At 38.1% G+C, this 576,716-nt stretch overlaps 4 protein-coding genes across 25 annotated transcripts; 1 reads left to right on the top strand and 3 right to left on the bottom strand.

Moving 5' to 3' along the window:
- Positions 1–182,201: 182,201 nt before the first annotated feature.
- Positions 182,202–286,028, top strand: CEP162 (centrosomal protein 162). Of its 8 annotated transcripts, XM_003311371.6 has the most exons (27): positions 182,425–182,748; positions 183,876–183,991; positions 189,129–189,243; positions 194,377–194,523; positions 194,838–195,021; positions 197,273–197,340; positions 206,173–206,288; positions 208,498–208,528; positions 209,350–209,466; positions 215,168–215,359; positions 216,553–216,634; positions 223,614–223,896; positions 224,776–225,037; positions 234,885–235,018; positions 235,283–235,510; positions 236,047–236,187; positions 238,518–238,630; positions 240,794–240,899; positions 246,964–247,090; positions 248,323–248,486; positions 249,306–249,410; positions 254,670–254,882; positions 257,012–257,646; positions 260,490–260,631; positions 263,404–263,502; positions 283,746–283,880; positions 285,004–286,028. In XM_003311371.6, exons 2-27 carry the CDS (start codon positions 183,935–183,937, stop codon positions 285,208–285,210), a joined length of 4,203 nt encoding a protein of 1,400 aa, XP_003311419.3. In that variant the 5' UTR covers positions 182,425–182,748; positions 183,876–183,934; the 3' UTR covers positions 285,211–286,028. The 8 variants fall into 8 exon arrangements, 7 of the variants coding, with proteins under 7 accessions (XP_063669316.1, XP_003311419.3, XP_016811432.2 ...); XM_063813246.1 differs by lacking the exon at positions 206,173–206,288 and having other exon boundaries at positions 182,202–182,748; positions 285,004–285,377; XR_010158092.1 differs by lacking the exon at positions 260,490–260,631 and having other exon boundaries at positions 285,004–285,377.
- MRAP2 (melanocortin 2 receptor accessory protein 2) lies at positions 263,904–425,408 on the bottom strand. Of its 7 annotated transcripts, XM_063813249.1 has the most exons (12): positions 425,323–425,408; positions 425,048–425,116; positions 423,150–423,351; positions 420,604–420,708; positions 415,549–415,714; positions 394,880–394,952; positions 389,297–389,408; positions 387,797–387,906; positions 385,069–385,208; positions 355,382–355,515; positions 347,850–347,949; positions 319,412–321,206 (listed from the first exon to the last, which is right to left on the bottom strand). In XM_063813249.1, exons 10-12 carry the CDS (start codon positions 355,506–355,508, stop codon positions 320,816–320,818), a joined length of 618 nt encoding a protein of 205 aa, XP_063669319.1. In that variant the 5' UTR covers positions 355,509–355,515; positions 385,069–385,208; positions 387,797–387,906; positions 389,297–389,408; positions 394,880–394,952; positions 415,549–415,714; positions 420,604–420,708; positions 423,150–423,351; positions 425,048–425,116; positions 425,323–425,408; the 3' UTR covers positions 319,412–320,815. The 7 variants fall into 7 exon arrangements, with proteins under 7 accessions (XP_016811436.1, XP_063669319.1, XP_063669320.1 ...); XM_063813250.1 differs by lacking the exons at positions 425,048–425,116; positions 425,323–425,408 and adding an exon at positions 421,748–421,905 and having other exon boundaries at positions 420,610–420,708; positions 423,150–423,321; XM_063813251.1 differs by lacking the exons at positions 415,549–415,714; positions 420,604–420,708; positions 423,150–423,351; positions 425,048–425,116; positions 425,323–425,408 and adding an exon at positions 377,456–377,631 and having other exon boundaries at positions 394,880–394,953.
- On the bottom strand, positions 425,158–551,109 carry CYB5R4 (cytochrome b5 reductase 4). Of its 9 annotated transcripts, none has more exons than XR_008548351.2 (19): positions 545,300–545,799; positions 540,829–540,982; positions 511,529–511,629; positions 496,051–496,132; positions 490,691–490,723; positions 487,081–487,141; positions 485,693–485,750; positions 483,981–484,074; positions 482,701–482,733; positions 480,591–480,713; positions 470,430–470,570; positions 468,789–468,941; positions 464,961–465,111; positions 464,564–464,650; positions 449,703–449,867; positions 445,140–445,345; positions 443,895–444,042; positions 426,175–426,275; positions 425,158–425,537 (listed from the first exon to the last, which is right to left on the bottom strand). XR_008548351.2 is itself a non-coding variant. In XM_016954678.3 (16 exons), the coding sequence occupies exons 2-16, from the start codon at positions 540,953–540,955 to the stop codon at positions 445,291–445,293; spliced, it is 1,464 nt and encodes a 487-aa protein (XP_016810167.1). In that variant the 5' UTR covers positions 540,956–540,982; positions 551,087–551,109; the 3' UTR covers positions 444,742–445,290.
- Positions 547,642–551,913, bottom strand: RIPPLY2 (ripply transcriptional repressor 2). Its single transcript, XM_003311367.7, has 4 exons — positions 551,631–551,913; positions 551,369–551,447; positions 550,985–551,049; positions 547,642–547,915 (listed from the first exon to the last, which is right to left on the bottom strand). The coding sequence occupies exons 1-4, from the start codon at positions 551,723–551,725 to the stop codon at positions 547,768–547,770; spliced, it is 387 nt and encodes a 128-aa protein (XP_003311415.1). The 5' UTR covers positions 551,726–551,913; the 3' UTR covers positions 547,642–547,767.
- Between the last annotated feature and the right edge of the window lie 24,803 nt (positions 551,914–576,716).

The raw sequence follows: 576,716 nt of genomic DNA, 5'->3' as shown, positions 1-576,716 counted from the left end.
AGGGTAATACCTTGGAGCTCTCCCCTGGTCTATTGTGTGGGCTAATGAGGGGTTGTAAAGCATGATATATGAGTAATGTGTGGTGTAAAATATTTAACACCTCTCTTGAGAAAGAAAATCCTAATTGTTCACCTGAAACTGTCTCCCTCACCAATTAATTCCAGTTTAGGAGATTGACACAAGGGGTTCCCCCAAATCAAGTCCATGCCTATGAAGGGTTTAGACAGGTGATAGAGTGAAATTCCACCCCTACCCCCACACACAAAACCACAAGGCTCTTTGGAGGAATTACTGCCTCCAACAGACCAGCCAACCTGCCCCTGTGCTTTGCAGGTAATATTTTCATAAAAGGGGTTTCTTTTTGCTCAGTTTGCCTGGTAAGAACATTTAGAAAGTAACGAGTAGCTACTGAAGCTAACCAGGGACATTTTTCTATCCAGGGATTTTTCATTATGTTCAACATTTGGAAATTTCAACTAAAGATAATTGCAGGTAAGCGTCCACCAACCGATGTATTGATTTTCCACTGTAGTTTTTAAAATGGGTACTTGTACACAAAAGACCTCCTTCCTGTATATTTCAGCTCTCCAGGGTACAATTACATGAAATTATTCAGCAGCCAAGTTTGCTTTGTATCACTTCACTGGGTAAGGACACAGAGAAAGCTGCTCCCTGTGGCACTGAAAGCTGCAAATCTTTTTTGCCTAAATGTTTAACAGCCACATTCATCATGGTCTCATAACAAGGCCGCCCACAGACAACATAGTTCACTTGTTTTCGCCCTATTGTTAAGAGTTTACCAGAAAGACCAACTCAGGTCATAGCATTCATTTTATATTCCAACTAATTGTACATTGGGTTATAATGGTCTTGAAGGTTCAACATTGGACTGGTGTCATAAAAATTGATTTTCCATACCATTTGCAAACCTTCCAGTACTATCTATAGTTTAGAAGTTCTTGCATAATATTTACATTTTTTGAGTAGCAAAATCTGAAACAAGCTATAGCTAATTTGATAACCATAATATACTTGAAAAAACACTTTTCAATATATAGTGCATTATTTCATTTATTCCTTAGAGTAATTCATTAGAGTAGGTTTAATGGTAATATAACGGATTAGCAGAAAATGTCTTATTTGCTTCTGTTCTGTTTGATAATGTTTAACAGAGCTGGGCAAAGAATTTATCCCTTTAACCTTTGAACCCCTGCTTCAACATAAAATTAAATAGGCTTATTTGTATTTTGCTTTTGTTTTCTTTTTCCATCTAACATTTATTAAACTCAGTGTGCCAGGCTTGAAGCAAAGCCCTTTACATACATTGTCACATTTAAGCAGGAGACAGCTAAAGAATTTGACTGGGGTTCATAGAAGTCCTTCAATTATTTTCCTCCTGAAAAGAGCAAATATAAACTTCTGTATAGATGATACATGAGGGTAACAATAAAGCCCCTCTCCCACAAAGATTTTGGCTATAAAGAAGGGTAGGGGAGCTGCCTTCTGAAAGTTAAACTGTAAAACCAAAAATTAATGGAAGAGCTTAGAGATTTTTTTCAAAGACTTTAAGCAACATAGATTGTCTCCAAGACCAGAGCAAGAATGAGACTTCAGTATGGGGATTTATATGCACTAAGGAAAAAAAACGAAGATCCACAAAGAGATGGGACAGCCATGGACGCCTCAGAAGGGATGACTTAGGTGCATGTCCGGGCGGGAGGGGCTGCTTCTGGCTCTAGAATGTGACTTAGTCAACCTCAAAACTAAGTTTACCTTTTAGGGGTAACCAGGGTCCCTTGGTACTAACCTCTGAGTTACAAAATAAACTCTATGTTATCTGATTCCACAGACCCCAAGACCTCTTCTAATGATGATATGACTTCCCTGCCAGATGCTACCAGGAGATAATTCATTAACAAAGCTGCTGTCAGTGCTGACAGATCGGTGGTAAAATAATAAGTTAGTTACTTATACATCTAGCTCTATAAGTTTTGTGAATTTGAGTATGCTCCTGAAAAATAGGCCACTAGCAACATCCGAGGGCTGCAAACTTCAGGACTACAGTCTGGACTGTGATAAAGTCACCAGGGGAAATACCAAAACCGTGCTCTTCCAAGGTGCCTTTTAAAAATTATTTAACACTATAAAAAGTTTTTAACCATGAGAACATTACTTGCTTCCATATGAGACTAAAGATCATACTAAACCATGACAAAATACTTAAGATGCTTTCAGTATCTTTTTTAAATAAACCTTATATAAATAAGAATAAAATCTTATTTACAGATGAGGAAAAGAGATCCAAAGAGATGAAATGGCTTAGTTAATGCCATTCAGCTAATTAGTTATAAGAGTCAAAGAAAACTTCAAATATTTTTCCTGTGCAAGGCTTTCATATTTTATAAGGAACTACTAATTTGCTTTAAGTATTTGAGAACACAGGTGGATTTCTTATGACTTTGCATTTCCCTTGTGTTTGCTAAACATTTCAAACACAACCATCATCTATTCACTCTTCCATATCCCTTCCCACTTCTACATCTTTTAATCACTTTAAACTTTTCCTGAAGTCCCAACTTCAGGTGAAACACATCACATAAAAGGAGACCGATGTTACAGGAATACTCAGTGCCTTTAATTTGGTAATGTTAGTTAGGAATCTCCAAGGAGGATATAAGATGCATTATCTCCAAGTTTGCTTGACAAATCTTTGCACAGAGCATCTCATTACACTGTGAATATACACGTCAGAAATGCTACATCTGAAATGTCATATTGCCTGTGCTTTTTCCTCTCAACATTAAATACTCTAGCCTCAGGAAGCACATGAGGTAGGGGCGATGGAGAGAGTTGAAAGATAACAAGGGTGGTGAGTGGAGAAAGTTAGCAGAGTCATTTAACACGCCTGCCTGTAAAACCAACCAACTGAAGTGCTATAGTATTTCTTCACACAGGTCCAGAGAGGATTCATTAATTAGTGTTTGAAAACAGATCATTGGGAAATGTACCATGTGAATGTGGTAATCATCAGCACCATTTACAATCACGTCAATAACATGTGGTGATGGCATGTTGACTCTGATTGTGAACAGTTGTTGCTGTTGATAAAGCTGTGAACTTTGAATCATTAAATGTGCTTGCTTTGTGGTTTTGAAACCCCTTAGCAGATGTTATGTAGTAGAGTTAAGTTCCATCTTGAATATGTTCCTGGAGCCCAAAGCTAAGAAAGAAAGTCATCAAAGAACGCAGAACAATGACAAACAGGTTTTGACAAAGCCTCTCCCATGAGAGCTGCCATTGAGAAGTGATATGATAGGTTAGCTCCATTGTCCCATTTCTCTTTCCTGTTAAAGAGAATTTTGCAGCTTGGCTTGCAGCACACTGAATTTCATAGTGGACTGTCAGCCTTAATAAATTTTCCATTAACTTTTATGTATTCTTAACACAAAGCACCAGAATTTTTTTTTGATGATCAAATACATTCCCAAGTGACTCTTCACTCCTTAAAATGAATAGAGCAATTTGAGAATAATTTATGAAAATGGATAATCTTCTGAAAAGTTCCCATGGGATGTCTGCCCACTCCCACTTGCCAACTACATTGTCTCATAGAAGACTTATTTTTCACACCAAAAAAGGGGGAGCAAATTGGGGATAGAAGCAAAGTACAGAAATGTATCTGTCAGCCATTGAAATGAGATATTTGGCTGGTCGAAAGAGAAAGACTTGCTGTATTGCTTTGACCTCTAACTTCTGTTTGTACTTTGGCTATTATCTAATTTTGATTCACTTCTTGACTTTTCCATCTAGTGCTTGAATTGCCCTTACATTAGGCTCCTCTTCTGTCTCCAAACACCAAAGACCTGCATGTTCAATTTCTGGACCATTTGCCTACCTTCTGATACTGGATTTCACTGTAACTACCTGTTGCTGGCTACTTACATAGAATGGGCATATTCTAGCAAATCATGCCTCAATGTAGCATACTCAGTTCTGCTTTGGCCTTGGTTCTGGCTGTCTGCTGTATTTTAGTGACCACAGTCCAGACTTATAAAAACTAAATTCTGAGCTTTCTTCCATGCATTTTGGAACACAGTGACTAGACATGAGGATAAGGATATAGGAGGTAGTGGTCTTAATATATTTGTGAGAGAGTTGTAATAACATCGCAATAGTAAAAGTTCATCAAAATGAACATGTTGAAGATTCCTATGAATTCTCAAATTTTTTGGACTCTCTCATGATCATAAAAGGTATATTTGAGTTGTAAGGAGATGAGTGCCTATATTTTCAGCAATTTTTTCAAAATTGATTACTTTTGGTGTCTCAGGAGGAAGGACACTTTGCAAATAGTGATGCCTGTAAATTATGGGGCTAATCATTTAGTGGATAATGGTAACAAATCCCTGGTGACAGGATGGCTATTTCTGGTTGCTACGCTCCTGTTTTAGCCTCCACTCCCTTCTTCCACCTTCTAAAACTGATTTAATAAGAATTGCAACATCTGAGCAGCCCCTGCAAGCCTTTAAGATGGCAAGTCAGTTACATACAACAGTATGGTCTGACGGAAATCAGGGTAGGTGGGGTTAAACTAGAAGATGGGGTATGAAGTGGGGATATTGATAATTGTCTTTGGTCATTTCCAAACCAAAGAAGCCACCCTATATTTCCCACAATATGCAAAATGTCCTCAACAAATTTTATTGAGGGTGTTATGAAGGATCTCTGTACTATTTCCCATGTTTTATTATTGGTAGGTATAATTTGGCACATGCATAATAATCCAAGCAAATTATAGAAGGTGTTTCCAATGTGGTTTTTTTATATTTACATAAAAGCCTTACATGCTCAGAACTTATGTGGCATGATTTGTGTCTAGAAAGAAGAGTTTGTCCCCTTAACTGCTTATTCATTTACCTCCCTGTTTAAGCAAAAAAAAATTGTGACCACGTTCAACCTGTTTGTTAGAAATTAAAATTAGCATTTGAATATCAGTTCACACACCATCAAATAAGAGAGTGTTATATTTAAGGGATATGGAAGTGTTTGCACCTGCACAGTAATGCTTACTATGTATAGAAGCTCTTCGTATATATTTACACACTTAATTCTCACAACAGCTTGCTCTGAGTAGGAACTTTTATTTATCCTCAGTTTATAGATGAAGAAAATGAGGCACAAAGAGGTTAGGAATACTGCCCAAAGTCACATAGCTCTTAAGTGGCAGAGGCAAGAACCGAACATGGATAATCTGGCTTCGGCGTCCTTGTCCTTAATTGCTAGACAACATGCCTAAAAGTTCATGCTGGACTGCATAATTATTCATTATATATTGTCTTTAACTGAGCCAATTTCTTATGTTTCTGATTATCTCTCTTATTTTGGTGCGCCTATTAGAATTATCACTACTCAGTGTGAACATTTGTAACAGAGGTAAGAGTTTTGCCAATTAATCTCAATATTTATAATTTATTGAACAATGGAAGCAAATAATTTCCTGTTTGAGTTTCCTGATCAAAGTAATGAAGCCAATTGAGAAAAATGTGACTTTATAATCTTAGAAACATGTTTCTAAATAAATTAGTGTCACATCTTTATTTTTGTATGCTGGGTATATTCTACCAATACTGAACAAAACTCTACCATTTGTGAGCAAATTCTAGGAAGGACCCAGCAGTAAGTATATACATAACCATATACATATGTATGTAGAAATTTACAAGCTGCAATATCCAGACATCATGGGGCTCGGCTCATAATTTTCTCAACCTTGCCAGACTGTAGCAACATTTATGATCTGAAGATTTATTGATTTTAGTTTTTATCCCTCTCATAATAGGAAACCACCCTTTAGACCATTGACCTCCTCTTGTTATAATGAGAGTAGAATAAAGAAACATATTTATAATGCCATTCTTGGAAACAGGCAAGTTTTTTAAGGTGTTATAAAGAAGTGCTGGTGATATAATGGCAGTGATTGTAACAAAGGTTATATGAAATAGCCATTTAACACTTGAAGCTTATATTGATTGGATTTTTCCCCTGTCTTACTACCTGGGTAACTTGACCATGTTTCATATTTGTAACTAATTATTTAAATAATTAAGTGTATACATTTCAGAACATCGTACTCTAGAAAGCAAATGCTCTCCAAACAAAATCAGATGTCAAACAGGTCACTGTTTTGAATATGAATTATTCTAGAAGGAATTTTTTAAAGAAAGAAACAGAGAAAGAGAAAAATGTTTTTCTCTAGATAATGAAGATTTAGAAACAATACACTTTTAAACTTTTATAATGACGTTGGGAAGAAGGTATTAAAAATAAATATGCAGCCAGGCATGGTAGCTCACGCCTGTAATCCCAATATTTTGGGAAGCCGAGGTGGGCAGGTCACTTGAAGTCAGGAGTTCAAGACCAGCCTAGCCAACATGGCGAAACCCCATCGCTACTAAAAATACAAAAATTAGCCAGGTGTGGTGGTTTGCACCTGTAATTCCAGCTATCTGGGAGGCTGAGACATGAGAATCGCTTGAACCTGGGAGGCAGAGGTTGCAGTGAGCCAAGATTGCGCCACTGCACTCCAGCCTGGTAACAGAGGGAGACCCTGTTTCTAAATAAATAAATAAATAAATAAATAAAATAAACATGCAATGTTTGAGTTATCTTGAATTTAATGTTACAGTTTATAGCTCAGGGATCCAGGCATGTATAAGGCATTGTACTTCCCTATGGCTAAACTCCTCTTTCTAAAACAACGTCGTTAGGCCTATCCACTATTCCACTATGTCACAGATTTTTTTTTTTTTTTGAGGATTGAGGGGAGGGGAAAAAAGTCTCTTTCTGTCACCCAGGCTGGAGTGCAGTGCCGCAATGTTGTCTCACTGCAATCTCTGCCTCCCAAGTTCAAGTGATTCTTTTGCCTCAGCCTCCAGAGTAACTGGAATTACAGGCACAGGCCACCACACCTAGCTAATTTTTGTATTTTTAGTAGAGATGGAGTTTTACCACGTTGGCCAGGCTAGTCTCGAACTCCTGACCTCAGGTGATCCGCCCACCTCGGCCTCCCAAAATGCTGGGATTACAGGTATTACCCACCGCTCCTGGCCACAGAAATGTTTTGATTAAAAATAAATATTATAAATATAAGCGGCTATCAATGATAAGAAAACTTAAAAGATATTAAATAGCATCTAAAAAATTAAGATTCTGTGTATCTACCCTTGGGCCCAAAAACAAATTCAAGTACACCATGTTTTAATCAAATCTATATGTGTATATTAAGGGGTGTGCTGCTTTTGTTTTTTTTTTTTTTTTTTTACTAAAGGAGCTGTGAGGTAGGTCTGACACAGGATAGAAACCTTCATATTCACAAGAGGGCAGGGTTGCTGAGTCTCTGAGTTCCCCTCAGCCAATCCTCCTAACCCATACACTCATTCCAAACTCAGAATTGGGAGCATCTCCCTATCCTGTATGAGAGACCAGCACCAGACCTGAGCCCTGAGTCAGAAACACACTGGTTCTGCACAGCCCCCACTTCAGCCTGCACCTGGTGGAGCCAGCTGGGGCTTCAACCCCAGCTCCAGGACTGCAGGTAAATAGTCATCAATCTATTTTCAAGTTATGAAACCCTCTCCAAGCTTCAGTTCCCCCATGTATGAAATTGAAATAGTGACAGTATATCCCCATAGGTTGGCTGTGAAGATTAAATGAGATTATCTACATACTCAGCACTACTGAGTATGTGCATAATGCACAGTAGATACCAAGTGCTTATATAAACTTCACTGCTTTATTATTATTGTTAATGCAATTATTATCCCCTAGTGATAGACTCTTGTCCCATATCCCAGATTCATAGTTACGAGTTTCATGTCCAGTTCCTTCTTTTTTGGTAGCTCAGTTTCCACTATGTCCAGCAGTCCTTCCGGCCCCATGAGACCTCAGTCCCCTGACTGATTTTCTGTCCTTAAGCCTCATGCCTGGATCCAAGTTTCTTCTGGACCTCCAATGATTGCTTGCTGTTTGAACCACAATCATGAACCCACATGCCCAGTTATTGCCACCCCAATATGGAAGGACAACTCAAAGCCTGATTTGTTTGAAGTTTAATTATGCTCAGACCAAATCAGTTTTTCTCACTATAGCTGATGTTGGAATTGTAACCAACTCTCAAATTCAAATTCACTTTTCCAAGTGCCTTTTTAACAACATCATTCTCTCATTTGTGCTGCCCAGCTGGTAACTGGTATCTGGCCTTGATTGTCTTCAATATAATTGACTCTTCTGCTGCTTCTTTTTTTTTTTTTTTTTTTTTTTTTTTTTTTTTTTTTGAGACAGAGTCTCACTCTGTCACCCAGGCTGGAGTGCAGTGGTAGGATCTCAGCTCACTGCAACCTCCGTCTCCTGGGTTCAAGTGATTCTCCTGCCTCAGCCTCCCTAGTAGCTGGGATTACAGGCACGCACTACCACGCCCAGCTAATTTTTGTATTCTAGTAGAGACGGGGTTTTGCCATGTTGGCCAGGCTGGTCTTAAACTCCTGACCTCAAGCAATCCACCCGACTCAGCCTCCCAAAGTGTTGGGATTACAGGCGTGAGCCACCACACCCAGCCTGCTTCTTAAATCCAGGGTCAGAGTGGGACACATTAATATCGTAACACAACTGCTCTGTTACTTTATGAATTCCAGTGGTTTTCTTTCTAGCCTTGCAACTAACTTGAAACTTTAATGACAAGCTTTTTCAGATCTTGTTCCACCAATATGTTTTTTGACAAGGCACAGGAACTTTTTCAAATCCTCTCCGAAAGACCACTGCCAATAATTGGGTCATACTTAAGTTACCAGGACTAGTATAGCCACATTGGTGTGAAAGTTGATAAATGTTCTCCTCAAAAATTATATACAGTTGTGTAATATGTACTGCACATTTGATTGTATATACCATAATTTATATCTTGTCACCAAGGAAGAGATAATCTAAAAAGTCAAGTTGAGTAGCAAAGTTCTTCAGTAGCAAAATATGCCTGAATTTATACAGATTGCATAAGCAGCCATGAACGTGGTATTTAAGAAAAGCTGATCTGGAGTTAGCCTTATGTTTATTGGTACCCTGTCTCTGCCACTTACTAGCTATATGACCTTGGAAAAATTGTTTTATCTTTCTAAAACTCAGTTTTCTCACATGCAAAATGGGTATACATTTGTATGATTAAATGATAGCAGTAGTTATTATTATCTAAATCAAGTGTTCGTAAAATATTTGTAATGGGGCCCAGGAGAGATCACCTTCTCAGTAAAAGAGATGATAAACCTAAAGATTTTAATGGGGTTATCTAACCTCTCCTCATTTTCTGACATGTGGAGTACATTTTACTGAGAAATAAAAATGACGTGTTTAATCAGTGGCAAAACAGGAGAGGAATCTGGGTCTTTATATTGCAAAATTACAGTTAGGTTGTCTCGTGATTTTTGGAAACTCCTTAGTTCCATAAGAGACCTCTTTAGATGCAACAGCAGAGTTCAGATTCAAGGGCCTAAGAAACTTGCAGTTTTCTACCAGCCCTGAATGGTGAAGAATATGCATTTTAAGTCTGTAAAATAAGCAGATTTTGCAGAGTATTGCTCCAATGTTGTGAACATTTCATCAAATAATTGAGCCAAGTGTCAGAAAACCTTCGGCATGTCAATGATTGCTTCACTGTATGAAAAAGGGTGAAAACCAACTAGGGCAACCATATAAGTGTTCCACTCTCTGAGACTGCTACCCAGAACTCTCTCAGGTCAGGGTGGTCCATACACAGACTTGATCCAAATATACTCAGAACAGGTAGCATTGAGTTGAAGCATTGTAGACACCAGGAAAAATACTCCGAGATTTTAAGTGGCTTTGTGCTAACTTATAGTTCAATAGGACCATGTGACCAAGCTCTCAGATTCATTCATTTTGGCAAATCCAGGTAGTTTGCCAGGATTACATCATGATAGCTCAGTGAATGGTGCAAATAGGCAGGCATAGTGAAAGAGAACTCCCATTTTATATCTTTTGTAAATCAGATCAAAAAGAAATATTTGAACATGATGCATCCTCTTAGAAGTTTAAAACTACGGCCACTCCCCAAACCCTAAAATAATTCAAGACTCCCTAGAATAACTCTAATCTATTGAAGATTCACTCTGTTTCAAGGACTGGGCTAGGTGTTTTAAACGTATCATTTTATTTTATCCCTACAACCACCTAATGAGTTAGGTATTAATTTGATCCCCATTTATAAAATTGGAAACACCTTAGTGCCAAGACAGTTAGTAAATGGTAGAGTTGGAACTCAAACTAAGGTTGTTAGACTACAGGGCCAGCGCAAATAGCTACCACTCTCTCCAACAGTAACACTCATGTAAGGAATATATGCAGATCATGTGTCATGCTGTGAGCTAATGATTAACATATTTGAGAGATTTGGATTTCTAATATTATCCAATAACACCACCAGGAATGTCACATCTGGGATTTGCAAACTCAGATGCTTGTGGGGGACCAACATTTAAAACAAGGAGGAAGCAGCATTTAAGCCCAAATATGAAAGACAAGTGAAATCTGGTGAGGATAAGGGGAAGGAAAAGAGATTGCAGAAGAGGAAAAATGATACTCCAGGCAGAAGGCATGCCATGCAGAAGTGCAAAATAGTTAATAATACGGATTACAACATAGCTAATAATTGGACGGAATTTTACACAGTAGTCCGCAACTTATCTGATCTCTGTGCCTGTGGTTACATATCCTTTATATTTCCCGATGTAACACATTTCTTGTCTCCTTTTCTTTATTAGTCAAGCTCTCTGTTTAAAAGTATTTTCATTAATTCCTTTAACTATGTTTTTCTGTTTCCAGTTACTAATATCTTTTTGAAACCTTACTCTGTGATCCTTTTATACCTTTTACTTTTCACTAGTTTCAGATTTTTATCTTAACCTTCCATTTATTTTATTTTTATGCATTTTTTTAAAAATTAAGTTTATGTTAGTGGTTTTGATCTTTTCATCTTTTATTCCAAATATGTGTTTATGTCAGTATTATTGTTAAATTTTTAGTTTCTATTAGGATTTTTATTAGGATATTTAAAAAATTCAACTGTATCCTTATTTCTTAGTTTTATCTTATCTTACTTCCATTTTCATTCATTCTAACAATCTGCCCTAATTTTAACATATATTCTCCTTCAATCATTCTTATTTACTATATTGCACCTTATTTTCAGTTATTTTTTATAATGGTTGCCAAGTATGTGGCCACAAAGAAAGCAGCAGAAGAGTCCAGACCTTTGACAGAAGTAGTTAAAGCCTGTCTCCAACCATTCTCACTCTCTGCCCCACCTCCAACTCCCCCTAAAGCCTCCCTTCTCTCAAATCCTTACCAATCCCTCAGCCCACTGAATGTTGGCTCTCAAACCCTTACACACAGGAGTCCCAGAAAGCCCAGGGCTGGCTCTCTCAAAGGCTGTAACTCTTCCTGTAAGTGTATCACATTTATTTTACTAAATGGAAATTGCTTCCTAACATCTCACTTAAGGATCTGCCTGGTTTTCAAGTCTATGATCAGTTGAAATTTGGGCAAACAGACCTATCACTGTGCCATAAACCAAGAGGAAATGTGAATCAAATCTTGGAAAAGAACCAGACAGATACTCAGGGTGAAGTGATGGAGGTGGAGGGAGATTCATTAGAGGTTGAAGTTAAATAGCTATTCCTAAAAACCAACCTACTTTATTTTATTTCTGGGTTGGTGCACACTTTCAATTAGTAGGATTCTACTTCAAATAATATACTACTTCATATGTAGTATAAGGACCTTACGTGTATTTCTTCCTCCCTTTTTTGTGAACATTTGTTCATACGTTTTACTACTACATATAAGCTACTATTGTTTGCTTCTACGGTTATCTTCTAGAACAAGTAAAAGAAAAAAGAAATTTATTTTACTTGTATTTATTACAATTTCTCCACTTTTTGTTTCTTTATTTGAGCTACTGCCTGACATCATAGTCCTTCTGCCTAATTAATTTCTTTAACTTTTCTTTTTTCTTGTAGGCAAATCTGCTGGCAGTGAATTTTCTCAGTTTTTGTGTGAGAAAGTCTTTTTGTTTCTCCTTTCACTTCTTGAAAGATATTTTTGCTGAGTGTAGATTTCTGTGCTGACAACACTTTTTCTTTCAGCACTTTAAAGATGACACTCCTTTGTTTCCTGGCTTGCACAGTTTTTAACAAGCAGTCTGCTTAAATTCTCATGTGATCCTCTATGTGGAATGTGTCATTTCCCACCACCCTCTGTCCCCAGTCACTTCTAAGACCTTTTTTTAATTGCCTTTGGGTTTCAGCTGCTTCTATGATATGAACCTAAGTTTTTTGTTTTGTTGTTTTGATCCCCCTTGATATTCTCTGAGCTTCTTGCACCTATCCTTTGATCCTTTGGTGTGTGTTGCAGGATGAATGACGGCCCCCAAAAATACGTCCAGAACTGTAAGATAATAAATTTGTGTTGTTTTAAGTAATGAGATTTCTGGTAATATGTTTCAGCAGAAATAAGAAATAAATATAGCATGTGTCATTAATTTTGCAAAATACTTGGCCATTATTTCTTCAAGTATATTCCTTCAAATATTTTTTCTGCTCTGTTTCTCACTCTCTGTTTTTCCTTCTTCTTCTTCTTCTTCCTTCCTCTTCCTCTTCTCCTCCTCCTCCTCCTCCTCTTCTTCTTGGATTCTACTGACACATATATTAGATTACTTGATATTGTCCCGCAGGTCTTGAATGCTCTGTTCTGTTTTACTTTATTTTCTTCACTCTTTCTTCTCTGTGTTTGAATTTGAGAAATTTCAATTGACTTATGTTCAAGTTTGCAGAGTCCTTCAACTGTATTGAGTCTGCCAATGGGCCTATCAAAGACATTCTTCATCTCGGATCCTTTTTTATTTTTTTCTTTTTAACGTCTAGTATTTCTATTTGATTCTTTCTTGCAGTTTCCATTTCTTTGCTGAAACTCCCCACCAGGTCTTGCATGTTTCCCACCTTTAACAGTAAAGACTTTAAATTCAGTGATTTTAAAGTTATTTTAAATTAACTGATAGTTTCAACATCGGTGTCATATTTGTTATGGTTTTATCAAGTGCTTTGTCAGTGTGTTTTTTTTTCTTGCTTTTTCATATGTCTTGTAAGTTTTGGTTTAAAACCAGACATTCTGTGCAGGTTAGTAGAAACTGAAGTAAATACTTTTTATGTCTAAAAAGAAGCCCTCTTTTCTTGTGCTAGGTCTTTAATTTGGGGGATTTGTGACAATCTGTTCAGAAATTAGGTAGGTTTAAAGTTTGCTGTTGCTATTGTTTCCCTGTCAGAGGCTTCAAATTCTTTAAATGATACCTCATCTTTTGGTGAAGGCTGGTTTACCGGGGTTTCGGTCTGCTTTTGTGTTTGCTTTTATTTTTTTCAACTTGCTTAACCCTCAGATTTAAGTCATTCCTTTGCATAGCATTTTAGTGAGGGTCTGTCTATGCTTTTGTAACTCTCCAATGGTATGCCACTGTTACTTTTTTTTTTAATTTTTATTTGTATTTTAAGTCCCAGGGTACTTGTGCAAGATGTGCAGGTTTGTTACATAGGTAAATGTGTGCCATCGTGGTTTGCTGCCCCTATCAACCCATCGCCTAGGTATTAAGCCCAGCATGCATTAGCTATTTTTCCTAATGCTCTCCCTCCCCCAACCCCATTCCCCAACAGGCCCCAATGTGTGTTGTTCCCTTCCCTGTGTCCCTTGTGTCCATGTGTTCTCAGTGTTTAGCTCCCACTTGGAAGTGAGAACATGCAGTATTTGGTTTTCCGCATTAGTTTGCTGAGGATAATGGCTTCCAGCTCCATTCATGTCTCTGCAAAGGACACGATCTTGCTTTCTATGACTGCGTAGTATTCTATGGTGTATGTGTACCACATAAAGTCAAGAAAAAAGTCAAGAAAAAAGCTGGCAAGTTTGCAGAAAAATAAGAATGCTTTTACACTGTTCGTGGGAATATAAATTAGTTCAACCATGTGGAAGACGGTGTGGTGATTCCTCAAATATCAAGAATCAGAAATACCATTTGACCCAGTAATCCCATTACTGGATATATACCCAAGGAATATAAATCATTCTATTACAAAGATACGTCCACGCATATGTTCATTGCAGCACTATTCACAATACCAAAGACATGGAATCAACCCAAATGCTACTGTTACTTTTTTTTTAATACTTTAAGTTCTGGGATACATGTGCAGAATGTGCAGGTTTGTTACATAGGTATACATGTGCCATGTTTGTTTGCTGCACCCATCAACCCGTCATCTATATTAGGTATTTCTCCTAATGCTACCCCTCCCCTAGCCCCACACCACCCCCAGCAGGCCCCGGTGTGTGATGTTCTCCTCCCTGTCTCCAGGTGTTCTCATTGTTCAACTCCCACTTATGAGATTTTTTACTCAACATTTATTAATCTAGTGGTAGGAAGCCTTCACTCTTGATTTGATTAAGCCTCAGTCTTAGGCTGTATTCATGAGTCTTGAAAGTATGGCCTTCTCCACACTCCTGTCCCTCTTCTATCTGTAGTTCTAGGCCCAGAACTTTATTCTCACTCCTCCCTTATGGGAGGAAGTTTTATTTTTTGCTGTTGTTTTGTTTTGTTTTATGTTCACATGTCTCTTAACTGCAATGGATTCTATTTCCTTAAGCATGTCAGTAGTTGCTATACTTCCTCCCACACACACATAATATGTAAGGCTTTCTTTTTCCAGTGAGAAGAAAAGATTTGGATGAGATTTTGTGTCTTTTCTGCAGAGATTGCTGTTTTCTGCCCCAGGCCTGTGCCATGAGGGACACTTTCTCAGGACTCTTGCCAATCTTTTCTGAGAGTACCTGGTGAGCTCTGTTGTGAATTGCCTGTAAGTAGATAAAAATTCCCTTTATATTATCCTCCCAAAAGGTTTGTATAATCTAGCCCACATTTTGCCATACTAATTTAGTAACTTTAGCTAGGTTCTTCTTACTAGTGATCAGCTGTGTCTGCCCCAAATCCCCAAATAAACAAGGGCTCATGTCTCATTTCTCCTTGAAGTCTCTGTGTGCTCAGTTCTCTGATGGATTAAGAAAAATTGTGAATTTGCAATTTGTCTAGTTTATTTGTTGTTTTTTGGTTGTATGAGTGCAGGACCTATGCTTTTTCCAGTTTTCTACATCCCAAGTACAAATGTAGGAAGTCCTCAGCATATTTTTTATTATAAAAACAATAGTATTTTATTACAGAAACCTGGGAAAATTTACAATAATATAAAGAGAAAATAAAAATCACTCAAAACCTCACTATGCAGACAGGAATACCTTGGCATAGTTCTCATATATAATATGTGTTTTATAAAGGACATTTCAGTCAGACTGTGCACACTACTTTAAAATCTACTTTTTTCCTACTTTTTATAAGTCCTTGACTCTATAGACAGCTGTTCACATGAGCTCAGTATAAATCCCAAGTATATTGATGCTTTCATAGAGTATTAACCTTAATGCCACTATCAAGGTTGAAACTCTGGATTGCCAGAATTCAGCACAAACCCTTAGGATAAGAGCTGGTGTTGAGGTTTTCTTTCTTTCTCTTTCTTTCTTTCTTTCTTTCCTTCCTTCTTTCTTTCTTTCTCTTTCTTTTTTCTTTCTTTCTTTCTTTCTTTTTCTTTTCCTTCCTTCCTTCCTTCCTTTCTTTCCTTTTTTTAATTTGACACCCAGGGTTTCTGCTTTCTCTTAATTTTAAGGCTCTGACCATTCCTCTTTTTTGTACCAACTCAATAATATATTTTAAAAGATGATTTTTGATACTTTCATCAGAATTTTTTTGTTTATTTGAGTAGGATCTTTTGGATTATCTCTTCTGCCATGTTGTTGGGAATAGAAGTGAAAAGTCAGTCTTACTGTTCTTCAATTCATACCATTTGGTTTTGCTACATAAAAATACCTGATTATATTGTTAGCGTTTAGATATGGATGTATTTTTCTGCAACTATATTTATAAATTCTTTGAAAGAAGGGGTAGCTCATGTTTTAGATTATTTAGTTTCTGAAGAATTTAGCACAAATTATTGCTTGTAAAAGGTACTTAATAAATAGGTTTTTAAAATGCATCATTGATGCAGGTATTATATTCTCTCTAGGCTAGAATGTGGGCCAATCAATATGAACAATCATACATGGCAGCCACACTCATGACAATGAACTTGTTATTTAAGCTGAGTAAAAAGGTATGTTACTGTCTCTTTTTTTTTTAACTTTTATTTTAGGTTCCAGGGTACATGTGCAGGTTTGTTACACAGGTAAATTGCATGTCCTGAGGATTTGCTATAGAGATTATTTTGTCACTCAGGTAATAAATGTAGTATCTGATTATTGTCTTATTGAATATAAAATTAATTTCCTACTTTGAAACATAAGCCCTAAAAATTTATCATAAGGTTGTCAGACAATATAATTTAATAAAAAGTTTATGATGTTGAAGTTGAACAGACTTGGATTTTGAATCCCAGCACTATAGGGAACTAGTTAAATGACCTCAGATAAAGTTATTCATTATTCAATCATTCATTCAACAATGTTTGAGGTTCTACCACATGCCAGACATTTGTGCTAGGCACTACACCATGGCAACCATGGTGTAATCATTTTCCTTCAATCTAAACAACTGGATTATAATTTCTTCTTAAGTAAAAGAAAGAAGGAAGAAGGAGGAGGAGGAATGTTCCCCTGTTACAAGGAGGGTATTGAAAACTCTCCTCACCCTAAGAGGACTGTGAAAAAATATTATCAAAAAGTGATTACTTCATAGTTATCACTGATAAGAAAAGAAAACTGGGGTAAAAAAAAACTCAAAATAATTGCAAATGATTTGCATTGCAAATCAAAATCAATAGCACAAATCCAGTTTCTGCTCAGTTTCTCTCCCTCTAGGACAAATTTGTTCTATAACCTGAACAAGTTATTTAACTTTTGGGCTCTAGAATCTCATTTTTGAAATTAAGAAATTGTATAAACTAATATTTAAGTTCCAAGAATCTACAATTTTCCAACTATTACCAAAATGATAGAATGACAATCTATGAAATAGAGACCCAGAAGTAATAAAATAAGTACACGAACCTAGTGCCTCTTTTTAGGAAGTTTTTATTGGATCCCAGCTATGAAGAATGGAAGCAATCTTCCAAGATGTACAAACATACAAAAGTGACATAACTAAATGAAAGTAGAGAAAATCCCAAAGACATCACTGTTCTCCACGTTAAAAACTAACTGGGCAGCTATCAAGCATATTGTTATTCTCTATTGCCAGAGGAATCCTATGCAGAAGCTTTTGGATCCAAATTAAATACATTCTCTAATCCCTGGGGATAGCTCAAGATTCTCCTTCCCACCAGCTCTATTGTCAAGAAGAAGAAGCTCTGATACATGTCAAGAACATTCCATTGTAAAGAGTAGAGCTTTGGGTAAAAGAAGTGAATAAATTATTTCCCCCTTGCATTATAATAACTTTGGCATGACTTATTTCTCTCTCTTCCCACCCATAGTGGGTTCTTTTGGTGCCCCGCAAGATCACCTTGCCTAGGTTAGTGTGTCCATGCCCTGGCTGCTGTGGGTTTTGGCTGCAAAAGGTACACAGTTGCCCTTTTCTCCAGGTAATTGCCCTTGACCAAACAGGACTAGGAGATTACCCTATTCCTTCTTAGGGGCAGCCCGTGGCCAAAGACTGACTTGATCTGAGGGTACAAAAGACCAGATCAGCCCTCTTGCCTCAAGTCAAGAACATCTCTGTGGTGTACGTTGTGCCCCAAGGCTTCCTCATGCAGCCAGACTGAAACTAGTTTCCAGGACAGACAACTTCCTTGGTTAGCATTCTTTACTGCCCTACCCTGCTTCTCTCACTTCTCTTCTTTGGAGAGTACTCCATCAATCAATTGCTTGACAATAATCCCTATCATAGGTTCTGTATGTAGGACCTAAGACATGCCTACGAGACTGGTGATGGGAGAAAGAATTGAACCATCTCCTAGTTGGAAGTAGAGGCCTCCTTTCCTCAAAAATGTGCTGAACCTGTGACTTTCAAGGAAGGGATGGCGAGGCTCATCCCTCTGAGGAAGATATCTGTTTCTGTTCACTTCTCATACCTCTTCTCATAATCAGAGTAAAAAGATCCAGAAGGCTGAGATCATGATAATGGACTCAAAGAAATGGGGCCAAGAAGTCCACTTTATCTTTAGATCTTATGTAGAAAAAGTTATTATGTTCAGCATAAAAGAAGACCACATACATATTCAAGGTTCAAATTATGGCTAATAGGAAGCAATGTTAATTTACCCAGAGGGTCTTTGAGTACTAACTTTCCCTATAATTATTGAACAGCAGGAGTGGCTGGTCAAAGAGTGTTTTATTCAGGCTAAATCTCCCTCTTTGCATCTAGAGATCAACTGATACAAAATACTGCCCAACACCAGGCAGTATATAATGTAACATGAATTTACACACAGGGTGCTTGAACCAGTACTCAGTGTTTTCCTCTGATTCATTGCCAAGCTTGTGATTGCCCTTATGAGATGAAACTGGTAGAAAAAAAAATCCCATGACTAGAATCCAGAGAGAAGCCTAGACCAGGAACAGATAGGGTTAATCTGTGTCCATCTGTTTTTTATTTTCTCCAACCCACTCTGTCAGCCACTACAAAATATTCCCATGTGTTCCTGGGTACTGTCAAATGAGACATCTGGAAACAAGCATTCTTGTTTTTAAACCATGATAACAATAGAGGAATTAGAAAAACTATGTTAAATGCTTCATTATTCTGATGGGAAAAATCTCTAGCAAGGAAAAGTATATTCAGGTCCATATTGGAAAGTGTTGCTCTCCAACATGGCTTGTCCCAGTATATGGGCCGGATTCTCGAGCTTTTGAAGGAGGTGGGGGGTGTGGTGCAAACAGGCAGGACTGATCAGGTGGCTGCTGGAATCAAAAAAGTCAAATCTAAAGCCAAGCAGTGTTTTGAGTTAAAAAAAAAAAAAAAGAATCAAGTCAGGGGTTAAGGACCCCCAGGCTGTCTCCAATAAATAGACAACACCAGTGGAATTTTTTTTAAGTATCAAAAACAGAACATTTGAACAAATAAGAGTCTATCAGAGTACACATGCATGTACTTAATTCTCTTAGTTTTAAGATATAATCATTCCCTAATCTCGGTTTAAACATAGTCATGAAGTCATAGAATTTAAACATGGGTAGGAATTTTGTGCTTATCGAGAATAACTGTCATTTTACACTGACACTCAGAATGGCTAAGGAATAGGAACACAGCTTCTGCTACCCAAGTTAATATACTTTGCACTATAGCATGTAATATGGCAACTCTAAACAAAATATGACAACCCCCAGAATTAGCTGTGGTCACCAATACTACCTATAAAATCTTAATTAAGCTACAATAACATAAATAAAGGTATTAACAATATTTCTTCTTAATAAAAATTAATGTATTAGGCACAGAGATGTTAGCTCTGCCTGTAACTATCATCTCTTCCTTACAAACCAAAAGGAACTATCATCTTTATCCATTGCATTTTTTGTAACAAAAACTCGTAACAAAAAAATGCAATGAAATTTAACAAAAATTAATTTTTATTGAATTAAAACAGTATCACGGTATTGTTAATACCTTAGTATAAATTATCTTCAGGTTGAAGTCAAGATACCATGAGACTATCACAGCCTGTGTAGACAGGGCACAATTAAAGGGAGCCATAAACAAACTGACCAGTCTGACAATTCTGCCTTTATTCTGGCCAACACCAGAAGAGTAACTTAATACTGAACTCCTTGATCTTCACAGGCTTCAAACTGAGAAACAGAACTTGACTGGTGTGCCTCACCAACATTTTATAAGGATTCATGAGTTAGAATAACTGCTCCAAATAAAGGCCTATAGTGGAGTCAACCCATTTCAAATTTGTGCCAGCAGGATAAGTACCAAGCATAGAGATGAGGGTGAAATTAAAATTAAGCAAAATCCCAAAACTCCACTAGAGCATCATCAGCTTTCATTCTGACCCAACAAAGTGGAAGCCTTGGACTGCCCTCCTGACAGCAAATAAAAATGGATTAATTTGCACTTACTCAGGGTTGCCAGGTAACCATCCCTATTTCCTCATTCATTAAAAGCTCTCCAGATGTGTAAATTCCACCTTACATCTCTATTATTTCTGCGGCACGTTACAAGTCCCCTTGGTGGATTTTAATGGGGATAAAAAAACCAGGCTGCACCTGGGCAGAGCTAATCCTCAAAGTCAAGGCTTTGAGATTTTTCTAGACAGCCAGACACTCACAAGAAGAAAAACAGCAGATTCCATTTTCTTCTGCTTTGGAGTCTTGTTTCTGACAACTCTCACTGAAAAGGGTAATTTTCCCACAAGCTTGAATCAGCACGCCATCCTATGTAAGCATTATTCCTGGGGTCAAATAAAGGCTGGAATAGCCTTTGGGAAACTATGGGTGACATTCCCTCCCTCTGCACCTTCACTCTGCATGCCTTACCAAGCCACCTTAAGAAGGTGTTACATTTAAAGCCTAGCTGGGACTGTTCCTTACCCACTCAAGGCAGGCGGTATGTGCACATTAAGGAACTCCCACCCTGCTGGCACTGGAATGTGTCTTCCATTCATTCAATAAACACTGACAGTGTGCTTATGGTATGCCACACTGTGCTAGGTGCCAGGGATTAAGAGAAGAATCATAAAAACCATGCCTACCCAGAGTTCTTCCTGCTTCAAGAATAACAGAGTCCAGTTGTCCTTCCCTAACTTTTATTTGTTCGTTTATTTCAGGTTGGGGCCTTGGAATAAGAACTATTCCACCTTTTTTCCAGCATATGCCTATATTTAGAAATTCCTGTCCCTTTTAGGGGCTTTATTATACCTGAATATTTCTGTGGTCATGACTAAAAATCTTCTTGATGCTGAACATCATCTGACTTGTCAGGAAAAGCAGGAGTTTGTTCCCTAAAAATCCTGTGAGGCCTATGGCTCTGATGGACAGTGGTGAGGGGGGAGGCAGCTGTGCTCCATGCAGTGCTCCAGGCAATGCTCCATGCACTAGAGCTTTCCTTCAGAAATCTCCTTGGATATCTGAAGTCACTTCACTAGATTAATACATGGTAAGATACTAATAAAATACAATCCTAAAAAGTTTGCATTTAAAAGTACCGTAGACTTCATCTATCACAGCATAGAGACACAGGGAGTTTTACAAGGCCACACTGACTGCAGAAAACCTTGGGATATTGGGGAGTGCTTGTGTCTAATAACATGCTCAGGCACTAACCCAAAGGAGGGCTGACTGGAGGACTCCAGAGGCCACACAGCCTGGCAAGCTGAACAAGAGAAACCTAGGAGAGAAGTATATTTTGGTGCTTCTAAGATTACACCAAACAAATGTTGCTCATTCTAGAAGCCCTGTCCCAGCAGGTGCTCTTGCTGGAATAACTTCTGTGGCATAATTCACACCTTCACCTGCCACAGAGAAAATGAAACAAGTGAATAATGGTCTGTGCTCTACTTCTGATGTGGTAGTCTCTTTAGGGTTTTCTAGAATTCCTTAAAAAGAAGGCATTTTTTATGCACAGAGAGTTTCAATAAATATATTTTTACAACATACAGAAGGAGAGACTAACAAAAATTTATTAATATCTTTATCTGCTACCATGTTTAACTTGATTTCGCTTCAAAATCATATTTTTAAGTGCTGCCAGGATAAGGAAGTACAAGCAAGGATGCGGATGGGGCCACGAGAAAGTGAAGACTATAGGATCCTAAAAGAAATCAAGCTTAGGTTTAAAAGAAGCCAGGCGGTGGTAGTAACAGAAATATAAAGTCTGCTCCTCTATTACATTTTTAAATCAACTCACCAGTCTTCATATGGTGTCCACTCTGTTCAAGTCACCATGAGAAATAAAAGGTATAGTCCCTATCTTCAGGAAGGAGAGGTAGAAGTGAGGAAAAGACACATAATTTTTTAAATTTCAGAGCAATATGCCGTAAGTGCCAAATGAATGATACAGATAATCAGTTACATCTCAAATATGTTCACGTCTTTATCTCCATTACTACCTCGCTAGTACCAGCCACCATCATCTCTTACCTTTAATAGGTGCAGAAACTTCCTAACTGGCTTTCTTTCATCTTCCCTTGCCTCCTGCAGTCTATCCTTCTAACAAGAGTCAAAGAGGTCTTTCATAAAATCCAAATATACTCTGTCACAGCCCTGCTTGATGTTAAAGGCCTCCCATTGATGTCAAGAAAAGTTCACCATTTTAAATACATTCTATTTAGCCCTGCATAATCCATCCCCACTCTTCCCCTCAACCTCATCTCTCTATGCTCTCTCCCTCACTTGCCTAACTCCAAATACATTGGGCTTTTCTCTGTTCCTGAAATGCTTTAAATTCTTACAAGTTTCAGGACACTAGGAGCCACACTGTTCCCTATAACTAGAACCTACTGCCTTCTTCCCCTCCTAATTCATCCTCTCCAACAATCAGGACATGAACTAAAAATCACTGTCTCAAGGAGACCTTCCACGGATCCCCCCTCTAGAATGGTCCCCCATTATCCTTTCCCACAGTATCTTCTACTTTTTCCTCATGTAACTTAACTCGGTTTACTATATGCTTAAAGAACTGTTGGTTTGTTTTTTCACTGCTTTATAACAAATACAACTTTCAATAAATATGTGATCAATAACTATTTTTCAAAGAATAATTAAACTAGAAGATCAGAGGAGGTACCAGAGCACTCGCAGTTGAGGTAGTGAGGGAAGACTTTACAAAGGAATTAGGGTTAGAGTTGAGTCTTCGATATTAAGTAAGAGGCTAATGGATGGAGAAAGATGGAAAGAAATGATAAGGCAAGCATTTACAGGGTGGCTTTGGTCATAGTTATAAGGCTGAACAAAATCCTGTGCCATTTTTCAGGTTGGTTCCATTTTTATCTGACTTTTTATACAGAAACACTTGATGAATAGCAAGTCAAGTTTTGAAAAATCAATCCAATTACTTTCTTAATAGTAATCCAAATCAATTTCATGACATTGCTGTCGTCACTTCATATGTTTAAGTTAATATTTAAACAGAAAACTAATGTAGATTTAAAGTGATTTCACCATGGACTCCTAAAGAGTTGATATGATAATGTTATCCACACATTAGCTGTTAAAAGTGGGAGGGAGAAAACAGATGAAATGGAGGTGAAAAACAACATTAACATTGGCATATGTGAGCAAAGCCTATACAGTTGGTGTAGGCCAGAGTTGATGGAAAAACTTAAACATAATTTGAAATTGTCTGCCATGCAGTTTTAAAATAAAATTAATTTTAAATAATATTTAACTGATTGAAGTGAGTTGTAAAAAGATTTTATATAAGAGACCACACTCTTAAGAAATTGGAGGAAAATGTATTGATCACAGAGGGAGTCTTCTCAAAGCTGAGTCTTCTCGAAAGATAATTGTAATATCAAAACTTATGGAATGCAGCAAAAGCAGTTCTAAAGGAAAATTCATAGTAATAAATGTGTACATTAAGAAAACAGAAAGACCTCAAACAATCGAATGCTACACTTCAAGGAACTAGCAAAAGAAGAAAAAACTAAGCCCAAGATTAGTAGAAGGAAGAAAATAATAAAGATCACAGCAAATATAAATAATATAGAGACTAGAAAAAAATAGAAAAGATCAACAAAACGAAGAGTTGGCTTTTTGAAAAGATAAAATTTGACAAACCTGGCCTGGCACAGTGGCTCACACCTGTAATCCCAGCACTTTGGGAAGCTGAGGCAGGTGGATCACTTGAGATCAGGAGTTCAAGACCAGCCTGGTCAACATGGTGAATCTCCATCTCTACTAAAAGTACAAAAATTAGCCAGACTTGGTAGCAGGTGCCTGTAATCCCAGATACTCAGGAGGCTGAGGCTAGAGAATTGCTTGAACCCAGGAGGCAGAATTTGCCATGAGCTGAGGTGGCACCACTGCACTCCAGCCTGGGCAACAGAGTGAGGATCTGTCTTAAAAAAAATCGACAAACCTTTAGCTCAATTAACCAACAGAAAAAGAGTTCAAATAAATAAAATTATAAATGAAGGAGGATACCTTACAATTAATGCCACAGAAATACCAAGCATCGTAAGAGACTACCATGAATAATTATAGACCAGCACATTGGATAACCTAGAAGAAATGGATACATTTCTAGAAATACACAACCTACCAAGACTGAATCATGAATAAACAGAAAATCTAAACAAAACAATAATGAGTAAGGAGATTGAAGCAGTAATCAAAACCTCCCAACAAAGAAAAGCCCAAGGCAAGGTAGCTTCATGGATGAATTCTTCTGAACATGTTGAGAAGAATGAATGCTTATCCTTCTCAAGCTCTCAAAAAATTGAAGAGGAGGGAACACTTTTTTCTTTTTTAAAATTTTTATTTCCGTAGGTTTTTGGGGAACAGTTGTTGTTTGATTACATGAGTAAGTTCTTTAGCAGTGATTTGTGAGGTTTTGGTGCACCCATCACCCAAAGAGTATACACTGCACCCAATTTGTAGTCTTTCATCCCTAACCCACCTCCCATTCTTTCTCCCCAAGTCCCCAAAGTTCATTGTATTATCCTTATGCCTTTGCATCCTCGTAGCTTAGCTCCCAATTAAGAGTAAGAACATACGATGTTTGGTTTTCCATTCCTGAGTTACTTCACTTAGAATAACAGTCTCCAGTTCCACCCAAGTTGCTGTAAATGCCATTATTTTATTCCTTTTTGTGGCTGAATAGTATTCCATGGTATATATATATGCCACAATTACTTTATCCACTCAATGATTGATGGGCATTTTCACTGGTTCCATATTTTTGCAATTATGAATTGTGCAGCTATAAACATGTGCGTGCAATTATCTTTTTTGTATAATGACTTATTTTCCTCTGGGTAGATACCCAGTAGTGGGACTGCTGAATAAAATGGTAGTTCTATTTTTAGTTATTTAAGGAATCTCTACACTGTTTTCTATAGTGGCTGTACTAGTTTACATTCCCACCAGCAGTGTAAAGGTGTTCCCTTTTCACAATATCCACATCAACATCTATTTTTTTTATTTTTTGATTATGGCCATTCTTGCAGAAGATGGTATCGCATTGTAGTTTGATTTGCATTTCCCTGATCATTAGCAATGTTGAGCATTTTTTCATATGCCTGTTGGCCATTTGTATATCTTCTTTTGTAAACTGTCTATTCATGTCCTTAGACCACTTTCTGATGGGTTTGTTTGTTTTATTCTTGCTGGTTTGTTTAAGTTCCTTGTAGATTCTGGATATTAGTCCTTTGGCAGATGTATAGATTGTGAAGATTTTCTCTCACTCTGTGGGTGGTCTGTTTACTCTACTGATGATTTTTTTTTTTTTTTTTTTTTTTTTTGCTGTGCAGAAACTTTTTAGTTTAATTAAGTCCCATCTATTTATTTTTGTTTTTGCTGCATTTGCTTTTGGGTTCTTGGACATGAAGTCTTTGCCTAAGCCAGTGTCTAGAAGGGTTTTTCTGATGTTATCTTCTAGAAATTGTATGGTTTCAGGTCTTATATTTAAGTCATTAATCCATACTCAGTTGATTTTTGTATGAGGTGAGAGATGAGGATTCAGTTTCATTCTTCTACTGGATCCTGGCTTTCCAATTATCCCAGCACCATTTGTTGAATAGGGCATTCTTTCCCTACTTTATGTTTTGATTTGCTTTGTCAAACATCAGTTGGCTGTATGTATTTGGCTTTATATCTGGGTTCTCTATTGTTTCATTTTGGTCTATTTGCATATTTTTATACCACTACAATGCTGTTTTGGTGACAATGGCCCTATAGTATAGTTTGATGTCAGGTAATGTGATGCCTCCAGATTTCTTCTCTTTGCTTAGTCTTGAGGAGGGAGTGCTTCTAAACTCATTTTATGAGGCCAGCATTACCCTCATACCAAAGTTAGACAAGAACATGAAATCAGGCCAATATCTCTGATGTGTATGGATGCAAAAAACCTCAACCAAATCCTAGCAAACCCAATTCAACAGCACAATAAAGAACCATTCAACGTGATTAAGTGGGACTTATCCTTGAGATGAAAAAGTGGTTCAACATATACAAATCAATAAACATGATACATCACATTAATATAATGAAAGATTAAAATCACATTATTATCTCAATAGATGCAGAGAAAGCATTTGACAAAATACAATATCTTTTTATAATTAAAAAAAGACACTTGTCAACCACTTAAGCACAAAAGAAAAGTACCTCAACATAATAAAGGCAATATAGGACAAACCCACAATGAACATCATACTTGCTAGTGAAAAGCTGAAAGCATTTCTCTAAGATCAGGAAAGAGACAAGAATGTCCATCCTTGCCACTTCTATTAACTGCAATATTCAAGTCATAGCCAGAACAATTAGAGTAGCTAAAGGAATAAAAGGATCCAAATTGGAATGAAAGAAGTCAAATTATCTCTGTTTTCAGATGACATGATCTCATATGTAAAAATCCTAAAGATTCTATCAAAATTGTTAGAATTAATAAACTAATTTAGTAAAGTTGTAGGATACTAAACAAATACATAAAATTGGTTGTGTTTCTGTACACTAACAACAAACTACCTGAAAAAGAGACATTAAGAAAAAAATCTCATTTATCATCAAAAAGAATAAAATACTTAGGAATAAATTTAACCAAGGAGGTGAAAGATATGTATACTAAACAATGAGACATTGATAAAAGAAATTGAAGAAGATAGAAATAAATGAAAAGACATCCCATGTTCATGGATTGAAAAAGTTAATATTGTTAAAATGTTCATACTATCCAAAGTTATCTACAGGTTTCAATGCAATTCTTATCAAAATTCCAATGTCACTCCTCACAGAATAGAAAAAAGCCACTACAATTTGTATGGGACCACAAAAGACCCCAAATGGCCAAAGCAATCTTAAATTAAAAAAAAAAAAAACAAAGCTGGAGGCATCACACTACCTGGTTTCAAAGTTCACTACAAAGCTATAGTAATCAAAACAGTATGGTACTGGCATAAAAACATTCACATAGGCCAATGGAACAGAAGAGATAGCCCAAAAATAAACTCACACATATGTGGTTGATAATCTTTGAAACAGAAACCAAGAATACACAACAGGGAAATGATAGGGTCTTCAATAAATGGTGCTAGGAAAATTGGATATCTTCAGGCAAATAAATGAATTTGGATCCTTATCTTACACTATACACAAAAATTACCTCAAAATGAATTGAAAATTTGAATAAATGTAAGACCTGAAACTGTAAAACTTCTAGAAGGAAACATAGAGAAAAAGTTCCTTGACATTACTCTTGGCAATAATTTTTTTGGATATGATCCCCAAAGCACAGACAATGAAAACAGACACCAACAAGGGGACTATATCAACTAAAAATCTTCCACATAACAAAGAAAACAACCAATAAAATGAAAATACAACTTAGAGAATGGGAGGAAACATTCACAAACAATACATCTGACAAGGGGTTAATATCCAAAATACGTAAAGAACATATACAACTCAATAGCAAAAAAAAACGTATAACCCAATTTAAATGTAAGCAATATACCTGAATAGAAATTTCTCAAAAGAGCACATATAAATGCCCAATAGGTATATGAAAAGGTGCTCAACACCACTAATCATCACAAAAATGCAAATCAAAACCACAATGAGATATCACCTCACACTTGTTAGGATGGTTATTATTTAAAAACACGAGATAGCAAGTGTTGGAAAAGATGTAGAATAATGTGAACCGTTGTACACTGTTGGTAGAAATATAAATTGGTACCATTTTCTATTATGGAAAACGGTAGGGAGGTTCCTTAAAAATTAAAAACAGAACTACCAAAAGGGTAAGTGAGAGCCCCTCAACAGTCCACATTTCTACTGTGGACTTCCACAATCCTAGCTATGAGAGAGCCCCTCAACCATCTTTAAGCCCTGAAATTAACATATGGAGCTGCCAGGATATTGTGTGATGGCACAGTTAGAGGGAGGGAGCCCATGCTAGGTCCCACACATTCCCTGAAACCTAAGCAGCTACAGCAAGAAGCCATTTTAGAGGCCTACCCATAACAGACTGCACACTGTCCTGGAGTCCAGCAGCACAAAGGCTGAGGAAAAAAAGAAGAACAACTAAGAACCCAAAAGCAAATGCAACAAAAGCAAAATAGATAAATGGGATGTAATTAAACTAAAAGGCTTCTGTGCAGCAGAAAAGATAATTAGCCAAGTAACAGACAAACCATAGAGTGGGAGAAAATATTTGCAAACTATGCATCTAACAAAGAAATAATATCCAGAATCTACAAGGAACTCAACCAGATCAGCAAGAAAAAAAAAAAAACAATCCCATCAAAAACTGGGCAAAGGACATGAATAGATAATCCACAAAAAAAGATATACAAACAACCAACAAACATATGAAAAAATGCTCACCGTCACTAATTATCAGAGAAATGCAAATTAAAATCACAATGAGATACCACCTTACTCTTGCAAGAATGGCCATAGTTAAAAATAAAAAAATAATAGATGTTGGCATGGATATGTTGAAAAGGGAACACTTTTACACTACTAGTGGGAATGTAAACTAGTAAAACCACTATAGAAAACAGTACGGAGATTCCTTAAAGAATTAAAAGTAGAACTATCATCTGATCCAGCAATTCCACTACTGGGTATCTGCCCAAAGGAAAAGAAGTCATTATGTAAAAAAGACACATGCACATACATGTTTATAGGAGCACAATTTGTAATTGCAAATATATGGAACCAACCTAAATGCCCATCAACCGAGTGGATAAAGAAAATTCCATATACACCATGGAATACTACTCAGACATAAAATGGAAGAAAACAATGGCCTTTGCAGCAACTTGGATGGAGTTGGAGGCCATTCTTCTAGGTGAAGTAACTCAGGAATGGAAAACCAAATATCATATATTAGTGGAGGCCGTGGTGAAGTTTTGCTGGGGACTGGAATGCCATGCAGGCCAGTCTTTTGGTCCCACTGGTGTCAATGGCAGGCTGAGCATCTCTGTCTTGGGGCCCTAGAGTGGTGTACACTGGTACTGGTATTAGCAGGTCCAGGCAGAAAATATCATAAATGGGAGCTAAACTATAAGGACGCAAAGGCGTAAGAATGATATAATCGACTTTGGGGATTCAGGGGGAAGAACAGTGAGGGGGATAAGGGATAAAAGACTATATATTGGGTACAGTGTACATGGCTCAGGTGACAGATGCACTAAAATCTCAGAAATCATGACTAAAGAACTTATCCATGTAACCAAAAACCACCTGTTCCCCCAAAACTGTTGAATTAAAAAAAAACATACAAACAAGGCCAGCTTCACAGACATGCAACCTATGCACATGGCTTCGCGCTCAGAACTTAGTCTCTGCTGTTGCCATTTTGAAATTCTAAATAATTTTTGAACACGGAGACTTGTACTTTCATTTTGCACTGGGCCCTGCAAATTATATTGCTGATCCCACACATGTGTATGCATGCACACACGTGCACACACACACACGCGTTTACAACTGTGAAATATTAAACCATATTCTTAAGCCTTACAATATTCCTAACATCCAACAATTCAGTGTTTCCAGGAATTAAAAGAAATCAAGGAGAAAAAAAAAGAGAAAAGCACAGACTGATGCCTCCAGGGTTCCATGAGCGACCACAGGCCACTGCAGCTGCGGCTAAGGCATGACTGAGGCAGGGTTACTAAAGCAGGGACTGAAGCATGAACACTACCAGAGCTGAGTCACAAGTGGTGTGTATGTTCCCCACCCATCAGCCTGCCCTCCCTAATAAGAGGGCAGGATTGCAGCCACTGCCACCCTCGAGTTGAGCATTATTCAGATGGGCTGGGGATTACCCCACTTTTCCCTATTATGGCTGGCACCCACACACTTCATCAGAAGGCCTGAAGATAAGACCACCTGGCCTAGCTGTGCAAGTCCCCAACCCTCCACTGCCACCCCAAGCCAAAGCACACAGTTTGGATGCCAGGGATTTTCCCAACCTAGTCCACCATTATTGGTACCTTAACACTCCCCCACAGGGCCCTGAAGTTAGGACTATCCACTGGGTCACCACATCCTCAGCTGGCACCTACTTGCATGTGCCACCTGCTGGCTTGGAGACTGAACCATCTAGCCCACTGTAGCCACTGCCTACACAAGCACACACAACTTTCAGGACATAGAGGGTCATCTTGCCCCTGCCAGTGCCCATGTCACACCAGCTGCCCAGGGACCTGAGAACCCACCCACCTGCCCAGTCCACTGCCGCCACTGCTGGCATCTGAGTATGCCACCTGAAGGCCCAAGAATTAGCCTGCCTGGACCTGCTAATACCAGTACCAGTGTACACCACCCTAGGGCCCCAAAACAGGCATGCTCATCCTGCCACTACCACCACTGGAACCAAAAGACTGGCCTACATGGCATTCCAGTCCCCAGCAAAACTTCACCACAGCCTCCACTAATAACTGCACCCTGAGACACTGAAAAAAATCAGATACCACTGGTGCTGTTTACAGCCGAAGAAATGATGCAGAGATTACACTACTGCACACAGCAAGAATTACAGCCAAAGTGCCCTACCCCACCAGCACTATAGATGAATCATCTTCAGGAAAACATCTTCCCATATATAAACAAATTCACAAAGTAGAAAAGTAGAAGAAATGACTATTACACTAGATGCACAAATATCAATATAAGGACACAGGAAACATGAAAAAGCAAGGAAATATGATGCCTCCAAAGGAACACAATAATTCTCCAGCAACAGATCACAGTAAAAAAGAAAGTCATAAGATCCTGAAAAAAGAATTCAGATTATTGATTCAAAAGAAGCTCAGTGAGATACAGGAAAATTCTGAAAAAGAAATTAAAAAAAACAATTCAGAATATGAATGAGAAATTTACCAAAGAGACAGATATCATTAAAAAGACCCCAGAAATCCTGGAACTGAATAATTTATTGAATGAAATACAAGCTTCAACAATAGACTAAATCAAGAAGAAGAAAGAATCTGAGAACTTGAATCACATCATTTTAAATAACCCAGTAAGAAAAAAAGGAAAAAAAAATTAAAAGAATGAGTGAAGCCTTCCTGACATACAGAACACCATAAAGTGACCAAATATTCAAATTATCAGGGTACTAGAGGGTGAAGAGAGAATAAATGGTTTAGAAAACTTATTTGACAAAATAGTACATGAAAGCTTCCAAGTCCAGCAAGAGATTAGGACAGCCATATACAAGGAGCCTAGCAATCCCCAAATAGATACAATAAAAAAGCTCTTCTTCACAGCACATTTTAGTCAAGATATCTAAAGTCAATGGCAAAGAAAGAATTCTAAAAACAGCAAGAGAAAAGTGTGTAGTCACCTATAAAGGAATCTTCATTAAATGAACAACAGATTTCTCAGCAGAAACCTTACAGGCTAGGAGAGAATGGGATGATACATTTAAAGTGATGAAAGAAGAAAACTGCCAGTCAAAGATACTATATCCAGCATCATTATCCTTCATAAATGAAGGAGAAATAAAGTATTTCCCATACAAACAGAAGCTGAGAAAATTTATTACCACTGAACCAGCCCTACAAGAAATTCTCAAAGGAGTACTAAACCAGGAAGCAAAAGGATGATATTTACCATCATGAAAACACACAAAATTACAAAATACGCTAGTAAGGCAAGTACACAAATGAGGAAGAGAAAGGATTCAAATCATCACTACAGAAAACCACCAAACCATGATGACAAATGTAAGAGAAAAAGAAAGGATCAAAGAAGATAGGAAACAATCAGAAAATAATTAACAATTTGACGACAGGAACAAAACCTCACATATCAATAATAACTTTGAATGCAAATGAATTAAATTCTCCACTCAAAATATACAGACTGGCCGAATAGAGTTTTTTTAAAAAATGGCTGGTTGCAGTGGCTCATGCCTGTAGTCTCAACGTTTTGCGAGGCCAAGGTGAGAGGATTTCTTGAGCCCAGGAGTTTAAGACCAACATGGGCAACACAGTGAGTCCCTATCTCTACAAAAAAATTGAATATTAAATATTAGCCAGGCATGGTGGCATGTGCCTGTAGTCCCAACTGCTTGGGAGGCTGAGGTGGGAGGATTGTTTGAGCATAGAAAGTCAAGGCTGCAGTGAGCCATAATTTTGCCACGGCACTCCAGCCTGAGTGACAAAGTGAGGCCCTGTCAAAAATAAAAAATAAGAAAGATCCAACTGTATGTGACCTATAAGAAACACATTTTACCTATAGAAACACATATAGACTGAAACTGAAGAGATGGAAACAGATATTTCATGCAAATTAAAACCAAAAGCAAGCAGGAATAGCTATGCTGATATCATATAAAAGAGATTTTAAGTCAAAAACAGTTTTTAAAAAAGACAAAGAAGTTCATTACATAACAATAAAGGGATTGATCCAGGGAGAAGGATATACCAATTCTAAATATATATGCATCCAACATAGAGCAACCAGATTCATAAGGCAAATATTACTAGATATAAACAGAGAGATAGACTTTAATACAATAATAGCAGGGGATTTTTAACACCCACTGGACTTTAGACAAAATGGACCTAACACACATTTACAGAATATTTTATGCAACAACTGCAGAATACACATTCTTCTTATCAGCACATGAAACACTCTCCAGAAAAAAACATATGTTAGACAACAAAAAAACTCAACAAATTTTTAAAAATCAAAATCATATCAAGTATCTTCTCAGACCACAATGGAATAAAACTTGAAATAAATATGAAAGGAACTTTGGAAAGCATACAAATACCTAAAAATTAAATGACATGCTCCAGAACAACCATTAAGTCAATAAAGAAATCAAGATATAAATCAAACAATATCTTGAAACACATGAAAATGGATACACAACATACCAAAACCTGTGGGATACAGCAAAAGCAGTATTAAGAGGGAAGTTTATAGCAATAAACACCTAGATCAAAAAATAGGAAAGTCTCAAATAAGCAATCTAACAATGTGCCTCAAAGAACTAGAAAAGCAAGAAGAAATCAAACCCAAAAGTAGCAGAAGAGAAATAATAAAGATTAAGGCAGAAGAAAATGAAATAGAGCTTAAAAATGAAAAGAATCAACAAAACAAAAAGTTGGTTCTTCAAAAATATAAACAAAATCAATAAACCACCAGCTAGACTAACCATGAAAAGAAGGAAACCCAAATAAACAAAATCAGAAATGAAGAAGGAGACATTACAACTGATACCACAGAAATACAAAAGATTATCAGAGACTATTATGAACAACTATATGATAACAAACTGGAAAACCTAGAGGAAATGAATAAATTCCAGAAAACATAAAACCTACCAACACTGAATCAGGAAGAAATTAAAAACTTGAATAGACTAATAATGAGTAGCAATATTAAATCAATAATAAAAAGTCTCCCAAAAAGGAAAAGCCCAAGACTGAATAGATTCACTGCCAAATTTTACCAAACATAAAAAGAACTAATATCTATGCTCCTCTATCTATTCCAAACAATTGAAGGGAGAGAATTCTCCCTAACTCATTGTATGGCACCAGCATTAATCTGATACCAAAACCAGACAAGAACACACACACACACACACACACACACACACACACAAACTACAGGCCAATATCCCTGCTGAACATAAACACAAGAATCCTCAGCAAAATACTAGCAAACCGAGTTCAACGGCACATCAAAAAGATAATACACCATGATCAAGTGGAATTTATATCAGGGATGCAAGAATGTTTTAACATACAGAAATCAGTAAACATTATATATCACATCAACAGGATGAAGGACAAAAACCATATAATCATCTCAATAGATACAGAAAAAATATTTGATATAATTGGACATCCTTTCATGAGAAAAACTCTCAACAAACTAGGTATAGAGGGATTACATCTCAAAATAATAAAGGACATATATGACAAATTCACAGCTAAGATTATACTGAATGGGTTAAAATTGAGAGCCTTTCCTCTAAGAATTGAGACAAGACAAGGATACCCACTTTCACTACTCCTATTCAACATAGTACTGCATATTATTGCCAATGCAATCAAGCAAGAGAAAAAAATAAAAGGGATCCAAATTGGAAAAGAGGAATTCAAATTGTCCCTCTTTGTAGATGACATAATTTCTTTTTTCCAACTTTTATTTTAAGTTCTGGGGTACACATGCAGGATGTGCAAGTTTGTTACATTGGTAAATGTGTGCCATGGTGGTTTGGTCAACAGATCATCCCATCACCCAGGTATTAAACCCAGCATTTATTAGCTATGATGCTTTTTCTCCTCCCACCCCCAGCCCTCCGACAGGCCCTGGTGTGTGTTGTTTCCCATCGCCCATGTGTCCATGTGTTCTCATTATTCAGCTCCCACTTATGAGTGAGAACATGTGGTATTTGCTTTTCTGTTCCTGCGTTAGTTTACTAAGGATAATGGACTCCAGCTCAAACTATGTCCCTGCAAAGGACATGATCTTGTTCATTTAATGGCTGCATAGTATTCTGTGGTGTTTATGTAGCATGTTTTCTTTATCTAGTCTATCATTGATGTATTTGGAAAAACCAAAAGACTCCCTCCACCAAAAATCTCTTAGATCTGATAAGCAAATTCAGTAAAGTTGGAAGATGCAAAATCAATATACAAAAATCAGTAGTGTTTTGATATACCAATAATCAAATAGCCAGAAGAAATCAAGAAGGCAATCCATTTACAGCAGCTACAAAAAAAAAAACAACCTAGGAATAAATTTAAGGAGGTGAAATATCTCTACAAGGAAGACTACAAAACACTGATGAAAGAAGTTAAAGAGGACAAAAACAAACGGAAAGTCATCCCATACTCCTGGATCAAAAGAATTAATATCATTTAAATGGCCATATAACCCAAAGCAATATATAGACTCAATGTGCTCACTATCAAACACCACTGCCATTTTTCACAGAAATAGAAAAAAAAATCCTAAAATTCATATGGAAACAAACAAACAAAAAAGCCAGAATAGCCAAAGCAATCCTGAGCAGAAAAAACAAAGCTGGAGGCTTCACACTTCCTAACTTCAAAATATATTATAAGAGTAAAGTAACCAAACCAGCATGCTATTGGTATAAAAGTAGACACATAGACCAATGGAACAGAATAGAGAATCCAGAAATGAATCTACATATTTACAGCCAACTAATTTTTGACAAGATGGCAAGAACATACACTGGGGAAAGGACACCATCTTCAATAAATGGTGCTGGGAAAACTGGGTATCCATAGGCAGAAGAATGAAACTGGACCTCTACCTCTCACTGTATACAAAAATCAACTCAAGATGGACTAAAGACTTACATGTAAGACCTGAAACTATAAAATTATTAGTAGAAAACATAGTGAAAACATTTCCAGACATTGGTTTAAACAAATATTTTATGGCTAAGACCTCAAAAGCACAGACAACTAAAACAAAAATAGATAAATTGAACTATATGCAACTAAGAGCCTTCTGAACATCAAACGAAACAGTTGACAGAGTGAAGAGACAACATGTTAAATGGGAGAAAATATCTGCAAACTATTCATCTGAGAAGGGACTAACATCTAGAATATACAATAATATACAAACAACTCAATAATAACAAGGCAAAACAAATATTTCATTAAAATGTGGAAAAATGACATGAATAGACAATTCTCAAAAGAAGACCTAAAAATGAACAGCAGATATATGAAAAAATGCTCACTATCACTAATCATCAGGGAAATGCAAATCAAAACCACGATAAGGTATCATTTTACCCCAATTAGAATGTCTATTATTAAAAAGACAAAAAATAAAACAGCTTTCTCTGCCATGCCTGCACCTCTCTCAACCATGCTGCTCCTCTTCCTCCTTCTCCATACTCAAGCCCCACTCATGGAAGTGCTCAAAAGTTATCTGGAGTTGCCTCAGGCACATCTCCCTGCAGATAACCTCATGCAGCCTTTTCTCTCCTCTTTGTCTGGCCAGGCTGGGCTACAAGTTGAGTGGAGGGTAATCCTACATGCACACAGCTGGGCCTGGCTGGGAGCTGAGAATGGTCGCATAGCCATGGGAATGTCTTAACATATTCTTACAGGACAGGAAAGACATTTCAAAAATATGTCATTGTGAGAAAGTTCTGAGGTTGATATGAGATAACCCAATATAAAGGATACTGAACAAAGTAAGGGATTAAGGTGAAACTTTGAAGAAGCTGAAGGAGATGGGCTCAGCCAAAGGATTTACACAGAAGAGCTAATGTTCTTGACCATGACATCTAATGAAAGATGCTGCCAGGAGGTCTTATTTAGAGTGGAGGAAACATGGTATATGCGACTATTTCCAGAAATGTTGAAACATAAGTAGACTTAAATGTTATCAGATCACCTACTGGTCTCAACAGCAGAAAGTGTCCTAGAATCCCAGATGTTTGGCTCATTTGCTATACATAATATAGAATTCTCATCTGCTCCTTGGTTTAGAGGTGTGACACCATTTTACCTGCCCAGTTTTTAGGTCTGAGTTTAGATAAGTGTTTTAGAATAATAGAAGGCAAACACCATGTATTAGTCCATTCTCACACTACCATGAAGAAATACCCAAGACTGGGTAAGTTATAAAGAAATGAGATTTAATTGACTCACATTCCTGCAGGGATGGGGAGGCCTCAGGAATCTTACAACCATTGCAGAAAGAGAAGCAAACGTCCTTCTTCACATGGTGGCAGCAAAGAGAATGAGAACCAAGCAAAGGGGGAAGCCCCTTATAAAAACATCAAATCTTGTGAGAACTTACTATCATGAGAATAGCATGGGGGAACCACCCCCATGATTCAATTACTTCCCACTGGATCTTTTCCATGACACATGGAGATTATGGGAACTACAATTCAAGATGAGATTTGGACGGGGACACAGCCAAACCATATCACACCACTTCTTAAGTGATATGTTTTTGCCCATTTTCTAAAATAATTTTTCTGGCTCTAAAAGTAAATACTTTCATTGTAGAATATTTGAAGAATATACAAAACTCATAAAGAATAAAATGAACTCACCAATAATTCCATCAATCAGAGATAAGCATAATTAACATTTTGATTCTGTAGTTGCAGTCCTTTTCTCTACACAAACATGTAAATTTCTTATTACAAAAGTGTGGTGATACCTCACATACTATTTTCTAACACAGTCTTCCACCTCAATTTATTGTGAACATTTTCCAAAGTGTTAACAACTCCTCTAAAATAATCCTTAGTGGTTACTTCAGATTCAATTATGTTTATACACCATAATCCATTAATCCAGTTCCCTATGGTCTAACATTTAAGTTGTTTTCTATTTTTCGCTATTACCAAAAGCACAACTTTCTTTAAAAATAGTAAGGAATAAATTGCTATTGCCATTACCACTGAATTTTTTTTAGAACACTACACAAATACATTTAAGGGAGCGAAAAAGCCAGAAAGAAAAGATCACTTTGGTAGCAGTGTTGAGAATTTTTAGAGGCTGGTTTAAATAAAGGTTAAGATGACTTCAAGAAATAAGTTCTAATCACGAATGGGAGAGATAACTAGCATTTGAGCAAAGAGTATAAGAGAAAGCAGAACTACATACAGAAATGTTGAAAAGGAAGGTGAGGAAAATTCAAAGAACAAGGCAATGTAGAGTGCAAAGCTGAGATCTTAAAATTATTGTTTAAGAAGCAATTTTGTTGACTTTAATGGCAAACCAGTCAGGTGCTAAAAGTGTCGAAGGTTCATAAAACAGTCTGATGCAGAAAGCTTGTAGACAAGGACTATGTGGCCTCCTTGCTCACAGCTGTGTGCTGGGTTTTAGCATCAAGCCAGTCCAGTTAACATACTGACTGGTGGTAGTTACAGACATGAAATTGTACCTGCATATATAAAGACACGAAATTATACCTGCATATAATCTAAGTAAGATAAAAACAGTGCAAGTCTGCAAAATTCTATCCACATCCAAAGTGTCTCTGAGAAGTTGAGGCCCTGGTGATTTATTTGTCCTACACCACAAGTAACATCATTTTGAAATGATTTTTAAACCAAATTATTTTCTTCAACTTGAAATAGAAACATGTGAGGACATAAAGTAGAAAAAAAATTGAGTCAGAAAGTGTTTTTCTCCATATTCCCCAACATTCAGAATTACTTAGAGAGACCATGGATACTTTCAAAGAAAAAGTATGGTTATGAATCCCCAAGACTCTTCCCTTGTTCTAAGTACAACCCAAGCAATAGCCCATTAGGGAAAGCTCTGACTCTAACCTTCAATTTGTGTCATGAAAGATGGTGCCAAAATTTTTTCACCCTTTAGATCTTCTCAGAGAGGTATTCACAGTTGGGCAAATGAAAGGGTTTGTGACATTAAAAGGCAGCAGTGTGTCCTGGCCTACAGTTTGTATCACAAGTGACAGGTCTGAATTGCCTTCTACTCAGGCAAGCAAAAGAGAAAGTTAAAAAAGAAGTTCAAGGAGTAAGTTTCCATGTGTGTCTCCATTCCCAACAGATGGCCTCCACACGGACAAGCTTTACGCATTTGGTGATCTCCAGATGGGCAAATAAAATGCCATTTTGATCTTATTGTAAATATGGGAGGGAGGTTGTTACCATCTTTCAATCAAACAGAAAGGAAAATGAATTTTCTCCAGGCAGGGACCTTAAGATAAAAGAATAAACATTAAGGCAGTATAAGGATTCTACATGTAAATATATTAGTCTTTGCTGAAGCTTAAAGTTTAGTTTGTTGCAAGTTCAATTTGTTGTTTAATTTGTTGCAAGACTTAGAGAAACTGTTGAACCATTTTGATAGGTTATACATATGATAAATTCAAGAAAAAACTTGTATTCAATTTTTGGTAAGTCCTATGAAATTCAACAGGCATTGGGAAAAAAACCCTATTGTAATAGTTTCATTGAATACTTAATTTTATAATTATCTTCCTATTTAAAGCACACATCCTTAAAATTATGTTTTTTTAAATCTCTACTAAGCAGTCAATTTTCTTCTAAATATATCCTTTCTTTTTCATTTTCACAACTGAAACCACATCCATATCATCTGGCACCCCTTTGATTTATGCAACACTGCACACAGTTGATGTCTTGCCTTTGATTTGGTGTTTCATTCTACTTCTCCATCTGAGCCAGTCTATTCAATATTCTCAATTACGTTACACCCCCTCCATCATATGTGCGTGCACACACACACACACATGCCCACACACGCACAAACACACATCTAAAAATATATAATTTCAGTAGCTACCCCATGACTGAAGTTAGGACCCTGACTACAGCAAGGACATTTAATTATCAATTTGGAAAAATCCTTGTCTGTGTAAAATTAATTCTGAAAAGCAATTGCTCTGCTTTGAAAATAGGACAATGATAATACACACATGGGTACAATGTAGTTACTCTAGTGATGGATACACTAAAAGCCCTGACTTCACCACTATAGACATCAATGTAACAAAATTACACTTGTATCCAATGTATTAATACCAATGGAAAAATTTCATCTGAATACGCACAATTTTGATTCTGTAATTATGTTTAAATATCACAGACTTTGCATTTCACACTAGAATACCAAACTTAGCCAACACACTCATATGGAAATGTTTGATTAATGCCTGCATCTTTAATTAAAGCAAACAACCTACCCCAGTACTAAGCATATGGTCAACTCTTAGTTAATAATGATGGAAAGATTTTTTTAAATCTATGAATGTCTGAATTTTTAAAAAATCCAATAGCCTTTGATAGCTACAGTTTAGCGTATAGAAGTGAGGCACAGATACAATACTCACAGAATAGTGTAGTGAGGAGCAGCACTGCCTATTGGTCATCACCATAGGCCCTGAAGTCCAAAAGACCTGGGCCCTAATTCTGGGTTAGCTTTTACCCTGGGAAGTTACCTGCCCTTTCCAAGCTTTAGTTTCCACATAAATCAAGTAGGGAAAATAATAGTAGATACAACACAACAGGTTGTATGGGGATTAAATCTGATGGTACATGTAAAGCTCTCTGTGCATTTTAGCTATGTCTCCTCCACACAGCTATGACTATGTTCTGTATCAGTACACATTTTCTTGATAGACTCCTAGAAGAGAGGGCTCTGGCTGTGCCATTTTGGACAATTTTGAGCAAAACATCTCTTAGGTACTTTATTATGCCTTTGGTTTATTGTGATGACAAAAATTCTGTTGCCACATTCCCCCCACCACCTTAATCCTCTATTTCAACTGCATTGAAAATCTTATCCTTCCAATAAATCCTGTTATTTTACACCTCCCTGATTTCACCCCATTCTCTCACCTATAACACCATTCTCTTTCCCAGAAGTTCGAGGAACTAGCAAGTCACCAAATGGTTTTCTAGTTAGCCGTGATGTATGTAAAGGTCAGCTGGCTTTGACACGTGTTCCCTTGCCCATCACCAGACTGATGTGGCTGCTTTTGATTGTCTGCATCTTTGTCTTCTTACTTTATCACCTGGCAGTACTCCTTTCCAGTAATCACACCTTCATCCAAAAAGGCCAACTGTTCCTGGAAGACAAGAATGACCCTTCACTTAAGAGTGTAGAAGAGACTATGGCCATAAGACCCTTGAATACAACTAAGAAAATAGCCTGGGATTTCACCCAGATGGGTGCCTACCACCTCAGCCATATTGTGATCCATGTCCTTGACACATGATTGGATCTGTAAACCCTGAAAAACTTCTAATGATTGGAATTTCTGCTCCAACCCACTGAGAATCCACTGTTCTAACTGCACGTGAGATTTATATTACTCCCTGCCTTACTTCCCCCACAGGCCTTTGCTTATCTGAATCTTTTCCTTTGATCCTGCTTTATGATACACTGGCAGCTCCTTGTGTAGTATTTCAATAGAAGAGGTGTCTGCCTGATCACCTGCTAGAAAAGGAGCTTTTTATTTTTTACTTTTAAAATCCCTAGGCCAGTCATGGTGGCTCATACCTGTAATCCCAGCATTTTGGGAGGCCAAGGCAGGAAGATCACTTGAGCCTGGAAGTTGAAGACCAGCCTGGGCAAAATAGTGAGAACTTGTCTCTACAAAAAGGAAACAAAAATTAGCCAGGCATGGTGGTGCATGCCTGTAGTCCCAGCTATTTGGGAGGTTAAGGTGGGAGGATCGCTTCAGCCTGGGAGGTTGAGGCTGCAGCAAGCTGAGATTGAGTCTTTGCACTCCAGCCTGGGTGACAGAACAAGACCTTGTCTCAAATAAAATAAAATAAAATAAGGGGGAGGAGCCAAGATGGCCGAATAGGAACAGCTCCGGTCTACAGCTCCCAGCGTGAGCGACGCAGAAGACGGGTGATTTCTGCATTTCCATCTGAGGATCGCAGTTCCTCACCAGCAATGGAACAAAGCTGGACGGATAATGACTGACGAGTTGAGAGAAGAAGGCTTCAGAAGATCAAACTATGAGCTACAGGAAGAAATTCAAACCAAAGGCAAAGAAGTTAAAAACTTTGAAAAAAATTTAGATGAATGTATAACTAGAATAACCAATACAGAGAAGCGCTTAAAGGAGCTGATGGAGCTGAAAGCCAAAGCTCGAGAACTACGTGAAGAATGCAGAAGCCTCAGGAGCCGATGCAATCAACTGGAAGAAAGGGTATCAGCGATGGAAGATGAAATGAATGAAATAAAGTGAGAAGGGAAGTTTAGAGAAAAAAGAATAAAAAGAAATGAACAAAGCCCCCAAGAAATATGGGACTATGTGAAAAGTCCAACATTATGTCTGACTGGGGTACCTGAAAGTGATGGGGAGAATGGAACCAAGTTGGAAAACACTCTGCAGGATATTATCCAGGAGAACTTCCCCAATCTAGAGAGGCAGGCCAACATTCAGATTCAGGAAACACAGAGAATGCCACAAAGATACTTCTCGAGAAGAGCAACTCCAAGACACATAATTGTCAGATTCACCAAAGTTGAAATGAAGGAAAAAATGTTAAGGGCAGCCAGAGAGAAAGGTCGGGTTACCCTCAAAGAGAAGCCCATCAGACTAACAGCGGATCTCTCGGCAGAAACCCTACAAGCCAGAAGAGAGTGTGGACCAATATTCAACATTCTTAAAGAAAAGAATTTTCAACCCAGAATTTCATATCCAGCCAAACTAAGCTTCATAAGTGAAGAAGAAATAAAATACTTTACAGACAAGCAAATGCTGAGAGATTTTGTCACCACCAGGCCTGCCCTAAAAGAGCTCCTGAAGGAAGCACTAAACATGGAAAGGAACAACCGGTACCAGCCGCAGCAAAATCATGCCAAAATGTAAAGACCATCGAGACTAGGAAGAAACTGCATCAACTAACGAGCAAAATAACCGGCTAACATCATAATGACAGGTTCAAATTCACACATTACAATATTAACTTTAAATGTAAATGGACTAAATGCTCCAATTAAAAGACACAGACTGGCAAATTGGATAAAGAGTCAAGACCCATCAGTGTGTTGTATTCAGGAAACCCATCTCACATGCAGAGACACACATAGGCTCAAAATAAAAGGAGGGAGGAAGATCTACCAAGCAAATGGAAACAAAAAAAGGCAGGGGTTGCAATCCTAGTCTCTGATAAAACAGACTTTAAACCAACAAAGATCAAAAGAGACAAAGAAGGCCATTACATAATGGTAAAGGGATCAATTCAACAAGAAGAGCTAACTATCCTAAATATATATGCACCCAATACAGGAGCACCCAGATTCATAAAACAAGTCCTGAGTGACCTATAAAGAGACTTAGACTCCCACACATTAATAATGGGAGACTTTAACACCCCACTGTCAACATTAGACAGGTCAACAAGACAGAAAGTCAACAAGGATACCCAGGAATTGAGCTCAGCTCTGCACCAAGTGGACCTAATAGACATCTACAGAACTCTCCACCCCAAATCAACAGAATATACATTTTTTTCAGCACCACACCACACCTATTCCAAAATTGACCACATACTTGGAAGTAAAGCACTCCTCAGCAAATGTACAAGAACAGAAATTATAACAAACTATCTCTCAGACCACAGTGCAATCAAACTAGAACTCAGGATTAAGAAACTCACTCAAAACCACTCAACTACGTGGAAACTGAACAGCCTGCTCTTGAATGACTACTGGGTACGTAACGAAATGAAGGCAGAAATAAAGATATTCTTTGAAATCAACGAGAACAAAGACACAACATACCAGAATCTCTGGGACACATTCAAAGCAGTGTGTAGAGGGAAATTTATAGCACTAAATGCCCACAAGAGAAAGCAGGAAAGATCCAAAATTGACACCCTAACATCACAAATAAAAGAACTAGAAAAGCAAGAGCAAACACATTCAAAAGCTAGCAGAAGGCAAGAAATAACTAAAATCAGAGCAGAACTGAAGGAAATAGAGACACAAAAAACCCTTCAAAAAATTAATGAATCCAGGAGCTGGTTTTTTGAAAGGATCAACAAAATTGATAGACCGCTAGCAAGACTAATAAAGAAAAAAAGAGAGAAGAATCAAATAGACGCAATAAAAAATGATAAAGGAGATATCACCACCGATCCCACAGAAATACAAACTACCATCAGAGAATACTACAAACACCTCTATGCAAATAAACTAGAAAATCTAGAAGAAATGGATAAATTCCTCGACACATACACCCTCCCAAGACTAAACCAGGAAGAAGTTGAATCTCTGAATAGACCAATAACAGGAGCTGAAATTGTGGCAACAATCAATAGCTTACCAACCAAAAAGAGTCCAGGACCAGATGGATTCACAGCCGAATTCCACCAGAGGTACAAGGAGGAACTGGTACCATTCCTTCTGAAACTATTCCAATCAATAGAAAAAGAGGGAATCCTCCCTAACTCATTTTATGAGGCCAGCATCATCCTGACACCAAAGCCGGGCAGAGACACAATCAAAAAAGAGAATTTTAGACCAATATCCTTGATGAGCATTGATGCAAAAATCCTCAATAAAATACTGGCAAATCGAATCCAGCAGCACATCAAAAAGCTTATCCACCATGATCAAGTGGGCTTCATCCCTGGGATGCAAGGCTGGTTCAATATACACAAATCAATAAACGTAATCCAGCATATAAACAGAACCAAAGACAAAAACCACATGATTATCTCAATAGATGCAGAAAAGGCCTTTGACAGAATTCAACAACACTTCATGCTAAAAACTCTCAATAAATTAGGTATTGATGGGACATATCTCAAAATAATAAGAGCTATCTATGACAGACCTACAGCCAATATCATACTGAATGGTCAAAAACTGGAAGCATTCCCTTTGAAAACTGGCACAAGACAGGGATGCCCTCTCTCACCACTCCTATTCAACGTAGTGTTGGAAGTTCTGGCCAGGGCAATTAGGCAGGAGAAGGAAATAAAGGGTATTCAATTAGGAAAAGAGGAAGTCAAATTGTCCCTGTTTGCAGACGACATGATTGTATATCTAGAAAACCCCATCATCTCAGCCCAAAATCTCCTTAAGCTGATAAGCAACTTCAGCAAAGTCTCAGGATACAAAACCAATGTGCAAAAATCACAAGCATTCTTATACACCAATAACAGACAAACAGAGAGCCAAATCATGAGTGAACTCCCATTCACAATTGCTTCAAAGAGAATAAAATACCTAGGAATCCACCTTACAAGGGATTTGAAGGACCTCTTCAAGGAGAACTACAAACCACTGCTCAGTGAAATAAAAGAGGATACAAACAAATGGAAGAACATTTCATGCTCATGGGTAGGAAAAATCAATATCGTGAAAATGGCCATACTGCCCAAGGTAATTTATAGATTCAATGCTATCCCCATCAAGCTACCAATGACTTTCTTCACAGAATTGGAAAGAACTACTTTAAAGTTCATATGGAACCAAAAAAGAGCCCGCATCACCAAGTCAATCCTAAGCCAAAAGAACAAAGCTGGAGACATCACGCTACCTGACTTCAAACTATACTACAGGGCTACAGTAACCAAAACAGAGATATAGATCAATGGAACAGAACAGAGCCCTCAGAAATAACGCTGCGTATCTACAACTATCTGATATTTGACAAACCTGAGAAAAACAAGCAATGGGGAAAGGATTCCCTATTTAATAAATGGTGCTGGGAAAACTGGCTAGCCATATGTAGAAAGCTGAAACTGGATCCCTTCCTTACACCTTATACGAAAATCAATTCAAGATGGATTAAAGACTTTAACGTTAGACCTAAAGCCATAAAAAACCCTAGAAGAAAAGCTAGGCAGTACCATTCAGGACATAGGCACGGGCAAGGACTTCATGTCTAAAACACCAAAAGCAATGGCAACAAAAGCCAAAATTGACAAATGGGATCTAATTAAACTAAAGAGCTTCTGCACAGCAAAAGAAACTACCATCAGAGTGAACAGGCAACCCACAAAATGGGAGAAAATTTTCACAACCTACTCATCTGACAAAGGGCTAATATCCAGAATCTACAATGAACTCAAACAAATTTACAAGAAAAAAACAACCCCATCAAAGTGGATGAAGGACATGAACAGTCACTTCTCAGAAGAAGACATTTATGCAGCCAAAAAACACATGAAAAAATGCTCACCATCACTGGCCATCAGAGAAATGCAAATCAAAACCACAATGAGATACCATCTCACACCAGTTAGAATGGCAATCATTAAAAAGTCAGGAAACAACAGGTGCTGGAGAGGATGTGGAGAAATAGGAACACTTTTACACTGTTGGTGGGACTGTAAACTAGTTCAACCATTGTGGAAGTCAGTGTGGCAATCCCTCAGGGATCTAGAACTAGAAATACCATTTGACCCAGCCATCCCATTACTGGGTATATACCCAAAGGACTATAAATCATGCTGCTATAAAGACACATTCACACATATGTTTATTGCGGCATTATTCACAATAGCAAAGACTTGGAACCAACCCAAATGTCCAACAATGATAGACTGGATAAAGAAAATGTGGCACATATACACCATGGAATACTATGCAGCCATAAAAAATGATGAGTTCATGTCCTTTGTAGGGACATGGATGAAATTGGAAATCATCATTCTCAGTAAACTATCGCAAGAACAAAAAACCAAACACCGCATATTCTCACTCATAGGTGGGAATTGAACAATGAGAACACATGGACACAGGAAGGGGAACATCACACTCTGGGGACTGTTGTGGGGTGGAGGGAGGGGGGAGGGATAGCATTAGGAGATATACCTAATGCTAGATGACGAGTTAGTGGGTGCAGTGCACCAGCATGTCACATGTATACATATGTAACTAACCTGCACATTGTGCACATGTACCCTAAAACTTAAAGTATAATTAAAAAAAATAAGATAAAATAAAATAAAATAAAATAAGTCTACTTGGGCATAAAAAATTAAAATTCACAAAACACTTAAAAACATACCTTCATTCATTGTCCATTCAGCATTTCAAAGACAATGTCTTTAAAATATTTGAAAAGAAATATAGTAAAGGAGTTTATGGCAGAAAGTAGTGAAAGAAGCACAAACTTGGAGTCAAACTGAGCTCTTATAAGCTATGTGAGCTCTTCAATCTGTTTCTTTGTCTGTTAAAAAAAGGTAAGCATATCTGCCTACCTACAGTGTAGAATTGTGATGTGGATGGAGTGAGATAATTCAAGAATGTAATACCTGTTGCAATATGTGAGTCATTAGTAAGGACCCAATTCTTTATCCATACCCTCCTTTCTGCCTGCTCTACCTCTCTTCTCTGAGGTAGAGGATAGCAGGTGAGAAGGCAGTTATGTATGCCTAGCATCTCCCTGGAATAGGCATTCTTGACTCACAGTTCAAATTTACTTGCAGAATGCAGAGATGATGACATTGTCAGCACTCAGAGGAAGCGTAATAATGGGTTCATTCTAGCAAATTCTAGCTAAGCCAAAACAATATGCCATGACTGTCTGATAGAGAAAGTTGCGTTTTTCTCCTTTGCGGGTCCGACCAATGAAAAAAAATTGAGAATTTTTTAAAGGTGAATTGAAAAAGACCTGTGAGGAATTGCAAGGAATTTCAAGCAGAGCATTGCAGTGTCAGAAGACAGAATAACTAAAGAACACTGCATGCCAAGAATGGTAGATGCAGCTGCTTCCAGAAGGGTCTAGGCTTCTTTCTTCTTTTCTCTTTGTGTTTTATTCTTCTCCCTCCAAGTTGCCTCCACATGGCCCTCACTTACTGAAAGCGTATGACAGGTTTGAGTTCTAATTTTATGCACAGAGCCTGCCCCACACCTCGCTGGGTTTTTTTTTCTCCAGTCATCACCTAAAATGGTTTCTTCTTCTTCTTATTATTATTACTGTTCTTATACCCCTCAAATCAGTTGATTATCTTACAGTGAGCACTTTTTCCACAAAAGCTGAAGTCTCTAAATGCTGGATCTTAACAGTGTCAAAGCATCTTTCAACTCTGTACATGGTTTAGTTTAGTGGTCAGAAGAGGTGAGTTTATGAAAGGCAAAGAGGCTTTTTGTATGAAAACTTGCAATGTGTTTCTCTCTGTTGTTGTCTCATTTTTCCCCAGTTATAGGTGCCCGCGATGGCTGACAATGATGCAAAATAGTACTTTGAGCAAAATTTGCTCCTGATTCTGTAGAAATCTCAGATGGACAAATAATCAACTTCTCATATATTTATCTGAACATTTTACCCTGTCACCTAGAATTTCTGTGAATTCTAGAATATTTAAATAAAAGTGGTTTCTTGTCAATGAAAGAAGTTTGCATTTAAAGCTCAAAATATTGCTGTCTAGATGTGTCCTCTACTTCTCCCTGATAATAACAGGTAAGACTCAAATGAATTTCCCTGTAAGTTTACTTTATTATGTTTAATATACTAAAATTTATAATGCAGATGTTTAGTTTTTGGAAGGAGAAAAATGACGATTCTTGGCAATTGTTATTTGTCTTTTTCTACAAATACAAATGACTGTGGAATCTTCTCTGGGTTCTCTGGTCTTAAAGACATAACATGTTAAGTTTATAATTTCATGATTTCTCCATAGAATGTATGCACTATTCTAGAACCTAGATCTGAATGGATGCCTCTGTGAATTAAAATGCCAAACTCTTCATCAGTTTTCACAATCAAGAGAAAACAAATCAATTATTTTGACATTTTAGCAATATATTAAAAGTGAAAGATTGATCTCATAAACTCTGTGGCCTGGTCCTGGCTGATGCAATTATGCCAGGAGTCCCCTGTAAAAGTAATTAGGGAAGCTGAAAAAGTGAGCACTCCCCAGATGTGATCTTACCAGTGGCCTTAATATATGACATCAATGAGTTAAATGAGGAAACTACCAGAGGCCAAACATCTAGGTTTTAAGTTTCAGACAAGGTTTTTGCTTGTGTTCACCTCAGGAAATGAATATTGCATTCATAAATTGTTGTTCTTATCCAGGAGATGAACCATAGCAGTTTCATTTAGCCCTAGAGTATTAAATTTCTTTAACACTTTGCCACATTAGAATATGTTTTCCATCTGAATCTGATGATGCAATATTTGAAGGGAAAAATAGTTAGCCAAGTGACATTCCATAACAAGCCATAAAAGTTTATGATGCACATAGTAGGATAATTGGCACAACAGGAACTGAATACTTCCTTATGGATAATATTTGATAAGATATGGCATGTATAACAATCATAACATTTCAATCAACCAATGATGGCTACTTTAGAATGCATTTATTTTATTGTTTCCATAATGAATTTTACAGTGCCAATTGGTTCTACTCTACTAGAAAGATGAAAAAAAGAACTATATTCTTTTTCCTCCTACATGTATTTTCCATTGGAATATTTTGCTTGTGCATTTTATTCTTCCTCCCACCCCCTACTAGATTGTTTCACCACAAACTGTTGACAAATGATTTGCTGAAACCCAAAGCTAGTGGACAGAAATGTATTTTTCTGGTTGAGTCAGCATTCTTTTGGTAAAGTCCTTTTACAATATTAATTAAATCATTCATAGACAGTGTCCTTTCTCCCAGTTTCCAGATTTTCTAAACCTTACACCTGTTTTTCTTTGGGTTTTGTGCTATATCAGCTTATAAATCATCCTATATTTCCCAGTATAGTTTCTTATGAAATAACACTTTTTCCCCCCAACCAAACTTTCACCCAACTGTTTTCAATAGTGGCAGTCAGGCCTGAAGTTGTCAATCAAAGAACAGCTTATCAGTCTGAGCTTTTTCTTTTTAAGCTTTTACTCAGTGACTTTTGAGACCTGTCAACACCCAGTTGATTTTAACCCTAACAATAAAGTCACACTCTATCTCCCACATAGAAGCTTTAAGATTAAATTCTGATGTCATATACGTCATATTTACATAGTTAAAACTCATAACAAGCAACCCACAGGCAATAGGATGTAATAACCATGCAACAGAGCCATTTCCTGTCCCCCGTTTTCTCTCACACTATGTTTGGTGCAGCTTATTGGATGTGAATGTTATGAAAATGAAAATCGTCTGGGAGAAACCTGCTGGCCAGGTCTGAGGTTTAGAAGAATTCGACTGGAGGAGTATATAGAGTTGTAAATGCTTGGCCACCTCCTACATTATAAAACAGGAACACTTTCAGCATTCCTTCCATTTCCAGAAAAAGGAAAAATGAGAGGCCACAATTATATGCACTAACAGCTGATTTTTAATATCTTTAATTCTTCCAGTATTAAAGGAAAATGACTAACTTGGAGTCAGAAAACTTGAAACCCCAAAAGTTTTACAGGTTTTGTTTTTCAACACAAAGCACCTATTTCAAATGCATTGCAAGGTGAACTTTAACCACGGATGCGATTTGAGAGTCAAATCTACTGTGGCGCTTTAAACAGCCAATTTAGGGAGTTAAGTATTTTCTTTGCAATCACTTTAGAGCTGGAAATAATGTCATGTTAAAGGAAGAAAATGAAAACCACTGTCTGTGATTTAATCTGAAGTCTCCATCACATCAAAAGATTAGGCTTGAAGTAAAAATATTGACAAGAAAATAAGGCTCTAATGGAAGGATATTATACACCATGATGTGGACACTATTTTGTAGTTCCATTATTTAAAGGGAAGCAGAATGGAATCATTCTCTTCCATTTTTGGAAAACCTTCTGTATACTTAAAGGCTAAAATACCACTGCAAAATAAGTTTTTATTTCTTCTGGAACTGATCTTTCTTACTATTCAGGCTAAAAGATGTACACTTTATTTAACAACCAGATTTTATCCCAGTGTTAGAAAACATTTGCATTGCCTTTCTACAATATCTGAAAGGTACAGTCATATTCCTCATGTAAAATGACATTAAGAAAAAATCTATAGAATTAATATTTTTCATAGTTTTAGTTGTCTGAAAACAAAATAAAACAAATAGAAAGCCTATACTAGTTCTCTTCATGGAGTCTCAAATTCTGTAGCTTCCACACAAAAATAATGTTATTTCAATATTTTTTTATTATCCAAACTACGTAGGAAGCCAATTTTTGGACTCACTGATTTGTTCGAGCAAACAAAATCTGGCTCTCAGAAGTACATAAGCTTTCTTAAAATCCAAGCAATGAAAATCATTTTATTTGTTAGCAAAGGATGCGATTATACATCCTCTTTCTCTCTCTCTCTCTCGCTCTCACTCTGTCTCTCTCTCTCCGTGTGTGTGTGCATGTGTGTGTGTGCATGTGTGTGTTTGTGTGTGTGTTTGTGTGTGTGTGTGTTTGTGTGTGTGTGTGTGTGTTACATCACATACTTATGGAATTCAGAAAAGGACTTCTCCATCTGGACCTCCATGGTTTCTCCTCACTAGTCCACCACTAGGTCTTAGGGTCTACTAACAGAATTCATTCCTCCTTATTAGATATTTTATCTCTAATAGTTCACAGTTCAAAAGAAAACAATCCTAACAACAGTTTGTGAACTATCCCCACTTTCCCACTATCATCCTTACAAGCTAATGCCCTTAACTTATATTGGCTATGAACAATATATTGAGAAATAATTTAAGAAATAATTATTTGCACATCCATGAGTTTTGGGGGTCACTGTTTTAGGTGCTGGGGGGAACATCAGGAGCACTAAATCTCCTACCTACTAGGAAATGAAAGAGACCAGTAGATCTCATTAAAGACAAGAAGAGAGAGAAAGGAGGGTTATAATAAAAGGAACTAAAGAGGAGTTGCCAAGATATACAGAAGGGAATCAAAACAGAAAACCAGAAGATGGCAAAAGCAAAGTTCTTTGCAGTTTTTAGTAGTATAACCAATGACCCAAAACTTAGCAGCAATTTGTCATATCAACATTTCTGTAGCTTTCCTTTTTCAGAGGAAAGAGCTTTGTGGAATAAGCAAAATCAGTCATGCCAGTGAATAACTTTTAACTGCAAAAATATCTGGCATTATAACCCAACCATTTGTCTATATGAGGAAAGAACTATTATTAAATATTCTATAGAGTTGCAAACTTTTCCATAACATTTTATGAAACTTTAGTTATTAATAAAATTGCTATGAAAACATAAAACTGAGACATACCTCCATATTAAAAAAAAGTTACCATCTTGTCTCTGCCTAATTATTTTACTTCTTTGCTAAAGTAAACTAAGGTTGAAGAAAGTTAAAATAGTTTCTCAGAACTTTAAATCCTGTTGAGTCTAAGCCACTTAGAAAAGGGTAATTGGTCAAAAATTATTGATCTCCGCCAGCTGGTATCAAGTGTAAGACTAGATTCAACTCCTTGATTCTTTGATAGCAATTACAGATGAGATGCTTTGGAGTTTGTGTTTAATTCGAGCACTGTACGGTATATTAGACAGATCTCAATATGTTCATGAAATCACAAATGGAGTTGGAAATCTTAGGAAATAAGCCAAAGAGATCATCCTCTATGAGGTATAACTATAAAGTAATAGAATTAATTTTTAATCAACATTGAAGAATTTATACATGCAAATTGAATGTTGTCCCTTTAAAAACAATGATGTTGAAGACACTACACTCATCTAATTGTTGCTGTCAGAAACTGAAGCAAGGTCTTTCTTTGGAGATGGAAACACCTTTTCTTGGCCGGATGCAATGACTCACAGCTAGCTACTTGGGAGGTTGAGTTGGGAGGATCCCTTGAGACCTGGAATTCAGGCAGTGAGCTATCATTATGCCACTGCATTCCAGCCTGGGTGACAGAACTGTCTTTATAAGTGGGAGCCAAACATTGGGCACACATGGACATAAACGTAGGAACAATAGACACTGCAGACTAGTCAAACGGGGAAGGAGGGAGGGGAGCATGGTTTGAAAAACTACCTATTGGGTACTATGTTCACTACATAGGTGATGGGATCCATACCCCAAACCATGGTATTGTACAATATTCCCATGTTAACAAACCTGCACATGTACCCCTTATATCTAAAATAAAAGTTGAAATTTTTAAGTAAATAAATGTAAAAGAAAACCTCTTCTTTTGAGGATAAATCTGAAATTTTTAAATGAATGAAGTTGTACAGCCCCAATTCTGGTGACCAGAGTAAGTTAATTGAAGGGTAGAATGTTGGGCAAAATTCAATGGAACCATAAACAAATGAACTTTGTTAATAAAATTTGCATTGTTATACATAATAAAAATAGCTAACACAAAATCCTACTAAGTGCCACTGTTCTGAGCATTTGACAACCACAATTTCATGCAATACTAATACAACACGATGATGCAGGTTGCATCATCACTATTTTGAAGTTAAAAAAACTGAGGCAAAGAGGAGGGAAAATACAGCTAGTAAGTGGCAAAACCAAGGATTTAAGTCTGGGAAGTCAGTCTCCAAAGTCCTTGCTTTTAACCGTAATCCTATATTAACTGTAAGACTGATTTTAAAGAAAAGTCCTAGTCAAGTTTTGATGTAGTGCCATAGACTGTTAGATTTAACATTTTATTCACTATCAACTCTCAATCTTCACAATGTAATAATTTGCAATTATTCTAAGGCTTGGATTTTAATCTTTTTGGCTAGCTTGCAGAAGCCTATCACATAACCAGTGACTGAGCCTTACTCACCACCTAGCCAGCCCATTGCAGTACAGCTTTGAGGCAATTGTGGAGAAGTTTATACCACAATGCCCTCTGAATTTGAGGATTCGAACATTCTCAACATACAGTGTCTGCAAATGTCAGAGTCTCTTGCAGGTACACAAAATTCCATCATGGCAACTTTCCATGGCAGCATTTGTTGAGATATTACAAATTTAGGGTGTTTTGAAATACTCAAAAGAATGGGGGATCAGGGCAAGGGCAAGAGTACCTGTTATGTCCCTCAGGATTTGTGCCAGGCAAGTGCAGAACAGCACGATATGCCAGCAAAAGTACAGACTTCCTAATCAATCCAACCTAAAATCTTCCACTTATTAGACATGTGACTTTGGGTAACTTAGTTGATTTATCTGAGCCTTAGTTTCTTCATCTGTAAGACAAGGGTATCATCGTCACAGTGTGTATGAGAATTCAGTAAAATATAATCTAATTTTGCGTGGCAAAATCTGTAGCAATACACCTTTCATTAATATGAGTTCTTTTCCTTTTTCAGCAATATCCTTGTATTCCCCAACTGAAAAATTATCCTCCAAATCATTGACTCAGCTTTCTAAGAGCAGTCAGGAGTGTAATTTTAATAGTGTAATTTAGAGGCACAGAGGAAGGTTATTTTTACTGGTCTTGTTCATGATTCACCCCTGCTATTTTATTTGCCTGAAGTTTAGTGCCTGCAGCGGGCACCAATTCGGCTCCAACTGATAGAGACAGCACGTGGGAGGAGGTGTGGGGTCCGACAAAGGGCTTGCAGCTGTTGAGAGAGCAACTGGATGAGGCAGCCAAGACCAGAAGCATCTGGTAAAACCGACATTTTTTCAACAAACTGACATTTCTGTCATAAATGATAATTTCCAGGTTTCTTTTAACTACATTTTGGGGGAAAAACTATTTTTAGTGGGAAAATGAGAAGATAGGGGTAGCTCCCAATCTGATTATCCCTTTCCATAGAGGAAGGGAGGGAGACCCTTTCTCTGGACACAATAAAGGCTAAGGAAGCTGAGCCTTTTTCAGCAGCACAGAGAAGGCATGAGAGGAGACATGAGAATTTTTTCTCTTCACGGGTCCAAGGAAGCTTGAAAAGTTCACCAGGGTGAATCTCAGGAAAAACAACAGAAATTTTATTGGTGAGAAGTGTGAATCAAGATTATTAATCAAATATCATTCATTGATCATCAGGTGTCATCAAACAGATGTCCTAAGATATCTCTGAGCTGGCAGTTTCAAACTTTGCCCAGTTGTCCTTTCCCTAAATGCAGACCAAGTATCATCTTGGCCTTGAGAGGTGATTCCAAATGGAGAGACATGGAAGGAAGTGGGATCTAGAACAACTCGGAGTCATTACCCTTCTAAATATATTTTAGGTGGCTGAGATGTTCACAGGAACAATGTGATTTTGTTCACCCCAAATAATACTAAGATTTGACATCCAGGACAATCTGAAACCAAAACTTCCTGGCCCAGAATTTCTCTGACCTAATGATGATGCTCCCCTATCCAGACTGACCTACCACCACTCACAATCATTCTTTTAGTAAACATTTACTAAACAAACAGCTACTGTCTGCCAGGCATTGTTATTGCTGTTAGAAAGTTAAGAAGTAATTACAAAAACAAACAAATAACTCCGCCCAGCTGGAGCTTATATTCTGGTGATAGAATAAACAAGGTAAATTAATAAAATATATAGTATAGTATATGGTAATAAGTGCAGGAAAGGGGAATAGAGAGTGAAAGCAGAAGCTTCAACTTAAACCAGGAAGGTGAGAGAGAGAGCCTCACTGAGAAGAGTGGATTTGTTTCAGGCCAGGAAGGGAGTGAGGAAACCTGCAGGTAGCTGAGAGAAGCATATTCCAGGTAGAAGCATGTGCAGGTGCAGGGGCTGGGCCAAGGTGTCCAGGGAGGTTTCAGGAACAGAAGTGAGGCCAAGGTGAAGCAAGCAACAGGGAAACTAATAGAAGAGGTCAGGGGTAATGAAAGTGGGGACACAGGTTATGAGGGCCTTTTGACTTTTACTCTGAGTGAGATGGAAACAGAACATCTACCATATTCCAGACATCAAATGAAGTGCTTTTTTACAAATATTCTAATGCTACCAAACAGATAAAATTAGCTCCTTTATTAGACAAGGCAACTGCAACCAGAGCTCAGAATTAAAAACTTGCCAAAGACCATAGAGCTATGAAATGAAACATCCAAGGATGCACACTAGTCCATGCTGGCCAGAGCTTTAACCCAAACATCCTGTGAGGCAGGTGAGAATCAGAAGCACTAGATAAAGTGTAACCTGCCCAGTTGTAGGTCTATTAGGCTGTTTTTGCACTGCTACAAAGAAATACCTGAGACTGGGTAATTTACAAAGAAAAGAGGTCTAATTGGCTCATGGCTCTGTAGGCTTTACAGGAAGCATGGTGTTGGCATTTGCTTGGCTTCTAGGGAGACCTCAGGAAGCTTACAATCATAACAGAAGGTGAAGGGGGAGCAGGCACGTCCAATGGAGAAAGCAGGAGCAAGCAAGAAAGAGGGGGGCGGTGGTAAGGGAAGGTGTCACACACTTTTAGATGACTAGATCTTGTGTAAACTCAGATGGAGAGCTCAATTATCGCCAAGGTGATGACCCAAGCCATTCATGAGGGATCACTCCAATAATGTAAACACTTCCCACCAGGCCCCACTTTCAACACTGGGAATTATAATTCAACATGAGATTTGGGCAGAGACAAATAGTCAAACTATATCAGTGGGGCTGCTTAAAAGTAGTCTTTGTGTAAAACAGTTGCCATAAAGTGTTGCCAGAATTATGTCTCTCTTGGATCCCAAATCCCACCACTGTGGAGCACTCTAAATTCAAGTTTTGGAAACAGGTACGTATGTGAATCACTTGAAGAACTTTTTAAAATATAAATTTCAGAGCCCTACCCCAAGCAACTGAATCAGGAAATTATGGCTCCCAAATTTTGTGATGATAAAACTGTTTTTTTACTGGACCCTCTCACAGAGATAAGTGTTAGGAAGAAGGCATTTTGGCAATGAAACCACCGCAGGTGTAAATCTCCAAAGAGTGGCCAGACTTTGATGCCAACGAAGGAAAGAACAAGATAAAAGCTTCCAGTGTGGTTTGCTTGGTTCAGTTAATTGATTTGTTTTATTATGTTTATTTACTTTTACATTTTTGGATCATAGCTATTGAGTGCTCAATAAATGTGCTTGGCTGACAGTTTTTGAAATAACCTTTTTTTGTGGTCCACTTTACTGCTTTTAATAAATGCAACACTTTACCTGTTAAAAATAAAAATTCAAAGCCAAGGAAAACAATTGATTTAAGCCACTAGAAAGTTTCTCCTACCCTCTACCGTCCCTGTATTTTCACCATGTTCATAAACAAGAAGTAAATTCTGCTTTCTCAAGAAGTAACGGAATAATCTCCGAAGGAACACCATGGATAGCAATTATTTTAAAAATCCTCACCAATGTGCATCTATATTTTTATCTTTTCTCATGATCATGAGATGGTTTTGCTTTCTGAATTACTGAAATGCTGTTTACTTTGGCTGGAATTATTTGCTTATGCTACCACATAAGCCACAGGTAAATTGTCATTATTGTTCAAATAGGGGAAAGGTAGAAACCAGAGCTTTGACCACTTGCTCTTTCCAGTCTCACTATGGAAGAACCCTCAGAACATGCATGCCCTGAAGCTATCATAACCCTCACCCTGCCTCACCACTCATTCTGCTGCTCAATGGCCTAAGAATAAATGAACAGTCTCTAATATAAACCAAGTCCCACCACAAACTATGGCAGAATGAAAGAGCAGTTCTTTTGTTTTTGTTGTTGTTTTTTTCTTTGTTATACAGATTTGTAACTGTAAGATCACATTCTACCGCTTGAAACAGGGCAGAGCAAACATTACATAATCCCCGCTGATTGAAGAGCAATGACTATTTAGTTTTCAAAATCACTTCCAGATAACAACTCCCACTTAAATCATCTTAAGTATTTTAATATGTCTTAATCAGAAATGGCTGAGATAAAAGTGACACTTTTCTATTAGGGGGGAGTTTTAGTTTGTAGAAATTATCTCAGTTAAATAGTCATAAAAGCTACAGTCTGAAAATAAACAGCCTACCAACAGTCTTAAGTATACATGGTGCAGATTTGTGACACAATACACAGTCCTCTTCCCCTTGCAGTTAGGCAGAGTATGTACTTAGGTCTGGTTGATGGGTTAGGAGTAAAAAAATTTACTTTTCCAGGAAAGTTCTTTAGCATTCTCTCCCCCTATGGCAGCAATCATAGCGCAGATTTCATGTTGAAGCCATAGAGCCCTGAGATGGAAATAGCTAGATTCCTGGGTGACCTCATGGAGGTCAGTTGTCCTGGAAGGCAATCAGACTTACAGTAGACTTTGCACAGATGAAAAATAAAATCTTGCTGTATCAAGCCACTGAAGTTTAGGCACTGTTTGTTATTGCACCACACCATAACCTAGCCTGACAAATACAGTATGTACTAGAGAAAAATGCTTAATAATGCCAACATGCCAACATCACAATAACCTCCTTATACAGGATTCACCAACAGACATTCTGTCCATTTGGGTCCTATCCGCTCTGTTTTTTGCATGACTTTTTCTGTTTTGTATCCATGTATTATGGCCAAGCATTTAAAATATGGTTTTTTATTCTCATTGTCATATCTAAACAAAGTTCAAGTTCATTTTACAGATATTAGAGTTACAAAAATGTTCAATCCTTTTGGTCTCTTACTCCTTGATCCCTATATCACTACTAATCTTTTTTTTTCTCTGTGCTCATATGACCATCTCTTTCCACAGCATATTCAACAGTTAAGGATACAGGTTTTAGAATCAAGCAGACCCAGGTTTAAGGCACTCACTATTAGCTGTTTCTATGCTTCAGTTTCCTCAGTGCAGAACAACAATGACTGGAGAACCAACCTCATGACTTGTTGTTTTGTTTTGAAGATTAACCAGACTATTACACGTAAGGCATTTAGCCTAACACAGCGTCTGAATAAATGTTTCTTCAAGTGAACTAAAGAGGAAGGGAACTAATATTTGCTGAGCAGAGCTTGACCCACTTAAAACTCACAGCAATCCTGCAAGGTAGGTTTCATCCCCATTTTATGAAATAACTCAGAGGGGTTAACAAATTTACTCAAGCTCACAAAAGCAGTTGGATGTAGAGCTGTGGGTGGAGCCATATCTGTTTGTTGCCAAGTCCACTGCTCCTTTCTCTACACCAGGCTGTCTTCTCAGTGGCACATCAATTAAAAGGGAAATTTTCTGGGCACATGTGTTTAAAAAGTGCTAAAAAGCAAAAACTAAAAATTGTTATATCACTGACAGTGACTACACAGTAGTTTAAAACATGTATTTTGTATTAATATTTAAAATATATTTTTTAATTATATTCAAAAATAAGTCAAGTTTACATAATCAAGTTGGGTTTATTGACATTTTTTTCTTTCTTTAATTTCTTAGCTCCCCAATCAAGTCTCCAATGACTTTTTGTTCATAAAAGTGGTTGGTTAGGTTAAAGTTGTGCAGAGAAATTTATTAAGTCAGTGGAACTGATATTTTTCTCTTTATGAATATCATTTTTAATACAATTAAATACAATTTAAAATTTTTCCAATGTCTTTTGCTGAAAACATGAAGAGAAATAAATATCTACATATCTATTAGTATTCTTTCTTTATTTCTCTCTCCCTCCCTCCCTCCCTCCCTCTCTCCCTTGCTCCCTCTCTCCCTTCCTCCCTTCCTTTCCACAGGTGTTATATTTTGCTTTTATAGATTTCTTTCGAGACCCTTCCCATCACCTAAAGAATTTCTTTAATAATGAATTATAAACTTCAAAGTCCTCACTCAGAAGATCACCAGAAACCAAAGTATGAGAAAAATTAGCCATGTATGGCAAGTACACTATTTATCTTCAAATTTTGAATGTGTTTGATTTTAAATGACCTCAACCTCTACTTGTGCACTTATTTTTCAGTGTAGTTGGTCATAGTGAATTATTTCTGAAATGGCAACACAAACAGCACCTCCATGTATGTATGAAAACTGCAAATAAAGAGCTGCTAATTGTGATTTGAGGTAATTTTTTTAAATGGCCAGTCCTGGTGATTTTTTATGACTCCCAAATGGATTTCAGTCTGACAGGGCTTGGAAATCAAGGTGATAAACAATACATCTAATTGCTGTGTTAATATTTTACACACTCTTAAATTTGGGGTTTCATATAATTAAAATTATATCTTTAAATAAATAAATACTTGACCCCAAGGCAACTGCCAATGCAATGCCATCCCCTATGGGAAGAAAGGCATGGTACCCAGGCAGCTAGAGGAGCACCTTTCTCCACTTCCTCCAGCAGCCTGCTCCATTCCTTGAACCAGAGAAATAAAGAATGTACCTTTTGCAACAAAGATTTACTTTGTTTCTTTCCATAAGTGGTACATATATTTTAGCTTTCAAAATAATCTCTCTTCTGGAACAAAAACAATCTTCCTTTTAAATTTATGACCTCTTTTAAAGGGCTTGATTGTCAAACTAAAAGTTAGTTAATGTCTTGGCTTCAGTAGAACTTGATTAAAGGTGAAAGATATAAGAGTTACAAAATCAGAAGAAATACAAAAATGATATTGGATTTTTAACCTAAATCGCAGCAAGTATCTGGAAAGTAGGGTTTTCCAGAAAGAATCAAATGGCAGTTATTCTTTATGCAATATATTTAAAGTGTTTTATAATCACCGTGCACCAGCAGAAAAATTATTTTGAAGTTAAAAAAGGGCAAGAGGATATAGTATATGTACATTGTTGGTAAAAAACCTCATGGGATCATGTTTTGTAAAAAATATTCATTAAATGGACCACTTTAAACTGACCCTTAAAAACATTATAAATGTCTATACTTTACAAGTAAATACCATATTATCTTAAAAGGTAAAAGCTAAAATTTAATTGAGAACTAATTGAAGAGCTGAGACATTTGGGATGGGAGGAGATTTAATGAAGCTCTTTAAAGTTTAGAAAAATGCATCAAATTAAAAACAACCCTCAATTTAGACTGCAACACAAAACACCCACAGACCTCAGGAAATCACCAGGCTCATTCACCTTGACCTTTGGCCTCTCACACATTCTAACATTCAGCTTTCTTCCTTCTGTCCATCTGCTTGAACCATTAGTAAAGTTCTTTTGCAACAGCTCACACAAGTAAGCCAGCTGTCATCAGAGCATATTTAAACTCTGCCTCTTAGTTTCCACTGAATCATGTGTTTGCCCATAGGTCTCATTAAATACAGGGAAGGGCAGCAGTGCAGTTTCAAAATGCTCTGGGGGAACAATCCATCTATATAAAAGGGTGGTCCAAAGGCCTTGGACTAATTTGTTTACTTACTTTTTTTATTTTCAATCTACAGAGGAGTTTTCTATAGAGAAACAAGACAAATGGAAAATGTATGCAAGCTAAATCTATACCAAAAAAGATAATAGGTACCTTAACAAAAGAAGAAAGGAAATATTTTCTTTAACAATCAGTTCCTTTAAAAATTAGTTTAAAGACAAAAACAAACACTTTTGTTCATGCTGTCATTGCTTGATTTGATTTAGGAAACAAATAAATTGTTCATGATAATTTCCTGATCTTACCACCAAGAGCCCAGTAGAAGCAGAAATTCAAGAAAATGTTAGATGCAAAGTCAGAATTGTCAAACCTACTGTTTAGAGGTTAATTGAACTGTCTTTAGTGAAGCCAAAAAAAGAAAATGAAAATGCATCCACTTCCATACTGTGGAAAGAATTAAAACAATAGACTTCTAAGTGAACAGGATATGAAATGTAAAGGTCCATTCTGAGAAGTAAGGCCAGGAAGCAATTAACACCAGGTAAACCAGGCAAATTAGAGTGGATATCAGGGCATTTAGGGTTCCATTTTTCATAGCCTCAATGTAGATATTTTGGCTGGTCTCCTAAATACCTTTCATTTTCACTGCCATGTGTCTGCTGAGACCAAGGTCAGACTGTAAAATCAATCACGATAAATATCAACCAGGGCACACTCTGCTAAAGCCAGCCCATCAACAGAATGATCAGAAACACAAATCAACTAGCAAGGCTAAGGAGTTTCACTTCTGTATCACTGGAACAGCCCTTATATTTGCATCTCAACCAAAGTAGTCTATTTCAAAGGCAAAATTAACAGGAGCACTTCCCAAATCTTTCTGAAGCATGCACAGCTCTGATGGAGCAAGTCAGATCTCTCAGGCTCTCTCTGGATTTTGGTCTCTCCTTCCCACTCTTTGTCAAGCACACCTGTGTACGTACTGCACCTTCCATCCAATCACCAGGTTGATACATGGGGATACAGGTTGATACATGGTGATACTGATTGATACAAAATAACATGTCATTAGTATGTTTATAGGGAAAGTTATTTTGCATAGAAATCTCTGTGCTATGGGCACACTTTAATTTGAATTCAGTTTATGGTTCTTCATTTTTGTATGCTATTTTTCGTGATTACTTAGGGGACAAGTCCTCAATGAGAATTTTTAATAATTTTCAAGTGATGGGCAAAGGAGGGCTACCTACGACCGTTTCCTGACATTTATGCTTCTGCCTTTAAAACCTGCACCTTCTCTGGGAGTATGAGATAGCAGTAGAGTAAGGGCATTTACCCCCTTCTTCCTGGCCTTCCCCTACTTCTGGGAGTCTGAATATACAAACCAGCAATGCCCAGTCTATATGTAAAAATAGAACTCTGATTCACAACTTGCAGCAACCTGTCCAGGAAACCAACCCCTTTCTCTATAATGACAAACCAAGAAACCAGTCAGACTTGAAGGAGTCAGACTGCTATCTCTAGGAACACTTCAGGAAGCCAAATAATAACCTCTGTAATAATTGGCCCAAAATGGCCATGATTTGATTAATAATTGACATATTCCCTCATTTTGTGCCTGATTCCAATTTTAAAACTTTAATGAAAGCTAAATATGCACCCCCACCCATCACAGAGGATGCCTTATTTCTAGCTGTCCATGCCTACAGCTTCCCCATACCAACAGCCTCCAAACAAGGCATACCTAAATATTCCCCTTTTCCCACTATAAGGCTTTCCCAGTCCTCTGCATGCCTTTGAATCTCTGCAAAAGTTGAAGTGGTGGTGGCTGACTCCCTTGCAATGGCAAACTCTTCTTATTTGGTTGGTGTTTGTTTATTTCCTCACTTCCAAGGAGAAGGGGCAGCTAATGTGAGTATCTAATTGATGTCTTGGCTAAAACAGTTTTCTAGTCTTTTTGGTAGTAACTGGAGTCACACAAAAACTGATAAGATCTGCACTCATTTCCTTTTTTCCTGTAATTTCTGTGTATATCCTCCATCTGTCAAAATCCTAGAAAGGATGAGAAGGTTAGTTGCACCTTCTATCTCAACCCATTGACTTGCCAGGGAGTTCGTTGGGTATAGGTGCAGGCACTAGCATTTTGGGGCCAGAATATCCAATAGAGAGATCAAAGCTCTTTCATTTAATATAAACACCTGTAGCACCACAGACAGTACCAAGCTTTATATAGTGGCTTCAACTGCTGGCTTTGACTCCTGTAGGCTGAAGGGGTTCGTATTGTCATCACAACTGATATTACAAGCTGCCACTAGATTAGGAAAATTTGAATGCTTGAAGGGGCTAGGGGATGCTTAATTCCACAAGAAGTTCAGGCCACCCATGTTTGAGATTTGGGAACTTTGAGTGGTCACTATCAAGTGTTTCATATAAAGGTGGAATTTGGTGACTCTTATCCCACAGCCTGTTATCCACAGGCTCCTGGGGTACTGAATGCCCCACTCCATTGTGTATTCTCGAACTGGGGTAAGGTTATTCATGACATAAAGACTAGTTTATATTTTAAAAGAAGCATTTGAGACAACCTTTTTAACTTCCTATTGCTCACCACAGATCTCATCAGAGCAAAGCTGGAGAAGCATATGAGAAAACCAGTGGCTGGAACCTAAAGAAAAGGAAGGTATCCTGATTCATAAACACCTTTTGCACTATATGTGGTAGTGAAGAAACAGAACTGTCTTAAGAAATGGTTTAAATTTTTTAAGCCTCTGCAGGGCCCACCTGAATGGAGGGAAATAGAACCCTGCAAAGCAAAGAAAGCAAGATGTTTCTGCTGACAATGAAAGAGAACAAGTTTCCCAACAACTTAAAAGAGGATGAAAAGCAAAATTTTGGAAAAAAACAACATGGCAAAGGGCATATTACCCCGCAATGGATACCTAAGGACACAGTGTTCAGAATTACTAATAGTGCTATCTCTAGGAACAATTCAGGAAGCCAAATTCAGGAAGTAAGAGAATCTGATAGGCAAAAATTGTGAGAAGCCAATTCAGGAAGTGTGAGAATCTGATGTGCAAAAACTGAGGCACCCTATGGAACATTTCTTAGAGACTAGGATTCTTAAGGCAAAGGTATTCCAGAGCATAAGGCTGTGGAAGCAGCCAACTAAAGCACAGAGAAAAGAAGCGTAAGACCCTGCAGAGGATGAAGAACACAGCGGAAATATCAGTGTATGTGGAGAAGCCAGACCTTTCTTTGACAATGCCCAGAGACCTGGTACCTGGTATGCCATGGTCACAGGAATTGGTACTTGTGGTCACTAAACAGAAACTCTACTTGAGTCAACATTGATTTTTTTGGAACACTAAAGGAAAATAAAAATTGAGCGGCTTTAAATATGTAAATTAGTACTCAGAGGAAATAGAGTGCCTTGGGACTTGAATGTGGAGGATATCACCATTTTGTAGGAAGAGAGGTTGTCTCAAAGTCCTCTTTTTGATCAAAGATGCCAAAAGCACAAGGAAGCTTGTCTTCATGCATATGAAATGAATAGGGTCACACTTAACTTATTGGCGGGCACTTCTCCCAAATGAAGTTGAATTTTCAGGTCATCAACTCCCAGAAGACTAAAACCAACTGACTTATTGATCCCAATACGGCTGAAAGATTTTTTTTCTATTACTTTTTTCTTTTTGCTCTTGATTTTGTTTGGAAAATGCTCTTGCTGCAAGAATCACATTGGCTTTAAATTGTGTAGCTATGGATTTGCTGCTATATGTGTTCCATTACTACTTTGGAACTGTGAAAAATCAAAAGTGGACAATGACAGAGTAGAATTAGTTCACCTCTAGAGATGCTGAAGGAGTGGCATCTATTATTCTACTGCCACCTATCTAATACATACTGTAAATGCCAGAGGAACCAGGCATCTAAATGGGACTCCTCTTCATTCATTCACACATTCAGCAAGCATTTATTGAACACATTCAAGGTGCCAGGAATTGTTCTAAATTCTGGAGCATAATGATGAGCAGAAACACAGTGCTTGGGGAGACTGACAATAGCTGAATAATCACCCAATGAATGTATGCTTTTCAATAGAAACAGGAGTTCTAAAGGGAAGAAACATTTGTAATGTGAGAGCTTTTACCAAAAGAACCTGCATCGGGGAAGGCTCTCCTGTGAAAATGCTATGAACTGCAATCTACAGGAAGAGTAGAATTTTAGTAGGGTTAAAGAGAGGAAGAACTTTTGAGACAAAAACTGCCACAGAAAGGGCCTGATATGCTAAGAATATGAATTAAACCAGTGCAGGTGGAATGCAAAACGTAAGGTCGAGATGGTAAGAGATGAAGCTGGAGAGAGAGGCATGGATAAAGTCATGTAGGACCTCAGGGGCCATGTTATAGACTTTAGTTTTTATCTTAAGAGCATTATAAAGCCACTGGAAAATTTTAAGCAATGAGGTGATGGGAACAGATTTGCTTCTGAAAAGTTTGCTCCAAAAACACAACAGGCTGAAGGTGCAAGAAGTTAAGAAGCTGAAGCATAAATTTAAAGTAACTATTGGAATAGTACAGATGAGAGATGAAAGAATCTTGAATTAGGGCATTAAATGAAGATAAATCGATGAATTTTAGACATTTTATTATAAAGAAGTAATAGTGGACAGGACTTGATTATACACTAGATATTAGACTATGGAAAGTGTCCAAGATTGCTACTTGGTTTCTGACTTAAGTAATTAAATGGATGAGCGCCGGTGTAATTCACTGAGACAGGGAACACTGTAGGAAGCTTGGAGGGAGGATCATAAATTCAACCTGAGTTTGAGGAACTTTTGAGATGTCTAAGTAGATATGCCAAGCAATCACAATATATGAGCCAGCAGCTCAGATGAGAGGTTTCTGCTTGAGAAATAAATTTGCAACATTTGGTTGTATTATTCATAAGTCAGAAATCAAGCCATGGCTATGAATGATACTGAATAAGGAAAAATTATATAGTGAAAGAAGGGAGCATAGAACAGAGGCTCATGGAACTTGAACATTTAATGTCTAGATGGGTAAGGATGAATGTTCTTTCAAGGTGGCTGAGAAGGAGAAGCCAGAGAGGGAAGAGAAAAACCAAAGGAATATGGGCCCCAAACCTCTTAATGCTTGGTTTTGATGGTATGAGAGTGTTTCAAGTAAAGAGGATGTTTCTGATAAAAAGTTGACTCCAATTTCAAATGTTTCTGATGGATTGTGTGAGATGAGGATTGAAAACTGCCCTTTGGATTTAGTGATATGGAAGTCGATGGTGATTAGATAGAGAGGTTTTAATTTTAGAAGCCAGAAAGGAGTCAGTTGAGAGGTGAGAGGTGACATAATTAGACAATGACTTTAGACTACTTTTTCAAGAAATTTTAATACCAAGGGAAAGGGACAGATAATTTGGGAGCTGGAGAGGGTTTTGTGTGTGTATGCATGCATGTGTGCTAGTAGGAAGCTTCTCATAATTTCACCTGTCCCCATGAAAAGAAACTGTTGACTATACATAAGAGAGATAGGGTAATTAGCAGTTCAAGGCAAAAAGTGATTAACTCTAAGGCATGATCGGGGGAATAAAATGAATGGGTGAATGGATTAAGAGATGATAGATAGATAGATAGATAGATAGATAGATAGATAGATAGATGATAGATAGATAATACAAGAAATAAGAAAATGCTACAGATGTAGCCAAAGGTTTGGTATGTAAAGTTGGGAGAATCTCCCCACATGATGGCTTCCATTTTTCTGTAGATAAGGTAAACTTATCTGCAGAGAGGGAAGCATGGTCTGCTACTGGGCAAAATATAAAATTTTATATAAAATATACAATCAAAATATAAAATACAAAACTGAGAAGATGGGAATTTTTTTGGATGATGACTTACAGAAAAAGTGATTTCATTTTAAAAGATTTTGTTATTTGAGCTCATTGTGGGTATCTGAAGAGCTTTGATGGGTACCGTGACAGAACATAATTAGAAAGGGAGGTGCCACAGAGGATGAATTTGGGGCCCTGAGTACAGGAGGTTAACTAAGAATTCTTTCTCTGATCCATTTCAGAGGCTTTGAGACAACAGCTGAATTGCCCATCTCATTGTCTTAGAACATAGAAAGAGCAGAGCTTGTAGAAGTGAACAGTCTCATGTATATGGGCCAGGAGTTACCTCATAAACTGCTAAACTTCTTTTTAACAGGACATAGTTTATTTTGAGCTTGACTAGGGGAAAAAGGGATTTAGGCAGTGTATCAAACTGTTCTTGCATTGCTATAAAGAAATACCTGAAAGTGGGCAATTTATAAAAAGAGAGGTTTAGTTGGCTTACAGTACTGAAGGCTGTACAAGAAGCATAGCAGCATCTGCTTCTGGGGAGGCCTTAGGGGGCTTTTACTCACGGCAGAAGGCAAAGCAGGAGCAGACATTTCACATGGCAAAAGCAGGGGCAAGAAAAAGAGAGACAGTTGTGGGGAGGGGAGGTGCCACACACTTTTAAAAGACCAGATCTCACAAGAACTCACTATGGCAAAAAAGCAAAAATGGGATGGTGCTAAACCATTTGATATGGTTTGGTTCTGTGTCCCCACCCAAATCTTGGGTCAAATTTTAATTCCTAATGCTGGGGGAGGGACCGAGTAGGAGGCGACTGGATCATGGGGGCAGATTTTCCACTTGCTGTTCTCATGATAGTGAGTGAGTTCTCATGATATCTGGCTGTTTAAAAGTGTGTAGCACTTCCCCTTTCACTCTCTCTCTCCTGCCACCATGAGAAAATGAGCTTGCTTCCCTTTTGCCTTCCCCCATGATTGTAACTTTCCTGAGACATCCCAGCCATGCTTCCTATACAGCCTGTGGAGTCAATTAAACCTCTTTTTTTTCATAAATCACCCAGTCTCAGGGAGTTCATTATAGCAGTGTGGGAACAGACTAATACACCATCATTCATGAGAGATCCACCCCCATGATCCAATCACCTTCCACCAGGCCCTATCTCTAATATTGGAAATTACAATTCAACGTGAGATTTGGGCAAGAACAAATATCCAAACTATATTAGGCAGAGTCAACAAACTGGGAAAATATTTATGATCGCCTTGTATTTCTGCCTCTGCTGATAGAGGAGAGGATTTCTATCTTCTCTTTCAAGGCAGGGAAGAGTTTGGGATGGGTTCTTTTTATTCTCTGCACACTCACCTATACTCACTGCTGCCCAGGAAGAATGCCTTATCTTAGAGCTCCATGTCCACTGGGCCCCCTTTCAGTAGGCAGACTCCCTGCATATAACAGAAAAATGCACATTGTTCTCTCTGTTTCTCTTTATCAGCTTCCCTACCTACAGCTGGGGAGTAAGTCAGGAGGAGCTTGAACCAAAGATTCTTTAGTTTTTGGTCCAGCAGCAAGGTTATAGAATCCTCATTAGGCTTCCTGGGGTCTATCATAATTTTGTGTTGGAGTATTAAGCAATTGCTCATATTTATATAATTAATCATTTTCTCCCCCATTTGATTAATTATCTTAGTGAGTTCCACTAGTCAGTGCTCCAAAGTGGTGAACCTTTACAGTCTATACTAAGAAATTCAATGTTAATTTCTCAGAATAAAGATAAAAATACTGGAACTGGAAGGGATATTAGAAATCATCTAGTCCAAATTCCTCATTTCATGAGGAAATTGAGCCCGGGGAGATTACATGCTTTCCCAAGGCACAAAGTTAGTAAATGGCAAATATGAAATTAGTAGTGATTATATGAGGGATTTTACTTTTGGACATATCTGAGTTTGGAACATGTCTTCATGCCTTAGTAGCTGCAGAATCTTGGCAAGTTGCTTAGCCTCTCTGACACTACTTTTCCTTTTTCTATAAAACAGGAATAAAAAACTTACCTGCTATGGTCTGCATGTTTGTGTCCCCCAGAATTTCACATGTTGAAATCCCAACCCTCAAGGTGGTGGTATTAGGAGGTGGGGCCTTTGAGAGGTGATTAGATCATAAGCATGAAACCTGCATGAGTGGGATTAGTGCCCTTATAAAAGAAACCAGATAGAGCTTCTTCACCCCTTCTGTCATGTGACCACACAGTGAGAAGGCATCCTCTGTGAACTTGAAAGTAGGCCCTCATCCCACAGTGAATCTGTTGGCATCTTGATCTTGAACTTTCCAGCTTTTAGGACAATGAAAAATTCCTGTTGTTTATAAGCTATCCAGTTTATGGTATTCTTTTATAGAACCCAAACAGACTAAAATACTACCTCACAATGTCACCACCATCTCCCAATTCTTACTGCTAATCCCATTCTACTGTACCATGTTGATTCACATGAGATTCACATGTCACTATAGTTTCAGAGGAAGGGGTCAGATGACACTGTCACCAAAGAGGGCAAAATTATTTTCTTTTCAAATTAATTTCTTTGAATTTTGACTTTTTGTTCCCACCTCTAAGAAATAAAAGGGAACTTAGATATAATATTGCACTATTTTTCTTTGGAATAGATAAGGAGAATTAATTTGAGTGACTTGTTCAAAGCCATTAAGGATGATTAACTACAAAGCCAAAACTAAACTTCAAGTTCCCAAGCTAATACTTTTGCATTTTTTAACAATACATATTTTGTTTTAGAATAGTTTTAAATGTATAAAAATATTGTAATGACTGTGCAGAGAATTTCCATGTGTCACTTTCCCAGTTTCTCCTATTATTTCCATCTTACACTAGCATAGTACATTTGTCATAATTAATGAGCCAATATTACTACATTATTATTAATTAAAGTGCATACTTTATTCATATTTCCTTACTCTTTATCTAATATCTTTTTTCTGTCCCAGGATCCCATCTAAGATACCATGTTACATAGTCATCGTGTCTCCTTAGGCTCCTTTTCGCTGTGACAGTTTCTTAGACTTTCCTTGTTTTTGATAACCTTGATGGTTTTCAGGAGTCTGGTCAGGCATTTTGAGAAAATTCCTCAACTTAGATTTATTTGATATTTTTCTTACAATTTGACTAGGACTAGGTGTTTGAGAGAAAGGCCACAGCATTATTTTCATCACCGCATATCCAGGACACATACACACACACATACACTATTGATATTAGCATTGATCATTTGGCTGGGGTGGTGTTTATTTTGTTTTCCACTGACAAGTTACTCTTCCCCCTCACCTTTAATATTGTACTCTTTAGCAAGAAGTCACTGTGTGATTTAGAGGAAAATGACAGATTTTCCTGTAAAAGGAGCCAGGACTAACCTGCAGCTCCCACTCAGATGGACAGAGCAGTATATGGAGATTCACATCATGGACTTTTGTTCCAAGAACTGCCACAGGAACATACCAGGAAAGCAGAGAGAATCCATAGACCCTTTGAAGGAAGCAGATTGCTGCTCCAGTTTCCTGGAGACAGCCGAAAAACTGTGAGTGTCCAAAGTGTGAAAAGACGATCGTTAGCCCCTGAACACACATCCTCCCTGGGGAATCTGAGGGTCCAGATCAAGGGAAAAGGATTTGACCTTACCTGGAGCTGAGACTAACATAGTGAGCCAAGCAAAATACAGGAGTAGAGGAAGCAGCAGGAAGAACCCTGTGGGCTCTCTCCGTCCCTGGGGAGGCCATTTCTGACTTTGTCTCACAGGGGTCCTTGGGGAGGGCTGCCAGTGGAATTAGGGAAAGACTACAAGGAAAAGGAAACTTCCAGCTGAACTTTGTAACAATTTCGACAAAACGTGGTTTCTTGGACAGAGCCCAAGGAAGGAGGCAAACCTGGAGTAAAGACACGGTACAGAAGCTGTGGCAGGCAAGGAGGTGAGAAACCTGAAAGCCCTGCTTGCTTTCTCAGCAGGGAGGCTTGTATTGTAGCTTGGGGCAAGTTCTCAGCCCTGCCCATCGCTGCCTGGAAATAAACTTGGTACTGCTGGGTGTGCACAGTGGGAGTGAGACTGGCCTTTTGGGGTGCATGGGAGTTGGGTGAGGCCTGTAACTGCCGGCTCTCCCCAACTTCCCTGGTGACCTGCATGATGAAGCAGAGGCAGCCATAATTCCCTTGGGAACCTAAGTCCATTGGCCTGAGAATCCCACCCCCATCATCCACAGCAGCCACAGCAAGCCCTACCCAAAGACAGTGTCAGATCAGACACACCTAACCCCACCCGATGGGTTTTCTTTACCTACCCTCGTAGCTGAAGACAAAGGACAAAGTCTCTTGGGAGCGCTATGGCCCTGCCCACTGTCTGAGAAACTTATCCAGGCAAATCTACGGCAAGCTTGTATCCTCCCTACACTACCGCAGTTTATGCTCTCTTGAAAGCGCCACCTCCTGACTGGAGGCCAACCAACACAAAATTGGTGTAATAAAAATACAACCAAAGGCCCTCATGTCACTCCCCTGGTATCTCCATTGCAGCAGGTACTGATATCCACGGCTGGGAAACCTTAAGATGGATCACATCACAGGACTCTTTGACACTCTCCAATACCAGCATGGAGCCCAGTAGCTCTGCTGGGCAGCAAGATCCAACAGAGAAATAACAATCACTGCAGTTTGGCTCTCAGGAAGCCACATCCTTGAGCACCCACATCCAGGGAGCACCCCGTGGGGCAGAAAACTCTGAACAGCAATCCTTGAGCCCCAGATCTTCCCTCTGACATAGTCTATCCAAATGAGAAGGAACTAGAAAAACAATTCTGGTAATATGACAAAACAAGGATCTTTAACACCCCCCAAAATCACACTAGCTCACCAGCAAGAGATACAAACCAAGAAGAAATCTCTGAATTTCCAGAAAAAGAATTCAGAAGGTTAATTATTAGGCTACTCAAGGAGGTACCAGAGAAAGGTGAATATCAACTTAAACGAATCAAATAAGTGTTACAAGATATTGATGGAAAAATCTCCTGAGAAATAGATACCATAAATAAAAAACAATCACAATTTCTGGAAATGAAGGACACACTTAGAGAAATGCACAATGCACTGGAAAGTCTCAGCAATAGAAATGAATAAGCAGAAAATAGGACTTCAGAATGTGAAGACAAGGCTTTTGCATTAACCCAATCCAAAAAAGACAAAAAGAAAAGAATTTTTAAAAATGAACAAAGCTGCCAAGAAGTTTGGGATTATGTTAAATGACCAAACCTAAGAATAATTGATATCCCAAGGAAGAATAAAAATCTAAAAGTTTGGAAAGAATATTTGAGGGAAAAATCAAGGAAAACTTCCTCAACCTTGTTAGAGATCTAGATATCCAAATACAAGGAGCTCAAAGAACACCTGGGAAATTCACCACAAAAGGATCATCAGGTAGGCATATAGTCATCAGATCATCTAAAGTAAAGACTAAGGAAAGAATCTTAAGAGCTGTGAGGCAAAAGCATCAGGTAACCTATAAAGGAAAGCTTATCAAATTAACCGCAGATTTCTCAACAGAAACCCTACAAGCTAGAAGGTATTGGGGTCCTATCTTTAGCCTCCTTAAACAAAATGATTATCAGCCAAGAATTTTGTATCCAGAAAAACTAAGCATCATAAATGAAGAAAAGATACAGTCTTTTTCAGATGAACAGATGCTAAGAGAATTTGCCACTACTAAACAAGCACCACAAGAACTAGAGCTCTAAATCTTGAAATAAATCCTCAAAATACACCAAAACAGAACCTCCTTAAGGCATAAATCTCACAGGACTGATAAAATAATAACACAATGAAAAAAAAGCACAAGGTATTCAGGCAACAAACAGTATGATGAATAGAACAGTACCTCACATCTCAGTACTAACCTTGAATGTAAATGGCCAAAATGCTCCACTTAAAAGATACAGAATGGTAGAATGGGTAAGAATTCACCAACCAAGTATCTCTTCTTCAAGAGACTCGCCTAATACATAACGACTCACATAAACTTAAGGTAAAGATGTAGAAAAAGAAACTTCATACAAACAGACACCAAACACAAGCAGGAGTAGCTGTTCTTACATCAGACAAAACAAAGTTAAAAGCAAGAGCAGTTAAAAAAGATAAGGAGGAACATTCCATAATAATAGAAGACCTTGTCCAACAGGAAAATATCACAATTCTAAATATAGATGCACCTAACACCAATGCTCTCAAATGTATAAAACAGTTACTACTAGACCTAAGAGATGAGATAGACAGCAACACAATAATAGTGGGGGACTTCAATATTCCACTGAAAACACTAGACAGGCCATCAAGATAGAAAGTTTACAAAGAAACAATGGACTTAAACTTTCCCCTAGAAGAAATAGATGTAACAAATAATTACAGAACATTCTACCTAACAACTGCAGAATATACATTCTACTTAGCACATGGAACATTCTCCAAGATAGACCATATCATAGGCTACAAAACAAGTCTGAATAAATTTAAGAAAATTGAAATTATATCAAGTACTCTCTCAGGCCACAGTGGAATAAAATTGGAAATCAACTCCAAAAGGAACCCTCAAAACCATACAAATACATGGAAATTCAATAACCTGCTTCTGAATGATCACTGGGTTAACAATGAAATCAAAGGGGAAATTTAAAAATTCTTTGAACTGAACAATAATAATGACATAACATATCAAAACCTCTGGGACACAGCAAAAGTGGTGTAAGAGGGAAGTTTGTAGCATTAAATGCCTACATCAAAAAGTCTAAAAGAGCACAAACAGACAATCTAAGGTCACACCTCAAGGGACTAGACAGACAAGAACAAAGCAAACCCAAACCCAAGGGAAGAAAAGAAACAACCAAGATCACAGCAGCACTAAATTAAATTGAAACAAACAAAAACAATACAAAAGATAAATGAAACAAAAGGCTGGTTCTTTGAAAAGATAAATAAAATAGATAGACCATTAGTGAGATTAACCAAAAAAAGAAGAGATAAGATCAATAAGCTCAATTAGAAACGAAACAGAAGATATTACAAATGATACCACAGAAACACAAAAGATCATTCAAGGCTACTATGAAAACCTTTACACACATAAAGTAGAAAACCTAAAGGAGATGGATAAATTCCTGAAAATATACAACCCTCCTAGATTAGACCAGGAATAAATAGAAACTCTGAACAGACCAATAACAAGCAGCAAGACTGAAACTGTAATTTAAAAATTGCCAACCAATAAAAAAAATCCAGGACCAGAAGGATTTACAGCTGAATTCTGTCAAACATTCCAAGAATTGGTACCAATCCTTCTGACAAATATTCCAGAAGATACAGAAAGAAGGAATCCCCACTAAATCATTCTATGAAGCTAGTATCACCCTACTACCAAAAACAGGAAAGGACATAACAAAAAAAGAAAACTACAGACCAATATCCCTGATGAACATAGATGCCAAAATCCTCAACAAAATACTAGCTAACCAAATCCAACAGCATATGAAAAAGGTAAACCACCATGATCAAGTGGGTTTCATATCAGGGATGCAGGACTGGTTTAATATACACAAGTCAATAAATGTGATACACCACATAACTAGAATTAAAAACAAAAACCATACAATAATCTTTAAAAACATGGAGAAAACATCTGACAAAATTCAGCATCCCTTAACGATTAAAACCCTCAGCAAAATTGGCATAGAAGGGAAATACCTTAATGTAATAAAAGTCATCTATGACAAACCAACAACCAACATTATACTGAACGGGGAAAAGTTGAAAGCATTCCCCCTGAGAATTGGAATAAGACAAGGATGCCTACTTCTATTCAACCACTTCTATTTCTATTCACCACTTCTATTCCACATAGTACTAGAAGTCCTAGCCAGAGCAATCAGACAAGAGAAAGAAATCAAGGGCATCTAAATCAGTAAAGAGGAAGTCAAACTGTCACTGTTTGCTGATGATATGATCATATACCTAGAAAACTCTTAAGACTTATCCAAAAAGCTCCTAGAACTGATCAATGAATTCAGAAAAGTTTCAGAAAACAAAATTAATGTACACAAATAAGTAGTACTGCTATACACCAACAATGATCAAGCTGAGAATCAAATAAAGAACTCAACCCCATTTACAATAACTGCAAAAAAAAATAAAAAAATTAAAAAATCAAAATAATTAGGAATATTCCTAACCAAGGAGGTGAAAGACCTCTACAAGGAAAACTACAAAACACTGCTAAAAGAAATCATATACCAACAAACTAATGGAAATACATCCCATGCTCATGGAGGAGTAGAATCAATGTAGTGAAAATGACCATACTTCCAAAAGTGATCTACAAATTTAATGCAATTCCCATCAAAATAGCACTATCATTCTCCACAGAACTAGAAAAAAAATCCTAAAATTCATATTGAACCAAAAAAAGCCCACAGAGCCAAAGGAATACTAAGCAAAAAGAACAAATCTGGAGGCATCACATTACCCAACTTCAAACTATACTATAAAGCTATAGTCACCAAAACAGCATGGTACTCATATAAAAATAGGCACATCGACCAATGGAACAGAATAGAGAACCCCAAAATAAAGCCAAATACTTACAGCCAACTTATCTTTGACAAAGCAAACAAAAACATAAAGTGGGGAAAGGACACCCTTTTTAACAAACGGTGCTGGGATAATTGGCAAGCCACAAGTAGAATTAGAAACTGGATCCTCATCTCTCACCTTAAACAAAAATCAACTAACTATGGATCAAAGACTTAAATCTAAGACCTGAAAAACATAAAAATTCTAGAAGATAACATAGGAAAACCCCGCCTAGACATTGTCTTAGACAAAGATTTTATGACCAAGAACCCAAAAGCAAATGCAAGAAAAACAAAGATAAATAGATGGTACTTAATTAAACTAAAAGCTTCTGCACAGCAAGAGAAACAATCAGCAGAGTAAACAGACCACCTACAGAGTGGGAAAAAATCTTCACAATCTGTACATCTGACAAAGAACTAATATCCAGAATTTACAAGGAGCTCAAACAAATCAGCAAGAAAAAAAACAATCCCATCAAAAAGTGGGCTAAGGACATTAATAGGCAATTCTCAAAAGAAGATACACAAATGGCCAACAAACGTGAAAAAAAATGTTCAACATCACTAATGATCACTGAAATGCAAATCAAAACCATGATGCAATACCACCTTACACCTGCAAGAGTGGCCATAATCAAAAAATAATAGATGTCGGTGTGGATATGGTGAAAAGGGAATACTTTTACACTACTGGTGGGAATGTAAACTAGTACAACCACTATGGAAAACAGTGTGGAGATTCCTTAAAGAACTAAAAGTAGATCTACCATTTGATCCAGCAACCCCACTGATGGCTATCTACCCAGAGGAATAGAATTCATTATACAAAAAACGTACTTGCACATGCATGTTTACAGCAGCACAATTCGCAATTGCAAAAATATGGAACCAGCCCAAATGCCCATCAATCAGTGAGTGGATAAAGAAAATGTTATATATATATAACATTTTATATATGTATATATACATATACACACACATATATATACACACGCACGTGTATATGTATATGTGTGTGTGTATATGTATATACACACACACATACATACATACACACACACCATGGAATACTACTCAGCCATAAGAAGGAATGAAATAATGGCCTGCGCAGCAACCAGGATGGAATTGGAGACCATTATTTTAAGTGTATTAACTCAGGAATGGAAAACCAAACATCATATGTTCTCACTCATAAGTAGGAATGAAAATATGGAGATGCAAATGCATAAGAATGATACAATGAACTTTGGGGACTCAGGGAAAGGGTGCTAGGGGGATGAGGAATAAAAGACTATTATATATTGGGTACAGTGTACACTGCTTGGGTGATGGGTGAACCAAAGTCTCAGAAATCACCACTAAAGAACTTATTTATGTAACCAAACACCACCTGTTCCCCAAAAACCTATTGAAATAAAAAATTTTAAAAAAGAAAAAAGTCACTGTGTATAGGCCACACGTCAAGATTGGGGAGTTATGTTTTATTTCCTTGAGAGAGGAATAGCTACATAAATTATTTAGAATTGTTTATTCTCCCCTATTTATTTACTTATTCAATCATTTCTGTATATCAGTATGGATGCATAGATATTTATTTTATACTTTGGGTATGATACTACTTTGTTTACTCTATTGCTCAAATTGCTTCAGCTTTAACCATTGGGAACTTTTTCAGTTGGTTCTTGTGTCCCTTTGACATAGCCCCATCGTTGCAGATTTTTTTTTTAACACATCCTTACTTTCTGGCATTACAAGATGCTCAAGTTCATCTTGTATATTCCCATGCTAATTTTTTTCTCACGTTTCCACAACACTAACACTGTATTTTGATATAATGCTATATCCCAGCAGACTTCAAACAAGTTACCAAAATAATGCATTTGATCAAATTCCCAAGAACCGTTTAAGTTCACATCTGGTAACTAATAGAATAAATCAGAAACAACAAAATAACAGCAACAACAAAAACCATGATCATAGTCCAAAGACATGCCAAGAATTGCACAAATATCCAAAAAATATAAGACACTAGGGAGCATTCTTTCTGAAAAACAGATCTCGGAACTTCTGTTTCCAAATAGTCGATTAAAGATCCTGACAGACTTTTCTGCTAACAGTCATTTCTGCTAAAATGGAGGGTAATATTTAGAGTATCATTTTAAACATATCTATAACCTGTCAAAGAAGTAAGAAATTTTAAGATTCTAGTAACTAAGGGAAAGAGGGAATACAGAGCAATTAGCCAAACTAAGAGCAACTTACATTCTGAAGGCTGATTCTAGGTTAACTGGAACTTCAGTTTTCAAGGCCTAACAAGCTATAGAAGACAGGAGACAAAGACCAGGGCCCACCCACCATGTATATAGCTGGTGCCCTAAAGAGCTATATCATCTGTGTTATGGTGAGCTACAAATAAACACATCCTTCTCCTGTTCCCAAAGGGACAGCAAGGGAAATTATCTTCAATGTTGGTGCTGGGAAAAGGAGAAAAAAAAATCTTCCTTGAAAACTGGTAACAACAAGTTGGTCCTGCATAGGTTATAGTCCAAATTCACTCTACTTTGTAGATATAAAGAACCACAAATTCAAAATTTTCTTTAAAGTGATCCCAAGTTGGTAATGTCTCCAGTTGATCAACAGAAAAAATGTAAATCATCTCTGGAGAAATACACCTTTAAACCAATCCTCAAAAACTTTACTCAGATAAAATTCTAAGGAATTGGAAATCATGATTTAATAAAATTCCCAACAGAAACAAGGAAATAAGGCAACATGAACAACCGCCCCTGCTCCCAAAAAACCATCAGCTATTGGTATTATGAGAAAAATTATAAATCAATGTATGTTTTACATGTTTAACAAAATAAAGTGGGCAATTTTAAACATATGATTGAAAAAAAGAGACGTTTTAAATGACCAGATATTTATAAAACAGTAGAACTTCAAGAAAATAAAAATATAATTATTAGAATTTAAAACTCAATAGAAGAGTTTAATAGAACTTAAGTGGAGATGAAGAATATTAATGAACAAAGAAATCTAAAGAAATGTCTATAACACAGCAAAGAATGACAGAGTCAAAACTATAAGAGAGAAGTGAAAGCCATGAAAGACAGTATGAGAAGCTCAAAGTTCTAAAATGGAAAATGAGTCAGAAGTACCTTTGAAGAGAATGGCTGAGAATTTTCCATAAATGAATTTATTCAACCTTCTTATCCAGGAGGCCTAACAGTACAAAACAGAATGAATATAAATAATTCCACACCTAGACACATTATGATGAAAGTACACAACATCAGAGGCAAAAACAAGTAGCCAAATAGAAAAGACAGCCACCTAAAATGAAATAACAATTAGACTATGAGATGACTTCCTCAAAGCAACAAGGCAAAAGACTGCGAAATTTTATGTTCAATGTGCAAAAAATTAAAAAAAAACATTCGCAGCTAGAGTTGTACACTCAGCAAAATACATATCAGGAGCAATATCTAAAGATCTTTGCAAACAAATATAAATTGAGACTTTGCTTCCAACTGACACTTAACAGGAAATTTCTGAGTGTTGTACCTCAGGTAGAAGGAAAGCAATCACAAATGGAAGATCTGAGATGCAAGGAAAAGGAGTAATGGGCAAAGAAAATGATAATGAGATGAGTAAATCATTGATTGTGTAATCATAGCTCTTGCAGAGACAGGGTGAAAAATAGACCTAAAAGACTAACCACTGACTGCTAATAGTCAGCAGGCAGGTGATTGGTGTTAGAGTGATTTAAGAACCTGATATTGTTTACAATGTTGATAAAGATATTAATTAAATGTAAACTTTGATAAGTTAGGTATACATGCTAAAATGATTAAGGTAACCAATCAGAATACCAATATAACAGACAACCTTCCAACAAGTAGAAAATATGGAATAAGAAAAATATTTCACCTATCTAAAGAAAGAAAGAAAAAATTACAAAAGAAACATAGAAAAGGTGGGAGAAAAGAAAGGACAAAATCAGGTGATAGTAATAATCCAGATTTATCAGTAATAACAAGTGCAAAAAGGCTAAAAGAATGCAAAAATAATGTCTCTACTATTTCAGCTACATTTTTTAAAAAGATAATGCATAATATCATCAAAATATGTTACCTAGTAATAAATCTAGCAAAATTTAGGTAAGAGCTTTACAAAGATATTTATAAATTTATCAAAATACATAAAGACTGTAAATGAAGATATACGCCTTGTCATGGAAATTAATTGAGTGTATGTATATATGTATACAGACTCATATGTAATATATATACACACACTCAGTATAGCTGTTGTTGCTTTAAACTGCTATATAATGTTCCATGCTTATTTTTCCCTATATAATTTTTTCTTGCTATTTAGAATGTCATATTTTAATATTTTATAGTGGGTTGTTTTTACAATATAATAAATATTATTCATTTGTATTTATTTTATGTCTGATCATTTTACTTAATATCCTTAATATTTCTAAGAGTTTTTCATTCATTTTTTGTTATTACAAAGCATATAATCTTATGGTCTGAAATAATCACCTTTCTGGTTATCACATCTCATTTTATTTTTTATATCTTATTTTATTGTGATGTTATGATATATGTATACAATGTGGAATGACAAGCTAATCTCATATCCATCACCTCAAATACTTATGATTTTTTGTGGGGAGAACATTTGAAATTTGCTCTAAGCAACTTAGAAATATACAACACATTATTACTAATTATAGTCACCTGATTGTGACTCAAAAGATAATAGATCTCAAAAACTGTATTCCTGTGTTTAGCTGAAACTGTATCATTTGATCATCATCTCTCCATTTCCACTACTCTCAGCCTCTGGTAACCATCATTCTACTCTTTGCTTCTATGAGTATGACTATTTTATTTACACATGTAAGTGAGATCAATCATACAGTATTTGTCTTTCTATGTCTGGCTTATTAATACTTAACATAATGTCCTCCAGGTCCATCATCCATGTTATCAAGAATGACAGATGCCCTCCTCTTTAAGGCTATATAGCCTCAAAATTCTAATGTGTGTGTATATATAGTGGCAAATCAGTTCCCCTAAATTTCCCTACCCTAAATATTTTTAGTGTCTGAATATTTAACAGCTCAGAGTGGTAAATTTATTGCTAAACTTTTATAACTTGTTGTTAACCTAAGTTTACAAACAGGTATTAGTAAACCAATCTGAACTAGCCTATGGTCTCTCAGACAATTAATAGTGCTGTTTACACACGACATTCATTAACTTTATACAACCTAGAGATCAACCAAACCATCAGATCTCATAAATCAACATTTTGGATTGTTGAAAACCAATAACTAGAAATGTTGATAGTGAAACATGGAGAGGGAATTTAGGTATAATTTTTAAAATAGTCAAAATTCTTCACCAAGTAAGCCAAGTATATAATGTATCATACTTGAAATTATCGTCCTGTCACAAATTTCTCTGCCAGAAGCCACAGGTGGGCCAGAGCTAACAACCACAAACAGCTAACATTTAATAACTCCTTGCTGGGTGCCAGGCATCTCACTAAGCTCTATTTAACTGCAACACAATCTCTATGAGTAAGGTACTATTATTATAGGTGACGAGATTAAGGCTTAAGTTAATTAACTTATCTAAGGTCAGAAATGTTCTAAGTGATAGAATTCAGATTTGAGCCCAAATTTATTTTTCGATAATAATCATTGAGACCTACTATATGCCAAGCCTTGTACTAGATATGGGGGATCCAGAGGTGACTAAGACAAAGAAGGCTATTTTCATGTGGTTTTTGTTATAACACAGGGAAATTGATATTAAGCAAGTAACAGATAACTGTTTATACGTATATATGCAAACACACATATATAAGTATTTCATAAGATGAGAAAGCTATTAATATTATCTTATTTCAGGATACTGAAATAGAACCAGACATACTCATCTAAAACACAGGGAATGAACAGGGATATATATCCTCAATTAAAATTAATTGATTTAAAAGAGTTCAAAGGAAAAGAGCCACTGAGAACAGAGATTTCATTGTTCAAAAAGAGAGATAACTTAATTAGAAATTCTTTAAAGTAGCTATATTGGTTTAAATCATCTCCTAGAAACTGTTAACACAGCTATTAAAGAAAACAAGAATAGTCTGTAGTCTGTTCTGCTCATCTGGGGCTACTTCCCCCTCCCCATCCCTGCTCCCTGTCTCTACACCCAATTCATCACTTCACAGTAGTCCATCCAAGAGACGATGAACACAAAGATGGTTCTGGCAGCCTTTCCTGGCAAGGTGAAGGTGGAAAAATAATTTAGCCATTGATGTCAAAGGAATACAGGAGTTCAGAATGATTCTGGTAAGAAGTAAAGGAACTTAAAATTTCCATCTCAGCCTCATAATTTGGAAGTAAACTTCCTCACTCCACGGTGCAGTCCTATTTCTTTCCAGTTATTATTAAAGTTCTTTCCTCTGTCAATCAACCTCACTTCAGTTGAATGTAAGCCATGTGGATTTCATCAGGACCTCTATTATAAACAGAATATCAAGGAAACTATTCTGTTAGGTTTTAAAATATAAACATTGTATGCTCTGGGGAAGAGTGACCCTGCTATAGTGTGTAAGAAGGGAAATTTGTTTTATGCTCTCTAGCGCCTTTGTTGTTAAAAGCGAAATGGTACAATGGCAGTAATAAACATTAGACTTGATGGTGAGATGATTCTGATGCGCCGTTTACATCACAATGCCAGAGGCCACTGTTGCCACTTCCCAGCAGGAAGAAGAGTGTGTTTGGTTTCCCTCCAGGTAGCTTAGTTTCTAGTAAGAAGTTACTGAGTTTTACCACATTTGGTTTTGAGATTCTGTTCTTGATGTATGGAATGCCAAAATGCCTTCAGTCATTTTTTTCAGCAGCACAAAATCCCACTGAATATCTCCTAACAGAGAGCACCAGTTAGGCCTTCTATGATTCTTTGCATAACCCTAAGGAGACTCCCCATTCCTAATTTAAAGGAATTAGTGTTCACCCTAGATAAATCAATACTGATCAACAAATGTTAGCATAAACATACACTTATTTATTTATCTGCCCCCTATTTTCAAAAGTAATTTAAGGCAGCTTAAAATAAAAAGAACATAAAACATTGGTATCCTTTCAGTGCACTTTTATTCAATCCTCAATAATAAATTTCACAGTATAAACAGTTATTATTGTTGTTGGTTTTTCTGGGTGATGTCTTTTTTTTCTTCTTAAAATCAATTTACTTACCTAATTTATTAAATGTGTATTACCTTAGCATCTTTCAAAAATAAATTAAACAATAAGAGGTCATACAACTAAAAGTCTCTCTCCTGCTCCTGTTTCATATTCACCTAGTTTCCTCTCCTATTCTCAATTCATCCTAACAGGAAATTTCTTATTTATCCTCTGTGAGTTTCCTTATGCATAATAAATATATATGTAAACTAAATACATGTATGAGTATATATGTGTGTACATATACACATGCATACATATACACACATTAATATATAAAAACATTTTTACACCATGCACTTCATTTGACACATGCTTTTTTTCACATATGTATTTTGGAGGTTTTCCTTCCAGATAAGGGAGTGACATTATTCCATTTTACAATTGAATAGTATTACATTACATAGATGTACCTTAATTTATTTAACTAGTCCCTTTTAAAGAGACATTAGGTCACCAAGCAAATGTCCATAACTTTATATTTTCATGTATTTTATATAATTTATGCATGTAATTTTGGTAACTATTGCTGAATTACTTTCCATAAATGTTTGCCAATTAACACACCAACAGGAGTAAACACACCTGTCTCCCCACATCCTCTCCCATAATGTAATATCAACCTTCTATTGGATTGTTGGTCTTTTTTTTTATTATTTCTAGGAACTCTTGATATATTAGGGACATTGGCTTTTTTTTTCAGTGATAGGAATTGTGAGTGCTTTTTTTTTCCTATTGTGTTGTTCATCTTTTTACTTTACCTAAAGAATTTTATTTTGTTTTCACTATGCAGAATATCTTTTTTCTCTTGTATATAATCTAATTAATTTATCAATCTTTGTTTATGGCTTCTAGATCTTAAGTCACACAAAGGTCTTCCCTACTCTAACATTAAAAATGAATTCTGCTACATTTTCTTTTATTACACTTATGGTTTCAGTTTCACATTTAAATTGCTGATCCATTTTGAAGTTTATATGGTGTATGGCATGAAGTATGAATTCAATTTTACTTTTTTCTAGATGGTTACACAGATGCTCCAACAATGTTTAATGAAAAATTATTTTTGTCATTAATTTGAGATGTAACTTAGATTTTTTCATCTATTTTATTGATCCACCTACGTCTTCTTATGCCCTAATCACAGTTTAATTATTGAAGTTCTATTAATATACTATATTAGCTGGGATGTATAATCTACCCTTATTGTGTTGTTCTTTTAAAATTTTCCTAGCTCTTTTGTGTGTTTGTTTTGTTTTCATTTGAACATTAGAATTACTTTTAAAGTTTAAAAATTTGTGGGCTGGGTGCAGTGGCTCCCGCCTGTAGTCCAGCACTTTGGGAGGCTGAGGCGGGTGGATCACCTGAGGTCAGAAGTTCAAGACCAGCCTGGCCAACATGGTGAAACCCCATCTCTACTAAAAATACAAAATTAGCCAGGCATATGGTGGGTGCCTGTAATCCTAGCTACACGAGAGGCTGAGGCAGGAGAATCGCATGAACCCGGGAGGCAGAGGTTGCAGTGAGCCAAGATCACGCCATTGCACTCCAGCCTGGGCAAAAAGGACAAAACTCTGTCTCAAAAAAAAAAAATTGTTGCTATAATTTCAAGAACATGTTAAATCTATACACTAATTCAGTGTGCATTGACATCTTGGTAACTATCAAGACTTCCTATCTAAAAACATAGTATACTTTTGTATACTATTTTTGTATTCATGTCTCTTTTGTGCCCTTCAGAAGTATGTTTAGGTTTTATTTATAAGCTGGGCTTGGTGGCTCACAACTGTAATCCCAGCACTTTGGGAGGCCAAGACAGGCTGACAGCTTGACCTCAGGAATTCAAGACCAACCTGGGCAACATGGAGAAACCACGCTACTACAGAAAAATTTTAAAAAACTAACCAGGTGTGGTGACATGCACCTGTAGTCCCAGCAACTCTGGAGGCTGAGGTGGGAGGATTACTTGAGCCCATGAGGTGGAGGTTGCAGTGAGCTGAAATTGCACCACTGCACTCCAGCCTGAATGACAGAGTGAAACTGTGTCTTGAAAAAAAAAAGTGTTATTTATATATGTTTCCCATACTTGTTGGCATATTCACTCCCAGTTTTTTTTTCTGTTTGTTACTATAGAAAATGGAATCTTCTATTGTAGTGTCTGAATTTATTAATCACCTATTATATGTCAGGTACACTGGTGAACATTGAGTACATCACAGAACAAAATGGGAAAGATCTCTGCCCTCATGAAGCCTATAGTAGTGGTAGAACCATACAGTAAATAAATAATTATTTGATTATTGGATCAAATAATTACCAATAATCAAATAATTACAATTATTTAATTATTGGATCAAATAATTACCAATAATCAAATAATTACAAATAAAGCTTGTGAGAAGAAGTAGTGTGACTGCTATAAATGAAAACATAATCTAGACTGAAAGGTCAGATAAAATCTCTCTGAGGACATTATCCTTTAAAGTCAAAAGACATGGTCCAACCTGTATAATTAGGAAAGCTGAATAACTTATTGGGATCCATTTGTGCTCAGCATGACACAATTTACTATGTGCCTTTATATATTTGAACATAAGTTCTTGAAATATCAACATGTTCAGAGAAGAAAAATCCTGGTTGCATTGTCAGTACTCTTCAATATGCCTAGTTCCAGAAATGATAGTCTTAAAGTGAAGTACCTCAATCCTTATTAGGGTTGCTAGATAAAGTACATACTTACACAAATAATTATATTTCATTTATATGAAATTCAAATTTAACTAGGTATCCTGTATTTTTTATTTCCTAAATCTGAGACTCTTAAGCCTTATCAATAAGACAGTAAAAATAAGCAAAAGCATATTTTGTATAAAATAAAACTAAATATATGTCATGCAAAACAGTGAAAATGCATGAATTTTAAGATAAAAATAGGAAAACTTAAGTACGGAGTTGTGACTTTTTGCAAAATATCTCCTGACCCCTGAGTAGTAGTACCTGTTAATTGTTCTCTTAGGTTGCTAGAGATATTTATGAAGAAAATTTCAAGAATAGCTAACAACTTTGAAAAGGCATCCTTATGGTTTTATATTGTTGTGTGTGTGTGTGTGTGTGTGTGTGTGTGTTTAAGCAACAAGATTGGGGAGAAATATACCATAAGAAAAGTGAAGAGAAATTTTAAAATAAATAAATATAGGCCAAATTTATAAATTTGCTTAAAACCGGTTATTCTGCATAGACACCTCAGTAATTGTATCCAGGCATCCAGGCTCATTAACAAGACTGGGACACACCTGTTTGAGATCAACATTCAGGGAAAGGCATGAGGGTGAGATGTTTTAAACTATTTCTATTAAGGGTATGGTTACTCCTTGATGCATACAGGGAAGCACTGAGATAGGTGTTCTGGAAAATAGAGCCGAGGGTTCAGAGCTTAAAGGAAGATAATGTTGCATTTGTAAGGGAGGCCCATATAGAAGAGGTGAGACAGATAAACTGATCACAGTAGAGAATGAAGAGGTCAACAGAAGGGAACTAGATGCCAGCTGGTTGAGAAAGGAGGTCAGAAATCACGCCAGTCAACACAGAGATCCTGTGGGGTAGAGGATACTACACAAGTCTGCAGTATTTTCTACTGAGCTTTGAGTGGGTCCTTAGGGGAAGGGCTAGGAAAGACAAATTCAGACAACCTGGGCTAAACCGACCTCAACTGAACTAGGTAACATTTTAACTGAAATGCAATGTTTATGGTCTCAAGTACAATCAATAACATGAATTTCTCTAAATGCATAAAATAATCTGCTCTCTTACACAGCATAATCTTGTTTATATGACAAATTTACTTAAATTCTTCAAAAACTAGGCAGAAATTCACCACATTCCAGCCTTGTCTAAATGATTATAGTTTGTGAGTGTAATGCAGTTAACACTTTTTTTTACTCCACTATCTGGCTCTCTTGCTCTCCCCCTTTCATTCTAAGAGGCAGCAATAGTCTATTTTGCTACTTCTAAGTCTACCATCCTCTTTTATAAATTCAAGTAGTTGTGTTTGGGCTGCCCCAGGATACAGTTATACTGTATCATTTTCATTTTCATACTGTTTCATTTTCACAAATGAAGGAAAGTGATGTTTTATTGAACAAGAAGCCATGTCAGTCTGTGATGGTCAGGATTTATTAGACTCTCATGCTGGTTATCTCTTCCTACATACTTGGGATTGAACTTGCATTTGGTTGTAAATGACTTCCCTTGATGTTATTCCTGCAGAATCCCTAAAGCCAGGTGCTCCTTTGATTCAGAAAGTTCAAGAAGTCAGTATTCTTGAACCACCTTTCAGGAGGGGTAATCCTTGTTTGCCTCCTTCCATCCAGAATATGTGAAGCCAGGCAATGCTACTCAGGCAGATTAGAGACATGGGAGCCAAGGGCTAGCAAGTAAGAGGACTTTGGTATCCAGTCTCTGATAGGTAGTAGCTGTCTGAAGCATGCCACTGAGAAAGATTCCAAAGCACACCCAAATTGCATGGGAAGGTGCACCACAATGGATAAATTATGTCTGCCATGGACACTAAGGGGAGGTGGCAGGATGTGGGTCATTATGCATATTACAGGCCACAATTGCCCCACAAATTACCTTCTGGAAAATTCTTAATGAGCACCCCAGACTCTGTTGGCTGGAAAAAAATATTGGGACTCCTGCATTCACACAGAAACAGAAAATAGTAAGGCGCTACATCCTATTGAGAGGCTATCCGCCCACCTTGGAAGAGGGCCCTGACTTTGAGGGGAGAAACATACGCCTTGGCACATATCTAGAAAGGAATGTTTAATTAAAGCAGAAAATTATTTGTGTATAGATTCCTGGTAAGCCGGGGAATAAAACTAAGAGAAGGAGGATATTTTTATTGCTAAAATTACGGAAGCTTGCAACAAGCCAAACCTTTTAAATCCTGTGGCAGTTTATGATAATTATGTGGAAAACTCCACAAGGAAGAAATAAAAGAATTCCCTAGTGTCATGTGGCACCTCCTTCTCTCCCTTGCCATCATTTGAAGAACATACATATGTTTGCTTATTGGATTTTCACCTTTGTGGTGTTTCAATTCCCTTTTAGTGCTGTTGTGTTTTAATGGAACTTATATTATTTAATTAAATAATGAATTAAAATATTGGGATTTTTAGAAACTGGCAAATTTTAACAAAGAATGGTACTTATCCATGAGGCACCAGGCTTTTAATTTACTAATTGGGCCTCTACTTCTGAATGATTCTATTTATGTACTGCACCATTACCTCAACACAAAGTTGATGTATGGGTCCAGTTGGTACGGATTGAACTCCAACAACAACACCAAAGTCCCAGACACTTGGCCCAATGTTCCTACCATGTGGCATCAGTGGCAACAGGCAGTTCTCTTGGCCAATCAGGGTGACTAACACATCACCAAATCTTTCCATACATTTTGCCAAACAGCGCACTCAGAAATTGCATCCACTTCAACATACCGTGTTGCAAAAGGAACAAAAAAGTATATAGAGTGTATTTTTTCATTTTGAGTTCTCATTTGTTATTTTGCATTCTTTTAGAATTTCAACATATTTTGGAGTGTGCAGCAGGAGAGGGAAGGGAGAAAAAGACGCAGATACTTCCCGTAGATACTGGAGTCCATTATTCCTGAGTCAGCTGAATGATGCTGGAAGTCAGTCAAACTCATCCCCTTATGGTATGATCGAGCCAGGACTGAGTTTGAAGAACCTAGAAAGTGGTAACAGAAGACCCACTGCAGACCAGAAGGGCTTTTCTGAGATCCACAGAGTAGGCTTAAGAGAGAAAGATGGGAAACATTACAAGGTAAAAGAAAGGATAAACGCAAGATTGCGCACCAAATCCTGAAACACGTGCTTGTTTTACAGGAATGCTTCAAGTGTGTTGAGAGATTCCAGGAATTTAGGTTTGCTAATTATTTCTGAGGTTTTGCCTTTATCTTGCAATTTGAAAGCACAATAGAAAAAACCCGGGGTAAAATTTTTTAATATTTTTCTGAACCCTAGTGTCTTTAAGCTTCTAAATTAAATGTGGGCCCTGGAGTCTAATAGTATCAAATGCTGCTTCAAACCAAAAAAGTTGCAGGAGCTCTCCTAACATCTATCACACTTTCCGCAACCAAACCTCCCTGACATGTGTTTGAGTCACCAACCACACCCCAGATCTACATGCCTAACCCCAAACCAGGTATATAATCCTGAGCTTGACCTCACAAAACATAAAACATTTTGGCAGCTTTGAAGATTTACCAGGGATCTTATTCAGCCACTACTTTCAGGTTTCGCTTGCAAATTTAGAGAGTGCAAGGCATAACTCCCTTCCAAATCAAACCAAGTAGCGTAAGATGCCTATCATAGCGTCTGGCCCATAAAGAGATGCTAAATATGCTGGTTAAGTAGTAATTACCACAATGCTGACTATTTTATGAAAATGCCCATGTAGCTTGGTAAGTTACCAGTACATTCAGCTTTTTAATTTTAGACTGGAGGGGTTTTTTGCTGATTTGTTTTGTTTTGTTTTGTTTTGTTTCTTAGCAGTCTGTCTTCTCATAGACATGACTAAACAATGAATATCAGCCTGCATGGTAGGCTGACCAATCCATTGCTATTCAAATTCAGCAATCTAAATTCATGCCAGGTTATATGTGATTGCCTGATTCTAGTGAACCAGAGTCAGGATTTGAAAGTGACCATAGATAATATCAGAGATAAGTGACCATATCCACTCCACCTACTGTGCCTCCCTTTTCTAACTAATTGTAAACTCAGGAAGACCAAATGAGAGCGAATAGCAATGGCGGGGGTGAAGGGGTCAGTGTATCTGAGGATAGTCCCCTTACAGGGAAGGAAACTTCCACATGAGCTGCCCTACAGTGAAGCCAAAAGGAAAAGGACAGAGGTGTCCTGGGTGAACAGCCTGGATTAGGCTTTCTGAAGATGGGTGAATGTGTCCACTAAAAGAGTCGTTTCCATTCTAACTTAGTAACAACTTGTGGCTCAAGGAGACTTGCTTTGGAACTTCCAAATAAACACATAGACAGGAGCCTCTCCTATCTTAACATTCAGCAACCTTACAGAGGAGTAAGCAGGGTTTCTCACCCTGCAGTGGGGGATCCATTCAGCAAGGCCAAAGGCACCTCTGCCGGTAGATTTCAGGCTTAGCTCACATTGAGAGCAGCAGAGCCTCCTCTGGGCCATGGTCAATAATGTGGCAACAGACAGGGACAACCCAGACCAATTCTGGAGGCATTTAAGATACCTCTTGGGACTCTAGAAATGGTGTGGGGAAAGTTTGGAGAAGGCAAGTGTTCTCATTTAACAGGATCTTTTGGGTTGCAAGCAATAGAAACCCAAAAGGTTTAGGCAAAACAAATGTATCAGCCCATGAGAAATCAAATGGGATGGTGCTGGTGCTGACATGGAACATGGCTGGAGGCAGGGTTTCAATCAATATTATTGGGCTTGCTCTCTCTCTCTCTCTCTCTCTTTTTCCTCTCTGCTCTGCTGTTTATCAAGAAGTCTTTCTATGTCAGCAAAATATCCACAGGGCTCTCATATCATCTTTGTATCCAGTATTCCCAAGGAAAAGAGTGCAACCTCCTACTGTCCACATCAATTTTTAGACAGACTCAGATATGACTGGACTCTGCAATTTGCCCATCCCCAAATTGACCAATTTTTGTGGCCAAGAATTTGAATTACTCTGATTTTCCAGCCTAATTCTTGGTGCCTACCCCATGGTTAGAGTAGGTTATGCCTATAGGTCGAGAGCGTCCAGGATGGGAAGGGCCATTTCCCAAAAGGAAGGAAAGTAAAAAAGAAAACCAAAAAGTTACAAATGGTCTCTACACCATATGGGTAGATCGGGGCTTGGGGCTAAACAATTCCAAGATTAATTACTAAAATAACATCAACAACAAATCTGAGTACAAATGAGATATATTGTACTGCTATTTTTGAGCCGTTTTTACTATTTCATTGCTGATTGTCATCCTAGATCAGTCTCCCAAGCAGTATCTGCTTGTGTTTCTTGCTGTTATCTCTAGATCCAAATATGTTTTTTTCTAAAATTTATGGTTTTATCCAAGCACTCCTGGATTGAATATACACATCTACTTTCTTTTCCTTATTAGGAGTAGTAAGACATTAATCTGGTCTCCTTGCTGGTTCTTATCATGAAAAGCAGCTTCTGCCTGAGGGCCTTTGCACGGGCTGCTCCCTAAGCTGGAACTGCTCTTCCCCCTGCTATCCTTGTTGCTAACTCCCACATCTTCTTTAAGTCTTTGCTCATCTTGACCAACCAATTTAAAAGTCTAACTTGCCTCCTTCACCCTAGCCTAACCCTACACTTCTGCTCTACTTCCCCTATTTTTCTAAGGTATGAATCACTTTCTAAAACATTATGAAATGTACCTATTAATTATTTTTCTTGTGCATTGTTGATCCCTATTCAAATGCAAGCTCTAAAGGAGAGGGATCTCTGTTCGTTGTATCCCAGGTACCCAGAATGGTGCCTGGTACCCAGTAGATATCCAGTAAATACCTGGTAAATTAATTCTTCCAAAGCACAAAAAGCACTAGCAGATGATATTTAATGTTTTTGAGATTTTAGCACAGTACAAATAACAATTTAAATTTAATATTAGATGTATGTTCTTACAAGTAATTGAGGAAAGAATGACTAAGCAATTCCTGGCCACAGGGAATTTCTCTTCTTAGACTCCCGTTTACTGATCTCTCTCTCTATATATATATATACTTATAGTTCTGGGGTACATGGCAGAAAGTGCAGGTTTGTTACATAGGTATACACGTGCCATGGTGGTTTGCCGCACCCATCAACCCATCATCTACATTAGGTATTTCTCCTAATGCTATCCCTCCCCCAGCTTCCCACCCCATGACAGGCCCCAGTGTGTAAGGACCCTGCCCCTGTGTCCATGTGTTCTCATTGTTCAACTCCCACTGACTTCTTAATCGGCTTCTTTTCACAAGTCTTCTCTTCTATCTGTCCCTTCTCTTTACCATTTCAAGTTAAGTTCTGGAAAACCATAGATTCTTCTCCTTATTAGGAAGAACAATTAAGTCATCTCTTTTCTCACGTACCTGACTATCATACACCCAGGAAACCTCATCTTTATCAGCCAAAATGTCCATCAAGTATATCGCAGTGTTTCCCAATAAAAGAATCCCCTAGCTGTGAGATGACACCAAAATAGTAACTGCAATGTAGTAGACTTAATGGTGACTTGTGTTTTCTTCTTTTTGCTTATCTTATTTTCTATTTTTTTCTAAAATAAACATGTAGTACTTGTGAAATAAAGGGAAAATGTTTAAATTATTCTATTCTGTAATTGAGTTTTTATATCTAGCAGGTAAGCAACTAGACCTTGAAACATGTGAGTCATACTTAAAGTAAAGCACAAGTGTGCTAAACATAGATAGGAAATAATGGAAGGAGCAAATGAGGCAACTGCCACTCCTAGTCAAGACAAGGTAACATGAAGTAACATGGATCTCCCTCTTTAAAAAAACCAGACATAATTATGAATTAATTGTTTTTAGGTAGGCAGCACAGGACAGTTATCCTTTGGAATAGGAAAGCAAATGTGAAAATAGCAAAAGACTTGAAAATAGCTTATGAAAAGAGTTGCTAAGTCACACAGCAGAGAGGGAGTCTCAGACAGAGACCATAGGTTTCCCTGAGTTGAAGATATAGATTTGAAAATTCAGATACCAAAGCAGCTAGAATTCAGTGGGTAGAGTACTAGAAAGGAGATCATTTCATAAAGGAGAGAACTTCATGGAGAGGAGAGGGCTTCATGGAAAGGTGAGAACTACAAAGAGAAAGAGCTAGAGATCTGCACAGAGTTCCCCTGAGTTTTTAGCTGAATAGTGGTCAGTGCATATATGAGGAAACTGCCTGTTGCTGGGAAAAGGACCACAGGAAAGAAACAGGCAGAACAATACTCAGAGTTCACACAAAGCTTGGCAGAGCTTGTGTTCCCACCAGTCACAGAAAAAAGATTCATAACACACAAAGAATGAGGTAAAGTACTCAGAAAGGGGTTGCCTCAGTAGTAGGTAAAAATTAGCCCTAGACTAAAAAATACACTAAATACTATTCTTTTCCCACCTAGCAAAGCTTAAAAGCATGCCTTGAGAGAATCAAACTATTTCAAAGTAATGTAACTGCATCCTAGACCAAAGCTGAAGAATATTTTTTAAAATAGAAAAACATCCAGCACCCAACAAGGTAACATTCACGATATCTGGTATTCAATAAGGAATTGCCAGGCAGGCGATGAAGTAAAAAGAATGTAATTCATAACACCCCCCACCCCAAAAGTCAATCAATAGAAATAGATTCAGAAATTACATAGATGACAAAACCAGTAGGCAAGGACATTAAAATAATTAATATAAATATATTCCATATGTCAAAGAAGATAAAGGAAAATATAAGCATAATAAAAAGAGACATGGAATATTTAAAAAGTTTTAAAGACCAAAATTGAACTTCCAGAGTTGAAAACAATGATGACTAGATAAAATTAACAGTAGATTAGACACAGTAGAAGAAAAACTGTTAAACTTGAAGATAGAGAAATAAAAGTTATCCAAAACAAAACACACAGAGAAGAGAGACCTAAAAAAAGATGAATAGCACATCAGTGAACTGTGGGACAGTGACTTTGATTAGCCAAACATACATGTAATTGGAGTTCTTAAAGAAGAGGAGAGATAGGAAGAAACTGAAACATTTGCAAAAATAATTACTAAATATTTTCAAATTTTGTGAAATCTATAACTACACAGATCAAAAAAGTACAGTGAACCCGAAGTATAAGAACAGAGAAGAAAACTATACAAAGGCAAATAATCTAATTGCTTAACAAGTAATAAAAAAACAACGTAAAAGCATCCAGAGAAAAAGACATGTTATATACAGAAGAACAAGAATAACAGACAACTTATCAGAATCAATGCAAGCCAGAAGACAGTGGAGCAACATAAGAAAAAGTTGTCAACATAGAATTCTATATACAGCAAATATGTCTTTCAGAAATCAAGGTAAAACATAGACTTTTTCAGATATACAAAAGCTGATAGAATTCACCAGCAGACCTTAAACACTCTCCCCCTGCTCCACCCACACACACACATATTAAAGGAAGTCCTTTATACACCAGGAAATTGACAACAAATGGAAATATGAGTCCACACAAAGAAATGAAGAACATTGGCAGTGGTAAGCACTGGGGTGCTTTTCTTTTCCAATTTTTCTTAAAAGATAACTGACTCATGAAAAAAAAATAATGACAATGGATTGTGAGGCTTACAACATGTAGAAGTAAAATATATGATAATAGCACAAAAGCTGGTGGGGAAAATAAAAGTAAGTTGTTACAAGGTTTTCTTACTGTATATGAATGATGTAGCTTTATTTGAAGATAAGACACTGTTAACAAAAATAAAAATTCAAGTTGCACACTAGAAGAAAAATAACTGACAAAGGACTTATATTGAGAGTATTAAGAACTCTTATCACATAACATTAAGACAAGCAACTTTGTAAAAATGGGCTAAATATTTAAATGCACATTTCATCAAAGAAGAAACACCAAAAACAAAAAAGCATATGACTAGATGCTCAGCAGAGATTAGGGAAATGAAAATTAAAACCACATTGAGATATCACACACACACACGAAACATACAATTAAGAAAACTGGTTATAACAAGTGTTAGCAAGATATTTAGTAATGGTATTCTAACATGTGGCTGCTGGAGTACAGAATGGTACAGCACTTGAGAAAACATTTACCAGTTTCTTAAAACATTAAAATTGCCTACGATATGATCTGACCATTTCATTTCTAAATATTTTCCCAAAAGAAATAAAGGACTTGTTCTAAAAAGGCAGGAAGAAGTCATATACAAATGTTCATAGCAGCTTTATTTGTAAAAGCCAAAAACTAGAAATGACCCAAATGTCCATTAACAAGTGAACTAATAAGCAAATTTTGGTACATCAATACGGTGGAATACTACTTCGCAATAAACAGGAGTGACCAATTAACACTCACAACAACAAGGATGAATCTTAAAACAATTATTTTTATTTTCAGAGACAGGGTCTCACTATGCCACCCAGACAAGTCTCAAAGATCGGCCTCAGGAAATCCTCCTGCCTTGGCTTCCTAAAGTGATGGGATTACTGGTATTAGTCACCATGCCAGGCCAAAATAATTATGTTGATTTAAATAAGCCAGGCAAAAGAAGGAGTACTTTCTGTATATTTCCTTTTTTAACATTTATTTTAAGTTCAGGGGTACATGCGCAGGATGTACAGGTTTGTTCCATGGGTAAATTTGTGTCATAAGGATTTGTGGTACAGGTTATTTCATCACCCAGTATTAAGCCTAGTACCCATTAGTTATTTTTCCTGATCTTCTCCCTCCTCCCACCCTCCCTCCTTTGACAGGCCCCAGTGTCTATTGTTCTCCTCTGTGTATCATGTGTTCTTGTCTTTAGTTCCCACTTACAAGTGAGAACATGCAATATTTGGTTTTTTGTTTCTACGTTAGTTTCCTAAGGATAATGGCCTGCAGCTCCATCCATGTCCCTGCAAAGAACATAATCTCATTCTTCTTTATGGCTGCATAGTATTTTGTGGTATATATGTATCATTTATTTAAAAATTATGTAAAATACAAACTAGTCTGTAATTAGAGAAAGCAGATTCCTGGCTGTCTGAGAATAGTGGTTGGGGAGGAGAGAAAGATAGATTACAAAAGGATACAAGAATACTTTGGGGGATAATGGATATGTTCATTATCTTGACTGGGATTATGGTTACATATTTATATCCAAACTAATTAAATTGTACATGTTAAATATGTGCAGTTTGTGTCAATTATATCTCAATAAAATTGTTTTTAAAAACAAATTTTTAAGAATAAAAACACTTATGAGATATCAAATATTTTTGGCAGTTTAGCATTCTTCAGTCAGCCATTATTGACCTCATTCTGCCGGAAACAAGGAGATTAAAGCTTTAGCTACTCAGCATCACTTTCTGGCCTGTGTACTGTTTCTTGCATCTTTCCAACGGAGCAAGTGTATGTTGACCGCAGGCACCTTCTGTGTACTGAGCCCCTTGCACACCTGCAATTCTGGTCCTCATAACCACACAGTCAGCAGGGAAGGCTGATGCCTTCCAGTAGGAAGACAAGATGTATGAACATTGAAGACTCCAGCATTCAGGCAACAAACTCCTTCCACCCAACTGGATGTTATTCTAGGTGTGTCAAGTCCCACCCACCCCCACCCCCCCCACCACCACCCATCCCTTCCTCCTTGTTTCTCAATATGTTTTAAACTGATTCAATATATATTGTGCCATTTATGCATCTTAATTTGATTGTGAGTCATTCTGTGTCTGTTCTGTGAAGCTACTGTTAACATCAAGGAATTTCCCACTGCAACATGCTCAAAGGTTCATTTAGGGGGTGAGCATCATTGAAAGAGTAGGAGGTTTTCCCCTGTATCAATTCATTTTGCCCTCTGACCCACTGAGTATTAAAATCTAGCCAGGGTAGTCAACTTCTTTCCAAAGATAGTCTATCTCTTTTGTCAAATAAACTCCTCAATGGGAAGAATTTTTCTGTGCTTTACTGTTTCTTCATGACTATACCTGAATCATTGGCTTTGAAAACAGAGAATGCTAGGTTCAAATACTATCTATTCTCTTGCTCTGATTACTAAAGTTTTCTGAAACTCATTAGGAATCTATTAGAAATCTAGATTTCTCAGATGTAGCAATCTATGGAATGGAAATTAAAAACCCTCCTCTGTGGAGCTGTAATGATCAAATGCCTTAGCATTTTTTTTGTTACCTGGTATGGAGCATTACACATGGTAAGGAACCAACAAATGTTCACTCTATCTGTCTTTTTTCTTTTCCCCTTACCTTTGCAGCATTTTTGCTGAGTAGCTATTTCCTCCCTTTAATTTCAACTCCAGAAGTAGGCACAGCATCTCGGGCCTGCACACCATCTGCATCATCTTGTGTCCAGTTAGCTCATTCCTTCTCTCTGGGGCTCCGCCCTCCCACAGCCTCTGCCCAGGCAGGAAGCTGTCTTCACAGCCCACACACTTGTTCACTAAGAGCACTGAGAAAACACCAAGGCCCATGCTCTCTGCTTTTCCAGGCTTCATTCTCATCCTCTTCTCCCTCTTCTCCTGAAAAAAGTTACATTTACATTTTGCCTAAGACAGGAATCAAAAGTCAGCATCACTTTCTGGCCAAACCAAAGGAACAACTGTATGATAAAAAGTGAAAGTTGAGGACTCTACAGTCAGTTATTTCAACATCACTGTGAGATGATTTTCTTATAGACTTTCTAAATTTCAGTGCTTTAGCCACTGCCATCCAACTTCTATGCAAAGAAATGTCTTGGCTGGCTTCTACTTAAGTGAAAGACTTATAGGATCTACTATAATCCTATCCAGAGAGGAGATGGCTTACAGGAGGTAAGAGCCACCTGGTGATTCAGTGAACTCAAATTCAAGAAGGTTTTCGCCATTTCCCTAATTGGGCTTCTTGCTTCTAGGATCTCTTTTGTCTTCTCTGTGTAACTAGCCCCATTCTTGCTCCCCCAGATAACTGCCTCCCATTTTTTAATTTTTTCTCCTACTTAGATGAGGGGAAAAGCTCATTTAAAACAATTTATTTTGGATCCTTTCATTTCTGTCATTGTATATACACACTTGCTATTTGTGTTTCATCTTTTCTAGGCAACTAGATTCATGATGTGTGACTGTCAAAAGTGGGAGATAAATTGAAGAAGGAGAAGGAAGAGGAGGAGAAGGGGATGGGGGATAAGAAGGAAGAGGAAGAAAGAGGAAGAGAAGGAGGGAAGGAGGAGAAGAGGAAGGAACAGCAGCAGCAACAAAACAGGAAGTATATATGAGGTAAACAACTTCCTTTGGAATAAGAAATGTATACTGTTAATTTTTTGCCTAAATTAAAAAAAATTCCCCAGCTTTCTTTGGAATACTTATACCCTAAGGCACTACTTGCCATTTCTTTATTGTTTATTTTCACCCTTTGGCCCCGACCAGTCATCCGAGCTTCTGGAGTCAAAGCAAAAGGTACCAGATATCCCAAATTTTACCAATCCAGTTCAGATTGTATATTAGAATATCTCTCGAACACACACACACACACACACACACACACACACGTACACTTTTCTAAATGGGAAATAACAGCTTAGGTTTCCTCAAACTGTCCAGTTTAGGATTAAAATCTTGAGTAAAATTTGAAGTATAAAAATTGATATAACCTCACCTATCTAAATGCCTCCCTGCTTAATATTAATTTAAATAAAAGCCAGAAAATAAAACAAAAATTATAAAGGAAGTCTAGAAAACCTGAGCTTGATATTTTAACTTGTAGGGAGTAAAGTGGTCTTGTTTAACTCACCTCTCCTTCCAAATTAACTATGCAATATATTTGGCAATCAGTTCTCAGATTAGGAAACTTGTAAGCTGAATTTTTTACCTTTTTCTTCCTTCTTTCTTTTCAAATAAAACTGCATTCATGAGTCACACTTCAGGATGAACTAAGTTGCCTTTAAAGTGGGAGTTAGATGAGCTAGGAAACTCTTTAGACCTCATGAGATCTGCAGTAGATCTTCAATTTAGTATATTAATGAATACTCAGGTAAACAATGATCCTGGGCCCACTTAGAAAAAAAGTCACAGAGATTTTGCCCTTCTCTGTAATTCTTATATATCTATCCGTCTCTCTCCTTCCATCTTTTCAGGAACAGAGAAGAGGTAGGATTAAAGTATGAAAACAAAAAGGGGACAATGTGGGAGACTTCCCCCAATTGTCTTCACCCACACTAACAAAGACCCCAGAGTTTGAAAGCAAGACTACATATATTAGCTATAGAATGAATTGTTGTTTTGGCAAACTAAATGGTTTGAACTCCCACCACTGATTTCAGAGAGCCAAAGAATTCCAGGCCATTATGGTAATGATGACATTGTTATTAGTTTTGGCTTATTAGAACTGGTAGCTATATGTATTTTTTCAATAGGCAGAACCTGAAATTTTGCAAATTATTAACAATTAGTACTCATGACTTTTTTAAGTGAGGATACAGCATAATGAAAAGGTTAGGATATGAATGACAAATTAGTTTTGTGAGTGAATCCTTTGTTTGATAGTCATGCTAGAAGTCAATTGCTTTTCATTGTTTTTGATTTCTTTTTCCAAGGGAAAGTTTAGAGAAAGAACTGATTCATAAAGGTATTCTTGAGAATCACAAGAATTTTTGCTTTTGTCTGTGTCATTAAAAGGAAAAAAAATTCCAGATTGAGAGAATAATAATTGTAACACAAAAACAAGATAGAGATTCTGTGTTACTTTCTACGTGGACTACATTTTCCCATTTTATATACTCAGAGCAGCTTTCTCTCAGCTTCCAACAATCAGAGGACAAATTGAGGGAGACAAGAATAGGTCTGGCAAATATGACAAAGGACATGGAAGTACTTAAAGGGAAAATTGTGAAATGACAAAAAACTATAACAAGCCTGCAAAAAAAAAAAGGTAATCCTTCAAATAAGATAATTCAAAGATTGAAACTTGCATGGCTCAGAGATCTCATTTTTTTCTTTTAAAGGACCTTTATTTTTCTTCATTCCCTTGATATTTGAATAAAATTTTCAAAGCTAAGAAAGACTTATTGGCCGAACCAGGAAAACCACTTGAAGCAAAAGCATTTTGGTTACTCAGAGGTATTTAACGGAAAGATTAAAAACATAAGTCTTTTTTCAACCCATTGATTTTTTTTATTTAGTATGTTTTTACATTACTTCTCAGCACAAATAAAAGTACTATTCTTCTTTTTCTTTTATTTGAGAAAATTTACAGTGTTTAATACTTTAGGCTTGTATTTCAATGTATTTTAGAGTTTTAGAGGTTTTTACATTTTAAACCTTTTAAAGGTGTTCTTACAAACAATCTTTATGAGAAGAGTAATTTTCACAAAATGTAGTTAATTTCAGCCTTTCTTTCAGGCCTTGGAAGAAAAGCATATATTTGTCATAGGCCTGACAAAGTTTCACTATTTCCAGCCACTTTAGGGTTTTATATGGCTGGGAGGACTGGTAGCATCCATTCTTTCTAAATTATTCCATTTCATACTAAATGAATTTTGATTTGGAATCCAAGACACATTTCCTAAGTAAAGGTATAGTTTTGGCTGACTTTTCCTCACCACACTACAACTCTCATCCCATAGCTTTCATCTCGCACTTTCCTGAATGAATTTTTTTGTATTGGAAGCCATGTCATCAAAGTTCTGATTAGCCTAAGGATGTCTTAAATCTCCTTCTTTTAAAGAAAACCTAAGCTTCCTCAAATGTAAAGCAAAGCCAAATTCAAGGGTCCAAATTCTACTGTATTATTTCATTTTAAGAGATAAAACATGGTCTTCCTTTTCTTTTAATAAGTTATTGAAAAAGTAAGCATGTAAGTGAAATGCAAGACAATTATTGATATTTTTTAAAACTACACAATTATACTCACCAGAAATGTCAGCTAAACTTATGTTTGTGGGTAGAACTTCATTTTTTAACTTTGTTTTCCAAATTGTTTTTAATATGTTTGTATTGCTTTTATAAGAAAAACACCCATAAACTATTCAAATAAATGTTGACATACTAACTGTTAAACTTCCTCCCGTTTTTACTGTAATCTCTTGTTCATAATTGAGATGCAGTAAAACATACCAATGTGTAGTAAGGAGAGTAAAATTCCCTGAAGACCTTTAAGGTGTTTTATTATCTAACTTTATTAATACTTTTTTTTTTTTTTTTTGAGATGGAGTCTCGCTCTGTCGCCCAGGCTGGAGTGCAGTGGCGCGATCTCGGCTCACTGCAAGCTCCGCCTCCCGGGTTCACCCCATTCTCCTGCCTCAGTCTCCCGAGTAACTGGCACTACAGGCGCCTACCACCACCCCCAGCTAATTAGTTTTTTGTATTTTTTAGTAGAGACGGGGTTTCACCGTGTTAGCCATGATGGTCTCTATCTCCTGACCTCGTGATCCCCGCCTCGGCCTCCCAAAACGTCGTGAAGACTTTTAAGGATTAAAAGCTTATTTTCCATAAACAGGAATACTAGCTTCTTGAAGTCCTTGAGGAAAGGAATAACTTTGCTAGGAAGAAAATATTCACCGGCATCTGGAGAGCGAGACTGGATGCCCCAAACACCCACAGCTTCTGCAGGACACACGTTCTCCCAAGAGCATAGGCTGGATGGGGGTTGCTACAGGTCATCCCAGCTGCCTCTCGACCTGCCTATCATTGCTGGAAACATCTGAAGCCATCTAGGCATTTTTCCAAGTTCCAAGTCTGCTCTTAGAGGAGGAACACAGTATCCATCAAGATACCAGCTCCATGACCTCAGTATCCTCAATGACCAGAACACAGCCTGCCATTAGTAGATATTCTATACGTATGTGTTAGATGAATGATATCGAAAAAATGTGCAGGATTTCATTCAGGGTTGTTTGTTTCTTATTTTGTTTTGTTTTCCTTTAGTCCATGTGTGCCCATTACAAAGTAAACTCTCTTAGGGGTAAAAATACAATCTTCTCAGTATCTAGTACTCTACTGGTTCATAAGTAATTTTAAGTAATATCCAAAATTCTTAAATTTCAGGACAGTACTATAGAAATAGGTAATATGTTTAATTGCTGAAAGTTGGGACATAAACTGCCTAGTTTCCAATCCCAGCTCCACCTCATAAGTTGTATGACCTTTGGACAGGTAACTTAACTTAAAACAGGGGTAGTAACTGTACTTCCCTCACATGATAGTTGCAAGAATTAAATAACTTAAAACATGAAAAATGCTTAGAGCAAACCAAGGAAATAGTGTTTGCTTTATTATTATTATTATTAATTTATCCTAGGTTTGAAGTCTTCTAAGAAACTAGCTTCTAAGTTTTTTGTTTGTTTACTCTCAGAAAAGCACAACTTCCTGTTTCTAAGGGGGGGAAGCTTTTTTAAAGTTATAAAAAGACTCAAAGCCTTCTTGGACATCAAATAGCTCTTACAAAACAACATTTTGATGAGTTAAGTGTAAAAGAATCAAAAACATACGGATTAAATTTCCTTTATAATACACATGGGTTTAAAGTGAAGAGAAAACTGCTTAGCAAAACATATTTTGGGTTTGCCAAACCCAAAACATTGAAAAACGGTTCAAGACATTCTGCAGACCCAGAAGAGAACCAGGTTCCCCCACATAGTTATGTAAAATCTCCACTTATCTAGACCTCTGAACTCCAAACTGCTTCACAGCTGGTCATCTTTTGATCAATATTCTCAAAGGATCAGCTTCCTTCAATTTATGAGGAAGTATGCTGTACCTCAGAAGTAGTATATAAGCAGTTTATAATTTAAAAGACAAAGAGGTTATCATCTGCCTATGATTTTTATTTTAATATTTTATTGAAGATCTGTACCTATGCATTTGAATGCAATAATAAATGTTGCAATTAAGATGTAGGCAAATATCTTATAATAAGTTGATATTATATTTTTCTGTTTGCAACACAACTGTGAGTAAGCAGCAACTTATACATTTAAAAGTATGATTCAGGGTAAAATTAATATTGTAAAAGTTGTTTTCTACATAAAAGTATTTTTCTAGTATAATTTTCTTTATGAGGGTATTGATACAGCTCTGTCTGCACATGTTATCAGGATTGGAAAATATTTAATTGCCTCATCCAGATTCTCTTCACTCATGTATTAAGTCAGTGAAATGTTCTGTAGCTCTATTTTAAGAAAACAAAAAAATTTCAAATTTTATATTTCTTCTGAAACAAAAGATTTCCTAAAATGAACACCTTTACAGGCGTTTACAGAGGAGCAGGGGGAAAAGCAGCCAGCAATACTAACTGATAGTCCAGAAAAACAGGCAGAAATCAAAAGTTCATGTTAGTGTTGATGACATGATCACATCGAGATAAGCAGTTTTTTTAATGACAGAGGCAGATATATGGATGGCATGACCTACTTTTTTTCCTGCTAAGCCCTGCTTGAGTATTTCCTATAGCAACCTAGATCCAATATCATGAAACTTACCGTATTGGTTAATAAGTCTGTCTGTAAATAAAATATTAGGATAAAATAGAAAGAATTTAATGTTTTGGAGTATATTTTAAATTGAAATTGGAGGGTGGCAAAACTAGCTCAGAACACATTTCTCTATCTTGAAATGCATTACTTTTGAAAAATTTTTTCTTAGCCACCTAACTAAAAAGATACTAACTTTAAAGATATTGTTCCCTTTGTAACAGCAGCCTAAGGAATGTGGGTGGTCCCTTTCTTCAAAAACTGTCAGATTCTCTTTGAGTAGAAAGTTTACTGCTAAAAGAACCCTTTTAAGAATGAAGTGTTGATTGTCTCATTTTTATGACTACTTAAAAAATTTGAGGCCAGAGTGACAAATTGAAAAAATGGGAGCTAATTAAACTGAAGAGCTTCTGCACAGCAAAAGAAACTGTCAACAGAGTAAACAGATACCTACAGAATGGTAGAAAATTTTTTCAAATTATGCATCTGACAAAGGTCTAATATCCAGCATCTATAAGGAACTTAAATACATTTACAAGAAAAAAACAACCCCATTAAAAAGTGGGCAAAAGACATGAACAGACAATTTTCTAAAGAAGACATACATGCAGCCAACAAGCAAATGAAAAAAGCTCAACATCACTGATGACTAGAGAAATGCAAATCAAAATCACAGTGAGACACCATCTCACACAGGTCAGAATGGCTACTATTAAAAAGTCAAAAAATAACAGATGCTGGCAAGGTTGTGGAGAAAAAGGAACACTTATACACCATTGATGGGAGTGTATAAATTAGTTCAACCATTGTGGAAAGCAGTGTGGCAATTCCTCAAAGAACTAAAAGCAGAACTACCATTTGACCCAGCAATCCCATTGCTGGGTATATATCCAAAAGAATGTAAATTGTCCTTTTATAAGGACACATGCACGTGTTTGTTCGTTGCAGCACTATTCACAATAGCAAAGACATGAAATCAACCTAAATGCCCATCAGTGGAAGACTGGGTAAAGAGAATGTAGTGCCTATAGACCATGGAATACTACGCAGTCATAAAAAAAACAGGATCATATCCTTTGCAGGGATGTAGATGGAGCTGGAGGCTCCTTAGCAAACTAATGCAGTAACAGAAAACCAAATACTGCATGTTTTCACTTATAAGTGGAAGCTAACTGATGAAAACACATGGACAAATAGAGGGGAACAACAGACACTTGGGCCCATTGGAGGGTGGAGGGTGGGAGGAGGGAGAAGATCAAGAAAAATAACTAATAGATACTAGGCTTAATACTTGGGTGATGAAATAATCTGTACAACAAGCCCCTGAGACATGAGTTTACCTATATAACAAATCTGCACGTGTACCCCTGAACTTAAAATAAAAGTTAAAAAGTAAAATAAAATAATTGATGAATATAGACACTGGTTTGCATTTTACTAGTTTTGTAGAAATGTCAATGAAGAACACAGTACAGAATCTATAATCTCCAGCAATCTCCATGGTAACCACTGTTCCTGTTTGCTCAAGAATTTTCTTTCTGATGATTTCAGGATCAGATCTTCTGCAGATATGTTATTTTGGCTCACAAGAGACTGGAGCCCCTTGATTAGTCCTGGAAAGTGTTTCGGTTATAAAAGAAAAATAACTATACTGAAAGTCAAAGTTTATGATGACCCATTCCACTTTATAGAAATTTTGATTTTTTTATGACAAAAAAGATAACCTACCCTTGATGCAACTTTTTTTGTTTTTCTAGTATAAGGGAGCTTATTTTTGGTTTTCGTTTGTTTGTTTAACTTTTATTTTAAGTTCAGTAATACAAGTGCAGGTTTGTTACATAGGTAAACTTGTGTCATGGGGGTTTGTTGTGAAGATTATTTTATCACCCAGGTATTAAACCTAGTACCCATTAGTCATTTTTCCTGATCCTCTCCCTTCTCCCATCCTCTACCCTCTGAAAGTCTCCAGTGTATTTTGTTCTCCTCTAGTAAAATATGATAACATTTTCAAAACTTTCAGTTCATAAACAGAAGGACCAGTTGAAATTAGAGAAAAGACTACATGATAGATTATTTTCACGGAAACACATTTGAATTAATTTAAATTGTCTAAAGTGACTCAAACTAATCTAGTAAAGCAGCAGATATCTTTTGGGGACGATACATCGGTGACTGGCTTGTCTGTATCAGTATTCACATATAAGTGAGAATTTCTGGAATAATTATCAAGTTTGCAAAATGTTTTGTAATACTATAAATATTTCCCAGAAATCTTAATTATGACATTAATCACTTAATAAAGAGTTGTTTAGCAAGGCAAAAACTCAATCCAGCCACTGTCTAAACCATCAGAAGTATCAAATAAATGAAAATCAGATTAATGAAGTTTTATCACAATTAACATTCTTTTGTACATTATTCAAAGGAAATGGCCCCTAGTGCTCACTACTTGACCTATTTCATATCTCATGAATTAGACTGACTTTTAAAATCAATATCTATTAGAACATCTGTGGTCTCTGACTATTCATTGTCACTCAGATATGCAAGCTTCATAGCTGTTTGATCTCATAGAGATATTTAAAGCATAAGATCCAAATTAACCTCCTTTCCCTAATAAGCTGATAAGAAGGACTCCAGGTTTACTCGTTTATCAGAGATGTACTGAAGATCCAGTAGGAGCTAGCCACTAAAGAATCAGAGAACATATCATAGTTTAGCCAAAGGCTAATAAAAAAATAACTAATGGGTACTAGGCTTAATACCTGGGTGATGAAATGATCTGTACAACAAACCCCCATGACACAAGTTTACCTATGTAACAAACCTGCACTTGTACTCCTAAACTTAAAATAAAAGTAAAACAAACAAACAAACAAAAAACAAAAATAAACCCCCTTATACAACAACTCTTTATTAAGTGATTTAAAATTAAGACTCAAAAACCTGAAAAATTACACAGTGAAAGGAGACCTCAGAGAACATCTAATGCAACTCTCGTTTTATAGGAGAAAAATCTAAGCCAAGAACCGTCAAAAAGATTTGTTAAATTAAGTTTAAGTGTCATTTGGTGTGTATACAAGTTAGAAATGAGTGATGCATGATCTATGCTCTTTTGACATATATGAAGAATCTGTTGCATCGTTAGTGTAGCTACCACCTATACTTTTATTGCTGCATAATTGTCTATGTAGTGCTTTGGCTCAAAATATGTGTGTGTGTCGTTTCCTTTAAGCAAACCTCAGTCTGAACATTCAGTTTGGAATTGTGTTAATTAAATCAAGGGCCTGTGCTGTTTCTTGTTTGGATCACTTAATCTGGTTTTGTGCCATGGTCTTCAATTTGGCAAGGCATCTCACAAATACATTTGAGGTGAACTAGGTAAGAGACCACAGCTAAATAGAAGATAATTATTAAATATAAATTATTCCCTTTGCTAGAAAAACTACTCAGCCTAAATATCCTATGGAAAAATGAAGCTGCAGGCAGAACATGGGCCTTGTTGACAGCTAGGCTAAATTACTCAATGACCATTCAAGGATAATTCAGTTTTATTTTGTCTCCAGCCATCTCCACATCAGCTTGCCTTGCAGTAGCAGCTAAGGTGACATCCATTCTCTGCTCATGTTCAGATGAGTGTAACCATTTTGAAAAAGAGATAAGTCATAGTAGTGACTAGAGGGCACTATTAGTAGGCCTTTACTTTTTTCCATAGAACCCCAATTTTATTCAGACATTTATCACTCAGAGAGGATGACCCTATAAACCGCTAAAAGATAAATATGCATTGGTTTAAACCAATCATGGTTTTCCCATTCTCTGGCCAATAATTAACTCGACCACAGCTGTGTCAGAGGAAGTCCATAGGCATCTATCTGGGAAAGGTTTCTGTAGCTGAAATGGTCAGCTAACCCCCAAAGCTTAATTTTTCCCTTCCATAGTCTATCGTAGCTTCTGGAAAGCAGCTGTCCAGACAGGTACTGTATTTCCCAATCCCCTTTTTCACACATAGGAACAATGAGTTCTGGCCAATGGAATGTGAGCAGAAAGCCACATATGCAGCATGCCTTCTCCATGCTGCTGCAGCCTTGGATATCATGAAGACACCCTCATCAAGAAATTATCCAGTTTGAGGGAAGTTGTCCAGAAATATCTGTATTAGACTTTACACAAGTGATAAATTTTACTGTGTGAAGCTACTTCTCTAAATCCTACTTTTTTTTTCTTTTTTTGTTTTAATTGACAACAATTTTACTGTATATATGGGGTACAATGTGATATTTCAGTGCATGTATACCTTGTGGAATGATCAAATCAGGATAATTAGCATATCCATCACCTCAAATGTTTATCATTTCTTTGTGGTTAGAACATTTAAAATTCATCCTTTTTAGCTATTTTGAAATATACAAGATATTATTATTAACTATAGTCACGTTACACCTTACTGTGCAAAAGAACATCAGAACACATTCCTCCTAGCAGACACTTTGTACCCCTGTACCAATGTCCCCCTTTTCCCTGACCACCCCTCCTCCCTCCAACTTCCCACCCTAGCCTCTGGTAGCCACCATTCTACTCTCTACTTGAACGACTTTGATTTTTTTAGATTTCACATATAAGTGAAATCATATTGTAAGTCTCTCTGTGCCTGGCTTATCTCACTTAATATAATGTCTCCTGGGTTCACCTATGTTGCCATAAAGACAGAATTTCCTGTGTTTTCTTAAGGTTGAATGGTATTCCATTGTATGTACATACCACATTTTTAAAATCCACTCATCTGTTGAGGGACAATAGTATATAGGTGTTTCCTCTCCTTCACATTCTTGCCAACACTTGCTTTCTTTCATCTTTTTGGTAATAGCCAATCTAACAGGAGTGAGATGATATCTCATCCTAGTTTTAATCTGCTTTTCTTTATGATTATACATGTTAAACTTTTTTTATATATCCTTTGGCCATTTGTATGTCTTCTTTTGAGAAATGTCTATTCAAGTCCTTTGCCCACTTTTTAATAAGATTATTTGTTTTCTTGTTACTGAGTAGTTTGAGTGCCTTGTATATTTTGATTAGCCCCTTATCCTATACATTATTTGCAAATATTTTCTCCCAATCCACGCATTATCTCTTCATTCTATTTACCTTTCTCATGCAGAAGTTTCTTAATTTGATGCAATTCCATTTGTCTATTTGTGCTTTCATTGCCTGTGCTTTTAAGGTCATGTCCAAGAAATCTCTGCCCACACCAATGTCATGGAGATTTTCCTCTATGTTTTCTTCTAGTAGTTTTATAGTTTCAAGTTTTACATTTATATTTTTAATTGATTTTTAGCTGATTCTTATATAAAGGATAAGGGTCCATTTTCATTGTTTTGTATATGTATATTCAGTTTTCCCAATACCATTTATTGCAGCGACTTAAATAAATGGTGTTGGGAATGCTGAATATTTCCACATAGTGTCTTGTTGACACTTACATTGAAAACCAATTGACAATACATGTGTGGGTTTATTTCTGTCCTGTCTATCCTATTCCATTGGTCAATGTGTCTGTTTTTATGCCAGTATCATGCTCTTTTATTACTATAGTTTATTTATTACTATAGCTTTATTTATTACTATAGCTCTTTAATATATTTGAAATCTGGTAGTGTGATGCCTCTAGCTTGGTTCTTTTTGGTCAAATTGTTTTGGCCATTCAGGACTTTTTGTGGTTCCACAGAAATTTTATGATTGTTTTTTCTATTTCTGTTGAAAAAATGGCTTTGGAATATTGATAGTAATTGCACTGAATCTTTAGATCACTTGGGCACTATAGATATTTTAATAATATTAATTATTGCAATTCATGAATACAGGATATCTTCAACTTCTTTCATCAATGTTTCATAGTTTTTAGTATACAGTTCTTTCACTTCTTTGGTTAAATTTACTCCTAAGTATTTATTATGCTACTTTAAGTGAGATTGTGTTCTTAATTTCCTTTTTGAGTAATTCGTTGTGAGTGGATAGAAACACACCTATTTTTAAATTTGATTTTGTATTCTGCAACTTTACTGAATTTGTTTATCAGATGGAGTCTTTGGGATTTTCTATGCAAAAGATTGGGTCATTCGCAGAGACAATTTTGTTTCTTGCTTTCCAACTTGGATGTCTTTTATTTCTTTCTCTTGTCTAATTGCCCTGGCTAGGACTTTCAGTACTATATTGAAAACAAGTGGGGAGAGTAGGCATCATTTTCCTGTTCTTGATCTTAGAGGAGAAGCTGTTTTCAACCTTTCATGGTCAAATATGATGTTTACTGTGGGTTTGTCAAATATGGCCTTTCTTATGTTGAAGTATATTTCTTCTATACTTAATTAGTTGAGAGTCTTTATCATGAAAGATTGTTGTGTTTTGTCAGATGCTTTTTCTACATCTATTGAGATGATCACATGACTCTTATCCTTCATTCTGTCAATGTAGTATATCTGTTTACTTACTTTTGTGATCCTTCTGGTTTAGTCCTCATTTCTAAAATAATTTTTTCTTTTATTGTCAACATTTTCATCAATTCTATCAAGTCATTCCTTAACTTTTCTACTTCTGATTTATGTTCTCTAGTAAACACTTCAATTTCTGGTGAGTTTTTTTTATTGTTGTTGTTGAGACAGGGTCTCACTCTGTCAACTCAGGACAGAGTACAATGGTGCAATCACAGCTCATTGCAACCTAGAACTCCTGGGCTCCAGCAATCCTCCCACCTCAAACTCATGAGTAGCTAGGACTGTAGACACACACCATCGTGCCCAGCTAATTATTATTATTATTTTTTTAGGGATTGGGTCTCACTATGTTGCCCAGGCTGGTCTCAAACTCCTAGCCTCAAATGATCCTCCTGCCTCAACCTCCCAAAGTGCTGGGATTACAGGCATGAACCACCATGCCCTAACACACACTTCTTACACCATCATTATCTTAATGTTTCTTAGCTAATTTTGAAATACTACAATTTCAACCTGTTTTTCAGCACGTTTCTGGAATGCTGTAATTATTTATAGAACTGTGATTCTACATCTTATTCTCTTTTTTCATACAATAACTTTGTATGGAATTTGATCTTAATAGTTTTCTGTTGTTTATTTTTAGGTGAATGTAGTTTTCCATAAATTTAGAAGGAGTCTTGGTCCAAATGTATTTTCTAACATTACAGAGCACACTATTCTGTTGTTTTCATGTGGTATTTTAAGATATGGTAATTACTTTGTGTGATTTTCTGGCACTTTTCCCCTCCTGCACTTTAATTGAATCTTTCCTCTCCTTTTTCTTAGTTGTGCCTATCCTGCTCAATTTTTATGCCACTACCAGCAGTTTCTGCTCATTGTGAAGCCCTGCCCTAAAAAGAATCTAGGGATAGGTTGCACTCAACACTAATGGAGTGGGCAAAGTCCTGCCCAATTTCAGCTTCTCTTCTCAACTTGGCCTGAGAATGCCTTTTCCCCCTTTCTCAGTATATTTATATTAGCCCATTCTCACACTGCTAGAAAGCACTACCTGAGACTGGGTAATTTATGAAGAAAAGAGGTTTAATTGACTCACAGTTCCATAGGCTGTACAGGAGGCATGGCCGGGGAAGCCTCGGGAAATTGACCATCATGGCAGAAGGCAAAGAGGAAGCCAGCACGTCTTACATGGCAGGAGCAGGAGGGAGAGAGCGTGAAGGGGAAAGTGCTACACACTTTCAAGCAACCAGCTCTCGTGAGAACCCACTATCACGAGAACAGCAATGGAGAAATACATCCCCATGATCCAATCACCTCCCACTAGGTCCCTCCCACAACATGAGGGATTACAATTCAACGTGAGATTTGGATGGGTACACAGAGACACACCATATCACTTGGGTTTGTTGGATGCCTTGTTGCATCTCTCTGGTTTCTCCCACGAAGATACTGATAAGACTCATATTTTGTGAGTGCTGGTGGTTTGTCTCCAGCTGCACAGTTTGGTGTTTGCTAATATACCTTGCCTAGTGTGATGGTTAATACTGAGTATCAACTTGATTGGACTGAAGGATGTAACATATTGATCCTGGATGTGTGTGTGAGGATGTTGCCAAAGGAGATTAACATTTGAGTCAGTGGGCTGGGGAAGGCAGACCCACCCTTAATCTGGGTGGGTACCATCTAATCAGCTTCCAGCGAATATAAAGCAGGCAGAAAAATGTGAAAGGTGAGGCTGGCCTAGACTCCCAGCCTGCATCTTTCTCCCATGCTGGATGCTTCCTGCCCTCAAGCATCAGACTCCAGTTCTTCAGTTTTGAAACTCAGACTGGCTCTCCTTGCTCCTCACTTGCAGGCAGCCTATTGTGGGACCTTGTGATCGTCTAAGTTAATACTTAATAAACTCCCCTTTAATATATATCTATCCTATTAGTTCTGTCCCTCTAGGGAACCCTGACTAATACACCAATTTTTTTTGAAATGTTGTTTATGAGTTTTCTGCTTTTGCTATCTGATCTCTCTCTGGTTTTATCTGGGGGTTTTGGAAGACCCAAAATGATGACTGGAATCAATTTTTCAGCATACTCATATATTTATTTAATTAGTACTAAATTTTCAACTAAAATTAAATTTAAACTAATTTTTTTAATTTAACAGAATTTAATTTGAGAAAGAATGATTCATGAATTGGGCAGTCTCCCGAGCCAGAGTAGGCTCAGAGCCACATGGTGGAAGAAGATTTATGGATAGAAACAAGGAAAGGAAAGGAAAGAAAATGGAAGTGAGGTACAGAAACAAGTGACCAAAACTTAGGGCCTTAGTGCCACTCTCAGTTAATATCATTTGGGGTTTCCGGTCACAGCACATCATTTATAAATTATGGTGTCCTAATGGCCACACGTTTCTTCGAGTTTTTATCATTCCAGCTGGAGACCATAGAACAATCTAGAAATGGTTGCATGCAAACGCTTAAAACTTTTGAGATAATACAGCACAACAGGGAGACTACTATTATGACTATCAGGAGGATAATACCAAGAGTTTAGAATATGCTCCTTAGCCAGGGTCCCCATAAACCAAAGCAATTAAAATCAAATAGATGAAAGAATGAGCTTGATAAAGAGTCTCCTTGCTTTAACCAAGCAGTCCCTTTGCTAATCCTCTACAACTGAGCCTCTATAATATCCAGTGTATTCCTCCATGAACAGTTAGAAGTATGAGCAACTGCACAGACACTTCTCCATTTAGCCAGTTAGTAATCTAGAGCAATTCCTTCATTTAGCACAATTTTAGGAAGAATGTAACTGTAGCTTTTGCAGTAGAATCTGCTATACAGCCTAGTATGAGTAAACTTCCAATCACTGCCTCATTTACTCCAATCCATGGATAAAGAGACCTAACAAATAGTGCCCATTCAGAAGAGTGAAGGCCTACTGGCAATGTTCTCTTTAACCTATGACATAAGCTAAGAGAGTGGGCCGGGCGCAGTGGCTCACGCCTGTAATCCCAGCACTTTGGGAGGCCAAGGCGGGCAGATCACGAGGTCAGGAGATCGAGACCATCATGCCTAACAAGGTGAAACCCTGTCTCTACTAAAAATACAAAAAAATTTAGCCGGGCGTGGTGGCGGGCACCTGTAGGCCCAGCTACTCGGGAGGCTGAGGCAGGAGAATGGCGTGAACCCGGGAGGCGGAGCTTGCAGTGATCCAAGATAGCGCCACTGCAGTCCCGCCTGGGCAAAAGAGCGAGACTCCGTCTCAAAAAAAAAAAAAAGAAAAAAGTTAAGAGGAGTGAACCAATATTTTGTTTCTGACTGCTTATGAAGCAACAAAGGTACCAGCAAAATTTCTTGCCCAGTTTGGCCCTTCGTCTGAAAAGAATGGAAATATATTCCAGTTAATAAGAATGGAGTTTGAAGGATAGAACATTAGACAGTGTCTTGCCCTGCAAGTAGTTGAACTGAAAGTGATTTCAGGAAGCAGGGAGCACAGGAACAGGGATCGTAAAATGAAAAGAAGAAAAACCAATACAAGAATGTGTTATGGAGATGGCTAGATTACAGGCAACTACCTGAGGCTGTGACTTTTCACAGAGCTTTATGAAAAGTCTCCCAGAACTGTCCACCTGAATTATGTAAGAACAACAAAGTATTTCTATAACTATTCCATCCCCCATTGACCAAGGCGACCCCATAATGTAAGTCTCCCACACTTCTGGGCTGTGCGTATGTAAATGCACAGTGGATTCCCCTGGGCATTACAAGCCAGGCATCAGATAAACCTCAAGACAGAAAGAAAGATACCCTCTTGCCAATGCTAGACACTGTTGATTACCCATGAAAAGCTGGACAAAATCTGTGTAGAACCAATTCGTACAGCACTGAATGACGTAAAATAAAATCATGAGGATTTTGATAGTGTCTCAAGGAGTGTTTATGAAGGTTGGGTAACAGTTTAGTAAAATATCTAAAAACAAACTCTTCTGGATTAATAAATAAAATAAGGAAATTTCAGAGGAAATATTTAAAGTACTTAGGAGTAGAATTCAGGTAATGAGACTTACGTAATATTTTATGTAATCAATCCTGCTAATCTAATCATATTTTGAAGTATTAATTGCAAATTATTCCCATATGAACATTAGCTTAAATTCCTAGAGGCTGTTTATGGAGTAATCTCATAGAAATTTAGGTTCAGATACTATCTCTTATGGTGAGCTACCATAGAATATATAGCTATGTATAATCATATGAGATGCATATCATTGACCATTTCTATTATCTGGATAATGTCTGAACAAAATTATATATATAAATAGATATTATATAAGATATATAATAGATATAACAGATATCTATTAGATATAATAGATATTTTACTCTATATACATATCACTAACCAAGTCATTTTATAAAAATGATTTTAAATGATTTAAAAATCAGGCATTTTTGTATTTGACTTCCTGTTCTAGGAAAAAAAAAGTCCAGTATTATAAGTTTCTTGAATAATCATAATGACATACTTGGCATGTTCTACCTCATTAGCTTGTCTTATAAAATAAGATCACATTTATTTTTAGTTTCAATTATAATGACTTTTAAGCACCCATCTACCCAGACTACTTCAGCTTCTCCAGCAAACATAGGTCCTAGTACCCCATGATTATTTGCACAGGTCAATAAGAGACCCTTTGTCCCCACTGGCTTCATACAGGGAAAGTGAGCATAGCCTTCAAGGCCAGTACCACAACCTCCTACCTGAAGGAAGCCCTGCAATGAACCTACTTTGTCTTTAGTACTCCTTTTGAGTTTTCTTTAGTTATCCTTTTGAGTTTTGGATGACTGGTGTGGATGGTAAAATCAATATACTAAAAAGCCATTTCTAAGGCCATGTTTGGAGCTGTTCATCCTTCAATAGTTCCTCAGGGTTCATGCAAGAAGAGTGCTCTTTCTGACAGCATAATCTTAGGCATAGGTGTTACAATCCAAAGAGGGTTCAGGCTCCCAGTGTCATGGCTTCCAGTTAATAACATGTAGCCTTTTCTGCAAAACACATATCATCATTGTACCTAGAAGCAATCCTCCCCACAACTCTTAGTTTATGTGTAGATATCAGTTCTGGCTCCTCTTGCCAATATTGCAGCAAAGATAGCTGATATACTGATGTCCTAGCTAACACACTATGATGCCTGTAGAAATTTAGAAATAATTGGTCCTATCCCTGTCATTTTACTGATGAAGAAGTCAAAGCCTGGAGTTTAAAAAGCCAGAGTAAAACATCTAAGTATTTGGGTATCGATTTAAGAGTAGATACCTTTACTCTTCTTTTTGTGCTACATATTACTTCTGGCCCCTGAATAAAAGGAAGGATTTAGAATCAATAACAGGAGGAATCATTAAAAATTATCAAATATATGGAAATTAATAATATGTTCCTGAACAACTATTGGGTCAAAGAAGAAATTAAAGGAGAATTTTTAAAATATGTTGAGACAAGTGAAAAAGGAAACATAGCATACTACAACTTATGGGATGCAGCAAAAGTGGTTCTAAGAGGGAAGTTTATAGCAGTAAATGCCTAAATCAAAAAATAAGATCTCAAATAAACAACCTAATGTTATACCTCAAGTAATTTTTTTAAAAAAGAAGAACAAACTAAACTTAAAGTTAACTGAAAGAATAAAATAACAAAGATCAGGGCAGAAATAAATGAAATAAAGTCTAGAAAAACAATTTAAAAAATCAACAAAACTGAGTTGGTTTTCTGAAAAGATAAACAAAATTGACAAATCATTAGCTAGACCAATTTAGAATAAAAATAAGAAAATAATCAAATAAAATTTAAAAATGACACAGAAATACAAAGGATATTGAGACTATTATAAACAATCATATGCCAAAAAATCGGACAATTTAGAAGAATGAGATCTTAAGAGACTGGTATAAATAATCATGTCCAAAAAAACTGGACAACTTAGAAGAATGAGATAAATTTCTAGAAACATATAACTTAGTGAGACTGAACCAAAAATAAACTGGAAATCTAAACAGACCAATAAGGAACAAAGAGATTAAATTCATAATTAAAAGAAAATCCCATCAAAGAATAGCACAGAATCAGACGGATTTATAATTGCATTCTACCCAACATTTAAATAAGAACTAATACCAAGCCTTCTTAAACTCCTAAACTCTCCTGAAAAAATTAAAAGGAGCAAATACTTCCAAATTTATTTTCCAAGTCCAGATACCAGAGCCAGACAAAGACACTCCAAGAAAATAAAACTGCAGGTCAATATCACTGCTGAACATAAATGTAAAAGTCCTCAAAAAATACTAGCAAACCATATTCAACAATACATTAAAAGGATCATTTATTATAATCAAGTGGGATTTATCACTGAGATGCAAAGTTGGCTCAACATATGCAAACCAATAAATGTGATTCACCATATTAATAGACTGAAGTGCAAAAACCATATGATCATCTCATTAGATGCAGAAAAATCATTGGACAAAATTCAACATCCATTGATGATAAAAACGCTCAACAAATTAGGTATAGAAGGATGTTCCTCAACAGAATAAAAGCCATATATGACAAGTTCACAGCTAACATCACACTCAACAGTAAAGAGGTGAGTTGAATCAATGGTGCAAATTTTAACCAAGGAAGTAAAAGATTTGTATACTGAGAACTCTATAATATTGATGAAAGAGATGAAGAAAAAGAAAATAAATGGGAAAATATGCTATGTTCACAGATTGGAAGAATTAATATTGGTAAATTGTTCATACTATGAAAAGCAATCTACAGATTCAATGCAATGCCTATCAAAATTCCAATGACATTTTGCATGGAAATAGAAAACGAATTTTAAATTAATATGGAGCCTCAAAGACTTCAAATAGCCAAAACAATCTTGAGCAAGCAGAACAAAGCTGGAGTCATTTCACTGACTCATTTCAAATATATGTTACAAAGCTGTAGTAATTCAAGCAGTATGGTACTGGCATAAAAATAGACATATAGACAAATGGAACAAAATAGTCCAGAAATAAATCTACACATTTATGGCCAACTGATCTTTGACAAAGGTACCAAGAACAGACAATGGGGAAAGAATAGTTAGTTCAATAAATAATGTAAGGAAAACTGGCTATTCACATGCAGAAGAATGATATTGAACAGTTATCTCATATCATATGCAAAAATCAACTCAAAATGGACTGAAGACTTAGTCATAAGACCTAAAACTGTAAATTTATTGGAAGAAAACATAGAGGAAAAACTTCTTGACATTGGTCTGTGCAATAATTATTTTGGATATGACCTCAAAAACACAGGCAACAAAAGCAAAAATAGAAAAACTGGATTAAATCAAATCCAAAAGCTTCTGCACAGAGAAAGAAACAATCAACAGAGTAAGAGATGACCTATGGAAAGAGAGAAAATATTTGCAAACTATATATCTGATAAGGCATTAATATGCAAAATGTATAAGGAACTCAACTCAGTAGCAAGAAAACAAATAACCTGATTTCAAAAATGAGCGATGGACTTGAATAGACATTTCTCGAAGAAAGACATAAAAATGTACAACAGGTATATGAAAGAATGCTCAATGTTACCAATCATCAGGAAAATGCAAATCAAAACCACAATGGGATATGACCTTATACCTGTTAGGATGGCTATTATCAAAAAGATAAAAGTTTTGGTGAGGGTATGGAGAAAAAGGAACTGTTATTTATACACTGTTGGTGGGAATGTAAATTCATACAGCAATTATGAAAAGCAGTATGTAAGTTCCTTAAAAATTAAAAATAGAAATACCGTATGATCCAAAAATCCCACTTCTAGGTATATACCCAAAGGAAATGATATCAGTATCTCAAAGAGATATCTGCATTCCCATTTCATTGCAGCATTATTAACAATAGCCAAGACATGAAAACAACCTAGGCATCCATTGATGGATGCATGGATAAAGAAATATGTGGATGTGTGACAATGGAATATTATTCTTGCAACAACAAGGTCAAGCATGGAGAACATTATGCTAAGAGAAATAAGCCAGTCACAGAATGACAAATACTGTATGATCACACTTCTGTGGAATCTAAAAAAGTCAAATTCATAGAAGGAGAGAAGAGAATCATGGTTCTCAGGGGCTTGGGTGTAGGAAATGGGGAGATGTTGGTCAAAGGGTACACAGTTTCAGTTATGTAAGAAGTAAGTTCTGAAGATCAGCAAGTATAGCAAGGTGACTATAGTTAACAATAATGTATTGTATACCTGACATTTGCTAAAAGAGAGTAAGTCTTAAGTATTCTCACCACAAATAAATCACCATCATTAAGTGAGATGATGAATTTTGTTAATTTCATTGATTGTGGTAATCATTTTACAGTGTATATGGATATCAAAACATTACATTGTACACCTTAAATATATATCATTTTTATTTGTCATTTATACATCAATAAATCTGGGAGTGGGAAGCAAATAAACACAACAAAAAATGCCTTAAGAAAAGTAAGCAGAAAACTTTCTAAAATTGAGAGTAAATGAAGGGCGTGAGGATTAAAGAGCTATTGTTTAATAGGTACAGAGTTTCAGTTTGGGATGATGAAAAGGTTCTGGAAAATGATAGTGTTCACAGTTGCACACACGAAATGTATTTAATGTAAATGTACTTAATGTCAATGAGTTGTTCAATTAAAAATGGTTACATGATATGCTATATGATATGTATATCTTACCTCAATAAAAAGTAAATAAAGAGATTAAAAGTGAAAAGGAAAAAAGAAAGTAACAAATGAAAATTTCTGAAAGAAAAAAGCAAAACAAGAAAATGAACAAATACAAACACTATAATTTAAGAAAACTTTCCTAAAATTAAAACAACATCTTAGAAGAACATATGTACCTGACACTGTTTACCCAGACAACTAATAACTACACATAATTTATTAAAGCTAATGAACTTTCTGTAAACAGTAAAAAATCCTTTTTTTAATCTATGCAAAAATAGCACATGATTTGTATGTAAACAAAGAGGCTATTATCAGGTGTTTAAATTTTTTAATTTTTTAATTGACAAAAATGTATATATTATGATTATGACATAATATTTTGATTTATGTATATATTGTCAAATGACTAAATCAAATTAATTAACATGTCCATTACCTGTTATCAGCATACTTTTTTGTGATGTGAACATTTAAAATTTATGTTTTAACAATTTTCAAATATATAATACATTGTTACATTGTTACACTAGGATCATCATGTTGTACAATAGGTCTACTGAACTTACTTTTCCTATCTAACTAAAATCTGGTGTCCATTAACCAACATCTTCTCAATCTCTCCTCTAACTCCCACCCCCACCAGTCCCTGGAAACCACCATCCTATCCTCTGCTTCTGTGAATTTTGTTTCTTTAGACTCCACATATAAGTCAGATCATGCAGTATTTGCCTTTCTGTGCCTTACTTATTCCACTTAGCATAATGTCCTCCAGGTTCATTCATGCTGTTGCAAATGGCAGGATATCCTTCTTTTTTGATAGCTGCACATTATGCCAGAAAAAAACATGATTTAACATATTTAAGACACTGAAGCAAAGAAAATAAAAACTGTATAAAAGCCATAGATAAACTGTTATCAACATGCAGGAACTGAGGCAGTATCATTCCCATTGAATCTTCCTTTGGAATTTACTAGAGAAGGAGCTTCAGACAGCTAAAAGACTTGAGAGACATTGATACGGCAACTGGGGTCAACACTGTTATTCACAGAACTAAGATTTAAGGAGAAAAGCATCACAGATTATAATGACTTTATAATATGACGATATATATATTGTTCTTTTTTTAAGGATAAGGGAAGAATAAAGAGAACATATAAAAACAAATTTAATTGCTTTCAGTAACCATAATTGTGATCTTAGTTTTGTTATTCAGAGGCTGTCATATTGGTAACATAGAATAAAGAAAGTCAGACTGGGCATGATGGCTCATGCCTGTAATCCCAGCACTTTGGGAGGCCAAGGTGGGAGGATCACGAGATCAAGAGATTGAGCCCATCCTGGCCAAGATGGTGAAACCCCGTCTCTACTAAAAATACAAAAATTAGCCGGGCATGGTGGTGTGTGCCTGTAGTCCCAGCTACTCGGGAGGCTGAGGCAGGAGAATCACTTGAACCCAGGAGGTGGAGGTTGCAGTAAGCTGAGATTGTGCCACTGCACTCCAGCCTGGCAAGAGAGTGAGACTCCAAAAATACAATACAATACAATACAATACAATACAATAAAAAAGTATTCTGGAACATTTTCATTCTATCGTTCCCTAAATTCTTGAGAAGGAAGAAGACTGATGGTTTGGCTATGTGTGCCCACCCAAATCTCATCTTGTAACTCCCATAATTCCCATGTGTTATGGGAGGGACCTGGTGGGAGATGATTGAATCATGTGAATGGGTCTTTCCCGTGCTGTTCTTATCATAGTAAATGGGTCTCACGAGATCTGATGGTTTTAAAAATAGGAATTTTCCTGCACAAGCTCTCTCTTTGTCTGCCACCATCCATGTAAGATGTGACTTGCTCCTCCTTGCCTTCTGCCATGATAGTGAGGCCTCCCCAGCCATGTGTAACTGTAAGTCTCATAAACTTCCTTTTTTTGTAAATTGCCCAGTCTTGGGTACATCTTTATCAGCAGTGTGAAAATGAACTAACACAGTAAATTGGTACCAGGAGTGGGGTGCTGCAGGAAAGATACCCAAAAATGTGGAAGCAACTTTGGAACTGGGTAACAGGCAGAGGTTAGAACAGTTTGGAAGGTTCAGAAAAAAGCAGTAAAATGTGGGAAAATTTGGAACTCCCTAAAGATGTGTTGAATGGCTTTGACCAAAATGCTGATAATGATATGGACAATGAAATCCAGGCTGAGGTGGTCTCAGATGCAGATGAGGAACTTATTGGGAAATGGAGTGAAGGTGACTCTTGTTATGTTTTAGCAAAGAGACTGGCGGCATTTTGCCCCTGCCCTAGACATTTCTGGAACTTTGAACTAGAGAGAGATGATTTTGGGTGTCTGGTGGAAGAAATTTCTAAGCAGCAAAGCATTCAAGAGGTGACTTGCTATTAAAGGCATTCAGTTTTGAAAGGAAAACAGAAAATAAAAACTTGGAAAATTTGCAGCCTGACAATGCAATAGAAAAGAAAATCTTGGCCAGGCGTGGTGGCTCATGCCTGTAATCCCAGCACTTTGGGAGACCGAGGTGGGCAGATCATGAGGTCAGGATATCGAGACCATCCTGGCTAACACAGTGAAACCCTGTCTCTACTAAAAATACAAAAAAATTAGCCAGGCGCGGTGGCAGGTGCCTGTAGTCCCAGCTATTCAGGAGGCTGAAGCAGGAAAATGGCGTGGACCCAGGAGGCGGAGCTTGCAGTGAGCAGACATTGCGCCACTGCATTCCAGCCTGGGCGACAGAGCCAGACTCCGTCTCAAAAAAAAAAAAAAAAGAAAAGAAAAGAAAAAGAAAATCCCATTTTCTGAGGAGAAATTCAAGCCAGCTGCATAAATTTGCAAAAGAAATGAGCAGCCAAATGCTAATCACCAAGACAATGGGGAAAATGTCTCCAGGGCATGTCAGAGACTTTTGCAGCGGCCCCTCCCATCACAGGCATGGAGGCCTAGGAAGAAAAAGTTGTTTTGTGGGCCAGGTCCAGGGTCTCTGTGATGTGCACAGCCTAAAGACTTGGTGCCTTGCATCTCAGCTGCTTCAGCCATGGTGAAAGGAGCCAATGTAGAGCTCAGGCCATGGTTTCAGAGGGTGCAAGCCTCAAGCCTTGGCAGCTTCCACGTGGTGTTGAGCCTGTGAGTGCATAGAAGTCATGAATTGAGGTTTGGGAACTTCTGCCTAGATTTCAGAAGATGTACGGAAACTCCTGGATGCCCAGGCAGAAGTTTGCTGTAGGGGCAGGGTCCTCATGGAGAACCTCTGCTAGAGCACTGTAGAAAGGAAATATGGGGAGGGAGCCCCCACACAGAGTCCCTACTGGAGCATCACCTAGTGGAGCTGGGAGAAGTGGGCCACCATCCTCCAGACCACTGAATGGTAGATAAACTGACAGCTTGCACCATGCACCTGGAAAAGCTGCAGACACTCAATGCCAGCCCATGAAAGGAACCAAGAGGACAGCTGTACCCTGAAAAGCCGCAGGGGCAGAGCTGCCCAAGACTATGGGAATGTACCTTTTGTATCAGTGTGACTTAAATGTGAGACATGGAGTCAAAGGAGCTCATTTTGGAGCTTTAAGATTTGACTGCCCTGCTGGATTTTGGACTTACCTGGGGCCTGTACCCCTTTTGTTTTGGCCAATTTCTCCCATTTAGAATGGCTGTATTTACCCAATGCCTGTACTGCCATTGGTATCTAGGAAGTAACTAACTTGCTTTTGATTTTACAGGCTCATAGGCGGAAGGGACTTGCCTTGTCTCAGATGAGACTTTGGTCTGTGGGGTTTTGAGTTAATGCTGAAATGAATTGAGACTTTGCGGGAACTGTTTGTTGCGAAGGCATGATTGGTTTTGAAATGTGAAGATATGAGATTTGGGAGGGGCCAGGGGCAGAATAATATGGTTTGGCTGTGTGTCCCCACCCAAATCTCATCTTGTAGCTCCCATAATTCTCATGTGTTGTGAGAGGGACCTGGTGGGAGATGATCAAATCATGGGGGTGGGTCTTTCCTGTGTTGTTCTCATGATAGTTAATGGATCTCATGAGATCTGATGGTTTCAAAAATGGGAGTTTTTCTGCACAAGCTCTCTCTGTGCCTGCTGCCATCCATGTAAGATGTGACTTGCTTCTCCTTGCCTTCCACCATGATTGTGAGGCCTCCCCAGCCATGTGGAAGTGTAAGTCCAATAAACCTCTTTCTTTCGTAAGTTGCCCAGTCTCAGGTATGTCTTTATCAACAGCTTGAAAATGGACTAATACAAAGATGTAATATAGAAAGGTAAAGTCAAAGTCCCGTAGTCATACATTTGAATTAAGAAAGTTGGAATAAATTTGCTGATAAAAACCTAGAAACAATGACAAACCCTAGTCCACTGAGTAATCCTGGAGCTAGATTATGTCTTCACATACCATTTGTATTAGAAGATGCAGGCTTCTTCAAGAAATGGCTGATTCCAGGTCTGGTGCAAGAAATGTACAAGATGATCTAAAATATCTTGCAATACCACAAAAGAAGGAAAGATCATTTTATAATGTCAAAAGAATTTACAGTCAAACTGAAAGAAGCTCTGATTGGCCAAAGATAACACAATGAAAGTATCAGGAAGGACAGATTTAACAATCAATTGAAACCTGAATATATTTAAAATTTTGTAATGATATTTAAAATAAAGTGAACTGGTCATCTTTTGAGGATGACAGAGAAGCACTTTATTATCTTTAAAACTGAATTTAGAAAAATAATTGAGCATTTACACTGCCTCTCCTTTAGGAACTGTGCTACTGGATAATAATAGATGACAGGAAACATCACCTTATAAAGTTATACCAGCTAACAAATGAAAAATAAGCAACACAATTGTGTTACCTTGTTGGAAGCCCCAGTAAATTACGTATCTAAGTTTAGCTTTGAACATCAACTACTTTAAATAAGTTACTGTATCTAAGTTTAGCTTTGAACATGAACTGCTCTAAACATTAACAAAGAATGAAAATCAGACATTGTGTGCCTTCTAATGAAAACTTATCATTTTGCCAAAGGGACTGAACTTGAATCCTAAGTACGGATTCAGCTACCAATCTGCAGGAAATACAGAGGACAGTGGAACATGTCAAACTGCACCATGAGTATACAGTCAACAAAATGCAAATTGTTGACTCTGGCAGGTCAAATGTTCTAGGTTCTTCATAGACATATTGTAAGAAAAAGAAACCAATGGTTGAGAAAACTGTAGATTATAAGAGGCACAAATATATAGCAAGTTTCTTTAAATGGACAAGACTGAACTATATCATATCTAGGGATGCTCATTTGGGTAGTAAAATCACAAGGAAATGTAAGGAAGCATTTCCTATACATGTCCAGATTGTGCTTCAGGAAGTGGAGGGGAAGTGCTGTGATGGAGATGGGTCTATGGGGGTATTTCTGGAGAGGCTGCCAACATTCTACTTCTTAAAATGAATGGTGGTTACAAAGCTGTTCACCTTATAATAATTTGCTAAGCTATACATTTACTTTGTGTGGTTTTCTGGAGTTGCATTTTATTTTAAAATAAAAGGTAATAAAATAAGCAAAATATAAGCATATATCAAATATAATGTATATGTCTACATGAAAGATATATTTTGTAGGTAGAAATATTTTTTAAATGAATCAACCTGCTGCACAGAGTCCAAGGGTCTTAGTACAACAGATAAAATATTATTAATATTGAAAAACATAGTATATTAACATTTTTCATTATCCCATTTGCCTAACATAATGGTAAGAATATAATAATTACCATTTATCGAAAGTTCATCATATGGTGAACACTGTGCCAATTGCTTTACATGAATTATCTGATTTAATCCTCCCAACAATGTTCCAAATAGTGACTGTAATTATCTTAACGGAATATTTGACATAAGGAGACTGAAGCTTAGAAAGAGTAAGTCTCATGCCTGACGTCCCCCAACTCCAAGGGACACAGCTGGAATTTGAATCCTGGCAGTCTAACTCCAGAGAAAGTTCTACCTCCAAAGCAGATGTTCAACAATTGCTATCTAATAGAGATTTTAAAAGAGGAATACAGGCCAGGCACGAAGGCTCACACCTGTAATCCCAGCACTTTGGGAGGCTGAGGTGGGCAGATCACTCAAGGTCAGGAGTTTGAGACCAGCCTGTCCGGCATGGTGAAACCTCGTCTCTACTAAAAATACAACCATCAGTTGGGCATGGTGGCACGTGCCTGTATTCCCAGCTACTCGAGAGGCTGAGACAGGAGAATCACTTGAACCCAGGAAACAGAGGTTGCAGTGAGCCAAGATCATGCCACTGCACTGTAGCCTGGATGACAGAGCAAGACTCTGTCTCAAAACAATAAAAAATAAATAAATAAATAATACATTTTGCCTTCCTATTTTCTGTTCATTGCGTTATTCTAGGCATACAATGTCAAACAATTATATTTGTGTTTGAGTTGAATACATTATATCAAAATAATATAAATAATACATATCACATTAGTCAAACACAATATATCGAACCAATATTTGGTAATTTTTTTTTCTTTTGAGATGGAATTTTGCTCTTCTTGCCCAGGCTGGAGTGCAATGGAGCAATCTTGGCTCACTGCAACCTCTGCCTCCTAGGTTCAAGTGATTTTCTTGCCTCAGCCTCCCGAGTAGCTGGGATTACAGGTACCCTCCACCACACCCAGCTAAGTTTTTGCATTTTTAGTAGAGATGGGGTTTCACTATGTTGGCCAGGCTGGTCTCAAACTCCTGACCTCAGGCGATCCACCCGCCTCAGCCTCCCAAAGTGCTGGGATTACAGGCATAAGCCATCACTCCCGGCCTTGGTAATTTTTAAGAGTCATCATAATCCCATGTTCAGTGAGTGTTTAAGAGAAAAGGAGAAAGAAAGAGGGAGAGAGAGAAAAAGGAAGGAAGGAAAGAAGGAAGGAAGAAAGGAGGGAGGGAGGGAGGGAGAGGAGGGGAAGGGAGGGAAGGAGAGGGGAGGGGAGGAAAGATAAGCCCATCCCCAGATTTACAAATCTTAGGGAAGTCACTTACTCTCCCAAAGCCTGTTTCCTCTTCAGCTTCCTTCAATTGCCCAGTGATTCTTTTATAAATCAACAAAATGAAATGAACTCAAAGGGCACATGGAAGAATCAATGGTCACGCTGATTATTTTTAAATTTTCTAAACTGCTTAAAACATTAAAAATAAAATATTGTTCTCTTTTGGCCATATTGTATACACTGTTTTAATGTCAATATGAATCTTCAACAGGCAATTTTCATAGTTTTAACTGATTATTGAGGTATATACAGAAAGTCAATATTACAAAGAAAAAATAATGTAACTATTTTTATCCAATTAATAAACATGAAACTTTTGAATGGGAGCATCTTAAAAAGTTGTTCTATTCAAATAGCATTTATTTTATCCAATTTAACCTTAGGTGTTAGGTTTACATTGGAATTATGAGTTCACCTTACAATATCTGAATTTCAGTACAATATATGATTTTAATAAAATTGTGCATGGAACACTATATTCCAAAACCTCAATACTTTTAAGGACACAGTTGCATTATGCAATTAAACTTTAGAATTCACATAAATATCAAATAGTCTTTACTTCACAATGAAGTGGTTATGGTTACATTATATATTTGCTATTACAATTACTACTAACCTCATTAGAAACAAATCGGTTTTTGTCGTTATTTTTTGTACTGGGTTATGCCCAGTAATATTCTGTGTGAATTATGCTACAGACATTTCCAGAATTCTGGATAAGTTTAAAAATTAAGTTGCCCAGTTATATCAATGTACCACTCTGTGACACCTTCTTCTTTGTTCCTCCTTTCTTTTTTCCTCCCTTGGTTTTCCTTCTTTCATCCACTGAACAAATAATTATCGGCTGCCAACAACATACCAAAGCCTATGTTAAACAAACACAACACAATCCTGTTCTCATGTTGCTTAACCTAGAGGCATATATAAACAGATACACAGGAGAATATTATAAAATGTAATCTTTGCAAAATAGAAATAAGCCCTGTATGGTTTGGGATCATAAGGAAGAAGCCCTGAGCTCAGACTGGTAGGAGAGGTGCAGAATGACACTTTTTTGAACATCAGCACCATCAACAATAAGGGAAATTGTTCCAAAGCTAGTAGATAGAACAAAATCCTTTCCCATAGGATTGTCTGCAACCAGACCCCTCTCCTTCCACAGTCTCTCCTATTTAAAGCACCACTTTTAAAATGTTGCCCTTAAAAGACAAAGATCAGGAAACTGACAGCTTGCAAAGCAGTCTGCTGGCACCAGCGCTCAAAGGAACAGGCCCTAAAATGCAGAGGCTCTACTCGTTAGCCCAAACACAACTTGTTATAATCCCTTCTGCCTTCTGTGCTTATATAATACAGACCTTCTTCGATTACAAGACACTTTGAAGATCTCACCTTCTCCCATTACTTGTCTTCTACATAAAATGACCACAGATGTGAGACTGTTAGAATGTGGGAGAACTGCACTTGATAATTTATAAACCAATACTTCCTATGGTTTGAAATTTGTTAGGATTCAGTGGAGTTGAAAGAGGGCATGTCGCTCCAGGAGCACCCCCTACTGACCACAAGGAGAGGTGTTGTAACACTAGGGGTGAAGCTGACAGGCCTGGAAATAATGATCAACACTTACTATTAAATACCAGTATATATTGAGTGATATTCTGTGGTACAAGAGGACTAACATTATACGTTCAAGTGGCCAAAGCAATTATCTTATATTTTAAAATTTTTAAAACCAATATATTTAATAATTTGACGCCTTCTAGAATAACATCACAAAAGGAACTTGTGGTTTGGCTTCATTTGAGCATCTTGGAGATGTTTTGATTTTGCTTCTGTTTGTTGTTGTTGTTGTTTCTCCCTAAATTGTATTCAAATCCTATTATGTACCAACTGAGCAAGAAGGGAATGATGCAAAGGAAGACCTAAAGATACCATGCTCTTGCATGGAGGGATTCAATTGATGAAATTTCCAGTTGTCCTAGATACCTCCTAAATTTGGTATAATCTTAATCAGAACATAAATGGGATGCCTTAATAAATGTAACATATTGATTCTAAAGCTCATCTCTAAAAGAATAGGCAAAATATTTTTGATTTGCTTTTCCAAATATCAGAACACAATACAAAACTGCAGTAATGAAAACATTGTGGTACTGGCAAAGTCAATGCACCAGAAACAGATTCAGGTGTTTATGGTAATCTCAAACTTGATAAAGGTACCTACTAAATTAATTAGAAGAGGATTACATGTAAAATATTGAGATGGTTAAACATAATGCCTATTTTAAGACATATACAAAAATAAATTATAGCTGATCAACAATCTAAACAAAAGAAATCATAAAAGCAATAGAAGAATAAGTAGGATGACATTTTTATCATACTAGAAGGTAGGTTTTCCCAAAACAGACGTAAAGTGAATGATAGTTTCAAGCTCCATAAAATATATATTATCTTACAATTTTATTTAACATATGCATAGTTTACATTTCTTCCTATCCAGTTCTGATCTCTTTATACTTACTCTTTTTGCTTAATTTTATTTATTTTAGGGAAAGAGTCTCACTATGTTGACCAGCCTGGCCTTGAACTCCTGGGCTCAAACGACCCTTCTGCCTTGGCCTCCCAAGTAGCTGGAACTACATAAGCATGCCACCACAACTTGCTTCTAAACTTACTCTTCACACATGTTTTGCTATTGTTATTTATTTAACACCTTTTTCTCTGTCTTTCTTCCTTCCTTCCTTTCTTTCTTTCCTTCTTTCTTTCTCTTTTTCTATTTCTTTCTTTCAGAGAGAAATGAGCCATAAGGAAATGAAGTTGCTTGGCTAACAAGTTTGGAACCATGAACATTATTTCAGGAGTTCAGAGTCGTTAACTCCTTTCAAATAATTAGACTTCCTCAAACTAATTCAAAACTCACAGATACTAGCTGGAGCATCTAGGTGTCTGGGGCTTGGTTTAAATACTCCTATTTTTCCCCCAAAATGAATGCCCCAGTACAGAAAACTAACAAAGACAACAAAAAATTACGAGAAGGAATGGGGACTAAATCCTTTTCAATTCTAGAGAGAGAACAGGTGAGAGGTAAAGAGCTTCAGCTGCAAGAAAGCTCACTTTAAAGCTAATGTGAATAGGCACATTAATGACCATACTAATCTGTGGAAGAAGACCACTTAAAACACCCCTGTCGGAACCGGGTAAGAAATCTGTTGAAGAAGCCACTACTCGCAATTTAATGTTCCAGTAATCGCTCCATAAATGGACCCTTGAGCCGCTGTGTGAAGGAAATGGTCTAGACAGCCACGCTCCAAGAATGTGCCATTGTGTGTGTGTAGCAGATTGAGTTTACCCTCTGCTCCTGATTCACAAAGAGGAGCGAGTGTGCCAGTGGGCCACCAGCCAGGATGTGGGTGGTTAAATAAGTGCTCTTGGAGGGAGTGGTGTTCTTCTGGCAACTGCATCAGCACGCCAGCTGATCAACAAATGCAGAAGTTTTGAATGAAGTTAGACAGAAGATAAATTGGACATGCGTTTTCCACTATGTGAAGGTTGGGCATCCACCAAATTTCAAACTATTCCCGGACTGTCAAATTTCCAGGCAATTCTAAGTAACTATCAATGTTTTTCTGCAAGATTCATATGAGGAAGACTTGTCTATACCAATTATATATAGGAATTTTGTGACTACACACACACTACTATATTTTCATAACTACCTACCTGATTTGATTGCCCTTGCATAACTGTCACTGCATTCCACTTAGACAGAAGAAGGGAAGAAAATGAGGAACAGAAAAAAGAATCTAGATTTTTCTAGTAGATTTGCAATGCATTAGAGAAAAAGAGGCTCTTGCCAAAACATTTCTTTCTTAATTCATTACAAAAGTACCTTAAATCCCACCTCTTTCATGAGGAATTTTATTGCTTCATGAAAGAACTGGTAATTTCTCTCACACCCCAAGTTGTTCAGATTTATTTCCCATGATTATCTGTTGACTTAAAGGAATGTATTATTTGCCTTGAGTAATATAAATGCTTTCTGTTTAAAGTGTTTAATCTCATAATATCCCTGATATTTTTCATATTGCAACCATATTGCAATTTCATATTGTATATCTAAATTGCATATTTATATTCTTTAAAGAAGAAAATGGTTAAAATGTTTATATGAAAATTTCCCTACAACTGACCTTTTTCCGCCTTCGACAGCAATAATTCTGCCATCACAGGCTTTACTAATGCAAAGTTATTTTCCCCATCAGGACAAACAAAGGATTAAATGAAAGATGGTGACTTTGCAGCTTGCCTGTTGCTGGGACTAAAAGAGGAGAGAACAAAGCAGAGCTCATCTTTTTTGACTATCCTTTTGTCTTCTAGCCATTGCCCCTCATTTTCTTCTTTTTTACATATTTCTCTCTTACCTTTCTTGTGGTAGACATTACTACAATTCATCACTATCAGATGCTCCTTTATATCCACCAACACAAAGGATAATACTTCTCACACTTCCTGCTTTCTCAAAATTAGGCACAACCATGGACTAGTTTCAGCCGATGCTATAAGAACCGAAGTAACAAGAGAGGAAAAGGGAGAGATAGTCACTACAGCTAAAATGATTCCAAACACAGAACTTGTACGATGCTAGCTCTAACCCCATGATGACATTGGTGTATTTTCCTTACACCTACAGCTACCTAAGGTTGAATTGTATACTGTATAAGTCAGGGTTCAACCAGAAAGGTAAAACATCTAGGGATCGATAGGTAGATTATAGATAGATAGATAGATAGATAGATAGATAGATAGATAGTGACAGATAGATGCATAGGTAGATGGACATAGAGAGGGAATCAGACTTAAGCAACTCTGGGAGCCAACTAAGCAGTCTTTGAAAAGCTGTTGTCTCTGCATCTGATGCTGGATCTTGAGGTCCACAGGATAGGTAGTCAGGAAGGGGAGATGGATAAAAAGTGAAAAAGAACGGGAACAAACTGGAGCCCACAAACACTAGCTAGAACTCCACAAAGATGACTGAAATCCATGTCAGTTCTTGTTGCCTCTGACCTTGATAATAAGGATATTGTGGTAGGCAGAATAAGGGCCCCCTAAAGGTATTCACATCCTAATCCCTAGAACCAGTGAATATATTCTTTATGTAGCAGAGGGGAGTTAGGCTTTCAGATGAAATTGAGGTTGCTCATCAGCTGACTTAAGATAAGGAGCTTATCCTGGGTTATCTGGGTAGCCCCAATGTAATGACAAGGCTCCTTAAAAGAGGAAGAGGGAGGAAAAAAAAGAGTCAGTGTCAGAGCAATGAAATGCGAGAAAGACTTGACCAGCTGTTGCAGGTTTTGAAGATAGAGGAAGAGAACAATGAGCCAAAGAATGTGGGCAGCTTCTACAAGGTGGAAAAGGCAAAGAAATGGATTCATTTCTAGAAAGCCTCTAAAACTGAATGTAGTCCTGCAGACATCTTGATTTTGTCCCAGTGAGGTGTCCGTCAAACATCTAACCTGCAGGACTGTGAGATAATAAGTAGTTTTAAGCCACCATGTTTGTGGTAATTTGTTACAGCAGCAATAGAAAACTAATACAAGTTTCCTACAGAAACCAGAGCCCTTCATCACAAAGCTAAACATACACATCAGACCAATGAGTTGGAGAAGGATGGCTCACTCCTGAAATCCCAGCACTTTGGGAGGCCAAGACAGGAAGATTCCTTGAGACAGAGTTTGAGACTGCAGTGATCTATGATTGCACCACTGCACTCCAAACTGGGTGACAGAGCAAGACACTGACTCACAAAAAAAGAGAGACAGAGAAAAAGGAGTCTGAAAGGCCAAAGGAGGATCAAGGAGAAGACAAAGTCCTTGCAGGCCCAACTGCTGCTTCATGCCAAGAAGATGGGACGGCAGATGAGCAATCCTACATGTGAGTCGCTAAGCAGCTGCTGCTTCCATTCCACCTTCCACAACTCCCAAGAATCTGCCCTATGGCCCACACCATAGAAGAAAGGGGATTCTGGGAAATTTAGCTCAGCCTAGCCAAACTGATATATTACAAAGCCATTATATAGGTTTCCATGCCATCAACTTCACCTTTGATTGATTTTCTTCCCTTTCTTCTTGAGGAAATTAATATCAAATTGATTGACTTTGAAATTTAATTTAATATTAAAATGTTCACATATATTCAGGGTATTGTCTTTAGAACATATGTACAAAGTAAGCAAAAAATGTTTCTCATGACTCTAAAGCACCATGCATAAGTATTAATATATGTTAATATTTATGCATAGTACTTTGCAAATTTACTTGTTCAATTACTTAGAAAGGTAAGCTATGCCTAAACAAACAACAGGTTCCTAATTGGGATTCACGCAGTTTCATAATGAACATTTTATGAAAATACACGGTTTTCTACAAATTATCACTATCATTAAACAAAACTTACCCAAAGGTGCAATACACCTGTATTATAACATGGAAAAATGAATAAAGTTCTAACAGGCAGAAAGTACATTTAGATTCTAGCATCCTCTCCACTCTGTCTGACCTAGGTGGGATCGAAAAAAAAAATCACCTTATTTCTCTGAAATGTTATTGCCTCATCTATAAAACGAGAATGAGCTTTTCAGCTACTTTCAATTTCACGAGCTTATAACTGAATTACCTATGAATTTCAGAAGTCAAAAGGAATATAATAGAACAATTAGTATGAGGTGGTTGTTCTGAACAGGTTTCTTAACTGCTTGAGATAATCAACCTCTATCTATGAATAAAACAGCCACAAGAGTGACTGGACAGATAGTAGCCATTGAGACCTATTTTCTAAGAACTTAACTGAGAAGAAAGTAAAATTCCTGAACATGCTAAGGTCATAGAGCCTCTATTTGAGGCAACTATTAACCTTCGAAATACATGGAAAGGAAACTGACCTTACCTTACCCTGAAGAATGCCTCATACTAAAAATAACATAGTAATATTAAAAGAACCACCGGTATTTAGTACATCAAGAGAATAAATCCTTTGAATCTTCATTGTTTTTACAATAAGCTGTAGTGACCTCAATCAGGTATGTGTTTTGCTGGTCCATGCTCTGAAAAAGCAAATTTTGACTGTAAACTGTATTAAGAATGTAATGTATTTTCCATATGTGTTATCTGAACGAAAGAAAAAAACCTGCTGTGGAAACATTTTTCTAAAAAAGTTTAACCACATTAAAAGAGTAAGGCACAAAAGGACAAAAGGATAATGATTTTTTTTCTCTCTAAACTCCTGGCCTGAACATAAGTACTCCAAAAGTCCCCCTTCCCAGATGGCTAACCCAGCCGAGGGAAAACAGCCAACTTGATTTCAAATGTGAGAATGATTTTTTATTTAAATGAAAGATAGAAACTGTCTCAACTTCATTATATCTAAGAGGGGAGCTCAAGTGTTCAGCACGTGGGTCTGGTTTGAGTAAAAGTTTGTCTTTTTTGAATGGAAATCATATGTAATCCCAGGCAGTGGCCTGAACCATTTGCTAATACTAATTGTTGTCGGTTGAAAGTGGAGTAGGAGATTGTTAAAGTCTTCCCTGGCAGAAACCTGATCTGTGGAAATGTACTTCACAGGGACTGTGATGAGGTTTGCAGCTGGCAGGAGAGTATGAAAATGTGGCTGCATACATCTCCACCTTCCCTTTGGCAAGGAGATGGAGACTCACATGAAACTACTCTGGAAGTGAGTTGAAGGACTGAAATGCAGATTTGGCATTCTTTTCCTCCCCACCCCCATCGTGTCCATGATTTGACAACAAAAACTGAAGCGGGTGTATGTACCATTTCTAAGAATGTATATTTTTCAAAAATGATTATTTAATGATGTGGCTATTTTGAACTATGATTAATATAAGTACATTTAAGTTGTAACATTGGCAAGTTAGAAAACCACCAAGTAAGGCCAGATGTATAAACGGACTTGATGTTTTTTTTTTTTTTTTCATGAGCAGTAATAAATGTTTATTGTTTTAAGACACTGGGTTTTAGGATCTTTTTTTTTTTTTTTTTTTTAATTTTTAATTTTTTATTTTTATTTTTATTTATTTTTCTTTCTTTTTTTTTTTAATTATACTTGAAGTTTTAGGGTACATGTGCACATTGTGCAGGTTAGTTACATATGTATACATGTGCCATGCTGGTGCGCTGCACCCACTAACTCGTCATCTAGCATTAGGTATATCTCCCAATGCTATCCCTCCCCCCTCCCCCCTCCCCCCTCCCCACCACAGTCCACAGACACTTCTCAAAAGAAGACATTTATGCAGCCAAAAAACACATGAAAAAATGCTCATCATCACTGGCCATCAGAGAAATGCAAATCAAAACCACTATGAGATATCATCTCACACCAGTTAGAATGGCAATCATTCAAAAGTCAGGAAACAACAGGTGCTGGAGAGGATGTGGAGAAATAGGAACACTTTTACACTGTTGGTGGGACTGTAAACTAGTTCAACCATTGTGGAAGTCAGTGTGGCGATTCCTCAGGGATCTAGAACTAGAAATACCATTTGACCCAGCCATCCCATTACTGGGTATATACCCAAATGACTATAAATCATGCTGCTATAAAGACATATGCACACGTATGTTTATTGCGGCATTATTCACAATAGCAAAGACTTGGAACCAACCCAAATGTCCAACAATGATAGACTGGATTAAGAAAATGTGGCACATATACACCATGGAATACTATGCAGCCATAAAAAATGATGAGTTCATATCCTTTGTAGGGACATGGATGAAATTGGAAACCATCATTCTCAGTAAACTATCGCAAGAACAAAAAACCAAACACCGCATATTCTCACTCATAGGTGGGAATTGAACAATGAGATCACATGGACACAGGAAGGGGAATATCATACTCTGGGGACTTGATGTTTTAATTTAAAACACCAGCATCACATTGAGAAGTGTGTTATAGTATGAACAAAATCACAGAGAATTTACACACAAATTAAGTTTACCTGGAATCCCCAGTACCTAGAAATATTTGCCTTTTTCAATTATTATGAACTAATCTATGCATGATCAAGATAAGTGGATTTTGTTGGTTAAAACATTAAATTATAAAAGTGAACTCTGGATCTTATGTTAGTCATGACAATATTTGAGAATCCTGTTATGTTCTACAAGTTTTAATATAAATTATTTTGTTTTAGTTGTTGTGGGACATATAAAATTGTTGTGAAATTCTTTTCTAATTTAGCTTTTGTTCACTTATACAAAGAAACCACTCCCAAGCCCCCATCAACACTGTAGAAACTATGTATGAATCTGTCATTTCCATTTTATTGGGCATTACCATGGCTTCTTCCAGATCATGGGAAAAGTACGTGAGAAAAGTTCATTTAGGAGAATCAGCACAAAACATTAAGTAGATAATCTATAGGTATTTTAGAGAATAAAGAATGACACATGTCCTCACTACTTGTACACTTATTAAGCATTTATTTAATAAGTATAAAAGCCCACATATGGTTCTTTCTCATTTGTTAGAAGTAACCCTCCCAGTACCCTAGCCTTTCAATCAAATATTTACTATCACCATTTCACAGACAAGGAAACTCATGCCAAGATACTGAGCAAAGCTGGGATTCAGCACTCATGCTCTTCTCAAGACATTTAACCATCAGATAAAGAGACAACATGGTCGGGCGCGGTGGCTCACACCTGTAATCCCAGGACTCTGGGAAGCTAAGACGGGCAGATCGCCTGAGGTCAGGAGTTCGAGACCAGCCTGTCCAACATGGTGAAACCCTGTCTCTACTAAAAATACCAAAAAAATTAGCTGGGCATGGTGGCACACGCCTGTGAACTACTTAGGAGGCTGAGGCAGGAGAACTGCTTGAACCTGGGAGGCAGAGATTGCAGTGAACTGAGATCATGCCACTCCACTCCAGCCTGGGCAACAGAGCAAGACTGTCTCAACAACAACAACAAAAAAAAGAAATGAGAGACGTCACAATTACAGATCCTCATCTGGGAAAGGTCTAGAGTAGTCCAGTCCATGAAAGAAATGTAAAATAAAGAAATAATCAGTAATGGTTCATTAGGCATTTATCAGATATCAGTGAAAATATCTTAATATCTTTGTAATATTACAGATTATAACACCATGGAAATGTCACCACTGGCTTATAAAATAAAACTTTGTCCTACTGCCTGGCTAGAGCTCTTTAGCTCTAAACATTTCAAACTAAAGTATTCTGTTTTTCCAAGTTGGTATTCTTTTTTGTAACCACATAAACAAAATATATCATATAAGTTTTATCTAGAAGTATATATTGTTTTTAAGAAATTTTATGAAAAAGGCCCCTTGGTTTGCCTTGAAAAAAAAAAAAAAAAGTCCTTGGTAGAGGCTGGAGTTGACAGACAAAAGTAATGGTCTACTATACATAAGCATGGAAACCAGTTCTCCTGGCTTCTAATCCCGCCAAACATCAGTGAGTCCTTCTAGATTTATGGCTCAATTTCACTAACTACAGAACATGACTTTTACCAAATATTTACCATGTTGTCCCTCCTCCTCCTTTAATTGACATACATTTGAACCAAGTTCCACACTCAGTCTACACGTCTTGTTGCAGGAAACTCGCCCAAACCATTGTTGCCCTCACCATCTCTCCCTTCTCAAACCCCACTAGGCTCACCCCTCTTTTAGAGTGATATACTTGAAGGCAGGACCTGTGTCTTAGCCCCCAGGACCAAGCACAGTGTCTGGCACGTGATTTAAATGAATTTAGCTGATTAATCAGAACTTGCTGTTTCCATGCACCAGGTAATCCTACCTAATAGACTAGTACTTCTCAAACTGGGTTTTGAATTCGAATCACTTGGGAAGCTTTAAAAAATGTTTATGCCTGGGTCCCATCTGTGGAGATTTCTGATTTAATTGGTCTGGCATATGGCCTGGGCATCCGAACACTTTAAAGTTTTCCAGGCAATTCTAATGAGCAGCCATGGTTGAAAACCACTCTAATGGCCAGAGCTTCACAAATTGAGAAATGTTCCAAATAATCCCACATTTAAAGAGTAACTGCAATGTCTTGGGTTATATGGTACAGATAGTTACTTACCCTTCCTCTATAGTCCCATTCCCTGCTTTCTTGGAATAAGTAAAGTGACTGATTTTTAAATGTTGTTCACTAAAAAAAAATATTTAAATCACTACAACATGGAATACCCCCAAACTTTCAATGATGCATTTAGATTTTACTTTAAGTTGATTTTGAGCAACTTTTTATCTAGGAAAATAAATAAATAATTTTACAAGCCTAAAGGACACAGAAAACATAATTTGCAACTCTCTTTTATTGCCTCTGATATATAGAGGACTTCCATGACACTAATCTGAAAAATGTTTGTACTCCCTAGAAAATATCACACATGCACATATGGGAATTCTAAATAAATTGTGCTAATATAATTCAATAGAGTAAGACCACACAGAGATGTTTTGGAAAGCCATTTATACAAATAAATTAGCATGATTCTTGAGTCAGTAGGTAATATCTCTCTGAGCTTCCTGGGCTTGTGCACCAGAATGAAATTAGCTCCTGTAGAAGTCATCTATATGATAACAGCCAAGCCCCTTAACATGGTTTAGAAGATCCTTTGTGTTGTGGCTCCTGCCTACCCCTGGTTCCTAACCAGCCTCCTCACTTGCCCCATCTACTCTCACCCTCCACTCTCAGTTCTCCCTAATCCAAGACACCAATGTGGCCAATGCTGCCCTCATCCCAACGTGCCATTACTTATTTATATTCCTGTCTCCATCACTAGACCTTAAGCTTCTTGGGGGATGATCCCATGTCATATATTTTCTTATCTCTATCGTCTGGAATATAGTAGAGCCTTAGAAGACCTTTGATCTGTTGAAGTGATTAGACTCCAAAATCCAGGCTCTTTCTATAAAATAGGACCTTTTCTGAGGTCAGTCAGGGAAGGTTGGAATGATGATAACTGTCTTAATCATCCTCTGCTAAGGGTGTGACTCAAATATCCAGACCCTGAGTAAATTTGTTAAATAAAGCAAAGAAAGAAAGGAACATCATAAAAAGTGACCAGTTATGTCTTCAGACAGCACTGGTATGTTAAAGTAGCTGAAGTTAATTTATATCATTAAATTTGGCATTTTTAAAACATTTTCTTGGTGGAGGAAATTTAAAGAATCATTATGCTTTAATCTACTTTGAAAACTGTTTAGTATTAGTCCGTTTCATCTCTTTCATTTCTTCCAGAGAAGAAGAACTAGGGTACATGTATAGGTTTACCCCAAAACACTCAGGCCCTATCTTATTTTGAATATTCTAGTATTCATTTAGCTTGATTTGTTTATCTTAAATCGTAGTCAGGATGGTTTTTTAACTTATAATTACTCACTTGCAAACAGCTTGTAACAACAAGCACCTACGTAGCACCTCTACTCCCATCCATGGCAAAGACTGCTAGCTGACCACCAAAACTATTTCTTCTTCCTCCTAGGAAAGCAACAAGACTATACTTTCTAATCCTTTGCAGTTTGATGCGCTCACATGACACTAGCCAATAATCTATGAGTAGAAGTGATATGAGCCCCTTCTAGGTTTGACCCATGAAAATCTCCCACACACAATCCTACAATGGTACTTTTTCTTTTCTCTCCCACCAGCTTGATGCCAAGCAGTGAAGCCAGCCAGAGCCACATGATGAAAAAAGTCTCCATCACCCAAACACCTTTAAAAGAAAACAAGAAAGCTCCTTTCTTCACATGAGTGTGAGCAAGCACTAAACCTCTACAGTGCCAAGCAACTGAGATTTAGGTACAATGCCAGTACCCAATCCCATTCTCGTTCTCTTTCTGATCGAGCTTCCCACAATGTTGATGCAGAAATGGATGGTGAAGTTGCCACTGTTATCCAGGAGAATCAGCACTACTGAGCCCTCACTACTCCGACTCCGGGAACTGGTTGCTCACCACGGAAGCATCCTCCACCTAGGCTCTCCCTGATTCCTGAACCCTTGCCCTGCCCATCAGCAAAGTGATCACCGCAGGAACTCTGTCTACGCACTCCTCATTAGGGTTTGGTGGTGGGCAAGTGCAGAAGAGGATAAAGAGAACATTTTTGAGCATCCATTATGTGTGTAGTATGCCATATGCTCCTTATACATCCTCTCATCTTGAACATCACCAAACCCCATCAGGAAAATATCAGTATCCTCACTCTGCGTAAGTGGAAACTTAACACTCACATAGTTTACCAGCTGGTAAGTGGCAGAATCTAGATTCAAACTCACTCTACTGACTATAAACCCAGTGATGGTTCAACTCACCGCAAAGTCCTCCTGCACTGACACACACCCATCCTACCTCCCTGCTGTCATCTTAGGATCTCCCTTGGAGTGAGGCTTCTGGAGAGGACAGTGTGGGAGCCTCTCTTTGGAAGCCAAGTCTTTTCACTGAGACCAGAGTGGGTGGAGGATGTGTAACTGGCCTCCACATTTAAAATTTGGAACACATTTTTTCCATGGGAAAAATATGCAAAGATGTTCCATTTTTCAAAGTGTATGCAAAACCACTTTGTAAACCATCAAGAGGTACATAATATGCCTATAAGGAATTACTATTCTGCGGTACATTAGCACTATAATTCCAACACGTTGTGGATTAAATAACCTTTTGTGAAGTAGTTGGAGAATTTAACCACTGAGTGTTACATTGTCTCAAAGGAAAAATACATTCCAATAGCTAAACAACTGACTTACAACAGATTTTTGGAACCCAATCCGTTCATAAACTGGGAACTGCCTGGATTAGCATGAAGAGGACACATCATCACCATCTTCATCAAGTATTATTTATTAAGGGCAGAGCATGGGGTGAGGGCTTCAGGGTAAAAGAAAAAAAGAAGGGAAGTGTTAATCTAATTTTTTAAATGGCTACAATTCCACATCCCTGGTTGTGAATGAACTCAAGCTGTTCCAAAACAACCCTCTCATCTTTCTCCTTACTTCCTTCCCCATTTCACTTATCTTTTGCTCTCTTTTCTATTTCCCTCTTACCATTGTATATGTTTTTGTCCATATTCCACATTTATTCTCGTGTTAAATAAACTCATTTCACCACATCCTTGCCAGCATTTGTTTTTGCCTGTTTAATCAGTAATAACCGTACATTTTAAAATAACTTGAAGAGTATAATTGGATCGTTTGCAACTCAATGGATAAATGATTGAGGGGATGGATACCCCCATTCTTCTTGATGTGTTTATTTCACATTGCATGCCTGTACATAACATCTCATGTACCTACAAAAATTAAAAATTTAAAAAATTTAAAAATAAAATAAATTTAAAAATAAAAAACAAACTCTTTTCAAGGACTATGTTCTCAGGCTCTGCAATAGAGTCTAGAAATACCAAGATGAACAAAATATAGTCCTCAGTGAACTCTTAGACCAGTAGAAGAGGTGAGCCCGAAAACAAACAAAATTTCCTCAAGTGTGATAAGAACAAGCATCTATGTAGGGAGTTAAGAGAGTGTAGTATGGGCAGATACCAAAGGAGAAATTCCAGTTTCCTTTTTGCTCATCTCACACTTTCATGTCCTCTTCCTCCCTTTCCTCCTGCCACACCAGTTTAAATCTTCATTACTTCTCAACCACCCTAAAATCATTCCCTAGCTTTTGTCACTCCCTACTGTAATCCAGTGAATATACTGTCACCAGATCAATGTTTCTTTGGGACAATGTATCGTGCCCACTACATATCCCACTGACACTTTTTGGTCACAGAATTTTATAATTCCTCACATTGCATTTGGAGGCCCTACAAGGCCTCTATAGCCCATCCCTACACAAAACTCTCTTGCTTGTATCCTGTTAGTTAGTCAAATTGAACTGCATGTTATTCCCCCAAACAAGCTTCTTTCCTTAAGCCTTTGCTGTTCTGTCTTTCTCTACAGTGTCCTTCAAATGATTAGTGTGAAATTCTGTGCATCCTTCAATACTCCACTCAAAGGCCACTTATTTGCAAACATTCCCTTATACCCTCAGCTATGGGTCCTTTATTGCCTTTCTGGGGGAAGGAACCAATGTTTACTGAACACCTTTTATACATTAGTCACAGTGCTGGGCATTTTCTATGTGGTATCCTATTTAGTGTTCAAAACACCCCTGTGAAATGACTGCAAATTTTCCCACTTCTCAGATAATGAAATAAAAAGGTAAAGAATGTGTCTAAGTGAGGAAGTAGCAGAGTCAGAATTTGAGCCCATGTCTACCTGGACTGCAGAGCCCGTGTTTGTTTCTGTCCACCGAGCCCATTTATTATCTCCCTCACTTTTCCCTCAGAGCATCAAATTTGAAATGTGGTATATGTATTCATCAGTATCTCTATAATGTTATGGATACTTTCAGGTCAGAAACTTGGTCTCAAATATCTTTGCATCCCAGAGTACCTGCTGCCATATCTTGAATAGTAGAAACTTACATAATGTGATATTAATATGAAAGTGCTCCATCAGGCACGACTCACAAACTTCTATCTTGTTTCCAGATGCAACTTAACTCATCAGTAAACAGCCATGGAATCATGTATCCACACACACATTAATGTAAAGAACCAGATATAAAATTCTCACCAGTGTAATTCTCTGAAGAAATTCTGAGCAGAGCAGAAACTAAAGAAATTGGCCTTTGGTGTTTGCATCTGGCAACATTTGAGAAGGATAGGATACTGAGTGTCAGCAAATTCTGAAAATGCTTTGTTTATTTGTTTAGATATTCAAAGTGAGCCATTTGCCAAGTTTGCAGACCCAAGTACAAGACTAAGACAAAAACAAGTGTTTCTTCTCAGCCAATAACAGCATCTAATACCATCTGGAAACCTACACCAGTTAAGAAAGAAACAAATATGCCTTTTTTCTTTCCTTCTAAGCCCTCAAAGCTTGTAAATCTGGGATCTGTTGGGTAGAGAAAAGAGAGTTCCAAAAATGGGGACCCTCCATAAAACTCAAGCCCCCTGGCAAACAAGATTTCAGATCATGGAGACAAACAGAGATTGTGTTTATTCTCATCTCAGTGGCTCAGGAATAAAATAAAGGTTGCTTCTATCTCTGTCCACATTGAAAGAACTCCATTGTGAGCCAATTTAGTGTCCAGTTCAACCCTGTAAATTACTGTGATATTTTTATTGATACCATGAAAAAATACCCTTGCTTCTCTATTGTCACAAAAGCATGTTGTTAAAACACTTAAAATGCCTTGGCACACTTTAAAAGTGCTTTATACAAAAGAGACATGAAATTAATGGCCCATTTCAGTCAACACGTCCCTCACAATGCTTTCTTTCCCCTTCCTCAAAGCCATGGAATAAACCAAAGTGGGTCCAAATAAGACCTCTGAACATTTCTCTGATGGTAATAACATCTGGGTAGTAAGGAATGGGAATCAGTGTTACAATCTGCCTTCATACTCTAATGTACACATGAACAGCATTAAGCTAGGTTTATCATGAGATTTCACTTTTCACTGAAGTTTTAATTGCCAACCCTTCCTATGTCATTTCTGTGAGGGAGTTTGGTAGTTTACTCCACATTTTCTTGCTTCCCAAATCTTTCTCTTGGTGTGCTCCTACCTACTTCTTTCCCTGCCTCCTCTTTTCATGCCTCCATTCAGAAAGCTTCAGATCCAGGGTAACTGCTCACCATTCCATCAGCATCATTTTTTTAACCTATATTATCCTAACCACACAGCAGTTTCCAGCCATCAAGCATATAATCTTAGTTGCACATTAGCCTGGAAATGGACTTTCCCCCACTCTGGTTATCTTATCCACAACATGTGCAAATATTACCTCATTCATCCTTATGCTGGTTCCAGAGATTAGCCCCAAAACTGTCATGATAAATGTACAATTTTAAAAATAGTCAGTTTCCTCAAACTTCGTCAGTCATTTTAAATTTTATTCCCTATGATGACGTGGCCACTAGAGCTTGTCATTTTTCTACCGTTTCATTTCCAAACATCGAAGCCAAATATGATGTCATATGTTCTAGTAGCATAGCACTTATCTAAAGGAAAAAGCTTACCCAGGGCTTTTAAGAATGTTTTTATTTGTTATAATAACACACAGACTGCAAGTTGAAAAACATATTTTTAAGGAAACCAATGAGACAGGCTTTAACCTTTAACCATGAAAAAGACTCCTTAAATATTTCAAAAGAAAGATAAATTCTATTCATCAGACAGATTAAGCATTGATTGGCAGAGGTTTTTTTCATCAGTATTCAATACTGACAAAATCATTTCATCTATTAGTCAAGCAGCAATTTTGTCACTTTGTTAGAAGCATCATGCTGGTATTATGAAAAGTGTTAAAAAGTAAAAAATTTTGTTCCTATCCAAATAAATTTAACATTTGTTCTTTTTTTAAAAAAGAATATAAATAACATTAAGTGTCTCCTATTTTCTAACACCAGTGATGTCATATTTAAATAGCATAAATGGAAGATGATATAATGGATTTGAAAATAGAAGACCAGAGCATGGACTTAGTGAAGTGACACAGGGCAAATCTCTAATTTTTCCTAATTTGTTAGAAGTAATCTGCTCTCCCTCAAAGTGCCTGGGGACCATCAAACAAAAAATTCATCTGAAAATGCATTGAAACCATAAAGTACTATACAAATGTATGTTATCATCTCTGCCAGTTTTTAGTCCCCACTCTTAATTTTCAAAATCATCAGGGTTAATGCTCTGTACTCCATTTGCACACATTACATCCTTGTTTTCCAGCATTGACCACATTGCATTATAATTATATCTATATGACTATTCCTTCTATAATATACTTTGGATGTGTGTCCCCACCCAAAACTCATGTTGAAATGTAATCCCCATTGTTGGAAGTGGGGCTTGGTGGGAGCTAATTGGATCATGGGGGCAGAGTTCTCATGAATAATTTAGCACAATCCACAAGTTATTGTTCTCACCATAGTGAGTTCTTCCGAGATCTGGTTGTTTTAAAGTGTGTGGTGTCTTCCCCTTGGCTCTCTTGCTCCCGCTCTGACTATGTGATGTGCCTGTTGCCACTTCACCCTCCACCATGATTGTAAGTTTCCTGAGGCCTCCCCAGAAGCTGAGCAGATGCCAACATCATGCTTTCTGTACAGCCTGCAGAACTGTGAGCCAACTAAACCTATTTTCTTTATAAATTACCCAGTCTCAGGTATTTCTTTATAGTAATGTAAAAATGGCCTAATACATATTACTACCCTGCAAGCTTCTGCAATTCAATTGATCTGTATATCACCAGAGCCTAAGATGTCCTGGTATGCATGTCTCTTGAGTGATTTACTTGCTAAGTGAATATTGATATAAGGTCCCTATTTTTCATTAAATGATTTTCCATTTTCATTTCTGCCATTAAATACGAAAGTTTGTCTTTGTTTCATGACTATACTGTCTACAATGAATGATGTTAATTTTAGTACTGCTTCCCAAAACTTCCACTACTGTTACTTTACTGTGGAATTTCCAAAGAGAGACTAAGTTGGTCAGTAAAAAAGCCAACACAAGCAAGAAATTTCTTTGAAGTCTTAGGAATTAATCTTTAAAATTTATGTAAATTTTGAGTGAAAAATCTATAACATACCTGAATTTGTCTTAATAAAAGCAATATTTTCTTCTACATATTTGAATAGAATTCATGCCCCAGGAAAATGGACCACATTTGTCCATACAAAGACCCAATAGTTCTCAATATTGGTTGCACAAAAGTCACATTTAAAAATCTATATTAAGAGTTTTAGTTCAAGACTAGCCTAGGCAACATAGTGAGACCCCGTTGTCTACCAAAAAAAGAGAAAAATTAGCCAGACATGGTGGCGCTTGCCGGTAGTTACTAGTTACTCAGAAGGCTGAGGCAAGAGGATTGGATTGCATGAGCCCAGGAGTTCAAGGTAGTAGTGAGCTATGATTGTGCCACTGCATTCCATCCTGGGTGACAGAGCAATACCCCATCTCTAAAAATAATAATAATAAACAGTTTCATTAAAATTAAGGAGGAAATTTAACTTCACAAGTAAAGGTAACTTAACTGTATATTGTCAGCACACCATTACCACCAACTAAATTAATTAAAAAGTTTAGAGAATGTCCTAATTATGTATAGATATTAAGGGGCATAATATGTAGTAGAGTAAGCTTGTTCTTATTTTTAAATCACCTAAGGAGATTTTTTTTTTTTAGTATAGAGTCCATTCCCACTCTTGCATTCTCACTTAATTGGTCTATTGTTAGGCCTCATAACAATATTTTTTAACCTCCCAAGATGCTTCTACTGTGCAGCCAGGGTTGAGAATTTCTGAAGTACATTCACAATTGAGCAGCACAGCAGGTAGTGTAACTGAAGAACTTGAGAATGAGGAACAAATATTATGTTCTAGAAATTAAACTACAAAGGAGGAATTCAAAGATGGACCTAAGTTTGGTATCAGAATTCAGATACCTGACTTAGAGAGATAGAATTGCTTTCAGACGTTGCTGTAACCCAATTATGGATATTTGATATTGTCAAATACAGGGCATTTCTGTCAGAAGGAGAGTGCACATCACCAGTGGAAGTATGGGAAAGAGAATAAGACAGAAAGATCAATATTGACAGGATGATTATATCACTGTTCAAGAAAGAGGTACTCTGTCCTCCAAATACACCCTCTAGAGGAGGAGGCATCACCCTTGGGTAATAGAGTGTGAAGCACGTGAGTCTTAGATTCAAAATGACCTCTGGCTAAATCCTGGCTCTATCACCTATCAGCTGTGTGATTATACAGTCACTTAAACTCCTCAATCTTTATATCATCATCTGCAAATAGTTTTATCATATATAAATGTAAATCATATAATTTGCAAAATGGCTGGCATGTAGTAAGAGCTCAATACTATTGGCTATTATTATTATTAACTACTATAGGTTTATGACACAGTTATTGAAATCATTTAGCCCTCCTTCCTTTGTTTTCATGCTTACCAAGCAACTTTCTACTTATAATTTTGCTTCTATAAAGTCTTGTCTGTAGGGAAAGAATATAATGATCAGTGACCGGAAGTAGCTGGTCTACTAAATAGCAGTTTCTCATCACAAATTAATTCATTGGAATTATTGTTCTTATACATCAGACTTTTATGAATCTGATTATTTATTTCCTTGGAATAACAATACCTATACTTATTTTAACATAAAATGTTTGGTTCTAATGTTGAAAATCAATCCCTGGGATATAGAAACACTACCAAGGTCAATACCACTTGGCCTGTCCCAGGCAGTGACCCTTCTCCTTCTATTGCCTAAATCTCCAAATAGCAACACAAGGGCTTGAAGAAAAAGAAATGCGATTGTTCTTTCCTTTGTTTAAAGAAAAAAAAAAAAAGAACCTTGGGTTTCTCATTGAGAAGATGAGAATAACAAATAAATGTTTGGCAGAAAGTGAAATATCTCATGTCCTCACTTACAAGTGGGAGCTAAATAATGTGTACAAATGGACACAGATAGTGGAATAATAACACCAAAGACTTGTAAGGGTAAGAGGTTGGGAGCAGGGTGATGAATGAGAAATTACCTAATGGGCACAATGTACACTATTCCAGTGATGGTTACACTAAAAGTACAGATTTCACCACTACGCAGTATATCCATACAACAAAAATGCACTCGTACCCCCTAAATTCCTTTTCAAAAATTTAAAATAAATTTTTAAAAAAATAAGGATTTGGGATGGATTAATTAAAGCAGCAAATATGAAAATACTTTATAAACTACAAAGCATTGTTATGTGTTGTTTATTTATTCAATATATTTAGTAAATATTTTAGGTGCCTACTACATGCTCTGCATTGAGCAGTAAAGAAAAACAGAGTCCTTGCTCTCATTCTGATAGGAAGAGACAAATAATAAACAAATACATAGATTATTGTAATGTGATGATAAAAGTACTGTGAATAAATAGGAAGCAAGTTAAGGGAGATATAGAGTGATGATGTGGGAAGGCCAACTGATGAGATAATTTTATCAGAGGCCTGAAAAAGTGAGGCAGCCAAGCAGATAAACATAGAGGCTAAGAAAACAACACAAGCCATGTCACTGGGAGGGAGGGTTCAGCATGCTTGTTAACTAAGGGTCTTTTGTACACATGTACCCTAGAACTTAAAGTATAATAAATAATAATAATAATAATAAATAAATATTAACAAAAGAAAAGATTGAAGCAAGATTTGCCTATATTCAAGAGAAAAACCATCTCATGTTGAGCATGTTATGACAGTGGGGCCCTTAAGAGAAAAGCAAGTAAAAGACTGAGATGGTAACAGGGGACTCAGAAGCTGGAATGTAACTGATGATACTTGGGAAGCAGCCACGGTTGGAGAAGCAATGGCACACATGGCAAGGCAACAAGGTTGTACTTACATCTTTTTCTCCCCTTCCTCATGTCAATGCCACCTCTGTCCCAGGGAACCACAGGACACTCATCCTGGGGGGGCAAAAAACGTGAAATGTCAAGAGAGTGGTGGTGCAAATGGTGCCAAGCAGCAGGGAAGGAAGACAGGAAGGGCACAAGAGGAAGGAAATGCCAACAGTCACAAGGAGAAAAGAGAATTCTTGGCTCATGGCTGCAGCAAACGCCTCCTGAAAGGATGCTCATTTAAAAAACTTTGCATAGAAGTTGCAGCCTGTCTGAATTATTATTTTTGAGAGTTTTTCTGAAGATTTTGGTAGGGGAATGGTTCTTACAAATTAATCTTTAATTCTAATTTGTATTTTTATATCCATCCTAAAGAGCACAAACAGTATTTATTCTTCCAATGTGAAGAACCACTTAGAATGTGATTTAATTTTGCAAACTGCAGTAGCTATTTATGAATGATATGTGAGTCATTTGAATTTTTTCTAGAAATGTTACTGAATATGTCTCATTTCCAGTTAAGAAACAGCTGGAGAATTCTATCCATCCTACACACTTATTTTGTGTATTATTCTCAGAATTTTATTCTCAGAATTTGTGTATTATTCTCAGAATTTAACCTTTGCACAATAAAAGGAAGTGGACATCTCCATTTTAATACACAACACCGTTTGCATGCAAAAAGAATAACATACTCTATGAGGAAAATATTCTTTTTAAAAAGGGAGCTTTCCTTTTTTTTAATTGTTGTGTTTCTGTTTGCATCATCTTTAATTCTGTCTGAGAGAAAGAAGGTAACGCTAAAAGAACTATGCATCTCTCAGTCATCTTTTCTTGGGGAGTCATAGGTCCTTCGCAGACTCTGATGAATGCTGTGGTCTCTGCTACAGTTAACAGACATAAAATTTTGCATTCACTTTCAAGGGTTTATGGATCCAACAAATTCTATCTTTTTGCTGCAGACTTAAAGTTAAAAACTTCTGCTCCAAAAGACTTCAGAATTTGGCCATGGTGGGCTGATGACCCTCTATCACAATGGAGCCAGATTCACATGACTTATTTGTGTTTGCTGGATTCAATTTGTAAATGAAGTTACATTAATCTCTACTTTGTAAATCAAAGAAGGTTAGTCACTCAATAAATGAGATGATTTCTTCTAAGAAGGACAGCAGGGGCAAAAATCTTATAGTGCCCATAAACTTGGAAAACAATGCAAACTAGAAGGGGCCATATTGGTAATGTGTACATTTGTATTCACAAATCAATAAGACTAGTGGCTCTAAATGTGTATTTTATTATGTTTGCTTATTATAAACCCCCCAAAGTGGTAGGAAGCCCCACAATACAAAAATATTATGGTTACATAAGTGATTGGTGAAATTTTATTTCTGTAAGACTAGAGCACTGAGAGGTTGGAATATGTTGCCTTTTCTCTTTAACCTACTGCTGTAGAAACAGTGGGATGTTTTCTGCACTGGTCTCTACTTGTTGCCTCTTACAAGTAGTTAGGTCCAAAGAGATATAGTTAGAACTAAAGAGAAGAATATTTCTGGGAGTATGGATTTTTACTTCCTGCCAAAAATTCTATTCTCATACACTCTTGTGACCTTATGGAAATGGGAATCATGAAAATATTTTCTGGGTTGGGGGTCAATCTGTAGTTCACTTTCTCCAATGTGCTCCACCAAAGACCAGATGGGATTCTAAAATGAACTAGGTTCTAACTACAAAGCACCCTTGTAGCCTGAGGCAGGAGAAGGCATTACAAATATGTGTGCTATGTGGAAATCCCAGCGGGATTTCCATAAAGAGCCTGTCTAAAGGCGCATGTCCACTCTGGGAAGCAAGCCGCTCTGAAATTCTCAATCCTCTCTAGGCATTGACCTTGCAGCATGGGTAAGACGGCCAATTTGAACCATGTGTACAGGCTACAGTTCAGGGCAGACTGCACCGCCCTTGCCACACTGCCTTATGCTTCTTGTCCCAGAGCCTTCCCAGCACCATGCTTATAGGACATGTTCTCTAAAGTCATTGACTTGGCCTTCTAGCAAAAGTAGACCTATTGTGATAGGGAAAACATGAGCTTCAGCATCACTCAGTCCTGGATTAAATTCTGGCTCTACCTAGCTGTATGACTTTGGGGAAGTTACTGAATTTCTGAGCTTCCAGTATTCTCATATATAAAAGGGAATAATTATGCTTATCTTGCAGGGTATTACAGATATTCAGTAAGATAATAGAATAGTATAGAGAAGCAATCTAGTCCAATGGTTAGGAGTTCTACATCCTGTCAGCTCCAGTTTCTTCATCTATAAAATGAAAATAACAAAATACCTAATAGGGTCCTGTGAGAATTCAGTGAGGTAATACGTGTGAAGGGCTTCAGCCAGCGTTTGACACATAGCAAATGTTAATAAATGTTCATATTATCGGATAGTGCATATAAATTATTTAGCAGAATGCTATGATAATGTAGGACTTCCAAATAGCAATATTATCCTTTTATTTTCTCCCTAAACATAGTATGAACAGAAAATTGTAATGTTTATTTCTATTGTCCTATGGACAAATTAAGAACATGGAGTGCCCTCAAAACCATCTCTTCTTAAATGCCTTAAAACTTCTTACACCATGTCCGGATTATCTCTACCAAACTCAGTCTGTGTCAATTCTCCAAATTTTCTACGAATATGAAACATGGGCTAAGTTAAATTGATTCAGTGAAAGCTAAAGAAAACACGCAAGGAGAGAATTTCAGTCTGGGATCAAAGATTTGCAGAAGAAAAATTTGGCAGTCTCTGGCAAAAATATCCTGGTACTTCTTGAAAATCTCAACAAGAAAAAGAAATGTTTTTCTAGTCACCACACCAAATGAAAGATTTGCATAGTATTTTACTCAAAAATAGCAATTTTCATCCTGCAGCCAGGATACTTTAAAAAGGAGAAAGCCCAATTGTACATACTACCAGGAAAATGATTCCAGGTGCAAGGAGCCCTCAAGATTTATATAAATCAGCTTTTAATTTATTTCCTTTAATCCATACGACTTTTCCTACCTTCTCAGTTGCCAGCCACATGTTTCTCGATAAAGATTGTGGTGGCACCAAACTTCCAAATTAGAGGCTGTGAGTGTGTTTCCTGAGTACCCAACATAAAAAGTAGTTGATGTTTCTAATAATCATTTTTCTGATGATATTTCTGTAGAGAAAAAAGTAAGTGTTTGACGCCAAACTTTGGAGTTCTGCATGAAAACTGCTCAATGTGCGCAGAGTTATTAGAAAGCTGGATTTTCAAACTCTGTTGTTAATTTTCCTTAACAGTGTTTCAGACCACAGCAAGGAGCAGACCTGGATTGATAGGCAGCTATCTCATAATTGTAATGCATGGAGCACAGTGAGAAGGCAGCTGATTAAAATAAAAGTCTAGTGCAATCTCAACATAAAAGCATTATTTGAAAAAAAATTATAAGCATATTACCCAATGAGCAATATGCTTTTATTATCTGTGTAATGAAGGAAAACAATATGGGTCTGTATAGATAACCACACGAAAAAGGTCTATAATTTAACAAGTTTTAGTGAGCAAAACCCAAACTCAGTTGTTAACAATCAATCTTTTGATAGATAGAAATAAGTTTTTTATCTATCAGAGTTCTATTTTTACACCTGCCTGCTTGTACTTCTTTACATGCAAAAATGATTTTGTGCAATCAATGAAGCAAAAAAGATGGCTATACAAACACATAGAAAAATCTCTATTACAATTGTTTTAACTGATACCTACAAAAAAATTAAGTATGTAAAAGTTCAACCAAACGAACACTATTAGCCTTCCCTCCAGGAGGTATGAGTAAGAATTCATTAGATTGGAAAGGTAATATGTGAGGTGTTTTTTTTTTGTAAAAAACAATGACATAAATTTTCCCTTTTAATATTAAGCACTAATTTAAAACATCCCCCCTTAAAATAGCAAATATATTATACACCATCAGTTCCCACTGAAAATTCCAGAAAAAAAAAGCCACTTTTTGCCTTTTTCTTGATGTTTTAGAGCCTTTGGAAAATAAGCAGCAGTCATTTCTCATTGTGCAATCTGTGATGATAATTTATTTTTGGGGATAGAACATCCATCTGAGCAACGTTTCACATACAATGTATGTGGTGTTCATGTCAACATCACATGGAACAAACATGGCTCATGGGCGGAGGTTAAATGATAGATAAATCATTTCATGAGCAACACATGTAAAACGCTCTATTCTTCATGTGTATTAGTGCCTTAGTATTATCTTTATCTTTGCTACAGCTTAGAGGAGTTTTTTTCTTTCTTTTTAATATGATTCCCAGAATTTTCATGTCATATGTTTTGCCTTATTCAGCCATTTGGAGTACAGGTGTGCTATTGTGTTTTTGATGGAGTGTTGCTATTCCAGAAAGCTCCATTCAAAAACACAATGCCACACATGTAACCCAAACTCAAAGATGAGTCAACCATTGCATCTTTGCTCTGGTACTTAAGAGTACTGCTTACGTAACTCTACAGAATATAGAATTAGTAATCCACACAATAGTTAAAGAATAGTCTTGAACTTTAAAAGACTTCAAGCTTACCCTAGGAATATTCAAGGAAGAATTTTTTTAATTCTGTGTGCATCCTACTAGAGCTACAATTAATGTTGTCATATTGCAAAAGTCTTTCCTTGTAAATAAACCATCTTACTTGTGCCTTAGTTTATATCACCTCTAAAGTGGGACCATTTCATAATACTGATTAAATAATTTTTTAGGTCAGAACAAGAAGCTTGAGAGAATTTCTTGCAATGGAAGTATTTCCTAAGTACTGGTCAAGATTCTATTGATCCTGACAAACATGATGAAATTCTTATTTCTTTGAACATGTTTCAGGTTTTTATCACATGAGGGAAATGACTGCTTTCAAAAAGCCTGCAACTACAAAGGGAATAGCCTGGTTTGTAATCTTAATCTGGGTATTATTTTCAAGACACATTTTAGAGAGTCTTTGAGGGCTCAGTCAGAGACGTGTTTATTTCTTAAATTGACAGAGTTAAGAAGTGATTAGCAAAAACGATGCTGAAAGAAAGGGAATAAATGGAATGACAGGTGTCATATCCTTTGTGCTCTCATTTAGAGCTTGCACAGCCAATTCCATGGTGGCAAATTTGGCACCATGTGGGTGGCTGCCTGACTTCAAATGCTCAGCTGCTCTGGCTCCCAGGGCACTGACAGACTGTCTCCTCCACTTCGGAATCCTCAGATGATGAGTCTCTGACCCTTTAAACAAAAAGCCTGAGCACCAGATGGCAATTTAAAAAGTGCTATCTAAAGGCTATGAAGACTTTATGAAGAGCATTTGTACTTCTCTCTATTGCATGGGGTCAGTTTCTTTTATTGTTCTTGATGTTAGAAACCACCTTCCAGTCTGTATTCTTTAATAGAAGAATAGCCACAGAGTAATCAAAGTTTAAAGCTAGGAGGAGCTTATAAACCATCCAGCCCAAACTCTTCAGAGGATCAAAATGATAACATGTGTGAATATCCTTTGTAAACTCAAAATCTCCCTAAAAGTAGTGTGTTTTATTTTGAAGATGGGGAAACCAACGATTAGAAAGTTATCATTTTTCTTTTTTTTTCTTTTCCTTGAAAGTTATTATTTTTCTAATGTGCTTTGGGTTCATAGATAACTGCATAATCAATTTTAACACTTTCATGCAGTTTTATCTACAACGTTCATGTAATGTTTAGAGTTAGCTCATGCCCTCCATGATTTCTACTTTGAGTGTATATTTTGAATTAGGCACTCAAGACTTCTCAGTGAAAATAGTCTACTTTACAAGTAATACATGATACTTTAGACAGAGTTGCCAGCCACAGCCAGAACACTTCTGTGTAGAAGATCACAGAATCTGGCCTGATAGAAGTGGAAGTTAGCAGTGAATATTATATATTTCACAAGACAGACACATTTTGTCAATGTATTTTCTTTGGGTAACAGTGAGAGCATGATATAAAACATCATGTAATATTTTAATACTAGAACTTTCCCAATGCCTTTGTCTAAGAGTATCTGTGATCCAAAATTCAGAAAGGTATAGATGCCTAAAGAGGAGCTATCGGATTTCTGTGTCTGACTCCAGGAATCTCTAAACTGACAGAACCACAGTGGCACTGAGAAGCAAATACCGGGTCCCCTTCTCATATGCACCACACAGGGAGGCACAGGAAAGAGACAAAATCACCAAACCCAGTTGGTTTAGACTAGTTGCTCAATGCCATCATGTCAGGGACGCCAGGAAGTGTCTCTACCTCTACACTTTGGGCCCATCATTGGCTCTCTTTTGGGTTTGAAGGAGTGCACATGAAACAATTGTTCATTTACTGCTGGATGTCTCACAGCATTCACAACTGTCACAGAACTTGGAACTGCACATAAAAAACCCACTTACGCCACAGAGAACAGCTGAAAGAGGGCTGGCTGACAAGAGGGATCTGGGAGAGTCACGGGACCTGCTGGGGTGTTGGGTGAGCCCACCACACTGTCTCACTCCTCCTCTTCTTTGCCTGGAATGACTCCTAGCCCTCTGAACAATCTGTAGGATTCCCTGGCCCAAGCCCATTCCAGTTCCTACACTAAAACTCTCTCCAGCATCTGATACAGCACCTCTCAGCTGTTCGTGACATGTTAAAGAAGAATCATGGTGTTTGTAAGTGAAAAGAGAAGGTGAGAAACAGAAAAAAGAGGAAATTTAGCAGGGCTGACTTTACTTGTATCTAAAAAATAAATTAAATGCCTTATCGTAATTTGACTCTTTGTAGCTTTTCTGCAGTTTTAACCATGGACATTGGCACTATTAGGAGGAAATGGATAAGAGTTTGGAGTGATTTTTCAAGTTACCAAATGAATGTGAGATGTAAGGCAATTATCCCATTTTAAAAAGTGAAACTAAACTGCAGGGTATATCAGTGACTTCTAATGCACAGGAGATGCCAGATGTCCACTATCTTGTATTTCAGTGCCCAGCCCCCTGTTATTTGTTTTCTTTTGCAGTGTGGTGATGCTGGGGATGCATAACGTCACTTATTCAAGCTCTGTGGAAAGCTATTGATGACAACTGTCAGCACATCAGCCACCGCCACTTTTCTGGTCAGACTCTGCCTGGCATTCACCAAGCTAAAATCTGGCAAACTGATTCCAGGAAACCAAGTGGCAGAAGTGGAACAGACTTTATTTCTTAACTCTACTTGGAGGCAGGACTTCTACCCACCCTCTTACTCCCATGATGCACTTCCATTTTAATAACTGAAGAAAAAGGCTGCATTAAATTATAACTTTGGTATCATATTTTGAAGTTTAAAACAAATATCCATTTTTATAACTTAAATGTTGTTCTCATTTACCTTCAAAGTTCATAAGAGGGATGAGAACTGGTTAATATTGAGCATAAACGTTACTAGAGAGTGACTATCTCTCTCAGTGTGGTGCTTAGGATAAACATACATTCACATACTGTTTATTATACTTCAAAAATTTTTTAAAAAGTTTAGCGTGGGGAAAATTTTTCTAGCTGTATTTAGAGAGTGACCTGAGATGTGGGAAAGTTGTCTATTGCTTATGTTATTTTTTTCACCCACTTTTGAATTCTTTGAGGCTCCATTTCCCCTGAGTTAAGCAGAGATTGCCACCCACCTTGGCTCTTCCTGCCTCTGCTCCAACAGAACCTCTTTGTTGTTTTATCTAATCAGATTCAGAGGCCCTGCTATGGTTGGCCCACTTGGATTTTTCAAGGAGGTTATATTTCTTATTTCCCAGGCTTCAGAGAACTAAAAATAACTGGGTGAAAATCTGAAAGGCAAAACTGCTCTATCTGCCAGCATTATAAGGAGATAGGATCAGGTTTAACCAAAAGACAGTCTATTTCTGTTCTTCCGTGACAATTAAAGCAAATCATAATGACACCAGTTCAGTAGCTAGAGCCTCTGGTTGGTTTCATGTCCACATTTAACACATTTATTTTTTTCTTATTTTTTCATTAAAAATATCCATATTAACACCTACGCTTCCATGACTATCCTAAAAATAAAACTGCTCTTGAGCCATGGTGGCTTTCACCTTTGTGTGTCTAATAATTTTTTAATAGTAAATGTTTAAATGGCACCGATAGAACATGGTCTATCTGAATGTCCAATATCACCATTTGTCTACTTATAGCCACTTTCTATATTTTAGTCCTATGCTAATTCTTTTACCACTCAATGTAGAATCTCATCCAGAAACTTGAATAATATGTGACCCTAAAACTCATTATGAAGGATTTGCTAATCAAGACAAACAGCCTTCTTTTCATGAAGCTTTGCTGGCAGAAACATCCACCTCCATGTTTCCTAAAGACAGATTATGCCCATGAAACATGGGTGAGGGAACATCTGTCAGACATGAAAGATAAAATATATCTGGCTTTGCTTTTTCACGTTTTATTTTTTAGAGCCATAAAAAATTAAGAGACTGAGTCAAGGGAAAAAGTTCAAAAAAGGAGTTTGTACATTAACTCTGCTGCTAGAGCATCAGAGGAGATATAGGATTTCAGCTCTGGACTTACAAATATGTGAAACTAGAGATTATGAAAATAAATATTTAGCCATATTCTTTAGTTGTCTTTTTGTAAAGGTTAACAGTTTCATACTGAATTAAAAGCAAACAAACAGTGGTGAATTAAGAACTTTGTTCAAACTGCTTTCTTTGTCGTGTTCACAGTGATAATCCCATTTTACAAAACTAAGCAATTGAAAAACAGGCAACTCTCCAGGATAATACTAAAAACACCACTGTTATTGGAAAGCATTTGCATGCAACACGGAAATTGTAATGATAAGTAAGTCAATTTAAGTATAAAATACAAATATAGATCGCTGAATTCAGTCATCAGGTTCACTAGACAAACTGCTTCATACACAATATCTAAGCTAAGTTGCAATCAATAAATCAGAATAATAAAATTGACTTCTTATGCGGAAGGTGGGAGAGCAATGAGTAACACTGTCAGCACACAGGAACAGGAAGAGTATTGTTTCCACTGTATTTCGAGCTTCCCACACTGGACCACAAACTCACTGGAATAGATTTTGTGTTCTCTATGAGGAAAAATTTGTCCAATTCTGACCATTTTTAACCTCCACCAGAGGAAGGACCATCTCTATCCATAGTTCTCCTCCAGGACCTGTCAGTTGCTGGCACATAATAGGTGCTCACGAAATATTTACTGAATAAATGAATGAAAGAATGAATGTATAAACAGCCTGAGTAGAGATGATCTCATTTCCAGTGATATTTTAAGTGAGAAATATCAGAAAAATGCAAAAAGTTTGTAAGCATTGATAACATTTTACTTTCCCTCTCACTCTGAAATACTTTTCCAATCTAAAACTTTGCAAACAATGAAATAGAAATTTTAAGCCGTTATGTGCAAAACTGAAACCGTCTGTTACTAAATAGTTATTCCAGGCAAAGCTTTGTTTAAGAGAAAGAAAGGATGAATGGATCAGCAAGGAGGAGGAAATCTCTTTGAGGAACATTCTGTGTCTGATATAAAGTGGGATAAAGAGAAGAGCATATGGTACAAATAGGCCACAAGCAACTGACAACATTTTTAAAAATGAAAATGATCAACATCTCCATTATTTTTGCCTTATTCAATAGCTCTAGTGCTTATTTTCATTCCAATAGCTTGTTTTGCTGAAAAATGCTTATAAAGCATAAAAGTTGGTTGCAGCCATGCTAGGTGTTTGGGAACAAAAGGCACAAATGCTTTTGCAAATATTCCCCTAGGTCTGCTCTTGCTGACAGATTGATAGTTGGGAATATTTTGAAAATATTTTATTCAGTTTAAGTCATTTTTAAGTGGGATCTTGCACACACAAAAAAGTTGTTAATGTTTTATCTCCATAATAAACAGAAGAGTTACTCAAACATATTAAATGATTTCACATATTCAAAATCTTTCTCTTCTGTGTATCTACACATACTCGTATTTCTGCTGAAATGCACATGTACACATTTACAGAAGGAGTAGATTTTGAATGTAAAAGACAAAGTCACTTCAGAAAGCATATGCTGAGTAGACCCATTTCAAATATTTAGGAAAATGATCAGATCCATTTTCTTAATTATTTGCCAAGAATACTTAGCAACAATTACTAGTGCCAAGTACATTAGGGACACCATCTTATATCTTATCAATCCTGATAGATAAGTATTATTGTTATTCCCATATTACTGATAAAGAAATTGATGCTTCAAGAGGTGAAGTAACTTAAAATCCAAGCCACTCCACTATAAATAACGTAAGATTTTGACCTTGTTCTGGTTACAAGACGTTGTTCTTTCCGCTACGGCCAGTGGTCTTTAAGCTGTATTCCATGTGTATCAGGGCACTTTTGGCTGGATACTGATAGTTTGGATATCCCCTGCATCCACTCCCTCCCTATATACACATAGACTCATGCATACACATACCCACATAGCACACTTTTACAAACATGTAGGTTTGACTCCACTTATTTGCTTTTGTTTTATATCAGTGTGAGGGCCAGTAAAATAAAGTATAGAGGGAAGGGGTAGTATGATATCCTTTCCCATGTGGATCTGTAGACTGGATTTATTTAAAGGGCAATGACCATAGGCAGATGGAAATGTTCAAATGTATTTTGGGCTGTACAGAAAAGTATGTAAGAGCATGGGAGAGAAAGCCCTAATGCCCATCTGTGTTGGGCACTCAGATGTTCTGGTATCCCTTATTAGGGAACTTTTAAAGTACCCTGAGATAGCACCTTTGCTGTGGACAGTGGAGTTTTCATTTTGGACATTGACAGCTGTGTACCTCCTTCATATGGCTTTGCAGTCAGCTACCAGAGATAAACCAAAGCCAGGGCAGGGCAGCAGATGAGGAACAAGGCAGTCCCATTTGTGAGCACAGGTAAGGAACTGGGGGACACTTTGGAGGGAGGCTGTGTATATTCACTAGATAGATAGATAGATAGATAGATAGATAGATAGATAGATAGACATGTATATTACACCTGGACACTTAGGATTCTCAGGAGGGTATTTTGATAACTGAGTGGGAGGCTTAGCAGTTATTCTCTGAACCTTCATGCCTGTTTCACTCAGATCCCCTCTAAATTCAAATGTTTTATAATTTGGGGATCCGTGCAACATGTCATTTGAAGAAAATATTCTGTGGCCTGAAAAGTGAAACTTGGAAAACTAAACAATAGTACCTCTTTTTCCCCAATTCAAATTGAGTTTGAATACCCTTTAACAAGTTATACAAAAAAAAAAACAAAAAACAAAAAACTAGTAATGGATGAAAGAAGTTTTAGAGTAGCTTTAAGAGTGGTTGCTGTTGATAAATCTGGAGGATTTTTTTTTTAGGAAGCCATTTATCTATCTACAATTCTCAAAGGTATCTCATCCACTCAGACCGCCTAAGAGGCACTCCATACCATTTCATCCCTCACTTCTCTGCTCAAATTCAGCTGTGTGTATGTACCTGCCTAGTGGACATATTCAACAGCACCTTAAATTCAGTAACTCAATGTATCCAAAACCTCTTTAGCTTACTTGGTCAACAGCTCCAACACCCATCCGTTTATTCATCCAAGCTAGAAACTTCAAAGCTATCATCAATTTCTCCCTCTACCCCAGCTCCTAGGTTACCCAGATCAATTCATTTTGCTTCTGGACAATCTCTCAAATCTTTTTCTCTCTCTCTTCCTCGTGGCCCGTTTCTTTTAAAGCCCTTGTTTTCTTTTGCCTGACCACCACAATAGTCTCCTACCTGAACTCCTTGTCATCTTTCTCTCCTCCTTACCAATCTCTACATAGATAACAGAATTTTTAATGCAATATGATTATATCATCTCTCTCTTTGGAATCCTTCAGTCAAAAAAATATTAGGCATGGCATATACAACTTTTCACATTCTACCTTAACCTTTCCAACTCAAACATGAACATTGACCTAGATATGACTGTCAGTAGCAAGAAGTGTGGCTGAAAAGGCAGAAATAATTTATGATAGGGTATACTGAGTAGTTCACAGAAATCTTTCAAAGGTTGGAAAACTGAACTCAGAAAAGGCAGAAAGAAAGAAAAGCAGCCGGGTGCAGTGACTCACGCCTCTAATCCCAGCACTTTGGGAGGCCAAGGTGGGTGGATCACAAGGTCAGGAGTTCAAGACTTGCCTGGCCAAAATGGTGAAACCCTGTCTCCTCCAAAAATACAAAAATTAGCTGGGTGCGGTGCCAGGTGCCTATAATCCCAGCTACTTGGGAAGCTGAGGCAGAGAATTGCTTGAACCCGGGAGGTGGAGGTTGTGGTGAGCCGAGATCACACCACTGCACTCCAGCTTGGGCGACAGAGCAAGACTTCATCTCAAGAAAAAAAAAAAAAAAGAAAGAAAGAAAGAAAGAAAAAAAGAAAAGCTAGGCAGAAGAACCACAGCCAATAGCCGACTACAGAACCAAGCTAGTTAAATCTACCATCACTGTCACTGTACAATAATGGTCCTATGCTTTAATACCACCACTGTTCTGTCTTGACACTGTCTCTGGATGCTAGAGATGACAGTGGTCCTACAGCTGTTACTCTCCCTGGAAATTGCAATCTCAGTGATGCAGTGAACACCGGAAGAATTCGCCACTCAATATTTTTTCTACTTCCCTTTCCCCATCAAACTGACCCAGCTGAAGTTAGAGGTCCACTCCCAGCCCAGAAATGGGGAGGTGATAGGGGTTGAAAAAACAAAAGGTGGACCTTTTAGCTTCATAAAGAGAGGCCGTAATAAAAAGTGAAAGTAGATGCTGGACACCATAAAGCAATAGGAGTGTGGTCTATGCTTCAGCTATTCAGGCTATGCAAGATGCTCCAAAGAGGAGCGTGCTGTGTTTGCCTCTTCAAGCACATTGTTTTCTACATTTGAAAAGATCTTCATTATTTTCTAATAAGGGGGCATCTATCTTTCCCTGGTCTAATGCCACCTGGCTGGCACCTCTAGGCAGAACTGGTGGCTCTTTGGTTTGTTTGTTTGTTTTGTGTAGTCATAACAGTTTATTGTAGCATTTCTCACAGTGTGTTGCAGTTATTATTGTGTCATTTCACAATTCTGTTTCCCATCTCAACAGTAAGTTTCTCTTGGCAGGGACTATGTCTTTTATCTCTGTGCCTTCAGAGTCAAGCATTGTGCCAGGGACAAAATGTGTCTCCAATAAAGTTTGTTGAATAATTTTTGTGGCTCCCCTTGGAAGAATGTGTTAAAGTCTATGGGAGACTCCTAGAAGACACTGGCCTCAACTGTCATTAGCAGAAGCACCTTCCTTCTCTTGCCCAGTGACAGGAACAGATACTCCCAGAACTTCACAAGACAATTGCAAACTGGAAGACATTCCTGGCGTGAACATTGGCCATCAGGCTTATAGTCAGCACCTCCCAACTCCATTCTCAGTTCTAACCTGCATTATGATGCGACCTTTAGCATTCTGCTAAGGTTACGTCTATAACAAGGCTTATGTGCAGTTGTTTTACTGCCTGAACTAGTTATGAACTGGGTACTGTAGCAATCTTGTGAAAAGTTTTCCATTATTTCACAGGTGACGGTTAAAGCAATTTCAAGAGTATTTAAATTCTATAGAATAGTACTCATACACACAAAATCAACATTGTCCTCTTTGTGCTATGAAGACAGTAAAGAGCCCATTGTCTCTACATAGCTTTCACAGATTGCAAATGAGACAAAATTCTTGAAACTCTTTAAAATAATGTTGGACAATATGTCAGTATAACAATATAAAGATAGGATTATCTTCAGCATGTATTATAGATATTACAATCTAAAGATAATAAATTACATGTCAAGATTGAATTTTTTATCAATAATAGAAGATAACATACAATATACACTACTAACATTAACTAGAAGTCACAGCATTTGTGAATAATGTTCATTGGTTTTAGAGATTTTTAAAGCAATATGATTCTTCAACAAACACGATTATCATTGTCATCTAGATGCCCTTGGAGACACGTAGAGCTATTATTCCTTAGACATGAGAGATAGTGGGCACGGCAATTATTCTGCCAACATGAGCCAAACTTGCTAAAAGGAAATTAAACTGAAATAGGTAACTTTGGAAAGGTAAATGACACAATAGTTGAAACGGTAAAATTGTGTGAGGAATAATTATACATAAATTCAAGGGAAAATGTCATTGTTCTATTCATGTAAGAGTTGGTGATATATTGTTTTTACACACACTTAAACTCACTGTTTCATTCTCCAAGTTACAGTTGTCATCAGTGTTCCTGGGACTCTTTGGAACTCCAGGAGTTCTCAGAAATTTATTGTGATAAAATTTTTTAATTTGGACTTTTGAAAAACTTTAAATTCCATCTAGTCTTGTTTGGGTTCTGTCATAACATGTTCTGCTAGTTCATATGTGAACAGTATTTTTATGAAACTATTAAAATGTATTATTGGCTTGAGTACATTGATGATTAACTCCTTTCCCCACTTCTTTCTTTAAATTGCATTCTCATTCTCACTGTGGGTCCTTGCATTTGGTTCAGTACACCCAAAAATCTAATAATATATGTTTCCAGCTTTAGGAACAAGATTTGGATTCAGTAAATAAATAACAAAGAAAGGAAGAAATATGTTACAAGTCTCAATCTGCATCTCTGACATTCCTATTTTGATATTTATTTTATTGTTAGAGCATTATTATTTTAGACCTTTTTCACAACATAAAATCTTTATTACAAACATAAAATAACTTCCTTTGTTTTCATTTAAACTATAAATATTCTTGTCAGTTTACTTATTATTCCATATTCTGAATTTTGTAAATAGAAAACTCTCAAATAAGAACTATTCTTAGGGTAGACATAAACATGTAAAATGCAATTATGTTGACAATAACTTCTCAGAAAATTAAAGATTTTATTGCTTTTTTCTGATTATAAATGAATTTTAAAACAGAAATAGAATATAAAACTTTTATCTTGAATAATTTATTTCTTCAAAAGTAAATCTCCAGAAAAAATAACAAATTGCAAGCAAGGATGGTGCAGACTTTGGTGTTTCATATATTAGTCTTTTTACTTTTTTTTTGAAACTTCAGAAAAGACTACATGTTCAATAGAAATAACTAGAAAATATAATAAAGTGTAATATAAAGAAAAGAAAATAAATCAAATTTGGTCCCCCCCAATCCATCTTTGATGTATATCCTATGCATTTTTCTATGTGCTTATATATAAATATTTTATAAAATTTGAATTACAATTTTAAATCTGATCTTTGAAATTCTATCATATCCAAAGATTTCATCTGAAAAGACCAGAGAACTTTTCAAAAAAAGAAAAGAAAATAGCCTTTTGTTCTTGAAAAGTTGCCAGAACTAAAAACGTAAAACAAACTCGAATTAGCAGTATATTCTGGTTGTGTTATCCAGACCTTAAAAGGCTGTTGATCTGACCCAAGAGTATACAGTTCTCTTCCAATGTTCAGATGCTACTGTTCTCAGTTGCCTGTTCCTAAATGGTTTCATTTCCTGTTAGCCCCTGCCAACACTGCCTCCCCACCCATGTGATTCGCCAGGCTGTGGCTGCACTGCAGGGAGGCCTGGGAGTTCTCAGACCTTCCAACTTAATACTCCATGATGGTAGACATCTCTGGTTGCCGGTCTACCACATTCCCAGCATCAGAACAAATCCACTAGATGTTTCGGTTCAAACAAGTTATATTCATGATAGTGACATTTCCAAGCTCTATAAAATAAGATTCACCTCCACAGTTAAACCGCAGCTGAGACTACCTCATGAGAGCCCTTCATCTTAAATCAGCCTATGACCTCTTCTTAGATTTACACAAAAAACATGTTTTTAAAACCCCAAGTTAAAGTTAGTAATGTTAATACATGACTTTATTTCTTCTTTATTGCTTGCAGTATCCCTATTATATATTTTTAAACAAAAGATGCAATTTCAACTAAAATTAGGTGAAATTTATCTCCTTTAGAAGAGTATTAAGATTCAGAAACAACCTTAGGATATGGAGGTCAGATTCTCATGGGTTTTATTCTCCTTTTTAAAAAAAATAATATGTACAGACACAAAGATAGAACAATAGACACCAGGTCCTACTTGAGGGTAAGAGAGTGGAGGGTGGGAGGAAGGTAAGGGTCAAAAAACTACTTATTGAGTACCATGCTTATTACCTGGGTAACAAAATAGTCTGTACACCAAGCACCCACAATATGTGATTTACCTATACAACAAACCTGCACATGTACCCCCAAAACTAAAAGTGTTTAAAAACAAAAGAAAGAAAGAAGGAAAGAAAGAAAGAAAGAAAGAAAGAAAGAAAGAAAGAAAGAAAGAAAGAAAGAAAGAAAGAAATATCATCAACATCTCTCTTCCTTGGAGGAAGAAGGAGAGAGGAGCATAAACCTACATCTTTACCTATATATTGCAAATAGCTTTCAGAGTAGGCAAAAAGTCTAAATGTGTTTTTTGCATAAGAGGAAGGAAATGAAACTGCTAAAGAAAGTCATTTTCAAGGTTATATTAACTTATGAGAAAAATGTGGTAAAAATAGCAAGGCTTCCTCCAGCTTCCCAAAGACAGAAGGACAGGTCCCTAACCCAAAGGTCATCACCAATGCTCATTCTCTCTCTGAGGAACCCTATTCTGCAGCAGTAGGCAATTAGTCAAGATGTTTTATTCATTCCAAGCCCTTCAGAATGGAGAGCCAAAATGAAAGAATGTTCCCATTAAGGCAATATTTATCCAAATTAAAAGAATTAACTTATTCATCAATTTACTAGACCCTGGGAGGCAAGAAAACATGCAGGTGAACTCTGAGTAACTGTTGAGCTGGTGGAGGAGATGCCACAGCTTCCCACATCTCTCACTGTACTACCTTAGACATTTGTCATCATTGCTATTATTGAAATTAGATAGAGCAATAGAAGATCACCTTATATCTATTGGAATTGGACTCCTGCCTGGAAATAATGTGCTTGCTCCTGCTCGGACCAAAGAACAATTTCTCTAACCTAATACATTCAGGTAGGTTAGAAGGTGGCAGTGGGGATTGAGAGGGAGAGAAGCATCACCCCATACACATGACATTCATTCAAGATGTGTTAAACATTCAAGATGTCTTAAGTTTTGACTTAAATCATTAGATAATAAATTGGACCAATAGGCAATAGAGCCAATAGTTTTGACAACCACACATTGGTATAATACAAAAATTAATAACACTACACCCAACCTCAAAGACTTTATGATTGGGTAAGAAAAAGAGAAAGAGCATACATTAGATAAATAAATCAATCAAATTTTAAAAGTAAATAAGATAACATTTTTTACTAGATATATAAACTAAGAAAAACTGTTTTTTCCAACCTAAAATATTAGAAGGTCACTGAAGACTTGGGTGTGAGCATAAAATAAACCTGAATTGGATGGTTCTTTTGCTCCTTCTGAAGTTTTTGTAAAGTTGAATAGGTTTCTTTAATAAGGCAGTAGTGTTACAGAACTAATGCTACTCTCAATATTCGTATTATTACATGTGGAATAATGCAGGTGGTGGATTATTCTGGATTGTCTTTCCTTTGGCTTTCACCCTTAGAAGCAGTCCCTTGCTCATTAAAACCTCCTGCAGAGGGCAAACAAGGGAGGGGATGGGGCTGAAATTCATTTTGGAACTTGTTGGAAGCATTGGTGAAAGGTTTGGTAGAATTGTAGAAACAGTCTCTTTATATTTTCTTTTTCTTTCAAAGAAACTTTGTTTTTCATCAATGAGATTTATATGGTGACTAGAAAATGTATGTGTGTTTTGACTTTCTGGATAAAGGAGTTCTTCAAAGAAAGACTTTATGAAAAAATTAAAATTTTCTCCCATTTCATATCAAATATTAATTTATATTTTTCCTGTTAAGATTGATACATAACTAAAAACAAAAAATTGAGTGAAATCATTTTCAACACACAGAACACATTTTTTTTTTTGCACAAGTAGCAAGTTTTGCATAGGTAGTGAATCTATTTTCATGTCTAAATGCTATGTTTTATGTTAAAATTGATGAACCCCAAATACACTAATGAATCAAGCAAGACTGAACAACAAAAGTCCAAAACTATTTTTAATACCTAAACAATTAATTTAGAATAGTTACTAGAATCCATAAAGGAGCATTAATTAAAATAACAAAGTCTCTGGTGAAAATTTATCAAACTCCAGATCCTGATAGGTGCTCATCCAACTTCTTGCCAACCCCGCCTCTCTACCATGGTCCCTGCAGGTAAAGAGAATGCTATCAGATAGCAGCAGGCTGCACCTAGTAGCCTCATGGAGGCTTCTTAAACGTGAGAGCCACAGGAAGATTAGAGAGTAAACCAAGAAAGATAGAACTGATTCAAAAAAGAAGACAGAACTGAGGGGAGGGACAATTGCATGGACTTTTGTGAAGACTAAGGTTTGGCTGTTTAAACAAATAGTCCATAAAAATAGATTCCTCTACTTAGTCACGGAGTTATGTTTTTATTATTTTTAAGACTTTTTGATAGTTTTGATAACCCTTTCCTGGGGCACTACGAGACAAATGAAAAACATCTTTCTATACTTTATGCTGAAAGAAAAGTACACATAATAATGGCCATAATAATAATAGGTATCAAATCATTGTTTGCTACGTATGCCATAGGATGTGCTTCACAAAGAACAATATAAGAACAGCTAATGTGTATTAAGCATTATTATGTACAAGGCACCATTCAATATTTAGCTCTCACAACGCTATGGTATAATGTAAAAGCTATTGTTGTACCTATTGAATGAATGAGGAATTTGGGATGGATGGTGCCACATTTCAGTATAAACTCATTGTATAAATCAAATACAATTTCTCTAAACCAGGCCTCAGCACTGCAGGGGTTCTTTTTGCCCACTGGTGGCTCCTTTGGCTGGCCAGACCCAGTGTTGTCAAGAGGCAGCAGAGGCAGACCACAAATGCTGGTAACGTTGCACTCCAACTTTAGTGGAGAGGATTTTGATTGTTTAATGTCAACTCATGGGTCACAGTATTTTTTTATCCCTGTTTCTTTTAATTATGGCAAAATACATATAGAATAACATAAAATTTACCATCTTAATCATTTAAGTATACAGTTACTAATGTTAAGTACATTCACATTGCTGTGCAACAAATCTCCAGAAATGTTGCAAAACTGAAACTCTACACTCATTAAATAATAACTCCCCATTCTCTCCTATCCCCAGCCCCTGGCAAACACTATTTTACTTTCTGTCTCTATAAATTTGACTACTCTTGGTACCTCATATAAGTGCAATCAGATAATATTAGTCTTTTTCTGACTCACTTATTTCATGTGCTACAGTATTTTTCAAAACATAGACTATGTTAACACAAAACATTAACTTTTGCTAATGCAAAACATCATTTTATAAGGAGGTTTTAAATATATACAGAAAGGAGCAATGGCAACTGATGACTTTGTGTTTCTAAAACCCAAATGTAAATTATTTTAACTTACTGGTTTTTTGCATGTCTAATAATTTATCTAGAGCAAAAGAAGTTTTAAATCAATACATGCTACCTATGACTTAGCCAAAATACATATTAATAGTAGATATTTTAAATGTAGTCTATTATTATTGATAAGATAACAGATACATTTTGCATCATCAGGCTCTCAGATGTAAATTTATGAAGTCCACGCTATGTCACTAACAAATATATTGCAAGGCACTTCTACATTTTCATTTAACTTAGTTTCTTTCCTTTTTTAAAAAATAGAATACTTTTATCAATTATAGACCCCACAAACCCAACTGAAATTAAATGTTATATTTATATTTGAAAGACAAGTAGTCAACAATACTTTGCACTTAAAAATTGCTCTTAAAATATAAATTGAGAGCACTAAAGTCAATAATTAGCCGGATGTCCTTGGAATCCACCAGATAATTTTATTCTTAAAAATTATTTTTCTTCATTTATAAATGGCATTAAGTAGATTGTGACTTCTTTTTTAAAAAGGCCTTGTAAGAATAAGTTTCAGTTTAAATTTCAAACTTAAATTTATTTTCAACAAAGCTCACATTTTCTGCTCTAAACTGTCCTTTCATGACCTCTGATGGTGAAAGTGTAAACTGACATTACAAATACTATCAGAAATAATGCCACAAATTCCATTTATCTTATTATTGAAGAACTTTCTCCTTTTCATATTTATTTACCTTGAGAGCATAATAGCATCAATTATTCAACAACATGGAAGTAATGTTGGACAATTTCATACTACTCCAAAGTGTTTTTTTAAAAGCCCTCTTATTCACAGCTTGTAAGTCTCTGATAATGTGTGCAATTTACATAGCAGAATGAACATTTTAGTGATACAGCAGCTTACTATGACTACCTGCTCTCAAATGTAAATTGAATACATAATAGAGTTTAGATAAGTTGAAACAAATATTTTAATTTACAAAATCATTACTCTTCCTAAGTCTCGGTAGTTATGAGTAAGAAAGCAGACTTGCATATTAAAACCTCAATTCTTTATATTATTTTATTGTTTCAACTTAGTTAATAAGATTGTTCTCTAGGCCTGAGTTTCTTCCAAAAAGGCTTGCTCACAAGGAATTTATCTGGGAACATGGACCCGGAGAGCAGCTCTATGATTGGGGGAATAAAAACAGGGAAAATGAGAAAGCTGAAACAAGAATTCATTGTCAAATGACTGCAGCTATGGCTAACCTGTGCTGGATTCAAAGATATTTGAGAAGCCCTAATTAAATGCATGAAGAAAAGAGTATCATTTCTCCATGGGCTTCCACTCTCCATGAGTGAAAGTGGCTCCTGGGACTTTGACTACCACATAACCACTTGCAACTTGTGTATGTGTGGCATTTCAATGAACATTTCACACTTCAATGTCAGAAAAGTTCCAAGGAAGGAAGTGAGAAGCTCACACCTTGGCTAAAAGTGAGGCAGTCTTCAGCTGCACCTGCAGGAAGCTGGTCAAAGTCTACAAGAATTGGTTGTTGAAACAAGGACTGCAGTAAGATATGGCACCAAGAAGATTTGAAGTGATGCTCACAGTGTTACCTGATGCAGTAGATCCTTTGCACTACTCAAATCTATCTTTTCACTTCCTTAAGTTCAATCTGTCTCAGAGTCCCCTTTAAGGAGCTGGCCAGCCACAATCTCTGCAGGAGGGTTTCTGGAACTAGTTACAACCCCTGCTACAGCTGGTCCCCAGACTTTATTGAAAGGCATCATCTCTGTCTTCCATTACCAATGCTAGATTTCTCTTGCCCTTGGCCATCATCTCATCTGATTTAAGGTTTCTTGCCTGGTAGAGTAACCCGGACCTTTTTCTCAAGGCTTGCTTTTCCTTTATCACATCATAGCTGCCATAACCACCCACTCACCATTATCACCTGGCATGAAAACACCAGGAGATGCATCAGTCAAGTCACTGGATAGTCCTCTCTGCCTCCAGTTACAATGGCTCTTTACATATGTAAGGATAGACTAGACTTTCAACTATATTAACTTTCTTTCGCCTGCTGATCCAGGAATGAGGAGTCCAATCACTGGAATGAAGAGCCCAAAGAGATAGTCAGCAAGAGATAGTCCATTTCTGTGGCACTCTTACCTGGCAGAAGTGCTCTGCCTCCTGGGAACCAGGACCTCTAATCCAGCAAAGCCTAAGATTTCAAACCTTACAAATAAGTCACCTGGGAGTAATGGTGAAAGAGACAAATTGTACTTCCAACCCTTGGTTCTTGAATCCATGTATTCTAGCTTAAAGGACACAGCACCATATATCAGCCACTGATATAATACATACATGTATCTCATCCTATCCCAACCTGGAACTTCAGCTGAGTCTTCCACAGGCTATTTTACCATAGATCATCAGCTTCCAGGTGATGAGGTATTTAGTAATCCCAGTGGATTCTATCATCATGCACCCATTGCTGAACCACCTTTGCCATAAAATGAGCTACTTGGGCAGAAACAATGTTGTGAGACATGCCATGTCAATAGGTAACACTTTCTGCAAGCCCTTAGTTGGTGGTGATGGTGGAGGCTTTACTGGCAGGGAATGCAAATCCATTACTATAGTAGGTTTTAATTCCAGCAAGGATGAATTGTTGCCATCTCCATGGTGGAAAGGATCTAATAAAATTAATCTGATATGAAATGACTGGCTTTGACTCTGACAATTTCATATTGAGGTTTCACCACCAGCCTCTACTACTGACAAGTTGGGCATTCAGCAGGGGGCAGTAGTTAGATCATCATTAGGGAGCTGTGCCCATTAATAGCCTCTTTTCCAGCTGTGGTGGCAAATTTGTTCACAAACCAAGTATCCAAGCAGTGAGATATGTAAAAGCGAAACGGAGTACAGCTCACACCCACAGAGAAACCTAACCTGTGTTATTTGTTGTCAAGTACCTCTTATTTAGAGTGCTCATTAGTGAGCATTAACATGAGGCACAGCAATGCTGTACTAGTCCATTTTCACGCTGCTGATAAAGACATACCCAAGACTGGGCAATTTTCAAAAGAAAAAGGTTTAATGGACTTACAGTTCCATGTGGCTGGGGAGGCCTCACAATCATGATGGAAAGTGAAAGGCGCATCTCACATGGTGGCAGGCAAGAGAAGAGAGCTTGTGTAAGGAAACTCCTCTTTTTATAACCATCGGATCTCATAAAACTCATCCACCATCACGAAACTAGCACGGGAAAGACCTGCCCCATGATTCAACACCTCCTACCAGGTGCCCCCCACAACATGGCAGTTCAAAATGAGATTTGGGTGGGGACACAGCCAAACTATATCAAATGTGCATGCTATGTACCTACTTCCATAAATCCATCCATATGCCTCTTTCCCCAGATATACTTGTCTTTGATCTTTTGATCTTGTTTTTATCAAGGCCCCTGAGCAAGAAGCAAAGCCATTTGTCACTACCCAGTAGTCTATGTATATGCTATAGATAATACCTCAGGCCATGTCTATCTCCATGTAAGTAACTGAAAATGTGCTCTGCTTAGAGCTCTTTGCACTGGTAGAATTTCTCTGTACTACATTTCTTTAGGGATACCTGTGAGTGTAGCAGTAGACTGACAACAGTCTATTTGTGGTTGGCATCAATAAATCACCCTTATTCATGTATGAACCAGGCCAGGGTATTTTCTCCTTCATTCGTTGGTCATAGGATATACCCATGAGGTAACAGGAAGAGGAATTCCTGTGTGAAACAGGAAGCAGTATAGTGTGAAAGGGGTAGTTATGGGAGTCTTGTTCATCCATTCAGGTAAAGTACATTACTTCTATGTTCTGTACCTGCTCAGGCCTTGTACCATTTCCACAACAGAGTGGATTTCTGCTGTGCCTATTTGATGTTAGACTTGATAAAGTTGATAATTCTCAGTTCGATATAGCTCTAGTCACATAATCACTTTGCCATTTGATTTTTTCTTTTTTTTTTTTTTTGGCTTTATATTTCTTTATTTCAGGAAAGTTTTCTTCTATTATACCCTTAAATGCTTTAAATATATATTTCTAAATTGTGATAAAAATACATAAAATTGCCATCTTATCCAGTTTTAAGTGTACAGTTTAGTGCCACTAAGTACTTTTCATATTACATCTTTTACCACCATCCATTTCCAGAACCTTTTCATCTTCCCAAACTGAAACTTCATACCCATTTACCAATAATTCTGCATTCCTCCCTCCCCCAAGTCCCTGGCCACCACCATTCTACTTTTTGTCTCTATTAATCTGATGACTCTATGTACCCTATATAAGTGGAATCATATAATATTTATCTTTTTATGACTGATTTATTTAATGTAGCATAATATTTTCAAGGTTCTTTCATGTTGTATGAATTTCCTTCCTTTTTTCCCACGTCTTTAAAATTATACTGTCAGTTCTGGGATACATGTGCAGAATGTGCACATTTGTTACATAGGTATACACGTGCCATGGTGGTTTGCTGCACCCATGAACCTGTCATCTACATTAGGTATTTCTCCTAATGCTATCCCTCCCCTAGCACCTAACCCCCAAAAGGAGCCAGTGTGGGATGTTCCCTTCCCTGTGTCCATGTGTTCTCATTATTCAACTCCCACTTATGAGTGAGAACATGTGGTGTTTGGTTTTCTGTTCCTGTGCTAGTTTGCTGAGAATGATGGTTTCCAGCTTCATCCATGTCCCTGCAAAGGACATGAACTCTTCCTTTTTTATGGCTGCCTAGTATTCCATGGTGTATATGTGCCACATTTTCTTTATCCAGTCTATCATTGATGGGCATTTGGGTTGGTTCCAAGTCTTTGCTATTGTGAATAGTGCCTCAATAAACATATGTGTGCATGTGTCTTTATAGTAGAATGATTTATAATCCTTCGGGTATATACCCAGTAATGGGAATGCCAGGTCAATGATATTTCTGGTTCTAGATCCTTTAGGAATCACCACACTGTCTTCCACAGTGGTTGAACTAATTTACACTCCCACCAACAGTGTAAAAGCATTCCTATTTCTGAACATCCTCTCCAGCATCTGTTATTTCCTGACTTTTTACTGATCACCATTCTAACTGTTGTGAGATGGTATCTCATTGTGGTTTTGATTTATATTTCTCTAATGACCAGTGATGATGAGCTTTTTTCATATATTTGTTGGCCGCATAAATGTTTTCTTTTGAGAAGTGTCTGTTCATATCTTTTGTCCGCTTTTTGATGGGGTTGTTTTTTCTTGTAAATTTAAGTTCTTTGTAGATTCTGGATATTAGCCCTTTGTCAGATAGATAGATTGCAAAAATTTTCTCCCATTCTGTAGGTTGCCTGTTCACTCTGATGATAGTTTCTTTTGCTGTGCAGAAGTTCTTTAATTAGATCCCATTTGTCAATTTTGGCTTTTGTTGCCATTGTTTTTGGTGTTTTAGTCATGAAGTCTTTGCCCATGCCTATGTCCTAAATGGTATTGCCTAGGTTTTCTTCTAGGGTTTTCATGGTTTTAGGTGTTACCTTTGAGTCTTTAAGCCATCTTGAGTTAATTTTTGTATAAGGTGTAAGGAAGGATCCAGTTTCAGTTTTCTGCATATGGCTAGGCAGTTTTCCCAGCACCATTTATTAAATAAGGAATCCTTTCCCCATCGCTTGATTTTGTCAGGTTTGTCAAAGATCAGATGGTTGTAGATGTGTAGCATTATTTCTGAGGCCTCTGTTCTGTTCCATTGGTCTATATATCTGTTTTGCTACCAGTACCGTGCTGTTTTGGTTACTGTAGCCTTGTAGTATAGTTTGAAGTCAGGTAGCGTGATGCCTCCAGCTTTGTTCTTTTTGCTTAGGATTGTCTTGGCTATACGGGCTCTTTTTTGGTTTCATATGGAATTTAAAGTAGTTTTTTTCTGGTTCTGTGAAGAAAGTCAATGGTAGTTTGATGGAGATAGCATTGAATCTATAAGTTACTTTGGGCAGTATGGCCATTTTCATGATATTGATTCTTCCTATCCATGAGCATGGAATGTTTTTCCATTTGTTTGTGTCCTCTCTTATTTCCTTGAGCAGTGGTTTGTAGTTCTCCTTGAAGAGGTCCTTCACATCCCTTGTAAATTGGATTCCTAGGTATTTTATTCTCTTTGTAGCAATTGTAAATGGGAGTTCACTCATGATTTGGCTCTCTCTTTGTCTGTTATTGGTGTGTAGGAATGCTTGTGATTTTTGTATATTGATTTTGTATCCTGAGGCTTTGCTGAAGTTGCTTATCAGCTTAAGGAGTTTTGGGGCTGAGATGATGGAGTTTTCTAAATATACAATCATGTCATCTGCAAACAAGACAATTTGACTTCCTCTCTTCCTATTTGAATACCCTTTATTTCTTTCTCTTGCCTGGCAGAACTTCCAATACTATGTTGAATAGGACTGGTGAGAGAGGGCATCCTTGTCTTTTGCTGGTTTTCAAAGGGAATTCTTCCAGCTTTTGCCCATTCAGTATGATATTGGCTGTGGGTTTGTCATAAATAGTTTGTATTATTTTGAGATATATTCCATCAATACCTAGTTTATTGAGAGTTTTTAGCATGAAGTGGTGTTGAATTTTGTTGAAGGCCTTTTCTGCATCTATTGAGATAATCATGCGATTTTTGTCATCAGTTCTGTTTATGTGATGGATTACATTTATTGTTTTGCATATGTTGAACCAGCCTTGCATCCCAGGGATGACGCCAACTTGATCATGGTGGATAAGCTTTTTGATGTGCTGCTGGATTCGGTTTGCCAGTATTTTATTGAGGATTTTTGCACTGATGTTCATCAGGGATATTTGCCTGAAATTTTCTTTTTTTGTTGTGTCTCTGCCAGGTTTTCGTATCAGGGTGATGCTGGCCTCACAAAATGAGTTAGGGAGGATTCCCTCTTTTTCTATTGTTTGGAATAGTCTCAGAAGGAATGGTACCAGCTCCTCTTTGTACCTTTGGTTGATTTTGGCTGTGAATCCGTCTGGTCCTGGACTTTTTTTGGTTGGTAGGCTATTAATTACTGCCTCAATTTCAGAACTTGTTATTTGTCTATTCAGGGATTTGACTTCTTCCTGGTTTAGTCTTGGGAGGGTGTAAGGGTCCAGGAGTTATCCATTTCTTCTAGATTTTCTAGTTTATTTGTGTAGGGGTGTTTATAGTATTCTCTGATGGTGGTTTGTATTTCTGTGGGATCAGTGGTGATATCCCCTTTATTATTTTTTATTGTGTCTATTTGATTCTTCCCTCTTTTCTTCTTTATTAGTCTGGCTAGTGGTCTATTTTGTAAATCTTTTCAAAAAACCACGTCCTGGTTTCATTGATTTTTTGAAGGGATTTTTGTGTCTCTATCTCCTTCAGTTCTGCTCTGATCTTAGTTATTTCTTGTCTTCTGCTAGCTTTTGAAATTGTTTGCTCTTGCTTCACTAGTTCTTATAAATTTCCCTCTAAACACTGCTTTAGCTGTGTCCCAGAGATTCTGGTACATTGTGTCTTTGTTCTCATGGGTTTCAAAGAACTTCTTTATTTCTGCCTTCATTTCATTATTTACCCAGTAGTCATCTAGGAGCAGGTTGTTCAGTTTCCATGAAGTTGTGAGGTTTTGAGTGAATTTCTTAATACCGAGTTCTAATTTTATTGCACTGTGGTTTTAAAACACTAATGGTCAAGCACTCAGCCTCTACCAGGACCATGTAACACACTAAAAACTTTTCAAATTGGAAAGTAGCTTTCAAGAGCAGAAAACATGATCTTCTTCACTATCTACTGATCTGTCTTCTGACTATGCAATTGAGGCTTAGGGAATGTTTAACACACCCCTATTTACCATGGATATTGCTAGCCACCATCAGATTTTCTGGGTCATGTGGACCAAGCTTCCAGCATGCTTACACTACTACCTGGACCTGTTACAGACCGTTCTATTGCTCTGGGTAACACTAAAGTCCAATAAATGGGTTAGTACAATACTCGCAAATGCAGTACATACTGCTTTTAAAATCTACAAGGGCCCATGAAGCACTATGTCTTTTTCTGGGTGGGAGGTTCCAATGTGTAACAATTTGTTTTTTATCTTTATCTTTTATAATCATCTAAAATTTCAAAAATATGGCAGTAGTCTAAAATTTTGTAGGGTTCATATCCCACCCTCTGGTGTTCATGTGCCTAATTAGGGCATCTAGAATAATTGCCACTTCTTCCTTATCTAGTGCAATTAACATGATGCCATTAATACAGTAGACTATCATGATGTTGTGAAATGACAAGCCAATTAAGTTTCCTACAGGCTACATTGTGATACAGAACAGCAGAGTTAATACAGCTATGGGGGGAAATAGTGAATGTAAACTATTATCCTAGCCAAGTGCATACCAACTGCTTTTGATGTTTTTTCCAAAGGTGATTTAAAAGACAATATTTTCCAGGTACATAGAGGTGCTAGTCTCTGCCATCCCTCCCATGAAGAGTTCTTGATTCTGATTTACTCACTTGGATGTTGGTGGCATGTTTTCAGAGACTTCCACTTAGTACTTCCTACCATAACGGCTCCACAGATCCTGGAATCAACATAAGGCTCCTTTCAGTTACATACTTGGAAATTTTATAAATTATTTATTTATGGACTGGGGAAAGAATCAAAGAGTGAGCCACAGACCCATTGTAACCTCTGTGAGACATACTTGGGCTAGGACTCTTTTACCTTTCCTCATATGCCCTCATGCTAACTGGAAGGGCATGATAGCATTTCAGGTTCCCTGGCATCAGTATTAGCTCATACCTTTTATCCAACAATCCTTGAAAAGTCTAACTATTCTTATTTCCAGTTTTCATCTAGCCTCCAAACACTCCCACTCTAACTAGAGACCCATGGAAGCTTTTCTGGCTCTCTAAAGCAGTTAGCATTAGGGTCAGCTCATACTCCCTATTCAACAGTCTTCAAAAAGCTAACTATAATTATTTCCTCAGTGCAGTGTTACCCTAGTAAATGGTCATAGGTCCCTTTGTGGAAAGATAGGGAGAATGTTTATAATTATTCATGTGACAATGCAGGGTCTTTCCTTAAGGGCACTCGCCCTGCCTTTTAACCAATGAGATCTAGGTCTACAAAATTACATAAATCTAGAAGCTGGATGAAGGACCTAGATTTTCCATTGTGATAGCTGATGCTCATATTCTTCTTATATTCTGATGGAGCAGATCACATGAAGATATTTTGGTTCTTGTTGTTGCATACACACACACACACACACACACACACACACACACACACAAATTGCCCAGTCAGCTATCCATGTACCTCATCCCTCAAACTGCAATTTATTAGCCATTGCCACAGATTCCTGCAGGTCAAGACAGCCAGACTGCTACTATAGACTTCTGTCAATTTCAGTAATTGCAACCATCTTGCCTCTGACAGTTTAGTATCACCACATATACTTTTCACTGAGAAATCCCATACCTTCACTGATACTAGGGAGACTAGTTTCAAGCAGCATCTCCTGTTACTAACCCTGACATGGGGAGGATAGACATCACCAGGTTTTTCAGATTCTGATGTTCCCCTCACCAGCCAATTGTTTTCTGCCTTATTGAAGGGTATGTCCTCTGGATCCTCTCAGGGAACAAAGTCAGGTGATAGATGCTAGAGATCATATAAAGAATCCACATTAACATTCCTATCTTCATGAGCCTTCTCAAATCTTCCTTAATACCAGCCAAAGCAATTTCAGCATTTCTGTCTCATTTTCCTATTTGCCATCATCACATGCAGACTTCAAGGAAACTTCCCAGAAGAATATTAAGACCAGCTCCAGATGTCCTTACTAGGAAATTGAGCCCCAATTCAGGAGTGAGTGCTCTCATGTCAATAAAATCTTCCCTGTTCAGCCTTATTTTATTTCCCCCACCAGTCAACACTCTCAAAATTCACCCCTACATGTATTTCCCTGGTTTCTTTTAGTACATATAATCTAGGACCTGCAATTCCTATAAACCATTTCTTCCTGGAGAAAGAACTATATTTCCCAGCTCAGGTGTTTTGAGACCTGACACAAGCTACTAGCAGGGGGACAATGAATGGTGACCAGACAGATCTTGAGGAGGACAAGCATCATCTTGTGAGTTTCCTCCCTCATATAAGGGTCTTTAGGTCTTTTCAAGGTCTCTAGGCAGGAAGAGGATGTTCTGCTCTAGTAAGGAGAATGGGAGTGCTTCTGCCATTATTGAGGGTTCAGGGAAATCTGAGAGTTCAAGACTCCCAGACTTATCCACCCAAATGTCCATATTCCAAGTTCAGTGTTCCACTATTTGCTACCAGAACCCTGACTCAGAAGACCCAGAAAGGTTGTGGCTTCAATTCCCTTTGCAACTGTGCCACTCTTACAATTTGATCTTGGGCATGACTTTCACCACATACTCTACTGCAGCTGCAGGAAATGATGATTTCCTCAAATGCTGATATAAGCCCTTGACTTTTATAATGCACATTGATTGTGGCTGACCTGAGCCATTAATTGTCTTTATTTCAAGGCATCCAAAGCAATTAGTAAAATCCAGTCATTCTACAATATTAATAATTACCTTTGCCATCATACTATATGAATAACCCCTCACATTCCACCTGTACCTCTGCCTAACCAATCTCATGTGAGAATCTTAGCAATTGCATTCCACTGGTTATCACCACTCCATCTCTTTCAGCAATGGGGTCTTCATTGCCATCTTACTGATGAGTTCTTCAGTTCCCAAATCCTATCCTAATGGTCTGCTTTCTAGGGATAACTCTAATACTATGTGTCTTTCCGAGGGTTCCCCTGAAAGGATAACAGTAAACAAACTTGAATGAAAGTAATGTATTTGGAAATGAGTTGTCAAGTAGTAGAAGTGATGAATAAGGACAGTGACGGGGGGAGGGGAGAGAGAGAGAGAGAGAGAGAGAGAGAGAGAGAGAGAGAGAGCCAATACAAGAATGTATCATCAAACCATTGCTGTGAACAACCGGTTCCAAATCACAGCAGACATTCTGAAAAGTCTTATGAAATGTGTATCAATACTGTCTACCCTAGGGTGAAAAGCAGAAGGCATTTATTCATCAGTTCCTCCCCACACTGGTCAAGGGTTAGCCCACAGAAGTTAAGTCCCTTACACTTCGATGTGCAAGCTTTGAGTGCTGAATGGGTTCCCTCAAGTATCAGAGAAACCCCAGGGAGTGGAAAGCAAGAGGTTCACATGCAGGCTTAAGGCAGGCACACTTTTGACTTAATCTGTGAAGCCAGTCAAGCCTGAGTGAAACTGGTCCCAGCAGCAGTGACAAGAGTAAAAGATGAGGCCGTGAACATGTGAATGTGACATATAAGACAGTCCAATGGAGCACACAGAAAAATAGAGTATCAACCATCAAAATTGGAACTAATAAAGGACCATCGGTTAGAAAATGACTCTATATGGCCTATTTATGCTTAAGACTACAGATTGTGACTGGAAAAATACTTGTTTCTGGCTAAAAGATATTATAATCATTTTTCTTCATTAGGTTTCTTAATACAACAAAATAGTGATATTTGTAATCCAAAACATTTAGCTTAAGAAATAATAAGCACAACTTCAAATTTCTACCTTATCGACTTATTTTAATAAAGTAATTCTGTGTTCTAAGAGTTCCATTCAATAAATCAGTAATGTTCCATATAGCCCTGTCAGTAAAACTATTTGGAGGCAAACACACTCACTTTATGAATATTTATTTATAAATTAATATATTTATAGCAATTAGTCCGCAATATTAGTCAAACTTTAATTTATTAAGTTTGAGATAAAAATAAATTGAAAATAAATTCTAATATTTTCTTCTTATATCCAATCACCTCCCCATCATCTAAGGTATGTGAATACAAAAAAACTTAATTTTAGACTAACATTATCACATAGACCCAGCCTAATAATTTGTTAATAATCAGATGAGCTTAATCCATATTTTAGATGTGCTAAAAATCACAATTTTGTATATATACGAAAAACACATATTTATACTTATTTCTCTAACTTGCTGGTGAATTCATGTATTATTACATTGATTATATATTAATAGACATGTAGAAATTATGTGATTATCTGGGTTACGGAATTATAATCTAAAATATCAGTTTTAGACAGCACTCTGGAGCTCAAGGGAGGTCCCTTCAAGACCAATAAAAAAGCATAGAAAGAGAGCTCAAAACCATCCTTCACCTGCCTGCCAACCATTGCAACTCTGCTTTATTTGTTTTATACATTGTGCTTCTCACAAGATTTTCCTAGAAGAAAGGATTCTGAAACATATATATATAACCTATGATCTTATTCTATCTAGTAACGGATTGACAGAAAGTTGGGGAAAATGGGACAGGGGTCATTTAGATTTCACCAATTTTATATGCACTCACTTGTATATGTGTGGTGTGTGTGTGCATTTGTATGCAATCTTATCAACATGTAGCTTGTTATAACTGCTACTGTATCAGGATACAGAACAATTCCATCACTACAAAGATTTCCTATGCTACCTCTTCATATCTACACTCACCCAGTTGATAGTTCATTGTGGTTCTAATTTGCATTTCCCTAATGATGTGGAATATCTTTGTGATGCTGAGCATCTTTTCATGTGCTTATTCACCATTTTCATATACCTTTCTCATGTCCCCTTTGGTGAAATGTCCACTCGTGTCTTTTGTCCATTTTCTAATTGTGTATTTTGCTTTTGCTATTTTGCTAGTGTTCTTTATATGTTCTAGATAGCAGCCCTTTGTCAGATATGTGGTTTGCAAATATTTCATCCTAGTCTTTAGTTTGTCTTTTCCTCCTCTTACAGGGTCTTCATAGGTCGAGTTTTTCCTTGATTCGTCAATTTTTGTGTTTTTACATTTCGATAATAATTATAAAACCATGTTGTTAACTGTATTATTTAGAAGCATAGCCAAATTACTGACATCCTCAGTGGCCATTTACTGGATTATTAAAGAATTATTTTAAAAACAATTTCATGACCTAAATCACCATCCATGAGTTCATGATATAATTGTAAATGGGCAGCTCTGCATACCCTAGGGAAAGAGCATCTGCCTGTATTTTAGAAACATTTAAATACTTGTAAATATGACTGTACAATTTCTCAATATTCTACTATGAATTATTATTCTTTTTCTTGGGAACAACTTATAACAATAGCTTAAACTTTGACTACTACATTTCATATACAAAACAATTAAGAAAAATTTTAAGTAGTCAAAAGCAGTCAGATGTGGACAAATGAGCAGAAGTCAACAATGACTTTGACAAACAAAATAACGATGGCAATAACAAAAAAACCATTAATTTTCTTATGACTAGAATGATACGATTCCTTCAGTGTCTTCCTCATTATCCACATAAGTGAAGAGAATACCCACTTCTGAAAATTAGAGGTAAAGAAGCAAGCAACTGGAACTATTATGTAACTGTATCTGATTCAGTTCTTCTCCTTAATCCACTCCCACAATGTGCTAAGTTTACACCCCATTACCGTTGCAGGTCTTGGCTACAACTATACTGTCAATGTTGACTGAGTTCTCACACTGTACTGTTTGCTACGAGAAAAGGCAATATAAGGCTTGAGGTACAGTCTCCCCCTCTAGAACCTCACTAGAGAGCTGGATAAACACCAAATATAAATCAAATTTCATATCATTCTAGGAAACACAAAAAGAAACACATAATGATTGAGAAACCTGTAACAATTATGGAGAATCTAAAAGTAGGAAACTTTGATGCTACCCAGAGTGATTTAACTACTAAAGTAGCCATTTCATTGACATTTTAGATACATATTTATGATGAGAGCTAGTATTAAATGGTGTTTTAAATTATGGGTCATGAGGTCAATTCATTTTATAAAAATGAATACAATAGTATACAGCACAGTGTAAACTCTCAAAAATTATTAATCATTCTTTTAATGACTATTATTTTGAAAAATGTATAACAATTCAATTCAGTACCAAAAATTTAGTGACATCCCTTCCACAATTCAGCATAACAAACTCTTGGATCCTATAAGCATAAGTTTTGTAGGTTTATGCATAGAGACAAAATGATTATTCACTCTTTAGACACAGTAACATTCATCTTCCACTCCTTATACCAAAGCTCCAATTCTAACCTCAATAGGACTGAACTCTGTACCAGAGCTGCAAATAATTCTGCATGCCTTGGTGAGTGGGGGTGAGAGGAGGCTGTAGAAGAGAGTAGTGCCGACCATACCATGCAAGTCCTTGTAGATATTTGGATTTTAGTACAAATACAGAGAGAAATCATTGTAGGATTTTCAGCAATGGAGTAACCTGATTTACATTTTCAAATTATCACATTTTCTATTGTGTAGACAATGGGTTAGACGAGGATAGGAGTAGAAATAGAGAAACTTGTTAGAAGGCTAATGAAGCAGTTCAGACAAGAGGAAAAGATGCCTCTGTCATTAGTAATTAGGATGTAAAATGAACAGAATAGAGACACATTTTGGAGGTAGCACCAACAAGTCTTGACGAATAGAATATGGGAGAGAGGGAACTCCCAGATTTCTGTCTTGAATGAGTAGGTGTATGGAAGTACCATGAAGTGTGACAGAATAAGAGTCCAGAAATAAGCCCTAAGAAATTCTAACATTGGCCAGGCGCGGTGGCTCACACCTGTAATCCCAACACTTTGGGAGGCCAAGGTGGGCAGATCAGGAGTTCAAGACTAGCCTGACTAACATGGTGAAACTCCGTCTCTACTAAAAACACAAAATTAGCCAGGTGTGGTGGTGGGCACCTGTAATCCCAGTTACTCGGGAGGCTGAGGCAGGAGAATCAGTTGAACCCCGGAGGTGGAGGTTGCAGTGAGCCGAGATCGCACCATTGTACTCCAGCCTGGGTGACAGAGCAAGACTCCGTCTCAAAAAAATAGAAATAAAAAAAAAAGAAAGAAAGAAAAGAAAAAAAGAAAAAGAAGAAAAGAAAAGAAATTCTAACATTTAGAGGTCAGCTAGGATAGACAGAGACAGTGAAAACCCTTGAGGGGAGGCTATAAATGTGAAAGAAAAACCAAGAAAGAGAGAAGAGACAAGTGTATCAAATAGTATTGGGAGATCAAATAAAGTGCTGTCATATATGTACACTTACACACACAGAGACAGGATTAAAAGGTCTGACAAAAGGGAGGTAAAGTGGAAATAATTCCTCAGAAAAGATTGGCAAGTAAGGTGAGGAGAGAGATCATTTCAACCACTGGGAAATAATAGAATGAAGAGAATGTGTCAGAAGTGATGTTTTAGGTGGGGATCTCAAGGCATGTTCAAATGCTGTTGGGAAAAATCCCACAGCCAGCCAGAAGTCGAAGATACAGGATTAAGGGGAAATGACCAGTGGAACAAGATCAGTGAGAAGAAGAATGGGTAAAGGCTCTAGATCATATGTGGGAAGGTAAGTCTTTGATAGAAGGTGGCAGGAAGTCAACTTCTCAATAAATGGTGGCTTAAGATATTTCTTTTATTATTCATATTTGCATCATAGTCCACAGCTCCTGGTTTGTACATATTTGTATTGCAAAAAAAGACTTGATGAATAAACAGTTCTAGCTAAAGATGAGGTCCTGAACTAAGTCTACCATCAGCAAAACCTGCAGCTGTTGTAGATTTTACTTACACTATGCTAAATGTTGTCCTCTGAAACTCCAGCTAATGTTGCATGCTTTGAAAAAAGAAAAGAAATAGAAAACAAAATCCAAGTCAGTAATTGTGAAATGCCAGTAAAGAATGCAGTTTTGAAAAGTAGGGGTAGCGGGAGGAGCAATAACTTAGTAAGAATCTTGCTGTTTGCGTATTTTCGATTTCTTGCCCACTAGGTGGTGGAACAGAGTCCCCATCTAAACGACAGTTTTTTTCCTCACAGGTTTGTGTTTCTCTCACAACGCCTACACAGGTCTTTGCAGGCCAAAGAAATCCAAGAAATTCAATCTTTTCAAAATTGCCCCTTGGAAAAACAGAGCGCTCGAATGACAAGTGTGGGGAAGGCGGGAGGCGAAGATGCAGAGTGCGGAAACACAAGGACCAGGGGAGCTAAACTACATTTCCCAGAAAGCCACGGGCTGGGCTACAACCACCGCGCCCTCCAAGCCCGCTGGAAGCCTCCGTCTCGCTTCTCCAGTAACCGGTTTGCCGCTGTCCCCTTTTCTAAGGAACGTAGGGAAAGCCAGGGAAGGAAAGGCATTTCACTGCAGCAGCGAAGGTTTAGCCACTAGAGTGTCTTTCTCAGCCGTGGTTATTCCGACCTTCGCTTGTAAAGGCATTGGGAAACCCACGGCCCACGTGACCAGCCCGGGTCATGTGACTCCAGAACCCGGCAGCTGAAGTCTGTTACCCTGACTACTGGTAGACCCGCAAAGACCTTCCGGGAAAGCGCGGAATTCAGAGGCAGAGGTAGGTGGTAAGGTGTGAACGCTGGTTTCCCACCCAAATCGCCCTGGTCGAGGTCGTGCTTCATACTCGAGCGAAGGGCTTTAGTTTTCCGGGTCATTCCCCTTCTCCGCCCGGAGCCCACGGCAAATGCGTCTTTGTCTTCCCTCCAATTCCCGAACCCGCGCTTCTGGGGACGGGGTCGCAGCCAGGCTTGAGAAGCTTTTAGTGGAGCTCACCCCTGACCAAGCTATTCAGGCCAAGACCTTAACCGCACTTACCCTGAACTGATCGAAAGTGCTAATGAGGGGAAGAGGTGTTATGCTGCACGATGGGGAGGGTATTGTCTGGTTCTGCAAGCCCTCTTCCCCTCCCCCATCTCTACAGAAGAAAGCTGGGATTTGAGCTGCTCTAGGGAGTTCAGGAGCTGGGGGTCGACCCAAGGTTGGGTTCATTAGGTGTCGAGGGGAACGCTTTCCGTTGCAAATCACTGGATTCTGCTTGTGTTCAGCGCATAATTTTTGTCGGTCTTCCCTCGCTTCAAAAGAAACATAGTACTGATTTGTGTACTCCATTAACTTAAGTATTCTTTAAGTATTTTGACTAAATTACTAATTCTTACTAAATTCTATTTGTGTATATTTTGAAACATCCCCGTATCTGGATACAGTCTGCTTTACGAAACTGCAGTCTGCTTTACGAAACTATTACTATGGATTGGTAAAATAACGAGCCGAGTGATAAGGCAGCACAAACTCTGTCGTGTGCTTTGCAAGAAAGAAACAGTCCTTTGGATTTGCTAACTTATAGTTTTTAAGATTCCCTGTGAGGACCTGGTTTGTGTTTGAGAGGTACTAATTAACACATACACACAAACATAGGTTTGGGAAATATTGTAGAGACCACTCTTTAACAATTGGATGTTAACAGATGAAAACATAATTCTGAACGTTGAGTACAAGACATCCTGTCAAAGCTGCTTTTCCAAATCAGTTTGCTTAATGAATTAGGAATCTCTTGACCAGCTCTTACTGGTTAAAAAAAAATTGTGCATATATACTGAATCATAAAAAATGTCCGAAGTTTAAGTCTGGTCGTGTTCATGATCTGGTGGATTTCCTCAAAAGATGTTTATGTCTCTTGTCATTTAGTGTTTCCAATGTTTGAGGTACTTTAGAATGTCTACTTTGGGAGGTCAAAATTGTTGACTATGGCTAACTGTTCCCAAGAAGAGCTAGATGAAGAGTTTGAACAGTTTATGAAAGAGGTAAGTTTATATTTTTAAAAGCTATATTGTCAAATTTGTCTCAAAAGACTCATCCTTCAATTCTGTCATTTCGAAGATACAGTTAGTCCATCACCAAACTCTGAATTCCCATCATCCCTCTAGCTCTGTCCGTTTTCTGCCACTGCTAGTTCAGTGCCATCATCTCAACTGGGCTATTGCAGCAGTTCCCAACTCAGAGTCCAGCATTCCTTTCACCACACTGCAGTCAGACTCTGTTCCTCCCCAGTAAAAGACTCTATTGGTCTCCCATCACATGTAGAAAAAAAAAAAACAAAAAACAAAAAACTGCTTACCGTGGTTTTAAAGCCTTTCATGATTTCACTCTTACATATCTCACTACCTTCATATCCCTCTTTCATCCACTTTATTTATTCCACAGTGGCCTTTTTTCTTTCCCAGACATTGCAAGCTCATTTCACCTTAGGAGCTTTGCACTCACTGTTCCCTCTGCCAATAATGCTCCTCCCTTACTCTTTACCTGGCTGGTGAAAATCTTAACTTAAATATCACCACTTCAGAGAGGCTTCTTCTGTTTATCCAGTAAAAGGTAAACACAAAGTCACTTCTTAATCTAGTATGTATTTAATTCTTTTTATAGCACTTAGCACATTAATTATTTTTCTCGTATGGGTCTGTTTTCTGCTTCCCATTATAAGAATGTATGGTCTGTAATGTGATGACTCTATGTTCATTGCTATTATATATCAACATGTTCACTACTATATCTACAGTACCTAATAAATACTTAATAAATATTTGAATGAGCATATTAAATGGTTATACCACGTTCTGTGTACAGTCATGCACCTCATAAAGATGTTTTGGTCTGCAACAGACCACATATACAACAATGGTTCTGTAAGATTATAATGGGGCTGCCCTATAAAGGTGTATCTTTTTAATCTTTTGTACCATATGTTTACTTTTCTATGTTTAGATACACAAATGCTTGCCATTGTGTTACAGTTGCCTGCAGGATTCAGTACAGTACATGCTGAACAGCTTTGTAACCCAGGAGCAATAAGCTATACCATATAGCCTAGGTGTGGAGTAGGCTATACCATGGAGCCATCTAGGTTTGTGTAAATATACTCTATGATGCTCCTATGATGAAATCCCATTTCTCAGAACATATCCCCATAATTAAGCGATGCATAAAACTCTATTTATATAAATGGAGGGGACTTGTAGAGCATTCAAGAGAGTCACATTTTAAGCTATTATACGTTATACATTCTTGTTAAAAAAGGGAGTTTAATGTAGTACAAAAAAACTTCACTTTCATTATCCGTCTCATGGAAAAATAATGCCTTCTTTGTAGAATTGTTTTAAGGATTAAAAAAAGCATCTACCAATTGTCAAGATGTAATAGGCACTTGGAATAAGTTTCATTTATCATTTGAAAAGTTGATTTTTTAAAATTTCAAATACAGACACATTTTGAAAATTAAATTTATAGGAATGATTTTTATTGTAAAAGATAGCAGAACAGGCCTTCTAGAAGATGTTTTTATTCTTCCCTCATTTACCATCCTTCCAGCACACACATTCTCCAACACTCTCCTTCCCCCACCCTTCTGTCTCTGCCTCTCTTCCTCTTATATCCATCCTCAGTTGCAATGTGTCATTTTTTTTTTACTGTGAAAGTCATGATTTTAGAGTCATGCTAACTTTTCTCACTTTGATAAATTATTGTTCAAACAATTTATTCAAAGACATAGTTTATATATCTTTATTTTTTAGGAATTCACATAACCATTTAATTCACCCATTTTAAATGTGCAGTTCTGTGGTTTCAGAGTTATGTAACCATCACCACAATCAATTATAGGAATTTTTATCACCCCAGAAAGAAATCCCATATCTGTTAGCAGTTACTCCATCTCCTTGTTCCCCCTTCCCTAGCCTTAGGCAACTACTGAGCTGATTTCTGTCTCTAAATGTTTGCCTGTTACAGACATTTCATAGAAATTGTATTATATATTATGGGGCCCTTTGGGTCTGGTTTCTTGTACTTAGCATGATGTTTTCAAGGTTCATCCATGTCGTAGTATGTATTAACACTTCATTTCTTTTTATGGCTAAGTAATATTTCATTGTGTAGATGTACCACATTTTGTTTTTCCACCTGTCAGTTGACGGACATCTGGGTTCTTTCCACTTTTTGGCAGTTACAAACAATGCTGCCATGAACAATCATGTACAAGTTTTTGTGTGGATGTGTTTTTGTTCCTCTTGTGTATATGCCAAAGAGTGAAATTGCTGTATCATATGGTAGCTGTGTGTTTGCCTATTTTCTAAAATGACTGTGTTATTTTACATTTCCACTAGTAGTGTATTAGTTTATCAGAGTTCCAATTTCTTTTTTTTTTTTTTTCTTGAGACTGAGTCTTGCTCTGTTGCCCAGGCTGGAGTGCTGTGATGCAATCTTGGCTGACTGCAACTTCTGCCTTCTGGGCTTAAGCAATTCCTATGCCTCAGCCTCCTAAATTGCTGAGATTACAGGCGCCTGCCACCACGCCCAGATAATTTTTATGCTTTTAGTAGAAATGGGGTTTCACCATGTTGGCCAGTCTGGTCCGAAACACATGACCTCAAGTGATCCGCCCGCCTCGGCCTCTCAAAGTGCTGGGATTACAGGTGTGAGCCACCACACCCAGCCTAGAGTTCCAGTTTCTCCATATCCTTGCCAACAACTGTTGTATCTGAGAATCAGCTTTTTTGTTGTTTTATTTCTATTTATTTTATTTTTATTTTTATTTATTTATTTATTTATTTATTTATTTTTGAGATAGAGCCTTGCTCTGTCACCCAGGCTGGAGTGCAGTGGCGCAATCTTGGCTCACTGCAACCTCTGCCTCCCGGGTTCAAGTGATTCTCCTGCGTCAGCCTCCTGAGTAGCTGGGATTACAGGCACGTGCCACCACGCCCAGCTAATTTTTGTATTTTTAGTAGAGACGTGGTTTCACCATGTTGGTCAGGCTGGTCTCAAACTCCTGACCTCGTGATCCGCCCACCTCGGCCTCCCAAAGTGCTGGGATTACAGGTGTGAGCCACCACGCCCAGCCTGTTTTGTTTATTTTTAATGAATCATATTCATTAAAAATAATTAATGAAAGTGCTGGGAAGCACTGTGGAAGGTTGTTTAAAGTAAGAACACTTATCATGTATTAGAAGTCTTCATTTCTTTTTTTCTTCTTTGTCATGGCCCTACAAGGTCAGTAGTACCATGCCTATGTTACAGATAAATTGAAAAAATGGGAGGAAACAGAAATGGAACACCTCAAGGTGATACTGAAGTTTAGAGAGTAAGTAAAAAGTGATGCAGCTAACTAATTTCACAAATTCAGATGGGATAAGGAATATTTTTTTCTTCCCTCCTCCTGTCTTCCTACCTGTTTGTTAGTGAAGACAGTTAAGTTCTTCTTGAACATTTTTAAATTGACATTCTTCAAGTCACTGAGGTAGAGTTTTTTGTTTGGCAAGTGGAAGAGTGTGTGTGTGTGTGTGTGTGCGCGCCCGCGCACGCTCTGTCATTTTAGAAGTTTAAAGGGTCACTCAGATAACAATATTCTAGTTGGGGAACTACATAGTATAGTGGAAAGTGGACAGGAGTTAGTCAGACATGGGTTTAAATGTCACTTTGTAACACTTACTAACAGTAGCAACTTAAGCAAGTTGCTTAGCCTCTTAGAGCTTCAGTTTCACCATGAGTAAATTTCTGCAGGGTTGTTTAAAGATTAAGTGAGTTAACCTGAGTGTAGATTCTGACATAGAGCAGGCATGTAGTAAATGTTGGTTTCTTTTCCAGAAAAAGTAATGTAGAATGAGATTGAAAAAGGATCAAGAGCAGAGTCCTGGAAAAGTCTGCTAAATAAATGGGCAAAAAGCCAAAGCTATTAAAATAGATGGAGGGGAGTAGCCACAGATCTGAAGAATAACCCAGAGGAAGTGATGCTACTAAAGTCAAGGTAGAGAGTTTCAAGAAGTAAGAGTTTAAGAGTTGATCACCAGTAGCAAATTCCATGATGTGATCAGGGAGGATAACTGACAGTGGTACTTTATTTGTGGCATTTCGGAGGCCTTTGGTGCCTGGAGGAGAGCTGTTTTGGTTGGGAACCAGATTATAAGGGGTTAAGTGAACTCAAGGAGTTGGTATATCAAGGAAATGTGATAGAGTAAAAGGGACGTAGGGATAAGGAATTTTTTTGTTTTGTTCTATTTTTTTTTTTTCAGAGTTGAGTAGAATGCTCATTTTTTCATTCTGCAATTGTGCCCGGTACTATGCTAGGCACTGGAGATGCAGTGCTGAGCAGGTGTATAATCAGAGGGAAGGGCGGGGAGTAGAGAGAGAAGGGAGTGAAGATACAGATATCAAATGGGATAACCAAGGAAGGAAGAACCTAGAGAAGTTCTGCTTGGAGTGGAGGAAAGAATTGTGTTGTCTGAGAGACGAAAGAAGTGCCTTCACAAGTAAGTTTAGTAGTGGAGTGAGGTGGGTGGTGTTTGAAGGTTTTTATTTCTCAGAGAAAAGGGTGACCAAGTTATTGGCTAAGGTGGTGGGGGGTGATAGTGAGGTTAGAGCATGGGATTTAGGATTGTAGTAAAAATTGGATTGGAAGAGTAGAAAAAAGCAAATAAGTGTTTATCAATCACTGAAAAAAAATGCTGATTTTTTCTTGGTCAATTTCATCCTCCTCTTTACACCCTGAAACTCAGTTCTTCCTTATATTGAAATTCTGTTTCTAGAGTGGTGCAATGCAATTTTGTTCAGCCATTATTTATTCTTAAACCCTAGAGAATGTCTAGAAGACAGGACTGTATCCTCCTGTTTTTTCTTTGCTGAAAAAAATTCTTGATCAAGTTTTACGTCTTTGTTGTTATTCTCCTGGTTTACTTAATTATGAAATTGATGCTCAGAGATGTATGTCTGATTTTTAAGTTATTTTGGCCAAATATGTTTGTAGCTGTGAAATTATACGTTATTGATGAGAATGTTATTTATCTATGTGATAGCTGAACTGTGAGCGAACTAATAGAAACATGCTTAATGATGAATCTGAGATTCTTGAATTTACACTGTATTTTCAAATTGAATGTCTTATATCTAATTCAGCTTTCAGATGATTCTTTTGAAAATTCAGACAAAACAGCTAGACAATCTAAAAAAGAGATGAAGAAGAAAGATACAGTGCCTTGGTGGATAACTGAAGATGATTTTAAAGATGATGGTAAATGTTGCTGATTTTTAGTTTCAAATTATTTGACCACAAGGGGTCAGTCAAGACTTCTGGATTTTGTTACTTCACTCTAAATATATACAGAAAATACTAATAGTGTGGATTTTTGAAGTTTGAATTGATTTTCATATAACCAGTACTTTATTATGTATTTATTATGTAATTGAGAATCTGCGTTATTAACATTATCAGCTTATTTTACATGGAGATAATTTATATTTACTCAAATTAAGGTGACAATTCAGGTATATTTATTATCATGTTTAATAATAAATTGATTTAAGGTGATTTAATAAGATATTCTGGCAGTATATTAATGTCATTGCATTGGGAAGAGTTTAACAAACCTATAGACCTTGGTATCACAGTTTGTTAATGACAGTAGTAAAAAAAAATTTACTGCCATATGTATATATGTCTCTCATATATATGTATATGATATGCCCAGGCTGAAGGGCAGTAACACAATCATAGCTCATTGTAACTTCAAACTCCTGGACTCAAGCAATCTTCCCACCTCGGCTTCCTGAGTAGCTGGGACTACAGGTACATGCCAACATGCCTGGCTAATTTTTTTTATTTCCTGTAGAGATAGGGTCTCTCATTGTGTTGCCAGGCTGATCTCGAACTTGCCTCAAGCAGTCCTCCCACCTTGGCCTCCCAAAACGCAGAGATTACAAGCCTAAGCCACCACTCCTGGCCTGATAGGTTTACTATACATGATACTGCCACATCTGTAAACAACCCCGACTCCTTCTATTTCAGTACCTACATTCACACCATTTGTGGATCAGTGTTAAGCACAATTTTGTAAAATGATAGAATTTCTGTATCTCTAGGGAAAAAATATACATATGGGCTTTTGGTTTCCCCCCCTCCCCATGAAAATTGAGCCTGAATTCATGTCATAATTAAGACTCTGCATGATCTGACTGGAACCCTGCCTTCTCGTGTACTCTAGCCATAGGTAATCATTCCTCATCTCCTGGAAACACCATAGGCCTCCCTGCCTCTGTGCATTATCTCATGCTTCCTTGCCATTAGAATGCCTTTCCTCTCATCCTTCTTGCCCAATAAAGCCTAGCATCACCACTTTTTGCAGTCCTTCACTCTATCTTCTAGCTCTCTTGTCACAATTAGTTTCTCCTTCATTTTGATGTCAGAACACCATAGTAACACTTACACATTGTGTTGATAGTTGTAACCTATAGGACAACTCCTGCGGTTGGGAGCTTTGCGAGGGTAGGAAACACTTCTTTGTCCTTGTATCCCCTGACCCTCAACATTAAATGATAAATTTGATTAATAAATGCATGTTAAAGTAGATTTGACAGTTACTTCTCTGTTCTTTTTAATACTGTAGTTTAAAGAAATTCCTTATTGAAAAATTCAGTGCATTTTTTATAAATTCTTATGCAACATGCTGAACTTTGTAGTGAAGAATTATGTTTTAGACTCTCTCCCTGCTTTTAATGCTTGAAAAGGATATTATAAGATGAAGTACTGTTGGAATTGTTGACAAAGATTTGGGACACAAAGCCTTTTGTCTAGAAGATAATGAATCAGAGCAGATATATACAACCTAATCCTACAGGAAAAGAATAGCTCCTAGACCAAAAATACTCACATGTAACCTGATTGATGGTATTAATAATTTTTTTAAATGTATCAGAAATAGATTTGATTAGTAAAAGAAGTAAAGAAGGATAGTCAAGAAGCAAACTTTGACAATGTCAGCTTAAACAGCAGGAGGTTTCCCTGCCCACGGGAATAACCTGGTCCCTGATTCAAGCAAACGGTTACTGAGTTTGTATTATGTTCTAAATACTAGGCATTAGTATAAAAAGGCAAGACGTGATTCCTGTATCAAGAGTGTAGAACCTTCTGAGGGAGAATTCAACACTCCTCTTGAGAAGAGGAATGCATTATTAATCTTAAGACAGGTACCATTAAACATTAACAGTGAGCAGCTTTTACATTATAATTTTGCTTGTTTCCCAGTTGCCATAGGAATAAAATGTTCGGCTTAGAAGGTGAAACTATCTCATCCTCTTGCTGATTGTATTCTTTATTGTAAATAACTAAACTGGATCTTCGTTTCTGTTATATTAATCTCTTGTGAACTTGGTTAGTGTGAGCTACAACCTCAAGTTGTGCTTTAGAGCCAGGGTGAGACCCTGGACATGTTGCCACCACAGCACACCAACCTTGGCATATACTTTTTCATTTGAAGCATCTATGAATCTCTCTCTTGATTTTTTACAACTTATGGAGGTTATTATTTGATCCAGTAAAACCATTATTCACAGAAAGGCATAAAATAAATTGATTCTTAGCCTTTTCCAAGAGGACACTAATTAGGAAATTGAAGTAAAAATTCGTGACTTCTTAATAAGGCTTCCTTCTACCAAAAGTGATATTTTTTCTAATCTTCATATTTATAGCACACATTTTCAGTCTTCTGGTTTTTGAAGAAAACAAAGAACAAAAGAATATTAAAAAGCAAAAAACAAAAATAAAACAATACTCATAATTATTTACCTTTTCCATATATCAGTTTTTTACAACAGACATATACTATTAAAATAAGGAAATTTTGATACTGTATAGCTTTACCAGTTTTTTCTAGTGCTCTTGGAATACAGAGCAAGACCCTGTGCTGGCCTATGAGGACGAGCACGGTCCAACCATTGACTTCCTGCTCTGGGCTTATTTCCTCTTAGGCTTACGCTCACCATCTGGGTCCAGCCTCACTGGCCTTTTTGCATCTGCAAATGTGGCCTGCCCCTCCCATTGTCACGCTTCTGTACCTACTGTGTCCCCTGCCTGTTCTGGTCTCCCTGGCCTAGTTCACCTAATTATTTCCTGGTCTTTCTTCACATCTTAGCAGAAATGTTACTTCCTCATGGAAATATTCTTGGATTTTCCTGTCTCGGTATACCCCCCCCAGTTAATCTTATATAATTCCTTCAAAGCAGAGTTGTAATTCACATTTAACTTTGCTCTGTGAATACTGCTGCTTCTCTAGTAACCTCCAATGGTTACTGTTTTCTTTGCCACGTCTCTTGTTCCATTAGACTTGGAAAAGGAGTAGGTCATTGTTCATTGCTGTTTCTAGACCGTTCTTCCAATCTCCTTATGAACCTTGCTATCAGACCACCTATCTACTATGTCTCTTTGTTGGAGTTATCTACTGAACTCCGGGTTATTCCTCCTCATTCCTCAAAGATTTTAGCTGTTGTTTCACTGTGAGTCTCCGATTCTCTTGTCTAATTATTGGTGACTACATTAACTACATAGCTAATGCCTCTAATAACCTGACTTCCGAGTTCCTTAAACTTCTTTACACCCAAAAATCTTGCCTGCCACTTCATAGCCACCTCTTCCCTCTAATAGCTTCTCATTTCACTTGTTATAAAAGCTAATGACCTTTAAGCTACCACCCATGCCAGTTCTGCACCCTGACGTTTTTGGCCTCCCAACTTAGACTGCCTTTCTCTTGCTTATGCCCGTATCACTACACTGGCCTCCTTTCTCTTCACACATGCCTGGGCATTTTCCTGGCTTAGAGGCTGTACACTGCTTTCCTCCTCCTTAAACACTCTTCCCCCGTGTATTCATGTGGATTGGTCCCTCACCCCCACCAAGCCATAGCTCACGTGTTAACTTCTCAGCGAAAGCCTTCCTGACCATCCTATTTAAAGTTGTAGTACCCTCCATTCCTGCATTCTCTGTTCCTCTTTCTTGTTTTATTTTTCTTCTTGGCACTTAACTGTTTTCTAATGTACTATTTAATTGCAATGTGCTTATTTATTTTACTTATTGCCTGCCTCAAATCACATGAATAAGCAGGGATTTTTGTTTTTTTTTATTCACTGATAAAGCCCCAGCATTTAGAACAATGCCTGGTGTGCAGTAGGCACCCATAAATATTTGCTGTTGATTGTCTCCTCCTGTTAGATTTTAACCTTCGTGATGGTAAAGGACTTCATTGTATAGCTGGCACTAACAATGTTCTAGGTACATAGTTTGTCAAAAAATTTGAATAAAATAAGTAATACTCAGAACCTTTGCTACATAAACATAAGTTATACTTTTTTACCCAGGATTCATAGAACATTTTTGAAACTTTTTATTATAAAAAAATTTCAAACATATACATAAGTACCACATACTCTCATGTACCCATTGCCTAGCTGCAACAGTTGTTATTAACTCATGGTCAATCATTTTTCATCAATATTCTCTCTTGTTCTCCACCTTCTGACACTCAGGATTATACTGAAACAAATCTCCAACAGCATATCAGTTCTCTCCACATATATTTCAAAGTATCTCTTAAAATAAGTACTCTCTTTTTAAAATATAACCATAATAATGTCTAAGAAATATCTATAATAATTTCTTAGTATCATCAAATATATAATCAGTCATAAAAAACTTTTAATATGCTTAATATATATTAGCCTTAGAGAAAATTTCAAATTCCTGAATGCTGTGAGAGACTATAATACCCTCCCGTCCCCAACAGTATGCACATAACCTGGCATGAGAACCTCTCCTGCAGTGAGCCACTGATTCCATTGTTTTAGAAATAATGACTTTGAAAGAGCTTTCACTATTTCCATCTATTTTTTGAAATGATATTTACACTAACGAAGGCTTCTGTCTAACCTAGTAGGTTTTTAATTGTACCTACTTTGCCCCCTTGTATTTTGTTATAGTAATTCATGCCACCCACAGTCTATTTCCAATAGTGTTAAGAGTTCAGCACCAAAAACTCTCTGAGAAATGTAAAGAACAGAGGGAATAAGGCAGAAGATACTCTTTAAAGTGTCATGGTATACTGTATTAAGTACTTGTAATTACTTCAAAGTAATTTAAAAAAATTTTGTCTCATGGTGCAACTCTTTGAAGTATTCTATTTAATATGATACAGTGCCACCAAATAGAATTATAATCTTTCTTTTGTGAGTGTTAGGTCTGATGGATTTTTATTTAATAGAGCAGATTATTTTGTAGCTACTGTGCACAAAATTAGCATAACATTATTATTGTGTTGTCATAGTGGCCAAAACAGTTCTTTGAACATAAATCTTCATCTGTATTAAATTGTGTACCTAGGACTGCTTGGAACAAATGTGAGCTATTTGAAAACAAAGAAGACTTCTCAGCCTGTTATGGAAATAGAAGAGGAGTCTGCTGAAAAGATTCAATTTCTTAAGAGCAGTGGAACCTCTCTCTTAAGTACTGATAGCTTAGAAACAAATGGTAAGAAATGCAAGGGATATGAGTTGGTAAATTATTAATTGTTATGCTTATATTCAGAATTACAAAAATTAACTATCTTGAAGCCTCCTTTACTGAAGCATGTAGACAGATTTAATATCTTCCTAGAGGTTTAGAATTATTCTAGAGAAGCTTTAAACCTTACGTATTATTAATATGAATTCATATTTGGTGAGTGAGAGTAAATGTTTGTAAAATTTTTAAAATTTACTACATAATGTCAATAAATGCATCATTCAAATCAATGTTTTCAAAATTCTGTATATTACTAAAATATATTTGTGCTTTCCATTTAGAACTAGTAGTTTCTGAGCTCAACCATAGTAGTCTCGGAGTGGGATTGGACACATTAGAAGAACAAGAGGAGAAAGAACAATTTTTTGCCAGGCTTGAGAAAGGCTTGACATCTTCCATTGATTATTCGAGATTAAATAAGGAATTGGATTCTAATGACTCTACACATTTTAAAGCTTTACATAGGTAAAGTACAGTGTAAACTATTAATGATTTTTATGATTTCTGTGTTTTTGGAAGGCTGATATATGTGTGATTTTAAATAGGTAAACATTATAACAGGCAAAATTAAATCTTATTTTTTAAATCTATTATCTGTTCATTTTATAGTTAGGGTTTTTCTTATGTGTGAATAGAATATGTGTCTTTGTATTTGAGAGCCCATGCTGCCTCCAAAATCTGAAATTTCATGCTATTGAGACTAATAGTACATTGCCAAGATGTCCTTACTAGGAAAGTCATTTATTAAGTCATTTTCCACAGACAAATAGAGTCCAGGTTACCATTATAAACTCAGGAAAAAATAACAGAAAGGGAAGTGGGAACCAAGGAGCAAAGACAAGTTTGATCTGTGTCTTAACCTCTATATGGTTGGCCCTGATGGTTATCGGGAAACCTCATTTATTCTAGAAATCCCACTAGTTCACTGAACTGGTCCTCTCTTTATTACACTAGACCATTGCCAGTCTCAAGACCTTTGAAACCTGAAGTCTTTAATGCCGTTATTTAGTTATCCATGTAATTCTTAAAATTATGAATGGAAAGCAGATCATAATTTTATTTAGGATTTTGAGATCACAAAGGTATAATTAAGGGTCAGGAGAATCATAATCTCTGATTATTAGAGTGCCTAGGCTCTGCAGGATGGTTAGTTTTTTATAGACAGTGGATAAAGAAATGCATTTACCTTCATGAACTTTGCGGGGTCTGAGATTTTTACCCTACTTGGCAAGCTAACAAGCTAGCCTTCTGGTTTTATGATGTTGACAATAGACAGAAGATTCCTGGATCAGAATTAAAGAACAAAGGCAGTACCTGAGTGTCGCATTTGTTCGCATTGGTTCCCCATGCCCTATGATTATGCTGAGGGCAAGGCAAAGGATCCATAATGGATGTATTCACACACAATGGGCTGTGTTACAGAAGAGGAACACTGAGCTTGGAAAATGTATTACTTTTTTTTGAGACGGAGTCTCGCTCTGTCGCCCAGGCTGGAGTGCAGTGGCACGATCTTGGCTCACTGCAAGCTCCACCTCCCGGGATCACACCATTCTCCTGCCTCAGCCTCCCGAGTAGCTGGGACTACAGGCGCCTGCCACCATGCCTGGCTAATTTTTTGTGTTTTTTAGTAGAGAAGGGGTTTCACTGTGTTAGCCAGGATGGTCTTGATCTCCTGACCTTGTGATCCACCTGTCTCAGCCTCCCAAAGTGCTGGGATTACAGGCATGAGCCACCGCGCCCAGCGAAAATGTATTACTTTTATAGTAAGTGGAAACAAGCCTGCTCTTTGTTTGGTCGGAAATGTTACCCAAATGGCATGGTGAAAAATGATCAGCATCTTGTACTCTTGGCATATTCAGCAAGAATGTGCAGGGACACTCAGGGCCTATGGTCATTGCCTCTCCCAACGTTGTCAATACAGATTAAGCATGCGCGGGTTTGTGGGCCACAACTTTTTGCCACTTTGCTACATTTTTTAACTTTTTTCTTATTTCTTAACAGTATTCTTATCTATTGATATTTCTGCTGTAGAACAGGCTGGTCAAAGTACAGAATAGCATTGAACATGCAATATTAGGTGTTTGTAGCTCTCATCATTATTATATAGTCTTATAGTTTCTCTAACGATCTCACTAAATAGGGTTGATAGACTGAAAAGGTAGAACTGATTCTTGGTTTGAGAGAAAGCAGTATATGAACTAATACATCCAATATAATTAAATCATACTCAAGCTCCTTTGTCCCCTTGCTTAGGTTTTGTTTTAAGGCTCCTATTCAGCTTCTGTTTCAGGATTAAATTGCTTATTAGCATGTAAGTGCTGACCTTAGCATTTTTTTTCTGGCTTTCATATGGACTTCACTGGTTCTCATAGCTTGTGGTCAGTTTCTAATCTTTAGTGTAGAAGGGATATCTAGGGTTGTAAGATAATATTTGTACATGTAAATGCACATAGTAATAAAATTGTGTATATTTAAGAAATAGGGCATCTTTTTCCTTTGTATTACTTTTAAACTGCAATTAATCAAATGCTTCGAAGATGCTTTATTTTCAAAACGTTTTCCTTAAAGTTCCCAAATTTTTAGCTTTTGATAGAACAAAAGGACTTGAGAGAGGACATGTATAATTTTAGGGATTTTTAAAAACGGTATACAGAAAGAGTTGCATGAGAATATGTTTTTAACATGTAATGCTAAATTAAATAAATATTTTTTCCAGTAATCAAGCCAACGCAGAACTAACTGATGACGAACATGAGAATGAATCGAAACATGAAGAACTGGCAGGTAATTTCATTGGTTCTTAAATTTATAATATTTGAAAAGATAATATAGCTTTTAATAAAGACATTAATAAGAAAAATAATTAAAAGGAAAATCATATTGTCTCAGAGCTTTGAATAGAGTGGGTTTGCCTGTGTTATAAACTGAGCTGCTAAGAAATTGTTAAAAGTGAACTGCCTTAAAAAGGTTTTTTTCATAGACTGCATATAGCTGGTTTTAGCATTTTTGTTCAATCTGACAGTCTCTGCCTTTTAATTGATGTGTTTTTACCCTTTACAGCAGTGTATTTATTGATATAGTTGTTTACGGTTTTGCCATTTGTTTTCTTTTCATCTTCTTGTTTTTGTTGCTTTTGTCCTTCCTTCTATTGTATTATAGCATTCCATTTTATTCTTATTTTGGCTTTTTAGCTATTCTTCTTTGTTGTGTTTTTTTCTTAGTTGCCCTATGAGTCACAATATATGTCTACCTTATCACAATCTACTTTCAAATAATGTTATATCACTGTATTTATATGAACTCTAACAACAATAAACTCACCTCAACCATTTTGCTATTTTTGTCAACGTTTTTCTTCTACATGTCTTAAAAACACCACAGTGCATTATTATTATTGTTGTTAAAGCAATCAATTATCATTTAAAAGTACTTTTAAGGAATATAATAGATATTTATGTAAAAATGTGTATTTATCCATATATTTACCATTCCCAGTGCTTTGTATTCCATTATGTAGATTTGAATTTATCTCAAATTATTTTTCTTCACCGTAAAGAGCCTCCTTTCACATTTCTTGTAGTGCAGGTTACTGCTAGGAACAAGTTCTCTCAGCTTTTGTTTGTCTGAAAATATACTCTGCCTTTGTTTTTGAGGAATACTTTTACTTGATACAGAATTTTATGTAGTGTTTTTTTTTCCTTCGGGCAGTTTAATGATTTTATTCTATTGTCTTTTGACCTTATTTCTCATGAGAAGTTTCCGGTAATTCCTATTATTGTGATTTTGTATATATCATGTATTTTTTTCCTCTATTTTCAAGGTTTTATCCTTTTTTTTTTGGCAATTTGACTATGGTGTATCATGGTATGCTTTTCTTATATTTATTCTGTTCAGAGTTGGTTAAGCATCATTGATCTATGGATTTATAGTTTCCATCAAAATAAAAAATATTTTGGCCATAAATTCTTAAAATATTAATAATAATGCTGCTTTCCGCTTCCTGCCCTCTGACCCTAATTATGTTAGAATGCTAAGCTTTGTTTTATGGGTCACTAAGACTATTCCATTTTTTAAAAACTTTTTTTCTTTCTGTGCTTCACTGTTCACAATAGAACAGTTCCTATCACTGTTCTTTTGCTTCAAGTTACTGGTTTTTTTCCTTTCTTTAATCTGCTATTAATCTCTTTTTTTTTTTTTTTGAGACAGAATCTTGCTCTGTCAGCCAGGCTGGAGTGCAATGATACATCTCGGCTAACTGCAAGCTCCGCCTCCCGGGCTCATGCCATTCTCCTGCCTCAGCCTCCTGAGTAGCTGGGATACAGGCACCCGCCACCACACCTGGCTAATCTTTTGTATTTTTAGTAGAGACGGGGTTTCACTGTGTTAACCAGGATGGTCTCGATCTCCTGACCTCATGATCTGCCTGCCTTGACCTCCCAAAGTGCTGGGATTACAGGCATGAGCCACCATGCCTGGCCCAATCCCATCCTTTTTTTTTTTTTTCTTTCACTCTAACAGTTCATTTTGGATCTTTGTTTTAAAATTCTTTAGCATTTTTCTTCATTATGTTCATTTTTTTCAAGTCCTTAATATTAAACATATTTTACAGATCTCAGTATTTGTTCATTTCTGTGTCTCTTTTCTGTTGGCTATTTAGTTTCGTGACACTTTTTCCTGCCTCTTAGAAGTCTAGTAATTTTTTATTGGATATTGGGTATTGTGAATTTTATGTTATTCAGTGTCTGGATTTTATTTTCTTCTTTTAAAGAGTATTATTGAGCCTTGTCTGGTAAGTAGTTGATCCTACCACTTGATTTTTTTCAAGGCTTTTCTTATGCTTTGTTAGCAGAAGTCTAGAGTAGCTCTAGTAACCTCTAACCCTACTGCTAAGGCACATCCCAATGCCCCTAGTGATCAATGAGGTCTCTCCACTTAAGCAGATTAGAGTTCAAATGTCTCCCTGTCTTGTATGAACTGTGAGAATTGTCTAACTTACAGCATCCCACTTGTTCTTGGCTCATTTTATGCATTAACAGCTTAGTATTCAGCAAAGACTCAAGGGCACCCTATGCAGATTTCTGGGGCTTTGTTTTCACTTAGGCACCTCCTCTCTTGATTACTGTCTTATATTTTATAAATTGCCTCAGCCTTTCTGAACTTATCTCGCTCTCCTCTACTCAGTGATACTGTCCCAATCTCCCCACCCCTGCTCACTACTTCAGAACATATGTGCCTTCAGGTAATTGTAGGCTAGCTCACTTGTTTTCTTAGGAATCACATTTTTTTGCTGCCAGTTGTCTAATATCTGAAAATAGTTGTTTTATATATTGTGTTGTTTACAAAGAAAGTACAATCCCTTTAACTCCAACATGGCAGAGGAGAAAGTCCTCTAGATTGGCAAAAAATTAAAAATTTGCAGCTAAGTTTGCCAACAAAAGATGAAAAATGTCTTCCAAAAGGTTTACATTGCATATGGTTTATCTGAGCTTTAAGAACATTTTTATTTCTGAAAATAACATTTTTGAAGTTACAAGGATAGAGAATCATAGAAACCCAGTAACTTGAATATGTAACATCTACCTGCGAAAAAGGTCAGAGTGGTACAAGTAAATATTCTGATTGTTTTCCGAACAATGTGGAAGAGTCTAGATATTATCTCTGATGTTTCTCATATAAGAATCACCCTCTCAAATTTGTTTTACTCTTTCATTTTTATATAAACTTAATTTGCCTTGATGTTTGTTCCTGAAATCTCTGACATGTGCTGTTTTCCTTTTCTTTGTTTCTCGTCTCTCATTTGTCTCTGTGTCTACTAATGACACTTCCTTCTTACTTCAGACGTGCTTTATTCATGACAGGTTTCTGGGGAGGAAGTCAGTCATTCATGTGTTGGATGCTAGTATTTGCCTGTAGGCTGTTTAGTTACTAAATGAAAATAATAAAATGTAGTTTTGATGAATGCTTATTAGATTGGCACTTTTCCCAATCAGAAATAATACTTGGCTGTATTAACTTTTGATTTAGATTAAGTACAGCAGTAGCTATAATAGGCCGGGTGGCTTACACCTGTGATCCCAGCACTTTGTGAGGCCAAGGCGAGTGGATCACCTGACATCAGGAGTTTGAGATCAGCCTGGCCAACATGGTGAAATCTGTCTCTACTAAAAATACAAAAAATTAGCCGGGCGTGGTGGTGGGCACCTCTAATCCCAGCTACTCAGGAGGCTGAGGCAGGAGAATTGCTTGGACCCAGGAGGCAGAGGTTGCAGTGAGCCGAGATCGTGCCATGGCACTCCAGCCTGGGCAACAAGAGCAAAACTCCGTCTCAAGAAAAAAAAAAAAAAAAAGTAGCTATAATAATATTAACAGCAATAATTACTATAAACATTATAGCTAACACTTATATACAGTGCATATTACATATCAACCACCGTTCTGAACACTTTAACTCTTAATCATCTCAGCAATCTTTTGAGAAAAGTACTATTATCCCCAATTTACAGATGGAAAAAGTGAAGCAAAGGGAGTTTGTGGCCTGCCAGTGGTTCTACAGCTGAAAGTAGTGGAACCAGGAATTGAATTTAGGCCTTCTGGCTCCAGGTCATGCTCTTAAGCACTATGCCATACTGCCTGAACTGTTTCTAACACTTTCTTTATGCAGTCACACACACACCACAGCGCCTCCTATTAGTTCCCAAATCCTAAGTAGTTGTCCAAGTTCAGTGTCATATTCTCCCATATCTCCTCTTTCCTTGTTCATCATCTTTTCTTAAGCAAGTCTAATCTCGAGGGTCACTTAAAATTCGGTGGTTCCCACCTAGACTACTAAAGTCTTAATCAACTTGTATTGTTCACAGCACTTAGAAGTGTGCCTAATACAAAGTAATTACTTATAACTATCTTGTGATTTTAACTATATGTCTACTGATATTAGAAAATCCCAAGCAGTGTTCTTTCTCATGTGGAAGAGAAACAAAAGTGAACTTCTCAGCCTCAGAATACAAATATTGACATAGTTAACCAACTAACCTAGTTTATCTACCTAAGTTACAATACACATGCTGTTCCAAGCTCATATTTCTTATGAACTAAAATGTAGATGTTTCTGTAGCCAGATCTCACTGGAAGCATCCCTGTTTCACTCCCAAACCCTCTCAAATTCATTTCTTCACTTCCAGTATTAATTACACACAAGTTGTCGTCTTCGTCTTCATTCTAACAAAAGAGTAAAAAACAGCCATTCCAGAAGTAGACTCTAGTACCTTATGTAGTCTTTTTCCCATCAAGCCATCCTGTTTCTCAGTGCGATGCAGTTTTTTGAAATACAAATTTGATCATGTTTGTTTCCAAAATGATCAGTTCCACTCTGAAAAGGTGTTCCCCTTTTATAGCTACAGATCTAAATTAATACTGTGAGCAAGTTAAAAATTGAAGAAGAGATCCTGGCCAAATAATTCCTGTCCAACCTTTCCCATAAGTAGACTGAATGCCTCAGTTAACATGGAGACACTTTTTCCTTCTGCACAAAGTCATTGAGATATAATTTGGAGGCTTCAGATAAGAAGCACTCAGGATTGGGAAAACAGCAAAGGTTGTATAAGGCCAGTATTTACCTAAGGGAAGGGTCAGAGATCTTTCATAAGTACTAGTTAAGACTTACAGTAGAGATACCTGTAGAGACAAAAAAAAAAAATCAACCTAAAAAACAAAATCCAACCTTTTTAAAAGTGGCAAGATTTCACAAAGGTCCTTCCTTTTATAAGTAAGCAATTGGTCATGTTTGTCTTTTAAAAATAAATATTAAAGTCTTATTTTAAAGGTAATTCAAGATCCTTTGGGCAGCTCTAGAAATTTTTATTTGGTTAATAATATAAAAGACTAAAAATATAAAACTCAGAGAACTATTTGAAAGTACCGTAATGACAGAAACCAAAGATAGTCTTATAAATTGAACTCTCATTAAATGTTTGCAAAAGAAAAAGTTCTTTTTTTTTTTTTATACTTTAAGTTCTAGGGTACATGTGCACAACGTGCAGGTTTGTTACATATGTATACATGTGCCATGTTGGTGTGCTGCACCCGTTAACTCGTCATTTACATTAGGTATATCTCCGAATACTATCCTTCCCCCCTCCCCCCGCCCCATGGCAGTCCTCAGTGTGTGATGTTCCCCACCCTGTGTCCAAGTGTTCTCATTGTTCAATTCCCACCTATAAGTGAGAACATGCGGTGTTTCGTTTTCTGTCCTTGCGACAGTTTGCTCAGAATGATGGTTTCTAGCTTCATCCATGTCCCTACAAAGGACATGAACTCATCCTTTTTTATGGCTGCATAGTATTCCATGGTGTATATTTGCCACATTTTCTTAATCCAGTCTATCATTGATGGACATTTGGGTTGACTCCAAGTCTTTGCTATTGTGAACAGTGCCACAATAAACATACATGTGCATATGTCTTTATAGTAGCATAATTTATAATCCTTTGGGTATATACCCAGTAATGGGATCGCTGGGTCAAATGGTATTTCTAGTTCTAGATCCTTGAGGAATTGCCACACTGTCTTCCACAATTGAACTAGTTTACACTTCTCCCAACAGTGTAAAAGCGTTCCTGTTTCTCCACATCCTCTCCAGCACCTGTTGTTTCCTGACTTTTGAATGATCGCCATTCTAACTGTTGTGAGATGGTATCTCATTGTGGTTTTGATTTGCATTTCTCTGATGACCAGTGATGATGAGCATTTTTTCACATGTCTGTTGTCTGCATAAATGTCTTCTTTTGAGAAGTATCTATTCATATCCTTTGCCCACTTTTTGGTGGGGTTGTTTGATTTTTTCTTATAAATTTGTTTGAGTTCTTTGTAGATTCTGGATATTAGCCCTTTGTCAGATGAGTAGGTTGTGAAAATTTTCTCCCATTCTGTAGGTGGCCTGTTCACTCTGATGGTAGTTTCTTTTGCTGTGCAGAAGCTCTTTGGTTTAATTAGATCTCATTTGTCAATTTTGGCTTTTGTTGCCATTGCTTTTGGTGTTTTAGACATGAAGTCCTTGCCCATGCCTATGTCCTGAATGGTATTGCCTAGGTTTTCTTTTAGGGTTTTTATGGTTTTAGGTTTAACATTTAAGTCTTTAATCCATCTTGAATTAATTTTTGTGTAAGGTGTAAGGAAAGGATCCAGTTTCAGCTTTCTACATATCGCTAGGCAGTTTTCCCAGCACCATTTATTAAATAGGGAATCCTTTCCTCATTTCTTATTTTTGTCAGGTTTGTCAAAGATCAGATAGTTGTAGATGTGTGGTATTATTTCTGAGGGTTCTGTTCTGTTCCATTGGTCTATATCTCTGTTTTGGTACCAGTACCATGCTCTTCTGGTTACTGTAGCCTTGTAGTATAGTTTGAAGTCAGGTAGCATGATGCCTCCAGCTTTGTTCTTTTGGCTTAGGATTGTCTTGGCAATGCAGGCTCTTTTTTGGTTCCATATGAACTTTAAAGTAGTTTTTTCCAATTCTGTGAAGAAAGTCATTGGTAGCTTGATGGGGATGGCACTGAATCTATAAATTACCTTGGGCAGTATGGCCATTTTCACGATATTGATTCTTCCTATCCATGAGCATGGAATGTTCTTCCATTTGTTTGTGTCCTCTTTTATTTCGTTGAGCAGGGGTTTGTAGTTCTCCTTGAAGAGGTCCTTCACATCCCTTGTAAGTTGGATTCCTAGATATTTTATTCTCTTTGAAGCAATTGTGAATGGGAGTTCACTCATGTTTGGCTCTCTGTTTGTCTGTTATTGGTGTATAAGAATGTTTGTGATTTTTGCACATTGATTTTGTATCCTGAGAGTTTGCTGAAGTTGCTTATCAGCTTCAGGAGATTTTGGGCTGAGACAATGGGGTATTCTAAATATACAATCATGTCATCTGCAAACAGGGACAATTTGACTTCCTCTTTTCCTAATTGAATACCCTTTATTTCCTTCTCCTGCCTAATTGCCCTGGCCAGAACTTCCAACACTATATTAAATAGGAGTGGTGAGAGAGGACATCCCTGTCTTGTGCCAGTTTTCAAAGGGAATGCTTCCAGCTTTTGCCCATTCAGTATGATATTGGCTGTGGGTTTGTCATAAATAGCTCTTGTTATTTTGAGATACTTCCCATCAATACCTAGTTTATTAAGAGTTTTTAGCATGAAGGGCTGTTGAATTTTGTCAAAAGCCTTTTCTGAATCTATTGAGATAATCATGTGGTTTTTGTCTTTGGTTCTGTTTATATGCTGGATTATGTTTATTAATTTGCATATGTTGAACCATCCTTGCATCCCAGGGATGAAGCCAACTTGATCGTGGTGGATAAGCTTTTTGATGTGCTGCTAGATTCGGTTTGCCAGTATTTTATTTTGCATCCATGTTCATCAGGGATATTGGTCTAAAATTCTCTTTTTTTGTTGTTGTGTCTCTGCCAGTCTTTGGTATCAGGATGATGCTGGCCTCATAAAATGAGTTAGGGAGGATGCCCTCTTTTTCTGTTGATTGGAATAGTTTCAGTAGAAATGGTACTAGCTCCTCTTTGTACCTCTGGTAGAATTTGGCTGTGAATCCGTCTGGTCCTGGACTTTTTTTGGTTGGTAGGCTATTAATTATTGCCTCAATTTCAGATCCTGTTATTGGTCTATTCAGGGATTCAGCTTCTTCCTGGTTTAGTCTTGGGAGGGTGTATGTGTTCAGGAATTTATCCGTTTCTTCTAGATTTTCTAGTTTATTTGCTTAGGGGTGTTTATAGTGTTCTCCGATGGTGGTTTGTATTTCTGTGGGATCGGTGGTGATATCCCCTTTACCATTTTTTATTGCATCTATTTGATTCTTCTCTCTTCTTTATTAGTCTTGCTAGCAGTCTATCAATTTTGTTGATCTTTTCAAAAAACCAGCTCCTGGATTCATTGATTTTTTGAAGCGTTTTTTGTGTTTGTATCTCCTTCAATTCTGCTCTGATCTTAGTTATTTCTTGCCTTCTGCTAGCTTTTGAATGTGTTTGTTCATGCTTCTCTAGTTCTTTTAATTGTGATGTTAGGGTGTCGATTTTAGATCTTTCCTGCTTTTTCTTGTGGGCATTTAGTGCTATAAATTTCCCTCTGCACACTGCTTTAAATGTGTCCCAGAGATTCTGGTATGTTGTGTCTTTGTTCTCATTGGTTTCAAAGAACATCTTTATTTCTGCCTTCATTTCATTATTTACCCAGTAGTCATTCAGGAGCAGGTTGTTCAGTTTCCATGTAGTTGTGCGGTTTTGAGTGAGTTTCTCAATCCTGAGTTCTAATTTGATTGCACTGTGGTCTGAGAGACAGTTTGTTATAATTTATATTCTTTTACATTTGCCGAGGAGTGCTTTACTTGCAACTATTTGGTCAATTTTGGAATAAGTGTGATGTGATGCTGAGAAGAATGTATATCCTGTTGATTTGGGCTGGAGAGTTCTGTAGATTCTCTAAAGACATCTTTATGTTACTATTTCAATAAACTATTCTTATACAGACTTCTTCCTTTCGAAATCAACAGCCTTTTCCTGGAATTTGACTTTTTTAACAATGTGGTCTTTGTACTTTTAAAAATTACTTTCTTCAGAAAATTACAGTGATGATTTTGAAGATGAGTATGTTGGTGCGCCGTTGACTACTAAAGATGAAGAGATGCCTTCCAAAGAGAATTCCAAATCAGAAAAAATAAGTGTGCCCAAACAGGTATATATCAATTATATATTTGACAGTTTTGCAACTTTTTTCATCAACCTGGCTGCCTATTGCTATATGAAGAGCTCAAAAAATGGAGTTCTTCATAATCTTGCTTATTGTTGTAAACTTACAGGTCTCCTAATACTCAGTTAAACATTTTCTTAACTCAAGATATTAAATTAATGTAAATCTTAATGAAAAAAATTACGACAATTAATGATTTTATGAGAGATTTTTGGCCAGGCACAGTGGTTCATGCCTGTAATTTCAGCACTTTGGGAGGCTGAGGCAGGAGGACTGTTTGAGCCCACGAGCTCAAGGACAACCTGGACAACATAGTGGGATCTCATCTCTCCAAAAATTAAATTTTTAAAAAATTAGCAAAGTATAGTGGCACATGCCCGTAGTCCCAGCTACTTAGGAGACTGAGGTGGGAGGATCACTTGAGCCAGGGAGGTCAAGGCTGCGGTGAGCTGTGATCATGTCACTGCACTCCAGCCTGGTTGATGAGTGAGACCCTGTCTCAAACAAACAAAAAAAGATTTATTTTGGCAAATAAGTTAAGCTTAAGTTAAGCTTTAGAAATTGAAAGCTTAATTAAAATTTCAAAACTAATTTTTAAACAAGTATGTTAACTTATACTTTTTCTTTGGTATGACTTGCCTTTATGAAGTATAGTAAATGTCCTTGCCTAATAATTATGCTAGTCACAACATTAACGTCTGAAACTTACTTGGCTAAGATAAGGAACTACATGATTCCATTCACATTCAGTGGTGCTTCGTATTCTAATTCTCTCATTTCCCAGTTCTTACCAAGAATTGTTCAGGGCTACTACTTCATATTGCCTACCTTACAGAACTTATCTTTGAAGCTATCTAATAGTAGCTAGTAGAACAATTAATATTGTTGTTTTGTTATGTGTTATTACTATTTATTATTTTGGTCTCTATCTGGGCACAGTCTCTTTGGTACTGTGTGTTAGGACTAGATGTTTTAACATGAATGAAAACGTGGACTCAAAATAAAAGAAACACTTTTCAGGTGTCTATAAATCTTCTTATTTTCGAGTTTACTTAGTATTTGGTCCTGGGGTGTCTACATGTCACTCAGTTTTGAGGAAAAAATGAGATGACCTTAGAAATAACATAGAAATTAATGTGATTGATGAATATCCTTAGAAATTTAATGAGATTTATACTTGGAATATGGCAATTACAATATTTTATTGAAAAATGAATAGGTCACCAGCCTGGCCAACATGATGAAACCCCTTCTCTACTAAAAATACAAAAAATTAGCCGGGCATGGTTGGCACATGCCTGTAGTCCCAGCTGCTCGGGAGGCTGAGGCAGGAGAATTGCTCGAACCCCAGGGGCAGAGGTTGCAGTGAGCCAAGATTGAGCCACTGCACTCCAGCCTGGGCAACAGAGCGCAACCCTGTCTCAAAAAAAAAAAAAGAAAGAAAGAAAGAAAGAAAAGAAAAGAAAAATGAATAGGTCAGTACAAGGCATAATAGTGTGGTATATTTAGAAAGTGTACCATATGCATAAAAAGTATCAGCCTAACTGTGGAAGCTTCAGAGCACTGTCTGGGTAAGAATCAAAATAGGAAGGGATTAAAGCTCTGTTATTGGAAGATCCCACAAACTGCCTACCCAAGTAGGAGGTATAGGTGATATTAATAGGAAAAGTTATTCTAAGGGAACCTCTAATATTGAAGAACTTCAGCTGTCTAGCTGTTTGGTGGCCTGTCTTTCTGAAAGTTGTATCTTTTGAAACATAGATGAAATAATGAGTACAAGATTTAGTCATTAATTTTGAACAGTAGGGGAAAATAGACTGGTAATGCTATAATTGCAGAACTCTTGTGTGAAATAGCTCTGTTATCTTGACATTCAAAAAAACCAGAGAATTCTTGAGCAAGGTAGATGAGCAAATGGAACTTAAATACTTTAAGCAAGAATTTTTAAGGTCTAAATTAATTTTGGTAATTGCCAAGTTTTAGAAGAGAATTTTAGACATTCTGTCAGAGCTAGTCTTGAAGAATTATTGATAAATGAGAGTCGTTGGTGAAAGAAGCCTAGAAAACACAGTTCCTGATCATTTCAATGTGGAATAAAAAGCCCTGGATTTCAGATTTTGCTATTATTTGCATTGTGGTAATTTTACATAATTTTGGTTTCAAAACATATCATCATTTTCCTTTTTTAATTTAGGAAGAAGAAAAAACTGGCATGCTTGCTAATGGTAAATATTATTTATATTCATGTTTTAGTTGGCAAAAAATTAGTCTGTTCAGAATTTCATCTCAGTAATTCTGAATGAGTCACTATCTGTGTTTGTTTTTAAATATTTCTAAGGCATTAAAGTTCCTAGCTTTTCTCAATAATGTGTTTCTATCTTGAATCCATTCTGTTATATTTAAGATTTTTTTTGTTATTTTTCTTATGCCCTTTGCCTTCCATGTGTACATGTATACTAGGCTGTTCATAAGCATAGATATGTATGTTGATGTTAGCCTACTGTCTTCTACATCGGAAGAAGATCATATTTATTATATACATACACACACACACATAGATAAAACATGCTTGTAACATATATACATATATAAGTTTATAGATTATTTGTATATAAGCATTTATCTTTGTTTTAATATGCATTGCATTTTGTTTGTTTGTTTGTTTGGTTTTTGTGAGACAGAGTCTCGCTCTGTTGCCCAGGCTGGAGTGCAATGGTGTAATCTTGGCTCACTGCAAGCTCCACCTCCCAGGTTCTCGCTATTCTCCTGCCTCAGCTTCCTGAGTAGCTGGAACTACAGGCGCCTGCCACCACGCCTGGCTAATTTTTTGTATTTTTAATAGAGACGGGGTTTCACCGTGTTAGCCAGGATGGTCTCGATCTCCTGACCTCGTGATCCGCCCGCCTTGGCCTCCCAAAGTGCTGGGATTACAGGCGTGAGCCACCGCGCCCGGCCTGCATTGCATATGTTTAAAATAATTTTATTAGATCAACAGAACCACTGAGTTTATCTACATTCCTTATATTTTTCTTTTATATTCTTCCAGTTGTGCTGCTTGATTCATTAGACTCTGTTGCAGAGGTCAATCTTGATGAACAAGATAAAATAACACCTAAGCCAAGGTGCCTACCAGAAATGACTGAGAATGAAATGACAGGAACAGGTAAAAATGTTTAGAAACCTGACTGTTCTCTAAATATGGAATGCTTTATGACTAATATGACTACATTTCTAAGGAAATATATATATAATAACTATATTGATAATGAAAACTGTAAATCTGACATTTTTCTACCATAATAATAATTTAAATAATTGGAACTTGCTAATGGTGACACAATGCTAGTAGGCCAAGTAAAGTGAGGTTTTAAATAAATATTTGTTAATAAATGAATAAATGCTGTTGATAATAGTGTAGCACTGTAGGTGAACGTTAACTAATTTTCTATGCCTCTCCAGAGTATTCAGTTAAATCTGCCATGTGTAGGAGAAATGGGACTTTGGTCTTATTGTGCTTTTCCATAGTTCTTTCTCTAGGAAAAAGCTACACCCCGTCCCCAACTTCTGAAATACCTGAGACCAACTAGACTTTCCTAAAGCTTATAAAGGTCTTTGAGATAATGCCTTTTCAAAATTTTTTAAAGCAGTGGAATGCACATCTTCAGTTGAAATCTATTTTTTTGTTTTGTTTTGTTTTGAGATGGAGTCTTGCTCTGTCACCCTGGCTGGAGTGCAGTGGCGCTATCTTGGCTCACTGCCAGCTCCATCTCCCAGGTTCATGCCATTCTGCCTCAGCCTCCCGAGTAGCTGGGACTACAGGCGCTTGCCACCGCACCAGGCTAATTTTTTTGTATTTTTTTAGTAGAGACAAGGTTTCACCGTGTTAGCCAGGATGATCTCGATCTCCTGATCTTGTGATCCGCCCACCTCAGCCTCCCAAAGTGCTGGGATTGCAGGCGTGAGCCACCACACCTGGCCCAGTTGAAATCTTATGTAGAACTCTCTCATAGGTAAAAATGATACTTTATCAGGATAAATATTTAAACTTATGTTTGTTACATTTGTTCATAAAATAGATGAGGACAGTAATGGTCTTTTGGAATTTTTGAAATTAGAAACTATTGAGATTTGTTATGGTCTCATATCACCATCAGCCGTCCAATGTGTTTGTGTTTTTTGTTTTTGTTGAATAGTATAAAAATATTCTTATTTTATCACATAAATAGCTGCAAATTGGAACTTTTTAATCAGCTTGCTTTGCAATCTATGGATACTGGTTAACTAAACCAATTCAGACACTTGATAAAAAAGAGTAATAGAAATCGCTAACCAACTCAGAAATCACTAACCATCAGCAGCTTGCATTTCATTCTTTTTTTTTTTTTGCTTTTTACTTTTTAATTGATATATAGTATACCTATAGAAAAGTTTGTGGTATCACAATAGTGCAACTCAATGAATTTTGAAATACTGAGCACACCCATGTAATCAGCAACCAGATAAAAAACAAGAGGACCTAAACCACAATGTCCATCACATCTCTTATTTCTAGTCACTGTCTTTCCAAGAGTCACCACTATTTTGACTTGTTACATCCACTTTCATTTTAAAATATAAAGGTAAAAAAATTACAACTATAAGACATAATTTTCCCATCGAGACACATTACTCACTTGTTGCCCAACTGAGTATTCCACCATGATGTAAGCATGTGCTGAGTGCATGTCCCTCAGTTTTACTGCTGTTGATTTAAGGAACCATGTCACATACGTGCTTTGATAGTCTATCCCCTTGCACAGTTTTCAGTAGGCAGACATGAATTTTTTTAAAAGGCCATTGTACAGCTACAACTTTTCTGATTAACAGTATTTTATAGGAAGTTCATGTGTTCAGGATGACCAGAGAAACTTTATTCTGAGATGAGCATTAAAACCAGTAAAAAAGAGAGCAAAAATTATTTAAAATATTATAATTACATAATGTCTTCAGATTATTACAGTTACATAAATGATACATTTGTGTATTATGCAGATTAGGTTCTATTATAATGTTAAGTTTTTAAAACTTAAAGCTTGCCACTTAACCAGCTTTGTGACATTGGATAATGAGTACCTCTAAGCATGTTTTCTCTTCTTTAAAATGAACCCTTTTGATGGTCAACTGAGATAATATATAGTACATAGCACATTTTTAAGATTCACTAAACAGTTACAACTTTGTTGTTGTTATTATCATCATTATTTATGTCAACCCTCTGTTAATAATACATGCTATAGTAGAGAACCTAGAGTTATACGGTATAAACACTTGTTGGCTTTGAGGTATTGAATTTCTGATATTTAAAATATATACTTTAAAGTCTTCAGCTAGGTGCAATGGCTCCCATCTGTAATCCCAGCACTTTAGGAGGCCGGAGCGGGCAGATCACCTGAGGTCAGGAGTTCGAGACCAGCCTGACCAACATGGTGAAACCTAGTCTCTACTAAAAAATACAGAAAATTAGCCAGGTGTGGTGGCACATGCCTGTAATTGTAGCTACGCAGAAGGCTGAGGCAGGAGAATCGCTTGAACCTGGGAGGCGGAGGTTGCAGTGAGCCAAGTTCATGCGACTGCACTCCAGCCTGGGTGACGGAGTAAGACTCCATCTCAAAAAATAAATAAATAAATAAAATAAAATAAAATATATACTTGAAAGTCTTCAAATGAGTATGTGAACTAGGTTTAAGAACTGAAAAGTTCAGTGGGGTTTTTGTTTTGTTTTACCATGCCGCTTCATGTATTAAGCAGTTAACTTAAACATTGGTTAATTTTCAAACATTGGCTAACTTTAAACATTGTCAAAGATTCTCTTTTGTTAAAAATATTATTTATGAAATTCTTTGTGCCTTGCTGTATCAAAGAGGCTAGTAAATATAAAACTTAAGGTTTCCTAACACCAAGCTAAATCTAACCTTTCACTTATTTTCATTTGTCTCACAGGCAAGTACCATTTTGTGCTATGTCTGCATTACTGGAGTGGTCACAGGATGACAGTGTTGCTCCATGAAACTAGACCCCTTTCCTCTGCAAAACAGTATTTAGCACTTCTCAACTTTCTCTTTTTTTTTTTTTTTTTTTTTGTTTGTTTGAGGCAGAATCTTGCTCTGTCACCCAGGCTGGAATGCAGTGGCATGATCTCCGCTCACTGCAGTCTCCACCTCCTGGGTTCAAGTGATTCTCCTGTCTCAGCCTCCTGAGTAGCTGGGATTACAGGTGCACCCCACCACGCCTGGCTAATTTTTGTATTTTTTTTTAGTGGAGACGAGGTTTCACCATGTTGGCCAGGCTGGTCTTGAACTTTTGACCTCAGGTGATCCACCTGCTTCAGCCTCCCAAAGTGCTGGGATTACAGGCGTGAGCCACTGTGCCCAGCCTCAATTTTCTAAAGTTGAAAAATATGGGAGCTTTTGACTTGTAATAATAATACATAAAATAACTACAGAGTCTTCTGTTTTCAATGTAAAAGGCAGATAAGGAACCCCTTTTCATGATATGCATGGAAAAAAGTTACAACCCCTTTTCATGATATGCATGGAAAAAAGTTACATAACCATTAAATTAATTTTAATATGGCTTAGGTTAATAACTCAAGTTAGAAAAGTACCATTTTCCTGCCATTTTTGAGCAGCCTCTCCTACCTCTTTTTTTTTTTCCATTTCTCATTTCTAACTTTTAGGTCATTTGTTTTTCTGCACGTTTGCTCTGTTATTGCTTAAAAGCCTAGAATCTATTCTTTCTGACACCTCATACCTACTAAATTAGGTATGAGCATTTGATACTACTATGGTCTTTACCATTGAAGTCATTTCTTTTATATATGCTCAGCAGATACTTGCTCAACCTGATATTTCTATAGAGGAAAAAAAGACACCGTGTGCTTTTCCTTTTTTCTTGAAAATTAATGACCTCTTTCATTCATGCTGCAAGCAAGACCTTTTTCCTCATGTCCTCTTGAAAATCTCTGCCCTTCAACTGTTGACAGTTCTTCCTTAGCAGTATCCTCTTCTGTTTTTAGTTTATTTAAGCAAACTTGTTATTTGGATATACTTCATGTAGCCATGGGGACCTGAAGCACTAGCTAGAAAGACATGTCATTGTAAGGCATTCTTATACAATCTTATATGTAGCACTTGGCTATCTCTTCTGTTTAGAAGTTGTGTATATACACAACTTACATTGTATATACAGGAAGATGAGACTATATATACTATTTTATTTTTAATAACTGGTTAATTAACCATGGGTATGAAGAGAAGAGATTAGTCACCTGTTTTTCTTCTTTTTTTCCCTCTCTTCCATGATTCATTATTTTCCTCTAATTTTGAAAATTCCACTTGTTAGTAATGAAAATTACAAAATAAGCAAGAAAGTACTCAAAAATGTGCAATCATTATTTTCATTAAATTATTTGAATTCTTTTTTCTAGAATTTGTCAGTTGGTGGAAAGAGAAGGTATATTAGTCCATTTTCATGCTGTTGATAAAGACATACCCAAGACTAAGTAATTTATACAGGAAAAAGGGTTTATTGTATTTACAGTTCCACATGGCTGGGGAATCCTCACAATCATGGCAGAAGGCAAGGAGGAGCAAGCCACATTTACATGGATAGCGGCAGGCAAAGAGAGCTTGTGCAGGGAAACTCCTGTTTTTAAAACCATCAGATCTCATGAGACTCGTTCACTATCATGAGAACAACACAGAAAAGACCCACCCCCATAATTCTATCACCTCCCACCAGGTCCCTCCCATGACACATGGGAATTGTGGGAGTTACAATTTAAGATGAGATTTGGGTGGGGACACAGCCAAACCATATCAGAAGGCTAATAGGGAAGGAAGAGTGAATGATGACATCAAGGTTTCTATTTTGACTGAGTAGTGATGTGATTAGGAAATACTGGTAGTAGAACAAGTTTTAGTAGGGAATATAATGAATTAAGTTGGGGAATATGTAGATGTGATATAGAGCAATCTAGATGTCTGTTAAGTTGATATTCAGAAAAGAGTTATAAGGACACAAGACATAGATTTGGGAGTCATAAGCATATGGGTAATAGTTGAAGCTAAAAGTCTTCATGAAGTTAGCCAGGCCAAAAAACTAGTAAGTGAGAGGCATTCAAAAGAAGAGGGCTGAAGATGGAGCCCTGAAATGAACTATAGACCGCAAGAGTTGGAAAATTGCCATCAAAATTATGGTAATAACAAAAAGAAGGCATGCAGAAGAAACAGTTACAGGAAAAAAAACAATGTTTGACTTCTCTGCCTTTTGGCTAAGATAAAGTGAAAAAGATAATGTCAGATGTCTCACATGGTTGAAGAGAACTAAATACAAATGGAGTTGGTCATTAGGAAATTGCTTTTGATCATAGCAGCTTTAGCAGGATGTTGGAATACATTGGATTGCAAAGTTGGAGGAGTGAATTCATTGTGGTTGAAAAAGTGCAAATGACAGGATGCTTGGTGGTACAGAGAAGCAGAGAGAATGGTAATGGTAAAGGAGAGGCAGAATCCTTCAAAGGAATTTTTTAGTTTGGGAAACTTAAGAATAGTTATGCAGAGGGGGTCGATTAAGAATAGTAGGAGAAAGAACAATGACGAGTGAAAGCAGATTTTATGCTTACCACATCAGGACACGCCTCAGTTTGCTAAAAGAGTTGTTGAGCCTGCTATGAATCCATGCTGGTAGGCCATAGCTGCAAATTACCTAGTTAGTACTTAACTCTACTTTTATATTCCTAACAGGTTAAGGAATGATATTAGTGTTTTATCGTTCTCATGTATTTGTGATGTAATTATTTCTGGTGATTACGTTTATTTCAACAGGTGTTTCTTATGGACAAAGCAGTAGTGACGTTGACGCCCTACATCAAGCTTATTGTCATATAGCCCATTCATTGGGAGATGAAGACAAACAAAAAATTGAGAGTAACACAGTGGAAGATATCAAGAGCTCAGTGAAAGGTCATCCTCAAGAAAATGAAGAGAATTCAAAAAACATCTCTACTATGGAATCTGGTAAAAACTTACAGATGAATTTTTCAATTATTTGATATCCTTTCTAAAGAGTTTTTAGTGTAATATAATTAAAATACAATTTGCTGTAGTGATTGTTTCTCAGTCTCTGAGCTTAATTAAAGAAATTTTTTCAGCCAGGCGAGGTGGCTGATGCCTGTAATCCCAGCACTTTGGGAGGCCGAGGTGGGTGGATCACGAGGTCAAGAGATTGAGACCATCCTGGGCAACATGGTGAAACCCCATCTCTACTAAAAATACAAAAATTAGCTGGGCATGGTGGCACACGCCTATAGTCCCAGCTACTCGGGAGCCTGAGGCAGGAGAATCACTTGAACACGGGAGGCGAAGGTTGCAGTGAGCCAATATTGCGCCACTGCTCCTCCAGCCTGGCAACAGAGTGAGACTCTGCCTTAAAAAAAAAAAAAAAAAGATTTTTTCAAATGAAATACAGGAACCATTGGCTTAACTATAAAATTAGAGCCAAACACAAAACGAAATTTCACTTTCTTTTCTTTTTTTTTTTTTTTTTGAGACAGAGTCTTGCTCTGTCGCCCAGGCTGGAGTGCAATGGCACGATCTCGGCTCACAGCAGCCTCCGCCACCCTGGTTCAAGCAATTCTCTTGCCTCAGCCTCCTGCATAGCTGGGATTACAGGTGCCTGCTGCCATGCCCAGCTAATTTTTGTCTTTTTAGTAGAGATGGGGTTTTGGCATGTTGGTCAGGCTGCTCTCGAACTCCTGACCTCAGGTGATCCACCTGCCTTGGCCTCCCAAAGTGCTGAGATTACAGGCATGAGCCACCGCGCCCGGCCCAGTTTCTTTTCTAATATGCCTTGATCAAATTAAGAAGTCATTTAAAGGGATATTTTTTACTCTTTTGTATGTACGTATATTAAAGTTGTATTTTGTTAGACAACAGTATTTCAGGATCAACCAAATATGTACTTAGCGTGTGTGTTTGTATAGATATTTTTTGATAAATATATTTGATATTGATATTTGAGATATTTATTTGATATTTCATAAGAAAGGAAGTTTTCCTGGTATAAGGAAACTTAAGACGGAAAACTAGGTTTATTGCATCTACCGTTTTATTAACTGTGTCAGAGAAAATATAATTTTGGTGTTATTACACATGTAAATTAAGCAACCTACATAACATTTTTCGTTTCTACTTTTTTTTCCACCTCTTAGATCTGCCCACAGTAGAGGAGCTGATGAAACCTATCAGAATAGATTCCTTTGGGATCAGTGGTTTTGATTTACAACCTGTCAGGTATGAATTTTTTATTTATTGTTTTGTCATTGGAAACTTTTATAGTCATTTGTTCTATGTAATCATTCCTAGTGAATGATTAATGACTAATACTAGCTTGAGTCTACCTGTGAGTCATAACTCTCTTCTTTTTATATTTGTCCTTACTCAAGTCATCAAAATTCTAGGGCTAAATGAAAAAATAAATAGATGCTATAAAAAAACTGGGGCCACTAAATAGTCCTAAAGGTTTTCACTGAAAAATACAGTCTCCTCAGCTTTAAATAGTGCCGGAACAGTTCATTCATCATGAGGGAGAAAGTGAATTTTATTCTGTTTATGAGTCATAGATTTCCTTCTTTATAAACCAGTTAGTTTTGACTTAGTCACAGACTGGCCGTCATCTCACAGGGTGAGTTTGTAGCCACAAGAGAAATGGTCCTCATTAAAATGCTTCAGGTCCAATACAGTTTAGTGGAAGTATGTGTGACCCACTGTCATTCTTCAACACGGAGTAACACGTCACAGTAACCTTGTAATAGACAGTGTTGCTTTTATGTAGCACTGAAATGTCATGTCCAGTCTCCCACGTGATCCTCATAACAAGTAGAGAATGCATCTTTATGCCCATAATTCAAGAAATGAACCTGAGATTAACTCAATTTACTGGTAGATGATAACAGCTAACATTTTTCACATTTACTTTGGGCACATACTATACGTATATTATTTCATTTAACCTTACAGCATCTCCATGGGTTATACTCCATTATTATCCCTATTTCATAGACAAGAAGATTGAAGCCTAAGAGATTAAAATAAATAAAGCCATTGCCCAAGGTCATATAGTTGTAGACCAGGAACACAGGCCATCCATGTGCCTAACCACTTACATTGTCAGGTCTTTGATCTCCATAAAATACTTCTGTGAAATAGTCTGTCATCCATTCATGTTGTCATTTGTTCATTTGTGTCTTCAACAGACATGTTTTCAGCCTCCTTCCTATACTGTATCCTCATGATGTAAATCCACATGTGGTGATCTCCTGGCCTTGTTTCTACATTTGTGTGAGTTGAGAAAAAAATGATGCAGTGAACCTTCCACTAAAATTCATTCACTTCAATGCTAAGTGTAGTAGTCTTCCATTGATCTGTAGTGCTAATTAGTATTTTTAAAGGAGAGATGGTACCACTCATCATTGCTGTTTGGGGGTATGTTAGCGGTAACTACAGAGATTTTCTTACACATCTTATATCTTTGTTGTTATAGGTAAAACCATTTCAGTAATAGGAATTCTAAAACAGATTTTTACATTTGTGTTTAAAAGCTTAAAACAGATATTTTGAAGGTATAACAGTAATCATATGTAATAGAAATGTCAGTAATATGATCTTTAGTACACATACCTAAAAATTTTTTAGTAAACTATGGAGTAAATGACCCTAGCTGCTATAACATAATCCTTGAAATCTTAGTAGCTTGTCATCAAAAATGTATTTCTTGCTTACATCACTATCCCTTGTGGGTCAGTGGGGTTGGATTGGGGCTCTGCTCCACACAGTCATTTAGGAACCCAGGCTGCTTCTGTCATCAACACATAGTTTTAAGATTGTTATGACATCATCCAACCAGTCAGTAAGGAAAGAAAGAGAATGGTTTTGCGTCCTTTCTTTTAACTGCCTTAATACAGAAGTTTCATATCACTTCAGCTCACATTCCATTGGTAGGAACCAGCACATCTAGCTAACTAGGTCCAAGGAAGCTGTGAAATGTCGTTTGTTTCTGTGCCAAGAAAGAAAAATGAGTTTGGTCAGTATCTAGTCAGTCTCTGCCAGGATATACCTTTCTAATAACAAAATATCAATTTCACTCTTCTTCATACACAGACCAACTTATCCCCTTCCCCAAGCAGGCAGCCCCAAGTCCCATTCAGGGCTATATGCATCTGAAAGGCCAGGATTTCCAGGTGAAGTGCAGTCCTCTCCATCAGGTTTGAGTATGCTTCTCGTTGTGTACCAATGGTTGAATTAAAAAGACAGGGTTATAATTAAAAAGACAGGGTTATATACTTCCTCACCCCCATCCCAATATATAATGGTGGAACTGCAGTAGATACGCCCTTTCAGCAAGGAAAAGTATGAGGAAAACACAGCAATCAATGTTACAACTTTGAGAACCACTGTAAAGAACTTGTAAAGGCCCCCTACCTTGGGAATAGGGGTTTATTTTCCTTGATTAGGTTATTATTCTATTAAGAAGGGGCTACCTTAAATCAGTTATTCTATATAGCCCCTCATTCCATTCCTTGGAGGATTTGTCTTGTATGTTATCACCATTGGCTACAACTGAAGTGAATTTTAGGTTGAGGGGTATGCCCATCTTGGGGGATACACTCCCTTCTCAATCCACTTCCTGCCCATAGGTAGCTTTAAGGTTCCCAGTCACTGACTTTTGGGTTTCTTTTTTTTCTTTTGAACAGGGTTATGGTTTTTTACATTATATTCTTTCAGAAAGTTTCGTAACTTAGTAATCGCTTTGGTCCCAGTGAATTCCATGTGCCAATAATGAAACTTAGAGTTCTTTGCTACCCAGAATCTATAAGGAACTTAAGCAAATTTACAAGCAAAAAACAACCTCATTAAAAAGTAGGCTGGGCACGGTGGCTTACGCCTGTAATCCCAGCACTTTGGGAGGCTGAGGAAGGCGGATCATGAGGTCAAGAGATCGAGACCATCCTGGCCAACATAGTGAAACCTGGTCTCTACTAAAAATACCAGAATTAGCTGGGCGTGTGGCGCATGCCTGTAGTCCCAGTGTGTCCAGAATTGGTGGGTTCTTGGTCTCACTGACTTCTAGAATGAAGCTGCGGACGCTCGCGGTGAGTGTTACAGCTCTTAAGGTGGCACGTCTGGAGTCTGTCCCTTCTGATGTTCAGATGTGTTCGGAGTTTCTTCCTTCTGGTGGGTTCGTGGTCTCGCTGGCTCAGGAGTGAAGCTGCAGACCTTCGCAGTGAGTGTTACAGCTCTTAAGGCAGCGCGTCTGGAGTTGTTCGTTCCTCCCAGTGGGCTGGTGGTCTCGCTGGGCTCAGGAGTAAAGCTGCAGATCTTTGCAGTGAGTGTTACAGCTCATAAAAGCAGCGTGGACCCAAAGAGTGAGCAGTAGCAAGACTTATTGCAAAGAGCGAAAGAACAAAGCTTCCACAGTGTGGAAGGGGACCCGAGCGGGTTGCCAATGCTGGCTCGGGCAGCCTGCTTTTATTCTCTTATCTGGCCCCACCCACATCCTGCTGATTGGTAGAGCCAAGTGGCCTGTTTTGTCAGGGCACTGATTGGTGCTTTTACAATCCCTGAGCTAGAAAAAAGGTTCTCCACGTCCCCATCAGATTAGTTAGATACAGAGTTTCAACACACAGGTTCTCCAAGGCCCCACCAGAGCAGCTAGATACAGAGTGTCGATTGGTGCAGTCACAAACCTTGAGCTAAACACAGGGAGCTGACTGGTGTATTTACAATCCCTGAGCTAGATATAAAGACTCTCCCCGTCCTCACCAGAGCAGCTAGATACAGAGTGTCGATTGGTGCACTCAGAAACCTTGAGCTAAACACAGGGTGCTGATTGGTATATTTACAATCCCTGGGCTAGATATAAAGACTCTCCACGTCCTCACCAGAGCAGCTAGATAGAGTGTTGATTGGTGCACTCACAAACCTTGAGCTAAACACAGGGTGCTGATTGGTGTATTTACAATCCCTGAGCTAGATATAAAGACTCTCCACATCCCCACCAGACTCAGGAGCCCAGCTGGCTTCACCTAGTGGATCTTGCACTGGGGCTGCAGGTGGAGCTGCCTGCCAGTCCTGCGCCGTGTGCTCGCATTCCTCAGCCCTTGGGTGGTCGATGGGACTGGTCGCCGTGGAGCAGGGGGTGGTGCTCGTCGGGGAGGCTTGGGCCACACAGGAGCCCATGGAGTGGGTGGGAGGCTCAGGCATGGCGGGCTGCAGGTCCCGAGCCCTGCCCTGTGGGAAGGCAGCTAAGGCCCGGCGAGAAATCGAGCGCAGCGCCGGTGGGCCAGCACTGCTGGGGGACTCAGTACACCCTCTGCAGCCACTGGCCCGGGTGCTAAGTCCCCCATTGCCCAGGGCCAGCAGGGCTGGCTGGCTGCTCCGAGTGCGGGGCCCACCAACCCCATGCCCACCCGGAACTCCAGCTGGCCCGCAAGCGCCGCACGCAGCCCCAGTTCCCACTCGTGCCTCTCCCTCCACACCTCCCTGCAAGCTGAGGGAGTGCACTCTGGCCTTGGCCAGCCCAGAAAGGGGCTCCCACAGTGCAGTGGGGGGCTGAAGGGCTCCTCAAATACCACCAAAGTGGGAGCCCAGGCAGGGGAGGTGCCGAGAGCAAGCGAGGGCTCTGAGAACTGCCAGCATGCTGTCACCTCTCACCAGCTACTCGGGAGGCTGAGGCAGGAGAATCGCTTGAACCCAAGAGGCAGAGGTTTCAGTGAGCCGAGGTCACACCACTGCTCTCCAGCCTGGTGACAGAGCGAGACTCCATCTCAAAAAAAAAAAGTGGGCAAGGACATGAACAGACATTTTTCAAAAGAAGACGTGCAGCCAACAAGCATTTGAAAAAATGTTCAACATCACTAATCATTAGAGAAATACAAATTAAAACCACAATGAGATGCCATCTCATGCCAGTCAGAATAGCTATTATTAAAAAGTAAAAAACAAAAAAAAATATGCTGGTTGCAGAGAAAAGGGAACATTTATACACTGCTGGTGGGAATGTAAATTAGTTCAGCCATTGTGGAAAGCAATTTGGCGACTTCTCAAAGAACTTAAAGCAGAATTACTATTCACCCGGCAATCTCATCATTGGATATATACCAAAAGGAATGTAAATTGTTCTACCATAAAGACATATGCATGCATATGTTCATTGCAGCACTGTTCACAAGATCAAAGACATGGAATCAACCTAAATATGCCCATCAGTGGTAGACTGGATAAAGAAAGTGTGATACATGTACACCATGGAATACCATGCAGCCATAAAAACGAATGAGGTCACGTCCTTTGCACCAACATGGATGAAGCTAGAGGCCATTGTCCTAAGCAAACTAATGCAGGAACAGAAAACAAAATACTGTATGTTCTCACTTATCAGTGGGAGCTAAACATCAAGTACATATGGACAGAGAGATGAGAACAACAGACACTGGGGCCTACTTGAGAGGTTGGGAGGAGGGTGAAGATCGAAAAACTACCTATTGGGTACTATGCTTATTACCTGGGTGTGAAATAGTCTGAACACCAAATCCCCGTGAACAATACCCGTATCCCTGAACCTGGAATAAAAGTTTTAAAAAAAAAGGTTCTTTGCTAGACAAAGGTTTTAAATCTGCTTTAATCTTTGATTCCTTGTCCCTCTAATTTTTTTCTCTGCATTTGCAGTTCTCTGGATATTTGGGGAAACAATACTTAAATGTGAAGATGACACTCTTTTTTTTTTTTTTTTGAGACGGAGTCTCGCTCTGGATGACACTCTTAATATGATCTTTGCTAAGGGACTGGGTCACTCTTTTCAACCAAGAAATCTCTTGAAATCTTGCTTTTTCATAGCATTCTTCAAGGCTGAATCTTACAGACTGAGTCTACAGAGAGAGAACCCATTTCCAGAGTTTCTAGATTCCTTCTATTCTCTTTAAATTCTGCTTACAAACCAGCTCATTCTGTGTTGAGCTCATCAGTTTTTTGGTAATATCTTGTTAAAAGAAGCTAATAGTAGCCAGCACTTAACTCCTTGTTCTTTCCAGTCATTTCTCTTAGTTCTCCATGGTCGGCTGGCATGTGGTCTGCCTTATAAACTTTTGTAGATGACAGTTTAGCAGTGTTTTGCCACCGTAAAACATAGGCTGCCGTCTCTCCAGACTCTAGTTATCAGTTTCCTGCCATCCTAAACTTGACAACTAAGCCAGTAACAAATAAGTTGGGTTCTTAGCATCATAGCACTCACATTCTAAAGGGAAAAACTAGTAAATGGTCCCATCTAGATGGAAGTTGGCAAGGAAATATGGTTTAGTTGGTACCCAGCAAGAATGAGAAACAATTTTGATTAGCATCTAGCCAGGTTCTGCTGCTATGAAGAAGGAAAGAACTATTATATTTCTGATGATTCCACCTACTAGCAGTTACCAAGAAGCCAATCTACATTATACGAAAATGGTAGCCTCTTAAACATTCTTTAATCTTATTTTATAAATTATAAAATTAAATGGCCTAATTGACACACGATTAAATATTTTAAGACTAACAGTTCCCATATTTTTGGAGACCCTGTAGTTTGCCAATATTTAACCGCATTTAAAACATTTCCTTACGTTGTATCTTCTAGGTATTTAATATCTAATTGAATTGTTACATTTAAGTGTTTTAAACCACAGAAATGATTTTCTTTTCAAAGCCTAGTGATTTTTCTGTTTTACATTAAAATTTTTCCTATATTGTGATTAAATGTATGCTTTTTTAGTATTTATACTCTATGCCTCCTTAATACAAATTTATGATTATTTCTTTAGTTTCTTCTAGAAATGTTTAAAATGTTTTTCTTATTTCAAATGCATGTCGACTTTGTAAGAAATTGTAGATAAAAGATATATTACAAAAAGTTCACTTAGAAATTTGTATTTTACTTTTCTTCTACAAAAGCAGTCTCAGTCTTGTTTGGTTTGGTCTTTCTCTAAAATAGATCTCAGCATCACCTTTATAATCCTTTGCATTATACTGCATTAAAATTATTATCCGAAATTAAAAGCAATTACACTATGTGAGTGTACTCTGTTAATCAAAATTATACTGTATTTAACATCAGTAACTTAATTTGAATAGTTAACAATTCATATATATAGTGCGTCTGCGTGTACACACACACGTGGTTATTACTGATATTTGAAGAGCTGTTACATAGGGTTCATTATCTGTGTCCTGTTTTGTTTTATAGCTCTGAGAAAGTGGCCGAAAGAAAAGAAACTGAATTTTTTAGCTCTTTACCCCTGAAGATGAACCCAAATATTTTGTCTCAAGACTCACAACATGTGAACCTTTTTTTTGACAAAAATGATGAGAATGTGATTTTACAAAAGACCACAAATGAGAGTATGGAAAACAGCTGTCCACAAGTAACTGCCACAGAAGAACATGTTGATAAAATGTACCTTAATATTTTGAGGAAAAAAATAACTGTTAATTCTTCATCATTATCTCAGGATGACAAAATTAATAAAGTAAGTATTTATCATCAAATTGATTTGAGATATTGAGAACCGAAGTTATGTAAAGTATATAAGTACTATTGGTAGGTGTGTGCTTTTTAAACTAGTGGGATTGATTATATACTAACCTCCACAGTAGATCTTGGATATTTGTGAGTGATGTTTGTTACAATGCTAGCCAATCCCCAAATTCAAAAATACCACCATAACATTAGCTTGCTTTTAGAAGCCATTCTTTATACATTTTTTCCTTTTTTTGAATAAAATATAGTCCAGAATTTAAATAGTATAAGAAAAAGTTTATTCATCATTGTAGTATGCACTGTTCAGTTTTTCCAGTCATTTGTATTTTTTAAGTTGGCGTTTTATAGGAAAGCAGTTAACACCTGTGAAGAAATTTACATTTTACTGATTATTTTTCCTGTATTCTTGATCTCTTCTGCTTTATAGTTCCCATGATTCAGACATTCTACTTGTATTTTATAATTTTGAATTATGTATTTAAGTCATCTCCAGTTCTTTGTGGAATAAGGCAAGGTATTAATAAAAATTTTTAAAGCATCTTGAGAAGTTCAGATAACAAATAAGATTTTATGTCATTTCAAAATATGTTCTTTCTGCTGCATTCATTCAAGTAATTATACATCTTGGTTTCTGGCAAGCTAATTTTGCTTTATTATTTTGCTTTACTTTGTTTCAATGCTAACTTTGAAGGTCTGCTTCAAAATACTAAAATTCTGATGCATTAGACTTCGAGAACTTAACTATGGTAGTTTGCCTTTTACAAACTACATTATTTGATAATCACTATTGTTTTGCCATCTATTAAATATTCATTTACAACAATAGTTAAAGTTTAGGTACTAAAGAGCTTTTGTTTGTTGTGTACAGACTTACAGATCTCAACTTAGTTCTGAAGAAGAACGGGCTGTAATGGGTAAACAGGTACCATACAAGAAGGCCAGAAGTGCACCTCCTTTACTTAAAAGGAAACCCCAGAGTGGATTATATGCGTCAGTTAGGAGCTCAGGCTATGGCAAACCCAGTTCACCACTCAAGATGTTTTCTACTCTTGAAAAGAAAACTTCAGAGGACATTATAAAAAGCAAAAACTTGAGATCGATTTCTACCTCCAATCAACCTAGGAAAAAAGGTAATCATATACTCTTTATTTAGTATATTGTTTTACTTTCGTTGCTTCCATGGAAGAGAATTAAGGTACCACATTCCATTTGTAAGATTCAATTTGCAGGAGGCAACAGGGCTTGACCCAGGGTGGTGGCAGTATAGGTGATGAAAAGTAGTTAGATAAGGACATATTAGAAGGTAGAACCAAAAATCTGAAGAATTGGTTTTGGGTTGCTAAGATTTTTGGCTTGAGCAACTGGAAGAATGGAGTTACACTCAGCTGGAATGGGGAAAGCTATGACTGAGTAGATTTGACAGTTGGGGGAAAACTGGGAGTTTAATTTTTGAAATGATAGTTTTGAGATGTCTATTCAACATGCAAGCAGAAGTGACAAGGAGGCAGTCAGATATAAAATTCTGGAGTTCAGGAGGGAAATATAGATTATAGATACCATTTGGGAGTTGTTGAAATCTGATTGAGAGTACCAAAAGAGTGAGCATAGATAGAAGGAAAGGAGCAAGCCAAGGCCTGAGGCCCCTGATAATGCTAACCTGAAGAGATCAGGCAGAAGAGGAGGAACCTGCAAAGGAAACAGAGTGAGGTTGGAAGAATCCTGAGAGCATGTGGAATCCTGTAAGTCAACAAAGTATATTAAGAAGGACTGCTCTGTCATTTACTGCTGAGAGATTAAGATAGATGAGGACTGAGAACTGCTCTTTGGGTTTAGCAAGGAGGAGGTGATCAATAAAGTGGACAAACAGTTTCCATGGAGAGGTGGCTGTAAAAGGCAAATTAAATGGCAGTAAGCGGGAATAGGAGGAGTGGAATGGTGCTTCAAATTATAGACCACGCTGCAGATAGCTGCTGTAAAAGGCAGCAAAATAATGGGCCAGTAGCTGAGATGGAAGGTGAGACCAAGAACATTTTTGCTTTGCTTTGTTTTTATGAAATAAATGATTGTTTTGTTTGTATGACATTAAGAAAGATTTGATAGAAAGAAAAATAATTGACAATGTACGAGAATGAGGAAGAATTGCTTTAGCAATGTTTTTGAGTAGAGGAGCTGTAATGGGATCTGGTGCACAGTGGAAGAAGGGATCATGTGCACAGTAACATGGCTAGTTCCTGCATTCTAGGAACTGTGGAGGCAGATAGGAAGGGAGAGTATATGCTGGCAGGTGGTTAGATGTGGTGAGGAGAGAATGCTTTTTGTGATAGCTCCAGTTTTCTCTGAGAAATAGAAAGCAGTATCATTAGATGCGCATGAGGATTAGGCAAAGGTGTTTTGGAGGTTACAAGAGAAAAGAGAAGATACGAAGTAGCCATCTAGGAGAGTTAGACTGTCAGGAGCCAAGGCAGTCTAATTAAAGTTAGTGATCATGAATTTAAACTTAAATAACAATTAAGTTGTTGTTTAACAAGTTAAATAACCAACTTGTTTAACCAACTGTTTAACCAAGTGTACTTGGTAAAACAGTTGGGTTTACCAAGAAATACATTTTTGCCAAGTGAAGCTGATGATGTGTGTAAAAGTGATTAAAATGGTTGACCATGGAATTTAAGTTGAGCAATGAAGGAAGAAAGGGCATCAAGGGAGTGTGACACAATGTGCAACAGGTACGATCCATTGACTGTGAGTCCTAGTGAGGTCAAAGGATTATTGGAATCTGGGTACCAGAGGGTGTGAGGTGGCAAAACAAAGATGATAGTCATAGTAGGTGATTAGATGAGGGAATGAGACTGGGGAGTGATTGCATTACTTATAAAGTCTAGGAAAGACCTAAACTATGCCAATGGGAATGAGTATCTGAGATGGAAAGGAGTTCAAGGAACCAAAAGCCAGGGAGTTGAAAGGATCACCTTTCAGTGAGTATGTTGAAATGACCAAGAATGAAGACAGAGGTAATGTCACAGTGAGTGAAAAAGAAATGAGAGGAATGATGAGGAGGTTGCTAGATGAAGACTAATATTTTTATGAGTAAAGTGAAATAATATTCTTAAACTCATTTTTCATATTTTAAAATTGTATAGCATTTGTGACATCCAAAATAAAAAAAAACACATTATTAAAATTTATAGTAAAGTATAATGATGGACCATAAATGTTTTTATACTGAACTACTTTTTCTCATTAGACTGAATATTAAGTATGATATTTTTAATCTCTGTTTTTTATTGAAGAATTGCCCAGAGAAGTTTTAGTTTTATTCAGAGGAACTATAATTCCTTTGGGATAGTGGTTACTTGTCAAAGGTTGAGTTCTCCAAGAAGCAGAGTTTGAGATGAGATTAGTGTTCAGAAAATATACAGAATGCAGTTAAAATTAAAATCAACATTGGTTAGGATGAAGAAAAAGCCCAGCTACCGGAACTTAACCAAATTAAAGGCATCTTTTCTTTTATGTAACAAAGAGTCCAGAGATAGGCAGTTCATGGCTGGAAAGCTGTGCAAGGAACCAGATCCCTTTGTCTTTCCTGATGCAAAATCCCTAGTATGTGACTTTTGTCTTAACTGTCACAATAGCTACTCTGCCTCCGGACCCTGTCCATGAGGTAGGGTGAAAGGTAAAAGGTAGATGCCAGCCAAATCATCAACCCAGGAAAGTTTTTGCATCCATCTTAATGACCTTTGATCTTGTGGCCGTAAGTTGAATGGAGTTCAGGGGGTTGAGTACGTTTATGTACGTTGCTGCTCAGGACAGAATTAGATATTTATTAATAGGAAGGAAGAGAAGGTTGGCAGTTAGCAGTACCAGCCATGTGGTTGTTTTCCTTTTTCGTTTTGATTAATTTTCTTTGGCTCTAACTTGTGTTTTTATTTTTAGACTAAGTATTTTTTTTTTGTCATGAAAGGACAAAAATTCTTATTATTGTCTTTTCTTATTAAGAATTAAAAATTCTTAATATATGCTTATTATTTAAAATTCAAAATTACAGAAAAGTAAAAGAAGAAAGCAATGATTTAGCCAGAAACAACTGTTGTTATGCTGGGTGAGCAGATTCCATGCATCTCACTATGTATATACTTATATAATAGAAGGAAATGTGAATGAATGGACGGAAGTAGAGAGGCAGATGTGGATAAATGGACAAAATATTTTATAAGAATGAGATTACACTTTACAGGTTCTTTTAAAATAGGATATTAGATCTAGGTTTACTTATATCTATAAGAAGAAAAAGAAATTTCTTCCTAAGAAATTGTATATCTGAAAATACAAGGAAAAGATTATGAAAAATCTTTAAGGAAAGAGATTATGAAAAACACTCAAAGATTGCCATAACTGTAGTGTTGTTTCTTAACTTTTTCAATTTCAGACATTACTAATCGATTCCTTCCCTTCTGTGAAATATAAAGCATATTATATCCCCAACTTACATGCCTCCTATTCATTTTTATTTTATTTTTTAAGATATATTTAATATATTCTCTCCTACAACCTTAATTTCTCTCAGCTTTTGGATTTAATTCTCGGTTCTGATTATTAAAGAGACTGAATGCTCTTCACTTGTCTCTTAGCCATAGTTTCTCTATTCTAGAATTATTTTGATTGATTTCTTTTTTGACTGAATTTTCTTATGCATTGCTATTTCAAGAAGGTTTCATGGGTTCCAAATACTGCAGTGTTTCATGTTTAAATTTCATATTCAAGCAAATTTTTTTCATGTGTAAAAGGATAAAGTACTGCTCATGTGCCATTATTTAAAGTAATTACTTGACAATTTTGGCTTTTGTTGCCATTGCTTTTGGTGTTTTAGACATGAAGTCCTTGCCCATGCCTATGTCCTGAATAGTATTGCCTAGGTTTTCTTCTAGGGTTTTTATGGTTTTACGTCTGACGTTTAAGTCTTTAATCCATCTTGAATTAATTTTTGTATAAGGTGTAAGGAAGGGATCCAGTTTCAGCTTTGTACATATGGCTAGCCAGTTTTCCCAGCACCATTTATTGAATAGGGAATCCTTTCCTCATTTCTTGTTTTTGTCAGGTTTGTCAAAGATCAGATGGTTGTAGATGTGTGGTATTATTTCTGAGGCTCTATTCTGTTCCATTGGTCTCTATCTCTGTTTTTTACCAGTACCACGCTGTTTTGGTTACTGTAGCCTTGTAGTATAGTTTGAAGTCAGGTAGCATGATGCCTCCAGGTTGGTTCTTTTTGCTTAGGATTGTCTTGGCAATGCAGGCTCTTTTTTGGTTCCATATGAACTTTAAAGTAGTTTTTTCCAATTCTGTGAAGAAAGTCATTGGTAGCTTGATGGGGATGGCACTGAATCTATAAATTACCTTGGGCAGTATGGCCATTTTCACGATATTGATTCTTCCTATCCATGAGCATGGAATGTTCTTCCATTTGTTTGTGTCCTCTTTTATTTCGTTGAGCAGGGGTTTGTAGTTCTCCTTGAAGAGGTCCTTCACATCCCTTATAAGTTGGATTCCTAGGTATTTTATTCTCTTTGAAGCAATTGTGAATGGGAGTTCACTCATGATTTGGCTCTCTGTTTGTCTGTTACTGGTGTATAAGAATGTTTGTGATTTTTGCACATTGATTTTGTATCCTGAGAGTTTGCTGAAGTTGCTTATCAGCTTAAGGAGATTTTGGGCTGAGACAATGGGGTATTCTAAATATACAATCATGTCATCTGCAAACAGGGACAATTTGACTTCCTCTTTTCCTAATTGAATACCCTTTATTTCTTTCTCCTGCCTAATTGCCCTGGCCAGAACTTCCAACACTATGTTGAATAGGAGTGGTGAGAGAGGGCATCCCTGTCTTGTGCCAGTTTTCAAAGGGAATGCTTCCAGTTTTTGCCCATTCAGTATGATATTGGCTGTGTGTTTGTCATAAATAGCTCTTATTATTTTGAGATACGTCCCATCAATACCTAATTTATTGAGAGTTTTTAGCATGAAGGGCTGTTGAATTTTGTCAAAGGCCTTTTCTACATCTATTGAGATAATCATGTGGTTTTTGTCTTTGGTTCTGTTTATATGCTGGGTTGCGTTTATTGATTTGCGTACGTTGAACCATCCTTGCATCCCAGGGATGAAGCCCACCTGATCATGGTGGATAAGCTTTTTGATGTGCTGCTGGATTCGGTTTGCCAGTATTTTATTGAGGATTTTTCCATCAGTGTTCATCAGGGGCATTGGTCTAAAATTCTCTTTTTTTGTTGTGTCTCTGCCAGGCTTTAGTATCAGGATGATGCTGACCTCATAAAATGAGTTAGGGAAGATTCCCTCTTTTTCTGTTGATTGGAATAGTTTCAGAAGGAATGGTACCAGCTCCTCCTTGTACCTCTGGTAGAATTTGGCTGTGAATCCGTCTGGTCCTGTACTTTTTTTTGGTTGGTAGGCTATTAATTATTGCCTCAATTTCAGAGCCTGTTAGTGGTCTATTCAGGGATTCAAATTCTTCCTGGTTTAGTCTTGGGATGGTGTATGTGTCCAGGAATTTATCCATTTCTTCTAGATTTTCTAGTTTATTTGCAGAAAGGTGTTTATAATATTCTCTGATGGTAGTTTGTATTTCTGTGGGATATCTAATTAAACTAAAGAGCTTCTGCACAGCAAAAGAAACTACCATTAGAGTGAACAGGCAACCTACACAATGGGAGAAAATTTTTGCAATCTACTCATCTGACAAAGGGCTAATATCCAGAATCTACAAAGAACTCAAATTTACAAGAAAAAAACAACCCCATCAAAAAGTGGGTGAAGGATATGAAAAGGATATGAACAGACACTTCTCAAAAGAAGACATTTATGCAGCCAACAGACACATGAAAAAATGCTCATCATCACTGGCCATCAGAGAAATGCAAATCAAAACCACAGTGAGATACCATCTCACACCAGTTAGAATGGCCATCATTAAAAAGTCAGGAAACAACAGGTGCTGGAGAGGATGTGGAGAAATAGGAACACTTTTACACTGTTGGTAGGAGTGTAAACTAGTTCAACAATTGTGGAAGACAGTGTGGCGATTCCTCAAGGATCTAGAACTAGAAATACCTTTTGAACCAGCCATCCCATTACTGGATATATACACAAAGGATTATAAATCATTCTACTATAAAGACAGATGCACATGTATGTTTATTGCGGCACTATTCACAATAGCAAAAACTTGGAACCAACCCAGATGTCCATCAGTGATAGACTGGATTAAGAAAATGTGGCACATATACACCATGGAATACTATGCAGCCATAAAAAAGGATGAATTCATGTCCTTTGTAGGGACATGGATGCAGCTGGAAACCATCATTCTCAGCAAACTATCGCAAGGACAAAAACCCAAACACTGCATGTTCTCACTCATAGGTGGGAATTGAACAATGAGAACACTTGGACACAGGAAGGGGAACAGCACATACCGGGGCCTGTCGTGGGGTTGGGGGGAGCGGGGAGGTATAACATTAGGAGATATACCTAATTTAAATGATGAGTTAATGGGTGCAGCACACCAGCATGGCACATGTATACATATGTAACAAACCTGCACGTTGTGCACATGTACCCTAGAACTTAAAGTAAAATAAAAAATTTAAAAAAGAAAAGGAGCTAAGGTTTGCAAAGTGGCTAGCTTGGCATCTTGCACATACAGGTATTAAGCAAAGGTTACCCCTTACTACATCCCCTAGGGATGTTCCTCAAAATTGTGTTAATCAAAGCATACTTTAAAAGTTTGCAAAGATGCTCAATGGTTGAATAAATTTATTGAAAAAATTTAAATTATTACCAAAAAAGTAAACATATGCAAATTTAAATAAAATGGTTAATGAATCCCATTTATCCCTCACCCAGCTTCAAAATTATGAACTCCTATTCAATCTTGTTTCATCTTCATTTCCAGCTACTCTCTTTTTATTTTGAAGCTAACCCAGACATTAGATTATTTCAACTGCAAATATGTCCGTATGCATCTTTAAAGATAAGGACTTAAAAAAAAACACCATACCATTATCTTACCTTAAAAACGTAATAATTTAACATTATTAAATATCCAGTCAAGTTTAAATAGCCAAATATCTCATAAATGTCATAACTTTTTACAGTTTATTTGATTCAGGATCCAAATATATTTAAAAATGTAATAAAAAGTTTGGCAGTAGCCAAAATCTAGACTGCTACAAATTCTAAGTCTCACATACTGACTTTTCCTAGAGTGCAGAAATAATATTATATCATAATAAAATAATGCTCCCTTATTTGGACAGCATTATTAAGTGCCTTTACTTTGTTAATTCAATACGATTATTTTCCTAATCTCAACTTGGCCACTAAATAACGGTGTGTCCTTGGGCTATTCACTCAACTTGTCCAAGTCACAGTTTTCATACTTTTAAAAAGAGAGTGTTGAACTAATATTGATTATTCAGGCCAGGCGCAGTGACTCACACCTGTAATCCCAGCAATCTGGGAGGCTAAGGTGGGCAGGTCACTTGAGGTAAAGAGTTCGAGACCAGCCTGGCCAACATGGTAAAACTCTGTCTGTACTAAAAATATGAAAAATTTGCTGGACGTGGTGGCAGACGCTTGTAATCCCAGCTACTTGGGAGGCTGAGGCAGGAGAATTGCTTGAGTCTGGGAGGCGGAGGTTGCAGTGAGCCGAGATCGCACCATGGCAGTCCAGCCTAGGCAACAAAGCAAGATGCTGTCTCAAAATAAATAAATAAAGATTATTCAGCATGCTTTTATTGTGAACCTCTGGGTGGGAGGCAGGACAGCACAGTGTTGAGAGGAAACATCCAGCAGATCTGGCCTGGAGCCCTGCCACATACAGGCCATGTGAGCTGGGATTAGTTCCTTAATCTCTCTTTGTCTCAGTTTCCAAGTCTCTGAAATGCAAATGAAAGAAAACCAAACCCAGAAAGTTTTTCTTGTATGCATATAGTGGTGGGGTACAGGGAAGGGTGGATAAAATGAGAAAATATGAGTACAGTGATTGTCACTTAGGAATCCTTCAATAAATAGTCAATGTAGTTAGCGTATCAACTAGGGAAGGGGATGAGGAGATGAGGCTGGAGGATGGGCGGAGGTGAGAACTGTCTTGTCCACTGTGGCAGCCACTGGCCACACATGGCCATTTAGCATTTGAAATGTAGCTAGTCTGAATTGAGATGTCTTGTAAATAAATTACCTTTTGTACTTCTAAGATGTAGTATGAACAAACAACATGAAATATCCCCATTTTTGATGATTCATTTATGTCAAAATCTTAATATGTTGGATATATTGTGTTAAATAAATATTATTAAAATTTTTAAAAAATACACTCCAGCCTGGGAAACAGAGCGAGACTCTGTCTCAAAAAAAAAAAATTAAAATAAATATAATTACTTGATACTTTAGTCCACTGAGAAGTCAAAATTAAGAATTCAAGAAGGGAGAACTCTGGCATAAAAGGACTGGCAGACTACAACTATGAACAAGAACATGTGATAGGTTGAGTATTACGTATCCAAAAAGCCTGGGACCAGAAGTGTTTCAAATTTCAGATTTCGTTGGATTTTGGAGTATTTGCATTATATTTACCAGTTTAGCATCTCCAATCCAAAAATCCAAAATCCTAAACGTTCCTGTAAGCATTTTTCTATGAGCGTCATGTTGACCCTCAAAAAATTTCAGATTTTAGAGCAGTTTGGATTTTGGATTTTCTGATCTGGGACGTTCCACCTGTACTAGCTGCCTTGTCCTAAGGAGAATCATGTGCTAGCAGATCACACCCCATTCATTTAATGAGCCTCCAGTGATTTGGAAGTTTTGAAAGCCTGCTCTTACAATGACTTAAAACAGTCTGTTCATGAACACTTTTAGAAATTTCTCCAGAAAACTTACATCGGTCTAATTAAATATGATCATAACTCTATAAGGAAAACCTTCACATACCTGGAAAAATAATTGAAATGAAATCTTTTGGTGAGGGACTGTTGGTAATTTGTTTTTTCTTTTGACTGTTCTATATTTTCCAAATATTTAATAATCATGTATAACATTCATTTGTAATTAAAAAGTAAACTCCACATTTAAAAAGCATCTTGAATAAATTATTTTAAAAATTTAAATTTTGAAATTCTTAATTTATCTATAAAGCAATCAGATATTGTTTATTGAACTCAGGACCTGTAGTATTTGAATATGGACCTTAGGATCCTTTTTAGGTACTGTTCTTAAACATTGTTTATTACTAACTGAATACTATATTAGCCTTAGAATGATTTCTTGTTTAAGAATTTACAGGTTACCTTAAAAGCTGAAAATTGGAACAGAATATATATTAATCACTTTTTTTATAATTTAATATATATTGCCAAGTTTTTATAGCAGAGTTAATCTTTTAAAATCTGATTTAGATTAACAATTATAAAATCCTCCGTGCAATTTATATTATTCCATTGATACTATAATATCATGATATACATTGTTTATAAAAAATGTGCTCTGAAAGCACACTTAATCCGGACCAAAATGTTTCATAATGTTATCAGCTGCTCCTTGATTTGTCATTTAGAAATTTTGATTGATTATTGCTATGAACATTTAACAGAAGAATTTATTTAAAACTAATAAACTCTGAAAGTTATTTCTATCCACATTCTCACATTTATTTAGCTCCATTTGTCAGTTGACATGAGTCTTGGGTTAATTGGCCATCTGTGTCAAATTTAGTAGAATGTTGATTATGGAGTGGCAATTTTTCTGAATGCAATCAGTTATAGTGAAACAGCTGTGTTATAGTGTAGTCCATCAGCCTATTTTGAGATCCTCATTTTTGTGTTTCCATTGTATTTTTAGTTATTGGACACAATTGATGAGTACACATTTAACTTTACATTTGTGGTGCATTTATACATTGTTTATAATATTTAGAAATCTTATCTGGAACAAAACTCATCAAGCCTGCAGCTTTGGATAAACCAGCTCACAAAACTGAAAGTTGCCTGTCTACTCGTAAGAAGTCTGAAAATCCCACAGAAACTGATTCCTGTATTCAGTTTCAGACTGTAGGTATTAAATTCAAAATTAATAATCATAATGTTTTATGTTCTAAAATTATATTAAAACCAAATTATATATAACAAAATATAATAAGGACTGAAATGTCTTTTCCTTTGAGTGATACTGTAATCACTCTTACTAAACAGTTAATTTTCTTATATAATAGAACATTATTAACCATGTCCTTTTTATTCTTTTTTTAATTAACCACCTGTGTTCAAATCTTATACATAAGTCTACTGTAATGAAGTAATGCTTTGTCTTTAAAGGATTCCTTAGGATACTGTGGTGAGAACAAGGAGAAGAAATTACTTATGTTTAAAAGAGTTCAGGAAGCAGAGGATAAATGGAGGGGTGCGCAAGCCCTAATTGAGCAAATTAAAGCCACATTCTCAGAAAAGGAGAAAGAACTAGAAAATAAGTTGGAAGAACTAAAGAAACAACAGGAAAAAGAACTCTTCAAATTGAATCAAGATAATTATATTCTTCAAGCCAAGGTACTAGATACATTGTTCTGGTATTTTTTTATATTTATTAAAAAAAAAAAGCTGAATTCCCTGCTAAATACATTGTCATCCTTGGTTCCTAGAGATGTTTAACTTGATGTATTTGCTGTATAAAATATAGAATGGTTCCAAGAGTGATTCCGTACATGAGAGCCTAAATTTTGAACCCTTGGGGGAGAAAATTAAATTTAAATTGGCTCATTTTTATGGTTTTCTTCTGTTAGCAGTCCTTTTTAAAGAAAATCAGTTCATTCTGACCTTCAAAGAAATGAAAGTTTGAGCAAGAACTGCTACAGAAGGTATAGACCCAGAGGATGACATTGTGTAGCATTTGTGAGTTCCTTTACTCACCCAGCACCATCAGCACAAAACAGCGCTTTGCTGATTTAACTAGTTATGTCACATTCTAATATGTTCAATATTATAAGACAGTTTTCGATCTAAATAGGAGTTTCCTGTTATTCTTTCTCACTTCTCACCTTATCATTTCCTTCTCCAAATAAAACAATTTCTGCAATTTCTCCAAGTTAAGCAGCTTTGAAGAAACAAACAAAAAACAAAGGTGGTTACATTTTGGAGAAGCAGCTGATCCTGTCACTGGAGAAAAGTTGAAGCAAATCCAAAAAGAAATACAAGAACAAGAGACACTTCTTCAAGGATATCAACAGGTATGGCAATTCTTCAGCATATGGCAAATTTACTCTTGATCTTTTAGTTATAAAAATAAGGCAGGCCAGGCACAGTGGCTTATGCCTGTAATCCCAGCACTTTGGGAGGATGAGGTGGGCGGATCACCTGAGGTCAGGAGTTTGAGACCAGCCTGGCCAACATGGTGAAACACCATCTCTACTAAAAATAAAAAAAATTGGCTGGGCATGGTGGCGCACACCTGTCATCCCAGCTACTTGGGAGGTTGAGGCAAGAGAATCGCTTGAACCTAGGAGGCAGAGATTGCAGTGAGCTGAGATCACATCACTGCACTCCAGCCTAGGCAACAGAGTGAGACTCTGTCTCAAAAAAAAAAAAAAAAGGTATATTAAAATACTTCTCTGCTTATTTAACAGATAATGGTAATCCTGGCAAACAGGAGATAATAATTTGACTAGTCTGTGTATTTCTCATGAGGAGAATTAAATGGTAAAAGCATGGGTTCTGGATTAGAAAAATGTGGTTTTGAGTCTTAGCTCTACCACCTGCTGTGTGCCTTGGGCATCACTTAATCTTTCTAATCCAGTTTCTTCATCTGTGAAGTGGGGATAATAATATATAGGATCCCTAACTTCCACTGGTTTGACTTAACAAAGTTTTAATTTATGATGGGCTTATCAGGATGTATCCTCATCATAAGTTTTACTTACTATTTTTTGACTTTACATTGGGTTTATCAGGGTATTAAGTGCATTTTCAACTTAGGACATTTTTTACTTACTTTTTGGCCTTATTGGGATATAGCTATTTGCGGGGCAAGCAAGTTGAGGAGCATCTGTACACTCTTAGTGTGACACACAGCAATCGATCAATGAAAGTTACCTGTTATTTTTAATAGCCAGTTTCTTAAAAACTGTCCTATCTTTTCTTAGTTTTCTGTAATGCTCTTCAGTAGACAGTATTGGCTGGTTTTGCTATTATATTCAGAAATATGAATCTGAAATTAATTGCTAATGCCCTGAGGGTGAAAATATTTTGAATTTAATGCAAGAAAATCTGTGGGTCCTATAGAGGCAGATGTTTGCAATGTGTAATGACATCTTGGTATCTTGGTGTTGCTAGCCTGACAGTCAACCAGGACAGGTTTAGTTATCTTCAATTCAGCATAAGACTTTATCTTTGTTCTGTGCCTCCCACACCCTTTTTTCTTACTTCTCTCCTTTCTTATCTCTCATTACATTCTTCTCTTTTGACAACTGTAACTTGAACCTTGAGCCTTAGTAACATGCATTATCACCCAGGGACATCATCAAAAGCATTGCCCCATCAATGATTACAATGTTTGCTGTAACTGAATTGGAATGATTTTGCAGGACACACTGCCTTCAGTTACTGGGAACCATTCAAATTCTTCTGCCAGTTTGATCTTGCCATTAAAAAACAGGGGTTTTTAAGAGAATTTAACAGACCCATAAGTATGCCGACCAACCCCTCCAACAGAGACAACACAAAATTTATGTGTCTAAATAGTAGGGGGAAATGTTTGTTAATTCTTCATGTATTTAAGCACAGACTGTCGCCAGGCACTATTCCAGACATGGTAAAACAGTCTATAGTTTGCATTAGATACTCAAAGCCCTTGGTTTGCATCTGATTTTTAATTTTAAACAGGTTCATAAGCCAGGGAGGGCATCTAAGTGCAGATTGGCACCATCTCTTCTCCCTCTGATCTCAACTGGTTGAGTCACTCTTTAGCTCTTTAGCTCAAGCCTTGTGGTGAACTGGGTCTGTCCTCTGCTCTGCCTTGTCCTGACAACTTTCAGAAACACCGGTCTTTAACTCCCTGTTTACAGTCAGTAGCAGATACAAGTATGAGCACCCGTAGGTACATCTGATTACCTCACCACTGGCAGCCAGACTTCCAGAATCTTCCTCCAGCAGTGATTTTTTTTTTCCCCACTCTTGAGCCAGAAACAGAAAAGAATGTAAAGGGTCTCACTGGGTCTTTCCACCCGGGTCCACACAGTCAGGATGTGGTGACTCCTTCAGCCACTCTCCCACTTACCTCCTGTGAAATGCAGTGCATTAAACTGACCTTAGGCCCTTTGGCTTTGGGAATTTTGCAAATTATTTTTTCAATGAGCCGTTTTAAACGTTATGGAAAGAACTGTTTTTAGACACCAAATTTTCTTCAGATATAATATAAAAAGTTTAAAAAAGACTTTACATACGCAAAAGCTAAAGAAACTTAAAAGGCCGTTTAAAGGATTAATCTATTATGAGCACATATATTATGTTATATAAGTACTAATGACTTTTAACTAAAATGCAGTTTTCTGTTTTTAAAAAGGAAAATGAACGATTATATAATCAAGTAAAAGATCTCCAAGAACAAAACAAGAAAAATGAGGAGCGAATGTTTAAGGAAAACCAAAGTTTATTCAGTGAGGTAGCTTCCTTAAAGTAAGTCCTTTTGAACTTCTTAAAATCAAATATACTTAGACTATTTCAAGCATTTTCTTATTATGTTAATAATACATTTACTTTTACTTAGACATAGTAAAATTTTATTTTTATTTGTACACATTTCCAATTTATATGTTTAATACTCAGTGGATTTTTCTTTTGGTGTTAGATGGCTAGCACATACTTGATAGTATTTTCAGCATATTCATATTTGAATTCATATGAATTTATGTTCATAACTGATTCAAACATCAGTTTCAGGAAATTGAATATATAGTATTCCTCTTGATCAGTCATTAAGAATGAGATAATTAACCATTTCCCAAGGAACCATATGATTAATAATACTAAAAAAGAATGGTCATACAGTATCACTTATGATCTTCTTGGGTCAGATTCCATAGAAGCAGAGCCTGAGATGGTGGAGGTCCTTGTGGCGATGATATACTGAAGGATAACTCTCAGGAGAAGGGAGCAAGGGAAGCAGGAACGGCGAGGTAGGGGGAGGGCAAATAGTGGTCTCAGCTGGAGACTGGCTTCATTCTCCTCCCAAGAAGCTCTGGAGAATAAATTGTACCAGAGTTGGTCCCTGCTTGAGGCAAGGGGGCAGCCTTAGTCACTGGCCGGAGTGTACCGTGGAAAGGAGTAGGGGCTGCCCTTTATGCCGGGTCAGGGGCTGCGGTTTAAAGGAGCACCTGTAAGTTGTTTTCAGCCAGCATTTATCATGGCAGGGTTATGGAGCACCAGCACCTACTTAGGAATCATATTTCAGACTATAAGGTCTTTTGGACGTTACTGCTTCCAACTTTAACATATTAAGTGAAAAAGCTGGGCCCATGAACATGGACAAGCTAGCATACTATCTTCTTTTAGAAAATGACCACTATTTGTGTATCTTTTTATGTAAACACCTAATCACTCAGAAAGGACTGTTCTCAGAAGTTTCTGACCCATGAGTATCATGAATGTTTACTGAATTTATTTATATACTTCTCCCCCTTTTTGGTTATATAACCTAGGGCCTAAGAGGCAGGGCTGCTAATAATAGCTCATACTGATCTGTCAGGCAAAATAGAAAAAGACACACTTGGTAGCAGACTATATATATATATCCTCTTTCTCCTTGTAAGTTGGTAAGTGTAACCCCAGGCCATGTGTGATAATCTGCACAGTGGTAATGCATGAATGCATTTACTTATGCTTTTTTTTTTTTTTTTTTTGAGACGGAGTCTCGCTCTGTCGCCCAGGCTGGAGTGCAATGGCGTAATCTCAGCTCACTGCAAGCTCTGCCTCCCAGGTTCATGCCATTCTCCTGCCTCAGCCTCCCGAGTATCTGGGACTACAGGCACCCGCCACCATGCCCGGCTAATTTTTTGTATTTTTTAGTAGAGACAGAGTTTCACCATGTTAGCCAGGATGGTCTCTATCTCCTGACCTCGTGATCCACCCGCCTCGGCCTCCCAACGTGCTGGGATTACAGGCGTGAGCCACCGTGCCTGGCCTACTTATGCTTTTTTTCCCAGATGTTTCAGTAAAGTTATTTTAAAATATCTTATCTTGTACTACTTGGCTTCTAAAAGAAGATCTATCCCAGGATCCAAAATTGAAGCTGTAAATTAACTTTCAGAATGAAATAAATGGTTTCTTTAGTACATTAGGGTTAGATGATCTTATGTGGAATCCAAAACTCCTTCTATAATATCTCTGGAATAACAGGAAAATTAAATCTAAAGTCCAGATATTAGGCTGTGTTTGGTTTTGTTTGTTAGTTTCCATGTATGAGACTGGTGACTCTCAGAAAAGATTCTAGAACAATATGACAAGGAGTGCATTAACAACCCCACAGAAAAATGCAGCGCATCTTTGTAGACAATTAATTTTTTTCCTCTGAGAATTGGGAATTAATATTTTTATATTATAAATAAACCAATAATCTTAGGTTTCAGTTATTTTAGAATAAATATAAGCATTTCCCTTAAAGTATATTTCTCTTTTAGTATGGTAGTATTTTAATCTTTAGATTAAATGAAAATTTTACCTTCATTTATGCATACAGTTTCAATGTATGTTAGTTTTTAATTTTTAAGAATTGAATATTTTCTACTGAAAGGAGCACCTGGTAAGAAAGAAAAACAACTTTTTATTTTCAAAATAAATTAGAGAACAGATGCACAAAAGTCGTTTTCTGTCTCAAGTAGTTGAAGATTCAGAGCCCACAAGAAATCAGAATTTTACAGATCTGTTAGCAGAACTACGGATGGCACAGGTAAGTTGCATAACAATTTTGACTATTAGGGATAATAAAGGTTTTATAAAAATCCCCATTTTTATAAAAATTTTTATTAAAAAATTACATAGAAATGTATTAAAAAATCTATAAATTTCATACCATTTAAAACTTAGGGAGAAATATCTTAAATTAGCATATAGTATACACATGACCTTAGTATAGAGGAAACATTATATTACTGTTTTTAGATGTCATTGTCTTTATGATTCAGCCTCTCATCAGGCATTTGTCACATCTCATCAGGTGCATTTATCATAGAGCCATATCAGAGGCATGATTTTATTTAGGACATGTATACCTTATTTCAAACAAATTCCTTATTTGAAAGTGTGCAGCCTAAATAGTGTAATTTGGAGATAATTATTTACCTTTAAAAGTTAGTAGCTTTCTACCTGTCTTCCGAAGTAGACTGTGCACTTCTAGAGAGCAGAGACTGTATCTTACAAGTATTTATATTCCACATACCTAACATAAAGTTGAAATGCAATGCTGTTCCATAACTTTTTTATGTTTATTAAATTGTATTATAAAGAATATGGCCTAGAGTTTTCTAAAGCAGTATTTATCAATAGAAGGAGTTTGGGAATTTAAGGCAGGGTAGTTCTATTTTAAGCAGAAGTAATTCATGCACTGCATGATTTTTATCATCCCTGTCCCTAAGAACTATGTGCTTATAGCACCCACCAGTCATTTTAACAATTAAAACCACTCTGCCACATTTCCAAACACGGCCTGTGGAGTACAGTTACTTCCTCCCACCCCTCCCTTTGAGAATCATAGTACTAAACTAAAAAGCCCTTCCAATCTATTTCAATTATTATGTAAATTAGAAAAATTCCATTTATTTTTTAATAGTAATTTACCACACAGAGTTAGGTTACAAAGAAATAGAAACATACCATAGTTAATAAAGGTAACAGGGTTTTGTAGTATATAAAATACAGCTTTACATATGAATCCATTATAGGAAACTTCCTTTGGTTGCATGTGTATGTAGGAAGGCAGATAGGTAGAAAGGTAAATGAATTATTGGACGACCCCTCCTTTTCAGTGGGCCTCAAAAATAGCAAGCTAAAGCATAAATTAATATTACCATATTTTATGAAGGCTTGGGGGAACAAAGTAAGGTTTCAAGCATAGCATTAGCATTAGTTCCAAAGGCTGTTGTTTTTACCTTTTAAAAGTCCTGTTTTGAACATATTTTAATGACAGAAAATTTGAAAACTCCCACTAACAACACCAAAAGATACTGGGAAAAAATATATAATAAATATCTTGTAAATGGATAACCATGCTCTCAAGAAAGTAAGGGAAATCTTTAGAAGCCAAAAGTAAGGATGGATAAAAAGATAGCAGTAAGTTTAGTAACCAAGAGGCCTGAGCTTTAACAGCAAAGTGTAGACGGGATACCCTTCAAAGACCACATCTTTCACTAAAATAGTGGATTAGGAAAAAAGAAGCTGAGGTGTCAAGGAAGCTTTTCTGTCTTAACTTGGTCTCTGGGTGGAGAGAGGTAAAAAGTCTCCTCTGCACATACTTTAATGGTTGTTCAATGTAAATGGTACCTCTTCTGCCTCATTTGTGTTTAGTATTTGAATTGACACTACCTTGCAATGCTCAAACTAAAAAAATAACATTAGTTCTGAGTCAGTGATAACCTCTGGTAGATTTAGAAGAAACAAATGCAAAACAGTTCTTAGAAGTATACACCCTTGAACCCAAGCAACACAGTATTCCCACAGATAAAATCCAGCTGATGATTTGCTCACAATGCAAAATTACAAAACCTAGAGAAACAGCCCACCATCAGCAGGCATGAGGTGCTTTACAGCAGAAATAGAACCCCAATAAAATTGCTATAAAATAAATAGACTTAAAGTGCTTAAATATACAAAATAAATGAGAAAGTATGCAAAAAGAACAAAACAGGCCAGGCAAATTCAAACGAACATTAAACAGAGCTGTGGGAATGAAATATGCTGGAAATTAAGAAAGTATAATTAAGTAGATGATCATAAACAACTAAGGAAAGCATTAAACTGAAAGACCAATTTAAGGGAACTCAGAGTGAAACAGAAAAATAGAGAAATGTAAAGTATCACAAATATTAAGAAATATGAGATGCCCTAATTGCACATTTAAATGTTTTAATAGGTAATGGCTGAGGATTCTCTAGAAATGGTAAAAGGTGAATTCTCAAATTAGGAAGCACAGTAAGTCCCACTCAACATAAATGAGTAAAAGTCCACATTTAGTCCCATCATGTTGAAGCTAGCAAAGTCAGGGGAAGCCTAAAAGAAATCAGGGGAAAAAAAATAAAGGTGTTAGTTTAAAATAATCGTAAAAATTATTTGGGAATTTTTTTGTGCACATACTGCAAGATAGAATGTAAACATGCCTTTATTTTCGTTTACTTTGGTATTCTTAAATAGTTTTAGAGCAAAAATTATTTATACTGGGATAAATCAACAAAATAATCATGTCAAGTATATTTATGATTTATGTATAGTCTACTTTTTACCTTAAAAATTAGTGCCAATTAGTATATTCTTAAAATGTTAGTTGGTTATAAAGTATGGGTGGAAATGTAATAAAAGGTAAGTTCCTGAGCCCTTTCCTTTTAGTATCCCAGGATTGGGAGGAGAATGGGGCTGACTACAACTCATTTAATCAGACAGCCTTTATTGAACACCTGCCATATACCAGGCACTCATCCAAGCATTGGAAATGTAGTAGGTAAATAAGACAGACCCAGATCTTGCTCACCAGGAACATATGTTCTAGTGAAGAAGACCAACACCAGATACACAAGTAAATAATTACAGGTAGAAGTGCTTTGAAGAAAATGAAAATAGAGAATAATGGGTGATGAGTTAGAGGTAAGGCAGCATTTAATAGTGTGGACAGGAAAGCTCTCTCTGAGAAAGAGATGTTTGAGTTGAGAGCTGAAGAGGAGGAACAGCCAGCCATGCAAAGATTCAGGCTTCAAGCCAGAGGGAAGAGCAAATGCAAAAGCCCAGAGTTTGTTACCTTCCAGAAGCTAGAGGCCTTTGAAGCATAAGTGGGTAAAGACAAGAGTAGCAGAGGCCTCTCTGAATGTCTGCACGGTAACTTATGAGAGAGGAAAAGTACTTGTCAGCCAAAAACCTCTGGCCAACAGGTTTAACATGAGGCATACTCACTTTCTTGAAGGTAGGCATTCTCTGTCCCTGGAAATATGCAAGCCTTCCATTGATTGATGGCATGATTAAACTTAAGATGTTTACAGTTCTTTGAATTCTAAAATACTGTAATTCCATGAAGTAGACACTAATAGAGAACTTTTCTAAATTGATTGAACTAATTAAGCAACAGGTTTTTGCAGAAAGAGCATTCGGCAACTTTTAGATCAATTTTAGTTTCAGGACTCTCCTGAAAGGACATCTACAGAAGATTAAACAATGAAATGATGCAGTTAAATCTGCGATGCAGCTAGAAACTAAGATTATATAATGCTTTACAAATGCTCTTATTTTCTTTCTAAGACTGAATTTTAAATTGTAAGATAGTATAAAACAGAGTTTATAAGAACTTGTCATTTTGAAACTTAAATACCGAGTTGACTGCTGTTGAGTCCAGTAGTTTCATAGGTTCAGTTTAGCGTACATTTATCTAATACATGCCATGCACTTAGTACCATAAAGTAAACAAGTAGTACTAAATCAGTGTTGGTCCCCGTAGAGCCTTCAGCCTAATAAAGAGAAGAGGTTACCTATACATGAATCAGTGTCATAGGAAACAGTAATAAATGCCATACTAGAGGTACAACTGAAGTTTGTGGGAGACAGAAGAGGGGGTTATCAGGAATAGCTTAGCTTAACTTGAAGTGAGCTTTGAAAGGTAAGTACGGTTTTTGTCAAGCAGAGGAATGGGGCACAACACTTTGACCTCTGAGAGTAGTATAGAATGTAGTCCATATTGAGAATTCCGTTTTTATTTTTTGATGTCCCAAGCATTTTTTATGCATTTATGATACAAAGTTTGGCAAAATAAAATCCTGCATTTTATATGTCAGGTGGTGATGAGTGCTGTGAGAAAAAAATGAAACTGTGTGCCTGGGGGCCAGGATGGGGCTTGCTATTTTAGATAAGGTGGTCAGGAAGGCCTTCTGGGGCTTCATGTGAGCAGAAATCCTGATGAAGTGAAGGAGGAAACTGCCTGGCTATCTGGGTCCCAAAGCACTGCAAGCAGAAGAGACAGTGCAGACCCCTTGAGGTAGGAGTGTTCAAAACACAGCAAGGAGGTCTCTGGCTAGAATGGAATAGGTGGGGATTTATAGAAGAGGTGATCAGTCATGGGTAAAGCTGGGTTATATGACACTAAAGGTCATGGTTAGGACTTTGGGTTAACCCTGCAAGGAGCCAGCAGAGAGTTTTCTTTTTTTTTTGGTTTGTTTTGTTTTGTTTATTTTACTTTAAGTTCTGGGATACATGTACTGAATGGGCAGGTTTGTTACATAGGTATACATGTGCCATGGTGGTTTGCTGCCCCTATCAACCTATCATCTAGGTTTTAAGCCCCACCTGCATTAGGTATTTGTCCTAATTCTCTCCTCCCCTTGCCCCTCACTCCCCGACAGGTACCCTTGTGTGACGTTCCCCTCCCTGTGTCCATGTGTTCTCATTCTTCAGCTCCCACTTATGAGTGAGAACATGCAGTGTTCGGTTTTCTGTTCCTGTGTTAGTTTGCTAAGAGTGATGGTTTCCGGCTTCATCCATGGCCCTGCAAAGGACATGAATTCATTCCTTTTTATGGCTGCATAGTATTCCATGGTGTACATGTGCCACATTTTCTTTATGCAGTCTATCATTGGGCATTTGGGTTGGTTCCAAGTCTTTGCTATTGTACATAGTGCTGCAATAAACATACGTGTGTGCATGTGTCTTTATAGTAGAATGATTTATAATCCTTTGGGTATATACCCAGTAATGGGATTGCTGAGTCAAATGGTATTTCTAGTTCTAGATCCTTGAAGAATCACCACACTGTCTTCCACAATGGTTGAACTAATTTACACTCCCACCAACAGTGTAAAAGCATTCCTGTTTCTCCGCATCCTTGCCAGCATCTGTTGTTTCCAGACTTTTTAATGATCATCATTCTAATGGCTTGAGATGGTATCTCATTGTGGTTTTGATTTGCATTTCTCTATGACCAGTGATGATGAGCTTTTTTTCATATGTTTGTTGGCCGCATAAATGTCGTCTTTTGAGAAGAGTCTGTCTATATCCTTCACGCACTTTTTGATGGTTTTTTTTTTTTTTTTGTAAATTTGTTTAAGTTCCTTGTAGATTCTGGATATTAGTCCTTTGTCAGATGGATAAATTGCAAAAATTTCCTCCCATTCTGTAGGTTGCCTGTTCACTCTGACGATAGTTTCTTTTTGCTAAGCAGAAGCTCTTTAGTTTAATTAGATCCCATTTGTCATGGTGGCGGGCACCACCTTGCCTGGCTAATTTTGTATTTTTAGTAGAGATGTGGTTTCACCTTGTTGGCCATACTGGTCTCGAATTCCTGACCTCAAGTGATTCGCCCACCTCGGCCTCCCAAAGTACTGGGATTACAGGCATGAGCCACCATGCCTGGCCAGCAGAGAGTTTTTGATGGAGAATGACATTAACTGACTGTACAACAATTCATGTGGCTGCTGTGAGAATAGACTGTAGGGGCCAGAGGTAGAAGAGGCATACTAGTTAAGAGCTTATTACAGTAATCCAAGCAAGAGAATTCATGGGTCATCAATATGGTTAGTATATGGAAGAAGTTAGAACAATAGATTGAGAGGTCTTTAATGCTGTGTTGAGATAATTAGAACTGATTTTAATAGGCTATTGCATGCCATTAAAAATTCTGGGGTGGGGCAGGTGGTAGTAATAACATCAGAGCTAAAATTTAGAGAAAATATTTTGCAGTAGTGTTCATGATGGATTGTTTGAAAGACTATACCACAATTTATTGTGGTTGTAAAAAACTTGCTTTTATATTTCTTTTGAATATCAAGAAAGAAAAAGACAGTTTATTGGAAGACATCAAAAGACTGAAACAAGACAAACAAGCTCTTGAAGTAGACTTCGAAAAAATGAAGAAAGAGAGGGACCAAGCCAAAGATCAGATTGCTTATGTCACAGGTAAAACACTGAGCTGAAACAGTGTACCTTTATAATCATAACTGTTCTAATGTTGAATTTAAGTAATAGAAATTGAATGGTATAATCAAAATGCTACTCCTTGAAGTATATTGTAATTTTAGAAACATTTTTTAAAATTAGTTATTAAAAGATGTGTGAATTTGATTGGGTTTAACAGGAATAACTGCAAGACAAGAGAAAATCAAGAATTATTTTGGATTCATGGCATTTATGTTTGGTCGTTCATAAATCTGTCATCCTAGCTAGACTGTGACCTTCCTGAGGGCAAGGCCTGTCTTCTTTTCCCTGGGTTTGAAACTTTGTAGGCTGTTGTGTATTTGCCAAGTGAATAAATAGTAGTGCACTGGGTTTTATAAAGAACACATAGATAAATGTGGCATGGTCCCTACTACGAAAACCAAGGGGAGTAAGGTAAGAATACTCATAACGTAAGAAAAAATTACAAACAAACATGAGAGGAATTGGGATACCAAATGAGGGTTTCGTGGCAGAGTGGCATTTGAGCTGGGCCTTGACAGGTAGTAAAATTTGAAAGTGAAGGGATGGAGAGAGGCTGCAGAAGTATGTTCTATAACTTAGAGTGGCAGAACACAGGGATAGAAAGTTAGATCAGAGGAGCCCTTGTTTGCAAAAGACAGGATCTTTCCTCTGCAGTATTATGAGCTTCAGTGTAAGATATGTGCAGAGAAGTCCATTCTGACCTGTTTGTAAGAAAATGACATTTGCTTCCCTTATCCGTAAAACATAGAGTAACAACAATAATAGTAGTATCCACTGTAAAAGTTTGTTGTAGTAAATAACATAATAAATGGTAATAAGCACTCCTGAATGTTTGTCGTTGTTACTTTTTAGTATAATTATGGGCGTTCTTCATTTTTATTAGTTCTTAAATCCAACATTTATTTTCCCATGGAAACAACTTTACTTTTATAATTTTAAAAAGGTTAGTGGAAAATAATTTATCAAAAATTTCTACATAGCCAACTTTGCTATAAGGTTGACAATTTGGATTATAAACACAATCTCTTATTTCCTTTGACTAATAGATTAAGCTAGACACTATGTTGTATACATCAGTTGTTTTATGCTTCTTATTTTTTCATAATGCTGTCATTAGATGGGCATTGGTTTTCATTTAAAATCTTTTAATTTAGTTTATTTCCATATTTTGGAGAACAACAAGCAGGTTATTGAGTTACTGTATCTTATAGGTGAGAAATTATATGAAATAAAAATTTTAGAAGAAACACATAAACAAGAAATCAGTCGTCTGCAAAAAAGATTACAGTGGTATGCTGAAAATCAGGAACTTCTGGATAAAGATGCACTTCGGCTTAGAGAAGCAAATGAGGAAATTGAGAAGCTCAAACTTGAGGTAATAGATATTTCAGAATGTATTTCTTCTCTAGATGAATCCTTTTGTCCGTAATATCTGTTGTACATAACCTTTTGTCATTACATCATTACTCTGAACTATTAATTAAGATCGGTGGTTTGCTTTTAGATATATAGTCTATTTTAAATTAGACTGAGAATAAATATAAGCTCCTTATCACAACCTGTCAGGCCCCCATGGGGTCTAAACCCTGCCTGCCTCTTCAGTGTCATCAGGTACCACACTCCCCTGAGTCACTCTTCTCCAGCCACATCAGAGCTCCTCTGATTCTTGAACATGCTGGACTCATTCCACTTGTTTTCTTGGCCTGGAATACTCTAGCTTTAGTTCTTTTTTGTCTCACTCGTACTCCTTGTTCCTCTTGGCTCAAATATCTACTCTCTAGAAAAGACGTTTCCTGACTCCCTTTCCTAATGTAGCTGCCAATCCCTCAACTTCTGGTTCTTTGTTCCTACCCCTTCACTCTGTTTTATTTTCTTCTTAGCCCTTACCACTCTGAAGTTATTTCATTTTCCCTTTGATTTACTTTATTTATTAGCTTATCAACTCTCTCCCTCTACTAGAGCATAAGCATCTTGGGAGCAGGGACTTAGTTTGTCTTGTTTGCCCTCCATATCTCCTGCCAGATCTAGGAGGTGCCTGGAACTTGGGAGGAGCTCAAAGAATTTGAGGAATTAATTCCCCAAATTTTGCTGAGGAATTAATAAGTGTATGAGTGAACTAATATTATGCTTTCCCCTTGGAGCTTTTCTGTTATGTTTACATATGCTTCTTAACATGTTATTTATTTATTGACAGATTGAGAAACTGAAAGCTGAATCTGGGAATCCATCTATTCGGCAGAAGATACGCTTAAAAGATAAAGCAGCAGATGCCAAAAAAATTCAGGATCTGGAGCGACAAGTATGTGTTCAGGGTAAATTTTCATGAGCATATTTTATATATAGTGCATTTTGGTTTTCTCTTTTGTTTCAGGAGTTCCCATGAGATGGAGTTGACCTGGAAATTTTTGTTTTAAAGTATTTACATTAGTAAAAGTAATAACATCATTTTATATACCTACAGCTTTATAATTACATAATTTTTAGACTAATGTGCCTCATTCGTAAGATGGTAGACCTGTTGATAAAAGGTTATTTGGTACCCTAGCTCTATTAGACATCTAGGAAGAAGGAAGTAGAATTTTGAAACTCTGGATATAGAGTTAGGATTTCTCTTCCTGACCGTAGACAGCTGAGAGAGGAGTACAGGAGGGAGATCCCTGAGTTGGGAACATGCTGGTAATGCTTGGGAAATGTTACAAAACACCCTATAAACAAAACATTCAGCTTCCCGAAGAGCTGGCCATTATCTTGAGCTCTTTCTTACCGTTCAGGCTTAGAAATACTCATTTTGTGGTCAGTGTGGGAGAACTTTAATCATAAAGTGAAGCTTATTAAAATAAAGATTTTTTTATTTAAGTATTTGTTTTAGGAAGCAAGATTATTATTTTTTTCCTTCTGTTTTTAAAACACTGTAATATAGCATTTATATTCGTAACTAAATATTTTAAAACAAAATATGAATTGCCAGCCTTGTTCATAAGGGAACATGATTCTGTAGTCAAGTCATGGTACTTAGACATATGGGTATTATTCCATCATAAATCCGAAACTGTGAGGTCATTACTGGGCTGAATATTATCCCAGTTTTATGAGAAGAAGGAAAACTAAGCAAAGAATTAACTTTATTACTTTTACAAGACCTATTTTTATATTAAAAGGTATGACTGAGTAGATTGGGTCAGGGCCAAGAAAGGATCAGCCAAATGTGGTATGAAGAACTAGAAATATTTGGCCAGGCGCGGTGGCTCATGCCTGTAATCCCAGCACTTTGGGAGGCAGAGGCAGGAGAATCACATGAAGCTAGGAGTTCAAGACCAGGGTGGCCAACATGGTGAAACCCTCTCTCTACTAAAAAATAGAAAAATTAGCCAGGCATGGTTTTAGCTGGGCTTGGTGGTGCACACCTGTAATCCTAGCTACTTGGGAGGGTGAGGCAAGAGAATCACTTGAACCTGGGAGATAGAAGTTGCAATGAGCCAAGATCATGCCACTGTACCTCAGCCTGGGTGATGGAGCAAAACTCCATCTCAAAAATATATATATATATATATATATATAATTAATTTTTAAAAAGAACTAGAAATATTCTAAAGTAAGTATAGTCCAGCATTGCTTGGATTTTCTTTAGTGCTAAAGATTTAGATTAGCTAATCTAAGAAGCCATCCAGAAGTGGGAGAGAAAAAAGACCAAAGGAGCTACTTCTTTATTAGATAACTTATTTTAAGAGAAATTATGTAGAATTGAATCCATATTGGCAAGAGATATACCACTTTATAAAAGTAACCTCCCTTTTGTATTAATACTTTTATTAAACATTAGTTCATCATCTTATATTTTTCTAAAATAGTTATCTATATAGTTGGATTGCTGCATATACATTTCAGATTGTATTTATTTAGTTTCCATGAGTATTTCTATCCTGATATTTTAAAACTTAATACATATTTTTTAATCAAGGTATATCACAATATATTCAGAATAATTATAATTAGTCTATTCTTAAATAGACTAATTATAAATTATCTATTTTTAAATAGAATATAAGTAAAAACGGGGCTAATTAGATGCATATTGTAATGAAAATTTTAGATTGTGTTTGTGCTTTTTTTATTTAATGGAATATTTCATGGTTTGATTTGCAATGAGAGTTAAAAAAAGTTTACTTTGTATACCAGACTGATATTTTTGACCAAAGAATAATATTAAAAAGCAAAATTAAAGAAGATACAAATAAAATCTCATTTTTCCCAAAAAATACAGTATATATTTCAAGATATCAAAATCAGATTGAAAATATTTAATTTTTAAATGAATACATTAATTTAAAATGTTACATTTATAAAACCTAGTTCTCTTTTTACTATACGTAGTGTTGGTTTGTATACATGTATTTTCATATACCTACAACTAACTCAGTTAACTAGTATCAGAGGAAACAAAGCTTTGAATTTTTCGGGTGAAAGAAATGACTAATATTTGTAGATGGATATATCCCAATTTATGATATATCAATAAATGTGCAAGCAGTTTTCACAAGTGTAAATATTTATATTAACTTTGTAAATCATATGCCCCTTAAATACCTAATATGAACAGGATTTTGAGCACCAGCAAACCATCTTGCCTTAGGAGATGAAATCATCATAAAAGCCAACACTTACCAAGCCTTCACTATATGCTGGGCACTCTAAGTGCTTAACAAGATGAAAGTCATTTGATCCTCAATTATATCAACCCTTTGAAATTGCTACTGTTACCATTCCCGTCTTACCCATGAGACAAGAGAGATTTAAATTGAGGGGTCAGTTGACACAAGGTCCTAAAGCTGGTGGCACAGTCTAACCCAAATATGCTCTTAACTCACACTAGACTGCCTCTCAGGCACTATTTTGTTGCATGCTTATAGGCTAGAAAACAGTTCAACAAACAATTTAGTGTTTGTATGTTTTTCAAAGATATCTTCACCATAATAGTTTTAAAAAGCAGGTATATAGACAGGCATATATAATAAGCTGTCATTTCTGTGGACCCTGGTGTGTTTCTTTCGTTATATAATATGTCATTGTTTTTTAGATTAAATGAAAAGTATCCAGTCCTTTATGAAGACTTCATTAAATGTTATCTAATCCTCCTTGCTTTCCAATTAAAAGAAATCATTTTAAAGTAGATTAAACTTTATTTGGACCAGAGGATTGGAGTGGAGTAGAGCTTCAGGCAGAGTCAGGTGCTTAGGAAGCTGAATGTTTATTGCAAAAAGTTTACACACTCATGTGCATATAAGTAATTTTTCAGTCAGTAGAGTGTAGAAGCACTATCATATGAGGGAGTCTGGAAAAAAGAGAAGGAGAGAGCTTTGTACTCAAGAGGACTGGTTATTACTAATTGAAAGTCTGAAGACATATTTCTTTTTTTTTTTGAGACGGTGTCTCACCCTGTCACTCAGGCTGGAGCGCGATCCTGGCTCACTGCAACCTCAGCCTCCTGGGTCCAAGCAGTTCTCCCACCTCAGCCTCCTGAGTAGCTGGGACCACAGGTGTGTACCACCACACCAGGCTAATTTTTGTATTTTTTTAGTAGAGACAGGGTGTCACCATGTTGGCCATGGCTGGTCTGGAACTCCTGACCTCAAGTGATCCACCCGCCTTGGCTTCCCAAAGTGCTGGGAAAGGCATGAGCCATCGCACCCAGCCCTGAAGATATATTTCTAATGAATTTAAGAGAATTTCTGTAAATAAACCCATAGGTAATTAGACAATATACTTTAAGATTTTTTCATCAGATAATCTAGGGATGTAAAATGTGAAATTAATTTGTGCTTCTGTGCATTCGATTCAATCTGGAGACATGCTATAAATATCTCTGAAATATTGACAAGTGTAGCATAATCTAAGTTTATGCATTAAATTGCTTTATTTTACATATATTTGTGACCATATATATGTTTCAAAAATTTTACTGTTTTATTTTTATAGATTTAGGGGGTACAATTGCAGATTTCTTGCAGGCATATATTGCATAGTGGTGAAGTCTGGCCTTTTAGTGTAGCCACTACCCAAATAATGAACACTGTACCTGGTAGGTAATTTTTTAGCCCTCACCCCCTCCCACCCTGCCACCTTTTGTAGTCTCCAGTGTCTGTTATTCCAGTCTGTATATACATGTGTGTACATTGTTTAGCTCCCACTTTCAAGTGAGAACATGTGGAGTTTTACTTTCTGAGTTATTTCACTTGGGATAATGGCCTCCAGTTCCATCCATGTTGCTTCAAAACATGCTTTTATTCTCTTCTATGGATGAATAGTGTGTTTGTGTGTGTGTGTGTGTCTTTTTGATACGATTTATTTTCCTTTCAATCCTAGTAGTGGAATTGCTGGATCAAGTGGTTCTCTTTTTAGGTCTTGAGAAATCTCCACACTGTTTTCCATAATGGTTTTACTAATTTATACTCCCACCAACAGTGTACACGTGTTCCCTTTTCTCCACATCCTCGCTAACGTCTGCTGTTTATTAACTTTCTAATAATAACCCTTATGACTGGAGTAAGATGGTACCTCATTGTGGTTTTAATTTGCATTTATTTGGTGATTAGTGATGTTGAGCATTTTTTCATATTTTTTGGCCACTTGTATGTCTTTTGAAAAATGTGTGTTCGTGTCCTTTGCCCACTTTTTAATGGGGTTATTTAATTAAGTCCCATTTGTTTATTTTTGGTTTTGTTGCATTTGCTTTTGGAGACTTGGTCATAAATCCTTTGCCTGGGCCAGTGTTCAAAAGCGTTTTTCTTAGAATTTTTTCTAGGATTTTTATAGTTTCAGGTCTTAGATCTTTAAAGCATCTTGAGTTTATTTTTGTATAAAGTGAGAGGTGTGAGTTCAGTTTCATTCTTTTGCACATGACAATCCATTTTTCCCAGCACCATTTATTGAATAGGGTGTCCTTTCCCTAGTGTATATTTTTGGTGACTTTGTCCAAGATCAGTTGATTGTAGGCATGTGGCTCAATTTTTGGGTTCTCTATTCTGTTCCATTGATCTATGTGTCTATTTTTATCAGTACTGTGCTGTTTTGGCTGCTATAGCCTCGTAGTACAATTTGAAGTCAGGTAGTGTGATACCTCCAGCTTTGTTCTTTTTGTTTAGGATTGCTTTGGCTATTCAGCCTCTTTTTTGGTTCCATATGAATTGTAGGATTGGTTTTTCTAATTCTGTGAAAAATGACTTTGGTAATTTGATAGGGATTGAATTGAATTTGTAGATTGCTTTAGGCAGTATGGTCATTTTAACTACACTAATCCTTCCAGTCTATGCACGTGGGATGTTTTTCCATTTGTTTGTGTCACGGTTTTCTTTATCAGTGTTTGTAGTTCTCCTGGCAAACATCCTTCACCTTCTTGGTTAAATGTATTCCTAGGTAGTTCTTGATTTGGTCCTCAGCAAGATTGTTATTGGTATATAGAAATGCTACTGTATACAGAGATTTCTGTAGATTGTATCCTGAAACTTTACTGAATTCATTTATTAAATCTAAGAGTTCTTTGGTGGAAAATATGTTTTAATAGGTTAAGGAAATGGAAGGGATTCTGAAGAGAAGATATCCCAATTCTTTACCTGCTTTAATATTGGCTGCATCAGCAGCTGGTGATACAGTGGATAAAAATACAGTGGAATTTATGGAGAAAAGGATAAAAAAGCTAGAAGCTGATCTGGAGGGCAAAGATGAAGACGCAAAGAAAAGCCTTCGTACCATGGAACAACAGTTTCAGAAAATGAAGGTAAGTGCTAAGTAGCCTCAGAGATAAAGGTCAGAGATGGACAATGGGGGCAGGCACTTCTCAGGATCTCACTTTAACAAATAGCTATAAACATTCTTTCCCATGAAACCTTTACCACTGGTATCAATAGGTGCAAAAGAAACCAAGTGCATCCTATTTTGGTGTCGTCTTTCAGCAACTTTTCTATTTCTGACAGAGTAATCAAGCACAGGATAATCTTTACATCATCTCTCTCAATATGAGAATTAGTGGAAATTAAGTCATGAAAAAGCAGAATAAAACACACCTGATATGTATCCAGTACAAAAGGAAAAAAGAAATTACCATGTTTGAAAATATTTTCACTGAAATTTATCTAGAGAAGGGTAAGGGAATAAGACAGAAGTATACATTTTAGGAACAGTGGGTAGGGGAGCATCTTCCAGAAATGTCTTACTTTCTGAGTTTTCCATTATTTTGTGAAACAGGAATGAATCAGAAAATACAAGTGCTAGAACAGACCAAGTATGAAACAGGACATATTTAATTTACTTTAAAAAAAATTTTGTAGACAAATAACAGTTATAGATTATTTTTAAAAATTTGTTGAGCACATGTCTGTCAGGAATTCATGCTAGATACTTTCATAAATATCTCTGTTCATCTTGCATAATCCTTCCAAACACCTGTGAGGAGTAGATACTGTTAACACTATTTTGCAGATGAAGGAGCTGAGATGTTCTAGGAAGCTCATCTCATTTCCCACATATTTATATCCCGAGAAAAGCAACAAATGAAAGAACATTAGATTCCAGAAACAGTAGAAGGTTGATAACCTGGAAATACAGTGGCCTGTTAATTAAGGTCACATCAAGGAGGTTGGGTTTCTTCTATTCCACCCTTTTTTACAGATAGATACATAGATAGATAGATAGATAGATAGATAGATAGATAGATAGATAGATAGATAGAGATAGAGAGAGAGATTAGATAGATAGATAGATAGATAGATAGATATCCCTGATAACATGTCTGGAGTCTAGCAAACAATTAATGATTATAATTATTATTAGTGTTCCACCAACCAAATAAGACTGTCAGGTGTAAACTCCAACCCGCTACTCCACTTTTATGTATCTAAATCTAAACACCCTAACTTGTTTCTTTTCGCAGCCCCCTGCCCCATCCCACTCCTGCCTTTGCTTACTACTTGTCTCTTCCCCCTTTCATTTCTGATTCCCTGTATATACCAAACATTCAACCAGCTTTGCATATGCTCTTCCTACTTCCAAAACATCCCTGACTCCACCTAACCCCGAATTAACAGTCATCTCTCAAGACCGAACGTAAATGTGCTATCTCTGTGCAGTCTTCCCACCTTCTGTCAAGCCTCCAGACACTTAGGGCAGCGTCGCCTCCTCTGCACTCACTGCACTATGTTCACAGGCCCATTATTTTACTTGTGGGACATTGTAGCTGCTGCCATGTTGCTCTCCTCACCAAGCTGTGAGCTATTTGAAAATAAGAACTGAGTCTTTTTGTTGCTAGAACCTGCATGTTGCTTGGCATAAGGTCATAACTTGGTAAATATCCATTGAATGGATGAGCAAACACTGCTCGTGCCTCCCTCCGTAGGAGAAATTATTTATTTCATTTGCTGAATACTAAACAAAATATTAAAGCTCCAGTATACAAATTCCAGGCCATTTTACTCTCTATGAAAGTAATAAATTGATGTTAGAAGGTTGAAAATGTGCTGTTTCCCGAAGACTTCAGTGCCCCCAGTTGCTTTACTGTTTATCCTCGAAGCGTGTGTTGACAGTTTGCATGGAGAAGACTGCATAATAATAGGTTTTATTGTGAGATTTAAAATAAATTTTGGAGTGTGTAAGAACATATGTAAGTTAATAGTTATGAAGCAACATATCAATTATTAAATAACATAACATATATCAAGAATATATAATGTTATGCCCTGAAAGACTAGGACTTCAATACATTTGACTCACTCAAGAAACAGAACTGTAGACATCAGAATGTATAATGAGTACCTGAATAAAGGATTAGGTAGGACCCAGTAGTGTGCAGGGCTTCAGCAACTAATGAAACGTTTAACAGGTGTTTGGCATTACATGGATTCTTTCCTTCAGATTCAGTATGAACAAAGACTAGAGCAGCAGGAGCAGCTACTTGCCTGCAAATTGAATCAACATGACTCTCCCAGAATTAAAGCCCTAGAGAAGGAACTTGATGACATCAAGGAAGCCCATCAGATCACTGTAAGAAACCTTGAAGCCGAAATAGACGTTCTTAAACATCAGAATGCTGAATTAGACGTCAAGAAAAATGATAAAGATGATAAAGATTTTCAGTCTATAGAATTCCAGGTGGAACAGGCTCATGCTAAAGCTAAATTAGTAAGACTCAATGAAGAACTGGCTGCAAAAAAGAGAGAAATACAAGACCTCTCAAAAACTGTGGAGAGGCTTCAGAAAGACAGAAGAATGATGCTATCAAATCAGAACTCAAAGGGCAGAGAGGAAATGTCTGCCAAAAGGGCAAAGAAAGATGTTTTGCACTCAAGTAAAGGAAATGCTAACTCCTTCCCTGGAACCCTGGACAGCAAGCTGTACCAACCACATACTTTCACTGATTCCCATGTTTCAGAAGTTTTACAAGAAAACTACAGATTAAAAAATGAGCTAGAAGGATTAATTTCAGAGAAGAATGAACTGAAGATGAAATCTGAAGCAGCGATGAATCAATTTGAAAACTCCATGAGAAGGTAAAATGTTAAATTATTTATAAATATTTGTAAAAATAAAAAGATAAAAATAGAAAAATTATACGATATATTTCCTCCAGATAATTAGTTTGACCCCAAACTGAATTCATAAGTGAATATTAATAAATTATATTATATTGCTGAGCATGTGTCTGTTTCAGGATAGGGTCTTCTACCTGCTGGTGGCCCAAATTCTGATGTACCTGAACATCTGTGTCAACCCAAATTGTGTCCTTGGGCTCGCCAGTCTTGCCTTTTGGCATGTACCCAAATGGTATTAATAAGCTGACTCTTTGGGCTCTTCTAGCAAAGGAATGTCATAGTTTATTATTGCTATAGACAGATTGCTTTCAGAAAACAGTTATTGTTAAAGCTAGTTGGCAGTCTAAAAGGAAAAGATCCTCTTTTCAAAAATAACTCTTCAAATTGACCTTGTGATCACATCCATTCATGCCTTAAGGAACTTTATACTCATCCATTTCCTTCTCACTATCTCCATTTGCTATCCACTGTCTCTTTCCTCTGAGTCTTTTGACATCCTCAGATCGTTTTTTCACCTGATCAGGTTCCAATCCAATCCTGTCTTTTAGCACCCGTTTTTCACAAATAGTCTTTTCTTCTATTTCTATCTCACTTCCTCTTAAATATGGCTCTCATCATCACCCTTTTTAAACCTGGTCTCAATAATGACCTTTCCCAGTCCAGGGGAATTTTCTCCTTCCTCATTTTCTTCAACAATGTTGACCACACTACTTTTCCTGAAATGGCTTCTTCCCTTAACCTCCGTGGCTTGGCTGCTCTGACCAAAACTCCTTTTCTGTTTCTTTTACTGAATTCTGACCCTTCTTCCTTCTCCATCCCCAAAAATCTGGCTTTCTACCAGCATTCAGCTCTTAGTTTTCTGTTTATTCTCTGTTCTTTCTCTGTTGCTAAACTTACCCATTCTTACGGTTTCTGTGAACCATGACTTCTAGATTTACTTTTAAAGTCTTGTTCTCTTTGCTGAGTTCAGATGTGAAACCTAGAACTATTTTTTGGATTGCTTCTCTTGGAATCACTAATACCTCAAGTTTCCTTTTTTTACCTGTAAATTAGTTCCCCTTCCCAAGCTCCCCTTCCCTGTCTATATTTATTTTAATTACCAGCCCAGCTTTATCTCTGTTATTCCTTGGGTATAAATGTTTCCCATTTTCCAGTCTTCCTTACTTTTATAAACCAGTGCTGCCATTATACAATTTTCCCACTCCAATCTTCCTTTTTTTTAACCTTCCCCAGTCATCTTGCTTAAAAATCATTAATATTCTTTAAATACTCATATACCTGGGTCACTCTGCTCTCCGGTGACTCTCAACTTCCTTAAATATCAAGACTAAATTTCTCTGCCTAGCATCTCAAGTCTCATCACTATTCTAATACTACTCTACTTACCTAATCTGTCACATTTCCTCATGCCTTTTGCTCATTCGTGTTATAAGTACTACCTTCACAAAACATTTCGTGGAACTTCCCAGGAAATTGCCTTCTCCTACCCCCAACTCCTACATAACTTACTAATATGTACCAAGAAAGGATTAATCATACACAGCCTTGTAGTTCCTTGAGAACTAGTGTAAGATTATGCTGCTTTTGCATCCCCACAGCAATGTGCTGTAGGAGCAGAATGAGCATGGGAAACACCCAACAAATGCTTATTGACTGGCAGCCATGGCAGTGAGTGAGTCATGTTGTTACCATATGGCAGTCATATTGCTACCAAATGGAAAGCTTGTTTCTGAAGTCCTGAATATTATGACAGTAGCATGAAGCTCTTTAAGAAGAATCACATTTTTTCCAGGAAAGAATTTAAAATTCAGGTTTTCCAATTAATTTTCCTGTACATCATTTAAAATTTGTTAATATTGTCAGTCTGTTTCTTAGATAAGTCTGGGCCTGAGAAGTGAAGAATAAACTTTTCTAGTCCCATATTTAGACTTTTTACTATCATTCAGTTATATGTGCTTTAATTTAGGTTTTTATGCTTTTTCTAGGACCCTACTCACACTGTTTCCATGGAGAAATATTCATATGGTGAAATAAGCAATGGATAAATTTGTCTATAGTTGGGAAGCACCATATTAATATGTAGCAACAGCAGTTTACTAAAATACATGCTTTAAGTTAAATGCTGTTATTTTCAAAGTCTTTCCAATAAGAGAGAAAATGTTTATCTGTAGGAAATATACCAAATCTTTATTTATAATTTTAACCATTTACTGAACTGCCTCTGAATAAATTTTATCACAGAGACAAATGAGTAGTCTTTCACACTTACAGTCCAAATTAATTAATTGCATATTACAAGCATAATATGTCCTGAGAATTACCATAAAGATTGTCTCATTCTCACAATATGCAACTAGCCCTGGAGTCTCATGCATGGGTTGAAAATTGGTTAATGCTGCCTACAAGGCATTGGAGATTCTAAAGGGAACAGCTGTGATTTTCCAAAGAAGCATCTGGGCAAGAAATCTGAGTTTATCTTAAAAGATCAAATGTCAAGTGCTTTGCTTTTGGAACCCTAGATTCCCTCAGAAAGTGTAGCCTCAGGTTGGGGATAAAGTAGAGATATATCACTATTTCCTCAAGTTTGCCCTTATAAAATTCAGTAAATAGTAGCTCATGGATTGGTCATAAGAACTCATAGGCAGTAGTAATGTATAAAGCACCTAACACAGTGCAGTTAATATTGGTGCCCATTTTCCCCTTGCTTAATTCCCAGGTTTCTTCTACTGTTTTTGTGCTAACTCTGAATTAGAGGTTGAAGAGCCACTTTTATGTGTGGTTTTCTTTCGTTTGCTCTGTAGGGTCAAGGAAGATACTGCAGCACACATTGCATCCCTCAAAGCATCTCATCAGAGAGAAATAGAGAAACTCCTTTGCCAAAATGCAGTAGAAAATTCTTCTTCCAAAGTAGCTGAACTAAATCGTAAAATAGCAACTCAAGAGGTAGATGACAAATCTGTTTTATCTTTTGACTTGAATAAACTCGTTTTGACTTTAATGAGATTAAAGTTAACATTGTTTTATTTGGAAATGTTTTAACTTTTTCAGCTTGGTGATAGAAATGGGAAACTATTATTGGCTTGATTTCTTTTTTAAAGAAGATAATACTATATATTTAATTTTTTTAAAGAAGATAATACTATATATTTAATTTTTCTACTTTAAAACTACACCATATAAATAAATATTTTTACAGTTTGTCCTTATACTTCTCAAATAAGTCTTTCTCTAAATTTGTCACAGGTGGTGAGGTATATGTCTAACATGATTAGGACCCTAGTACTTGAACTTGGATGTTGAACCGAGTCCCCAAGTCCCAGCTGACGGTTATCCTTAGGCATTCTTCCTGCCCCATGACCTTTTATTAACAAATAATGATTCAGGTCAATAGACAATCAGGCACTGGAATAAAATAATGAAAAGAGAGATACACAGCTCTTGCTCTGATGGAGCATAGTCTTCTAAGAATTATTATAGGGAATGCTGCCAACTCATCAGCATTTCCTCAAATAAATGTGTCTTCCTTTTTGAAAAATAGGTATATCTACTTAGAATATCTATGAGCATTACCATGTGGCCTGTCTTCTGTACTGTTTGTCACTTATAAAAATAGCATTAAAATGGGACTTTTATCTACAATCTACTTTCAAATGGTATATCCAAGAAAAAGAAAAAGGTGGCAAATCAGCCACCTTTTGGGTTATCAAGTTGAAAAATATATGAATGTTTATTGTGTTCATCTTGTCTGTAGGCTTCAATTTTAAGAAAGAAGGTCAGGGAGAAAAACATCAAGAAAGAATTATCTCACCAAGTGTAATTATTTAATACCATCTTAATTAAAAATAAATTCCTCAATTCGGGAAGTTTGAATATGGACTGGCTATTAGAGACTAAGAAATTACTATAAATTTTCTTAGGTATAAAATGTTATGGTTTTGTGAGAAATGCCCTTATTCTAAAGAGATGTATGTTGAAGCATTTGAAGGTTTTGTTTGTTTGAGACAGTCTCCTTCTGTCACCCAGGCTGTCTCAGCTCACTGCAACCTCTGCCTCCCAGGTTCAAGCGATTCTTCTGTTTCAGCCTTCCAAGTAGCTGGGATTACAGGTGCACACCACCATGCCTGACTAATTTTTATATTTTTGGTAGAGATGGGGTTTCACCATGTTGGCCAGGTTGGTCTCGAACTTCTGACCTTAAGTGATCCACCCACTTTGACCTCCCAAAGTGGCATTTGAAGTATTTAGGGGCAAAATGTAATGAAGTCTGTAACTTAACTTCAGATCGCTGAGAAAAAAAAGGACTATTTGACTACGTTAATGAAAAATACTTAAAGTGCCTTTCGAAAGTAACAATCCATACAGCCTTACAGAGAACCTCTCTGGCCTTATCCTCCATAGGAATAGGGTGTCAGAGGGCAACTATAAGCATTCTATCAAGTGATTTTGTATTAAGGAATAGTCTGGAAGAGGTAGGAAAAGTAGTATCATGATGCCATAGTGTCATAAATGTTATTTTCCCAGCGTTATAAATGTAATATTGTAAAATTGAGTTAAAGAGAAATCAGCATAGTCTGATCATTAAAAATACAGCATTAGAGATAAGATAAATTTTTCCCAATTTCTCTTAGTTTCTTGATGGAAGTATCTGTTTATATATTTCAGTTTACCTAAAGATATGAGACTGACATTTATTTCACAGATATTATGAGGCTTATGTTATATTTAAGCCATAGTTCTTAAATAAAAACTATCATACTTAACCACAGAGTATAAAGATAATATTGTCTACCTTTTTCCAAATGTGTAGTCCTTTTTATTTTAAAAGGACTTTTTCTAGTCATGAAAAATGTTCATATTTATTTCCCCCCCTTTTATTGATATATAATGATTTAGATATTTATAGGATACATGTGAGTGTTTGCTACATGCAAAGAATGTGTAATAATCAAGTCAGGGTAATTGGGATTTCTGTCACCTTGAGTGTTCATCATTTTTATGTCTTGGTATCACTTCAAACTTTCTCTTCTAGTTACCTTGAAATACACATAATATTGTTGCCAAGTACAGTCACCCTGGTCTGCTATTAAACATTAGAACTTATTTCATCTATCTAACTGTATGTATGTTTGTACCCATAACCAACCTCTCTTCATCCTTCCCAACCCCCCACTCCCATCTCTGGTATCTGTTGTTCTATTCTCTGTGTTCATGAGATCAAGTTTTTTAGCTCTCATACATGAGTGAGAACATGCAGTATTTTTCTGTGCCTAGCTTACTTCACTTAACATAATGACCTTCAGTTCCATCCACTTAACTGCGTATGACATTATTTCCCTCTTATTTAAGGCTGAATTGTATTCCATTGGGTATATATATCACATTTCTTTTCGTCTGTTGACGGGAACTTAGATTGATTCCATATCTTTGCTATTGTGAATAGTGCTGCAATAAACATGCAAGTGCCAGGTGTCCGTTTGATATACAAATTTCTTTTCCTTTGGATAGATACCCAGTAGTGGGATTGCTAGATAATACGGTAATTCTATTTTTAGTTTTTTGAGAAATCTCTATAATTTTTTTCCATAGTAGTTGTGCTTACTTACATTCCCACCAACAGTATATAAGAGTTCCCTTTTGTGAGTTGGCTTTCTTATATTTTTCAGATAGTGTTCAAGGAGGAGCTTTATTAACTCAGCACTTCTAACAATTTCCTAGGTACTTATAAGACATTTCCAAAGTCAAGTTAATGAGCTGCAGAGTAAACAAGAGTCTCTCGTAGTTTCTGAAGTTCGAGAAGAAATTCTACAGAAAGAGGTAAGAAATGGCCGAAATATTGGGCTAAAATAAGTTTTTCTTAGGCATTTCAATCATATTCATATTTATAAATTTTTTACCTAAATGTACAAATAGACATAACCTGAAGGTATCACATGTCAAGAAAATATTAGCAGCGTGCTTATGTAAAATCTGCTTTCCCCAGGTGAAGTTCAGATATTAAGTCATTAAGTTGTCTATGTTTTATTTGCTGTTGAGATTTTGTGGGTAGTGGGGAAAATGGGACGGGAGATGTTTGGGTTTTCTGTTTGTTTTCTTCAGGAGACAAAATTGAATAGTGAAGTCCATTTCTGTGTTAAGTACTGTCAGGGAGGAAAAATAATTTTTTCCTCAACCCTCATGAGTTTTTAGTTGAGACAGACCCCATAAGAAAAGACAGATTAATAAGAGAAAAACAAGTTTATTAATACGTGCAGCACACAATGCAGGAGAAACCACAACACAAAGTAACTCAAAATGGTGGCTTAGAACTCTCCAAGTTGGTAGCTTTGAAGAGATTTGGATTAGAGATTGTGAGATCAGAGATTGGCAAAGGAAGAGGAAAACATAGATTGGAACAAGTGCAACTGAACACATTTAAGTACACTGCCCCATAGCAAGTCATTGTCTTAGTGCTGAGAATAGGTCAATTCAATTAAGCAGTTGTGTCTCATTTCAGGAGATATTGCAGGTGAGCTCTCATCAAAGTTAGGCCTCTATATGGTGATTTAATAAGAGGCATTTCTATGGAAACAAAAGAAAAACAAAAGTTAATGGTAGGAGTAGTCTGTATACTAATTTCTGAATCTAAGAGCAGCTAGTCAAGAGTTCTAGATGTTGGGCTCAAAGCATTTTTTACAGTTTGAGTATGTCTAGTTATAAGACACGCAGCAATAGGCATGAAAATTGCCCGTATATTAGCTGTTGTGGTGACTCTCTGCAGTTTATATCAAGTCATTCAGCTTCAGCTTATTAAGATTTCAGGAAAAGGGCAGTTAAATGTTTTAGTGATTCCAAGCCAGGAGGGTAGGAGAAAAATTTGAAATACTAGTTTGGAGAATTATAGACAGAGATCTAGACCAGATTACACGTAAATAACAAAACCCCAGAGATAAAAAACAAGGCTAGAATCTGATATCTACAAGGGTGTGTTACAGTTTTCTAATGAAGCACAGTATTTTTCTCTCTGCAGTCACCCTCATTTCTATCAGAGATAATCACAATAAGACCAATGGCAAAAATAAGTCTAGTCTCATTAAACTTGGCTTGGTTATTTGCATAAAAAGTGCAGCAAGAATAGTGATTAATCATATAGGCTCTTTTATAAGTCTGTTTTGCTGGAACTTTTAATAAGGATTCTCAGATTGGCCCTTTATTGGCATCTCCAGGCTAGAAACGCATGCCAAAGGCTTGCCATCAGATTTTGCCTGCAATACCAATAGATCCAGGTAAATTCCTTTCTCTTCTAGAGATCCCCCAAATATCGTGAGGCTCCTGGGCTTGCCAGGAAGTGACATTTCTTACTCATCTATAAGGAAACCTCGTATGTAAGGTACCAAGCCAGTTTTTTCCAAGGGACTTTATTGGCGTCAGAAAGTCAATGTATTTTTTTAAGTTGTCCGATTATATCTGATTCCATGCACATTCTGAAATATGACATTCCAATCAAAGCCTTGATAGTATAACTGATGTTTCCAGTTGTGTTACAAAGAGAACAGATTCTTACTGAACTTATGCAAGTATTTATGTCCCTGTGAAAATAAGAATACTCAACTAATGGTTTCTGGAGAGATAGAGGAAAAAAAGATAAATATTTCAATTCTGTTTACAAAAGTATAATTTACCAAATTGCTCTAAGCTATGGATAGCTTAAGAGAAAAAGTTCTCTACAGAATATTAAAGAATCAGCAGTGTTTTAAACAGACAGTCCCTAAAAAGAATTCTTCATCAGTTTACTTAGTCCCATGTAATTAATTCTTGTTCTGCTTGATGTTGGGTTAGCACGTCTGTGAACCAATCAATCTTTTCATTAGAATTCTGAAAAATTCTTACCTGGCCAAATGGTATGATCTTGAAGTTATCAGAAGCCTGTATTTGTCAGAGTCCTTTCCATGAATCTTTCTGAAGAAAAACACTTTGTATTTATAGTTGCTTACAAAAGCTCTTAGGAAAGTAACAGTAAAACAATTAACTATCTGTGGATGACAAGACTTTAAACTAGCCATGGTTAAACATCTGATGAGAGTTCATTATAATGAACTTGATATGGAAATTTGGTTATTTTTGTGACAATACAACATTAAGATATTAACTAGCATTATTACTGATAACATCATACCAAGACATACCAGATTTTTAGGAATTGTATACAACTTCTGGAACATTTGTTAATAACATATCCATACAAAAATAACTCAAAGAAGATTAAACATTGTCTTTATTTGACAATGATTCCCGTACAATTTATCACGTCAAATAAGCCTAATTACTTTGACATCTCTATTTGTAAAAGGAGAAAGAACATTCTTTTGAGATTTTCCAGGGCCCTCTGGAACATCCCAAAGCTAGTTTGAGGTCAAAATAATTTATAATTTGATTTGAGGAAGTTGTCAAAAATATCAAAAAGTTTAAAACATTTGATTAAATAGGATCACAGGTCATTATGAAACAATACTTAGTTATCCAAAGTGATTATTAAAAGATTCTAAAGGCAAATACAGAAAGTCGCATAGTGAGAAAACTCAGTTTTCCTAAGTAATCAAAGAACTGATAGAGACCATAGGAAACACAGGAAGTTATTTTACTAAAACACAAAATCTTTGCTTTCTACATAAATTAACTTAAAGGTAAAGAAAATCTTTTATAATCTCTTATCAAGAGCAGACCGATGCTCCAAGAAAGCTTTGTTGTTTTAAGAGAGAAAACCAGTTTCTAGTTTTGTCCACTGTACTTTTGACATTAAGGCTCATTTTTAAAACTCTTATAATAAACATATTCTGTTTTAGACAGCTTAGACACACAAGATATTCATGCATTCTCACTTTCTCTTTCTCTCTCCTTCTGCAAGCTTCTACGTTCATTCATTTTTTTGTTCTTCGTTCTCCTTTTTCATTCTAAAACAGTCTGTCATTCTACTTTAGTACAGATTTAATTATTTTTTCCCTTAACGAAAACACATCTTCATTCCTCATAACTTTGCTTACCAAAACTACATCTTATTTTCCTTGTATATTTTGCATACAAAGTTGTTTCCCTTATCTATAGTAGTTTTAAATATATGTATATTAGAACTTTTAATCCTTAGTAACATTAATTTCTTATGAAAACTACAAAGCAGCCATGACCTGTCATATACCAACATTTTGTAGATTAACATCATTTCATGACTTCTAGAAGCATATTTTTATAGTTCTCTTAATGTGACAATAAGAACAGGTGATTTGTTTCTCTGTAAAATTTAAGAAGCCAAGGTAGATAAGGTTATGTTCAGCAACATGAGTCTGTGAAACATAAGTTAATGTTTCCGTATATCTGGAAATGATCTAGATATTCAATGACTATTTATTATTTAACTTAGCAAAACCCCAAGGATGTAAGCTATACTAAAGAGATTTGGGTAACTAATTTTTTTTTACAAACATAAAACATAGTAATTATTGAAGACTTTATAAATTTTATCCCACTAATATTTACTTAATGTACTTGTTATTAACAATTATGTTTGGATTGCTTATGAAAATTCATGAGCCATTAAACATCTAGTCATCATCTTATTTTACTGTTAACTATTTTTACAACACATGCAGGTTAGGCAAGCAGCACAAGAACTCAAAAGTTAAATACATGTTTTTCTTTTCCTGCTGTGCTTAATATACATGGAATAATGGATACTGTACTTCGACTTGCACGTTTGATTTGGGGATGAACTCCTAGGTCTTTAATTTTAAATATCTAGCAGAGATACTTGTTTGATTAGTAAACCCAGGTAGCATAAGGGTTGTATGTCTGCATTATACTTACTGTTGACAACTCTGAAGTCATGCCTATTTTTATTAAATCAATAATGCTAAACTAATCATATCCCAGATTTACCTGAGACACATGAACTTGAAAACCATTTGGGTTAGTTTCTATACTTCTGAGAGTTTTTGGAATTCTTAATTTATGTAAGTGCTTCTTTTTCTGTAAGCCAATTAAATAGTTCTCTTTTATGAATTACTTTTGAAAATACCGTCCAAAGGTAGAAAAAAAATGTATACGTATATACACACACACATACACATAGATGTACATAAACATAGACAGATGCAGAGATCATATAGCTTTCATTTTAAAGTTTTAGCCATGAGACAGGCACAATAATATAAAACTCGCTAATTTGTAAAAGAATAGTTGAATGCAAATTGTGTATTTGGCAGATAGAATAAATTAAGGTTACCTGTTTAGCTGGCCAAACTTTTTACTGGTATTTCTGAGGAAGACTTAAAATTTTTCATTTGCCCTTTGCAGGTAATCTTATGGAGGGTATGGGTGAAATTTGGGGTAAAGGAGTTTTTATAGCAGTGTGTTTAAAAAAACAAAAACAAACTCTTCTCCCTCTGGGCTGCCTTTTTTTCTTTAGTCTCAAATGTATGTGGGGGTTGTTTTAGTTAACTCCTTGAAGGTTTAAATTTCAAAGACATGGTGAGATTCACATCTCTGAGAGACTGAGAAAGGACGGAAGTTTTCTCCAAGAAGGCATTTTAGGGCATATTTGCCTATTATGAAAGATCCAGGGTATTTTTTTTTCTTTTCCTTGAGCACAGGACAGTCTTAAGGAATATTTTTGTAATGGAGACCCAAAATATAAGAAGGCCTGGAGCTGAAGGAGTTGATGATGGAGCTCTGGAAAGTAGGTGGAGTGTAGGTACAGCAAAGCCAGCCTGGCTGCCAGTTCCCTGAGACAGTGTTCTGTTTATTTCCTGGTTGGCAGTATTTACACAAGTAACCTATACACCCCGGCCCTGGATATCAGGCTGGAGTACTTTCTGTAAATCTTTCAGAGGAAGGCAAGTTAGTAGGCAGCTGGGCATTTAAAAGATTTCCTGGGGAAGTTGGAGGAGTTTTAGGATTAAAGGAATTTGTTCAGAGGTTGAGACTGGATTTTGAGGAAAGAAGTTTAAGTCAGGGACCCAGAGATCGGAAGATCTTCTGGTAGATCAATATCAGGCAGTTGGGAGTAAAGGAGACTATAGGTAGGTGAGGAGGAATTTATAGCAGATGTAGATGTTAACGTTGGTCTTAAGTCTAGTCTGACTTTTGTTTGTTTGTTTGTTTTTTTTAGACTAGACTTGACACTCTTTTATGCCCTCTTTTAAATTTTATTTTACCATAAGTACCAGTAAGACATTTGTTTTGAATGAATGCTTCTTTAAAATTGAAAAAAAATCATTTTTTGATATAAAAACTCAAATCTTTAAAGGTATACCCATTTTAATGTGATTCTAGATCAGGGGTCCCCAACCCTGGGCCACAAACCAGTACCAGTTCATGGCCTGTTAGGAACCGGGCCTCTCAGCAGATGAGCAGGGGGCGAGTGAGCATTACTGCCTGATCTCCGCCTCCTGTCACATCAGTGGCGGCATTAGATTCTCATAGGAGCGTGAACCCAATTGTGAACTGCACATGCAAGTGATCTAGGTTGTGGGCTTATATAAGAGAATCTAATGATAAATGTGATGAGCTTGAATCATCCCAAAACCATCCTCCCTCTTTCCGTGGAAGAATTGTCTTCCACAAAACCAGTCCCTGGTACCAAAAAGTCTGGGAACTGCTGCTCTAGACCAGTAAGCTATTTTTATGGTTTAAAACAAGTCAGCCAGGCAAGGTGACTCACGCCTGTAAATCCTAGCGTTTTGGGAGACTGAGGTGAGAGGATCTCCCAAGGCCAGGAGTTTGAAACCAGCCTGGGCAATATGGCGAGACATCATCTCTATAAAAAATACAAAAATTAGCTTGTGCAGTAACATGCGCCTGTAGTCCCAGCTACTCAAGAGGTTGAGGTGAGAGGATTGGTTAAGCCCAGGAGTTCAAGGCTTCAGTGAGCTGATTGTGCCACTGTACCCCAGCCTGGGTGACAGAGCAAGACCCTGTCTCTACGAAAAACAAACAAAAAACCAAGAAGCCTTTTGTAGCTTAACCATGGTTGCCGGAGGCTTCCTCAAAAAAGTCTGCAAAAGATCAAATCTCCCTCGATATCCAAAGTTTCTCCCAAAGATAGCCTAAAAAATCAAAGACCTTCATTGCTCTGCAGACAGAAGAGTTGTGTGAAAATGGTGTTTCAAGCCTCCCACAGAGACACCTCCAGTCATAGACCTGCTAATCTGTGACACCACACAGGCACTGCTGGGATAGGACTCTCCCAGTATCAACCAAACAACAAAGTTTGAAACGCCAAAGGCTCCTAATGGACTGCCGTCTCTTATTAAGACAGACTCCCCTGAGCTGCATCAAACAAAGAGAACACCACTTGTCACTTGTGTCTTGGGTTCCCACCCTGTTCACCTGGCTGCCTGACACAAGCCAACGCTTGTGCCCCTGCACCTGGCAGAGACCAGAGACCAGTGTTCTCAGTGGTCATGAAAGCCAAGCTCTCAGGACATAAAACAAGATAAAAGGTGAACCTCATCCTTTCTTTTTCTTATTGGGGACCCACAGCAAGGTTTGTCTAAACAGACACCAGTCTGGTGAGAACCGTGAACACACCAGTCTGGTGAGAACCGTGAACACACCAGTCTGGTGAGAACCGTGAACACACCAGCCTGAGAGGGTGGCTGGAACAACAGGCTGATATGACCTATGTCTGTGTTCTGTCCTGTGATTCTCCTTCTCACAACAAATGATGCAAAAGACAATGGAAAACAATGACCTTTTCAAGGAGGCTAAAAATAATAACCAATAGGTAGCCAAAACCAAACCCACAAGAGTCACAAATTCAAAGAATTTTACAAATTTTTTTCTCCTACCAATCTGAATATGGAAAAGAAGGACCAGGAAAAATTTCACCTTCCTTTCTTGACTGACTGCTATAGACAGATATCTGGGAGAGCTGAGTTTGGTAAGAATTCTTACCTTTTACCAGCTTCTGCCAGTTTTGCTAGGATTTCATCTGCAGGTTCCAGAGTGGATGGGGTATCCCAGAAAGTCCCATCTGCATTGCCAAAAACTGTCAGGAAGGAAAAATTTTTTTTCTCAACCCATGTGAGTTCCTGTTGGGACAGGCCACTGTAACAAAAGACAGATTAACAAGAGAAAAACAAATTTATTAATGTGCGCAGCACACATCACAGGAGAAACCTCATGAAAAGTAACTCAAAACAGTGGCTTAGAACTCTGGTTTACAAACCATCTTCAACAAAGAACAATCAATTTGTAGATAAAGAAAGGACAGAGGAAAGTCGTTTTTAGGCTACAAAGGTGGGAAACTGTGGGAATGTAAATATATGGTAGGAAACTCATGGAGTACTGCAGATTCCTCTGGTGCCATCTCTGGGCTAATAAGCATCTAGAGCCCTCTTCACTAAAGGAAAATTTATTTCCTACTTTTAGGCAGAAAAAGAGGAGGATAGAGAGCTTTTCTTCCATTTGATTCTAAGATCCATTTCATTCTAAAAAGTGTGAAAGGCCAGGAAAGCTGCACATCCCGTTCTTTGATGCATATATACCATTTATTGTTATTGAAGGATTTAAGTCTCACAGGCAAAATATAGAGCCAATTGTATTATGAAAAGATCAATGTAAAAACACTCTACAATTACGCAAGTGTCCGTTTTTAAAATCTTGTTCTAGTAGTTGAAAGGCTAGTTCAGCATTGTACATTCTTTTCAGTGTTTAAGATGTACATAAAACTTTGTTAACATAAGCACTAAGTTTACAGAACCTCAGAACTGAAGTAAAGTTTTTAGTGAAAGCAATAAAAGAAAGAATATGTACCTGTTTGCAAGATAATGAAGTCAGTTTTAGTTAACTTAATTGTTGTTAATTTAGCAATACAATGGTAAGACAGTTCTTACTTTAAGAATATCTAAAATACTTGAAAACAGAAGACGCAGCACATGATTTTTAAGCCTCACTACTAGAAAGCTAAGCACTCAGTGTCCTGAGTAAAGGTAATGACACCCTGCCTTTTAATTGGAATACCTACCTTTTAATATGGAGTTTATTTATAATGGCTGTATTCTGTGTAATTTTCTATATAATAGCTGTTTTGACAAGACTAGTTTGAGGACTCTCCTGACGTCCTGTGTATTATGAGGCATTTCCTCTCAGGCTGGTGGAAATATGAACTATTCCCACCTCTGTGTGAGCTCCAGGAAATGCTCAGGCTATTTCCACTGGCTTCAAAACTGCCTCCAGGCAATAAACTGGACAACTCTAGAGCTCACCTTATTCCCTTCTCCCAGAAATCACAGTCTGTAGTGCTGTTATCCAGTGTCTGAAAACAGTTGTTTCAAATATTTTGTGCTGTTTTCTAGTTATTTAAAGGAGGAGTCTCCCCTTGACTCCACATGACCACAAGTGAAGGTACACTATACATCGCCACAGATGAAAGCACACTATACATTTTAAACCATTGGTGAACTTTTGATTGCTTATGTGTTTTTAACATTTTATAGGCCATGAGATAACTGAGCAATGATTTATAAGTTTTCAGCATAAAGCAAAGATGATTCCCACTTAGTATATTAATTATAGAAATCTGAAAGGATGTTTCTAAACTCTTCATTATGTTTCATGCCTTTGTTACCTAAAATATTTTCAAGCACATCTTTTAAAATTATGTCTGCTGCAATGGGGTGAAAATCTTATTAAGGATCCAGCACCTCTTCCGTTGATGCTAACTCAGGCATGTATTTTTCAAATCCTTGGGTTTTTTTAAGACTCTAGAGTTTTAATATTCTGGAGTCTTAATATTCTAGAGTTTTAATATTCTTTTGTGTTTTAATATTCATCATAGATTTTTCAATCTATTGTTCCACTTCTAATTGACTGCAAAAATCTTCAGTTCATTTATTTCTTCACACCCTGCAGTTGTAGAGAAAAGACATGAATCTTTACTCATGATCCCTACGGATAACTAAGGATTGATGCTATTATTGCTTATTTTCATATTTTTTCTATTATTAGGATATACATTTTACTGATTACAGATTTTTTCATTTGTGGGATTTTTTTTTTAATCTGCATATTTTATAAAAGATATAGAAAATATTTAAGACTTACCTCTAATAAGACCCCAGGGACTATTGTGGCCCACTCATAAGAATTATCAAAATTCTTACTGTAATTTGTCACAAATATTCTACAGCTAGCTGCTGTTGTTTTATGAACAGATAGTGGAATGATCATAGGGTTTATAAGATCTGGGTTTAAATTCTTGACTTGCCGTTATAAGGCTCGCTAGCATGTTCAAGTAAACATTTAGAGTCACACAACCATAAGGCCACACTTGGCATGCTGGATACGGGCCAGGAAACAGCAGGCTAGCAAGGCAGCATGACGCATTTCTCTTCAGTGCAAGTCATTCTCACAGCAGTTCATACAGTTGTCCAGGAGCTGTCCAAGTGACAACAAAGGTGCAAGGGAATAAGACTCATACCACCTGCCAGGTATGAGTCTTATTCCCTTGCTAGTTTAGATGCCCCATGCTCCACAAGAACCGATATCTCTTATACTAATCCTTGCGCGGTGGCTCCCACAACAACATGCTCAGTTACAAGAGTCAGCATGGTCAGGAGAGCCCAAAACTGTCTTCCTGTGAAGTATTTCAGTTCATACAAAGTCCCCCAAGCCTAGGTGCCTGGTGTGTGGCCGATGGCCATTCTTTATCAAGGGGAGAACAGACACAGAAAAGTGATTGAACCCAAGGTCAGTTTCTCATGCAGAAGAAAAAAGTTATCTGTACATAGCCACTTCTAGTGTCTTTAAACTCTCTCAGCCTCAGTTTTTACAGCTATCAAGTTAAATAAGACCTTCATAGCATTTTTTTTCATTGATTTAATAAATACTTAGTGAGCAGATGTCAGTCCCTGTTATTTGCTTCTTAAGATATAGCAGTGAAACATCTGGAGTCCTTGCTGTCAAGGAACATTCTAACCAGTGGGACAGAAAAATAATCAAACAGATACATATAGCCTATAATGTCTCCCACTAACTGCCTTTGCTTCAGAACTGTGTCACATGCTGCTGCGGTTTGAATATCCCTGCCAAAACTTATGTTTAAATTTAGTTGATGTTAAAGCAGGAATGGGTTAGTTATCACAGGAGTGGGCTCATGATAGAAGAATAAGTTCAGTGGTTCTCATTCCCCTGTCTCATCACCTGCCTGCCCTTCTGTCATGGGTTAATGCAGCAAAAGGCCCTTCCCAGATGCCAGTGCCATGCATTTGGACTGTCCAGATGCCGAACTGTAAGCCAAATAAATGTCTGTGGTATTTGGTTATACCAGCAGAAAACAGACTAAGACATGTGCCCACCTCTAAACCAATCAATCACTGCCAAGAAAAACTGGACAGCTATAACTGATCAGTTGTTTTTGTCCAGTAGTTATCCAGTAAACTGACAGTAAAACTGATCAGAATTTACCCCAGCATCACATGAACACCTGAACAATATCAAGGCCTTGTCAGCAAAGAAAGCAGGAATGGCTGCTTAAGACACAGTGCCCAGTATCTCCTTCAGTGCTAACCTAATTAGAATCTAAACCCTCTAGATTAAGTAAGTACTCACAATTCCTCTAGCAAAGTGACCAGGAAGACTTATGCCAATAGTTACAAAGCACAAAGGCACATGACATGATTGAAAAGTACACAGATACAGTGTACCAGGCTCATTTTTTTGTTGTTTTTTTGAGACAGTCTTACTGTTGTCACCCAGGCTGGAGTGCAGTGGCACAATCTCGGCTCACAGCAACCTCTGCCTCCCTCATTCAAGTGATTCTTATGTCTCAGCTTCCTGAGTAGCTGGGATTACAGGATTGTGCCATCACACCCGGCTAATTTTTGTGTTTTTAGTAGAGACGGAGTTTCCCCATGTCGGCCAGGCTGGTCTGGAACCCCTGACCTCAAGTGATTCACCCGTCTCAGCCTCCCAAAGAGCTGGGATTACAGGCGTGAGCCACCACGACCAGCCCAGGCTTGTTTAAAGTAATAAAAATAGGAATAATTTTGTGGTTCAGTTTAAATTGAGATGTGTAGTTTCTAAGATTATCTACTCACCAACAAGTAAGAGAACAAAGACAAATGTCTTCTCTGGGAAGCAGTCTGTCTCTGGGCTATGCACAGATTGTTTGAACTCCAGCACCTGAGCCACCTCCTGCCAGCAGTCAGTGATATCTGTCTTCTCCAGTAAGAAAGCATCTTCACTCACCTTTAAGTGACATCATCTGGGTGAATCACTCTTTTTTACTTTAGTAAAGTAATAAAAAGATAACAGAGTTTTATTCATTAAAGAATATATGCTTTTATGCTTTTTATTGATGCTATTTCTGTCCTTAGTTGAGCATGGATTCACTATGCATGTGTTTTTATACTATTAATACATAATAATTAGTATTAGCAATTAGAAGGTATAAAATCACTATAATCCCACTACCTAGTTATATTTTGCTCTATATCCTTCCAGATTTTTTTCTATTCATAAATAAAGAACTACAAATATTGTGGATATGGTTCTCATGTGTGTACATATGCAAATACATGTTTGTTCATGTATGTATGCATGCATATGATTTTCACAGCATTTTTAACCTAACACTATGTGTGTGTGTGTGTGTGTGTGTGTGTGTGTGTGTATATGATCTTTTCATGACAGTATATATCTTTATTGGCACTTCTATTATACCATTTCAAAATAGAGGCATTATAATATAATTATTTATCAAAAGTTTAATCTGTGGGGGGGAGGCTGGCAAGATGGTCAAATAGGAACAGCTGTATTCTACAGGTCTCAGTGAGATCAACACAGAAGGAAAGTGATTTCTACATTTCCAACTGAGGTACCTGGCTCATCTCATTGGAACTGGTTAGACAGTGGGTGCAACCCACAGAGGGTGAGCCAAGGCAGGGTGGGGCGTTGCCTCATCCGGGAAGTGCAAGGGGTCGGGGAACTCCCTCCCCTAGCCAAGGGAAGCCGTGAGGGACTGTGCCATGAGGAACGGTGCACTCCAGCCCAGTTACTATGCTTTTCCCAAGGTCTTCGCAATGCACACACCAGAAGATTCACTTGGGTGCCTACGCCACCAGGGCCCTGGGTTTCAAGCACAAAACTGGGCGGCCGTTTGGGCAGACACTGAGCTAGCTGCAGGAGTTTTTTTTCATACCACAGTGGCGCCTGGAATGCCAGCAAGACACCCCTGGAAAGAGGGTTGAAGCCAGGGAGCCAAGTGGACTAGCTCAGCAGATTCCCACCCCCACAGAGCCCAGCAAGCTAAGATCCACTGGCTTGAAATTCTCACTGCCAGCATAGCTGTCTGAAGTGACCTGGGACGCTCAAGCTTGGTGGGGGGAGTGGCATCCACCATTACTGAGGCTTGAGTAAGCAGTTTTCCCCTCATAGCATAAACAAAGCCTACAGGAAGTTCGAACTGGGCAGAGCCCACTGCAGCTTGGCAAAGCCGCCATAGCCGGAATGCCTCTCTAGATTCCTCCTCTCTGGGCAGGGCATCTCTTAAAGGCAGCAGCCCCAGTCAGGGTCTTATAGAAAAAAACCCCATCTGAAATGCAAGATGGCCAAAGAGGAACAGCTCCAGTCTACAGCTCCTAGCATGAGCAACTCATAAGATGGGTGATTTCTGAACTTCCAACTGAGGTACCGGGTTCATCTCACTGGGGCTTGTTGGACAGTGGGTGCAGCCCAAGGGAGTGTGAGCCGAAGCAGGGCAGGGCATCACCTCACCCAGGAAGCGCAAGGGGTCTGGGAATTCCCTTTCCTAGCCAAGGGAAGCTGTGATAGACGGTACCTGGAAAATCGGGACACTCCCACCCTAATACTGTGCTTTTCCAATGGTCTTAGCAAACAGCACACCAGGACATTATATCCCGCGCCTGGCTCAGAGGGTCCCATGCCCACAGAGCCTTGCTCACTGCTAGCACAGCAGTCCGAGATTGAACTGCAAGGCAGCAGCGAGGCTGGGGGAGGGGCATCCACCGTTGCTGAGGCTTGAGTAGGTAAACAAAGTGGCCGGGAAGCTCAAACTGGGTGGAGCCCACCGCAACTCAAGGAGGCCGGCCTGCCTGCCTCTATAGACTCCACCTCTGGGGGCAGGGCATAGCCAAACAAAAGGCAGCAGAAACTTCTGCAGACTTAAACGTCCCTATCTGACAGCTTTGAAGAGAGTAGTGGTTCTCCCAGCATGGAGTTTGAGATCTGAGAACAGACAGACTGCCTCCTCAAGTGGGTCCCTGACACTTGAGTAGCCTAACTGGGAGACACCTCCCAATAGGGGCCGACTGACACCTCATACAGCCGGGTGCCCCTCTGAGACAAAGCTCCCAGAGGAAGGATCAGGCAGCAACATTTGCTGTTCTGCAATATTTGCTGTTCTGCAGCCTCTGCTGGTGATACCCAGGCAAACAGTGTCTGGAGTGGACCTCAAGCAAACTCCCAACAGACCTGCAGCTGAGGGTCCTGATGGTTAGAAGGAAAACTAACAAACATAAAGGACATACACACCAAAACCCCATATCTAGGTCACCATCATCAAAGACCAAAGGTAGATAAAACCACAAAGATGGGGAGAAAACAGAGCAGAAAAGCTGAAAATTCCAAAAATCAGAGTGCCTCTTCTCCTCCAAAGGAACACAGCTCCTTGCCAGCAATGGAATAAAGCTGGACCAAGAATGACTTTGGCGAGTTGACAGAAGTAGGCCTCAGAAGATCAGTAATAACAAACTTCTCCGAGGTAAAGGAGGATGTTTGAAACCATCGCAAAGGAGCTAAAAACCTTGAAAAAAGAGTAGACGAATGGCTAGCTAAAATAAACAGCATAGAGAAGACCTTAAATCACCTGATGGAGCTGAAAACCATGGCACGAGAACCATGTGACGTATGCACAAGCTTCAGTAGCCAATTCGATCAAGTGGAAGAAAGGGTATCAGTGATTAAAGATCAAATGAATGAAATGAAGTGAGAAGAGAAGTTTAGAGAAAAAAGAGTAAAAAGAAATGAACAAAGCCTCCAAAAAATATGGGACTATGTGAAAAGACCAAATCTATGTCTGATTGGTGTACCTGAAAGTGACGGGGAGAATGGAACCAAGTTGGAAAACACTCTTCAGGATACTATGCAGGAGAACTTCCCCAACCTAGCAAGGCAGAACAACATTCAAATTCAGGAAATACAGAGAACACCACAAAGATACTCCTCAAGAAGAGCAACTCCAAGACACATAATTGTCAGATTCTCCAAAGTTGAAATGAAGGAAAAAAATGTTAAAGGCAGCCAGAATGAAAGGTCAGCTTACCCACAAAGGGAAGCCCATCAGACTAACAGCAGATCTCTCAGCAGAAACTCTACAAGCCAGAAGAGAGTAGGGGCCAACATTCAACATTCTTAAAGAAAAGAATTTTCAACCCAGAATTTCATATCCAGCCAAACTAAGCTTCATAAGTGAAGGAGAAATAAAATCCTTTACAGACAAGCAAGTGCTGAGAGATTTTGTCACCACCAGGCCTGCCTTACAAGAGCTCCTGAAGGAAGCACTAAACGTGGAAAGGAAGGACTGGTACCAGCCACTGCTAAAACATGCCAAATTGTAAAGACCATCAGTGCTAGGAAGAAACTGCACCAACTAATGAGCAAAATAACCAGCTAACATCACAATGACAGGATCAAATTCACACATAACAATATTAACCTTAAATGTAAATAGGCTAAATGCTCCAATTAAAAGACACAGACTGGAAAACTGGATAAAGAGTCAAAACCCATCAGTGTGCTGTATTCAGGAGACCCATCTCATGTGGAGACACACATAGGCTCAAGATAAAGGGATGGAGGAAGATCTACCAAGCAAATGGAAAACAAAAAAAAAGCAGCGGTTGCAATCCTAGTCTCTGATAAAAAAGACTTTAAACCAACAAAGATCAAAAGAGACAAAGAAGACCATAATGGTAAAGGGATCAATTCAACAAGAAGAGCTAACTATCCTAAATATATATGCACCCAATGCAGGAGCACCCAGATTCATAAAGCAAGTCCTTAGAGACCTACAAAGAGACCCAGACTCCCACACAATAATAATGGGAGACTTTAACACCCCACTGTCAACATTAGACAGATCAACGAGACAGAAAGTTAACAAGGATATTCAGGACTTGAACTCAGCTCTGCACCAAGCAGACCTAATAAACATCTACAGAACTCTCCACCCCAAATCAACAGAATTCTTCTCAGCACCACATCACACTTATTTTAAAATTGACCACATAATTGGAAGTAAAACACTCCTCAGCAAATGCAAAAGAATGGAAATCATAACAAACAGTCTCTCAGACCACAGTGCAGTCAAATTGGAACTCAGGATTAAAAAACTCACTCAAAACCGCACAACTACATGGAAACTGAACCACTGCTCCTGAAGGACTACTGGATAAATAATGAAATGAAGGCAGAAATAAATAAGCTCTTTGAAACCAATGAGAACAAAGACATGACGTACCAGAATCTCTGGGACACATTTAAAGCAGTGTGTAGAGGGAAATTTATAGCACTAAATGCCCACAAGAGGAAGCAGGAAAGATCTAAAATCAACACCCTAACATCACAATTAATAGAACTAGAGAAGCAAGAGCAAACAAATTCAAAAGCTAGCAGAAGACAAGAAATAACTAAGATCAGAGCAGAGCTAAAGGAGATAGAGACACAAGAAACCTTTCAAAAAAAATCAGTGAATTCAGGAGCTGGTTTTTTGAAAAGATCAACAAAATAGACCACTAGCCAAATTAATAAAGAAGAGAAGAGAGAAGAATCAAATAGACGCAATAAAAAATGATAAAGGGGATATCACCACCGATCCCACAGAAATACACACTACCATGAGAGAATACTATAAACACCTCTATGCAAATAAACTAGAAAATCTAGAAGAAATGGAAAAATTCCTGGACACATACACCCTCCCAAGTCTAAACGAGGAAGAAGTCGAATCCCTGAATAGACCAATAACAAGTTCTGAAATTGAGGGAGTAATTAATAAATAGCCTACCAACCAAAAAAAGTCCAGGACTGGATGGGTGCACAGCCGAATTCTACCAGAGGTACAGAGAGGAGCTGGTACCAATCCTTCTGAAACTATTCCACACAATAGAAAAAGAGGGACTCCTCCCTAACTCAATTTATGAGGCCAGCATCATCCTGATACCAAAACCTGGCAGAAACACAACAAAAAAAGAAAATTTCAGGCCAGTATCCCTGATGAACATCAATGCAAAAATCCTCAATAAAATACTGGCAATCCAAATCCAGCAGCACATCAAAAAGCTTATCCACCATGATCAAGTCAGCTTCATCCCTGAGATGCAAGTCTGGTTCACCATACGCAAATCAATAAACATAATCCATCACATAAACAAAACCAAGGACAAAAACCATATGATTATCTCTATAGATGCAGAAGAGGCCTTCGACAAAATTCAACAGCCGTTCATGCTAAAAACTCTCAACAAACTAGGTATTGATGGAACGTATTACAAAATAATAGCTATTTATGACAAACCCACAGCCAATATCATGCTGAATGGGCAAAAACTGGAAGCATTCCCTTTGAAGACCAGCACAGGACAAGGATGCCCTCTCTCACCACTCCTATTCAATTCAACTTAGTATTGGAAGTTCTGGCCAGAACAATCAGGCAAGAAAAAGAAATAAAGGGTAGTCACATAGGAAGAGAGGAAGTCAAAGTGTGTCTGTTTGCAGATGACATAATTGTATATTTAGAAAACCCCATCATCTCAGTCCAAAATCAATATGGGCAAAGTCTTCATGACTAAAACACCAAAAGCAGTGGCAACAAAAGCCAAAATTGACAAATGGGATCTAATTAAACTAAACAGCTTCTGCACAGCAAAAGAAACTAACCGGAGTGAACAGGCACCCTACAGAATGGCAGAAAATTTTTGCAATCTATCCATCTGACAAAGGGCTAATATCCAGAATCTATAAAGAACTTAAACAAATTTACAAGAAAAAAAAAACCCCATCAAAAAGTGGGCAAAGGATATGGACAGACAGTTTTCAAAAGAAGACATTTATGCAGTCAACAAACATATGAAAAAAAGCTCATCACTGGTCATTAGAGAAATGCAAATCAAAACCACAATGAGATACCATCTCATGCCAGTTAGAATGGCGATCATTAAAAAGTCAGGAAACAGATGCTGGAGAGGATGCGGAGAAATAGGAATGCTTTTACACTGTTGGTGGGAGTGTAAATTAGTTCAACCATTGTGGGAGACAGCGTGGCGACTCCTCAAGGATCTAGAACTAGAAATACCATTTGACCCAGCCATCCCATTACTGGGTATATACCCAAAGGATTATAAATCATTCTACTATTAAGACACATGCACACATATGTTTATTGTGGCACTATTCACAATAGCAAAGACTTGGAACCAACCCAAATGCCCATCAATGATAGATTGGATAAAGACAATGTGGCACATATACACCATGGAATACTATGTAGTCATAAAAAAGAATGAGGTCATGTCCTTTGCAGGAACATGGATGAAGCTGGAAACCATTCTCAGCAAACTAAGGCAAGAACAGAAAACCAAACACCGCATGTTCTCACTCATAAGTGGAAGTTGAACAATGAGAACACAGTGACATAGGAGGGGAACATCACACACCGGGGCCTGTCGGGGGGTTGGGGGTTAGGGGAGGGATAGCATTAGGAGAAATACCTAATGTAGATGACGGGTTGATGGGTGCAGCAAACCATCATGGCACGTGTATACCTATGTAACTAAACTGCACGTTCTGCACATGTACCCCAGAACGAAGTATAACTTAAAAAAAAAAGTTTAATGTTTACTAGGAACTGTGAAAAGTGTTTTATATACCTTATTTGATTCTCATCACAACCAAAAGAGTAGTTACTACTATTATTCCCATTTTAGATGAAGATATTGATGCTAAGGAAAGTGAAATAACTTCTATATGGTGGCTTAACGACCACCATATAGAAGTGCCACCGTTAGAACCTATTGCCTCTGACTCTAGGTCTCAGGCTCTTATTAATCATTACTAATTTATTTCACAAATCCCCTATTGTTGGCATGCAGGTTGTTTCCAGTTTTTTTAAATAATGTGTACATAGCAGGAAGTATTTTTTAAATACATGTTTGCTTATTAAGTATTCAGTTATCTCTAGAGGATAATTCATTAAAATGCAAGGATTTTTAAAATATATGTACATATTCAGTTTTGATTATATTCTTAAAGGTTCTTTTAGGTAGGTGCAATTAAAAGGAAATTTTCTCTATTTGTCTAAAACCAGATTTCTAAGTTTATGTGATTTACCAATGAATGTTTAATCATCGAAAGGTGAATGGACTAATTAATTCATGAATAATTGTTAAACACCTACCTCTCTGCCATGGGCAGCTCTGGGTGCTAGGAATAGTGAGGAGAACAAAGACAAAAATCTTTGCTCTTATGAAGCTTACATTTTATGTGAGGAGTCATACAGTAAACATATATAAGGCTTAATAAAAAAATGAGACAACATCTGTAAAGTGCTCAGCCTAATGCCTAGCACATCATAATGTAATGACTGACTACTACTTACCCTTTAAGACTCAATTCAAACACAGCCACCTTAGGAATTCTCTGTGGCCCGTCTTCTCTTCAAGTTAGGTGTTCTCACTTATCTCACTACTCATTGGCCATCCCTTTATCATAGCACACAATATTAGAATTCTCATTCACTTGACTGCTTCATTCAGAAAACCAGAGCTTCCTAACTGGTGTACCAGGAACAGGTGTATCACAAGATAGTAACAGCTGGAAATATTACTCAAAATCATTTTTCAACCATTAAAAAGGTTACAGGAATTGAAATAATAATTGACCATTCTGTGTATGACTATGCCTTTATCAGCTTTCTTAGTCATTAGTTTTTTAAAAAATAATTATAATAATCATTATTTTAACACATACAGTTTTTATGCCCAACCAACACTCATCACCACAGCATGTTCTGTGAGGCCTCTCCCTGAGCTCTCTGCAAACCATCCCAATTATAGTCTGCATAGTTCTTTGTTCGATGATGATATCATCAGGGATGCTCCACATTTAAAATAGATTGCCTCTGATTTAATTTGCTTGTATCTTTGCATGTTTTTCAACTAATGTAGGTAAGATCCTGGGATTTTTTAGTATTATTAGTATTATTGTTATTAATAGGTGTTTTCATAGAAAACAAGAGTTATTGTTAATTCTATCCATTTTCATTTGGTTTTTGTTGCCTTTTGATGTAAACAATTAGCAAAATCTGATTCTTGTTGGAATTTCTTTTCATGAGTATATGGAATAAAGAAGATACAATTAATTGTTTTCCCAAGCTCAATATGAAGGCACTGCACTACACTCTGTGAGGATGGGGTCTGTGTCTTTAATCTCTGGATCCCCAGGTCCTAAGACAGCAGTCAACACAGAAAGGGCTCAGTACTTCATTATCTCTACTTTATATATATACATTTATTTGTGGAATGAACTACTACAAATTATAAAGTGATAAGGGCCATAGAGAATTACAAATAGAATTATAGGGAGTTAACAGAAGAAAAATACATATTCATTGAACTCTTTCTGTGCATGGGGCACTGTACTATGTTGAGTGCTTTAAATGTACTTTTTTAAATTCTGAAAGTAACCATCTTACTAACAAATACCTTGTAGTGAAACTTAATGCATTAAAGAAAGTGCCAACTTCATTTTCAGCTCCTTTACCAGACTGCCATACTTGGGAGGTAGAAGATGGTCCATTCATCCGGAACCTCTTAGAATGTGAGGTCAACTCAGAGTTAGGATGAACCTTTACTTTCTGGATATAGAGAATGAAAGCTATTAATTACTCTAACAATCCAAGGTGCCTCTTACTTATATAGAGAAATTTTATACAAATATTCTGATTTTCAAGATTACCTGTTAAATTCTTGTGATTATAGTTTTTCATTTGCTTCATATGTCAATTTTAGATTACAAAACTCTTAGAAGAATTGAGAGAAGCCAAAGAAAACCATACACCAGAGATGAAACATTTCGTGGGCTTAGAAAAGAAAATTAAGCAGATGGAAATGAGACATGCACAAAGAGAACAGGAACTTCAACAGGTAAAGTAAATCACATTTACATATTTATATAGGTCTTTACTTTTAAGTGCCTTTAATTTGCTATAGTTTTGTCATCCCTAGCAAAAATTACCACTTAAAGTGTTTCCAGTGTATTTTGATCTTGTTAAAAATTTAATAAATTTATAACTTTTACCAGAAAATGAGACTTTATATCTCAAGTGCTTGAAGATTGGTATCCTTATATCTGGAAAAAAAGCAAAAACTTGTATCATGTTCTTAATTATTGATGGATTCCTAAAAACTTACACATCTTACCCTGGGAACAAGGCATGGTGTTCCATATTCAAGTCATTTCAGCAAATGTTTATAAGAAATAAATTGTTTTAATATGATTATTTAAAATATATAGCTAGCACTAGTAATATTACTATACTTAATTATAAACAGATAAATTAATAGAAGTTAAAAATAGCAGATGTAAGGGCATGATGTGTTTTTAGGCACTTGCCTTGGTGCTGAAATTTAACTTGGTTTGAACAGTGTATTAGTCTGCTTGGGCTGACATAACAAAATATCATAAATTGGGTGGCTAAACAGGAAAAATTTATCTTCTCACAGTTCTGTAGGCCAGAAGTCCCAGATTGAGGTTTTGGTCAGTTAGGTTTCTGGTGAGGGCTCTCTTTCCAGCTTGCAGATAGCCACCTTTTTTCTCATTTTAACATGATCTTTTTCTCATTTTAACATGATCTTTCCTCAGTACCATGTGTGCAGAGGAGAGGAAGAGGGGCGAGAGATCACTTTGGTGTCTCTTCTGGTGATGATCTCTTCGGTGTCTCTAGTGGTGAAAACACTAGTTCTTATCAAATCAAGTCCCCACCCTTATGATCTCATTTAACATTCATTATTTCCTTACTCCACATACAGTCACATTAAGGGTTAGGAAATTCAACATATGAATTTGAGGGGGACACAAACATTTAGTCCCTAACACAGTTGGGATGTATATACTCCTTGAAGACAGAAAATGTTGCATCCACGCAGAGCATTATGATTTACCTGAGTTCCCCAAAGAAACCCCAGGTTTGCCTACTTTAAGATTGTTAAATGTTCCTCACCCACCACTATGAACTATAACAGCAATGTGGAATTTTTGTATTTGCAGATAATACAGCAAACACACCAAGTAGTAGAAACTGAGCAAAACAAAGAAGTTGAAAAATGGAAAAGACTGGCACAGTTAAAGAATCGTGAGCTGGAGAAGTTCCGCACAGAACTAGACTCAATATTAGATGTTCTCCGAGAGCTGCACCGGCAAGGAGTGGTTGTGCCAGTTGCTTTTGCAGATGAAATGAATGCACCAGAGTATTAATAGAAATTCAGATTTCATAATGACCTTATTAAAAGGCCTGAAGATGGATGGGATTGTGCCACTGTCAGGACAGCTTATGAAAAACAAGTGTTCCAATATGTTTCCAGAAAGCAAACAACCAAAGCAACATTTCAAAATAAATTGCCTTTAACCAATAAGAAAAAAAACATATAATGGTGTATTTTACTAAAAATCATTAACCAGTCTCATTTTAAGTGATTTATGGACAGTTTCCTTTATAGCAGAGAAGGTCTCACTTGTATGCTAGAAATAGAAAGAAAAGAAAATTGAACATACTCCGCCACATTTTTATTGATAATGTGAGGTTTTTAAAATTTTTATTTTAGATCCAGGGGGTACATGTGCTTGTTGTAACATGGGTGTATTGAATAATGGTGGGAATTGGGCTTCTAGTGTACCCATCATCCAAATATTAAACACTGTACCCAACAGGTAATTTTTCAACACTTACTGCCGCTCACACTCTTTCCCCTATTGGAGTCCCCAGTGTCTGTTATCTCCATCTTTATGTCTGTATGTACCCATTGTTTAGCTCCTACTTTTAAGTGAGAATATATGCAATATTTTATTTTTTACGTCTGATTTAGTTCACATAGGATAATGGCCTCCAGCTCTATCCATGTTGCTGCAAATGACATGATTTCATTCTTTTTTATAGTTGCATAATACTCCATTTATATATCTCTCTCTATATATATCTCACATTTTCTTTATCCAGTCAATTGTTGGTAGATACTTAGGTTGGTTCCATGAATTTGCTATTGTAAATATTGCTGCAATAAACATACATGTACAGATATCTTTTTTATATAATGATTTCTGTTCCTTTGGGTAGATTCCCAGTAATGAGATTGCTGGGTTGAATGGTAGTTCTATTTTTAGTTCTTTGAGAAATCTCTATCCTGCTTTCCATAGAGGCTGAATTAATTTACATTCCCACCAAGAGAGTATTCATGTTCCCTTTTCTACACATTGACACCATCATCTGTTGTTTGACAACTTTTTAATAATAACCGTTGTGACTGGTATAAGTTGGTATCTCAGTGTGGTTTTTGTACTTCTGTAATGATTAGTGACGTTGGCCATTTTTTCACGTGTTTGTTGGTCAGTTGTATTTCTGTTGACAAATGTCTGTTCATGTTCTTCTCCCAGTTTGTAACGGGATTGTTTGGGGTTTTTCTTATTGTTTTAGTTCCTTGTACCTGATGAATATTAGTCCTATCTCAGAGAAATAACTTGCATATATTTTCCCCCATTATGTAGGTTATCTGTTTATTTAGTTGATTATTTTGCTGTGCAGAAGCCTTTAATTTTAATTCAGTTCCATTTATCTATTTTTGGTTTTGTTCATTTGCTTTTAAGGTCTTCATTGTGAATTTTTTGCTGAGGCCAACATTCTGAAGAGTTTTTCCTAGGTTTTCTTCTAGCATTTTAATACTTTTAAGTCTTACGTTTAGGTCTTTAATCCATCTTGCATTAATTTTTGTATATGATGAGAGGTAAGGGTCTAGTTTATTTCTTCTGTATATGGCAAATCAGTTTTCCCAGCACCATTTATTGAGTAGGGTGTCCTTTCCCCAGTGTATATTTTTGTTGACTTTGTCAGAGATCAGTTAGTTGTAAGTATGTGGCTTTATTTCTGAGTTCTCTATTCTGTTCCATTGATCTGTGTGTATTTTTGTACCACTACCATGCTGTTTTAGTTACTATAGCCTTGAAGTCAAGCAATGTGATGCCTCTGTATTTGTTCTTTTTGCTTAGGAGTGCTTTGGCTATTTAGGCTTTTTTTTTTTTTTTTTTTTTTTTTTGGAGTTGGGGGTTCAATATGAATTTTAGGATTGTTTTTCCCAGTTCTGTGAAAAAATGATGGTAATTAATAGGAATTACATCAAATCTGTAGATTGCTTTGGGCAATATGATCATTTAAAACAATCATATTGGTTATTCAGTTCATAAGCATGGGATGTATTTCCGTTTGCTTGTGTCATCTGCAGTTTCTTCTGTGTTTTGTAGTTCTTTTTTACCTCCTTGGTTAAATGTATTCCTAGGTGCTGTGTGTGTGCATGTGTGTGTGTGTAGCTATTGTAAATGGGATTGAGTTCTTAATTTTGTTCTCAGCTTGAATGTTATTGGTGTATAGAGATTCCACTGGGTTTTGTATATTGATTTTGTATCCTGAAACTTTACTGAACTCACTTATCAAGTCTACGAGCCTTCTGGAGGAGTCTTTAGGGTTTTCTAGTTATACAATCGTGTCATCAGCAAAACAGATTATTTGACTTTGTCTTTTCCAATTTGGATGTCTTTTACCTCTTTCTCGTCTGATTTCTCTGGCTAGGACTGCCAATACTGTATTGAATAGACGTGGTGAGAGTGCACATTCTCGTCTTTTTTCCAGTTCTTAGGGAAATGCTTTCAACTTTAACCCATGCAGTATGATATTGGCTGTAGGTTTGTAATATATGGCTTTTATTATTGGAGGTATGTTCCTTCAAAGCCTAGTTTGTTGAGGGTGTTCATCATGAAGGGATATTAGATTTTATCTAGTGTTTGTCTCTGCATCTATTGAGATGATCATGTAGTTTTTGTTCTGTTGTTTATGTGGTGAATCACATTTATTGATTTCTGTATGTTGAACCATCCTTACATACCTAGAATAAAGCCCACTTGATCATGATGCTTTTTTTTTTTTTTTTTTTTTTTGGATGTGCTGTTGGATTTGGTTTGGTTTGCTAGTATTTTGCTGAGGATTTTCACATCTATGTTCATCAGGAAGACTGGCCTGCAGTTCTCTTTTTTTCTTGTATCCTTCACTGATTGTTGGTATCAGGGTGAAACTGTACTTATAGAATGAGTTTGGGAGGCATCCTTCCTCTTCAGTTTTTTTGGAATAGTTTCAATAAGATTGATACTAGCTCTTTGTATGTCTGGTAGAATTTCGCTGTGAATCCATCTGATCCTGGGCTTTTTGTTGTTTTGGAAGATGTTTTATTACCGATTTGATTTATTTACTCATTATTGGTTAATCTAGCTGTCAATTTGGTTTACTCTTTCAATGAACCAACTTTTTGTGTATTGATCCTCTATCATTTTTTGGTCTCATTTAGTTCTGCTTTGATCTTTGTAATTTCTTATCTTCTTCTAGATTTGAACTCAGTTTGTTCTTGTTTTTCTAGGTCCTTGAGGTGCGATGTTAGGTTGTTAATTTGAGATCTGTCTTTTTGTGTAGGCATTTACTCTATAAACTTTCCTCTTAACATTACTTTTGCTGTATCCCAAAGGTTTTGGTATGTTATGTCTCTATTTTCATTTATTTCAAAGAATTTTCTTATTTCTGCCTTAATTTCATTGTTTCCCCAGGAGTCATTCAGGAGCAAGCTGTTTTGTTTTTATGTACTTGTGCAGTTTTTGTTTGTTTTTGAGACGGAGTCTTGCTCTGTCACCCAGGCCACAATGCTATGGTGTAATCTTGGCTCACTACAACCTCTGCCTCCTGGGTTTAGGCGATTCTCCTGTCTCAGCCTCCAAGTAGCTGAGATTACAGGCGCACGCCATCACACCCAGCTAATATTTTATATTTTTAGTAGAGATGGGGGTTTCACCATGTTGGCCAGGCTGGTCTTGAACTCCTGACCTCAGGTGATCTGCCCACCTCGGCCTCCCAAAGTGCTTGGATTACAGGTGTGAGCCACCATGCCTGGCCACGCTTGTGCAGTTTTGAGAGTTCCTTTTGGTATTGATTTCTAATTTCATTCCACCATGGTATAGGAAGTTACCACACCATGGTATAGGAAAGCCCCCATCTCTTAAAAATATTTTTTAATTAGCCAGGTGTGGTGACATGTGCCTGTAGTCCCAGCTACTCAGGAGGCTGAGGTAGAAGGACTGCTTGAGTCCAGGAGTTCAAGGCTGCAGTGAGCTATGATTGCACCACTGCACTTCAGCCTGGAACAGAGTAAGACCCTGCCTGTAAAAAAAAAAAAAATTAAAAAAAAGGTAAAAAGCAAGTGAAACGAATTTATATAATCTATCTAAATATTACCAGTATTGATAGAAAAATTGAGTTTTTGCATTTTGTCATACTAAATCTTCAAAATACATTTTACAGTTACAGCACATCACAGTTTGGACTAGCCATATTTCAAGTGCTCAGTAACCACATGCCTAGAGGGTAGTAAAAGTATTACAGTTTGCTATTTTTTATGTAAAAGAAATTTTAAGTTATAAATAATTTATTTTTTTGAGTGTGTTTTGTGTATTTTTATCTGTAAGCCTATTAATGTATAGCTGCACCCATCCTTTCTTTTGTCCTTTTGACTATCTATGGGCCATTCATTCCAAATGCAAGCAATGTCTGGTTCTGGAACACAGGGACATGCATACATCATATAATTACTTTCAGGAAAGGTATATCCTATTTTGATGACGATTCTATATTCTATTTTGAAATAAGCTATATACATGGCAGGTCTTCAGTTCTATATATAAAGATCCATAAGTACTCTAAAAGCTATTTGTTACAACTAAAAACCCAGGAGCCACGTCCTATTCCTTAATCATTGCACTTAGGGGCCAGGATGAGAACACAGAAGATGGATACATCTCACTGTTTTTATAAAGATTCAAGCTCCAGAAGTGATCTATCTTCTCCTAGTGTGATGGTTAATTTTAGATGTCACCTCCACTAGATTATGAGATACCCAGAGAGCTAGTAAAGCATTCTTTCTGGGTATGTCTGTGAATTGTTGATCAAGAGATTGGCATTTGAATCAGTAGACCAAGTAAGGAAGATCCATCCTCACACAATGTGGACAGGCACCATCCAAATGGTTGAGGGCCTATATAGAACAAAAAGGCAGAGGAAAGACAAATTTGCCCTCTCTGGAGCTAAGACACCCTTCTTCTGATTTTGGACATCAGAATTGTAAGTTATCTAGCCTTCAGACTCCAGGACTTAAACGAGTGTCCCCCAGGTTCTCAGGCTGTTGGACTTGGACAGCACTACACCTCTGGCTTTCATTTCTCCAGCTTGCACATTACACATCATGGGACTTATGCCCTTCCATCATGTGTCAACCAATTCCCATGATAAACCTTTATCTACATCTCTAAAGAACCCTGACTAATACAGATTTGTGGCACCAGGAGTTATTCTAGAGGAACAGAACTTTTAGGATGAGTTTCTTTCATTGGTTTTGGGGTTTCTAGAATTTGCTTTCTAATCTGATTGGACTTCAAGTGCTAAGGAGTCTTATTTCCAACAGTACAGGGAACACTGATAGTCTATGGGATGAACTGCTTATTGTGATACACAAAATATCTGGATTGGGTACTCCTGATCAACCACTTGTAAGAGGCATGTAATTTAGTGATTCTGTGTATGACATTTTCAAAACTTGTGGAAAACTTAAGGAATATAATTATGTCAGTTGGTTATCCCTAATGTTGGTGGACAACATAATTTTTAAAAGGATGAGCTCAGGGATTTGAATTTCTGGCTCAGGCAATGCATAAATGATTTAAGAGCTTCTAGTGTGCCCTGAGAGAGAATCTGATCTCTTAGAGCCACAAGGCTGTAATTGCTGAAAATAAACACTAGACCTCATCATGCAGTCAGCTGAGTTACAGCAAACTTCCAGCCTGACAGGGTGTCTACTGTTAAAAGTGGGAGTGTTGAATAATTGCACAACAACAACAAAAACTTAGGTGAAAGAAATTGAACAAAAACACAAATTGGAAGAAATCCCATATTCATAAATTGGAAAAATATTGAAGTATCCAGACTACCCAATGTAATCTGTAGATTCAATGAAATTCCTATTAAAATTACAATAACATTTTTCACAGAAATAGAAAAAAAAGTCCTAAAAGTTATATGGAACCACAAAAGACCTCAGTAGCTAAAACAATCATAAGCAAAAAGAGCAAAGCTCAAGGCATCATACTGCCTGACATCAAAATATACTACAAAACTACAGTAATCAAAACAGTATATTATCACAAAAGCAGACACATTGACCAGTGAGACCACATAGTGTCCAAAAGTAAACCCACACTTTTACAAATAATTGACTTTCAATAAAGGTACCAAGAACACACAATGGAGAAAAATAATCTCTTCAATAAGTGGCATCAAGAACACTAGATATCCACATGCAGAAGAATGAAATTGGATCCTTATCTCACACCATATATAAAAATTAACTTCTTAGGTTAAAGACTTAAATATATTTAAGACCTGAAACTAAAAATCCAGCCCTAGGAAGAGGGCTGAATCCAGGGTTCTGAGCAGCGTCAGTCTGCAGGCCCACTTCCACAGCTTCTCACAAGATAAGACACACTGGCTTGGAACTCCAGCCAGCCACTGGCAACGGGGTAGAGCCTGCCTGAGAAGGGATGGAGTCCCCTGGGGAAGGGGTGGGCTGCCACCTTAGCTGTTTGGTCAACTCAGCCCTTCCAGCCTGCAGGCTTTAGAAAGTCCAAACAGTCTGAGGAAGCGTTCCCCCAGTGCAGCACAACTGCATTGCCAGAATGTGGTCAGACTGCTTCTTTAAGGACTCATCTGTTCCTCTTCATGGGGCGGGACCTCCCAGCCAGGGCCTCCAGCCACCCTCACCTGCCAGTATTCTAGAAAGAGCTCTGATCTCTCCCTGGGATGGAGTGCCCTGGGGGAGGGGTGGGACACCACCTTTGGTGTTTGGACGACTGTGCTGTTCAGCCTGCAGGCTTTGGAGAGTCCCAGCAGACCAGGGCAGAGGTGGTTTCCCAGCACAGCATGGCTGTTTTGTGGAGGCATGGCCAGAATGCTGCTTTAAACAGGATCCAGATCCATTTTTTCTCACTGGACTGATCCTCCCAGCTGGGGCCTCCAGCCACCCCCCCCCCCCCCCACCATGTTCTACAGCCTTCAGAGTTCTAATTTCTCCCTGGGATGAATGAAATGCCTGGGTGTGGGAGGCTGGCTGCCACCTTTGCTGTTTGGGTGTCTCAGCCAGTCCAGCCTGCAGGCATTGGAGAGCCCAATCGATTGGGGAATGAAGGGATCCCCAACACAGCACAACTGTTCTACCAAAATGCAGCTAGACTGCATATTTAAGAAGGTCCCTGATCCCGTTCCTCCTAACTGGGTGAAACCTTCCAATAGGGTTCTCCAGCCACCTCCTACAGGTGCATTCGGCCCAACAACAGGTCAGTATTCCCCTGAGAGGAAGCTTCCAGAGGAAGGGGCAGGCCGCCATCTTTGCTGTTTCACAGCCTTCACTGCTGATACCTCCAGGTACTGGAAAAACCAAGATGACTAGGATCTGGAGCAGACCCCCAGCAAACTGCAGCAGCCCTACTGGAGAGTGGCCAAACTGTTAAAAATGAACAACAACAACACACACACACACACACACACCCCACATCCAAAGGTCAGCAACCTCAAAGATTGAAGACAGATAAGCCCCCAAACATGAGAACCAGAAAGAAATAGAATCCTTGAATAGAACAATAACACATTTTGAAATTGAGGTAGTAATAAATAGCTTACCAACCAAAAAAAAAGCCCAGGACCATATGAATTCTACCAGAGGTACAAAGAAGAGATGGTACCATTCTGACTGAAACTATTCAGAAAAAAATCAAAAAGGAGATACTCCTCCCTAACTCATTCTATGAAGCTGGCATCATCTTGATACCAAAACTCAGCAGAGATAAAATAAAAAAAGGAAACTTCAGGCTGGGCATGGTGGCTCACACCTGTAATCCCAGTACTTTGGGAGGCCAAGGTGGACGGATCACATGTGCTCAGGAGTTCAAGACCAGCCTGGCCAATATGGTGAAACTTTGTCTCTACTAAAATTACAAAAATTAGCTGGGTGTGGTGGTGCTCTCCTGTAATACCAGCTACTTGGGAAGCTGAGATAGGGGAATCACTTGAACCTTGGTATCAGAGGTTGTAGTGAGCTGAGATCACACCACTACACTCCAGGCTGGGCAACAGAGCAAGACTCTATCTCATGAAAAAAAACAGAAAGAAAGAAGAAAAAAGAGAAAGAAAAAAGGGAAGGGAAGAAGGGAAGAAAAGGGAAGAAGGGAAGGGAAGGAAACGGCAAGCCAATATCCTTGATGAACATCAATGCAAAAATTCTCAACAAAATACTGGCAAACCAAATTCAGCAGTACATCAAAAAGCTTATCCACCACGATCAAGTAGGCTACATCCCCAGGATGCAAGGCTGGTTCAACATACACAAGTCAATAAATGTGATTCATCACATAAGAAAACTGAACACAAAAATCACGTGATTATTTCAATAGATGCAGAAAATTCCTTCCATAAAATTTAACATTGCTTCATGTCAAAAACCCAAAAAACTAAGTATTGAAGGAATATACCTCAAAATAATAAGAGCCATAAATGACAAACCCAAAGTCAATATCATACTGAATGAGTAAAAGCTGGAAACATTCCCCTTGAAAATCGGCATAAGACAAGTGTATTAGTCTGTTCTCACACTGCTGATGAAGACATACCTGAGACTGGGTAATTTAAGAAGAAAAAGAAGTTTAATGGATTCACAATTCTACGTGGCTGGGGAGGCCTTACAATCATGGCAGAAGGTGAAAGGCATGTCTTACATGGCAGCAGGCAAGACACAATGAGAGTCCAGCGAAAGGGATTTCCCCTTATAAAACCATCAGATCTCATGAGACTTACTCACTATCATGATAACAGCACTGGAAAGTATCGCCCTTATGATCCAATTACCTCCCACCAGGTCCCTCACACAACAAATGGGAATTGTAGGAGCTACAATTCAAGATGAGATTTGGGTGGGGACACACCCAAACCATATCAACAAGGATGCCCTCTCTCACCACTCCTATTCAACATAGTACTGGAAGTTCTGGCCAGGGCAGTCAGCAAGAGAAAGAAATAAAGTGTATTTAAATAGGAAGAGAGGAAGTCAAACTCTTTTTTGTTTGCAGATGACATGATCTTAAGTCTAGAAAACCCCATCAAGATGGCCAAATAGAAACAGCTCTGGTCTGCAGCTCCCAGCAAGATCGATGCAGAAGGCGGGTGATCTCTGCATTTCCAACTGAGGTACTTGGTTCATCTCACTGGGACTGGTTGGACAGTGGGTGCAGCTCATGGAGGGCAAGCTGAAGCAGGGTGGGGCTTCACCTCACCCAAGAAGCACAAAGGGTCAGGGAATTCTCTCCCCTACCCAAGGGAAGCCATGAAGGACTGTGACATGAGGAACAGTGAACTCCAGCCCAGATGTTGTACTTTTCCCATGGTCTTCACGACCTGCAGACCAGGAGATTCCCTGCGGTGCCTACACCATCAGGGCCCTGGGTTTCCAGCACAAAACTGGGCAGCCATTTGGGCAGACACTGAGCTAGCTGCAGGAGTGTTTTTTTTTCCATACCCCAGTGGTGCCCGGAACACCAGCAAGACAGATCCGTTCACTCCCCTAGAAAGGGGGCTGAAGCCAGAGAGCCAAGTGGTCTGGCTTGGCAAGTCCCACCCCCATGGAGCCCAGCAGGCTAAGTTCCACTGGCTTGAAATTCTCACTGCCAGCACAGCAGTCTGAGGTCAACCTGGGACGCTCAAACTTGGTGGGTGAAGGGACGTCCACCATTGCTGAGACCTGAGTAGGAGGTTTCACTCTCACAGTGTAAACAAAGCTGCTGAGAAGTTCGAACTAGGTGAAGCCGACTGCAGCTCAGCAAGGCCACTGTGGCCAGACTGCCTCTCTAGATTCCTCCTGTCTGGGCAGGGCATCTCTGAAAAAAAGGCAGTAGCCCCAGTCAGGGGCTTATAGATAAAACACCCATCTGCCTGGAACAGAGTGCCTGGGGGAAGGGGCAGTTATGAGTGCAGCTTCAGCAGACTTAAATGTCCCTCCCTGACAGCTCTGAAGAGAGCTGTGGATCTCCCAGCACAGTGTTCAAGCTCTGCTAAGAGACAGACTGCATCCTTAAGGGGTCCCTGACCCCCGTTTATCCTGACTGGGAGACACCTCCCAGCAGGGGTCAACAGACACCTCATACAGGAGAGCTCTGGCTGGCATCTGACGGGTGCCCCTCTGGGATGAAGCTTCCAGAGAAAGGAACAGGCAGCAATCTTTGCTGTTCTGCAGCTTCTGCTGGTGATACCCAGGAAAACAGGGTCTGCAGTGGATGTCCAACAAACTCCAGCAGACCTTCAGTGGGCCTGACTGTTAGAAGGAAAACAAATAAACAGAAAGGAATGGGATCAACATCAACAGAAAGGACGTCCATGCAGAGACCCCATCCGAAGGTCACCAACATCAAAGAGCAAAGGTAGATAAATCCACAAAGATGGGGAGAAATCAGCACAAAAAAGCTGAAAATTCTAAAAACCAGAATGCCTCTTCTCCAAAGGATCACAACTCCTCACCAGCAAGGGAACAAAACTGGACAGAGAATGAGTTTGACGAACTGACAGAAGTAGGCTTCAGAAGGTGGGTAATAACAAACTCCTCTGAGCTAAAGGAGCATGTTCTAACCCAATGCAAGGAAGCTAAGAACCTTGAAAAAAGGTTAGAGGAGTTCCTAACTAGAATGACCAGTTTAGAGAACATCAATGACCTGATGGAGCTGAAAAACACAACATGAGAACTTTGTGAAGCATACAGAAATATCAATAGCCAAATTGATCAAGTGGAAGAAAGGACATCAGAGATTGAAGATTAACTCAATGAAATAAAGTTTGAAAACAAGATTAGAGAAAAAAGAATGAAAAGGAATGAACAAAGTCTCCAAGAAATATGGGACTATGTGAAAAGACCAAACGTATGTTTGATTGGTGTACCTTAAGTGAGGGGGAGAATGGAACCAAGTTGGAAAACACTCTTCAGGATATTATCCAGGAGAATTTCCCCAACCTAGCAAGACAGGGCAACATTCAAATTCAGGAAATACAGAGAACACCACAAAGATACTAATCGAGAAGAGCAACCCCAAGACACATAATTGTCAGATTCAACAAGGTTGAAATTAACAAAAAAATGTTAAAGGCAGCAAGAGAGAAAGGTCAGCTTACCCACAAAGGGAAACCCATCAGACTAACAGATCTCTCGGCAGAAACCCTACAAGCCAGAAGAGGCTGGGGGCCAATATTCAATGTTCTTAAATAATTTTCAAGCCAGAATTTCATATCTAGCAAAATTAAGCTTCAAAAGTGAAAGAGAAATGAAATCCTTTACAGACAAGCAAATGCTGAGAGATTTTGTCACCTCCAGGCCTGCCTTACTAGAGCTCCTGAAGGAAGCACTGAAGTTGGAAAGGAACAACCGGTACCAGCCACTGCAAAAACATAACAAATTGTAAAGACCATTGACACTATGAAGAAACTGCATCAACTAATGGGTAAAATAACCAGCTAGGATCATAATGACAGGATCAAATTCACACATAAAAATATTAACCTTAAATGTAAATGTCCTAAATGCCCCAATTAAAAGACACAGACTGGCAAATTGGATAAAGAGTCAAGACCCATCAGTGTGCTGTATTCAGGAGACCCATGTCACGTGCAGAGACACACATAGGCTCAAAATAAGGGGATGGAGGAAGATTTACCATGCAAATGGAAAGCAAAATAAGCAGGGGTTGCAATCCTAGTCTCTGATAAAACAGACTTTAAACAAAGATCAAATGAGACAAAGAAGGGTATTACATAATGGTAAAGGGATCAATGCAACAAGAAGAGCTAACTATCCTAAATATATATGCACCCAATAAAAGAGCACCCAGATTCATAAAGCAAGTTCTGAGAGACCTACAAAGAGACTTAGACTCCCACACAATAACGGGAGACTTTACCCTACTGTCAATATTAGACAGATCAATGAGACAGAAAATTAACAAGTATATTCAGGACTCGAACTCAGCTCTGGACCAAGAGGACCTAATAGACATCTACAGAACTCTCCACCCCAAATCAACAGAATATACATTCTTCTCAGCACCACATCACACTTATTCTAAAATTGACCACATAATTGGAAGTAAAACACTCCTCAGCAAATGCAAAAAACAGAAATCATAAACATTCTCTCAGACCACAGTGCAATCAAATTAGAACTCAGGATTAAAAAACTCACTCAAAACTGCACAACTACATGGAAACTGAACAACTGCTCCTGAATGACTACTGGGTAAATAACAAAATTAAGGCAGAAATAAAGATGTTATTTGAAACCAATGAGAACAAAGACACAATGTACCAGAATCTCTGGGACACATTTAAAGCAGTGTGTAGAGGGAAATTTAGCACTAAATGCCCACAGGAGAAAGCAGGAAAGATCTAAAATCAACACCCTAACATCACAAAAGAACTAGAGAGGCAAGAGCAAATGTATTCAAAAGCTAGCAGAAGACAAGAAATAACTAAGATCAGATCAGAACTGAAGAAGACAGAGACATAAAAAATCCCTCATAAAAATCAATGAATCCAGGAGCCAGTTTTTTGTAAAGATTAACAAAATAGATAGACTGCTAGCCAGACTAATAAAGAAGAAGAGAGAGAAGAATCAAATAGATGCAATAAAAAATGATAAAGGGGATATCACCACTGATCCCACAGAAATACAAACTACCATCAAAGAATACTATAAACACCCCTATGCAAATTAACTAGAAAATCAAGAAGAAATGGACAATTTCCTGGACACATACAGTCTCCCAAGTCTACACCAGGAAGAAGTCAAATCCCTGAATAGACCAGTAACAAGTTCTGAAATTGAGGGAGTAATTAATAGCCTACCAACCAAAAGAAGCCCAGGACCAGACAGATTCACAGCCTAATTCTACCAGAGTTACAAACAGGAGCTGGTACCAATCCTTATGACACTATTCCAAACAATAGAAAAAGGGGGACTCCTCCCTAACTCATTTTAGGAGGCCAGCATCATCCTGATACCAAAACCTGGCAGAAACACAGCAAAAAAAGAAAATTTCAGGCCAATATCCATGATAACATTGATGCGAAAATCCTCAAAAAAATATTCACAAACCAAATCCAGCAGCACATCAGAAAGCTTATCCACAATGATCAAGTTGGCTTCATCCCTGGGATGCAAGGCTGATTCAACATATGCAAATCAATAAATGTAATCCATCACATAAACAGAACCCATGACAAAAACCACATGATTATCTCAATAGATGCAGAAAAGGCCTTCGACAAAATTCAACAGCCCTTCATGCTAAAAACTCTCAATAAACTAGTTATTGATGGAACGTATCTCAAAATAATAAGAGTTATTTATGACAAACCCACAGCCAATATCATACTGAATGAGCAAAAACTGGAAGCATTCCCTTTGAAAACTGGCACAAGACAAGGATGCCCTCTCTCACCACTACTATTCAACACAGTATTGGAAGTTTGGGCCAGGGCAATTAGGCAAGAGAAAGAAATAAACGGCATTCAAATAGAAAAAGAGGAAGTCAAATTGTCTCTTTTTGCAGATGACATGATTGTATATTTAGAAAACCCCATTGTCTCAGCTCAAATCTCCTTAAGCTGATAAGCAACTTCAGCAAAGTCTCAGTATACAAAATCAATGTGCAGAATCACAAGCATTCCTATACACAAATAATAGACAAAGAGAGAGCCAAATCATGAGTGAACTCCCATTCACAATTGCTACAAAGAGAATAAAATAACTAGGAATAAAACTTACAAGGGATCTGAAGGACTGCTTCAAGGAGAACTACAAACCACCACTCAAGAAAATAAGAGAGGACACAAACAAATGGAAAAACATTCCATGCTCATGGATGAAGAAATCAATGTCATTAAAATGATCATACTGCCCAAAGTAATTTATAGATTGAATGCTATTCCCATCAAGCTACCACTGACTTTCTTCACAGAATTGGAAAAAAAAACTACTTTAAATTTCATAGGGAACCAAAAAACAGCTCGTTTAGCCAAGACAATCCTCAGCAAAAAGAACAAAACTGAAGGCATCATGCTATCTGGCTTCAACCTATACTACAAGGCTACAGTAACCAAAACAGCATACTACTGGTACCAAAACAGATATATAGACCAATGGAACAAAACAGAGGCCTCAGAAATAACACCACACATCTACAACCATCTGATCTTTGATAAACCTGACAAAAACAAGCAATGGGGAAAGGATTCCCTGTTTAATAAATGGTGTTGGGAAAACAGGCTAGCCATATGCAGAAAACTGAAACTGAACCCCTTCCTTACACCTTATACAAAAATTAACTCAAGATGGATCACAGACTTAAACGTAAGACCTAAAACCATAAAAACACTAGGAGAAAACCTAGGCAATACCATTCAGGACATAGGCATGGGCAAAGCCTTCATGACTAAAACACCAAAAGCAATGGCAACAAAAGCCAAAACTGACAAATGGGATCTAATTAAAGAACTTCTGCACAGCAAAAGAAACTATCATCAGAGTGAACAGGCAACCTACAGAATGGTAGAAAATCTTTGCAATCTATGGTAGAAAATCTTTGCAATCTATCCATCTGGAAAAAGGGCTAATATCCAGAATCTACAAAGAACTTAAATTTACAAGAAAAAAAAACCCCATCAAAAAGTGGGTGAAGGATATGAACAGACAGTTCTCAAAAGAAAACATTTATGTAGCCAACAAATATATGAAAGAAAGTTCATCATCACTGGTCATTAGAGAAATGCAAATCAAAACCACAATGAGATACCATCTCATGGCAGTTACAATGGTGATCATTGAAAAGTCAGGAAGCAACAGATGCTGGAGAAGATGTGGAGAAATAGGAACACTTTTACATTGTTGGTGGGAGTGTAAATTAGTTCAACCATTTTGGAAGACAGTGTGGCAATTCCTCAAGGATCTAGAACCAGACCCAGCAATCCCATTACTGGGTATATACCCAAAGGATTATAAATCATGCTACTATGAAGACACATGCACATGTATGTTTATTGCGGCACTGTTCACAATAGCAAAGACTTGGAACCAACCCAACTGCCCATCAATGTTAGACTGGATAAAGCAAATATGGCACATTTACACCATGGAATACTATGCAGCCATAAAAAACGATGAGTTCATGTCCTTTGCAGGGACATGGATGAAGCTGGAAACCATCATTCTTAGCAAACTAAGGCAAGAAGAGAAAACCAAACACCGCATGTTCTCACTCATAAGTGGCAGTTGAAGAACGAGAACACATGGACACAGGGAGGGGAACATCACACACCAGGACCTGTCAGGGGGTGGGGGGCTAGGGGAGGGATAGCATTAAGAGAAATAGCTAATGTAGATGACGGGTTGATAGGTACAGCAAACAACTATGGCACGTGTATACCTATGTAACAAAACTGCATGTTCTGCACATGTACCCCAGAACTTAAAGTACAATAATAATAATAAAGAAGTTGAGTGTTTTAAGAAAAGAAACCTCCCTCATCTCAGCTCAAAAGCTTCTTAAACTAATAAGCAACTTCGGTATACAAAATCAATGTGCAAAAATTGCTATCCTTCCTATATACCAACAACAGGCAAACTGAGAGAGCTAAACCTTGAATGAACTTTCATTCACAACTGCCACAAAAGGAATAAAATACCTAGGAATAGCTAACAAGGGAATGAAGGACCTCTTCAAGGAAAACTATAAACCACTGCTCAAAGAAATCAGAGAAAGACACAAACAAATAGAAACACATTCCATGCTCACGGATAGGAGGAATCAATAGCATGCATATAGTCATACTGCCCAAAGCAATGTATAGATTCAGTGCTATTCCCATTAAACTACCTTTGACATTCTTCACAGAATTAGGAAACACTATTTTAAATTGCCTATGGAATCAAAAAAGAGCCCAAAAAGCCAAGACAATCCTAAGCAAAAAGAACAAAGCTGGAGGCATCACACTACCCGCCTTCAAACTACACTATAAGGATACAGCAACCAAAAGAGCATGGTATTGGTACAAGAACAGACACATAGACCAATGGTACAGAATAAAGAGCCCAGAAATAGGACCGCACATCTACAACCATCTGATCTTCAACAAACGACAAAAACAAGCCAGGGGGAAAGGATTCCTTATTTAATAAATTGTGCTGGGAGAACTGGCTAGTCATATGCAGAAAATTGAAACTGAACCTCTTCCTTACACCATATATAAAATGAACTCAAGATGAATTAAAGACTTAAATGTAAATCCTCAAACTATAAAAACCCTGTAAGAAAACCTAGGCAATACCATTTAGGACATAAACATGGTCAAAGATTTGATGACGAAGATGGCAATAGCACTTGAAACAGAAACAAAATTTGACAAATGGGATCTAATTAAAGAGCTTCTTCCTAGAAAAAGAAATTATCCACAGAGTAAACAGACAACCTATGGAATGGGAGAAGATTTTTGGCAATTGGTGCATCTGACAAAGGTCTAATATCCAGCATCTATAAGGAACTTAAACAAATTTAGAAAAAAATAAACAACCCCACTAAAAAGTAGGCAAAGGACATGAACAGACACTTCTTGAAAGAAGACATAAATGTGGCCAGCACACATATAAAAAAAAAAACTCAACATCACTGATCATTAGAGAAATGCATATCAAAACCACAATGAGATACCATCTCACACCAGTTAGAATGGCTACTATTATAGAGTCAAACAACAACAGATGCTGGCAAGGTTGTGGAGAAAAAGGAATACTTTTATACCGTTGATGGGAGTTTAAATGAGTTCAACCAATGTGGCAATTTCTCAAAGACCTAGAGGCAGAAATACCATTTGACCCAGCAGTCCCATTACTGGTTATATACCCAAAGGAATATAAATGGCTCTGTTATAAAGACACATGCACACATATATTAAATATATATTTAGCCAACCTGTCATCATAACCCCACAGGACCTCCAAGTACAACTGACAGTGGGGAAAGGGCATAATAATTAAGACTAAATGCTGTGCATATATCCCAGATAATTTGGGAAATGTCTTGATAGCCCTGCAAGACATGTACCAACAAATCAAAGCTATGTCTGACCCCACATTGTTGCTAGATCAATGGTTAATATCCTGGTTTGGTTTATTCTTGAGGAATGACAGCAGATTGCTATACTTTAACCAAGTAGTGACTCTAATTCAGCTACTGTACCACATGTGGTTTTATTGCTTGAGCAAATTAACACATCTCTTGGGAGCTGTATGCAGCTATTAATCTGGCAAATGCCTTTTTCTTCACACCTGTCCATAAAACCAACCATAAACAGTTTGCTTTCAGCTGGTAAGGCCAGCAATACACCTTCACTGTCCTACATCAGGATTATATCAACCCTCCAGCACTGTATCACAGTTTTCTTTCAGCTGGTAAGGCCAGCAGTACACCTTCACTGTCCTACATCAGGATTATATCAACCCTCCAGCACTGTATCACAATGTGGTTCACAAAGATCTTGATTGCCTTTCCCTTTCACAAGGTATCACATTGTTCCATTTCATTAATAATGTTATGCTGATTGGATCCAATGAAGAAGAAGTAGCAACTACTCTGGACTTATTAAGACATTTGCATGTGAGAGGGTGGGAAATAAAATCAACTAAAATTCTGGGTCCTTCTACCTCACTGAAATTTCTAGGGGTCCAGTGTTGTGGGGAATAGTAAGATATTACTTCTAAGGTAAAATATATATTCTTGCTTCTGGCCGCTCCTACAACCAAGAAGAAGGCACAATGCCTAGTGGACCTAGTTGGATTTTGGAGGCAACATATTACTCATTTGGGTGTGTTACTCGTCTCATGTACCAAGTGACCCAAAAAGCTACTAGTTTTGAGTAGGGTGCAGAATAGGAGAAGGCTCTCCAACAGGTCTAGGCTGTTGTACAGACTGCTCTGCCATTTGGGCTATATGATCCAGCAGATCCAATGGTGCTTGAGGTCTCAGTGGAACACAGGGATGCAGTTTGGAGCCTTTGGAAGGACCCTATATGTGAATTGAAGCTCAAGCCTTTAGGATTTTACAGCAAGGCCCTACCATCATCCATAGATGGCTCTCCTTTTGAGAAACAGCTCTTCACCTGCTACTGGGCCTTAGTAGAAACTGAACCCTTGACCATGAGCCACAAAGTTCCCATGCAAACTAAGCTGTCTATCATGAACTGCATGTTATCTGACCCACTGAACTGTAAAAATTGGGCATGCACAGCAGCACTCCATCATCAAATGGAAATGGTATATAAGTGATCAGCCTTGAGCAGGTCCCGAAAGCATAAGTATGTTACATGAAGAGGTGGCCCAAATGCCCATCGTTCCTACTCCTGTTATATTGTCTTCTTTCTCCCAGCCTGCATCCATGGCCTCACAGGGGAGTACCCTACAATCAGTTGACAAAGGAAGAGAAACTCAGGCATGGTTTACAGATAATTCTGTAATATGCAGTCAGGGATGGAGGATATGCATTGGCTCAACAACATGGACCTCCACTCACAAAAGCCTTCCTGGGTATGACCACTGCTAAGTGCCCAATATGCCAGCAGCAGAGACCAACCCTGAGTCCTCAATATGGCACCATCCTCAGGGGTTATCAGTCAGCTACCTGGTGGCAGGTTAATTACATTGGATCACTTCCATCATGGAAGGGGCAGCATTTTGTCCTTAGTGGAATAGACAGTGTGGATATGGATTTGCCTTTCCTGCATGTAATGCTTCTGCCAAAACCACCAACCACTGACGTATAGAATGCCTTATCCACAGTCATGGTATTCCACAAAGCACTGCTACTGACCAAGAAAATCATTTCACAAGCCAAAGAAGTATGTCAGTGGCCTAATGTTCATGGAATTCACTGGTCTTACCATGTTCTTCAACATCCTGAAGCAGCTGGCTTGATAGAATGGTGGGATGGTCATTTAAAGATACAGTTACAGTGACAGCTAAGTGACAGTACCTTGCAGGGCTGGGGCAAGGTTCTCAAGAAGGTTATAGATGCTCTGAATCAGTGTCTAATATGTGATAGATTTTCTTATTGGCAAAATATATAGGTCTAGGAATCAAGGGGTGGAAATGGGAATGGCACCACTCCACATTACCCCTAGTGACCCACTAGCAAAATTTTTACTTTCTGTTCCTGTGACTTTATGCTCTGTTGACTTAGAGGCCTTAGTTCCAGAGGGAAGGATACTTCCACCAAGAGATAAAACAATGATTTCATTGACCTGAAAGTGAAGATTGCAATCCAGCTACTTTGGGCTCCTCATGCCTCTGAGTCAACAGACCAAGAAGGAAGTTAAGATATTGCCTAGGGTGACTAATCCAGACTGCCAAGGGGAAATTGGACTGCTACTCCACAATGGAGGTAGAGAACAGTAACTCTGGAATACAGAAGATCCCTTAGGGTGTCTCTTAGTACTACCATGCTGATATGGTTTGGCTGTGACCCCACCCAAATCTCATCTTGAATTCCCACATGTTTCGGGAGGGACCCAGTGGGAGGTAAGTGAATCATGGGGGCAAGTCTTTCCCATGCTGTTCTCATGATAGTGAATAAGTCTCATGAGATCTGATGGTTTTGAAAAGAGGAATTCCGCTGCACAAGCTCTCTCTCTCTTTGCCTGCTGCCATCCATGTAAGACATGACTTGCTCCTCCTTGCCTTCTGCCATGATTGTGAGGCTTCCCCAGCCACGTGGAACTGTAAGTCCAATTAAACCTCTTTCTTTTGTAAATTGCCCAGTCTCAGGCATGTCTTTATCAGCAGCATGAAAACAGAATACAATAAATTAGTACCTATAGAGTGGGGCATTGCTGAAAATATACCCAAAAATGTGGAAGCTACTTTAGAACTGGGTAACAAGCAGAGGTTGGAACAGTTTGGAGGACTCAGAAGAAGACAGGAAAATGTGGGAAAGCTTGGGACTCCCTAGAGACTTGTTGAATGGCTTTGATCAAAATTCTGATAATGATATGGACAATGAAATCCAGGCTGAGGTGGTCTCAGATGGAGATGAACTTGTTGGGAATTGGAGCAAAGGTGACTCTTATGTTTTAGCAAAGAGACTCGTGGCATTTTGCCTCTGCCCTAGAGATTGGTGGAACTTTGAGCTTGAGAGAGATGATTTAGGGTATCTGATGAAAGAAATTTCTTTTTTTTTTGAGACGGAGTCTTGCTCTGTAGCCCAGGCTGGAGGGCAGTGGTGTGATCTTGGCTCACTGCAAGCTCCGCCTCCTGGGTTCACGCCATTCTCCTGCCTCAGCCTCCCAAGTAGCTGGGACTACAGACGCCCACCACCATGCCTGGCTAATTTTTTGTATTTTTAGTAGAGACAGGGTTTCAGCATGTTGTCCAGGATGGTCTCGATCTCCTGACCTCGTGATCCACCCACCTTGGCCTCCCAAAGTGCTGGGATTACAGGCGTGAGCCACTGTGCCCAGCCGATGGAAGAAATTTCTAAGCAACAAAGCATTCAAGAGGTGACTTGGGTACTGTTAAAGGCATTCAATTTTAAAAGGGAAGCACAGCATAAAAGTTGTAAAAATTTGCAGCCTAACTATGCAATAGAAAAGAAAATCCCATTTTCTGAGGAGAAATTCAAGCCACCTGCAGAGATTTGCATACTTAATGAGGAGCCGAATGTTTATCCCCAAGATAATGGGGAAAATATCTTCAGGGAACGTTGGTGGTCTTCATGACAGCCCCTTCCATCCCAGGCACAGAGGCCTAGGAGGAAAAGATGGTTTCGTGGGCCGGACCCAGAGTTCTCGTGCTGTGTGCAGCCTAGGGACTTGGTGCCCTGCATTCCAGCCACTCCAGCCATGGCTGAAAGTGGCCAATGTAGAGCTCGGGCTGTGGCTTCAGAGGTTGCAAGCCCCAAGCCTTGGCACAGCTACCCAAATAATACAAATTGAGGGAAACCCTTTTCTTTCCCACGTATACCTGCTTTATAAGATTGTTGGAAGAATTAAGTTTGTTGAAGTACAGTATTAATTTGAGGGGAAATCTATAGGAGAAGAGGCATCAGGTTTCTTTAGTAGAATAAAATGAGTTGTAAATTCAAGTAAAACAAAAATGGAGTAGACTATAGAGGAGCAGACCAAACAAATGGAGAGGGTAATTATACAAGTTATGCATTCTTGGAGCACAAAAATGAAGTCAAGAACACAGCAGGAGCCTGACCAAGGGTATTTAGTCTCAGTAAAGCGTACCCTGCACTTATGGTCATGGTACCAATTGTTCCTATCTAATGGTATTGGTATTACAATAACAAAACCCTTATGCAGATACAGAGGACAGATAATAGAAATAGAGCTACACAAGGTCTATGAAACTTCTTGGAGAAAAGTCTGGAATGGTTTTCTGAAAAGGATTTGTGAGGTACACACAAGTGAATTCATGAAGGAAAGAATTTGAGTTATTTATAAAGGGCGAAATTGATCCTGCTTACTGGAGCAAACTGGGTGCAATAAAGCATCTTGGTCTTTCACCAGCTCTGGGCTGTCAGGGTAAGGAATCATACCTTTGCAATCTCATGTCTTCTTACCTATTTTTCTCATTATCAGGAATGAGTGAATGAAGCTGTAGCAAAAAAAAGGGCAGGTGCTCACCCCCTGATTTGGAATCAGAGCCTTCACAGCAGCCCAGCCTCACACACAAAGTAGGGGCTCAGGAAATTAATCACCTTTGTCATCCCTTGATCTCCTTCCACAAATAAAGCACTCCCTCCCCTCAAATCCCCAGAGATTTTATCTACCATCATGGCACAAATACCACTACTAGTGGGATAACAAGATAACATTGGATCTACATTTCTACCCTTCCTCTTTCCTTGCTCATGAATGCCAACATCTGTTTCCAATTTCTGCCAGACTCTGTCCTCATTAAACTCAGCTGCCTACTCACTATGTTTCATCATCTCTATTCAGCCAGTTTTAAACTTTGAAGCATCCTTTACTTATCTTCTCCAACATGGAGTCATCAAACTTGTAGCCACTTTCTTCAAGATAATGTATATATTTGTCTGTCTACATTTTCATAGCTACCACCATTACTGAAGCTCTGTCATCATTTTACTTCTTGATTTTCTAGTAGGAGCTTAACTGATTCCTCTACTCCAATGCTCCCATCACTCCAAATAGTCTACAACAGCATTGACAGGTAGTTCTTCCTAAAAAATTGCTTGACACATTCCACCTGCCCACCTCACATTATTTTTCTTTTTAAGTTGTAAACATCAGAATCCTTGCCTTAATCACCGAGGTCCTCCTCACTCTGATCCCAGCCTTCCTATCCACACTCCGTAACAGACCTCTAATGTCTTACATAAATCCTCCCTATATTAGTTTTCTATTGCTGTTGTAACAAGTTATAGCAAACATAATGACTTAAAACAACACAAGCTTATCGTCTTACAGTTCTGTAGCTCAAATGTCCAGCACAGTTCTTGTTGGGCTAAAATCAAGGTATCGGCAAGACTGTGCTCTTTTCTGGATGCTCTAGAAAAGAATCTGTTTTCTTGCCTTTTCCAGCTTCTGGAAACCACTCACATTCCTTGGCTTGTGCCTCCCTTCCTCCATCTTCATAGCCAGCAACTTTGCATCTCTCTGAGGCTTCTTCCATGGTCACAGCTCCCTCAAGCTCTAACTCAGCTTCTCTGATTTTATGCCCCACTCATGTGATTAGATTGGGCCCACCTGGATAATGCAGGCTCATTTTCCAGTCTCCTCATCTCAAGGTCCTTAATCTGCAAAGGCCCTTTTGCCAATAAATAACATATTCACAGGCGGACATAGGTGGGTGAGTGGTGGGTAGCATTATTTTGTCTACAACACTCCCCTTCCTTCAAACCGCTCTATGAATTTTTTAACCATGCCACTCTGCTACCACCTTTGCTATGACTTCTTTCCATTTGACCATCTCACTCCTACCGCTTTATTTTTTCACCACACCAAGTTTTCCTGATCACATCCTTCTCTCAATGGAATATATATCCAAGATCTAATGTCTTATTATTATTCTCATTGTATACATGCACACACACTGACTTACACACATCCCCTGTGTGTTCAACTCTTTAATTCCCTGGGATATTCCAGAGCAATTAATTCCATGATGATGAAGATAATGATGATAATGACACAGGACTTTGATGGAATTTAAGAGAGAAGCATTGCAAAGCTTCCATAGAAATAGGCTTAAAGGCAAATGACTGCTATAGTATTTAATGGAATCAACTAATAATCATTTTTTGTTTTAATATCTCTGTATTTAATTTTTTAATACAAATTTTCTTTAACCACTAATCAAGTTTCTACTTTAGGATGAAATCTGAAAGCATTTCTGTTTTCTAACAAATTGTCTACTAGCTTTTAAACACATGATGCTTTAGTAAAGATTAGTGCTATGCTGCAAATAAACAGGAGTCATATAATCTCACCAGGTGTAATCAATGTGGAAAGACTAAGGAAGAAAAACACAAAGCCAAATTCATAACTGTCCTGGAGCCTTAAACTGCTCACAGGGGAAACCATTACCCAAGGTGAGTGTCACACTTGCATAATGCCTGAGTGGGATGGGAAAGCTGATTTCCCTACTCATATAGTTATGCTGCTAACTTGTCAGATGCTAAAACAATTTCTGTATTGTATTTGTCCCTAATAAGTATGAAACTATTTAGGCCCTACAAAAAGCAGGCTACACGTATTCCCATGCTGCCAGATCACTAAGCTGAATTTCTTCCCTAAGAAGGACATAATTAAACTCCATGAAAATAATCTTCCTGAGAATAATAAGATAAACGGCCAGTGTATATTCAGTAGGTCTGAGTTGATGTACTATTGCACTGCTAGCCAAAGATATCAATATCTTTAATGATGTGACATTCCTCCAAGAGTTCAAGGATGAAGGAGGATGTGAACAATGAATACATTAAGATGCAGCTGCATGTTACCATCATAAGTCAATTAGAGTATGTTTGGATATTTGGAAAATAATAATCCCATTATTCTTTGAAAGTACATTAGTGTCAATAGAAATAATAAAAGACTGAGAGATCTTGGAGACATCAAACAATAGAATAAACAATTGTAAATCTACTGGATGCCTTGACAATATGCAGGAAATGAGCTACATGTCTTCTGCAGGTGTCTCTTAATACAGGGCTCACTCCTGCAAAGTATAAAACTAGTTTTTCAAGCAGACAGACAGAACACACCAAGATTCCTGATCTTGAAAGGTTTACTGTGTGGCAGAAAAGATCAGACATGTACATATAGCCAAATGTGAATATATGCAATAAAAATGTTATGAAGTGTGAAGAGAGCACAGAGAAAGTAGAAATTTCTTTCTCCAGGGATCTAGAGCACATTTTTTGAAAAATATAGCTTTCAAGTTGTATCTTAAGAAATGAGTGGAATTTAGGGAGAACAGGGTGTAAGACGGGGAATTTAAAAACTGATTCTGGCCAGGCATGTTGGCTCATACCTGTAATTTCAGCACTTCAGGAGGCTGAAGCAGGTGGATTGCTTGAGCCCAGGAGTTCAAGACCAGCCTGGACAAGATGGCGAAATGCTGTCTCTACAAAATACAAGAAAAAAATTAGGTAGGTGTGGTGGCAGGTGCCTGCAGTCTCAGCAACCCAGGAGGCTGAGGTGGGAAGATGGCTTGAGCCCAGGGAAGTTGAGGCTGCAGTGAGCCACGATTGTTCCACTGCATTCCAGCCTGGGTGACAGAGTGAGACCCTGTCTCAAAAACCAAATAAACAAATAAAAATAAAAATAAAAAACTGATTCTAAAATTCATATAGAAATGCAAAGGATGCCAAATAGTCAAAACAAAAATAAACAGGAAGAACAACATTAGAAGACTTGGCTGGGTATGGTGGCTCATGTCTGTATTCCCAGCACTTTGGGAGGCCAAGGCAAGTGGATCACTTGGGGCCAGGAGTTCGAGATCAGCCTGGCCAACATGGCAAAACCCCATCCCTACTAAAAATGTAAAAATTTGCTGGGCATGGGGGCATGCGCCTGTAATCCCAGCTCTCAGAAGGCTGAGGCAGGAGAATCGCTTGAACCCAAGAGGTGGAGTTTGCAATGAGCCAAGATCCCACCACTATACTCCCCTGGGGAACAGAGCAAGAATCTGTCTCAAATAAAAAAAAAAAAAGAGAGAGAGAGAAGAAGAAGAAGATATACACTATCTGTATTAATCCATTTGCATTAGTACAAAGGAATACCTGAGAGTAGGTAATTTATAAAGGAAGGAGGTTTGTTTGGCTCACAGTTAAGTTATTCAGGCTGCACAAGTGTGGCACCAGCATCTGCTCAGCTTCTGGTAAGGCCTCAGGGAGCTTTCACTCACGGAGAAGGCACAGGGGGAGCAGGTGCATCACATGCTGAGAGAGGGAGCAAGAAGGAGAGGAGGAGGTGCCAGGCTCCTTTAAATATCCAGCTCTCATGTGAACTCTTAGAGAACTCACTCATTACTGTGAGGACAGCCATTCATGAGGAATCTGCCCTGATGACCCAAACACCTTCCACTAGGCCCACCTCCAACACCGGAGGTTACATTTAAACATGAGATTTGGAGGGGGCAAATATCCAGACTATATTACTACTGATTTCAAGACTTCTAAAGCTATAATAAACAAGAAGTGTGGAATGAGTGTCAAACAGGTGAATAGAATGTCCAGAATTGTAAAAAAAATAAAAAAATAAAAAATAAATAAAGCCAACACATATATAGACAACTGATTTTCAGTAAAGTTGCAGAGGCAATACACTGGAGAAAGGATCTTTTCACCAAACCATGCTGGAACGATTAGATATCCATAAGCAAAAAAAAAAAAAAAAAAAAAAGGATCTTTTTTGATCTCTCATTAAAAAGATCATGGTGATCTCACACCATGTTTAAGAAAAAAACTCAAAATGAATCATGAACCTTAATGAAAATCTGAAACTATAAAACTTCTAGAAAAAAAAAGCATAAGATTATACCTTTATGACCTTGGGTTTGGCAAAGATTTCTTTCATATGACACTAAAAGCATGATATCTATTTAAAAAATTATGGATTCGAGTTCACCAAAATGAAGAATTTCTGTCCTTTGAAGACACTGTTAAGGATATGAAAAGACAACCCACAAACTGAGAGAAACTATTTGCAGATCCTATATCTGATAAATAACTTATATTTACAGAATGTAAAGAACTCTCAAAACAATAATAAAACAAATTCCCTAATAAAACAATGGGACAAAGACTTGAAAGGCACTTCGCTAAAGATATACTGATGAAAAATAAGCATATGAAAAAATGCTGAATACCATTAGAGAAATGCAATTGAAAAATGACATACTACTACACATGCATATTAGAATGAATACAATTTAAAAGGCTGATGTTACAATATGTTGGAAAGGAAGTGGAGCAACCAGAATTCACATACACTATGAGAAAGTTAAAATCATACAACCATTTTGGAAAACTGTTTAGCAGTTTCTTAAAAAGACAAATGCCTACCTACCATATGACCCAGACATTCCTCTTCTAGGAACTTAAACAAATAGAAGCACATGTTCACATGAAGACTTATAAATGAATATTTACAGCAAATATTCATAGAAAATATTTATTTACAATAGCCAAAATTATAAGTAACCCAAATATCCATCAACAAATAAATAGATAAGCAAATTATGGTATGTATAGCCACACAATGAAACACTACTCAGCAATGAAAAGAATGAACTATTGATACACACAACAACATGGACGAATCTCAAAATAATTACGCTGAATGAAAGAAGCCAGGCAAAACAGAGTATGTACTGCATGATTTCACTTATATAAATACCATGAAAATATGGACTGATCTGTTGTAATGCAAAGCAGATCTGTAGTTTCAGAGAAAGGGATGGGAGGGAGGGATTATAAAAGGGCATCATAATTTTTATGGATGATGGACATGTTTATTATCTTGATTGTGGTGATGGTTTCTTGACTGTATACTGTGTCAAAATGTATGAAATTGTGCACTTCAAATATGTAAAAATTATTTTGTCAATTATATCTCAAAGTTATTTTAAAAATGCAATTCAGTCCTGACCCACTTCAATGCCTGATTCGACTGAGATAATCAGCCTCTAGCCCTATCTACTTAACAGAGGAAAGAGGAATACATCTCTCATGGAAGATAATTTCCCATGTTGTATCAATGGATTTTTCATATACAATGTCTGCCAAATAATAAAAAATGTCTAGACATGTGAAATGTCAAGACCATATGATTAACAATATAAGAATAAGAAACATTAAACAATAGATGCAAATCCACAGATTATTTAGGCATTAGAGTTAGTAGAGTCTTTTTATAAAAACTATAAACTAATTAATTGCAATATTTTAAGAGCTTAGAGGAAATGATGGTCAAAATAGATGAAAAGACAAAGATTTTCACCAGAGAAATATACTAAATACATTTTTAAGAAGGATCAAACAGGTATTCTAATACTGAATAAATAACATGTTTCCAGTTCTGGAAACACAGTGAACTGAGATAATTCGAATCCCTCTTAAATAAAACTTTTAGTAATGTTGGATAAAATACAACAACAAAAGTAATATAGAGCTAAGCATGAAGGAAAGTGAAGTTTCCAGGTGACAAAAATAAAGAGGAAACTTAAAGCCACAATCGTAAGCTTGTGAGCTGACAACACAGTGCCCTGAAAGGAGTGGGTTCGTATCTATTCAGGAAAAGGGCTCATCCCAGATGTAATGACTCTTGGCTTACTAAGACCACCCTGCCCTACCCCACCACACACACACATATAAAAGTTATTGGAAGGGCTCCTTCTGTGATGGGCAGGAGAGTAGGACATAGATCACGTAGAGCTTTCAGGTCATCATAAGGACTGTGGCTTTTTCACTGCATGAAATGGGAAGCCATTGAAGGATTTTGAACAGAGAAGTAACCCGACTTATGATATTTAAAGGATCACTTAGACCTCTCTGTTGAAAGTTCTCATAGTAGGCTTACAAAAATTAATTTAGGACAGGGGCAGCTTAGTGCCTAATAAATGTCACCTGTTATTATTTGTAATGCATGCTGCTAGTGCCCACACAGGGTCCTTTACTAGCCAATGCCTGTTCCCAGCTGCTAGGGATGTTAACCAGCACCTTCTTCTCTCAAGAATTACCCTTGATCAAAGCAGAAGCCATCTTACCCTGACTGGCTTGGGGCAACAAAAGATCATGCCCCTGCCTCAGGATGGGACTGATTCTGTAGTGCAATTTGTGCCCCAGAACTTCCTGTGAGATCAGAATGTGGCCAGTCTGCAGCTGAGATGACATTCTTGGTGGCTTTTCCCCTGCTCTAACTGCTTCCATCATTCCCCTTCTTATAGCTCACCTACAATAAATCTTTTCAGGCTTTTATGGAACACAACCTATGACACTGTTGTTATCATAATTATCTCTGAATTTATTATTTCTTTAATGCAAGTCATTCGCATACATTTCACTTGAAGTCAAAGGCTGGTGCTTTCAAACTCACACTGGTAGGTCATAGGGTCCGTGGGTACTATGTGGGCCAACTTGTACTACACTGACACTTGACACTATTCTGCTATCTAATGAGGTGTTTTTGGAATGAAGTCGAACAACATTTGTGTTAAATTTTTAACATTTGTCTTTATTAATTTTATCATAAATGTATACCCAAGGTTATCTGGGCAGGTTCAGATTCTCATTATTCATTTTAAAAGCCATCCATAACCACATGGTCCCTCACGTCCCAATTCTACCCCTGAAGTAACATTACAAACTAGGTTAAAATCTCCTATACATACAACATCTGTATCCTAGACGAGGGATGGAGAAAAACAGAGTTTCTCTGTTTATATACAGGATAAAGAGGCAAAACATGAGGAAGAAAAAACTTTACTCCATAGAGAACAGGTGGAAAAGATCCTAGAAATGTAAATACCTCTCTCTCCAGTATGGATTTTATGAACTATTTTTCCTTAAAATGTACACACATTCTTCCCAAGGCAGGCGTATTTCTCTGGAGACCTCTCACTAGGTATACAGTTGTAGATGAACTTCCCAAGGATTGTTCTTAGCTGAGGATCCCAAGTTTTCTGCAAAATTTATTCAAAAGCTCCAACTCCATAGAAAGACAAGAATATTTTCTCTGTGCCACTCACACACATCTGCCTCAAGAATCAGCACAAGCTGCCAACTCAACACCTCTGATCACAGGCTGCCTGAAGTCGCCTCTCTCAATATGTCTAAAAGCCTGGCCTAGACATAAAGACTTTCTATTTCTACTACACATCTTTTCTGGGTGACAGGATGCATTATTGTTCTACCAATAATAGACAATTTTTCAGTAGGTAATAAAATAGCTCACATACACAATATATATTTTGGCAAAGTCTTGGCAGCTTTCAGAAGGGAAAAAATCCATTGAATTTAACCTGAGGTGGTTGTATATCTCTAAAAGAGAAATTCAGGCATTTAAAAAATCACCTGCATTCTTTTCACAACTTCTTCAAAGTTGCCTCTTTTTCAAAAATCCCCAGTGACTTATACAATATACTCTTTGATCATTTTAGGTTTGGGAGGCAGTTTCCAAGGGCCTCTCAGGTTTCTGCATGTATAGTGAGCAGGGGAAAACTGACAGCCTTTGTCTCAGCTGTCTATTCAACAATGTTTGCAAAGTGAACAGCCTTGGAAGATGGAGATAGTGTCTCCCTCTGGAGCACAGAGCAGGTTTATTTACTATCCAGCATAACAAAGATAATATCCCCTTCTGAGGTAAAGGCCAGGGAGGTTTGCTTGCAACCCATTGTCAAAACACAGGGTTCCCCTAAGCTCAGGGTTCCTCAGCCATGATGCCAACCCACTGTGTGCACAGCATCTCCTTGAGCCCTTGCTTCTCCACACTGTGAGACCTGGAGGCAAGAGGAATTATATTAATTTCTATTGCCGTTGTAAAAAAACAAAACACAACTAAAAATGTGGAGTTGGCAATGGGCAGTGGCTGGTAGAATATTGAAGAACATGATATAAACTGACTAGATTGCCTTGAGTAGCCTGTTAGTAGGAATATGGATGTGAACAACTCTAAGTGAGGACTCAGAGGGAAGTGCTGAGCATGATAGAAAAAAAATTATCTGGCCGGGTGCGGTGGTGCGCACCTGTAGTCCCAGCTACTTGGGAGGCTGAGGCAGGAGAATCGTTTGAACCCGGGAGGCGGGGGTTGCAGTGAGCCCAGATCACGCCACTGCACTCCAGCCTGGCAACAGAGTGAGACTCCATGTCAAAAAAAAAAAAAAAATTATCTTATGAACTATCTAAATCATCATGAACAGACTATTGGTAGAAATATGGACACTAAAGGTACTGCAGATGAAAATTAAAATGGAAATGAGGAACATGTTATTGGAAACTGGAGAAAAGGAGATCCTTGTTACATAGCAGCAGAAAGCTTAGGTGAATTGTGCCCTGCAATTATGTAGAAAGCAAAATCTGTAAATAATAAAGTTGAATATTTAGCTGAGAGGATTTCCAAGCAAAATGTTAAAGATGAGGCCTGGTTTCTTCTTGCTGCTGATAGTAAAATGCAAGAGGAAAGAAAAATGGAGGGAAGAACTTTAAGTGAAGAGGAATCGGGATTGATGATTTGGGAAATTCTCAGCCAATTACATTGCAAAAACACCAAAATTAGGAGATTCATCATCAGGAAAGCATGCTCTGGAGAGAAAGCCAAGGACTGTGACTAGGCAACCTTTGCTATTGTCTCAAAAGAAACAAAAAGAGTAGTAAATCACACAGGGGGCTCTCTGAAAAAATTAGGAGTGTGACTCATGGATCATTTTATCCATTTAAGTACTAACTAGGAATAGAGATAGGGTTATTCAGGAGTGATCCACAGAAGAGCCTCTTGCCTAATGTAGTAAGTTTCTGTGATATATCCAGGAGACACCCTAGTTCTTGAAAATGTTATACCAGCAGAAACACTGCCAACTTTGAGACAGCCAGGCTGGTTCGTTTCCTGTTTTGGAGTGGTTTAGAGAAAAAGAACAAAAGCTCCTTACTCAAGTTGTAGCTTACCTAACTTCCAGCCAATCAGCAAAAGAAGATCCAAGAAGCTGTTAACCGCAAGTTCCTGCTTTAAGGGATTAGGGACTTCCCTGAGGCCCCATATGCATACTTAGACTTAAACTTCAACTCGTAGCTACCCCTTCCTCATTTTAATGCTAAAAGTCACTAAGTCACTACCAGGGGTGGAGATTTAAAATGTATTGTGACATGTGATGTACAAAGAAGCATGTGAAGCCACTGCCCAAGCGCTAGAGAAACTCCTCCTATACATGCCCTGATAAAACACTTATCTATGGAAAGGCCCTGTAAAACTGACTCACATACTACCCTCAGGGAGCAACCTGCCCTTTTCCTTGTGCAGTGCTGACTTCCTTGTGTACAAGCTAAAATAAAGCTTTCTCTTTCTCTTTGCTGTTATGTCTGGTGATCTGTATTTCCATCCTGGAAGATTACAAGAACCCAGGGTGCTGATTACATCTCATGGCACTCCAGATAGAACCCTCATTTTAGGGTCCTGTGGGAGCAAATGGCACAGCCCAGACGACAGAGATGGCTGACCAGGCACAAACCAAGGCAGCTGCACCATTGTTTCACCCTGCACCATTGTTTCAGCCCTGGTGCCTCGGTGAGTCAAGTTCCTACATAGGATAAGTCCCCATTCCCTTTTTCTTTCTCTCTGTCTCTATTTTTCTTCCCCTATTCTCTCTCTTTCTCTTTGCTCCTATGTTTGGTGATCTCTCTTGATGTCTATACTGGAAGATTACAAGAACCCAGGGCACTGATAACAACTTTAACTGAAATGGACAGAGTGAGGGCAAGATAAATGAAGGCTATCAGACTCCCAAAATTCTACATGCAGAAAAAAAGGCTGATAAAACTACTCAGCTACAAACACATTGTACCTTTCAAGAAAAAGAAAAGATGATTCCAAGAGTGGAGCTTCAGGCCCAGAGAATGTAGCCAGAAGTCACAAAAGACTATTTCCAGGCCTTGCAGCTTAACAGTTTTCCCAGTTTGAAGGATTTGTTATTTTGGGGACTGATGATTCATTTTTTCCATTTTCTCCTTTTTGGAATGGGAATACGGTTGATCCTTGAACAACATAGGGTTGAACTGCACGTGTCCACTTGTATGCAGATTTTTTTTCAACCAAATGGGGATTGAAAATACAGTATTCTTGGGATGCGAAACCCACCTATAGGGAGAGCTAATTTTCATATACACGGGTTCTGCAGGACCTACTGTGGAACTAAGTATGCTAGGATTTTGGTGTATACAGGGGGCCTGGAACCAATCCTCTGCATATACTGAAAGACAACTATATTAGTAACTAGTATCTTATGTCGGTCACATCATTGTATTTTGGGAGAAAATAACTTATTTTCTAGTTTTACAGGTCCACAGATGGAGAGTTTTTCCCCAGGATGAATCATACCCAGGATCTCACTAATACTGAAATTAGATGGTTAAGATAATAAGATTTGGGACGTTTAAGCTGATAAGATTTAGGTAATACATGTGACTTTGAATTGATTCTATAGTGAATTGAGACTGTGGAGTATATTGGGATGGGGTGTATGTATTGTGCATATAGAATGGATATAAACCTTTGGGGCCAAAGGGAAGACTAGCAGGCTAATGGTTCCCCAAACATGTCCACATCCTAATCCCTGAAACCTGTCAATATGTAGCCTTATGTGGCAAAAGGCACACACTTTACAGATGTGATTAAATGAAGGATCTCAAGATGGGGAGATCATTTTAGGTAACCCAATGTAATCACAAAGGTCCTTATAAGAGAGAAGCAGGATGGTTAAAGACAGAGATGTAAAGTGGAAGAAGAGGAGCCACAGAGTGGGAGCAACCCCTGGAAGATAGAAAAGGCAAGAAAACTGATTAATCCTGAGAGCCTCCAGATGGAATGCTGCTGTGCTAACACCTTGATTTTAGCCCACTGAAACTGATTTTAGACTTGTCTACTCTAGAACTGTAAGAGAATAAATTTGTGTTGCTCTAAGTCACTAAATTTGTGGTAATTCGTTACAACAGCAGTAGGAAACAAACTCAGGAACCAACAGGAGCATGAAGCATATGTGGCCTGCTGTGCTGTAATGAAGATTTTTGTCTCTGACCCAAGACTCTTGTGTCTTCTGGCAGCATCCATGAGACTATGGCAAGCTGATTTGCAGAAGGGGCAAAATCTTGGACCATTCACAGTTCTTAACATTTAGTTCATAAAAATGATGATATAGTCATGGGTATTTGTCTGACGTTTAAGTATCTTTCAATCTTCTGATCAATAAATCTACTTCTAAATAAGATACCACTTAAGTAGCTGTGAACTTTAATAATAGCCCATGATTTATATTTCATTAAATAAATTATGAATAATCATACTCATATTAGAAGTTAAACTCTGGCCAGGCATGGTGGCTCATACCTGCAATCCCAGCACTTTGGGAGGCCAAGGCAGGCAGATCACTTGAGGTCAGGAGTTCGAGACCAGCCTGGCCAACATATAGTGAAATCCCGTCTCTACTAAAAAATACAAAAATTAGCTAGGCGTGGTGGCACGTGCCTGTAGTCCCAGCAACTTGGGAAGCTGAGGCAGGAGAATCACTTGAACCCAGGAGGGGAGGCTGCAGTGAGCCATCCAGCCTGGGCGACAGAGCAAGACTCCGTCTCTCAAAAAAAAAAAAAAAAAAAAAAAAAAGTTAACAAACTCAGCATTCTTTAATACTCTTGCTCTCTTGCATAAAAAATTCATGAAAATAGCATCTATTTGTAAAAATATGTTAAAGTAGCTTTAATTACAAAAAAATTCCATGCTTTGTTTTACTATTTAGAGTCTTAAAGAATGATATTTTCTTTAAAATACACAATAGAAAAGGGATTTCTTTTAGCGAAATAATCCCTAAATCTCATGCATGACTCAGATCACCAGAATCCCAGAGATGGTACAGTCAGCACTGCCTACTCCAAGAAGTTAGGAGACATTATAAACATGGTACAACTTTTTGGGAAATAAAAAATTGGATGTGTGAAAATAAAGAACCAGAGGAAATTTCTGTGCACTCAAATGCATTTATTTTGTAGCTTAAGCAAGACAGGTGGTGAACAAATTCATAATGAAAATGCCACCCAGAGGTTAACAGCTTGCCATGCATGCAACTGTGTGCGCACAATCAAGTTGTTTTAATACCAGTGTGCAGCTTTGATTCCTCCATGAAATTAAAGCTGTGTTGCTCACTTGTTTACATAACTCAGGCCACCCTGAATATCTGCTAGTGGGGAATTTACAACCCACTGACCATCTCAGCTCAAAGCCAGATGACTATCACCTACACATCTGCCAAGGTAATATCATGGCAAATAGTATTTTTCTTGTTCTGTAGCCAGTGGCACAGATACACCAACACAGAGATACCCAGAAGGCACCTCCTCTCATTCAGCTGACAAGCTTCCTAACATTTCTTGGGGACAAGAGTACCATACATGTACTACGAATTGGTACTTATTCTGAGGCAGGGGATGGCTGTCTCCAGGTTAGAGCATGGGTGGTTGGAAGTTCTCAGAAGAGCTGTTTCAGCACAACCCACCAGAAACATTGGCCACCATGACTGTGTAAGATGAGTCTCCTGACATTCTGGTAGACAACCAGATCCCCTGACTAAAGCTTGGCTCAATTAGGGTTGAGTGGAAGGTACAGAGATTTAAGAGAGCCTACAAGAGATACGAGGCAGTACCCTAGTTTATACTGTTTTATGTATAGCTCAGCCTCATCTGAAGGCAAAGTCATAAATTCACAAAATATTAGAGGTGGGATGGATCACTCTAGACCTGTCAACCTACAGTTAAAAATGGGGCAGCCCAGAGAGGTAAAGCAACTCACTAAAGGTAGAGCATAGTAGTGGCAGGGCCAGATTAGAACATGGTAGGCTAATCCTCACCCAAGAATGCTGACAATAGGTATTTGGCCAAATTTTTCAACAAGCAAGACGAGCTAGTATAAATCAGAGGTGTCCAATCTTTTAGCTTCCCTGTGCCACACTGGAAGAAGAGTTGTCTTGGGCCACACATAAAGTACACTAACACTAACGATAGCTGATGAGCTTTAAAAAAAATAGCAAAAAAAAAAAAAAAAAAATCTCATGTTTTAATAAAGTTTAAAATTTGTATTGGGCCACATTCAAAGCTGTCCTGGGACACATGCCGCGGGTTGGACAAGCTTGGTGTAAATACTTTAATACTCCCAAAGCTCCAAATGTATTAAAAAGCAAAAACAAAACAAAACAAAAAACCACTCAGCTTAATCAGCTCAGCTCTCTTCTAAAGGGGTCTCTTCTCTGCCTCTCTGTCTCTATCTCTATGTCTCTCTCTCCCCCAAACACACACAATTTTGGTGGATGTAGATTTCTTGCTACATAAAGATAGAATCCACATCTTCAGGAAGACCCTTTACAGAGCATGTTTCTCAATCCAGGTCTTTATGTGAGGTCTGGGAAAGTGGCTTAGTTTCCAGAACAATAGGTGGTTCAGAAATCAGAAGATCATCCTCCCCAAAGGAGTTCTGGTCTGTGTTCACAAAGTTGGGGATGTCAAACTTCATGAGCCTGTTCAGCTCCTCCTCTGGCTGCCCACTGCTTCTGATGGCTTCCTGGAGTTGGACGTCACTGTCAAGGGCTGTGGTCTGGTGACAAGCTTTGGCTCTGTCCAAGCGTTCCACCTCATTGATGTAGCAGTGAAAGAGAGACCTGGACTCCTCGTTGCCTTGGCGAGAAAATACTTTATCTGGCTCCAGAGGTCTTCCAAAGTCTGACACAAAGCTGTTCATTCTGAATCTCTTCTCTGAGGACTCTGCATTGCTATTTAAAAAAAGAAAATAAAAGACTGCTTACACTCCAGCCCATTCACCTGCAGAATCATGGTTTTCTGCACGTAGGGCAGGCCAGCACATTTCCACTAAGCACCTATTGAGTGTAAGCCCCTTGCATGGCATGCAGACAAACATGAGAAATAAGAGAAATCCCTTCTGAGTATGTACAGATAAACCCAAGGCAAAGGCTTCAAGATGAGGGCCCCCAGATCATCCTGAAAACAGACACCTTGCTGAGGAATTCCCCAATATTCTGCAGACACACCAGTATTTTTCAGTGGAATTCTTGGACCATTTGCATCATAATTACTTGAAGTGCCTGTTAAAATGCAGATTCCTGGGTCACAGACCCTCAGAATCTGTGAATGTAGGCTCAGTAATAAGCATTTTCATATATTCTCTAAGGATCATTACTCATACTGAAGTTTAGAACCACCGGCCTAAAAACAATAATACTGTCTCATAGGGGTACATTAAATATTTGCCAAAATGCTATAATATCCATTTTTCTCACTTGATTCTCAAAAGTAACCAATACAGTCACTTAGGGCAAGAATTATGATGTGCATTTTACAAACGTATGAACTCAGGTAAGGAGCAGTCAAATTGCCCACTTAGTCACACAATCAGTTTGTGGTATGAGTGGGAATAAAACCCAGATTCCTAATTCCTTGTTTCCTTTAACGTGGAACAAATAAGCAGTTCAAGGGTAATAAATGAGTCAATGAGTGAATAAAATAACTCTCAATTAGTCCCACAAGTGCGTGAAAGAAAGAGCCCAGGTAAGCTGAGAACCTGATACTCCATCTACTTTAATCACCATCCTTTCCAGACTTAAAGAAGAATTGCCCATGCACAGGTAGTGACTCCTTAAAGGCACAAATCATGACTGAACGTGTTTTCAAGTCCAGAACAGAACCTGACAAAAATCAAGCCCTGGAGTTTGTGCTCAACAGATGTGTAATCCTCTCAGTGTTTCCAGTTCTTAAATCTCTTCCTTCCCATCCTATCACTCAGGAGAAAGCACTTATGACCAAATTCTGTAAGAATTTGGGCAGAGGTGAAAAACAAAAAAACAAAAACAAAAGAAACACAGGTCTGGAAAACCTGATTATATATCACTAAACTCCAAATTATCAAAATCACCTGGATTTCAGAGGTCAGCAACCCTAGAAGGTTTGTAATCCAGCTAGCTGAAGGAATTTTAATATCAGATCTGTCTCCTAGCATGGTTACCTGGGTGACATCAAGCAAGAAATCCTTTCAGAAACCTGTATTTTTCCTTTTAATAATAAGCCAGGTTAACAATTTTCACTGCCCACTAAACAAACATGTTGTGAACGTCAAGGGTTTATGCAAGAATCCAATATTCTACTATGTCAGGTATTCAGAATTCAGAGAAAATCATTTTAGAGAGACTGAAGATTTATGCTTTAGTGCAAATTTACATGGTCTTCTTTGTCTTTCTGTAAATGAGTTTCCCTCAATTGTCATTTCACTCAGGTTTAAAAGATATTTGAGAACAGGGATGAGTGTGCCAGCAACCTGTGACCTGATAAACTAAAATGTCACCTAGGAAAAAGAGTGGCTTAAAGCTGTGAAAGGAAAATATCTTGAACCCCCAAATCACTAAGCTAAAGGGAAAAGTCAAGCTGGGAGCTGCTTAGGGCAAACCTGCCTCCTATTCTATTCAAAGTCACCCCTCTGCTCACTGAGATAAATGCATATCTGATTGCCTCCTTTGGAGAGGTCAATCAGAAACTCAAAAGAATGCAACCATTGTCTCTTATGTACTTACGACCTGGAAGTCCCCTCCCTGCTTCGAGTAGTCCCGCCTTTCCAGACTGAACCAATGTTCATCTTACATATGTTGATCGATGTCTCATGTCTCCCTAAAATGGATAAAACCAAACTGTGCTCTAACCACCTTGGGCACATGTCTTCAGGACCTCCTGAGTCATGGGTGTGTGTCCTCAACCCTGGCAAAATAAACTTTCTAAATTAACTGAGACCTCTCTCAGATTCTGGGGGTTCACAAAGCATTTGGAGAAAGCATAATTAAGATTGCTGGGGCCCACACCATTCCTCAATTCCAAGGCTAAGAAGCTCTGAGAAATAGCTTTTCTGCCTACCTGTGGCACCAGCTGAGTGTGACAGCAGACCCAGAAGCCCAGCTGTGTGTGGCTGCTCTTCCATAACACAGCTATGTTTCCTGGAATTAAAGTCCATTAGTCACCCTTGCTGGAGAACTAAGGCACAAGAGACCAAGAGAATTTTGTCCCTCCCCAGGACAGTGCCAAGGCAGTGGACATTAAAGCCCCTCTGAGGTGCCCTTCCTCCCCCTGAGGCTACCCTGTACTCCCATGGCCACCCCCTCCCTTCTAGCTTCCTCCCGATGATCCCTTGGTATGGCAACAGTATGATGTGTCTGATTCTCCCTTCCTGAGAAGAGCAAAAAGTTCATCTTTGTACTCTTAGAGTCCAGTAAATATTAAACACTCAATATACTTGACTTTTATTTGTCTCTTCTTTCCTTGACTCATAAACAAAAGGACCTGTATGTTGTGAAAGTTGTCAGAATAAATATGGAGTCACTTAATGTTATTAAAAAATATCCTGATGAATAGAGCTGGGGAAGGCCATGAAGTGGGAATTCTCACTCACAAATGTCTGATAACAAGAACAATCATGAAAGATGGCAAAAACCATAACCTTGCACAAAAAAATACTTCTATAAGGACATCTGCCCAGCAACTGCCTGTCCAACCTGGAACTGGCACCAGCCGTATTGTTCCTTGTAGCTAAGGATAACTCTTTCCAAACAATCATGTAATCCTCCTTACTTTTCCTTTAAAAACCTTTGTCTTCTTTTACTTCCCAGAATATGCATATAAGTTATATGGCATGAGTATTTTCATTGCAATGACCCATTACCATGTAAACATCATTTTCTTTTAGAGAACCTCTCAGTATTTGTTATTTAGGTTGACATAAATGGTCTCCAGAAGCGGAACCTGAAGCAAGATCACTTTTGGAAGGAATCAGTGATTCTTGGAACCTGCGGGCTGTGCTCACCTTGAGCCCTTTGAGCTCTCTGCCTCCATGGCTCACCTGTTCTTCCCTGGTGAGTCTTCACTCAGGCTAAGCCCCTTCTTCCTGATAGAGGCTTTTTGACTTTATCTGAGATTTGGTTTGGTTATCAGCCTACCTTAAATGAAGAACGCTGCATCTCTCTTGGAACTATAAAATTCTGTTTTTGGCAAGCTCTTCCTGAGAAGTGTCCTTGTGGAGAGTACTCCGGTTTCTACAAAATTTACAATCTGTCTTGGAGACATGTCTTTTCTGGTGAGTTCATTTTTGGTTCTTTCTGCATGCCTAGTTTAATATTTTGTTTGATCTGCATGCCTGGGTTAAAATTTCTGTGAACACTCCGATTTGGGTTTGGTTATGCATGTGTGTAAATGATTTGGCTCTTCCCCTTTGCTTGTTTCTGAAAATCTTTCAAGAGCAAAAATAAACATCCTAAGTGGTGGATGCAGGATGGCTAATTAAAAGCCACTATGTTGGTTGCCACTGTGTAAGACACCAGTCTAAACTCCTGACATTTTCCTGACAAGATTTAAAGAATTTTCTTTGCACACCAGTACAAACTCCTGACGGTCCCTTGACATGATTTATGGGATTTTCTTTGCTTTTAAGAAATTAATAAGAAATGAAGGGGCCGGGCGCGGTGTCTCACGCCTGTAATCCCAGCACTTTGGGAGGCCGAGAAGGGCGGATCACGAGGTCAGGAGATCGAGACCATCCTGGCCAACATGGTGAAACCCCTTCTCTACTAAAAATACAAAAAATTAGCCGGGCACAGTGGCGGGTGCCTGTAGTCCCAGCTACTTGGGAGGCTGAGGCAGGAGAATGGCGTGAACCCGGGAGGTGGAGCTTGCAGTGAGCCGAGATCGCGCCACTGCACTCCAGCCTGGGGACAGAGTGAGACTCTGTCTCAAAAAAAATAAAAAAAAGATGAGTTAATGGGTGCAGCACACCAACATGGCACATGTATACATATGTAACAAACCTGCATGTTGTGCACATGTACCCTAAAACTTAAAGTATAATAAAATAAAATAAAATAAAATAAAATAAAATAAAATAAAATAAAGAAATGAAATGAGATTCTCAAATACCAAGGCATGCCGGGTCTTCTGGGACTCCAGCTGGCCACATGGCTTTTCCTGGTGCACACAAACTCAATGGGCATCATGGAGATCATTCAAACTCCCCAAGCCTGTTTATCTTAGAGATGAAATAGAAACTGCAAATATAGAGTTAATACATAGAGCCTTCTAGGCTCTCTCTCCTCTATTTTATTTTTCTGCCTATTTTGAATCTGCAGACTTTTCTGCTGGTGTTAAGACAAACTCACTGCTTATGGCATTCCAGTCAAAATGCAACAAACTTAACAGCTTTACAGATTACAACAGGTTCATGAAAACCAACAATTTAGACACCTTTGGAAATGTAAATCTAGGTTTGTCTGACTAAAAAGTGCTTTGGGTAATGGAACACTTAATTAAAGGATTGGTATTTTAAAAGCAAATAACTATATAAATGTTTATAAAAGCCTCTCAGATCAAACAAGTCAAAATCTTGAGCTCAGAGGAATACTATATCTTTGTCTGACATAAAAATTGCTTTATCTACTACGGAGGGACTAGAAAAAGCTGGAAAAAAAACCTGTTAAAATGCTTCCTCACCCACATTGACTAATCAAGCAAACCAGACCAGCAAACAAAAGATAGATTTGTTACTAAAAATTCAAGGCCATTTGAAGATTTTATTTTTCTTATACAATTTAACCAGTCCTGGCTAAAATGTAAATATTAAAAATATACCCTAAACTCATTTGAAACTGAAATAAAGGATAAGAGAGGTTTATTATTATTATTATCAAACTGCTATGAAAATTTCCTTATCCAAAATTTTAGTTCACAGCCTTAATAAGATTACCTACTGGGGCAAATAAACATTAGCCATGTGAACAGGTCCCATTTGTCAGAAATATAATTTGAGTTCAACTGTCCTTTTACAAACTGAGTTTGTATTACTATGTTACACTGTCTCATGACTAAAATATCCAGACGAAAGCGAGAGAATCTGCTTTTATGTATTTGTGTTGTCTGTATGTTTTAATATTGTGTGTGTATAATATTTTTCTACTAAAATATATTAAAGAGATCTGATTAATAAATTTAAAAGGGAAGAAAAGCACTTAAATTGAGTACTGTAACAAAAATATAGTAACTAACCCACGTGTTTTTAGTTCACATTACTTAAATAATTTTTTGATAAATAAGCTGGTTTTAAGTTTGTTGACAAAATAAAAATAGAGAGGTCTTCAAAATTGTCAGCATACATTTTTGCCTGGGTTTACTGTTCATCAAGATTGTACTAGATGTTTTAAGGTGATAAAATTATAAACTCACCCTAAAAACAGAATAAATTTGTTTCTGTAATTCTTTGATATGTAAGACTCATTTCATATTGTTGGCTTAATAAAAGCAGCTGTATCTTCTGAGTTATTGGCAAAATACCCATATATTTAACTTTAAGATTCTTACTTAGGTGAACACCTGATATTCACAGGCTATAAAAATGATCAACAGGGAAATAACTTAAAATGATGACTAGCTTTGTCTAATATCTCAGTTTCTATGAGTAATCCAGGTATAATTGTTAAAAGTAAACAGGCCAGGCACGGTGGCTGTTGGGAATAACGCTCAAAATCCTAAGGAGATTGAACACTCAAACAAGGGATTTTTAGCAAAAGCAATTTTACTTTTGTGTAGGGGGATTTTTGTTTGTTTTTTTGCCAGTCGCCATGAGAGCACACTTGAACAAAGGGGCATGAAAGCCTTTATTTCTGACACAAGTCCTGTCCCTGTACTCTTTTTCTATTGGCCGGGTTCGGGTCGCACAATCTGAATTAATCTCAGTTGGTTAGACATTTGAACTTTTTTTAGATAAGGTGGGCACGTAAGGGAGAGAGGGGAAAAGGGGAAGGGGTGTCTGTGATGAGCTAGAGGGCTAGTCTTTTTTTTAAATAAGGAAAGGAATGTGAGCTCGTACTGATAAGCCTGGTACTGTGGCATGTCCTGGCATGTAACAAAGGCAGAAAGGAAAAAAAGAGAAAAAGGAGAAAGGGGTGGGGGCGTGGGTACTATGAATTAAAGAATAAAGGATTGATCAAGCTATTTGAAGAGAAACCTCATCATATCTCACAGTGGCTCACGTCTGTGATCTCAGCACTGTGGAAGGCCGAGGCAGGAGGATTATTTGAGCTCTGAAGTTCGAGATCAGCCTGGGCAACATGGCAAAAGCCCTTCTCTACTGGTAAGCAGGAGAGAGAGACATGGAGGAAGTTATAAGTAAGAAGATGCACTTTCGGTAAGGAAGGTTGAAAAGAAAAGAGAATAATTTCGTATAAGAAAGAATCTGTGTAGTACATTTTTGTTCTAAAGTAAAATGACTGGTCATTTAAGAAAGAGGAAGAATGGGACAAAACTAAAGGCTTAAGCATGTTACTGAAGATTTGAGCAGGTCATGAAAGGTTCAAGAAGGCTATAATTAGATGGGAATTATCTATAAGCCTTTGCTAAAGATTGAGCTTTAATATTAAAATTATACTAATACGAGAGAGAAAAAGTTATATTTCTAAAGAAAAACTACAACACTCTTGTTATTAGGTTTTTAGCCCTGTGCATTATTTTCAAGTTCTTGTTATCTGCCTATAGAATAGACTGGATCCTGAATTATTCTAGATTCTTTCAATCCAACTCTCTACCATAGAATTACTAAAAATGCAAACTGTTCTGTTTCTGAAGCCCTATAACCTTAAACTTGGTGAATTTTAAGGGACAAGTCTAATGTCTAATGTATGGGTCACACAGAGAGTTCACCAAAGCACCTGTATTAATCTGTTTTCACACTGCTATAAAGAACTACCTGAGTCTGGGTAATTTATAAAGAAAAGAGGTTCAATTGACACATAGTTCTGCATGGCTAGGGAGGTCTCAGGAAACCTAAAATTATAGTGGAAGGCAGAGGGAAAGCAAGGCACATCTTACATGGCAGCAAGACAGGGGGAACCCACCACATACTTTTATTTATTTATTCATTCATTCATTCATTTATTTTTAAGATGGAGTCTTGTTATGTCACCCAAGCTGGAGTGCAGTGGCTTGATCTTGGCTCACTGCAACCTCTGCCTCCCAGGTTTAAGTGATCCTCCTGCCGCAGCCTCCCAAGTAACTAGGATTACAAGCATGTGTCACCACCCTCGGCTAATTTTTGTATTTTTAGTAGAGACAGGATTTCACCATGTTGGCAATGCTGGCCTTGAACTCCTGACCTCAAATTATCCATCTGCTTTGGCCTCCCAAACTGCTGGGATTATAGGCGTGAGCCACTGTGCCCGGCCAAGGAATCACCACATACTTTTAAGCCATCACATCTTGTGAGAACTCACTATCACAAGAATAGCACAGGGGAAACTGCCCCCATGATCCAATCACCTCCTACCAGGTTCCTCCCATGACAATGACACATGGGGATTACAACTTGAGATGAGATATGGGTAGGGACACAGAATCAAAACATATCAGCACCTTATGCCATAAACAGTCACATTCAAACTGCAAACCAGGATGAGAAGTTGACAGCTTCATGCAGTAGATAGTTTTTCCCAAGACATCAGAAAAAGACTCCATATCATAATGAAACTTTGACCCCTCTTAATGCCTACCTTTTTCATTTGACAGGATAATGGTGCACTTGAAATTTCACAATCAATACCTTTTGCTGGTAACTTTAAAAAACCTGACCTAAGAGATCCTTTAGTGTACCCAATGGGTGACTTTGTCAACATCCCTAATACAACTGTTGTTCTCTATCTGCTCTACTTTAATTCAACCCACCCATGGGATGCCAGTAATAAAATTGCTCTATATTATCTATTGTTTAAGTAAATAAATATATGTGCTATTGCTAATACTACATACTGTACCTAGATATATTCCTCTGGGAAAATGGAGACCCATATATACAAAATAAGAAAACAGGTCACATAGTTACAACAAGTCTCACCTAATCCCCTGTGTTCATTTGATTTATTCAATTGGTTGCCTTTAAGCCCAGGTTCATGCCTCAAAACTGTTAGGCAAACTGAGATTATCATATTACTATTAATTTTACTTTCTACTTTTGTTTGTAAACTTTGTACCTGTTACTTGTTAAAATTCTTCAGAAGTACAACTCCTAACAGAATAATGCTGGACCAGCACTTTGAAGTGATAGCCAACACCTACAAAACAGACAAAATTGAACTTAAATATGGACTTCAGGTAGACTTAGCCTGAGAGCCGCTCCCTCCAAACTACCTTTGTTGCTCAAATGTGGCTAAAAGGCTTTTGACACTGATTCCTAGTCACCAATAACTTCCCTCTAATGTAGGACTAGATTAAACCAAACCAGTACAGGTAAATCTCAGAACCAAGGGACAATCAAAATTTAACTATGGGATGATTCATCAGTGATGCCTTTTGAGAAAGAGCTTCATCAAAAGAGGGAAATGTGAAAGTTGTCAGAATCAAAATGAAGTCACTTATGTTAAAAACCCTGGCAATAGGGTGCGGTGACTCACACCTGTAATCCCAGCACTTTGGGAGGCTGAGGCGGGCGGATCACGAAGTCAGGAGATCCAGACCATCCTGGCTAAAACGGTGAAACCCCGTCTCTATTAAAAATACAAAAAATAATTAGCCAGGTGTGGTGGCAGGCACCTGTAGTCCCAGCTACTTGGGAGGCTGAGGCAGAAGAATGGCGTGAACCCGGGAGGCAGAGCTTGTGGTGAGCAAAGACCATGCCACTGCACTCCAGCCTGGGTGACCAAGCAAGATTCCGTCTCAAAAGAAAAATCAAACAACAACAAAAAAAACCCTGGCAATAGAGCTGGGGAAGGTTATGAAACGAGGGTCCTCATGCATGAGTGCCTGTTAATAAGAATCATCACAAAAGACTCTGCAAAAGCCATAATCTTGCACAAAGGCCATCTCAGTCTTACAACAAAAAAATACTTCTGCAAGGACATCTACCCAGCAACTATCTGTCCAACCTTGACTGATGCCACCTTTGTTATTAACCCTTGTAGCCAAGGATAATTATCTTGAAATAATTGTGTAATCCTCCTCACTTTTCCTTTCAATATCTTTATCTTCCTTTACCTCCTAGAATACACACATAGTTTACTATGATATGAGTATTCCCATTGCAGTGCCCTATTACCAAATAAATATCATTTTCTTTCAGAGAGCCTCTGTTTGTTAATTTGGGTTGACAATGTGAAAAACTCATCGTGGACACCACTTGCTTCAATTCAGTTACCATTCTTATCATCAGTGGGTAAAGTTTACATACCATATATGTCAATGTGAAATGCATAAACCTTAAGTACAAAATATGATGAATTTTAATTAATGAACACACCCATGTAACTACCACCCCAATCAACATAAAGGACATTTATTTCCTTCATTCCAGAAAGTTTTATTCCATTCAATTTCTACCCCCTTTAGGTAACACTGCTCTGATTTCTATTTCCACAGACTAGGTTAGCCTGTTCTTGAAATTTATATAAATGGAATTATATGATATATGGCCTTTTGTGCTTGGGTTCTTTTGCTCAATGTTTTTGAGATTTAGCTATATTGTTGCATATGACAATAGTTTGTCCTTTTTCTTACTAATGCCCATTGTATGAACATACTACAATCTATTTATTCATTCTCCTGCTGAAGGACATTTGGGTTGTTTCTAGCTTGGGACTATGTGAGTAAAGCTACTTTGAACGTTGTTGAAAAGTCTCTTTGTGGATATGTTTCTACTGCTCTTGAATAAATACCTAAGAATAGAATTGAGTCATGTAGTGGATCTATGCTTAACTTTATGAGAAACTGCAAAGAGTTTTCCAAAGTAGTTGTACCATTTTATACTCCACCACAATGTGTGAGAATTAGTTTTTCCACCTCTGTTGTAGTCCGTTTCATGTTGCTATAAAAGCATACCTGAGACTGAGTAGTTTACAAATAAAAGAAGTTTATGTAGCTGAGAAGTTCAAGGGTATGCCCCTGGCTTCTGGTTAGGGCTTTCATGCTGCATCACAACACTACAAAGAAGGTCAAAGGAGAAGCAGACCCATAAAAAGGAAGGAAAATCTGAGGAGTGTCCTGGCATTATAGCAGCCTACTCTTGAGGGAACTAATCCATTCCCAAGAGAGCTAATCCAGTCTTGAGAAAGCAAGAACTCACTACTGTGAGAATAGCACCAAGCCACTCACAAGGGATCCACCCCTATAACCCAAACACCTCCCATTAGGCCCCACCTCCCAAAACTGCCACACTGGGGATCAAATTTCAACATGAGCTTTGGTGGGGGCAAACAAGCTATCCAAGCCATAGCAACCTGCTTCCCCACATTTGGTGCTGTCAATCATGTTAATGTTAGACATTCCAATGGGAGTGAAATGACATTTCACTGTGACTTTAATGTGCATTTCTCTGATGTGTAATAACATCTAAGCATCTCTTACTGTGCTTATTGGCTATTGGTTTATCTTCTTTTGTGAAGCATCTGTAGAAGTCTATTTAAAAACTGAGTTATTTGGTTTTTGTTCTTGACTTGTGGAAGTTTTATAATATATGTGGAATATGAGTTCTTTGTCAGTTATGTGTATTGCATATATTTTCTCTTGATCTGTGACTTGGCATTTTCATTTTCTCAAAGGTGTCTTTTGATGAGCAGAAGTTTTAATCAGTTGTTTATCAATTTTTTTCCTTTATGTTTAGTGCTTTCTACATCTTCTCTAAGACTCAATTGCCTACCCTAACATCATGAAGATATTCTCCTATGCTTTCTTCTAACCATGTTGGCCAATATGATACATTACCCATATGTGGCTATTTAAATTTAAATTAAGTAACATTCAAAATTTGGTTTCTTAGTCATATTACCCATATTGCAAAGCTCAGTAACCACACATGGCCAGTGGCTACCTAACTGGACAGCACAGACACATTTCCATCATCACAGAAAGTTCTACCGGCCAGTGCAGTTCTAGGAGCTTTTACTTTGAAGACACGCTCCATATTGAGATGAGGTAATCTCATTCATTTTTTTTTCGTATGTTTATCCAGTTAGACCACCACTGCCATTTAAAAAGATTTTTCTTTCAATTGACCTTATACAAAAATCACTGTATTACTAACATGCTACTAATGAAAAGGTAACTCCATTCACAATAACATCAAAAAAATAGAATAGTTAACAATAAATTTAACCAAGAATGTTCAAGACCTGTACTCTGAAATTTTCAAAACATTACAAAGGGAAATTGAAGAAGACCTAAGTATACGGAGACATAGATCATGCTTGTGAACTGGAAGATTTCAGGTAGAAAATCATATAACCATAGACATAAGCTAGGCAGTTTCCTTCTTTCAAGGGCCAAAAGCCCTTCAGTTTCTATCTGCTTATGTTCATTCTCTAATGCCTTCCAATAATTTTTCAGGTTTTGTCAAGATTTTATCATTGTTAGAAGCTCTCCTGTGTCATCCTACAACTGTTTATTTTGATAGAATCCTGAAACCATTTTTTCACTTACTTGTTTTGAGAATTTGTAGTCATCATTTTCTGCTTATTATAAGAAAGGCTATTGGACTTAACCTATTGACTGCAACATCACAGAACTCTACCAGCCAAAATAAAGACTGTTCAGACTGTTCTGATCCTTAGCCTTTTCTTCTCACCACAAGTTAAGTCATATATTCTGTGTACCTGTAAAAGTCTTTCTACCCGCACAGAGTGCATCTAACACAAGGACCCACCCAGTCCTTTAATACCCAAAGTGTAACTGTCATGTCCTCCCCAGGACACCCACATGCTCACAAACTTTCATCAACTCCCCAACTCCTCTGTCTGACACTCTAGGCCCCTGCTCTCATATCATCTGGGCTTTCCAGTGTTCTCTCCCGCCAGTCCCCTTGCTAATCCTACAGTCTAGCCACGAAGGATGTGACAGGCCCCCAATGTACTCAAGACTGCCACTCTCTGTGCCTTCGTTTGTGCTGTTCTTTCTACCTGATAGGCCCTTCCACCAGTCTGTCTGTCAAAATAAAATACCTTCTTCACTGTCAACTCCAATGTCACTGACTCCATGGAGACACTCTGATCTCCCAATGGGAAGAAATCTGTCCCTCCTCTGTGCTGTTGCCATATTTTACTAACCTGCTCTTACAGGATGCATCCTTTTCTGCCTTGTGTCAGGGCTATTTTGAGTATGGTCTTTCTCTTCTATATACTGATGTGCTGTAATTGGATTCATCTTTGCATCCCTAAAAGAGCCTTGCACTAATTAGACCTCAGTGAGCACTTTATGAAATACCATGTACTGAACAGCTATATATGTGGGCTTGTCCAAAGCTACTCTGGTGTTAGTGAAGTGCTCCTACCTCTGTGACACTGAAGACAAATCAAGACAGAAGGATAGACTCCTTCCACTTCCATTTGCAGAGGGACAACACAAGTAATGCTCTGGATTATTCCACTAGCAATTTTCCAGATTTTTGATGAGATTTTACAAATAAAATACCTGCTGCTGTGCCAATGGTCTTAGCATGCTGACAACTGTCTTCAGTTTGCCCCACTCATGAAAAGTGGTGGGCAGATCAGCCTGTGGGCACCTGATATTTCCAGCAGTCACTTCCAGTAGGCTTTTAAAGATATATATGCCTGGCCAGGCACAGTGGCTCACGTTTGTAATCCCAGCACTTTGGGAGGCCGAGGCAGGTGGATCACTTGAGGCCAAGAGTTTGGGACCAGCCTGGGCAATGTGGTGAAACCCTGTCTCTACTAAAAATACAAAAATTAGGCTGGGTGCAGTGGCTCACACCTGTAATCCCAGCACTTTGGGAGGCAGAGGTAGGTGGATCACCTGAGGGTAGGAGTTCCAGACCAGCTTGGCCAACATGGAGAAACCCCATCTCTACTAAAAATACAAAACTCAGCTGGGCATGGTTGTGGGCACCTGTAATCCCAGCTACTCAGGAGGCTGAGGCAGGAGAATCACTTGAAACCAGGTGGTGGAGGTTGCAGTGAGCTAAGATTGTGCCACTGCACTTCAGCCGGGGTGACAGAGTGAGACTCTGTCTCAAAAAAAAAAAAAAAAAAAAAAAATTAGCTGGGTGTAGTGGCACACACCTGTAGTCCCAGTTACTCAGGAGGCTGAAGTGGGAGGATCACCTGAGCTTGGGCAGTTGAGGCTAGCAGTGAGCCAAGATCGCACCACTGCACTCCCACCTGGGTGACAGAGTGAGACCCCATCTCAAAAGAAAAAAAAAAAATAACTCCTGAACAAAAGTTGTAGACTGAACCAGACACATAAAATAGATTTTCTACCCTTTCATAGCAGTAGATACCTCAGAATGACAGGGCTTCCTCAGGAATCACTCACTACATCTGCATTTTGCCATCTAGTTCCTGTGGCCATGGTCAATATCAAAACTTTTGAACAATGACATTTCCCTGCTGTTAGTCTTTACTTCCATGTACCCATTCTTTAATGAGTGCCATATTCAGGTAAATTGCTATTCAAGATAGAATATAATTCCCATTTTTACAAGGTCCTGAGCAATCCTGCACTGGCCCCTAAGTGAAGAACAGCCCCACCTGGATAAGATGTACTTAACAAAGGCTACAAAAGGAGGGTGTGTGAGGCACGTAATGTCTGGGGTTTGATAATTTTTCAAGAAGTCCGAAGTATTCTACATAAAAATGTGACCCAAGCTTTTCCCATTACTCTCTATCTGGCAGATTTATGATAATGGGGCCATGATGCTTTAACAAGACAGCATGCAGAGTAAATGGTTCCTTAGCTCAGAAAGCAGGAGGAAATGCTTCTTTTATCTTCACTGTCCTTAAAAAATCCAGAAAAGAGATCCCCTGCCTGCCCCACCATACAAAAGCAAATATTCCATGGAAAAAATAACCCCCATCAAAGCTGCCTCTTAGGCCTAAAAGCTTTTAAGAAGGGTGATGTCAGCTTTATAACAGTCTTTCTTCCTCTGCAGTCTACCTTCTCAGTGCTCACCAATACCTGCCTCTTTCCTTCTGGATACACAGAAGACTACCCTTCCCAGGCCTGGGCAGTCAGGTGGGTGTGGCTAGTTCTGACTAATGAGCTGTGGGAGGAAGGGATGTGTGCTGCTTCCGGCTGAAGAATGGAGGGGCAGCCTTGAGATCTCCAAGTGTTTTCTTACCGTGTCATAGCAACCTAGGAGGCCGCGTGGTGGGGAAAGGGCAGCTGCAAGTGGAGATGTTTCTGTCTGCCCCTTGCCAACCTTAGCAGACATGGAGTTTAAGCAAGAAATAAACCTTTGTTGTGTCATACCAAGATTTGAGGATTAACTTCTTACTGTCTGACAGCCTAGCCTAGCACATATTTCCCCCGTTAACAGAAGCCACTAAGTAGTTAGTGATTCCAGAAATTCTCATTCTAGCATGATCCCAGGTCAAAAAATTCAGGGGAAAAAAATACCCATTTTATTGCAGTGTGATTGGCCCTGTGCAGTTAAATGGATCTCAACTCCTGTCATCCAGTACATTAAAGGAAAGTCCAGCCAGGGATGGCAGATAAACATTCTCTCTCAGGTAAACTGTGATTGGTTCCTGGTGGCTGCCTGGAGATCTGTTTTGAAAATGATTCTCAGGCAAAAGTCTTGGCTATGCAGGGAAGATGATGCAGTCCATTGCTGATGTCTGTTGTGGGCACGGGCACAGGGAGTCAGGGCACAGGTGGTGTTATCTGTCATCCTGTGATTACTACTATCAAAGGGAAGCTCACACACTTCCATGTGTCAGCAATGATGAGATCCTAGGGAGCCATTTGGCCCTGGCCTGAGATGTCTCCAGGGAGAAAAATATTAAATTCAGTGGTAGATCCAGCACCAGTCCATTCTGAGCTTGCAGACTTACTCAGATATCTTAACCATGCTGTTGGAATCATGTTCCAAAAGGATGCTGTTGATGTTCTACTTTAGGAAGTAACTGTCTTAGTGACAAACCACCCAGAGAGCCAGATATGTAAAGCAATCAGAATTCAAAGGTGTTGGTCCTTCTGACCCATCACCAGGATTCTCTACCTAGCTGCCATTCTAGATTCATCTTACTGTTTCACTTTGAGACACAGCCAAGGTGAAGCTGGGATAGAATGAGGCAACATTTTGAAAGTGTAGATATAATGCTTAGGGTCTGGGTATCCCATGGGAGAATGGGTTCCTTTTTCTTCTCCCTCCTACTCTTTACCTAGACTCTTCAGCTCACACAGTGACTCATCTTTACTGAAGGATGCTCTGAGCCCAGCTTTTGCAGGAAGCTCCACAGTCTGCTCACTTCTGTGTTTACAACAGGGATGTCCAATCTTTTGGCTTCCCTGGATCACATTGGAAGAAGAATAATTGTCTTGGGCCACACATAAAATACACTAACACTAATGATAGCTGATGAGAAACACACACACACACACACACACACACACACACACACACACACAAATATCTCATAATGTTTTAGGCAAATTTACGAATTTGTGTTGGGCTGCATTCAAAGCTATTCTGGGCCGCAGGTTGGACAAGCTTGGTTTACAATAATCCCAGGAAGCGGACACTTCTTTATTTATATATAAGGAGCCTCAAGCACAGAGAAGTTAAGAATACAGGCCAAAGTCTCAATAAGTAAACCTGGAAATGTTTGAGTCCAGAGCCCGGTGCTTGGCACAGTATGTGATAAAAACAAATAAACAGAAGTAATCATCATGGTGGATGGGAGGCAGGACTAGATTGCAACTCCAACTTGGATGGACAGAGCAGTGTGCAGAGGCTCACACTGTGAATTTTAGCTCCAGATCGACTGCAAGAACAAACCAGCAATCCCAAGAGGACCCACAGACCCTCTGAAGGAAGCAGATTGCTCCTGCAGGACCCAGGAGATACCCCAAATACTGTGGGTGCCCCAACTGCAGAAGTGGGAAAGGGAGAGCCTCCTCTCCTGAACACACATCCCCACTAGAGAAACTGAAAGTCTCTTTGTGGGAGAAGTTTCTGACCATACCTGGAGCTGAGTCAATTTAGAGAGCCGAGTGAAATACAGGGGTAGAGGAAGAAGAAGAAAGGCCCTGGGCGCTCGCTGGGTCCACAAGCAGGCCATTCCTGCCTAGCACCATAGGAATATATCGGCAGGGCGGCCAGAGGAGCCAGGGGATCAGGGGGAGAAACACCACAGGGAGAAGGAAATCTCCAGCTGAACTTTGTAACAATTTGAATGGGGCAAGAAGCCTCCTGGCCAGAATTCGGGGAAGGACACGAATCCAGTGTGCAGACTCCATAGGTGGGGAATGAACTAAGCCCTTTTCTTTCGCAGCTGCAGGGAGGGTAGCCTGGGGCAAGTTCTCAAGTCTGGCTGCCCATTGCCTGGAAACAGATTAGGGGCTGTTAGTGGGGACATGGTGGGAATGAGACTGGCCCTTCGATTTGTATGGGAGCTGGGTGAGTCCTGTGACTGCTGGCTTTTCTCCACTTCCCTGACAACCTGCATGATTCAGCAGAGGCAGCCATAATCCTCCTAGGTACACAACTCCATTGACCTGGGAGCCTCACCCCCATCTCCCACAGCAGCTGCAGCAAGACCCACCCAAGGAGAGACTGAGCTCAGACACGCCTAGCCTTGCCCCAACCCGATGGTCCTTCCCTATCCACCGTGGTAGCTAAAGACAAAGGACATATACTCCTGGGAGTTCTAGGGCCCTGCCCACCACCTGTTCCTCCCCAAACTACCACAGCTGATGCTCTCTGGAAAGCAACATGACCCGGCAGGAGGCCAACCAGCACAAAAACAGAGCATTAAACCACCAAAGCTAAAAACCCTCACGGAGTCCATTGCCCCTCCCTACCACCTCCACTGGAACAGGCACTGGTATCCATGGCTGAGAGACCCATAAACGATTCACGTCACAGGACTCTGTGCAGACAACCCCCAGTACCAGCCCACAGCCAGGTAGACTTGCTGGGTGGCTAGACCCAGAAGAGGGACAACAATCACTGCAGTTCAGCTTACAGGAAGCCACATCCATAGGAAAAGGGGGAGAGTACTACATCAAGGGAACACTCCATGGGACAAAAGTATATGAATAACAGCCTTCAGCCCTAGACTTTCCCTCTGACAGAGCCTACCCAAATAAGAAGAAACCAGAAAACTAATTCTGGTAATATGACAAAACAAGGCTCTTTAACACCCCCTAAAAATCATACTAGTTCACCAGCAATGGATGCAAACCAAGAAGAAATTCCTGATATACCTGAAAAAGAATTCGGGAGGTTAGTTATTAAGCTAGTCAGGGAGGCACCAAAGAAAGGCAAAGCCCAACACTAGAAATCTAAAAAACTATACAAGAAGTAAAGAGAGAAATATTCAAGGAAATAGATAGTTTAAAGAAAAAACAAAACTTCAGGAAACATTGGACACACTTATAGAAATGGAAAATGCTCTGGAAAGTCTCAGCAATAGAATTGAACAAGTAGAAGAAAGAAATTCAGAGCTCGAAGACAAGGTCTTCGAATTAACCCAATCCAACACATTGAAAAAGAATAAGAAAATATGAAAGAAGCCTCCAAGAAGTCTGGAATTATGTTAAACAATGAAACCTAAGGATAATTGGTGTTCCTGAGGAAGAAGAGAATTCTAAAAGCTTGGAAAACACATTTGGGGAAATAATCAAGGAAAACTTCCCCAGCCTTCCTAGAGACCTAGACATCCAAATACACGAAGCACAAAGAACACCTAGGAAATTCATCTCAAAAAGATCATTGCCTAGACACACTGTCATCAGGTTATCCAAAGTTAAGACAAAGGAAAGAATCTTAAGAGCTGTGAGACAGAAGCATTAGGTAACCTATAAAGGAAAAACCTATCAGATTAACAGATTTCTCAGCAGAAAACTACTAGCTAGAAGGGATTGGGGCCCTATCTTCAGCCTCCTCAAACCAAACAAGTACCAGCCAAGGATTATTTATCCAGTGAAACTAAGCATCATATATGAAGGAAAGATACAGTCTTTTTCAGACAAACAAATGCTGAGAGAATTCGCCACAACCAAGCCACCACTACAAGAACTGCTAAAAGGAGCTTTAAGTCTTGAAACAAATCCTGGAAACACATCAAAACAGAACCTTTTTAAAGCATAAATCACACAGGACCTATGAAACAAAAATACCAGTTAAAAAGCAAAAACAATAAAACCAAAGTACACAGGCAGCAAAGAGCACCAAGAATGCAATGGTACCTCTTATCTCAATACTAACATTGAATGTAAATGGCCTAAATGCTCCACTTAAAAAAATACAGAACCACAGAATGGATAAGAACCCACCAACCAACTACCTGCTGTCTTCAGGAGACTCACCTAACATGTAAGGACTCACATAAACTTAAAGTAAAGGGGTGGAAAAAGGCATTTCATGCAAATGGACACCAAAACAAGCAGGGGTAGCTATTCTTGTATCAGACAAAACAAACTTTAAAGCAACAGCAGTTAAAAGAGACTAAGAGGGATATTATGTAATGGTAAAGGCCTTGTCCAACAGGAAAATATCACAATCCTAAACATATATGCACCTAACACTGGCGCTCCCAAATTTATAAAACAATTACTTATAGAACTAAGTGGGGGACTTCAATCCTCCATGGAGAGCACTAGGCAGGTCTTCAGACAGAAAGCCAACAAAGAAACAATGGATTTAAACAATGGATTTAAACAAATGGACTTTACAGATATATTCAGAACATTTCATCCAACAACCACAGAATACACATTCTATTCAACAGTGGATGGAACTTTCTCCAACATAGACCTTATGATAGGCCATAAGACAAGCCTCAATAAATTTAAGAAAACTGAAATTATATCAAGCACTCTTTCAGATCACAGTAGAATAGAACTAGAAATTAACTCCAAAAGGAACCTTCAAAACCATGCAAATACATGGAAATTAAATCACCTGCTCTTGAATGAGCATTGGGTCAAAAATGAAATCAACATAGAAATTTAAAAATTCTTCAAACTGAAACACAATAATGACACAACCTATCAAAACTTCTGGGATACAGCAAAGGCAGTGCTAAGAGGAAAGTTCATAACCCTAAACACCTACATCGAAAAGACTGAAAGAGCACAAACTGACAGTCTAAGGTCACATCTCAAGGAACTAGAGAAAAAAGAACAAACCAAACCCAAACCCAGCAGAAGAAAGGTAATAACCAAGATCATCAGAGCAGAACTAAATGAAATTGAAACAAAAAAAATACAAAAGATAAATGAAACATAAAGCTGGCTCTTTGAAAAGATAAATAAAATTGATAAACCATTAGCAAGATTAACCAAGAAAAGAAGAGAGAAAATCCAAATAACCTCATTAAAAAAACGAAACAGGAGTTATTACAAATGACACCACTGAAATACAAAAGATAATTCAAGGCTACTATGAACCTTTATGCACATAAACTAGAAAACTTAGAAGAGATGGATAAATTCCTGGAAAAATACAACCCTCCTAGCTTAAATCAGGAAGAACTAGATATCCTGAACAGACCAATAACAAGCAGTGAGATTAAAATGGTAATTTAAAAATTACCAATAAAAAAAGTCCAGAACCAGACAGATTCACAGCAGAATTCTACCAGAAATTCAAAGAAGAATTGGTACCAATCCTTTTGACACTATTCCACAAGATAGAGAAAGAAGGAACCCTCCTTAATTTATTCTATGAAGCCAGCATCACCCCAATACTAAAACCAGGAAAGGACATAAGCAAAAAAGAAAACTACAGACAGATATCGTTGATGAACATAGATGCTAAAATCCTTAACAAAATACTAGCTAACTGAGTCCAACAACATATCAAAAAGGTAATCCACCATGATCAAGTGGGTTTCATACCAGGGATGCAGGGATGGTTTAACATATGCAAGTCAACAAATGTGATACACCACATTAACAGAATAAAAAACAAAAATACATGATCATCTCAATAGATGCAGAAAGTGCATTTGACAAAATCCAGCATCTCTTTATGATTAAAACTCAGCAAAATCAGAATACAAGGGACATACAGTGTAACAAAAGCCATCTATGACAAACCCACAGCCAACATAATACTGAGTGGGGAAAAGCTGAAAAGTTCCCTCCGAGAACTGGAACAAGACAAGGATGCCTACTCTCACCACTCCTCTTCAACATAGTACTGGAAGTCCTAGCCAGAGCAATCAGACAAGAGAAAGAAATAAAGGGCATCCAAATCGGTAAAGAGGAAGTCACACTGTCACTGTTTGCTGATGATACGATCATCAGCAAACCCTAAAGGCTCCTCCAGAAAGCTCCTAGAACTGATAAAAGAATTCAGCAGGCCGGGCACAGTGGCTCATGCCTATAATCCTAGCACTTTGGGAGGCTGAGGTGGGTGGATTGCCTGAGCTCAGGAGTTCGAGACCAGCCTGGGCAACACAGTGAAACCCCATCTCTACTAAAATACAAAAAATTAGCCAGGCATGGTAGTGTGCGCCTGTAGTCCCAGTTACTCAGGAGGCTGAGGCAGGAGAATTGCTAGAACCCAGGAGGCGGAGGTTGCAGTGAACTGAGATCACGCCACTGCACTCCAGCCTGGGTGACAGAGTGAGACTCCGTCTCAAAAAAAAAAAAAAAAAAAAAAAAAGAATTCAGCAAACTTTCCAGACACTAGATTAATGTACACAAATCAGTAGCTCTTCTATACACCAACAGCGACCAAGTGGAGAATCAAATCAAGAACTTAATCCCCTTTTACAATATCTGCAAAAACACACACACAAAAAAACAAAAAACAAAAAAACAAACTTAGGAATAACCTAACAAAGGAGTCAAAAGACCTCTACAAGGAAAACTACAAAACACTGCTGAAAGAAATCATAGATAAAACAAACACATGAAAACACATCCCATGCTCATGGATGGATAAAATCAATATTGTAAAAATGACTATACTGCCAAATGCAATCTACAAATTCAATGCAATCTCCATCAAAATACCACCATCATTCTTCACAGAATTAGCAAAAATAATTCTAAAATTCATATGGAACAAAAAAAGAGCTTGCATAACCAAAGCAACACTAAGCAAAAAGAAGAAATCTGGAGGGATCATACTATCTGGTTTCAAACTATACTATAAGGCCATAGTCACCAAAACAGTGTGGTACTAGTATATAAATGGGCACATAGGCCAATGGAACAGAACAGAGAACCCAGAAATAAACCCACTTACAGTCAACTGATCTTCAAAAAAGCAAACAAAAACATAAAGTGGGGAAAGGACACTCTTTTGAACACATGGCGCTGGGATAATTGGCTAGCCACAGGTAGAAGAATGAAACTGGATCCTTATCTCTCACCTTATACAAAAATCAACTCAAGATGGATTAAGGACTTAAATTTAAGACCTGAAACTGTAAAAATTCTAGAAGATAACATTGGAAAAACGCTTCTAGACGCTGGCTTAGGCAAGGATTTCATGAGCAAGAACCCAAAAGCAAATGCAATAAAGACAAAGATAAATAGTTGGAACTTAATTAAACTAAAAAGCTTTTGCATAGCACTAGGAACAGTCAGCAGAATAAACAGACAACCAACACAGTGGGGGAAAATCTTCACAATCCATACATCTGACAAAGGACTAATATCCAGAATCTACAACAAACTCAAACAAATCAGTAAGAAAAAAAAAAACAAACAATTCCATCCAAAAGTGGGCTAAAAACATGAATAGACAATTCTCAAAAGAAGATATACAAATGGCCAACAGATATATGAAAAAATGCTTAACATCACTAGTGATCAGGGAAATGCAAATCAAAGCCACAATGCGATATCACCTTACTCCTGCAAGAATGGCCATAATCAAAAAATCAAAAAACAGTAGATGTTAGCATGGATGTGGTGATCAGGGAACACTTCTACACTGCTGGTATAGAATGTAAACTAGTACAGCCACTATGGGAAACAGTGTGGAGATTTCTTAAAGAACTAAAAGTAGATCTACCATTTGATCCAGCAATCCCACTACTAGGTATCTACCCAGAAGAAAAGAAGTCATTATACAAAAAAAGATACTTGCAGACACATGCTTATAGCAGCACAATTCACAATTGCAAAATCGTGGAACCAACCCAAATGCCCATCAATCAACAAGTGGATAAAGAAACTGTGATATATATGGTGGGACACTACTCAGCCATAAAAAGGAATGAATTAACAGCATTTGCAGCAATCTGGATGGGATGGGAGACTGTTATTCTAAGTGAAGTAATTCAGAAATTGAAAATCAAACATCATATGTTCTCACTGATATGTGGGAGCTAAGCTATGAGGATACAAAGGCAGAAGAATGAAACAATGGATTGTGGGGGCTTGGGGGTACGAGAAGGAGGGGGTGAGGGAGAAAAGACTACAAATATGGTGTAGTATATACTGCTCGGGTGATGGGTGCACCAATATTTCACAAATCACCACTAAGGAACTTCCTTATGTAACCAAATACCACCTGTACCCCAATAATTTATGGAAAAAATAACAAATCTGGTTGCTTGCTAACATCTCCGGTTCAATAGAAGGAAGAGATTAAAAATTGCCAATCTGAGATAGTTGAGTGTAGTGGTTAATGACAGGAACTTCAGCACCGAAGAGACTTTAGTTTGAGGTTTGACTCTACATTTTTTCTTTAACCTGTGAAGCCTTAGGCAAGTGTCTCAGCCTCATGTTTCTTATCTGTAATGTGGGAACACATGGAATTTACTTCATCTTCCTGTGAGGACTTGGTGAGATATAAAGTAATTAGTTGACCCTGGCATCAAAAAAATGGCTCTTATTATTTTCAATGTTGTATCGTCCTTCCTCTCACCCCCTAATTATCACAGGCAAACTTAAAATTAGTTGTTTTCTATTAACATTGGCTATATGGAAAAAACAATGTCCACCTAAGAAGGAAACTCCTGCCAAACAAATGTCAAGTTTGTTAAGACCTAAAAGCCTTTATAACAGATTTATTTCAATGTTTTTCCACATGTTCTGATTCTTTCAGTTTTCTATTATGATATACTGCAACCAAATGCCATATTTTATACTGTGTCAGACTGTGTTCAGAAGCATTTAAAATGTGGCCCTGAGGGAACATCCATTATTTTCTTAAATGTTATAAAAAGTTATTTTTCCTTAACCTTGTTAGAAGCATTCAGGGTTAAAATGACCCCTGTTCTGTGATTGAGCATTGTTCAGAATAACCATCAAAGACAGACTGTCTAGTGGCAAAAGGGAATTGCCAACTGTAAGGCTAAAAGGCAAGTCTCAACTACCCAGGGTTGCCATGACACCACACGGAACTGAAGATTAGTCAGGGATCTCCAGAGAAAACAGAACAAACACAATGTGTGTGTGTGTGTGTGTTTATAAAGAGAGAGTTTTATTTTAAGGAATTGCCTCATGTAACTTTGGGGACCAGCAAGTCCCAAATATGTAGAGTAGGCTGGCAGGGTGGAGACAGTCCAAAGGCAGTGTCCTGGTAGAATCCCTTTTGGCTTGAGGAGGTCAGTCTTTGTTCTCTTAAGGCCTTCAACTGACTGGATGAGGCCCACTCACAGCATGGAGGGTAATCTGCTTAATCCAAAGAGTACTGATAAATGGTACTCTCAACTAAGAAATACCTTCACAGAAACATCTAGAATTGTTAACACATAAAATTAACCATCACAGGAAGTCACATTCTATTTCGTGCTAGTGTTCCTAGTCCTAAAATCTCCTGTCTTCTACATCACACACATCTATCTCAATAACCCACAAAACTCCATTGGTTCCTCTGAGGAAAAGGAAGATTAACAGGGTATTATTATTCCCTGACCACTCTATGAGTTGTGCCTTAATCTGAGTTTATTCTAGGCTTTTCTTAACCCTCTTGTAACCCACACCATATTTTCAAATTCGCTGGGCCAATATAATAGAAGTGAAGCATGTGCAAATATTTACAATGACATGAAGAGAGAAAAAGGAAAGCTTGTGTCTTTTTAGTGGCTGTTAAATAGATTCTCAGCCATATGTCTCCAAATGCTTCAATAAAAATGATATTTTCCTTTCATTTAAAATGTTTGTGTTTAAATTTTTTTTTTTTTTTGAGACAGGGTCTTACTCTGTCATTTAGGCTACAGTGCAGCAGCACAATCACAGCTCACTGCAGCCTTGACTTCCTGGGTTCAGGTGATCCTCCCACCTTAGCCTCCTGAGTAGCTGGGACTACAGGTGTGCACCACCATGCCCGGCTGATTTTTGTATTTTTTGTAGAGACAGGGTTTTGCCATGTTGCCCAGGCTGTTCTCGAACTCCTGAGCTCAAGCAATCCTCTCACTTCGACCTCCAGAACTGTTGGGATTACGGGCATGAGCCACCGTGCCTGGCTGTGTTTACATTTTTTTCTTCCTAGCCCCTGATATCTAGAAATAGCTGAGTGATGGCAAGAACTGTTCCCTTTGCACAGGCATTTGTTATAGTTCAAGTGCAGGTTGAAGAGTGAACAACAGATGCCGGAGGCTGTGACGAGACACAACCATGAAAGAGAGCTGCTGCCAGGCTGTGAGGCAAAAATGAGATACTGAATATAAAAATGCCAGGATTCGGCCGGGCGCGGTGGCTCACGCCTGTAATCCCAGCACTTTGGGAGGCCGAGGCAGGCGGATCACGAAGTCAGCAGATCGAGACCATCCTGGCTAACATGGTGAAACCCTGTCTCTACTAAAAATACAAAAAAGTAGCTGGGCGTGGTGGTGGGCGCCTGTAGTCCCAGCTACTGGGGAGGCTGAGGCAGGAGAATGGCATGAACCCGGGAGGCGGAGCTTGCAGTGAGCCAAGATGGCGCCATTGCACTCTAGCCTGGGCGACAGAGCAAGACTCCGTCTCAAAAAACAAACAAACAAAAAAACAAAACAAAACCAAAATGCCAGGATTCCTGTGAAACTTATATTCACTCTCCCAGGTCTCTCCCACCCTCCCCTGTCCTGCTCTGTGCTTGGGAAACTAGCCTTTGATGCAGCCTCTGGCTGCTGGTTGTGTTCAGCCAGTGGGGAGCAATGGTGAGAAATGGGAAGGAGGGAGAAGACTGAGGTCTTGGTCTTAACTTTGAGGCTCCTTCCCTGAGAGGTCACACTGGATTAGCTGTGTCCCTCAGCCCAAAGTCACAACTCCTCTCAGCAGACTCCAGTGGCCCCACCCCTTGCTTCCTGGGATCTAGGATGGCTGCTCCTCAGTGTTGCCAGCCCTGCTGTCCTGCATGAGCCTGCGTAGTTGCCCTCTTCCCTGTCCATAACTTCCGCACAGCCCCTTTATCAAAAACTTTTTTTCTTTTTTTTTTTTTAGACAGAGTCTGGCTCTGTTGCCCAGGCTGGAGTGTGGTGGTGTGACCTTGGCTCACTGCAACCTCCACCTCCCAGGTTCAAGTGATTCTTGTGCCTCAGCCTCCCAGGTAGCTAGGATTATAGGTGCCCTCCACCACAACCGGCTAATTTTTTGTATTTTTAATAGAGACGGGGTTTCGCCATAGCGAGGCTGGTCTTGAACTCCTGGACTCAAGTGATCTGCCTGCCTCGGCCTCCCAAAGTGCTGGGATTACAGGCGTGAGCCACCATACCGGCCAAAAACTCTTTTAATTACTGTTGCCTGCTGGTGCTGACTAATGAGGTATTCAATATTCTCTGTTTTCCCTTTTATTAAAAATTTGGTATAAAATATAAAAATCCTTTAAGATATTTCTGAATTTTTTACAAGCCATTACTGAACAAATACTTTTTGATGTTTCTCAATGTTCTTTAAGCACTCATGTAATACTTTCCTCCATCAATCCAAAGTCCAGCATCATCACAAGTCCTACCATGTTATGAGAATTATGTAAACCACAGTGTTTGCCTTTGTATCCTAGTTTTAAGAAAACTCTGTTAAATTTATTAATCATTGTCAATAGTTAAATTGAGTTGAGTATCCAGGAACAACTATTACTCTGCTTCTTGAAATAATTTTTAAAACTGGTTTTCATCCTATTTTGCCATTGTCTTTTCCACTGATTTTAATATGGTGAATCATCTAAATCCTTTTGGGAATATGAATAAAACACATTGTAATTAATAAACATTTCAATGTAAAAATCAGGCCCACATCATCATTAAGACTGTAGGAAAGGACCAAGAAACCCAATTTCATAAAAGTCCACTGGAAAATAAGCCCAAGACGCAAGAAACAAAAAGCCAGGAGAATAGCTGGATCCCATCCACGGGCATCTGGGTCCAGACAGCAAATCTATAACCACCCCCTTCTCTTCATCCAGGGGAAGCACCTCTGGCCCTGGATAGTAGTTTCTATTTCCTTAGTCTCCTGTGAGGCTTAAGAGACATTTAGGAACAGCCCAAACTTACTCTTGGTGTGGGGCTCCTGTCTTGGTCAGCAAGGTCAGCACAAAAAACATAAAAATCACGAAGACTGCAAGACCAACCCAAAATCCAATCACAATGGAATCTGAAAGACAGTTAATTCTGGGATTAGTATTTCACAGTAGTTTAAAACTTGAACATTCAAGAATCAGAGCTTTTTGGAGAGGCTTTGGTACATGAAACATGAAAGGAAGTCAACAGTCTGATCCGCAGTTGGCTGGAGACTGATAAGATGTAAAGGATGAGGAGGAGGGAAGAGTCTGCTCCGCCTCCAGGTTTCTGTCTCAGATAGCATGAAGGGATTTAGGCCTCATTGACTCATGCTTTCCATATCTCAAGGAAGGAACCTAGACCAGAGCATAGGTTATCTAGGACCTCAAGATTCCACTAATTTGTTTTGAGTTAGAAAATAAAATTTTTAGCAGACTATCAACTCAAGTTTTAAGTGCATTTGGATTCCTACTGTTAAAAGAAAAACTTTAGACAAATTAAATTTAACAGATATTAACTGTGCAAGGAAAACAAAATTCTTGAACCGGGAAGCTCCCAGAATCAGAATCGATTCAGAGAGACTCTGGGCTGCCTCATGGTTGGTTAAGATTTAGGGACAGAAAAAGGAAAATGATGTACAGAAAAAAGAAGCAAGGTACGGAAACAGCTGGATTTGAACACCATTTGAACAGCTGTCTGCCTGGGAGTGCCTGAAGTGTAGCTGCTGTGATTAGCTGAGACTGAGCTATTGTTACAGAAGCATTGGCTAGGTTTTCAGTTTGCTTACCTAGTAAGCTAGGTCACAGCTCATACCTAAGAATGCAAGTATGCAAATAATGGAGGCCTTCTTGGGCCAAATTTTAGTTTAACGACTCAATTGGTTAGCATCTCAATTAGGTAGCAACTTTGCATTCTCACTTACGTTCACCATGGATAATTCAGGCTCTCATTACTTCTTGCAGAGAACATACAGATGGCCTCTTGAGTGCTCTCTCTGCCTTCTGCCTTTCCCTGTGCTTTATTTCTGTACAAACCTGCTTTAATCACAGCCCTGATGATATTGCTCTTTCATGAAAAGCTCTCCAACAAAAACAGAACTGACCCACTTTTCCAGAGTAAAAGAGATTCCACACGTAAAGCACTTTATACAATGTCTGACATCTGAGAAAACAGTACACCACAGGTGCTGGCTACTGTCATTAGAATTGTCATTTTCTCCCAATTTACCTCACTTTAAAAGCCATGTGTTTCCAATCAAACTAGGGGACACTGTGTCCCTGTATTTACCTTAGCCACAGCTTCCTCACAGCCACACCTTACCAGGGCTCTTACCACTACCTGGCTGGAACAACTTTTCCCAACGTGGAGCTAATGAAAGTGTATCCATCCTTCCAAGTCCATCCGCTACAGTATCTACTAAGCCTCAACTAATTTCCATAATTGATGTGTTGTCTCCCTCCTTTGAACACAATAACATTTTTGTCTGTAATTCCCTAAACAGGGCTCTCCTTGGTCCTATCTTGGATAACAATCACAATTCTTTATCTCTAGGACCAGGGTTAGATTGGATTGTCTACAGAACTTGGTATTGCACAATAAGGCCTCAAATCTAGGACACAACAGAGTTGAATCATTCTACATTTTTTGGCCTACACTAAGAAGCTTGTCTATGTGGAAATACAATGAGGATGCTTAGCAATTTTCTAAAAATAAGTGATTGGAGCTTAAATATTAAATGTGTTTAAATGCAAAGCTTTATTCTAATTAAATTATGTATATGTAGCACTTTTTCCAAAGTGAAGAAATCAGATTAACAATTTACTCTGCATAATTCATACTTTCATCCTACATATACTATTGCCTAGAGGTTAACAATGTGTATTCAGCACTCTGAAAAACTAATGTGTCTAACCTTAAGTGCCAAAGAAATAGAAATTGTATACTTTGCCTTTTAATATAGTAGAAATGAGGCATAAAAAAAGACATAAGGGCCAGGCGCAGTGGCTCACGCCTGTAATCCCAGCACTTTGGGAGGCCGAGGCGGGCAGATCACCAGGTCAGGAGATCAAAACCATCCTGGCTAAGACAGTGAAACCCCGTCTCTACTAAAAATACAAAAAAAAAAAAAAAAAAAAAAATTAGCCGGGTGTGGTGGCAGGCACCTGTAGTCCCAGCTACTTGGGAGGCTGAGGCAGGAGAATGGCGTGAACCCGGGAGGTGGAGCTTGCAGTGAGCCAAGATCGCGCCACAGCACTGCAGCCTGGGAGACAGAGCAAGACTCCGTCTCAAAAAAAAAAAAAGACGTAAGGACAAATACCAAACACCACATGTACTGAGGTACCACTAACATGAAACAATTAAATCTCAACTATCTAGGCATGGACTGTGAAGAAACATTGTACAGATAAATAACAGTTCCCTACACTGTACTTTATCAACTGCCTGCATAGCAAAAGCAAATTCTAAAATTATACACCAACGCTATATTTAAGTCTTCGGTTTAGAATTGAATCATGTTGATTGACATTTTTCAAATCTGTGTACTAGGAAGGTGTTCTCCTAAGGACAGCTTTCACACTGCAAATGGTGGACTGACTCCCAGAGGTGGAGGAAAGCGTGCCCTCAACCCAGCCCAGTCCCCCTTCCCTCTGCCCTTCTAAGTGCCCCCAGGGAGCTAATCAAAAAGCAGCAATAATGTGAAGCATGGGAGGGTTACAGCCTTCAGGTGGCGGCAGAGTTGGGGAGAGGCAGGCTGTGGGTAGAATCTGAGAATCCTCATGATCCAACAGCATTTCCAAACATTTCCTTAATAATGCGGCATCTATGTTTTTCATGGCAATATGCTTTAAGTAGCTCTGCTTATTCACATTTCCCTTTGAACAAAATTTAGCTTCCTCAAGTTATTTCCACTAATTTCCCCCAACCTCATCTTCTGCCCTATGACCCATCCCCAGGGGATTTTCTCACCCTGAGCCTCTTACAAGAAACATCAGAGATCCCCATCTCATCCCAGAAATATCCAAACTCTCCTGAAGTTTTATTCACATGTAAGTTTCATGGGCATAGGCACTACAGTAAGATGGGAAAAGTGGAGCCCCTTGTCTTCCCAAAAGCATCCTTTTCTGGGAAGAAGTCAGAATAAAGCTTTATACAGAGCAAAGCTCCAATGAGGCTAGATGGTTAAGAAAGTCAAAAGAAGCCTTCCAAAAGAGTTTCCACCACAGCCAAGCTACCACACTCTGTCCTGTCTAGACACTGAGCTACTTAGAGACTACTATTGTAAAGGGGTAGAACAATTGCCCAGGGGAATTGCAAATGGAATGCATCAGAATAAAGTAACCCCCCTTAACCTAACCTTTAATGAATGGAATGGAACAAGAGAGCTGAAAGTTGACATGATTTTTTTCCTTCCCAATCTAGGGTAGGACTAGGTTAACTACTCCATCCGACTCACCCTCCTCTCCACCTCCTGAGAATAAATGGTGAACTTTCCACTTCGTGGTTATACGAAAAACAAGGGTTAATACTTCACTTGAAAGAGAGGGTTCATGACACTTTTTCGTTCCTAAGGCAGTAGGGTCAATTCTGTGATATGAATTCCTGGCAAAGAGCCAACAGTGATGTTCCCACACTTGTCTCTACTACCTTACTCCAAGCCTTTGCAAACTCTAGCTCTGTTTCTCATCCTAATGACCTGGCTTCTTGCTGACCCATCCCATGCATGGGTCTGGTATCTGCAAGGTGGCACATGAAAAAGCATGAATTTGGCCACCACTGATAGCTCAAATTAAGAGGCTATTCCTTTAGTCTTTTCTCAACACAGCGGCCAGAGTGGTCCTGCTAAAATGTGATTGTCCACTCATTGACTCATCAGCTTTTGCTTCTGATGCTTTAAGAACACCCTGTCTCACCCAGCCACACTCTTCATAAATGACCCATTCCTCTCCTTCCCTTTATAGTGAGACACTTGAGAGATTTGTCTGTACATGCTGTCCCCAATTCCTCTCCTCTCATTTTTTCTTGAACCAATTCCATCAACCTTTTTCCCCCAGCATTCCACTAAAACTGCTTTTCAAATCATTGCCAGTAACTTCTACATTATAAATCCAATGGTCAAATCTCAGTCTTCAATTAACTTGACCTAATAGCAGCATTTGACACAGACTGTCTTTGCAACCCTTTTTTCAGTTGGCGTCCAAAAAACCACAATTGTCCAGTTTTCTTCCTACTTTCTGTACATTCCTCTCAGGCACCTATGCTGCTATGCAACCCTCCAACTTCTAAACACAAGCGTGCCCAGGGCTCAGCGTTGGACTCTTCAGTTTTCTGTCTACACTCACTTATCCAGCCTCTTGGCTTTGAACGCATACCATTTACATGCTGATGACTCTCAAGTCTACGGCTCCCCCCGACACCTCTCCTCCCTTGTCCTCCTGGATATGTGATAGATGTCTCAATTTAACAGGTCCAAAACAGAGCTCCTGGGGTTCCTCTCTGAAACCTTCTTCTCCCATACTCTTCCCCCTCTCAGTTAAAGGCAATTCCATCCTGCCAGTTACTCAGGTCATAAATCTTCAAATCATTCTTGACTCTTCTTTCTCTTACACATACCGCCAATCCATTGACAAATCTTGCCAGATCCATCTTTTAAAAATATCCAGAATGTATGCATTTCTCACCACTTCACTCTCCCTACCTGGCTCCAAGCCACCATCATCAGCTGCCTGGACTATGGCAAAAGCCTCCTGAATGGTCTCTGCTTCTAATCTCATGCCTTTCACTCCGCAGTTGCAGAGTGATCTGTTGAAACCTAAGCCAGATGGCACTCCTCTGCTCCAGACCCTCCAGTGACTTCTCAGAGTAAAAGGCCAAACAAAGTCCTTAGCATGACCTCTAAGGCCCCCCCATGTCCTTGTCCCCACAGCCTCTTTGACTTCGTTTCTTGCTGTTCTGCCTCTTATCACTCCCCTGGTACCACGCTGGCCTCCTTGCATGATCCAGTTCACTCCCGCCAAGGATCCTTTTCTAGGATGTTCTTCCCCCAGATATATTATAGCTCAATCTCTCACTTCCTTCAGGTCTTTTATCAAATCTCTCCTTCTCAGTAAGGCTTTCGATGGCAATTCTATACTGTCGCCTCCACACTCCACATCCCTTTACCCCCACTCTATTTATCCTTTTATATTGCCATCTGACGTTATCTATTTAACTATTTATTGTCTGTCTCTCCCACTAGAATGCAAGCTCTATACAAGGAAATATTTCTGTCTTTTCAGTTCACTGTTGTCTCTCCAGTGCTTAAAATAGTACTGCACATAACAGGTGCTCAATAAATATATATTGAATGAATGAATAAATAAATACGTTTCCACTTTGTTGGTGTCAAATCTGTATCAGATACATGTCCACTTCTGATACATGATAAGGTTTAATATTGGATTCAAAACTGATGGCAAAAGAATTCTCAAGCACCATCTGAGGTTGCTTCTCAGATGAAACACCCTTTGAAGGTAGGAATCTTAATTTCAGCAGAGGAACTTAGTCTAAAGATGGAGCTATTGTTGCCAAGTATGATCCATTACAGGTAAGGCAAATAAAGATAACTGTTATGGTCATTCCTGTCCGCAATGAGTGCTTCCCCTTGAAATGTCCTGCTTCTGTTCTTTTGAATCTGCATCTAATTAGCTTTGAATTTTGCCCAGCAAAACAAGGAGTCATACTTGAAGGTCAGAGTCACAGCATTTTTAAATGAAAGAGACTGTACCAGAGCACACATTTCAACAGTTGACTTGATCTTTTCACTTTCCTGTATATCTGGGGTTTTGTGTTTGTTTATTTTTTGTTCTCAATGTGTCGCATATATTTTCAGGTTCCTGAAGCTAAGGGCTGCTACTTATCAGCTCTCTTATATCGGAACAGTAAGTGCTCAGGCATTTTTGTTTTATCTTGACGTGAATATTAAAATTAACAAAAGCAATTGTTATTAATGGTATAGTAGGTAAAGTAAGTAAGTAAGGAATGAGTCACACCTCTGCCTATGTTTCTCAGGAAGTTTTCCAGCTATAATTATTTCTAGAATGTAATATCCTCAAAAAATATTTTATTCAATTGTCTCTGGAAATGTACCAACCAAAATTACAGCAGCAGGCCTGTCTTCTGTGCTTCTTAAACTAAGGAAAAGAGATAGGAGCAAGCTGACACAAAAGTAAAGTTGATGTCACCAAGCAGTAAAAGCCCACATTTCAAGAAAATATGTGGCAATTTTCCCAGTCATTTTGATATCCACTATAATTCAGAACAAGCAATTGTCCTTACATAAAGGTTATCCTAGAAAAACAACATATTAAAGAATTTAAGTAAATTAAAGAAGGTGATTTCACACCCAACAGCCTTCTCTCAGATAATCAATGACAGCATACCTTGATAAATGCCATGTGCTTTTTTTCCACAAAGAAATACTGAGCAGATGTCAATAAAGGAATGAATGAAAGTATTTAATTATTACTACTCACTTAAGGGGTAAAGGACATATGCTTTAATCAATGATTTTTGCTAAAGGAACAAAAATAGAAAGCCCTTCTTGCAAAAGAGCACCAAGTTGGTGCAAGAGATCATGAATGCCAAGACAGGTCAGGATAGAAGCAGCCAGGAAATAATTAAAGGAACAAAAACACTTTCTTTGCTACATTTGTTTCTCTGATTCTAAGCCCTCTTATATTTCCTAATGTGTCCCACTAACCTGGACCAGTTAAGAGCATAAAAATTTTACAGTGCTGTGGATAATTCACTCTGACAAAAGTGAACATTTCAGGGATATTTACGGGGTTACCAAGACAGGATCTGAGACTGGGCAGCAGTTCCTGCCTACCATGTTAACTGTTAACTCTACCTAATGAAGCAAGGATGTTCCATGCTGGCCAGTCAGCATTCAGTTATGACTGGAGTTGAGTAGCAACGTCTCACAGAATTACATTTCCTTGCTCTGTGCTGGACCCTTAATTACTCCAATAGCATGAAACACAATTCATGCCTAGAACACAGTGTTAGAAATGATCGCAGGCTATTCTGGTCCGTCATTATGAACACACATGGATACACTGCTCTCCACAGCTCCAGAAAACCAACTGGGATGAAAAGATGCTGCTGTGTTACAAAAGAAGGTTCTTCAAATAACAGTTCCAGATCCTATTTTTATACATATTTTTGATAGTTCAAACATTCACAGTTTGGAGGAGCTAAAATAGCAAATGCTTTTTTAAAATTCTCAATCTCAGCTTGACATTGATTCATGTTCTCCTACTATGGGAATTTTTTAGTCTTTCATCAATTAGAATCACCAAGGCCCTCCTGTACCATTCCTGAGCAATCAGCCTATGTGTGGAGGCGAGATGTTTTGTAGGATTTGGGAGGTAGAGGACAGAGAGTTCTGTAAGAAGAAAGCATGCTCAGGAGAAGTAATCCTTGGGGATTTCACAGGTTAAGAGAAATACAATTATGCTTTCAATGAGGAATTGTATAAAACTTACATTTATGAGCCTTCAGGCCTTCAAAGGAAACTGGTCCAATCTCATAATATTCATATTCCCAGGTGTAATCAGAATTAGATGCTGATTGCTGGGAGGTTCTGTTAGAAATTAACCTCTGGGCAGACATCTCCGACCTGCACAAGTGGAGAAAGTCAAGCGCAGAACCTGTTAGTTCATCCAGAGCTGCACAGTTTCCTTAATTACTCTTGATCGCATTCAGGAGTTTGGCAGCAAACCCCTTGAGGAGGTCTTACCCCCTAGGCCAGGAGAGGTTCTTACCAGCTGCTTACACCTCATATCATGTGGCCACTACTTCCTTTTCTCTTGCCACTAGAGTGGAATAATGTATTTGAAATCAGACACTATATTTTTTTGAACTTAACCCAATGCCTGGCACATAACCAATGTTGAGTAACTGATGAAGGAAAGAAGGAAAGGAGGGAAAGAGTATGTCAAAATCTCTGAGCTTACAGCTTCAGCCTCAGCACCTATATCTGCAAGAGTATGTAAAGAGCCTGCTGAAACTAGTTCATTTCTGATACTAATTTGATGTATTACTCAATATCAGATTGACATTGATTTATGTTCCCCTATAAGGGAATTTTTTAGTCTTTCATCAGTTAGAATCACCAAGGGCCTCCTGTACCATTCCCGAGCAATCAGCCTATGTGTGGAGGCGAGATGTTTTGTGGGATTTGGGAGGTAGAGGACAGAGAGTTCTGTAAGAAGAAAGAATGTTCAGGAGAAGTAATCAAATTAGTATCAGAAATGAACTAGCTCAGTAGGTATCCATTGAACACCTACTATGCAACAATGGAGATAAGCAACCTAAGGTTTTGTTTGTTTGTTTGCTTTTCTTGCTTCCAGTGGGTTTGGAGGAAACTAAGTTTAATAAAATGGAGTGAATAAAGAAAAACAGGCAGCAAAAGTTGCATAGTGGATCTTGCAGAAGATCCTCAACAGAAGTCCACAACTTGTCCAACTGCTTGCTCCTGAAATTTATGATATTTTCAGGATTTCCCAAGTATCTTTGTTAACTGTGACTATTTTAGACCAAAAAATCCTGACTTCTTTGGGAGAAGATGGTTGCACTGCGCAGCATGGATGCCGAAGGTGATAAGTCAATGCAGCCTGTGTTCAATAATTGTGTTTGAGCAACTACTGTGTGCAAGACACTGCACACTGTGGGGTGGGCAGAGATGCCTGAGACAGATCAGTACTCCACAGACCTTCCCTTATAATGGAGAAAGGAAGACAAAGTGACAAATAGCAGTAACATAAAGGAAAATCTGAATAAATATCAGCGGAAACAAAGATTCACTGAGCAGTCACCAGTCATCTTGAGCTTCAAGATTCTTGAAGCAGCCCCGCTTCAAGAGCTTTCTGAGGTTTCTTTTGCCCGCATCCCTCCCCACTGCCTCCAGGGCACAATCCTCGGGGAAGCTGAGGCAAAATCACCACCACCCTTCCGCCCCACTTCTGCATCACTCTCCCCTTTCCCTTACCCCTTCTTTCCCATCCCAGACATGGACTCCACAAAAAAAGACTCCAACCCCACATCATCATACTGTTCAAAGGATGGGCCCAAAAAGCCTAAAATATTTACTTTCTGGTCTTTTATAGAAAAAGTTTGCCAATCGCTGCTCTAGAGCCCTGAAAAATCTGAGCTTCAGTTTTCCCACTAGTAACATGAAGATGATTATGGTACCCACTTCATGGAGTTGCTATAAAAATTAAATGTGATGTTGCATGAAAAATTAAGAAAAATATTAGCAGGCAGCACAACTATTATTAATTAGAAATGCTGATCTTGAATAGAAAAGCCTCGCTTTGTTCTTCAGACACACCCAACTCCCTGGTCAGCCAATTCTTATCAAATGCACCAAGTGTTAATTGACTGATTCAAGCAATCTACCTGCCTCAGCCTCCAGAGTGTTGGGATTACAACTGTGAGCCACGGTGCCTAGACAAATAAATAAAACTATGACAAAAAATTACTTAAAGGCGTTTAGATCATTTAAAAGTTAAAATGATCAACATTTACATCCTGGGATTCATGCTATTCTACCAACTCAAAAATAAAATGATAAACTTTCTCTCCTTTTTTTCTTTATTAAGGAAAATAAGATGAAGTCTGGTTTGATCATATCATTTTTAGTAGAAATCAACATTACAGCTACTATAATAGCAGAGCAGAGGGAGGGACTAAACTTCATCTGGAATAGAAAAATAGGGAAAAGTACTTAAAGGAATAAAGAAAATAAAGATGGAGGGTGTTGTCTATTCAGCACACCACAGAACCGAGAGCTGTTCTCCCACGGCCACGCAGTTCTCAATGTCAGCACACAGTGGGGACCCCCATTTGTGGCTACCAGGGTCCACAAGACCAGTCAGAAAGCAGCAGTAACACCACCCTCATGGGGCCGGTCAGTGTGTAAGAGTTAACTGTAAGGAATATCAACCACTCACCCTACAATAGAGACATGCCTTCTTTTACTCCCCCTTACACTATTCCCTTTCATCTAAATGAACTATTTAGGGATGGATTACTAAAGGGCATTACCAAAGGGTAATGAAAGCTACATGTGCAAAAGCCCTGAAGGTGGGAAGAGAGGAGCAAAGTTCTGACAAACACTGAGAGACAAGAATGAGTGAATACCAGAGCCAGCCTACAGGAGGTTCTCATTCTGCAGAATGAAATGTGACACCAGCTCTCCCCAGGCAGCCACCAGTTGCCTGGGTAGCCTTCAAACAAAAGGAGGGGCATTTGTCTCCACTACCTCTTTCCTCTCACTTCTTGAATCCCAAAGATAGCTTTGGAGGACAGAACCTCTGACCTCTTCTTTAAAGCAGTCACCTAGTGCCCTTGAAAAAGTCCACAAGGCATTATTTTTTCATGCAAGCCTCAAATTAATCAGCTTAGGCCATCAGATGTACAAAGACCAACAACAAACATACGGCAGTGCTAGGGAAGTGTTCTGTGTTGTCCCCATTACCAAGCCCAGCAATGACTCTCCAAGCTTTGCTGAAACATAAGCTGGGAACTGTCAGCATGTCCAAGTAGCAGCCCCCAGAGTCTGCTATTCCCACCACAGTGTGCATGATCTCGGCCATCCACGCAGTGAGGGAGGCAGCCTGGGCCTGAGCCTCACTCCCTGGGGTGCTGACAGGCCGGCAGCTGCTCTCTCTTGAACACAACAGCAGGAAGCAGCAGCTCCACAGGCAGCTGCTCTCTGTATGGCTGCCACTCCTGAGAACCACCCTCTCCGCACCAAGATTTTCTTAATGTCAGATTTCTTTATAAAATTAGAGTCATGAAAAATAACTTCTTTGACAGGAAACATATCCTAAACAAGCTTCCAGGAGCATGAGGGAGAGACTAAATTGCTCTTTTGAACAGCTGAAAGCATCATTGCCAACAAAAGCAAAAATGAAGATTAGGACTGCATCCCAAAGCTAGCCCTGAAAGGAAGCTTACCTTTTCCAGGTGTGCACAGGGTAGTGTGGCCCAGGCCAGCCCATTGTTGGGGAAGAGGGGAGATCACAAACCCAAACAGAGAAAGCATGGTGAGCAGGCCCAGACACCTCTCATTAAACCATCACCCCTTCTCCAACCCACATTCCCATCACTTTCATCCCTTCTTTGGACTATCCAATCTTTCCTGTTCCAACCCAGGTTCCCACACCACTCCTGGGCACTCTCTTTTCCTCCCCGCTCCCCTTTTTTTGAGACAAGGTCTTACTCTATTGCCCAGGTAGGAATGCAATGGTATGATCACAGTTCACTGCAGCATTGACCTCCCTAGCTGAAACGATCCTCCTGCCCCAGCCTCCCAAAGTGCTGAGATTACATGCATGAGCCACCACACCTGGCCTCTTTTCCTTCTTTTATTTTGAGGCGAGTCTTGCTCTGTCACCCAGGCTGGAGTGCAGTGGTGCAATCTCTGCTCACTGCCACCTCTGCCTCCTGAGTTCAAGTGATTCTCCTGCCTCAGCCTCCCAAGAAACCGGGACTCCAGGCACATGCCACCAGATCCAGCTAATTTTTGTATTTTTGGTGTAGACAGGGTTTTGCCATGTTGGCCAGGCTGGTCTACAAACTCCTGACCTCAGGTGATCTGTCTGCCTGGGCCTCCTAAAGTGCTGGGATTATAGGTGTAGTCACCGTGCCCAGCCCTCTCTACCTTCTTAAAAATGGATCAAGCAATTCTCTCCACCTCCCTGAATTTGAGGAGATGTACTCAGACACAGAACTTCTCAAAGAGTGAATAAATGTCTTTGTGTCAATATCCCTGGTGGATTACGATGGTATGCATGTTAAGGGGGCTGCTTCTTTGGAGTTAGACACTTTTTTTCCATGTTAAGGGGTAAACATCAGCAGATGAGTTTTACAAGTGACCACCAACCCAGGCACAGGACTAGCACATTAAGAAGAAATCCAAAAGGTGCCAGAAACCCTGAAAAATGAGCATGCCCCCACACAAACATGCACACAACTGACAGCGCAGCTACTAAGGCATTCCAAGAAACTGCCAGCCAGTGCCACAAATCCAAAGACCTATGCTGACCAGTTTGTACAGGGGAAGACCTAATGGCCAGTCAGATGATCAAAGTTCCCAATTGCAATGACTCTCTCACCTTCCTCTTCAATCCTCAAACTCCAAAAGTAGGCATGCCACCCAGGACCACCAACCTCTGATCTGGCCCAGGCCAGAAAGGTCTTTTCAGTTACCTGTTCTTATCCTTCTTCCTCTTACTTCCAGGAATGACTGTCCCCCGCACAACATAGAGAAGTCACCCTTGTGACTCATAACGCTCTCTCTCCTCCAGCAAGGAGACTTGAGAAACCAAAGATAAAGCTCAGCCACGCTGCACTTTGGTGGCTGATGAGCCCAAGGTGGGAACTTCAAAATCGCAACTTTAGAAGCTTAATTTCCTCCTTGCACAGAACAATGGTGCACCCAGCTTACCGGTGTCTAGGGTAGGGCCACACAGAAAATGAGAGACTTCAAGGTTATGAATCACACTCTGAGCCAGCTGGATCTTCTTAAAGCATCTCTATAAGGCAATGCCTCCCAGCAAGGGATCATGCTTGACCCTCTCAATCAAAGCTGCCACAGTGTCCTCCCAGGTCAGTACTTTAAAAAACAGTAACATGGTGTTATTGTCAAGTTTACTTCTGCTTTTTATAGAGTCTGCGTGAACCATCACCTTCTACTGGCACTTCCCACTTAATTCCCAGGTCTGCTGATTCTTTTTCTGTGAATCCATTTTAAGTCAGTGATGCCTTTCCTGGGGCGTGGATTTTTCTCTCCTCCAATTAAAGAAAAAAGGTCATGCTTCCAGGACTTTGTAGTCTTCTCCTCCTCACGACTATTTTGACTCGAGTATGACTCTTACTTTTGAAGTCTGATGCTCTGGCCACTCAATTCAGTCTAGAGACATTACACGCACGTATGCACACACACACACACACGAATGCACGCACGCTGGGCTCTTCCTTTTCAAATGGACATACTTCCCACATTTCTCTACACTGCCAAGTTTTATGCCATTCTCTAGTGTATCCTAGAAAGTACTCAATTACCCAGCAGTCCTCAAAAAATGGCGACTGACAGCTAACAAGAGAATTCAGGTTGTATCTATTTCCTGCCTATCCCTACTTCTCCTGTGCACATAAGCAACTTGTTTCCAGCAGCAAAACAGCGAACAAAAAGTGTTCCCAAGCCTGAAGATTTCTTCCATCTTAACATAAAAATCAATGCCAATAGAAGATCAACTTCCAAAAACAGAAATGGGACTTAATATTTTACACTGATAGATATTCAGTCACCACCTGAAATAAAGAATTGCTTAATTAAGAAGTGGGCACCCTTCTTTCACCAGCTGGTGTCTCAAAGGGGACAAGCAGTTTGGATCCATAAATCTACGTCTTCCTGTTATGCCCTGGGCACCTATATAGTAGTAAACAGGCTAGTAAGTTTTTTTTTTTTCTGAGATGGAGTCTCCCTCTGTCGCCCAGGCTGAAGTGCAGTGGTGTAATCTTGGCTCACTGCAACCTCCGCCTCCTGGGTTCAAGCGATTCTCCTGCCTCAGCCTCCCTAGTAGCTGGGATTACAGGTGTGCACCACCATGCCTGGCTAAGTTTTGTGCTTTTAGTAGAGAAGGGGTTTCACCATGTTGGCAAGGTTGGTCTCAAACTCCTGACCTCAGGCGATCCGACTGCCTCTGCCTCCCAAAGTGCTGGGATTACAGACATGAGCCACCGCACCCAGCCAGAAGTAATTTTTAAAGTGAGTGTTTCCTGGCTCTGTAGTACTCCACAGACTAGTCCCATTCTAATAGACTTCAGCTGGACATCAAGAATTTCATGTTACACACCAGGAAAGAAGCTGTGAAGTCTCCATCTGGAGAAAATTTCCAGAGAAGAGAAGAGGCATGGCCCTGAGATGCGACTGCACCTCCGCCCCTGGCTCTACAGATTCAGGGAGCTGAATTTTCAGTTTTCCAGAGATGAGAAAGCCCTTATGGACTCAGTCATGCTAATCAAGCATAGCAGAATGATTTATAATGAGCATATCCATTTGTTGAATTAGGAAAACAATGGCCAAGCTGACCACAGCACATGTTTTACGTGGTCTGGGAAACAAAATTTAAGATCAGAAGATTAGCTGGTGAATGTAGAATCAGGACAAGGGAGTTATAATAATACAACAAAACAGGACCCTAATGCTCCACCCCACTACATGTGTGTCAACGTGTTAGACTGCCATCCTTTATTCCAGTGTCAATGGTTGCCACCACAACATGCTATCATGGTTGAGTTGGGTTCCCCATCACAGGAAAGGCATAGGCTTAACTCTCGCCTTTTCTAGACCTTGCTTTTCTTGGTCTGTACTTCAAAAAATTCTAGGCAAGTTGAGGGCATCAGTAGAATACCAAGCCAGCCACTTTTATTACAGTTAGGTTTTCTGGGTTCCCATGACTATTTTATTTTTGCTCTATTTCTAAACTGTTAGGAAAAGCATGCTTTAAATTACTAGTGTCAAGTCAAAGAATCAACTATCAAAAAGAAATGCTTCATAATGAGATACCACTACACACCCTATTAAGATGGCAATTATCAAAAATCAGAAAATAAGTGTTGGTGAAGCTATAGAGAAACTGGAACGCTTGTGCACTGCTGGTAGGAAAGTAAAAAGGTACAGCCACTGTGGAAGACAGTATAGCAGTTTCTCAAAAATTTAAACATGGAATAACCATATGATATAGCAATTCTAATTCTGGATATATATACAAAAGAACCGAAAGCAGAGACTTGAACAGATATTTATACACACCTATGTTCATAACAGTATTATTTACAATAGCCAAAAGGTCAAAACAACCCAAGTGTCTAATCACAGATGAATGATAAACAAAATGTTGTATATACAATGCAATATTAAGCCTTAAAAAGCAATGAAGTTCTGAAACATGCCACAACATTGATGAACGTTGAAAACATTATGCTAAATGAAATAAGCCAGTTACAAAGGGACAAATATTGCATGATTCTACATATATGAGGGTACCTAGAATAGCCAGATTCCTAGAGACAGCAAGTATTGGGTTGGTGCAAACATAATTGTGGTTTTTGCAAATACTTTTAACGGCAAAAACCACGATTACTTTTGCACCAACCTAACAGAATGGTGGTTATCAGGAGCTAAGGGTAGGGAAATGGGAAATTGTTATTTACCAGTAAAAGAGTTTCAGTTTGAGATAATGAAAAAGTTCTGGAAATGGATAGTTGTAAATGGTTGTACAACAATGTAAATATATTTAATGCCACTGAACTGTACATTCAAAAATGGTACATTTTATGTTATGCATTTTTAACCAAAATACAAAAAACTTCTAATATTGTTTATAGTTTTTTTTTTTTTTTTAGGCTAGGCTTGGTGGATCATGCCTGTAATCCCAGTACTTTGGGAAGCCAAGGCAGGTGGATTGCTTTGAGTCCAGGAGTTCGAGACCAGCCTGGTCAACCTGGCAAAACCCCGTCTCTACTAAAAATACAAAAATTAGCCGGGCATGGTGGTGCATGCCTGTAATCCTAGCTACTTGAGAGGCTGAGGCACAAGAATTGCTTGAACCTGGGAGGCAGAGACTGCAGTGAGCTGAGATCATGCCACTGTACTCCAGCTTGGGTGACAGAGCAAAATCCTGTCTCAAAAATAAATAAATTAATTAATTAAATAATACAAATATTTTTTTAAAAAATAATAAGAAGCAGTGCTTCCAAATCACAGCACTTGAGGGGAGGGTAATGAGAACTCTCTAAAGCAAAAGAAAACCCCAGAGGATGACAGAGGGTGCTGAGACATCTGAGCACCCCTCCCTGTGTGGATCCTTCCTCCCTGGTCCACCTTCAAGGATCCAGCTTTGCTCTTTTCAGCAGCCCTGTGGGGATTCCCTTTCATGTAAAAGGAACACTCCCTCTAAGCTGTGAGGAATCATCCCTTTCAACCCCTGACAGAGTCATAGACAGGTGGGAGAATATGTGTGCTTTGCCAGCTCATGGTCCTCTCACCCTGACCAGTCCTGGAAACACACTAGCCACTTCCCAAATTCTCCTTTTTTTTTTTTTTTTTGAGATGGAGTCTCGCTCTGTTGCCCAGGCTGGAGTGCAGTGGCGTGATCTCAGCTCACTGCAACCTCCACCTCCTGGGTTCAAGTGATTCTCCTGCCTCAGCCTCCTGAGTAGCTGAGAAAACAGGTGCGTGCCACCACGCCCAACTAATTTTTTCTACTTTTAGCAGAGATGGGGTTTCACCGTGTTAGCCAGGATGGTCCCCATCTCCTGACCTGGTGGTCTGCCTGCCTTGGCCTCCCAAAGTGCTGGGATTACAGACATGAGCCACCGCACCCAGCCAAATTCTCCTTTTTATAAGCTTTACCTTCTGTTGTACCTGTCATTAGCCCAATTCATTTCAGGAGAAGTCCACTACAAATTATCATTCCAAAGCTTTCGGGTCCTTCTCATGGATTACATTGAAAATCAGCAGCTTCCCAACGACAAAAAGGAAGCACCTTAATTTCATTAAACTGGTTCCATCCAGTCTCTGGGGAATGTTTTCTAGAGACCAGCCAGTTTTCATGGACCTGGAATACAGAGTTGCCAGCATTTTTATTTTGCAAAGTAAAGAAAATTTTAAAAAAACAACTATTATTAACAATTATCATTTTGTAGACAGTTATCTTAAACACCCTCTAAGTAGAGAAGATATAATTTCACAATAAAGGCAGTCCTCTGCAAGACAGGAGGGCTAGCAGTCTGACATCAATATTTTCACAACAAGCAGACACTTCCACGGTGGTTCGCATGACACTGCCTCTGTCTACTGCATTCACATAAGAGCTACCTATTATGGCTGAAATACTCACCCCCTTTACAAACAAAGGAAAAGAACCAGAAGGGATGTAGTGAAAGTCCTTCCAGATCTATGATTCTGTAACTTAACGAAATACCAAGTTGCTTTTCACTTGTATTACAAACTCAGTGGTCTCTATCTATTTGTATTACGGGTGTGTATGTGTGTTCACATGCATGTGAAAGCACACACGTGAACATACACATTGTGTGTGTGTGTCTGTATATACTTTTTTTTTTTTTGAGACAGTCTTGCTCCTCACACAGGCTGGAGTGTGGTGGCGTGATCTCGGCTCAATGCAACCTCTGCCTCCTGGGTTCAAGCCATTCTCATGCTTCAGCCTCCTGAGTAGCTGGGATTACAGACGTGCACTACCACGCCCAGCTAATTTTTGTATTTTTAGGAGAGACGGGGTTTCGCCATGTTGGACAGGCTGGTCTCAAACTCCTGGCCTCAAGCGATTCACCCACCCTGGCCTCCCAAAGTGCTAGAATCACAGGTGTAAGCCACTGTGCCCAGCCTGTGTGTATATATATATATTTTTTCAGGCTTCTTCATTTTCAATGAAGGGTGACGGCTTGGGGCAGGTCATTCGTGGAGGTGGCTCCAGAGCACAGAGGTCTTGGGGGCAGGCTTGCCTACTCCAGGGCCTTCATAAGGGTTTCAGTGCAGATTTGGATCTCTGCCCTCGCAGCCTCATCAGCTGTACCTGACAGCTCCACCAACACCTTATTCAAGTTCATCTTGGCTGCCCGATGTCCAGCATGTCCAGCGTCACTATCATCATTCATTGTGTATATATATAAAGTCATTCCTTAGCATCTGTGGGGGCTTGGTTCCAGGACCTCTCAGATACCAAAATCCAGAGATTCTCAAGTCCCTAGTATAAAATGGTGTAGTATTTGCATAGAACCTATGCACAGCCTCTGGTATACTTTAAATAATCTCTAGATTACTTATAATACCTAATACAATATAAATGCTATGTAAATAGTTGCTATCCTGTATTATTAAGGGAATAAATTACAAGGAAAAAAAGTCTGTGCATGTTCAGAATCCTTTTTCTGTTCAAATCTAGTCAACTATCCTTTTCTTGTTTAAATATTTTCCATCCACAATTGGCTAAATCCATGGATGTGGAACCCACGGGTGTGGAGCCCCGACTGTACTACAATGTGAATAAGGTGCTGTATGCACTGAATTGTGTCCCCACACCCAACATCCATATGTTGAAGCCCTAGCACCCAGTATCTCAGAATGTGACTATATTTGGACATAGGGCCTTTAAAGGGGTAATTAAGTTAAAATGAGGCCCTCATTCATTCTGAAGAATATCTTCGTAAGAAGAGGAGATTAGGACACACAGAGAAAGGCATCAGGGGAGCCCATGCACAGAGGGACAACTGTGTGAAGAGGCAACAAGAGGGCAGCGGCTACAAGCCAAGGAGGGAGGCCTGGAGCAGAGCTTCCCTTATGGCCATCAGAGGAAACCTACATGTGACCAGCACCTTGATCTTGGACTTCCAGTCCCCAGAACTGTGAGAAAATAAATTCCTTTGGGAGGCCAAAGCAGGTGGATCACCTGAGGTCGGGAGTTCAAGACCAGCCTGACCAACATGGAGAAACCCCGTCTCTACTAAAAATACAAAAATTAGCCAGGTGTGGTGGTGCATGCCTTTAATCCCAGCTACTTGGGAGGCTTAGGCAGGAGAATCACTTGAACCTGGGAGGCGGAGGTTGCGGTGAGCCGAGATCGTGCCATTGCACTCCAGCCTGGGCAACAAGAGCAAAACTCTGTCTCAAAAAAAGAAAACAGAAAATAAACTCCTGCAGGTTAAGCTACCCAGTCTGTGGTATTTTGTTATGGCAGCCCGAGGAAATTAATATAGGTGCTGAAACTAATTTGGAGAAAACAATGTTCTCTTTGGTGAACTAATTAAACTGTCCTAGGAAGTCCATTAAAAATGACTTACTTTGTACCAATCACTCTAACTATAACTAAAAAATAAATACATTTTTGAAAAGAAAACATTTACAAAACGTCATTAATCTATCCCACTACATGCCGTCTTCAGCAAACACATCTACTAAGTTCTCATAAATATGCCCTTCACAGAGAAAGAGCACTAGTTTTGAACACAGTAAAATTATTATGAGTCCATTCAGATCAACAAGGATATTTTAAACACTGTTACTTAACCATGAAAGATTTAGTAGAAGTCAAAAAGTCAAGGACTGTGGACTGTGGACTGTGCTCTTAAAGAATTCAGGCTTGTATTTCAAACTATCCTCTCCCACACAATGAACTTCATTCTTTCAAATACACCCACCCACCCACTCACCCCACACCCCTCACCCCCTGAAACACACACAGCTTAAGGGACAACACAAAAGCCTGAAGACATAGACAGTAGAAACAACAGGGTCATTAAAAAAGGGAGGGCTCATGATGGTACAGGAACCTGCAGCGGGGGAACCCTCAAAATGGTCCTCTGAGCTTTTGCCCATTCAGTTCCACCTGCAAGCTGGACTTCCTCTCCCTCCTTTCCAGATTCCTGTCTACCCTTGAGGGTAGGGACCAGATACTACCTCCTCCAAGGAGATCTCTCCAACTATTTCACTACATGAGGATCTCTCTCTTCTCTTAAATCCCATTATGTGGATTATCTGAATCTCTCATTTTAGTAGCAAGAACGTATACATCAGACTCCCCAAAGACTAGACTTGGCCTCTCACTGAGTCCTCATACTGTTTTATATAGCTGCTATTCTAAAACGGCCTGACTAAGTGAATTAAAACTTTAAAGATTTTAAACTTTCAAATTAGACCATTTTAAGAATACCAGGGAATCAACCACTCTTTAAGTTCTAATTAGTGGAGTTATTGAAAGAGTTGGCACAATAAGACTAAGAAGAGAGACTGGCCGTGTCTTAAATCACTGTGAGGATGACTTGCCAAACAAGACTACTTTGTATTTTTGGCTTGTGGTATCTGTCTCCAAACAGCACACACCATATCACACACTATTTATTATGGTCCTGAGCTGAACCATTCTTTTAGCAAACAAGTGAAAAGGAGAGGTACCAGGTATTTCCAGCTCTGTTCCACAGAAATGGAAATGTAAGCTAAAGCAGTGGTTTATTTAAGAGCTTGAGACAGAGCAGTAGAAAAGCTGAACTTTCTAATGACCATCTTATCTTCTGAGGCCTGGGCTCTTAAACTAGGATGTGTGGCTCTTGTGGTTTCTCCACCTACTGCACCCACTGCAACCTCAGGACAATCAATTACAAGCAAACCAGAGCTTGGGGTGAAAGGGCAGTGCAGGCTCAAGGCACCCCATAGCCTCCTCATCTTTCAGGGAGGCGCCTGGCCAGAAAAGAGGAGCTTTATAAAGTGAGGGCAAGAATATAGTGTCCCTCAGCTTGCCTAGGTCTAAGGGTCCCAAATAGTCCCCAGAGTCTCAGGGCATACCTGGTTCATCTTCCTGGAGCATCAATAATACAAGACCTGGAGGATTATGTTTTATATTAAATAAGTGCAGATATGTTACAGAGTAAACTGTAAGAACCAAATAAACGTTTGCTCCTGCCACCTTTGGCCTCTGCTTCAGAATCCTAGAAATAAGGATTAACTCTCCTCTCCCATTGGGATAATTCAGTGGAAGTTTTTAGTCCATTCTCATACTGCCAATAAAGACATACCTGAGACTGGGTAATTTATAAAGAAAAGAGGTTTAATTGATTCACAGTTCAATATGGCTAAGGAGGCCTCAGGAAACTTACAGTCATGGTGGAAAGGGAAGCAAACACATCCTTCTTCACATGGCAGCAGCAAGAAGTGTCAGCAAAAGGGGGAAAGCCCCTTATAAAACCATCAGCTCTCATGAGAACTCACTCACTATCAGGAGAACAGCATGGGGATAACTGCCCCCATGATTCAATTACCTCCCACCAGGTCCCTCCCACAACACATGGGGATTATGAGCACTACAGTTCAAGATGAGATGGGTGGGGACACAAAACCTAACCATATCATTACACTCTTGACCCCTCCCAAATCTCATATCCTCACATTTCAAAACACAATCATGCCTTCTCAACAGTTCCCCAAAGTCTTAACTCATTCCAGCATTAACTCAAAAGTCCAAGTCCAAAGTCTCACCTGAGACAAGGCAAGTCCTGCCTATCAGTCTGTAAAATAAAAAACAAGTTAGTTACTTCCTAGATACAATGGGGGTACAGGCATTGGGTAAATACAACTGTTCCAAATGGGAGAAATTGGCCAAAACAAAGGGGCTATAGGCCCCATGCAAGTCTGAAATCCAATAAAGCAGTAATTAAATCTTAAAGCTCTGAAATAATCTCCTTTGACTCTATATCTCACATTCAGGTCATGCTTATGCAAGAGGTGGGCTCCCATAGCCTTGGGCAGCTTCACCCCTGTGGCTTTGTAGGGTACAGCCCCCTCCTGGCTGCCTTCACAGCTGGCATTGAGTGTCTGTGGCTTTTCCAGGTGCATGGGGCAAGCTATCAGTGGATCCACCATTCTGGCGACTGGAGGACAGTGGCCCTCTTCTCAGAATTCCACTAGGCAGTGCCCCCGTGAAGACTCTGTGTGAGGGCTCTGACTCCACATTCCCCTTCTGCGTTGCCCTAACAGAGGTTCTCCATGAGGGCTCTGTCCCTGCAGCACACTTCTGGCTGGACATCCAGGCATTTCTATATATCCTCTGTAATCTAGGTGGAGGTTCCCAAACCTCAATTCTTGACCTCTGTTTACCCATAGGCTCAACACCGAATGGAAGCTGCCAAGGCTTGGGGCTTAAACCCTTTGAAACTACAGCCTGAGCTATACCTTGGCCCCTTTGTATACCTTGGCCCCTTTTAGCCATGGCTGCAATGACTAGGATGCAGGGCACCAAGTCTCTAGACTGCACGCAGCAGGGGGGCGCCCAGCCCACAAAACCATTTTTTCTTCCTAGGCCTCCAGGCCATGGATGGGAGGAGCTGCTGCAAAGGTCTCTGACATGCCCTGGAGACATTTTCCCCATTGTCTTGGCAATCAACATTTGGCTCCTTGTTACTTATGCAAATTTCTGCAGCTGGCTTGAATTTCTCCCAGAAAATGAGTTTTTCTTTTCTACCACATTGTCAGGTTGCAATTTTTCCAAAACTTTTATGCTCTGTCACCTCTTGAACACTTTGCTGCTTAGGAATTTCTTCTACCAGATACCCTAAATCATCTCTCTGATGATCCACAGATCTCTAGGGCAGGGTAAAATGTCACCAGTCTCTTTGCTAAACCATAGCAAGAGTCACCTTTGCTCCAGTTACCAACAAATTCCTCATCTCTATCTGAGACCACCTCAGCCTGGACTTCATTGTCCATATCACTATCAGTATTTGGTCAAAGCCATTCGGCAAGTCTCTAGGAAGTTCCAAACTTTCCCACATTTTCCTGTCTTCTTCTGAGCCCTCTACATCCCCAGGAAATTCCAAACTTGCCCACATTTTCCTGTCTTCTTCTGAGCCTTCCAAACTGTTCCAACCTCTGCCCATTACCCAGTTCCAAAGTCGCTTCCACATTTTCTGGTATCTTTAATAGTAACTCCCCACTACCTCAGTACCAATTTATGGTGTTAGTCCATTCTCATGCTGCCAATAAAGACATACCTGAGACTGGGTAATTTACAAAGGAAAGAGGTTTAATTGACTCACAGCTCCGCAGGGCTAGGGAGGCCTCAGGAAACTTACAATCATGGCAGAAGGGGAAGCAAACACATCCTTCTTTACATAGCGGCAGCAAGGAGAAGTCAGAGTGAAGAGAGGGAAAGCCTCTTATGAAACCATCAGGTCTCATGAAAACTCATGAAGGCAACCGACCCCCTGATTCAATTACCTCCCAGTGGGTCCCTCCCACGACACATGGGGATTATGGGAATTCAGTTCAAGATGAGATTTAGGCGGGGATACAGCCAAACCATATCACACTGGTAGGAATATGGTGTAGGTTTTATATTATATAGTTGATCTTAAATTTGTTTCTTTCTCTCCCTTGTTTCTTTTTTTCCCCACAGAAGATAGAATTATATTTCCTGAAATAATCTATACAAAGGTTTGTAGAAAGATAGAAAACGTTTACAACAACATTCTCTCACTCAGCTCCTAATTTTTCTCTCTTGTTAAACCAGGCAACTTCAAAACTAATCCTTAAGAAGCCCCTCCCTCAGCCTGCTCTGCCTTCTAGTGATTGTTGTTTTTGCTATTACCAAGGACATGCAAGAGGAAAACAAATGCACCTTGCAGGAGAATTATTTGAAGCTTACAAACATTTTCACTTGAAGGGTTATGAAATTTTACTAACGTTCTCTAGTGAGGCAAAAATTACACAGGTCTTGATAACAGAAACATGAGCAACAATTAAACTCAGATTTTAACACATATAATTTTAGCATCTCATAAAGCTAGTCTCAACTTCTGCTTTTTTACCTCATATCTCAACAATACTATAAGGGACTGCAGAATCATGATTGCAAGGAAAATGCATAGTTTCCCCCTCTCCAATAGGACTAAGCACTTCTCATACTCCAGTCAAGCAAAAAAATCACTTTGTACCCTGACATGAAGCAAAAATAACATGATCGTCCTGCCTGAAAGTTGGTCTCCAAAATAAAACTTCAAACACATCTCATTCCCTTAAAGAAATCATTTTTTCCCTTGATTGTTTGCTATGCTGATGTCTGAAAACAAGTCACGACTTTTAGGAATAGATAATTGTGTAAGCAAGTTGTTTTTAGTCATGAACACCAGACTAATGTAAATGGAGAACTTTGGTAATTTGGTGGAATATTTTCTTTCAAGTATTTATTGTGATTTTATTTGATAAGCCAGTCTTATAAAGCCTGACTCCCTTGCACTCTGGGGAAGTAAACATTTTCTTTCCTTTTCTAACTGCTTCTGCCTCTAAGGCTTCCTTTGTCAAAAGTAAATGTAACAATAAACACAGATTGCTACTCTACTTAATTTTAACCCAAGCATATGTTACCTACTCTGAGCTAGCACAACTTGTGGTGCCTGCTCAAATGTCAACTGTATTTTGGTTTTCTATTGCGCCTCAAAATACACTCAAGGGATTCATCTTCCCTGTCCTCAAACAAATACTTGAGTAGATCCCATGATGTTTCTGCTCATGCAACAATTTCAAAGTCCCAAAAGAGGCCAGTCACAGTGGCTCACAATTGTAATCCTAGCACTTCGGGATGTGGAGGCAGGAGGATCACTTGAGCCCAGGAATGCAAGACCAGCCTGGGCAACATAGCAAAACCACGTCTCTACAAAAAAATTTTTTTTAATTAGCTGGGCATGGTGTTCTGTGCCTGTAGTCCCAGCTACTTGAGAGACTGAGATGGGAGGATCACTTAAGCCCAAGAGGTTGAGGCTGCAGTGAGCTGTGATCATGCCACTGCACTCCAGCCTGGGCAACAGACAGAGTGAGACTTTGCCTCAAATGAATAAATAAATAAATAAGAAATATAAAAACCTAAAAGAATTAAAATGTCTAATCTTTGGAAACAAAAGAAACTCTGACCCATTATAACACAAATCTGCCCTATTTCTGCAATGTCCTGCTGCATGCTGGTCTCCTGCTGGGGTTGGGGGAAGGTAAGCTTCTTTTCTATTTCTCCACCATCCACTCAACTGCTAGCTAGTTTCACATCACTCCAAGATCAAAGCAGGAGGACAGGACTGAATTAACTATCTTCATACCTCACATGGGTGTGTTAGTAATACTCACCTTCCTTCAGCTGGCTGCTCATTCCTACTTCTGCTGCCAGGTGCCCTCGCCCTTAGGCCAGCCCCTTCCTCCCATGTGGCCCCATCTGGCTCCCAGATCATCTTCAGACATCCTTTGCCCAACAAACTCTGGGAAGGTGAGCGATCCAGCCACCCAGGCCCCTGTGTGAGCCCCAAATGCAAGAAGCACATGGACAGCTCAACTCACCCTCAAATGGCCCCATTGAGAGGTGACAACATGCTAGCAGCCCTCGCTCACTCTCAGCACCTCCTCAGCAGTGTCTGCTCTGGCCATGCTTGAGGAGCCCTTCAGCACACCGCTGCATTGTGGGAGCCCCTCTCTGGGCTGGCCGAGGCTGGAGCCGGCTCCCTCTGCTTGTGGGGAGGTGTGGAGGGAGAGACAGGGACAGGAACCCGGGCTGTGTGCGGCGCTCCTGGGCCAGCGTGAGTTCTAGGTGGGCGCAGACTCAGTGGGCCCCACCAGCCCTGGGCAGTGAGGGGCTTAGCACCCAGGCCAGCAGCTGCAGAAGGGGCGCCAGGTCCCCCAGCACTGCCAGCCTGCCTGCACCGCACTCAAATTCTCACTGGGCCTCAGCCACCTCCCCGTGGGGCAGAGCTCAGGACCTGCAGCCTGCCATGCCAGAGCCCAGCCCCCCACCCCCCACCCCGTGGTGGGCTCCCGCACTGCCCGAGCCTCCCCAACGGGTGCCGCCCCCTGCTCCATGGTGCCCGGTCCCATCAACCGCCCAAGGGCTGAGGAGTGCAGGTTTGTGGCACGGGACTGGTGGGCAGCTCCGCCCATGGCCCTGGCACGGGATCCACTAGGCAAAGCCAGCTGGGCTCCTGAATCAGGCGGGGAGTTGGAGAACTTTTATGTCTAGTTGGAGGATTGTATATGCACCAATCAGCACTCTGTGTCTAGCTCGGGGTTCATGGATGCACCAATCAGCACTCTGTATCTAGCTAATCTGGTGGAGACTTGGAGAACTTTTATGTCTAGCTAAAGGATTGTAAACACACCAGTCAGCAATCTGTGTCTAGCTCAAGGTTTGTAATCACACCAATCAACACTCTGTCTAGCTCAAGGTTTGTAAACGCAACAATCAGTGCTCTGTGTCTAGCTAATCTAGTGGGGACTTGGAGAACTTTTATGTCTAGCTGGAAGATTGTAAATACACCAATCAGCACTCTTTGTCTAGCTCGGGGTTCGTGGATGCACCAATCAGCACTCTGTGTCTAGCTCAAGGTTTGTAAATGCACCAATCAGCACCCTTTGTCTAGCTCAAAGTTTGTAAACACACCAATCAGTGCTCTGTGTCTAGTTAATCTAGTGGGGACTTGGAGAACTTTTTTGTCTAGCTGGAGGATTGTAAATACACCAATCAGCACTCTGTGTCTAGCTCAGGGATTGTAAATGCACTAATCAGCACCCTGTCAAAACGGACCAATCAGCTCTCTGTGAAACAGACCAATCAGTTCTCTGTAAAATAGACCAATCAGCAGGATGTGGGTGGGGTCAGATAAGGGAATAAAAGCAGGCTACTGGAGCCAGCAGTGGCAAAGCGCTCAGGTCCCCTTCCACATTGTGGAAGCTTTGCTCTTTCGCTCTTTGCAATAAATCTTGCTGCTGCTCACTCTTTGGGTCTGCACTGCCTTTATGAGCTGTAACACTCACCATGAAGGTCTGCAGCTTCACTCCTGAAGCCAGCGAGACCACAAACCCGCCAGAAGGAAGAAACTCCGAACACGTCCAAACGTCAGAAGGAGCAAACTCGGAACACACCATCTTTAAGAACTGTTAACACTCACCGCAAGGGTCCGTGGCTTCATTCTTGAAGTCAGTGAGACCAAGAACCCACCAATTTCGGATACACCATCACTAGCTTTGGGATGAAGGAAGTAAATCTATTCAACAAGGCCTCCTTGCTCAACCCTCATATTATTTTTCATTTTGTTTATTAAAACATTTCTTCATATTCCTTTGCATGATGAACCCTCATACTCTTGAAGTAACCAGTGGGTTCAAGAGTTATGGAGAGGTTCTCATATATCTACCTTGATATTTCATTTAGGAAAAAAAGCCAAAATAAGAAAAATTAAAAAAAAAAAGACTAGACAGAAAATGACACAATGAGGCATTATCTGGTAATCTTCCAAATATCATAGCTTGGTATAATAATAGTTCCTTAAATATATTACACAAACATCATAAGAATATTGTTCTTCCAATATTTTTTGTACTCCAAGTAATGAAAACATTTCCCTTGAAAGCTAAAAAGGACAGATGTGATATTCTCTTTATACAATTTGAACTAATTTAATATGTTTGATAAAAGTTATCTATGAACTGTGACTATCAAAAAAGGTCACAGATAAATAATTCAGAGATGAATTCTGATTGGCAAAATACCTCAGCATCTGGGGGCCAACAGAAATGGGGAGGAGGAAGCGAACACCTTTCCAGAATATGTTGATGACATAATCTACAAGGTAAAAGAAGATGACCCCCACTGTGACCAGAATGGGGCTAGCTCAGAAGGCTGAAAGGGGGCAGCTAGCGATGGGTATGAACACTCACGCAGAGGCAGCAGGATCAGCAACGCAGAACAGGGCACATGCATCACCAGCGCGCGCTTCACAAAACAGTACTTAACCTTGCTCCTGCAATGCACTCTGATATCTTATCTTTCTTTCTCTTGGCTTTCATGTTTTAAAAACTGCTATTTGCAACTCACTAAACTGATCATTAGCCTAATGAGTCACAGCCCACATTTGAAGACAATGGATACAGCATACCCTGATCTATATCCCAGTAGATTGCTAGAAAAGGGAAGGGAGTTGGTTTGGCGTAAGTATTTGTAAATGCTTCCCTAGGTAGTTTTGAGCTATCTTAAAGAATTTGTTCTAGAATGTTGCCAGGATTCAATGTTTCCCTCTTTTGAAAAGTCTCCTGGGTCCGTTCTCGTCTCTCATACCTGCACAAAGATGACTGTAACCGCTTTCACTACTCTAGGATGTCTGCCATTTGGGTTTTGAACAATCCAGTCCAGTTTCGGGCTTCCAGACCCTCTTTAGGGTTTAGGCTGGCCTCACTTTGAAAAGAAAGATACAGACTGGAAGCAACTCTTCCTTTTCCTATCACCTGTTAATATTATCTATTCTTCCATAAACACTGGATGATCTTCCTCATAAGAACGAAACTCCTTGTGAGTACCCCAGCTCACAGTGGCCTCTGGCTTTCCTGAACTTATCCTTGCAGGCCCACGTCACTCTCCTGCACCTGTTCTTGTCTGTGTACCCCATGCAATGTACCTAAAGGAAACTAGACTCACAGTCCTAGCTTCCAGACCCCTACTCCCCACTATTACTTAACTGGGGCAGTCACCTTGGAAAACGTATTTAATATCGCAATCTAATTTTCTCTACCTGCAAACTGAAAATACTACTGTTTACTTTTGGGGTTTTCGTAAGAATTAATTTATGCATAAGAGTTCCCTTCTCTCGTCTCCCTGGACACATTCCCTCAAGCTTCCTTTGCCTTCAAAACACCAGAGTGTTTCACTGTTGTCAAACTAAATGCAGAGTAGTGGCTGAGATTCTGTGCCATCTAGCATGCTGTGGAAACCACAACGCCTCCAAACAGGTTTCTGCAGAGACTACTCTTTGCCTTCCTCAATTAATTACACAGAAAGAATGGGAAAGGCACGGGGCGCGGGGCGGGCGGGGGGAGCGGGGGCGGGTTGCGGGGTGGGGCGGCGGGGAAAGTGTAAAACCCCTATTTCCCTCTAATCAGTAACATGACCTGCGAGCAGGCTCCCCAGTCCAAACAAAATGAATGAGCAACTGTCAAGCCAGGCATCATCTGAGAACCCTGCCCAGTGCATGGAGGCGCGCCCGGGGCCAGGAGCCAGCACATTTCCCCAGCCCAGGGGGGCTCTCTCAGTTGCAGGGCACCAAGGCGGCAGGAGGGCCGCAGCAAGGAAAGTTTTCTCACCAGCGGGAAAGGGTGTGCCTCGGCCGCTGGGGCCCAGCGGAGGGGAGGAAGCCCACCCAAGCCCCGAGCGCCGCAGCTTCCAGGCTTTTCGGACGCCCAGCGGCGTCCACACGCACATCAAAGGGCTGCCGGGAAGGTTTTAAACTTGGTGCTCTCCACGGGGTCCACACTCTTCCCGTGGGCGTCCTCACACCCCAGTTCTCCTCCTCCCACCCCATTCTCTAGCCCCTCTAAACTAAAGACTGCCCCCAAACCCAAGCAAGCCCTGCCTTGACCAAAGCTGCACGCGCCCCGCACCCAGCGCCCGGGCTTTGCTCGGCCCTGGGCGCCCTGTCCCGCCCGCAGTTACCGGCTGGCTAGCCCCGGCCCGCGGGCTCGGCCCTGGTTCCGGCTCCTGGCTCCTCCGAGGTGCGCGAGCGCCGCCGCCGCCGCCGCCGCCGCCGCCTCCCACCGCCCAGGGCCAGGCGAGTAGCTCCTAGATCCGAGGTGCGGCGGAGACGCGCGCTCCCGACCCGCAGCGGAGGCGACGCGGGGCGCTGGAGCGGGGGCTGCAGCGCGGAAGCCGCCTCCCCAGCGCGAGAGCCGCCTCCCCAGCGGGAGGCCGCCTTGGCCAAGAGGAGGTGAGCTTTGCAGATCCCTTTCCCGCTCACTTTGCCCCTCCGAGTCCGGGTCAGAGCCTGAGTCAGAGAATTCTTTGCCATCCCGGGCTCTGCAGTGGGTCCCTCGGGTCAACTTTGGGTAACAGGAGGAGCTCATTAGCTGAGCAAGAAGGAGTGGGGTATCATGAATCAAGGTTTGTGAAAAATCGGCAGCATTGAGTTCAAGTTCAGTAAGGCCAGAGCCCCCCGTAATGTGCTGCTTAAATTACTACCTCGATTTTAGTTTCTCTTCCTGCCCACTGGTCCAGGTGTCAAAGGGCAGTCAAACGTTCAAATGGGGTCCCAAAGGGCTAGCACTGGGCCAGCGTGGTTTGCTGCATTTATCAACTTGTCATCTAGGTTTTAAGCCCCACTTGCATTAGGTATTTGTCCTAATGCTCTTCCTCTCCTTGCCCCCCACCCCCTGACAGGGGTGGGAGTAGCATACACCCCCTGACAGGCCCCGGTGTATGATGTTCCCCTCTCTGTGTCCATGTGTTCTCACTGTTCAACTCCCACTTATGAGTGAGAACATGCTCATTTGGTTTTCTGTTCCTGTGTTAGTTTGCTGAGAATGATGGTTTCCAGCTTCATCCATGTCCCTGCAAAGGACACAAACTCATCCTTTTTTATGGCTGCATAGTATTCCATGGTGTATATGTGCCACATTTTCTTTATCCATTCTATCATTGATGGGCATTTGGAGTGAACAGGCAACCTACAGAATGGGAGAAAATTTTTGCAATCTATCCATCTGACAAAGGTCTAATATCCAGAATGTACAAGCAACTTAAACAAATTTACAAGAAGAAAACAACCCCATCAAAAAGTGGGCGAAGGATATGAACAGATACTTCTCAAAAGAAGACATTTATGCAGCCAACAAACATATGGAAAAAAGCTCATCATCACTGGTCATTAGAGAAAACCATCTTTATAGCGTGTGTATGTATCTTCTGCCTCATCCACAAGCAGTTTGATTCTAAATAACATAATTTGACAATCTGTGATAAGATTTGTTAATCATTCCCCAAGTGTCCACACCAGTTCCAGTTGCTCATTCCTATTCACAGGGATGTGATTCCTCACCCCTGCAGCAGAGCCTCTGCCAAGTGTCTTCAGGGCATTGTGAAAAAGAGTGACAGAACTGCTGCTTCTGAGGGGCTACGGTGTGAACAGGCCAGTTTCTGCCTTAGCTGTCGGCATCAGGTGGCCTTGTTCTGGGCAGAGCGTCAATGGCTCCAGACAGAAAACCAGGGCACATTGTACTTTGTGAAAAAGGCAGGTCACTAACCCTTGGTTTCAGAAGCTGAAACTGCAGCATCTGGTGAAACAATGACATCAATAGGATGGCCAAGCCCACATTTCTCTCCTAGGTATCTCCACCTCCTCATGGTTGCATTCATTCCTGTCTTCCTTCCTCCACTGTCAGCAAAAATCTTTTGACCTTTCCTTTGTAGGAAAGGTCATTTCAAACACCACTTCTCCCAAAAAGCCTTCCTCATTGTCTCAGCTACAAACGAACTCTTAATCTAAAATCTGATACCTCTCTTATGGCACCTGACATTTCCTACTTTATTTTAAAATTTAGCCTATACTGTATACCTTAACTCCTCCATAGGCCAAATATTAATTTATATTTAATTTCTCCACAGGTCCTAGCATAATGTCTTCTACCCAGTAGACATTCAATGAGTATATTTTTACTGTTGTTGTTAATAAATTAATCTGCAAGAATACAGCTTCATTGTCTTTTAATTTTGTCTTTTCATTCCAAGATAACTCACAGAAATTTAGTGACAGGACTGAGTTATATGTAGCTATAGCTGTTGTTCATCAATATAAGTTGACAATGGTTTGTCTTGAAGGTAAATTCCATTTGCCTTATTTTGAGATTAGAAAACAGAGGCTTTAGAGTAATTTCCCTTAGGTCACAATACTAGTCTTCAAGAGAGCCAGGATTTAAACCCAGCACTGTTTGGCTCCAAAATGAGCTCACCACAAGCTCATACTTCTCCTCTTTCAGTCGTTCATTCAGGAATGCATTCATTTGATCTTTCAACAGATATTTGCAAACATTGACTGTGCTCAGCTGTGTCCCAGACACCAGGAAAATAGCAATGATTAAAACACAGTCCTTGTCCTCAAAATGCTCACAATCCTGTAGAAAGGACAAAGGTAAGGAAATAATAAAAACTTAGTATTATAAACCTTTTAGACTCATGGATGTCCTAGAGGAGCACTTGGTTTAACTTAGGTTATAGGAAGTAGGGGATGACAGTACGGATTCTCTAAGAAGATAGAATGTAATTTTAATTTTGAAGTTTTTTGCAATGCTAATGAAGGAAAGCATATGGTAGACAGAGGAAAGAGCGCTTGCAAAAACACGCGTGGAAGGATACAATGCATTCAGAGAATGGCTTTGCTGATTCAAGAGGGCTGCAGCATGGTGAAAGCAGAGTTGACATGAGGCTGGAAAGGTAAGCAGGGCCAAATCACAAGAGGTGCACAGAGTAGCTTTATGCAGTTCATCACCCGCTTAATATATATAAAAATCATGGCTGTCTATGTATGTCAACTTTCCAGGGTAGAGGTTATCTAACTTTAGTCAAATTCTCAAAAAGGCTGAATGACCCAGGGCTAGGAAGTGGGGGAAGTCACTTTCCTTTCCCACAGCCTTCCATAGGTCCATGGACTTCAGGAAATCCCAAGGAATTGCAACATCAACCAGGATATGCTGGATACCTGGATTGGGGTGGGTGCAAGGCTTGCCCCTGCCAAATCACCTCCAAACATGCAGTGGCACTGACATCCCTGGGCTAGGATGGCTGGACCCTGGTCCTCCCAGCACCTGTACCCATGTGCCTTCTAAGTGTGGAAGGAAGGGGTTGCTGGGTGGCCAGAAGGCCAAGAGGCAGGGAGGCACCTGAGAGTGTGTCCCAGGAAGGTGGCAGAAAGCAGGGCCACAGAGAGCCATGACTCTAAGCCCTAAGCGCATGCTTCATTGCCTCATCTGACTTCAATTGCTGCGATGGGCTGAATGGTGTCCCCCAAAATTCGTATGTCCTAAGCCTCGGTACCTCAGAATGTGACTCTATTTGGCGATCGGGCCTTGAAAAAGGTGATTAGGTTCAATGAGATCATATGGGTGGGCCCTACCCCAATCTGACTGTTGTTATAAGAAGAGTACACACAGAGAGACACCATGGGGCATATGGATACAGAAGGACTCCGATATGAAGAGGCAGCATGGGGGTGGCTATCTGCAAGGCAGGGAGAGAGGCCTGGAACAGAGCCTTTCCTGACAGCCCTCAGAGGAAGCCTACCCTGCTGGCACTTTGCTTTTGGCCTTCATTTCCAGAATTGCGAGAAAATACATTTCTATTGGTTAAGCCACCCAGTCTGTGGTACATGGTTATGGTGGCCTGAGCAGACTGATAGACTTACAGAATACCAATTCAAATTTCAAAGAAGTTTAAGAATTCCAAGATGGCGACCACAGAGCATTAAATCCCCAGGGAGGATTTAATGCTTAACCTTCTAAGCATGGTGTCGTGTGCCACTGCACCAGTCATATGCCCATGAAGCTAGGCCTTGGGAATTGGGAAATGGAGATCTGAAGACAACTTGGGGTACATCAGTGAGGTGGTGTGATTAAAGCTGGCAGATGGGTGAAATTGCTTCTTGGAAACATAAAGTGAGAAGAGAAGAGGGCTGATGTCAGAAAGAGCAACTAGGGACATAGAGGTGAACCAGAAAAGGTGAAACCCAGTGGAGAAATGGATAATAATGTCTAAGGCCCAAGGACATGTAATTAGGAACCAAACCCCATGGGCCCTAGCATGGAGATCATGTGGTAGGCGTTGGGACCAGGTTGCTGCTGGTTAAAGAATAGGGAGTGCAATTACAGGCTAGTCTTCTAAGCAGGCTTGGGAGGAAAGAGGAGACTGGGGCTGCTGAGGGCCCTTGTGCAGATTTATGGGAGGCAGGAGGTCAGGAGGCCTAATATCCAGCCCACACCCAGTCACCAAAGCTAAATCAGCCTGCTGGAAGGGCCAGTGGAAGGCCTTCTAACCAAGACTCCAAATAGCCTAGGCCTGAATAACAAAGCTGTAGCTGGAGCTTTTCCTGTGGATATATATATATATTTTTTTATCTGAATCCTCTCCCTAGCTCCATGAGAGAAGCAACTGTTCTGCCTCCATGCAGCCCCCAGAACAGTGGCACATAGTAGGCACAGGAAACAAATGTTGAATAAACCCATGGGAGACAGAGTCAAGGGAAAGGTTGTGCTTGTTTTGTTTTGTCTTTATTCATTTGTTTCAGACGAGAGACATAAACATGTTTCTAGATTGAGAACAAGGATCCCAAAGGAAGGGATAAGTTTAAGATAAGAGTTGAGAAAGGAAATAATTGATGAATAAGATAATAAAGAGTAAGAGAATAAATCAAGAGAACTTCTGGAGGGGAAAAAAAAAAACCTGAATTATCCTTCAGGAAATTTAATCATTTAGTCATTCAATGATGAGTATCTTGCATTGTCCTGGGCCCTTCTGGGGTTGGGGAACTGAAGGGTTGGAGGGTCAGGGTGGATACAAAAGAAAACCTAAAATATATTCCCTTTCATTTGTTCAAGGTGACACCATCTAGTTAAGAAGTATTTTATGGAAAAAAATACACAGCAATGAAACACAGCAAGAATGTTCCCAGAAGTCTGAGTAATAAAGAAAGATTTGAAAACAGAGTGAACTGAGAAAATGCCCGGAGGCATTACAGCAGAGGTGGAGAGCAGATAGGGAAAAGGAAGTAGAGAGAAAATAAGGGAACATGAGCTCTGGCATGGTTTCTTGGCAATGGGCTGGCTGGCAGCTGGCAGCATCAGGAAAACAGGGGCTCAGTGTTGACTCAAGACCTGGGAAGCTCCATTTATTTTCCAGTTGATTAGGACCAATGCCAGCAGTCAGGCTCAGCAGGAAGCAGTAAAATCAAGACTTGTCTCAGAGAAGGACACATCCCTGATAGTTAATGTGTCTGGGCATGGAAAACCTGGCTTTTTTATAATGAGTCCAACAACAAGGCAGGACCAACTGAAGAAAGTGATGAGAAAGAAAAATTGACATTGTTTTCAGAAGTTAAAGTACACACTATGACACAGTTACCTCTCTAACTTGTTTCCTTTAGAGACGAGGATAATCTATCATCCAGTTAAATCAAAGGCAAAACCTCACACACAAAGGAACCCAGGAATTCTACTAGCTAAAGCCAACCCAGGGAGCAGCAAGTACAACTCATATCAAGGATACAGTTTCCTCCTTTTCCTCAATTAAGTTTCAGAAAATAAATAGGAGGAGTGAGTGTTCAGAAGCCCCAAGGCTTGCAAGATGTGAGGAGTGCGTGCTGCAAATGGTCACGTTCTCATCGTGAATTGCTCCCATCTCATTAATGGCAACAATTCTCTGCCCATTTCCTTCTTAGGTGATTTGGGGGTTTATTGAGTATTATAAACTTTCTTACTCTTTGGCATAAATTGGATTTCATTTGCTTTGTCTTGGTTTTATACTGTTGCTCTTTTCAAATCAGCACAATTATTCCTGAACATATGTGCACTGCTTTCACTTGCCAATCATTCCTTTTTATTCCATGGAACACATGCCAGGGCACCGCACACCTCTGCAGGCTCATACATACAGGACCTCAGCCCCTACCTCCTGGTAATATTCATTTTTTCTTTCCCTTCCAATGTTTAATCATTTACTTGAAGCTTCCCTCTTGCTGCTAATCCTACTGTTTTGTTCCTCCAGTAGAACTGCACAGACTTCCACCCACATAACGTGGCACTAGGCAGACAAAACATCTGATATATTTTAGTTCATGCTTGGCATTCAGTCAAGAAGACGAAGCTGTGAGCCATGCTGAAATGCCAACTAAAATTCATTTTGCACTACCAGAGAGAGAGATGGCGCACCGAGGAGAAACTGTAGCCTCATGGCGATCATGTGTAGCCCTAGGCTCTAACACTAGCAAATTTCTTTCCCTCAAAATTGAATTGGTGCATTTTGAAGTGAAATCCTGATGGCTTCTTGTTTACTATCACACAATAATGAGGAAGCTTCAGTTTATTGGCACGGAGCTCAGCCACTCTCAGACAGCAAATGGAAAAGAGAGACTAACTTGTCCTGGTGCTTTGCTCCTTGTTATTCCTTCAATTGTGTCACAGCCAATACAACGCATGATGGAATTATTCCGAAATAGAGAAACACGTTGAGCCTAGACATTGACTGTTACAGCGGTGTGGGTGGAGTCCACACATACTCATGCCCCCTCTCTTTCCCACATGCCTGCACACCTGTCTATGCAGTGAGGGGAAGATGAGGTCTTGCAGCCCTGGGTGGCTTCATCTGCCCATGAGGGTCACTTTTCTCTTCTTGGTTCTTTTACCTCAAAGATATTCTGTGATCACTATGTGCTGAAAGCATTCAGCATTCTTCTGCCTCTGCTCAAATTATCATTAGTACTATTCTTAACATTTCTGGTCCCGCCAAAATTCATGCCCATTTTGTAGAAACTGACCCAATGTGAGGATGATGAATAATAAAAAGAAGGAGGTGTGTGTGTGTGCACGTGTGTGGGTGTGTGCATGTGCGTGTGTGTGTGTATCTGGGTATGTGTGTCTGTGTATAAAATCTCAGAAAGAAATGTTGAAATAAATATGAAACATTTAAATTTTTTATTATTTTAAAGGTAATATCAGTACTTTTTGGAAAACAAAATAGAAGAAAAAGTCATCTATAACTTCACTACTGTAAAACCACCAATGATAGCATTTTGTACTTTTATTTTTAAATTTTTTTATTTTTAATTGTTATGGATACATAATAGTTGTAAATATTTATGGGGTACATGTGATATTTGGTACCAGTGTGTCAATATGTAATGATCAAACAGGGTAACTGGGATATCCATCACCTAAAGCATTTAACATTTCTTTGTGTTAGGAATATTCTAATTCTACTTTTTAGTTATTTTGAAATATACAATAAGCTATTGTAAACTATAGTTGCCCTATTGGGTTACTGAGCACTAGATCTTTTTTTTTTTTTTTTAATCTAACTGTATTTTTGTGCCCATTAACCAACTCCTCTTTATCCTCTCTCCCTACTACCCTTCCCAGTGTCTGGTAACCATCATTCTGCTTTCTATCTCCATGAGTTCAATTTTTTTTTTTTTTAGCTCCTATATATGAGTGAGAGAATGAGATATTTGTCTTTCTATATCAGGCTTATTTTACTTAACATATTGCATTTACTTTAAGACTGTTGTAAAACATGGCTGTTTACATAGCAACCATATGGTGTATTAGTCCATTCTTAAACTGCTGTAAAGACATACCTGAGACTGGGTAACGTGTAAAGAAAAGAGGTTTAATCAGCTCATGGTTCTGTGGTCTGTACAGGCTTCTGTTTCTGGGGAAGCCTCAGGAAACTTACAATCATGGTAGAAGGTGAAAAGGAAGTAAGCACATCTTCATATGGCCAGCAGGAGAGAGAGAGAGAAGGGGTGTGGTGCTACATACTTTCAAACAACCAGATCTTGTGAGAACTCTATCGCAAGAAAGTCAAGGGGGAAATTCACCCCTATGATTCAATCACTTCCCACCTCCCACTGGTAATTACAATTCAACATGAAATTTGGGTGGGGACACAGAGCCAAACCATATCATATGGTACCTTTAAATGAGTATATTGATTTTCCCACATAATTCCATTATATTGTAGGCATTTTCTATATTATTATATAACTTTATAAGCATCGACTCTTTTTTGAGAGAGTGTTCTTGCTACATTACCTAAGTTGACCTTAAATTCTTGGGTTCAAGTGATCCTCCCACCTCAGCCTCCTGAGTAGCCAGTACTACAGGCAGGCACCACTGCACCTGAATCCAAACATCAACTGTTAATGGCTGAGTAGACACCATAATTTATTTAACTATCTCATTATTAATAGACACTTAGGTGGACTCCAGATTTTTTCTACTATAACTATTGCTGCAATGATATTTATATTTATCATTATATTATATAAAGGCAGATATGATAAAATACACAGCTATATTACAGATATTACAAAATACAGTTATTCTCTCTGGACCTTAATATTTATTTCACATTTGCAGAAATTTTTCAGATGTCTACCAATAGGTGGGTCCAGCAATATCTAGCTTTGCAAACAAGGGCCCCCTGTGGGTAACAGCAGACATATACCAATGCAATTTTTTGTTTAAAAACCCTAAATTTTTCCTTATTTTATTATCAAGAAATGTAATTATTAAATGCCTTACATTTATAAGTGAGAAATCATCCATTTAGCCTGGACTTGATAAATCTGAGGGCAGGGAGAGATAATAACTGTCTCCAAATGTCTGAAGACCCAGAAGCCCAGGGAGACTTGCTCTGTGGCCTCAGGTGGAGGCGGGTTTCAGCTGAGTGAGGGGAACTTCTGCCAGGTTGTCCAGAGAGTTCCCCCTTGGTGGCTATGATCTGGAACAGGCTGGATAAGCACCTGGCAAGGACAGGGTCAAGGTGTTCATCAACCTGCAAGGCTGGATCATGTACTCATTAAGCTCCCTTCCAGCCCTGAGAAACAGTGACTCTAGAAGTTATATAAAATGAGTGTTCTCTGGCCGGGAGCGGTGGTTCAGGCCTGTAATCCCAGCACTTTGGGAGGCTGAGGCAGGTGGATCACCTGAGTTCGGGAGTTCAAGACCAGCCTGACCAACATGGAGAAACCACATCTCTACCAAAATACAAAATTAGCCAGGCTTGGTGGTGCATGCCTGGCTAATTTTTTTTGTATTTTTAGTAGAGACGGGGTTTCACCGTGTTAGCCAGGATGTTCTCGATCTCCTGACCTCGTGATCCACCCGCCTCGGCCTCCCAAAGTGCTGGGATTACAGGTGTGAGCCACCGCACCCGGCCCTCTTACTCATTTTTGAAAACCCCATGTCTGGCACATAACACGTGCTTTATCAGTGTTTGTTAATGGATAACCACAACTCACAAAACACAAACACTATTCTTATATCGTGTTTTTAAAGTATGTTGTTCTTATGAAGTTACAGTACCTTAGAAATGGGAAGTTCTGGTGTTTCATACAATGTTCAAGAAACTGGAAGGGTAAAGTATGGATCTGTGTATTGATAACAGAAATATTTGGTAAAATGTGCAGGACTGGCAGGGCAGGGTGACTCATACCTACAATCCCAGAACTTTGGGAGGCTGAGGTGGGAGGATAGCTTGAGGCCAGGAGTTTGAGCCCAGCCTGGATAACACAGCAAGACCCTGTCTCTACCAAAAAAAAAAAAAAATTTTTTTTAATTAGCCGACCCTGGGGGCACAGACCTCTAGTCCCAGCTACTTAGGAGGCTGAGGTGGGAGGATTGTTTGAGCCCAGGAATTCAAGGCTGCAGTGAACCATGATTGTGCCACCACACTTCAGCCTGGGTGACAGAGTGACACCTCATCTTTAAAATAAAAATAATAAAAACATGTAGGACTGATGCCTTAGGGAAATGTTTAATCTTCATTTTAAAGCATTGCTTATTTTGAGAGTTGCATGATTATTTTAGTGCACTTCAGTATGTTTTGCTTAATTAAATTCTGGCCTTTAGTTTTCCAGTACTTTACCAAGTTCTCCATTATAATCACTGGATTGTATTTACCCAGAAGTGAAGTAATCGTGTGACATCACAGATGTCCTCTGCACTTGGAAATTGAGAAAGATAAACATAACTTTCCATGGAAGGTTTCTAGCAGATTGCCCTCTATTTAAAGGGAAAAGTTAATACTCACTCCTCATGTTCTCATTAATTGAGAATAAAGCCATGTTAAACCTAAAGTAGAAGACGGGATATATCTATACATATACATACATAACATATTGTTTTAGTCCATTTGCGGCTCTAACAAAATACGGTAAACTGGATGGCTTATAAACAATAAAAATCTGTTTCTCATGGTTCTATAGGCTGGGAAGTCCAAGATCAAGGCACTGGGAGAATCAGTGTCTGATGAGGGCCTGCTTCCTGGTTCGTAGGATGGCAGCTTCTCACTGTGTCCTCACATGGTGGAAGGGATGAATGAACTCCCTTGGGCTCATTAATTTCATTCATGAGGGCTCTACCTTTAGAACCTATTCACCCCCAAAAGGCTTCACCTCTTAACACCATCACTGAAGGCGTTAGGATTTCAACATATGAATTTTGGGAGGACATAAACATTCAGACCATAGCACATATATAACATAAATGTATTTACAAATATATATGATACATTAATGTATGTAATTCATGAAGGAAGGATATTCAGTGGAAGAGAAAGAGCATCAGGTGAAAATGATTTAAAACACACGTCTACCTAGGTAGATGGGAATATTTGGAAAAGCTAATTACTGAAGATAGGTCTAAACTCATGGGTGTCTGTGCTCTGGAAAAACAATTGCTCACCATTGTCCACTTCTGAAAAATAAATTTAAAAAACCAATTAATGGAATGAAGCTGTTTGGCAGGATCAATGTACTTACAGAGAGGCAGTACAAGAGGCAGTGAGAACACAGGATCAGAGTCAAAGAGGTCTTCATTGGAATCTCTGTTCTGCCACTAACTTGTTCTGTGCCTTGGTTTTTTTATCTGTAAAATAGGGATAAACATGGCCTCCAGGTTTTTTGCAGTGATGAAATGAAATCACATACGTGGAGAGCTTGGGATGGTGTCTGTCATGGAGTAAATACCACGGGGCAGCAGCTGTTATTCTTGGTTATGCATGATATGAACAACAATCGCATGGCCACAGTTTCCACCTTGTTGTGAAAAAATGTTCAAATCTGGACTTCTGAGTTTGAGTCCAAAAGTAAATAATTTTGGTACTCTGGGTAAGTCAATGAATCTGTTTATGCTCTTTTTTTGTGACAAAGCATCAGTTATCTAATCCTCACAAGTAATTTTGCTTCAATTCCAGGGTCACATAAAAAGTGGTATCCCATGGCACATGTTTTCCTATGTAAGAAACCTGCACATCCTGCACATGTACCCAGGAACATAATAAAATACAATAATAATTTTTTTTTTTAAGACAGTTTCACTCTTGTTGCCCAGGCTGGAGTGCAATGGCACCATCTCGGCTCACTGCAACCACCACCTCCTAGGTTCAAGTGATTCTTCTGCCTCAGCCTCCCAAAGTAGCTGGGATTACAGGCGCCCGCCACCATGCCCAGCTAATTTTTTTTTGTATTTTTAGTTGAGACGGGGTTTCACCATTTTGGCCAGACTGGTCTTGAACTCCTGACCTCAGGTGATCCACTCGCCTTGGCCTCCCAAAGTGCTGGGATTACAGGCGTGAGCCACCGCACCCAGCCATATATATATATATATATATATATATTTTTAAGTGGTATCAAGAATGGCCCACCTCAAATGGACATCATCTCGGGATGTGAATGAGTTAGGCCTCAATTAGGCTTTCCATGAAACTAAAATATCTCCCAAGAGACGCTGCAGCTGCTGTCTGTGGTTCATGTTTTGCCAGGTTTGTTTTTCTCTGCGCCTGAGAGCATTTTCTGGAGCTGGGTTGCTTCCTTTTCACAAGAAACGGTGGCTGCTTGGGTAACTCGAGCTCCTTTTTAATTTTTTATTTATTTTTTATTTTTTTTAAGAAATCCAAGCAAAACATAATGAGGACAATAAATCTCTGGGCAGAAGCATTCCCAACTTAGAAAAGAAGTTGTTCACTATCTGCCGTTTTAGTAGATCTTAAAACATGGCTCCGCTTTCTTTTGATGAGAATGGACTCTGCAATATTTGCTTTAAACATGGATTCATTCCCTAGAGCAGTGCTCCGCCCCCCAACCCCACCGCCTCGCCCCCGAACCCACCGCCTCGCCCCGCCTCCCCACCGCCTCGCCCCGCCTCCCCACCGCCTCGCCCCCCTCCCCACCGCCTCGCCCCCTCCCCACCGCCTCGCCACCCTCCCCACCTCCTCGCCACCCTCCCCACCTCCTCGCCACCCTCCCCACCGCCTTGCCTTCCAAGGCTTTTCAGGTGAGCAACTGCTTTATCTCTGGGAAGGACACGATTAAGCAGCAGGTCTACAGCACACGCTCCCCTTTAAGAAGGCAGAGAATCCCCGTGCCCGCCTGAGGGGAAAAAAAAATCAGTGACCTTCTCTAATCTCCTTGTAATGATGGTTCTCCTGCAAAGTAAAGTGATGAAATTGATAGGGGAAGAATCCTGTAAGGAGAGATTTAGTCATGTGTACCAGATCACCTAGGATTGCTTCTGGAAAACAAATCTGGCGTCTGTAAATCTCTGGGGCATGGCTCCTTGTCACAGTTAAGTAAGCTATATAACTAGCTGAGTATAAAATGGAGAGGTTTCAAGACTGAAATGGACCTCCTTTGTATAAGTAATTTGACCTGCATACATCCCTTTGATACCTCATGTGTTCTCCTGAGCCAGAGTGGAACCAAAACTTCAAGAAAGGGCCTGGACACCTGCACTGAAAGTCCCACTCTGGTCCCTGCTCAGCCTATACTTCTTGATTCCTTGTCTCCTGGAAATTAGTAGTACAGCTTGTCACTAGGGAAGACTTCTGATTCATGTGAGTCAGATTTGACATTCTCACCTGGTGACCAGTCAGAAGTCTGGTGAAGGAAAAGGGAAAGGTGTGTTCAAGTCAAGCAGCAGGCACCATGCTGGGAGGCAAACTTCCTGCCTTCTTGAAGACAGCTGCCCCTTTTAAATCTCCTTTGAGATCTGCCTGCCATATGTAAGGACCTGGGACTTGGTTCTCAAAGAAAAATTAGTCTAGATTAGTATTAAGGGATACTTAATAAGGATAAAGGGATAGAATTCAGAACCTCAAATGGTGACATCATTCTAATTGGACAGATTTCTCTCAAATTCAAAATAAAGCGGTTTCACTAAAAATTGATCTTTGAATTTCCTCTAAGAGTATAGCTAAGCCTATGTCTTTAGAGCAGGAATGGCTATACCACACATTGTCAAATCTTGCCAGATAGATGGAATGTAAAAGCAGTTAATCAGGCAAGGCAACCACACAAAGCAGGAATGCTGATTTTTTCCAGATGGGATGTGGATCAGTGGGCTTCTGGGCATACACACATTCTTCCATCCTATATCCAGCTCTGCCTCTTAACAATCTCACTGCTTGGTCTATAAAGTCTACCTTTGTCCTCAGACTTATCATTTTGATTTTCTACCTATTTCCTCTTATTTTATTTTAATTGCCTTTGGGCTCAACCTTGGTAAGATCCCTGCTTGATCAGAAAAAACAAAGTTCACAAGACACTTCCTCATGATGGAGGAAGAATCAGCTTTATTTTGTCCTCTTTTAGTATTCTGCTGTACAACTCAAATGAATCAGTAAACAGCATGTTGCCTGATTAAATTCAGAAGATGAAAGTGCATGTGGTTGCTGTAGTCACCAGAAATAGTTATTTGTAGAGTGGGGATGAGAAACTGAATGCACTGTCAGTTCCCTCGCAGGACCAGGTGAAGTAATTTAACTCATCAATCAGACAAATCAAGCCATGTATGTCATTAGATGACAATTAAATTGTTTGAAAATCAGTTCTTCCTTCCAGTTTCTGAGGCAAACTCAACTCATAGTGCTGATTAGAGAACAGAGTTTCTGCCAAACTCTAATGGATGTTCTATCAGATTTTGGAAGCAGAATAAAAACAAGTCATCAAAGAGCAATCAACTGTGGGCTACCTTTCAGTTGCCTCATCGGGCAGGAGATGTTTAATTCTATACCAGATGCAAGGTTTAAATCAATAACTCATGCTTCCTTAAATCTCAGGTAGAGATCGTGGATTTCTGCATACTCTAAAGACATAAAATACAGAATATTTGCTACAGGATAAGAGATACTAATACACACAGTAACATTCTTATCTTCCTTCCACAAAAGATAATTATTTGTTTATATTTAACATACATTTATATGACATTTATTATTTGCCATGCATGGTATGAGTATCTTGTAAAGATTAACTCATTTCATCCCCATAACAACCATGTGATTAGGTAGGTACTATTTATATCTTTATTTCCATTTTGCTGATGAGAAAACTGAGGCTTAGAGAGCTCAAATAACTTGCTCAAGGTCACCTAGCCTGCCTGATTAAAACCTAGAGTCTGCTCCAGAATCTAGGCTCTTATCCACTTTGTTATGCTGTCTTATTAAATATTTTAATCACAAAATTTTTAAGTATTTAATTCAAGATGGTGGACAAAGTAGGCACCTGCTGCTTTGATTCAACCATCTTGCTAAGACCTGGAAAGTTCCTTCCTGTCCCAGTTTTGCTGTCATCAATTGGGTCTGAATGGAGGGTTCCACCTGTTTCTCCATTCCCTGTTATATTCCCAGGCTCCCAAATTATTGTTGCCCATTGGTTGCCAAATAACCCTCTCAAGATCATTAATTCATTCACTCCATAGACTCCTTCCATGTGCCAAGTGTGTACTTGGCTTGGAGAATATCTTCTAGGTGACTGAAAATATAATAAAAATCAGACTAGAAAATATAATAAAAATCAGACCAGAAAATATAATAAAAATCAGACATTAATGTTAATAAAGAATATCTCAGACAGATCAAAGAATAGTGAGTGATTCATCCCTGTTTTAGTGAGCACCAGTGCTAGACTAAGTGTCTTTACGGTTCTGGTTCTGTACTAAGTTCTGGGGACATATCAGTAAATAAGATAAACTCAGCCCCTGCTTCATAGAGCATACAAGCTTTGCAAAAGGCTACCAATAAAAAAGTAATTACAAGTGCAACTATAAGTTATTTAAAATTATAAATTATATTTCTAGATTTGACTTTGTGAAATGCTAAGATTCCCTGATGCAGCAGTTATATTCTCAGGAGCTCCTTATACAGTCTGCCAATTCTTCCTTTTAGAACTTTTGTAATACACATATATTGGCCACTAAGTAATTGAATTGTAATTCAATCAGCATTGCTATTGCTGGGTGGCAGAGAGATTCAGCAGTTACATAGGTGGCATGTCATGGTGGGGTGCACTGGGGGATTCTCACTGGGGAAGAATTCTTTCCTCCAAAGATCCTAAAGAGACAAAGTTGGCCACATCCATAGCACCCTGGAGGGGAACAAACCCTCCCTTGAAAATCAACTGACAAAAATTTAGTATATAAACTCTATAATTGGAGAAGATTTTTTTTAAAAAAGGACAATGTCTCAGTGATAAAAGCCTTGAGCAAAAGGCAGAGATTAATTCAGTACAGATTGTGAGGACAAGAGCCACAGAGACACATATGTGAATCCAGGCTGCTCTGTAACCAAGACAACTTCCTTTGTAAAGTTATCATTATCCATTTAGTGAAGACAAAGTGGCAATTGGTACCAGGACGCAGCTTGCAATCTTTGAAGTCTGTATTTCTAAAGGACCTATACATTCTTCTTAAGAAGAAGGGACTATCATTTCTTTCTGTCATCTTCATAAATTTCTAGGTACACATCTGGAGAAGGTGGGAACTTCCTGATCAGAATGAGCCAGCTAGGTAAGCAGACCCCTGAAGAGATGCTCACACCTTCTTTACCAGGGCTCTGCTCTCTGCACTTACCTTCATTCAGCAGCAAGGGGCAAGTGTTTTGGAGAGTGACCATTTCATCAAACATCTTTCTGTTGACTGTAAGCTCTGTTATTGCCTCTCAGAAGAACACCTGAGCTCCAACCCAAAGGGTCAATGCTACAGCCCTGAGTATTGCTTATGGTTATCATTTCCTTTTCATATTCTCCAAGCAGAGCCCCAATATTTTTTATAAGACTTAATCCATTTAATAATACTAACTGAAATATATCCAGTATGTACAATAAATGAAGAATGTGCCAACCAGTGTGCTAGGGCACTCTTATCCAAAGGGTCTATCCCCATGGAGGATCTTGGTGTCCCAAATAGTGTGAAAGGAAGTTCTTGGCACTGCTACGGATAGATGACTGCAAAGGCCTGTTTAAGGAAAAAGTCTGTTTAAGGAAAAGCTATAGGGGCCTCTGTGTTCAGTGGCCCTGGCACACTTCACTTTCAGGATTCAATTAAACAAGTCCTAGGGCAGTGTCAGCCATTAGGTTTGCTACTCTGGGGTAATAGCAGGAGATTAGAAAGGGAGGTAGGAAGGGAGATCTGAACAGTGTTCTGGGGTCATCACAAAGCAGCAGCCCGAGTTATGTGCCAAGACAACATTCTGAGATGCTGCCTTCAGGAAAGCAAAGTAAGGCTGGTCAAACCCAGTAGTAAAGGGCAATGAAGTATGTGAAGAAAGCCCCAGGCTTCATGTTGATAGAGCTGGCCAATTTACTTTCTAAATAGGCCAAGTTTTTCTGCCCCTAGAAAACATCAGTTGTCCATAACAAAATCTGATTAAATTATCAGTGTTTTATGATCAGTATGGGGATTTAGAATTACACATAGGTAAAATGTGTTGGTAAATGGGATGTGTTAAGAGACAAAAAGGCCTTGAAAGAAAAAGCATTTGTGGGCTCAGAAATTGTTTTATGTCAGCTGGGCATGGTGGCTCACGCCTGTAATCCCAGCACTTTAGGAGGCCTAGGTGGGTGGATCACCTGAGGTCAGGAGGTTGAGACCAGCCTGGCTAACAAGGTGAAACCTCATCTCTACTAAAAACATAAAAATTAGCCGGACATGGTGGCAGGAGCCTGTAATCCCAGCTACTCAGGAGGCTGAGGCAGGAGAATCGCTTGAACCCGGGAGGCGGAAATTGCAGTGAGCTAAGATGGCACCACTGCACTCTAGCCTGCAGTTTCACTGCAACAAGAGTGAAACTCCTCTCAAAAACAAAAAAGAAAAGAAAAAGAAATTATTTTTTGTCATTCCCATTTAAGAAGTAAGATCTAAAGAATATTTCCAAAGGAAAAGGAAATAACAATAGAAGGGTTTTTTGTTCATTTTGTTGTTTATTCTTACTTTCATCCTTTTGCCAAGTCAAATTTTAAAGACTTTATCAGAAAAATCATAACAAATTGAAGCAAATTCTGACCACAGTTCTAAATATATATATTTAGGCCCAAGTGACCCACCTCAGCCACCTAAGTAGCTGGGACTACAGGCACATGCCACCACGCCCTGCTAATTTTTGTATTTTTTGTAGAGACAGGGTTTCATCATGTTGCTCAGGCTGGTCTCAAACTCCTGAGCTCAAGTGATCCACCCTCCTCAGCCTCCCAAAGTGCTGGGATTACAGGCATGAACTACCGCTCCCAGCCAGAGGAGGTATTTTTAAAATCCATTCTCATGGATGTATAAGGACTTTAATTCAACACTCAATAAATATTTCCTTTCCAACCCCAGTGGACACACAGATAAGGATTGGGAAGGAAAAATCTAAAATCGTGCAATTGATGACATAGGCTTTGACTAATTTAGGTCTTGGGATTTGGAAGACCAGATAGTTTACTTAGACTCCAACTAAAGAATGTCCACGGCTCTCCCAACATCACCCAGTGTGATAGTTCCATTAGATTACACTTTATCTGTAACATGATACTTTTATATCCTAGCAGAAAAGTGCATTTCTGAGCTCATATTTGTTTTTCCTAACCTGCCTATTCCTAAGCAGCCAGTGCAGTACCCCCAGAGCTCCATATGTCTCTTTAGATCTGAATGTGAGGCCCCTAGAACAAAAGAAACAAAAGAAAAAAATTTCAATAATGATTTTTGATGCTGTTATTCAAAGTACTAGTATGTCTTTCGAAAAGAGCTACAAGGATATTAGGGATTAGGGATTCACAAGGGAACACATTATAGAAATGATAAAAACTTGAAAAAACTTTTTTGTAAAGCTCTTCATTGTGTAATTTTTGACTCCTATCATTGCTGAGGATAACCTGGCTTGTTCTAAGCCACACAACTTGCCATGCCCAGGTAATATAAATTATTTCCTTCTAAGGCAGTTGTATTTAATCTGATAAATAGCAAGTGACTCTGAAGTCTGGGAAAATTCAAAGTTCACTGCCTTATTTCCTGATGCCCAGAAATACAAGTTCCCAGCTCTGTGGCTTCTCCAAATGAACAAAGGAAAAGGAAATAACAATATAAGTGTTTTTTTGTTTGTTTCATTTTGTTTTGTCTTTTATTCTTACCTTCAATCTTTTGCTGGGTCAAATTTTAAAGACTTTGCCACAAAAATCACAACAGATTGAAGGAAATTCTGCCCACGGTTATAAATGATTAAAAAACCAATCTCTTTTTTTGTTTCTGAAGAGAACATGATATCAAAGTTTTGTGTATTTGTGTTCTCTTTAAGCCTAAGACTTGGAAAATATGAGTTAATAATAATATATAATATTTTTTCAGCTCTGTCCTCCATCCGCCCCTTTCTTTAAAGAGGCATTAAAAAGCCATCCCAGTAATCCCAGCACTTTGGGAGGCCGAGGCGGGCGGATCAAGAGGTCAGGAGATCCAGACCATCCTGGCTAACACGGTGAAACCCCGTCTCTACTAAAAATACAAAAATTTAGCCGGCATGGTTACAGGCGCCTGTAGTCCCAGCTACTCGGGAGGCTGAGGCAGGAGAATGGCCTGAACTGGGAAGACGGAGGTTGCAGTGAGCCGAGATCGCGCCACTGCCACTCCAGCCTGGGCAACAGAGCGAGGCTCTGTCTCAAAAAAAAAAAAAAAAAAAAAAGGCATCCTTTTCTATAAATCATACCTGTGCCTATTTTTCTGTGAACTATTTATATCCTTTGCCCATTTTTCTATACTTTTTTTCACCCAGGCTGGAGTGCAATGGTGCAATCTCAGCTCACTGCAACCTCTGCCTCCTGGGTTCAAGCGATTCTCTTGCCTCAGCCTCCTGAGTAGCTGGGATTACAGGCGTCTGCCATTGTGCCCAGCTAATTTTTGTATTTTTAGTAGAGACGGGTTTCACCATGTTGGCCAGGCTGGTCTAGAATTCCTGACCTCGTGATCCACCCACCTTGGCATCCCAAAGTGCTGGGATTACACCGCGCCCAGCCTAACACTTTTTTGTTTTTGAAACCAGCATTCATCCCCGCTCCCTAATTAAGTCCTCTTTTACATCATGAAAGTTGGAAGCTGGAAATTACGATTTAATAGACTTCCTTTCTTCCCTCTGGATGCAATTTATATTGTATGAGTAAAAGGCATGCCTGCAAGATTTTGGAAGGTGTTGAATTTCCTTTGCCTAATTTCTTTATTATTTCTCCCGAATTCTTTTCAACTTTTAACATAAATAAATTTCTTTTCATTGTAATATTTCACGGTAATCTTTTGATTACAGTGTCTAGTCTGTATCATTTATTTCTGTATCATAGTCATTTATGCTCCTTCCAATTATTCCCTCTTTCTTTCTTTCTTTCTTTTTTTTTTTGAGACAGAGTTTCGCTCTTGTTGCCCAGGCTGGAGTGCAATGGCGCAGTCTCGGCTCGCCGCAACCTCTGCCTCCCAGGTTCAAGCCATTCTCCTGCCTTAGCCCCCCGAGTAGCTGGGATTACAGGCATGCGCCACCACGCCTGGATAATTTTTTGTATTTTTAGTAGAGACGGGGTTTCTCCATGTTGGTCAGGCTGGTCTTGAACTTCCGACCTCAGGTAATCTGCCCGCCTCAGCCTCCCAAAGTACTGAGATTACAGGCGTGAGCCACCGTGCCCGGCCAATTATGCCTTATTTTTATGATTTTTTTTTCTTCTAATACTCTGCTGGTTTCACCAGCTCACCAGTTTTTATCTCTTTCTGTTGCTTTGCCGTCTTGTCCATGAGTTCTTGCATTTTTGCTTTCTGGCCTTCATTTTGAGTGGCAATTACTTACTAATTTTTTAAGTCCATGAATAGCTTCCTCTCCTTGTTATTTCTCTTCATTTAATCAATGAAATTTCATGTTTCACTTATATATTTTTCTGTCAGAACAGAGCTTTATTATGCAGGCAATCCCTGCAACACACAGTAGTACATGAAAATAGTTGGGACAAGAAGGCTTTTCTTTCTTTTTTTTTCTTTTTTTCTTTCTTTTTTTTTTTTTTGAGATAGGATCTTGCTCCATTGCCCAGGTTTGGAGTGCAGTGGTGTGATCTCGGCTCACCACAGCCTCCCTCCTGGGCTCAAGCGATCTTCCCATCTCAGCCTCCTGAGTAGCTGGTACTATAGGCATGTGACACCACACTTAGCTAACTTTTAAAAAATTTTTGGTAGAGACAAAGTCTCTCTATGTTGCTCAGGCTGGTCTTGAACTCCTGAACTCAAGTTATCCTTTTGCCTTGGCCTCCCAAAGTGCTGGGATTATAGGCGTGAACAACCGTACCTGGCCAAGAAGTTTTCCTTGTTAATGGAAAGATAGGGTTTGACAAATATTAATAAAAAATAAGCTTATGCTTTATGGGATTTTTATTACTGAGAACTTGTATATGAAAGAGGATTGTAATATATGAAAGCAATGTGAAAGATGTCCTTGTAGGGATGTAAGGATTGTGGCCTTTGGAGAGAACTTACATCAGCACATTCAGTGTGGTTATAGGATAGCTGGGGATCTGTGAGGCCTGAATTCCGAGGTCATACCAACCCAAGTTCCTGCATATATGCCCAGGGAAAGATGCAGTGATATTTATGGATAAGATGGATCCATGAATTCTTGATATCCCTTTTTAAACAAATCTTAACATAAACTTTATAACCACACTTAGCTCATATTTTAGTTATTCACTGAAATGCTTGGGAAAGGAATATGTTACCTCGACACCTACCATGAAAGGAAGTAGACTCATGGATGTGCCAGGTATTCCTCTACAGATATCTCATAGTTTATGTGATCTACTCAACAGCTTAAAAAGCTGTGGACATCTCCAGTTAATGATACGCATGCTCAAGTATTTTGGGGGATGTGTACTGATGTCTGTAATTTACTTTTCTAACTGAAGTTGAAAGCATGATTGATGGCATGGTATGGCTCTAAGAGCATGAAGAAATGAGCGGTGCTGATACAGAGAAGAGAAAGAGATTACTTATGATCATTTTGACTTTTGAAGTCCTATCTATGAGGCTTCATAATTGTGATCAGTGCATTGGTTTCCCAGGGCTGCCATAACAAAGTCCGGCAAACTTGGTGGCTTAAAACAACAGAAATGTATTCTCTCACATTTCTGGAAGCTAGAAGTCCAAAATTAAATTGTCTCTCTGAGGGAGAGTCTGTTCCATGCCTGTCTCCAAACGTTCAGTGGTTGCCAGCAACCCTTGGCATCCCCTGGCTTGTAGATGCATCACTCTAGTATCTACCTCCCTTGTTACATGGTGTTCTTCGCTGTGTGTCTGTGTCTCTGTTCTTTATTCTTATAAGATGTTAGTCCTATTGGATAAGCAGTCTATGCTACTTCAGAGTAGATGAACTCAAGATGATGTTACACAAGAAGCCAAAATGGAGCAAGTGGCTAATAAAGAGACCCATCAGGACAGTGCCACTTGACCTTATTAAAACAATCCATTTGAGTTGCTACACTTGAACAGTCTCCAGAAATCTCCTATTTGAAGTCGACTTCTAGCATCCAGACTTACTATGTATGATAAGAGACCAAAATTTAGCGTGTTGGAGTTTATGCAACTCAAGTATCGGATGCCCAAGTAGGGGATCCAGTGCTGGATACCCACTTTGGAGGTTTTGTATATGACTCAAACTTGGACAACTCCCTGGGGAATTTCACAAGAAGATTGCTTGGAAGGTAGTTTTTTGGATTTCAAAATAGTAATAGGAGAATGGTCTTAACAGCATTTCCACTGAGAGTGGCTCTCTTTGATACTGTTCCCATTATCCTGAAAGGGGTCCTGGCCAGGAGCACTTTATATTGGACATTCAAGTTAGAATAACCCAACCTTTTAACTAAGCAAGTCAATCAGGCAGCTTTGAGAAAAAGACAGGGTAGAGAGAAATCATCCAGCTGTTGTGACTGACTCCTCCATTTTTACCTTCTGGAATTAAATATACTAAGCCCTTAATCTGGGACTATTGTAAATGCCATGAAATCAACAACTACATAGCAATTGCTTTCACTTCTACAATTTTCCTCAGTACTTTATAATGAAAAGCTTTAAGCATACAGCAAAGTTGGAAGAATTTTTGAGTGACTATCACCTAGGTTCTGCCATTAACATTTCAGTATACTTGCTTTCTCATATATCTATCCATTGATTCAACCCTCTATTCACCTATCAACCCATCTTATTTTTATGTACTTCAAAGTAAATTACAGATATCAGTACACATCCCCCAAAATACTTGAGCATGCGTATCATTAGCTGGAGATGTCCACAGCTTTTTAAGACTGTCTCTCCCCACCCCCCCAAAAAAATTGTTCAACATGAATGTAAAATATACAAAAAGCTCATAAGATGCCAAAAAGGTATAGAAAAGTGGGCAAAGGACATAAATAGTTCACAGAAAAATAGGCACAGTTATGATTTATAGAAAAGGATGCCTTTTTTTTTTTTTTTTTTTTGAGCCAGAGTCTCGCTCTGTTGCCCAGGCTGGAGTGCAGTGGTGCGATCTCGGCTCATTGCAAGCTCCACCTCCCGGGTTCGGGCCATTCTCCTGCCTCAGCCTCTTGAGTAGCTGGGACTACAGGTGCCTGTAACCATACCCAGCTAATTTTTTGTATTTTTGGTAGAGACGGGGTTTCACCGTGTTAGCCAGGATGGTCTCGATCTCCTGACCTCTTGATCTGCCTGCCTCAGCCTCCCAAAGTGCTGGGATTACAGGCGTGAGCCACCACTCCCGGCCCAGAAAAGGATGGCTTTTTAATGCCTCTTTAAAGAAAGGGGCAGATGGAGGACAGAGTTGAAAGAATATTATATATTATTATTATTGGTAGAAAGGATATTTTATGGTTGAATTATATAAATATATTGCCTAGTCAAAAATAAATAATTTTATCTAAGAAGACTAGAGGAGGAAGAGAACTTGACAGAAGTTTGGTGAAATCCTACAAAGGCAGATCAAAGGCTTGAGAATCAACCTTATGAGGAGTGAGGAGTCTGTGTTATTCGAGTCAGAAAAGGGAAAGTTGAGAGCTAACAAAATAGAACTTCGATATACAAGGTAAGTGCTAGCCATGTGCCATCTTCCCTGAAAACAGAAGGCAGAAGAGATAAAATAAGAATGATTGAGCTTGAATATTTATTTAATACTGTAAATGTGGAACTAAGTTAGCAAAAGAATATATAGGACTTGCCTTCTCTGAATCCAGCCACTTCTCCTTACTCTGTGGGGTGTTTGACAACACCTATTGCCATGAAATATAGAACTCCAAGTTCACTTGTTTTAATACCCTGCACTGACTTTTGTCGGAGTCCAGTTGCTTTAGAACAGAGTACAAAGCCCTTCAAAATCTGCACCTGCCTGTCTTTTAACCTAGGGGTATTGACAGGCTCTTTTCGCTTTCTTCTTTTCACACAATGCAGACTCACTTTGGGCTGGCATAACTTCCCGTTTTCAAAACCTACGGTGCATTTTCTTGTCTCTGTGCCTTCGCTGATGCTGGTCTCTCTCCCTAGAATATCCTTCTACTTATCTTCCTAGAGAGTCCTCCTCACTCTCGAGACCCAGCAAGGAACACCTCTGTGAAACATTTTTGGAAACCTTCCTAATTGCCACATAATTTGTTGTGCCCTCCTACGCCTTCCCATGCCATCTGCCCATATCTCTGTACTATTGGAATAGAGGCTTGGTACTCCATTAAATTTTCACAGATGTCAGGTGTTAATTATTTTCTTATCTTTAGAAATCAATATGGTGGCCCACAGCTAGCATAGTACCTGGCCTCAAGTTATGGCGACTGCATGAAGAATGAGGTGTAAGCAACATGGTTGGGAATGAGAAAATCCAGACTCTTATTCTGTGCTTATGTATTTCAAACACATTCAGAAAATAAAATGATTACTAGTCTGTTCTCCTATGTTTACATCTTCAGAGACAGGATCCAAGGCAATCTCTGGAGTGTACTGAATAGATCCTAAGTACATAAGAATATATTCAATTTCAAAAGATGCACAATGGCCCTGCTAGCAATTGTATAATAACTGCAGAGTGCAGAATATTAATGTGAAAAAGCATGCTTTGAAAATGAAGCACCATCAATTCTCCATCATACTTAAAGATGACAATTTGAGCATGTATTCCTGATTACACATGTATTTAAAACTTCCAAACTTAATTTGCTACTCATTTATTGTAGCATTTTGGTTTATTTCCTCAAGAAGAAAAAACCCACAAATGTTTCTACTTTGACCACATCAACAGTGACTTCCACATCTCCAATCATAAAATACATAGGAATAGGACCTCTTTACGAAGGCTTGGTTTTGGAACAGGATCTTCTTTTTTTTAGGAAAAAAATGCCAGAAAAATATTTTCTAATTTATGCTTCATCAAAAATTTTCTATTATCAAATTTAATCTCGGGTTTATATTTTATATCCAAAGACTTTTTCAAACATGTGAGTCCTTATGAAACCATTTCTTTTACTGTAATTGGGAATTATCAGGAAATTGAATCAACCAGAAATATCTATGCCTTCTTGCATTCCCATTTCATATCGAATCTATGTAAGTTGAATGAAACTCCTCTGAAGTTAGGCCAAGCTGGGATGAAGTTCCAGTCCAGTCATAACTGTTGGACCTGCAGCAAGTACTCATCCTTGCCAAACCTTTGTTTTCTCACCTATAAAAGAGGAGTAACAATGATGTGCCCTACAGAGTTCTGAATTACGAATAACATGGAAATTGGTAGCATACAGTACCTGGCACATAATAGGTTCTCAGTAAGTTTCATTTATTTATATCATGGTTCCATCTGCCAATTAACATTTTCTTCGTCCTATTGCTGTTTCTTTAGTCTGGATCACCCTTATACATTCCTACCCTTACCTGACCAGGCAAACTCATCTGGGAACTTTTACGCTAGTGTTAACTCCCCTAAGAAAACTTCCTGATTCCCTCCCACCTTTCCAGGCCAGGTAGTCACCCTTGCATGTTTCCCTTAACATTCTGGGGTTACTGCTGTCATTGCCCCTCTTACACTGCATCAAGATGGTTATTTACTTATCTGTCTCCCCTACTTTGGTGTAAGTTTCTTGTAAAGAGAGCTGGGGTCTTGATCTGTGTTATTTTTGTAGCTTTATTTCTAGCACCATATCTGCATTTAGAAGGGAAATAAATATAAGGGATCCTAAAATACTTTAGTCCAGACAATTAAAATTAAAAGACACTATAGGTGTTAAAGAGATACCTGCAGACCCATGTTCATTATAACATTATTCACAATAGCCAAGCCACATGCTATAGTTTCAATGTTTAAAATGTGTATGTTGAAATGTAATCGCCAATGTGATAGTCGCCTGTAGTCCCAGCTACTCAGGAGGCTAAGGCAGGAGAATAGTGTGAACCCGGGAGGTGGAGCTTACAGTGAGCCAAGACCACGCCACTGCACTCCAGCCTGGGCGACAGAGCGAGACTCCATCTCAAAAAAAAAAGAAAAAAAGAGGTGAGGCCTTTAAGAGGTGATTAAGAAGTCAAGAGTGCAGAGCTCTCACAAATGGGATTAATGACTTGATAAAAGAGGTGCTAGGGAGCAGTTTTCCTCTCCTTTGCCCTCATGTCCTTTTCATCATGTAAAGACACAGCATTCATTCCCTCTGGAGGATGCAGCAACAAGGCACCATCTTGGAAGCAGAGAGCAGCCATCACCAATGTCTTGATCTTGGACTTGTGGCATTTTATTATAGCAGCAAAAATGGACTAAGAAAACATGGAAGTAACCTAAATGTCCATTGACAGATAAATGGGTAAAGAAAATGTGATATACATATACAATGAAATATTATTCAGGCTTAAAAAATAAGAAAATCCTATGATTTATGAAAACATGAATGAACCTGAAGGACATTATGTTAAGTGAAATAAGGCAGATACAGAAGGCCAAATACTACATCATATCACTAGCTGATGAATATAAAATAGTAAAACTCATAGAAGCAGAGCTCTTTATTCACTCATCTGTCAATGGACATTAGGTTGCTTTTGTGTTGTCTTAGTCCATTTATGCTCCTATAATAAAATATCATGGTCTGGGCAATTTGTAAACAATAGAAATTTATTTTTCAGAGTTCAGGAGGATGGGAAGTCCAAGATCAAGGCACTGGATCCAAGAATAGTGGTTGTTAGTCACTGAGAGAGGAGGGGAAACAGGGAGGTATTGGTTAAAGGGTACAAAGTTTTGTTTATACAAGATGAAATCCTAGAGATCTACTATCCAGCACCGTGCCAATAGTTAATAATACTGTATTTTATACTTAAAAATTTGCTAAAAGACGAGATCTTATGTTAAGTGTTCATGTCACACACACAAATAATTATAAATAAAAATAATGGGAGGACACTTTTGGGGGTAAGGTATAGATTGATGGCATAGATTGTAGTCATGGGCATAGGCTTATCTCCAAATTCATCAAGTTGTATATATTAAATGTGTATAGCTTTTTGTATGTCAGTAATAGCTCAAAAAAACTGAGAGAGAAAATTTCTAACATTCCAAATATATTATATTTTTAGAATCTTGAGGTAGTCATAAACTTTCTCAAAAAAGAAAAGGGTCGTGCTTTTTTGTTAATCCAAAGAACCTCAGATTCTGAGTGTATTGTTTTCATGTAAGTATAATAAAATGGTAACTCTTCCAGAAGCAAGTTCAAGTATAAAATGAACAATGCCCAAAACGTATATCCATGATGTCCAAAGTCTGTAACAATGTCTCAACAAATATACAGATGAATAAATAATGGATGAGAGATCTTTAGTTTTAGGTGAAAGTTTGGGAGAAAGTTTTGAAAAGTTCAGTGATGAGTGTTTCTAAGCTGATTCTGTGTAATTCTCTGATGAATTATGTTTGGGAGTGGAGTAGTACTGATTCCAGAAATGGGGCTGGGAATGTGCAAGAGTTCTCAATATCGCCCCTTTCAAATTTCTCTTCACACACAAATGTTTCACCATTTAAGATTAATTAACAAAATCATCTTTCAAAATGGGAAATACCACTGGGGGATGAAGGGAGAAGTAAAACAATAATTTAAATCCTGTAATAATTAGTGTTACACTTAGCTAAGGTCAGAGTCAATCTTAATAGAGGAGAGAAAATCTGAGGCTGAAAGCTCAGACCTGTACACTTATTCTTTACACTTTTGGTGCAAAATGGTATATCCAGATTTTGTAATTGCCAGAATCTAGAGAGGTGCTTCACTTCAAAAGTCAGGAAAATCTGGCTTTCAAACCAAAGGCATGCAGAAGCCTAAAAGAACTTATATATATATATTTAACAGCAAGTACACAGAGAAAACACTTTTATTTATAATTACTCTGTATTATCTAAGGAAGGAAGATTCTGGTAAATGAAAGATTTGATTTGCCATGAACAAATGAAGTCACTAACTGGCTGTCTTTTATAGACGGTTTTAAGAAATGAATGTGGGGAGCCCCAGCTGGAGGAGTCTGTACCACATCCTATAGTTCTATCTAAAAATGGAGATATAGAAGGAGGAAAGGCTGGAGAAAGGAGATGGAAGTGAAGCAGAGACTCAGCCCCCTGCTGTAATGAAAGACAAGATAATATATTGTCTTCACATGGGGGGGAGGTAAAAGGCTCCGAGCTCTGTGAAATAAACCAACTCCTCCCACCAAGCCTCCATCTATTTCTCATCAATGCTTGATGGAGAGGCTTTTTGTGGGGGGGAATAAGGAGACCCTCTTAGTTCTGAATGAGATAAGACAAAAACTGTCCATAGCTCCCCGCGTCGGTCTCACACAGTAATTTTAGTATTTTGGTTTGGTTTAAACCCCAAAGTGGACAAACCAATTTCACTATCAACAGAGCGAGAAAAAAAAAGACAAACTAACCCCAACCACCATGGGCTGTACAAACCGCAAGGTTTTGCTTTCGGTAACTGGTCAAAAAGAGGGTTAATTTGGGCTAATAATGATTAAACTCTTTAGAAATCTTTGAAATAGAGTTTAACCTGCCATGCTGTCACAATCTAAACTGGAACAGCTATACTGACAGAGTTGTAAATATTTCCCTTTGAAATCACAACAGTCCAGTATAGACTGTCTCTAGTAAAATCCTCCCACCTGGCTGATTAAGTCAGTTGCTATGGTAACAGAGTTAGCCGCAGCAAGTACCAGAAAATCATTTTTCATCCCCAGCATGATGCCTCCCCCTTTCACAAAATAATGCCAACACTCAGACAGGCAAAATAACAGAAAAGAAAAGCCCTAATTGTGGACACTCTAGAAGTCACAGTCTTTCACTTGCTCCACTAATCCATCTCCCCCACATCACCCCATCACCTGATGCTTACCCAGAAAATTGTTTTAATTCATCCTGCCCTGCACCCTATTACAAATCTCCCTTCTCTTTGGACTGGTTTTTATAGTTATAGTGTCATTCTGTAGTCCCCTGCAGATGTTCATAGGCAGCCAGGAGTCAGATCAGTCTCAACATCCTTCCTAAGGTCCCATTCATCCACACTCCAATTACAAACACATTCTGCAGGATCCTTACCTGAGAAGGTAAATGCGCCATCATCCCCTCCAAAGTGACTCTCCTTCCTAAGTTTCTTATTCCAACCCATGATGGGGCTACTTTCCTAAATATCCCTGATTCATAATTCTGGTGTAACTTTACTTCCCCATCCCTTTGGTTCCACAGGTCCCACCAGCTGCTAAGTTATTCAGATACTTCTTTGTCATGTTGCTTGATTTCAATCCTTCCTCTGCCCTCCCTCACAACTTTTCAAATTCAGAAACTGCTTGACCTATACTTTGTGACCAGCCTCTCTGTTGGCATCATACTCTCTCATTTTCCCTCACTCTCTTATTTTAATGTGGAGATTCAAAAATATTTTTCTTTTCTCAATATTTAAAAAGAGAGCATTCCTTGTAGGACAAAACCTGCCCATATTGAGGAAATGAATGGTGAAATAAGCTGCTGTGGGGCAAAAGCTCGGTCTGAAGGGCCTGAAATTAGGTGGAACTGATGCTACAGTAGGGGAGGGGAAGAATTTGTCTGTTACAACAGCAAATGGGGAAGGAAGAGGGAGACAGAAAGATGGGAACTCCAAACCTTTAGTGAAGTGAGCAGAGTCACAAAATGTCTAGTTAAAGTGGGTTTTATTTTTTTTCTTTAGTGTATTTCGTAGGTTTTGAGTGTGTGAATGTGTGGCAACTAGTAAAAGTACTGTGCTTATCACCCGGATTGATATGGGCAAGACTTGGGTAGCCAGTTTTCACTGTTAGGCAGACAAAGGAGTTAAGAAAAACACATGAAGAAGTCAGATATTCTCAAAATCTTAGAAGGGCTCTGGATTCTCATTTGCCACATGTTCAAGTATTTGATGTATGTTTACATAAATCCCCGAGGAATAGAAGACCCCTGCTGATGCCTAGCTTCCCTTTTACTGAATTTATGTAATTTTATAGGCTGCTTTTAATCCTTTCTGGAGTGAGATCATAAAAGTAAATAAATAAAGAATTTTAAAATAATGTGGAAAAGGGTGCTGCTTATAAGTTGTGATTATAACCTTATCAAAACTATTCATTGGGAAAAAATAACAGGAAATATGTCAAAATGATCAACTATGTTTGGTAGTGGGATTATGAGTAATTTTTTTTCAAACATTCTGTAATATGATTAAATTACTTTAGTTTTCAATTTTAAAAAGGTAACTATGAAGGCTATTTAACAACATGAGGAGTTGATCATGATAGAACGTTAAGATTAAAAATTATAACAAAAGTAGTACTTCAGTATGTCTGCAATAATGTAAAATAAAAATGCATGTAGACAGGAGGTGGAAGGGATCTTAAAAGTTGTCACAGTTTGATTTTTTTCTAGGAGGCAGATTCTAAGACAGAGTTGGATTCAGGATGTTTATCAGGAAATACCCTTAGGATCAAGACCTGTAGAAAGAAGAAAGAGGAATCAGGAATGGGCAGAGGGGGGAGTCTAGATGAACTGGCCCATTTAGAGTTGTCCCACATTGGGCCAGAATACCTGGTCTGTATACCCCCAATCAGTGATTGGATGTTGGCCACCGAGGGAGAAGGCGAGCCTGGGAGAGTCAGTTCTCTCCCCCGAGGGGCTGCCAGCTGAAAGGTGTCTCATAACAACACTCTTAGGAGCTAAGGCAACAGGTCCTTCCCTGAAGGTAGATCTGAGTCACACATGTCCATATTCAGGACAAAATTAAAACATTTTGTATAGAATGGTAGGCTAAAATGTCAAATTTTTTTTGTAAAAATCATTTTTAATATTGCTACATCATCTTTTAATAGCTATAAAATGAGGATTTTCAGCTGAGGCAGGTGAATTGCTTGGATCCGGGAGGTGGAGGTTGCAGTGAACTGAGATCATGCTTCTGCACTCCAGCCTGGCAAGAGAGCAAGACTCCGTCGCAAAAAAAAAGAAGATTTTCATAGTATTACTCTCATAGCACTGTTGTGAAGATTAAAAAGATAATAATTGTAAAGCACAATGCTTGACACAAAGTGTACAATATTATTACTGTTCATTGTTTTAACATTTGCCAAGTTATACTACCCTGAGGAGTTAGTGCTCTTCTTATAACTAGTCAGTGCCAAATCACTTTTTTTTTTGCACCTGCCCCTTGTATTTCTGCTTCCTGGCATTGAAAATGATGTAAGGATGTGATGCGGGAATTGTGCTATCTTGTGAACATACAATGACAACCAAGGGGACAATAGGCCAACACTGAGAATGGTGAAGCAAAGGAATAAAGATCTATGATTGGCATCTTGGAGGCACCAAACAACCATGATGCCATCTATACCACTCTAGACTGCTCATTAAATAAATAATAAATATCCTTATGACTTAAGCTACTTTTAGTTGGGCTTTGTTACTTAAAGCTAAAAACATTCCTAACTAATATGTAGGGAAACAGAAATAGATGAAAGATTGGGAGGAAAAAATGCATAAAATTTATAAGCTGGCATGAGCTCTGTAAATTAGTAGAATTATGTGATATGGGAACATAATAAATGTCACTTAATGATAAGGTTACTTCTGACTGTGTCTGTTTCAAGTTTATCCATGATTTAATTTTCTGAATACCTCCCTTCCCATGATACAAAACAAATTAATCCCCACCTTGCCTCTAAGCCGTATAGAGAAGGTGTGTGGGAAAAAGAAAAGATGCTAATGAGATTTTCTGTTTATTGGTATACACCAGTGTGGCCATTAACAACAACGACAACAACAACAACAGCAACAAACCCTTCATTTAGTAAAATGCAGCTGCTAGAACTTTTGTAAAAAGACCTGCATCCTGACAATTCCCAATTGTACCTATAGTAAGTAGTTCCTAAATGTGAGCCATTTATCCTCTTTATTATTCAGCAGCTATGGTGCCTGTGGAGTTGGAAAGACACTTTAATTTCCATTTCTTAGGAAAGCTGTATGGACATAACACACCTGATGACTGGTATAGCTCACAGGGGGAAGACATTTAGGAACCACGGGCAAAAGCCACTTTCCAGAATATTCCCAATAAATGTGAAGTGGAGAAAAGAGTAGACTTTAGTGCATCCCAAATTTTTATTCTTCACCCTCACTGTCTAAGTGATGCTGCTTATCCAAGGTAAATTTCAAATTTTTATATTGTCCACCTCATATATTTAAAAAGCTACAGAAATAATTTCCTGAATTATTTTTGAAGAGTTTCAAGAACTGTCAAGTTTTGAATTGGAACACTTTGAAAAATGAGACTGTCTGAGTTGGCTTTTAAGAATAAGGTGAATCTGTTCCAAAAGAGATGGATAAAATTATCTACACCCAGGTCTATTGATCACGGGCACTAATACACATAGGGAAGATGGCAATTATTTAGCAAGATATTTCCCCAGATTGGTGGCACATTTTTTATTTACTTATACCCTAAATCCTGTTCTGTTATGGCTCTTAACTTTAAATGGATGACTGCAAGTGTGTCCCAGTGAGATGATTTCTCAGTTCATGGTTGAATTCCACAGGACTAACAGAAAAGCTCCCTGCCATTCTCTGCTGGAGTTGTGCTTCTCTTCCAGATCGCAACACTTTCCAGTTCTAACACACTGGTATATCCTTCCAGACCTGTCTCTTGGCTGCTCACAAGCTTGAGCATTTATCTTTGACCCATCAAAAGTCATGCAAAAGCCCATGCATATAATGCCTGTGTAGCCTGACTCTACTCTCAGGATCTGTTTGCTGCTTTATCACAGCACATTAGGTGAGTCCTGAACTGTGAGGACAGGCACTGAAGCAGCTGGCAAGTCAGGTGCCACAAAGCCTCCATCAGGACCAAGTGCTTATATGCCCAACCAGCTCTCACTTCTTTTGTTCATGCTTCCCTCAAGCCCTCTGCTCATCAGAAATGACTCAGAAATACCCAGTATGAAACACAAGTTAAGCAAGCAAAGTCCTTAGCTTCAGGGCGCCTACAGGGCCCTAAATCAGACTAAGTGATCAGAGGTCACAAAAAGGCCGACATAGCACAATCATGAAACTCTGAACAGATGCATCAAATGTATAATGGACTTTTTAACCTCAAGCCAAAGAAATTGGCATAGAAAGAACCTATTTTAATGGATGAGAAAAAGAACTACTTGGCAGAGAGATTAAATTATTCCCTCTTATTCATACATTGCATGACTTGGTAGCAGAAACAAAGCTATTGAAAATTTTCTCCTAGATTAGAGACTATTCCTAGAGTTATCTTTTTAGTCTAAATAAGGGTAACACAATGTTGGGCAGTGTTTTCCAAAATGTAGGATGAAAGCCCTTTTGCCCAGAATTACCAGGAGAGCGCTTGTTTAAAACCCAATTGTTCTGACACCATCCTAGACCTTAATCAGAATCTCTGGGGGATAGGAATGCTAGGAGTGTGTATTTTAACCAGACCCCAGATGATTGTTATGTGTCCTCAAATTTGAGACCTATAGATATAGGGAAATGAAATTTTACTAACATCATCTCCGTTTCCCAAATGTGCCTAGAGCCCTGAGGCTCTTGTTAAATAGGGTCCTGGGCCCCTCCTCTGGAGATGCAGTTTCAGTAGGTCTGAGTCAGAGCCCTGGAATCTGTATGTTCCATAAAAGCCCCAGGTGATTGTTATGATGGGCAAGTTTGGGTAATTCTGATACAAGATGATTGCTTAGAGCATATCTCAGTTATACTTCATAAAAATAAAGCTGACATTTATTGAGTCCTTACAACTAAACACTCTGTTGAATGTTTTATGGTGTTAGCTCACCTCAAACAATCTTATGAGGTAGGTAGTTTTATGACCCTTATTTTTTAGAATAGGAAGATAAAACTTTGCAAAAGTAACTCAAGGTCACATATCTGGTAAGTAGTGGAGACAGAATTTGAACTCAAGGCCTAGGAATCTAGGATTCCTGTTCATTCCCATGGGACTATCCTGTGTATCTTTATATATCAGACAACTGTCAGAACTGAGTCACTCTACCTTAGATTTTCTACTGTATTTATACCTGTTGATTTTCATTTTCTTGGTTTTGCAATTTTTTGAAACAAGGCTTAATACTCCAGGTCATAAAGCCTATTCCTCTCTGTTTTACTAAGTGTTTTTCTAATCAAAGCCTTATTTTTCGATTTTTATTAAAAATTTTTTTTTCTGTGTACAATATAATACCAAATTCACTTCTTTGTGGGAACACTGGAAGTTTCTGTACTATTAGCTTCTCCTTCAGTGATCTCGTTGACTGCTTCTATGTCACAGCACAGAACTCAGGATTATGACTGCCAAGGGACTAAAATGGATGCCACAAAATCTCCCGCTTAGCAGCTGGAACAAAAAAGCTTTGATCTTAGGTGTTCCTGATGATTTTTTTAAACTATGTCTATTGTTTGCACATAAACCTGAGTCAGACTGATCTCCTGAGCCATGAACTAATTTTGAAATCTGTTGAAGTTTGTAAAAAAACAATTCTCAGAAATCAACTTTCTGTTGATTTCTGGGACTAATCACAGATCACATTGCCTGGGACTGTGGTACTTCAATGAATGGGTTGTGTCAGGATTAGAGAGGGACATAGAGAGGTCTCGGTGGGAGGAGAAGGGAGTGGGTAAAGGGTGAAAGTTGGTTTTATACCAAATTAATGGACATGATGAGCCATTTTTTTCCATATTCAAATTCAAAGGTAGGAAAAGGAACTTGGTGGCTAAAATTAATGGGCATGCTAAGCCTGATTTGGAGAGTGGTTATCTTCCCGAAGGGTTATTTATTGGTTGGCAGTCCCTAAGCAACCAAGCAATGGATCATGAATAGTCCAAATGGGCAGGAAACACAAGTTAGTAATTGTTCTTAAAAAGTAATTGCATTTTGGTAACCAAATGAAACAGTGTTCTGTTTAACTATTGAACATGCTTAATGTACCACTCAGACCTGAAAGCTTCACAGTCCTCTTTTCTTCTTAAAAAAAAAAAAATTGTAATAGCTTTATTGAGGCATAATCGACAAGGAGTAAAGAGCATATATTTAACGTATACAAGTTCATAAGTTTTGACATATGTATACAACCATGAAACTATGAACAACATCAAGATAGTAAACTATGCATCACCAGCAAAAGTTTCCTCATGATCCCTTGTGGTACCTCCCAGCCCATCCCCTTCACTCCTTGGCAACCACTGATTTGCTGCTGTCTGTTACTACAGATTATTTTGCATTTACTAACATACATAAATGGAATCATAGAGTATGTACTCTTTGTCCAGCTTCTTTCTCTCAACAAAATTATTTTCCAATTCAATCCATTTTGTGTTTATTCATAGTTAATTCCTTTTTATTGTTGAGTAGTATTCCATTGTAAAGATGTACCAAAATTTTTTATCCATCCATCTGTTGATAGACATTTTGGTTTTTTCCAGTTTATGAATAAAGTTGCTATTTGCTTACACGCCATTGTGTAGATATATGCTTTCATTTCTCTTAGGTAAATATCTAGGAGAGTAATGGTGGGGTCCTATGGTGTATGTTTTTACTTTTTAAAAACTGCCAACTGTTTTTTAAAGTGGTGGTATCAGTTTACCTCCCTACAAGCCATGCATGAGAGTTCTAGTTCCTCCACATCCTCACCAACACCTCGTATGGTCAGTTTTTTGTTTTTTTTTTAAATTTTAGCCCTTCTAATAGATGCTCAGTGGCATCTCACTGTAGTTTTAATTTGTGTCAGGGGAAATTCACCCCCGTTATTTCATGTAGGTTCTTTTCTATTTTCCCTAAGTGTCGGCCAGTCTGAGAAATAAAGGGAGAGTACAAAAGAGAAATTTTAAAGCTGGTGTCCAGGGGAGACATCACATGTCAGCAGGTTCCATGACGCCCCCCAAGCCACAAAACCAGCAAGTTTTTATTGTGATTTTCAAAAGGGGAGGGAGTGTACAAATAGGGTGTGGGTCACAGAGATCACATGCTTCACAAGGTAATAAAATATCACAAGGCAAATGGAGGCAGGGTGAGATCACAGGACCACAGGACCAGGGCAAAATTAAAATTGCTAATGAAGTTTCGGGCATGCATTGTCATTGATAACATCTTATCAGGAGACAGGGTTTGAGAGCAGACAACTGGTCTGACCAAAATTTATTAGGTGGGAATTTCCTCATCCTAATAAGCCTGGGAGTGCTACAGGAGACCAGAGCTTATTTCATCCCTTATCTACGACCACAAAAGACAGGCATCCCCAGAGCGACCATTTCAGAGGCCTCCCCTTAGGGATGCATTCTCTTTCTCAGGGATGTTCCTTCCTGAGAAAAAGAATTCAGTGATATTTCTCCTATTTGCTTTTGAAAGGAGAGAAATATGGCTCTGTTCCGCCTGGCCCACAGGCAGCCAGACTTTAAGGTTATCTCCCTTGTTCCCTGAACATTGCTGTTATCCTGTTCTTAAGGTGCCCAGACTTGATATTGTTCAAACACACATGCTCTACAAACAATTTGTGCAGTTAATGCAATCATCACAGGGCCCTGAGGTGACATACATCCTCCTCAGCTTACGAAGATGAAGGAATTAAGATATTAAAGACAGGCATAGGAAATCACAAGGGTATTGACTGGGGAAGTGATAAGTGTCCATGAAATCTTCACAATTTATGTTCAGAGATTGCAGTAAAGACAGGCGTAAGAAATTATAAAAGTATTAATTTGGGGAACTAATAAATGTCCATGAAATCTTCACAATTTATGTTCTTCTGCCATGGCTTCAGCCGGTCCCTCCATTCGGGGTCCCTGACTTCCCACAACATCTTTGCATTTTCCTAATGACTAATGATGTTGAGCATCTTTTCATGTGTTTATTTGTCATCCACATGCCTCCTTTGGTGAAATATTTGTTCAAACTCTTAGCCCAGTTTTTTAGTTGTGTATTTATTCTCTTACTTTTGAGTTTTGAGAGGTCTCTTTTTACATTCTGGATACAGGTTCTTCACCAAGTAGTTTCTCCCAGACTATGGCTTTTATTTTTATCCTCAGAGTTCTTTATGAAGCCTATTAATTAGGGAAAGCAGATCTTCCAGGAGCCTGGGTGTTGCCTGCCCACTGCTGCAGATGCCCAGACCCATGTGAGAAGAGCTAGAGGAAGCTGCAGTGTGGTATCAAGGTCAAGGAGTAGGGTGGGACAGAAGAGGCTATCGGAGGAGAGATAGGAAGGGCATCTGTTAGAAATAGGCACTGGCTGAGAGGCCTTCTCCTGTTATCTTATTTCATTCTTGCACTCACTCCTAAGTATTAGCTATTGTTACCCTGATTCTACAGCAACTTCCCTAAGTTACAGAGCCTGAAAGTAGCAAGATTTAAAATCAAACTATGTAATGGGTGAATCTCACAACCAGTAATGAAGGAAAGTCAGAGTCAAAAGAGTACATAGAAAGTGGTTCCATTTACTTAAATACAAAAGCAGACAAAACTAACCTATGCTGTTAGAAATCAGAGAAGGGAGTAATGACTGAAAGAAGGGACAGTCTCTTGGGCTGCACACTAGATTGCTGATGGTTTCTAGGTTGTAACTGTGTACCAGTGAATGTGGTACAGTGTTTGCAGGTTGATGAACTGCTACTTACGTTATCCATTGACAAATGCAGCAATCCTAGGATCTTCTCAAATGTTACATTTTTAAACACGAGTTTAGTTACTGGCATTTTCCTATTTACATAAAACATGGTGGTTAAGGTGTGTGAAACTTAACTATTTTAAGATACTTCTTTTATAGTGATTAGGCCCTATCTCTAGGCCCTAACAGTTCCATGAGATTTCTTAGGCCTCCAGGTGCTTATTTAAGACAACTTTTCCTTTATTCCAACTCTGAAGAAGAACATCATCCTCATTAACAGCTCATAGGAAATGAAACATATCTAAACTGCAGGGATTATGGTTTAAACAGGAAAAAGAAAGGTTTGTAACTGATCCAGTTAGAAATTATTTGACATCTCAGCCAACATGACATGATGGGACTAACTCAAATGTACATATTACATATGTCTATTGAACAAGCTGCAGACAAAGGTTATGGGCTTTCAGGGGACAAGCTCTCTCAGATAACCCTTGCAGTGTCTGAACAGAATGTATACTAACCAGAAAGGAAGACTGATTAATCCTTTTAGGCAGGTGACTATTCCCAACTATACATGATTTGTAACATAATCCAGAAATGTTTATTCCCAGTCTGAATTTATTTTTCCTACCTTCCTCTGTTTTGCTCTTATGAGTAATTTCTGCTCTTATGAGTAATTTCTGCTCTTAGAGAATGCTCTTCTCATCCTTTTTCTGATAATCTTTGATATTTCTATGTAGGTGGAAGGATACCTCATGAAAGTTATATTTTAATGGCAGTTGTTTTACTTGTCCTAGATGTGGAAATTTGTGTTCCCCAGGTAGGATGGTCTGTCTCAAGATACAGCCAGATGTGACCCAGTGTGGAGAATGAAGCCCATCTGTGAAGAGCCAGAACTTGGGTCCAAAGAGCTGTACAATGCGGTAGGCAGGTCTGGGGAAAGGGGCTTCCCACACCCTCACTCAACCTGAAGTCTAACAGGCTTCTAAAGGCCAGCCATGTCATGCTGTCCTTATATACTTTTACATTTATTTAATAAACATCTATAAAGAGCTTACTGTGTGCAAGGCACCATTCTAATCACTTTACAAAGACTCACCCATGGAATTCTCATGATAACCCCTTGAGGGTAATGCTCTTATGATCTCTACCATACAGAGGACGGGAACAAAGGCATTTGCTCAAAGTCAGCCAGCCAGGAAGTAGTAGAGCCAGGCTAGGAGGTAGGTTCCTGAGTCCACTCTCTTCTTTATCCTCATCCTGTGCTGTTTCCAAGAAAAGCCTAACATGAGATAATGGGCTATGTCATGTCAGTGAAGAGTCAGACAGGAGCAAGTGGCACTCAGAAGTCCAGGCTAAACGGGGCATAAAGAAAGTCTAAGGAAAGGTGGCCAGGCGTGGTGGCTCATGTCTGTAATCCCAGTACGTTGGCAGGCCGAGGCAGGCAGATCACCTGAGGTCAGGAGTTTGAGACCAGCCGGGCCAACATGGTGAAACCCTGTGTCTACCAAAAATACAAAAATTAGCTGGGTGTGGTGGCGGGCGCCTGTAATCCCAGCTACTCAGGGGGACTGAGGCAGGAGAATTGCTGGAACCCAGTACGCGGAGGTTGCAGTGAGCCGAGATTACGCTACTGTACTCCAGCCTGGGCAAGAAGAATGAAACAAGGAAAGGAAAGGAAAGGGAAAGGAGAAGGAAGAAAGGAAGAAAGAAAGAAAGTCCAAGTAAAGGTAGGAACAGCACTTAGGCTATCAGGGTCAGAATAGCCTGGGGTCGGGAAGGAGGCATATTCAAAGGATCATTCTTGTTTCTAATTTGTCATAAAATATGCATATGGCTAAACATACTTTTTTGATTAAAAAATCCAGTCATTCACTCATTTACTCATTTATTCACTCATGTGCTCATCATTTATCCGTCAGTCATCCAACAAACATTTACTGAGTATGTCTTATGCGTCAAGAACTTTGCTGAATGCCAGGGGAGAAAATAATAAACCATAGACCATACACTACAAAATTAAGATTTAATAATATCCCTAACTGAAAGTACAAATTCCTTCTGAGAAGCCCAGTGAATAATTTACATTCAAATTTGTTTAAAAATGAACGAATGCTAAATTGTAAGTTAGAAAGGAATAAGTTTGTCCATGATCTAGTAGTAATGCACATTCAGTGTGGATCTTAACCATTTTAATCAAATAAGTCAATGTTTCCCTATTGCTAAACTGATATTAAAAATAAAAAATAACAGGAGATGAAAATATAAATTTTGACTTCAAATTCCTTAAAAAGAAAAAAAAAAACTATAGGTACTATTTGAACCATACATTTAAACTCCAAATCAACATTATTGCTTAAGCAATTGTTCTTTTATGAAAAAGGATACATTGATTTTTATTTCATTAGTAGGGTATAGCTTTTTAATAGACAAGGTAAATAAATAGGCAATTTAAATCAAGGTATCCATTAAATAAATTGGGTAAATTTGGATTTACTTTAGATTTGTGGTTCTCAAATATTTTGGTCACAACACCATTTTACAACTCTTAAAAATCATTGAGGACTCTAAAGAGCTTTCATTTCTGTGGATTATATTTATCAGCAGTTATGATATCAGAAATAAAACTGAATTTTAAAAATATTTGATTGATTCAAAATAACAATAAGCCAATTGCATGTTGACATAATTAACATATTTATGACAAATGTGTTTTCTAAAACAAAAACATTTAGTGATAAGCGTGGCATTGTTTTACATCTTTGCACGTCTCTTTACTGTCAGCTGGATTCTCATGTTTGTTTTTGCTTTCAATCTGTTGCAATATGCTATTTGGGTTGAAAAAATTCAAACTTCATAGAGACATATACTTGAAAAGGACAGAAGCATTTAAGTAGCCTTTTATAACTGTGGATAGCCTTCTTTGACATAACATCAAATTTCAACAGGCAGTAGTTTCTGAAAGGTAAGCTTCATTGTGGGATGTGAAATGATTAGCAATGAACTTTTGGTACTCTGTAACATTAAAATCCACTGGTCTATCTTGCACTTTGAATAGATCTTTACCCATGTATATTTTTTACAAGATTACATATTGGTAAATATAAATTTGAATATTGATATCAAAAAGTAAATGATACTTAAAAAAATCACATTTTTGGCTGGGCACAGTGGCTCACACCTGCAATCCCAGAACTTTGGGAGGCTGAGGCAGGCAGATCATTTGAGTTCGAGACAGCCAGGCCAACATGGTGAAAACCTGTCTCTACTAAAAATATAAAATTAGCCGGGTGTGGTGGTGGGCGCCTATAATCCCAGCTACTGGGGAGGCTGAGGCAGGAGAACTGCTTGAACCTGGGAGGTGGAGGTTGCAGTGAGCTGAGATCACTCCACTGCACTCCAGCCTGGGTAACAAAGCAAGACTCTGTCTCAAAAAAAAAAAAATAAATAAATCACATTTATGAATACCTATAAATCTCATAAAAATGTCTTCAAGCATTGTGAAGTGGACAAATTCACAGTGGAAGATAAAAGTTTTCCAAAATTCGAATCTCTTAAAAGTTGAAACTTTATCATTAGCGCAAAACACAAAATCAGCAACATTAACAAAAAATGTTAGTCCTGGCAGTGACAGGCTACTTTGTTAATTTTCCAGAAAATATCTGCCAAAATACGCAACTGAATAACCATAGTTTGTATTTTCCTTGTTCATTCAAGTAAAAATGGTGTTCTGTAAATAAAGCAGCTAGCTCAGCTTGCAACTCAAATTGATTTTCCTGAGACAACCATCTTCCTTCAGGATGCAGCAGAAGTGAAATTCACTGAGTTGCTGTAATATTGGAAAGTGTTCCTGCTGTAACGTCTTTTATTTACTTTTCATCCAGCAGGCATTCAGCAATATTTGATTTTAAAATTGTAAAAGGTCTCTAAGTTATTGGTTATGCTCTTACGGTTAATGCAGTATGACTATTTACCCTAGAAGATGCTTCAGGGAGTTTTCATTTCTAGTTCAAAAATTTGTAACAAATCATTTTTGGCATTTAAAGAGCTCATCAAGTCTACAATTAAAATATTCAATGTTCCTTCTTTAAACTATGAGTCATTGCCCTCAAAATTGACAACAACTTAATTGACACGCTATATCATCTGAAATTTTTGTTTTTCATAAGACCCACTATGGCAAATTATTAACATCTAAAAAGTGAGGGAAACTCACAAATGATGATACTTTTCATCATTTGTTTGTTTCATGTAAAGTTTTGCATGATTTCTTTAGAAAGTCAGAATTCTCTGTTACGTCAGTTTTCACATTTTTCAGTATCTTTAGACATAGATGGTACAACTATGGGTTGAGAAAGCAAGTCTTCTAATCTCCCCTTTGTAGACCAATAATCTTTCCTTAAATACAAGAAAAATATACTACAATTTAAAAATTCTGTATTAAAATATTACTGGACTGTAAAGTAAGTTTTAGATATAATTTAAAACATAAAAGTTTTCATAAGATTTAAAAATTATTATAAAATTGCATATATAATATGATCCCATTTATACAAAATTATGTGTGTGTATATATAAACATAGAAAATTTATGTTAGAATGTTCACTGACAAGTTCATGGTGATAATCTCTGAGTGGTGGGAATTTAGCCATTTTTGCTTTTTTCCTTTATACCTTGGGTATTGCCTAGGTTTTCACATGTATTATTTAGAGCATTTTAAAAGACATTTTCCTTGTTTGTTGCAGAGAGGGAAGCCTGTTCCCTGCGGTGAGCAGTCATTGTGCAAATACCTTGGGGGATGTTATAACTGCCTTAATGCATGCCGCCTTGTGATGTGATATGGTCAGGATGAGTGCGACTAGTCAGATGATTTGATAAGTTTGTGTGGAAGTGATTTGGGAGAGAAAATTGTCCATGCTAATCAGAGTCTGCAAACGTGGATGTGAATATGCCAAAACATGAATACTCTAATTTAACTTACTAAGAGAACTATAACTGTCATAGCCCACTGGATTATCAACTCATTGTCTTCCAAATCACAGAACTGATCAGAGAAAACAAACTTTAGAGTTATAGAATGCCAGAATTGGAAAAGAACTTAGAGATCGTCTGGCTTACTCCTATCATATTACAGATGAGAAAACTGGGCCCCAGGAAGAAGAAGTATGTCTTCCAGGTTGCATGGAAATTTAAAACTCTCTCTCCCCGTGTGTGTGTGTGTGTGTGTGTGTGTGTGTGTGTGTGTGTGTGTGTGTATGTCTACGTATGTGTGTGTGTGTGTGGTGAGGAGCAGCATCATTTGGGAGGCCTGACACCAAGTCCACATTGGAGCCATGATTTATCAGCCTTGGAGAAACAGTGACCCACCCCTTACTCTCCATGTCTCCCTTATCGACATCTCCAAAATGTTCTGTAAGCTTCTTGCCACAGTTTCCAAGATAGCTGCTTATCCTGGTTTAATTACATTTTACTATATAAGTTTCCTGTTTCCTTCAGAGGGGCCACTTCATTCTCACATATGCTATCTAAACCTTAAGGCAGATGGAACAGCAGTGTAGGCTGTGTTCATGTTTATTAGTATCAACTGCAGACTAAATCTTATGTGCAGACTCCAGGGATCAGTCTCTGTTAAATGCATTGTCTATTCTTTTAGTGTAGTTACTGTAAGGATCATAAGACAGAGCAGCAGTAGCCTGGGGACTGTAAGCAATGGACTGGGAGAAAATAAAGGTTGACACTCAAAAGTCTATTGAAGGTACATTCATTGCCCCCAAAATTGCTTAAACCTACAAAATGTAAAGCCAGGTTCAACTGAATGTGGCTGCTTAGCAATCTCAAAATCATTTTGGAAACAGTTGGGGTACACATTAGGATTCTTCAGAGAAACAGAACTACTAGAGGGGTGGAGAGAAGAGGAGAGAGAGAGAGACTGCACGCCTGGCTTTTTCACATTCTTGTATTTGCTCCCCAGTCTGTCCTCAGCCCTGACCATCAAAATTCTACTTCCTGACAAAGCAGCTCAAATACCAAATCCATCCAAAATCTTTACAAATGTTCAAATCTAAAATAACATGTTATTCGTCTGTGTTTCCCACAAGAATAGGTTTCTTAATGATTCTACAAAACAAAAGTGAAAAACATTCTCCCTTATACCTAGACCTTTTAAAATGCATTCTTCTGGATGTGAGCATCTTGAGGACAGGGAGCATCCCTACATCTTCACAGCACAGGCACTCACATATTCAATTCATTGCAGAGCTAGAGAAACAGGGAAGTAGAACAATTTCTCAAGGTCACCCCACAGGACAAGAATACTTAGAGATAAGGCAAAGTCTTGTTGTAATTATCCATCCCCCACCTACTCCTGCACTCTGCCATCTGGGGTCACCTCATCCCCACCTGTACATCCAGGCTGCATGATTCTGGCCTTAGCTGAATGAATATAAGGGGTGCAAAATCAATTTATTAGCTCAGCCTGAGTTCAGCTAACTTTGCTCTTGCCTTGGACTCATAAGTCCAGACCTTGAAGGGCTAGGTTTTCTGTCCTTCAGCACACGCCCTCATAGCTGAGGTGAAACAATTATGAGCTTATAAGAGTTTCACAAGACCACGGCTTTGGGTAGAGACTGAAGCTGTGGGCTCAGGAGTCAAGAGATCTGGATATGAGTTCTAAATGTTACTCCCACCAGCTAAGGAACTTGGTTAATTATGTGACTTCCCCTAGCATCTATTTCCCCATCTGCAAAGTAAGAATTATTAATAAATGCAGTTTGTAAGTTTTAGTGAGGAAGACAGGAGATGCAGTTTGTGAAAGCGCTTTACAACATTGCTACAGATCTCAGTTATTCTTGAGAACAGGTCCCCCATGGACTTCTCACTCCAGCCCTTCTGTTCCAGAAACACTTTAAATGAGGGGCCTGGTCTCAATACACCAACCTTCAACTAGGGCCAGATTAAGATCTTTATATAAACTAATGTAAGTGTAAGGAATTATAACACAACATTCTTATATTTCCTAGGACAATAGCTTTGAGGATATTTTTGAAACAGAACATTCTTTCAATAGGATACTCAAGGCCCCTGTTTTGCTGCCCCAAGGACATTGTGGGATCAGCCTAGTGGTGAGCCAGCATGGCCTTCTTCTGGCTTTAATGACCTGAGGCCTGGCTTTCTCCTGACTGGATCAGCTGAAGCCCCCATCCCTGATTACCCTGGTCTGACTCACTTGTTCTAGAAATGATGAGGTAGGGGAAAAGATCAGCAAATGGCATGGTCTAGATGGAAAGACAGTTCTTACCTTGACATCAGTCATTTGAGACAGGGCAAGCCAGCCAGGTGAGATGAGGGCAGATGGCTCATACTTAGAGTAACTCTGGTTGAGTGAGGCAGAACTGTTTTCTCTAGGTGAGATCTGAGAGTTGGGTATGCATCTTCTGTGCCAGAAGGCACGATCAGCTATTCCAATTCAGAAAAGTTATGCTTTGCTACTTACCCTTCCTCTCCTCTCTTGCCTCATTTCTCTTGACTGGAGCATTTTAGCAGATGGGAACACTGGATCCTCCATGTACCTGGCCTTACTGCCTTTACAGAGCTCCACCAATCCCTTCACTCCTACGGCCTTAACTCCTCTTACCCATTGATATAGTTTGGATCTGTGTCTCCACCCAAATTTCACCTTGAATTGTAATAATCGCCACTGTCAAAGCCAGGACCACGTGGAGATAATTGAATCATGGTGGAAGTTCTTCCTGTGCTATTCTTGTGATAGTGAGTCCTCATGAGATACGATAGTTTTATAAGGGGCCTCCCCCTTCGCTCGACACTCATTCTCTCTCCTGCCACCCTGTGAGGAGGTGCCTTCTGCCATGGTTGTAAGTTTCCTGAGGCCTCCTCAGCCATGTGGAACTTTATAAATTACCCACTCTCAGGTATGCCCTTATAGCAGCGTGAGAACAGATTAATATATCCATTTATACCCAGTCTGAAAGAGCTTTCAGATAACCTTGCCTCAAGGTAAAGCTAACCTTTATAACTTAAGCTTCAGTTCCTCTTCCAGGAATCCTGTTATGATTCCTTAATATGGAGTGAGGGATTCTGTCTCTACCTCTCATATCACTTTTGCATATTTCTAATGTAGCATTTATTATGATGCACCATAATTGCTGGTCTATTTATTTGCATGCCTAATTACACTAAGAACTTTTTCATTAAAATAAAAAATTCCATTACACTGAGGGATGGAACTATTACCCCAGAGTAGGCTCAGAGGACATCAGGAATTCTAAGTCACCAAAGAGATCAAATTGATGGGTGACAATACAGACATATATAAACAAGCTCTTCCAAATACTTCATATTACTCAGGTGCTTGCCAATGCTGGAGAAAGGGAAATCCATATTATCTGTGGGTCTTGACTTCATGTAGATAGGGGGTTCATCAGCTTGGCAAAGTGCCAAATGCTAAAAGAAATCAGCCTATGGACTATGATTTAGAAATAAATTATGTAGATAGTCATTGCTTTCTTATTTTCTTTTCACTTGCCTGCCATGCTGTGATTTAGCATTTATGAGCTCTGTAGTGAATCAGTGTTTTAAGAAAATAGAAGATCCTTTTTCTCTTGACTCTAAGGTTACATAGAAATTTGTTATGCAATAAAAACAACATTAACATTCTCTGAAAATATTCCCTTGGAACATACCTTCTAGGGCTCTCCAAAAGCTCCAAAGAAGGGTTTCAAAATTTTTCCTTTAAAGAACAACTTGAGTCTAGCACCTCTCAGAGGAAATGCCAGCCTCAATTTTTCTTGGCTTAATTTCATTTCAAAAATAGTACACTTTCTTCTTCCTCCTCTCAAGCTCTGCTCCCTAGTCCTAGGAATAAAAGGAGTCACAGCAAAGCAGCTGCATTTCATAGATAACAAAGGTAAGAGCAAAAGTAATGATATTGAAGACAAAAGTACATTAGAGAGAAATGACAAAACCAGAGACTAATTCTTTAAAAAATGCTAATAACTAAAACTTTGAAAGTATTGATGAATGAGAGGAGAGAGAGAGAGAGAGCAGGTAAACAGTAGAAATAAAAAAATGGCTTTAACTGCATATATAGAAAGAATACCAAAAATAAAACAATGTGAACAAATTTTTTGCCAATAAATTAGAAAAGTTAGATTAAATTAACCATTTTCTAGGTAACATGTTAGCAAAAATGATTCAAAGAAAAAATCACAGAACCAAATAGACTTAAAAATATTAAAGATAATCTATAAAGGAATTTTAAAAACTGCTCTTGGGTTCGGAGAAGAGGGCTGAAACAGTTTTACAAGTGAGATCTACCAACTGTTAATGGAGCAGATTCCTGTCATGTAGGAATTATACCTTAGATTCTTATGCTGGAATGTCATAGATATGTGTTTCTCACCTTCATTGGGCCTCATCTTCCATCTATCAAGGTATAAGTTTATCCATGTATAAGGCTGGCTTATACATTCTGTCCTAGAAATGTGTTCTAGATCTTCTCTAGGTCAAGGAGGGACCTTCTACTCTATGGTGGAACACACAGATCCTAGAAGAGACCAGGTTTGGGGTTTTTTCCCGTTAACAAACAAACAAACAAACAAACAAACAAACAAACAGGAGAAACAGGAGAAAAAAACCCAAAACCTGGTCTCTTCTAGGATCTGTGTGTTTCCTTAAAGTCTTAGTTTGATTATGTCACAGGTAGTATGAGTGACTCCATTTTGGTTTGGTCTGCTCTGTTGGGGCCTTGTGCATGAGCTCAGTCAAAAACAATGGCCCCCCATAATTTTGTTAAAAAACTCCCCTTTTTGGTCAGGTTCTCACTTAGGTGAGAGTGTGACCAAAACTTAGGGCTTTTGTGTCACCTTAGTTACTACCATTTTGGGTTTCTGGTCTCAGCATGTCATTTATAGGTTACAGTGCCCTCAGGGTCACACATTTCTTTCAGCTCTTGTCATTCCAGTTGGAGAGACCATTTGACTTTCTAGAGATGGCTGCATGCAAAAATTTAAATCTTTTAAGAGAACACAGTATACCAGGGAGACTACTATCATTGAATATCGGAGCATAACATGAAGAGTTACCCAAGATCCCCATACCCAAACCACCTAAAATTAAATAGATCAAAGAATAAGCTAGATAAAGGGTCTGCCTACTTAACTAAGCAGTCTCTTCATTAATCCCCTACAGCTGAATCTCTGTAATACCTGATGTGATGTATTTCTCCACAGGCCACAAGTGCCAGCAGCTGCACAGATACTTCTCTGTTTAGCCAGTAAGTAATCTACAGCAATTCCATTATTCAGCATAACTTTCACAAGAGAATTTAAAGTCTGTTTTGCAACCATAGCCTTTACAATAGAATCTGCTATAGAGCTTATTATGAGGGATAAATTTCTAGTCACTGTCTCTTTTACCCCAAACCATGGCGGAAAAGGACCTAATAAATAATGCCCTTCCAGAAGAGTGAAGGCCTCCTGGCATTGTTCTCTTTAACCCATGATGTGGGTTAAGAAGAATGAACCAATGTGTTATTTCTGACTGACTATGAAGCCACATATGTACCTTTAAAATTTCTTACCTTCATTGCGCCTCATCTTCCATCTATCAAGGTATAAGCTTATCCATGTATAAGGCTGGCTTCAAAATCCTTCACAAATCAAAGTATACACAATTAGTACACACAACAGACCCCCTTTTCACTTCTATTGTTCATAGAGGCATAAGCAAGGGAAAAATATTCAAAGTAAGAGTCTCATGATAGTAGAGAAGTCTTGATGCATGATCTTGGGAAAAAGCTGTTCATATCAAGGATGCAATCTTCTTCTGGGTAGAAACTTCCTTGGTTAGCTTTACCTTAAGGGTTCTAATGGGTATAGTTCCAAGGGTGTAGATGAAGCCATCTCAGTTGTGAAATTATTAGCCCAAGGTTCAAGGTCCTGAAGTTTTGCTGCAGTGTGGATGCCAAGGGCAGTCTTTCTCTGAGGTTCTCAGAAGATCCAATCTTCAGGTTCTAAATTATGAAGTGGTTGATTGTCCTCAATAAGTGAACCATGAAATGCTTTCTTTACCTGGTGAAAATACATGGTGGTATAATAATCTACTGTTATAATGCCAACCATCTTGCATGGGAAAGCTTTTATACAACCAGAAAACATGCATTGAAAATGACAACTGAATGAAATCCCTCTATAAATGTCTGAATGGCCCATAAAGTTGCCAAACGTACCTAAAGCTTTGTCTTCCAAGGAATATGGGTTTCACAAACCAAACATTGGTCATAAACTATTTTAGCAATTTAGAAATCACCACACCAATATATATTTAATTTGGATCATTTTATGTTTTTCATGATGAGTCACAGAATGCAGAACCTTTAATAACAAAAGTTTTGAGAACTCAGAAAGGACAAGGCAGCCCTCCTGGTTCTCCGTGAGCCCATGCTTAATGTTGGACTTATGTTCTCTTGAATACCAGTTGTTTATCCAATTTAGGTGCGTAGCACTGACAACTAATGGGTTGTCATAGGTAATTTGACTTAGACCATGGAGTTCATTTAAATTGTGTATCTAAACAATTTCAGTATTGGTTGATTTAGCAGGAAAATCTGGCAAAGTATTTTCTTGGTATTCAATTAATTTTGTTCTACCTGGGTTAGTGGTTTTATAAACCAGTCAGCCTTTTCATTAAAGTTATAGGAATTCTTACCTGTATTCAAGAGTGCTTTTCAGGGTCCGTTCCATCCTTTCATAAACCTCCTAAAATATATCATATTCTAGGATTTTCAGTGCTTGTGAAGTTTTCAAAAACTGCATCAGAATTAAGCAATTAACTGTAGAAATGACTTTAAACAGTCATAAAAACACAATTGACATGGAAATTTGGTTATTTCTGTGATCTACAATAACTAACATAATACCTGATATGGTTTGGCTCTGTGTCCCCACCCTAATCTCATCTTGAATTGTACTCCAATAATTCCCATGTGTTGTGGGAGGGTCTCAGTGGGAGATAATTGAATCATGGGGGTGGTTTCCCCCATACTATTGTCATGGTAGTGAATAAGTCTCACAAGATCTGATGGTTTTATTTGGGGTTTCCACTTTTGCATTTTCCTCATTCTCTGTTTGCCTGCTGCCATCCATGTAAGAAGGACTTGCTCCTTCTTGCCTTCCACCATGATTGTGAGGCTTCCCCAGCCATGTGGAGCTGTAAGTCCAATGAAACCTCTTTCTTTTGTAAATTGCCCAGTCTCAGGTATGTCTTTATCAGCAGCATGAAAATGGACTAATACAGTAACCATAATTATGATTGATAGTATATATTTAGTCATATTAGAATTTTAGAAATCCCATACAATTTTGGAACATATATTAACATTCACTAAAATATAACCTGAAGAAAAGTAAACATTATTTTTTATTTTGACAATACTTCCCATGTAACTTAACATGTCAAATAATCCTGTTTACCTGTCTTTTGGATGCTTCAGGGGCCCTCTGTAGTATCCCAAAGTTAGAGGTTGGAAAAGACAATTTTGAAGCTGAAATTTGATTTTGGGAAGCCTGTCAAATATGTTAAAGATTTCAAACATTTGATATTATAAAATAGAATTCCAGGTCACCATAAGTTATTTATTTTGCCAAAATAATGACTCAAAAACTTCAAAAAGGCAAACACTTTTACTTATTGATAGAGGGAACATTTAGCTTTCCAATCCGTCTCTTGTCTTTCCCTTCTTTTTCCTGTAGTTTATTTAAAAGGCAAGCAAAAATCTTTCGTTATCCTTTAACATTAGATGAAAATCTTGTTCAAGAGAAAGCCAAATTTCACCCTTGCATTAGTGTACTCTTAATGTCAACCCCAATCTTTAATAAAACTTTACAGACAAATCTCTCGAACCTTAATCAGTTTTTCTTACAATAGCTGCAAAGAAAATTAAATACCTAGGAACTAATTTAACCAAAGAAGTGAAATATTTCCACAATAAAAATTATAAAACACTGGTGAAAGAAATTGAGGAGGTGACACAAAAAAATGGAGAGATATTCCTTGTTCATAGATTGGAAGAACCAATTATATTTAAATGTCCATACTATCCAAACCAATCTAGAGATTCAATGCAATCCTTATCAAAATACCAATGACATTCCTCACAAAATAAAAGAAACAATCTGAAAAATTTTAAGGAACCACAAAAGATCCAGGATAGCCAAAACTATTCTGAGCAAAAAGAACAAAACTGTAGGAATCACTTTGCAAATTCAAATTATACTACAGAGCTATAGTAACCAAAACGGCATGGTACTGGCATAGAAACAGACACATAAACCAATGAAGCAGAATAGAGAACCCTGAAACAAATCTATACATCTTCAGTGAACTCATTTTTGACAAAGGCTCCAAAAACATACATTGAGGAAACGACGGTCTCAATAAATGGTGCTGGGAAAACTAGATATCCATATGTGGAAGAATGAAAGTAAACACTTATCTCTTGCCATATACAAAAATAAAATGATTAAAGATTTAAATATAAAACCTTATACAAAGAAACTCCTACAAGAAAACACTGGAGAAAATCTCCAGGACATTGATCTGGGGAAAAATTTTCTTAAGTAATGCCCACAAGCACAGACAACCAAACCAAAAATGGATAAATGGAATCACATCAAGTTAAAAAGGTTCTGCAGAGTGAAGGAAACAATAAAATGAAGAGACAACCCATACAATGGGAGAAAATATTTGCAAATTGCCCATTTGACAAGGGAGTAATAACCAGAATATATAACAAGCACAAACAACTCAATAGAAAAAGAATCTAATAATCTGATTTAAAGATGGGCAAAATATTTGAATAGACATTTTTCAAAAGACGACATGCTAATAGCAAACAGTTATATGAAATGGTGCTCAACATCACTGATCATCAGAGAAGTGCAAATCAAAACTGCAATGAGACATCATCTCACCCCAGTTAAAATGGCTTTTATCCAAAAGACAGACAATAACAAATGCTATTGAAGATATGGAGAAAAGGGAACCCTTGTACACTGTTGGTGGGAATGTAAATTACTAAAACTACTAGAAAATAGTTTAGAGGTTCCTTACACAACTAAAAATAGAGCTACCATATAATCCAACAATCCCACTACTAGTAATACCCCCCCAAAAATGAAATCAGGATATTAAAGAGATATCTGCACTCCCATGTTTATTAAAGCACTATTTGCAGTAGCCAAGATTTGGAACCAACTTAAGTGTCCATCAGCAGACAAATGGACAAAGAAAATGTGGTATATGTACATGATGGAGTACTATTCAGCCATAAAAAAAGAAGAAGACCCTATCATTTGCAACAATATAGATGGAACTGGAGGTCATTATGTTAAGTGAAATAAGCCAGACACAGAAAGACAAACTTTGCACATTCTCACTTATTTGTGAGAGCTAAAAATTAAAACAATTGAACTCCTGGAGATAGAGAGAAGAAGGATGGTTACCATAGGTTGGGAAGGGTAGTGGGAAGATTGGAAGGAAGTGAGGATGGTTAATGGGTACAAAAAATAGAAAAAAATGAATAAGACCTAGTGTTTTATAGCACAACAGGGTTACTACAGTCAACAATAATTGTACATTTAAAAATAACTAAGAGTGTAATTAAATTGTTTGTAACACAAAGGATAAATGCTGGAGGTGACAGATATTCCATTTACCCTGAGGGGATGATTACATATTGCATGCCTGTATCAAAATATCTTATATATCCCATAAATATATACACCTACTATGTACCCATAAAGATTAAAAATTCAGAAAAGAAAAGCACTATATAAATATTGGCCATTATTATTTAAGTTTTAATGGTCAAGAGAACAAAAAATAGAATATTTAGGTGTGAACACACCTCCAAGAATTTTGCTCTACATCTAACAAAACACCTCGTGCACAAATGTAAGGCCTTCCTCTGCAGCCCAAGCTTGTATGTTGGGGCCTGAGGGAACTGGTAGTTATCTTAGAGAATCATTCTGGCATAATAGTACAGAGCTCCAGGGTTTTATTACTGAGTGCACAGGTGGCACTTTCTCATAGTACTTTTGAATCTGTACTCTTCCTGAAACTACGTTGAGTGCAGGAAACCCTGTCCTTGGTTTCCTTTGCCACTTCCTAACTAGGTGAGGGAGAGCGTACTTTCTTCTAATGGTTTATTGTGCAGAATTTCCACCTCACAGTTTAGAATAATAAATTCAATATTTTAAAATATGACAAGTATGTATATTAAAAAACACCACAAAATATATGAAATGTAACAAAACCTAGATGTTGTGTAATGATTTTCTGTGATTTTTTTCCTCAAGTAGGTGGCTATTCTGACAATTGCCTGTGACAATTCTTGTATAAATAAAATAACTTGCTCAGAATGTGGAAACCCTCAGCCTAACAAACACTTGGATGTATTTTACTAAAAATTTCAGGCTTTTCCTTTACACATGTTTAAAGAGCAATTGCAGAGCACAAATAATTGCTTTTCTCAGCATGTTTTAAATGAGGAAATAGAATTGTAATGCAGCATTGTCTCTCTCTCTCTCTCTCTCTCTCTCTCTCTCTCTCTCCAATTTCATCTCCGTCTACTCTTTTTGCTTATTTTAAGGACATCTACACAGGCTGACTGTGTAGATGTAGACACTCCAATAAAAACAGTCCCCTTGCTGTTCCAATTACCATGGCCTAAGAGGGCTAATTAGAAAATCCTGTGTCAGAACATAAACTGAATTTGAAAAAGAAAGTTGCCAACACATTTTTAGCTTTACTTCCAAGTTCCCAGTTGATATAAAGCTGTGAAAGAAAAATAAGAACTTGGGACCCCAATTCATTATGCCAAAAGGAACAAATGAAGCTGAAAGCTGAGTCATGCAAGAAGCTGCCTTTCCTTTGTTCCTAAGCAGATAGCTAGAGATAAAAAGTTAAATGATTCCAGAGGTAGCTTATCTTATGTAAAGTGCCAATTTATTGAGCATGAGATGAATACATAATTGACTATTCCCGTACCCACTCCTTTTCTCTTACAACATGGGGATTACTATACCCTACCCCTCTCCCCTCCAGCCTACATTTTCCCTTTAAATATTGAAGCCTTGAAATTTATCTTTGGAGAAAGACTCAGACCACAGACTGTTCCTGTGGGTCCATGTTATTTTCTTCCAGGCATTTCTTTAACCTTGGCAAAATAAACTTCTGAATTGATTGAGACCTGTCTCAGATACTCTTTGGTTTATAAACTGGTGGCCAATGGAAGAGATGAGGTGGCCTGATCTTTGACAAATCCATCCATGCTTGGTACCAGCTTGGCCTATCTTTATTGCTCAAACCAATAATACAATTTGCTGAGGTCTGGGAGGTCCCTTCAGAGAATCATTGCTCTCCCCAAATTTGGTTGAGGTCTAAGGTTCATTTTGCTTTATAACTCCTTTCCTGGAGTTTTACTCACTTCCAACAAGGAAGATTAGTTTTCCTGTTTCCATGATGATGGAGGGCCAGCAAGTCCTTTCTGGAGTTTCTGCTCCCTTCCAACAGAGAAAGTGAGTTTGAGTTTTTTCCTGCTTCATAGATGGTAGACAGCAGTGTTCAGCGTGAGCCTCATTCCTAGGTAAGTAGCTCAATTAGAGTTTTGTCTTGAAAATTCCCCTTAGTGACTAAAAGTTAAGATTGACAAGTAACTGGTCTTAACTTCTCCTTACCATTAAAAGTCCTCAGTAATCATATTTGTTTTGTTATTTTGGTTTTCTTCCATCAGATTTGATTAACTCTACCTGAGTTGGTCAAATTTGAAGGAGAACTCCAAATTACGGGGAACAAGGCCTCTGGATTCACTAAAATTCCATGCAGCTGCAAAAAAAAAAAAAAAAAAAAAAAAAAAGGCACGCATTTGGTTTCTCTGTTCACTTCCTTTCTTTAAAAATTGTCCTCTCATTTACTTTTCTTCTACTCTATTTGTCTGTTATAAAGTTTTGGTGCCACAAAAGAAATAGCACTTGAATATAATATTTTCCTTTTAATTCTCAGCGAGGCAAGGTACTTCTATAGAAGAGTGGAGCAATGGTGAGCGCACACTTGGACAAGGGAGGGGAAGGGGTTCTTATCCCTGACTCACATGGCCCTTGCTGCTGTGTCATTCCCCTATTGGCTAGGGTTAGACTGCACAGGATAAGCTAATTCCAACTGGCTAATTTAAAGAGAGTGAGGGGGTGAGTGGTTTGGCGGGAAAAATGGTTATGCAGGGTGGATAATGAGTCAGGGTGGAGCAGGTAGCAGGTAATCGGAATGAGTCAGGGTGGAGGAGGTAAATGGAGTGAGTCGGGGTGGAATAGGTGATTGAAATGAGTCAGGGTTGAGCAGGTAATCAACAAAGATTGCTTTATGAGGAAGTTAAGTTTAAAAGTAGAGGGCAAAGAATTGAACATACTGACATATTGATTCTTTGAAAAGAAATTTAGAACTCATATCTAACATCTCCTTCTCCTTTTGCCATCTTCAGTACCAAGTGAAAAGAAAATAGAGAAGGCTTCTAATGACTCAGACCCCTTAAAGAACTCAGAATTAAGGTGCCACTCACCCCTTTTTGAGCTGTTCTGATTTGCTGTGGAGTTTCAACAGTCATGTGCTGATTCTTCTCAGGTCTAAAGCTCTGCTTTCTTGTATTGCATTACCTGATTTCTTTGGCTTTTGGGAGTACCAGAGATCACCTTGTACTGTGAGAGTATTTGCCTTTGGCGTGTGTAATGCTGCATGAGAGCTACAATGTTAGGGGTGGTTGAGGGCAGTTTACAGGAAATGGTCATTACTATAGGGGACGACTACTCCTTGTTTTTAATGTTTAGATAAGAAAATCCTGCATACTTTCTTCGCCCCATTCCTTAAAGGCCTCCACCCTAAAGCCAGTAATCTAATTAAGCAGCTAAGTTGAAAATACCACCTTTAAAGGAAATTTCCATTTTGTAAGGGCATATCTGTCTCTGCACCTAAGCCATTAGGAACTTTAACTAGGGGTAAGACAATAGCTTAAAGTTTACATAACAAAACTTGTCTTTGTTTAGATCTAATCCTGTGCCTTTGAGTTGTACATTTTCTACCTTGTTTCCCGTGATTCATATCTTTGGAGATGCAAATTTAGAATTACCTAGTTAACAATGATTTAGGATATGGAACAGATAATGAAGAGGTTCATAGTCTAAAGTAGGGAAGAGAGAATTTTTGAATACTAGCAAATGAAAAATTTTAAATCTATAAGATCTGCCTCTGAGTCTATTATGTCTGTATGTTCATATGTGTCATGTGAAAATATTTCAGTACCAATTATATGAAAGACATCTAATTAGTTGGCTTAAAGAAAAGTAAACATTTGTCAGACTAATAGAAGCTAGCTCAGAGGCTTTTCAGTTCACATGACTTTAGTCATCTTTGGTAAGATTAATTTGGTTAATTTAGTCTCAAAATTTTCTCCAGCAATTTAAAATCTTAAGGTCATGTTATGTTAAATTAAGTAATCCTATGTTTTCTCTGGGAATTAGGGTTACTGAGAGTTAGAATAGTAGGAGAATAAGATGCGGTTTTGGTGAAGTTTGCAAAAAAAACAATGAGGATGTGATTTTTGCTTAAGAAAATGTACTTTTTTTTTCCAATTCAAAGGACCTTTCTACTGGTGTTGAGAAAAAAAACACTATTTGCATCCAACCATTTGTGGTAAACTGGTAAGTTTGTATTAATATCTCATGAGTAGAGTTCTGAAGTAAAAGCTATAGGATCTTTATTTGTACGAGTATGTGTATGTGCTTAGATGTGTTTATCTGTACATATGTGTATGCATGCTTAGGTGAGTTAAGGTGTACATACATGTGTTTTGTTACGTGTTGTGGCCACAAGGTACCAAATTGGATTAGAAATAAAGGACTACTCAGGAATTAAGTAAATGAGCCAAAATGCTTTGCAAGTTCACGTGACATAAGTAAATTGCAAATAAACAAGCTGGCTTTGAAGTTATTGGTAAAATAAAATTAGAAATATCTTCAGAATTGTCAATCTACATTATTGTTTAGATTTATTAGCTAGGAAGTTTTCTATTTATCTCTGCTAAATATTATGAGGTATCAAGATTTAGCATGAGTTATACAGCTGTAAATGTAGCCCCAAAGAGAATTTTATCTTATATAATTTTTTGATAAATAAGAAATTTAATATTATTGTGAGAGAGAAGAGAGAAAGAAATCAACTAGGCAGATAGTTAGGGCTAGAGTCCTCAGTAGAATTCCCTTCCAACAAAAAGCAGCTTCTCTTCTAACAAAAAGCAGCCCAACAAGTCATTTCTCTTTTAGCAAAGAGCAGCCTGAAAGATCAGGCTGCAAACACAGATAAGGAAGGCAAGTTCTAACACAGAATGGGACCTCATATGTAATCAGCAAGTTTTGCTGATATATATTGAGCCCAAGTAGAGCACATTCCTCTCCCTTCTTGGAAATGCTCAGACAAGGAGGCTTGCACAGGGGAAGTGCCTGCAGCAGCACTGATAAGAAGAGCGACCCTGGATCAGACACATCCACCACAGAGGGTTCTGACCCTCTCCTCTTTTTTTTCCCCCACACATACGCAGTAGGAAGAGATAAGCAAGATGGAGTAACTCAGACTAAGGAGCCCACATGTGCACTAGAAAGGTTGGGGTGAAGACTGTCAGAAATTTGTGCCATATGCAAATGAAACACCTACTCCTGATTTTTTTTGTGCAGTATATAAATGAAACACACCTCCCCACCAGTTTGTCTATAAAAACCAGTTTGTCTATAAAAACCTTTGCATTTCACTGTAAAATGGCAACCCATTTTTCTAGGACCCCTCTTGGTGCCAGAGAGCTTTCTTCCTTTTGCTTATTAAAATTCTGCTCTAACTTCACCTTTGGAGTGTCCAGGTCCTTGATTTCCTCAGCCATGAGACCAAGAACTTTCGGTGACACCCCAGACAACAAGGCTGGTTTCAATTGGTTTAACTAAAACAACTAAATCTTGAATTATTGGCAACTCCCCCACCACCTATTTATTTAACCTTAAGGTTCTTACTTAGATAAACACCTGAAATCCATAGGCTATAAAAATGGATAATAGGGAAATAACTTTAAATGATTATCATAGTTTTCATAACGAATCTAGGTAAAATATTAAGAAATTAATTAGGTAAGTATAATGGAATAAATGCTTATAAAAAACTTGTCATATAATTTAGAATCTAAAGTTAAATTAATAATAAACATTAATTAAATGGGTCATTTCCAATATTTTAAAAAAATCACAGGAAAACATTTTTCTAAAAAATAATGGGTCCTTATTAAAAAAAATTTTTGTCTACTTCAAAGGTTATTTAAAGGTTATTTATAAAACAAGGTAAAGGAACCATTAAGTAAGAGAGATGACAAGAAAGTTGTAAATATAAAGAGGTATTAAAAGGAATATAATTTTATATGAGAAACAATTTTGTATTATACATTTTTTGCCCTAAAATAAAATGCCTGGTTATTTAAGAAAAAAGAATGTTTAGGATAAAACAGGAAGTCCAAACATGTCATAAATGGTTTGTGTAAATTGTAATAGGGTTTGTAAAAAGTGAATTTATGAAAAAAACCTATGTGATCAAGTTGGCTATAATTAAAAGGAAATTGATTTACTCTTAATAAAAGATATTAAAAGGTGCTGATTTATTTTTAATAAAATTACAAGAGATTTTAAATTTTTAAACCCAAAAGATCTTTTATTGCATCTCACTGTGTTTAGCTTTGTTTACCCTTTGAGAAGGCCTGAGATAATAACTTTCTTCTTCAACTCTTTCATCAGCTCCTGTAACCTTTTTTCCTTAGGTTCTAACTGATGTTGTGGCCTGCTGCTAAAAACGCTTTATCTTAAAGTTCTAAAAGGAAATGTTTTCTTCTAACATAACATTCTGGGCTCTTGACTTTATGAAATCAAAAACTTTCACTTATGACCCAGGATACACTCTTCCTCTGTCTAACTAATTCAAGTACTATCTTCATTCATTTTGACTTGCAGATTATCTAAACAGACTCCCCATAATGAAAAGCAATCACACTGCAGAAGTTCTTTTTTTTTTTTCCTTTTGGTAACCAGCCTAACAGATTTTAAGTTTTATTGAAATAATTCCTATGTCATTGTTAGTAAACTTTTTATTTGCCTAGAAAATTGAGATTAAAAAATAAGTTTATTACATCCATATAACTTTCTGTATTGCTTTTAAAGTCCTCATGCTGTTAAGTTATAGGGCTTTGACTCCTAGATCTAAAAAGGACACCAAGTCCTGCTAAATCTTAAACAGTGACAGCAGTTAAATTATCATCTTCAGATTTGGGAGAAGATGACAATCAAATAAAGTACATTCATAAGACATAGTGCCATAAATGAAAACTATTCAACTCCCCTAGGCCCAGGGACTATCACAGAAGTGGTGGGTGTGTGAGATTGTAAGGGCCAATTTTGAGAGAGAACATTAGTTCAGAGTTTCTCTATGAATTAAACATTAATATCAAAGGCACACTGATGAAAGATCAGCATATGGGCACCTGTGTCAGATTAACAGGGTTTTCTTGGAGCATTAACTAACTTTTTAATAAAAAACAGGTTATAAAAATGTTTATAGAAATTATATATTATGGTCAAGATGACTAACGTTTAATAGTTTTTTAATAAGATTTGAGAGACAGATTTAATTGGCCTCATGCTGTCTTTCTTAGGGCTTATAATTTGGGAAAGTAAGTCTCCCCTCTCTAAAAGTTTTTGCTTTCTTTTCCCCAAATCTTTGAATTATTACTTTGGCTAAATGAATGACTTATTTTACAATGACCTGTGATCCTATTTTGTGATATCAAGTGTTTTAAACTTTTGTTTTTTGAAAAACTTTCCAAAATCAAATTCTAACTTCAATCTTTTTGACCTCATTACTGTTTTGATATTAGGCCCCCTGAAGTCCAAAGGAGATATATTTGGCTTATTTGGTATAATAAAATCATACAGGAATTATTGCCAAATATGAAATTGTGTTTAATCTTCGTTAGATTATATTTACATAAACGTGCTTTTAGTAGGTGTTCCAAAATTATATGAGATTCCTGTGATTCTGATATGTCTTAGTATATATTATCAGTAGTAATTATGATTGTTACGTAAAATTGACACAGAAATAACAAAATTTCCTTGTCAGTTGTATCTTTAACCATGGCTAAGTCTTTTGTCATTCACAATTGTTGTCTTACTTTGATCCTTTTATAGGGTGGTTTATAATCAGCTATAACTCTGAGGAGTATTATTAAATATAGGTTTCTGATAAATTTAGAAATTATGCCATTGGGCCAGGAATGGTGGGTCACACCTGTAATCCCAGCACTTTGGGAGGCCAAGGCAGGTGGATCACCTGAGGTTAGGAGTTTGAGACCAGCCTGGCCAACATGGTGAAACCTCATCTCTACTAAAAATACAAAAAATTAGCCATGTGTGGTGGTGGGCGGCTGTAATCCCAGCTACTCATGAGGCTGAGGCAGAAGAATCACTTGAACCCAGGAGGCGGAGGTTGCAGTGAGCCGAGATCAAGCCATTGCACTCCCATCTGGGCAACAAAAGCGAAATTCCGTCTTAAAAAAAAAAAAAAGATACAGAAATTGTGCCATTGGAATAGAGTGAAAAATTTCCAGAACTTTTATGGAGAGCTGAATGTATTCATGAAGTTTACTGATCCAATATCAAGCAGAACAGGACTGAATACTGAAATACTATTTTATGACTTGAGGATCACCTGAGGTCAGGAGTTTGAGACCAGCCTGGCCAACATGGTGAAATCCTGTCCCTACTAAAATACAAAATTAGCTGGGCATCATAGCGCGTGCCTGTAATCCCAGCTACTCAGGAGACTGAGGTAGAAGAATCACTTGAACCCAGGAGACAGAGGTTGCAGTGAGCCGAGATTGTGCCATTGCACTCCAGCCTGGGCAAAAAAGAGTGAAACTCTGTCTAAGAAAAAAAAAAAATAGGAAAGATCTTGTGTGGTCTGACTACACCATGAGGGAGGTAGTATTGTGAACCTTTGATTCCATCTCACAGCCCAGTTCTCTAGGAGTTTAACTTAGTGAAAATTCTTCTCAAAGTTTAATAATAGTTTGATCAGCAGAGCTAATTTTAATCCACTTCACCCCAGAAATATTTAAATGGAAAATACAGAGAGACTGGAGACCAGATGACATTTTTTATTATGCGTTTGCATTATTTCACATCTTCAGAATAACAATACTAATACAACCACTGCCAAAACTACTGAAATAGTTTAGCATATATCTATACTCTTTCTTTTTTAACCCTCATTTTTAGTTCTACAAGTTTAATATTCTCCAATCCTTTTATTGATGACTCTCTAGTCTTTCTAGTTGTTTAAAGCTTGTTCTTTTGTAGATTACTTAGGAAAGGCTTTGGAAAACAATATTTCCCAAGTTTTTGCATTCTATATTGGTTTATGCCTTTATATTCACCATTAAGTTTTGTTGGGTGTAAAATCCTTGGCTCACATTTTTTTCCATCAGGATATCAAATGTGGTACAACACTTTCTTAAAGCATAAGGCAATGCTGTTGAAAAGTCTGGTGATGATCTAATTTTCTTTCCCTTTTAAGTAATTAGTTTTTGTTTAGATAACTAAAGGCATTTACTTTTTATGGTTCAGTAATTTTACTAAAATTTATATTAATGTTGGTCTTTTTGGATGTATACTCTCTGGTGCTCTTTCAACATTAATTTCAATTTTTCTTGTTAATTTCAGGATGATTTTTCATTAAGTAGAGTTTTTAGTATTCTTTTCCTTTGATTTTTGTCTTCAAGGACTACTATTATTCATATGTTGGATATTCTTTGCCTATCTTCACTATTTACCACTTCCTCTAGAATCCTTTTTATTTGTTTTATTTTTTGAGATGGAGTTTCACTCTTGTTGCCCAGGCTGGAGTGCAAAGGTGCAATCTCGGCTCACCACAACCTCCGCCTCCCGGGTTCAGGCAATTATCCTGCCTCAGCCTCCCAAGTAGCAGGGATTACAGGCCTATGCTACCACACCTGGCTAATTTTGTATTTTTAGTAGAGACAGGGTTTCTCCATGTTGGTCAGGCTGGTCTCAAATTCCTGACCTCAGGTGATCCACCCGCCTCGGCCTCCCAAAGTGCTGGGATTACAGGCATGAGCCACCGCACACAGGCCTCCTTTTTATTTTTATTTTTTTAAAGATTTATTTTCTTTTTACTCTTTTCTTCTTATATAATATGTATTTCCTCTTATGTTCTTTCTAGTTTAGTCTTAGTATCCAAAAACATTTTTATATCTTTACTGAGATATGGTTCAAATTAGATACAATTCATCTACTTAAAATGTACAATTCAACATTTTTAGGTATATTCATAAGTATGTGCAACCATAACCACAGTAAACTTCAGAATATTTTAGCATTTCAAAAACACCCTCCCAACCCTTTAGTTATTATTCCCTATTCCTGTAACCCCTGAGCAGCCACTTAATTATTTTATGTCTCATAGATTTGCCTGTTCTAGACATTTCATAGGAATAGAATCACTGCTGATAAAGACATACCCAAGAAATTAAACCAAGAAAAAGAGGTTTAATTGGACTTATTGTTCCACATGGCTGGGGAGGCCTCAGAATCATGGCGGTAGGTTAAAAATACTTCTTACAGGGTGGCAGCAAGAGAAATGAGTAAGATGCAAAAGCGGAACCCCCTGATAAAACCATCAGATCTCATGAGACTTATTCTCTACCATGAGAACAGTATGGGGGAAACCACCCCCATGATTCAAATTATCTCCCACCAGGTCCCACGTATAACACATGGGAATTATGGGAGTATAATTCAAGATGAAATTTGGGTGGGGACACAGAGCCAAACCATATCATCCCACCCCTGGCTCCTCCAAATCTTATGTCCTCACATTTCAAAACCAATCATGCATTCCCAACAGTACCCCAAAGTCTTAAATCATTTCAGCATTAACCCAAAAGTCCACAGTTCAAAAGTCTCATCTGAGACAAGGCAAGTCCCTTCCACTTATGAGCCTGTAAAATCAAAAGCAAGCTAGTTACTTCCTAGATACAATGAGGGTACAGGTATTGGGTAAATACAGCCATTCCAAATGGGAGAAATTGGCCAAAACAAAGGGGTTACAGGGCCCATGGAAGTCCAAAATCCAGCGGGGCAGTCAAATTTGAAAGCTCCAAAATGATCTCCTTTTACTCCAGGTCTCACATCCAGGTCACGCTGATGCAAGAGGTGGCTTCCCATGGACTTGGGCAGCTCTGGCCCTGTGGCTTTCAGGGTACAGCCTCCATCCTGGCTGCTTTCATGGGCTGGTGTTGAGTGTCTGCAGCTTTTCCAGGCACCTGGTACAAGCTGTAAGTCGATCTACCATTCTGGGGTCTGGAGGACAGTGGTCCTCTTCTCACAGCTCCACTAGGTGGTGTCCCAGTAGGGACTCTGTGAGGGGGCTCCAACCCCACATTTCCCTTCTGCACTGCCCTAGAAGAGGTTCTCCATGAGAGCCCTGCCCCTGCAGCAAACTTCTGCCTGGGCATCCAGGCATTTCCATACATCTTCTGAAATCTAGACAGAGGTTCCCAAACCCCATTTCTCGACTTCTGTGCACCCACATGCTCAACATCACATGGAAGTTGCCAAGGCTTAAGGCTTTCACCCTCTGAAGCCATGGCCTGAGCTTCATGTTGGCCCCTTTCAGCCATGGCCGGAGTGGCTAGGAAACAGGGCACCAAGTCCTTAGACTGCACACAGCACAAGGACCCTAGGCTTTGCCCACAAAACCATTTTTACCATTTTTTCTTCCTAGACCCCAGGTCTGTGATAGAAGAGGCTGCCACAAATGTCTCTGACATGCCCTGGAGACATTTTCCCCATTGTCTTGGAAATTAACATTCAGTTCCTTGTTACTTATGCAAATATCTACAGCCAGCTTGAATTTCTCCTCAGAAAACAGGATTTTCTTTTCTATCGCATTGTCAAGCTGCTAATTTTCTGAACTTTAATGCTCTGCTTCCCTTTTAAAACTGAATGCCTTTAACAACACTTGAGTCACCTCTTGAATGCTTTGCTGCTTAGAAATTTCTTCCACCAGATACCTTTAATCATCTCTCTCAAGTTCAGAGTTCCACAAATCTCCAGGGCAGGGGCAAAATGCCGCCAGTCTCTTTGCTAAATCATAACAAGAGTCACCTTTGCTCCAGTTCTCAACAGGTTCCTCATCTCCACCTGAGACCACCTCAGTCTAGATTTCATTGTCCATATCATTATCAGTATTTTGTCAAAGCCATTCAACAAGTCTCGAGGAAGTTCCAAACTTTCCCATTTTCCTGTCTTCTTCTGAGTCCTCCAAACTGTTCCAATCTCTGCCTGTTACCAAGTTCCAAAGTTGTTTCCACATTTCCCGGTATCTTTGCAGCAACACCCTACTCTACTGGTACCAATTTACTGTATTAGTCCATTTTCACGCTGCTGATAAAAGACTTACCTGAGACTGGGGGAAAAAAGGGGTTTAATTGGACTTACAGTTCCACATGGCTGGGGAGGCCTCAGAATCATGGCAGGAGGTGAAAGGCACTTCTTACATGGCGGCCGCAAGAGAAAATGAGTAAGATGCAAAAGCGGAAACCCCTGATAAAACCACCAGGTCTTGTGAGAGTTATTCACTACCATGAGAACAGTATGAGGGAAACTGCCCCCATGGTTCAAATTATGTCCCACTGGGTTCCTCCCACAACACATGGGAATTATGAGAGTACAATTCAAGATGAGATTTGGGTGGTGACACAGAGCCAAACCATATCAGGATGTTTGGGTTGTTTCCACATTTTAACTCTATGTGTAATGCTGCACCCAAGATAATTCTTCCATTCCATGAATGGGGGATATGCATCAAAAGAGAACTTTAACAAAGAAAGTAAACTCATTTTTGAATTTTAAGATCACTCTGGCATTCTGTTTTGAGGTCTGCTAAACTTGCAATGCTGGGTGAAAATGACTTCAAAATAAAACCAATGTTGAAAGACACCAAGAGACTGTAACTAGTTGAGATTCCATTTTTCCTTTATAATTAATTTGCCACAATTTTAAATACTGTAGATCATACAGAATCTGTTTTTTCTGCCCCAAAATGGGGGTCTGTTATCAACAGACTCAGCCCCAACCTGGTTCAGGACAAACTTGTGTGGTTCAGAAGGTAGATCACAGAGCAGGTTGTACCTATGCCTTTGCCAGCATAATGAAGTTGACTCTTTTGGGGTGGGTGTCAAAGCTCCTCTCATGTTCTGTTACATTAAGGTAAAAACTGAGGGCCCATAGCAAGGGCCCCTATCTAGACAAAACCTAATCATCTTATCTTGGACAAATTTCTCTGTTCTTTCTATAGCCTGTGGTAGACAAAATGTGCCCATCAAAGATGTCAACACCCAAATGCCTGCAACCTTTGAATATATTATATAGGAAAAAGGACTTTACAGCTATAATTAAAATTATAGATTTTTAAAATAGGAAGATTACCCTGGATATCTGGATAGGTCCAATCTAAACACATGAGATCTTAAAAGCAGTGAACTCTTGCTAGGGCAAGAAAGATATGGCAGAAAGGGAATTCAGAGAGATTGAAAGCATAAGATTCATCTACCAATGCTGAAGAAGCCCACAAGGGAATTCAGAGAGACTGAAAGCATGAGATTCATCCACTAATGCTGAAGAGGGCCACACAGAAAGTATGAGAAGGAATGTGGGCAAATTCTAGAAACAAAGACTAGCCCACAGCTAACAGCTAGCAAGGAAATGGGGAACTCAGTCCTACAACTGCAAGGAACTGAAATCTACCTAATGAGGCTGAAAGAACTCTTATCTAGGGACTTCCCCTTACAGCCTCTAGCTAAGAGCCCAGCTCAGCTGACAATCTGATTTCGGCCTTGTGAGGCTTTAAGCAGAGGACCCAGTTGAGCCATATTGTGCCTAGATTTCTGTGCCATGGAACTGTGAGATAATAAATTGGTGTTGTTTTAAGCTACTAAGTTTGTAGTAATTTGATCTAGCAGCAATAGAAAATTAATATATAAACTTTTTTTTTTAAAAAGCAGAATTTGCAAGCAAATGTGACTTTGAGCGTAATTCTTCTTCATTGCAAATATGTGATGTAGGAGTCTTTGAGTTATTTGCTTGAGAATAACAGTGATAAACTATACTCCTATCTGTGCTCCTCAGTATTTGGTTGCATTCATTGGAAGACTGAGGCTCTACTTAGGGGATTTTTTCCTCCAAGTCCTTCTAGAATACCCTGGAATGGAGAATGAATTTTAGGAGATCAGGACTGCAGCATGAAGATGAATTATCAAGCTACTGTACTAATCCAGCTGAGGGATGATAGGACAGGGTTAGCTGGTATGGAAGAGTCAGACTGGAGAAGGGGACATTGATGTTGATTCCTAATAGTTCTAGAATGGCTTACTAGGTGGATGGTGGGGTGGTATGCAGGAAGTAAATGGATATTGAAAACTGAAGCTCAGCTGATTCTCAAATTAGTCACTCCCATTTGGGAATTAACATGTAAGTTGATAAAATCATGTCAGTGGAGATTACCCAGGAGATACTTATGGATTTGTTTTAAAATATAAACAAAATATAAATATAATAAAATATAACAAAATATAACAAAATATAAACAAAATATAAATAAAATATAAACAAAAATATAAAACATAAAAGGAGAAATGAGGCAGCATTACATATAGCGACTAATAGAGAGGAGATTTTGTTGCTTGGGAAAGGAGAGAGAAAAAAGAAGAGGCTTAGAAAAGATGAGAAAGATGCTGGCTAAGTTAGATTTGATACATCGCAAATGAACTTAAAAAAAGTGGTAAATGGTCTCTTTTTATATTAGTCTATTTTCACACTGCTATAAAGAACTACCTGAGACTGGGTAATTTATGAAGAAAAGAGGTTTAATTGACTCACAGTTCTGCATGGCTGGGGAGGCCTCAGGAAACGTACAATTATGGTAGAAAGCAAAGAAGAAGCAAGGACCTTCTTCATAATACAGCAGGAGGTGGGGAGGAAGTGCCACACTTTTAAACCATCAGATCTCATGAGAACTCACTTACCATCATGAGAACAGCATGGGGGCAATCACTCCCATGATCCAATCACCTCCCACCAAGACCCTCCCTCGACATGTGGGAATTACAATTTGAGAGGAGATTTGGGTGAGGACACAGAGCCAAATCACCTCACCCTTAGATGGAAAAAAATAAGTAGGGGGAAGGCATGAAGCTAGAAAAAGTTCTTGTTACCTACCAGGGAACAGTACCAGTCCAGGACAGCTAGATTCCTGTCTTTGTGAATAATGATGATGGTGGAAATGGCTACAGAAGACAGAGGCACAGGAAAAAGTGATAGTGTTCAACCAGCCATTTGCACATAGGAAGCTTCACAAGCTGGGCGTCTGTAATTTGGGGAATATTAATATTGTGTTCCTCTTGAGTATATTATTCATTCAGCAAAGATTTAGCTGTTTACAAAATCATTTACAGAGAAATTGGAGACTCTTTCAATCCCCTATTTCTGTGAAAACATTGCAGCTGTACTAAGACTGAAAAATCCTAGTTAGCTTATACAGTAGCTACCTATGCATTCAACAGTTTCCTCACGAAAAGCTCACAATGACTATCCTTGATACCCTTTGCTGATCTGAATCTGTGAAAGTATTTGACAGTTGCACAAAGCAGCAGGAAGAGAAAATAAGTTGCCCACATGCAAGAACCTAAGAGGGCTTCCTGCTGAACCACCAGTTGTGGAGAAAGCAGCCAACCAGGGGAAGAACCATTCAAGGCAGAATGTTCCTCATTTTTCCAGCTGATTTAGACGGACTAAAGAATTAAAATTCAACCCATTCCAAAGCACCAAATAATAACTTTATGCTGTGGAACTAGACACTGTACTTTCATTCTCTTTCCTAATGTCTTTGTTTTTGGCTAAGAGTAAAAATAGCTATCAAGGTTCCCTCTCTCAAGCTCTGTTAACACACCTAGTCCAAAGGTGCATGTGTGTCATGTCTCTAATATATTTTATTGCTGCCTTTTAAAATTCCCCTTGAGACGCTGGCCCAATATTGTTGCATTCAACCACATTTCTACCACAAGGATTAAAAAGAACTTAAGTATAATTTTATTCTATTCTGCATCAATGCCATACACACACAAAAAAATGTTTGGATCACTTAATAAGTTATAACATTCTATGTTTTAACATTAATAACAAGGACATAAATGATCATTTCCTGAGTTAACAGTGCAAGGTAAAATTTAATCTGTATTGCTAATAAGACATTTTACAGCATAGAAACATGATCGAAGTGATCATTTACTTTATCATGTCATAAAACACAAGTGCTTATTGTAGAACAGTGATATAATTTAAATGGCAAGGAAATTTGTGATTCATAACAAAGAATCCTGTATGTATTTGTTGCCATGATTAACTTTCAAGGTCAAATATCAGTAGTAAAATAAGTTGTGGTACAAAAGAAAGCCAAGAAGTTACCTGAACTGAAGGAACATTTGATTTCATTTAAGAAACTGAAGGCTGGATTCTAGTTAACCTTTTGTTATGTACAAAAATGTTCTCTTAAAAAACCCTAAGCAATCACAAATATAGATAAACTAGTTGAATAAAGGACAATGACAGCTCTTCATTATGCTGTAAAACTATGGATCTCATTTTTGGAAAAGTTGAGATCATGCAGCAACCTGAAAAACAAATAAAAAGCACATGTTTCTTAGGGAAAATGCTTTAAAATGAAGAAATAAGAGCAGTTTACCACCATAATCATGATACTTTTTCATTTTCCCCATTCACTATGTAGTTTTTTTTTTAATAAAAAAACACTATCACTTCTTAAAAAATTAGTGATTAGTAACTCCTAAATATCATGAAATATCTAAGCAGTGCTCAAATTTTCAACTAGCTCATAAATGTCATAATTTTAAAAAATAGTTTCAATCAATATCCAATTAAAATTTACTCATTATGATTGGCTGATAAGTCTTTTAGGCATCCTTTGATCTGTAAGATCCCCCAGACCCCCACTCCATCCTGCAATTTATTTGTTGACAAAAATCAGATTTTTATTTGTTGAGTCTCCTAAAACCTTCATTTTTCTACATCCCTGTGGTATTCCTTAATAATATGTCTTTATGTCCCCATATTTTCCATAACTTAATATATGGATCTAGAGGCTTGATCAGACACAGGTTCAAATCTTTTTGACAAGACTATTTCACAGGTAATGTTCCTCTATCTGGAGGCATGTAATAAATGGTTGCCTCTCTTTTTGAGTGCTAGCTACCATTATGATCTATGTATAGATCCATTAGTTCATTAAGCACTGCAATTGGTGATATTCTACTTCTATCATTCTTTATTCATTAATCAGCTGAGGAATCCTATAAAGAAAAATGTCTGCTCATTTATTATGTGATTATTCAGTAGTATGGCTCATATAACAAAGGGAGAATAAATGTTTGATTTTTTTCCCCTTTATTCACCAGTTTTCAAAGAAAGGAGTTGATTCCCCTACGATTCTATCTTCATTCTCCCCCTACTGAACAGGAAAAGCAGAAATACTGCGTATTGTTCAACTAGGAAAATAGTATAATAACTACTTTTTTACCACTTACTCTATTATAAATGTCACTTTGCTACGCACTTCACATGCATAGGTATTATTATTTATTCATTTTTATAGATAAGTGCACTAAAGCTTAGAAGGGTTAAGAACTGCCCTAGGACACCCAGCAAATGATTGTAAGATGCTTGTAAGTGGTAGACCTGGGATTTAAACCCCAGCTGGCAGCTCCCAGAGGGCATACACATACTCACACAAAGGGCCAGTAGGGCACAGGAATTGAAGCCAACACAGTGCAGCAGTAAAGCCTCTCAGTATCTGGGCCCACGCTACCATTCCATCCTGTTCTCCCAGGCAAGCAGCTTCACTCTAGCCAAACCAGTCTAGTCTTTTGTATAAATCGGCACCCATAATGCATCTGCCAGTTCTCCCTGCCTGTACTATCCCCTTCTCCATCTCTCTTGACTGGTAGGTTTTAGTCCACATGCTGTGCACATGACTTTTTTGACCATGCAGCTCCTGTCTCTCCAACACACACATCGCTAGGTAAAAGTAACCCATCTCTCCCGGAATTCCGGTAACATCTTGATTTTATCTCTAGTAAGATATTTGTGGTGTTCTGAGTCATACTTTGGTTATCAGCACGTGCATTTGTTTCTACCACTAGATAGTGTGGTCCTGGAAAGCAGAGACTGTTTTACTAACCTCTGTAATAAAGTATATATTTAATGGATAAAGAACCATTATTCGCCAAGTAATGATAAGCTGCTTATCTATATTTTTTAAAAAATAGGTTTCTGAGTCTTTCTCTGTTACCATACCATACAGACTGACAAATGTTCACCAAATATGGAGAATATGTCTGGGATGGCTATATTTTTAATATAATCTATGTAGCAGACATGAGATTAACTTTGCAGCACTCTAGGAGTAGACATCACAATCACAAGAAAGACTCATTTTTCAGAACAGCAAAAACTATAATAAGAAACCCATATAATTGCTAATCAAGAAAAATACACCACATCCATTAAGATGATGAGGATAAGGAAACCAAAGAAATGAGTCCTAACTGAGAGTCACAAGGGCAGCTACTATGAATTTTAAGTACTGATTTGAATCAAGTTACATCTCAGAATGCAACTCTATGCAGCATGTTCAGGAGTGAGTAATAGCAGGAATCCACATGTAATGATTAATAAATACTCCTGAGCAACTCTGGGTAAGCCAGTTAGCACAGCATTGAAAGATTGGCTCTGAGGTAAAACTGAGAAAAGAAAGCCATATAGGTTCAGGTCAATTTTTTTTTTTTTTTTTTTGAGACAGAGTTTCGCTCTTGTTGCCCAGGCTGGAGTGCAATGGCGCGATCCTGGCTCACTGCCAACCTCCGCCTCCTAGATTCAAGCGATCCTCCTGCCTCAGCCTCCCAAGTAGCTGGGATCACAGGTGCCCACCACCATGCTTGGCTAATTTTTGTATTTTTAGTAGAGATGGGGTTTCACCATGTTGGCCAGGCTGGTCTTGAACTCCTGACCTCAGGTGATCCACCTGCCTTGGCCTCCCTAAGTTTATGGTCAATTTTAAAAATGCAAAAATGATTCTAATTATTTAAAAGTATTATTATATTGCAATCTGTAAAGTACTCATTGAGATACTTCTAAAATAGCAGAAGCAATACAGTAGAAGACAGTACAGCTCTTAGCCTTTTTTCATAAAAAATTTTTTATATTCAAACTATGTTAGTCTTCATTGTAATTTTAATAGTTTTGCTTGAGCTTTAAAAGAGCAAAAGTTTACACAGAAACTTGAAAAATCTTTTTAAGTTGAGAGAGTTTAACTAAAACAACATTTTTCTTAAAGCATTAAAATAGAAATATATTTAATTAAAAATAAAATACATTTTAAATATGACAAGAAAAAAGTTTTTAATGTTTTTATTGATTGGGGGGTCAATCTTTTCTACAATTAAAATTTTAAATAAAAAAGCAAGATATAAGATTATCTATGAGGACTAAACTCTGATTTTTTTTTTTTTTAATCTTGCCCAAATTCCTATCTAAGGGGTCTGGGAAGTCATGCCCTACAAACCATAAATTCTCATCAGATGGGTTTTATTTAACCCCATATATCGTGACTTACTTTCCAACCTGACTCTGGCATAACATTACGAGACAAGGAAGAAAATAAAAATGTTTTACCCCAAAACATGTTTCTTTGCCATGTCTTGAAATGGCCCTGCAAATCTGTCCTTTGTGGGGGAAAATTTGCATCTGTAAAGAATCCTATTAACATAGCTAGATCTTCTTCTTCCAGGCCAGTCCAATCCTGAAGAGGTTAACTAAGAGTCTAGTACCTTTTAAAGGTCTGAACAGGGAACATTGTCATCTATTATCTCTAAGGGCAGCCACTGTAAGACTTCAAAAGAACCTTGGTCTCCACAATCTTTTATCTTAACCTGAACGTTCCCTTTCTGTGGATCTCAGGTCTTTAGACAAACTCAACCAATTGTCAACCAGAAAATGTTTAAATGTTTAAACTTACCTAGAGCCTGGAAACCCGTGCCCCCACCCAATCCAGCTTTGAGTTGTCCTGCCTTTCTGGACCAAACCAATGTATTTCTTAAATGTATTTGATTGATGTCTCATGCCTCCCTAAAATGTATGAAACCAAGCTATGCCCCGACCACCTTGGGCACATGTTCTCAGGACCTCCTGAGGGCTGTGTCACAGGCCACGGTCACTATATTTGGCTCAGAATAAATCTCTTCAAAGATTTTACAGAGTTTGACTCTTTTCATCAACATCTAGAAATGTTAAGTTAGTCACCTACTAAATAAGAATAGGGCACTTAGAACAGCCATATTTTAAAATTATCTAGAAATCCAATAGGGGCTATATTTAACCAAATATTTTAAAGTGCCATTTTAAAGCTAAATCACATCAAGATGAATTTCAAACAGGATCGCCACTACCACTGATTTTTCATGATCCATGCTTCAACTATTAGTCTTGCCTTATTTGTGTTCTAGTCTTCCCTTTTTGTCTTGCTGCTTGGCTTTTGATCACATATATTATTTACTTTCACTCAGTTACAGAGAATGAAGATCAAAAGCTACAATGAGATGAACATTCCTTATTAATTACTATATATTATGAAGCTTTGATGGAAGAAGAGGTTGGGCCTAATGTCCCAAATAAGAATTGTGGCACCAATCTTGTGGGTGTAACAATATTGGCAGCCATCACGAGCAGAGAACACTGACTGCTGGCTGTAACTTACTTTTGTGTTTTATCTAACAATATGCATAATCCTGGCCTCCAACTCAAACTATACGAAGATTTAAAGACTTTGTTATTTTCTAAAACTGTAAGATTATTAAAGTGCAGTTTCATATAAACAGGAAGAACTGAGAGATGCTTGTTATGAAAGATCTTCACTTCAGTGTTGGGCAGTCTGTTTCCTACTACACTGTTACTCACCTTACTCCTTGTTCTGTAAATGGCACTGGTCCACAAATGCAGACGAGAACTTTGGATTTGTCCAAATTTCTTTTCAAAAATTCAGAAAGAAGAGCTGGTGAAATATGTCCCTGTTTGCCATTCCATTCAGAAATAGGTGCTGAGAGAACAAATTCAACATCCAGTCTAGGGAAAAGAAAAACAGCTTTTTAAAGTTTATTATTTTAAACATATTATTAACATGTTTCAAGTTCAAGAATATATTTCTCCCCTAAAAGAACAATTTAATATATAAAGATACACTTACTTGCTAGAAAAACACTGAAAAAAATTGTAAGATTTAACAAAAACATACAGGTAAATCTATATTTACTAAGGATTAGCTTTTCCTATAGATAAGGAATGTAATTTGGCATTTTTTTTTTAAATTGAACTAATTATCCAAGCATGGTAGCTCACACCTGTAACCCTAGCATCTTGGGAGGCCAAGGTGGGAGGATTGTTTGAGAACAGGAGTTTGAGACCAGCCTGGGCAACACAGCGAGACCTAGTTTCTACAAAAAAAAAAACCAAAAACAACAACAACAAAAAAAACTGTTTAAACTTAGCCAGGTGTGGTGGCATGTGCCTGTGGTCCTAGCTATTTGGGAAGCTGAGGCAGGAGGATCGTTTGATCCAATGAGCTATGATTGCACCAGCCTAGGCAACAGAGCAAGAACCTGTCTCTTAAAAAAGAAATTAATTAAAAATAAATATATAAATGAAATAAAGATCCCAAGGGATCTCAGAGAACGCTACATTTCTATTAATAATCTACTAGTATTGAAAAAAAAGAACAAATATTGCATGTTCTCACTTATGAGTGGAGCTAAACCCTGTGTACATAAGAACATAAAGATGAGAACAATAGACACTGGGGGCTCCAAAAGGAGGGAGGTGTAGGGAAAGGGGCAAGGGCTGAAAACCCTCCTAGTGTGTACTATGTTCATTGTCTAGGTGACAAGATCAATAGAAATCCAAATTTCAGCATCACGCAATATACCCTTCAAGCAAACCTGCACATGTACCCCCTGAACCCAAAATAAACAATAATAATATGCTGGTATAAATCACAGTAAATAGCAATTACCAGTGACACATGCATTTTAATCTCTGGCTGCAATTTAAGGATATTCTAAAGAGGCTGTTATCCTGCTTATCTCCTTTTCATACGCTGAGAAAAGAGCTTAAACTGGAACAGGAGCATTCCCAAGTTAAGACTCAATAATTCTTTAATGAAAGATTTTTTATATCAAAATATAGACAATTCCTGTGGAATACTCTCTCCTGGGTTTTCTGAATGAAGGTTAACTTACTGTCTAAAAAATTACAGCTTTGAGATGCTGGAGACATGTGGGGGCACACAGTAAACATCCTGAAATTCTTTTATAATTTCAAAAGTGCCAGAAGGGGTTGGGACCCTTGAAAAGGTTACCTGAAAATAAATTCAGATAACCCATAAAATACAAAGTAATATGAAAGAGGAAGAGAACAGACCTGCTTCTGATGAGTGCCTATGTGATCTCAAACGTCAATCTAAGTAAGTTTGTCAAAAATTTTATTTTAAAGTAGGCTGATAGTGATCTGAGATGACAAGTCTTGAAATACAAATGTATTCATTTAGTCTAAATCATTAGCAGTCATCCAACGACTTATTCCCTCCTCCTCTAGCCAATCAGCTTCAGCAACTTGCCTCCTTCATTTTCTCACATAAAGTCCCTTACCTTCCCATTTTTACTGTCACAACTCCAGATCAGGTTCTTATATCTCGCCTAAAATATTACATTAACAGCCTTAGCCCTTAATCTATTTGATATACCATTGCCATATTAGTTCCCCTAAAAACTCTGATACAACTTTACAGCTTTTTTGCTTAAAAGCTTCAGTGATTCCTCACTGCCCACAGATTGGTATTTCAGAGTACTTGGGGCCCCAGCTTTTCCTGCTTTTGTTTTTTTTGTTTTTTGTTTTTTTTCTAGCTAAAGAAAATGCCTGCAACTGTAATAAAAATTGCTATGTGCTCACAGGAAAAAAATCTCACAAAACTAGGAATCAAAATTAGATAAAACATATATAATTATATATGTTTCCATAATTATATGGAAACATTTCTTAAAATGAATCTAATGAAACACTAGTATGCCTCCAGATGTTAGTAGTTATTCCATGAAAGCAGGCTATCAAATAAGTCTGTGACATACTGGGTTAAAAAAAGTTAAATATATTTCCTTAGAATTTCAGAAAGCCTTAAATATGCTAAGTTCAGAGTAAATCTTCAGGAAGGCATATACTGTTTCCCAAATTTATTCAATCACAGAGTCCATTCCGGGGAACACATTAACATTTCAAAGAACACATTCCAAGCAACACAACATCTGAGGAACATCTCCTGGAAGAAACCGAAAGTGCTATAAGGCTCCAGATTAGTGGGCTACATATCTGTCGGCATAAGAGGCTGGGGAAAAAGAAACAGTTTCAGGTATACTGTTCAATTTACTTCAGCTTCTGGCATCATCAGCTTTTGCTAACTTAAATGGAACTGCCACATTGCCAGTCCCAATACTGACATCAGAAGACAAAAACATATAGTCCACAGAGCCTGTCAGCACTACAGGGAGATGAGCCACAGAGTGTCACTGTGCCTTCTTCCTATGTCTATCTGATATATAATATTTACTTCACATATTAATTACATTCAAGGTCTTTCAGCACCTGATTTTAGCCTATCTTGTTTCCTCAATTGTAAACAAAAAGATCAGAAATGATAACTATTAAGATTCCTTCTAAAACTGATATAAGGTTTAATGGGTTTATTTTTAGTTATTCTGCATCATTCTCCTTCATGCACAATATTTATTTCAACAAAACAACTCTACTCTGTCATTAAAACACTAGAATATCCTGGCCCTCATGTCTTATGCAATCCTACTACCCAGATTTATTTTCCCGCTCCAAGAAATGCTAATCATTTCCCAAAGCCCAGCTCAAAAGCCCCTTCTTCCATGAAGCTCTGATATTCCCACCCTCACAAAAATGGAATAAAATTCTTTTCACTAGATATCTATGGTATGTTTTTTGTTTCTCTCAAGGCACAGACTTTATAGTCACTTATGTACTTTAGAACTTCACCACCACTAGGGTAGTCTTACTGATTTCTTATCTTTTTGTAATGTCAAGCACATTTTGCAGGGAGTGAGCACACAAATGTTTAAAGTGATGTAAATTGTCTTCTATCTTCTGTTGGTGCATGTAAGTGGGTAAATAGTCCCGTTTCCTTTGTGACCCATTTCCATGCTGCTTAGAATCCCTTTATTTCCCCTCTCTCTTTTGCCCCAACTAACCTCCCAATCCACTCTAGTGTAAAAATAATGACACTAACAACATCACTGTTAATGACACTGTCAGTGTTAATGTCATCAACAATGACAATGTAGGCTGGGTATAGTATTCTCTGCTAAGTGTTTTCATTGTCAGAGGCATTTGTCAAAATGTAACAGATGCCGGAGAGGACGTGGAGAAATAGGAACACTTTTACACTGTTGGCAGGAGTGCAAATTAGTTCAACCATCGTAGAAAATAGTGTGGCGATTCCTCAAGGATCTAGAACCAGAAAGACCATTTGACCCAGCAATCCCATTACTGGGTATATACTCAAAGGATTATAAGTCATTCTACTATAAAGACACATGCACATGTATGTTTATTGCAGCACTATTCACAATAGCAAAGACTTGGAACCAACCTAAATGCCCATCAATGTTAGACTGGATAAAGAAAATGTGGCACATTACACCAGGGAATACTATGCAGCCATAAAAAAGGATGAGTTCATGTCCTTTGCAGGGACATGGATGAAGCTGGAAACCATCATTCTCAGCAAACTAACACAGAAACAGAAAACCAAACACCGCATGTTCTCACTCATAAGTGGGAGTTGAACAATAAGAACACATGGACACAGGGAGGGGAACGTTCCACACTGAGGCCTGTTGGGCGGTGGAGGGGCAGGGGAGGGATGAATTAGGAGAAATACCTAATGTAGATAATGGGTTGATGGGTGCTGCAAACCACCATGGTACACGTATACCCATGTAACAAACCTGCATGTTCTGCACATGTATCCCAGAACTTAAAGTATAGGTATCAAGAGCCTTAAAACAGTTTGACCTAATAATTCTTCTTTATCCTGAATAGTTAGAGAGGTATTGAAGAATTTCTAGTCACTATGTCAAATAACAGAGAATTGGTTAACTAAATTATGGTATGCTCACATGACTGAACACAATGCAGTTATTAAAAATCATGGTATACTGCAAGATTTACTAACTGGCACAACTGGCATTTTGGGCTGGATAATTCTTTGTTGTAGGGGGGCTCTCCTGTGAATTGTAAGATATTTTGTAGCAATCCTGGCCTCTACTGACTAGGTGTAACACGTCTTTCCCTAGTTGAGACAATAAATGTTTCTGGGGTGGCAGAGTTGCTTAAGGTTGAAAACCACCTGTTGAAAATATTCTTTATGTAAAAAACACACAATACAATAAGTAGAAATGTAGTTATAAAAATTATAGTTAGTATGACTACATTATTTTAAATATACAAAACAAAAAGGTAGGTATGCATATGAATAGAAAGATACAGACCATAATGTTAATAATTGTTCTTTGGGTGGTAGGATTATGGGTGATTTTTTTCTTATACTTTTTCTATATAAACATGTATTAATTTTATAAAAAGAAGGGAAATCAACAAATGCTGTTTATAAAAAAATGTACCACTACCTTTACTAAAATAAGATTAATGGTCTCCAAGAACGACTCATTTGAAACAAAAGGAAAATACCTGTTATATTTATATACCACAAAATGTTTTCTAGAAGTCAACCTCATTGTCAAACTGTACCACCTGTCCCACCCCACAAAACTCATTCTACAAAAGCAGAGACATCACAGAGCTAGGGCATTCTGCTGATGGGAGCAGGTGGGCCAATGTGTACTGAATGAACTGAGCCTCATACACTGATCACATATTTGGGAGAAGGATAAGTGGAATTTAGTTTGGATTTCAGTTTACATAATTAGTTAAATCCACTACTGCACATATTTGCCTTATGTTTTGTCTCATTTTTCATAAGAAAAAAAGGATAAGATTTTGCTAGACTTGGAATGTGGTGAATTGAATCCCAATTGCTAGAACAGTCAAGTTTAATAACACATTTGGATAAAATTTGGGTACACATTTTTTTTTTCTGTTCAGATTTCATACTTAATGACATGAAAATCAGATTGAAATAGAAAGAGTAGTATTCTAAAAATTATTTATGAAGTATCTATATTTTTGCAATTCTCCTGAGGGCAGTAATTAGGGAAAATGAAGAGATTCATTCCTTGGGCTGCATGAGAAAATAAGTAAACACAATATCGTGTCACTGTTGGATCCATGTGTACAGGTACATAATAGATGTTACACATATTTCACGAATGAATGAATGAATGTCTGCTACAAACATACTAATTCTGGGCTAGGAACCTACATATGCTAACTCATTGATTCCTATGTCCAAATGATTCTGTGGTGTAGGTATTAATGTTTGTTTTATAGATGGAAAAACTGAAGCTCAGCCAGATAAAGTAATTTGCCCAAGGCCAAGAGATCAATAACTTTCCATTATACAATTTTATTTTGAAGAATTCCATTTGCTAATGATATTCTCTAGATAAACTCTGAGGACAAGCATAGCACACTTGCTGAAAATATTCAATCATATGTCAGCCTCAGAATCCATAATTCCTATCCCTCTCCTTGTTCCACAAAGGATGGAGTAGAAGACTGGGACCTAATTATATAGACAGTAGGGTATTTCTCTTAACTACAAAATTTGTTTTTTAATATTTACAATTCAATAATTAACCACAGAAATGTGTTCCAGTAACATATTTTGGCATCAGGAATTTTACTACTAAAACTGTAAGTGATATAGAGAGGGTCAAGATATGGTAAAGAGTGATGATTTACTATATTAGAAAATGAAGATCCTTAAATGCTAACTAAAATACAACTGTGACTAATTAAAATCATCTCAACTTAAATCTTAACTTTTACTTTCCTTTTTTGTATGGGACACAATAATTATGTTTTGGCTGAATAGTACTAGCAAATGCAATCAATAAGCCTTTAAGGCCAGGGTTCTCCTATGTTTTACATCAAGCCTCAGAATATGGTAAAATTCCTGCTAAATCTTCCAAAGCCATATACACAGGCATGGTCATTTTGTTTTCTAGCTGGGGCTTGACCTGACCTCACTAAAAAAAAAAAAAAAAAAAAAAATGCCCAAAACGCCAGGAGTCTATGGGGATCATAAATTACACAATACTAGGAGTCAGTGCCTCAAGCAAGGACAGCAAAGTCTCCAGAAAGAGGTTAGGGAGGAGAGAGAAAGAGCACATCCAAGCCAGCAAGGGAGAGCAAGAAGAGAAAGAGAAGGAACAGCAGAGGGAGGATAAAGGCAGGCCAGAGGTTGGAACACTATCACTTCCGTCAGCAAGCTGGAGAGTACCACTCACCTGATGAGTGCTGTTAGAGCCAGGCATCCAGACATGGAAAAAAAAGGGGCCTTTCCTCATCCTCAAAACTCCAGCCTATGCAACCTCACCAACCCAAATTATGTAGATCAAAACGAAAGAAAAAACACAGTTGACTCTATTAAAAGATACCTTATGTTCAGAGACTGTCAACACTTTCCTTAACAATTAATTTATAAATCAAGTTGAAGTCAAAAGTACAATGTCTATTCCTAAAAAAATAAAATTTTACAAAATTGCTTTTATAAGGTAACTATCTAAAAGAATACCTTAGCCAAAAAACCATCAGAAATACTTTTCTAAAAAACAATCTTAAGCCTACCTATGTCTGTTTACTTTTTTAAAAAATTATTATACTTTAAGTTCTGGGATACATGTGTAGAACGTGCAGGTTACATAGGTATACATGTGCATGGTGGTTTGCTGCACCCATCAACCTGTCATCTACATTAGGTATTTCTCCTAATTCTATCCCTCCCTTTGGCCCCCACCCTGTGACAGGCCCTGTTGTGTGATGTTCCCCTTCCTGTGCCCATATGTTCTCATTGTTCAACTCCCACTTATGAGTAAGAACATGCGGTATTTGGTTTTGTTTCTGTGTTAGTTTGCTGAGAATGATGGTTTCCAGCTTCATCCATGTCCCTGCAAAGGACATGAACTCATCCTTTTTTATGGCTGCATAGTATTCCATGGTGTAATGTGCCACATTTTCTTTATCCAGTCTATCATTGATGGACATTTAGGTTGGTTTCAAGTCTTTGCTATTGTGAATAGTGCTGCAATAAACATACATGTGCATGTACCTTTACAGTAGAATGATTTATCATGCTTTGGGTATATACCCAGTAATGGGATTGCTGGGTCAAATGGTATTTCTGGTTCTAAATCCTTAAGAAATCACCATACTGTCTTCCACAAGGGTTGAACTAATTTGCACTCCTGCCAAGAGTGTAAAAGTGTTCCTATTTCTCCACACCCTCTCCAGCATGTTTCCTGACTTTTTAAATGATCGCCATTCTAATGATGTGAGATGGTATCTCATTGTGGTTTTGACTTGCATTTCTCTAATGACCAGTATGTTTGTTGGCTGCATAAATGTCTTCTATTGGAAAGTGTCTGTTGATATCCTTCGCCCACACCTTCTGATGGGATTTTTTTTTCTTGTAAATTTGTTTAAGCTCCTTGTAGATTCTGGATATTAGCCCTTTGTCAGATGGATAGATTGCAAACATTTTCTCCCATTCTGTAGGTTGCCTGTTCACTCTGACGATAATTTATTTTGCTATACAGAAGCTCTTAATTAGAGCCCATTTGTCAATTTTAGCTTTTGTTGCAATTGCTTTTGGAGTTTTAGTCATGAAGTCTTTGCCCATGCCTGTGTCCTGAATGGTACTGCCTAAGTTTTCTTCTAGGGTTTTTATGGTTTTAGATTTTATGTTTAAATCTTTAGTCCATCTTAATTTTTGTATAAGGTGTAAGGAAGGGTCCAGTTTTAGTTTTGTGCATACGGCTAGTGACTTTTCCCAACACCATTTATTAAATAGGGAATCCTTTCCCTATTGCTTGTTTTTGTCAGGTTTGTGGAAGATCAGATGGTTGTAAATGTGTGGCATTATTTCTGAGACCCGTATTCTGTTCCACTAGTCTATATATCTGTTTTGGTACCAGTACCATGCCGTTTTGGTTACTGTGGCCTTGCAGTATAGTTTGAAGTCAGGTAGCGTGATGCCTCCAGCTTTGTTCTTTTTGCTTAGGATTGTCTTGGCTATACGAGCTCTTTTTTGGTTCCATATGAAATTTAAAATAGTTTTTTTCTAATTCTGTGAAGAAAGTCAATGGTAGCTTGATGGGGATGGCATTAAATCTATAAATTACTTTGGGCAGTATGGCCATTTTCATATTGATTCTTCCTATCCATCAGCATGGAATGTTTTTCCATTTGTTTGTGTCCTATTTCCTGGAGTAGTGGTTTGCAGTTCTCCTTGAAGACGTCCTTCACATCTCTTGTAAGTTGGATTCCTAGGTATTTTATTCTCTTTGTAGCATTTGTGAATGGGAGTTCATTCATGATTTCGCTCTCTATTATTGGTGTATAGGAATGCTTGTGACTTTTGCACATTGATTTTGTATCCTGAGACTTTGCTGAAGTTGCTTATCAGCTTAAAGAGTTTTTGGGCTGAGATGATGGGGCTTTCTAAATATACAATCATGCCATCTGGAAACAGAGATAATTTGATGTCCTCTTTTCCTATCTGAATACCCTTTCTTTCTTTCTCTTACCTGACTGCCCTGGCCAGAACTTGCAATACTATGTTGAATAGGAGTGGTGAGAGGGGATATCCTTGTCTTGTGCCAGTTTTCAAAGGGAATGCTTCCAGCTTTTGCCCATTCAGCATGATATCAGATGTGGGTTTGTCATAAACTGCTCTTATTATTTTGAGATATGTTCCATCAGTACCTAGTTTGAGTGTTTTTAGCATGAAGGGGTGTTGAATTTTATTGAAGGCCTTTTCTGCATCTATTGAGATCATCACGTGGTTTTTGTTATCCGTTCTGTTTATGTGATGCAATACGTTTATTGATTTGTGTATGTTGAATCAGCCTTGCATCCCAGGGATAAAGCCCACTTGATCGTGCTGGAAAAGCTTTTTAATGTGCTGCTGGATTCAGTTTGCAAGTATTTTATTGAGGATTTTTGCATCGATGTTCATCAGGGATATTGGCCTGAAATTTTCTTTTTTTGTTGCATCTCTGCCAGGTTTTGGTATCAGAATGATGCTGGCCTCATAAAATGAGTTAGGGAGGATTCCCTCTTTTTCTACTGTTTGGAATAGTTTCAGAAGGAATGGTACCAGCTCCTCTTTGTATCTCTGGTAGAATTCAGCTGTAAATCCATCTGGTCCTGAGCTTTTTTTGTTTGGTAGGCTATTAATTAGTACCTCAGTTTCAGAACTTGTTACTGGGTCTATTCAAGGATTCAGCTTCTTCCTCGTTTAGTCTTGGGAGGGTGTATGTGTCCAGGAATTTATCCACTTCTTCTAGATCTTCTACTTTATTTGTGTGGAGTTGTTTATAGTATTATCTGATGGTAGTCTGTATTTCTGTGGGATCAGTGGTGATCTCCCCTTTATCATTTTTTATTGTATCTATTTGATTCTTCTCTCTTTTCTTCTTTATTAGTCTGACTAGCGGTCTATCCATTCTGTTATTCTTTTCAAAATACCAGCTCCTGGAGTCATTGATTTTTTGAAGGGTTTTTCATGTCTCTATCTCCTTACATTTTTCTCTGATCTTAGTTATTTCTTGTCTTCTGCTAGATTTTGAATTTGTTTGCTGTTGCTTCTCTAGTTCTTCTCATTGTGATGTTAGGGTGTCGATTTTAGATCTTTCCCGCTTTCTCCTGTAGGCATTTTGTGATATAAATTTCCCTCTATACACTGCTTTAGCTGTGTCCCAGAGATTCTGGTACGTTGTGTCTTTGTTCTCATTGGTTTCAAAGAACTTATTTATTTCTGCCTTAATTTCGTTATTTCTGCAGTAGTCATTCAAGAGCAGGTTGTTCAGTTTCCACGTAGTTGTGCGGTTGTGAGTGAGTTTCTTAATCCTGAGTTCTAATTTGATTGCACTGTGGTCTGGGAGACCATTATGATTTCTGTTCCTTTGCATTTGCTGAGGAGTGTTTTACTTCCAATTATGTGGTCGATTTTAGAATAAGTGCTATGTGGTGCTGTGAAGAATGTATATCCTGTTGATTTGGGGTGAAGAGTTCCATAGATGTCTATTAGGTCTGCTTGGTGCAGAGCTGAGTTCAAGTCCTGAATATCCTTATTAATTTTCTGTCTCATTGATCTGTCTAATATTGACAGTAGGGTGTTAAAGTCTCCCACTATTATTGTGTGAAAGTGTCTCTACGTAGGTCTCTAAGAACTTGCTTTATGAATCTGGGTGCTCCTGTATTGGGTGCATATATATTTAGGACAGTTAGCTCTTCTTGTTAATCCCTTTAGCATTATGTAATGCCCTTGTCTTTTTTGATCTTTGTTGGTTTAAAGTCCGTTTTATCGGAAACTAGGATTGCAACTCCTGCTTTTTTTTTGCTTTCCATTGGCTTGGTAAATCTTCCTCCATCTCTTTATTTTGAGCCTATGTGTGTCTTTGTACATGAGATGGGTCTCCTGAACACGGCACACTGATGGGTCTTGACTCTTTATCCAATTTGCCAGACTGTACCTTTTCACTGGGGCATTTAGCCCGTGTACATTTAAGGTTAATATAGTTATGCGTGAATTTGATCCTGTCATTATGATGCTAGCTGGTTATTTTGCCCATTAGTTGATGCATTTTCTTCATAGTTTCAATGGTCTTTACATTCTGCTATGTTTCTGCAGTGGCTGGTACCAGTTTTTCTTTTTCATATTTAGTACTTCCTTCAGGAACTCTTGTAAGGCAGGCCTGGTGGTGACGAAATCCCTCAGCATTTGCTTGTCTTTAAAGGATTTTATTTCTCCTTTGCTTATGAAGCTTAATTTGGCTGGATATGAAATTCTGGGTTAAAAACTCTTTTCCTTAAGAATGTAGAATATTGGCCCCCACTCTCTTCTGGTTTGTAGGGTTTCTGCAGAGAGATCCCCTGTTAGTCTGATGGGCTTCCCTTTGTGGGTAACCTGCCCTTCCTCTCTGGCTGCCCTTAACATTTTTTTCCTTCATTTCAACCTTGGTGAATCTGACGATTATGTCTTGGGGTTGCTCTTCTCAAGAAGTATCTTTGTGGTGTTCTCTGTATTTCCTGAAGTTGAATGTTGGCCTGTGTTGCTAGGTTGGGGAAGTTCTCTTGGATAGTATCCGGAAGTGTATTTTCCAACTTGGTTCCATTCTCTCTGTCACTTTCAGGTACACCAAATGTAGTCCCCTATTTCTTGGAGGCTTTGTTCATTCCTTTTCATTCTTTTTTCTCTAATCTTGTCTTCTCACTTTATTTCATTGAGTTGGTCTTCAATCTCTGATATCCTTTCTTCCGCTTGATCGATTTGGCTATGGATACTTGTGTATGCTTCATGATGTTCTCATGCTGTTTTTCAGTTTCATCAGGTCTTTTATGTTCTTCTCCAAACTGGTTATTCTAGTTAGATACTCCTCTAACCTTCTGTCAAGGTTCTTAGCTTCCTTGCATTGGGTTAGAACATGCTCCTTCAGGAATTTGTTATTACCCACCTTCTGAAGCCTACTTCTGTCAATTTGTCAAATTCATTATCCATCCAGTTATGTTCCCTTGCTAGTGAGGAGTTGTGATCCTTTGGAGGAGAAGAGGCATTCTGGTTGTTGGCATTTTCAGCCTTTTTGCATAGGTTTTTCCTCAACTTCGTGGATTTATCTACCTTTGGTCTTTGCTGTTGGTGACCTTTGGATGGAGTGTTTGCTTGGTCATCCTTTTTTTTTTTTTTGATGTTGATGCTATTGCTTTCTGTTTGTTAGTTTACCTTGTAACAGTCAGGCCCCTCTGCTGCAAGTCTGCTGGAGTTTGCCGGGGGTCCACTCTAGACCCTGTTTTCCTGGGTATCACCAGCAGAGGCTGCAGAACAGCAAAGATTGCTGCCTGTTCCTTCCTCTGGAAGCTTCATCCCAGAGGGCACCCACCAAATGCCAGCCAGAGCTCTCCTGTATGAGGTGTCTGTTGACCCCTGCTGGGGGGGTGTCTCCCCGTCAGGAGGCTGAGGTGTCAGGGACCCACTTGAGGAGGCAGTCGGTCACTTAGCAGAGCTCGAGCACTGTGCTGGGAGATCCACTGCTCTCTTCAGAGCCAGCAGGCAGGAATATTTAAGTCTGCTGAAGCTGTGCCCATAGCTGCCCCTTCCCCCAGGCACTCTGTCCCAGGGAGATAGGAATTTTATCTATAAGCCTCTGATTGGGGCTGCTGCCTTTCTTTCAGAGGTGCCCTGCAGAGAGGAGGAATCTAGAGAGGCAGTCTGGCTATCATGGCTTTTTGGTGCTGTGGTGGGCTCTGCTTAGTCCGAACTTCCCAGTGGCTTTTTTTACACTGTGAGTGGAAAACCACCTACTCAAGCCTCAGTAATGGTGGATGCCCCTCCCCCCACCAGGCTCAAGTGTCCCCCATCAACTTCAAACTGCTGTGCTTGCAGCGAGAATTTCAAGCCAGTGGATTTTAGCTTGCTGGGCTCCGTTGGGGTGGGATCCGCTGAGCAAGACCACCTGACTCCCTGGCTTCAGCCCCCTTTCCAGGGGAGTGAATGATTCTGTCTCTCTGGTGTTCCAGGCGCCACTGGGGTACAAAAAAAAAACTCCTGCAGCTAGCTTGGTGTCTGCCCAAATGGCCACCCAAGTTTGTGCTTGAAACCCAGGGCCCTGGTGGTGTAGGCACCCAAGGGAATCTCCTGGTCTGCAGGTTGCAAAGACTGTGGAAAAAGCGTAGTATCTGGGCTGGATAGCACAGTCACTCATGGCACAGTCCCTCATGGCTTCCCTTGGCTAGTGCCAACCACTTGAGCTTCCCGGGTGAGACAACACCCCACCATGCTTCTGCTCGCCCTCCATGGACTGCACCCACTGTATAATCAGTCCCAATGAGATGAACCAGGTATCTCAGTTGGAAATGCAGAAATCACCGGCCTTCCGTGTTGGTCTCGCTGGGAGCTGCAGACCGGAGCTGTTCCTATTTGGCTATCTTGCCCAGGAATCGACCAGTTTAAATTCTTTTAAACATTTACTTACAAAAACAGAAGCTCTAACAGTGAAGACAGAAAACAAACATGTACATAGGGGTCCTCTATAACCACAATTCAAATGTCTGAGGGAGGGCTTCACAGGTTCCAAAGCATTTATGTTATCTTCTCCAAAGCTCACAATACTTTATGAAGTAGAAAAGACAGCATTATTTTCTTTTGAAGATAAAGAGGCCCCCAGAGGTAAGTAATTTGTGAATAAAGTTTCATGCTGGTGAGGAGCAGAATGGCAACTGGAATTTAGGTCTTTAGGCTTCTTGATAAACGCTTCCAATTTTCCACTTTGAAAATGTGTTAAAAAATACTTGAAAAACTAAGAACTTGAACTTCTTTAAATAATTCTCTAAAATGCCACACAACTACTTATAATAAATGTTCTTAGGTTTATGTTTTTAGTACGTAAAGAATAGTAAATACTTCAAGGATAAATAAATTCAGGTGTCATCCTTAATTTTGAAAGTCATTTATTAAAAGACAAAGTGGAGGATGATGGGAGATAGCAGGGAGGGAAAATTGGGAAAAGACCACAGCATTTTCTTATTATGGACATTCAGAAAATATTCAGAAGAACCTCGAGCCCCTGGACAGCTAACAAAGTTCTAAGGGCTTTACTCTTTTAAAAGGCCTAGAATTTTATGTATACCATCCTTTCATATACATACATATTTACTTCAGATCTTTTGTGTAATTTATAAAGCCCTAAAATTCTTAGAAATAGCTTTTAATGATTATAGAAATGCTTTAGAAAGTATGATAGCTTATTGAATTCACTTTTTGTGAAAAGACTGTTCTGAACTTCCTACTGCTTTCAAATCTTTTAGGGGAAATGGAGCATATATTCAGTTAAATTATCTTCTTATTTTAGTTTACTGGGCTGAACTCTTTAATCAATAAAATAAGTTTTCACTTTTGTTATCCTTTCTGTCCCATTCCACTACTGAGTTCAGCTTGACTAGAACTTTATTCTATTATCTGTACCAGCACTTCCCAAAGTGTGTACCAAGGATCACTAGTGATAGAGCGAAGAAGTGTTAATGCAAACAAACAAACATAAAAGGAATTTTGCTAAGCAATGCATAAAAAATTCCTCTCTTGGAAAGTCACAAAGGATATTAACATATTAAAGGCTTTAGAAATCCCATATCATGTTTAATTTTGCTTAATTCATTCTCACCAAATTCTTATTTTATCAGCCCCAGTATAACAGGAAAAATCTTGCATTACCAAACTGGCTACATTGGAACATTTTCAGTGAAACCCAACTCAGTATAAATCACATAACACGATCATAAAGCCCAATATGCATCTTAGTGACACATATATAAGGTTGCCTAGATCTTGCCAGACAGTGTTTCTTTGAGGGAAGGGGAACATTTAACATGATTTCTAGTTAGAGAATTATTGGTTTATTTTTTTTCTTTGAAGGAGCTTCCTGGACAATCAAAGCTTCAACCAGAGAAGATAAGGCATAGACTTACTACACAGGTATAAATAACTAAACGCAGAGCTAATATCAGTTTAGTACCTTTTATCTTTAAATGCTAATTTCTCCAATTGGCTTCTCCAAATTATATCATCTTCTGTTTTATTGAAGAACATCAGCTTCACTTTCCTTAAGAGAAAAAAAAAAAAACTCAGAAATAACTAATTAATTACATTTAAAATATGCACAAATGGAAAGTCTAAAGTGAACCAGTGTGAATGTTTTAGTGCCCAGTAGGTAACTAAAAATCATCAAAAACTGAAATGAGATAAAAGAACCTAGTTAATAAAATAGCTAGGATTAGAGGAGGCAAAGTAAGAAATGATGAATGAGGAAATGGTAACATGTCTATTAAGGTCCAGTGAGTAATCAATTTAGAATACCTTATACTAATATAACAGCCTCAAAAAGGATCATAATTAGAGACAAAATTACATACCTGAGACTGGGTATATCAGTCAAAGCATAATTCAGTATTTTAACCATTGGTGTGAAGCCTGTTCCAGCTGCCAACAAAAAGAGATCTTCTAATTCTTGGAACTTGGATATTTTAAAATTGCCCTCAGGACTGCTTACAGAAACAAAATCTCCTAAACAATGAAACATAAGCTAAATCAGAAAAAACAAAAACAAAAAACAAAACAAAAAACCCAGCGGGGAAACTAAGAAGCCAAAACTAGCTGAATTTAAAACACTGAGGAGTAACAGTATAAATACTTAACTTGCAGACTATTTATCAGTCTTTAAGATATGTAAGTAGTCTTAAGGATACTCATTAGGCCCCTAAGTATGTCTGAATTATATCATTACAGTCAAATTAATAATGAGGTTTTATGATATAATTTCCCACCACTACTTTGCCAAACCATCTGAAGTCTGAAATTTACAAACTACTGCAAAGTACTTATCCACAAATGATCAATAAAGGATTGATTGCTAAACTAAATTCTAAGTACTTCAAAAGCAGAGTCCATATATATCTGTCTTACCTGGTACAGAGTAAAGAACAGATATTCACTATTTACACATTGATTATTAACCACAGTAACAGGATTAGTGGGAGAGAAAATTGAAATAGAAATGCATTCTAAAATCTTATGTCGATTAACACACCAACTTCTCTTCTACCAAATTTTTGAAAAGACCTATTAAGAAGGGCTATTCTGAGTTTAATTCCCATAAAAACAAAGCAAGATCAGAAATGCAGTCAACTATACTTGGAGCATGCCACTTACCAATCTAGAATCAACACAATTGAGAAATCAGTGCCCATTTTCTACAGCCCAGTTGATATAATCACCATGTACCATTCATATGAGAAAATTACCTTTAGGACTAGATTCAGAAACTTGAAATGTAATCTTAAAAAGGAAAAATAAAGCTGCTATAATTTTTAAATGATTTAAAATACTCTATTTTAAAATGCTTGGATGCTCATAATTTTTCCTGTTTTCCATTGCAGGATAGTAAGAATCTTGCAGTAGTTGATGAAATAAGTATTTGAAAATAGGGCTGGGCGTGGTGGCTCACACCTGTAATCCCAGCACTTCGGGAGGCCAAGGCAGGTGGATCACCTGAGGTCGGGAGTTCAAGACCAGCCTGACGAACATGGAGAAACCCCGTCTCTACTAAAAATACAAAAAATTAGCCAGGCATGGTGGCACATGCCTGTAATCCCATCTACTTGGGAGGCTGAGGCAGGAGAATCACTTGAACCCGAGAGGCGGAGGTTGCAGTGAGCCGAGATTGCGATGCCACTGCACTCTAGCCTGGGCAACAAGAGCAAAACTCCATCTCAAAAAAATAATAATAATAATAATAGAAGCTCCTCATTATAGTTTGAAAAAGACCGTAAGATTAGAGTGTCTTTAGGAAAGCCAGATAGTTGTTTACTAAAGAAGCCTCAGAGGAGAGTATTAACTTGGTAACTTTTACCCACAGCCCAGTCTTTCCAATGTTAACAAAATTGATTAGACTCACATAGGATAACTGATGCTAATCAAATTCAGAAGAGATTAAAGCACACATGCCAGAATGGCAACTGACTTACAGCTGGGGTTACATGTATCTAGTGACCTGAACATTACATGTCCCATTGAGGATATCTTGTTTCCAGTATCAGAACACATGGAAAGCCAAATTAATCATGTAAAATCATGTTGCTTAGTGAACACGGGATTGAAACAAAGAGATGAATAATTGTATGGGTTCATTCATTTAGTGTACAACTCTCTAAGTGACACAAATATTTGTGCCATGTCAAGCCTCCCTAAATGAAGTTGAAATAATACTTCATCTTGTTCTTTGAGCTTTCCCTTTCCATGCTCTAGGACAACTCTCCACCCTGCTATGTTCGCAAAAATCTCCGTAAATAGGCTATAATACCATTCCTTAAGTTTCCACTTACTGTATTACAATCATGCGTCAGTCCTTCTTTCACAAGGTGATAATCACCTTCACTAGATTTGTAGGTACTCCAAAATACTTCAGGTTCAAATTCATATACAATATTTTGGTTTACGTAACCAAGGATGACTAATCATATCTATTATGTGAAGTAGACATAATTAGCAGAATCATATCTACTACATTTCAGAAAGTAATGTAATTTTGTTTATTTCCAAATTTTAGTAATCCACTTCACTGGTATCCCAATGTATTGCTAATGCTGCCTTGGAAAGAGGAACACTTGCTATTAGGTAAAAAGTGAAAAGAAAATATAGAAAAAGGAGTTGACACCAAAAGGGAGCAGAAGCAAGAGAAGTTTTTAAATCTTAATAGATCTCATTATAGTTCTTTATTCATTCCTTCAAAGTACCTTTACTGGCTGGGCACAGTGGCTCACACCTGTGATCCCAACACTTTGGGAGGCCAAGGCGGGCCAATCATCTAAGGTTAGGAGCTCGAGACCAGCTTGGCCAACATAGTGAAACCTCATCCCTATTAAAAATACAAATATTAGCCAGCATGGTGGTGTGTGCCTGTAATCCCAGCTACTTGGGAGGCTGAGGCAGAAGAATCACTTGAACCCAGGAGGCAGAGGTTGCAGTGAGCTGAGATCAAGCCACTGCACTCCAGCCTGGGCAGCAGACCATCTCAAAAATAAAACAAACAAACAAACAAACAAAGCACATTTACTGACAGCCTATTATGTACCAACTGCCATGCCAGGTGGTGGAAATACAAAGATAAGTAAGACAATTTCTGCTCTTAAACTCAAAGTCTTGTAATGAAGAAATATATTTATTCTTATAAAAGAGCTATGAACAAATGTTAGTTATTGAGGGTTTCAGGGGAAGAGGAGGGCTCCATAAAGTGATATTCTGTTTGGGTCTTTTTATTTATTTTTATTTTTTATTATTTTTTTTTGAGACAGAGTCTCGGTCTGTTGCCCAGGCTAGAGTACAGTGGCACGATCTCGGCTCACTGCAACCTCCGCCTCCCGGGTTTAAGCGATTCTCCTGCCTCAGCCTCCCAAGTAGCTGGGATTACAGGCGCCCGCCATCATACCCGGCTAATTTTTGTATTTTTAGTAGAAACAGAGTTTCCCCATGTTGGCCAGGCTGGTCTCGAACTTCCGACCTCAAGTGACCTGCCCACCTCAGCCTCCCAAAGTGCTGGGATTACAGGCGTGAGCCACCACACCCAGCCCATGTTTGGGTCTTTTTAAAAAAGTACTTGACAGGTAAAGAAAAGGTTGATGGGCATCTTGGGTGTGGCAACTGCATGTACCTGTGAATGAGGATGACAAATCTGTGGAACTCTGAGTAGCACAAGTATTTTTGTATAGCAAGATATGAAGCTGGAGAGATTATCAAAGTCTTTGTAGGTCATGCAGTACAGATAATGGGGACCCATCAGAGGTTTCAAAGCTGCGAAGCAGTAGGGTCAATTGTGAGGAAACAGAAGCCAATGAAGATATGATGAAGGCTTACTATAAGACAGTGGCAGAAGAGGTAGCTGAAAAAGTCACTGAGATGTAGACTCAACAGAACTTAGCGGCTGACTGGACTGGGAAAGAGAAAGTGGGAAGAATCAAGGCCGACTCGAGTTTCCAGATTGGATCAAGGATGAACAGTGATGCTGCAAATAATAAAAATAAGGAATATGGAGCATGGCCACGCTGTGTAGGACAAGGAGAAGATAACTTTGGTTGTAGACAAGTTGAGTTAAAGATATCTGATAGACTCCTACATGGAGATAACTAGAGGACAATGTGATCCAATCTAGAGCACAAATGAGGTTAAAAAGATGTAAAAATACTAACCAATCTGAAGACGATCAAGCTCTGGTGTGAAGAGTCCAGTGGGATAGATTTTTATCAAAAAGTAGATGTATTTATTGTTGGGAAGAACTGGTTCCTTGAACTCTGAGAGTAAGGAACCAGATACAGGTGTATATGGCTTTACTATTTCTGTACCTAGAAAAAAAAATCACAGCAAAATAATTAAATTCTAAAAATCCAAAAATCTCAATGAAAATGAAACATCCAAATTTTGACACTATCAGTATATATTTAAAACTATATACCTAATGGGCATATAATTCTAATTATTTTTCTATATGTATATAGTATATATACCCCAAGCCTATGTGTGCTGAAACAATTTTCACAAATCAATACTGTACCCATAATATAAACAATCTGTTTTTATGATGTATAGTCTAATTTAATAGAAATATATGGTAATAATTTTAGACAACCATCTATTCCATCAGCAAATAAACTTTGTAATGGGCTACAACAAAAACGGCATCAAAAGTTACCATGGAGATGTAAAAAAAAACTATTTACCTAATAATTTTAATTATACACCAAATTTTTAAAAATGTTACTGATGACCAATGGGATCATTTGGGGGAGAAAAAGGAAGAAATTTCACTTTTTACTTTATGTACTTTAAATTGTTTTAATATTTTAACATATTACATATTACTTTGGTAACTGAATAAAAAGAATGTTAATCCAGCTACTTCTAAGAATATATTATTTTCTTAAAGAGTAAAATAAATAAGAACTCATTTTATTTTAGGTAGCCAAATTCCAAAGAGAAGAATCATTGCATGTTTGAAAGACCAAAAATTTTACGCATGGCTCCTCAATGTATACAAAATACATATATAAATTAAAATGCATTGGCAATAACTGGAGAAGATACCAGCTCTTGAATTAGGTAACCAGGCATTAGTGATGAAAAAGAGAAAACCAGCCATTAGTGATGAAAAACAGAAAACCTTAACAGTGCCTCATCATAATATATCATATCTTCTGAGACCTAGGTGGTAACATTTTAGACGACTGCCAGAAACACTACAGCTGACAGGAGAATTTTACCATTTGTAGCTTCAAAAGGCCAAGAAAATGTTGGATGTCAATAAGAAGGGTATTCAAAACAAGTGAGGTAAATTTAGGATGAAAATGAAAGAAAAAAGAATTCATATTTATACATTTATAGAGCTTCTTATACTGGTAGCACATATAATAAAATCATTTCCAATTATTCACTTATTTTAAATTTTATAGATTCAACTTCATAAATGATACAACCCTAAGTAGCTGCTAAGAGACACCAGTATGAGCTTCTAGTAGTTGTCTTCATGGAGGACTATTTGTGCAGTCTCTCATCTCTTTCCTTTAGGGTTTTGTTAGTAATAAATTACAATGCTGGTGGAATCATCTGTCTAAACTACTGGCAATATCTCTGTTCCACATGATAATGTGGTACAGCTATAGTTCCAACATGTAGGACACGTTGCAGTCACAAACCTACATTCTGACTATCACTAAATCTAGCTGCCTGGAAACATTTATTAATAACTTAAATGGTTGTTTTCTAGAGAGAATAGTACTGATTTTGAACTGCTTATAAAAGAATAAATTGTGTCCCAAAGCCTCTATTCACCTTACCTGTAATAGGTAGCTTGAGGTAAACATGTTGCCCAATGGGCACTTGAAGATGAGTGCTTGGTGGCAGCATCAAACAGAAAAGCCTCGTATCATGAGTAACATCTTCCTTGGAAATTAACTGGCACTTTCTGTAGTACAAACCTAAAAAGTGATTCATTTTCTCTTATTGATACATAAAGTAATAAGAAGTAATACTAAACCACTAAGAGAAAGCATATACTCAGCTTCTGTTTTCTAGAAAGCTTCAATTTCACTAAAATGCCTATACATTTTAAAAATTAATCAATATTTTAAGGTTAATTTTTCCATTTTATTTCCTGAGATATGTGTTGACCAAGACCTGTAAATACTTCTATAACTTGAAAATTGAACTTAATGAGTGTTATTTCCTCATATCTGTTATTATAGCATGTTAAACCATTATGTTATAAAAAATAACCTAATTTTATTTGATAATGAAGAAACTTACATTCTAAAGTCTTTTTTTTTTTAAATTTTTTTTTAAAGAGATGGGGTTTCACTATGTTGCCCAGGCTGATGTCGAACTCCTGGACTTAAGCAATCCATCCATCTTGGCTTCCCAAAGTGTTGAGATTATAGGCATGAGCCACGGTACATTCTAAAATCTTTTCTTACACCATGGAAAAGTCCTGAAACTCAAGCCTTTAAGGCTTAAAAACAGTAGCACTATTAAGCAATTTTAGAATATCTCTTTCACAAAGGCAAGAAAGATAGACATTCTTGTGTCTCTATGTTTGTGTGTATGTATTTTATATACATGATTAGAGAACATTTTAACTGTCAAAAATGATTAAAACAAAAACATTTATGCTTAAAGGTGTAGGTTTTGGTATCTGAAAATTAATTCAAGTGAAAAGCTGAAGATGGTAGGAATAGGATTATGGTACTAACATACAAATAGATAAAAGGAATCAAATATTTTTATAAATACTAGAGAAATTTGAAATATCCCAAGCTCAGAAAATATTGTTTGTATACAGAGCAAATAATACCATTTGGATTAGAAGAATTTATTATAGAAGTTCTGAAAGAATTAAGATTTTCACTTGTAAATTATCTTTGAACATAAACAGCATATCAGAATAACATGAAGATATTAACTTTTTATTTCCTCTCTCATAAAATAGTATTTACAGAGATGTAAATGAATAAACCCAGATAATATATTTCTTACTCTATTCTCTTTTTTTTAAGCTAAAAATATTCAAGTAGGTGCAGAAATATTTTCTCCAGATCTTAGAAAGTGAAGGGCCAACAGCTAATAATCAATGCTTAGTAGAAAACTGAAATTCACCTATAATCCTAAGAAATCATTTTAGTCACAAATGAATCCAACTTCCCTTCTCCCTTTTGCTCCCAACAGATCAGTCACTCAATTTTCCACCTATCATGGTAGCAGTAAGTATATAAGCTTAGACTATATCGCTTTATGCAAAGACCTTGGAGTATCACTAGAGGTCACCTCACTCTAGTGCCAGGGCACAGGCTTGGACCAGATTACGGCTAAGAGCCCACCCTAAAGTTATCCCGGAAGGCCTAACAAGCACTGGACTAACCAAAGGGTCAAAGGACATAGGCCCATGCACAAGGAGAAATGAAGGTGCAAATGATCTCTTTATTTCTTTCTCCAGACCCTTTCTGGAACCTACAGTAAGAATACAACTAGAGACCCACATACTATATATGTATAAATATTTAACGTTATAAATCAGGCAAATAACTGTCAAAGTATGTTCTATGCTATATCTTGGAATATATACCTTTACAAGGTCCTAGAAGGCTAGGTTCAAATTCGGGATTCTTAAACTCCTCAGTGTATCAGTGAGATGGCAGAGGAATGAGACCTGCACTCTTACTGCCTGTCCCCCTTGTCTTCTCATCCTTGGCTCTGTCTGACAATGAGTAGGGTCTTAAATGGGTGTGGATACATTAACGCAAAGGCTCAAGCTCATGCACTAGCTTTTCACATAAACAGCCCTGGCCACTCCTTGGATAGAAGTAGATTTGGGGTCATTTGGGCAGGGAATCATGGTTCTAGATACATAGAGGGTGAAGTTGAAAGAAAGAGGATGAGCTCCAGGTGGATACTTCGTGGCCTTGCAATACTCCTCACCTTGTGGGAGGGGTGTGGCTGGAGACAGTCACGTGGGGCTCTCCAAGTGTGGAACCCAGGGCAGGTGCCCCTCTTGCGCAGGTCTAAGGACCACAGTGTTGTTTTCTTCTAATAAAATCTAGTGCATATCATCTTGATAACTTTACAGCTGTATGAAAATGCTCACCTTCTGGATTGACAATTTCTACTCTAGCATTTGCTAGAAAAGTTTGCTATAGTAACTATGCAACTCTCCAATGATATTTAAAACACAAGGAAATCCTGGGTTACAGTGATTTACTGACTTTCCTTGTTAGAGAGTTGACACAGCATTCTTGTTATTTAACACTACTGAGATAATTTCAATGTTCTACCCATAGAAGCCTGACTATAATTTCAAAAGAACAGCCTAACTATAGGTTCCAAGGATTTTAAGAAAGATTTAAGAAAGTTTTCATCTTTCAATTGCATCAAGGAGAAAGCACAGACAGATGGGAACTGCAGTATATAAGATAAGAAAAAAGAAGTATACCATCATTCTCAGCAAACTATCACAAGGACAAAAAACTAAACACCGCATGTTCTCACTCATAGGTGGGAACTGAACAATGAGAACACCTGGACACAGGAAGGGGAACATCACACACTAGGGCCTGTTGTGGGGTGAGGGGAGGGGGGAGGGATAGCATTAGGAGATATACCTAATGTAAATGACAAGTTAATGGGTGCAGCACACCAACATGGCACAAGTATACATATGTAACAAACCTGCACATTGTACACATGTACCCTAGAACTTAAAGTATAATAAAAAAAAATATATATATATATAAACAAAAAAGAAGTATAAAGCAGATGGCACTGACTACTTCAGCCTGCACAATGCCATTATCTAACTGTCCACTTTTTGGCTTTCTAAGCACAGGTAATTATGCTAAAAAATGAGAAACTGAAAATAAAGACAGTAAAACAAAAACATAAGACAGAAACATTACTGCCCCAAATACCTAACTTATTTGAATTAAATACATACAATTAATATTGAGATACTCAGGGTAAGGGTGAAATACTGAGGATAATAAGACTATTGGGGCATACTTTTTTCTTAATGTTAAAAAGAAACTGTATTTTCCCTTTTAAAAAATAGAATTTCACAAGGCCAAAACAGAAAACACAGGTAAAGTCTTCAATGGGAGATAGAAGAGAAAGAGAAGACCGCACTAGGAGTCCACACTGCCTTCAACTGGCTTCTCCTTCTTGCACTTTTGAAGCACTTAGTTACTCTTATTTTCCCTGCTGGAAACAGAAGCTTATAGAAGTTAAAAAGCTTGTCCAACATCTCAGGGCAGCTGGAAAAGATGTGGGATGGAGTAAGACGCTATTAGCGTTTCTTGTCCCAACTCAGTAGGCCTTGTTTTAAAAGTTTGAGAACATGATTAGTAATTATTAGTAGCCAATCACTATAGCCAAGTTGTGGATGCAATGGAAAAGCTCTCGAAGGAAATTAAAAGTCCTACTTCAGTGAGCATATGAATGATCTGATAAGAAAGCGAAATAGACTTATTGCTGATATGCAGAAAGTCTGAGTGGTCTGGATAGATGAAACCAGCCAGAATACTCTCTTAAGCCAAAAACCTGATCCAGAGCAAGGTCCTACCTCTTCTCAATTCTAGGAGGGCTGAGAGAGGTGAGGAAGCTACAGAAGAAAAGTTGGAAGCTAGAAGTTGGTTTAACAGGTTTAAGGAAAGAAGCCATCTTCATGACAGATATCTCCACCAGAGTTTTTGGGTGACTGTCAATGAATGATAACAATTTGAAAGGAATCTTTTTTTTTTTTTCCACATAGTAAGTCTCAACAGCGGGCTTCAAATATAGAAGTTTCACCATTCTAGATGCCATTAAGAACATTTGAGATTTATGGGAGGCAGTCAAAATAGCAACATTAATAGGAATTTGGAAGGTGATTCCAGTTCTCACAGATGGCTTTGAAGGGTTCAAGACTTCAGTGGAGGAAGTAACTGCAGATGTGGTGGAAATACAGCAAGAGAACTAGAATTAGAAGTGGAGCCTGAAGATTTGACTGAATTGCTGCAATCTCATGATAAAACTTGGAACAGATGAGCAGTTGTTTCTTAGGGATGAGCAAAAAATGTAGGTTCTTGAGATGGAATCTACTCCTGGCAAAGATGCTGTGAAATGTTGCTGAAATGACAACAGAGAATTTAGAATGATACATAAACTTAATTGATAAAACAGCAACAGAGTTTGAGAGGACTGACTCCAATTTTGAAAGCAGTTCTACTGTGAATAAAATGCTATCAGAAAAATCTTTTGTGAAAGAAAGGGTCAATCGATGTGGGCAAACTTCATTTTTTCTTAAGAAATTGCCACAGCTACCCCAAGCTTTAGCAACCACCACCCTAATCAGTCACCAATCATCAGCATCGAGGCAAGACTCTCCACCAGCAAAAAGATTATGATTCATTGAAGACTCAGATGATTGTTAGCATTTTTTAGTAATATATTGTTTTTTAAATTAAAATGTATAAGTTGTTTTTAAGACATAATGCTATTGCATACTTAACAGACTAAAGTATAATGTAAATATAACTTTTACATGCACTGGGAAACCAAAAAAATTGTGTGACTTGCTTTATTGTGATACTCTATTGTGGTGGTCTGGAACCCAACCCACAACATCTCCAACATGTGCCTGTAAGTGGCTGTTCACATATCAAAATTGTGAGACAATTTTTTTTAAAATCTTGTTTCCTAAGACTAATTGACTGGGTTATTTGTTGGCATATCTTTAAAATTACCTTTGTTTGGTGATCCAAGACTCCATATTAAAGACAGTATCAATTAAGATAAAATGCTAATGTTACCTTGGGTATAGAAATAGCAATTCAATTATCTATTGATTTCTGAACCCTAATAGAGAAGTTCCTCAGCCATATCTTTCTCTATAGCTTTCTCTCCCCCTGCTCTTTCTCCCACACATCCCCCAGAGCTACTCACTCATAATCTTCATTTCCGGGAAGAAAAAAATTAATTGGAAGCATCACACTTATAAATCATATTGGTTCAATTCATACAATTTAAAATATTGACCTATTACATTTGGATGGAAGGTAAAAAATGAAAGTTTCTCTTCTCTGATTGATGTTCTTTCTGATATATGAATCCTTCAGGTAAGTATATTCTAGATTTGACATGTGAAAACATTATATTAAAAGTTTTTCAACTTATACACTTGTTTTCAAACAAGTTCTTTTAGCTAAGAAACTAGTAAGATGGAGCCAGCATACTATTATCATAAAGTCAATAATTACAGCAATACATATTGAAAATCTAGGAACCACATAATTGGCTGTAAATCTTTAAGGCTACTCAAAGCAAGTTAATTATAATACTTTGCTGATGTAAGCATTCGGCTTTGCTAGTGAATAAAATAACCTAGTTTTTGTCATGAGTTAAGGAGGAGAAAAGAGAAAGATGAAATTATCTTTGCTAATGCAGTGAAATAAACAAAAATATCTCCTAAACTCCAAGTCATTTTCCAAAGTGGAAAACCTTCACTGAAAAACACATTATAGCTCCCATTTCAACCAAGAAAGCTAAACCTTTCTTTTTTTATGGTGTTTCAGGATTCAAGGAAAAATTTACAGCAGAAATAAAAGAATTCATGGAAAGCCTCAAGAACTTACAGAGAATATCTGAATGATGTCGTTCTAACTAGTATTTCCAAATGGAGGTCAGCCCAGGTTCTCAGTATCATTTATTTCTTGGACTTGGCTTTTACCTAGTTTGCTATGATTTTTCAGTCACTAGATAAGTCAGATAATTTCAGGTAAAGAGACTTCACTCTAAAAATACCTTTTCATTTCCATTGTCCCTTTTCTATTGTTTTCTGATCTGCTATATCACACTATCATTTCTCTATGTCCTCTCTCCTTACCTAATACCAAAAAATTCAGACTTCTTGCTCTGGTAAAATTAACCCATTTGAACTTTCCTATATATGCCACTTACATTTTTCTCTCTCTACACCCAGCAAAATGCTTGGCACAATATGCAACCAATAATGATCTGTAGCTCCACCTGGAAAGTCCCATATAGTTTTTGTTTTGTTTTTTTTTTCTGAAAGCCATGGACCTCACTTTGAAAATACTGCTTCAAATTCACTTCCTTGAGGCAGTCATTCAAGACCAAATTCATCTGTGTCTATTCACTTGGGGCTACCACAAAACATGTTTAGTTTGTACTGTATAACTTGTCCTTGTCGGCCTGTTTCCTTATAAAAGTATTCTTCAATTTCATGTTTGCTTATTTTCTATCTTCCACCTGGGAAACCAAATTTCCCATACTCTGTTTCATTCCAGTGCCTGAAACAGTCTCCTACACACAAGGTGTACTCAAAATAAGGCTGCCTCATACTTTTCTGAAAATTATCTACAAATATATTTTCGTAATTGTGAATTAAAAAGAAATACTTACTGGTCTGTGTCCCTGGTTCCTGACACAGAACTCCTAAAATCCTTGTAAAAAGACACTAAAAGAATCTTCTATTCTAATATTTGGTCTTTAACCCTGGTTCCTGACATTGAGCTCCTAAAACTTTCTGTAATCTCCTAAGTACTACAAGTGTCTTAAACAGAATTCCTAAATCCCTGAAATTTCCTGGGTGATAGGAGCATCTTTTGTTCTAAGGGGGAGAATCCTGGTGGGCTCCTGGATAGCCTCAAGATGGGACCTGTCTGCCTGGGAAACCAACCATGTGATTAAAGGATTGGAACCAGCAGGCCCCTTCCTAGACCTCTGAGGACAGGACAGGCTGAAAGTTGAGCTGCTCACTAATGGTCAATGACATAATCAATCACACCTACATAATAAAGCCCCCATAAAAACCCAAAACGACATGGTTTGAAGAGCTTGTGGAAAGCTGAACACATGAAAATGTTTGGAGGGTGATGCAATCACTGAGGTCATGGAAGCTCTGTGCCCCTTTTCACATATTTTCCCTATGTATTCCTTCCATCCAGCTATTTATCTGTATCCTTTGTAATATCCTTTATAGTAAAATGATAAACTTAAATGTTTCCCTGAGTTTTGTGAGCCATCCTAGCAAATTTTTGAACCCAAGAAGGAGGCTGTGATAACACTGATTTATAGGTAGCTGGTCAGAAGCATAGATCACAACCTGGAATTTGCAACTGGCATGTGAAGTAGGGGGTAGTCTTGTGGGACTAAGCCCTTAACCTGTGGGGTCTGCCCTAAACTCCAGGATGTATCAGACTTGAGTTAAATTGTAGGACAGACAGTTTGCTGTAGAATTGGTTGTTGGTGAGAAGAAATCTCACATTTTAGTGTTCTGAGTGGAGCGGTAAGACTAGGAAAAAGTTTGTTTTTTCCTATCTCATGCAATAAATTATATATGATAATTTTACATATTTAAAGAAGATAAACTGAATACATGCAGTTAGTTCCTTCTGAATCCCCTAAAATAACAACAAAGAGGGTTTTTGTATGTGTGTTTGATTTTTAAGGCATAAGCCCACACAGACAGGAAGAAAGGAAATCAGAGACAAAAGCAACAAAACTTTAGGAGCTGACAAGGCAGAGAGAAGACTGGTAAATGACTCAACAGACCCAAGACAGATGAATGCTAAGCCAGAAGTGTAGAAAGCCAAGAACCAACATGCTTAATACAAAATTCCTTTAAGGCCCAGAAACTGGCAGGACCAAGTACCTCTGGCATCAGAGTCAAAGTAGAATTAAAATTACTTTCTCAATACAAGTTCATTTAAGAAGCTTGGATAGGTCTTCCCATCCCCTTGAAGTCCTCCCCTACTTAGCACAGCCACATGACTGACACTTCCCCACATGAGCAAAATATAAGAAGTTTGCACTCTAGAGGGTAAACAAGGGGTCTTTGGATTGGGTCTATGCTATAGACTGAATTGTGTCCCCTCACCAAATACATATGTTGAAGTCATAACCCCCAACACCTCAGAATGTGACGACATTTGGAAATGGGGTCTTCATTTAAAAGGTAATTAAGTTGGCTCTAATTCATTGTGACTGGTATTTTTATAAAGAGGACATTAGGACACAGACACACAGAAGGAAGACCATCTAAAGAAACAGGAAAAAAGGAGGCCATCTACAAGCTAAGGGAAGAAGTCTCAGAAGAGACCAACTCTGCCAAAGACACTCAGTCTGTAGTAGTTTGTTACTGCAGTCCTAGCAAACTAATATAACATTCTAAGAAAAAAAAAAAAAAGAAAGAAAAAATTAAGTGACGCTTACAGATATACCAGAAGCTAGGCCCAGCCTTCTTCCCCACATGGCTTCTGAAATGCTGGGTACAAGGTAGGAGATTGTTCACTCTAGAGACTCTTGGCATTGGACTTTTCCCAAAGAAATGTTCCAGCCATATAGTGAATATAACCGTTGACAAGCCACACCCACATGCACAGTTTCCAATTAGCTTTACAGTCCCACCCTGAAATATGAGCAGATAGTAAAAGATTAGGAAACATTCAAAGAAAGCATTTAATATTAAAGACACCATAACAAACGAAAAACAACAAACCTGAGGGACACAGAAGTTATACAGTGAGAAGAAAACATTACCAGTCATTCTTTAAAAGATAAGCTAATAAGAATAGGATGCTAAAACAAAGGAAAAGAAATCAAAGGAGTTATAGAAGTTAAAAATATGAGTAGAAATGAGTAACTCAATAGAAGAGCTGGAAGACACAGCTGAAGACATCTTGCAGAAAGTAGAACAAAAGGACAAAACTGAAAATAAGAGAGAAAAGATAAGATAATTAGAAGAACAGTTAAGGAAGTTCAATATGTAGAAAGTAAAACAGACCATGGGGAGAAGAAAAACCAATAATAGTTTCCAAGAACTGAAGATCATTAAGTTTCCATATTGAAAAGATTAGCACAAAAAATGTATACCCAGCATGAAGGATGAAAAATCATCCATGTTCTGGCACATCATTGTGAAATTCCAAAACACTTAGAACAAGGAGCAAATACTACCAATTTCCAAAGAGAAAATACAGGATATGTTCATTTTGCAAAATATCATCAAGTAGAGCACTTCTAATATGCACCCTTTTCTATATATATGTTAAACTTAGATAAAAAGCTTTTTAAAAATGAAAAGAAATGAATGGTATCATCTTTTAGAAAAGATATGGTTTGGATCTGTGTCCCCATCCAAATCTTAGGTTGAATTGTAATCCCCAGTGTTGGAGGTAGGGCCTAGTTGGAGTTGACTGGAGCACGGGGGCGGATCCTTCATGAATGGTTTAGGACCATCCTCTTGGTGGTGTTCTCGTGACAGAGTTCACACAAGATCTGGTTGTTTAAAAGTGTGTAGCACCTCCCCCATCTCTCTCCTCCTCCTTCTCCAACCATGTAAGATGTGCCTGTTTTCCATTCACCTTCTGCTATGATTGTAAGTTTCCTGAGTCCTCCCCAGAAACCAAGCAAATGCCAGGACCATGCTTCCTATACAGCCTGTGGAACTGTGAGCCAATTAACCTTTTTTCTTTATAAATTATCCAGTCTCAGGCATTTCTTTATAGCCATGTGAGAAGAGACTAATACAAGAAGTAAACTGAGAAACCAGTTTAATTAAGAAGAAAAATAGTAAACATGTCTTCCTCATTAGGAAAAATATCAAGCAGACATACAAAGCATAAACTTAAACTTGTTTTTGTATCTTTCACAAAAGGGGACCTGAAAGAGAAAATGGTTGATCAACAGTCTAAGCACAAGTGGGCTTCTTCATTCAGGTATCATTACGTAATGACTTTGCTATGCCTAAACATTAGATAGTAGAGTCTGAAATTTAACTTCTATGGGAAAAAAAAGCAGGACAACACACATTGTCCCTTTCAAACTTCCTAGCAGTAGATACAAGGACCCTTCAGCTCATTTCAAAGCAGCCTTCCAAACTCTGGTACAACTGTACAACTAACAACAATTTCATGAATGTGAAATTAACGTAACAAAAGAACACAGCATACCTGTATCTTTCCTTGGAATAAGTGAATTATGATTCTTCAGGGGATGGCCAAGAAAGTCCCAAGAAGTATTCTCTTTTTTTTGTAGAACAATCTCTATTTTTCCCACACTCTCAACAACCCGCACTGAAAAGAAGATAAATTCCATTTGTGTTCATCGATACTAAATACAAGATTTTATTTTAAAACCAGTATTTCTCAAATAGTACAAGTGTCCTGATCTAATATGAATGGTACTGATTATTAGTGGGATAAATAAGATTTTGCTTACATATTCAATCACAATCATAATTGTTTATCCTTATATGCTTTATTTTATTAATAGATTCAGATTAAGTTCTTTCAAACTAATTTATTAAGGGCCAAACTACTATGTGTTGCTGGTTTTCATACAAGCTCAAATATAGCCATGGCAACTAATTGACATAAAGCTAACAAAAAAAAAAAAAAAAAGGTTGAGATGTACAAATTAGCATCAAATGCCCCCACAAAAGCAAATTTAATTCTTTTTTTTTTTTTTTTTGAGACGGAGTCTTGCTCTGTCACCCAGGCTGGAGGGCAGTGGCGTGATCTTGGCTCACTGCAAGCTCCGCCTCCCAGGTTCACGCCATTCTCCTGCCTCAGCCTCCTGAGTAGCTGGGACTACAGGCGCCCACCACCACGCCCGGCTAATTTTTTTTAATTTTATTTTTAGTAGAGATGGGGTTTCACTGTGTTAGCCAGGATGGTCTCGATCTCCTGACCTCGAGATCCGCCCATGTCAGCCTCTAATTTGTTTCGTTAACATTCCTTAGAATCTGAAGGATTCTGATGACTAAATTCAGTAGACTAATACTGAGCCTACTAAACACAAGAAGAGCCTCATGAGAATGAGTTCCTAGTCAATACAGTAAACTGATAAAGTGCATGTGAATCTTTGATAAAAATATTTTAGATTACCTTTTTATTTATTGAATAATTAAAATGTTTACAATATATGGGTAAAATAATAAAATATATGCTTTCATATGCTGATGTAAATTTTATGAATTGAACATGCTTTTAAAGATTTAAAGCATATTTAATTTTTCTTCAGAAACAATGTTCTGCTCTCCCCTATAGTGAACACAACACCCAGTAACAATTTAACTTTTAAAGATAGATGAGTCAAATGAATTCAATTCAATGAGCACTGATTTGAAGCTTAACCAAAATAAAACCATGGTCTTTGTCTTTAAAGAGCCTGATTTATACAATTTACAGAGCCTATAATGATATACGGAAAAGAGGAAACATTGGACCAGTGTAAGGTACCATGACAGTACTTGAAAACAAGAATATACCATTCTATGATGAGTCTTCTATTATTAAATAGCTGTGTAAAACCTACGCTGCATGTTTATATGCAGCAACATTCATAATTTAGTATGCTCTCTCAACATTAAACATTTAAATATATAGATGAAAGAAAAATTTGTCTAACATAGTATATTTCTATAAGCTGCATGTCAGGAGTAGGGCAGATACGAGGAATGAAGAATAAAAAGGAGACAGATTTTTTTTTTTTAACGAGAAAAAAAAGAAAGGTTAAAGAGAGAAAAAAAATAAGGGGGGCCAGTCGGGGCCACATGTGAAACCCCGTCTCTACAAAAATTAGCCAGGTGTGGTGGTGTGTGTACTGTGATCTCAACTACTCAGGAGGCTGAGACGGGAGGATCACTTCAGCCTGAGAGGCAGAGGTTGCAGTGAACCAAGATCACACTGCTGCAGTCCAACCTGGGTGACAGAGTGAGACCCCGTCTCACACACAAAAAAGGAATAAGGGGAAGAAAAAAATAGGAAAAAACCCAAAACCAGAGGGAGGGGTATATTTAAAAATTAATGTATTTGTTTGTATCTGTACAACAAACCCCCATGACACACATTTACCTATGTAACAAACGTGCACATCTTGCACATGTATCCCAGAACTTAAAAGTTTAAAAAAAAAAAAATCACATCTTTGTTTTGCAACGTGAAAATATAGACATGAAAAATAAAACAAATGCTAATTTTTCAATTTTTTCGTATCTCTCTCTCTGTAGGTATGTGTATATGTACGTACATACATAATTTTTGATTTTTGGTAGCTTACCAGAAAAATCTTCCTGAACCTCATGGCTTAGCCCTAGGACAGACAAATTTATTTAGTTAAAATAGAACTTCAATTCATACAGTTTTTGAACACCCTATGTCATTTAAATGGCTCTTTTATGTACTATTTCAAATCCCTCAAGACAAAACGTGTTCTGAAAGACCAAAACAATTTTACACAATCAAAATAAAGAATCAAATCATTTAAATACATATATTTTCAATTGTTTCATTTTTCTCCCTTTTAACTAAAGAGCAAATACTCAATTGCCCATAAATGGGTAACCCACGCTAGTCCAAGACTGGGAATCCTACAAACCAAGAGAGGAGCAGGCTACGGAGAGGCAGCACCTGAAGCACGCAAGCCCCAGTGTGTGAGTGTACGCGTATGTATGTGAACAGAGGCCAGGTCTGGGTCTAGCTTACCTTTTCTTATTGTTCTCCAAAGTTGACTATCCATTCAGTTATTGAAAAAAAATTTTATTGAGCATCTACGTGTGACAGGTATTTTCTAGGTATTATGGACACAACAGTTAATAAGACAGAAACATTTCTGCCCCTATGGAACTTATATTCCAGAAGTGGGGGATGCAAGAAATACGCTTACAAATGTCTGCTGTAAATTTCACTATGTTCATATGGTTATCTGGAATTTACAATTTTGTATGATTTCAGTCATTCCAATGCAATATTGGCAACCAAGAGTTTCATATTTTTAACTGTGGAATTTTTAGTTTTTTAAAATATGTATGCTAGTGTAGGGTTCCCTGGTTTCTACCACTTTTTTCTCTGTCCTGATAAAAAAATACAAAGTTGGTCTTTAGCCACGAAGGGACTGACAGCTGGAGGATACGATACAAATTTGTAGTCCAGGCTGCTTTGCTGCAGCCACTGACTTCCTATGGCAGAACTGGCAAGGAACAGACCAGTGGAATGGGCCACCTAGCGAAGGACAGTCAGTAGGACATGTGACCAATGGGCCTTGGAAGACTTCTCGTAGGTGTCAGGCACGAGAGATTTTACACAACTGGGCCAAAAAGTATTTTATATTATTGATTTTGATTGCATCTAATTGCTTAAACTTGGAAAGGTGAGGTCACACCGGCACTTGCTAGTACTTTTATTAGTGTAAAGAAATTACAGGAAAAAATCTGATCAAAAATGACAAACCAAAATGGTAACAGCAGATAAAATATTACAGTTACCTAGACTGTAGACCAAGTTATTGCCATATTTAAAGAAAACCAGAGCTCTTTCCATTAATAATAATAAAGTACTCACCAATATGTATAAGATATAAACAATCCTTAATAATTGTCTCTGCTCTAAAGGAATCATTCTGATGATCAACTATTATTGAGTCTAAATTGATATCCTTAAAGAGAAAGCAAAAATAGAAAGATTAGAAAGTAAAATTTTCCCCCAAACTTCTACAACTATACTTTTAAGGTGATCTGTGGTACTTCATACGGTGCTTCCTTATTGAACCTCCAAGCTAAACAAATGTGACTTCTGTTTTTCTCTTACAACCCAGTTCTTCTCCTTCAATTGACACACCAAATTTTAATTACTACATATTTGTCTCTGTTTAATATCTACCTTATCCACTAATCTCTAAGCTCTAAGGTTAAGGGACTATCTTTAGAACACTGTTTGGCACCTAGTAGGTGTTCAATAAATATTTTTTGAATAAGCAATATGGAACCCTCCCCCCACCCCCCAGAAAATTACAATCAGCAGAAACCAAGATATTTGTTGTTCATCTTTATCTTTCCTGTAATGTATGATCCTGGGCAAATTACATAACCTCTTGACCTTAGCTTATAAAAAAAATCAATTCACTAACATATTTTTAGATGTCTCTAACTTCTACATAGCCTTGGTGTAAGATATATATTATTTATATTATTCAATGAATACATTATTCCACATGGAAACCTTTCCTTTTCCCTTAGCCATCCATCCTCTGTGTTCCATTGATATTACCAGTGCAAGTGGACCTCCCTAGAGCCTGTGCTCTGGGTTTTGAACTGTGTGATGAAGAGACAATATCAAGAGGGAGTGGAAAACAGGATAAGTAGTGCCTCTGGCCATCTTGGCTCTTTCCAAGCAGAGGCTGGTCACTCCTGCAGAATGACCAAGTCATGCTGCAAGAGTGAGAGGAACCCACTGGCTCAGACATGGTTCTGCTACTATAGAAGTAGCATGAATTCTCAAAAATTCCTAGCTGCCAGAGCTTGTCTTTAAATCTACATATCCCTCAAAGTGTGGGAACCTCAACAGTTGCTGGAGGATGTGCTTGGAGATATTTTAAATTGTCTGCATATTTATCTGATTTTCCAGCTGGACTGTAAGCCTTTTGAAAGTCAGGTCTCTACGTATCTGACCTATCATTAGATCCCTGATCTCTAAGGCTGTGTTCTACATGAAGCAGGTTATAAATACTTAGTGAATGAACTACCTCCCTAACTTTAGTTTTGATGGTTACTGAATTACCTCCCTAACTTCAGTTTCAAATGGGCATCTGAACACCATTAGTGGTTTAAACATACTAAGCCACAGCCACAGCGAAATACCTTCTCCAATCCTAGTTTATGTCTAGGAAATTTGTTCTTATGGTGACGTTAACTGAGATTCATTTTTTGTTATCCATGCTTTACACACACACACACACACACACACACACAGAAAAACACATAAAATACTTCCTACTCTGATTTTTAAGAGGCTATAGGAATGGCTGTTAAGAGCAGATGTTCTGGAACTAGACTGCCTGAGTTCCAAATGCCAGATCTGCCACTCAGTGTGTAACTTTGGGTGAATTACTTAATCTTTTCTTTGTTTCCTCTTCTGTACAAAAGGGATAACAATACTATCTACCTCAAAGAATTGTAGTGAGAAGTAAATAATATAAAAAAGTGTTTAGAAAAAGACCTGGTACATAAATTAACATTTATTATTTACTTCTTTTCTGATTTTAAAGACATATTTACCTTCTGTTTAGTATATATGGCAATGGTGACTAAAGAGTCTGTTTGGAACCAATCATAGCTGTAAAATATAAATAAAAGGATGAATAATTATATTGACAATCATGTGCATTCACATATATTAATCATTAAATGTTTAAAATTTATAGTGAGACATATCTGTATTTCTCTAGGTTAAGCTTTTTTTCTAAATAAACTGGTCTTAGCATGTTACATTCTTCATTATACAGCTGACAACTATTTCTAAATTTAAAATATCTATACTTCCATGTATTCCCACTTGAATAAAACAAAATATCCTCAACAAGACCCTTTTTATAGAGCCTATACATCTCTTTACTAAAATCTTCTTTTATCAGAGCAAAACCAAAACAACATATTTTGTTAAAGAGCATGAAAAAATGTACATGTTTATTATCTTCATTCCTCCCTGTCACAAATATATTAGTAGTGAAGAAATGAACTCATCAAGGTTGTTTAATGGGTCCATAGTGAAACTTAAAGTGAAACTAAGTCTTCTGTTTTGTTACAGCTATTGATCAAATTGATACTCTTTTTGCACTTATCACCTATATAGTCTAATCTACAGAGGGCATCCTTAGTCCCTAACTTAAAATTGTATATGAAATAATTTAACAAATATAGCAGGATGCTGATATTAGAATAATATAGACTGGTGGTAGAGAGAAAAGGGGTAAAAGAAAAAACTACAGAGAACACACCAGAAGGCATTTTAAGTGTCATTAACGAAATATATATGTATTGCTTAAGTTACTGTTAACTGTTAAAGACAACTATTGGGCAATATATTTTGAAGAATTCTCATTAAAAATTGATAAAAATGAACTAGATATAAAAATAGAATATTTAAATACATTATGGCATGGTCATATGATGGAATGCAGAGAAAAATGCTTTTGCAGAATATTTAACAGCATAGAAAAATGCTCATATACTGTCATACCAATATTATAAAAATAGAATAATATGGAAGTAGGTATTATATTAATCTACCTGGAAAATATAAATAATAGTATACATCTAAGAATGGTGAGATTACAACTGATTTTATCACTTTCTTTTGTATTTCTCTATTTTCTAAGTTTTCTACCATTAATGTATTTTTTTATAATCAGAAAAATATTTTAAAATAGTTTTTTAAAGTATTGGTGTTTAAAATGGATCAAACTTCAGTTATATTTACAATTCACATTTATGGAACAGCTCATTCTCCAACAACATCTAATAAATGAGGCATTACAGTTCTTGTGTCAAAGATGCATGACTAACAGTAAGCAATAAATCAAACCCAGAGCTACTTTATTTTTTAAATGTGTACATTTTTGTACATAATTGATTTAACTTTAAAAATTTTAAATAAGAATGCATACCTTGGATAACTAGGACCTTCTTTGGCAAGTGTATCTGTCACTTGGCTCTTGGGAAGCATGCCTTTACAAAGAAAGATAGCTATAGTTCATCTACAAAGTATTTTTAACTTTTTGTCTTTTAAGTTAACTTCTTAGTGAAATATCACATATATTCATAAAAGGATACAAATCACAAATGTACTACTCAATATATTTTCACTTGATCTTAGCCAAAAGGCCGTGATAAAGTGAAACATACCCTTGCAGTCAGCACTCTCTTCATGCCCCCTTTTCAATCACCACCCCTGCCTCAAGAGTAACATGTATTCTGACTACTAACACCATGGTTAGTATTTGCCTGTGTTTGAACTTTATATAAGTAGAATGATAACACATGTTCTCTTTTAGTCTGGCTTTTTGTCCAATATTCTAGACATTACAGTTCTTATGTGAAATAAGCATGATAAATAATAAGCAATAAATCAAATCTAGGCTTTCTGAAATTTAATCCATGCTACTGAATTCATCAGCTTGGTCCTTTTTGTAACTGAGCAGTATTACATTATATGTATAGTTCACAATTTATTCATTCTCCTGTTGATGAACATTCAGGTTGTTTCCAGTTTGGAGTTATTATACACAGTGTTGATATAAATATTCTTTTACAGGTACATGCATATTCTTAAAGAACACATATCTACATTTTTGGTTAGTATGAAGGGTGTTTGTATGTTTAGCTTTAGAAGATACTACTGAATGGCTTTTCAAAGTGGTTGTACCAATTTACACTTTTTACCACAGTAAAAAGTGTTTGAAAGTTCCAGCTGCTCCACAACCTCACCAACATGTGGTCTTCTGTCTTTTCCCATTTTACTCACTCTTGTGGGTATGCATTCTTGTGGGTATGTACACCCACAAAATGCATCTTGGGTGTATGATGCATTTTAAAAGCCCACTAATGCTATGGTTTTTAAATGACTTCAGAAAACTCTGAGGCATGGAAGAACTCAAGATATTGCAAACATTAAGTGTTTCCCCCCTACAATAGAAGTGCATTGTTTGTATATGGTAAGATTTAGTTTGGAAAAAAGAAGTACTGCTGCTACATGACTTTTGAAAATCATTGCATCAATTATATTACTATTTTTCAAACTATACAGGAACAAAAATTAATGGTTAGTATCTGCTGAGTCTTGGGTGCCCAAATTAGAAATCAAAGTATTTGATATAAATTTAAGAGTTGCAAGACACCTTTGGGACAAGACAGTTTAGAGGTTTTCAAGATTCTTTTTAGACACAAACGTTTTGTTTCAAGACAAGCTCAAGTGCAAGTAAGATGTAAAACAGTCATATTTTTCTGAATGGGCTGATGGTGAGCCCTGAGTCCAGGCCTTACTCATTCAGCTTCCATTTCTTCCCACATAACTCTGCAGAACACTATTTTCAAATAAACAAAGGAAGCCTCAGAGATGTGACAACAAGGTCAGAATTGTGAACTAATAATTAGCAGTGGGCACTAAAAGAAGAGTGCTCTACTACAAAACTACAGGTAAAACAAGAGAGGACTACAAGAATTAAATGTATTTTTTCTAATATGGTAAAAGCAAGACAAAATAATCTTATTAAATTAAGAAGCACTGAAAGATTTCAGAGATTAATGTTGTTTCTCTTTTGGAAGTCTCTTAAGTATATAAATAAAAATCAAATGCATCAAAATCTAAGAATTTCTGTAAGAAAACGCTATAAACAGAATTGATAAATTGTAAGTCAACATTGATCTTGTATGACCTAATTAGGACCAGAAAATCTATACTTAAGCTCAACGCCAGTACTGTGATTTTATGCAAGCCACTGTTTCCTCTTCCTCAAATTGGAACTATTAATAGCAATGAAATGGTCCCTGCAATCTCATGGGTGAGCAAATGAGACAATAATCAAACATTCTAAAAAACTATTTAGTATAATTAAGATATATCTTATTAAAACAGAATAATAAGCCATGGAATATATCTTAATTTAAAACTAACTAAAAACAAAAAAAACCCTCAAACTTTACATAATATTATTTTGAGTAAGTTGAAAGAATAGGGGGTGAATGTGTAGTGAAAAAAAATAATTAAGTAATGCAAGGTGGACTGAATGCATGTTCTCCCTTCCATAAGTATTGGTTGATTGAATGTCGTCAATTTGAAGGGATCAGGTCTCTAGTGGAATAGGAAAGTAGTCCAACCCATTCAGTATTTTAAGCAGCTATTGGAATAGTAACATAGAATGCAGGCAGATCACATTTGCAAATACAGAGACATACCACATAGACTTAAATGAGCCAAAAGGGAAAAGCAGCTAATAAATATATAGATAGATAGATATGTTCCAATCTTACAGGGTCCAGGTCACAAGAGGTAACAGTGCTAACCAAATCACTTGTGGAGTGCTATATTCCATACTTAATGCCACCTTTTACTGAGAAATTAGTCAAATGCAGTGCATCCAAAGAAGGCAACAGAAAAGTACAGGTTCTGGAAGCCACATGTGGTGGAAAGAAAATGCCTAGTCTATCGGTAATCAATCATTAAGCAATGGTTGCTTTTGTAGTGCCACAGAAGAGTCAATCATCAGACGAAACCAAAGATCAGTCCCTCATTTAATACAGTGTTATATTATCCGATGAACAACTACAGGTACTATAAATTGCATAAATTAGTCCACAATATAGACTATTTCAGTTAACAAAGAAAAAGTTAACTCATCTGGCAATCTAGCTTGTTAATTGCATTTCTATAACTTGCTTTTGCAAATGAAAGAAAAAAATGTTTCTAAATGTACATCAATATAGTTCAGTCAGAGTTAGCACCATGCATTTTATGTCAGTAGTGACCACCATGCCAAACTTTTTTGCAGGGGAGAGGAAGTGTCAGTCATTATTTGCAAGTCATCCAGAATGGCTGGATGCACCACTCAGCTTAGAAAATTGTAGATTAATAAACTATTTGGCATGTGTATGCAAATAATGGAGGTGAGCTCACATCTAAGAAAACTGACTTATTTTGTCTTGTTTCTGAGGAAGAAACTCCTAACTGCTACAAGTATTCAAGCTGAGGGAAGATAACATGTATTCAGGGATGTCACAGAAGGCACGACGATAAGAGTAATGGCTGGAATAAGGAGCCTATAAAACCCTACAAAAGACTCTTAAGTTTGGGCCAGTAAAGCTATCTTTCATATTAAAAAAAAAAAAAAAATCTAGGCCGGGCACAGTGGCTCAAGCCCGTAATCCCGGCACTCCGGGAGGCCGAGGTGGGCAGATCACGAGGTCAGGAGTTCAAGACCAGCCTGACCAACATGGTGAAACCCCATCTCTACTAAAAATACAAAAATTAGCCAGGTGTGTGGTGTGCACCTGTAATACCAGCTACTCAGGAAACTGAGGCAGGAGAATTGCTTGAACCCGGGAGGCGGAGGTTACAGTGAGCTGAGATGGTGCCACTGTACTCCAGCCTGGGTGACAAAGCAATACTCCATCTCAAAAAAAAAAAAAGAAAAAATTTTAAATGCCCCAGACAATTCTGTGTATCAATACTATTCATAAGCATGTGAATATGATTAATTTATTATAAATTTATAGACTTACCATTTAAGACTTTCTTTTCCTCCTCACGATAGTCTGTATAGTGATTTAGAAAAAAAAGTCAAATAAGAATACTTTAATGTCAATGAGAATGTCAGTCCACATTACTGATTTCAAGATAACATCCCTTCTTTTTTGAAGGTCTTTCTTCTAAGGCCTGAGGAGAGAAACAGGCCAATATACAAACGGCCTTTGTTTTAAACAAGTAAGTTTCATCTCTGAAGACTGCCAGACCATATTTCTCCAGATGTTTGTCTCTCATTTCATTTGGATTTTTTCTAATTCTTTGGTCACTTTTTTCTAATATCTTGGTTAATTTCTATATGAGCATATGTAAACGTCAAGTTTCATCCAGGTTATCATATTTTAAATTAGTCCAAGTTAACCAGAATTTATTAGATTATACTTCATAAATGAAACACACACATTAACAACTCAAAGAAAGATGCCTTATCTTTCCCTTTTACTGAGTTCAATGCATAAAATGATCGTTATTACAAGTTTAAAATATGTTCAGATTTTTGCATGTATACCCAATGCAATTATTAGTGTTACAAACCCAGAAAAAAAATTAACAGGTATTTTCTTTCAGGATGGCGGCCAACTCACAAAGCTATATTATATTCTAATATCCACAAGTGTTATACCATTATAGTCAAACTAAACACCTCAGCAAGTTGTCAAAATTTTTAAAAAAATGGGATAAGCTAACAAAAATATTCAAGTAGTCAAATGGAAAGACATCATTTCTTAAGCTGACATCACCTTGTTTTATACAAAAAGAAACTAACGTATTTAAAATCAAAGCTTTCAAATTTTTTGTGTTCCAATATTTCACCAGAAATTCCATAATTAATTCCACTTCACTCATCCATCCCAAAATAATAATAATTAAGGAAGCCAAATGACCATCCTTTTCCTTTTCCTCATTTTACCAAAATAATTTTACAGCTGAAAGGAATTTACAACATACAGCAAATTATCACCTGATCTCCTAAAAAAGGCTGAAAATCAGAGGTCAAAGGACTTGAATGAAATCTACCACTCCAGTAAAAAAGCCAAAATTAGATTTGTCTCTCCTGAAACACAGTCCCATTTTTCTTGGCAATCCAGGAGTTAATATTTCCTAAAAGGATAGTAGGCCTAAAAACCATTTAAACTATACTTCAAAATGAGCTTTGTTTATCAACTGCCACATACAAATCTGGCCATTACAGTTTGCAAAGGATCACTGATGTCCCTGCTTGGCCATGTACTTTCATCCAGTCAGTTTTATCTGTCTTTGCTGTTGCAGTTGTGATTATTTGTTTTATCTTAGAAATTCACAGAACATGTATCTATTTTCAGTGTACAATAAGGTCAACAGTTTAATAAATCTCATTTATCATGTAAAACAATTAGTTTTTACCTAAGAGGTTCACAGATTTTGAAAAATTGTCCCAGGTAATTTATTTCTAAGAAGAAAATATTATCTCTTATGATTATTTCTTGCCTGATATGAATAGATTTGAATCTGTCAGAACTTTCTGGATTCTGCAAAATTAGTAGTTCCCCCCCCCGCCACCAAGTCTTTTTTAAATACAAGAAGTACTAGTAGAAAGAGAACTTCCACTTAAAGAATCTGGGTTACCTTTAAAAATTCTCCTAGTCTGTTTTTACAACTCTTTTCAAAAACTGAGTTACAGAAATGGAGGAGACTGTTTTTCACTTTCAAGCATATTTACATCTGAATCATTTTAGTCACAGGAGATACTTTCTTCTCTGAAAAGAAATCTGATGTTTTCTCTTGGTAACTAATTCCATCATTTAGTTGGCTCCATGGCCAATCAAATTTGTATCTTCTCATAATGCTGGTTAAACTGCTTTACTCTGATGAGAATCTTTATTTCCGGAGAGGTCAGAGTCATTTAGAAGGCTGGTGCTGTGATCTAATAGCACTCAGCTCTTCCTTGGTAAGGATCTTTAATTATGACCCAAATCTAGTTTACCTCTGCTGAGCAGAGGCACAGGAGGATACCCTGGAATAAAGAAAGATCCAGTAGGAAGTTCTTTTACCAATATGCTCATTCTTTAATAAACATCTATTGATCATCTTAACAGCGATATTGACATAATACGGACATTGACATACCATTTGGATAAAAAGTTAGAAAAATAAGAAAATATATTCAGTCTGCTTATCATACATAAAGATAATTTGGAAAGAGTCACAACAACAACAACATCAACAGAAACATGTCCTTGGTGTGTGCATGGGAGAGGAAAACAGTAGATGGGAGGCAGAACTATGATAAGGGTGCTTCTTCTTGAATCACATGAGTGCAATACTTATTCAAAAAATACCATAAACGGAATTAAAAATAAAGTCAATAGGCTTTTTTTTTTTTTTTTTTTTTTTGAGACAAGGCCTCTCTCTGTCACCCAGGCTGGAATGCAGTGGTGATATCTCGGCTCACTGCAACCTCTGCCTGGTGGGCTCAAGCAATCCTCTTGCCTCAGCCTTCCGAGTAGCTGGGACCACAGGCATGCACCACTAGGCCTGGTTAATATTTTTGTATTTTTTTTTTCTTTTTTGTAAAGACAGGGTTTCGCTATGTAGCCCAGGCTGGTCTTGAACTCCTGAACTCAAGTGATTCACCTGCCTTGGCGTCCCAAAGTGCTGGGATTACAGGTGTCAGCCACCGTACCCAGATGATACGCTCTTTTTAAGATTGCATGTGGCTGTAAAAGAGGTATACAGGAGGTGTTATTGAAGCACAGAAGAAGAACGTTTCTACTGGAAGAAATTTGAAAGGACTCTATAGAAGAAGTAGTATTTTAGCTAAGTTTTGAAAATGTGTAGGCATTTGTCAGGAGTCCCTGAAGAAAAGCATTCTAGGAAAAAAAAATGCTGAGCATTAATTGAATGTTTTACAATTATCTTGTAGCTACATTCCTCATCTCCCTTTCTTATTCCAAAAGGTTGGTATTATGTCACCATCAGATAAGAGCTCAGTCTTGTTGCCAGGGATCTTACTCACAAAGTCCTAAATTTACCATTCTGTATTCCCTTATCTGCTTAGCCTTGCCAGAAGACTTCTTGGTTCTGTATAATGTGTTTAATAACCATTTTTTCCTCTAGAAATTCCTCCATATCTCTAAACAGAACTCTTCATAACACAACTTAGACCTGATTCTTTTTTTTAATTAAATATATATATTTTTTAATTTTTGTAGAGACAGAGTTTCACTATATTGCCCAAGCTAGTCTCAAAATCCTGGGCTGAAGCAGTCCTCCTGCCTTGGCTTCCCAAAGTGCTGAGATTACAGGCATGAGCCACCGCACCTAGCCAGGCCTAATTCTTGTTTTTGATTTAAAAGTCATACTTATTTCTCAAATCTTACAAAACTTAATTTTTGCAGTTTTAAACTATCTTTACCTTACTTTCTTCTATTCATCTTTGTAATCATCTTCTGAATCATCTTTCAATTTTATACATCTCTCAAACTTCTAGTTCACTAGCAGAATTAAAATGAAGACTTAATAGTTCAAATCCACATATTCTGAAAAATCCAAGGATTAAAAAGCTTTAAAAATACCAGAGTATTAATTTATCCTAGGATCAGTTTTTCCTCTATTATTCATTTAATCACAGCATATGCTGTATTTTTAGAAGTTCATATTTTCTCCCCAAGTTGGCTTCACTTGTCATTTTTTTAATCAACTCTGCAATTTGTCAGTTATTTTCCATTCCTGTCCTATCATCAGAGGGATTGCGATTCCTTTCTTATCTGGAATCACCTGTACATGAATATACACATGTTCAAAATTCCTCTTTCTATGAAAACAAAACAAATGCTAACACAAACAAAACATCAGTCAGTCATACCACTACAGCAAGACACACTTCCTGTTTAGGTCTGCATCTGCCCCCTAACCAGGGACTTCTTACTTCTACCTCCCATTTTTAATTACCTTTCCCTTAAATCTTTCTGGCAAGAATTACCCAGACAACGGGCCCTATAGCAGAAGGAGCAAATTAAGGAAGCCAGGCTGAGATAGCAAACTTGTCTGTCCAGTAAAGCCCACTTCAGAATGACTCCCAACCTCCCTCTCTCCACCAGTAACCGTCTTACTTCTCCCCTATCAGTTAGTCTCTGAGCTTGTGCTTTGTCTACCTAAATTGTCTCCATTTTACCAATGAGGAAACTGAGGCTTCTAGAAGAAATAACTTTGACTGACTTTACAAAAGTTGAACTTCCAACTGGCAGGCAGCCCATTCAATAGATGTCTTGTCCTTGCTCACAGTGCTGTGACAGTAAAAGAAATCTTTGAAAGTAATGTCTCAGCCCACTATAGGTCCTGGTGTCTATCTCCATCCTCAGCTCTACAGGTGCCAGAGTTTGCCTAGGATGAACCAAAGAGCTGTCCAATGCATGTGTACCAGCTTAACATGCATGTGCCACTAATACCATCATTTTTAATGATAAAAAACTAATGCATATAAGATGGTTCTCTACTTCAACACTATTAACATTTTAGGCCAGAAAATCCTTTGTTGTGGGGGTCTGTCCTGTGCAACGCAGGATATTTAGCAGCATCTCTGACCACTATCAATTAGAATGCCAGTAGCATTTACTTTCGTTCTAACAACGAAAATGTCTTCAGACATTGCCAAATGTCCCCCTGAAGAGCAAAATCAACCCCAGTGAAAAACAACTGGCATATACTAAAAGAAAATACATTACAAAAAAGCAGGTAACATTTAATGAGGCAACTCTCTGCCTTACAAAAGGTTTGTTTACCCATGGTTTCTTCAAGTGGGCTTTTTCAATTAAATAACTCTGTAGTTTTTAGTAAGATACAATACCTACAAGCCTTAGTATCTTCACTTTTAAACTGCTCTAAATCCCTCTTCCATCTCAGAGCTAGGGGGAAGAAACTGGTTATACTTTAGAAGAAGTTTAAAGTAAGAATAGGGGTTATCTATAGTGAAGGGGCAGAGTCGGAAGGTTCATGGCAAATGGGAGAAAAGGCTGGGAGGGAAAATTTCACTGTATAACTTTTTGTATTTTTAAATGTTTGAATCATGTGACTATATTATTCAAAAAATTAAATTCTAAAAAACTAATCTAAAAATCAACCCTAAGTGTTGTACTCCTCACACTGAACTTTCTCTAAACAACAGTCGAACTTTTAAGGGAAAGTAACAATATGATTCTAGAGAAGAAATGAAGGAAAACCTCTGGAGTGGCTAGACCAGGAGGCCAATGAAAATTACAAAACCATAGTGATTTGTATAGACCTAGTTGTTTAAATCCAAGTTAAAAAAAAATACATGTGCACCACACATCCATGCTGGTTTAGCACCAGCACCACTTACCTTTCAGAACAGCAGGTTTAATGGCCATTCTGCCAACCAGGCATTCTTTCAGCATGGATTCATAATTGACCCAACGATGAACCTGGTATGTAAAACAAATGATGGAAAAGCAACATGACTAACTCCACAGGATGCTCTCATTTTAGTACGAGCAAAACTAAACTTTCTGAAACCACTCTCAACACACACCTAAAAACTAAGAAGCATATTCAATTAGTCTACCAGGGTGTGATAGAAAGGCTGCACAGATAGAGATTGTTTAGAATAGTATTCTCAAAGTGTTGGGAACTTTGGAAGTTCCTGACACCCTTTCAGGTCTCCATGAGGTCTCAATTTGTTTCATGATAATACTAATAAAAAGTTACTCGCTTTTTTTCAGTTTTGACATTTGCTCTGATGCTATAAAAGCAATGGTGGGTAAAACTGCTAGTATCTTGCATTAATCAAGGCAGTGGGTCCAAACAGTACTAGTAATTATTATCTTCTTCACCACCATGGACAGGGGAGGGAGCATGAGGAAGATATTTAAGAATACTTAAGAATATCCTTCATGAAGTAGAAAAATTATTAATTAAATTTTGACCCTTGGGTACATATTTTTATTATATTTTGTGTGACAAAGTGGGAAATTCTCAAAAAGATTAGTGCTACAAAGTATGATGGTTTCCCGGTGAAGAGACACTTAGATGATTGTTTGATTTGCAAATGCAACTAGGCTTTTTTCATGAAAGGCCATTTGGCACATTTTACCTACATAACAAACCTGCACATCCTGCACATATACCTCAGAACTTAAAATAAATTAAAAAAAGAAGAAGACATACATGCAGTCATCCGGCAGTGAAAAAAGCTCAATATTACCGATCATTCGAGAAATGCAAATCAAAACCACAATGAGATACCATCTCATGGCAGTTAGAATGGCATTAATAAAAAGTAAAAAAATAACAGATGTTGGCGAGGTTGCGGAGAAAAGAGGATGTTTATACACTGTTGGTGAGACTGTAAATTAGTTCAACCATTGTGGAAAGTGATATGGTGATTCCTCAAAGAACTAAAAACAGAACTACCATTTGACCCAGCAATCCCATTTCTGAGTATATATGCAGAGGAATATAAATCATTCTACCATAAAGACTCATGTACACAACTGTTCACTACAGCACTATTCACAATAGCAAAGACATGGAATCAACCTAAATGCCCATAAATGACAGACTGAATAAAGAAAATGTGGTAGATATACACCATGGAATACTAGGCAGCCATAAAAAAGAACAAGATTATATCTTTTGCAGGAACATGGATGGAGCTGGAGGCCATTATCCTTAGTAAACTAACACAGAAACAGAAAACCAAATACTACATGTTCTCACTTACAAGTGGGAGCTAAATGATGAGAACTCCTGAAAACAAAGAAATGAACAACAGACACTACTTGAGGGTGGAGGTTGGGAAGAGGGAGAGGAGCAGAAAAAATAACTATTGGGTACCAGGCTTAGTACCTGGATGATGAAATAATCTGTACAATGAATCCTCATGACATGAGTTTACCTATATAACAAACCTGCACACGTACCCCTGAACCTAAAATAAAAGTTAAAAAAAAAAAGAACAAAAAAAATGAAGGGCCATTTATAAGAACTGCTAGTAAACAAACTGATTATTCAGACTCAGATATTTAACAGGTATTTTCTTGAAAAGAAACAAAGTGATTCTACTGCTTCAAGGAAAACAACTGACAGTATTTGTTGTCAGATGCCACTGGTGGAAATTATATTTAAACAACCTTTCTGCAAGGCACCTTCTCAATATGCCTTAAAAGTCTTAAAATAGGCCAGGAATAATTTTAAGGTGGGGTGGCTCATGCCTGTAATCCCAGCACTTTGGGAGGCTGAGGTGAGAGGATCGCTTGAGCCCAGGAGTTCGAGGTTGCAGTAAGCTGATCATGCCACTACATTCCAGCCTGGGCAAAAGAGCAAGACCCTGTTTGAAAAAAAAGGACTTAAAAATCTGCAGCTCTTTCACTCACATATTTAGGAATTTACCTGAGAAAATATTTGCATGTATATAAAGATGTAGGTACCAGGATACTCATCACAGCACTACTTAAATTAGCAAAATACTGGAAACAATCTAAATGCCCAATTGTAAAAGACCGGCAAAGGAAAATCAATATATAATGCCATTCAATACAATACTATATAATCATTAAAATAATCAGCCAAAAAATGTTGATACTGGAATCTTTACGGTATATTCCAGAGTAAATAAATATGCACTAAAATAGTAAGTATGTAAAGTATAGAAAGAAGATAGTTGACTAGAGGTATTTCATACTTGCCTCCTCCACTAAGAACCAAGATAGTGAATGGATAATTACATTCTGAATAGATCATCCAGAGAGAACACTGAAATTCAACAGTAAAGTGACAGGAGATACCTAAAGCAAGAAATGAAAAGGAAGTGAGGCAGCCTACAGGGCTGGGATCAGCTGGGAGCTGAGAAAGACTCAGGTTGGAGAACTTTAGCAGTCTACATTCCCACCATGGACTCATGCAATCCCAGCCACAGAAGAACCCTTTGACCTTTGCAGGCCCTGACATTAAAATAGAGAGCTGCTGGGAGATTGTGTGATGGCACTGCTCCAGGGAGGGTGCTTGGACTGGGTCTCACAAGCCCCCTGAGACCTAAGCAGCTACAGTAAATGGTCATTTCAGAGCCCTAGCCCCAACAAACTGCACACTGTACTAGAACCCAGCAGAACCCAGACTGAAGTGCAAGAGAAGCACAGCTGCTGCCCCAGGAGTTTAGGTTCAAGGAACTGCCAGCTACCGCACCATGGGCTGAGGCAAGAGCAAGTCACCAGGGCTGAAGAACAGCTGGTACGTTCATTCCCCATCCACTGGCCTAGGCTGCCTACCACTGAAGGCAGCACCACTCTGCCCAGAGGCAGGGTATCACCACAACTGCTGTCTCCCTCCACCTGAGCATTCCACTGATAGCCTGGGGATTGCCCCTGCCTACCATGCCTACCATGGCTGGCCTCACCCCCCTCTGCCTATTCCACAGCACAGTTTGAGGGCCAGGAGATTGCCCAGTCCAATCCAACACACTGGCACCTGAACACTCCTCCCAGGGGCCTGAGGTTGGACATACCAACCTGGCTGCTATCACCACAGCTAGCACCTCCTTGCACATGCCATCTGCAGGGTTAGAGACTGGCCTGCGCAGCCCATAACAGCCTCCCCCAACATAAGCGTGTACCACCTGGGACCCAGAGGTCATCCTGCCACTGCCACTGTCACCACCCATGCCACACCACCTGCCCAGGGGCCCAAGAACTCACCCACTGTTGCCACTATTGGGATCCAACTAGGCCACCAAGAGGCCCAAGAATCAGCTTGCCTTGATGAACTAACCCTGGTGCCAGCATATGCCATCCTGGGGCCCAAGGACAGACACGCTTAGCCCATTGCTCCCACCACTGGGGCCCAAAGACTAACCTACCTGGGGTCCTAGTAACCAGCAAAACTTCATCGCAGCCTCCACCAATAATTGTACCCTAAGACACCGAGGAAGTCACAGTCATCACTGATGCTGTTTACACCTGAAGAAATCATATAGAGACTACACTACTGCACACACCCAGGATCAAAGCCGAAGTGTCCTACCCTACCAACATCACAGATACATCTACAGGAAAAATTTCTCCCATATGAAAGCAAATTTAAAAAAAACTGAAAAAGGGCCGGGCGCAGTGGCTCTGCACTTTGGGAGGCCGAGGCGGGAGGATCACCTGAGGTCAAGAGTTGGAGACCAGTCTGGCCAACATGGTGAAACCCCATCTCTACTAAAAATACAAAAAAATTAGCCAGGTGTGGAGGCGCATGCCTGTAGTCCCAGCTACTTGGGCGGCTGAGGCAGGAGAATCTCTTGAACCTGGGATGCAGAGGTTGCAGTGAGCTGAGGCTGCACCGCTGCACTCCAGCCTGGGTAACGGGGTGAGATTCTATCTCAAAACAAAACAAAAAACAAACAAACATACAAAAAAAAAAGGAAAGAAGTGACTGTTACACCAGATGTGCAATATCAACATAAGGACACAGGAAACATGAAAAAGCAAGGAAATATGACACTTCCAAAGGAACACAATAATTCTCTGGCAACAGATCACAATCAAAAAGAAATTTATGAAATCCTAGAAAAAGAATTCAAATTATTGATTCTAAAGAAGTTCAGTGAGGTACAACAGAATTATAAAAAACAATACAAAAAACAATTCAGAATATGAATGAGAAATTTACAAAAGTGATAGACATCATGAAAAAGAACCAAACAGAAATTCTGGAACTGAAGAACTCATTGAATGATATACAAAACACATTCAAAAGCAAAGTATTATTTGATCTAAAGAGAGAGAGAAACTCCAATACAATAATAGTGGGGGAGTTCAAAATCCCATTCTCAGCATTAGACGGATCATCTAGGGAGAAAAATCAACAAACATTGGATTTAAACTGGACTTCAGACCAATGGACCTAGCAGACATTTATAAAACATTTATCCAATGATTGCAGAATACACATTTTTTTTCATCAGCACATATAACGTTGTCCATGACAGACATATGTTAGGCTACAAAACAAGTCTCAACATATTTTTAAGCACTGAAATCCTCTTGAGTATATTTTCAGGCCCCAGTAAAATAAATCAATACTAACAGGAACTTTCAAAACCATACAAATACATGGAAATTAAACAACATGCTCCTGAATCACCATTCAGTCAAAGAAGAAATTAAAATGGAAATAAAAAAAATTCTTGAAACAAATGAAAATAGAAATGCAGCATACCAAAACCTGTGGAATAGCAAAAGCAGTATCTAAGGGGGAAGTTTATAGCAATAAATGCCTACTCCAAAAAAGTTGACAGATTTCAAATAAACAATCTAACAATGTACCTCAAGGAACTAGAAAAGCAAGAACAAACCAAAGGCAATATTAGGAGAAAAAAAGAAATAATAACTGTCAGAGCAGAACTATATGAAATAGATTTTTAAAAAAGATACAAAGGATCAATAAAACAAAAAGTTGATTTTTGAAAAGATAAAACAAAATTGATAAGCCACTAGCTAGAATAACCAAAAAAAGGGAAGACCTAAGTAAACAAAATCAGAAATGAAAAGGAGACAACACAACTGATACCAAAGAAATACAAAGGATCATCAGAGACTGTTATGAGCAACTATACATTAACAAACTGGAAAACCTAGAGAAAATGGATAAATTCCTGGAAACATACAACCTATCAAGATTGAATCAGGAAGAAATAGAAAACATGAACAGACCAATAACCAGTAGCAAGATTGAATCAGTAATAAAAAAACTCCCAAGAACAACAACAGCAACAGCAACAGCAACAGCAACAACAAAGGACTAGATGGATTCACTGTAAAATTTTACCAAACGTAGAAAGAAGAGTAAATCAAAATCCTCCTCAAATTATTCCAAAAAATTGAAGAGAAGGGAATTCGCCCTAATTTATTCTACAAGGCCAGCATTACCCTGATACCAAAACCAAGTAAGTGTACAAAAACAACAACCAAAAAACCCCCACAAAACTACAATATCACTGATAAACATAAATGGAAAAATGTCAAGAAAACACTAGCCAAATGAATTTGACAGCACATCAAAAATATAATAAAACATGATGAAGTGGAATTTATCCCAAGGAGTCAGGGATGGTTTAACATACACACAAATTAGTAAATGTGATACATCACATAAACAGAATGAAAAACAGAAACTGTACAATCATCTCAGTCACACAAAAAGTATTTCATAAAGTTCAACATTCCTACATAATAAAAACTCTCAACAAACTAGACATAGAAGGAATACACCTCAAAATAATAAAAGGCCATATATGACAAACCCACAGCTAACAACATATTGCACTGGGAAAAGTTAAAAGCCTTTTCACTAAGAACTGGAACAAGACAGGACGCCCACTTTCACTACCCCTATTTAATACAGTACTGGAAGTTCTAGACAGAGCAATGCAAGAGAAAGAAATAAAAAGCATCCAAATTAGAAAAGAGAAAGTCAAACTGTCCCTTTTAACAAATACTATTTTGTATTTAGAAAAACCAAAAGACTCCACCAAATACCTTAGAGCTGATAAACAAATTCAGTAAAGTTATAAGACACAAAATCAACATACAAAACTCAGCAGTGTTTCTATACGCCAATAATAAAATAGCTGAAAAAGAAATCAAGAAGACAATCCCATTAACCATAGCTACAAAGAAAGAAAGAAAGCTACAGATAAATTTAACCAAAGAGATGAAAGATCTCTACAAGTAAAACTACAGAACATTGATGAAAGAACACAACTGGTGAAAGGACACAAACAAATGGAAAGATATACTATGCTCATGGATCAGAAGAATTAGTAACAATCAGAAGGAACATACAGCCCAAAGCAATATGCAGAATCAATGCAATCCTTATCAAAATATCACTGTTATTTTTCACAGAAATAGAAAAAACAATCCTAAAATTCATATGGAACCAAAAACCCACTAGAATAGCCAAAGCAATCCTGAGCAAAAAGAACAAAGATGGTGACATCATACTACCTGATTTCAAAATATATTCCAAGGCTATAGTAACCAAAACAGCACAGTATTGGTATGAAACTAGACATATAAACCAACAGAACAGAGCAGAGAACCCAGAAATAAATCCACATATTTATAGCCAACTGATTTTCAACAATGATGTCAAGAATATACACTGAGGAAAGGACACCTTCTTCAATAAATGGTGCTGGGAAAATTGGATATCCATATGCAGAAGAATGAAAATGAACTCCAATCTTTCACCATATTAAAAAATCAACTCAAAATGGATTAAAGACTTAAAATATAGACCCGAAACTATAAAATCACTAGAAGAAAACACCGGAAAAACACTTCATGACATTGGTCTAAGCAAAGATTTTATGGTTAAGACCTCAAAAGCACAGACAACACAAAAATAGACAAATGTAACTATATTAAACTTAAAAGTTTCTACACAGCAAAGGAAACAATCAAGAGAGTGAAGACACAACATGTTGAATGGGAGAAAATATCTGCACTCTATTTATCTAACAAAGACTGATATCCAGAATATATAAGGAACCCAACCATAAAAAAAAAAGTAATCCCATTAAGAAGTGGGCAAAGAACATGAATAGACAATTCTCAAAAGATGACAAATAGTTGATGAGTACATGAAAAAATGCTCAGTATCACTGCTCATCAGGGACATGCAAATCAAAACCATAATTAGATATCATCCTATCCCAGATAGAATGGCTATTACAAAAAAAAAACAAGAAATAATAGACGCTGGTAAGGATGTAAAGAAAAGGGAACTCAGAAATGAACAAAGCCTCCAAGAAATATGGGACTATGTGAAAAGACCAAATCTACGTCTGATTGGTGTACCTGAAAGTGACGGGGAGAATGGAAACAAGTTGGAAAACACTCTGCAGGATATTATCCAGGAGAACTTCCCCAATCAAGCAAGGCAGGCTAACATTAAAATTCAGGAAATACACAGAAGTCCACTAAGATACTCCTTGAGAAGAGCAACTCCAACACACATAATTGTCAGATTCACCAAAGTTGAAATGAAAAAATGTTAAGGGCAGTCAGAGAGAAAGGTCGGGTAACCCACAAAGGGAAGCCCATCAGACTAACAGCTGATCTCTCGGCAGAAACTCTACAAGCCAGAAGAGAGTGGGGGCCAATATTCAACATTCTTAAAGAAAAGAATTTTCAACCCAGAATTTCATATCCAGCCAAACTAAGCTTCATAAGTGAAGGAGAAATAAAATACTTTACAGAGAAGCAAATGCTGAGAGATTTTGTTACCACCAGGCCTGCCCTAAAAGAGCTCCTGAAGGGAGCACCAAACACAGAAAGGAACAACCGGCACCAGCCACTGCAAAAACATGCCAAATAGTAAAGACCATCGAGGCTAGGAAGAAACTGCATCAGCTAACGAGCAAAGTAACTAGCTAACATTTGACAGGATCAAATTCACACATAACAATATTAACATTAAACGTAAATGGGCTAAATGCTCCAATTAAAAGACACAAAACAGCGAACTGGATAAAGAGTCAAGACCCATCAGTATGTTGTATTCAGGAAACCCATCTCACGTGCAGAGACACACATAGACTCAAAATTAAGGGATGGAGGAAGATCTACCAAGCAAGTGGAAAACAAAAAAAGGCAGGGGTTGCAATCCTAGTCTCTGATGAAACAGACTTTAAACCAACAAAGATAAAAAGAGACAAAGAAGACCATTACATAATGGTAAAGGGATCAATTCAACAAGAAGAGCTAACCACACTAAATATATATGCACCCAATACAGGAGCACGCAGATTCATAAAACAAGTCCTTAGAGACCTAGAAAGAGACTTAGACTCCCACACAGTAATAATGGGAGACTTTAACACCCTACTGTCAACATTAGACAGATCAATGAGACAGAAAGTTAACAAAGAAATCCAGGAATTGAACTCAGCTCTGCACCAAGCGGACCTAATAGACAGCTACAGAAGTCTCCACCCCAAATCAACAGAATATACATTCTTCTCAGCACCACACCGCACTTATTCCAAAATTTACCACTTAGTTGGAAGTAAAGCACTCCTCAGCAAAAGTAAAAGAACAGAAATTATAACAAACTGTCTCTCAGACCACAGTGCAATCAAACTAGAACTCAGGATTAAGAAACTCACTCAAAACCACTCAACTACATGGAAACTGAACAACCTGCTCCTGAATGACTACTGGGTACAGAACGAAAAGAAGGCAGAAATAAAGATGTTCTTTGAAACCAACGAGAACAAACACACAACATACCAGAATTTCTGGGACACATTCAAAGCAGTGTGTGGAGGGAAACTTAAAGCACTAAATGCCCATAAGAGAAAGCAGGAAAGATCTAAAATGGACACCCTAACATCACAATTAAAAGAACTAGAGAAGCAAGATCAAACACATTCAAAAGCTAGCAGAAGGCAAGAAATAACTAAGATCAGAGCAGAACTGAAGGAGATAGAGACATAAAAAACCCTTCAAAAAAATCAATGAATCCAGGAGCTGGTTTTTTGAAAAGATCAACAAAATTGATAGACCCCTAGCAAGACTACTAAAGAAGAAAAGAGAGAAGAATCAAATAGACGCAATAAAAAATGATAAAGGGGATATCACCACTGATCCCACAGAAATACAAGCTACCATCAGAGAATACTATAAACACCTCTATGCAAATAAACTAGAAAATCTAGAAGAAATGCATAAATTCCTCGACACATACACCCTCCCAAGACTAAGCCAGGAAGAAGTTGAATCCCTGAAGAGTCCAATAACAGGCTCTGAAATTGAGGCAATAATTAATAGCTTACCAACCAAAAAAAGTCCAGGACCAGATGGATTCACAGCTGAATTCTACCAGAGGTACAAGGAGGAGCTGGTACTATTCCTTCTGAAACTATTCCAATCAATAGAAAAAGTGGGAATCCTCCCTAACTCATTTTATGAGGCCAGCATCATCCTCATATCAAAGCCTGGCAGAGACACAACAGAAAAAGAGAATTTTAGACCAATATCCTTGATGAACATTGATGCAAAAATCCTCAATAAAATGCTGGCAAACCAAATCCAGCAGCACAGCAAAAAGCTTATCCACCATGATCAAGTCGGCTTCATCCCTGGGATGGAAGGCTGGTTCAACATACACAAATCAATAAACGTAATCCAGCATATAAACAGAACCAAAGACAAAAACCACATGATTATCTCAATAGATGCAGAAAAGGCCTTTGACAAAATTCAACAACGCTTCATGCTAAAAACTCTCAATAAATTAGGTATTGATGTCACATATCTCAAAATAGTAAGAGCTATCTATGACAAACCCACAGCCAATATCATACTGAATGGGCAAAAACTGGAAGCATTCCCTTTGAAAACTGGCACAACACAGGGACGCCCTCTCTCACCACTCCTATTCAACATAGTGTTGGAAGTTCTGGCCAGGGCAATTAGGCAGGAGAAGGAAATAAAGGGTATTCAGTTAGGAAAAGAGGAAGTCAAATTGTCCCTGTTTGCAGATGACATGATTGTATATTTAGAATACCCCATCATCTCAGCCCAAAATCTCCTTAAGCTGATAAGCAACTTCAGCAAAGTCTCAGGATACAAAATCAATGTGCAAAAATCACAAGCATTCTTATACACCAATAACAGACAAACAGAGAGCCAAATCATGAGTGAACTCCCATTCACAATTGCTTCAAAGAGAATAAAATACCTAGGAATCCAACTTACAAGGGATGTGAAGGACCTCTTCAAGGAGAACTACAAACCATTGCTCAATGAAATAAAAGAGGATACAAACAAATGGAAGAACATTCCATGCTCGTGGGTAGGAAGAATCAATATCGTGAAAATGGCCATACTGCCCAAGGTAATTTATAGATTCAATGCCATCCCCATCAAGCTACCAATGACTTTCTTCACAGAACTGGAAAAAACTACTTTAAAGTTCACATGGAACCAAAAAAGAGCCCACATTGCCAAGTCAATCATAAGCCAAAAGAACAAAGCTGGAGGCATCACGCTACCTGACTTCAAACTATACTACAAGGCTACAGTAACCAAAACAGCATGGTACTGGTACCAAAACAGAGATATAGACCAACGGAACAGAACAGAGCCCTCAGAACTAATGCCACATATCTACAACTATCTGATCTTTGACAAACCTGACAAAAACAAGAAATGGGGAAAGGATTCCCTATTTAATAAATGGTGCTGGGAAAACTGGCTAGCCATATGTAGAAAGCTGAAACTGGACCCCTTCCTTACACCTTACACAGAAATTAATTCAAGATGGATTAAAGACTTAAATGTTTTTAAGTCTTTAAATGTTTAAAACCATAAAAACGCTACCATAAAAACATAAAAATGTTTTTAAGTCTTTAAATGTTTAAAACCATAAAAACCCTACAAGAAAACCTAGGCAATACCATTCAGGACATAGGCATGGGCAAGGACTTCATGTCTAAAACATCAAAAGCAATGGCAACAAAAGCCAAAATTGACAAATGGGATCTAATTAAACGAAAGAGCTTCTGTACAGCAAAAGAAACTACCATCAGAGTGAACAGGCAACCTACAGAATGGGAGAAAATTTCTGCAATCTTCTCATCTGACAAAGGGCTAATATCCAGCATCTACAAAGAACTCAAACAAATTTACAAGAAAAAAACAACCCCATCCAAAAGTGGGCAAAGGATATGAACAGACACTTCTCAAAAGAAGATATTTATGCAGCCAACAGACACATGAAAAAATGCTCATCATCACTGGCCATCAGAGAAATGCAACTCAAAACCACAATGAGATACCATCTCACACCAGTTAGAATGGCGATCATTAAAAAGTCAGGAAACAACAGGTGCTGGAGAGGATGTGGAGAAACAGGAACACTTTTACTGTTAGTGAGACTGTAAACTGGTTCAACCATTGTGGAAGTCAGTGTGGCAATTCCTCAGAGATCTAGAACTAGAATTACCATTTGACCCAGCCATCCCATTACTGGGTATATACCCAAAGGATTATAAATCATGCTGCTATAAAGACATACGCACATGTATGTTTATTGTGGCACTATTCACAATAGCAAAGACTTGGAACCAACAATGATAGACTGGATTAAGAAAATGTGGCACCTATACACCATGGAATACTATGCAGCCATAAAAAAGGATGAGCTCATGTCCTTTGTAGGGACATGGATGAAGCTGGAAACCATCATTCTCAGCAAACTATCGCAAGGACAAAAAACCAAACGCCGCATGTTCTCACTCATAGGTGGGAATTGAACAATGAGAACACATGGACACAGGAAGGGGAACATCACACACCGGGGCCTGTTGTGAGGTAGGGGGAGGGGGGAGGGATAGCATTAGGAGATATACCTAATGATAAATTATGAGTTAATGGGTGCAGCACACCAAAATGGCACATGTATACATATGTAACAAACCTGCACATTGTGCACATGTACCCTAAAACTTAAAGTATAATAAAAAAAAAAAAAAGAAAATGGAACTCACACACTGTTGTTGGGAATGTAAATTAGTACAACCATTATGGAAAACAGTATGGAGATTTCTCAAAAAACTAAAATATTAATAGAACTACCATAGCAATCCCACTATTGGGTATCTATCCAAAGTAAAATAAGTCATTACATCAAAGAGATACCTGCATTTGCATGTTTACTGCAGCATCATTCACAATAGCAAAAATATGGAATCCACCTAAGTGTCCACAAACAAGGAATGGATAAATAAAGAAAATGTGTTATAATATATGCATACAATGGAATACTATTTGGCCATAAAAAAGAATGAAATTATGTCACTAGCAGCAACATGGAAGGAACTGGGGATCATTACATCAAGTGAAATACACAGACACAGAAAGACAAATACTGCATGTTTTCACTCATAGGAGCTACAAAATTTGATCTCATTGACATAGAGAATAGAATGATAGACATCAGAGGCAGGGAAGGGTGCAAAGCAAAATGCATGTTGGGAATATTTACCCTGATATATTCTTTTAGGACCTCACATGCCAGGCTAATGAGTGTAAATGTACTTCCCTGTCAGGGGTGAGCCACTGAGAGTTGCAGAGCAAGGTACTAAGATGATTGTCTTTAAGAAATCTAATCTAGCTGTCATGTTACCTAAATTGGTAATGAAGGTAAAGATATCAAGACAGTATTAAAATAATATGGCTACAGTGGGTGAACTAAGGTAGTGGGAAGGGAGAAAAAGACAGAGCATAGGATTTGGCCAGTGATTGGATACTGGGGCACAAGGAGAGATGAAAAAGATTACTCCGGGAATTCAAGCCCCTATTACAAGAAACAGGAAACAGAAGGAAAAAGAGGAAAGAAAATTACTTGATATTATTTGAGGGCATAATGAGTTGAAGTATAGGGCATTAAATTGCCTATCAGGTATTTGGAAATGCAAGATAAGAGGTCAGCAGTGGGATAAAAACAGAAATAGGACAATAAGGAAATTACTATTATTTGTGCAGCTAAAATACTGGGCACAAGTAAATTCTCATATTGAAAAATGCAAGCGTCACTGTAGTTTCTAGTTTACTTCTGTGGTGAGCAAGTCATAAATAATTAAACATCACTGGTCTTATTAAAGCCAAGAAGAATGCAATCTAATTGTTCTGAATCTAGCAATCTAGTAAATATTGTTTTAAATACTAGAAAACTTAACAATATAGCACTTCTTGTGAATTCTCCAAAACAAGCTTTCCTTAAATAAGGTCTATATGACCTCATAACACTCAAGAACAGAAATAAGACTAGACTTTATTGGAGATTCTTCTTGTGGCACAGTACATTCAACATTAGGAGGTTACAAGGCAGATTCAAGAGAAAAGTATAGCAGGTAAGTTTTTAGGCAAATGTTCCTAAACCTTTCTATTTAGCTTGCATTGCTAGATAACAAATACCAGGCCAGGCGCAATGGCTCACACCTATAATCCCAGCATTTAGGGCGGCTGAGGCAGGCAGAGTACTTAAGGCCAAGAGTTCAAGACCAGCCTGGTCAACGTGGCGAAACCCCATCTCTACTAAAAATACAAAAATTAGCCAGGCGAGATGGCACACTCCTGTAATCTCAGCTACTCGGGAGGCTAAGGCACAAGAACTGCTTGAACCTGGGAGGCGCAGGTTGCAGTGATCCAAGATCACACCACTGCACTCCAGCCTGGGGGACAGAGTGAGACTCTGTCTCATAGATACACAGACAGACAGCAGGCAGGCAGACAGACAGAAAGCAAATACCAAATAACAATGGGAACTTGCCTTAAAACAGCAATAAAAACCTTCCAAAGAGAATGCTGTTATGACCAAGAGTAAACATGACTCTTCTCCAACCCAGGAAGAACATTAACAGCAAATGAGATCCTGCCATTTAAGCAAATGCACCTAAGTGCTCTCAAACACAATGGACCCTTGAACAACACAGGTTTGAACTGCAACCGAGTCCATTTACATACGGGTTTACTTCTACCTTTGACACTTCAAGACAGAAAGACAAACCCTCCCTATTTCTCCTCCTCCTCCTCAGCCTACTCAAGATGAAGATGAGGATGAAGACCTTCATGATGATCCACTTCCACTTAAGGAATAGTAAATATATTTTCTCTTCCTTATGATTTTCTTAATAGCATTTTCTTTTCTTTAGCTTACTTTATTGTAAGAATATAGTATATAATGCATATAACATACATATATATGTTAATTGACTGTTTATGTTATAAGTAAGGCTTCTGGTCAACAGTAGGCTGTTAGTAGTTAAGTTTTTGGGAAGTTAAAAGTTATACATGAATTTTCTACTGCATGGGAGAGTGAGGGTGTTGGCACCCCTAATCCCTGTATTGTTCAAAGGTCAACTATATAAAACAAATTCTATTTCTGGCAACATGGTCAAAAAACAAGTCCTAAAATGGATGAGAAAATAGGAAGAACAGAAATCAAATTATATTTGATCAAAAAAACAGCTATAATATAACCCAACCTGATTCAGGTATCTCGAATGATAAAAATCCAATATTACAACATGGTTAATCATCATTAAAATACAAAATAAAGCATATATGAGACAAAGGCAAATTTCTATCTTTCTAAAGACTGTTGTCTCAGAATAACAGTTCGGCAAACTGAGAGTAATCAACATTCTGCATAACTTTAAAATAGTTTAAGAGCTAATGCTAGTTTTTAGTAAATATAAGGGGGAAAGTGACTAATTTAAATATCTTTTGAGATAACCTATACAGAATCTCTGCCATCATGCTAGGAAAAATAAGTTTCTATTCATTAATCACCGTCGGCTAACTTTCTACATGACATGCAAATTCAGTATATAGCAGTAGGCTGAATATATAGCAATCCCTAGGTGACAAAGGACTAACAGAAAAGAAGCTAAGTTACTTGTTTAAAGTGATTCAGCAAGTTAGCAGCGGATCCCAATGTTCCTTCTTTCAATTGTCACTACCTCCCATAAGCCGATCATTATCAAAACTAATCAAGACTGAATAAACACTTACCAACACAGGAGGCAGCGAACACTTAAGAGAAGACCCCTAGACACAGATTTGAAACATCTCTAAAATTTTAATAACTCAAAGGGCAAATTAAATGAACAGCTGCTACTTGTGAGCATCTTCCCACACTTCAAAATTCAAGCCAATGCATCTGGGATTTATGCAACTATTTTCTTTCTTTCTACAAATGTCACACTGATAAATCTAAGAGTACTCTTCCACTGGAATACTTTGGTTACTTTCAGCACATCTTACCTGATCAAAAAGTTCAGTACCATCTGATCCTGCTGCTCTCATTAGTTCATCTTCTCCACCAGGATGATACTCCATATAAGGGCTGACATTATAAACGAAACCTGTATCAAAGCAAGCAGAAATAATATCCTAAATGAACTTCTCAAAAATTGTAAAACTTGTAAGTTTCAATAAATCTTTCCAAATACATTCCATTTAATTAATCACTGTTATTTCAAAGTATCAAGAACTAACTGTAAAGGATCTGAGATTTCATCACACTTGCAAGCAAACAACTTAACCTGCCACTTTCATGGGTCCTGGCAGATAACAAGAGACTCCTAGGTCAGAGACAAAGAAGAGTTTAGCACTCACATCAATAGCAGTAGTCAGAATATAAACATTTGTGTCAGTTCACTGAACCCTAATTCACAAGAGTGCTATGTGAAGAGGGCCAGGTAACACCTGTACACTTAATGCGCTGCATTACAGAAGAGGAACTCTGAGCTCAGGAAACTGGAATCTTTTATAAGCATGCCTGCCCTTGTTCCTGAGGGAGATATTTATTATACAGAAGAGTAAGCAAAGCTGTCCTTTCTTCTAGAGGGAGACACTAACATTCAAGGTTGTTCACAATGCAAATATCCTTTAAAAGATTGTACAAAAAGACAGTGCCTCTACTCTCAAGACATGCAAAAATGCAAAAGAAAATTGTCTCCCAACACAAAGAAATGAAATACTGTGTATATAATTTTTGAAAGTACACACATGCACACAGAGAGAGAGAGAGAGAGAGGAAGAGAGAGAGAGAAAGTGACTACTACACAGACATAACATTTCCATATTGCCCTGGTAGAAGAATCTGATGAAAAAAGAATCAAGCTCTAATCCACGTTTCTGATCATTTCAGCAAAGGTTAAGCAATGGTGACCAGTTAGGCACACTCTGTGAAAAGGAAGCCCAACTCTTCTCCAAGTTGTTATTCAGAATTTAATCATTTTGTCTTCTCCAAATATTTCTTTCATCTATTCAACTGTTATTTATTTTTATCTTTTAAGAAAGAGGAATAGGGAACAACAAAGACAAAATATCTCAATGCACAGCTCTCCCAAGGAAGTAAGTTGCTTTTTCATTCTTGAAAACTAGACAGATACCAGACAAATCTAGCCCTAAAGACGTCATGAAAGTGCAATAACAACGACTGGTTTTTTTTAAATATCCAGGACTATTTCCTCTTTATATGATGACTTCCATGAATTTAAATAACCTCAGATAACTTAAAATGTTCATCCTATATAATAATCTTGGAAGAAAACAAGAGGTTGGATTTCAGACCCAAGAAAAGTACTGCAGTTTTTTGACCAGCTATATTTTAGAAAATAACCAAACAGTCCAGATTTCTTTATAAAGTCTCCTAAAGGTAAGCACAAAAGGAAGTAAATTCACAGAATTTCTTTCAGCAGCATTCCAAATAAGTCTGAACAAAACTAGTTAAGTTCCCTCTTTTTCCTTCCCCATATGCCTAGAGTCCCACAAGATTTAGAAGAATTTTTTCCCATTGTTTAATGCTCCAAAATCCAGAGACCAAAAACGTGAGTGGTAATGATTAAGATCAGAATTATTCCCAATAGGCTTTTTAAGACAGAGGATGCCTCCCAAACAAGAGTTCCAAACTTTCTCTACAATCAAGTCCTGACTGGAGTTCTACAGTTTCTCAAGAACAAGAAATCTACAACCCATGATCATTTGTGATGGAATTCCATGAGTTTCAGCAACCATCTTTTCTGGTAGCTTAAACAGCTATCCATGATGAGCACATAAAGCCTAAAACATTCCATACATGTTCTCTGCTAACCTGCTAGCCCTTTACATTGACCCTTATACTGTCACAATCTTATCTTTCTTTCTGATAGGGGCTAGGATCACTCCGTGGACGTGAGTAGTATCCCATGCTTTCCAGACGAAAAAAACTAGGAATGTCTATCCCTTACCACAAGGAATTCACACTGTTAAATAGTGTCTCAGTCCAAGATGCTTTAGATCAAAAAGCACTTGGCTGTGTTAGTAATTTGCTAATTATGAAACTTAAACCTAGCCCCAAAACAGAACAGGTGCATTTCTTCTGATTCAGAGGCTCTTCTTTGCTCTTTCTCTCCTTCCTTATCTCCCTTTTTCTCCTTCTCAAAAGTATTTCTGAACAACTAAAAACTTGGACCCCTGGATGTGGCAGAGAAATACAAACATAAAAAAACAAACTTTATGCTTTTTCTTCGTGCTTTATTATACAGGTGTACCTCAGAGATATTGCAGGTTTGGTTCCAGACCACTGCAGTAAAGCAAATAAAGCAAGTCACACTAATGTTTTGGTTTCCCAGTGCATATGAAAGTTATGTTTGGCCAGGCATGGTAGCTTATGCCTGTAATCCCAGTAGTTTGGGAGGCCGAGGCAGGAGGATTGCTTCATGCTAGGAGTTCAAGACCAGTCTGGGCAACATAGTGAGATCCTGTCTCTACAAAAAAACCCTAAAAATTAGCCAGGCATGGTGGAGTGTGCCTGTAGTCCCCCTGCTACTTGGGAGGCTGAGGTGGGCGGATCGCTTGAACACAGAAGTTTGAGGCTGCAGTGAGCCATGATCATGCCACTGCACTCCAGCCAGAAAAAACAGTGAGGCCCTGTCTCTAAAATAAATAACAGTTATGTTTATGCTATATTGTTGTCTATTAAGTGTGCAATAACATTATGTCTAAGACAATAATGTACATACCTTTATTAAATATACTTTGATAAAAATGCTAATATCACCTGAGCCTTAACTGAGTTAAACGTTTTGCTGGTGAAGTGTCTTACCTTGATGTTGATGGTTGCTGACCGATCAGCATGTTGGGTGCTTAAGGCTGAGGTGGCAGTGGCAATTTCTTAAAATAAGTTGACAGTAAAGTTTGCCATTCAACTGACTTGACCTTTCATGAGAGATTTATCTGTAGCATGCCATGTTGTCTAATAGCATTTTACACAGTAGAACTGCTCCCAAAATTGATGTCAATCCTCTCAAACCCTGCTGTTGTTTTACGAACTAAGTGTATGTAATATTCTAAATCCTTTGTTGTCATTTCAACAATGTTCACAGTATCTTCCACCAAGAGTAGATTCCATCTCAAGAACCACTCTCTTTGCTCATCCCTAAGAAGCTACTCTTCATCCATTCAAGTTTTATCACGCAGCAATTTCAGTCACATCTTTGGGTTCCACTTCTAATTCTAGTTTTCTAGCTGTTGTCACATCTACAGTGACTTCCTCCACTCGAGTTTTGAACCCTTCAAAGTTACCCATGAGGGCTGGAATCACCTTCTTCCAAACTCCTGTTAATGTTGATACTTTGTTCTCTCCTCATAAATCACAAATGTTCTTAATGGCATCTAGAATGGTGAATCTTTTGCAGAAGATTTTCAATCTACTTTTCCCAGATCCATCAGAGGAATCACTATCTACGGCAGTCATAGCCTTATAAAATGTATTTCTTAAATAATAAAACTTGAAAATCAAGATGGCTCCTGGATTGATGGGCTGCAGGATGGATGCCGTGTTAGAAGGTGATATAGTTTGTATATCTGTCCCAGCCCAAATCTCATGTTGAATTGTAATCCTCAATGCTGGAGGTGGGGCCTGGTGGAAGTTGTCTGGATCATGGGGGCAGATCTCTCATGGCTTGGTGCTGTCTTCATGAGAGTTCTGAAGAATCTGGTCATTTAAAAGTGTGTGGCACCTCCACCCCTCCTCTTTCTTTTTCTTGCTTCTGCTTTTGCTATGTGATGTGCCTGCTCCTGCTTTGCCTTCTGTCATGAGTTAAAGCTCTCTAAGACTTCTCCAAGAAGCCGATGCCAGCACTGTTTCCTGTATAGCTTGCAGAACCATGAGCCAATTAAACCTCTTTTCTTTATATATTACCTAGTCTCAGTCGCAGGTATTTATTTACAGCAATGCAAGAACAGCTTAATAGAGAAGGCATGACGTACACTGCTATCAGACCTCTTGGGTGACCAGTTGCATTGTCAATGAGTAGTAATTTGAAAAGAAACTTTTTTAAAGAGCAGTAGGTCTCAACATTGAGCTTAAAATATTCAGTAAACCATGCTATAAACACTGAGGTACTGTCATCCAAGCTTTGTTGTCCCATTTATAGAGCACAGGCAGGGTAGACTTAGCATAATTCTCTAGGGCCCTAGGATTCTTGGAATGGTAAATGGACACTGACTTCAAGTCACCAGCTGCATTAGGCCTTAACAAGAGAGTCAGACTGTCAGACTGTCCTTTGAAGCTTTGAAGCCAGGCATCCCCTCTCTAGCTGTGAAATTCCTATGTGGCATCTTCAGCCAATAGAAGACTATTTAATCTACATGGAAAATGTGTTGTTTCGTGTATTCAACTACCTCACTGATCTTAGCTAGATCTTCTAGATAACTTGCTGCAGCTTCTGCATCAGCATTTGATGCTTCACATTGCACTTTTAAGTTATGAAGGTGGCTTATTTCCTTAAACCTCATGAACCAACCTTTGCTAGTTTCTAACTTTTCTTCCACAGCTTCCTCACCTCTCTCAGCCTTCCTAGAATTGCAGACAGTTAGCATTCTGCTCTAAATCAGTTTTGGCTTAAGAGAATGTTGTGGCTGGTTTAATCTGTCCACACCACTAAAGCTTTCCCCATATCACCAATAAGGTTGTTTTGCTTTCTTATATCATTCGTATGCTTACTGGGATAGCACTTTTAATTTCCTCCAATAACTTTTCCTTTGCATTCACAGCTTAGCTAACTGTGTGGCACTAGTGGCATAGCTTTCAGCCTTTTTCAGCTTTCAACATGCCTTCCTCACTAAGCTTAATCGTTTCTAGTTTTTTATTTGAAGTGACAGATATACAACATTTCCTTCACTTGGAACACTCAGAGGCCAATGTAGGGATATTAATTGTCCTAATTTCAATATTGTTGGGTCTCAGGGAATGGAGTGGCCCAAGAAGAAGGTGAGACAGGAATTGTCAGTCAGGGGAGTAGTGAGAACATATACATTTGTCCATTCAGTTTACCATCTCATATGGGCTCGATTTGTGGCACTCCAAAACTATTACAATGGTAACATCAAGATCACAGATCATCATAAGAGATACAATAATAATGAAAAAGTTTGCAAGAACTATCAAAGTGTGACACAGAGACATGAAGTGAGCACATGCTCTTGGGAAAATGGTGCCAAAAAGTTGTTAGACACAGAGTTGCCACGAATCTTCAATTTGTAAAAAATCCATTACCTGCAAGGTACAATAAAGTGAAGCACAATAAAACAAGGTATGCCTGTACTCTATTTGTACTATATATGGCTTCTAGAAATAAAATCTCTCATGTGTAAGGTTCTAGCCTTCTATGAGTTCCACCTGGTTTTTAGAAACTAATTTTGAAACCATCTAAATTTTCCAGTGATGCAATTTTATTAAGTTATTCCCACATCTCTAATTGCTCTGGTCTGGCAGATCTGAGCATCCAATTACTCACTAAATATAAATAAATAATAATTATGGGCCAGCAGATATAATCTCAAATTGATACTAGGCTATTAGTGAGTTCTGCAAAACCTAAATCCTAATAATAACGTTAAGAGCAAAAATGGGCTTAAACAGATTCATGAAACACCAATCCTCCATGGTGCAAAACTGGACTGTAAATAAGGACTCCTGGTCACAATCCAACTGGTATTTTTAGATCACTGACATGGGTGCTCTTCAGTGGCAAAGGGGGGATTTAGGGAGAATATCTATCTATCCATCCATCTACCCATCCATCCATCCATCTATCCATTCACCCACCCACCCATCCCCTCCTTTATGCTGATACTTTATTTTTGTGTGTGTTTTGTTTTTTAAACTCTAACTAGGAACAGACTCAAAAAAGGACTGACTGAGAACTGTTCAGAAGAGCCACTTATTAAAACTAAAATACAACGGTTGTATTAGGAAGGTATACTCCAATGTTTAAATAAATCATTTTTAAATGCCCTAGCAATATTAGGGGTACACCGTATAGCTAATTCATCATAGCAGAGAGGCAGCACAATTTAAAACACATATTCAGAACAATAACTACACTGAGTTTCTCTAGGCAATGTACTGGTAGTACCTGTTCTTAATATCTTTTCATACTAAATTACCTGTTTTGTGTTATATCTGGAATTCTGAGCTCTCAAACAAGTTCTCCGAATAAAAATTACCCATTTTAAAATTACCATTTAGTACTTTGTGTTGTCAGAAATGTAAACTTCAAAATCACAGAATGATAGTCTTAAAGACTAGGAGAACTTTAAGGCAATTTTTAGCCTCATCCAGCACAGGCTTTATCTCTATAATATCTTACAGACAAAGCATCATCCAGCATCTGCTTGAACAGATCCAGTGCCTAGTAGCTCACCACTTTTTTAAAAAGCTCAGTTCAAGGATATCATTTTTATACCTAAAAACGAATATTGCCTTTTTATACGGAAAGAATTCTTTCAATCTTGAAAGACACTGCCTATAGTTTTTCATTTGTGCATTTTATATTTATTTGTTTTCAATTTAACCCCAATTGCCTCTGATAAAGACTGTGGGCATCCTACAATAAAATATTTAAATTCAAGTTTGTGAAAGTCTGTGTGTAAAAACTTAAAAACCCACAACAAAATGTGTATTAGAAAAGAAAGTATACCAATTGTCTAACCTCACTAACAGCGTTACTGTGAGCATTTAATATAGTCCTGAACTTCCTAGCAGCCAAAGCCAACAGAGGCACTAGTAACAGTGGTCTCATTATCTAATTTTAAAAATTATTAAAAATAAAACAAAGAAGACTTGCTAGCTCATTAGTTCTTTAAAAGGGAGTAACTCTTGATATTGTGAAGAATTATGAGTCCTCATAAAGGGAACACTAACCACATAACAGATATTACAATTTAACAGTACACAGAAACATCCTTACATGGCATTACTCCCATCCACCCTACCCCTAGGTAACCACTAGTCTACCTTCTGTCTCTATAGATTTGCATATTCTGGACATTTCATACAAATGGGATCATACAATATGTGGTCTTTGTGACTAACTTCTTTCAGGTAGTATAGTGCCTTCAAGATGCATCCATAATGTTGCATGTATCAGTATTTTTTCTTTTTAGGGATGGATAATATTTCTTCTATGGATATACCACATTTTATTTATTTATCAGTGGATGAGCATTTGAGCTGGTTCCACTTTGCTATTGTTTAAATATTTGTCCCCTCTAAAGTTCATGTGGAAATATAATCCCCAATGTGGCAGTACTGAATGGTAGGGCCTTTAAGCGATTGGGTCATCAGGGCAGATTCATGAATTAATGGATTAGTGGGTTCATGGGAGTAGGACTGGTGGCTTTACGAAAAGAGGAAGAGAGAACTGAGCTTGCATGCTCAGCCCCCTTACCATGGGATGCCCTATACTGCATCGGGACTCTGCAGGGAGTCCCCACCAGCAAGAAGGCTCTCACAAGATGTGGCCTGTTGACCTTGGACTTCTCAGCCTCTATAACTGTAAGAAATAAATTCCTTGTCTTTATGAATTTCCCAGTTTCAGGTATTCCGTTAGAAGCAGCAGAAAATGAACTAAGGCACAGTTTTTGGCTATCATGAAGAATGTTGCTATTAACATTCATGTACACGTTTTTGTGTGGACTTATATTTTCGTTTCTCTTGAGTATATACAACTAAAAGTAAATTTGGTGGGTCACAGAGTAATCTATATTTAACCTTTTGAGGCACTGCCAGACTGTTTTCCATTCTTACCAGCAATAGTTAGAGGTTCCAATTTCAGAGAGCTCTTTTTTAGTCACTATTCCAACTCTCCACAGAGAAGAAAAGCCATCTATAAAATCTGAATCACATCACAAATAGCTCAGAAGACCGAATTCAGAACTGGATTACAGCATGCTCCAACTTAATCTCACACCCAGCTCTATATGATAGGGTTTGGTTAAAGGTAGTACAATGTAAGATTAAAGCAACATTTTATACCTACTAATCTATCTTCCAGACGAAGTTCCCACAAATTTTCAGGTTAGGTAACCATACATGTGAACCATAACGGCTCACCAATAAGGAGTGAACTGTATCACCATGGTTCAGGCCACACATCCACTAATTAATAATTTTTCATTTCTTCTTTGTTTACTTCTGAAAGTCAGAGAGTCTCAAAATATGGTCTAGGGACTCCTGAGGGAGCTTAAGACCTTTTTGATGGCTCAAGGTCAAAAATTCTTCATAGTAATACCAAGATGTTATTTGTCTTTTTCTATTCTCATTCTTTCACAAGTGTAACATTTTCAAGATACTACATGACAAATAAGATAGAATATCGAAGACGCCATGAGAATACAGTCGTCATCTATTAAGCCACACATTAAAGATATTTGCCAAAATGTAAAACAATGCTACTTTTCTATTTTTCATAAACATAGGTACTATTTATAACATACAGTGGGCTCATTATTTGTAAAATTATTTTAAAAATATTCTTTACATTTCTTAATTTTTGAAAGATAAATATCAATAGATATGTCCTAAACAATAGTCCTTGGAGTCTTCAACAATTTTTAAAAGAGTAAAGATATTTTAAGACCAAAAAGTTTGAGAACCACTGCTTTAAGTAAAAGCGGTATTTCCGTAATAAGATTAAAAAATAATTTTGGGTTTTGAAATTCAAACAAATATTTAATTCCAAAAGCCCCACATTATATTCATTCAACAAAAATTCATTTAATGCCTATCACGTATATACCAAATATTATGCCAGTATACTGTAGCATTCTTGCAATTATTCACCACTGTTCATTTCCTGTCTATAAAATAAACGAGGAGAAAGGATGTGTTCACACGATAAAATTATGGCATATTTCACTGTATTGAAATGCACAGGTCGATTGTTACAATTACTGTGACTACTTTGCCATCTTGTGTTCAGTAATGAAATTGCACATTATTGTAATTACTTCCTGTCGACTGCTGAGGAAAGGTGTTAAAATATGCAACTGTAGTTAAGGATTTTAATTCTACCCCTCAATTCTATCAATGTTAGCTTCATGCCTTTTGAATCTTTTCTATCACAGGCATAAACAGTTTTCCTAATGAAATGACCCTTTTTATCATTATAAAATGTCTATACCTCTGGTAAGATTCTTTGCCTCATAATCCTTTTTATCAGATACTAATATAGTCCAACCAAAAATAAAATTTACTAGCTGGATAGCATACTTTTTCCCAAACATTTACGTTTAGCCTATTTGTGTTTTTAAAGTATATCTCTTATAGACATCATGTAGTCAGGTCTTGATAATACATACATCTACACATGGGTGCACACAAAGAGATAATCTCTATATTATCTATAATTAAGATAATTATCAATAGATAATTATTATGATTACATGATAGATAATTATTATAAACTATCATTTATAATAGTTTTAATTAGAGTGCTCGATTCATTTACACTTAATTATTAATATCGGAGATTTTACTAATCTCCCTCCCAGCCCCAAGTTTTCTGTTATATGTCTCTGTTTCTCTTTCCCTGCCTTCTTTTGGGTTAACCAAACTTTTTTTAGAATTTCATTTAATCGATTGGCTTTTTGGCCTTCCTCTTTAAATTATTTTTTAAGTGATTGTTCTAGGAACTGTAGTATATATCCTCAACTTTTACCTGCTTACTTAAGAGTTAATATTGTATGCCTTCCCACGTAATATAAGAACCATTTACTGCTCTCTAACTCCTATCCTTTAACTCCACAATACAATGTTATAACTTTTAAAGTCATGTATTTTTTACATGTATTTTTACAAAATGAAGAGGACAAAAAGTAGAATTTTCTCTTACATATTTACCACCTCCTAAATATCTGAACTTCTATCTGGTATCACTAACTTTCAACCTGATGAATGCCTTTTAGCATCTATCTTATATTGCAGATCTACAGGTAATAAATTTCCAGTTTTGGTTTATCTGAAAAAGTCTTTATTTCATCTTTATCCTTCAAGAATTCTGTCTCCCTACGGGTATAGAATTCAGGGTTGATGGTGTTACTTTTTCTTCAGCAGTCGTTTTTATTATTTCCTAGTGTGTCTTCTCTGGCAGCTTTCCAGATTTTCTCCTTGTTAGCTTTTAGCAGTTTAGGATGTGCCTAGATGTTATTTTCTTTGTATTAATTATGTTTAGATTTGCTAAGCCTCTGAATTTACAATTTATGTCTCTCACTAAATTTGTAAAATATATGGCCACTATTTCTTCAAATATTTTTCTGCCCCATTCTTTCATTCCTTTCCTTCTAGAATTCCAATGACACCTTTATTAAACATTTTTATTTTGTCTGACAGGCCCCTGAGTCCCTGTTCATTTTATTTCTGATAATTTTCCTCTCTGTTCTTCAGATTTGACATTTCTATTCATCTATCTGCAAGTTCATTAAGTCTTGTCTATGTTGCCACCAATCTGCTATTAAGCTCATTCAACAAATTTGTTATTTCATGTATTTTTCAATTCTAAATTTCTATTTTTTAGTTTCTATTCTTCTGAGAGTTTCTATTTTTTATTCATTATATCCATACTTTCCTTTGTTTGTTTGCTTTTTTGAGATGGAGTCTCACTCTGTCACCCAGGCTGGAGTGTGGTGGTGCAATCTTGGCTCACTGCAACCTCTGCTTCCAGGGCTCAGGTGATTCTCCTACCTCAGCCTCCCGAGTAGCTCGGACTACAGGTATGGTCTAATTTTTTGTATTTTTAGTAGAGACAGGGTTTCACCATGTTAGCCAGGATGGTCTTGATCTCCTGACCTCGTGATCCACCCACCTCGGGCTCCCATACTGCTGGGATTATAGGCGTGAGCCACCACGCCAGGCCTGTATCACATATTCTTTTACTTACTTACTTAGCACAGTTATAAATAGTGCTTTAAAATACTTGTGAACTAAGTTCAACATCTGGATCATCTCAGGGTCAGACTCCAATAACTGCCTTTTCTCTTGAGTATATCTAGTAACTTTGGATTATATTCTGACCTTATAAGTATGTTGTAGAAACTTTGGATTCTGTAATATTCCTGCAAAGATTATTGACTGTTTTAGTAGGCAATTAACTCGACTGGACACAACTCCAAACTGGTTCCCCTTTGCTGGGGTGAAAAATGAAGCCTCTGTTCAACGTTTTCAGCCTTCAGGTAGCATAGAGTCTGTCCCGTATACAAGATTTAGACAGTTTATACCCTTCTCTGAATCTTTTTCTGGATCTTCTCCCCCACTTTCCAGTTACCGCAGATGCCCCAACTTCTGACATCTAGTTATTCAAGCCAGTAAGACTTTGAGTCTCCACCTGAGTTTTCACCTTCACAGCACCAACACACACACATAACCTCAAGTTCAATGCCATAAGAAATGGGAAACTCACACAGTGACATCCCTTCTTCTACATATAGATGACTGTTCACCAGTCATCTTCACCAGTTTTGATTGTTCACCAGTATCTTTAGATAGCATTTTAAAATATGTTGTCTGAGTTTATAGTTGGCATTTGTTGGAGTCTTGATCTAATAGGAGATAATCAGCTATAATCACTGAAACTCTGCATATTATTTTAGAGCACTCGGCAATAAAACTTGCCAACTTCAATGAAGACAAATGGAAAATAAATTAATGAAAGACAAATTGATTTTATAATAATTTAAAGTAAATGTGGTATCGGTATATTCAAGAATGTTAACTAAAAAGGCTTAAAAGCTGTTAGGACAACAGAGAACTTAGGACTTCTGAATTAGAAGCGTTCATTTGTCTCCCACATGCTGAAAACTTTCTAAAATGGCTGTAAAGGATAAATAAGACATAAAATCACAGAGCTACAGAAATCAGAAGAGATGACAGCAACTAAGTTCTGGAAGCCTGAAAACCAAACAGATGAGTAATAACATACTTAGAAGAATGAAGAAAGGTGAAACCAAAGCTTATGTATAAGGTGGAGAGGAACTTCTATAAAAAACAATTTGTTCAACAGAACCCCCAAAAGGTACAGGAATTAGATTCCAGGCAGTTCCGAAAGTCATAGTGTAAGAAGTTATCGAATTCAATACAAGAAGCAGTATGAGGCTGGGTGTTGTGGCTCATGCCTGGTAATCCCAGCACTCTGGGAGACCAAGGAGTGGTGGGCTGCTTGGGGACAAAAGTTTGAGACCAGCCTGGGCAACAAAGCAAGAAGCTATCTGTATAAAAAATTTAAAAATTAGCCAGGTATGGTGGCATGCACCTGTAGTCCCAGCTACTCAGGAGGCTGAGGCAGGAAGATCACTTGAGCTCAGGAGTCTGAGGCTGCAGTGAGCTGGTACTGCACCACTGCACTCCAGCCTGGGTAACAGAGCAAGACCCTGTCTCTAAAGAAAAAAAAAAAGAAAGAAAAAGAAAAAAAGGCAGTATAATCCCCAAATCCTCTGTGGCATATCTCACATAACCAAGGAACAACCCTCCTACCCAACCCTATGAGAAGTGTAGGTGTGCTCTCTGGAGAAGATAAACCAGAGAGACATTACACTCAGGGAAACAGACATACTTGAAGTGAGGAAAGAGAATGAACTAAAAACAAGCAGCAAAGAGTCTGCATGTCAAAACATTATGATCTACCTCCTACCACCACCACCCATTCCTAAACAGCTCCCAGGACACTTATTTGCAGATGACTGTAGGATTCTTCTTAGTGAGAGTAGACCGGCCCAATATTGATGCCAATGCAGGAGGAAAAATATTTTTAAATAGCTACCTCCTTAATAAACAGAATGTGATAAAGGCCTCTAAGCACTTCAGAAGATTAACTAGGCATAATTATCAAAGATCATCTTATGTGACGTTATTACTACTCGGAAAAACAGCCCTGACATTTAACTAAATGGAAATTGACCAGTAAAAGCATAAAAAATTAATCAGCAATCTAAGCAATCAGTTACATTCTAAATGTTTTGAAAAAAAATTATAAACTTCTCCTAGGGAGACTAGAAGTCATTAGCAATAGCCACATTTACAATAATTAAATCGGATTTACAACTTACATCAATATTACACAAGTATTCTCTTTAAAAAAAAAAAAAATCAGTTTCCCTGCCTTCCTCCATGTCTTTTCAACTTCACGGGTTCATTTTCCTGACTGTCTATGCCTTAGGTTTAACAGTGACAGTTAGCAGCACTTAACTACCTTTGCTGTTAGTCACCTGGATGCAAAAAAAAATTAAAGCCAATGAGTCCTTCCGCTCTTGGCTATTTCCTATTTTCCAAAACAAGTCAGCTGCAAAGATTCATTAAGATAAAATAAACTTAAGAAGTAGATTGTACGTTCCCATCACAAAGAAATGATAAATATTTGAGGTGATCAATAGCTAATTACCCTGATTTGATCATTACACAACGTATACATGTACTAAAACGACACATGGTAGCCCATAAATATGTACAATTACGTGTCAATAAAAAACAAAAATTAAAAAAGTGGGAAAAAAGTAGAAGGCCACAAGAAAACACTGCTCTCACCCTTAACAACAAGGCAGACAATCCATTAAAAAATCATAAAATTTTGAGCCCATCAGAGAGGTGAGGTCATAAGGCAACCAGATGATCTAAATTCCAAAGGATGACACGCCCCTCTGAGGAGATGAACCACATGAACCCCTTCAGCTTTGGCAGAGCACAGAAAAATGAGACGTCACCACAAAACAACTGAAATTTTAACAAACTTTAAGGGCCAAGTGCGCACTAGAGCCAATTTGGAATCCCTGAGAACCTCAGACACAAGGGGATTCTGTCGCCACTTGCCAACTCTTTTTTCATAATCTTTCACCTCTTGAGATGCTCATGAGAAATACTATAGGCAAAGCAGACACGAGAAAGGCCCACTGGTAGCACAGCTGTGTAATATCTGCAGCAAGATTGGAGGGTAGTGCAAGAGTACAAAGAAAAGTCCATCCATATTTTAAGGCCTACAGGAGTACAAGGTGTTAATGAGCTACTGCCAGGGTAAAGGGAAAATTTCACCCATACCACAGATCCTATCTGGAGGCAAAAGCCATCTATTGATGGAAAGGGGCAGTAAAGCCTCCCACCACCGGTCCCTGTACTGACAGGAGGCAAATACTAACTGCTGCTGGAAAGAGTGTAAAACACACACTCTCCCTTATCCTGCACTGACACTAGGCAAATGCTAGCTAAATACTGGGAAAGAACAGAAAATGTACTCAGACCCAGATTCGGTGTGAATACAAAACACTGATATTCTCACACTGGAAAAGAGACAGGGAAACTGCTCACATCCTAGACCCTTTGCCCTGCCCTCCCCACCTGATACAAGGCAAAGTCCAGCTGCCACAAAGGGAAGAGGCTCATGAAACCTGCCTGCATTCTAGATGCTGCATTGGGTACGATGCAGGAGTTATCTGCCCTTGGGGAAGTACAAAAGCAATGAGAAAGCTCAGCCCCTGGGGCTCAGGTGCATAAAACCTGTCTAAGACTGAGGCTGAAACAGGAAAACTGCAAAACCCCTTCTGCCCCCACTACAAGTCTTACACCAAGTAATAAGTAACAGCACTGCCTTTTGGAGAGGGGGAAGAGCAATGGAGAAAGATCCTGCAAAGATATATAGGGTAAGGTGTCAGCTAAGAGTAGAACAAGAACAATGGGGGAAAAAAACCCTCTAGCATTGCAGGCCCTGAATTAAAACCAAGGTAGCAGTGGCCCACCACTGGAGGAATTTGAAGTCTGTGGTACACTGATGGTAACAATAGCAAAATACACTCCAAATCTAGCTCAACTACTTACTAGATTGATTCAACCTAACTACCCGCCAGAAAAAAAAAAAAATGTACTACATGTCTGAGTGTAAATACCACAGTTTCTATTATTCCTCTATATGTAATGTGTGACATTCATTCAAAAATTACAAAACACGGCTGGGCGCGGTGGCTCACGCCTGTAATCCTAGCACTTTGGGAGGCCGAGGCGGGCGGATCACAAGGTCAGGAGATCGAGACCATCCTGGCTAACACTGTGAAACCCCGTCTCTACTAAAAATACAAAAATTGGCCGGGCGTGGTGGCGTGCGCCTGTAGTCCCAGCTGCTGGGGAGGCTGAGGCAGAAGAATGGCGTGAACCCGGGAGGCAGAGCTTGCAGTGAGCCGAGACTGCACCACTGCACTCCAGCCTGGGTGACAAAGCAGGACTCTGTCTCAAAAAAAAAAAAAATTTACAAAACACGTCTTTTTTAAAAGATACAACAACTCATCGTCAAAAGAGAAAACAGCAACACAACCAGAATGTATTGGAACTATTAGACATGTCAAAATACCTATGATTGATTTTTTTTTAATCTAGTGGAAAATGTGGATGACATCTAACAGATGAGAAATTTCCAGCAGAGAGATGGGAACCATAAAACAAAGTCTAAAGGAAATAGCAAATTGAAAGACATGATATTAGAATGAAGAATTTCTTTAATGGGCTTATTGGCAGACTGGAAATAGAGGAAAGACTCTGCAAACTTAAAGAAAGAGCAATAAAAATTATTCAAACATAAACAAAAGAGGAAAGAGTGAGATAATACAATGCTGCATCTAAGAGCCCTGGGACAATATAGGCTAACATGTTTGTAATTGGAATCCCAGAGGAAGATGCAAAAGAAATATTTGAAGAGATAATGGCTGAAAATTTCCCAAAATTAATTTGGAGGACCCCAAGCAGGAAAAATACAGGGAAAACCATATCATAGTCAAACTGCTAAAAACCTAAAAGAAAGTCTTAAAGGCAGTCAGAGAAAAAAGAAATCTTACTCGCTGCTATGATTTAGACATTTGTCCCCTTCAAACTTCATGTTGAAATTTGATCCCCAGTGTTGGAGGTGAGGCCTAATGGGAGGTGTCTGGTTCATGGGGGTAGATCTCTCTTGAACACATTAATGCCCTCTTTTGTGGGTGAGTTCTTACTCTATTAGTTTCTGTGGAAGCCGATTGTCAAAAGGAGCCTGGCACATCCTCCCCTACCCACCCACTCCTGCCCTTCCCCCTCTCTCACCATGTAATCTTTGTACACGCTAGCTCCCTTTCATCTTCCTCCTTGAGACCCTCACCAGATGCAGATGCCCAATTTTAAACTTTCAAGCCATCAAGAATCATGAGTCAAATAAACCTTTTGTCTTTATAAATTACCCAGCCTCAGGCATTCCTTTATAGCAACATAAAATGAACTAAGACACATACTATGGGAAAAAAAGAATGATGGTAGAGTTCTCATCTATGCAAACTAGACGATAGGGTGACATATTTAAACTGACGGAAAAAAGAACACTGTCAATCTAGAAATGTATGCTCAATGACAATATATCTTTAAAATGAAGGCAAAATAAAGACATTTCAGAAAAAAAGTGAGGGAATTCATAGCCAACAGACCTGCACTAAAAAAAAATGTTAAAAGGGCTGGGTGCGGTGGCTCATGCCTGTAATCCCAGCACTTTGGGAGGCCGAGGCAGGCGGATCACAAGGTCAGGAGATCGAAACCATCCTGGCTAATGTGGTGAAACCCGTCTCTACTAAAAATACAAAAAATTAGCCAGGTGTGGTAGCACACGCCTGTACTCCCAGACTGGGGAGGCTGAGGCAGGAGAATCCCTTGAGCCCGGGAGGCGAAGGTTGTAGTGAGCCAAGATCGTGCTACTGCACTCCAGCCTGGTGACAGAGCAAGACTCTGTCTGAAAAAAAAAAGTTAAAGGAAGTTCTTCAGCAGAAATCTGGATTAACAAAAAGGAATAACAATCACAGAAAATGGTAAAATGTGGGTAAACATAAAATATAATTTTTAAATTATCTTTATCTCTTTGAAAGATAAGTAACTGTATAAAGCAAAAATAGTAACATATTGTGGGGTTTTCAGCTTATATAGAAGTAAAATGAATAACAACAACAGCATAAGGCACAGAAAAGGAAAATGGAAGTATATTATTAAAAGGTTATTATACTATATGTGAAATAGTATATTATTTGAAAGTAGACTGATACATTAGAAATGTATATCATAAACCCTTAGAGCAACTGCTAAAAAAAAAAGCAAAGAAGTATAAAAAATAATAGTGGAGAAAAAATGGTTTCATTAAAATATAATGATAACTATGTCAACAATGGATGAATCCAGGCAGTTGAAGAATTTATGGAATTCACTGCATCACACTTGCAACTTTTTTGTAAGTCTGAAACTTTTTTCAAAATAAAATACTTCATTAAAAAGTATTTAATGACAAAAATGACCCTTAAGAAATCTTCAATATTTACCCAATCCCCACAGTGTGCAAAGTCTACAAAAGAAAATACAAAACTATACAAAGGAGAGAAACCATATGAAACCTATCAGGCTGTTGCTCACATTTGAATTAATAGACCATGAATCTATATTAGAGAACTGTCCAGAAATAACAAAGTTTCTTATTAAGGAACTAGTATATTTCCCAACTCCAGGAGCCAACAATATGGAAACATGAAACATGGAAGTCCCTCAGCTGGGTTCTATCTTGTGACATCATTAGAATATCCCTACTGTCAGAGGCGTTCGAACCAGAGCGACTCCATTTTGAGAGAGGGCTAGGAAAAAGAGGCTGGGACCTGCCAGGCTAAATTCCGAGAAAGTCAGACATATCTAGCCTCTAGATGTTTGTGGTTAAGGGAACAAATTAATAGTATCCACTAAACAGACCCAGACTTGGGAGTATCCAGATATCCTGATATCTGGAGAACAAAGGCATTCCTAATTTTTCTTCAAAGATAATTATATTGATTCTTGCAAAATGTAGTAATTAAGAAAACTAATCCTTTATCACAAACCCTTGTAGCAGAGCACATCTCCACATGTATACAAGCATTGTACCTAGGGTGGATGCGTTCCTCCTCTTACTCTCAGGAACACCCTACTCTGTCCTATGGAGTAGCTGTACTTTCACTACTTTACTTTCTTAATAAACTTGCTTTTACTTTGCACTGTGGACTTGTCCTGAATTCTTTCTTGCACAAGACCCAAGGACCCTCTCTTGGGGTCTGGATCGGGAACACTTTCCTGTAACCACAGAAGGGACCACAGTGCAGAAATCCTGACCCAATGGCTACCTTTGGGTAAGTGGTGGTGGTCCTGTAACACTACCATAACGTGGTTTAAAAGTCCTGCACATCCTGTAGTCCCAGCTACTCAGGAGGCTGATATAGGAGGACTGCTTCAGCCCAGGAGTTTGGGTCCAGCCTAGGCAGCATAGTGAGACTCAGTATCTAAAAAAACATTAAAATTTTCTTTTAATTAAAAAATAAAAAGTCTTGCACATATCAAAATCTACACATGCCTCAAAGAACATTTACTGAATACTAACCATAAGCTATGCCCTCTGCCAGATGCAAGGGATATAGGGAGAAAAGTGGTACATTAATATCCTGAAACTTAAGAATAAAGACGGCCGGGCACAGTGGCTCACGCCTATAATCCCAGCACTTTGGGAGGCTGAGGCAGGCAGATCACAAGATCAAGAGTTTGAGACCAGCCTGGCCAACATGGTGAAACCCCATCTCTACTAAAAATACAAAAATTAGCCGGGCATGGTGGTGCACGCCTGTTATCCCAGCTACTCAGGAGGCTGAGGCAGGAGAATTGTTTGAACCTGGGAGGCGGAGGTTGCAGTGAGCCAAGATCGCGCCACTGCACTCCAGCCTGGCGACAGAGTGAGACTCTATCTAAAAATAAAAATAAAAATAAAAAAAAAAGAATAAAGACAAAAATATAAAAAGTGGCCAAGAAAACAAAACAGATGTTCTAACAGAAGTCCTACATACCAGGTACAGAGGAAGAAAGCCTTGGGGAAGAAGCGATCAGGGAGGGTCAGAGTCAGGTTTTCAAAGATGAAGAGACTGAAGGAAAGAAGCTGCTGGAAGAATGAAAGGCAAGAATTGAAGATGTCAGACAATAAAGGACGACCAATGGCCCAACATCATAAAAAAGGCTGGAAAGGACTGATAAGAACACATAAAGGGATTAGCCTTAGGGGGAAAAAAAAAAAAAAGGTCTGAGAAAGAATGAGGTCTTTGAGGCCTGGCACAGTGGCTCATTCCCAGCACTTTGGGAGGCCAAGGCAGGAGGATTGCTTGAGGCCAGGAGTTCAAGACCAGTCTGGGCCACACAGTGAGGCCCGGCTCTACAAAAAAAAAATTTTTTTTTTTTTAAAGTAGCCAGGTATGTTGGTACACACCTGTAGTTCCAGCTACTTTGGAGGCTGAGGTGGGAAGATTACTTGAGCCTAGGAGGTTGAGGCCACAGTGAGCTATGATCATGCCACTGCACTTTAGTCTGGGTGACAGAATGAGACAGTTTCAAAAAAAATAAGAGGGAAGGGAGGGGAGGGGAGGGGAAGGGAGGGAGGGGAGGGGAGGGGAGGGGAGGCAGGCAAGCAGGCAGGAAGGAAGTCTTTGAAAGAAGTGTCTTTCTGATAAAAAGGAGAAGACGGAATATGGCTACCACTTCAAGTTCCTTATATTCACTGTAAACACCTGCCCGTGTACATAATTTCTTTTATCACAAAGAAATCACACATAAACACACCACCCATCCTTTGCATGCTTTTTCCTGAAGCCTGGAATAATGTTCCCATTCCTATCCTTGCTTAGTTAACTCCCATGTATCCTTCAGATCTCAGCTCAGTCTTCTGCGATCTTCACTCAGCACAGCACACCTCTCCTTAACAACACCTAACAGACTGGATTAACACTTTCTGTTCCCTGAGCAGATTGTCAATTCTATGAGAGCACAAGCCATCTCTATTTTAAATTTGTATTACCCTCCAGAACCTGGTGTAATGCACACGCATAGCAGACCCTTGAGAAATATTCATTAAATGAATGAGCCAACAAAGGAAACTTAAAACCTGTCTTCTCTATATTTTATGAGCGACAACTACACACAGTCATACGAAAAAGCAAAAACTATGTTTCATCAAATTACTAAAGATAAAAACTGTCTCAGAAGGTGGCTCATACCTGTAATCCCAGCACTTTGGGAGGCTGAAGCAGGTGGATCACTTGAGGTCAAGAGTTCAAGACCAGCCTGGCCAAGATGGTGAAACCCCATCTCTACTAAAAATACAAAAAATTAGCCGAGTGTGGTGATCGGTGCCTGTAATCCCAGCTACTTGGGAGGCTGAGGCAGGAGAATCACTTGAACCCAGGAGGTGGAGATTGCAGTGAGCCAAGATCGTGCTACTGCACTCCAGCCTGGGTGACAGAGTGAGACCCTGTCAAAAAAAAAAAAAAAAAAAAAAAAAAAAAAGGATACCCTATATGATTCTTAACTAGCAATGTTAATTAACATGAGAAGAGTTATAAGTAACAGACACCCCATGATAATTTCTTAATTAATTTATGTTATGTCACTCAAAGTGAGAAACACGCACAAATGCTAAAGCATGATTAACTTTAGAGCTGAATATAGTAAAACAGGAGGCAGCACAGTCTATAGTTTAAGTGTAAAGGCTTAGAATCAGGCTGCCTAAGTTGAAACAGTGGCTCCATTCTCATCAGCTATGCCTTTGGCAAGTTACCAGACTCTCTGTGGTAGACATTAATGTTTTCCCCTAGCATCCAATCCCTTCTAGCAACAGTATCACTTTTTGTTCAGGGAACTACTCCCTGTCATATATGCTTCAGTTTGGTCCCACACTAGGCTACAGGATGCAGTTTGTGACCTAGGTTTGAGTAAGTATACCATTTTCCCTGAAATAGAATTACTGAACCAGCAATGGGAACTTGATCAAAACTGTTACAATCAAAGTCAAATCTAAGACCTTTATCTCAGCTATTAGAGAAACAGAACAGAACTAGAAAATAACTAGGGTTGAAGTTTCTGTGATCATCTTCAGGCTATGAACTTAGCGTTAATCCTAAAACACAGTGATCTCAGAAGGGAAACCAAAAGATAATGTGAAAGCAGGTCCTGGGGACTTGGTCTGAGCCCCTGCATCAATCCTCACCTCTAACTTTTTAGTAACTTTTTGCTTCTGCTTAAGCCAAAATAGTTTTCTATCACTTATATCTATGACTCCCCACTAATAGATTTTATCAGCTTCAGTTTTCTTATTTGGTAAATGCGGATTCTCTAAGCTTCAGTATCCTCAATCTGTGAAATGGAGGACCCACCTCATTGGTCTGTTGTGAAAATTAACACTTAGCACATAGCATATAACTGACACATCAATAACCCTGCTAGGGTACTTAAAAAAAGGAAGCACTTTCTAAAAAGAATATTTAACTATATATGAGGTTTTACTTTAAACCTGAGAATTATGTGACTGGGTAATACATCTGAATGTGCAAAAAGATAATGGCAACAGCCAAACCATAAATAGGAGTAAAAATTGCCACTATCAAGTAATTCAGGCAATAACCAGGAATATAATGAGAGTTACTGCAGACTATCTCTAGAAATATAAGGATGCAAATGCTGAAGAAAAAAAATCTTAAACTAGCTACATCACTAATAAAAGTAACAAAATAGAAAACAACAAGTAATGAAACAACAAACAATGTAACAGAAAAGAAGCAACAGAGAAAATACAAACCAGAATTAGTTTATTCAAAATGTTAATAAAATTGATAAACTTCTAGTAAGACTGATCAAGAAAAAAAAAAGAGAAAAAATTAGCAACACCAGGAATGAAAAAGGATATATAGGGTATATCATAGAACTTAAAGACATTAAAGAAATAAAAAGGGAATATTACAAATAACTATATGCCAATATATTAAATGAGATAAAATTAATGAATTCATTGAAAAACACAACTAAAACTGACACAAAAGTAAAGAGAAAATTTAAATAGCCCTATATCCTTTTTTAAAATTAAATTTGTAATAAAAAAGAAAAACTTTCCCACAAAGAAAATTTCAGAATGTTGGCTGCAATTTCTAAACCACTGTGTCAACCAAACAGAACACCTGAGGGTTAGATGAGGCCCTCAGATCAGCAGTTTTTCCTCTCCACTAGATTTTTAATGAATGGGAGAGAAGTACAGAGAGAGAAAAAGTGAAAAAAAGGAGGAGAAGGAAAAGAGTGAATGACAATTTAGGAGATAAAGACAGGGTAAAAGTAAGAGAAAGCAAATAATCTTAGATGTCAGTAAGACAGAGGAATTAATACAATCGACAAAGACTAGATTATTTGCATAATGATGTGAAATAAGGCAACTTGAAAAATCTATGGGTTAGGTTAGAATTCAATGAACAGGCCGGGCGTGGTGGCTCACACCTGTAATCCCAGCAGTCTGGGAGGCCAAGGCTGTGGATCACCTGCAGTCAGGAGTTCCAGACCAGCCTGGCCAACATGGTGAAACCCCCATCTCTACTAAAAATACAAAAAAATTAGCCGGGCATGGTTGCAGGCGCCTATAATCCCAGCTACTTAAGAGGCTGAGGCAGGAGACTCGCTTGAACCCGGGAGACGGAGGTTGCAGTGAGCCGAGATCGTGCCATTGCACTCCAGCCTGGGTGACAAGAGTGAAACTCCATCGCAAAAAAAAAAAAAAAAAAAAAGCAAACAATGAAAGAAGGGAAATGTACCACTAAAATAATGTTGATTTTCTTCCAGGCAGAACATTGTTGATTTGTATTCAAGGCAGAACACTGCCTTCTTTGACCTCAGCTAGGAACCTGCATGTTGGGCAACAAAAGATTTTTTCACTACTCTCTGCGTGTCTTTGAATGTCTAAAAGCACTGTGAGTACTGAGTTTGAGGTTACAAATACAGTGGGTTTTAATCTAACCTAAACAAGAAAATGGAAGAAGAGAGTTGTTCAAAAATCTGCCAAGAAAGTAATGATGATAGTACACAAAGTAAACTATAGAATGGTTGAACTAACTGTAATAATAATATATTATTATTTAGATAGTATATTACTGGGTTAATATGTTCTATTACAAATTAAAACATTAGTTCCAAATTTGAAAAACTGCTCCTAAAAGAGCAGGTGGAAAAATTTCCCTGCTATGGACAAGTAACACTGCAGTTTCTGAAAACAGAATTGAACCAAGGAGCCAAGGAAACCTAGGAAAAAAAAAAAAAAACGGTTAGATAAATCAGCTCTATTTTTGGTGGGTCTGAATTTAACCTAAAAAGTACAAAGCTTTTGTTATCATTACTGAAGTATAAATAAAAGATAATCTAAAGAAATATAGTTGGTTATCCTTGTTCATAGCAATCATTTCCATAAAATTGCTGCAAACACTGAATTAGTAAATACTGACCCATTGCTCCTTGGAAAAAATACAAAGTTGGGTTCCTGTATGCTGCAAACAATGAATTAGCGAATATTGACCCATTGCTACTAGTAAAAAATACAAAGTTGGGTTCCTATGAGCCTATAATGACAAGATGTTTGTCAACCAATCAATACATAAACTTGTTTAATGTGTGTTGCTGTTTAAAGACACCTTCTTTAATATATATTGTTGATTCATGAACATTGAACTCACAGCCAACAGCTGTAACTCACTATAACTCATGTCTGAATGAAACCTATCTGACATATATTTTCTCCATAAGGCATACTACAGCTTTCTTGCCACAGCACTTCAGCACTATTCTTGGGGGCCATTTTAAACAGTAAAAACACCAACCAAAAACACAAAAATGTAAAAATTATGGCACTAAACAGACCTCAAAAAAAGACACTTTTTTTTTTTTTTTTTGAGACGAAGTTATGCCCTTGTCACCCAGGCTGGAGTGCAATGGTGTGATCTCGGCTGACTGGAACCTCTGACTCCCGGGTTCAAGCAATTCTCCTGCTTCAGCCTCCAGAGTAGCTGGGATATGTGCCACTATGCCCAGCTAATTTTTTGTATTTTTAGTAGAGCTGGAGTTTTGCCATGTTGGGCAGGTTGTTCTCGAACTCATGACCTCAGGTGATCCGCCTGCCTTGGCCTCCCAAAGTGCTGGGATCACAGGCGTGAGCCACCGCGCCTGGTCAAAAAGACACTTTTTTACAGTATAAGAACTAAAACAAGAAGTCAGAACATAGCCTTGTCTAACCTCAGCTAGGAATGTGCACGTTGGGCAACAAAAATATTTTTCACTGCTCTGTGTGTGTCTTTGAATGAATAACAGACACTGTGAGTACTGAGTTTGAGGTTATGAATACAGTTTAGCAAGTAGGTAAACTTGCAAATATAAAGTCCATGAATAATGACGATCAACTATATTCACAAAAATTTACACTACCTTCCTATGAGTAAATTTTAAAAGGTTTGTTGTAAATGAACCTAGAAATCTAAATAACTGCAATGGAAATATAACAGGACTAAATACTACTTCTTAGGATCCACTTCACAAGTTTTAAAAAATAGTTATGAAATTAAAAATACAGACCCATTATAAGCCACTTTTGCAGTGGCATCAAGCAGGCCTCTTCAATTTACTAGTATATGACAATCAGTATAAGGAGAAATTAAAATGTGTTCATTTCTAAATAAGTGAAATCCATTAAAATACCATTTGGAGAACCTAATCTGCTAAACTTTTAGCAAGAGGGACACTAGTCCTTTGGCTGTAGTCAACTTTTTTTGAAATACCATTTATTCAAATGGACTGTTATTGAGTATCAAGCCACACTTCCCTTACCCTCGCTAAGATAAAAGGGTGAACCATGCTGCCCAAATGATGATTTCACTACTTAATGCATCATTACTAACACTGACTGTACTACAATAAAACATATCATATTACAGTAAAAACAGTCTGATCTAGGCTTGACAGAAGAACTCTCAGACGAGTGATTTAGCTACTTGCTCAACACTTTACATGTTTGTAAATCTTTAGTTCTTGAGAAAGAGAGGGAGAAACAACAAGAGAGAAAAATATAAAACCATGAATTAATGGTAAATTCAAGTTTTTTAAAAAAGCAGTAATCCCCCTAAAAACCCATTTCTTCAGCATTCCAATTAACTACTACTGCATTACAATAATTACATACTTTACAGAAAATGGTGAAAATTAAATGAAAAAATTAGGAACTTGATACACATGTCTTAGAGATCATTCCAAACTGATGCTCATTTTTTATATCCCACTGTCAGCCAAGTGCTGTTTTTCTACCATCATTTTAAGGTATGTGACTAGGCTCAGCACACCTGAACATGAAGCAGAAATGCTGCTACTTATTCAAAAAAAGAAAACAGTCCCCAAAATGTTAGTCATAAAAACCCATACCAAATTGTATATTTTCTAAGATTTCCTGAAGAAACTGATTGTGTCTCCCACATTGTGATCAGTTGAATTCAGACCTAATCTAAAAATGGGGCAATTGTCACAAAATGAAGGAATTAGTACTTTAAAAAAGGAAAAAAAAAAAAAAATGGCACTATGATACCATGCTTCCCTGTGGCACAGTTTTGATGAAAACTTGGGTCCAAACACTATCTCTAACCTTCAAGACTAAAGTTGGCACACACATTCCCCCATTAAGAAGCTATCAGTAATATTTTAAATTAGAACAGCTGTGAAGAAAAAGGTAATTTTGTTTAGTCATGTTGTCAGGTTCTAACTGAGGTCTGAGGGGAGTGGGTGGGCAAGTGGAGGGTAGCTGGAAAAACACTTGAGAAATCGCAGACAGTTTCAACATGGCTTTACTCTCTCACTGGGTGTGAGCAAGCTGTATGTACAGCGTAAGCAGGGCAATTATACTTTTTACAGACAATAGTGACTCAGAGCCAAGCACGAGCTCACATGACATGGTTACATAATGTGTGAGGTTATGTGCCTGCGCTCCAAACCCGCTGAGTCATGCTGTGCAGAAAGGCCACCTCGGCCTACTCCTGACTAAAGCACAGCCATTTCCCTTACACATGTATTTTTAGTTTCATTGGGATCATGCTAGAAGTTACCAGTAATCTGTTTGTCTCACATTCATCCTATTATTCCATGACCTTTGTCAACATCCTGGTTCACCTCCTGTTATCATCCGAACTTCTGTAAGAAGATAAATGCTTTCCTTACCCTATTTCAATTCACCACACCTACCACCAGATTAATCTTTCCAAGGCATACTCTTATAACACTGTCCCCACATTCAAATCCCTTCAAGAGTATACACTGCCATCTATATGAGGAATACATTTCCCAGTCTGGCTTTCAAGGTTGTCCACAATCTGACCTAACATACCTTTCCAGCCTTCCTTCTTATAATTCTCCAACAATTAACCTAAGCTCCAGAACACCTCAAACTTTCCTGTGTTTGTACCTTTGTTCAGGCCTTTCCTTCCACCTGAGTGCACTTCCTCATTTCCTATTGAAATCCTGTCTACTGCTTCAAGGCTTATCTCTACCACAAAAGCATCCCTGGTTTTCCTAACTCATGTGTCTCCCTTCCAACAGTCTGATATCACTTACACTTTGTAGCCCTCTTAAGGTGCTTCACTCTGCCTGCTAACAATCATTTATCCTTCCTCCATCAGCAGGGTCTAAACTGAGTATTTCTTGATAAAATAAAAGACCAAACTCTGTCAAAAAGATTTTAAAAAAGACACATCTTATTTCTACAAAGAGGGGAAAACATCTTACTATAGATAGAGTAGAACATGTTCCCCAGCAGAAACCTCTAAAAACTTCATGGCCAGGTATGGTGGCTCATGCCTGTAATCCCAGCACTTTGGGAGGCTGAGGCAGGAGGACTGCTTGAGACCTGGAATTCAAGACCAGCCTGGGCAACAGAGCAAGACCCTATCTCTAGAAAAATATAAAAAATAAATAGCTGGGCATGGTGGTGCACACTTGTCATCCTAGCTACTTAGGAGGGTGAGGCAGGAGGATTACTTGAGCTCAGGAGGTCAAGGATGCTGTGAGCCAAGATCAAGCCACTGCACTCCAGCCTAGGGGACAAAGCGAGATCCTGTCTCCTTTATAAAAAACAAAACAAAACATGATTAATTCAACCACCTTACCAGACGAGGTGCTATACATTCAAATCATTACAGAGGATATGGAACCGGGAGCAGTGTAGAGGTTAAGTATCCCAAATTCATAAATCTGAAATGCTCCAAAATCTGAAACTTTTTGAGCTCCAATATATTTAACAGAAACACTCAATGGAGCATTTTAAATTTCCGGTCTTTGGATTTGGGATGCTCAACCAGTAAGTATATAATGCAAATATTCCAAAATTTGAAAAAATCCCAAATTCAAAATACTTCTGATCCCAAGCATTTTGGATAAGGGATACTCAACCTGTATCACTTTTCAAACACAGCAATCCAGTCCCTTGTCCCCATCAATACATCATATGAATAATAAAGTCTAACTGTATTCTAATAATGCCTCAATTATCTAATATCACTAGGATATGAAGGGTTCACATAATCAAGTTTTCTAAACTGGTTTCCTAGTGCAGAAACAGAACTCAGGCATGCCTGCGGCCTGGGCCAGCTGAAAGGTGTTCTTGGGAAATTAATCTTGACTTCACCCTATCTAGCAGAAAACACTCAGGCACAATGGGGAAGTCATTTTGTACCGGTTACTTGCAGCAGGTAAACAGATAGGGAGCATGAAGGAAGGATAAAGAGGGTGGCAAAAACCCTATAAAATGTCAAAAGGATCTTTTTGCACCTGCCAGAATCCTCATTCCAGATTGCTGGTACCATTCACATTTGTAGGTCTCTGAGGAACTTTGGGGAGCTGAACACCTGTTATGTCTCAATACAAACTACGTCATCACCTGCTGGAAGTTTCCATACCCTTTGCCACTGAAAATTTCACACTCTAATTGTGTCTGTTATGGGTTGAACTGTGTCCCCCGCCAAATTCATAGGTTGAAGTCCCAACCATCAGTAGCTCAGAATATGACCTTATTTGGATATAGGGTTGTCACAGATGCAAAATTAAATGAGGTCATACTGGAGTAGGGGAGGTCCCTAATCGAGTAAGATTAGGGTCCATATAAAAACAGAAAATCTGACCACAGACAAGCACATAGGGAATATGCCACGTGAAGATGACGTCAGATATTAGGGTAATGTTCTATAAGCCAAGGAACTCCAAAGATTGCCAGCAAACCACCAGAAGCTAGGTGAGAGGCGTGGAACAAATTGTTACTCAGTCCTCAGAAGGAACGAACCCTGCTGACACCCTAATCACAGACTTCTAGCCATCAAAACTATGAGACAAATTTCTGTTGTTTAAGCCATCTAGTTTGTGGTCCTTTGTTACGGCATCCATAGGAAATTAATACAGCATTTATTGGTGTTGATATCACCAATCCACTGTGAAAACCACCAGACACCTCTTTAAGTGACCATACTTCTTAAAAGTAAGTGTTACACTCATTGAACAAATACAAGTCAATGGCCTCTATGCGCCAGCCACTCAGGACAGAGCAGTAAGACCAACAATGTCCCTGCCCTCATATAGGTTATAGTGTAGTCAGGATAACTGACAACAAACCAAAATTACACAATGATAAAATGACAATTGCATTAAGAACAAAAATGATATATTTCCCTTCCTCTCTAAACAGATGGTAAACACAGTTAACCATGTATGGAGCCTCATGGTATAGTTGGATGCCTTTCATTTTTATTTTTGTTCCCCTACTAGATATCAGGTTGTTGGCTACCACAAAGTCAGCTTTTATCAGCTACCTTCTTGTCTGTCTGCTCACCTCCTCCAATACATTTATATGTAATTTGGAGTTTCTAATGCACTCTGAGCTAAACAAAATCAAGTAACTAATATTGCTAAGAAACATATACCATGTAATGAAAATTGCTGCAAGTGAAAACTGAAGATTTGGCTTTAATGCAGGACTTTCAGGTTTACTTTAGATTCTCAGAGATTTTTTTTTCCAACAGAATTCTGTTACAAGGCTCTGAGACAGAAAGTTATTGCTATATAAACTGGATTTTACCAAATAATTTTGTACTATATTGCCTGGCAAATGCTTGTTTCCTTTCAAAGGAAATGCAATACAAGGAAGCAAGAAAAACTTTTTCGTATCAGAAGTTCACTGTTTTCTGCATCAGAATATAATGGTTACTTAAGGAAGAAATAGTATCCAAAGTCAGAATTATATAAGTTATTGTCAAGCACAAGGCATATTTTTGTTAAATTGTCAATTGTTTAAAATAACATGACTGTGAGGTTATGTAACATCATAATTGGAAAGTTCAGGCAGCATTTTTTGAAGGACTTAATAAATACCACCTACCTCTTATGCATATCCAACAATCATCTTTTTTGTTGTGTTTCTTAAGTTCTTCTTCAGTTACTTCAATTAACCTGCCTTTTAATCCCGTTAGATCCTTTCCACTTTTGGTCAGTCGAATCCAATCCATAAGGCTTCTGCCCTGTTTTAAAGGTACCTAAAAATGGAAAAAGGAAGAATTAAATCTAGCTTCTTCATTACTTTTAATTCCATTTTAAAAGATAATAAAACTCAAATCTAACACTTCTATAAATCCTTTTACAGTTTTAAGAGGCTGTCAACATTGTTTATGCTGTATTTGAATTATAAAAGGTAGGGCTTTGAAATTCTACCCACAAATTTTCACCATATTGATGTCACAGTACAGTAGTCCATCAGTATTCCTGGGGGACTGGTCCTAGGACTTCCCCCTACCCTATACCAAAATCCAGGATGCTCAAGTGTCTCATATAAAATGGCAAAGTACTGACATATAACCTATGAACATCCTCGCATATACTTTAAATAATCTCTAGATTACTAATAATACCTAAAGCAATGTAAATGCTATGTAAATGGTTGTTGTATTGCATTGTTTTATAATTCTTATTTTTTATTGTTGTATTGTTATTTTTAATTTTTTTCCCCAAATATTTTTGATCCAAAGTTGGTTGAATCCTTGGACGCGGAACCCAGGGCTACACAGGGCTGACCATATAACAGGAATGGTATTGAACCAGAAGCTAGAAAAGAGGTTCTGGTCCCAGCTCTGACATTAATATGTTACAGTTAACCAGTTTGGACCAAAATTTCTTCACCTTAAAAATCAAAGAGATTTGACAGAAGAAAAGGTAAAGAGACAATTAACTATAGTTGATTTTCTGGACTGTCAAGATAAACAGACTATTAGAAATCATTAGATAGCAATCTTATCTAAGAATCCATTGAGTAACAAAGTTTATCAAATAATGGAAAATAAAACTTGTAACACTGTAGGGAAGGGGTGGCAAACTATGGCCTGTACCTGTTTCTATACAGCCCTTGAGCAAAGAATCATCTTCACATGTGGTGGTAAAGAGCCTGAAACCTTATGAGGCTCTCAAAGCCGAAAACACCACCTGGCCCTTTGCAGAAAAAAAACTGCCAACCCTTGCCTAGGGAACTTAGTAACAGGATGGTTTGGGTTTTTATTTTGTTTTGTTTTATAAAACACATTTTCAAAGTTTTCAGACGAGAAGTATTGTTAGTACTTTGACCAGAACATTTTCAAGATATCTCTATGGAACTAAGCTTGTCTGACTAATTTGTAACGTAGTAACAGAAAAATGTTTAATGTAAAAGCAGACACATTCAAGGATGTTTACATATCTCACTTTCCTGAATCATATCTATTTTAGACATCCATTTACTCCCAAAGTAACCAAGTTAATAGGTCTGTGGTGCCTTTCACATTCCATCCTATCAATCTACATCATTCCATTCTGGCTATCACTGAAACTCTAGGTCTCTTGATCCCAATAAATGAAGTGTGAGAAAATGACCTTTCCCATCCCAAACTAAAATCACTCACCTCTCTCCATTCCATAATCCACAGGATAGTTAAAGCAATCTTTCAGAAATGCAAATCTAATCACAGGCTCTCCCTCCTTCAGTGGCTCCTCAGGTCACTTTACAACAACGTCTCTAAATTTCCTAGGGATTTACCAGGTCTTCACAATCTGGTCACAGTTGATCGTACTAGCTCCATGTTCTAACTTTTGCTCCTTTCCATTATATACTTTAGCCAAATGGGAACTGATTATTTGATTCCTTTATTGCTGTCAAGTACTTGCTTATAGTAGTGTTGCTTTCCCTGCATGGATCAACCTCACTCCAACTCCCATTAATTCCTCTGGAAGGCTTCTCTGATCCTCAACTCCTTAGCGGTCATAACACCCTGTTGTAGTACTTATGACATTATAACTGAATGTTCACTATTTCATGCAACCTATGAGACTAAACACCCTGAAATCAGAGACCACAAACTCCAGCATATGATAGGTTTTCAATAAGTATTTGTTTACTAGTATTAATAGAAATAATAACTATCATATGTTGAGTGCATATTCTGTGTCACACTCAAGTCTGTGAGATCTGAATAAAAGCCTCAGGACAAGTAGCATTTACTGGGTGCTTACCAACGCTGTGCTAAGAGAAACATTATCTCATTGAATCCTATGAACAATCCTATAAAATGGGTACTGCTATTCTCATTTACATCTGAGGAAACAGACTCAAAGAGATTAACTGGCAGATATGGTGAAAGAATCTAGGTCTTTCTCACTTCAAAATCTGTGCCTTTAAAAAATTACAATAAGCCTTCACTTAAGCTGGTCACTAGGTGCTTGGAAACTAAACTATGTACAACGAAACTAATTTTACCGTGGGTTAATTGACATAAACAAAAGTTCCTGCAGCATATTTCTGGTCACAAAAACATCACCAGACTTCTAAATAAAGACCAAAATACTTCTAATATTAAACACTGAAAGAAATGTTAGCTATATATACATTTAAGAAAGATTAATTAAAAAACAAGTAAGATAATTATTTGCCCAACTATTCCAGTTCAATGTCACAGGTAGTCAGAGTCTATCCCAGTAGCTCAGGGCACAAGGCAGGAACCGACCCTGGACAGGATGCCATCCTATGGTAAGGCACACTCATACACACCCAATATTCACACAGACTGGGACCATTTAGACACACCAATTAACCTAACTTGCATATCTTTGGGCTGTAGCAGGAAACCAGAGTACCCAGAGAAAACCCACGCAGACACAGAGCATGCAAACTCCAAAGACAGTGGCCCCGGCCGAAACGAATTTTTTTTCTCATCAATATTATAACTAAATGCTGTTGAATGAAACAACACTATTTGAGAACCTTTTGTATAATACACAACCTTCCCAACTAGGTTCTATTTTCTCAACCTCTACCCATTTCATCCAAACCTGACTCAGTTTTTACATTCTCAGCATCATCTTGTTTCACAAAGAAAAGAGGAAAAAGAGTGGAGTCTGAGTTTTCCTTAGAATTGCACAATAATCTTATTTTGTTCTCTTTTTGGACCAAAGACTCACCTTTGCCATCGCCCCCTGTGTGACTTTTTGTCTTTGCTTCTAAGTTTTCTCCTTTAAATGGATGCTAAAAACACAATTGGTATTTTTAACGAAGAAGGACAGTAACTCATATTCTAATTCAGAGATTCTTTCTGGAAACACTGTTATTCAGTCAAGTATTTAGCTTCAAGAAATAGGTCAAAAGCCAGTGAGAAAAATATACATGATTGGATGGCTAGATGATTGATATATGAATCAGTAAATGAAATTTCACAGCAGAACCACAACACAAGCCTACGCAATTTAGGGCAACATTTCTTAGCCAGTTTCCTTTTCTGTGAAATAGAGACAATAAAAGCTTTCACTTCAAAGGATAATTGTGAAAATTAAAGTTAATACATGCAAAGCACTGAGAATATACACGGTCACCCGTAAGTACTTAAGAAATCTCTGGAAAGCTAATGAAAACTACACATCCCTGAACCTATATTCATTCTGAACTAGAATCAGAACGCCAGGTCTAAGTGGAGAAAAATAACAAAATCGATAAGGGTTCCAAATGATGCTAAGACTCAAGAGTTAACCGAGTGGCCCAAGTTAAGTGGAAGTGTCACAAACGAAAGATAAAGATACGGTTACAGAATGAGGAACTAACAAATAGGAACAAACAACATTCGCAAAAGAACAAAGAACACAATTTTTATTGAATTCTGCAAATATAAAATATATCTGTACAGTATTCCACCTGTTGCTAACAGCAACTGTGCTCAACAAGAACTCAAGAGTATTATATTTGCTTCGAAGTTAGCAAGTGATACTAGTAGAAAAGGCAATGACAAAACAATCAGGTACCAGAGGAAGAAAGATAGGCAGTATGTCTTGGATAGTGTCTGTAAACCTGACCTAGCTCCCCAGCTCCAGAAGTCCCCATCCTTGCACGGACGGTCACTGTCGCCACTGCCAAGCCTTTCTCTCCTGCGAGGGAACCCACATCGAGTGATGTGGTACAACTCCTTCTGGCAGTGAAGAACAAAAGACCAGGGAGAAGATGAGGTTGAGGGAAGGAGGCTAATACCGAGCGCCTATAATACCGCAAGCTCAGTGCCTGGCTCTGTCACATAAATTTAAATCGCGGGAAAGGACTTGGAGGAAGGGAACGGATAGAGCGGGATAAAGGACCAGAAAGAAGAGGGACTGCTAGGGGAAAGGGAGGAGGTAAGGAGAATTTAGGGACTGTAGACAGAGTGGGATCAGAAAGAGGTTGCAGGCAAGGACAGCAGGGAACGACAGCTTAGAGAGGGGTGCAGGAGCTGGGAGTTGGGGCGGAAGAAGAGAACACACTGCCAGAGCTCGAAACGCAGCGAGGGGAGAGACTCACGGAGCCACCCGCTTACCTTGCTACGCCCCCCGGAGGCGACACGCTGCTGCGACCTGGGGGCCGGGAAAGACTGGGAAGGGACGTTCAGCATCTTCAAACCCCGGCCCCGGGCCCTGCCCGGGGATCGCCGCCGGACGGGACAGCACCTCCAGCTCCGGCTCTGTGGCCGGGCAGAGGCCAAGCCCCCGACCCACTTCCGGGGTCGCCAGGGGTGAGGCGCATTCTGACGCAGCACGTCCGCGGAGGGCGGAGCCAACGGGACGGAGGGAGGGCCGGCAGGGAGGAAGTACGCATGCTCAGCTAGTTCCGCATCCCGAACTTCAGCACCGGAGCAAGGTGACAGCTATTTCGTGGAAAGATTAGAGAGTGAAGCTGTTCCTTAGCCTTGGTGCTGACCGAATGTGGGAACAAATTCTTAGTCCTGTTAACCCGGAACAGCAATGTCTGTTCATTGTTAAGCAGTACCATCACACTACCTGAAATATGGACTAAAACACACTACTTGAAATATGGACTAAAACGAATTTTAGTTTCTCTGAAATTCTTTTCTGTAAGGCACTAGGCTGTAATGCAAAGAGCATCTCACACCTTTAAGAGCAAAAATATCAAATGTCAACAGCCACTACTGTGGGGTAAGAAGAAAACCTAACCTTTAATCATCCTTAAACCTCACCTTTAAGCATGCTGAGGGCTAACGAATGCGCGAAAGACGTTAGTAAAGTCACCTTCTGCTCTATTCACCCACTCACAAATTCTCCCTCCTTATGTAACTTCCTGTCTTCACTGGGAATTGTGTACTGATGCAGCTCACCTCCAGCTCTGGTGATGAAGTAACGTTTAAAAGTCAGATTTGTTTTGCATGCCATCCCTGCACTTAATGACTGAGCTGTCTTATGCAAGTTACTTTAGTATCTCAAAGTCTCATTTTCCCCATCTGCATAATGGGTTTATTAAAGATTAAAGGATCATATGTAAACTACATACTGCAGTGCCTGATTAATATTAGGTACTGAATAAGTGGCAGTGGCTGTTTGTGCTATTCCAACATATTAATGGGAAAAGGACCAACACTGTGCAGGTAAACACCAGGCTCTAATGCTCAAAATCTGATGGTTTTTGTTTGTTTGATTGATTGTTTTGTGTGTCCCTTGGGGAACACATAGATCTTGAGAGTAGAATCCAATAAGGGAGAAAGTTTTCAGGAGAAGAAACATAGTTCTAAATAATCCTCCCCATCCTCCTTTAATTACTAATTTTTCCTAACTCTGAACATATTGTCATGCTTTAAACTTTCTCTGTTTAACTACTTAGTTCTTAAAGTGCCTAAAAAATCAAGGTTATGTTTGCAGAATCAGAAGAAAAAGTGTGTGACTATATGTGGCCATTCAAATAAGAGCATTCAAATAAGGTAGCCACCTATGACATTCACCTCTATCCATTTTTGTTTGCAATTGAAATGCTTATTATGAGAAGACTGAATTTGAGCTAAAAGAACCTCATGACTATAATTAACTGTATTACTTTGACTTTGCAAATTGCTTCTGTGTTCTCTCTCATTAAATGATGACATATTCTTCTAGAGTCTACACAAGAAAAACTAATCACTGAGATTTATTTCAGTTCTCGTGAGAAAACTTTTACATAAGAATATCAAAAGCAGAGAACCAGAACAAGGAAAAGTTAATATTGTTGAAGAATGTTCCATACTTTCCAAATTTCTTAGCTCCCCTTTGTACAGAAATGGAAGATACTATCAACTTCTGGCCTTTAGACTCCACTTTTTTAGACTCCATATCAATCACTCAAATTTAAACGTTTTGTTTTAATTCTAGGGATCCCTCAATGTAGTACATTAAGTATTAAACATCCATACTATTTTACTACTGGATTTAAGGACTGAAGAGGAGTATTAAAATACGAGTTACTTTGCTCATCATTTATTTAAAATATCTATAATTTAAAAGCCCTAAGATTAATTCCCTTTTTCAATTACAGGTAATGATTTCATGTTTTTTTCTCCATCTGCTAAGAAATCTTTACTAATAAATGAGTGATTTCTAACATAAGGCTATTTTCTTCATTATCTAATAAGATAACATTGATATGTAACTACAACATCCAACTGGCATCAGTAGGAAATAGCAGATGTTAAAAGATTCAGTCTTGAGAATTAAATACTGTCATTCTTTGCAAAATTATAACTAAATATAAATTTGCAATTTAACGAAAAGAAAAATGTATTCTTTGTAAGCCCCAAATATTTATAATACAATCAAGACATTTGTAGATGGCACCTGTTTTAGATTCCAACATTCAATTCTAGTGTAGGGATAAAGAAAAGGCCAAATACCAGAATAATTACAAAATATTTCATTTTATTAATAACTTATATACAAATAAATTAGTTTAAAATAATTATGATACATTTGTACACTAAATTTAAACCCTACAAGCTTTGGAAATAATCAAAAGTAGCTAATCAGATTAATTTTCACAGGTCAGCTCCTCAATTTCATCTTCGCTATCAGAATCTTCATAAAATGAAATTGTGGCTTGAATTGGAAAATTTTTCAGAAGAGCTTCTGCTTCTTGATATAAGTAATCATAACATTTTGATTTTGGCCAAAATAGTCTGAAAGAAGCAGACAACATGTTTTATTTTTTCACATTCAGAATCTTTAAACTCATGAAATGGTCAAATTTCAAGAGCTCCATATATTTAACAATTGACTTATACATTTGGATATAGCCTTAAGATACAGAGTTAAAATATGCTACTATCACAGCTTTCATGGAATCTACTTGCCCAAGTATCAATAATTGTTTGATTATTGTAAATCTTTATTCAAGCTGTAAATTGGATCAAACAAATCTACACTAAACCCTGGATATGCATAAGATCAATGTTTACCTTACTTTGTACATTATGGATATATTTATTCTTATAATATATAGAAGATTTGTCTTCCAGTTTCTAAATTCCTTTGGAAAAAATGAATTGAGTTCTACCACTACATTAAAAACTTTAATGATAGCCAGCTTTATAAAGATGACAAAATATTATGCACCTTACAAAAAGGTGGAAATAACCTATTATCTTATTTAAAACTCACAGATTTAACTCTTATAGAAGTAGACAACGTAAGTTTAAAAATGTATAAAAACCAGTATTTTAAAATTTTTGTCTATGCACTCACAACTTGAGGCATAGAAAGACTACTTCTGACCTCAACTTTGATTCTATGTGCCTGTCTTCTCCCCATTCAACTAAATTTGTGAATATCATATGAAATGTTGAGAAATTATATATGTTTTATACAAATAACTGGCATGTAAGTATGATTACCTCAGAATTTCAAAAATCTGACAAATACTAATCTTGCCTTCTGGTCTTCATCAAGGAAAAGAAAGAGGAGAGATAAGGCTGAATCACCAAGTACAGTGCAGTCATTTTAGTGCAGGGTAAACAGCCCATATACCCATACAATGGAGTCATCCCAACAAATGGAAGATTACATTATGTTCAGTATGCTCCACTTTAAAAGGCAGAAAAACAAACAATGCAGTTTATAAATGTTTCCAGCAAAAATCATTTAAAAAGTTTATATTTTTGATGCTTAAACAAGTAACTATCAATTATTCAGTCGTTCAATAAATATTTTAGTGATCCCTTGTGCCAACATAATTCACAATTTAAAGATGAATAAATCATGGTCCCTACCCTCAAAAAGTTGACAGCTGAATAAAAAGAATAAAACACACCATATTAGTCAAGATATAAATGAATAAAAATAAAATATAAGAAAAGAACAATTAAATTGTAACCGTACTTCAGAAAAGAAAGGAATTTCTTATATAAGAAACAATTTATTTCCTAATGCCCAAAGAATGCTAGTCATTATGATACTCTGTCCAGAATTTCTCACTGTGGGACATTTTTCTCCCAGGGCCCGCATACTTTTCTGAGTTTCTTCCTGTTCTGATTCTTCTCAGTCTCCTTTGTGGACCTCTCTTTCTCTGTGTACTGGTTAGATGCTGGCCTTCCCTCAGGTTTTCATTGAGAACATCAGCCCTCCCTCTAAACAAACTAGGATGACCTGGCTCACTGTCATGATTTCCCCACCCTACATTTACCATGGACTCCCAAGTCTGTATTTCCACTTAAGATCTTGACTCTGGGCCCCTAACTTACGTACGCAGTTCTCTACAGGATATCACTCTTTGGATGCCCCATAGGCACATTAAATATGATAAGTGGAAAACTTGACTCATGGTCTCAACCTCCCAAATCTGTTTTCGGCCCTAATTTACATTCTTTTAGTACAGCATTCACCTGCTCACCAGCCACAAACTTAGGAGCCATTCTGGCCTTTCACCTCTTCTTCACCTAACATATCCAATACGTTATAAAGCCTAATCTATTTTGTCATTCAAGTATTTCCTAGATTCACCCAGTCTCACCCTCACTTCCACTGTCTTACAATGGTTCCTCATTATTTCTTACCTGAAAAATTGCAGAACTTCCAGTTTTACTTTTGATGTCCTGACTAAGCCTATTTAACATATAACCCCCAAGACTACCTTCGGAATAAAGTCCATGGGTTCCCAACACTACATACAGGATCAGGACAGAACTCTGTACAAGAGTGTGCAAGATTTGGCCTCTGATTACTCTGCTAAAATGACCACAACTTCACACACCGAAACTCCTTGGAGTTCCCGCAAGGAGCCACGCCGTTTCATGATCCTGCTTCTCTTTTCCAATGCTATTTCTTTTGCTCCCACTTCCCATTCATCTAACTTTTCCAAGACTCAGCCAGGTAACCACAACTTATAATATACACTTCCCTGACCCTTCCCCCTACCACTGACATATTTAGGCACTTCGTGCCCTGCCCATACTTGTAAAACTAACCAAACTAAATTCCATTACAACACTTGCCATGTGCTGTGACTACTTTTTCCTGTGTCCTTCACCAGTGCTAGTACACGGTAGGAAATTAGATGTAATGACTTCTATGTGTTATTTATGACCACGGGCACTTTACAAACATCATCCAGCTCTTCATTTAACAGCTCTCGGAGGCAGGAAAACTGCAGAATTATTAACATTTCACCTGAATAAAAGTGACACAGAATCTTAGATAAAGGCTGACTTCCTGTGACTAGGAACAGTAAACTAGCTCCGCAAGTTAAATAAACTTTTGACCCTTTCTATAACCATTCTCAATAATCTTTAGGATTTTCATTACATTTCTATTTTTTCCTACTCGGCAAACTTGATTTGCTGTAAGACTGTAACTGTTAATCCCATTCTTCCTTCCAGATTGCAAGACAAAAGCAGCACACACACTCTGCCTGATGCGAAGTCAATTTCATTCGAACCCTTTAGGATTTAAAAATAAAAACTGTTTTGCCAGCACAAGATGTCACCGCTCTCTTACCATATAATCCCCTTTCCCTCTTCGTAATATATTCATCAAGTTCACTGAGTATGTATTCAATAGTCCCTTTACGTGGGACCGTGAGCCCCTACCTTTTTCAATTTGATGAGTGAGAAGATAAGTAACCTTGAAGCCAGATTTTCAGAGAGAGAGAGAGAGAGACTGCAGGACCAGCTGCGGAGCTGGGCTGCGCGATGCCCCTGGCTCCTCCCTGGGGCTGGAGGAGCGGGAGACCTTCGGCGAGGCCTGTCACTCACCTGACTGGGTGCCTGAATTGGTAAAGCTTTCCTGAGGCTGCGGTCATTCCAGGGCCATCGGGCATCTGGAGAGGAAAGGAAGTGAATCCAGTTATCACCCACCTTCTAGAAAGTGGAAACGTGCACGACCCAGTGTTCCTCGTGCCCGCTGGGAATGTAACCCCAGGGCTCTCAGCAGCCTCGCTCCCGGCTGGGTGCCTGTGGCCCATCGCTCCAGAGGACACATCCGCCGCGTCGGCACCTTTATGGCCACCGGCAGGCGGGATGTTAAGCGAGAGGCAGGACCGGTGTCTCGCATGTCTCTCTCAGGCCCTGCGTCCCGAGAGCCCTGGTCGATCTTCTGCACCCATGGGAGGCGCGGCCTGAGACGCGTGGCTCACTCACCGCCTCCGCGGCGTGGTTCGGCGTCTCCTCTTCTTTCTTGCCTCCGGCGTCCACCCAGGGTCTCCAGAAGCCTGCGTATCTGCGGGATGGGGGAACACAAGGCGCGCAGAGGAGACGTGAGCCCAGACCCGGGAGAATCCACCGAAGCCGAGCGCTGGCACCGGGCAGTGGGGGATGGAGAGTTGGAGGGGAGGAGCTGGGGAGGCGCAGGCGGGAGAGACGGGGGAAGCTGGGAGGCGCAGAGCAGCGCGGAGAAGCCTACCCGGAGTCCGCGCCCGCGCGCCGCGTAGGGCCGTCGGTGGCCGTGCACGCCGCAGCTCCACTCTCTGTACTCTCTGCGCCTCCTGCGTTCTCCATGACGCCGCAGAGCTGGGCGGAAGGCCGCTACCAGCTCGCGGGCAATCTTGGCCAGTTCCAGTAGGTCCGAGACCCGAGCTTTATATAGCCCTCGCGGCCTGCTGCACATTGAGAGGTTCGCTGCCTCTCCGCCCCTCTCCCTGCTAGCCGCATAAACAAAAAGGCTGCGCGTGAAGGCGCACCGGGCTGAGCCCCGGGTGTGAACGCGTGCAACTCCCAAATGGCCCGGGACAGGGTTTTGTCGAGCGAATGTTAATCGCCCTTCGACACATGGCTGCGGAGAAAAACAACATTCGCCCGAGCAGCCAATTTCCGTGTGAAGAGGCCAGGAGGAGATGGAATTAAGCGAGTCTACACGTTTTGTGGATTTCTGCAAAAAGGCCAAGTGACTGGTTAATTGCTTGATTCGCTGGAGACTCAGGACTTGGCCTGTGGCAAATCAACGGGTTCTGCATCCCGTGTTCTAAAAGCTGGGATGCAGACTAGAATTCAAAGGAATAAACTTAATTCCTCTTCATGGAACAATTTTTTTTAAAAATGGGGTGAATGGATGGACTCCTTAAGAGAGGAATGTCGGTTTTTTAAAAAAAGTATTGATAAACTAGGTTCATACTCCAGCCTATTATTATTTGAAGATAATAGAAAATTATTGGCAACAAGAGGTAAATTGTAAAAGATTCGCTGTTCTGGCTAAGAGAGCCAGAGAGTGGAGTCATGTGATTTGGGCATAGAGCTCTAAATTATCTTCTCGTGTCTTTTGTGATTTTCCCCAATATTTTATCAGTATCCTCCTACAATAACTTTTGAGTTCGTCTATACACCTCTGTCACTACTTGGTATTTTGTCACTCAATGGTAATTAGAAAACTCTTTTCTGAGGGCATTGTTGTGGAATGATAATGAAATCTTGAAAAGTTATGACATGCGACAAGTTAATCAAACGTCTGCACCCCTGTTTCTCTGATTTGAGTTACCCCTCACTTATCTACCACTAAACTTTGTAAAAAGTGTTATGCATCGAGGGAAAGATAATATATAAATGTTATAAGTTTTTTTCAAAATGTTTTAAATAATAAAACTGGACTTTCTCTTAAAAGTTTAGACAAAAATCTTGATTGTAAACTATAGTTGTTTCTGCTATTCATTCAGCTACTGCATAGGAAAATAATTTAATTATTAATAGTAGCTAAGAGCCTATAATGATCTACCTGCCAGGAAGGTGAGATTTGGGTTGCTTCTGATAAGAAAATCAGTAAGGATAGATATCTAATACATGTCTGCATCCCCTACAGTTATTGTTAGGCTAAATAAAATAAAGCTTATAAAATGCGTTTTGCAGTGCCTGACATATAGTAAGCCTTCAACAGATTTTAAGCTACGTAAAAAAAATATAAGGCCTTAACAGATGTTAACCTTTCTGATAAAATGGCTTATTATTTCAGTTCCATAATGTAAACTGGTTAAATCATTGTGGAAGATGGTGTGGTGATTCCTCAAAGACCTAGAACCAGAAGTACCATTTGACCTAGCAATCCCATTACTAGGTATATATGCAAAGGAATATCAATCGTTATTTTACAAAGATGGCATGCATAATGTTTGTATGCGTATGTTCATTGCAGCACTATTTGCGATAGCAAAGATATGGATTCAACTCAAACGCCCATCAGTAATAGACTGGATAAAGAAAATGTGGTACATACACAACACGAAATACTATGCAGCCATAAAAAGGAACAAGATCATGTCCTTTCCAAGGACGTGGATGGAGCTGGAAGCCGTTATCCTCAGCAAACTAACTCAGGAACATAGAACCAAACACTGCATGTTCTCACTTGTAAGTGGGAGCTGAATAATGAGAACATCTGGACACAGGGAGGGGAAAAACAGACACTGGGCCTGTCAGTGGGTGGGGTGGGAGGAGAGAGAGGATTAGGAAAAATAGCTAATGCACGCTAGGCTTAATACCTAGGTGATGGGTTGATAGGTGCAGCAAACCACCATGGCACATGTTTACCTATGTAACAAACCTGCACATCCTGCACATGTACCACAGAACTTAAAATGAAAATAAAAAATAAAAAAAAATCTTTTTGAGGTGGCTGTAATGTGCTAACTACTGTGCTTTCCAGATAAGGACAGTAAGGTATTCCTCCTATCCTTGAGAAGATTACAATTATTCCAAACTCTGACCACTACAATAAACACAAAGGCAAAAAAAAAAAATTAAAGTGACACATTCAATAGTAAAAGCGCATTTTAAGCAGATAGGTGGGAGGAACTTAAGAAGTCTGGGATAACCAGGAAAGCCTTCTTAGAGTAAATCAAATCTAAGTTGATATTTTTGGAAGGATTAATCAAAGAATGGTATTGTCTGGGTTGTTCAGGAGTGAGAGGAAAAGGGACTGGATATCTCTGGAGCAGAGATGCTGTAGAGATAGAAGGGGTTTGGACTATCAAGAGCCTAAAATGCTATGCTAAGTCATTTTCACTTTATTCTGTAAGCACTGATGAAAGATTTTAAGCAGGAAAGTGGAATGGCATTTTATAAAAATCACTCAGGCAGCCATATGGAAAATGGATTTAGGAAAGGCTAGAGACAGGGAGTCCATTTAAAAGGCCACTATAATAGTCTAGGCAAGAGATAGTAAGATGTGCGCTAAGAATGGAGATGAAGGGATAGATTTGAAGGATACTTAGGAAATAGAACCTGAAGAACTACTTGAGTCATAAAATGTAGGAGGACTTGAAAGTGGAGTCTGGATATATTCCCAGGTTTCTAGCCTGATTAAGTGAGTAAATGGTGATGGCTCAAACACAGACATAGAAAACAGGGAGCATAGGATAAAGAGCAGGTGAGATCCTCTTATGTTGTTTTATTCTGTTAATGATGTGCAGGAAAAAAATAATGAGTTCGGTTTTGAATCTTAAATCAGTCAGGATGGGCTGGGCTATTTGGTGGTAACAAATAACTCAAAAATCTCACAGGCTTGAAATAGCAAGGGCTTATTTTTCACTCATGCCCTATATCCATTTTTGGTTGGTGTGAGGTCGGCTCTACATCATCTTCACTTAAGGATGTAAGCTGATGGAGCCTCTTCCCGCTGGAATGTACAAGGAGAAAAGAATAAAATTATTTGCATACCAGGTTTCAGAGGCTTCTGCCTAGAAGGGACACACATTTCACTGGCTAAAACAAGTCACATGACACACCAATTTCAAAAAGCAAGGAAGTGCAATTCTACCATGTGTTCAGAAAGTGGAGAAACAGAAATAAACAACATATAAGAGTGCCATAATCTGCCCTTCTGGCTACTAAATACTCAGTTCGTCTTCCTTCCTACATGTAAAATACAGTCACCCCAAGGAAAAGAACTCAGAATAGATCTCAGACTTTGGAAGGCTCAGTAACATGTAGGTGGAGAAGATATTCAGGGGACAACCAGAGACATGAGGTCTGGAGTTTAGTAGATAATTTAAGGCTAAAGATTTAAATGTGAGAGTTATCAGCAAAAAAAAAATGGTGATTAAAACAATAGGAATTGATTCGTTTTCCCAGGGAAATTTTGTAGCTTGAGTCCAGGACCAAGGACAGTAGCCTAGAGATCAACACTTGATTGTAAGGTGAGAGGATATGCAAAATAAAGCAAACAAACAAACAAACAAACCCATCTCACTGAAAAGGAGTGGTGAAGCTGGTAGAAATTGCACCAGTAGGCCAGGCACAGTGGATCACTCCTGTAATCCTCGCACTTTAGGACACCAAGGTGGGAGGATCGCTTGAGCTCAGGAGTTCAAGACCAACCTGGGCAACATAATGAGAGCTCATCTCCACAAAACAAAATTAAAAAAATTAGCCAGGCATGGTGGTTCATGCCTGTAGTCCAAGCTACTCAGGGAGCTGAGGCCAGAGGATCACTTGAGCCTGGGAAGTTGGGGCTGCAGTGGGGTGACAAAACAAGACTGGAAGGAAAGAAAGAGAAAGAGAGACAGAGAAGGAAGGAGGGAAGGAAGGAGGAGAGAAAGAGAGGAGAAAGAGGAGAAAGAGAGAAAAGAGGAAAGGAGGAGGAGGAGAAGAAGAGGAAGAAGAAGAGGAAGAGGAAGAAGAGGAAGAAGAAAAGAAGAGGAAGAAGAAGAGGAATAAGAAGAAGAGAAAGAGAAAGTGTTTCAGTAAAGCAAGGTGCGAAAGTGCTTTAGTAAAGCAGGTGTGGTGGAAACATGGGATGAAAGAACTCCAATAAGGCAGAAGAGGTCCAACGCAGTCAGGGCTACCAAGAGGTCACATAAGATAAGGACAAGTGTTAATTGGATTTGGCAATATAACCCCTTTACGGAGTTATAAGTGAATTTAGAACAATATCGTTTGACTGTATAGGGACAGAACCTTTTTTTTTTTTTTTTTTTTTTACAGCAAGTTGAGTTGTAGATTAGAGGTGAAGAAGAAATCAAAACAGTGAGTTGAGCTACTCTTTTGAGAGGAAAAATAGAGGGAGAATGCTGGGTCCATAAAGGGATCTTGGTTTTAGGGTGCAGACAAAAGTATGTTTAGAAAATGAGGAGAGGAGGCAGGAGAGGAGATGCTTCTGAAGAGACAGGGGCTGGATGATGGTTCATGGTCCCCAAAGAGGAAAAGGAAGGAAAAAATGAGATCAATAGCCCTGAAGAGAATCCTCATAAGAATGGAGTGTGTGAATCAGTGACGACAATAATCCAGGTCTGGGAACTCCCAGGAAACAAGTTTAATTAAGGTGACTAGTTCTGGCATGGAGAAGGAGGGATCTACTGTAGTGATGAGACATGAATCTGAGAAAATATCGGTTGTCTTAAAATTGTGAAAAGAAATGCATTACTAGAAAAAAAGGAGAACCAATTAATAAAAATATGGCAAGATTTTTACTTGACCAAATTTAAGTAAACTGAGAAACAGAAATGTGAATTATTAGAAAGATCCTAAACCTACCATTTATACGTTAATTTAATGTATGCTACCTATTTATACAGATCTTGAAGATGATTTTCATGAGGCCAAGATCAATATGCTATTTTTCTTTTAGTTTTTTTTTTTGCATGTTTATCATTTCCATCAAAGATGGAATTTCTTAGCTAAATCATTAAGGAGGATATTAACTATAAGCTGTGCCTAAAGAAGAGAAAACCGGTACAATTTTCAGGGACATTATATTTATTTTAGAACATAGATATGTACTTCTTATCCAAGCTGTATGCAATATGAGGATGTAAAGCTCTATAAAATAAATATAAAGAGATACAGAATCATAAAATAACATAATCTGAGGTATAACTTAACTCATTTTACAGTTTAAATTTACTTTAGAATTGTATACTGAGTTCCACTAGTACATTTTTAAAATGTATTTTATGTTAACATATCAACACACTTTTCATAACACACCAATGAGGTGGATCAAACTTAATAGTCCATTAGGACAAGCATTTTTTAAAACTTCATTTATTTAACAAGTACTATTGAATACCTACTATGTGCCAGGCATGATTTTAGGATCTTGGGATATGTTAAATGCACAAAACTGACAAAACTCTTATATTTTTATGTAGCTGCCTTCTAACAGACATCTGTGCCACCAAACTTTGTATTTTACTGAGAGAAAATATTATAAATTTACCTTATACCTGGGGCTTGCGGGCCTAACAGTCTTTTTTTATTTTTATTTTTTAATTTATTATTTATTTATTTATTTATTTTTTAATCTTTGGCTCTTTGCATTACTATAAGATGTGAGAAAGGAAGTATACTCTGGCGAAAGGGTGCTAAATGATGGTCCCTGAGGAGGAAAAAGAGAAGTCAAGATCACATTTAAAACATTCATATGAGCTTCTGTATAGCCAGAGAACAGTAACCAATTAAAAGAAAAATTGGAGCTTGAACTGGGCTCCCACTTTGAATGTAACCTGGTGTTGCCCCACCCTTTTTGATGACCTCAGCCCAAATATGACTGATTCTCCACTTAGAAAGTAAGGTGAAAAACAGAAGTGTGAAGGAATGAGAGGAATATAATGACTCACAGCTGCTGTTGCCACCATGTGCCTCCTAAGTACTGTCAGATTTGCTTATAACAAGAGCAGAGCTAGTCTCAGTTCATACACATCTCCTCTTATTCATGATCTTATGAATATTATTTAAGGAAAACTAGTATCTGCTTAATTAGCTGGACTCCTTTTTAAAAAGTTGTACATACAAAATTTGCTATTTTCCAGGCAAATTATTTAGTTGTGTCTGAATGCCAGCTGTCAAATTTATTAACATTTTTGGTATTCTATTTCAATTATGGCATTATGTTTTCACACAGAAAAGCTGTGGAAAAATTAAATAGAAAACCCTAAACATAATGCGTATGGGGGATCTTTTTGGGGTGATGGAAATCTACTAAAATTGGATTGTGTTGATGGATGCACAATTCTGTAAATTTACTAAATGTCATTCCTTGTACAGTTAAACTGGGTAATCTTTATGATATGCAAAGTGCAGTTCAATATAAAAACCTTAGATATGACAATGAAGGATTGATTCTTAACTGCACTCAGTCTGGGCTTGTAGAACTAAACACCACAGTCAAAATCAAGCCTACTCTAAATTTTCCTGATTTGCAGGTTTTTAAAACACATATTTTTGGTAGAGAAAGTGATTGTCATAATATCTCTTATAACTTTAGAATTTGTTTTAAAACTTACATTGTGTTTACAGTTCTCTGGGCAGTTCTAGGTAGTTTTGCTACAGTGCAGTATTCTGAAAATTCCACTTGAATGCTCTGATTCTTGGTGATCAGAACAAGTTCTTTAGAAAAAATTGCACCAGGTCTGCAGTAAGGACCTAGGCTGTCAAGCTATGGAGTGGGTTATTTACCGCCAAGTCTTTTCCAGAAAAGTCTCCACTATTGCTGATTCATCAAAACCCAGGACCTCACACTGGGGCCACTATAAAAAGAGGTTTGTGTCACTGTAACTTGAAGTTGAGCTAAAGAGAAGCAAGGGAGCTCAAGTGACTAGGAATTTCATTTAGGATTGTTAGAACAATAAACACATGAATATGTCCTAAACTAACTAGTAAGCTGAATATTCTCTATTTTTTTTCCTTACAAGTGGATTAGAACTTTTTTGGTCAACACTTCATGACAATAAAATCTCATTTGAGATAGTTGATTTAATATAATTCTTTTTTCAGTTTAAGTAAGGTTCAGATCCTTGGTGAAAGGTGGCATTTCCAAGCTTCAGGCATTTGAGAATCTTCCCAGGTTTAAGATAAAGATAACAGTTGTGGTAAAAACTGACTTAGAACTGAGCAGAGCTAGCGTGTGTTGTTTTAAACCAGGAAGGTGCTCACAGATGGCTCAGAGAGAGATTTAGCAAGTCTGTGCTAATCACACTCATACATGGGAATATCTCCACTGAAAACAGCCAGATTTCACTGTGCTTCTCATGTAACTTTCCTATGTAGTTAATAACAGAAATAAAGTAGTTAATGTATTTACTTAGTAAAATACTTAATGCCTTAAAATAGTTCATGTTTCTTATTATTAGTTACAACTGAATATTTAATAAAACCACAATGAGAGTTCATGAGAGGTGGTTTCAATTCAAAGTATACTGAAGACACAAAATATTTGCAAAGTTCAGCTTTGGCCAAATAAACCATCGTGGGTTCTTGATGGCTTCACTTCTAGACATTTTAAAATTTCTGTGTTAACCCCAAATAGATTAATTTATCATACCTAATAAATTATGTAAAATAAAAATACAGTGTATAAACAGGTACCATCAGACATAAAAAGAGATTTATCTGTTCCATTATAAACTATTTTTTACAATGTTTTACCACATTTGACACTTTATGTTAAATGTTCATTAACTACACAAATTTAATATCTTGTATTATTAAATATCATTGGCCAAAATATGACAAACATCAAGATTTATTTTAAAATTTCTTTCAGAATAGAACATAAAATGTTTCAATGAGAGGTGATTCAGGAAAGAAAACTAAATTCAATTAACAAATATTTATTGATCAGTCATTATGAGCCAGGCACGAGATTAAGCTTTTAGCATACAGTATAGAATAAGACTAACATGTTTTCCAGCTCTCACAGTGTTTACATTCTAGTTGGGAAATAGAAAATAAACAAATACATTAAGGAGGTAATTGCAGGTTTGCAAGACTTCTATAGACAGAATAGAGGAGTGATTTAATAGAAAATAATTGCAGGAGGCATCTTTTAAACAAGGTGGTCAGAGAAGGCCCCAGAAGGGATGACATTTAAACTGAGACCTGAAGGAAAAATGACAGAGGATTATTTTCTAAATTAGCTGTAAATCAACAAAATCATAGCAGAAAATATCTCCCAGCCCTAGTTGGCTCATACTATTAGTAGTAGAGCAGACAGCTGGTATGTGGGTTGTTCCAGAGAAAGAAGGCCATATTGGATAATATATTTCTGTATTTGTTTCTAACTTTTATTAATTACTTAGATTAGATAATGACTTGGCTTATAGAATGAAATTTTTATTTTTAAAATCTATAAATGACCCCAGTTTAATGAGAGAGACAAATTTTAACTGGAAGTATTAAGTTTAAATGGTAGGATACTATAATGTCAGCAATGACAAGTGTATGATAATTTAAGTAAGGAAACAAAAATGGAGTAGTATGAGATTGAATAGAACTGACTTTTTGTTATTACTGAATGAAATATGTATGAGAACTTACAGACAACTACAAACTAAAATTAGCTACCAATGAAGATTTTAAAAAATGAAACTACAAATTTTTAATGCTGTTAGGCATTTATTATATTAATTGACCGAAGGAAAATGGGCAAATATGATCTTCATAAAACTTCTCCGAATTTTTATTATCCCATGATAGTCTTAGTTATTGCAATGAGACATTCCAGTTTTTGTAATTGTCAAAGACTTTACTGATTACTCTTCCCATAGCTACTCCCCACCCCACCCTTATTCTTACTAAAAGAACAGCAATTTTGTGCAGATATCAAGAAGTGGAGTGCTTTTGGAAAAGCTGGGTCCTTCCTCAGCCACAAAGAGAGAATCATGATTTGTCTAAGCCAATCACGATAACCTCATTTCCCTTACCAGTGATTAATTTGAGCAGTCATGTGATACAATACTGACCAAGGATACTTGAAAAGGAGCCAGTGTTAAGGTGCACCATGCTTCCGGGAAAAGTCTTTCTTACAGCCTAAGAGAAAGACTCCACTCGAGAAGTAGAACTACCCCATGTTGCATTTACTTTTGATGTCAGGATTTGGAGCTCGTGGAAGGAGCCAGTTTACATGAGCCAAGTTGCTGAAACTAGCAGATTGGAAGGATGTAAAGATCCTGGGAGTATTTTGATGCTGTCACACCTACGGAATAGCCATCTGTGGAAATATCCAACATCTGGACTTCTTGTTATATGAGAATATAAATTTGCTTATTTTAATTTTAGCCTCTTTTAGGTAAGTTTTAGTCATATGCAGGTGCATGGATCCTTATTCAGTGACTAGCTCCTGGTCTCAGATATTATTCAATGGATTAACTGGACATACTCTCTTGCAATCCAAATATGCAGTAGATTTCGTGTTTGAGCATAGATAGGCCAAACTACCTTTCCCAGCAATTAGATGGGTTTTTCACAATGCCATCTTCTTTGTGTAAATAACTACAAGTTATTATAATTATATCTTTGGTCCTTAAAATCTTCCAGAGAAAATGTTATTTAGTAGTTATCTCCTTTGAAAGGCTAAGTTGAAATTTACCAAGCAAGGTGTTATCTAAGATAGTGGTCCTCAAACTTTTGGTCTTGGGAACCCTTTAAATTCTTACAAGATACTGAAGATAATTAGTTCAAAACAAAAAGCTAAAACAAAAATTATTAAGGACCCCACAAACCTCAGGTTTATGTGGATTATATCTATCAATATTTACTATATTAAAATTAAAACAAAAATTTGTATATATATATTCCTTTAAAATAGCAAACATCTCTTGCATATTAACATAAAATATGTATTTTTTAAATTCCTGTATTTTCCCAAAACTAATTTCTTTGAAAATCTCTATAAATTTTTGCCTAATATGAGGTGAGTGGATTCTCATGTCTGCTCTACATTGTTTGTTACAGTATGTTGTCTTGGTTGAAGTACATGGAGAAAACACAGTGTCAAACAGACGAGTTTGGAAAAGGAAGGATTTTGTGGACCTCTTAACTGCATTTTCTGGAGATTCCCCTAGAATTCTGCATACTTCTTAAATCACTGATCTAAGGTAACATAGTCAGACTACAATGATAAGACTTTGAAAAGTCATGTTGATTTGTTTTTTATCATCAGCTAGTTACAAGATAATACTGACAGATTAGGAGAGTTAGATCTAATTCTCCAGCTTCTCAGGAAAATTTCACTTTCCATAATCAAAGTGAATATAGCTGGCTCATTCTATTAGCCAACCAAATCTTTCTTACCTCTAAAACTTTATTAAAGCAAATTTTAAAGACTGAAGTGAGATGATATGAGCTCAGAATTACTTGTGGGATGCTGTATCTGGTAGGTAGTGCTATCCAGTAATTCTGGGGTATTCATGCTGAGTACATGGTAGGATTTCACTGTCTGCCCCTTGAAGTTAGATATGAGCATGTGACTTTAGTCAATGAAATATGAGTGGAAGTGATGTGTCTGATTTCTCAGTGGAAACCTTAAGAACCAGTGGGCAAGTTGTCATGTTCTCTTCCTTCTTGAAGGAAAAGATTCCACTGGCCTGAACATGGAAGATATGGAACAGAGCTTCCTGCTCACCTGAAGTAAACCTTTGTTGTTTTAAACAGGCCAGGTGATGTCAATCAATGAAATATGAATGGAAGTGATGTGTCTCATTTCTGAATGGAAATCTTAAGACCCAATGGGCAATTTGTCATGTTCTCTTCTTCCTTGAGGGAAGAGATTCCATTGGCCTGAAAATGGAAGATAGGGAACAGAGGTTCCTGCTCACTTGAAGTAAACCTTTCTTGTTTTAAACAGTGAGATTTTGGAGTTGTTATTGTGGTATAACTCAGCCTGTACTTTATGATTCACCTTACTTTATGATCTATTAATGAAGAGTTCTATAGAAGCAATGATATAATAAAAAATTGTCTTTATACTTTCAACCAGTTAGAAGATCAGATAGTGATTATATTGTTTTTGACCAAAGATTTATAGGGAAAGAAATATATTGAATTTGCTCTTTGTAGCAATTTATAATTCTCAAAACAGTACCAAACAGAGATGAATTTCTAATATTGTTGCAGGTAACATTTTGAAATTGTTTTTCCAAAAAGAAACTTTGTTCATTCTAAAAATGTTCATCAACTGAAACTATGTGAAGACTGCTAGGTTCTAGGAAGATACATTGATGGCCTCCACCCTCATGGAGTGAACCAACTCCCAAAAATGTCACTGGGGTTAGGAGTCTAAGTGAGACCTTAGTCCTCCCCTTTTTTTTCTTGAAAAACCATCTGTTTTGTTATATATAATAGAAACTCAAATTCATGGTGACTTATACAAAATAAAAGTTAATTTTTCTCTCATATAAAATAGTCTACCAGGTAGACATTCCAGGGTTGGTATAATAGCTCTTTTTTAATCAAGTTCTTCTGTCTCTCTGCTTCACCATCCCTAGGGTATGGACCTTGCCTGTGTTACCCAAGATAACTGCTAGAGATCCAGGCATCACATTTATACTCCAGGTGATAATATAGTAGCAGAAAAAAAGAAAGGTAAAAGGGCCTGTGCCTGATGTCTTTTAAGGAGGTGTCTTGGAAGTTGCCATGTTACTTTTCTGTTTGGTCTCCTTTGTCAGAATTTAGCAATTTAGCCACACCTAGCTGCAAGGGAAGCTGTCAAATATAGCCTTCATTGTGAGCAAACTTATCTCTACCTAAAAATCAGGGTGATCATTACCAAGGAAAAGTTAAAGAATGAATATTGGAGTGGCAAATAGCAGATTCTGCCACATTGTTGTATAGAAGATATTACTTAAAACTACTTGCAAGAAGTTTTATTGGAAGAATAATTTTAAAAAAAATAGGTTCCCTACCTTCACACTTACAGACTTAGTGGAATCTGGGAGTCTAGAGCTATTTGCCTTTGTTCATAGCACTGAGCATAGTTTGAGCAAGTTTTCTCAAGCACTGAGCAAGGTTTCTTTAAGTTTGGAAATATGAGATAACAGGATAAATTGATCCACTGTGGTCACCTGAATCATCTAATGCCACCTGGAGAAGATTATATTTGAGAGGCAATCTTTTGGCCATGGCATTTTTTTAACTTTTAATACTGTGTAATTTCAAACTTATGAAAAGATTACAAAGACTCCTATATGTCATTTGCCCAGGTTCACCAATTATTAAACATTTTGCCCTGCTTGATTTCTTGTCCTATCTCTATATATACACATACATATTTTTCTCAACTATTTGAGAGTAAGTTGCAGACATCATGCCCCTTTATCCCTAAATATTTCAGTATGTTTATGCCAAAATCAACAACAATCTCTCATAACCACAACATAATTGATAAAATCAGGAAATTCTACATTGATACAATAACTATTATCTAATCCCCCTAGTCAGTATTCAAATATCATCAATTGCTCCAATAATGTCTTTTATACCTTTTCTTTTCCTAGCCCAGGATTCAATCCAGGATCATGCACTGAATTTAATTTGCATGTTTCTTTAGTTTCCCTTTGTCTGTGACAGCTTCTCAGCCTTTCTTTGTCTTACATAACCTCAGCATTTTAAAGAGTACTGCCCAATTATTTTGTAGAATATTCTACAATTTGAGTAAATCTGATGTTTTTTTCATGATTAATTCAAGTTATGCAAATTTGGGAGGAATAAGTCAGCTGTGACATTGTATCTTTTTCAATGCATCCCAACAGGTGGCACATACTGTGGCTTTGTCCTACTATTGTGATATGAACTTTATTCACTTGCTTAAGTTAGTGTCTGTCAAGTTTCTCCATTGTGAAGTTATTTTCCCTTTTTAATTAATAAGTAGTTATAGGAAGATATTTTGAAACTTTATAGCTACCTGTTTCTCATTAAACTTTTACCACTAGTTTTAGCATCCATTGATGATTCTTGCCTAAATTTATTACTATGATGATTGTTTCAAAATTATGACTTTCTAGCTCCATCATTCATCCTGAATGCATTAGTTGGCATTCTAGACCTTAGTATTTTGATTTGTAAAAATACAGCAATCCTATCATTCAGAATTCTGTTTGATATTTAAATCTATGGGTGTGGAAAAGAATAAAGCAATCTGTAGTATTTGTAAGTGAAACTCTTGAAATTCTGTCTTTGACAGCAATATAATTTTGAGTGGTTTTCTTTTTTATATAGAAAACTGAGGTATGTCCTAGGCATATTACAATAAGGATTTGGAAGAGGCCGGGCACCGTGGCTCATGCCTGTAATCCCAGCACTTTGGAAGGCCGAGGTGGGTGAATCAACTGAGGTCAGCAGTTTGAGACCAGTCTGGCTTACATGGCAAAACCCCGTCTCTACTAAAAATATAAAAATTAGCCGGATGTGGTGGCATACACCTGTAGTCCCAGCTACTCAGAAGGCTGAGGCATAAGAATTCCTTGAACCTGGGAGGCGGAAGTTGCAGTGAGCTGAGATCGCGCCACTGCATTGCAGCCTGGGCAACAGAGCCAGACGCCGTCTCAAAAAAAAAAAAAAAAAAATTATTTTAGATAAAGAAACTGAGGCACTGAGGGAAGTTAAATAACTTGTCCAAGATCCCTTAAGGGATAGGTAAACACAGAGCTTAAGTCTGGACTCAAGCCATTCAATTCCAGGGACTGCTGTGTAACTACTGTGTTATAAATAATCAGTGGCTAGAGTGGAGCACTAGAAGTACACACTAGACCACACAGCATCTAGGTGGCTGGTCTATGAAAAACAGGGCTCCTTTTCTGGGCTTATGAGTTTATGGTTATGTTTTCATCCAGTTCCCAGGGCAGATTATCAGGAGCAAGGCTGTTCTCACTTCTGTGAGACCCTGAAGTTGTATTTGTAAGTGATAGCTAAGAAAAGTTGTATTAAAATAGATACCTAGATATTAAAAATTCTGGAATTTATATACCCATTGATTATTTGCAGTCTATCTAAAATTTTTGGAGTATAATATACTTCCTTGTAATATATATTTAACACTCCCTTCATTTCAATACGGTGCCTGACCCACACCTCAGCTGTGCCTGTTCTTCACAAATCCGGAATTTGTCAGGGTTGACCTTTCCAATCTTCAGCTGTGATCGGGAAAGAGCATTTACCTGGTGTATATCCTGGGGAGGAAGAGTCTAACTGCTGCAAATACAGATTTTCAGCTAATTCTGTTTTCAGCATCTCCACACTTTCTCATCTTCAACAGTACTGGGTGCCTCCAATCCCTAAGCCGTCCCAGGGCTCTGCAGCATGAATCAGCTTGTTTCTGGCTGTTTCCTTCTCCCACTGCTGGTTTAGGTATCGGCTTTCTTCAGACTGATGAGTCAGTAGCTGGTCCTCCATCCACTCCTCTTCTCTTTGTCCTTGAACATGTATGCATTTTTGTTGTTGTTGTTCCTTTACCATCATCTGAGCAGGATTCATGAGAGACCTGAGACAAATGCGTGGGTTCAATCCACATTTCCATATCTCTTTAATCATATGACTGAAGTTAAGTTGGACTGAAGCAAAACCAAAAAATCTCTAGGTCAGTATAAAATCAGAAATGTGTACTCTTATTCTGATAGACTATTACTGATAAACTGCTGAGGCAGAAGCTAGAGGGATTTTTTTTTTTCTTAATCAATGTTAATTCTAGCAAGATGGTGTCAGAGCTGGTTTCTATTGACAATTGTACTGACAAATGTGCCATAATAAACATAATACATATATGTACACATAATACCCACTGGTTTGTTGACACAAATTAGTAGTGAACCACATGATGAGTTCAAACGTGATTGTTTTGGGAGGGTGATGAAATTACTTCTCAACCTTTGCCCTGTGAGTAGCCCTGTCTTCTCTTATTTAATAATTGTTCTATCAGAGTCTGGCTTAAGGAAAAGAGAATTTATTTGGATAATATCAGGGGCTCATAGACTCAATGCGAGACTAGAATTCAAGCTATGGAATGACAAGAACACAGAAACTCAAAACGGCTGGTGCTGGAAACAGGAAACAAAGACTGTCGCCCAAAAGGGACAGCCTGGTCAGAATGCTGCTGCCGAGGCCACCACTGTATAAGATTGACCACCAAATTGCTCCCGTCCTTTGCTGTATACTCTTGAGAGACACTCAAGGTCAGGGGATGCCCTCTCCCTGTCCTAAGCTACTATAAGGGGATGTTATTAAGTTGTGCACTACTGTGAGAAACTGGACTTGATCCTGCCAGGACCTTCTGATGCGTGTGTAGCCTGCCTCTCAGGCTTATTCATTCACCAATAAGGTGAGCTTAGGTCAGGCTGAGGACGGATCTCTACCCTTGGGTTTCAGCTTCTGAGCAATGAGACATCAGAGCCAGGAATTCCTAGCCCCCCAAAAATCCCCATAAAGAGATCAGGGTGCTTTTGGGAAGGGGAATGTGCATCAGACACCTGCTTCACATCCTGCCAGCCTCAGCACTGTTTGCAGCCTTGGCTTTGGCAAACAGTACTGTGTAAGATTCAGATAGTTTCACACTGACAGCACCTTGCCTCCAGCATGCTCTGAGCATCTTTTGCTCTCTGCCTGGGGAAAACTGTTTTAACACCATGGAAGACATCTCAGCATGCTCCAAGCACAGCCTTGAAGTCAGGGGAGTCAGTGCCTTCTGGGGCCACCTCAACCAATGGGTTATGGATAAATAATTCTCCCTGTTGAATTGTCTATCCTTCAGTAGACAATTCTAAAACAGCCTCTGCATGCTTCAGCAGATCCTGGTGGGATCAAGCCTCAGCTGCCCACTGTGGAGAATAACTTGGTATAAGACCCTTATGGTAGTTTTTCTCCTTCCTTTATAATTTTTTTAATTATAATTTTTTAATTTATAATTTTTATAATTCTGGTCCCTTCCTCTTGCTTCCTACGATCACATGCTAGATAAGCCTCCTGTACACCAGTCCTTGTTTTAGGCTCTGTTCGGAGAAAACCCAGGCTAAGACAGACTAAATGTTTAGGAGACCACGCAAAGTCTGATCAGGGATCATGTCCATGAAATCAATGAGCAACACTTACGTGGGTCCTGTTTATTCTAATCTTAAATATTACAAACATAATACAATGTAGCCAAGGTATCAGTAACTGGTGTCCCATCTCAAAGGAGTGAGGACAGTTCAGTCTTCCCAAGTACAGATGTTGGACCTTTCTACCATCTCACTACCTTACTAGGTATCCAAGATGTGACTTCCCTTGGACTCACAGGCATCTTAAGTGCAGTGAGGTATAACCAGTGGATAATCAGAAGTAATCTCATAACAGTATTTCTTACAAATATTTCCCTCCTACTGTGTACTCACTGGGTATGATGCTGGGGCCCCTAGGGTGAAGTTCTCTTGGGAATTAAAACTAAAATCCACTGGGTTTTAGTCATGACAGGCTAAGCCATGCTGCAGTAACAAATAAGCCCTAACATTCACTGACTTTACACAATAAAAGTTTATTTCTCACTTAGGCAAAATCCAGTGCAAATGTTCCTCATCAGGCAGCTTTCCAGGGCAGGTGTCTTCCAAGTGAAAGGGAAAGCAGGATCAAGCATAGATAATTTCTTATGTTCCAGGCCAGGAAGTAGCCTTCTTTATTTCCACTCACATCTAATGACCCAGAACAAGTCATACTACCCCACCCAGACCCTTGCGACTAGAGACCTTGTGTGAGCCCAGGGGGATATCTTTGGTAGAATGCTTTTATTCAGTGAGGGCTGGACCATCATAGAAGAGGACTCCTGTCTCTCCTCTGGCCCACTCTCTTAGGACTGGGCATTTTTCCTTATTGGGCCAATTCCCCCAGGTCAATTCCCCAGGCTTCTGGGGTCCCATCTAGTATCACTTATCTTTTGCTCCTTTGCTCTTCAGTCTTCCCCATCCCCACAATCTCTTTATCCTTCTCCACGCCCTGTGTTCTCTCACAACAGACTTCGATGACTCATTAAATCTAGAGCCTAGATTAAAAGCTGCAGAAATAGCCAACTCCCTTTCTTCAAGGGCATGAAGAACTCAGTCTTTGAACTCCCCCAGGGAGTAAAAGGAAATTATTATATTCCATCCTTCTAATTCAGCAAAGAAATGAGAAAGAATAAAACACACTTTCATTCTTAAAAGGACTGAATATTTGTATTCTACTATGATTGTTTAATGTTCCCCTTTTCCCATTCCTCACCGTCTCTCACTTGGTCTTGTCCTGAGTCTTGGCCTCTACCCTACAGATATTGTTGTCTTCTAAAATGAAAATCTGACCAAGGCATTCCACAGTTTAGGAACCTATAGTAGTTCCCAATAATCCTAAAGATATATTATCTTTATTATATCTCAAAACACTCAACAGGATACCTGTGGTAGACAGAATAATGCCTCCTCACGCCCGCGCCTTCCACCCAGCCAGAGCAGGATATCCACATCCTAATCTCCAGAACCTGTAAATATGTTATCAGAGATGGTAAAATGGGCTTTTCAGATGTGACTAAGCACCCTGAAATGGGAGATGATTCTGGATTATTTGGATGAACCAATGAAATCACAAGAGTTCTTATAAGAGGGAGCAAGAGGATAAAAGTCAGTAGTAGGAGATGTGGTAACAGAAGCAAGAGCTTGGAGTGATGTGAGGAAGGGGCCATGAGCCAAGAAATGCAGGCAGCCCCTAGAACCTGAAGGAGGTAAGGAATGGATTCTCCCCTGCAGCCCCCAAAGGGACCAGCCCTGCTGACACCTTACTGTTACTCCATAAGACTTATTTTAGACTTCTGACTTCTAGAATTGTAAGAGAATAAAGTTGTGTTATTTTGAGCCAGTAAATTTATGGTACTTTGTTACAGCAGCCATAGGAAGGTCCCATAGTACCCAAGCTCTTTCCACTCTGGTTTCAGGCTACTTTTCCAACATCATCTCCAATCTCTCTCCCCTCTATATCTTCCAACCACTGTAACAGAATCACTGTTTATCAAATATCTTGAAACTCTGCCTTTGCTACTCCCCTACTCCCACTGTTATGCACCTAATTATCCCCTGGTTAAACCTCTAATCAGGCTCCAAGGCTCAGTTCAAAACTCCCTTTGCTCAGGACAGCCCTGGCCTATTTTTTTTTTTTCTCTCGCTGTTTCCATGCCACTGTGAATATACCTAATCATTTATTTAGGTCGTTCTCCTTGCCAGAGCCTGAACTTCTCTCCAGAAAAGATCACTTAGGTACTTCCAGTTTTGAAATCAGTGTCTAAACTACAAGAGGTATTAATAAATGTTTGTTGAGGGGAATTCAGTTTTACACACTTGTCCATATGAAGTGTTTTAGATTAAAAAAACCCATTTCAATGTGATAAGGAGAGAATTTTCCAGAGATATGGACTTCAAGTTCTGTCCAATGTTAGACAATCTTCTTACCAATACTACCTTCCCTCATTTTTAAATTATCATAGAATCAATAATAATAATGTGTATTAGTCCATTTTCATGCTACTGATAAAGACATACCCAAGACTGGGCAATTTACAAAAGAAAGAGGTTTATTGGACTTATAGTTCCACATGGCTGGGAGGCCTCATAATCATGGCAGAAGGCAAGGAGGAGCAAGTCACATCTTACATGGATGGCAACAGTCAAAAAAAGAGAGCTTGTGCAGAGAAACTCCCATTTTTAAAACCATCATATCTCGTGAGACCCATTCACTATCATGAGAACAGCATGGGAAAGACCTGACCCCATAATTCAATCATCTTCCACCAGGTTCCTCCCACAACACATAGGAATTATGGGAGCTACAAGATGAGATTTGGGTGGGGACATGGAGCTAAGCCTTATCATTCTGCCCCTGGCCCCTCCCAAATCTTATATCTTTGCATTCCAAAACCAATCATGCCTTCCCAACAGTCCACCAAAGTCTCATCTCATTTCATCATTAACTCAAAAGTCCACAGTCCAAAGTTTCATGCAAGACAAGGCAAGTCCCTTCTGCCTATGAGCCTATAAAATCAAAAGCAAGTTAGTTACTTCCTACGTACACTGAGAGTACAGGCATTGGGTAAATACAGTCATTCCAAATGGGAGAAATTGGCCAAAACAAAGGGGCTACAGGTCTCGTGCAACTCAGAAACCCAGCAGGGCAGTCAAATCTTAAAGCTCCAAAATGATCTCCTTTGACTCTAGGTCTCATATCCAGATCACACTGATGCAAGAGGTAGGTTTCCATAGTCTTGGGCAGCACCACCCCTGTAGCTTTTCAGGGTACAGTGTCCCTCCTGGGTGCCTTCACAGGCTGGTGTTGAGTGTTGTGGCTTTTCCAGGTGCACAGTGCAAGCCGTCAGTGGATCCACCATTCTGGGGTCTGGAGGACAGTGGCCTTCTTCTCATAGCTCCACTAGGCTGTGCCCCAGTAGGGACTCTGCATGGGGGCCCCCACCCCACATTTCCCTTCTGCACTGCCCTAGAAGAGGTTCTCCCTGAGGACCCTGCCCCTACAGCAAACTCTGCCTGGGCATCCAGGCATTTCCATAGATCTTCTGAAATCTACGCAGAGGTTCCCAAACCTCAATTCTTGACTTCTGTGCACTCACAAGCTCAACACCAAGTGACAACTACCAAGGCTTGAGGCTTACACCCTCTGAAGCCACAGCCCGAGCTCCATGTTGGCCCCTTTTCAGCCACAGCTGGAGTGGTTGGAATGCAGGGCACCAAGTCCCTAGGCTGTACACAGCACAGGTACTCTGGGCCCAACCCAGGAAACCACTTTTTTCTTCTAGGCCTCCAGGCCTGTGATGGGAGGGTCTGCCGCAAAGGTCTCTGACATGCCCTGGAGACATTTTCCCCATTGTCTTGGTGATTAACATTTGGCTCCTCATTACTTATGCAAATTTATGCAACTGGCTTGAATTTCTCCTCTGAAAATGGGATTTTCTTTTCTATTGCATTGTCAGGCTGCAAATTTTCCAAACTTTTATGCCTTGTTTCCCTTTTGAAACTGAATGCCTTTAACAGCACCCAAGTCACCTCTTGAATGCTTTTCTGCTTGGAAATTTCTTCTGCCAGATGCCCTAAATCATCTCTCTCAAGTTCAAAGTTCTACAAATCTCTAGGGCAGGGGCAAAATGCTGCCAGTCTCTTTGCTAAAACATAACAAGAGTCACCTTTGCTCCAGTTCCCAACAAGTTCCTCATCTCCATCCAAACTGTTCCAGCCTCTGCCTGTTACCCAGTTCCAAAGTTTCTTCCATATTTTTGGGTATCTTTTCAGCGGTGCCCCACTCTACTGGTACCAATTTACTGTATTAGTCCATTTTTATGCTGCTGATAAAGACCTACCTGAGACTGGGCAATTTACAACAACAGAAAGAGGCTTATTGGACTTACAGTTCCACATGGCTGGAGAGGCCCCACAATAATGGCGGAAGGCAAGGAGGAGCAACTCACATCTTACATGGATGGCAGCAGGCAAAAAAAGAGGGCTTGTGCAGAAAAACTCCCATTTTTAAGACCATCATATCTCATGAGACCCGTTCACTATCAACAAGAACAGCACAGGAAAGACCCACACCCATAATTCAATCATCTTCCACCAGGTCCTTCCCACAACAGGTGGGAATTATGGGGGCTACGAGATGAGATGTGGGTGGGACACAGAGCCAAACCATATCATAATGTATTGGATAAAATCATTTAATTAATCTGGATTAAATTTAGACATCTCCTTTAAGGTAATAGATAATTTTTACATACAGTTTTTATGACATCTATGACATCACATTTAAATGTGAAAGTATGCAAGATCTTCAGGGCAATAATCATAACAAAGTTTCATGTAATGAAGTTAACTAATTTCTTTGAGTGAACATTTTAAGCACTTAAAGCCCTCCCAAAATTTAAACATGTCAACTCTAATTGAAAGATAAGTTTTTGTACAGGCATTATGCAAAGATATAGGCTTGTAACATCAAACCATGAGGTTATATTATCTAGACACAGCTGCTAAGGAACTGATCTTGGGCAAAAATTTCCAAACCTCTAACTTAAAAAAGGAACCCTAAAATGTTATGCAATACAACTCAGAAGAATATTTGGAGCTTCGATAGTGTTATCCCTTCCTTTGATTGAACAAGAAAGGCAAATTTGGAAACAAGTTCCCGTAGCAATCTGATGCTTTAAACATTTACAGGAATAGCAAGAAACGTTTTACAATCTCAAATTTATCCACAGAGTCTTAGAGGTATATTTTAATGATAATTTTAGTGTCTACTTATTTTGATGAAAAACTCATAGCTCTATTAATGATGAAGATTGGATAATGTTAGGATTGAGTAGGACACAGAGAAAAATGGAAATGGTTACCTATTTTTAAATACCTACTTGGAAAATGAATTATGAATATTTATCTATTAATTTTTGATTTTTCCCATTCTTACAGAAACAGATATGCCTAATATCAGTTTTGGGGAATTTTTAGGCACATGGATGTGGATTCTGGTCAAAGTCTATGACAATGCAATCATAATCCTAGCTTTATGTTACAGGTTACTAAAATTTTCTATGTTTAGTAATATGTTTGTTTAGAGATGGTTCTTTGAAAAGCTCAAAACATTTCTGCATACACTATATGATATAGATGTTTGTTACCTATGGCACAGGTATAAAGAGAATGAATTTTAATGTTAAATTGACCAGTTTCCACTATCACACTCACCTCCTTGGTTACTTGAGAATTTTGACCATTTCTGTATCAAAACCCAGTGGCATGCTGCAGCAGCCTCTCCCCTCCCTCCCTCTCTCCTTCCCTTTCTCTCTCTCTCTCTGTCTGTCTCTTTCTCTCTTTCTCTCCCTCTCAGTCTCCACCTCAAGAACTGATTGTTAACATTTGACTAGCCTGCTGTTAAACCGCTGGTAGCTTGAAATCCAACACAGCAGGACTATCTACATCATGTAAATTGGCAAATTCTACAAAGCGGGGTCTTTTTTTCTTCCTCTTGTTATTTTTGGAAGGCAGGGTCCAAAGACCCTGTCCACCAGCACACCAACAAAAATCTCCTAACTCCAGTTTCAGACCTTCACATCTGCAAACCAATAGGAGAAGACCAAGAATCTTGGTATAATAGTTTTTAGCTAACATTTTCCCCTAATGATCTATAAGTAATAAAAACTGATACTCCTAATATTTGGATAGAGAAATGCAACAGAGAAAGGAAAATGTCATATCATCATTGTTGAATGCAATAATGCAGCCTAAATCTTGAGACTCTTGTTCAAGTGATTACTAGATAGAGATCTTAGAATATACTAAATTAATGGGGATTTTATAGAAAGCCTACATGTTTATTCACAGATATGTATTAATGCCATGCATACGTGTGTGTATTGTCTTGGGACTGAATATACAGTCAATTTAAGCTAAATTTATATTTTAAGCATGACCCAGAATAAGGATTTTTGTGTCATTTTATAAATCTGTGTCATTTGTATTCAATGTAGTAGAGCACATAGCTCAGAGCCAGAATGCAATAGTTTAGATTTTTTAAAAATTTACTATGAGACCTAGCAATAAAAACATGAAGATAGAAAAATATCATAATAGAGAAAAATCTAAAAGACAATATGGCATGTTGGGCTTATTGCCTGCCTAATAACAATAAAAGCAGGATCCATCACTGTAGAAAATACAACATATTCCTATGGAAATTTCTTGCAAAGTCTTTTGTTATAGCAAGCACCTTTTAAGTAGTTTCCAAAAATAATGGATTTAGAGTATATTGAATTAGCTGGGATAAATGTTTTGCAATGAATTGAATGTGCTCCTTAGAATGTTTCTTGACAATACTCCACAACCAAAATGGATCTGTCTGCTTTGATTTTAAGCCAAGGTAAATATGATAGTGGAGATAGACTGGGTTGGAGAGGGTCATAACCTGCCTGACAAAAAATATTTCTCCACTTTCATTTATTTCCTTCAGACATTTCATGGTAAAATATATCAATCAATGAAAACCTAAGATATAACCAGTTTATAACTTGCAGTATTCAAATATAATGTGGAAACCAAATATTAATTGGGGATCAAGAATAACCCAAAATATATATTATGTCATGTGTTGAATTAAGAGAGTCATTCTGGGAAAGGAGGATGAGATCAGTGCACCTGCATTAGAGAACAAACTGTCCTCAGGAGAAACCAGTCTAGCCAGGGGAACAACTGTGCATCTAGTGGGAACGCTGAGGTAAAGATGAAACCAGGACAATGGATAGCAAAGTCCTTGGCCCAGAGAATAGAAGGCTAAAGATAATGGGTTTGGATGAGATTCAAGGGACAAATTCAGGGTAGCTTTGTGCTGTGACGACCCTTTACTGGGACATCTTCTTTAAGCTGGAGGGAATGGGCAGAGCAAAGTATGGGCAAATATTGGTTGATATTAGTTGTCCTTTTAGAACACAGAAAAGGTGGGCCATCCAGAAAACACCTGTCTAGATCAGATCAGCTACTATTACAGGACCAGGAGCTGCCTCCATGCTGCCAGGAGTCTGGGATTTCCCAGCCCAAGTGTTTCAGCATTAACATTAATTCACATAGGTCTTTCAGCTGAGTAAACTAGATATCATTATCCCTATTTGCAGAGGTGGAAACTGAGGCCTAAGTACATTAAACAATTTGTCTAAGGTCATATAGCTAGTATATACCCAAAAATGAATTCCAGGTTCATGTAATTCTAAATTTTCTGCTTTTAAACTCCATGTTATATAGGTTTACAATTACATTCTATATGACTGTATTTTTATAAATGTGGGTCCACTAAGGAGGCTGCGAAGCCAGTATCTTGAAGAAACCCACATGCTTGTCACTAAAAGGATAATCTGCAAACCAGCAGCATCAAACTTATCTGGAAATTTGTTAAACTTGCAGAATTTCAGATCTGCTCAGATTTGCATTTTAACAAGATTCCCCTAGGAGATTCACAGATACATGAATGTTTGAGAAAAATTGCTCTGAGAGACTTCATGGCCTGAAAGGTGTAGGCTTTGGGCCTTGACTACCACCACATAGCCTGGCAGGTGCCCTTATAATCTTTGAAAGTATAAAACTAGCATCCTCCAAAAGCTCTGATAGGAAGCTTCAAGCATCAATCAACATTTGCTGAAGGCTTTTTATGTATGAGGCCCTGATCTAAGGCCTAGAAGACATGGCATACTCTTCAAAACCCTTGAATAAGATTTTATTATTATCTCCACTTCACGGATAAGGAAATTGGAACAAGGAGGCTGAACAACTTAACTCTAGATCCCACAGCTGGTCAATGGCAATGCTGGAATTTGAGCTCAGGCAATCAAGTCAACTCCTATCGTCTCAACTATGAGGCAGCACAGTAATAGGCCTGTCTGTCACTGCCTCCGGACAGGGTCACCGTTTTCTAGGTGACCTCCCCAGGAGGGTGACTTCTAAACACCCCAGTGGTCACGTTGAATAGGTAGGGATTGAAATGGGCTAATCAGAACATGGCAGGTGTGAATACTCTTGTCTCTATTGTTGGCCAAAGCTGTTTGGGGCTTCAGAGGTCACACTGGAAGATCCAGGGGCTCAGGACCCTTATGAATGTCTCTGTGCCCCCAATGCTGACTGCTGCAATTGGAGGTTCCTGTCCACAGACACATGAGTGGTGTGTGGGAGAGTTCTTTCTGTGACAAAGATAATGGACTCCAGATTCCACTCTCTAAAGCATGTCTGCTCCGTGATATTAGATTTAATTATTTGAAGTTAGTTAATAGATA

The sequence above is a fragment of the Pan troglodytes genome, chromosome 5 (assembly GCF_028858775.2).
Source record: "Pan troglodytes isolate AG18354 chromosome 5, NHGRI_mPanTro3-v2.0_pri, whole genome shotgun sequence".
Lineage (NCBI taxonomy): Eukaryota > Metazoa > Chordata > Mammalia > Primates > Hominidae > Pan > Pan troglodytes.
This window is presented reverse-complemented; position numbering and strand designations above follow the sequence as displayed.

Bases quoted from the DNA above. Each gene is read 5' to 3' on its own strand.
- CYB5R4 (XM_016954676.3), bottom strand. From the start codon at position 545,374: ATGCTGAACGTCCCTTCCCAGTCTTTCCCGGCCCCCAGGTCGCAGCAG. The intron at 487,142-490,690 runs GTAAGTCTATAA...TTCTTTGTAAAG, and splicing joins GGAAAAGAAAGTCTTAAATG to GCATGCTTCCCAAGAGCCAA. The intron at 482,734-483,980 runs GTGAGTACTTTA...TGTCTGTCCTAG, and splicing joins TTTATATCTTATACATATTG to GGCTAAGCCATGAGGTTCAG.
- RIPPLY2 (XM_003311367.7), bottom strand. From the start codon at position 551,725: ATGGAGAACGCAGGAGGCGCAGAGAGTACAGAGAGTGGAGCTGCGGCG. The intron at 551,050-551,368 runs GTGAGTGAGCCA...TTTCCTCTCCAG, and splicing joins CGAACCACGCCGCGGAGGCG to ATGCCCGATGGCCCTGGAAT. The intron at 547,916-550,984 runs GTGAGTGACAGG...TGCTTCTTTCAG, and splicing joins CAATTCAGGCACCCAGTCAG to ACTATTTTGGCCAAAATCAA.
- CEP162 (XM_003311371.6), top strand. From the start codon at position 183,935: ATGGCTAACTGTTCCCAAGAAGAGCTAGATGAAGAGTTTGAACAGTTT. The intron at 215,360-216,552 runs GTAAAAACTTAC...TCCACCTCTTAG, and splicing joins CATCTCTACTATGGAATCTG to ATCTGCCCACAGTAGAGGAG. The intron at 263,503-283,745 runs GTAAGAAATGGC...TGTCAATTTTAG, and splicing joins AAGAAATTCTACAGAAAGAG to ATTACAAAACTCTTAGAAGA.
- MRAP2 (XM_016955947.4), bottom strand. From the start codon at position 377,340: ATGAGCTCCTCCTGTTACCCAAAGTTGACCCGAGGGACCCACTGCAGA. The intron at 355,516-376,933 runs GTAACTGCGGGC...CCACTTGTGCAG, and splicing joins GGGCCGGGGCTAGCCAGCCG to GTCGGAGATGTCTGCCCAGA. The intron at 347,950-355,381 runs GTAAGTTTTATA...ACTGTCTTTCAG, and splicing joins AGGCCTGAAGGCTCATAAAT to ATTCCATTGTGATTGGATTT.